General features: G+C 43.5%; 7 protein-coding genes, 1 non-coding gene and 2 pseudogenes across 11 annotated transcripts; 5 read left to right on the top strand and 5 right to left on the bottom strand.

Annotated features, from left to right (window-relative positions):
• Positions 1–3,882: 3,882 nt before the first annotated feature.
• Positions 3,883–79,165, bottom strand: ZNRF2 (zinc and ring finger 2). Of its 2 annotated transcripts, none has more exons than XM_038740307.1 (5): positions 78,576–79,165; positions 48,674–48,769; positions 18,642–18,747; positions 14,105–14,183; positions 3,883–9,450 (listed from the first exon to the last, which is right to left on the bottom strand). In XM_038740307.1, exons 1-4 carry the CDS (start codon positions 79,090–79,092, stop codon positions 14,126–14,128), a joined length of 777 nt encoding a protein of 258 aa, XP_038596235.1. In that variant the 5' UTR covers positions 79,093–79,165; the 3' UTR covers positions 3,883–9,450; positions 14,105–14,125. The 2 variants fall into 2 exon arrangements, with proteins under 2 accessions (XP_038596235.1, XP_038596228.1); XM_038740300.1 differs by having other exon boundaries at positions 3,883–9,426.
• A 20,574-nt stretch (positions 79,166–99,739) lies between these two features.
• Positions 99,740–99,870, top strand: LOC119924959 (annotated as a pseudogene).
• Positions 99,871–129,363: 29,493 nt separating this feature from the next.
• On the top strand, positions 129,364–129,501 carry LOC119924857. Its single transcript, XR_005449541.1, has one exon. It is a non-coding gene; the product is annotated as a small nucleolar RNA SNORA7 (small nucleolar RNA).
• A 32,639-nt stretch (positions 129,502–162,140) lies between these two features.
• MTURN (maturin, neural progenitor differentiation regulator homolog) lies at positions 162,141–185,298 on the bottom strand. Its single transcript, XM_038765650.1, has 3 exons — positions 184,738–185,298; positions 177,966–178,088; positions 162,141–167,321 (listed from the first exon to the last, which is right to left on the bottom strand). The coding sequence occupies exons 1-3, from the start codon at positions 184,897–184,899 to the stop codon at positions 167,211–167,213; spliced, it is 396 nt and encodes a 131-aa protein (XP_038621578.1). The 5' UTR covers positions 184,900–185,298; the 3' UTR covers positions 162,141–167,210.
• Positions 185,299–224,417: 39,119 nt separating this feature from the next.
• Positions 224,418–281,076, bottom strand: PLEKHA8 (pleckstrin homology domain containing A8). 2 transcript variants are annotated; one of them, XM_038740235.1, is made up of 14 exons: positions 280,810–281,076; positions 257,274–257,390; positions 255,402–255,557; positions 254,238–254,362; positions 250,686–250,844; positions 248,894–248,934; positions 247,002–247,144; positions 246,096–246,261; positions 244,206–244,291; positions 243,397–243,455; positions 235,280–235,410; positions 234,049–234,119; positions 229,814–229,875; positions 224,418–225,266 (listed from the first exon to the last, which is right to left on the bottom strand). In XM_038740235.1, exons 1-14 carry the CDS (start codon positions 280,847–280,849, stop codon positions 225,069–225,071), a joined length of 1,554 nt encoding a protein of 517 aa, XP_038596163.1. In that variant the 5' UTR covers positions 280,850–281,076; the 3' UTR covers positions 224,418–225,068. The 2 variants fall into 2 exon arrangements, with proteins under 2 accessions (XP_038596163.1, XP_038596173.1); XM_038740245.1 differs by having other exon boundaries at positions 225,205–225,262.
• LOC119946172 lies at positions 264,178–279,945 on the top strand (annotated as a pseudogene).
• Positions 281,077–290,815: 9,739 nt separating the features above from the next.
• FKBP14 (FKBP prolyl isomerase 14) lies at positions 290,816–306,233 on the top strand. The gene is made up of 4 exons (XM_038771650.1): positions 290,816–291,100; positions 292,871–293,022; positions 299,655–299,782; positions 304,734–306,233. Exons 1-4 carry the CDS (start codon positions 290,904–290,906, stop codon positions 304,890–304,892), a joined length of 636 nt encoding a protein of 211 aa, XP_038627578.1. The 5' UTR covers positions 290,816–290,903; the 3' UTR covers positions 304,893–306,233.
• A 9,110-nt stretch (positions 306,234–315,343) lies between these two features.
• On the top strand, positions 315,344–373,376 carry SCRN1 (secernin 1). 2 transcript variants are annotated; one of them, XM_038766811.1, is made up of 9 exons: positions 315,344–315,826; positions 337,367–337,526; positions 352,275–352,456; positions 355,240–355,442; positions 358,189–358,383; positions 360,847–361,012; positions 367,178–367,358; positions 369,708–369,867; positions 370,105–373,376. In XM_038766811.1, the coding sequence occupies exons 2-8, from the start codon at positions 337,368–337,370 to the stop codon at positions 369,864–369,866; spliced, it is 1,245 nt and encodes a 414-aa protein (XP_038622739.1). In that variant the 5' UTR covers positions 315,344–315,826; position 337,367; the 3' UTR covers position 369,867; positions 370,105–373,376. The 2 variants fall into 2 exon arrangements, with proteins under 2 accessions (XP_038622739.1, XP_038622730.1); XM_038766802.1 differs by having other exon boundaries at positions 369,708–373,376.
• A 2,463-nt stretch (positions 373,377–375,839) lies between these two features.
• On the bottom strand, positions 375,840–509,010 carry WIPF3 (WAS/WASL interacting protein family member 3). The gene is made up of 11 exons (XM_038761385.1): positions 508,721–509,010; positions 458,689–458,691; positions 457,749–457,852; positions 456,688–457,055; positions 402,522–402,654; positions 395,867–395,995; positions 392,206–393,009; positions 389,726–389,875; positions 387,974–388,075; positions 382,717–382,793; positions 375,840–379,932 (listed from the first exon to the last, which is right to left on the bottom strand). Exons 1-11 carry the CDS (start codon positions 509,008–509,010, stop codon positions 379,873–379,875), a joined length of 2,220 nt encoding a protein of 739 aa, XP_038617313.1. The 3' UTR covers positions 375,840–379,872.
• A 27,685-nt stretch (positions 509,011–536,695) lies between these two features.
• On the bottom strand, positions 536,696–540,926 carry PRR15 (proline rich 15). Its single transcript, XM_038759402.1, has 2 exons — positions 540,729–540,926; positions 536,696–538,102 (listed from the first exon to the last, which is right to left on the bottom strand). The coding sequence occupies exon 2, from the start codon at positions 538,027–538,029 to the stop codon at positions 537,646–537,648; it is 384 nt and encodes a 127-aa protein (XP_038615330.1). The 5' UTR covers positions 538,030–538,102; positions 540,729–540,926; the 3' UTR covers positions 536,696–537,645.
• Between the last annotated feature and the right edge of the window lie 9,853 nt (positions 540,927–550,779).

Here is a 550,779-nt window from a genome sequence, read left to right as displayed (position 1 = left end):
GATACTATGAAAAAAGAACCAAAGTAAATTACTCTCCCCTGAATTCTTTTTATCAGGCCTCAAGACTAGGTTGATCAGGAAGACAGAAGAAATGCCTAAGGTTTATCATCATCAAATCATCAATGGAGTTTATTGACCTCTTACTGTGTGCAAAGTATACAGTACTAAACACTTGGGAGAGTGCAAAACAGAGTTGGTAGACACAATGAGCTTACAGTCTAGAGAGTTTATTCACCCAGATCTCTTTCCATGACACCTGTGTACAGTCTAAATAATAATAATGATCATATGTTAGGGATAGATAGAAGATCATCAGGTCCCACATGGGGCTCACACTGTATGTAGGAGGGAGAACAGGCTCTGAATCCGTGTTTTATAGATGAGGTCACAGGCACAGAGAAGTTGAGTGACTTATCCAAGGTCCCACAGCAGGCAAGTGGCAGAATCAGTATGAAAACCCAGGTCCTCTGACTTCAGGATCTGAGCTCTTTCCAGTAAGCCATGATGTGGCTTCACAAATGTAGAACAGGGCCATATCAGGTGAGCTTTTTTGTTCAGATCTGGAGATTTCAAGGTATAATGACCAACTCCTGAGGACGTGGGTGGTTGGGTAATTTTTATTCTTCCCAATTGTAGACCATTGTCCATAATTTATTGGTAGGAAGAAAAGGATATACAATTTTTAAGGAGTTGTATTCTTCCATAACCCTGCCCTTTCTCTTTCATTTTTCTTGACTTTGAGTCTGCCAGGAGTCTTGAGTCCCCAACTGAGGTTTCCCTGACTGAAAATTCACTACCCTGGTCTGTTCTCCCCACCATCTTCCTCTTCAAGTGCTCCCATCTCCTCTTGCCATGAAGTAAACACATCAGGTCACTGGAAACCATAGTTCCAACTTCCACCAGCAGGTTCTATTTAAAATTGCCAGTGACCTACCCCTAAAGGACCAAGGAAATCAGGGTTTCATGTTCACATTTGAGCCAATCCAAATTCTGGTGTTTAACTGGAAAAAATAAAGATGAGAAAGCACACTTTAGTCTCAGCATGCCAGAAAACCCCGAAGGTAGTACTTATGCTCCCACGGAAATTTTCCTTGACTTACACTGTATGATGGGGGCACAGTACCTACAGAAACTCATGTAGTAGTCTATAAAAGACACAGGTAACCACAGCTTATTTGCAGATAGGAAAGTTCCTGAAAATAGAAAAATGGACACTGACTCAGATGAGAATACTGAATGTAATCATTCTTACCTGAGCTCTGAATCGCTTAGAGTTGGTATAAAGTGGAAATGTATAAAGTGGAAATGTATAAAGTGTTTTAGAGACTTTTGTTTCTTCAAGATTGTAAGCTCTATATTGTAAGCTGCTAGAGGATAGAGATCATCTATACTAATTCAATTAATTCAAATTCTATACTAATTCTATACTAGTTCAAATAGTAGTCTGTGCACAGTAGATGTTCAATAAATGCTACAAACTGACTTGAAGTCATTAGATGTTTCCTAAATCAGATACAACATGGTAAAAATCACTTTCAGGATAAATAGAAAAATTCCTTTGGCATACCATACAGGCATACCATATTAGCTGAAAATGGTTATGAGATAACCAAAACCCAAGTGTTATTTTCTGAATTGATGACTTCTTTTCAAGATTTTTACATTGTTGGAAAGACCCTCCTGGATCATCTACCAAAGAATATCATAACTGAGAACTGCCAGAAGAATCATGATGATGGCAGGAGAAAATAGGGCTGTGGTAGGTAGGGCCAGTCCTGTTCAAATTGTTCTATCAAAGACCTTTCTTGGCAACACATTACTGAGTCGTCTCAGACTTCTGCTAAGAGGGATACTGTACAATAATATATCTATACCAAAGGAAGTACAAAATGGAATCACGAAAGCTAGTATTTCTTGTTAGACAGTGGGACGACAGTGGGATAGCAAACTCCAGCCAAACTGAACTCCTCAAAACAGTAGTATTATTCAACCTTTTACCTGGCATAAGACCTGAACCCATCACAGAAGCCACATCTGACTTCTTGAGCACTTCCACCGGTATCACTCATGTGTCAGACTCACCATAAAGTGGCAAGTCAGGACCACAAGCAACAAAGTCTAGAATGAAATCAGTCTAACAGTGTTGAAACCACACTTGCCCTAAACATATCTTCAGTGGGTGGGATGTATGAGTAGGATGAATGACAACTGAACACCCAAAAATTGTTGTATGGAAAGCAGAAAGGGGGTGACAAACATGAGGAATTATGGAAACACTAAGAACACAATGAAGCACAGCCTCAGACACAGGAGTGTGACAACTGCATGTTGCAAAACCTGTAAGGCAGAAGGAGGTTCCCTGCAATCAAGAAGTGACTTTTTTTAGAGAAGCACCAGAGGCTCTAATTATTATTATTATACTTAAGTGCTTACTATGCATCAATGCAATGTTCTAAGCACTGAGGAAAGCATAAGCCAATAAGGTTGGACACAGTCCCAATCCCACATGGGGCTCACAGTACAAGTATGAGGCTCACAGGAGGCAAACCAAAAACTGCCAGGTGTGGAAAACACCAAGCATATTTACACAAAAAGGAGTGGGGGGTGTGTGTGTGTATGCACACGCACTATTATAGGGACTGTCAGTTGCAATTTTTCCACAACATCTGCAACCCAGGTAAGCTTTACCGTCAGTAGTTTCACTTTTGAAAATGAAGGGTAACTTACAAAAGGCACACAGAAACAGGAAGAACAGTTCGCTTTTTCAGATGAGAAGTGGTATAGTGTAATATCTCCCCCGACCCCCAAAAGGAAATGAGGGAAAAGATTGAAGCCCATTCCCACCCTGAGAGCTCTTGAGGGCATGAGATCTGGAAAGCCACTTGGTTGAGGCAGGCTTCTATCCGTTTCTAGTACAGCATCTCTGCCTAGGTGGCAGAGGGTGCCCTCCAGTGTGCCTCTTTCAGGACTGCTTAGGATTGGTCAGAAATGGATTTCCTTGTGACACAATTCCTAAGAATGCCCGTGAACTTGCACCACGCTACACCCCAAACGGTATTCATCGTCATCTCTAGATTGCTGCCTCCGGGGGATGGGGCGGGGGGGGGGGGGGGGGGGGGGGAAGTCCACAAAGGAAACTTTATGAGAACTTATATAGTCCATTCTATCCCCAGGCAAGAGGCAGAATTGGGTTCATTCATTCTTCAAAAACCTGAGTCAGACTAAAGATATTCTTAATTTGAACTCCACTAGTTTGAAGTTCATCACTCTGACTCACCATCGTTTCAGAAAAATCATCTGAAGTTAAAAGAAGGCACTGGAGGCTGGGAGATGAGCCAGAGACAGAAGTAAACCCAAACAACATACTATTTTAATTCTTTATCAACTTAAAATTCATCTTTCATCTCCTTTCTGGGCAAGAAACACATCTACCAACTCTATCATACTGTTCTCTCCCAAGCACTTAGTAGCATGCTCTGCACATCCTAGGTACAGAATAAATACCATTGATCGACTGATCTTTCTTAATGACGGCAAATGCATTTCTCAGATCAGAATGAAAAGTGAATTCATAGGCATAGCTCTGATGTTCTTCTGGAAAAAAGTACATTTGCCATTAAATTCCAAACAGTCTAATTTAAAGGATCCTGAAGTGCATCAAAGAGAGAAAGGTGTCAGCGTGTTTCCTTCTGAATATAGATAGACCCTCATTCACCACGCCCTTATCTTTCTTGATAAGTTACTTGGCACATCTAACACAAATACTATTTCTTTGAAAACAGAAATACTATGAAAAAATCTTAAAAATGTCCAATAATAAGATTGATTTTTTCCCATTATGGTCGATCTGAAAAAGATCCAAATCTCAACACACTATACAAGTTGTACTTCAAAAGATTTATTACATATTTTACATAATGGAATGTTATTAAACATACCCTAAATCAATGAAAAAATATTCATATGATTGTGTACTGCCAGACCACCAAAAAACCACAGACTTTACGGTTTCATCTTCCAATCATCCTCAAATACAAAGTTTACAGGCAGTTTTTGTATTAAACATTTCAAATGACCTTCTTGCTTATGCTGGGAATAATGATGACATCTTGTCTATTATTGTTACAAAAACCACACATTTCCTAAGCTGATATGGAGTTTCATTTACCGCTTCTGGCCCCATTTTATTTTTTTAGAAAGAGGTACGCAAAACTAGCTGTATCCTTTATGCTCTACTCCAAGTAATGATAAGGTGTCAGAAAATATATTTCCTCAGTTGCATGACATTGCTGGGCTGTCATCTTTTAAATACACTAAAATTGGGCAGTCCAAAATACAGTTCCTGAAGAGAAGCAGTATGGCCTAGTGAAGAGAGCACAGGCCTAGGACCTGAGTTCTAATCCCAGTTCCATTTGTCCACTGTGCAACTTTTCTGTGCTTCAGTTACCTCATCTGTAAAATGGGGATAAAGGTCTTGAGCCCCATGTGGGACTTGGGCTGTGCCCAACATGATTAACTTGTATCTACCCCAGAGCTTAGTACAGTGCCTGGCACATAGTAAATGCTTTAACATATGCCATTTTAAAAAAAGAGCTTGCCTCTCACCTCTCCATTTAAAAATATTGAGATGCTTTGCCTAAGTTATCTAGGAGATTTATTTCCTAAGACACAACAGGGATAGAGTAATTTCACTTCAGTTCAAACTGGTAAGCTTATAGACATCTGATGGATAGTGCCTGTGCACTATTCATATTATGTCTGAATGCTTGTGCCAATTTATATACCACAGAATATTTGATGATGCAAGTTCCTGATACAGGAGAGCTGAAAGGAAACAATGACCAAATGCATCAAGAGGTTAGTTACCAGTTATGATTACAAGTGGTTTCTTTTATTTGTGAACATTGAACCTCCTAAGTTAGAAGTCATGTGGAAGAAGTAAAATGTAATACATCGTTGCACAACACCTTCTGCCGAAACAGATCTGATTAAGGCAAATATAACCCATCAGTGCGAAGTCTGTCTAATTTTAATACTCTGGGAGCAGGGAGAATGTGGAGGGACTACTGCTACAAAAAATGGTCAGGAGGAGAAGCCGCTTTACAGAGACATAGGCAGAAGGCATGGAAGAGGATACATCTTAATTAGTTCCAGTTTAAGCCTTTCCTTTTAAAAAGACCCCACAGCTGTTTACTTTGGGAAAAACAGCTTTTGGATTGAATATACCGATTCTCTGGACCTTAGCTATAACAGTACTGTCCTGCCCCATCTTCAGAAACCAATGATTCATTCTCACATTTAGTCTTGGGAAGGATCTTGACTCTTATTTTTGGCAAACAGCCAGCAGGTGACTGTGGGGGTAAGCCATTCATTTCCTATTGTAAATCAAAACCTCTGTTTGAAATAGAACATATTGCTTTTGTTTTTAAAAGCTGAGACCTCATTTCAGGGTCCCACACCCCAGGCAATTTGCTTGGACAGAGTTGAGCAACTGGAAAAACTGCCCCTGCTGTTGTCAGACAGGAATATCATTGTTTCCAGTGGCAATTAACGAAAACCCTTCCTCTCGTCTCAAAGGAAAATATCAAGTGGCCACTTAGAACGACTATATCTGGCTTAGGAAGAAAGCTAAAAACCCAAGAGATAGAAAGAATACATAGTCACAAAACCAAAGAATGAATCAGAAGCCACACACTGCAGAAGAAAAGGCAAGCAAAAAAAAAAATAGCTCCTTATGAGCTAGGCACTTCTCTACTAGGAAAAACACTTGCACAAGAATAATAAAATGACTTTACAGTCAATCTCACAATAGCTGCCTAACAAGATTTCCCTAAGGCAACTTTAACTGCAAGAAAAATGGCTGCCCCTTCTAAGCCACCTAGTTGTGACAGACCAATTGCATTAATACCAATTATCATCACTTCACTAATTTCCTCTCACTGAAAAATGGCTTAAATTGACTTGTACATATTCTTTAAGCTAAAAATGATGTGGAAATCAGTTGATGAATAATGTAGAAGCCAGTAAGAAGTTGAATTCAATCCCCTTCTCACATATGGCATGGCTTGAGAGAATCTTGAATAGTGGAGCTTATTAGGAAATTCTCATCCTCCAATTTCATTAGTATGCAAATACCAGAATTTTTTTTTTACATAATCTACATTGTCTTTCAAATAAATGTATATCCCATGCTCATACAGAATTCACAGCTTCAAAACATTGGTCTAAACCTACCCAACCCCTAGTTTGAGAAATACTGCAGTAAACTAAATCTTGAAAATGAATTTAACATTACTCAAATTAGTTCACTTAAACAAATCATTTTTTGAAATAAATATTGCAGGTATCGCAGAAAAGCTTTACATGCTTTTTTTTCTTTTACACTTTGATCAAGTCAAATATCAAGAGAGAAAATTTAAATACCTCATTGCATTTAAAGAGAAAGAGAACTGTTGCACTATAAGAAATAGAGAACAAACAACAGTGTGACTTTCTTGATGTTGTTTCATCTAGTCCACAAAATCAAACACTCAAACATGCATTACTTACGTTGCTGCTCTTGAAACACAGACTATGACCAGGCTCATGATCAGGTTTTGAAAATGATTTTAAAATATACTGACTACTAACAAATTGCTCATTGTAGTAAAACCTGAGTTTCTTTTACATACTATGGCAAGAAATGAGCCAGCTGAAGGAACCTTGGGGAGTCAAAATTGGCATTAACGTGTTTATAGACCAAGCATGGCACTCAAAAACCTTAAAACATATTGCTTCCCCTATATACATTTCCCTACCTAAAGGCAGCAAATTTTCTTCTTTAAAAAAAGTATTTACAAAAGTGACATGGACCTAATTCGATCACTAATCAGGACTTTCAGCCTTCATTTCAAAATCTGGACATTTAGCCTTCAGTAGTTAGGACTCAGATCTTAAATATCTCCCTGATAAAGATGTCGTGAACAAATATTATTATCAAGTATTTAAAAAGAAGTTTGCACTGCAACTTGGAGCAGTGTATTGCCTGCATTTTCTAGAATATGTTAACTTTTGGTTCGGAACTCAAACTCTAGAGCACTTGCATTTCAAATTCAATTTTCTAATACTTATGAGATTAATATTTTGAGAAAGTAACTGGAAGAAACTTCTGAAGAATTTATTACAGGAAGGGCTAGCCAACGACTAATTTAAGTTGAAACTTGGCTCTATATAGGTTTTAATAATCTAGCACAACAGGACATTAATCAACACCGATTTTCTTCTCTGAAAAACAAATTATTTTGACAGTATTACCACCTTGATCTGTGGGACAGATTGGAGAGTTACCAGTGTGCACAAAAAGTGAATTTTAAACCAACAATACTCACACTTATTTTCAGAAAATGAAATGAAGGAAACAAATCAAATCATAAAAGTAAACTCCAGGAAAATATCGGCAGTAAACTATCAGAGCTTCAATAACTGACTTTTCCTTCAAGAATGTAAGGCAACAAAATTAATTCTTACCACAATTAAGGAAAATGAATGTATTATTTGATTATAATTTGAAGGGGTGAGGGGAGTAAAAATTTACAAAACAAAAAATAAATGACATAAGGATTCCACTCAGATTTAATAAGACCAATAAAGGAGGAGGAACTTTTTCCTTAATGGTTTAAAAAGCACAGTTGAAACTGTGCTTTCAGTGGACATAAGGAATTTTGGATTTCTTTATCACTTGCAGCATAACAAAAGACATTTCACATCATAACTCTAAGGAAAAATGTTATCTATTCTACAATCCCCAGCAAGCAATTAAAAAGTCAGTTTACAACCAACAAGTTATTCTGGGTAGCAGCAGTTGCTTCTATACTTGTCCTTCTTAAAAGAAAACAGAAACAACAGAATAGGAAAAAATCTAAAGAAATTAAAAACATGAGTGCAATAGCATTAAATGGACAATCTAATACCTAAACACTTTTGAGGAAAAGCTTGCAGTAAGAACTCCTTACTAGGCAACTTCCATTTATGTCGTACAATTAAAGTGCACTGCTAATATTCATTGATCACATTTTTCCTTTATGTTGAAACTGTAGAAATTACATATTTGTAAATTCTTGATTTTTAAAAGATGTTCTTCTCTAGCCCTATCTCTTCCAGTATTTTTTGAACTATTCAGATATATTTTGCTGTTGATAATATTTATTCACAAAATTTTGCTCACAACATTTTCTTCCTGCTGACGACTTGGTTAAGAAGTCTCTTCAGGTCCTATGTTCCACAGTTCAATAATAATACATGAATAAATTATAAATTAAGAAAATGTTGGTACTTGTGAAAAAGCATTACTTAGCAAATGCCAGCCTCTAGATTATGTGACAAATGATTAAAGATGTTCTAATTTTGATTAAAAAAATAAATCTACATCAAATGTTCCCCAAAATTAAAGTGAGTTCTATCCCCAGAGTTCAATACTAGTAACTTGGAAACTCTTCTTTTGCTCATTTCTGTAACTAACCTAAATTACAGACTCCTCCTTGCCTCCCAAACCTAGAGTGACAGCCTGTAAATGAAAAATAAAATACAGTAAAATAACTTCCTGAAAAAAATTAAATGAAAAAATACCCGTTAAAATGAAATTACTGTTGCTGGCAGCATTTAAGATTGGTAATTCTTATTCTCCTAAAAAAGTTGCATAGCTGCAAGTTTATGTTTTACTGTAGTCTTATCGGCAAGCAGTTAAAAAAGAAATGAGAATGTTTAAACTGTAACAGTGTAGCAATCTTAGTTGAGCAGTTCAAATGTAATAACCTAACATGATTTTACTCTTTGGATTGCATTCTGACAATTAAATACCCATTTAAAAAATTAAATATATAATATATTTTTCCTATGCAGAAATTTACATTTTGCACTCGTGGGGGGAAAAAAGTGTGTTGGGGTGGGGATTTGAGATCACGGACACTGAGACCATGATTGATATTCCAGGAATAAACTTTCACTGCTGGATTATATCTCTGTTTGACATTGGAGACTTTAATTCATGAGAAGAAAATATGTGATCTTCCTCATTCAGGAGTTCAGAAATGAAGAAATGCTGGAAAAAAGTGAGACGAACCAAAAGAAAACACCATAACCTGCTTGCAGTGCTAAAGAACTTAAAAAAGAAATGAACTAAGAAATCAGTTAACTTTGGCGTTTGAATACAAAATATTTATCAAGAACTGGGAGATGACTATTCAGTGTGCAGCATTTTCAAAATCCCTGTGTGTCCTTTATATGCAAGTTTGGTACACTGAGCTCTACAGCAAGCAACTGTCCTTTCAGTAGGATTCTTCCATTTGATTGTCCATCTTCGTCAAGTAGTTCCACAGAACTCAGATTTCTGGTTGGATATTCCCGCATCTTTGTTTTCAGATTCTCTTATCTTTTCGGTTTTCCAAGCATCTTGAAAAGAAGACATAAGAAAACCTGTTTAAAAATAGACACATTTCAATTCAAGGATAAAAGAAATCACTTTCGAAAACAAGAGACTCTTGGTTAACACTCCTCTGACCACGCTATTTTGAATACTCAGAATTTAAAACATGAACTACTCTTATCCAAATTGGTGGCTCTTCAAAATTGAATGGTCAGATCATGTGATTTCTTGGTGTCCACCGATGCCTTACACACCATGCATGTGAAAAGCTCAGAGGCTGCCCTGTTGGTTTTATGAAACGTAACCAATTGGGGCAGGTTTCAGCTTTTGCTTGGAATACTAGTAAAAAGCCTCTTATCTCCTCCGAGTTCTAACAGAACCAAGCCTGTGCTGAGACTAAACTGATATTTTGTAGCTTAAAAAAACAAACAAACAGCAAACGCCCCACTTTCAGAAAACAAGGTATAGCAAGTGGCAGAGGTACCAACTTTTAATTTTGAGTCTGGGGACAGAAAAGGGGTAATCAATCGCATTTATTGAGTTCTACTGTGCGCAGGGCACTGTACTACTAAGCACGTGGGAGAGTACAACACAACAATATAACACATTCCCTGCCCACAATAAGCTTATAGTCTAGTGGCAGAGATTATTATGGGAAATGAGGTCCGGGAGGGAACAGACTTCAAAAACTAATAGGCCAGGAAGTCGCCATCATTTTGGGCTTTTTCAGCTGGGCCTGAAAACATCCGGGTCTTATCAGAGACCTGAGGGTGAGCAAATCTGGGTGCCCAGCTCCAACATCTGTAGGGATCATTATCCTCCCATGCCCCCATGGACTTGGCACTTACAGTAAGGAGCTCGCATTTCTACAGAAGTGAAAGAAAAGGTCATCTCAAATGATGGCAGGGTAAACTCTCCAGGTTTCGCCCCGAAGAAGGTGGGAATGGGGTTACTGAAAAAGTGGCTGAGAGATGGCTAATATATCACAGGTGGCTAACACAAGCAAAAGGAGAGGTGCATGTGTCCTCTGAGGGGAAAAGATAAATTATAACAGGCATGACCTACAATCTTCCCTGCAATACAGTCAACTATTCTTTGATTCTGCAGCCTTTTTTTTTTTTTAAGGCAATACAGGAAATCCCAGGCCACAGCTCTTAGGACCTCTCATCCAACCATTTTCTCTCTGGACAAACTGGTTTTCCGGAGGCAGCTTCTTTAGCAAAATGGGGATTAAGAAAAAAAAATCCCCTCGAGCTATAATGAACTACTCAAAGTCTCTCAAACCAGAGTAGCCTGGAATTCCCCCATGGCTTCATGTTGATGTAGAAGATCAGAGGAATAACCTACCTAACCCAAGAGAGAGCAAAACGAGTAGAACTTGGGTCGATGGGAACTAGGGGCTCTCCTCTGTTCACCAAGCCCACAGTGAATAGGAGTAAATAAGGCCGAACATGAGAGACAGTAAATCTGAAGGGGGAGGGAGGAGAGAGAGGAAAGAAATGTCATGATCCCGGGGCAGTAAGGGCAAGAGAGGACAGTGTTATGCTCATTCTTCTGTAACCAAATTAAGCTTTCTTACCTGTAGCCCAGAGGTGAACGAAGGAAACAACTGAAGTAACAGAAGAAAATACTTAAGTACTGTCTTCTTGAATATCAAGAGGAAACTGGAGGGATAAGTAGCTTTACGGCTAGTATTCCAAGAGAGGGATGAAGCCTCCCCTTACTAATCAGGGCAACTGTTGAGCTTTTTACAGGGCTGAATCTCTGGGCATCTGCTGGCAAATCCCCAATGATGACATGGGTGGGACTTTTCCCCACCACTTCCATTAATTTATATTTCAATGCGAACTTCTAATATTTACTTCACTCAAAACTCTTAATTTTTAGTTTGTTTCTACTCTATTGGACTAAATACAACTTTGGAAATACAGGAAATCCTCCCTAATCTCTAATTTTTCCAATTTAAAAATCACATGTGAATTAATTTTGTCTCCCCAGACCTCTACTGTAGCACCTGGTTTTTCACATCATAGAGCCTTCATGGCACAACTTAAATCCGACCTATGTCAATTCATTCAATCATATTTACTGAGCGCTTACTGTGTGCAGAGCACTGTACTAAGTGCTTGGGAAGTACAAGTTGGCAACGTATGGAGATGGTCCCTACCCAACAGTGGGCTCACAGTCTAGAAGCGGGAGAAAGACAACGAAACAAAACATATTAACAAAATAAAATAGAATAGTAAATATGTACAAGTAAAATAGAGTAATAAATCTGTACAAACATATATACACGTGCTGGAGGGGAAGGAGGTAGGGTGCGGGGGATGGGGAGGGGGAGATGAAGGAGGGGACTCAGTCTGGGAAGGCCTCCTGGAGGAGATGAGCTCTCAGTAGGGCTTTGAAGGGAGGAAGAGAGCTAGCTTGGCAGATGTGCGGAGGAGGGCATTCCAGGCCAGGGGGAGGATGTGGGCCGGGGGTCGATGGCAGGACAGGCGAGAATGAGACACAGTGAGGAGGTTAGTGGCAGAAGACCGGAGGGTGCGGGCTGGGCTGTAGAAGGTAAGAACGGAGGTGAGGTAGGAGGGGGCGAGGTGATGGAGAGCCTTGAAGCCAAGAGTGAGGAGTTTTTGCCTGATGCATAGGTTGATTAGTAGCCACTGGAGATTTTTGAGGAGGGGGGGTAACATGCCCTGAGCGTTTCTGCACAAAGATGATCCGGGCAGCGGCGTGAAGTATAGATTGAAGTGGGGACAGACAGGAGGATGGGAGATCAGAGAGGAGGCTGACGCAGTAATCCAGTCAGTACAGGATGAGAGACTGAACCAGCAAGGTAGCGGTTTGGATGGAGAGGGAAGGGCGGATATTGGCGATGTTGCAGAGGTGAGACTGGCAGGTTTTGGTGACGGATTGGTTGTGAGGAGTGAACGAGAGAGCGGAGTCGAGGATGACACCAAGGTTGTGGACTTGTGAGACGGGAAGGATGGTAGTGCCGTCAACAGTGATGGAAAAGTCAGGGAGAGCGCAGGGTTTGGGAGGGAAGATAAGGAGTTCGTTCTTTGACATACTGAGTTTTAGATGGAGGGCAGACATCCAGATGGAGATGTCTTGAAGGCAGGAGGAGACACGAGCCTGAAGGGAGGGAGAGAGAGCAGGGGCAGAGATGTAGATTTGGGTGTCATCAGCGTAGAGATGATAGTTGATGCCGTGGGAGCGAATGAGTTCACCAAGGGAGTGAGTGCAGATACAGAACAGAAGGGGACCAAGGACTGACCCTTGAGGACCCCCTACAGTAAGGGGATGGGAGGGGGAGGAGGAGCCCGCAAAAGAGATTGAGAATGAATGGCCGGAGAGATAGGAGGAGAACCAGGAGAGGACAGACTCTGTGAAGCCAAGGTTGGATAGCGTGTTGAGGAGAAGGGGGTGGTTCACAGTGTCGAAGGCAGCTGAGAGGTCGAGGAGGATTAGGATAGAGTAGGAGCCACTGGATTTGGCAAGCAGGAGGTCACTGGTGACCTTTGAAAGGGCAGTTTCAGTGGAATGTAGGGGATGGCAGCCAGATTGGAGGGGGTCGAGGAGAGAGCTGGTGTTGAGGAAGTCGAGGCAGCACATGCAGACGACTCGTTCAAGGAGTTTGGAAAGGAATGGTAGGGAGATAGGGTGATAACAAGAAGGGGAGGAGGGGTCAAGAGAGGGTTTTCTTTAGGATGGGGGAGATGTGGGCATGTTTGAAGGCAGAGGGGAAGGAACCAGTGGAGAGTGAGTGGTTGAAGATGGAAGTTAAGGAGGGGAGGAGGGATGGGGCGAGATTCCTTACCGTGCCTACCGTGGCCTACAGCCAACAGTGACTCTACTGTGAAATCTATACCAATTAACAATTCTGGTAATCTTCCCACAGTGCTCTATCCTTTTCCTTAACTACTTTTCCCACCTTCTCCACATCTTGCTTTTTAAGTCCTCTTTCTCAATGTCTTATCTTCCTGTTTTGCTCTCTTTCTCTCTCAACCTCAAAGGAGAACATTTTGGGAAATGAGAGCACCCTATGTCTATAACAACTAAACTGATTATTTTTTGTAGCTTTAGCAAGTTTTGGCCACAATTAGGTATATGGTTAATGTTTCTCAGTTTTAACAACGTTTCCAGTTCAGTGTCTTCCCCTTCTAGCCACTCTAACTCCAGTTTTTAATCACCCTGGCGGTCACTGCTGCAGCTGTAAATTCACATCTCATGTGGTCAGAGTGTTGTTCAGAGATGTAGCAAGGTGATTCTTTCATTATTCTGGACCCATTAGGATCACCACCCATTTGCTACCTTAAAGCATGGTCTTTTTTTTTGTTCAGATACTGAAAGGAGGAAGAATAATTTCTTTCAATTTGCTGATTGTATATATAAAGGGATTTCTTTGGGTTGGTTTAACCTCACTAAGTTGCCAAATTTAAGGCCAAGAAACATTTACTTGGTCTTAAACAGTGAGGATTGGAGAGGGAGATGCAAACAGAAAAGAACAAATCAATCCATATTCACTCAATACTGCTAATTCTTGCATAACAAGGTACAGTAAATACATTATTTGGCTAATTTGACTGGATTAAAATAGATTAAGAATAACTACTGAATCAAATTACAAAAGTGTCAGTGTAATATGCTTCAATCCTTAAAAGTAGCTCTCATTTTTTAAATGAACTTAAAATAGCAGTATATTACCTATACACAGGAATCTGGTCCTTAATCTGCGGGGTGTTCAGGGCAAGACCTATTTACCTCAAACCATTCGTCTATGCAGCTGAAACCAGAGAGAAAAATAAAAGAATAGAATAATGAGATGATCATGTAAGCATGAAAATCATTCACAAATCATTTAAGAATGGTCTCGATCATTAATCATTATCATTGTTCTATTTATATAGAAAATGTTCATTGCATACTGACTCTTCAAGTAGCATCAGTGAAATTTTGACTATAACACGATGAAGAGAGCCAACCAATTAATTAGTGGATTTATTGTGTATAGAACATTGTATTAACCACTTGGGAGAGGACTGTGCAACCAAGTAGGTGGACACAATCCCTGCCCACAAGAGGCTTCCAGAATAGAGTACTTTAAATATGACAAAGATCTGAGGAAAAGATAATGTTTGTAAAAAAAAAATAAACTAACAGTTCAGTAACACAGTGAGCTCCGGTAATATGTTTAAAAATGGACTCCAGACTAGCAAGTTGATTCTTTCATTATTCCGGACCCATTAGGATCACCACTCATTTGCTACCTTAAAGCATGGCCTTTTTTTTTGTTCCTCTGGTAAATCCACCACTCAATTACCCTATCTACTTGAAGTACATGTAGTAAAACTTTTCTTTAAAAAGAAACATAATTCAGTCTAGAACCCACCTTAGAAAAAACCCACACTCATATGGGCACACCTGAAAACATACTACGACATACACATGATTGTGAAGGAGAATATTAACTGGGACATAGAGACACATGTACAGACATTCACAGGAATGCCGACTTATACCAAAGGCTCCAAAACCTCCCTGCTCCTCTTTCTCCTTCCCTTCATTTTACATAGATACACAAAGTTCATTGTGTATAGAATGAAGATCTCTAAAACTGATTGCTTCCCCTTCAAATTTTTATATGTCAATTTCCCAGCTACTAATACTATATGCCATTTTTGAGTTTGTGAGGTACTCCATTTTTTTCTCAAATTTTAAATGTGCAAAATGTTTTTCTTACTAAAGTCCCTAATATTTTAAATAATTATAACTGTTATGGCAGAAATGTTCAGACTAAAAATTCCTTTGCCACAGATACCCTTACACCAAACCCCTCCCTCCATCTTAGTTCTCACATTTTCTAAACACAATAACAGAGGGTCTAAACACAATAACAGAGTAGGATGAGGCTTACAAAGAGTGTGTCATAGATACCTCTACAATAATGTAATAAATTTAAACAAACCCGAGCCAGGAATTGCAAAAATTAACTTTCTCATGTTAAGCTTACAGCAATTTCTTCTAATGATCAAATAACTTAGAAAGGGATAGGGAGGGTAGAAAGCTAACCAATCTGAGAATATATCTATATCTACATATATACAAACTATTTTTTAGGATAGAAGAAAATGTGCAGTGACCCAAGAAAGCTCTGTGCTTTAGAAGGCCCCACGTTTCCCCATATAATTCATTCATTCATTCATATTTATTGAGCACTTACTGTGTGCAAAGCACTGTACTAAGTGCTTGGAAAGTATAAACTGGCAACATATAGAGATGGTCCCTACTCAACAACAGGCTCACAGTCTAGAAGGGGGAGACAGACAACAAAATAAAACAAGTAGACCGGTGTCAATACCATCAGAATAATATAAGTGATGGAACTCCTACCTCCTCTCGCTACTTCCCTACTACAACCCAGCCTGCACACTTTGCTCCCCTACTGCTAACCTTCTCATGTGTTAACCTTCTCACTGTGCCTCAATCTCGCCTATCTCACTGATGATCCCTCACCCACGTCCTGCCTCCGATCTGGAATGCTCTCCTTCCTCTGACAGAGAATTACTTTCCCCTCCTTCAAGGCTTTATTGAAGGCACATCCTTCCTTGACTAAGCCCCCTTTTCCTCTTCTCTAACTCCCTTCTGTGTCCCCCTGACCCGCATACTTCGTTCTCTCCACCTCCCAGCCCTACGGCACTTATGTTCACATCTGTAAGTTATTTATATTAATGTCTGTCTCCCCACCAACCCCCTACCCCTGGCTGACTGTAAGCTCGTTTTGGACAAGGAACATGTCTGTTTATTGTTTTATTGTACTCTCCCAAGCACTTAGTACATACTGCTCTGCACACAGTAAGCACTCAATAAATACGACCAAAAGAATGAATGGGAAAAGAGAGAAAGAAGGGACGCACAAGGGATAGTTTAAGGCTAGAACTACAGCCTCTCTTTCTGGAATGTACTTCATTCATTCAACTGTATTTACTGAGCGCTTACAGTGTGCAGAGCACTGTACTAAGCACTTCTGCTTCTTAATCATTAACTGCCTATATGTGTGTGCATACATAAACGCAAATACAATCATTATTAATAAAACCTAAGAAAGAATGGCTGCTACCTAATTAGTAACACTTACGGTGGGGTTATAATAAAACTCCAAACTTAGGAATAAACACCTTAACGGTCCCTTCTCAGCTTCCCTCACCCTAATCATACGGGGAGCACATTGTCGCTGACCCTACATGGTAGAAGGCCCCTATGTCAAAGGGGCAGAAGTGTGTAGGAGTGGGCTAGTGGCAGAGCCAGATCTAGGAGGGCTTTGGTTTGGGAGAAGCAGCATGGCTCAGGGGAAAGAGCCCGGGCTTGGGAGTCAGAGGTCATGAGTTCAAATTCCGACTCTGCCAATTGTCAGCTGTGTGACTTTGGGCAAGTCACTTCACTTCTCTGGGCCTCAGTTCCCTCGTCTGTCAAATGGGGATGAAGACTGTGAGCCCACCGTGGGACAACCTGATCTCCTTGTAACCTCCCCAGCGCTTAGAACAGTGTTTTGCACACAGTAAGCGCTTAATAAATGCCATCTTTATTATTATTATTTGGCCCATGGCTTGAGGGTCTCACCAGGCCCCCATCTGACCTGCGATGCAGATAGCATCCTATGTACTGTGGCAAGGTGCAAGGTGTTGCAAGGTGCATGACTGTTACCGCAATGCAACGCTCCTCTTCACCTAGACTATACTTCCTTCTCTCTTCAAATTCCACAGACCACGAGCTTTTGCCAGCTTCAAAACAAACATGTACACATGGCTCCGGGTATTTGAGGGGCACGAGTAGCTTGAGGCTGGGGTGGGGAAATCAGACGGGCTATTTAGACACTCAGAACCACAGTGATCTGGGAGAATCTGGCAGGCGGCGGATCCAGCCCAAGCCTACAACTACAGCAGCAGTGATACGGGGCAGGAAGGAGATGATGGAAGCATATGCACGTACTGGCATTCTTTCATTCATTCATTTAATCACATTTATTGAGCACGTACTGTGTGCAGAGCACTGTACTAAGCGCTTGGGAAGTACAAGTTGGCACCACTGGCAGCACCGGACAGAACTGTTTTAATGGGATGTGCTTAAAGCAGTCACAGCTGAGGGTGGGGCCTTTAAATCCCCATGGGACCTCATGAGCCCAGGGCTGGAGCTTGAGTCCCGTGAGCCTCTGCAATGATCTAGCCCTGGCTAATGGACATCTTTTTTAAAAAAATCTGCATTATTAATTAAAATAAATGATTAAATATCGTACAGTAGTTGCACAAAGTAATCACTTGTTTTCCCCCCTTTAATTTTTCCCACTCAGAATGAAGAAAGTTATTTCTGCTCTGATCACACACTTAAAACTACCCATAAAAGTAATCACAGACATTTGAGAAAAATAATGATGTTCACCCAACTAATCTAGTCTGGGCAGGCTTGATGCACAAGGTGGGATTTGAGAAGAGTTTTGAATTAAGGAAGGGAGGTGCCAAGTTCTTCTAGTCATACAGAGCAACATGGAAAAGGGGAGGAACGTAAAAGCCAAAATTTCATACTTTGAATTTAAAACCAACTGAACATCATTTGTGAAGGAGTACTCCACGTACTACTTCCTTTAAACGGAGTGTAATAATAGTAACAATAATAGTAATTAGTGGAATTTATTAAGCACTTACTATGTGCCAAGCACTGTGTTAAGCTCCAGGACAGACACAAGATAATCAAGTCGGACATAGTCCCTGTCTCTTAAAGTATTTTTTTTCATATTTATTAAACAAGCAAAAAAAATATCAGTGGGCTCAAAAGGAGTTTGGAGAACTAGAGGGAACGGGCTCTGGAATGGAAAAAGGACAAGACATTAGAAAATCCACGCCTGCCCCTTAGGGTAAGTGTCAGGGAGGGCAACACTGTTCCTCAACAACAATGTTTGGAAGATATTGTTGCCATTTTTCTGAACAGAATACTGGAAGGGCCAGTGTTTTGACCTCGAAAAGGAATTTCTATGGTCTTAGGTTTTTCTCAAATCTGGTTTGATCTATGGTTCCTTATACTCAAGCTCAACAAAAAAATTCCCTTTTGAGTTAGGTTAAACCTACCTCCATGGACCCAATAAAGTTTTTTTCTCAGAGAAAATATTTTCTTTGGAAAATTATAAGTAAAAATGAGCTATGGAGAGAAGCCTGTTTAAGCAGCAATGGCTATTTTACTAAAGAACACATACCCTTTATGATATATGCATAGACAAGGCAGTCTTGCAATCGTATCTCCCTGCTGCAACTCTTCCAGGCATATTGCACATTCCCCAGCATCTTTAATCAGCACATCCTCTGCAGGAAGAGAACAGGAATAAACTTAATAATAAACAAATAATCTTCACAACATTTGCTTTACAAATGGTCTTCATTATAGAGATCATCTAATCTTACTTGGCATTTTTTGACAGCTCCAAATTAAACTGCTACTTATCTACATCCCGTATACCAGCACCCAAATATTGAAACATTTTGACAAAATCACATTTTAAATACTAAAGAATCCTCTTGGGTTAGATTTAAGGTCCCAATGGTCAAACATACAGGAGAAGACAAACTGCCCAGGCCCTGGTCACTTCCTGAATCTCCTTTTGGTGAATTCCCAACCTACAGACGCTCCCTACCTAAAATAATTGCCTGGGCCTGCCACTTGAACCATGCCCAAGGGGCTGCTTTTGCCTACACAATCAAAAACAAGTTCTGACAGGGGTTGTCAAAGTTTTCCACCAACAGATTCCATCTTATTCAAAGGCTCTAGTAGCGGTGGAGGTGTAAAACCAAACCTAGCCAAGCCACACACTGGATCCTCCCTCTCTCAAGTCTTGCCGAAGTTCTCTATTAGGCATGAAACACTTTTCTGGCTTCTGTTCAAATTAGATCTTCTTCTTCCTTAGGATGTCAGTTCAAGTCTATCTTCTCTTGGAAGTAACATCAGATAACTCACCCACCAATCTGCTTGCTTAATGTCCCACTGCTACATTTCTCATTCTCATTAATCATTCTCATAATTAGAAAATTCATGTGGGTGTGTATGTGCATGCACATGCATAAACAGTTTGTGGGTGGTGCTTTCATCTTTTTCCTCCATATAGTAAATGCCTGTTGAGGGCAGGGACCATATCTATTCTTTAACATAAACATGAGCACTTCGCACATGCTCAGTAGATATTTGTTATCTGATGACAGGTCAAATGGAATATATGAACACTAAACTATAAACCTGTTCCTTGTACAATTCTGGAAGACTGCAGGCTCCTTGTAGGCAAGGATCCCGCCTACCAACTCTATAGTCTTATACTTTCCCAAATGCCTAGTAAAGTGCTCTGCACATAGTAAGCACTCAAATACCACTGATTACTAAATTTTGTAGTTTCAGTTTTGTGGTTTGTAGTGTTTGGATTAACATCATAGTGGTTTGGATGTAGATGAAAGGGTGGACTTTAGCAATGTTTTTACGGTTGAACCAACAGGGTTTCTGGATAGATTGAATATGTGGGTTGAATGAGAGAGAGGAGTCAAGGATAATGCCAAGGTTATGGGCTTGTGAAATCGGAAGGACGGTGGTGTTCTCTACAGTAATGGGAAAGTCAGGGGGAGGATTGGGTTTGGGTAGGAAGACAGAGAGTCCTATTTTTGACACGTTAAGTTTGATGTGATGGCAGGACATCCAAGTAGCAATGTCTTGAAGGCAGGAGGAAATGTAAAATGCACAGAGGGAGAGAGATCAGGGCTAGAGAGGCAGATTTGGGAATCACCCACGTATTTTATTTTATTTTATGGACCTGCTCCATTTTCCTTTTTCCCGCTTCACCTACTAGCTCTACCCCTAAATTGCTCTCTAATGCTGAGGTCTATTTCAGCCCACCTGATCCAGCTCTTCCCGGCTCAGGCCCAGCCACACTTGATAAAACCTCAAACCAGAGTGGCAGAAGGGGTGGAACTGAGAAAGACTAGAGAATTCTGTGGTAACAGAGAATAGACAGCACTCTTTTGGAGAATGTCAATAATAGCCCAGATCATCTTCCTCAAACATTGTTCTTTTCCTTTTTCTAACCTCCTTAAAATGCTCCATTTCCCTCCGTATAAAGCAAAATCTCGCAGCCACTGGTTTCAAGGCACTTCATAAGCTCTCTCTCCTTCTTTGTCTTTCTGACCTGTTCACCTGCTCCTCCCCAGATCACACTTTAACACCCCTACAAAGTGAAGTAGTAAGCACTTAACAAAGACCATAAAAAAAACCAAGCACTCGAATACTATGGATTGATTAATCAGGTTATATGGCTGCAGCGGCGTGGTCACTTCTCTACTTTATCTACAAATTTGAGAAAGGAAATGTATCTCAAAGAATTATTATAAAAATTCACCATTTAATGACATGTAAAGACACTTGAATGAATAAAATCATATCTTGGATATTCATTCATTCAGTCATATTTAGTGAGTGCTTACTGTGTGCAGAGCACTGTACTAAGCACTTGGGAAGTACAAGTTGGCAACATATAGAGACGGTCCCTACCCAACAGACTTACAGTCTAGAAGGGGGAGACAGACAACAAAACATATTAACAAAATAAAATAAATAGAATAAATACATACAAATAAAATAGAGTAATAAATACATACAAACATATATATATACACACACACACACACACACACACACACACACACACACACACACAGGTGCTGTGGGGAGGGGAAGGAGGTAAGGCAGGGGGATGAGGAGGGGGAGGAGGGGGAGAGGAAGGAGAGGGCTCAGTCTGGGAAGGCCTCCTGGAAGAGGTGAGCTCTCAGTAGGGCTTTGAAGGGAGGAAGAGAGCTAGCTTGGCGGATGTGCGGAGGGAGGGCATTCCAGGCCAGGGGGATGACGTGGGCCAGGGGTCGACGGCAGGACAGGCGAGAACGAGGCACAGTGAGGAGATTAGCGGCAGGGGAGCGGAGGGTGCGGGCCGGACTGTAGAAGGAGAGAAGGGAGGTGAGGTAGGAGGGGGCAAGGTGATGGACAGCCTTGAAGCCAAGAGTGAGGAGTTTTTGCCTGATGCGTAGGTTGATTGGTAGCCACTGGAGATTTTTGAGGAGAGGAGTAACATACCCAGAGCGTTTCTGCACAAAGACGATCCAGGCAGCAGTGTGAAGTATGGATTGAAGTGGGGAGAGACAGGAGGATGGGAGATCAGAGAGGAGGTTGATGCAGTAATCCAGTTGGGATAGGATGAGAGACTGAACCAGCAGGGTAGCAGTTTGGATGGAGAGGAAAGGGCAGATCTTGGCAATGTTGTGGAGGTGGAACAGGCAGGTTTTGGTGATGGATTTGATGTGAGGGGTGAACAAGAGAGCGGAGTCGAGGATGACACCAAGGTTGCGGGCTTGTGAGATGGGAAGGATGGAAGTGCCGTCAACAGTGATGGGAAAGTCAGAGAGAGGGCAGGGTTTGGGAGGGAAGATAAGGAGTTCAGTCTTGGACATGTTGAGTTTTAGATGGCGGGCAGACATCTAGATGGAGATACAAAGTAGCTAAAATATTTATTAAGGACTTGCTATGGGCCAAGCACTGTGCTTACCCCTGGGGTGGGTAATACATAATCAATCAGATCCAGAGTCTTTTCCTCTTGGGCAATCACAATCTAAGAACTGGGTGAGGAACCAGAGTGTGGCTCTAGTTAGCTGACTGGAGGCCACTCTTTGATGTCAAAAACACAGCCCCAGGCACAGGGGAAATATGCCTCTCTTCCACTGCAATCTTTTCCTCTCCACTCCCCGCCTCAAACATCCAACCAACACTTACCAGACTTTCTTCAGTGGTTCAGTGATTCTTCAGTGTAACTGAATTCTTTTTGAGCCCCCCTGTTATGGGTCTCAGTTCTGGTTCTCTTCTATTGCACCCTCCCAGGTGCTGCATAAATCAGACACTAGAGGTTCCCTTTCTATCTCTTCTTCCTCTCCCAGGGCTCTAATAAGAAATCCCCATTCCCAGAGGACACCTGCCTCCCTCCAATCCTTGCATTCTTACCTGTTTTCCTAACTCCAGGCCTCTATGGCTGCTTACAATTTTGTGGTACAAAGAAATAATCTATATCCTCTTCCAAAATCAGGGTGAGAAAAGTATGCGGTGGAGGCAATAATGAGGGTAAATAGGTTATGCTTAAAGTAGGAGGGATTTATGCTGGACAACTTATATTAGAAACTGGAAAGGACAAGGCACATTACACACTGAGGAGGTTTTTCAGATAAAGTCAAACGGTTATCATTCTACATTTATTTGAATTTCATCTGCCAAAAACATGACCTCAGAAGATCCTTTTCAACTTCTTGAGTCTATGAAAATAAATGTAAAAAGAGTAGTGCAAATTTAAAAAAATACAGGATTGAAGTGCTAATTTCTAAAACATGACACTCTTCAATATAGGACAGGCAAAACACTTCGACATCTGATAGTTATATACTTCCACATAATCAGTGGAGACAATTTTCATTATTCAGACAAAAGGGTCGGGAATAAAATACATCTTCGGCAATATAATTCAGGAGTTTATAACGCCAAAAAAAGTATTTCAGTTTTGCCCATGAGAGGGAGCTACAGTAAACAGTTTCTGTTGATCTTTGAATGGGGATAGCTTCCTATCTCTGTGACTGTGGCCTTTAAAGAAATGTATTTGCAATTCTGCTTTTATGCACAAACCCTCATTTCTGGCTCCCTTCGTTCCCTTCTTTTACTCATACACTCACAGATCCAGCCTGACACACACCTCCTTTAATGTATTACATGGCTTCTCTAAAACAATTTTCCAAAATGGGCTTCTTGTACAATACACAATTGTACATACCTATAATCAAGTAGAGCCAAGACAGGAGGGGGGCAAGACTTGATTGGGAAAGACTTTGGAGGATACGTGAGACTGGATGTATAACAACATACAAGTAGATGAATGTACCTAGGCATTCAAAAGAAGAATGAGCTCACTCCAAACAATCCAACCAAACAATCCATGGCATTTACAGAGAAGAGTACTAAGCAATTGGGACAGTACAATGTAACAGTTGGTAGACACATTCCCTACCCACAAGGAACACACAGTCTAGGGGAGGAGACAAGACACTGAAGTAAAATTATGGATAGGTACATAAGTGTTGTGGGGCTGAAGGTGGGGTAAACAACGGGTAAAAATCCAGGTGCAAGAGAGAAACAGAAAGGAGACGGAGTAGGGGAAATGAGGGCTCAGTCAGGGAAGGCCTTTTGGAGGAAAAGAGATTTTAAGGCGGCTTTGAAGGTGGGAAAAGAGTTCAGTCATCTATCGAATATGAAAAGGGAGGGAGTTACAAGCCAGACACTTGAGTAGGGAGGTGTTAGACGAGTGATGTGATTGGTGCTGGGATGTAAGGAGAAATCAGAAAGGTATGGTAGGAGGGGGCAATGCAATTGAGTGCTTTAACGCAAATGGTAAGGAATTTCTGTTTGATGCAGACGTGGCTGGGCAACCACTGGAGATTCTTGAGGAGTAGGGAAACATGAACTGAATATTTTTTTAGAAAAATGATCTGGGCAGCAGAGTAAAGTATGGTCTGGAGTGGGGAAAAGACAGGAGGTGGGGAGGAAGGTGAGGAGGGTGATAGAGTACTCAAGGCGGGATAGGATAAATGCTTGGATCAACATGATAGCGATTTGAATGAAGAGAAAAACAGATTTTAGCAATGTTGTGAAGGTAGAACTGACAGGATTTTGTGGTAGATTGAATATGTGGATTGAATGAGAGAGATAAGTAGATGGTAACGCTGTGGTTTCAAGCTTGTGAGACAGGGAGAATGGTGGTGCTATCTACAATAATGGGAAAGTCAGGGGGAGGGCAGGGTTTGAGTGGGAAAATGAGTTATTTTTTTGCCATGTTAAGTTTGAGGTGTCGATGGGATATCCAAGTAGAGATGCCCTGAAGGCAGGAGGAAATACAAGGGCTGCAGAGAAGGAGAAAGATCAGGATTGGAGATGTAGAATTGGGAAGCATTTGCTTAAAGATGGCAGCCACAGGAGCAAATTAGTTCTCCAAGGGAGTGGGTGTAGATGGAAAATGGAAGGGGACATAGAACTGAGCAATGAGGCACCCACAGTTAGAGGGTGGGAGGTAGAGGAGGAGCCTGCAGGAGAGACTGAGAAGGAGTGGCCAGAAAGACAGGAGTTGAACCAGGAGAGGTGACTGTCAGTGAAGCCACTGATAGTTAGTGCTTGGGGGTGTGTGTGGGGGGGGTGTGGGGTGTGGGGGGGGTGTGTGGGTGTGGGCGCATGCACACAGGTGTGCACCCAACACCCACTGTAACCAATAGACAGACATGTCTACACTCACCTGGTCCTACTTCTGTTGTTCTGTGTGCCTTTCTCTCCTTGCTACTGACACTCACCCCAACTTCCATGTTGTCTCTCTGACCCTGCTCAACTCAGTGTTTCAGTCACACAACAATACGAACACACCCTCGATGTCATTATCTCCAGACACTGCTCCATCTCTAATCTCACCAACTCCGACTTAGCATTAGCCAACCACACCTTTCTACCCTGCCACCTCACATCTCAGACCTGCACCTGTCCTTGGCTCTACACCCAGGCTTTGGGACTCTAATCATCAATCAATCGTATGTATTGAGCGCTTACTGTGTGCGGAGCACTGTACTAAGCGCTTGGGAAGTACAAGTTGGCAACATATAGAGATGGTTCCTACCCAACAGTGGGCTCACAGTCTAGACCTGCTCAACCCATCCCAGGCTCTCATGCCCTCCCTGGACACTCCACCAACCTTCCACCTGATGATGCTTTAAGTCTTCTTTTTTATATGGTAGTTGTGAAGCACTGTCGTAAGTGCTGAGGTAGATACAAGGAAATCAGGTTGGACACAGGCACTTCCCACACAGGGCTCACAGTCTAAGTTGAGGGGAGGAGGATTTAATCCCCATTTTACAGATGAGGTAACAGGCACAGATAATTTAAATAGCCTATGACTAATTAGCAGATAAGTGGGGGGCCAGGATCAGAACCCAGGGACTCTGACTTTCAGGCCCATGCTCTTTCCAGTAGGCCATGCTCCTTCTCAACACCACACTCAGCTCCCTTGCCCACTGTCCCTAACTGCCTGCACCACTCCCCCTGCCCGGGCTGATGCCCCACGTCCACTTTCTCCATTCCTGCAGGTGTACAGCTGATTGCTCCCAGAGGGAAGCCAGACCCTGGGCCTACTTCTACCACTTCAAATTCACTTTGCCTGCTATAAATTAGCTCTCCCACTCGGCATCTCTTCTATCTCTCCCTCATTAGCAGTCTAAGCAGGAGGGAGGAGGTTTTAATCCCCATTTTACATATTAGGTGACAGGCACAGAGAAATTAAGTGACTTGCCTAAGATCTCATCTGTGCCTGTGGGAGTGTGTGAGACTACTACTACCACCACTACCACCACTTCTATTCTTACTGAATGAGAGCACACACTCTCCAGGGAATAAGCTTTTCAGTGAGCATTAGCCACTGGGCCTCAAAGTGCCAGTTGGTGCCCAGAAGCACTAACTTCTTTTGGGAGCCATTGCCTGGGTTTGTATAGGAAGTGAGAAGCAGCGTGGTCCAATGGATAAACCACAGGCCTGGGAGCTAGAGGACCTGGGTTCTTACCCCGGCTCTGCATCTTGCCTGCTGTGTGACCTTAGGCGAGTCACTTGACTGCCCTGGGCCTCAGTTTCCCTAACTGCAAAATGGGGATTCAATACCCATTCTATTCTACCCACTAGTTAGACTGTGAGCCCCATGTGGGACAGGGACTGTTGCTGACCTTGTATCTATCCCAGTGTTTAGAACAGTGCTTGACAATAGTAAATGCTTAACAAATACCATTAAAAAAGTAGAGCACTATCCAGGTAACTTGCTCTTTGTAGGCAGACCTACTGAAAATCTAATTTTGGGGGCTTACATGATTTGTCTGGGCTTATATATATGGAGCAAATCAAATGGGTTAAATCTCTCAATCTTCATGTTCACTTGGGATGTGCAGTCCCAGCCAAATATGAGAGCCACCTCTCACTGCCAGCTGTCTATGGCATCCTAGGATAAATATAGAACAGAGTTCTACACTGGTTGCACAAGTTTCCAGAAGGCAAAAATAGTTTTTTAAAAAAATTTGACTGTGACTGGCTGAAAGACAGACAGTTTATACTAGAAACCTCAAGAATATTTAGGCATGCCCGGAATTTACCCAATTCGTCCTCGCCACAGTCCTTCTGACCTCTCCCCATTTGTTTTCCCTGCCCCTTGCCACCTCCCAAATCAGAAATTGCTCATATTCAAATTGATATATGAAGTCTCTAGTCTTCACTGTGTATGCCAGTAAGCATCTTGAGAAGACTTGCGTATCACTTTCAACTGTAACAACACGTATTACATATCTGAACATCAGTCAGGAAGATGCCATCTTTGTATAAATATTTTCTTATAAATGTTATGGTTTCCATTACAGCAGTGGGATCCATGTCATTTCAGCATCTCTCCCAGAGGTTCTCAAAGATTCCTGAGATCCTGAAGGCCAGTACCAATGGGCTGGCTACCCGACAGCATTGGTTAGACCTCTAAGCAACACTGGCCCAAACCACACAACATCAAAATCACACTGAGCGTCTGGGGGAATGATAGGGCAGTCCTGGGGGCTTATTTTGACCCAGTGCTACCCCAGGGGAATGGAACAGAATGGGGCAGAGAAGCAGCAAGGTATAGTGGATAGAGCATGGGTCTGGGAGTCAGAAGGTCATGGGTTCTAATCTCAACTCTGCCACTTGTCTGCTGTATGACCTTGGGCAAGTTACTTTACTTCTCAATGCCTCAGTTACCTCCTCTGTAAAATGGGGATTGAGTCTGTGAGCCACACATGGGACAGTGACTGTGCCCAACCCAATTTGCTTGTATAATAGTAATAATAATCATAATCACAATAATAGTAATTATGGTATTTGTTAAATGCTTACTATTTGCCCGGCACTGTTCTAAGCACTGGGGTAGATACAAGACTATCGGGTTGGACACCATCTTAATACCCATTTTACCGATGAGGGAACTGAGGCACAGAGAAGTTGGGTGATTTACCCAAGGTCACACAGCAGACAAGTGGCAGAACCAAGACTAAAACTCAGATCCTTCTGACCTGTATCTACTACAGCAGTTAGCACAGTGCCTGGCACACAGTAAGCGCTTAACAAATACCATAATTATTATTATTATTCCAGTCCAGGACACCCCCTTTTCCCTTCACTCAAACCTCAGGGTTTTGACTTCAGGGAGACTGCAGTGAGGCGGCTGCAATATGGGTGTAAGTGCTTAACAAATACCATAATTATTATTATTATTCCAGTCCAGGACACCCCCTTTTCCCTTCACTCAAACCTCAGGGTTTTCATTTCAGGGAGACTGCAGTGAGGCGGCTGCAATACAGGTGTAATTTCTACAAATATGTAGCGGTCCACTGGGTGGCTGACATCAACTTAAAGCCCCAGCTTCCCCTGGGGGCAATCTACACATTCAGGGTGGAGCTGGAGCTCTTAGAAATGAGCCTAAATTAACTTCTAATCCAGTTAGCTGTTCATTAGAGGCTGGAGCCAGTGCTGGGCCAGGCCAGGTGAGACAGCTGGGAACCGGACCCCCAATTTCCAGCCCATGCATGCAGGACTTTACCAAGTTGTAGGGGGGTACCTTTCTGACATTCCTTTTTCAGCATTTTTCTGGGTAAAGAACTATGAAAATATTAAGCAGATACACAGTCTAAACAACAAAACATGTACTTGAATAATGTGATTAATAGCTGATTTTCCTTTTTTGGAACTAAGTTTCATGATCTGTTCCTGTTCATATCATTTTATAATTCTTTGGCTTCTTTTTTTTACGGTACTTGTTAAGTGCTTACTATGTGCCAGGCACTGTACTAAGTGGTGGGGTAGCCACAAGCTAATCAGGTTGGACACAGTCCAAATCCCACATGGGGCTCACAGTCATTCCTCATTTTACAGATGAGGTAACTGGGGCACAAAGAAGTTAAGTCAATCAATCACAGTGGCTTGCCCAAGGTCACACAACAGACAAGTGGCGGAGCCATGACTAGAACCCTGGTCCTTTTGATTGCCAAGTCTGTGCTCTATCCACTAGGCTAGGCTTCTTGTTATTCCATTTTACCACCACCTTCCTCCCCATTCCCCCAACTCCTCTTGTCCACAAGTCTAGGACTACTGCTTTAACTTTTTAGAACACCTGAACCACATGAAAATCTTACACTGGCCCAGTACATTCAGTTTCCAGGTTATCATTGCTCTCAGTCATATTTTCCACTTTCTCATACTGACCCCCCTGAAGCACTGCAGGATGCCAGTGATTAGTCAAAGTGAACCATCAAACCTTATTTCCACTCACCACACTTTGAGGACTAATTAAGGAAACAAAGTACCCTGAGTAATTCCTATCTTGCTCTACTCCTATTGCATAAGTTTATATAACACTTCAATATATCACCATCACAATAGAAAAAATATGTTTATGGGCCAAACAAGGACTTCTGAGTGTTTCGAAATATGTCCTTTTAACCTGAACAAGGTTAAAACTGAAAAAAATCCTCAATATTTTTCATTTTTTGCCTCTAATAAAAAGGATTTATAGATGCATTTACATGAACGCATGCACACACACACACACACACACACACACACACACACACTCTTTACACATTTGTAGAAAAAAGTGATTCCAAGTCTTCATAAGACCTTTTTGAAGATAGAGATGATGTGCAGAATGATTAGCAAAAACCATTTTGCAAATGCTTAACAAGCTTCATAGATACTATGTAACAATGAAATGAGACAAGCACAAGGGCCAGGCCTTGGATGCCTTATGAGCTCTTGGTTCAAAAATGAGAACTAATGTCTGCCATCTGGAATTCAAAACCAAACCCACTATCTGGTTCCAAAAATACAGGCTACTAGTATAAAGGAGTAAACACTGCGGTACTTCATAGTTGAAGATAACTCATTTAGGATTCACAAAAAGGTGGGTGTTACCACCAGTTGGTGGAAGGGCCAGGGAGAGGAGGCATGTGAGAAAGAGTGCCCCTCTGTGATTCTGAATACCTTCTGAGATCTGGAAGCCATTCCACAAGTCCACAAAACAGGTGACAGGACAATGCTTGACAGGCCCATAAACCCCAAGTAAGGAGCCTTCTGTGCTGGACTCTGGGCAAAACCAGCTGCTCGCTAGTCAGAAAGCAACCCCGTTCCTAAAAAACTGCAAGGCTTTAGAGGGAGGCAAGAATGAAAACCTAGGCTCCAGACTCATCCCTCTGATTGATTGACTGATTCATTCATTCAATCGTATTTATTGAGCGCCTACTGTCTGCAGAGCACTGTACTAAGTGCTTGGGAAGTACAAGTTGGTAGCATATAGAGACGGTCCCTACCCAATAGCGGGCTCACAGTCTAGAAGGGGGAGACAGACAACAAAACACCACATATTAACAAAATAAAATAGAATAGTAAATATGTACAAGTAAAATAGAGTAATAAATCTGTACAAACATATATATAGGTGCTGTGGGGAGGGGAAGGAGGTAGGGCGGGGGGAGGGGGAGGAGGGGGAGAGGAAGGAAGGGGCTCAGTCTGGGAAGGCCTCCTGGAGGAGGTGAGCTCTCAGTAGGGCTTTGAAGGGAGGAAGAGAGCTAGCTTGGCGGATGTGCGGAGGGAGGGCATTCCAGGCCACGGGGAGGACGTGGGCCGGGGGTCGACGGCGGGACAGGCAAGAACAAGACAAAGTGAGGAGGCTAGTGGCAGAGGAGCGGAGGGTGCGGGCTGGTCTGTAGAAGGAAAGAAGGGATGTGAGGTAGGAGGGGGCGAGGTGATGGAGAGCCTTGAAGCCAAGAGTGACGAGTTTTTGCCTGATGCGTAAGTTGATTGGTAGCCACTGGAGACTTTTGAGGAGAGCCCAGAGCATTTCTGCACAAAGATGATCGGGGCAGCAGCATTAAGTATAGATTGAAATGGGGAGAGACAGGAGAATGGGAGATCAAAGAGGAGGCTGATGCAGTAATCCAGTCGGGATAGGATGAGAGATTGAACCAGCAGGGTAGCTGTTTGGATGGAGAGGAAAGGGCGGATCTTGGTGATGTTGCGGAGGTGAGACCGGCAGGTTTTGGTGACGGATTTGATGTGAGGGGTGAACGAGAGAGCGGAGTCGAGGACGACACCAAGGCTGCGGGCTTGTGAGACGGGAATAATGGTAGTGCCGTCAGCAGTGATGGGAAAGTCAGGGAGAGGGCAGGGTTTGGGAGGGAAGATAAGGAGTTCAGTCTTGGACATGTTGAGTTTTAGATGGCAGGCAGACATCCAGATGGAGATGTCCTGAAGGCAGGAGGAGACACGAGCCAGAAGGGAGGGAGAAAGAGCAGGGGCAGAGATGTAGATTTGGGTGTCATCACCATAGAGATGATAGTTGAAGCCATGGGAGCAAATGAGTTCACCAAGGGAGTGAGTGTAGATAGAGAACAGAAGGGGACCAAGAACTGACCTTTGAGGACCCCCTACAGTAAGGGGATGGGAGGGGAAGGAGGAGCCCGCAAAAGAGACTGAGAATGAATGGCCGGAGAGATAGGAGGAGAACCAAAAGAGGACAGAGCCTGTGCAGCCAAGGTTGGATAGCGTGTTGAGGAAAAGGGGGTGGTCCACAGTGTCGAAGGCAGCTGAGAGGTCGAGGAGGATTAGGATAGAGTAGGAGCCGTTGGATTTGGCAAGCAGGAGGTCATTGGTGACCTTTGAGAGGGCAGTTTTGGTGGAATGTGGGGGATGGAAGCCAGATTGGAGGGCGTTGGTGTTGAAGAAGTCGAGGCAGCGGGTGTAGACGACTCGTTCAAGGAGTTTGGAAAGGAATGGTAGGAGGGAGATAGGGAGATAACTAGAAGGTGAGGTGGGGTCAAGAGAGGGTTTTTTTAGGATGGGGGAGACTTGGGCATGTTTGAAGGCAGAGGGGAAGGAACCAGAGGAGAGTGAGCGGTTGAAGATGGAAGTTAAGGAGGGGAGGAGGGAAGGGGCGAGAGATTTCATAAGATGAGAGGGAATGGGGTCGGAAGCACAGGTGGCTGGAGTAGCACTTGAGAGGAGGGAGGAGATCTCATCTGAAGATACTGCTGGGAAGGTTGGGAGAGTAGCAGAGAGGATTGAGAGCAGGGGGATTGGAGAAGGGGGAGGAGTGACTTTGGGGAGCTCAGACCTGATGGAGTTTATTTTACTAATGAAGTAGGTGGCCAGATCACTGGGGGTGAAGGATGGAGGAGGGGGAGGAACAGGGGGTCTCAGAAGGGAGTTAAATGTACGAAAGAGCTGACGGGGATGGGCATGGGTGTCAATAAGGGAGGAGAATTAGTTTTGTCTGGCAGAGGAGAGGGCAGAGTTAAGGCAGGAAAGGATAAACTTGAAGTGAACGAGGCTGGCTTGGTGTTTAGACTTTCGCCAGCAGCGTTCAGCAGCTCGAGCATAAGAGCAAAGGAGGAGGACAGTGGCAGTGATCCAGGGCTGTGGGTTAGTGGTACTGGAGCGGTGAAGGGAAAGGGGAGCGAGGGAGTCGAGCTGAGTAGAGAGGGTAGAGTTGAGAGCAGTACTCTGATCATCAAGATTGGGTAGAGAGGAAAGGGAGGCGAGGTGGGGTGTTAGGCGCTCAGAAAGAAGGATAGGGTTAAGAGAGTGGAGGTCTCTGTGAAGCAATATAAACTTACAGGGGAGAGGAGTGTGAGTGAGGAGGCAGGTGAGAAGGTTATGATTTGTACTTCCCAAGCGCTTAGTACAGTGCTCTGCACATAGTAAGCGCTCAATAAATACGATTGATTGATTGATTGATTGATTGATTATGATCAGAGAGAGGGATTTCAGAGTTGGTGAGGGTGGAGATAGTGCAGCGGTAGGAGATGATGAGGTCGAGGGTGTGACCAAGTTGGTGAGTAGGCGAGGTGGGGTGGAGCAGGAGGTTGGTAGCGTCAAGGAGAGATAGAAGGCGGGCAGCAGAAGGGTCACCAGGGATATCCATGTGGATGTTGAAGTCTCCAAGGATCAGAGTGGGCATGGAAAAGGAGAGAAGGAAGGTGAGGAAGGGGTTAAAATCGTTAAAGAAGTTGGAGGTGGGGCTGGGGGAGGCGTTAGATGACAGCTAGAAGAATCTGGAGGGGGTGGTAGAGGTGAATAATGTGGGCTTCTAAGGAAGGGAAGGAAAGGGAAGGGGGAGGAGGGATAGTGATCTCATTGGTTGAAACAGACTTCGTAATGGCAGGGGGATAGAGAGAGGGGTTTGTGGCATATGCCTCCTGTGCCTGACTTTAGTCTTTGGTGATACAGCTTGCATCCCAGACAGGCAGGTGGGCTAGTGAACCTCATACCGCCAATTGCCAGGGAAGATTTTGAGATCTAAAGGGCCACAGCATTGCACTCCCTTCGGAGCAGACCGTTATTCCCTCTTCTTCATTTCCCCTGGGATTTTGTAAAGAAAGGACTAACAAACCTTGACTCTGAATACCTCTCTCACTTCGTCATTGCCAGAGGCCAGCTGCAGTATGACCAATGACCCACAAATATCAACTTGGATTTTTGAAGGTCTTGGGCCTGATCCAAGCACATTAACTAATGAAGTATTTAGTCTTACTTTCATAAATAATGTTTTCCCAAAAGAGATATTGATTTTTTGAAAGGAAAGAAAAAAAGCCTCCAAAGAACCTGAACAAGAAACACTATAAGAATAAACCCTGTTTCCTACTATTTCTACTTGTGGTATCATTTCTCCAACCCCCCGGCTCTCAACACTCTCTGCTACTCTCCCATCCTTCCCAGTGGTATCCTCAGAGGAACTCTCCTCCCTCCTCTCAAGTGCTACTCCGGCCACCTGTGCTTCTGACCCCATTCCCTCTCATCTTATGAAATATCTCGCTCCATCCCTTCTCCCCTCCTTAACTTCCATCTTCAACCGCTCACTCTCCTCTGGTTCCTTCCCCTCTGCCTTCAAACATGCCCATGTCTCTCCCATCCTAAAAAAACCCTCTCTTGACCCCACCTCACCTTCTAGTTATCGTCCCATATCCCTCCTACCATTCCTTTCCAAACTCCTTGAACGAGTTGTCTACACGCGCTGCCTAGAATTCCTCAACAACAACTCTCTCCTCGACCCCCTCCAGTCTGGCTTCCGTCCCCTTCATTCCACGGAAACTGCGCTCTCAAAGGTCACCAATGACCTCCTGCTTGCCAAATCCAACGGCTCATACTCTGTCCTAATCCTCCTCGACCTCTCAGCTGCCTTTGACACTGTGGACCACCCCCTTCTCCTCAACACATTATCTGACCTTGGCTTCACAGACTCCGTCCTCTCCTGGTTCTCCTCTTATCTCTCCGGTCGTTCTTTCTCAGTCTCTTTTGCAGGCTCCTCCTCCCCCTCCCATCCTCTTACTGTGGGGGTTCCCCAAGGTTCAGTGCTTGGTCCCCTTCTGTTCTCAATATACACTCACTCCCTTGGTGACCTCATTCGCTCCCACGGCTTCAACTATCATCTCTACGCTGATGACACCCAGATCTACATCTCTGCCCCTGCTCTCTCCCCCTCCCTCCAGGCTCGCATCTCCTCCTGCCTTCAGGACATCTCCATCTGGATGTCCGCCCGCCACCTAAAGCTCAACATGTCGAAGACTGAGCTCCTTGTCTTCCCTCCCAAACCTTGTCCTCTCCCTGACTTTCCCATCTCTGTTGACGGCACTACCATCCTTCCCGTCTCACAAGCCCGCAACCTTGGTGTCATCCTCGACTCCGCTCTCTCATTCACCCCTCACATCCAAGCCGTCACCAAAACCTGCCGGTCTCAGCTCCGCAACATTGCCAAGATCCGCCCTTTCCTCTCCATCCAAACTGCTACCCTGCTCATTCAAGCTCTCATCCTATCCCGTCTGGACTACTGCACTAGCCTTCTCTCTGATCTCCCATCCTCGTGTCTCTCTCCACTTCAATCCATACTTCATGCTGCTGCCCGGATTATCTTTGTCCAGAAACGCTCTGGACATATTACTCCCCTCCTCAAAAAACTTCAATGGCTACCGATCAATCTGCGCATCAAGCAGAAACTCCTCACCCTGGGCTTCAAGGCTGTCCATCACCTCGCCCCCTCCTACCTCACCTCCCTTCTCTCCTTCTACTGCCCAGCCCGCACCCTCCGCTCCTCCACCACTAATCTCCTCACTGTACCTCGCTCTCGCCTGTCCCGCCATCGACCCCCGGCCCACGTCATCCCCCGGGCCTGGAATGCCCTCCCTCTGCCCATCCGCCAAGCTAGCTCTCTCCCTCCCTTCAAGGCCCTGCTGAGAGCTCACCTCCTCCAGGAGGCCTTCCCAGACTGAGCCCCTTCTTTCCTCTCCCCCTCGTCCCCATCTCCATCCCCCCGTCTTACCTCCTTCCCTTCCCCACAGCACCTGTATATATGTATATATGGTTGTACATATTTATTACTCTATTTATTTATTTATTTATTTTACTTGTACATTTCTATCCTACTTATTTTATTTTGTTGGTATATTTGGTTCTGTTCTCTGTCTCCCCCTTTTAGACTGTGAGCCCACTGTTGGGTAGGGACTGTCTCTATGTGATGCCAATTTGTACTTCCCAAGCGCTTAGTACAGTGCTCTGCACATAGTAAGCGCTCAATAAATACGATTGATTGATTGATTGATTGATTAATGAGTTCAAAAGTATCCCCTCATCTCAATTTAACATCAAGATAGTTTACAGTGTCTAAAATGGTGACTAAAGTACTAAACACTAGAATGTAAAAGGCTGTAAGTCAAAATGTATCACTATAAATATAAATGTCTTTTTTTAGGTATTTGTACAGTTGTCTTCACAGACTATTTAACTTGTATTAAGTCCATCCAAACATTTCTGAAAACCAAAGCAGCCAGAAATGCAAAATCATTTTTTTTTTGGCATTTGCAAGCACATTCCTATAGAATACTTGCAGGTCATGGTAACATGGTAGAAGCAGATAACAAATACTTAATTTTCAAAATAAATTATTGAATTTATAAGACAGCCAAGAAAACTACATGCTTAGCTTTATAACCATAATAGCAGCATTCAGACCACGCATCCAAACAGGTAAATGACCTCTCCAGCAGTATTTAAAAAATGAAACAAAAACCAAGCACTATTACTTGATGGATTAAGATCAGGCATTTTACCTGAAGATCTATTTTTGGTTCTTGAACCCTCAATGATAGCAGCAGAAAACAAAAGCAGCTGAAATGTGAAACATTCCCTAGAAAAATCAAGAGTTATAATGAGTTCACATCATTAAGAAGCAGAAGTTATACAGAGAATGCCAACTGGGACTCATAGCAGCTCTAGAACAATATCTTCATTTTTCAGATGTTATTTATCACTCAAATGAGCTAGAAGATGGACTTCAGCATTAATTTCTCAGTTTTAAGTTTCCCCACGTAAACAGCTTTAACCTTTTCCATTCTGCACATAATAGAAATACTGACTACTCACAAATAGTTAGATCTTCTAAAACACAGAGATTTTAATCCCAATGCATTACAGTAGTCACTCCTTGACCGATGCCACACACGTGCCAAATGATGTTTCTTCAAGACACCACATCATGCTATATTCAGATATGCATTCTGAGGAAAAGATTCTCTACATCATCAGCATTTTATCCAAAATGCACAAAGTACAAGTTACAGAAGAACAGACTGTATGATGTGTTATTTAAAGAATTTAGAACCAATCAATGACAAGCTACAACATGCCCACATGATGGTGAGAAAAATCCATAAGCAGATCAGATACCCAATCCTCAATTCTGTATGCTCCAAACTGCTGTGTGTTCATATCACAATAAGCATGAGTAAATACAAGTGAACTACTGCAAGAAACTGAGCTCGACAAATGTTGGCTTATTTCACCATCAGTTGCTCTAAGCTTCCTGTCTATTTGGCTGATGCTGTCTCTTAGCTTGGTGTTTGCTGGTTAGACATAACATTAAGGGAATGGTGTTTCATTATCAGTGATAAAGAAGAATGTATTTGTTGCCCCGGTATTAAGTTTATTTCAATACACAAACATGTTCTCAAATTTAAAATAAAAATCACAAGAGGAAAAAGCACAAATGAAAATATTTTGGTTATTTCACTTTACACACAGGGTGACTCTCTTACTTCAAATCTTGAACTGATTTTGCAAAAGTGCATAAAGATGTTCCTTTGAAATAATGGAACTTCAATTCCCAGGATACTGTATTTAGCTAGAAATAAGACAACTGGATATGTCCAAGGGATTGCAATGCCACAGATGTGTAGAAACACAATGGACCTCAAACCACTTTTTTCCCCAAGTCTATAGTACACAAAGCAGCATAAAAGTCAAAAGAAGATTAAAGAACTAGAGATCATAAATAAAAGTCTCACATCCCCTTCATGGACATTAAAATGAAGGCAGGAAGTGAGACATTACTGGCTTGACCAGTCCTGTGGAGCAGAAAGACAGCCCAAATCCAAAACAGCCAGCACGGAGCACGGGCCTAGGAGTCAGAAGGACATAGGTTCTAATCCCAGCTCCACCTCTTGTTTGCTGTGTGACCCTGGGGAAGTCACTTCACTTCTCTGGGTCTCAATCACCTCATCTGTAAAGTGGGGATTGAGACTGTGGAGCCCCACAAGGGACAAGGAACTTTGTCCAACCTGAAGATTTGCTGGTATCCATCCCAGGGCTTAGTATAGTGCCTGGCGCACAGTTAAGCACTTAACAAATACCACTATTATTATCATCTCTCTGGCACTTGTGAAAGCTCTCATTTTGGGCTTGAGAGAAAGAGGTTCAAAAGGGAGCTCCAGAAAACTGGAACAGACTGGGCCTCCTTCCTGTGGGGAGCATGATGGGTGGGGCCCTGTCTGCCATTCCCTGGGCTGCTGGAATAAATCTCTCAACAACCCACTGGAGCAACAGCATCCACTCAGCTGTTGTCCTAGTCCCAGTTTGCGTTAGAATGATTACTCTTAGAGGAAGTGGACTGCAGGCAATAGTGCACGTGGCTGGCATTCGAAAGCCCAACCAGGACAGAAGTGCAAAAGCCCCAAATATAATCTGTCACTTAGGCACTTGCCCATCAATCAGGGCTCCTGAGGTTGGTAAAATTAGGAGCACAAGGCCTACCTAAAGTGTAACGGAAGAGCTGACCAGGAAACTCCCCTAAAAACCAAAACCCTTGAACCACTGCAGCACAGTCTTTGTCATAGCAATCAATCAATCAATGGTATTCATTGCATGCTTATATGCAGAGCACTGTACTATGCATTTCTACTGAGTTGGTAGAAATGTTCCTTGCCCACAAGGAGCTCACAGTCTAGAGGGGTTTTCTTTGGTAAAGGGTAGTTGACTCCCTTAAGTGACAAGGAGATAGACAAGATCTTAAAAAAGAATGAAGAGGGAAACTGACCAATTTTACAAGCTCTATTTTGCTGGGAAAGGAGTACAAAATTAGAAATTTTCTAATGTGGGACAGGGATTGTGTCTGAGCTGATGATCTATCTGCCCCAGCACTCGGCACAGTGCTCGACACTTAGTAAGCACTTAGTGAATACTATAAGGATATTTGAGGTGTTTTAATAGTTCTTTTTAAGAATCTACCATAGGAACACAGTAAGGATATTAGCTGATTATCAGAAAACCCTGCGTGTGAAGCTTCAGGAGCTCCTAGCCAATCAACATCAAATAGTAGAAGAATCAGGAAGGATGAGGGCTAATAGGAGAAGCAGGAGGATTAGGGAGAAATTAGACTATGAATCTTTTCCCGGTCGCTCACCTTAGTTCTCACAAGTTCCACTCTACCTGCTCTTTATAACTGTCCCTTCTTTTCTATGGCTGCCACTGTCCTCATAATAGTCAATCATATTTATTGAGTGCTTACTGTGTGCAGAGCACTATACTAAGTGGTTGGGAGAGTACAATATAACAATAAACAGACACATTCCCTGCCCACTGTGAGCTTACAGTCTAGAGGGCAGGGACAGGCATTAATAGAAATAAATTACAGATATGAACGTAAGTGCTGTGTGGTGGGATGAATAAAGAGAGCATGTCAGGGCAACAGAGAAGGAAGTGGGAGAAGAGGAAAGGAGGGCTTAGTCAGGGAAGGCCTCTTAGAGGAGATGTGCTTTCAATAAGGCTTTGAAGGTGGAGAGAGTAATAAGCACTCTTCTCCACCCCAGTTTTAACCACATTAATTTGAATGCATGAATTTGAAAGTGGTAAACTTCACGCTTCATACAGAGGGTGGTAAAAGCACTCAGCACAGAGAGCTGCATATAATAGGTGCTCAATAAATGCAATCGAATGAAAATATGATTAAAATTTCATTTATCAAGTCTGCCTAATGTTGAGTGTACAAGATTTCAAACAAAACTTAAAAATAAGCTTCCTTTCTTTGAAGTCCCCTCCCCCAGCCCTCATAAATTTTGGAGAACTACATTAAAAACAGCAATATCCTGAATAGCCAACCGTTTTAACTAGCCAGATAACTGGCATTTCCTGATTATGTGATGCCAAAAATAGTCAGGGAACTTTCCACAGGAGACTGAGAAAAACCACCTACCCATTCCAAATGGCAAGTATTCATATCCAGCTACATTCCAATGAACTATGAAAAGCCCCTGAGATATCAGATGCACTGTATAGTCATTGTTTATTGGAAAGAGCATAAACCTAGGAGTCAGGAAACCTCAGTTCTAGTGCCAGTTGTGCCACTAGTCTGCTGTGTGAACTTAAGTCACAACCTCTCTGTTCCTCAACTTTCTCATCTGTAAAGTGGGGGGATAATACCTACCTCTCCCTACCTTAAAGGGATGTTTTTGAAGGTAAAAATGAGATGTCTGATGTGAAACCTCTTTGGAAACATAAAAGTGCTACATAAAAAAGGTACTATTATTAGAATTACGATTATGGTTATAGCCAAACAATACCATTTTAACCATCATAGCTAAACATCAATTTAGGTCATTTTCTGAATAAGCTAGAGTTATTTAAGATAGAAAAGGAAGGTAGGTTCCAAATGAGAGGGGAATCACCTATTTCACAACTGAGTTCACCTTTTATTCATTCATTAAATCATATTTATTGAGTGCTTACTGTGTGCAGAGAACAGTACTGGGCACTTGGGAATTACAAGTCAGCAACAGAGACAGTCCCTACCCACAAACGGGCTAGCTTTTCTAATTCCTAAAGTTTGCAATGAGAATTTTATGACAAAATGCATGGGGTTGCAAGTAGAAAACTAATATGGAGGGTTCTCTTTAGAAAAATTCTACATTCACCGTAAAAATCTATTCATTTTTCATATTATTACAAAAATAAAGTGTTAACACTCCAAGAAATGTTTACTACTGTTCCTAATGGGTGACACGATTACAGTAAATGCCTTCGTAAACGTGCCTTTATCCTTTCCCTGAAAGAAATAGTTGGAAAAAATTTACTAACATTAGGAAGCTCTGAAGAATAATTCAAGAATAGTCTAAAACAAAACATAGGTGCTCAAAGTTTTGAGCATACAGGTCTAGGAATATTTTCCAAAGTATGGTCCAAAGACCCTAGAGAAGCAGCATGGCTAAGTGCATAGAGCACAGGCCTCTGAGTCAGAAGGACCTGAGTTCTCATCCTGGCCCCATCACTTGTCTGCTGCGTGATCTCAGGCAAGTCACTTCACTTCTCTTTGCCTCAGTTACCGTAAAATGGGGATTAAGACTGTGAGCCCCATGTGCGACATGGACTGTGGCCAACCTGATTAGCTCGTGTCTACCCCAGCACTTAGCACAGTGCCTGGTACATAAGTAAGCAGCATGGCCTAGTGGAAAGGGCATGGGTCTGGAAGTCAGAGGACCTGGGTTCTAATTCAGCCTCTGCCATGGACCTGCTGTGTGATCTTGGCCTAGTCACTTAACTTCTCAGTGCCTCAGTTCCCTCCTCTGCAAAATGGGGCTTCAATACCTGTTTATCCTCCTACTCAGACTGTGAGCCCCATTTGGGACCTGATTATCTTGTGTCTACCCCAGCCCTTAGTGCGGTGCTTGGCACATAGTAATCTCTTAATTACATATACACTTAACAAAAACCATATGTTAACATATACACTTAACATATCATAACAAGATGCCATATTTTATTTTAAAAAAGGGTTCTTGTGGAAAGGAAATGTGGCCTATTTACTTACAAGTATAAGTGTTATAAAACAGTTTCTATAAATCAATTCTTATGTCACCTATTAAGCCCTATGTGACAAGCACTATACTAAGTGTTTGGTAAATCCCAAATGATCAAATTATTTAACGTTTGAGCATGGGGCAATACGCCATAAGTTCAAAACCACTCTAAAGAATAAGAAATGTTTCCTTTTATTCGGGAATCATCTGATTATTTGCCTTTCAAGTTACAGCAATCAAAAACTTGGCATAAATCTTTATCCACACATGACCAACATATAAAGAAATCTTTCCCAATCATTGGGAATATTTTAGCATGTCTGATGATGATGATGATGATAATAATCATACAGTTGAAGAATCAGTGAGAAAAGACCTTTATCCAGTCATTTTAAAAACTTGGATACCAGGCAAACTACAATGATTTTTCTTTTATGGTATTTGTTAAGTGCTTATTTTGTGCCAGGTACGGTACTAGACACTGGGGTAGATACAACCTAATCAGGCTGGACACAGTCCCTGTCCCACATATGGCTCACAGACTCAATCCTCACTTTACAGATGAGGTAACTGAGGCACAGAGAAGTGACTTGCCCAAGGTCACAGAGCAGGTAAGTGGAAGAGCCGGGATGAGAATTTAGGTCCTCTGACTCCCAGGCCTGGATTCTATCCACTAGGCCACACTGCTTCTATGGTTTCCTTTTAGAGGTTGACTTTACGCTAGCACTGGAAATATAATTTTTCTCAATTGAGCCAAACTTGCAGATGGGGAAGAGATGAACATGTGCTGATGATACAGTAGCGGTTGATGCTGAAAGCATTGCTCCCACCCTGTCTCCAGTTCCTATCTCTCTGTCTACCCTATTGAATAGGGATGAAAACCCAGACAAAAGGAAGGTCAGCAGCGAAGGTTTCAGAAGGAACTAAAAGAAGTAGCTTTACATACTACCTTGCGTGGACTGTTCAGGAGACAGATGAACCATTATTTTCAGTCCTAGGCTAGTTTGGAAAAAGGCAAAAGAAATGACATATTGGAGACATACCCCATCCAATACACTATTTTGTCTCCAGTGTTGGTGCCAAAGGAGGTTTGGCAGGAAAGTTGAGTCAGCAACATAAAAGGACATGGCTTCAAATGAAAGAAGAGAGACAGGTTGGGCATAAGATAGTCCATAATTATCAGTGTAAATACTGGAATGGGCTAATGAAGAAAAACTGTAAAGAGTTCATCCTTGGGAATAATTAAGGGATGAATAGATAACCATTTGTTCTGGAAATTTTATCTATTCATGTGCCTACAACAGGGGGCTAAATCAGATAAGCTCTCCAAGTCCCCGCCAGTGGCATGATTCAATGATGTTCCAATGTTGTCCCAATCTCCCCTAAAGGGACAGGTTGTCCTGGGGAAGCCTTGGACACTGTTGATATGTCTAACATATTCTGTGCAGTCACAGTATAGGAAAGGACTATCTTATCTGAACCTTCCAAGAAAACTACCTGGATTATAAGGGTAATTTCCAGAAGTAAACAGCACACTATGCTGTTCAGTGTACTAATTGTCACATGTTTAATGCTTCAAAACAAAAAATACCTTTGGAACTACATATAAAATCTCAGTCTGACAACCTCCCTCTGCAACACTCTCTTGTTCAGATGATCCCCCAGCAATATTTCCATTTATGCTCATCAAAAAATTAATTATCCTTTAGCAATGCTCACTCCCTGGTGGGCCAAAGATCCTAGAGGAATTTTCAAACATGACTACATTCTAAACTGCAAAGTGGTAAGCTTCATAGAAGGAGACTAGTGAATCTGTAGTTGATACCTGGTCTTTCCAATATCCACTCCACCATGTAGTTCTCCTAGAATCATTTTCTCAACTGTAAAATGGGGATTCAATCCCTTCTTGAACTGTGAACCCCATGTGGGACAGGGACTGCCTAACCTGATTAATCTGTTCCTATCCCAGCACTTAGAACAGTGTTTGACACATAGTAAGCACTTAAATACCGTATTAACTAAACTTACTTTCTCTTATTGTTTTAGTGGCATATTAAACTTAGTTCTGCCAAAATGCATGGTTTCCCTTTGCACTTTGACTAGAATGTGGCACCAAAATTTGGAAACGTTTTTCTGACAGCATGAGTCTGATAAGATACGACAGCAGAATGCTATGTTGTAAGAAACAGCTGTGCATATGCACATGTGCATGGCCTCAGACAGAGCGAGTTTTCCTTAATGCAGGATTCTATAAAAATGTATTATCCCCCATATTATGGAATAACTAAGCAAATTACCTTTTTTGTTCTGAGTTACACACTTATGGGACATCTTTTTCTATTCATGAGAAAAGCAATATAGCTTTAGAAAAATATTAAAACAAAACCCCTGTGGATCCTCATTATAAGATTGGCTCCCCAGTAATTGTGAAAAGGTTTTATCACATGTGAAAACTGCTAAAAAGAAAATATCTGGGATATTAAATAGCACATCTTTAACCATCACGATGGATGCCAAGAAAGCAGCTTTTTTTTTTTTTAATGGTACATGTTAAGCTCTTATTATGTGCCAGGCACTGTATTAAGGGCTGGGGCAGAAACAAGCTAATCAGGTTGGACACAGTCCATGTCCCACATGGGGCTCACAGTCTTAATCCCCATGTTCCAGACGAGCTGAGGCAGAGAGAAGTTAAGTGGCTTGCCCAAGGCCATACAGGAGACACATGGTGGAGCTGAAATTAGAACTCTGGTCCTTCTGACTCCCAGGCCCGTGCTCTACCCACTAGGCCAAGCTGCTTCTGCCATATGGTCCAGCTGTTAAGATTTCTGGTCTTCACCTAGGTTGCCCAAGTTCGTCTCCTGGTATGGGAACAAGCTAATTCTTCTAAGAGGTAGTGTGGCTTTAAGGATAGAGCACGGGCCTGGGAGTTAGGAGGACATGGGTTCTAATCCCGGCTCTACCACATGTCTGTTATGAGTCCTTGGGCAAGTCACTTAACGTCTCTGGGTCTCAGTGACCTCATCTATAAAATGGGGATTAAGAATGTGAGCCCCACATGGGACAGAGACTGTGTTCAACCTAACTTGTATCTACCCCAGCGCTTAGAATAGCAGCACATCGTAAGCGCTTAACAAGTACTATTATTACTATTCTCCATCACACGAGGTTCCACTCATCATCCCAAGTCTGTTGCAGCTGTTGGAAACAGAGCACTGGGTTGAGAAGGCCACTGTCCTGACCACAAAATGGCATTTCCTACATTCATTAATGTGGAAAAGATAGGTAAAAATGATCACGGGCTGGCAGGATGGTTGGACCCAACCTGCCAAGATGGCTTCAAAAGGCCCTTAGAAAGTTATATTTAGATGGAGAGAATAGTTTTAGTGATAAATGTAGACTTTAAATGTAAAATGTGTTACTTCAATGGTGAATAATTCTAAAATTTTTAAATGTACTCTCACAAGACTGTAGACGAATCAGAAGGGATGAAGTTCTCTAAAATGAAAAAAAGACAATAATGTCAAAAGGTAAGAACAAAGCCTGTCTTGTTTTATTTATCACATAAATCATTCTTATTAGATGATTAAAAGCTTTTCTTGCTGTTCACAAAAGAAATGGCATAGATGCAACTACTACTTTAAAATGAATTTCTTGAAGCAAAAGAAGTGACTGTGAACAAGAAACAGAATTCAAGACCAAAATCTCATAGGAATGAATTCAGCAGTGTTGTACTAGGTTAGCAAAGAAATCTTGTCCTTGAAGAAAAGTTGGGTTAAACTGCACCGTCCTGAGGCAAATACTGGAAAGCAAATTAAAGCTTTATCAAATAGATTGACCTCAATGAAAATAAATATGTAGGGCTAAAAAATATATCATATTCCATGCAGAAAAGACTAAGTGTAGAGAGTAGTCTTCATAAGAACTGGCTTATTACTAGACTATTGCCTCTGCTGAACTGAACAGTCCAATTGTTTCCATAGAATTGATTGGAAAAATGGTTCCATTCTCCTTGCTGCAGAGAAGTAATATTGGGCAATTTGGTGTTACCTTCTGTTCTTCACCTCTAATTTAATTAAGCCATTTTTATATGTGACACTTTAAAAAATAAGAAAATCCAAATTTAGTTCCCTTCCTTCACAATACCTCTTAAAGACACCTTTTACTCCTCAGTTCCTCAGCCACTTACAATGTACCAAGCTTTGTACTAAGCACTGGGATAGATGAAAGGCAATCAGATTGGACACAATCCCTATCCCACAAAGGGCTCATAGTCTGAGGAAGAACAGGTATGAAATCCCCATTTTACAAATTAGGAAAATAAGGCACAGACAAGCTAAGTGATTTGCTCACGGTCACACAGCTCCTTCCACTAGCCCACACTGCTTCTCTTTGACCTGGACACGATCATCTTACATCCCCAACCTTTCTCCCCTCCAAAATGCTGCTGTAAACTTATCTTCCTTGTGAGATTCTTTATTTTTGTCAGTCCCTTCTCAAATCCCTGCGACTGATTCTCTAATACCCTCAATTTCAGATTCAGCCTCTTCTTACCTGACAATTTCGCTGGGTTTATCCTCTTCTTTGCCGACCATTACTTTCATGCTAATCATGCTAGTCCTATTGTTTCCCACTGTCCTATACCTGCAAGCCTCAAGTCATCTCTGTTCCCTCATTCGAGGCTTTTTTCCAAGTCTCGCTTGAAACAGGCAGTCTTCAGCTACTTGAGGAGGCCACCTCCCTCAAATCTCTATCAAGCCACTGCCCTTCTGCATGATAATCTTATTATGTGTTATACCAATCTAGGGAAAATAGGAAGCAAACAAAAAACTCAAATCACAAAACATAATGTGTAGATTTTTGTATATTTGCTGTCTTAGAATAGAAATTCCTGGAGACAGGAAATGTTTGTTTTTAGGCTTTTTACTCCCTGTATTATAAAAAAAATCAATGTGCCTAGGAAAGTGCACAGGCCTGGGAGTAAGAAGACCAGGGTTTGAAATCCCAGCTCCACCACTTGCTCATCAGTAAGAAGGGAATTAAATACCTGTCCCTTCTTCCCTATAGACTGTGAGCCTCATTTCGGAGAGGGGCTCTGCCTGACCCGCCTGAATTGCATCTACACCCGCGCTTAGGGAATATGCTTATTGTTACACTGTACCTTCCCAAGGTCTTAGTGCAGTGCTCTGCACACAGTAAGTGCTCAATAAATACGACTGACTGAATGAATGAACCACTTAAGTGCTTAACAAATACAGTTATTTTTATTTCAATTCCCCCCTTTATCCTCTAAATTTCCCTTTATTTTCCTGATAATCCAGTCCACTTCTATGAAATGACATTCCCACCTAAATAAGTTGGATAGTGAACTTTACTCTGGTAAATAAAGTAGCAAAGACTTCATTAGTTCCTCGGGTGTAACTGAGTCCCACACTCCATAGGAGGGCACAGCAGTATCTAAGGTGGCAGTGGGTAAGGGGCCCCAAACTGCACCCTTCATAGCCAGCCTGCTTTTCCTCAATGCTTGCCCCTTGGGGACCTGGTTCACTGTAGCCCATCACCGCTACTGCAAAAACAAATCACCGACGGCAGAACATCCATTCCTAAATAAAAGTCTCATGCAAGTCTCATGGGTTACAAACAAAAATTTTGTGCCAGCTGCAGGGCTTGAAACTTGCAGGGATAAAACAGAAAACTAACAAATACACAGGAAATATTTACTGTGTTGTGAAACAAAATACTATGGACTAGGTCCACAACGGTTAATGGTACAAATATGTCACTTGCAGCATTTCTTACACCCAACATTAGAACACATTAATTTTATTCCTATCCTGCTAGAGCTAAAATGCAATGAGGAGTCAAAGGTTGTGAGTTTCTGGGAGAGGGAGGGTGGTGGTATCATCAAATCTACTGGGAAAATTAAGAGCAGAAATGGGCAGAGAAGTTCCATTTTAGGTGCCAGAAGGACAGCCCTATGGGGACATCCTTAGAGCAAGAGAAAATGAGGGATTGCAGAGCAGGGGAGGGGCTGGGGCAAGTGGAGAATACTTGAGACTCCTCCGCCCAGACATCTCATCAGATCTGCACCCTACTGCCTCTTTGGGAAAGATAAACTATTGGTATATGCCTCAATCAACCAACCAATGGTATTTAGTGGACACTTACTGTGTGCACAATGCTTTACTAAGCACTTGGGAAACTACAGCACAGTAGAATTGGTAGATGTAATAAATAAAAAAATTCCAAGGGACCCAGTCAGTAATCTCCTTCTCCATACTAAAAGAACAGGGAAAATATCATGTAAGGCAAGGAAAGCAAACGCTTGCAAAAACAGCCAAAATAGAAAGAATAAACTGTAGCAACAATCAATGGGTTCTTTCTTCCAGACAGCTACTCCATTAGATTATAACTACTCAAGGGCAGTGATTTTTTTCCACCTCTACCCTTGTACTGTTTTGGACTACATAGGTGCCCAATTATCTTAATGAGGATGGTGATAGATCTAATTAATCAATGGCATTTACTGAGAACTTACTGTGTGCCATCCCCAATAATTTAGATTAACATACTCAATTTATTATACAGCACCCAGTCAGAAGACATCATATTAGCTCAAACATGATTTTAAAGTGCCTTTGTTAATCTATGTTTTGCTTTGCTCTACTGAATATGAACATGGTATTCACAGTCAAACATACACTATTTTGTCCAATTATACACTCTCAATCTGTTTTTATTTCCCTATCCTCACTCAGAGTTGTTTTTATGTTGAGCTGTTCTGCACAAAGTCTGACATCAAGGTTACATGCAGTTTCCTGTTAATTGCATCATAAAAGAAAGCCAATATAGCCTTTAATCTAATAGCATGGGTTTTTACCAGGTACCAATTTCAAACACCAAAACTCAACGGGTAACTGGTGGAAACATTATAGAGAGTACGGAAAAATCCACAATGGCAGTTCTGAATGCTCTGAAAAAGCACTTCAAGATGTTATAAAAATATATAGGCATAGTCAGTCCTCTTTACCCTTCAGGAACTATGTCATAGTCATATATTTTTGGCCAACTCAAGACACTAAGTACCCATTAACAGCACCTGTTAAGGTCACATCTTAATCAGAAGAATCTCTGTGAAGCAACAGAAGAGTTTTTTCCCCCGTAAGATAGCGTCATTTGAGCTCTTAGCCCCTGTGATTGAAAGAAGGCTTCCGATCTTAGAATGTGTAACTCATCTTTTTCAACTTCTGCTTTTCCACTTGAAGGAAACAGCATGATATAAAAAAAGTTGTAGAGAAAAGGATATGGGCTGGAGAAGGATCAGTAGACTAGAGAGAGACTTTTTTTTAAAAGCTCTTAAAAATATCACCAGAATAATAAGAAGAAAATAGACTACCTAAAAGTTTATGCGAATCTGAGGTGGAGTTTGAAATGCCTTAGGGGTTCCACCAGATATTATGTGCAGCTATTGTGAAAGAGCTATTGTGTGGATCTAAAGCTATTAATGATGTGGTGAAGGGAAGCACATTGTATGATGCACTGGAACCACCCTACAGAAACTTTGCAGAAAAGTAGTCTTTTTGCCATGAAAAACCTTCTAAGGGGAAAAAATATCAATGGAATGCACCACGAACTGTGAGTTGCTAATCCCAAAGAGGATAACCCATAAAAGTCCAGTTGGATAGGAAAAGCCTGCAAAAGCCTACAAGCCAACTGCCTGAGGTCTTATCTCCTCCTATGCAAGCAACAATAAACGAGTGCATCAGCTATGCTCACATTGCATATTTGCCATATAGAAGCTCCTAAAAAAGTGGCAGAGACTATGTAAACACCTGCAAAACCTCTTTTGCTTTAGAGAAAACTTCTCTCAACTGAATTCTCTTTAAAACATAAAATCCACTGCTTGATAAAAAGTGATTTTTACCCCAAATAATAAAAACAAGTGTTATTTTTAAAGTGTGTCACTGACCATTATAGGTTATCCTTGGCTTTGTTAAACACATCACAAGATGCAAATCCATTTCATCTGAAGGTACAAACTTCGAGCACACTGGACACTTGAAGCCTGAAAAAGAAAAAGAAATTCACATTTACGAAATAAACTTCTGGATATGCTTAGAGGGGGCCCATCTTTTACTCTGAAACTCCCTGAGCACTTTGAAACCTCACCTCTATTTTTACTTAGTAAAACTAATACTATTTTACCAATCCTATCTGAGACAACATTGAGAAATATGATACCACCAACTCTGAAATTATGTCACCTGACATAATGGGCATTTAGCTTTTTGATTATTATAACCCTGTTTAATGTAGCCAGCCACTAATCACATCTGTACATTTTAGTTTTCCCTAATAGGCACTCGTCCTTATAAATCAAATTTTGGGTGCTTCTGTCCGGATGCATAACTGGTCCTGCTATGTTTAATTTCCACCTTAGGAATTCTTTCCCAGTGTTTAATACAGTGCTCTGCAGATAGTAAGCACTTAATACTATACTATTAATTATATCCTCCAAGGAGATATCTACCTGACCAGAATCATTTATTTGTACTCTTATTATGTTTTCTTTTCCATTAAAACTATTGATGAAAATGTTAAGTGGCAAATGGCTGATTCAGGCTGGGATGTGTGGAGGGGTTGGGCGGGGAGGAAAGTCTGAATTCAGCCTGGACTCAAATCAGTACCCTAAAACTCCATTAATGAATCATTCACACTCTCTGCCAATTAAATGCTTTGTATTAACAGAAAAAGAGGGTTTATAACATAGAAGTAAAAATGTATTCTCTTCCCCTCCCAGAATGGGATCTCTTTTGTTTGTTTTAATTGCCACTCAAATTGAGCATTTTAAATCTAGTTTTACCTTCCTGGTCTCCAGTGTATGTGGACACACTTAAAACCTCATTAGTGCAAAGGAGGTGGATTTATCCAGTGCAAGGTCAATCAAATAATTTTTACTAAATCTCCCCTGGTCCTACTTTTTGAGAACCCTTAAGAAATAGTTTTTATATAACTTCTCCCCCTTCAAAAAATGTTTGTGTTCTATTCCATGATTAATAGACCTAACTGCAATTTATAACTAAGTTTTCTGAACCCTAGACAAATACCATAGGCTGAAACAAAGACTGGAGTAACAAAAACACTTTATGTATTCCCCCAGTTCAGATTTAGGTACACACCAGCAAAGTATAGCTAAATTTAGGACACATACATACATACTCAATCTCCATATGTGCACTCACAATTAGGGTAAAGCAGAAAACAATACCACACAAATATAGTAACTAATACTTTCTATTTTAATAAAATCAGTAGCATTTTTCAATCAATGATATTTATTGAGTACTTACTATGTGCAGAGCACTGCACTAAGCATTTGGGAGAACAGAGTTGGTAGATGTGTTCCCTGCCCACAACAAGCTTACAGTCTAGTAATAATACAGAGGTATTATCCTTAAAAACTCATAATTTAAATTAGGAAAGACCTGAGTCTTCAGAGATCTAATCCTCCATTTCCTACTGCTTAAGTGATTCACCTGACATTGTTTTTTTTACAAATACTTCAGTGAAATGTTGAATGAGGTTCTAATATGGATGCATATTGTTTTCTCCCCCTGTTGCTAGTGCCAACTCGAGCTCTACTCTGCCTCTAAGCAGCTCAGACAGGTGAGCCAAGCCATGAGTGAATCTGCATGCAAAGTGTTCTTTACCTTAAAGGACAATGAAAGAAATGAGCGTCAACTATTTTTACTTGTTACTAAAGCAATTCTGAAACTAGAGTTAAGCATCAAGCAGAGGATCTGTTAAGTATCTGGGAACTAAGTGTTTCCGGTTGTCCCGGTAACATTGACCATCCTTACATAATTATGTGCACATAAAGAATTTTCCACAGCTATATGCCAGTCCATTCTGGGTTCTAGCGCTCTCCTGCCCATCTATGGTTATGCCACATCATTTGATATTTTGCTTTAACAAGCCCTTAAAGTATTTCTTTCTTGCTTATAATTCCATTACAGTTCACTAAGAAGCTGCTATTGAGTACCCTGCTAACATGTATCCTCCTCCCACATCCTGTCCACCAGTGGTATGTGAAAGCATTGTTTTGCAGCTGGAGGACTATCCTGTCCTAGCATTTATTTTTTAGATTGGCAAAGGGCTCTGAGGAAACTTTTTGAAATTCAATGCTGTATCTGTGGTGGGCTGAGAACTCCTGATCACATAGGAAGTTGGACCTTCAGATTGCTCTATCATTAGACTGTGTCACTTTTCCAAAACTCTATCTTTCTTGATTTGGTTTTCTAACCTATTTGTAGTCAACCTGGTAGCACAAGGACACACAGTGACAACGTTCAGCTGCATATTGACAAGGGAAATCCCTGGCTTTATGTAGTTTGTCGCCTCGCACAAAGCTCCATCTTAGAGAAGCATTCATTCAATCATATTTGAGTGTTTACTGTATGCAGAGCACTGTACTAGGTGCTTGGAAAGTACCATTTGGCAACTAATAGAGACAATCCCTATTCAACAACAGGCTCACAGTCTAGAATGGGGAAGACAGACAAAACAAGTAGAGAAGCATCAATATTAATAGAATTATAGATATATGAAATTCTATTAATTTATAGTGATGCCTGAAGCAGGGTGGCATAGTGGTCTTGGGAGTCAAAGGACCTGGGTTCTAATCCCAGCTCTGCCACATGACTGTTGTGTAACCTTGGGCAAGTCACTTCACTTCTCTGGGCCTAAATGATCTCGTCCAGAAAATGGGGATTAAAAGTGTGAGCCCATGTGGAAAAGGGATTCTTGTGTCCACCATGATTAACTTGTATCTACCAGAGTGCTTAGAACAGTGCCTAGCACATACTAAGTGCTTAACAAGTACCATGATTATCATCATCTTCTTCAGGATCTTAGTCCATGATGCTTTGGTATTTCTGATAAGCAGTATATTATTACCTATGTGCATGTGTGTGTCTAGAACACATCCATTAGCATATAAGAGCTCCCCCATGATTTATTCAGATATTTTGATTCTTAGCTGCCTTCCAAAAATCTGGATTCAGATCGATTCCCCGCCCGCCTTTCTGATCTTCACTATTTTACTTTTGCTTGTGTTTTGGCTCAAGTTCCTTGCTTTCCCCCTCTGCCACCAACAAGTATCAATCTATTTACTTAATAATACAACTCAGTATTGGGCTTCATTGACCCCACTGGCCTTACCTGCCTCACTGACTGTTCCCCAACAGTACCAGCCTGAGGCCACAAAAATCCCAATACTGCGTTCCTGTACATTTTGTTGGTCCCTCCCTACCTGGTACCGACTACCACTGCCAAGTGCCTGACCCCATGTCCCCTGGGTTAACAATCCTGAAGTAAAGGCCAGTAGCTGTATTGGCAAGATTAGAAGAGGCTACAGAGGCTAGTGGTTTAAGTCTACACCTTGTCCACTCTCCAGTAGTTATTTGATTCTAAGAGTTGGGATGGGTTCATTCATTCATTTGTATTTATTAAAACACTTACTGTGTGCAGGGCACTGTACTAAGCATTTGGGAAAGTACAATGAAAAAATAAACAGGGACAATCCCTGCCCCAAACAAGCTCGCAGTCTTGTGACATGTAATAAGAGTTTTCCAAGGTGCCAAGAAGGAAAGCTCAAAGAATAGTAATTCGTATTAAGCACCTAAGGTGTGGAAAAGCACTGGGTAAAAATTACAAGTTTGGGAATTAGACAGGGTCCGTGGCCCCCAAGGGCTCACAATCTAAGAATATGGAGTGGGAAGGAAGGAGGGGAGACTCCCGACGGATATACAAGATAAAACAGCACCAAAACAACGTAAGACAGGGACAATGATAAATACTCCCCCCAATAAAACAAAAAACCCATTAAGGGAAATAAGGTATTGTGGCTGGAAGAGCAGAGTTTCAGTCCCCTGGAGGCTCACAGTCCAACAGCCACAGTTCCACCATCCTAATGGTCAAGAAGTCCTCTTGCTGTTGCTTCTCTCCACCATGACAGATCAGCACCAGTGGTTTAGGGGCACAGTTCAGCTTGTCTACGGGGCGGCAGACCTCCATCTGCAGGAGCAGGGATGGGCAGAAGTTCCAGAAGTTGCTGCTATTCTTCCCTGGCTGTGGCTGGTGAAAAAGAACCAGGTTTCCACCTGCAGGGACACACTCTATCCCTCCCAGAGCCCCAGACCAAAAGGCCACACGGGCCCCAGAAACAATGGTCCCCCAAGCTTGGCACAAGGGTAAAAGATGAGGGAACAGAGGGGATGGTGCAGCCAGATGGTCCCTCACCACTGAACCTCCAAAGCTACATGTAGCACAGGGTGATTAACAGGGCCAGCCCTCAGGGGAGAAAGAGGAAGAGGAAGAAAAGGAGGGAGGAGAACTGGGACAGGGTACCCCATCCCTCGGCACTTCATGCCCTGGGCTGCAGGCCCCTGTTCCTGGCCAACCTGCCTCACAACCTGCCACCCTGTCCCCTCCCTCCAAGAATGGCTCTGTGAGCAATAATGCCAAAGCCTTGCACTCACAGTGAAGGGCTAGTTGGTTAAGCGTACTACAGTGCTCTGCACCCAGTAAGCACTCAAATACGATTGATTGATGGATTAGATAAGTTTTACAAATATTATATCCTGAAAAACAATCTTTGATATATTTACTTTCTTGGAGAAAGTTAATATAGGGATTTTAAAGGGAAATTTAATTCCATTTAAACTACATTTCCAAAGACTAATTTACTAACGCATTAGGTATCTCTTCTGTTCAGATCCTTCATTCCCTTTCCCGTCAGCAAACAACTCACTTGTTCTCCCTCCACCAGAGAAGAGCCTCATTTTACTACTCATTCACAGAATCATTTTAGGAGCCATTCAGCTTAAATAGGATTAAAGAATTTATATTTACTGAATACTAAAAAATGGAGGGAGAGAGACAATTCCTCTCAGAAAGCAATCATTCATGGAGACACATAAAAGGACTAGACTATGAGCCCGCTGTTGGGTAGGGACCATCTCTATATGTTGCCAACTTGTACTTCCCAAGTGCTTAGTACAGTGCTCTGCACACAGTAAGCGCTCAATAAATATGATTGAATGAATGAATGACTACTATAATGGATGAGCATAAAAGTTCTTGTGGACAAATCAAGTGATTATTCTGTAACATGATACATGTATATGCACACACACACCCACACATCCAGGGAAGTTCTCCCCCTCTCATTAAAAGCTAGGAGAACAGGGAGAAGCTGAGATCAAGAGCCCCCATCACACCTCAGTTTCCCTCTAGCCCCATCCTTACTGAGAGGATTAAGACAAAGCCTAGAAAGCTGAGGCAAAACTAATGATTTTGTTCCAACATCCCAAATTCCTGTAAGTAATGGTTCACTTTGGAGAAGGTGGCCCTGTATGGGAGTGTGGATATTTTAATCCAGCCTGAAGAATCTGGTGCAAATTAAGTCCATATGGGAATGTGTAGTTACCTTTTATAACACTGACTTTTAACCAAACTAACATTTTGTCCACTTTCAGAATACTCCTGAAAAGAGAACAGGGTCTGAACAATTCCCCATTGAATAGTGTGTCTTCGAAAACTATCCACTACAAAAAGGAACTGGAAATTTTGATTAGTGGCCTGTCCAAAGCAGAGTCTATAAAAAGCAGGGAAAAGCAAAATTAAAAGAAAAAACCACATGTAATGATCTGAATACTTTAGGAGTGTCAGTCTTGACCCTAAGCCTCAAAAAAAAAATGTTTTCACAACTGTTAGTTTGCTCTTAATTATTTTTAACTTTCAATCTCAAGCCTAGTGTTAGAAATCACTGGGACTGAGTCTGAGGTAGAAACCTGCATCCTATCCATATCAGTGCTCACAATGACCATATACAAGCCATCACCACAGAGGTGAATGGTTTATTTCAACCTAGTCCAACTGATCTAGTCTGACAGCCCATGATCCACAGCTGAAGGTGAACAAATGAGGTAACTGAGGCACAGAAAAGTGAAGTGACTTGCCATGTCATTATGACACGGATGAACTTAGGTCAGAGTCCCAAGTCAGAAATCAAACTATTTCCCCTAAGCACTGGCACTAAAGTTTATTGTAAGATGCCAAGTTAGGAAGAAGTTTTTTAAATGTTTGTCAAGTTTTAATATTAAGAATATTTTAAATAGCACTAAATAGTTTAAAATGAAGTTATTTACAAATCAGTGTTAATCCTCACTTCCCCAAATTCAATATTTGATGCAGAGATCACTAATTCTCTAAGAGATCATAAAATCTACCATAAACAACTGGAGTATCTTAAAGGCGTTAAATGAGCAAAACAATAATGAAACTGACAAAATGACAGCAGAATGGAATTAAGCGGGCAATCCATTAGGAAGAACATTTGAGCTCAATATTGTCTACTTGATTGATCAATTGTATTTACTGAGCACTTACTCCATACAGAGCACTGTATTAAGTGCTTGGGAGAGTACAACAGATTTAGCAGACATAATCCCTATAGGTTCTTAATGAAAAGAGCCTCAGAGAACAGAGACATGCCTTTAATGTTATAGACAGACAAAATCTGGGGAAAACAGGCTGGCCAAAGTTTATTTGGAGATATAAACTAAGGACTGAATGGGTTAGGAGCTGGGGGTGGGGGAGAAGGGGGAAGGGGAAAGACGGTGAAAGGGAGAGAAAGATTGGAGATAAAGACATTTCCCACTTGATAAAAACAGTAGCAGGATGAAAGGAAGAAAAAAGTAAACTCCATGAAAAAGGCATCATTGTGAACATTACAAACAATAGATGCCATATGGCAACAAGCAGAAGGCAGAACTTCGGAATGGTGCACAATCAATCCATCATACCAAAACAATGCAATGACGAAAACCCGAGAAACCACTGAGGTAAGACTACTATCTGTAATCTACAAAGTTTTCAGCTAGTTACATGAGGGTAGATAATCCTCAGTACACCAAAAACTTCGTAAATCTGTTCTGTTCAACATACTTACCATTAAATTATTGCTTCCGTTAGGAATAGAGGTAGCAGTAGTAGAGAAAAGAGGAAAACCCAATCAATTCTAAGTCAGGCAAAAATATTAACACAAGCATCTAGGAGGAAAGAAACCAAAGAAATGCAGAGTTTGAATGATACAAAAGGCAACTCCGCAGTATTCAAGGGTAAATTATTTCACTGCATGGATTTATACCCACATTTTTCTGTTACAATTCCTTACTGATGCACAATGGAAGCTTTCACATATGTACTGGAAATCTGCTATGTCCCCAAGGCCCACAATCCCATTTTTAATTTCACTGTTCTAACTTGAGTCACTTCTCTTCTTTGAGGAGCACCTCAAAGGTAACAGTAGCCTGAACTAGTGTGTCTCCTAACCTAAAAAGCTTGGGAAGTAGACTTGCCCTTCGACCACTATGCAGCTCATTAGTATCTCCAAAGAGAAGAGAGGAAAAAGAACCAAAATAGAAATCCACTTTCAAGACGTGTTTCTTGACTTTCACGTCACTTACTCTACCCACAATTGCACTGTTCGAGCACTTTTCTTGACTACCAAGAGAGGCTAAAATCCATTATGTCTATTTAAGACTTTTGTACAGCAATGTATTTACCATGCCATATGGCATCAGTAGTCAGAGTGAAACTTTTAATGCAAATTGGCATATTTGACTCTTTTGCTAGTTATGAGTAGTGTATGCCAAATTTCATTAATATCTTGAATAACTGAGAATTGGCTATTTTATTCACCACTGCAATCAACATATAAACCCAACGCCCATTAAATACCACTGACGATGATTTAAACTACATTGGCTGAATCATACTGTTTTGCCAAAGGAAAAAACAGCCATGCAATATTTCACCGACTTTTCATAGAGTGCTTTAAGCAAGTGGTAAGGCAGCAGTATTTACTTAAATGGAAAAATATTTGAATAAACACAATGGGATATTGAGAAGCTTCTCTCCTTGCCCTTTTACACAAACCTAAATCAAGCCTTCTTGAGCCCAGGTCTGCTGAAGATGAGACATGAAAGGTGTGAAGATTTCTAATTCAGCCTCACCTTCAAGACAACTTGACCATAATTCAAATATTAAGTATCAGTTAAACAATGGTACAAAGCACTTGGGAAAGTACAGGACAATAGATCTGACCCCTGCCCAAGTGGCGACGCAGTGTGGCCTAGTGGAAACAGCCCAGGCCTGGGAGTCAGAGTGCCTGGGTTCGGATCCTGGCTCCACCACTTGTCTGCCGCATGACCTTGGGCAAGTCATTTCACTTTGCTATGCCTCAGTTCCTTCATCTGTAAAATGGTGATTTAACACCTGTTCTGCCTCCTACATAGACTGTGAGCCCCACCTCAGATCTGATTATCTTTTATTTACTCCAGTTCTTAGTACAGTGATTGGCACCTAGTAAGCGCTTAAATACGACAATTACTATTATTATTATTACTATGGAGCTTACAGTCTAGAAGAGGAGACATTTTAAAAAATTACAAATGGGGAAATGAGGGAGTATAGAGGATACGTACATAAGAGCTGTGAGGCTTAGGCTGAGGTGAATATGACGCAGAGTACAGATTCAGTTGCAGAGGCAATGCAAAAGGAAAGGTGAGTAGGGGGAATAAGGGCTTAGTCAGGGAAGACTTCTTGGAGATGTGAATTTGAGAGTCCCGAAGGTGGGGAAAACGGTGGTCTGTTAGATATGAAGTTCCAGGCCAGAGAAAGGATGTGGGCAAAGGGTTGGCAGCGAGACGGATGGGATGGAGGTAAAGTGAGTAGGTGGGTGTTAGGGGAGCAAAGGGTCGGCTGGGTTGTAGTAGGAAATCAGTAAGGTGAGGTAGGAGGGGGAAAGCTGATTGAGCGCCTTAAACTGATGGTAAGGAGTTGGCTGCAGAAGTGGATAGGCAACCACTGGAGGTTTTTGGAGTGAGGAAACATGGACCGAAAAATGTAGAAAAACGAACTAGGCAGTAGAGTGAAGCAAGGCCTGAAGTGCAGAGAGACAAGAAGCATATGGGTCAGTGAAGAGGCTGATCCAGTAGTCAAGACAGGAAATAAGTACTTGGGTCAGCATGGTAGCTGTTTGGATGGAGAGGACAGTGTGGATTCTACAGACACTGTGAAGATGAAACAGGATTTGGTGACCGCTTGAATATGTGGGTTGAATGAGACGTGTTCAGGCTAACGACAAGGTTACAGGCTTGTGTGACAGAGAGGATGGGGGTGTCTGCAATGATGGGAAAGTCCGAGGGAGGACAGGGTTTGGGTGGGAAGATGAGTTCTGTTTTGGACATATTCATTCAGGTACATTACGATGCAAAAGAGCTTATATTGCTTTATGGACAGAAGATTTTGTTCAGTGACTTTCAAAAAGAAAAGCATCCCTCTACCTGGAAGAGCAAGCCAACAGAAAATTGAAAAGCCTTTTTTTCCCCCAGAATGTACACCTTTACCTGCCTTAATACCTCCCACGTTGGTCAGGTACCATTAGGAGAATTTTATATTAATGCTTTCCCTTCAGCATTCATTCAATTGTAGTTATTGAGCACTTACTGTGCACAAAGCATTGCACTAAGCACTTGGGAGAGTACAGTGAGAGACATGAGAGACACAGTCCCTTCCCACAACGAGTTCACAGTCTAGAGGGGGAGACAGACATTAATATAGATTACAGATATATACATGTGTGCTAGGAGGATGGGAGGGAGGATGAATGAAGAAGCAAGTAAGAGCGGTGCAAAAGGGAGTGGGAGAAGAGGAGAGGAGGGCTTAGTCAGGGAAGGCTTCTTGGTGGAGATGTGCCTTCAATGGAGGAGAGCAATTATCTGTTATGAAAAGAGATGGCATCCCATGCCAGACGTAGGATGTGAGCGAGAGATCATCTACAGGACTCACACGCACTGGCTAAATTAGGGCAAAAAGGGTAGTTTTAATATGAGACTAGATCTTGTCTGATTCTAATTGGCTTAGGAGTTCACCAATTGGCAAATGATACCCAGAGGTGCTGGCAGCTCTGTAATGGCCCTACCACCTCACTCCCAATCTTCCTGGACAATGACAGCAGATTGCCCTGGGCCTGTCAGCTAGAAACGGGAAACATGTCTACCAGCTCTGTTGTACTGTACTCTCCGAAGTGAGACCATTGTTGGGTAGGGACCGTCTCTATATATTGCCAACTTGTACTTCCCAAGTGCTTAGTACAGTGCTCTGCACACACTAAGTGGTCAATAAATATGATTGAATGAATGAAAGTGCAGTGTTCTGCATACAGTAAGCACTAGTACCATTAACTGATTGATCCCAACAAGGCAGATGGTGGGATGATGCTTATTTTACATTTGTGCCAGAACTTACTTGAATGTGTTCTTAAGTAGTATCTTTAGTAAACTTATTTCAATGTTTTTAAGAAGAACTCCACTTTAAGGGTTCAGGTTTTCCTGTGATCACTGCCCGAGTCACATCATGCTGGAAATAGCAGCAACTGCCAAATAATAATTTCAGAACTGCTCTAAATTATATCACCATATTCATCCCCATACAGCCCCTCTCCCCACCCTCCACTGACTTGTCTTCAGGATATCAAGCCTAACCAATTTATTTTTAAATAAATCTTTCATCCTACAATTCATTAAAAAAAAAAAAAAGAAGAGAGATGATGCCACTAGGTTCATGACCTTACTATTTCTTTTATTGGGCTACAAAATAACATGACTATTTCCTCTGATTTAGTTACACCTCCATGCCTGGTATTTTAATGGATGATTTAATTCCAATTATAATAACTATTGTCCATTAGCCTAAGTGTTTGACAGCTCTGCAGCTCACATGAAAAATGGGTACTTTCACTTTTCTTCATTTGTTTACTCTGTCCCTCCAGCTGATTATTTCTTTAAAAAAGGCATTTTAGGGATGGAACTCCATGTCCCTTTGTTTATCTCCCTACTTCTTTGAATGCTGTGCTATCATCTTCACTCTTCCCAACCTTAATCTACTCGAGAAGCAGTGTGCCCTAGTGGAAAGAGCATGATCCTGGGAGTCAGGGGACCTGGGTTCTAATCCCCCCCTCCACTGGGATTAACCTTTGTAACCTTGAGCTAGTCACTCGAATCTCTGTGCCTCAGTTATCTCAACTGTAAAATGGGGATTACAACTGTGAGCCCCATGTGGGAAGGGGACTGCATTAACCTGATCTCTTGTATGTACCCTAGTACTCACTACAGTGCTTGGCACAGAGAAAGTGTTTAATGCCATTTTTTTTTTTTAAAGGGCACAACTCCGGGCATCACCATCTTGGATATCAGCAGCATACAGAAATGGGAACGTCACTAATTTCAGGGCCACCAATTTATATAGGAGAGAAGGGTGGAGGGATGAGGAAGGGACAATAGAGAGGGGAAAGCCATGCATTAAGCCAATGTCCAAAACTACAGACCTCAGCCTCTTGGCACACAACACAATAATCAGTTTCCTCATCTGTAAAGTGGGACTAAGACAGAGCCCCATGTGGGACATGGATTGTGTCCAACCTGATTAGCTTGTATCTACTCCAATGCTTATGTGCCTGGCACATAGTAAGTGTTTAAATACCCTTAAAAATAAATCACTTCACATGAACATTAATTTTTAAAAAAACTACAACATTAAAATGGAAGAGAAGGAGAAAGGCTGGTGATCAACTCCCCACTAAAGGTCACGATAGGAGCAGCTTCCCCTCATTCAAGAAGCTATGTCTAGTGGGTGAGAGTTGATTCCACTGGAGAGATGGCAATAGTAGGGGGTTGTCCCGAGATCCATCTCTCTTACCTGGGAACAAACTAAGCCTCTCAGAGGAGGGTAATCCATTTGGATACTGAAGAGCCCACCTTTCCATTCCTGAAATCTAGATCAGAGCTAGCAATTATTTTGGCCCAGGGGGTCACTTAAAAAACAAAAACAAAAAAAACCCCCAAAAACATCCCTGATCCAGTGAAGAGTTGGGGACAATGGGGTTTTGGACTCTGGAGTTTCAATAACTTGTGCTCCTGATGGCTCTGAGTCAGGCTGAATGCACTCACTAGCCCCCAGCCCACCATTCATTCATTTATTGAATGAATACATAATATTCATTAATAATAATATTGAGCACTTAGCACAGTGCTCTGCACACAGTAAGTGCATGGAAAGTACAATACAGCAATAAAGAGAAACAATCCCTGCCCACAATGGGCTTACTGTCTAGAGTGGTGGGGAGAGACATCAAAGCAAGTAAACAGGTATTAATATAAATAAAACTTGGAATATAACCTGACCAAGCACAAGTCACTACTCTAACCCCAACCTACTTACTGTGCTTGGATCTCATATCTCTCATTATCAAACCCTTGCTCACACCCTCCCCTCTACCTGTAACTCCCTCTCCCTTTCATTCATTCAATCGTATTTATTGATCACATTGTATGCAGAGAACTATACTAAGTGCTTGGGAAGTACAAATCGGCAACATATAGAGACGATCTCTACCCAACAACAGGCTCAAAGTCTAGAAGGGGGAGACAGACAACAAAACAAGTAGACAGGTGTCAATACCATCAAAATAAGTTGAATTATAGATATATACACATCATTAATAGAGTGATAAATATGTACAAATATAAACAAGTGCTGTACGGAGAGGAGGAGGAAGAGAGGAAAAGGGGGGCTCAGTCTGGGAAGGCCTCCTGAAGGAGGTGAACTCTCGGGAGGGCTTTGAAGGGAGAAAGAGTGCTAGTTTGGCGAATGTGTGGAGGGAGGGCATTCCAGGCCAGAGGTAGGACATGGGCCAGGGGTCGACGACAGGACAGGTGAGAACGAGACACAAGTGAGGAGGTTAGGGGCAGAGGAGAGGAGTATGCGTGCTGGGCTGTAGAAGGAGAAAAGGGAGGTGTGGTAGGAGAGGGCGAGGTGATGGAGAGCTTTGAAGCCAAGAGTAAGGAGTTTTTGCCTGATTCGAAGGTTAGCAGGCAACCACTAGAGATTTTTGAGGAGGGGAGTGACATACCTAGAGTGTTTCTGTAGAAAAATAATCCAGGCAGCAGAGTGAAGTATAGTCTGAAGTGGGGACAGACAGGAGGATGGGAGATCAGAAAGGAGGCTGATGCAGTAATCTACTTGGGATAGGATGAGAGACTGAACCAACGAGGTAGCCGTTTGGATTGAGAAGAAAGGTTGGATCTTGGCGATGTGGAGGTGAGACCGGCAGGTTTTGGTGATGGATTGGATGTTTGGGGTGAATAAGAAAGCAGAGTCGAGGATGACACCAAGGTTGTGGGCTTTGTGAGACGGGAAGGATGGTAGTGTTGTCCATGATGATGGGAAAGTCAGGGAGAGGATGGGGTTTGGGAGGGAAGATAAGGAGGTCAAACTTGGACATGTTGAGTTTTAAATGGTGGGCAGGCATCCAGATGGAGATGTCCTGAAGGCAGAAGGAGATATGAGCCTGGAGGGAGGGAGAGAGAACAGGGGTGGAGATGTAGATTTGGGTGTCATCAGCGTAGAGATGATAGGTGAAGCCGTGGGAGCAGAGTTCATCAAGGGAGTGAATATAGACGTAGAACAGAAGGGGGCCAAGAACTGACCCTTGAGGAACCCCTACAGTAAAGGGTTGGGAGGGGGAGGAGGAGCCCAAGAAGGAGATTGAGAATGAATGGCCAGAGAGATAAGAGGAGAACCAAGAAAGGACGGAGTCTGTGAAGCCAAGGTGGGATAGCGTGTTGAGGAGAAGGGGATGGTCCACAGCGTCGAAGGCAGCTGAGAGGTCGAGGAGGATTCTGTCAAACCCCCACTGTCCCCATTAAAATCAGATCTTTTCCAGGAAATCTTCCCTAACTACCCTCTCATCTCTCCACCTTAGTCTCCTCCCCTCTGAAGTACCTATACATTTTTGCCTTATCTCAAGCACCTAGGTACTGTCCCCAGCCCCACCACATTTATATACATACACATACTGTGCTGCTTCCCCACCTGTAATTCATTTACCATCTGTAATGTATTTTAATATCTGTCTCCACTAGATTGCAAACTTTCTGGGAGCAGAGACTATGTACCAACAAAACTGAATTCCCTCAAGCTCCTAGGACAGTACTCTGCACCCAGTAAACACTCAATAAATACTACTGTTTGATTACTAAACTGGAGTCAGCAAATAGCTTGGTATGGATTCAATGCAACACAGTTTCACTATGCAAATTTTGGTGTAACTCTGTTACAGTTTTAGAATTTTGACTTTACAATTTGGAATATTATCAAGGTGAAGAAAAATGTTAAAAATGAATTTAAATCTTAATGTACAGAAATAACTCCTTATTGATACTTAAGTATTCTTTGTTCCTGACAGCATTATAACCAAGTTTCCCTCCATTAAAGATTGAGCATAACATTGTAAGGACTATGATTAGCCAAGTCAAACAAATCCAATTACAGACTACAATTTGTCAAACAAGCCAAGTAAATCCCTTATTAGGACTGAAAAGTAACCACGTATCAATAACATTACCTGTTCTCCCTCCTACTTAGACCGAGCCCCATTTGGGTCGGGGACTGTGCCCGACCTGATTTAATTTAGATCTACCCCAGCGCTTAGTGCCTGACACATAGTAAGCACTTCAATACCATAAAAAAATTATGAATGTGTGCAGGGCACTGAACTGAGCTGAGAAAGTGCAATAAAGTAGAACACATGAGTCTTGTCCTCAGAGTTTAAAATCTAACTGGGTAGACCAGCAGACATGAATTATTTGTGGTTAGAAGGAAAAATAAGGAAAAAAGTGGACATGAGAATGGAGGAGAAAGCAAATGAGAGCATAGTCAGCAGAGGGTGTACCCAATATGACCCAATACTTGGGTCAATATGTACCCAAGTGCTTTGGGTGGCTGTGAATATGAATAGGTTGAGAGAGTGGTCAGAAGAATATGAGTTCAGGAAAAGAAAATTCATGAAGGAATGCTTATTGGAGGAGGGGGAATTTCAGAAGGGCAGATGAAAAGCAGTCACAATCTGTTCAACTACCGTTCAACAGAATGTCTCTTGGAAAGTCATGCCATTATCTGCAGTATTGAGTGAGACAATTGGTCACCTTCAGGTTACTGCTAAGAGTGTGTAAAGGGGGGGTCTACAGCTGTAATGGAGAGGCCAGTTAAAACTCCTCCCTCCCCTGAAGGAGCTGTGGTGGCTCTCCTCCAACCGCCACCCCCTCCCCCCAAAAAAGTCTAGGGGGAGGATTTGTGGCTATGAGAAACCTGGGATAAACCTCGATGCAGAATTTAGGGGTCCCACAGAACTGGTGGACTAGGGATGCCCCTCGCTTTGTCCAGCCTCCTCCCCTCCACTGACTGGAGAAGAGAGGAGGAAAAAAGCTCAGCTGAGACACCTAAATGTCATAGTGGAGACAGGATGAAGACAGCTGCTCTCCCTCCCTCTCCTCCTAAGTTGATGGTGGCCCCGTATACACTGAAGAAAAGGTCTAATGCTTCTCTTTGGAGTAGATAAGCGCCTAGGAAGCAGACACTCACTGGCTGCAAAGCTAACCACCAAACAGGAAGGGTTTTTATCCTTCCGCTCCTAAACCACCACTTCTAGAGCACTGTTCTTTATAGAAAATAAACTGGAAACCAGAACAACTTTGACTGGGCATGTTATGCCACATTACCAATTTTACTGAAGGACTACAATTCATGACCCCTACATTTTATCTTCCTTAGAATGTAACTAATATGACTAGCTAGACCCAAATTGTGTCTTTCTTCTGGGAAGTTTCAGCTACCCAATCAAAACTTTTAAAATGTCTACTAAGAATACGAGTTCCCAGATCAAGTTTGCTTTCCTTGATTTTTTTTTCACAATTTTGACTGCTTTGGGAGTTATTTTTGAAAACCTGCTAGAAGAACCAAGAGGCCAGCCCATTACACACCCATTTTATATTGAAAACTAAATCCTGAATAGTGCCAATAATAGTGGTATTTGTTAAATACTATGTGCCAAGCACTGTACTAAGCGCTGGGGTGGCTACATTCATTCAATCGTATTTATTGAGCACTTACTGTGTGCAGAGCATTACAACATTATTAGGTCAGACACAGTCCCTTTCCCACATGGGGTTCATAATCTAGGTAAGAGGGAGAACTTAATCCCGATTTAACAGATGAGAAGACTGAGGCAGAGAGAAATTAAGTGACTTGCCCAAGGTCACAGCAGGCAAGTGGCAGATCTGGGATTAGAACCCAAGTCCTCTGCCTCCCAGGCCTATGCTCTTTCCACTAGGCCAAGCTGCTTCCCTGTTGAAAAGCCAAAATATCTCTAAATATGTGCCAGAGTCTCAACAGCATATGGTATTAGCAGCAAACTTAAGACAGGCATAATCAAGCCAAGCCTCCAGGATTGGTCTGAATCTGCTCTGAATGTTAGGCCAAAATGTAGCTCACAGACTAGTTGTGGAGATTGCCGAGAATAGCTATTTTGGGGTCTAATAACTCAGCAAAGATTAAAATAGGAATGGGAATGACTGATATGCATCCAGTTTGTAAATCAACCTCTAGCTTTCAAGAAATTCAAAAGGCTTACTGCTTTCTCCTCTCGACAAATCAAGATTAATAATTCACCCGACTATAAAATGTTGCAAAATCAAGATTAATAAATCACCAGACTATAAAATGTTTCTTTAAAAAAAAAATCCACAGCACAGATTCAACTGTGCGTCCTGGATTATTTCAAGGATGTGTGCAGGTCATAGAATCACAAACAATCAATCTAGAGGGGGTCTTGTGAGATGGATCGTCTGGACTACACCTGCTCCCTGGCGAGTGAATAACTATTCCTAACAGACAGCTATCCATTCTCTTCTTAAAGTTCTACAGGAATGGAGAGAGACTCCACTACCTCTCCTGGGAATCTAGTCTCCACTTAGAAACAGAGAATAAGTGATTCACATCCTTCATATACTCGGAAAGTGGTTAGTTACCCCAGCCTTCTCTTCTCCAGACCAAACAAACAATTCCTTTAACCTTCCCTTACCAACCTATTTTCCATCTTTCTGACTTTTGGGACTATTCTCCGGACTCTCTCCAGGTTTCTCAAATCCTTTTTGAGGAGTGGCCAAAACTTGATGCAAAACTAACAGGGATCTGACAGTACAGAGTTTCAAGCCCTTATGTTCCTGTTACCACCTCTCAGTATGATGTTTGGGGTTTTTAAGATAATTCTACAGTGCTGTCTGGGAACTGTCACCTTTGGGTTTTGGGGGGCGGAGGTTGGTGGGGGGGGAGGGAGTGTGATGCTGCTGCATGTTTAGCAAAGCTTTATGTACACTGTATTCTTGCTGCTTGTTTTCTATTGTTAGAATATTACCTTACATTGTTCTCATTAGTTCCATCCAGTTTTGTAAAGCCATTTCAAATGTGTTTGTTTTTCTTTATAGTATTTGTTAAGCAATTACTATGTGCCAGGCACTAAGTGCTGGGTTCATACAGCTAGTCAGGTTGGACACAGTCCATGTCCCACATGAGGCTCATAATCTTAACACCCATTTTACAGAGGAGGTAACTGAGGCATAGAGAAGTTACTTGCCGATCACACAGCAGACAAGTGGCAGAGCTGGGAGTAGAACCCAGTTCCTTCTGACTCCCAGGCCCGTGATCTATCCACTAAGCCATGCTGCTTGGCCTCTCAATTTTAATCTCGTCTTCTAAATTGTTGGCAGCCTCAATCTACATCTGAAGAAGAAAGTCAAAATCAAAGCAGTCAGCACATTCTTTGGGAGACTGACCCAGAATCGGACAACAATATAACATTAAGTGTCAGACCAAACTGAAAATTTTCAGGGCTGGATGTAGTAGTAGCCATCCTTCCAAAGCTGCTACATAGGAGCTCTCACCAACCAGTTGCAGGTCACCTAAAGATATAAATCCCTCGAGGGGCAGGGTTCCCATCTAGTTCCTACCTGCACACTTTCCCAGCACTTAGTACAGTGCCCTGCAAGCAAAAGCACTTCATGAATAAGACTACTACTACACGCCACCACCGCCCCCCCGCCCCCACACCACCTTAACATTAAATGGCAAGACAATTACTGTTAACAGGGCCTAGAATCCAGTTAGTGTACCAAAAGCAAAGAAAACGTCACTGAAACAACCCGGCAAGGGACACAGGAGAAGGTCACATTATAGCTTAATACCCAAACAGAAGCAATTACTACAGTATTTATTAAAGACTTGAGTACTAAGCACTGAGGTAGGTACCAAACAAAAAATCTGAGTAGACAAAGTGTCAGCCCCACATGGGGCTCACAACCTAAGAAGCAGAGCAAGTATTTTCTCTCCTTTTTACAGAAGAGAAAACAGACACAGAGAAGTGAAATTACTAGCCCATGGTCACAGCAGACCAGTGGCAGAGCAGGCATTAAAACCCATGTTTCCTGACTCCCAGTAGGCCACATGATTCCCTCTGTGATGAACCGGAAAAGAACCAGAACACAAACAGGAAGGGGAGAATAAATATTTTGCCTATATAGTGAAGCACCATCTCTATCAATGCAGCAGAGCAGTTAAGCTGGGGGACAACAGCGGCACCCAGGAAAGATGAGACAAGCCTTTGGGAAGTTCACAATTCTAAGAGGAGGAATTGAAAATGGTCCTGAAGCTGAAAATAACAAATGAAATGGCACAGCAAAGGACAGCCTTTAGCTGTGCATAAAGCATGGAGGACTGTGAGCTGAGGGTCATTTTTGTCAGCAACATCTAAATGAGGATAAAGTTAACTACCAGTAATGCTTTCAGATAATAAGGGACAACTATTATATAATTACACATCAGGGACCAATGAATACACAGCACACACCAAAAATAAGAAGTCTCTACTTCCTCTTTGCATCCCCCAGGTGCGTGCCAACATGCTAAGCTCCTGAGCCAGTATGAATATACTTCTAAGGGTGAGGCAAGTACCTACGCAAAGAGGACTCTCCTCAGGGGGCCCTGAGCTATCAGTGTTACCACCATTAAACCCCATGGTGTTAACTAAGTCCTATGGTGGGGGTAGGAGACAAACTCTGACTCAGGCACAATTGCCCAGGTCAGAGCCCAGGGGTAGATGAGGGGCAGAGTAGAGTTAGGCCCTTAATAACGGGCAAATAGCAAGAGGCTACAGACTAGAGACCTCCCGGTCACCACCGCTACCAAGTTCTCCACTGTGGGATGGAGCATGAGGGCAAGGAGAGAGAGATTCTCTGAGCAGGCACCGGGTAGAAGGATGGCGTCTAATAACCAATAATCTGCCTCTGCTCCAATCCTGAGGCAGACAGAAAAAATAAATTCCGCACAACAGGAAAGGACCTAGGGAAAGAATCAGACACCTGAGGTAAGCAGCTGACACTGGGGGTAGGAGCACTTTTTAAATCCCTGCCCACACTTGCACCCTGACCTTATCCTGCTCTACACAGAAACATACATGGAAAAAGGAAATGACAACACCTGAACACAGACAGGAACAAAAGACACAGAAAAATTCAATTTGGGGCAATCACATGCCAAAGATAAGTGAGCCCATTCATGGGCACAGACTTAAAACACATGCATGCACAAAGATAGACCTAAGGTTATAGACAGGCAAACAGGGTCAGAGCCAATGAAATGGACAGTAACAGAGCCAGTGAGACACAAGAGACAGCAACAGGTGAACAGAGAGATTAAAGCGACAAGGAGTAATATTTTTGGTACAAGAGAAGGGGAGGGTAAGAGAAGGGAAAACAAACAGAATACAGAAAGAAAAAGGGATGGCAGGAATTAACTGAGACAAGGACAACATTTCTCACCTAAATTGTTTTGGGATGAACAAAGGAGAGGGAGGGTGGGATTAAAGCACTTAAATCCCGGTCAACTTCCTCCTCTTAGTTCCTGTTTTACTCAACTATGGTCCCACATAGAGAAAATGTTTACCCAAAAGAGAAGGGACAGGAGGATAGAGAAAATAAGAAACGATTAATAAAAGTGAGAGGGCAAAGAAACGTCATAAAAAACTGACTTTTACTTAAATTATGCAATAAAACTTGGCAAAGAATCAATCAATCAATCAATCAATCGTATTTATTGAGCGCTTACTATGTGCAGAGCACTGTACTAAGCGCTTGGGAAGTACAAATCGGCATCACATAGAGACAGTCCCTACCCGATAGTGGGCTCACAGTCTAAAAGGGGGAGACAGAGAACAGAACCAAACATACCAACAAAATAAAATAAGTAGGATAGAAATGTACAAGTAAAATAAATAAATAAATAAATAAATAAACAGAGTAATAAATATGTACAACCATATATACATATATACAGGTGCTGTGGGGAGGGGAAGGCGGTAAGGCGGGGGGATGGAGAGGGGGACGAGGGGGAGAGGAAAGAAGGGGCTCAATCTGGGAAGGCCTCCTGGAGGAGGTGAGCTCTCAGCAGGGCCTTGAAGGGAGGAAGAGAGCTAGCTTGGCGGATGGGCAGAGGGAGGGCATTCCAGGCCCGGGGGATGACGTGGGCCGGGGGTCGATGGCGGGACAGGCGAGAGCGAGGTACAGTGAGGAGATTAGTGGTGGAGGAGCGGAGGGTGCGGGCTGGGCAGTAGAAGGAGAGCAGGGAGGTGAGGTAGGAGGGGGCGAGGTGATGGAGAGCCTTGAAGCCCAGGGTGAGGAGTTTCTGCCTGATGCGCAGATTGATCGGTAGCCATTGGAGGTTTTTGAGGAGGGGAGTGATATGTCCAGAGCGTTTCTGGACAAAGATAATCCGGGCAGCAGCATGAAGTATGGATTGAAGTGGAGAGAGACACGAGGATGGGAGATCAGAGAGAAGGCTAGTGCAGTAGTCCAGACGGGATAGGATGAGAGCTTGAATTAGCAGGGTAGCGGTTTGGATGGAGAGGAAAGGGCGGATCTTGGCAATGTTGCGGAGCTGAGACCGGCAGGTTTTGGTGACGGCTTGGATGTGAGGGGTGAATGAGAGAGCGGAGTCGAGGATGACACCAAGGTTGCGGGCTTGTGAGACGGGAAGGATGGTAGTGCCGTCAACAGAGATGGGAAAGTCAGGGAGAGGACAAGGTTTGGGAGGGAAGACAAGGAGCTCAGTCTTCGACATGTTGAGCTTTAGGTGGCGGGCGGACATCCAGATGGAGATGTCCTGAAGGCAGGAGGAGATGCGAGCCTGGAGGGAGGGGGAGAGAGCAGGGGCAGAGATGTAGATCTGGGTGTCATCAGCGTAGAGGTGATAGTTGAAGCCGTGGGAGCGAATGAGGTCACCAAGGGAGTGAGTGTAGATTGAGAACAGAAGGGGACCAAGCACTGAACCTTGGGGAACTCCCACAGTAAGAGGATGGGAGGGGGAGGAGGAGCCTGCAAAAGAGACTGAGAAAGAACGACCGGAGAGATAAGAGGAGAACCAGGAGAGGACGGAGTCTGTGAAGCCAAGGTCAGATAACGTGTTGAGGAGAAGGGGGTGGTCCACAGTGTCAAAGGCAGCTGAGAGGTCGAGGAGGATTAGGACAGAGTATGAGCCGTTGGATTTGGCAAGCAGGAGGTCATTGGTGACCTTTGAGAGCGCAGTTTCCGTGGAATGAAGGGGACGGAAGCCAGACTGGAGGGGGTCGAGGAGAGAGTTGTTGTTGAGGAATTCTAGGCAGCGCGTGTAGACAACTCGTTCAAGGAGTTTGGAAAGGAATGGTAGGAGGGATATGGGACGATAACTAGAAGGTGAGGTGGGGTCAAGAGAGGGTTTTTTTAGGATGGGAGAGACATGGGCATGTTTGAAGGCAGAGGGGAAGGAGCCAGTGGAGAGTGAGCGGTTGAAGATGGAAGTTAAGGAGGGGAGAAGGGATGGAGCGAGAGATTTCATAAGATGAGAGGGAATGGGGTCAGAAGCACAGGTGGCCGGAGTAGCACTTGAGAGGAGGGAGGAGAGTTCCTCTGAGGATACCACTGGGAAGGATGGGAGAGTAGCAGAGAATGTTGAGAGCCGGGGGGTTGGAGAAAGGGGGGAAGAGACTTTGGGGAGGTCGGACCTGATGGATTTAATTTTGTTAATGAAGTAGGAGGCCAGATCGTTGGGGGTGAGGGAAGGAGGAGGGGGAGGAACCGGGGGCCTGAGAAGGGAGTTGAATGTACGGAAGAGCTGGCGGGGGTGATGGGCATGGGTGTCAATAAGGGGTGTCAAAGAAAAGAATACTAAGCAGAAAAATGAATCTTTGCTCTGGAAAACCATCTTAGTAGTGAAGGATGAGCAGCAACAATGGAACCCAAGTACTTAGTACAATGCTCTGCACCCAGCAGGCACTCAAGTACCATTGACTGATGAACTGCTAAAGAAAAGCTGTAAACCTGTGTACACCCTATTAGCTGGATAAAGAAATTCAGCCTCAGATTGTCACCTTGGCCTATTTCACAAATATTGACTTTCAATTGTTACCGTTTCAGCAGTTTAGTTAGTCCTCTGGACTATAAACTGGGTGTGGGCACTGTGTCTACCAACTCTGCTATACTGTACTCTCCCCTGTGCTTAGTACACTGCATGTAGTAAGAGCTCAATAAATACGGTTGATTTGGAAAGTGCTCCAAAACACTTGAAATTCAGAGTATCGGTGCAACTGCTTTCAAGTTTCTGTAGTCTGCATTAAAAAAAAAAAAAAACTCGTGGAAAGAGCATGGGCCTGGAGTCAAAGGACCTGGTTTCTAATCTGCCACATGCCTGCTGGGTGCCTTGGGCAGGTCACCTAACTCTTCTGTGCCTCAGTTCCCTCATCTGTAAAATGTGCTCAACAAATACAATGGATAGATTGGTGTGCTATTCATGAGCTAAAACTGGATCAGCAGGGTAGTACTGTTAGAATAATGACAAAATGTATTCACAGGAGTATGAAATGTGAAGCCAGAATAATCTTGCCTGATTCCTGTTTTCATCAGACCCTTATTTATATCTAGTTTTGATCTGGGCATTTTCTTTTAACTGAGATAACCAGGTGATTCCTTGAAATCCCTCACAGTTCCATTATTTCCACAATTTCATTCCAACTGTCAATTTCTCAAAAGATACAACTATCCATCTTTCAGGTAAGGAAGGGTACATGAGTTGGGTGCACTGGCTAAATTTTCAACTGTGTAAATCTTGCCCCTAATTCCCTTTTCTAGTTCAATTTTGAGAAACTATTTCCATCCATATCAGGCTTTGCAGGTTTCTCAATCAAAATGACTCATTTCTTTTCTACAGAGAGGTGTATCTCTGTTGGAGGCAAGAAAGGTCTAAACCTTCTTGGACATTGTTTTCAGTCAACGAGTTCTAATTTTAACTCTCTCATTGTAATTTTAAACTTTCACACTTTTTGGTCCTCATGTTTGCTAAAAACCCAGTATCCCTCTCATCTCCAGGCTCAATAACTTCAATTCATTGTCATCATCATTTATTAATCAGCTATTGTGGGCAGGATCCTGGAGAACACAAAATAGACGTAAAAGAAGCAGTCCATGCCCTTGATGAGTTTGCAATCTTGTGGGACAGGCAAGCAGCCACAAATTGTCAAATATACAGAAAATTGATATAAAATGATAAACATAAATAAGGCAACAAGCAAATATACATAGTGCAAGGTGGATGATCAAGTGATATGGTCAAAGAGAGGTAAAGAATCAGGGATATGATGTTTAATAGAGCTTTGAAGAGGAGAAACTCTATTGAAAAATTTCCATTCCTTTAAATCAATTCTGTCATTCTTCTAGACCCCTCCCAATTTCTTTACATATTTTATGTAGGGACTTAAACTGAGCATCATACAGTAATAAATACCTGACAAATACAGAATGTGGTGAAAGGATTACTTTGAGTCTCGCTTGTCATTCAACCGCATTTTAAGGTTAAACTTATAAAGCTTCGTTTTTGACATGCCCAGGGCAGGATTAAAAGTATCCAAAGAAGTGATCCTTGGGACTCTGGCAGTTTCAGCTAGTAAGCGAGTGAGGCAACTGTTGCACTGTCAGGCCAGCAGCTGCAGTTAAAGATTTTTTAAGTGTCCACTGGAGCTGGAAGGGATGCACCCCTCAAGGGACAGGTACTGGGACTAAATTCCCACCTGTAAACACTCTCCCAGAGCTTAGTACAGTACTCTGCACATAGCAAGATTCTAATCCCAGCTCTACCACTTGTCTGCTGTGTGACCTACGGCAAGTCACTTCACTTTTCTGTGCCTCAGTTACCTCATCTGTAAAATGGGGATTAAGACTGTAAGCCCTAATTTGGTACATGGGCTGTGTCCAACCTGACCAGTTTGTATATAACCCAGTGCTTAGTACAGTGCCTAGGACATAGTAAGCATTTATTACTATAACTACTATATGTACCCACTATACCAACTACAATTAATTTTGCTTTCCCTTTCTGGTTCTCTGTTTAAGTCCCTGCTACTGTTCTATTTCATGAATACCAGTTCTAGCAGGCTTTCCCAGCTGTTCTGCCTGCCAGGAATAATTAAGAGTTAACTGAGGCTTTTGTTAACCATAGTGTAGAGCAGACCTACCCACTTAAGATCAAAACCTGCTTTCCTTTGGAGTGGTAGACAGAAGCAATGCTTTATTAGTGGAAATTCCCATGTACCTTAAGGAGTTGGGGTTATTATGCTGTGTAAGTTTACTAGCATGGCAGAAATGTGCATAAAGCCATCACAGCCTGGACTGTCAGTCATCCACAACTCATTGTTGACACTATGCTCTGAACTGACCTCTAAATTTCTCAGGTATGGTATCCTTTGTGGCACAAAGAGGGTGATGCAATTCAAAATGGACCTCAGGTTAATATTTAAGAAGTGACAACATTTACACCATATGCAAGGACAAAATACTTATAGGACCACTACCCAATACTTGAACAGGTACTAAACGTTTTAGCACCTTTCATCTAGGATATTTTCTTAAAAATGCAAACAAAAAATGCTGTCCTTTTTCTTACAGTTCTTTGCTTGACATCTAAGAGGATGTGATTTACAAGTGCTAAATATTAATAACTCCACAGGTAAGTGGACAAACTATTTCCTCCTTTATCAATAAACCATTTAACTCTCCCTTGTTTACATGTTGACAATTTCTTTATAGAAATTTCCGTCAACTGCATGTCAGATTCACACACCTGGAAACTGTATAACACTTCTGAATGTCATAGTTACAAGAATAATTCAATAATAGCTTAATCTACTGTGTTCCAACTGCCTCAAACTGACACTGAAACAAATCAATTTATGTGAAAACAGGTTGTTTTATCAACTCAGTCTTTCAAGAATCACATCTAGAACTGTAAACAGGTGGAATGCTTTGTAAACCAAGGAGGCACCTGAGCAACATCAGACCACATGAACCACACACCATTAGGCCCAAGCAAGCTCAAGCTAGTCAGATCCAAGGCAAAAGCCACAACAAGTTAGTGTTTTACACTCCTTATTCTTGCATTTATGATATACAGCAGCAGGAACCCTCGTTAAAGTTATTTGCAAAAATATGCTGCAACTCTCCATTGAATCAAATTAAATGAATATTTTAATCAGCTCATTTCTTCTCTATGCATTAGGAAGGCAGAAAAAACCTGATTACCTTCAGAGAAGCAGCGTGGCTCAGTGGAAAAGAGCCCAGGCTTTGGAGTCAGAGGTCATGGGTTCAAATCCCAGCTCTGCCAATTGTCAGCTGTGTGACTTTGGGCAAGTCACTTCACTGGGCCTCAGGTCCCTCATCTGTAAAATGGGGATGAAGACTGTGAGCCCCCCGTGGGACAACCTGATCACCTTGTAACCTCCCCAGTGCTTAGAACAGTGCTTTGCACATAGTAAGCGCTTAATAAATGCCATTATTATTAAGTAGATACAGAAGGCTGAAAGCTCTACCTCTAAATGCTTTAAGACACTAGACTGCAGCTCTATGTAATTTTGAACACACAAGAAACAAGAATATGATATTAAACCAAGGACTTTGAAGAATGAGAACCAGTAAGTTAATCGGGGACCAATTTTAATCAAAACCTCCTGGGGCTGAAAGGAATTTGACAAGCCCAAGCACTGGCTGGCAAAGCCTAGTGTGGCCCTCTTGTACCGAGTGGACCACCAAACTATGCTGGCCTCTGGATAAAACTTGGGCACCAACTCTGTCCTATCCTACCTCTACCCCCTCCAAGTTTTCTTAGCAGCCCCAAGCTCTCCTGTGGGCTCCTACAGCCCAACTTGGGCCTCATAGAAGGAACGGAGGTGGCAGGGCTGGATATGGAAACAACAGCAGCAGGTCATACCTGAAAGCCACAGTCACACAGTCATATTTGAGTGCTTACTGTGTGCAGAGCATTATACTACGTGCTTGGAAGAGTACAACCTTATAACAGACATTTCATGACCATGACCCAGCTCTCACCCCACCTCAGTAGCTTAGCTATGCGTACATGTGAGCACAAACACAAACAGGGGGGAAAAAACGCTGTCAGGGTCTGATCACCTTGATAACCCACTCTGATCAAGTAGAGCTGATGTTCAACTGTCACACTTGTCACACTTCGGAGCATCCCTCTGCTGCTACTAAGAAGAGGGTGCATTCTTGAGGTGAGAAGTCACATGTCTGCCACCATTAGTGCTCCTCCCTCCCAGCAGCTTCACAGAGAAACTCAAGGAAAGGAAAAAGACTAACTCATGAAAGGAAAGTGCTTAAGAACTTGCAGCAGGGAAAGAAAGAAAAAAAGGATGGAAGGAGATGAGGGAAGGCAGCCAAGGCACAGGTACTTAAAAACCCAAGGGAGGCCTTGCAGGCCGATGCCAGGAAACATCCCAACTAAAAATCTCTGTGTTCAGCTGACCTCAAAAGACACGGTTGAGTGACACTGATGTCAAAATAAATTTTGAATGACAAGACGAAACTTGCCCTCTGAGAAATTTGCATTAAACCTATCATAGTTTATCTTGAAACTCGCTAAATTAACATTTTTTCTATTAGCTTGTGGTTTGACTGGCTTGCAGTTTAAACTAAAACTAATCCTTTAAACTGACCAAGTTATATTACTGTACTCAAATTTCCTACAGCCATAGGATATTCAGTAACTTGCTTTCTCGGGCAATTTGCCTGATCATTAGCTCAATGAAAATTCAGTACTCTTTACAATAACGCCAATAAGGCACTCCTTCCCAAGAGCAATCAGAAGCTAGAGAAAACAAAAACTATTAACCTGATGACTAAACCTATGTTGCTCCTTCTTCATTTCAGTGCTTCCTTATACCTCTGAGCTCTTGATGTGTGCACATAGTTTTTAACATTGTTTTGCTATTAAAATTAAGTGTTTGTCACTCAGTTTTGTCATTTAACTATTTTCAAATGGCCTGTGCCACTTATTTCATGAGTTTTAACAGTGAGTCCAATAGTCAGTGGTTTACTTTTTAAGCAACAAAATCCCAAAAAATTGCTTTTACTGAGAAAATGATTCATCTGCTATTGATTTACCTGCTAAAATATCAGAAAGTGCTGCATTCAAATTACTTCATATTTGAAAAATACAGGGCTAAACTGACTTGGAAAACATCTCAACTAGTAAAGTTATCACCTATCCCCCCCCCCCCTTCTAAAAATTCTATCAGGCTTCCATAAACATCCTTATCAAAGAAAAAAAGTAATCCATTTTTCTGAAAGACACATGCAGAATCTCAAATCCTTAAGTTGTCAGTTTTGACAATACAGTAAGTTTTACAGCTCTACTGCGACCTTAAAAGAGTAGCCACTGCAAGAGTAGCAAGAGGAGCTACATTTAGGGCTACAAGACTTCTTCTTCCACATGCCTAAGACTGAGCTCCAAAACTGTTCCTCTAGTAAAGTAACAGGCCTAGGTCAAAGTCACTTAATAGATTTTATTTTCATTAATGAATAACTTCCCATTTTCAAATAGCTGGAGATCTATGTCGAAATGAGTAGCACCTGCGTTTAACTACTACCCTAAGAGGTATTTTACCCTTTCAAAATAGACTTTATGAATACATTATCCAATTAAAACCTAATTGCACTTTTACGGGGTATTTACATAGGTACCGATTCCAGGCATTTCCCACCCCTCCCCTCCATACCTGCACTCCTAGAGCCTACATTGCTGTTCTTATTAGTGTGTTCTTTAAAACGCCCAAATGCCACCAGAAACATGTTTAAGGAAGAGACCTCTCTAGACACCGGGGCATTTCAGATCGACCTTTACTAAACCCGGGATGGCGAAAAAAAAAAAATAAAAAGTCAAATGGTCAATTCAATATACAGTCTTCGAGCCACTGTTGCTACACAAGGGGAGCAAAAAATTGACTGTGGTGTGAGAACTCAGTGCAGCATGAAGTTAGCCATTACTTGGTACAGTTAACTAACCCCGCCGTGGGGCCAGTCCATCAACTCGAATGGATTTCTGTGACTGAAAGGCTACTTCTCAAGGCTCACTCCAGAAGGGAAAGGGAGAAGAGAGGAGGGGAAGGGGGAAAAGGGAAAAGAGAGGAGGGGAAGGGGGAAAAGGGAAAAGAGAGGAGGGGAAGGGGGAAAAGGGAAAAGAGAGGAGGGGAAGGGGGAAAAGGGAAAAGAGAGGAGGGGAAGGGGGAAAAGGGAAAAGAGAGGAGGGGAAGGGGGAAAAGGGAAAAGAGAGGAGGGGAAGGGGGAAAAGGGAAAAGAGAGGAGGGGAAGGGGGAAAAGGGAAAAGAGAGGAGGGGAAGGGGGAAAAGGGAAAAGAGAGGAGGGGAAGGGGGAAAAGGGAAAAGAGAGGAGGGGAAGGGGGAAAAGGGAAAAGAGAGGAGGGGAAGGGGGAAAAGGGAAAAGAGAGGAGGGGAAGGGGGAAAGGGAAAAGAGAGGAGGGGAAGGGGGAAAGGGAAAAGAGAGGAGGGGAAGGGGGAAAGGGAAAAGAGAGGAGGGGAAGGGGGCAAAGGGAAAAGAGAGGAGGGGAAGGGGGCAAAGGGAAAAGAGAGGAGGGGAAGGGGGCAAAGGGAAAAGAGAGGAGGGGAAGGGGGCAAAGGGAAAAGAGAGGAGGGGAAGGGGGCAAAGGGAAAAGAGAGGAGGGGAAGGGGGCAAAGGGAAAAGAGAGGAGGGGAAGGGGGCAAAGGGAAAAGAGAGGAGGGGAAGGGGGCAAAGGGAAAAGAGAGGAGGGGAAGGGGGAAAGGGAAAAGAGAGGAGGGGAAGGGGGAAAGGGAAAAGAGAGGAGGGGAAGGGGGAAAGGGAAAAGAGAGGAGGGGAAGGGGGAAAGGGAAAAGAGAGGAGGGGAAGGGGGAAAGGGAAAAGAGAGGAGGGGAAGGGGGAAAGGGAAAAGAGAGGAGGGGAAGGGGGAAAGGGAAAAGAGAGGAGGGGAAGGGGGAAAGGGAAAAGAGAGGAGGGGAAGGGGGCAAAGGGAAAAGAGAGGAGGGAAAGGGGGCAAAGGGAAAAGAGAGGAGGAAAGGGGGCAAAGGGAAAAGAGAGGAGGAAAGGGGGCAAAGGGAAAAGAGAGGAGGAAAGGGGGCAAAGAGAAAAGAGAGGAGGAAAGGGGGCAAGGGAAAAGAGAGGAGGAGAGGGGGAAAGGGAAAAGAGAGGAGGAGAGGAGAAAAAGGAAAAAGGAGGGAAGGAGGAAAGGGGGAAAGGGGGGAAGGAAAACAGAGGAGGGAAGGGAAAAAGGGAGAAAAGGAAAAGAAAGGGAAGGGAAAAGAGAGAAGAGGAAAAAAGAGAAGGGAAGGGAAAAAGGGAGAGAAGGAAAAAAGAGAAGGGAAGGGTAAGGGAAAAAGGAAAAGAAAGGTAGGGAAAGGGAAAAGGAGGTCCGCGCCCAAAGGCAGCAGGAGGCCGGGCCAAGGGTGAGCGGAGTAGGGGTCGGCGTCCCGGACTCCTATACCGTACCTCCAAACATGTGCGGGGACAGGTGGGCGGGGAGAGAGCCGATCACCAGCCGGGGGCCGCCGCCGCCACCGCCGCCAGAACGGTCCCTGGCCCTGCCGCCGCTTCCGCCGTCCTCCGGGCTGCTGTTCACAGAGTCCTGCGAGCCGTACGGGCCCCCGACAACGCCCACGACGCCGCTCGGGATGGTCACGGAAGACTGGGCGGCTCGGCCTCCCGGCCCACCCAACGCCGCCGCCGCCGCCGCCGCCGCCGCCGCCATCGGGGTGGCGATGGGGCGGCTCCGGGGCGCCACCGGGACCGCAGCCCCCGCGCTCCCGGACGCAGCCGGGGCGGCGCCGGGGCCCGGGGCCGGGGGGCGCCCCGCCGCCGCTCCCGCCGCCCCCGCCGCCTCCGCCGGCCGGACCCCGACCCCGTTAGCGCCCGCGCCGCTCGAAGGCAGGTCCGAGCCCGAGTAAGCCCGCGGGCGCCCGTTGGCGGCGGAGGCGGCGGCGGCCGGGCCGCTCTGCCTGGCGCCCATGGCCGCCCTCCTTCCGGCCGCGGGGCGCGCTCCGCCCGGCTCCGGCTCCCGCTCCCGCTCCCGGCCGGGGGATGAAAGCAGACGCTCCTCAGGTGGCGGCGCGGCGGCCGCTGCTGCTGTTGCTGCTTTCGATTCCGGTGCGGCACGACGAACCGCCGCTGACAACGACGTCTGGTGCCACCCCGGGCCTCGGCGCCGCCTCCTCCTCGACTACCGCTGCCATCCTCCTCCTCCTCCTCCTCCTCCTCCCCCTCTTCCTCCTTCGGCCGCTGCTACTGGGCTAATGGGGCGCCACCGCCTCCCGCCGCCGGGCAGCTTAACGGAGAAGGCCCAGACCGGGAGGGGGGGGGCGGGGGGTATGGCGCGCCTCCGCCGCCGTCCACCGGCGGCGGAAGGACAAAACGACCACCCCACAACCGTTCCAGCCGCTTCACTAACTAAGAGCGGAGGAGATGACTGTGACCACCACGGCACCGTCGCCCCCCGCCTGCGGACTGACTTTTAAAGCCGCGGCTCGCCCAGGTACCCTCCGCTGGGGGCGTGGCCCCGGACGAGGTGATTGACAGGCCCTAGGGCCCCGCCCCTCGGCTCTCTGGTGCCCCGGCCGGCCGACGCTGATTGGCGGGCGCGGCGCCGTCCGCCGCCAATCAGGCGGCAGCCCCACCTCCTGCACGTGGCCTCGCAGGTCAACAGTGTCGCCCTGGCCCTTGTCCGGAAGGGGGCGTGTCGAGCGCGCGAGAGGGGGCGTGTCCTGCGCGCTGCAGGTGCTGCAAAGGCCTGAAGGGGGCGGAGCATCGCTGACTCTAATCCCGTAGTCGCCCTAACCCCCTCCAAGATCAATCAATCAATCAATCAATCATATTTATTGAGCGTTTACTATGTGCAGAGCACTGTACTAAGCGCTTGGGAAGTACAAATTGGCAACATATGGAGACAGTCCCTACCCAACAGTGGGCTCACAGTCTAAAAGGAGGAGACAGAGAACAAAACCAAACATACTAACAAAATAAAATAAAAAGAATAGATATGTACAAGTAAAATAAATAAATAAATAAATAGAGTAATAAATATGTACAAACATATGTTGTACAAACATTCCAAGATCCTTAGGTTCATTTATTCATTCATTCGATGTGTGGTCTTGTGGAAAGATCTCAGGCCAGAAAGTCAGATGACCTGAGTTCTAATCTCAGGGCTGCCATGTGCCTGCCGTGTGACCTTGGTCAAGTCACTCCATTCACTGTTCAATTACTGAGAAGTGGATACAGATAAATTCTATCTGTGATTCATAGATCTAATTTATTTACAAATGTCTGTAAATGTAAATTAATGTTTGTCCTTCATTCATTCAATCTTATTTATTGAGCGCCTGCTGTGTGTAGAGCACTGGACTAAGCGCTTGGGAAGTACAAGTTGGCAACACATAGAGACGGTCCCTACCCAACAGCAGGCTCGTAGTCTAGAAAGGGGAGACAGACAACACAACAAAACATACAAACCAAATAAAATAAATAGAATAAATATGTACAAGTAAAATCCATCAATCAATCAATCGTATTTATTGAGCGCTTACTGTGTGCAGAGCACTGTACTAAGCGCTTGGGAAACACAAGTTGGCAACATATAGAGACAGTCCCTATCCAGCAGTGGGCTCACAGTCTAAAAGGGGGAGACAGAGAACAAAACCAAACGTACTAACAAAATAAAATAAATAGAATAGATATGTACAAGTAAAATAAATAAATAGAGTAATCATCATCATCATCAATCATATTTATTGAGCGCTTACTATGTGCAGAACACTGTACTAAGTGCTTGGGAAGTACAAATTGGCAACATATAGAGATAGTCCCTACCCTGAAAGGGGGAGACAGAGAACAAAACCAAACATACTAACAAAATAAAATAAATATGTACAAACATATATACATATATACAGGTGCTGTGGGGAGGGGAAGGAGGTAAGGCAGGGGGGATGGGGAGGGGGAGTAGGGGGAGAGGAATAATAATAATAATAATGATTCATTCATTCAATCGTATTTATTGAGCGCTTACTGTGTGCAGAGCACTGTACTAAGCGCTTGATGTCATTTGTTAAGCGCTTACTATGTCCAAAGCACTGTTCTAAGTGCTGGGGAGGATACAAAATGATCAGGTTGTCCCATGTGGGGCTCACAGTCTTAATCCCCATTTTACAGATGATGTAACTGAGGCACAGAGAAGTTAAGTGACTTGCCCAAAGTCACACAGCTATAATAATGGCATTTGTTCATTCATTCATTCATTCAATCGTATTTATTGAGTGCTTACTCTGTGCAGAGCACTGTACTTCTTTTCCCATGGAGAGCAGTAATAATAATAATGTTGGTATTTGTTAACTGCTTACTATGTGCCAAGCACAGTCTAAGCACTGAGGGAGATAGCTCCCCATCCCCCCCGCCCTACCTCCTTCCCCTCCCCACAGCTCTTGCATATATATTTGTACAGATTTATTACTCTATTTTACTTGTGCATATTTACTCTTCTATTTATTTTAATGATGTGCATGTAGCGTTAATTCTATTTGTTCTGACGATTTTGACACCTGGTTCCATGTTTTGTTTTGTTGTCTGTCTCCCCCTTCTAGACTGTGAGCCCGTTGTTGGGTAGGGACCGTTTCTATCTGTTGCCGACTTGTACTTCTCAAGTGTTTAGTACAGTGCTGTAAACACAGTAAGCGCTCAATAAATATGATTGAATGAATGTATTAAACGCTTGGGAAGTACAAGTCGGCAATAGATAGAGACGGTCCCTACCTAACAACGGGCTCACAGTCTAGAAGGGGGAGACAGACAACAAAACAAAACATGGAGACAGGTGTCAAAAGCGTCAGAACAAATAGAATTAAAGCTATATGCACATCATTAACAAAATAAATAGAATAGTAAATATGTACAAGTAAAATAGAGTAATAAATCTGTACAAATATATATACAAGTGCTGTGGGGAGGGGAAAGAGGAAGGGCAGGGGGGATGGGGAGGAGGAGAGGAAAAAGGGGGCTCAGTCTGGGAAGGCCTCCTGGAGGAGGTGAGCTCTCAGAAGGGCTTTGAAGGGAGGAAGAGAGCTAGTTTGGCAGATGTGTGGAAGGAGGGCATTCCAGGCCAGGGGAAGGAATCCCACGTGGGGCTCACAGTCTTCATCCCCATTTTACAGATGAGGTCACTGAGTCCCAGAGAAGTCAAGTGGTTTGCCCAAGGTCACACAGCAAACAAGTGGTGGAGGTGGGATTAGAACCTATGTCCTCTAACTCCCAAGCCCAGGCTCTTTCCATTAAGCCACGTTGCTTCTCGTAGCAGGGGCTGGTGGTGGTGGTGGTTGGTGGTATTATATTCCAGGAGTTCCCTCCAGATGCTGGATGGACACCGTAAGTGCTTTTGCAAATAGCGCTTAATAAATGCCATTAGTAGTAGTAGTATGTACTAAATGAACACTCTTCGCATCTCTAGACGCAGAGGTAAACTGGCGAACTGGAGAACCCAGGAGCTAATTTGCTCACCCCAAGAGAGACCATCAACAGATTGAGGGGGAAGAATCAAAGATGGAAATTCACCTTCTCTTGCAGCGGAGAGTAAAAACATAAGCATGCAGTATTTGAGTAGAGATTATGTGTGTGTGTGTATATTAAATGTATATATATATGTATGTATATGTATGTGTGTGTGTATATATATATATATAGGTGTGCGTGACTATATAGTCATGCTTAGTACAACCCTAAGGGATTATTTCCCATAATAGTCTAGCTATGTATGTGTACCTTGGCAGTCATACTCTGAATTATACGTGCATAAATCTGACCGTGTGCTGTGCAAACAAAGGCTACTGTGCCCTAACCACTGGAAACCCTCTTTAAAAATAGCTGAAAATACCTCAGAGAAGAATCTGAATGATAATGCTAGTCAAGTAATGGTGAGTGCGCTTAAAAAAATCCAAGCTATACAAATGCATGAAGTTCACCTGTTTAGTTAACAAACAACAATTTAGGAATGGTTGTCAGAAAGCCCAAGTTCTTTAAATCAAAATCTACTGTGAGCGTGATGTATATGAGCCTTAGCTGTGCACCAGTTGTTAAACAACCAGTTTCAAAACCGGTTGTCATGGTCATGTTAGAACCTTGTTCCAAAAGTAAGTACTGTAGACTTCAAAGCAAGATAAGGCAGACATTATATAGTAAAGAATACTTACTCACTTAAAAATAGTTTTCAGAGATTCAGTTTGACCTGGTTTACAGTAGCTTTAGAAAAGTAGGTGCTAGGATCTGTTTAAAAATGGTATTTCAAAACCTGGGTATGAAAGGGCAGCCCTTGTCTCCACCAAACCAAAGTGAGGAGAGTTGGTGTTCATTTAAAAAAAATTCCAACGATGGAGTTCAGAGTTTCATTTCTTCATAAAGTTTGAGCAAAAATACAGTGGCACCTAAATCACAGTGGGAAGACCTCTTTCAGACTATGTTCAATGACTTTGATATTGTTTATTTGGAACATCTGTGGTAAATCTTAATATAATCTAACCAAAATCTTTATTCATTCGTTCATTCATTCAATCATTTATTAGGCACTTACTCTGTGCACAGCATAGTACAGAGTGCTTGGGAAAGTACAGTACAACAATGAAGAGTGACAGTTCTGCCCTAAACGAGTTCACAGAGTTCTTGTGACTAAATCATCACGGAGAGGCAAATTAGGTTTGCCTGTTCTTTTTGAAAATCACTGTATTGGTAAAAAAAAGATTCAGCCACTTTGTACAGCACTTTCATGTAGTACTTTAATAATATGATATTCACAATTGTAAATATGCATTCCCACACATAGACAACTGGGCCAGTTTCAAAATGCAAAAAAAATTTCAAGATATGATTTTTTCATATCTTAAGACAAAATGAAATGATTTAAGAGGTGTGCATAGAGTATTTTGGTAGAATCAATCAATCCTTCAATCAACTGAATTTGTTTATGTATGTTATTGGCTGGCATATAATTCTGACAAATAAATAAATGTTTTCTCAGACATCATTCCAAAGCTTTTTTTATCACTTCAGTGACCCTTCTGAACTCGTATGTTTTGAATAAGCATCAAACAGGCTGTGTCCTTACTAAGTCATCAGTTGTATCATTTGCAACTGAATTTACACAGTGCCAATTGAATTTACGATTGCTCCCTCTCTTTTACTCTTCCTCTCTCCCCCTCCTTCTGCTGCCCTGTTCACACAACTTCCCATTTTGCACTCTTCTCTCTCTCCTCTTTTCTTCTTCTCTTTCCCAGCCTGGCCTTTGGAAGTGACAGAGGGGAAAAAAAAAAAGAATGGTACTCGGTAAGCGCTTACTATGTGCCAGGCACTCTACTAAGCGCTGGGGTCGAAACAAGCAAATCAAGAGGGACACAGTCCCTGCCACATGTGGGGCTCACAGTCTCATTCCCCATTTTACAGATGAGGTAACTGAGGCACAGAGAAGTGAAGTGACTTGCCTAAGGTCACATAGCAGGCAGTGGTGGAGCTGGAATTAGTAATGATAATAATAATTCTAGTGTTTGTTAAGTGCTTACTATGTGTCAGGCACTGTTCTAAGCGCTAGAGTGGATACAAGGTACTCAGGCTGTCTCACGTGGGACTCATAGTCTCAATCCCCATTTTACAGATGAGGCAACTGAGGCACAGAGAAGTGAAGTGACTTGCCCAAAGTCACACAGCTGACAAGTGGCAGAGGCGGGATTAGAAGCCATGACCTCCTGACTCCCGGACCCATGCTCTATCCATTATGCAGCATATGTGTGCTCTTAGAAACCCAGATTCCTGTACTCTAGGGCCAGTAGTGGCTGCTGCCACTCTTTACTTTCAATCCATCGGTCAATCAATCAATGGTATTTATTGAGTGTTTATTGAGTATCGAGTTTTGCAGCTCCTCATTACAGTATTTGTTAAGTGCATACTATGTTCCAAGCACTGTTCTATGTACTGGGGTAGATACAAGCAAATCTGGTTGAACACAGTCCCTGTCCCACAATAGGGCTCACAGTCTTAATCCCCATTTTACAAATGTGGGAGCCAAGGCACAGAGAAGTTAAGTGATTTACCCATGGTCACACAGCAGACAAGTGGCAGAGCCAGAGTTAGAACCCAGGTCCTTCTGACTCCCAAGCCCGTGCTCTATCCACTGAGCCTTGCTGCTACTCCACAATTATGATTACCACAAGGCATTGCCCCTGAGGAAGAGCAGAATCTGGCCCCTGTGTCTCAAAATATCCCTGTTTTTTTTTATTACTATCATTTTTGGATGACATTCATTATTTAAAAAAATTAAAAGCTTTCTGACATTGCCTTGAGAATTTTGAGAAAATGCATTACAGAACTCTAACAAATCAATACATACAATATATTAGTATAAGTAATGATATACCATACATTTTATGTAGTATATATATAATGGTTATTACGGTAACTATTAAGTACTTATTCTTTGTCAAGCACTATTCTAAATTCTGGGGTAGATACAAGTTAATCAGGTTGAACACAGTGACTCACAGTCTAAGTAGGAGAGAGAGCAGGCATTGAATCCCTATTTAACCAGATGAGCCCAATGCAACTGGCAGAACAAGGACTTTTTTTTAATGTATTTGTTAAGCACTTACTGTGTACCAGGCAGTGTCCTAAGTGCTGGGGTAGATATGAGGTTGTCAGGTTGGACACTGTCTTGAACCCAGGTCCTCTGACTCCCAAGCCTATGTTCTTTCCACTAGGCTATCCTGCTTCTCTGAATATTAGTCTGGGTGCTCCAGAGGAAAACAGGTTTCAACTTTATTTTTGATCTGGAGAAACAGCAAAAAACTGCAGCAATATTTTGGGGCAAGTTGAGAGCTGATTTTTGATGTGATCATTCATGAATTTTTGTCTTTTCATAAATACAGAATATACATATTTGGCTTTTTCAGATGACACTATTAATGGTGAAATCCCATCCATCTAATACGAGTATGGCTGAAAGACCAGTGCATGACCGAAACTTTCTTCCACATGGTTGTCACATAAAGAAGTTTCTTGTTCACTCCCATGGCTTCAACTACCTTTCTACACAGATGATTCCCATATCTGGGGGAAGCAGTATGGCATAATGGATAGAGCATGGGTCTAGGAGTCAGAAGGTCATGGGTTCTGCTGCCTGCTCCACCCCTTGTCTGCTGTATGACCTTAGGTAAGTCACTTCACTTCTCTGTGCCTCAGTTACCTCATCTGTAAAATGGGGATTGAGACTGTGAGCCCCACATGGGACATGTCCAACCCGATTTACTTGTACCCACCCCAGCACTTAATAGAATGTCTGGCACATAGTAAGTGCTTAAAAAATACCGCAATTATATCTACCTTTCCAGTCCTGACCCCTCTCATTTTCTGCAGTCTCGCACTTCCTCCTGCCTGCAGGACATCTATATCTGGATATCCCACCAACACCTCAAACTAAACATATCCGAAACAGAACTCCTCATCTTTCCACCCAAACCTTTTCTTACCACCTATAACCTGGTCATTAACCTCGACTCATCTCTCTCATTCAATCCACATATTCAATCTGTCATGAAATACTATTGTTTCTACCTTCACAGCACCGCTAAAATCCACTCTCCTCTTCATCCAAACTTATACTACACAGATCCAAGCACGTATTATATTCCACCCTGATTACATTAGGGATTAGCATTAGCCTTCTCGTTGACATCCCTGCCACCTGTCGCTCCCTACTCCAGTCCATACTTCACTCTGCTGCCCAGGTCGTTTTTCCAAACAACAGTTTAGTCACCTCCCAGTGGTTATCCATACTCCTTTGCATCAAACCGAAACTTCTTGCCATTGGCTTTAAAGAGCTCAATCAGCTCGTCCCCTCCTACCTTACCTCACTGATTCTATACTACAACCCAATCTGCGTATTTCACTCGTCAAATGCCAAATTATTCACTGTACTTCAATCTTTCTATCTCACTGCTGACCCCTTCCCCACATGTTCCCTCTAGCGTGGAACTCCTTCCCCCTCCATATACAGCAGACCACCACTCTCCCTACCTTCAAAGCCTTATTAAAACCCCATCCCTTCTAGACTGTAAGATCATTAGGGGTAGGGAACATGTCTACCAACTCTGTTATAGTGTATCTCCCAAGCATGTAGTGCAATGTTCCGCACACAGTAAGAGCCCAATAAATATTACTGATTGATTGATATCCAAGAGGGCTTACCTGAGTAAGCCATCTTTTCCCCTACTCCCTTTCCCTTCTGTGTCGCCTATGCACTTGGATTTGTACGCTTTAGGCGCTTGATAGTCTCCCCACCCTCAGCCCCACAGCACAGGAGCAGCACTGGAGTGGATAGAACACTGGCCCAGGGGTCAGAAGGCCATGGGTTCTAATCCCAGCTCTGCCACTTCTCTTCTGTGTGGCCTTGGGCAAGTTACTTCGCTTCTCTGTGCCTCAGTTCCCTCATCTGTAAAATGGGGATTGAGACTGTGAGTCCCATGTGGGACAGAGACTGTGTCCAACCCAATTTGCTTGTATCCATCCCAGTGCTTAATGCAGCACATGGCATATAGTAAGCACTTAATACCATAATTATTATCATCATTATTATTATGGACAATATCCCTAATTTATTCATTTATATTTGTGTCGGTCTCTCCCTGTAGATTGCAAGCTCCATGTGGGAAGGGAATTTGCCTACCAATTCTCTTGTACTGTACTCTCCCAAGAGGTTAGTCCAGTGCTCTGCACACAGTAAAACGCTCAGTAAATACCACTGATTGATTCCTTATTGTGCTAAAGCATTGGTTCCACATAGGGCCTGCCTCTGTTTTTGAGCCAACTCTTTCATATCCCAGTCTTAGCAAATACTTTTCTGAGAGAGAGTCACCCCTCACTGCTACACACAAGACCTGTCTGTCTGTTGCCGTGGCCTCCCACCAGAGTCCACTGCTAATTCACAGAGTTTGAGACGGTGCTTTACTGTGTTTTAATCTGTTTATTCTGCCTTGCTGTTTGCAGGTGCCTCCTTTCAGTTGGCAGTTGCTGCCCTGGTGACCTGGAATTCTCAGGGCTATTTCTCTTGTGTTCTTGCCAGCCTGCGTGCTGCATCCATTCTAGACTGTGAGCCCGTTGTTGGGTAGGGACCGTCTCTATATGTTACCAACTTGTACTTCCCAAGAGCTTAGTACAGTGCTCTGCACACAGTAAGCGCTCAATAAATACAATTGAATGAATGAATGAATGAATCTGGAGACTGCTATAAGGTTTTCACTGAAAAAGTCACAAATGCTCTCTGTCAGTCAAGTAGTCATTGTAACCATTGTAATCCGTGCTTAGTACAGTGCCTGACACATAGTAAGTGCTTAACAAAAAGCATATAAAGAAAAAAATACCCCAGAGTTCTTAGGATGGATTCTGAGGTCCTACCTGGGAACTCTGGGATATTTTTATTTTTTCTGACTAATAACGTATGGTCCAGAGGCATTAGTCTTGTCAGACAATAAGAAATAAATCCTTCATAGTGTTCACTTAAACAGTCTTAATTCAGGTCATGTCTGAGAAACTTTAAAAATAAGATTCTTACTTATCACGCTATATTTTCTCCCCTTTCTTGGTATATATTCAGTGAGGACAATATTCAATTTTCAACAAAAAAAATCAAAATCATTTTATTGAAAGAGGATGAAACATTTTATCCCAAATTTCAGTGATGTTTTAAAAAAAGACTGGTTCTTAAATCCCAAAAAATCAGATTTGGCCAGTATGCAAAGAAAAATCAGGTTATTTTAGCTTCACTGTTATATTGTATTCCTTTAAGCTCTTAGTATAGTGCTTTGCACACAGTAAGCACTCAATAAATATGATTGACTGACTGTTGTTTATTCCATCTTTACTCCATCCAGCTTTGTTTAGTAGCCAGTGGTCAAATTCTGTCTTCACTCATTCACATTTCACTTCCATCAATTCCATTAGCAATTATGCCTGTTCACCCAAAGGCTAAATTTGACTAATGTGTTTTGGTGTAATTGTACTTGCTAAAATCAAAAGAACTTATTTACAGTGAGTAATAATATATTGTTAATATGTACTTTTAAAAACTTGAATATTTAAAGACTGAAATCTTTGAGACTTCTTAACTCATGTAATTATTTTTACTATTTCTGCAGTGTCCAGGACATTACTAGCCCTTACAATGACTTCAATCAAAAGATCAATGATATTTGATTTCTACATTTTAGTGTAGAGGAGGAGAGCGTTTTCTCCAGCTGGCATCCTGGAAGACTAGCAATAACCAATATTCTCATCTACTACCTACACAACTGGAGAATTACCAAATATTGTTCCTGGGTGTGGCAAAATTAAATTTTTCCTTCACTGTTAAAATTCCTTGAATTAACCCCGTTTGGGCCATAACCAAAATGGCAACCCTGATATTTTTTCCAAGTCTACCCCACACAAATAGCAATTTGGATCAGAGTATACTTCCCACTCAGGTGAATTTATCCTTTTAAAAAATGTTTTCTCCCTAAATATTTGGACCAAATATTATTTTTTAAAAATGACTACTCTTTAATATTTTAAGGGCCTCCTGCTTGCAAGCTGCCACTGACAAACTTCGTAACCCTAGCCACTAAATTCCTGTGTTACACCAAGATTTTCATCAAGCAATCACATTTACTGAGCACTTACTGTGTACAGAGCACTGCACTAAGCGCTTGGGAGAGTACACTATAACAGAGTTGGTAGACATGTTCCTTGCCTGCAACAAGCTTTAAGTCTAGAGGCTTAACGTTTTGGCCTGCACAGTCATTTATGTGCTATCATAGTTTCCTAAAGCCGGAGTCTGTAAATTTCTGAGTTGACATGCAGCTTTATAACGTGCACTTAATAATTAAAACTGAATTATGGATGATTAGGCACTTAGTACAGTGCTTTGCACACAGTAAGCGCTCAATAAATTTGATTGAATGAATGAATAAATCTATGTCATTTTCAGTACATAAATGTTACTTGAAAGACCCTTGGGGATACGGGCTTCAGTGCAGAGTTTGCAACAAACTACAGTTTATAGTTTCTCTACTTTATTATTAGTAGTAATAACAATAATAGTAATAATAATAATAGTATTTGTTAAGCATTTATTATGTTTCAAGCGCTGGGTAGATAGAAAATAATCAGGTCCCACGTGGGGCTCACAGTCTAAGAAAAGGGAGAACAGGTATTGAATCCCCATTTTGCAGATGAGGGAACTGAGGCCCAGTGAAGTTAAGTGACTCACCCAAGGTCACCTAGGAGGTGTGTGGTCAAGGGGGAATTACAACCCAGGTTTTCAGACTCCCAGGCCCATGGTCTTTCCATTAGTCCACGCTGCTTTCATTAACAACCATTAAACTATACTATGAAAATACACAGAATATATGCTGAAAGAATGTGCTCCTGAATTAGCCAGGGTTAGGAAACAGGGTTCTAGATTAGTCTTCTGTCTAGATTAGTCTTCTGTCTGATCCACAATTTCAAATCTTCTCTTCATGAAGCGTTCACAGTTGAGAAAGTCCACACTGACATCTAGTGATAATAACTTGCACTGCTTAAACTTAAAAATCTAAGATGAATCACCATCTTCTGCACTGATTTTTAAAACCCAAAAATATTCACATTCTGTGCCAGGCATATTCTGATAGAACGCAGGAAGGAAAACAAGCTTCCTTGTTAGGTGAGTGGGGATATACTGGAAATTTATGTTGCGTTACCTTGCGTTGAGGTCAAGCTTGCTCCCCCCTTCTAGACTGTGAGCCCGTTGTTGGGTAGGGACCGTTTTAATGTGTTGCCGATTTGTACTTCCCAAGGGCTTGGTACAGTGCTCTGCACACAGTAAGTGCTCAATAAATACGATTGAATGAATGAATGAATAAAACCTTTGAGTTTTCCCGCTAAATCGTTAATAAATTTTAAAACTGAAAATTCCACCGCTAAAAGACAAATGCCCACCTAACCCTTTTTCTCGCTAATGACAGTCATCTCCACTATTTAAAACAGTGTTTACCTAGATTTTTTTAAGCTTATATTCTTAAAGACTTCAAAGCTATGCCTATGTCAACTACTTACTGAAGGGAAAGTCTGCTATGAAGAATAGATATGACTAGAAAGGCAGTGTGACCTAATGGATAGAACATGGGCCTGGGAGTCAGAAGGACCTAGGTACTTGTCAGTCAATAGTATTTATTAAGTGCTGTATGCAGAGCACTATACTAAGTTCTTGGGAGAGTACAACAATAAACAGACACATTCCCTGCCCACTATGAGCTTACAGCATAGAGAAGGAGATAGACATTAATTTAAATAAATAAATAAAATATATGTACACAAGTGCTGTGAGACTGGGAGCAGGGATGCTAGGAACCTGGGCAAATCTCTTCACTTCTCTGTGCCTCAGTTACCTCATCTGTAAAACAGGGATGAAAACTGTGAGCCCCATCTGAGATATGGACTGAGTCCAACTTAACTATCTTGTACTAACTATTTTAGTACAGTGCCTGGCACATAGTAAGCACTTAGCAAATGCCATAAAAAATTAAATAAACTTAGTAAATAATCTTAATTAAACTTAAATAAATAAATATGCAGCTGTACAATTAATTATTAATTAGAACAACTCTAATTGTAAATATCCTTGTGTCTCTCTCCCCCAGTAGACTGTAAGCTCCTTGAGGCCATGGTATGTGTCACTATTTTATGCTGTTCTTTTCAAGTGCACAGCAACAAGTGCACTTGAAGCAGCATTATTACAATAGTGCACAGACAAAGCAAGGTATAATGTATAGAACACAGGCCTGGGAGTCAGAAGGTTATGAGTTCTAATTCTGGCTTCACCACTTGTCTGCTGTGTGACCTTGGGCAAGTCATTTCACTTTTCTGGGCCTCAGTTACCTAATCTGTAAAATCGGAATTGAGACTGTGAGCTCTACATGGGACAGGGACTCCATTTGCTTGTATCCACCCCAGTGCTTAGTACAGTGCCTGGCACATAGTCAGCGCTTAACAAATAATCATCATCATTATTATTATTATTATTATCAAGTGGGTGCTCACTTGAAGAACAAACCATTTTCCTTCGATTTTATCCATTCTTATTTCAGTTCTGAACATTTTTAATTCTAAAAATGTTCTAATTTTAATTCTGAACATTTCCATCTAAAAACAACACAGTCTGCATTTTACAGTTTCCATCCTTCCCAAAAGCAAAGATGAGTGTCAGCCGGGCAAGTATGGACAGAATAAATATAAATTTTAAATCATCAAGGTAATAAAAGAAAAACAAACACAAAGACTTATTTGATGAAATAAAAAAACCAAAGTATCTTAAAAAAAATTAATCAGATTACAATAAAAAATCCATTTATTAGGCATGTGTGCACATTTTATTTTACTACTGAGTAAATAATTCGGTAATTATTGGATAAAATGGATGAGAACATAAAATGTGCTAAATTGGACTAACCAGATAGAATAATAAACAGTCATGACATTTATCAAGCACTCTTACATGTGCCAAGGAATGTGCAAAGCACTGGGGTATGCATCTGAATTAATCAGCTCAAATAGTCCCTCTCCAAAAATGCGCTCACCATCTAAGAGGTAGAGAGCCCACAGCTGACAGGACAAAAAAAATTGAAATATCTCTGATTCAGTTTTGACTGCCACACTATTAGAGAAGGAGTACATAATTAGAAAATCTAGAAACAAACTATCGATTGCTGAGGTGATTCAAGCAACAGGTGAAACATTTCATTTTCAGAATGAGAATGCATGTGGCAAATTCAAACCACAGATTAAGAGACTTTGGAATAATGATGTGTTCATCAGGTACGAAAAATAGAATATAATGACAATAATAATTCACTGATCTTTGAGACATGAATTACAGGAAAATTAAAGAGCTTAAGGGAAATTTAACAGCTCAGTTAAACTTGTAGGTGTACATTAATCTATTGCCTCCTGCATATCTTTTAACAGATGGCATCCTAATAATACATCCTACTCTATCTCTCCTTCCACCCTACCCTCACTATCTGTAAAATGAAGCATAAGATTCTGTCAAGTAAAAGTTAACAACAAATATGACAGCGGCAGTGATGGCTTCACTATAAACAGTGAATTTATTGTAGTGGCTTAAATGTTAACGCATGTTTGCTTGATATCAATTCTTAGATTTTAGAAAAGTAGCAGTTTGAAAATGGTATATATTAAATCTAACAGAAATTAAGATGGAGGTCCTTCTACAGCCCAGCCTGCACCCTCCACTCCTCTGCCGCTAACCATGTAGAGATGGTAAACTATCACCATGCTAAAACTATGCAAAAATACAGTTCAAATCTAAGAAAAGTCAGGCAGCTTTTCCAAAATCAACTAGTCCGTTTCTTCTGTTAATTTGAAAAACCAACTCAAAAGTAAAAGAGGCAAGAGGCATGCTACTAATAATATTTTTCAGAGATAGAATGTATTACTGAAAAGATGGACAAGTAGATCTTACTTGGTGCCCGTATTTACTCCAGTTATTTACATGGATTCATTCATTCATTCAATCACATTTATTGAGCGCTTACTGTGTGCAGAGCACTGTACTAAGCACTTGGGAAGTACAAGTTGGCAACATATAGAGACGGTCCCTACCCAACAACAGACTCACAGTCTAGAAGGGGGAGACAGACAACAAAACAAAATTATTAACAAAATAAAATGAATAGAATAGTAAATATGTACAAGTAAAATAGAGTAATAAATCTGTACAAACGTATATACAGGTGCTGTGGGGAGGGGAAGGAGGTAGGGCGAGGGGGATGGGGAGGGGGAGAGGAAGAAGGGGGATCAGTCTGGGAAGGCCTCCTGGAGGAGGTGAGCTCTCAGTAGGGCTTTGAAGGGAGGAAGAGAGCTAACTTGGTGGAGGTGTGGAGGGAGGGCATTCCGGGCCAGGGGGAGGATGTGGGCCAGGGGTCGCCGGTGGGACAGGAGAGAATGAGGCACAGTGAGGAGGTTAGCAGCAGAGGAGTGGAGGTGCGGGCTGGGCTGTAGAAGGAAAGAAGGGAGGTGAGGTAGGAGGGGGCGAGGTGATGGAGAGCCTTGAAGCCGAGAGTGAGGAGTTTTTGCCTGATGCGTACGTTGACTGGTAGCCACATGGATGCTTAAGTGATAATTCACTAGATATAAATATCCTTAGTCAGGCACAAATAAAGAACTAGATCGTTTCTGATCCCACCTTGGCTTCACAGACACTGATCTCTCCTGGTTCTCCTCGTATCTCCCTGGCCGCACCTTCTCAGTCTCCATCACAGGCTTCTCCGCCTCCCTCCTTCTAACAGTGAGGGGCCCTCAAGGCTCAGTTCTGGGTCCCCTTCTATTCTCCACCTACACCTACTCCCTCGGAGAACTCATTCACTCCCATGGCTTCAATTACCATCTCTACACGGATGATTCCCAAATAACTCTCTCCAGCCCACCTCCCTCTCTGCAGTCTAGCATTTCCTCCTTCCTGTGGGCCATCTCTATTTGGATGTTCCACTGACATTTCAAACTTAACATGTCCAAAACAGAACTCCTTATCTTTCTACCCAAATCCTGTCCTCCACATGTCTTTCTCATCACCCTAGACAACACCACTATCCTCCTTTTCTAACTCTGCTGATCCAAGAACTTACTATATCTCACCCCAACTACTGCCTAGCCCTCTCGCTTACCTCCCTCCCTCTTGTCTTTCTCTAGTCTACACTTCACTCTGCTGTCTCCATCATTTTTCTAGATAACAGACAGGCCACAACTCCCCACTCCTCAAAAGCCTCCAGTGGTTGTCTCTCTACCTCCACATCAAATAGAAAGTCCTTACCATTGGCTTTAAAGTACTCAATCTGCTCACCCACTCCTACCTTAACTCACTGATTTCCTACTTACAACCCAGTCCACATACTTAATTCCTCTAACACTAGCATAACTCACTGAACTTCAATCTCATCTAGCTCACTGCTGACTCCCTACCCCACATCCTCCATCCTCCCTCTGTCCTGGAACTCCCTTCCCTCCCCTGTAACTGAGGCAGAGAAGTGAAGTGATGACCTAGTTAATTGAGCATGGGCTTGGGAATCAGAAGGTCATGGGTTCTTATCCCAGCTGTGCCACTTCTCTGCAGTGTGATCTTGGGCAAATCTCTTCACTTCTCCATGCCTCAGTTCCTCATCTGTAAAATGGGGATTAAGACTGTAAGCCCCATAAGGGACAACCTGATGACCTTGTATCTATCCTAGAGAAGCAGCGTGGCTCAGTGGAAAAGAGCCCGGGTTTTGGAGTCAGAGGTCACGGGTTCAAATCCCAAATCCACCAACTGTCAGCTGTGTGACTGTGGGCGTCACTTAACTTCTGTGTGCCTCAGTTCCCTCATCTGTAAAATGGGGATGAAGACTGTGAGCCCCCCCATGGGACAACATGATCACCTTGTAACCTCCCCAGTGCTTAGAACAGTGCTTTGCACATAGTAAGTGTTTAATAAATGCCATCATTATTATTATTACCCCAGTGCTTAGAACAGTGCTTGTCACATAGTAAGTGCTTAACAAATACCATATTATTATTATCATTATTAAGGTCACACAGCGGACAAGTGGCAGAACCAGGATTAGAACTCAGGTCCTTTTGACTCTCAGGCCTGCATTCTATTCACTAGACAGCACTGCTTCTCGATTGTATTGTATTCTCTCATGTGCTCAGTACAGTGCTCTGCACAAAGTTGGCACTCAATAAATACTATTGATGATTATGATGATCAATAGCGTCTCTCCTGTACTTCACTTGCGTAGAAAATACACTATAAACTCCGTCCAGAGGGATTCACATCTGCTAGCAAGAAAATCTCAAATAACCAATTAATCAATGGTATTTATTGAGTGCTTACTTCTGTTGGCTCTGGATTTCCCCCTGCCCCAAAGAAGCTATGCTTTCATCCACCCCCCAACGTCCTCTACCCGCAGACCACCATCCTGATCAGAGTTCATTCATTCATTCAATAGTATTTATTGAGCGCTTACTGGGTGCAAACCACTGTACTAAGTGCTTGGGAGAGTACAATACAACAACAAACAGACACAATCCCTGCCCACGAGTTCACAATCTAGAGGGGGAGACATAAATTAATATAAATAAATGAATTATGAATGAATAAACAGTTCTGTGTTTGACTTGAGCACAGGAGAGGATGATTAGAGAGGGGGGTAGTGGTGTCACCAATCATGATGTTTTCATCCCTCAAACCAACAGTCCCAAAAGTCAGACAAGAGACGTTTTCACCCTGTCTCAAGTTTTGCCAACTCCCCCTAGAATTGCACAGCCTGAAGCTATGCTTTGGAGGTCATGGTAGTTGAGGCAAGCCCAGACATTACCAGCCTCTTCAAATACTTATAACACAATGGTGGCATTGCTTCAACAATTGTGTTCATCATTCTACATTCCAGAATTATATGATGTCCAACTTTACCTTCAGATATTATCCCCCAACACAAAATAATCACTTTTAAGCTTATTATTGTAATAATATTGAATCATTGCTTGTTTCTTAGGAATGCTTAAGTGCAAAGTGCTTCACAAACCCTGAAAAGCATTCTGACTTCCAGGCCCGTGCTCTATCCACTATGCCATGCTGCTTTTTACTTTACACTCATTCAAAATTTACCAAGCACCTCTTGAATCCTGAGTAATACTAACTGTGGCATTTGTTAAGCACTTCTTAACAATAATAATAATAATAATAGTGTTATTTATTAAGCACTTACTGTGTACCAGGTACTATACTACGTGTGGGGTAGATACAAGGTAATCTTATTGGACACTGTCCCTGTCCCACATGGGGCTCACAGTCTTAATCCCCATTTTCCAGATGAGGTCATTGAGGCAGAAAGAAGTGAAGTGACTTGCCCAAGGTCAAGCAGCAGGCCTGACAGAGCCAGAATTAGAACCCAGGTTCTTCTGATTCCCAGGCTCTTGTTCTATCCACTAAGCCATGCTGTTTCTCTAGCCATGCGCTATACTAAGCACTGGGGGTAGATACACGATAATTAGGTCGGACATAGTCCCTGTCCCACATGGGATTAATGGTCTAAGAGCAGTGGACAAAGTATTCAGTATAGCACTCAGATTGACTGATCAATCAATCAATCAATTAATCAATCTCCTCCTGCCTTCAGGACATCTCCATCTGGATGTCCGCCCGCCACCTAAAGCTCAACATGTCGAAGACTGAGCTCCTTGTCTTCCCTCCCAAACCTTGTCCTCTCCCTGACTTTCCCATCTCTGTTGACGGCACTACCATCCTTCCCGTCTCACAAGCCCGCAACCTGGGTGTCATCCTCGACTCCGCTCTCTCATTCACCCCTCACATCCAAGCCGTCACCAAAACCTGCCGGTCTCAGCTCCGCAACATTGCCAAGATCCGCCCTTTCCTCTCCATCCAAACTGCTACCCTGCTCATTCAAGCTCTCATCCTATCCCGTCTGGACTACTGCACTAGCCTTCTCTCTGATCTCCCATCCTCGTGTCTCTCTCCACTTCAATCCATACTTCATGCTGCTGCCCGGATTATCTTTGTCCAGAAACACTCTGGACATATTACTCCCCTCTTCAAAAACCTCCAATGGCTACCGATCAATCTGCGCATCAGGCAGAAACTCCTCACCCTGGGCTTCAAGGCTGTCCATCACCTCGCCCCCTCCTACCTCACCTCCCTTCTCTCCTTCTACTGCCCAGCCCGCACCCTCCGCTCCTCCACCACTAATCTCCTCACTGTACCTCGCTCTCGCCTGTCCCGCCATCGACCCCCGGCCCACGTCATCCCCCGGGCCTGGAATGCCCTCCCTCTGCCCATCCGCCAAGCTAGCTCTCTTCCTCCCTTCAAGGCCCTGCTGAGAGCTCACCTCCTCCAGGAGGCCTTCCCAGACTGAGCCCCTTCTTTCCTCTCCCCCTCGTCCCCCTCTCCATCCCCCCGTCTTACCTCCTTCCCTTCCCCACAGCACCTGTATATATGTATATATGGTTGTACATATTTATTACTCTATTTATTTATTTATTTATTTATTTATTTTACTTGTACATTTCTATCCTACTTATTTTATTTTGTTGGTATGTTTGGTTCTGTTCTCTGTCTCCCCCTTTTAGACTGTGAGCCCACTGTTGGGTAGGGACTGTCTCTATGTGATGCCAATTTGTACTTCCCAAGCGCTTAGTACAGTGCTCTGCACATAGTAAGCGCTCAATAAATACGATTGATTGATTGATTGATTGATTAATGGTATTTGTTGAATGCTTACTGTGTGCAGCGCACCATACCAAGCACTAGGGAGCATACAACAGAGTTGATAGGCATGTTCCTGCCCACAAGGAGTTTACAATCTAGCATCTAGATTGAGTGATTGATTGGTGAAAGATAGAAGATGGTTTAAACCAACCAATTACTAATACTGCCAAAACAATTTAGGTGCCTGAGGTGTTCCTAGTGAAAAAAATTCAAACAAAAGTCCTCTGCAAGGCTTAGGATATTTGGTTGCTAGGTTGCAGAAGCAGCAGCAGCACCATTTGGTAACACACCAGATGTCTGAGCAACAGTGATGATTTCTCTGGGTCTCCTAGTAATACCAAACCAAGAAACTGCTAAAATTCCACATCTACAATTTTCTCTTCAAATAGGCATCATTTACATTACATAAGCAGCGTGTATTACATTACAAGAAGCAGCGTGGCTCAGTGGAAAGAGCCCGGGCTTTGGAGTCAGAGGTCATGGATTCTAATCCCAGCTCTGCCACTTGTCTGCTCAGCTGTGTGACTTTGGGCAAGTCACTTAACTTCTCTGTGCCTCAGTTCCCTCATCTGTAAAATGGGGATGAAGACTGTGATCCCCACGTGGGACAACCTGATTACCTTGTATCCCCCCTCCCCCCAGCACTTAGAACACTACTTGGCACATAGTAAGCACTTAACAAATACCATCATTATTACATAAACATTCCCAAGTTTGGAATTTGCCCACAAGAAGCACTAGGAAGAGGACTACTTGGCAACTTGGGACTGAATTCAGTGAATTCACAAAACAGTATGGCTTAGTGGATAGAGCCCAGGCCTGGGAATCAGAAGGCCTTGGGTTCTAATCCTGACTCTACCACTTGGCTGCTGTGTGACCTTGAGCAAGTCACTTGACTTCTCTGGAACTCAGTTGCCTCATCTGTAAAATGGGGATTAAGACTATGAGCCCCATGTGAGACAGGGACTGTGTCCAACCTGATTTACTTGAATCTACCCCAGGACTTAGAACAGTGCTTGACACATAGTAAGCACTTAACACATACCATCATTATGATTATTATTTTTGTCTGCTGTGTGGTCTTAGGCAAATCACTTAACTTCTCTGCATCTCAGTTACCTCATGTGTAAAATGGGGATTGAGACTGTGAGCCTTATGTAGGACAGGGACTGCATCCTGTATCTGATTACACTGTATATACCCCAGTACTCAAATACAGTGCCTGGCACATAGTAAGCGCTTAACAAAAAACATAAAAAAACTCAGCTAGATGTGCCTGCCCCTCTCAGGGTTGCACCTGGAGAGTACTCTACCAGTCTCCGCTACAAGAGGGAGAGTCAAGCAGAGGCCTACCCATTCCATTCCTAGCTTGGGCAGGGGCTAGCGAGTGGAAGGCAATCTGCTACAAGTCAAAACTCACCCATGCTGGGCAGCAGCGGTGTGGAAGGTGGCAATGGTAAACCACTTCCATATTTTTGCCAAGAAACCTCTATGGATACATTGCCAGAACGATTGCAGATGGAGAGTGGGGCATTCTGGGAGAGATGTGTCGGTGGTGTTGCTATGGGTCGGAAGTGGCTCGACAGCATAAGACAAGACAAGATGTGACTGAATCAATCAATAGTACTTATTGAGTGCTTACTATGTTGTGTGTGAGCACTGTACTGAGATCTTGAGAGAGTACCATCTAATAGAGTTGATAGACCTGATGCCTGCCCACAAGGAACTAAGAGTCTAATAGGGAAGAATCACAACTGAATACACATCAGCTGGCACTGGTCCCATGTTTAGTAGTTTGTGACCATGCAAGGGCATCATTCAAGCCTGAAACTAGGGCCCAGGAGAGACTTTGTTACAGTCAGGTCTGAACTCACTTGCTCCCATGGCTTCAACTATCATCTCTACGCTGATGACACCCAAATCTACATCTCTGCCCCTGCTCTCTCTCCCTCCCTTCAGGCTCGTGTCTCCTCCTGCCTTCAAGACATCTCCATCTGGATGTCTGCCTACCATCTAAAACTCAATATGTCCAACACTGAACTCCTTATCTTCCCTCCCAAACCCTGCCCTCTCCCTGACTTTCCCATCACTGTTGACAGCACTACCATCCTTCCTGTCTCACAAGCCCACAACCTTGGTGTCATTCTCGATTCTGCTCTCTCGTTCACCCCTCACTTCCAATCTGTCACCAAAACCTGCTGGTCTCACCTCTGCAACATCTCCAGGATCCGCCCTTTCCTCTCCATCCAAACTGCTACCCTGCTGGTTCAATCTCTCATCCTATCCCGACTGGATTACTGCATCAGCTTCCTCTCTGATCTCCCATCCTCCTGTCTCTCCCCACTTCAATCTATACTTCCCGTTGCTGCCCATATCATCTTTGTGCAGAAGTGTTCTGAGCATGTTACTTCCCTCCTCAAAAATCTCCAGTGGCTACCAATCAATCTACGCATCAGGCAAAAACTCCTCACTCTCAGCTTCAAGGCTCTCCATCACCTCGCCCCCTCCTACCTCACCTCTCTTCTTTCCTTCTACAGCCCAGCCCGCACCCTCCGCTCCTCTGCCACTAACCTCCTCACTGTGCCTCATTCTCGCCTGTCCTGCCATCAACCCCCGGCCCACGTCCTCCCCCTGGCTTGGAATGCCCTCCCTCCGCACATCCGCCAAGCTAGCTCTCTTCCTCCCTTCAAAGCCCTACTGAGAGCTCACCTCCTCCAGGAGGCCTTCCCAGACTGAGCCCCCTCCTTCCTCTCCCCCTCCTCCCCCTTCCCATCCCCCACCACCTTACCTCCTTCACCTCCCCACAGCACCTGTATATATGTTTGTACATATTTATTACTCTATTTGTTTTACTTGTACATATTTACTATTCTATTTATTTTATTTTGTTAATATGTTTTGTTTTGTTGTCTGTCTCCCCCTTCTAGACTGTGAGTCTGTTGTTGGGTAGGGACCATCTCTATATGTTGCCAACTTGTACTTCCCAAGCACTCAGTACAGTGCTCTGCACACAGTAAGCACTCAATAAATACGATTGAATGAATTGAATGAATGAATGAGTCAGCTGGGAAGTGGTAAGAGCAGTTCGCCAAGCTAGGCTGTCCTTGGTATGTCAGGGGGAGGAAAAGATGAGTCAAGCCAGAAGTGCTGGACAGGTCCAAATGGGCAACTGAGTCTGCAGAGGTAGATGGTAGGGCAGGTGGGCAAGCTTGGTGTGGCCTGGACACGTTGGCGGGGGAGTGGGAATGGGAGGTTATTCCTTCCCCCTCCCTGAACCTTCCACTTCTCTGTTCTGCCCAATCTTTGTCTCCCCACATGCACCCAAGAGGGTAGGCATGCCCAGTAGCACATTGCTAGCATCAGCCGTCACTCACACAAACGGATAAAAGTCTCCCCATCAGTTGTGTCACCTTCCAACCTGAAGGACAGCTCTCTAATTCACTACCATCTCATCTGCATGGCGTCTAAAGTCACCGACATTATCAGTGTCACCAATCTTTCCCTGCCCACTGTGCACACTGGAAGGATTTAACTATTTCAATTGGTTCCAGCTGACTGGGGACCAAAAAACTTTGCATATGAATTTAGAGAGAAAATGGTACTCTCAAACTCCCAGTTTCAAAAATGGGCATCAAGTGACTAGGTGCTAAACGTAGCACAGAGAAATACCCAAGGTCATCCGGAGAATGACTCCAGTTGGGTCTGGAGTGAAAATAGCGATGAAAGTAGAAGTTGAGCTAGATCGCCAGTTTCAATCAATCAATCAATCATATTTGAGCCCTTACTGTGCAGAGCACTGTACTAAGCACTTGGTAGAGTTCAGTACATCAGTAAACAGATATATTCCCTGCCTACAATGAGCTCACAGTCTAGAGATGGGGGAGATAGACATTAACGTAAATAAATAAATTACAGATCTGTACATAATTGCTGTGGGGTTGGGAAGGGGGAAGAACAGAGGGAGCAAGTCAGGGTGACACAGAAGGGAGTGGGAGAAGAGGAAAGGGGGCTTAATCAAGGAAGGCCTTTTGGAGGAGATGTGCCTTCAGTAAGGCTTTGAAGAGGGGGAGAGAAATTGCCTGTCAGATTTGAGGAGGGAGGGCGTTCCAGGCCAGAGGCAGAACGTAGGCAAGGGGGCGGCAGCGAGATAGACAACGTGGAGACATAGTGAGAAAGTTAGCCTTAGAGGAGTGAAGTTCCATCTGCATGATGTTTCACCACTCAGGAGACTTTCAGGTCATTTGTAAATCTGGACATTTCACTGTGCACTTCCTCTTCCAAACCACTTACAAAAACTTTGAACAAAATCAGTCCTAGCAGAGATCCTTGGGGGAACCCACTATCTACACTCCTCCATCCCAGAAATGTGGCTCTTCTACCCTTAGACCTTATCTTTTAGTCAATTTCTTACCTATGGCAGAGCATTCCCTCCAATCCCATCATTACAATTTTCTTTTTCTAAAGGTGAAAACTAGTCAAATGCCCTTTGCAAGCCAAAGTGTTTTTTTAGGTTCACTGGCTCCACTCTGTCTAATGCCAACAACCTACTCCAAAAATACTCCAGCAGATTAGGGAGGTAGGATTTGCCCTACAGAAACTATGTGACTTTTCCCAACAAGTTGTGTTTTTCCAAGAAAAACCACTAGAAGAAACTCCAAGTACTGGTTTCAAAACTTCAGTTACAGCTGACGTTTTTTTTCTGAGAAACTCAGTTTAGAGAGTATCCTGTGTCTTCCAGGGCTCCTTTCAAAACTTCCCTTCACTTCCCTTCAATGACACTTGTTCTCTCCTGGTTCTCCTCTTATCTCTTTGGCCACTCATTCTCAGTCTCCTTCGCAGACTCCTCCTCTGCCTCCACCTTCTAATTGTGGGGGTCCCTCAAAGTTCAGTTATGGGCCCCCTTCTATTTTCCATTTACACCCACTCCATGGAGAACTCATTCACTCCCATGGCTTCAACTACCACCTCTATACAGATGACACCCAAATCTATATCTCCAGCCCTGATTTCTTTCCCTCTCTGCAGTCTCGCATTTCTTCCTGCCTTCAGGACATCTCTACTTGGATATCCTCCTGTCACCTCATGTTTAACAGGTCCAAACCAGAACTCCTTTATCTTGTCTTCCAAACCCTGTCCTCCCCATAACTTTCCCAAAACTATAGATGGCACCACCATTCTTCACAAGCCTGTAACCTTGGCATTATCCTTGACTCCTCTCATCCCCCTTCTAGACTGTGAGCCCGTTGTTGAGTAGGGACCATCTCTATATGTTGCCGATTTATACTTCCCAAGCGCTTAGAACAGTGCTCTGCTCACAGTAAGTGCTCAATAAATATAATTGAATGAATGAATGAACCCATATAGTCAATCCATCACTAAATCCTGTCAATTCGACTTCACAACATCACTGAAATTCATCCTTTCCTCTCCACCCTAACTGCTACCACGTTAATACAATCACTCATCCTCTCCCGCCTTGATTACTGTATCAGCCTCCTTGCCGACCTCACAGCCTTCTGTCTCTCCCCACTCTAGTCCATACTTCACTCTGTGGCCCAGATCATTTTTCTGTAAAAACATTCATGTTTTCCCTCTCCTCAAGAAACTCCAGTGGTTGTCCATCCACTTCTGCATCAAACAAAAACTCCTCACCATTAACTTTAAAGCACTCAATCACCTTGCCCTCTCCTACCTCACCTCACTACTCTCCTACTACAACCCAGCACACACACTTCACTCCTCTAATGCTAAACTTCTTACTCTACCTCAATCTCGTCTGTCTTGCCACCAACCCCTGCCCACATCTTCTCTCTGGCCTGGAGCACACTCCCTCCTCAAATCTGACAGACAATTACTTGCCAATATCCCAACCCCTCAAAGCCTTATTAAAAGCACATCTCTGCCAAGAGGCCTTCCCTGATTAAGCCCCCTTTCCTCTTTTCCCACTGCATTGCCACAACATGCTCCCTTTATTCACCCCCCATCCTAGCCCCGCAGCACTTTGTGAACATATCTGTAATTTATTTATTTATATTAATGTCTGTTTCTCCCTCTCGATTGTAGCTCACTGTGGTCAGGGAATATGTCCATTTATTGTTATATTGAACACTCCCAAGTGTTTAGTGCAGTGCTCTGCACACAGTAAGTGCTCAATAAATATGATTAAATGAATGAATGAAGCACACTGATATCTCCAGATGCCAACAAAAACACTGGTGAATGAAAACAGTCTCTCATTTCTTTGTTTTCTCAATTATGGGGAAGGTTTCATCAGCTTATCATTACCCTTGATGTTCAATCATTCACTATAAAGCCAGATTACAAGGAAGCTGTAAAACCATCATAGTTGCCTGCTAGTGTAGAGGACATTTCTGGATGAGATGTCCAGCTACACCTTCATTTCTTAGGTCACCACTTCTACCCAAAATGCAAAATTTCAGTCTGAAAGCTTACTACACAACTTGGCTATGGCAAGTGTATGCCTGGGGTATAGCATCAAATAGTTCAGGTTATAGCCCCAGGGTGGTCATACCATGGAATGGTTATAACTTGTGGTTAAGTATAAAATAATATCATTTTTATCTCTAGGTTGGTTGTATTGTGGGGTGGTTGTAACCTGGGTGTGCGCACAGATTTTGTTAGATATCAAGTGGACTCACCCACCCATTTTTAGTAAACCCAGACATCCATTATTGTTCCCAGAGACTGTTGGCTTGTTCTATATTTGGCTTGTGATTTGCTAATGTTAACTACCAGTAATAAATGTTAATGTATGAAGATAGGCTACATAGAATGTCTCTATCATCAACAAAGGAATTTTTGTTTTATGCTGTCGAGTCATCTCCAACCCATAGCAATGCCATGGCTACATCTCTCTCAGAACACCCCAGCTCCAATTGCAATCATTCTGGTAGTATGCCCATAGAGTTTTCTTGGTAAAAATATGGAAGTGGTTTACCATTGCCTCCTTCCGTGCAGTAAATTTGAGTCTCTGCCCTCAACTGTCTCCCATGCTGCTGCTGCCCAGCACAGGTGAGTTTTCACGTGTAGAAGATTGCCTTCCACTTACTAGCCACTGCCTAAGCTAGGAATGGAATATACATGCCTCTGCTTGACTCTCTCCCATTGTCGAGACTGGTAGAGTACTGGAAACTCTCTAGGTGCGACCCTGAGAGGGTATACAGGAATTAGCTGAAGATTAATTCTTAATAGCTTTCTTTCCAAAGAAAGGTTTATGTTTTGTGTGTTTCAGAATATTAACTGTAAAGAAGAGCTGTTCCAGGAGAGAAAAGGGCAAAAATATATTCTAGCTCTAGTGGAAATCACTTGGAAAATATTAAACCTAAGTTTTAAAAATCAAAATAAAAGGAGTCATATTTAGATGGCAAGTCTTCAGGCAAAAACATTAGGTTTGGAATGTATCTGCTGTATTAGAAGTCAGAGGATTATAAGCAGAGTGAGAATATAATAAAAGGCATTCACTAGGAATACATTTACATACAGTATGCTTTTGTGTGGTACTCTCCAATCATCTTAGCACTGTTTCCATAGTAACAAGAAAAATCGTGCTTTTCAGTAAAGCAATCTTCTTGTATTCAAAAAGGTTTATATGACCCATGAATTGAGGGTGGTGAAGAGACATTTTGAAATTTATATAAAAGCTACTCTTTCTATGATTTTCCAGAAATGGGTTTAAAATGACCCTAAATGGGTCAAATCTCCTTTGACTCTCACTTAATTTTTCTTCTTTTTTTGGAGCTGAGATAGCCCATTAAAAAATGAATATTTGGGGAGGCCAAGGTAAAATACTGACTGCCATACAGTAAGAATGTGGTTTTATCTTCATCTGGTGTGAGCCAAATCCATGAATACTGCTGAGTTTGAATGTTTGAAGCAAAATGAGAAGCAACATCACCTAGAGGATAGAGCATGGGCCTGGGAATCAGAGGGACCTGGGTGCTAATCCCAGCTCTCCCATTTGTCTGCTGTATGACCTTAGGTTCTCTGTGCCTCAGTTACCTCATCTGTAAAATGAGGATTAAGACTGCGAGACCTACATGAGATAGAGACTGTGTCCAACCTGACGAGCTTGTATCTACTCCAGCATTTAGTACAGTGCCTAGCAAAGAGAAAGCAATTAACAAATACCAAAAAATGTTTTTAACATCTACAGTGTACCCTTCCTGGAAATATTAATTCTCACTCTGCTGTCCAGGAGTATATTTCTACCAAAGGCAGGGCGGGCTTTACAAGCTATGTAAGGGAAACATGCTGCCTCAGGAGGCACCATCAAAGAAATGGTGGGAAGGAAGTGGTTGAAAATTTGGAAAATTCACAACTCTGGAGATTTTGTTTTTCCTATGAGGAGGTGGCAATTTTTTCCCCACCTCAGTGTGCCAAATGTTGGAAGCCAACACTGAATAAAGGTACCTCATCCAAAATCCTGAGAGTCTCCTCTCTAGCAGACTTAAATACAGTTTGCTTTTTCCTGTTCCATCGTTCCAGTTGACTACAGTTACAGGTAGTTGGGACCAAAGAATATCAGCAGAATGTGTAACATGCTGCAGGCTAAATTTTACCTTCAATAATAGTGCTCAAGATGGGCATCATCCAAGGAGGAGGAGGTGGAGGCAGTGTGGCTAGTGGAAAAGCCTGGGCCTGGGAGTCAGAGGACCTGAGTTTTAATCCTAGCTCTGTCACTTGTCTCCTGTGTGACCTTGGGGAAGTCACTTAAACTTCTCTGGGCCTCAGTTACCTCATCTGTAAAATGGGGATTAGGACTGTGATCCCCATGTGGAACAGGGACTGTGTCCATACTATCTTGTATCTACCCCAGTGTTTAGTAAAGTGACTGGCACATAGTAAGTGCTTAACAAATACCACAATTACTATTATTATTATTACTACTACTATTCATTCATTCAAATGAACTTATTAAGCACTTACTATTTGCAAAGCACTGTATTAAGCACTTGGAAAAAAATACAATAAACAGTGACAATCCCTGCCCACAACAAGCTCACAGTCTAGGTCTACTATTACTACTACTACTACTACTACTACTACTACTACTACTACTACTACTACTAGTTCTTCCCATAGAAAGGACCAAAAGCCTTCATAAATCTTCCTCTTTAACCTCACTCTTGGAGGTTACATTTTATGTTTCCACCCAGAAGATGGGTACAATGCCTGGCACATACTAAGTGCTTAATAAGTACTATTTTTAAAAACCCTCAATACAATATCTCAGTGCCATACACTGACAAATTAATAATAATAATAATAATGATAATGGTATTTGTTATGGGTTTACTGTGTGCCAAGCATTGTTCTAAGTCCTGAGGTAAACAGGTTGTCCCACTTACAGTCTTAATCCCCATTTTACAGATGAGATAACTGAGGGGCAGAGAAGTTAAATGGCATGTCCAAGGTCACACGGCAGACAAATGGCAGAGCCGGGATTAGAACCCCACATCCTCTGACTCCCAAGCCCGTGCTCTTTCCACTAAGCCACACTGCTTACCCATCCATCTCTCATGGGATTCAGAATTTAACTCAGAAAAAGGATCTATCTTTAGGTATATGCTCCAGGGAAGAGGAATATTCCCTTAATTGCATGTCTTCAAGCATTTTAGTAAACAAACAACAAGTTATTAATCCAATAACTTACATGTCCAAGACTGAACTCCTTGTCTTCCCTCCCAAACCCTGCCCTCTCCCTGACTTTCCCATCACTGTTGACGGCACTACCATCCTTCCTGTCTCACAAGCCCACAACCTTGGTGTCATCCTCGAATCCGCTCTCTCATTCACCCCTCACATCCAAGCCGTCACCAAAACCTGCCAGTCTCAGCTCCACAAGATTGCCAAGATCCACCCTTTCCTCTCCATACAAACCGCTACCCTGCTTGTTCAAGCTCTCATCCTATCCCGTCTGGACTACTGCATCAGCCTTCTCTCTGATCTCCCATCCTCGTGCCTCTCCCCACTTCAATCCATACTTCATGCTGCTGCCCGGATTGTCTTTGTCCAGAAACGCTCTGGGCATGTTACTCCCCTCCTCAAAAATCTCCAGTGGCTACCAATCAATCTGCACATCAGGCAGAAACTCCTCACCCTCGGCTTCAAGGCTCTCCATCACCTCGCCCCCTCCTACCTCACCTCCCTGCTCTCCTTCTATAGCCCAGCCGGCACCCTCCGCTCCTCTGCTGCTAATCTCCTCACTGTGCCTCGTTCTCGCCTGTCCCGCTGTCGACCCCGGCCCATGTCATCCACCTGGCCTGGAATGCCCTCCCTCTGCCCATCCGCCAAGCTAGCTCTCTTCCTCCCTTCAAGGCCCTACTGAGAGCTCACCTCCTCCAGGAGGCCTTCCCAGACTGAGCCCCCTCCTTCCTCTCCCTCTCGCCCCCCTCTCCATCCCCACATCTTACCTCCTTCCCTTCCCCACAACACCTGTATATATGCATATATGTTTGTACATATTCATTACTCTATGTATTTATTTATTTTACTTGTACTTATCTATTGTATTTATTTTATTTTGTTAACATGTTTGGTTTTGTTCTCTGTCTCCCCCTTCTAGACTGTGAGCCCACTGTTGGGTAGGGACTGTCTCTGTATGTTGCCAACTTGTACTTCCCAAGCGCTTAGTACAGTGCTCTGCACACAGTAAGCGCTCAATAAATACGATTGATTGATTATTAATCCTTTTAGAAATAGGCAGCACAAAGCACTGAGGAGAGTACATTCAGTCTTTTGCACCTTCCTATAGGCTGATTCCTATAGACTATAGGAGATTAGTAGGAAGAGGGATAGACTCCATCACCTTCCTTGTTTCTTCATTGATAAAAGATCGCATAGCAGGGACCCAGCTGGTGTTCAGGGCAAAATGAGTCTCCTCCCCCTTTTCTGTACAAGGAAACTGGGAAACACTAAATAAAAGAACAAAGTCTGATTCACCTCTTGGATGAGCATAAAAAACCTTCTCCTGTCCCTCCTCCCTAGAGACAAGAGAATCTAATTAAACTCATTTGGTGATTTGGGTTTTGAATTAACAATAGAGTTTAGAAGTAAACCTCATTTGAATTTGCATCATCATCAAGATGTTCACATGCAAGCTAGTCAAAAACAGCTCCCTGACAAGTGCTTTCAGTGCATCCTATACCCTCCCCGCCTTTTTAATTGCCTTTCAAAATGGATTAAAACAGCCACAGTTTACCCTCAAAGGCCTCGAAGAGATGGTAATTACACAAATCACTCTTACTAAGGACTCATGTCAAAACTGTGGGGGCAAAGTGATAAATAATGTGACTTTTCCAGTGAAGTGCACTGTAGAATATTTGCACAAACACCCTGCACATTTGATAAGATAATAAGGCAAGGTATTTTTTTCTTCCTTTTTACAATTGACATGCTGTAAGATGAATCATCAACTGAAAGAAACAGTCCTTTCCATTATTAGAACAAACTATTTTCCAGTTCTTAAATCAGCATTAATGCATTTTTGTGTTCTGCCTCTTTTATGTAACCACCTTTGTACTGTATTTACTTGGGCATAATAGATGAGCTATTTTAAAGAGTACATTATTATGTGCATTTATGATTAATAAATGTATCCGATAAGCATTTGTTAGAGTTATATCTTTAAAGTAAAGCAAAATCTGTTTTTGCAAAAGTAGATGCTTAAAAATAACTTTCTGGTGTAGTTAATACATCCAACAATGAGAAAAACACAGTTGATTATAGAGGGAAAGGTGTTTAATTGTCCAGTGAATTTGGAACTGTTCCAATAGTCTGACTAGATAATTCAGGCAAAGGTACAGGTCTTGGGAAGAAATTTAACTTGGATTGACTTGGATTCATTTTGCATTTGGGACCATCCTACCTCCTACCTCATTTTGACTGAATAGCCATAGCCTTGAGCTGCTGGGATCCAGTTTTTTCCCTTTGACAATGAGAAATACCCTACCAATTACAACTTCAGAGGTGAAGGTGGAAAAACACTGTAAGAAAAAGATTGGACACAGCTTTAAAAGCTGAGAAAACAACACGGTCAAATTCCTGCTTTCAAGGGGAAACGGTGTGGCCTAATGAATACAGTAAGGGCATGGGAATCAGAAGGACCTGGGTTCTAATTCTGCTTCACCACTTGTCTGCTATATAACCTTGGGCAAGTCACTTAACTTCTCTGTGTCTCAGTTACCTCATCTGTAAAATGGGGATTAAGACTGTGAGCCCCGTGTGGGATATTCTCTGTGACTAACTTGGTTAGCTGTATCTACCAGTTTCTCCTGTATCTTACAGTGTCTGGCACAAAGTAAGTGCTTCGTAAATGAAAAAAGAGCATCCTAAAATGAAGGGGGACGTCTACTTGGCATGTCAGAGACACCATCAAGGCATAAAACTAAAGACTCCATATGAAAAGGATCCCTCCTACACCACATCAAACCTACTATGAAGAGGAAAAAACCCCACAAAGCCTCACTTAAATAGCAACTCATTTTAGTTGCTGAAACACCCATTTACAAGGAGTCCCAACCACTTAATCCCTCTACATTCTTTCAGCTAGAGTGGAGACTCTGACAATGCCTAGAACAATCTTATTTTAAAGGAAGGAGAGTAGTACACAGAGGCTGGTGCCAACATCAATCAAACCTCTTTCTTTAACTACCAGGAATCCTTTTGCATAAAGCCCATCAGGTCATTTGTGGGTCCTTACAATTCACATAACCAGTTTATTAGAAATAAAGTTGCACTCATTCTCTAAAGGTGGGAAGGGGGGCATAGGTCTTCTGGAAAGGACTATAAGGAGGTCATCGTTGTCTTTAGAGAGCACAGACTCAGTGGAGTGAAAGAGGTCAGAAAGATGGTGAAGAGGAAATGAAGGCGGAGGGTTTTTATGGGCTGTTATGGTGCTTGGATAAGAATGGGTGCAGGGAGAGGGCCATGGGTTTGAGAGGGGGCTTTTTATTCAACTGTATTTATGGAGTGCTTACTATGTGCAGAACACTGTACTGAAGGTGCTTAGAACAGTGCTTTGCACATAGTAAGTGCTTAATAAATGCCATTATTATCATTATTATAAGGGACTGCAATCCAACCCAATTTGCTTGTATCCACCCCAGCGCTTAGTACAGTGCCTGGCATATAGTAAGCACTTAAGAAATACCATAATTACTATTATTCATTCATTCATTCATTCAATCGTATTTATTGAGTGCTTACTGTGTGCAGAGCACTGTACCAAAACTTGGGAAGTACAAGTCGGCAACATATAGAGTCGGTCCCTACCCAACAACGGACTCACAGTCTAGAAGGGGGAGACAGACAACAAAGCAAAACATGTAGACAGGTGTCAAAATCGTCAGAACAAATAGAATTAAAGCTATATGCACATCATTAACAAAATAGATAGAATAGTAAATATGTACAAGTAAAATAGAGTAATAAATCTGTACAAGTATATATACAAGTTCTGTGGGGAAGGGAAGGAGGTAGGGTGGGGGATGGGGAGGAGGAAAGAGAAAAAGGGGGCTCAGTCTGGGAAGGCCTCTTGGAGGAGGTGAGCTCTCAGTAGGGCTTTGAAGGGAGGAAGAGAGCTAGCTTGGCGGATGTGCGGAGGAAGGGCATTCCAGGCCAGGGGGAGGACGTGGGCCAGGGGTCAACGTTGGGACAGGCGAGAACGAGGTACAGTGAGGAGGTTGGCAGCAGAGGAGCAGAGGGTGCAGGCTGGGCTGTAGAAAGAGAGAAGGGAGGTGAGGTAGGAGGGGGCGAGGTGATGGAGAGCCTTGAAGCCGAGAGTGAGGAGTTTTTGCTTGATTTGTAGGTTGACAGGCAGCCACTGGAGATTTTTGAGGAGGGGGGCACCATGCCCAGGGTGTTTCTGCACAAAGATGATCTGGGCAGCAGAGTGAAGTATAGACTGAAGTGGGAAGATTATTATTATTATTGCTTCAGTGTCTTAATAGCCTCCATTGTAAAATGGAGATTCAATACCTAGTCTCCCTCCTACTGAGACTGTGAATCTCAAATGGGACAGGGACTGTGTGTGATCTGATCATCTTTACCACAGCCCTTAGTACAGTGCTTGGCACATAGTAAATGATTAACAAAAAAAATTGTACTCTCACAAGCACTAAGTACAGTGCCCTGCCCACAGTAAGCACTCAGTAAATACCACTGATTAATTACCACAATTATTATTTTTACAATGATTTTGTTAAATGCTGTGATTCAGTTTTCCTCCCTGGAAAAAGTTCTGCATGGATGGACATCTTCCTTCACAATTATAAGGCAACTGACATCTATAAGCTCATTGTGGGCAGAGAATGTGTCTGTTATATTGTACTCTCCCAAGCACTTAGTACAGTGCTCTGCACAAAGTAAGCATTCAATAAATACTATCGACTGACTGTGATGTCAATGTCTGGCTGCTTTGTCCGCTCTAAGAACACCACCCAACTGCGATGGTCTACATCCCATACCCACCACCTGTGGGAAGAAACTGATTTCAAATGCTGTATGGGAGTAAACAAAGATTTATATATGGTTTGGATGGATTTCCTGAGAAAGTGTCACATTTAGTCAGAAAATGAATTCATTTTCTTTTTTTTTTTCTTTTACGGGAGGTCTGCTGATCAGAAGCCACCCTGCCAGACAGGCTTTTTGACACAGAGAGGGTCAAGGTGTGATTGCTTTTCAGAATTCTTCTCATAGAAAAAGGCTCCTAATTGGGCAGCTGCTGCTTTCATGATTTTTTAAACATTCAACCACATTCAAAAATGCTTCATTGTCTAATTACAATAGAAGTGTGATTGCAACTGCATTTTCCACTGGTCTCTCAGCAATGCAAATTGTGAATAACAAAGGAACTGGATCTCTAGATTTAGATGGCACAGGAGCCCCATGTGGTCTCTTAATACATTGTTTGCCCAGAGATATCAGCGGCCTGAAGAAATTCTAAAGGCAAATATCAGGCTGACAACACTGTCTGCTTTCCTGTTGTTACATCTGAAAATAACATTTATAACACTTGCCTGGGAATAAAACATTTCAGATTCTGTTTGGTTCCTTTTAGCAGAGATACAGGGCAAGACGTAGCTGTTTAACTGCAGAGCTTGGTGGTGGTTCAATGTGAGTACCAGACATTAAAGAAAAGCAACTCCAGGATACTCTAGGTTACAAAAATCCATCAATCAGCAAAACAAATCCTCCCTTCTTCCACATTACCAGGTGGGTGAAATAAATGCACAGCTGTTCTTCAGCTGGAATATGAGCACTGGGAAGAGATGAATGAAGATGGTCAAAGACTGCCAGAAATTCAGAGGTTTCTGTAGCACTGCACCTGCCACTGGTTCAACTATTTCAGTAATAATAATTATTTTATTTTTATGTGCCAAGCACTGTGCTAAGCACTGGTAAACCCAAGATGATCACATTGGACATGGTCCCTGTCCCACACAGGGCTCACAGTCTAAGAGGAAGGGAGAACTGAGGCACAGAAAGGTTAGGTGACTTCCCCAAAATCATTCAGCAAGCAAGTGGCAGAGCCAGGTTTCAAACACAAGTCTCCTGACTACCAGTCCTGTGGTCTTTCCACTGGGCCACTGTGCTTCTCAGTAAACATTTGTTTTGCGCAAAAGTAGGATGAGTGAGGGAAAAGGGACTCTGGCCAGATAAATCAACTTTCAGAGAGGAGACCTCCAGGTTTGGGGAGGGTTGACATTTTATTGTCTTTTTTCTCCACTAGAAAAAAGCTTTTCTCATAAGCTTTTTGAGATCGACTCTACTGTTCTCTTCCAAATGTTTCATGCAGTGTTCTTCCTACAGTAAGTGCTCAACAAATACCACTGATTGATTTACAGGGTGAATCATTAGCCCCCAACAGCAGCAAAGGCAGTGAACCCTATGAGAGAGAAATGGGAGGAAATTGGAACAACCCTCCCCTTACCACCGTTTTCAAATAGCTTTTCTAAGGAATGGAAAAGGAACCCTGAAGAAAAGTATACACTCAGGAAAGGAGCAAGGGGTGCAGACCATAAGGGAGCATTCTTATAGAAAAGTGACCCAGAGGCCAATTTGGGGAAAAGGGTACTTCAAGTCACAGCACAAGAAGCATTCCTGGATCTGGTTCTTAAGATAAGATATGGCTTTAAACTAAAGCTTGGGTTCTTTGGCAAGTAAATAGGTATCTCCAAATCTGAACTGCTCACTGGAATATACCAGTTGTCAGCTAAGTCACTGGAATTGCGGGGTGGGGGAGGTAAGGGCCAGGTTGGGGTAAATTGAGGTAAAATCACACCATTCCACTGCACATTCCATTCCAAAGTAACAGACTGGTTTCTTAGAAACCAGATATTGACTTTCCTGCTCTCTCTTACCTCCAGGAAAACTTTCAGCCATGGCCGGTCTCTCTGAAACCACAACAGGCTTTGTGGTCATGCTGAAGTCAGAGCTGGAGTTGTGTGGCTTTATATATGGCTTCCGATTCCGGAATGCGAATGTGCCTCAAATGTGTAGATGGGTGGCGCCCTTTTGTCATACGTGAGGTACTCTGGCTTTTTTTTAGTCCTCTTTGGGAAATGGGCTTGTTGTCTGGTGCTTGTGCTCATGAGCTGTTTGAGTTTCAGGCAGACAGTTCATTGCTATTGAGGCAGGGAGAGTCACCAGTCATGACTGCCTCTAAGGTGTGTAAAATCTCAAGAAAGGCCTACAGCAGAGTAAACAACTACAACAACATCAGTGCCATTTTTAAAAGAGTATTAAGGATTTCTATTCTTCTCCCTGGACTTAGGTAGATGCAAGCCACCCTCCCTCCAGGGCTCAGGGAGGAAAGAACTACTGTGACCAGTCATTTCCCAGAATTGCTCCAGACTGTAAGCTCCTTGTGAGCAGAGAATATGTCTACCAACTCTGTTGGATGGTACTCTCCCAAGTGCTAGGTACAGTGCTCTGCACACAGTAAATGTTCAATAAATGCCAATGATTGATCACTTTTTTATGGTATTTGTGAAGCACTTGCTAACCGCTGGAGTAAATACAAGTTAATCAGGTTGGACACAGTCCCTGTCCCACACAGTGATCACAGTCTTAATCCCCATTTTTCAGATGAGGTAACTAAGGCCCATAAAAGTTAAGTGAATTGCTCAAGGTCACACAGCAGACAAGTAGCAGAGGCAGGATTAGAATCCAGGTTCTTCTGACTCCCAAGCCCATGCTTTATCCACTATAATAATAATGATGGCATTTGTTAAATGCTTACTATATGCAAAGTACTGTTCTAAGCGCTGAGCACTGTTCACTATGTCACGCTGCTTCTCACTTGTTTGCCATGCTACTCACAGCCTTTCCTTTGTGCATGAAACCAGCTTGGAAATTCAGGCTTGGGGCTAAGCCCTCCTTTCCTCTTCTCCCACTCCCTTCTGCAACGCCCTGACTTGCTCCCTTTATTCATCCCCTCTCCCAACCTCCCAGCACTTATGTACAGATCTGTATTAGAGCTGAACATATCTGTAATTTATTTCTATTAATGTCTGTCTCCCTGTCTGGACCGTAAGCTCCTTGTGGGCAGTGAATATGTCTGTTTACTGTTATATCATACTCTCCCAAGTGCTTAGTACAGCACTCTGCATACAGTAAGTATTCAATAAATACAACTGATTGACTGGCTGACTGACCACAGGGGATCTGTGGAAAGCTGCAGGAACAGTGGTTGGGGTGGGGAGAGGAAAGAGCAGCATCTTATCTACATTCCCCCCAGCCCTGCGGCTCCCCATCACAAGCTCTGCTCCCCAAACCAAGTCAGGCACCCTGCAAAATGCAGTGGTGGAGTAGCTACAATGGGGGAAGGTATTGTCCCACACCTCTGAAAAGCCCATCCACCCCAGAATGGGTATTTAGCTGGTCTCTACTTGGGAACATCAGCCAATTAAGAATACTAATGATGATGATGATGATGATAATAATAATAATATTTGTTAAGTGCCAAGCCCCCTACTAAATGCTATGTTAGATCCAATATAAGATACCTTGTACCACATGGGCTTCATAGTCTAAGGGGGAGGGGAAAAAGGTATCTATCAATCAATCAATCAATAGCACTTATTGAGTGCTTATTGCATGCAGAGCATTAGATTAAGTACTTGGGAGAGTATACTACAAAAGAGTTGGTAGACACATTCCCTGCCCACAGTGCATTCACATCCCCATTTTTACAAATGAGGAAACTGAGGCATAGAGAAGTTGAGTGACTTGCCCAGGGTCACCCAGCAGGCAAGTGCTAAAGCCAAGATTAGAACCCAGGTCTCCAGACTCCCAGGCCCATCCATGAGGAACAGAATATGTTGGGCCGAGAGTTGCCACCAGCTAATTGTTTGCCTTTTGCCAGACATTTACCCATTCTATGTTTTGTCCCTAAATTATTGTCCCAAAATTCACAATTCCTGGTTGTTGAGGGGATCATTGACTCTTGCACCATAGTCAATTCATTTTTTTAGCACCACAGAGCCTTCCACCTTCTCAATTCACCTTACAATTCTTCCTAATTAATGAGAGAGCACACAGAAGACAATATCGTATTGAGGATTAAGGGACCGGTTGGTTTTCTAGAGGAAGTGAGTCACTTGCTCCAACCACTTTGCTGCACATTCTAATGTGTCACAGAAATCTATTCTGGGGCAGTGTTGGCTAGCATATGCTCTGTCAACCAGGTGGGTTATTAGTCATTCTAACATTGACTTTCCCTTCCATTAGTATGGCAGATAATGCTGTGCAATTCTATTGATTTTATGGACTATTGCAAATGCCAGTAAAACTCCTTTTTGATGGAGCTATTACTTAAGTTCCTCCTTCTTCACTGCAATTAGGTAACCAATTTATTGACTTACCTGAAGTTCTCCAAAATGTTTAAGAAAATGCACCCTGCACTCCTAAGATTTCAACTGGCATAGCCTTTCTCTTTCCCTCAATCTTATATCTCAGTCAATCAATTAATGGTACTTATTGAATGCTTCCTCTGTGCAGAGCACTATACTAAGTGCTTGGGAAAGAACAGTACAACAGAGTTGGTAGATGTAACCCCTGTCCATAAGGAGCTTACAGTCTACTGTACTCAGAAATGCCTATTCTCATATAGGTCTCATTCAGCATATACATACTATTATACATTAAACCCTTAAATACACATAGAAATATTGGACTTAAGATGCCTTTCTAATAGAGTTGACGAGGGACTGTGAGAAATTTGGATTAGAAGAAATGCAACTGACACCTCACATACCCACCTGATACTTTGGCATTCTAGGGTCAGACAATCTCGTCAAGACAGGGGGAAACAGTAAAACAATAATTAACAGCATGGCCTAGTGGATAGAGCATGGTCCTGGGAGTCAGAAAGACCTGGGTTCTAATCCTGGCTCCGCCACTTGTCTGCTGTGTGCCTTGGGCAAATCACTTTACTTCTCTGGGCCTCAGTTCCCTCATCTGTAAAATGGGGCTTAAGACTGTGAGCCCTATGTGGGACAAGGACTGTGGTTCAACCTGATTTTCTAGTATCTACCCCAGCACTTAGTAATAATAATAATAACTGTGGTATTTGTTAAGCACTTACTTTGTGCCAAGCACTGTACTAAGCACTGGGGTGGATACAAGTAAGTTGTGTTGGACACAGTCCCTGTCCCACATGGGGCTCCCAGTCTCAATCCCCATTTTACAGGTAAGGTATCTGAGGCACAGAGAAGTGAAGTAACTTTCCCAAGGTCACACAGCAGACAAATGGCAGAGCCAGGATTAAAGACCATTTATTTGTATTGATGTCTGTCTCCCCAACTTAGACTGTGAGCTAGCTATGGGCAGAGATTGTCTCTATTACTGTATTGTACTTTCCCAAGTTCTTAGTACAGTGCCCTGCATACAGTAAGCACTCAATAAATACAACTGAATGAATGAATGAATGAACCCATGACCTACTGACTCCCAAGCCTGAGTTCTACCCACCATGCCATGCTGCTTCCCTAGTACAGTGCCTGGCACATAGTAAGCACTTAATAGACCATTAAAAAAACTTCTTAGGGATCAATCTAGGTCTGAGTTCTGCCTCCCAAGGTTCAGCTCTAATAAGAATCACAATAGATTAAGTTGTACCTTACCTAATACAGGAATGAAAATTCATGAAGTCGGTAAAAGAAAAGTTTCATTTTAAAGAGCTCCCAAAAGGGGCCCTCTGCCAGAGACAAAGCAGGAAGATTAGCACCTTCAGAGTTCAGTAGCTCAGAAACCAGAGAGAACAGCATAATTAGTTAATCTGTACATCCACCCCCATCTGGGTAGGGCACTTACCAACAGAACATTCTCTAGTGCATTTCATAGTTCAGAATCAACCACCTCAAGGAATAGGTCTTCCCCAGGGATACAGTGCCACGGTTTTGCAGATTGTGCAATTAAAAGGCACAATTTTTGAGGGTGCTGCATTGCAGTTAGCGATAATGCATATTAGCAGTAAAGTGGAAATGCAAAGGCACAGGCCCCTCTAGTCAAACCTTAACAGGCAGAGGCAAAAAAGATGAAATGGAAATAGATCTCCGGCACTAAGGTTTGAAACAACTCAAAAATTAGCATCTCTTTTCATCATTACCAGACTAAACACTGGCTCTCGGGACCCATCAAGTTCTCTCTCTTTTTTAATGGTATTTATTAAGTGCCTACTATGTGCCAGGCACTAAATTATGCACTAGGGTGGGTAAGGGCTAATGAGGTTGGACACAGTCCATGTCCCACATGGAACTCACAGCCTTAATCCCCATTTTATAGATTAAATGACTGAGGCCCAGAGAAGTTAAGTGACTCACCCAAGGTCACACAACAGACATGTGGCGGAGCTGGGATTAGAACCCGGGTCCTCTGACTCCCAGGCTCTAGCTCTTTCCAATAGGTCACATTGCTTCAGAAAGGAAGGTTAAAACCTAAGACCAGGCAAAGCTTTGTTTAGAATGAGATGGACCTAGGTGTTTCTGAGCCCTGTCCATGTTCTGTTTCTTGTGCAAACTAGGGCAGCAGGAGCCTAATGAAGGTTGGAGGTCAAGAGAAGGAGAACTTACTTCTAGGAATAGGAATAGGTAAATGGAAAGAGGATTTCTTTTATAGCAGTCATGTCCCACTTGACACAGCAAACAGCTTTTCAAAGGCTGCTTGGCTCCAATCTCAAAAACCAACATTATTGATGACTCCCGCCTCTTCTCCCAACCCACAACTGCACAGCCAGGCTTCATTTTTGTCAAGAGCTTCCCAAATCAAGAATGAGGAGAACTAAGGCTCCAACTTGATTATTTCATTTCCTCTACCTGTTTTAAAATAGCATTTATCACCTAGAGATTTGAAACCATTTTGATTATAAAAATAATTCATTCTGAGGTGGAATGCTCTCTTGTGCTTCATTTCCATTCAGAAGGGGGTAAGAGTGTATGGGTGGGAGAGGATGTGTGAGTGTGTGGGTGTGTAAATTTAAGAGCGATATATCTCTAGGCATGCCTGGCACACACAACTTCACACAGGTTTATGTGGTGTAAGAATTTCTTAATCAAACTATGCCCCAGAATGAAATCTCTGAACAGATGACAGACTGCTTTTTATGTATGGAATAAATTTTCCAAATAGTTGTGAAAATGAAATTGTACAATGACTAAATGAAAACATTCAGTCAAAAAGACAGTAACTGAAGCAAAGGAAAGTGGAGTGGCATGGGAAAAAGTAAAGAGAGGAAATAGTTTTGAAAACTGATTAAATAAGAAACAGATATAGGTGCAACAGACAATGGAGCTGTCACAGAGGGAGGTGCTGTGGTTTGGACTGTGGGACTCTGGAGGCTACATTAAGCACTTACTATGTGTCATGCACTGTTCTAAGCACTGTGGTAGATAGAAGTTTATCAGGTTGGACACAGTTCCTGTCTCACATTCATTCATTCATTCATTAAATCGTATTAAGCACTTCTGTGTGCAGAGCACTGTACTAAGGGGTTGGGAAAGTACAATATGACAATAAACAGTGACATTCCCTGCCCACAACAAGCTCACAGTCTGGCTTATAAAACCAAAAAAGTCAATAAACAGGAAAGGGGAGCGTCCATGCCAGCAGGCCTCAGAGCAGTCAAGCAGGTTTTGGTTATTTTAATGGTAGTTGACAGACATCAATACAAATAAATAAAATTACAAATATATACATAAGTACTGTGGTAGGGCTCACAGCTAAAGCAGGAGGCAGTACAGTTTAATTCCTATTTTACATTTGAGGAAACTGAAGTACAGAGAAGTTAAGTGACTTGCCCAAGGCCAAACAGCAAGCAATAGGCAGAGCCAGGATTAGAACCCAGGTCCTCTGACTCCCAGGCCCATGCTCTTTCTACTAGGCCACACTGCTTCCCACCTTGACCAGGAAATTAGCTTGCGCTGAGACAGCTCTAAAGAGAGATGTTAAAAACAGTGCCACTTTTAGACCAAAGCAATCTGGGAGTGAACTAGTGGTACAGGAGCAAGAAGTTGACTTTAGGATAGCAACATCAAGCACAAACCCAAGCAAGCCAAGGTTCTCACAGAGACTGACCTATAGCAAACTAGACACGGAAGAGGAAATATCACTGGAAAATCAAGTTTTCAAACCAACCTCCTTTCATCCACCCATAGAGAGAATGAATGAAAGACTTGGCAAGAGCACTCCTGGACTATAAGGAGCATAGACAATGGAAAGTGGCCAGGCCTAGGAGTCAGAGGACCTGGGTTCTAATCCTATCTCTATCACATGCCTGCTGTGACACTTTGGGCAAGTCCCTTCACTTCTCTGTGCCTCAGTTCCCTCATTTGCAAAATGGTGATTCAATACCTGTTCCCCCTCCTTCTTAGACTGTGAACCCCAGGTGGGACCTGATGATCGTGTATTGACCCCAGCACTTAGTACATGCTTGGCTCGTAGTAAGCGCTTAACTATTATTATTATTATTATTATCATATGCCACAGTTGCTTCAACTCCAACCTCCTACTTATCCACCATCCTGGGAAGATGCAGCTAGCCGTCTGGACTGTGGGAATTCAAAAGGCAATCTGCTCGCCTCTGCTTGCAAACATTCCAGCAATGTGCCAGTCAGGACCGAGCTTAGAGTAGGTGAAATGAGATGCCCAGATCCAGCGCTGTGAAATAAAGGCCTAATTCTCCTCTCAGAAATTCCTTACCATCGGCTTTAAAGCACTCAATCACCTTGCCCCCTCCTCCCTCATCTGTCTATTCTCCTAGTACGACCCAGCCTGTACACTTTGCTCCTCTTCGCTGTACCTTGATTCATTCATTCATTCAATCGTATTTATTGAGCATTTACTGTGTGCAGAGCACTGTACTAAGCGCTTGGGAAGTACAAGTTGGGAACATATAGAGACAGTCCCTACCCAACAGTGGGCTCACAGTCTAGAAGGGGGAGACAGAGGACAAAACAAAACATATTAACAAAATAAAATAAATAGAATAAATATGTACAAATAAAATAAATAAATAAATAAATAAAATAAAATGAGGAGCCGAGGGTGGAGTAAGACTCTTAACCCTCTAGACTGTCAGCTTTTTGTGGGCAGAGAATGCATCTGTTATATTGCAATATTGCACCCTCCCAAGGGCTTAGAACAGTGCTCTGCACACAGTACGTGCTCAATAAATGCAACTGATTGATTGATCGATTGACTGTGTCCAACCCGATTAGCCTGTCTCTACCCCAGAGCTTAAATACACTGACTGGCACATAGTCAATGCTTACCAAGCGCTTAGAACAGGGCCCAGCACTTAGAATAGTGCTTGGCACATAGTAAGCACTTAACAAATAACAACATTATTATTATTAGTAGTAGTAGTAGTAGTATGGTGCTCTGCACACGGTAAGCTCTCAATAAATACGCCTGAATTAATGAAATACCATTAAAAAAAAGAATGAATAGGTGCCGTGTCTCAAATTACGACAGAAAGAGGGGTATTTCAGTCGGCAATGCATTACTGATTGTTTAAAAATGAAAAGTGGTACGGAATTGCAATGGAATTTTGAAATGAATAATCATTTCATTCATTCAATCGCATTTACTGGGGGGAAGCAGCGTGGCTCAGTGGAAGGAGCCCGGGCTTTGGAGTCAGAGTTCATGGGTTCGAATCCCAGCTCCACCAACTGTCAGCTGTGTGACTTTGGGCAAGTCACTTAACTTCTCTGGGCCTCAGTTACCTCATCTGTAAAATGGGTATTAAGACTGTGAGCCCCCCGTGGGACAACCTGATCACTTTGTAACCTCCCCAGCGCTTAGAACAGTGCTTTGCACATAGTAAGCACTTAATAAATGTCATTATTATTATTATTATTATTATTTATTGAGCAATTACTGTGTGCAGAGCACTGTACTAAGTGCTTGGGAAGTACAATTCAGCAACATATAATATATATAACGTATAATATGTTATAACATATAACATATAATCATGATGGTATTTGTTACGTGCTTACTACAAGCCAGGCACAGTACTAAGTGCCAGATTATCAGGTCATCCAGCATGGGGCTCACAGTCTTCATCCCCATCTTTCAGATGAGGTCACTGAGGCCCAGAGAAGTGAAGTGACTTGCCCAAAGTCTCACCTCTGATCTCTTGCCCACTTGCTGCCTCTGGCCTGGAATATCCTCCCTCTTCATATTCAACAGACAATTACTCTCTCCATCTTCAAAGCCTTATTGAAGGCACATCTTCTTTGACTAAGCCCTCATTTCTTTTTCTCCCACTCCCTTCTGCATAGCCCTGATTGGCTCCCTTTATTTACCCCTCCACAGCACTAATGTACATATTTGTAATTTATTTATTCATATTAATGTCTGTCTCCTCTAGACTGTAAGCTCAGTTTGGTCAGGGACTGTGTCTACCAACTCTGTTATTTTGTACTCTCCCAAGTGCTTACTACAGTGCTCTGCACACAGTAAGTGCTCAATAAATATGATTGATTGATTCTCTCCACAGGGTGGTCAGTTGTGCAGTTTTACAATGGTTTCCAGCTGGTCTGACCCTGCCCGATTCAGAACCAGAACCAGATGTCTTTAGGTCTGGGATTTTCATTTTCATCACTGGGCCTCTCTCGCTGGTCAGCCAGTCGTATTTACTGAGCGCTCAAATGCAGTGTCCAAGTTCGTACAGGCCAGTGAGGGAACTCAGTGGCCTCGAAGTTCTTGGCTCAGACCGAATGATGCTGAATCAGGCAGACAGTCGTAAAAATGGTGTTGGCATGAGAAACCTGTGTATCATTCTAGGTACAATGTGGCTTCCAGTTTTTTGGAGTGTGGTAATGTCCATTCTAGCACCCTATTTATTGGGTTTGTCTTCTTGAACCCTATCTTTTGAATTGTTTGTTATCTAGATGTTGTTCCTGATAGAAAGGTGAGGTAGCTGGGAAGGGTTACTATATAGAAAGCACTGTACTAAACACTTGTGAGAGTACAATACAACCAAATTAGCAGACATATTCCCTGTCTAGAGGGGAGACAGATTTTAATATGAATACATAATATGATACACAATTTATAGATGTGTACATAATTTACATTATGACAGAGGGGAGGTATAGCATTTGGAGATTTCAGTAACATATGTTGCCTTATTTCTCCAGATTGTTACTAAGTGCTCCTTCCCAGTGTTTAATAGAGTGCTTTATACACAGTAAGCATTTAATAAATATTACAACTACTAGTAAGCACTTAATGAATACTATTACTACCTTTATAACTAGATAAAGCAAAGCTTGTCAGACATAAAGTAAAATCCCATATACCCTAATTTTTTTTTCAAATACCAATTTTCAATTACCCTTTAATCCAGATTAGATTGGGACCAAATCTATTTACTCTAAATCATCAAATTTCCTACAGAAAATGGAACTTTATTTAAACCTCCAGGAGAGATAGCTAGGAAAAACTTTTTTCTGAGCTGGAAGGAATTCTCCAGTCTTTCTTAAATCCATCTTCCTGCCCCAAGAGCCTTTCAAGAGACTGTGAATGGTGATATGTCAGCTCCAGGCATGGGCACACGGCATTAATAGGAGCAAAGAGTGAGGAGAAACAGGGCAGAGACTTTCAAGGCTTCTTTCCACAAAGGGATTTCCAGAGTGAAAAAAATGCCAGAAAAAAAAGCTGTTTTGGAACTGGTATCAAAGAGGTTTTAAAAAATAGAGATCTGTCCAAGCCTGATAAACCAGAATAAAAGAGAACCTGAACAGCCTTGGGAATAATAATAATAATAATAATAATAATAGCATTTATTAAGTGCTTACTATGTGCCAAGCACTGTTCTAAGTGCTGGGGAGATACAAGGTAATCAAGCTGTCCCACAGGGGGGCTCATAGTCTTAATCCCCATTTTACAGATGAGGTAACTGAGACCCAGAGAAGTAGGATCTGAGTTCCAATCCCGGCTCTGCCACCTGTCTGCTGGGTGACGTTGGGCAAGAAAATGGGCAGACAGCCTGCCTCCGAACAAGATGGTGGTCCCACTCACTGCCCCTCCCTGGAGCAACCACCATCATCACCACTACCTTCACCAGAGCGCTCAGACCGACGGACAGGGGAGCGCATGCGCAGACCGGAGCGTATGTATATGTTTGCACAAATTTATTACTCTATTTATTCATTTATTTTATTTGCACATATTTATTCTAGTGATTTTATTTTGTTAATATGTTTTGTTTTGTTCTCTGTCTCCCGTTTCTAGACTGTGAGCCCACTGTTGGGTAGGGACCGTCTCTATATGTTGCCAACTTGTACTTCCCAAGCGCTTAGTACAGTGCTCTGCACAGCGCTCAATAAATATGATTGAATGAATGAATGAATCATCATCACCACAATGGCCATCACCAGGGTTTAGCTCAGTATATTAGTCAAACAAAATTACCCTTCCTCTGATGTTTTCATTTGTTGGTTTCTCTCTGTCCCGCTGCTATTGTTAATTATACGTAGGATTAAAGGGGCAGAGATCTTTTTTCTCACACTACATTGAATTTGTTGACTGGTGATGATGCATGACCTCAAGAGCTTGCATTCAAGAGTCTGCTGGGACTACGGGTTGTGCTGGAGGCAGTCATGACTCATGCCATCTGAAAGCTTCCAATCCCACTAGATTATAAAACTCCTTCACTAGATTACAAACTCCTAGATGGCAGGGATCATGTTTGCCAACTCTATTGTAGTTTACCAAGCACTTAGTACCACATTCTGCATGATGGACATGCTCAATAAATACCAAAAAGTACACAGACCACACTAACGTGGACTGGTAGAACACAGCACTAGACTCTTGGGACAGTACAATAAAGTTAGTAGACATGATCCCTGCCCTTAAAGAGCTTACAGTCTATCTTACTCTATTGGTTGACTGACAGTTGATATTTTGTCAGGATAACTGGCACTCATGTTGCTGTATCTCTTTCAGGTGCTGGTGCTATTTGGTCTTATTCCTTTGTGGGTATGGGAGAGTGAATGAGGGAGAGAAGGCATCTCTTTCAGGTACTGGTGGCACTTGGTCCTATTCCTTTGTTGGTATGTAATGACTGTGTACGGACAAATATTCCCACATTGACAAATTAATGTAAGATTGAGTTTCTCTTCTGGGGAAAGATAATCTGGGGGGCTGGGTGAGAATGGTAGAAGATACAAAGTATGGAAAGGAATCTACCACACAGCAGGTGCTCAGTGAATGCTGTTGATGATGATAATTATGATAAATTTCTCCTCTCCTAGTTTCTTTCTTTTCTCCTCACATGCATATCCACATCTCTACCTAGTCTCAGCCACTCTCCTCGCTTCCTTTTTCACTCCTCCATACCCACAAAGGAATAGGATCAAGCGGCATCAATGTCCAGCCCGATTTACTTGTATCCACCCCAGTGCTAAGTACAGTGCCTGGCACATAGTAAGCACTTAACAAATACCATTATTATTATTATTTTATTACTTGAAAGATGTGCCCTTTCCCCCTCATTAAAACAAAACTAATCCCACCTTCAGATGAAAATGCATTTGCGAGTGTCCTTGCATTGGCTCTTGTTGATATAAAATATATTAAAAATCTGTTAGCCACCACCCCCAGCTCCTGAACTGCAAATTCTCAACTGAATACAAAAGTGTTAATTCTTTTCATTTGCACGTTTAATGTAATGCAAATGCCAAATAACTAGGGAATGGATAAGAAAAAACATCACCAGAAGTAAACACTGTAGTTAGAAAAATTTTCACAATATGTCATTATAAAGGGCCTGGTAGATAACAGATGAGCAAACATAAGGACTAATATTATAGTTCTTGAAATATCCAAGGATAGACCAGCACTGTTACAGTAGATGCAGTAGCAGCAGGGTACATGGACCAGACTAAAAACACATTTTTGCTTAAAATTCATTAGAGATTTGTGTTCATAGAATAGCAGCAGAACTATGGAACCATGAGAAGCAGCACGGCCTAGTGGATAGAATATGGGTCTGGGAGTCAGAAGGACCTGGGTTCTAATCCCGACTTCATCACTTGTCTGCTGTGTGGCCTTGGGCAAGTCATTTAACTTCTCTGTGCCTCAATTTCTTCTGTAAATTGAGGATTCCATATCTACATTACTTTCTACTTAGACTGCAAGCCCCATGAGAGACCATGCCTAACCTGATTAGCTTGTGTCTATCACAGCACTTAAGAGTGCTTGGGGCATAGTAAGCCCTTAATAAGTACCATTATTATTATGAGGGTGGAGCAACCACAGGCATGGAACCAGAAATGTGATTCAGTTTAGTGTCTGTGACCAGGTTGCACCCAGGACAGGATCCAGGAATAATAATAATAATTATAGTATTTGTTAAGTGCTTACTATATTCCAGGCACCGTACTAAGCACTGGGGTGGATACAAGCCAATCAGGTTGTACAAAGTCCCTGTCCAACCCTGAGGTAACTGAGGCACAGAGAAGTGAAGTGACTTGCCCAAGGACACACATCAGACAGGTGGCAGAGCCAGGATTAGAATCCATGACCTTTTGACATCCAGGCCCATCTATATCCACTAGGCCATGCTGCTCCCAGAAGATTTGGACTTTCTGTCTCACTGTTTTTATGGCCCAATTAACTGCTCCTACATTTAAATTATTCACCTGTAATTTATTTTAGAGTCTGCCTCCCTGGCTAGATTACCAATTTGCTAAGGGCAGGGATCTTGTCTTTTAACTCTATTGCACTCTCCGGAGTGCGTAGTATAGTGCTCTGTATGCGGAGAGTGCTCAGTAGATACTGTTGATTGATTGATGTGCAGTTTCGATGACAGTTGCCAACTAAACAGAATTCCATCCAAGTTCAATAAAAACTTGGCTCATGATCAGTCAATAGAAATATATGATAAAAGATTGTCATAGCCAATCATTTTTAGACGCCTTTCGAGACAACAAAGGCCAGGCGCTGATAGTTTTAAAAAGTGATTAAGAGCTTCGGAAAGATAATGTCTAACACCGTTTGAGGACTCTTGCTTAGTTAGCTTACACTAACAAGCTTTTTTAAAAATGGTATTTGTTAAGTACTTACTATGTGCCAGGCACTGTTCTGAGTGCCGGGGTAGATCCAACTGATTAGTTTGGACACACTCCATGTCCCACCTGGGACTCACGGTCTTAATCCCCATTTTACAGATGGGGTAACTGAGGCATAGAGAACTGAAGTGACTGGCCAAAGGTCACAAAGCAGACAAGTGGAAGAGCTGGGATTAGAACTCAGGTCCTTCTGACTTCCAGTTCTGTGCTCTATCGACTAGGCCATATACACACACACATATATATATATGTATATAATATATATATATATATATTATATACATATATATATATAATATTAATATACAAGTTAATATATAGATTGCTGTATTAATGTTCTCCTGGCCAGCATTTTCTGGGTTTTTCTTATATTCATTAAACACTTACTATGTGGCAGGGACTGTGTCCAATCTGATTATCTTGCATCTATCTCAGTGCTTAGTACAGTGCCTGGCACCTAGTAAATGCTTAACAAGTATCATTTTAAAAAGTAAGCTTTCTCCCAGTTGTTAAGGAGTAAGGAAGTTAGAGACAGTAAGTTTTTAGAGCTTCTGAGATGTACATTGACCTACCCATACACCTTCAGATGCGGTTTTGTAGCAGGTGCACTTGGTCACAGAAAACAGTATTATTATTATTAATTGTATTTATTGAGCGCTTACTGTATGCAAAGCATTATACTAATGCTTGGGAGATTACAATATAACATCAGACACATTCCCTGCCCATACCAAGCTCATAGTCTAGTGGGGGAAACCTTTGGACAACAGCCTCTTTCAGCAGCGGACACCATTGCAGTGCCTGATCCAATCCACAAGCCGTAAGTAAAGCCAAGAGGCACTTATGCCGGTTGTACTTAGCAACAGCAGTCTTTTGAACATGTTGGTGAAAAAATTGATGGTACTTAGCAACTAAAGAAAAGAGAAAATAAAAAAACATGCACCCTTTTTTTAAATAAAAGCAACATTTTAAAATTTGTAAAAGCAAATTTTTATAAAAGCAAATCCTTCTATGTCTCATCCCCAACTCTCCTCGGCGAAGCCACCTCTTCCCTTCGCCTCTGGGAACAGAAACCAACAATTCCACCAAAACCTGGGGAAATCCTAGTGGGCTGGGGCCTGTGTGGGCTAATTTAGGCACCATGGACAATATGTCAGGAGTCAGAGTTGTAGCAACTGTAGAGTTGCATCTGCTCCCTCTCTTGCCCAACCTTAAAAGAGGAGAACTTAAATGATTTTCTGATGTTTTTCAGAGCCAACTTAGCTCTGCATCTTTCCTTTCGGGTACACATCAGCTCCCCCTCCCAGGATTGCACTTGGAGAGTTTCCAGTACTCTACCAGTCTCGGCTATGGGAGGGAGAGTCAAGCAGAGACCTATCCAGTCCATTCCTAGCTTGGCCAGTGGCTAGTGAGTGGAAGGCAATCTGCTGTAAGTCAAAACTCACCCGTGCTGGGCAGCAGTGGCATGGGAGAGAGTTGAGGGCGGAGAGCGGAAGGTGGCAATGGTAAACCATTTCTGCTGCCCAACCAGGAAGCGGGAAAACTCCAATCCGTCAGGGTCAGGCTGCACTCCTTCTGGTCAGAGAGGGTCCCCATTGAATTGACATTTTGAATATGTTGATGATTAGCTTTTGGGCATTTTAATTTTGATGATAAAATGCTACCAATACAGAAAGCCACAGGCTACACTGTGGCTTCATGGGACCATAGTCTGCTCTTCGTCACTCTGGTCCAGTTCAAACATGGTAGGTGGAGGCAACCAAGGAGGGTTTATTTTAACCGAAGAAGCACTTCTAAGATTTGGCTTTTGTCTGATTTTGAAAGTTCTTTCACTCCCTGTGGACTAGTGAGGTCCCTGGTGCAACAATTCCCTGGAGCTCCATGCCAGAAGATCGACAGGCAGAGTTATCCTTAGAGATGATCCATGCTTTGGATCTCAGGGCCACAAAAGAGACCTGACCCCGAGGAGTCAGTGCAAGAGACCCTCTGGGTTTCTTTCACCAAATATGGGCTGGCTCTGTGGGAGAAGGAACGTTTCAGGGAATTCCCTAGACTAACATTAATTTGTTAAATTTAGCCTTCTTTTTTTATTGACATTTGGGAAAGAAAAAAGCAAAACAAAACACTCCCATAGATTTAAGGAGGTGCTGGAATAGTCTGGGATTTTTAGGCAAAAGAGGACAGGTCTCCTCTGCTTTTCCCCTGCCTGCATTTTCGGTGGTTACATAAAGACACAAAAACTTAAGACACATCATTACTGGGTGAGACTAACCAGAAACTCCTCTCTGACCAGAAACAACAACAATAATAATAATAATAATAAATGATGATATTTGCTAAGGGCTATGTGCCAGACACTGTACTAAGTGCTGGAGTAGATACAAGCAAATCAGGTTGGACACAGTACCTGTCCCACGTGGGGTTCTGATCCCCATTTTACAGATAAGGTAACTGAGACCCAGAGAAGTGAAGTGGCTTGCCCAAGGTCACACAGCAGACAAGGGGCAGAGCCAGTCATAGAACCCATGAACTACTGACACCCAGACCCATGCTTTATCCACTACACCATGCTGCTTCTCCAAAATAGGCTGTTCAAGGCCCAGTGTGATGAGTGCCTTCTTTACCATTGATTCTCACAAGTAAGGATGTGCCACCATCATCTCCAACTTCCTCTCTAGTGGTGGTCAGGCCCCGAGCACATCCTTGGAAGTGCTGGGAGCCCCAGGGTCCCTCTCCCTTCTGTATCGCCCTTGCAGTTGGATCTGTACTCTTTAAGAACTTGATATTCACCCCATCCTCAGCCCCAAAGCACTTATGTACATATCCAAGATTTATTTTCATGTTTGCCTTCCCCTTTAGACTGCAAGCTCCTTGTGGGCAGGGAACATGTCTGCCAACTCAGTTTCATTGTACTCTTCCAAATGCTTAGTACAGTACTCTGAGCACAGTAAAAGCATAATAAATATCATTGATTGATCATTCAACTTCTCAGCAAGAGCATGGAAGGTGTAAAGTTGGGGAAGTGGGAGTGGGAAGGAAGAGGAAAGAACCGACAGGAAAAGTAAGCTGATTTTCATCTACATTAATGAGAGGATTATTATTAAGTTCTCTGAAAATAACTGATCCAAACTCTTAAATCATCATCAAATGTCAAGTTGTTTCTGATCCATAGCGACTCTATGGACCTATTTTCTCCAGAATATCCTATCTTTGCTCTTCTATAGTTGTTCTTGGTAAAAAATGCAGAAGTGGTTTACCATTGCCTTCTTCCATGCAGTAAAAACTTAAGTCTCTGAAGTTGTCTTTGATCAATATTTTGATCACTTAATCATCTGCCTTTGACTCTTTCCTATGCAGCTGCTGCCCAGCATAGGTGAATCAACTTAGTCTGATTCTTCGGCTTAGACCTTTCCACTATGAGAGAGAGAGAGAGAGAGAGAGAGAGAGAGAGGGAGAGAGAGTCCAGAATTTGCAGCACCCTACGCAGCCTTTTTCTGCTTTAGGTTGATCCAGGCCAAACAAAATAATCTGCTCCAAAAAAACCCCAAAGGCCATCATCTCTCACTGGAGCATGAGTCAGACCGTCTGGGAACTGAGGCTGTTCTACAGCAGCGCACCTTCAAAGGAGGCACACAAAAAGCAGCCTGACCTCAGGCTGCCTCATAGGGAAACCAGCTGGACCCCTGTGAAACGATGCCAATGATTCATTTGGGGAGAAAGGCTGGGCCGTCATTACTGCTCGCAAAACTCCACATCATGCTTAGATGGAAGTGTCAATATGTGGGCCAAGTTTATAATTAAACATGAAGATGGCAGAGGGTACTCACTGGGCCTATTGATTCCTGAAAAATCCAGTCTGGGAGATTTAAGAAATTGGTTGTCCTTTCTCTGTCCATTGGAATCAGTCTTTAGGACTAGAACATAGAGGCATGTGAGTGCTAGAATGGTGAAATGATCTGATGGATAGCAGCTCAGTGTTCTCTGCAGTATCAAAAAATAACTTAAACTGGCATACTGATGGTTCCACATCAGCCCAACGAAAATCACTTCCTCTCAAATAATTGCCACTCAGGATTTACCAGGGAAATATCCCTGTCCCTGACCTCCTGGCTCCTCCTCCCCTAGCTCTGACCTGATGCTTTCCTGTTTCCTCTCTTTTCACCTCAAATTTGCCCCTCTGTCTCCCTGGTTCTTCTGTGCTTCCTCCATTAACCTCCCCAAACCCATTTTTACTCTATTATTATAATTTTAATTTTTTTTTTTTACTGGTGCTTCTACTGCTGGGTTCCATCAGGAATTGTGGTGCCACCCCCATCATCCCTACCAGTGGTTCCTTCCGTGACTTGCACTTCCTGTCTTCCAGAGCTCCAAAGATTGAGGCCAACCAGGGTGGGATGAGGGAGGGAGGGAGCACCACTCCTATAAGCCCTTCAGCATCACCTATACTTATTTCTAGATATGCAATTGAACATTAAATGTTATTTTTTAAAATTCTACTGCTTGTGAACATTTCTAAGTCTGTCTCCTCCATTAGAATGTAAGCTCCTTTTGGTAAGAGAACGTCTTAATGATAATAACAAAAATAATAATAAATATGGTATTTGTTAAGGGCTTACTATGTGTCAAGCACTGTTCTAAGCACTGGGGTAGAGCCAGATTAGAACCCAGGTCCTCCTGACTCCCAGAGCCATGTTCTATCCACTAGGCTATGCTACTCACCAACTTGGTCATACCCTCGACCTCATCATCTCCTACCGCTCCACTGTGTCCACCCTCACCAACTCTGAAATCCCTCTCTCTGATCATAATCTTCTCACCTGCCTCCTCACTCACACTCCTTTCCCCTGTAAATCCATATTACTCCCTCACAGAGATCTCCGCTCTCTTGACCCCATCCATCTATCTGAGTGCCTCACACCCCACCTCGCCTCCCTCTCCTCTCTACCCAATCTTGATCAGATTACTGCTCTCAACTCTACCCTTTCTACTCAACTAGACTCACTCGCTCCCCTTTCCCTTCGCCACTCTTGTACCACTAACCCACAGCCCTGGATCACTGCCACTGTCCGCCTCCTTCGCTCTTATGCTGGAGCTGCCGAACGCTGCTGGCGAAAGTCTAAACACCATGTCAACCTCGTTCACTTCAAGGTTAACCTTTCCTGCCTTAACTCAGCCCTCTCCTCTGCCAGATAAAACTATTTCTCCTCCCTTATTGACACCCATGCCCATCATCCCCGTCAGCTCTTCCGTAAATTCAACTCCCTTCTCAGGCCCCCGGTTCCTCCCCCTCCTCCTTCCCTCACCCCCAGTGATCTGGCCTCCTACTTCATTAATAAAATTAAATCCATCAGGTCAGACCTCCCCAAAGTCACTTCCCCCCCTTCTCCAGCCCGCCGGCTCTCAACACTCTCCTCTACTCTCCCATCCTTCCCAGCAGTATCCTCAGAGGAGCTCTCCTCCCTCCTTTCAAGTGCTACTCCGGCCACCTGTGCTTCTGACCCCATTCTCTCTCATCTCATGAAATCTCTCACTCCGTTCCGTCTCCCCTCCTTAACTTCCATCTTCAACTGCTCACTCTCCACTGGTTCCTTCCCCTCTGCCTTAAAACATGCCCATGTCTCTCCCATCCTAAAAAAAACCCTCTCTTGACCCCACCTCACCTTCTAGTTATCGCCCCATCTCCCTCCTACCATTCCTTTCCAAACTCCTTGAACGAGTCATCTACACATGCTGCCTCAAATTCCTCAATGCCAACTCTCTCCTCGACTCCCTCCAGTCTGGCTTCTGTCTCCTATATTCCATGGAAACTGCCCTCTCAAAGGTCACCAATGACCACCTGCTTGCCAAATCCAAAGGCTCATAGTCTATCCTAATCCTCCTCGACCTCTCAGTTACCTTTGACACTGTGGACCAGCCCCTTCTCCTCAACACGCTATCCAATCTTGGCTTCACTGACTCCGTCCTCTCCTGGTTCTCCTCTTATCTCTCCGGTCATTCATTCTTAGTCTCTTTTGCAGGCTCCCCCTCTCCCTCCCATCCCCTTACTGTGGGGGTTCCTCAAGGTTCAGTTCTTGGTCCACTTCTGTTCTCGATCTACACTCACTCCCTTGGTGACCTCATTCGCTCCCACGGCTTCAACTATCATCTCTACGCTGATTACATTCAAATCTACATCTCTGCTCCTGCTCCTCTTCCCCCTCCCTCCAGACTCGCATCTCCTCCTGCCTTCAGGACATCTCCATCTGGATGTCTGCCCACCACCTAAAACTCAACATGTCCAAGACTGAGCTCCTTGCCTTCCCTCCCAAACCCTGCCCTCTCCCTGACTTTCCCATCACTGTTGATGGCACTACCATCCTTCCCGTCTCACAAGCCCGCAACCTTGGGGTCATCCTCGACTCTGCTCTCTCGTTCACCCTCACATCCAAGCTGTCACCAAAACCTGCCGGTCTCAGCTCCGCAACATTGCCAAGATCCGCCCTTTCCTCTCCATCCAAACCGCTACCCTGCTCGTTCAAGCTCTCATCCTATCCCGTCTGGACTACTGTATCAGCCTCCTCTCTGATCTCCCATCCTCGTGTCTCTCCCCACTTCAATCCATACTTCATGCTGCTGCCCAGATTGTCTTTGTCCAGAAACGCTCTGGGCATGTTACTCCCCTCCTCAAAAATCTCCAGTGGCTACCAATCAATCTGCGCATCAGACAGAAACTTCTCACCCTCGGCTTCAAGGCTGTCCATCACCTCGCCCCCTCCTACCTCACCTCCCTTATCTCCTTCTACAGCCCACCCTGCACCCTCCGCTCCTCTGCCGCTAATCTCCTCACCGTACCTCTTTCTCGCCTGTCCCACCATCGACCCCCAGCCCACATCATCCCCCGGGCCTGGAATGCCCTCCCTCTGCCCATCCGCCAAGCTAGCTCTCTTCCTCCCTTCAAGGCCCTACTGAGAGCTCACCTCCTCCAGGAGGCCTTCCCAGACTGAGCCCTCTCCTTCCTCTCCTCCTCCTCCCCCCTCCATCCCCCCATCTTACCTCCTTCCCTTCCCCATAGCACCTGTATATATGTTTGTACATATTTATTACTCTATTTATTTATTTATTTTACCTGTACATATCTATTCTATTTATTTTATTTTCTTAATATGTTTGGTTTTGTTCTCTGTCTCCCCCTTCTGTGAGCCCACTGTTGGGTAGGGACTGACTCTATATGTTGCCAATTTGTACTTCCCAAGCGCTTAGTACAGTGCTCTGCACACAGTAAGCACTCAATAAATATGATTGATTGATTGAATGATTGATTGTGTTCTTCCCAAGAGCTAAAGACATTACCTTATATCCAGTTGGTGTTCAATTCACTAGATACCATTCCCAATACTGAGGGGGTGGGGAGAAAGAGAAATGGGGCAGAAGGGCCAAGGCTGTGACCCCCTTCCTTCTTTCCATTGCCTTCTCAGAATTTCTCCCCTTCCCCCACCCCATCCTCCTCCTCTGTGCCACCATTCCCCCTTCCCCAGATCAACCTGGGTCTGGCCTCAGCTGTCCAAGCTACACAGCTCTGAAAGGCTGGTACCAAAAGGCAGTGCAAGTTGTTGTTAAATAGACTACAAAGATGAATAAAGATGGGGGCTTAGGAAGATGAGGGAGAAATGGGGATGAATTTGCTGTGTGGAAAGGGGAGGCAAGGAAAGCCACAGGCAGGAACCAGGAAGGAGCTGAGGCTGGGTTTAGCCACCTCAACAGGAAAGAGGTTATGATTGTCAGTCTTTGCCTGACAGTGAAGTGAATTTCACTTTGTTAAAAGGCAACTACAGAATAACCCAATCAAGTTAAACAGTTTCAGTAATCTAATAGCTCACAAAAAAAAGAAGCAACTTGGCTTAGAGGATAAAGCATGGGCCTGGGACTCAGAAGGACCTAGGTTCTAATCTCCACCACTGGTGTGTTGGATGACCTTGGGCAATCCATTTCTCTGTGCCGTCTGTTACCCTCATCTGCAAAAATGGGGATCCAGGCGGATCAGGGACTGTGTCCACTCTAATTAGCTTGCATCTACCCCAACACTTGGAACAGGGGCCTGGAACAGTAATAAACATTTAACAAATACCATAAAAAAAGTTCCAACAGTTCAACCACCACTAGAGCTATTTTCCTGCCTAGAACACCCATTTGCTGTATATCCAACCAACATATTCTCTCAATGACCATTGCGGTGCTTCCTCAAATTCTTCTCCATATAAACATTGGCAAATAATCTTCCAGAGCAAACACAGACCCTTTCCTTCTCCCCCAGAATCACACAGTAATTCAACTACTAAGGAACAGCTTGGCCACAAAAAGACTAACCCACCTGGGATAAATTATTGGTAGATCAACTAAGATCATTAGTTAGAGGGTGTTAATTGATGAGGGAAATTGAAGGCTCTGGCCTCAGGTTCTGTAGAGGCCAAATCCCAAATGAGAAGTCATCTTTGGCACCTATTCAATGATATCAAAAGTGGATTTTAGATAAACATTGGGGGTTACTTTGATAAAAATGAGTGGAAGAGACGATTCAGGAGTCAGGAACTTCACATGGAAGGGTGCCCTAATTCTGCCACCATAAGATGGGTCTGTACTGAACCAAGAATTCACTACTGATTCTCTAAAGTTGCTTGTTTGGCTTCACTTCTTTATAGAGATTGATCAACATTTGTGTGAAACACCCACAGGAATTGCAACAGGAGACTTTAAATCAATTCAAATTTGGGAGGTGAGTGGTACATTCTTCTTGGATTAATATCTGGGTTGTTTTTTCCTAATAAAGATTCATCTCTACAGATAATCCATTCCTACTCTTGGAATTTTCCATTTATCATTTTAGGCTGTTTATTGACATTAATGGGGATGAATCAGGGCTAGTTTGAAAGCAAAGAAAATGTCCCATATTCCCTAAATGGGAAGGGGGTCGAGGTGTGGCGTGGAAAGAATATGGGTTTAGGAGTCTCCAATTTTATTTTAATAGAATTTGCTAAGCACTTACTATGTGCCAGGCACTGTGCTAAGCACTGGGGTAGGCATAAGCTAATAAAGCTGGACACAGTCCATGTCCCGTGTGGAGGCTCATAGCCTTAATCCTCATTTTTACAGATGAAGTAAATGAGCCACAGAGAAGTTAAGTGACTTTCACAAGGTCCAGTGACCGAGCCAGGACTAGAACCCAGGTCCTCTGACCCCCAGGCCCTTGCTCTTTCCACTAGACCACATTGATTCTCCAATTTGAGTCCCAGCTCTGCCTCTGGCCTATTGTTTGACCTTGGACAAGTCATTTGACCCCTGTGGGCCTCAGTTTCCTCATCTGTAAAATAAGGATAAAATAGATTGAGAGTCCTGTGTGGAACAGGGACTGTGTCCAATCTCATAACCATTTATTCTATTGTATTTATTGAGCACTTACTGTGCTTAATCTCATAATCTCATATCTACCACAGCAAATACCATCATCATCATCATTTAGCAAATTTGTAATAGGTACTATTATTGTTAGACAGAAACCAGAACTGTGCAAGAGCCCTCCAATTTCTCCACCTTAGTGAGATGTTTTCAGACCTTATATAATCTATTCTAAATATCATTCCCAACAGGCAGTCCAAAACAAATAATCACACTCAGCAGTCTTCTTTCTCGTCAGTCAGGTTTTTGAGCAGGAAGTGTCCAGGTAGCACCCAGAAGGGTTGTGTTAGGCTGCTTAAGACTGTTCCAAGGGTTTTGCAAATGAGGGTTTTACAAAAGGCAGCTGAGGTGCTGCTACCCAAAGTTATTAGCACTCGGGCACCCCCTCTTCCTGAGTACAGAGGATGCTGCCTCCCCAAAGGCAGACACATTCTGAAAGAAACGCTGGGGGAGGGAGCTGGGGAAACACACGTTGAGGAGTTTGAGCTGCCATTTTCGCTATCCACCCCCAACCCTGCTGAGCAAGTCCAGAGTTGGCATTGAGCAGGCCTGGGTGAAAGCATGATTATGCCAAGACCTGGGGCCAGGGACTCTCCTCTTTTCTTCCGTAAGCCTCTGAGGGGAGTCCAGGGGCAACAGGTACCAGTTTGCAGATGCCTGATGGATACATTTCTACCTACAGTGAAACTCTGTAATAATAATAATAATGGCATTTATTAAGCACTTACTATGTGCAAAGCACTGTTCTAAGCGCTGGGGAGGTTACAAAGTGATCAGGTTGTCCCAAGGGGCTCATAGTCTTAATCCCCATTTTACAGATGAGGTAACTGAGGCCCAGAGAAGTTAAGTGACTTGCCCAAAGTCACACAGCTGACAAGTGGCAGAGCCGGGATTTGAACCCCTGACCTTCGACTCCAAAGCACGTGCTCTTTCATTGAGCCACGCTGCTTGTCCAGAGAGTGACAACAGATGAAGAGCTGGGTCCCTGGCTGGGTGCAGTCGGAGGATAAAAGCCGAATTGCATCTGCTGCTTTCCAGGAGGATCGGATTCTGTGGTGATCTACTCCCATTTGGAACTGTGTCTGTAACAGAAGAGCACGTCAGTTCCTCAGTTTTCGAGCCTTATTCCTGAATAATTCTTAACAGGAAGCAGACATCTGTAGAACAAAAGACTTTCTTGTTTTTCTGCTCAGTACTACCCTCTCCAGGGACAAACTAACGTCAGATTTGGCACTTCCAGGGAGCAGAGCTTCAAGGAATTTTTGGCGCTTGATCATCTGATCCTTTTTTGAAGAGTTTGCATCAGTGCCTTATGGGACTTTCAGTGGCTGAAATATTCTTTTCCATGTGACGATTCGCCAAAAATGAAACCCCCTTCTAGTCAAACTGATGGAAGAGAAAGTGCTAGACAAGAATGCGCTGAAACCCTTCTCAGGGAAAATTGTAACATGTAAAATCAAATTGAAAATGAAACCAAGAGAGAAGTAGTGTGGCCTAGTGGAAAGAACACAGACCTGGGAGTCAGAGGATCTGGGTTCAAATCCCAGGTCTGTCACTTGTCTGCTGTGTGCTCTTGAGCAAGTCACTTACCTTCTCTGGGCCCCAGTTACCTCATCTGTAAAATGGGGATTAAGACTCTGAGCCCCATTTGAGACATGGACTGTGTCTAACCATGATTATCTTTTATCTAGGGAAGCAGTGTTGCTTAGTGGAAAGAACACAGCCTGAAGAATCAGAAGATGTGGGTCTAATACCGTCCCCCCGGCCCCACCTCCAACTTCTTTAAACGATTTTGACCGCCTTCCTCACCTTCCTTCTCTCCTTTTCCATGCCCACTCTGATCTTCAGAGACTTCAACATCCACATGGATATCCCTGATGACTCCTCTGCCACCCGCCTTCTATCTCTCCTTGACGCTGCCAACCTCCTGTTCCACCCCACCTCGCTCATTCACCAACTTGGTCACACCCTCAACCTCATCATCTCCTACTGCCGCACTATCTACACCATCACCAACTCTGAAATCCCTCTCTCTGATCATAACCTTCTCACCTGCCTCCTCACTCACACTCCTCTCCCCTGTAAATCTATATTACTACCTCACAGAGACCTCCGCTCTCTCTACCCTATCCATCTTTCTGACGTCTCTCACACCCCACCTCGCCTCCCTTTCCTCTCTACCCAATCTTGATGATCAGAGTACTGCTCTCAACTTTACCCTCTCTACTCAGCTCAACTCACTCGCTCCCCTTTCACTTCACCACTCTTGTACCACTAACCCACAGCCCTGGATCACTAACACTGTCTGCATCCTTCACTCTTATGCTCGAGCTGCTGAATGCTGCTGGCGAAAGTCTAAACACCAAGCCAACCTTGTTCACTTCAAGTTTATCCTTTCCTGCCTTAATTCTGCCCTCTCCTCTGCCAGGCAAAACTAATTCTCCTCCCTTATTGACACCCTTGCCCATTCCTGTCAGCTCTTTTGTACATTTAACTCCCTTCTCAGACCCCCTGTTCCTCCCCCTCCTCCATCCTTCACCCCCAGTGATCTGGCCTCCTACTTCATTAGTAAAATTAACTCCATCAGGTCTGAGCTCCCCAAAGTCACTCCTCCCCTTTCTCCAATCCCCCTGCTCTCAATCCTCTCTGCTACTCTCCCAACCTTCCCAGCAGTATCTTCAGATGAGATCTCCTCCCTCCTCTCAAGTGCTACTCCGGCCACCTGTGCTTCCGACTCCATTCCCTCTCATTTTATGAAATCTCTCGCCCCTTCCCTCCTCCCCTCCTTAACTTACTTCTTCAACCACTCACTCTCCACTGGTTCCCTCCCCTTTGCCTTCAAACATGCCCATGTCTCCCCCATCCTAAAAAACCCTCTCTTGACCCCACCTCACCTTCTAGTTATCACCCTATCTCTCTCCTACCATTCCTTTCCAAACTCCTTGAATGAGTCATCTACACCTGCTGCCTCAAATTCCTCAACGCCAACTCTCTCCTCGACCCCCTCCAGTCTGGCTTCCGTCCCTTACACTCCACCAAAACTGCCCTCTCACAGATCACCAATGACTTCCTTCTTGCCAGATTCAATGGCTACTACTCTATCCTAATCCTCCTCGACCTCTCAGCTGCCTTCGACACTGTGGACCACCCCCTTCTCCTCAACACGCTATCCAACCTTGGCTTCACAGACTCCATCTACTCCTGGTTCTCCTCTTATCTCTCCAGCCATTCATTCTCAGTCTCTTTTGTGGGCTACCCCCCCCCCCCCCAATCCCCTTACTGTAGGGGTTCCTCAAGGATCAGTTCTTGGTCCTCTTCTGTTCTCTATCAACACTCACTCCCTTGGTGAACTCATTCACTTCCACAGATTCAACTCTCATCTCTACGCTGATGACACCCAAATCTACATCTCTACCCCTGCTCTCTCTCCTTCCCTCCAGGCTCGAGTCTCCTCCTGCCTTCAGGACATCTCCATCTGGATGTCTGCCCGCCATCTAAAGCTCACTATGTCTGAGACTGAACTCTTTATCTTCCCTCCCAAACCCTGCACTCTCCCTGACTTTCCCATCACTGTAGATGGCACTACCATCCTTCCCGTCTCACAAGCCCACAACCTTGGTGTCATCCTCGACTCCGCTCTCTCGTTCACCCCTCACATCCAATCTGTCACCAAAACCTGCCGGTCTCACCTCTGCAACATTGCCAATATCTGCCCTTCCCTCAATCCAAACCGCTACCTTGCTGTTTCAGTCTCTCATCCTATCCCGACTGGATTACTGCATCAGCCTCCTCTCTGATCTCCCATCCCCCTGTCTCTCCCCACATCAATCTATACTTCACGCTGCTGCCCAGATCATCTTTGTGCAGAAGTGTTCTGGGCATGTTACTCCCCTCCTCAAAAATCTCCAGTGGCTACCAGTCAACCTACACATCAAGCAAAAACTCTTCATTCTCAGCTTCAAGGCTCTCCATCACCTCGCCCCCTGCTATCTCACCTTCCTTCTCTCCTTCTACAGCCCAGCCCACACCCTCTGCTCCTTTGTCGCTAACCTCCTCACTGTACCTGGCTCTCATCTGTCCCGCCGTCGACTCCTGGCCCAAGTCCTCCCCCTGGCCTGGAATGCCCTCCCTCTGCACATCCGCCAAGCTAGCTCTCTTCCTCCCTTCAAAGCCCTACTGAGAGCTCACCTCCTCCAGGAGCCTTTCCCAGACTGAGTCCCCTTTTTCCTCTCCCCCTCCCCATTCCCCCCCACCCTACCTCCTTCCCCTCCCCACAGCACCTGTATATATGTTTGTACAGATTTATTACTCTATTTATTTTACTTGTACATATTTACTATTCTATTTATGTTGTTAATGATGTGCATCTAGCTTTACTTCTGTTTATTCTGATGACTTGACACCTGTCCACATGTTTTGTTTTGTTGTCTGTCTCCCCCTTCTAGACTGTGAGCCCGTTGTTGGATAGGGACTGTCTCTATATGTTGCCAGCTTGTACTTCCCAACCGCTTAGTACAGTGCTCTGCACACAGTAAGTGCTCAATAAATACGATTGAATGAATGAATGAATGAATGAATGCGGCCTTGGGAAATAACATTAAGGCCCGAGAACAACCTCAATAGTCTGGAACATATTTTTCCTAATATTTGACTTTATGTCTAGTACTAAAGCTCTCTCACAGATTTGGAAACACAGTCTTAGTATTACTGAACAAACATCAGTTATGCTTAGGTACTGAGGGGTGTCAATCTGATTTGAAAATATGCCAGCTTGAGACTCATCACTAACGGATTCTGGAAATAAACTGCCAATAATGAAGTTCGCATTTCTTTAGAAATGAGTTATAAGGAGTCTTTCAATTTCCTCTATATACTCTGCCCAGATAAATTCAACATAAAAAACACTCCTGGTGCCCCATTTCATGGCTTCCCAACTGCTGATTAGTTTGCTGGTCACTAACTGAGCCCTTCTCAACCAAACTTGAATTATAACCTTCATCTCTTCTCCTTTTCTTTATACGTTCTTTAGACTCCTGGCATTTTCCCCAGACCAATGTAGAGTAAAAATCCCCAAATTTTCCCATAAACTGTACAATTGGCACCTCCCAGGGAAGCTGAAGTGGTTCACTGATTTTCCTCCAGGTGCAAAAGTGTAAACAATAATGAAACCCCTCCAGAAGTCTGGCTCACTTCCCTGCCTGGCATCAAATCTCATCAGGTTTGCCTTGGGCTCCGGCTCACCTGCTCCCTGAGGCCACAGGCCATCCTGGGCCTCCAGGGCCTGCTCTGGGGCCTATGCCACAGCTGAGGTGAGGAGTGAACCCAAAGGGACCTGACCCAACCTCAGCTATCCTGAGGTAACAACTCTGAACCCAGACAGCTTCCAACAAGGAAGATTCTGGGATCAGTGGGTTGGTTCCTGGACTTTCCCGGAGAATCCAGTTTCCTCAGTGAGATTCTGGTTGGGTAGAGGACAGGGAGACAGAAGTTTGGGCCTAGTGGGGTGTTCACAGCATGATATTATCTAGCTACCAGAGGCAGGGAGAGACCTGCTGATTTACCAATCTGTAGAGGTAGCTGTCCCCTCCCAAGCAAGAGAGCAAGAGCCTTGGGATCATGGCTTGAGGAAGCTACAGTCTTCCATTGGAAATGAAGGATCATCAGGAGTCTGTAGAGTTCTCTTGAGTGATAAAACATGATACCTATGATCAGATCTGAATGGGATAGACCCCATCAGGTTTTTGGTTTGGGTTTTTGTGTGTGTGTGTATGTGTGCGCGCGTGCACACACACACACACACTTTAGATGGGGGGTGGAGGGTGTACATATCTAATTCAATTTCCTGTGTTCTATTTGACAGCAACTCTTGGTGCAGCTTGTGTCTCTCACTGCCAAATGCGAGGGAGGGATTTTGGCTGCCGACACCTATTCAGAACAAATAGGCCGTATGTTTGCACTGAAAGCTGGAAAGTTCAAATTTAATTTTTCTTCAAAAGTTAACAAATCTGCACTGAGAAATTTGTATCTTAGCGACAAGCTAGAAGTTGTCCTTGGCTCATTATGCAGTTCTCTCCCTCCCTTTGAAAATGTGTTTCTTACTGGAATCAATTTATTCTTTCTTATCATTTCTAGCCTTCTTAATTTTAGGTGTGCAAATTTTCCTTGAAATCCAGCTAATTATCCTGATATCACACAAGAGATTTTCTCGTGGGTGATAAATTGGTTTCTAATTTCCAATGTCTAGAAAATGACAAAAAAGCTAGGTTCAGTTTTCTCTCCCAACAAGTTATCATATAAATCCAAGTTTAGGTCTTGGATGCTAGGACAAATGAAAAGTTCCATAGGTCTCTTTGGTTCCAATGACTTTCCACAACCCATCCTTGCTCTAATAATTGTGGTATTTGTGAAGTGATTTCTATGTGCCAAGCACTGTACTAAGCACTTGGATAGATACAAAATAATCCGATCAGGCACAGTGTCTGCCCCATATAGGGGTCACAGTCTAAGGGGGGAGGGAGAACAGATATCTTATCCCCATTTTAAAGATGAGGGAATGGAGACACAGAGAAGTGAAGTGACTTGCCTAAGGGTCACATAGCAGGCAAGTGCCAGAGTTGGGATTAGAACCTAGATCCTCTGACTTGGAGGCCCATGCTCTTTCCACTAGGATGCACTGCTTCCCCCTGAGATGGAGAAAAGGGCATACTCAATTGACCCCTTCTCCCCAGAACAAGAACTGAGGTTCCAGTAACCCAAGTACCAAATTCCAAGTCTGGACACTAGATCAGTAAGCCATCCCACCTAACATATTAGGTATGTTGAGTAATTAGTAATAAATTGAGAATACAAGTAGAGTCCTATTTTTAAATTTGAAACTATTAGTCATGTCTGCAAGCTTGTCAAAAAGCAAATTCCTGTTCATAATCTAGGCCCAGACAAGCAGGTGAAGCTTTCTGTAAAGATGAAATGTGACTGACCTCACATGGAAATTCACTAGATTAGCAACACAAAGCCAAGCACACCCAGTAATCAATCATTGGAAGCCTTATTGTTGGAGAACTGGGGGTAGTTGGAAGAGCCTCTGAGACACTATGAAATTGATGAGCGAATTACTGAGACATCGCTAGAAGTCATATTCAGTGAGGGTATGCTGGGGCAGGAAAGAGGACAGATGAATAAGTATCGTCTAGTTGGTTGACACTGGGATCATACCACTGAAACACATTTTTGTTCTAGTGCTTGTTTATCCAGGGGTTTTTCCCATATTCCAGGCTTGGACTTTGAGAAACACAAAGCCAAAAGCAAATGAGCCCTAAGAGGTTCCTGGAGACCGGAAGAGGAAAGTACGAAGGAAGAGCATCTCTGACTTGCCTGGGTCCCTTCCCCACCTCAGCAAATGTCATCCCTCTGCCCTAGATTTCCCAACTTCCTGAGGAATAGAACTGGAGGCTTCAGCCAATCTTCCCAGTGGAGGCTGAGGAGATGATCAGAGTAGGATGCCAACATGGCATCGAGCTCAAATGCCATGAACCAAAGGCAAGAGACTCCCCTTGCCTAGGCTGAGACATGGGTCCACAGGACCACATTTGATTCCTGCAGCTGCCTGGTTCCTTTCTCAACTTTGCCTCTTATCATGATCCTCTCAAAGGCCCTGTCCTTAGAGAAGCAGTGTGATTTAGTGGAAAGAGCATGGACCTGGGAGTCAGAGGATCTAGACTCTAATCCCGACTCTGCCAATTGCTTGCTGTATGACCTTAGGCATATCACTTAATTTATCTGTGCCTTAGTTTCCTCAACTGTAAGATGGAGATTAAATATCTGTTCTCCCTCCAATGTAGACTGTGAGTTCCACATGGGACAGGGACTGTGTCCAATCTAATTAACCTGTACCTAGGGCAATACTTAGAACAGTGTTTGACACATTATAAGTGCTTAACAAATACCATAAAAAGTCACCTCAGTTCTAGCTGCTGCATTTGTCTCCTAGCTGCTCAAAGATAAGTTATATCAGCTGAGGTTTTATTTTTCCTCTATCTTTAAAACATTTCTCCTGATTTCCTTCTTCACAGTTCCACTCCCACTCCAGGCTCAAGATACAGCAGCTGTTGGAATATCCCACAGCTTTCTCATCTCCTCATGGGTCCCACCAGTGAGATCCTGACTTACTCCGACTGATGTTCAATATGTCAGAGGTGGGGTGTGAGGCAAACCAGGGCTCACAAGCTATTGGACATTTCAATTCCTTTTCGTAGATTTTCAGTTTGGGTGGAAACTCAGTGTCTCCTTGATGTCTCAATGTCCTTCCTCAAGCCCATCTAACTTCTCCAAAATCGGTTTCCTAACTATTGGTTTATCCTTGCACTATTGTAAAATATTCCATCATGTTAGAAGAATTTGGTGACAATGTTCGATTCTGGGTCACTTACTGGAGAATCAATTGCTGGTGCCAGCTGATACGTGACCTCAAGCTCCCTCAGAGTAATTATTAATCCAGGGTGCTTTGGCTAATTGCTGAAAAGCTGTTCATTAGTAACTGATCTGCCTGTGAATCAGTATGTCCAATGGTGTTCCTTAACCTGTTGAGGTATCAGTTTCTCAAGCAGCCTGGAATCATTTCTCACACAAGCTCCGTGATTCCTCACCATGTCCTCAAACACAACTATGAGAAGAGATTAAGTAAGACTGGACTCCCTACAACTTTATTTTATTCCATGGGAGATGAGAAAAGGAGCAGACAATATTGGTGAGGCTGTCGAAGTGAGTAGAGCCCTTGGATCCAATACTTGAGCATTTTTTCACAGAAGTAGGAAGAGTACCAAGAGCCCACACTTCAGACTCCAGCTAAAGGCTAAACACAAAGAGAAAGGAGTTCTGCCTAAATTCCCCCACCTTCCACTGCCCCATTCTGGCCAAAGGAATACTCAACTGTCAGTAAGAAGGCTCCAATCTTAAAGCAGTCATTCCTGGAATGGAAAGCAATAGCTAGTCATAATAGGACTTTCAAACATGATCGATATGAAGGTCAAAGGGGAATAGGAAGAGTCTTCTAGTACCCAGTCCCTTCCCAGCAATCGAAGCATGAGTTTGAAAGATCAAAGTAACCCATTCTTTTCTTGAACCCTTACAGTTCAGGTGGCTATTTTACTTACATCCAGATCTACTAGAATACATGTTGTCATTACATAGTTTGGACAGAACACAATGGAAGAATTAGAGAACGCTCTTCCCACAACCCAAACTTGTCCCACTATAGTCCAACCCACAAGATGGTGCAAGTAGATTCTGTAACCGAAAGGAACAAGTGTGCACGTGAGCACAGTGTCAGTCAAGGTGTGATGCTACTAAGAATCTCAGCCTTTCTATATTGTATCAAATGGTACGTTTGTGTTCTTTGTGATTTTTCATCTTTACAGTATTGATACAGTAAAACAATAATGAGGTCTTAGTACAGTACAAGTGCTAGGTATAGTGCTCTGCACACAGAAAGCACTCTATAATTACCAATGGATTGATTGGCAAGGATATAAAACACTCCACTGGTGGTGGACATAACAAGAATATAGGAATTTGTATGAAAAAATGTCAAGCTGGTGGTGTCTTTGAACCATCTACCCCTGACCCATTAATTCTTATCAAATCAATGGTTACTAAAACATGATTTTCCCATAGCATAAGGTTTGTCAACTATAATTCCTACAGCTGTGTTATATAGAAAAATCCCTATTCAGATTAAGTCTAAGACTGTGTCCCTTCTCCTGTGCTCCTCCTCCCCTCCCCTTTGCCCCTACTCGCTCCTCTGCTCTACCCCAACCCCACAGCACTTGGTGTATATATGTACATATTTATTATTCTATTTATTTGATTAATGATGTGCACATATCTATAATTCTATTTACTTATATTGACGCTATTGATGCCTGTTTACTTGTTTTGAAGTCTGTCTCCCCTGTGAATCCATTGTTGGGCAGGGATTGTCTCTGTTGCTGAATTGTACTTTCCAAGTGCTTAGTATAGTGCTCTGCACACAATAAGCATTCAATAAATATGATTGAATGAATGACTGAATGAATATTCAGGTATTCTTCATGGCTCAGACAAAGATCAGGACTCTTCATGAAACAAGTTTGACTTTCTTGATGTCAATCAATCAATGGTATTTATTGAGTGTTTACTATGTGCAGAGCACTGAACTAAGCACTTGGGAAAGTATGATACCACAGAACTAGCAGATGTGTCCTCTGCCCATAATGAGCTTACAAGCTATCACAAGTCATTTGGATCCCTTCATGCCTCAGTTTCCTCTTTGGGTCAAATGGTGACACCCACTCAGCCACCTCTCCCTAAGATTTTTGAGCTCCTAAGAAATGCATCATATACACATGCGGATGTGGATGTATATGACATATATACAGTCATTCATTCTATCAGATTTATTGAGACACTTAAGGTGTGCAAGGCACTCTACTAAGTGGCTTAAGCCCTGTATTATGTGTATACACACACACATACACATCAGCACCAGTAATAACCCAACCGATAAGTGCAAAATAGAATCCAGAATTATAGATCTGAAAGGGAACCGTCAAGATCCCATATGAATAGCCTTGCCCCATTGCCACATTCTGTTGTTAACCCAGGGGACATATCAAACTGGATCAAGAGGAGCTGGGAAATAAGAAAAGAAAGGAGTTTGTGGTAGCCAAACGTATTTTTTTTTTTATCGAGGTGGATGAAGGGAGAGGGGAGAAAGAGAAGACAGCACTAATAGAAGCTAATTCAGCAGCAGCAGCAGCAGGTCGAGGAACAGATAACCTCATTAAGGGACACCCAGATCTGTCATTGTGCCAATCCAGGACTTATAGCATCACGAAGCTGCCACTTGCCAGAAACCACACTGGTGGTGGGGAGAACGGATGGGGGGAAAAGGGCGGGTACCCACTGCTTCACAGCTGTCACTAGCAGAAGGACCGATCCCCTTCTCTTTTGTTTTCCAAGCTCACACAGGCAGTGGGCCACTCCCATTCATAAGGGAAGCAGTGTTGTCAGCCGCTAGGCTGTGCCCATTATTAAAATGGAAAACTGTGTTGGCCCAGGTTTGGCTTAATGCTTCACTCGCCTAATTAAAAATGCATTAGTAGTTTCTCTGGCTCTCGTTCTGTACCTCCTTCCTTTCCCAGAGTGTTGGCTGGAAATAGCCAGCCAATTCCTGGGAGAGAGGGGAAGGCGAGAAGGGATTATGTATGAATGGTCTATGGGAAAAGACCTCCTGAAAAAAGATTGTCAAACATTCATCAGATTTGACCCCACTGCCCACTGGTTGACCTCTGACTGCTGCAATATTTTCTTCTCAAAAGTCAAGGGCCACTGGCTCCGTATTATTTTTTCTCGAGGGAAAAGCAGTGCTGATTTATAACTTCCACCTCCCCTCAGCTGAACCACAACAACTTACATGCCCTCCAGAAGATATGACATTTTTGCAGGTGGGGAGCAGAAGAGGACACCAATATTGTTTTTCACCTTTGACCATGAATCCAAGGGTGGTCTCCATGCTGTTGCTTCCAAGGCAATGAAGGGCTACTGAGGCTGGATGCTTTTCAGGTGGCTTACTTTGCAGAACTGACTTTAGCTCAAAATGTGCTTCTTTGGAAGACATGTTGAAAACATTGCTCAGTTCTAGTCCTTTTTATATTTTTCAACTGTATGTTTTGACTACAGCTCATTTAGCACTTATGCATATACATATATTTGCATTAGGATTTTCATTTGTATATTCAATTACTCTGCTAGGTTCATTCCTAATAGACTTGAGCTACTTTCCTGTTTAGTGTCCACACATGCTATTTGTGAAGAAGTTTTGTCTGGAAGTCTCCCCCTTAGATATTAGCTCCTTGAGGGCAGGAAACATGTGTCTTCTATTGTAGTCTCCAAAGCCCTTAGTACAGTGCTTAGTACAGGAGATGCCCAGTGAATGCCACTGATTGACAGAAACCTGGGGAATGCCCTTCTTACATTTCAAGACTGTTTAGCGATTGCCTGCCACATTGATTGAAGCAGCTTGTGTGTGGCACATGTGTGATGAGCACAGGCACCATCAGGAGAATGAAGCCACAGTGCGAGTTTTCCTTAACGGGAGATTTTGCAAGAACACTGTCCTCACGTTATAGGAGAACTGGATGAAAGTCAACCAGCAAATATTTCCTACTGTTCTGTCCATGCTATAAAGCAATAATGTATCTTGCCTACAAGTACTTGCTGACATATTTCTTCATGGGCTACCTGATCCCTTTAAGGCTTGGCCTGTTTTCCTTCAGCACCCCCCAACCCCGTCCCAAGAACTAGTTTTTTCGGGACCACCTGTGGGAGTGGCCGGGGCAGCAGGATGTCACGTTTTTGGCCCCCTGAAAATCCCAGGAATCACCTTGTGAGGACCAGCTCAGTTGTAATGGCCGTGGTAACCACATAGGAATTTGTCAGTGCTGGAAAAGGAAAAAAGACGGGGAAAAGGTTGGGCAGCTGCCTCTCTGCTTTCTTCTTATTCGCTGTTACTGGGCTGCCTGTAACCACTACTGCTCTGGCTTATAAAGGATCCTTCTGCCATTTTTAGCCAAAAGCAGGAACCTAGGGAAGTCCCCTTCTAGGCTTTCAGGTGACAGATGAAACACTAAAAGTGCGACCTAACTCACTAAGGGACATCTGCTCACCTTGTCTCTTTCTAAAAGGTTGGCTTCATACCCAATCCCTCTATACAAAAACCGCCAAAGCCTTCCTCTGTATGTGTGTCTCCTTGAGTGGCTAACATGGCAGTCGTTGCAATGTATCTAGGAACATGTAGTCCCATGTGCCATTTTAATTCCCCTCATACTCCTCAAAGGTCTGGACCAAATATAAATTCAGTATGGGTGAAGGGTGCAGAGATTTAAGAGAGCATTCTGCATCCGGGCTGAACCAGGTTGTCACTTTATGGACCCAGCCAACAGCTGGACCAGATCAAGCAAATAACAATAATAATAATAAGGGTATTTGTTAAGCACTTATTTTATGCCAAGCTCTATACTAAGTGCTCAGTTAGGATACAAGATAATCAGGGTCAGGACACAGTCTCCATCCCACATGGGGCTTACAATCTAAGTAGGAGAGAGAACAGGTATTGAATCCTCCATTTTACAGATGAGAGAAATTGAGGCACAGAAAAGTTAGGTGACTTATTCAAAGTCACACAACAGGCAGAGCTAAGATTAGAGCCCATGGTCCTCTGGACTCCCAGGCCCATGCTCTTTCCACTGGGCCATAGGTTGGCCCCAAGCCAGGTTGTGCTTTTTCTCCCTGCCTGGGCAAGGTCTATAAAATAATGATGATAATAATAATTGTGGTATTTAAGTGCTTACTATGTGCCAGCACTGTACTAAGCACTGGGGAGTGGATACAAGTAAATCAGATTGGACACAGTCCCTGTCCCACATGGGGAGTCTACTGTACTCTTCACTTCCCATCCTGGTAAAAACTTCCTCACTAGCACAAAAGTCTTCCAGATTGGCCGCTACTACCCAGGGCACCTGGTGGCTGGGAGTTTCCTCTCTAGCCCTGTTGGCCATATGACCTGGGATCTGGAGAGCTGAGGTATCTTCACGGGGGATCGGAGGGCTCAGGAACAGGCCTGAGAGAGGATGGGAAGTGTCCAACGGGTGTAAGGCAGCCAAAGAGACAGGTCTGATGACAGAGTTCCTTCAGCGGGCAGCATGGCACAACTAGTGATTTGTGGCTCTAAGAGTGTCCAACCATCCGCACAGTACGGTTTCCGCTAACAATAACTGCATGTTCCATTCATGTGGTTTAGCTTGTGCTGCTTTGTAGATTCAGGCAAAAAGTTGAATTTCCTTCTGAAAAGTACCTTTTCAAAAACAAACCACAGTCTGCAAAGGTCATGTCTTCATATGCCTAATCCATGGAGTTCCTTGCTTTCTTGGATAGTGGTCTTTATTTCACAGAAGTAAGGAAGGCTAAATTGAACAGATACCTAGGTCTGGAAGCCATTTTCCCCACTCTAGTAGAAGTTGATGAAAAAAGAGTCTTGCCTTTTGGAGAAATTCATTCCAGAAAAGGAGGTCTGAGGGGGGGGGGGGGTTCTCTTGTCATTCAATATAAAACACTTGCTGACTGCCCAACTGCTAACTTCAACTTTAAGGGGAAAAAAAAGCAGTCCGCAGCTGCACCCAAGTTATTCTGACATCATACCAGTGCTGTAAAAGTATTGTTTATGTCAGAACAATGTGATACTTCTTTGGTTCCCTACACAACTACCTCTCAGTGGCCACAAGAACCAATCCAAGTAGCATGTCCACAGCCATCTTTAGGGGGTGAGTGAAAGGGATGGTCACCAATCAGGGCTGCCAATCTGCTGTGTTCCAGGGTTCCCTCCATTCCCCCACAAGCTGGACAGTACCTTTAGAGGAAGAGTCCCTGAGGAGAACATTCCATCGATTCCCGGCTCCGCCACTTGTCAGCTGTGTTACCTTGGGGCAAGTCACTTAACTTCTCTGTGCCTCAGTTTCCCTCGTCTGTAAAATGGGGATTAAGACTGTGAGCCCTACGAGGGACAACCTGATCACCTTGTATCCCCCCAGTGCTTAGAACAGTGCTTCGCACATAGTAAAACGCTTAACAAATACCATCATCATTATTATTATCTCACTCCTCCCCACTTCCCCTGCATTGGTTGGGGTGCACGTAGTGCCCCCACAGCACTTAGGTAAATATCCATAATTTATTTATATTAATGTCTCCCTCTCTAGACTGTAAGATCACTCTAAGAGAATGTATCTGTTATATTGTACTCTTCCAACTGCTTAGTACAGTGCTCTGCACACAGTAAGTGCTCAATAAATACAATTGATTGATTGATTTACAGTTCATTCTACAGTGTCAAATGCATGCTATTTATGTAGGTAAAATGACGGGGTTACATGTGCACTCAACTCTCTCTACTAGTTGTGCATGTCATGCTTGAGCTATCTTGGAAAGCTTCACTGATGTCTACATGGCGTGGGAGCAAAATTAAACATCTGCCTGTCTGGCTCTACTAACTCAACTGAGAATCTCTGTGCTGCCCTCAAAATGAAAGTAAATGCCAGCAGCTCCTATTAAGGGTACTATCTGTAGGGCTTGGATTAGGCAGTGAATCATAAATAGTATTTATTAGCCACTGGCCAAGTAGACTTGGAGCAAAATGAACAACTGTTTAAACATAATCCTGGAGTACCTGGTTTCTTACCACAGAAATGTTTGCAGCCACATTTTCAACACCCCCAAAAGAGGAATTTTCTAGGGCATATTTTAAGCCTTTTAAATGGATGAGGTGAAGCTGTTTAATGGGGGGATTCGGGCAAGTTTTCTTTCGGTGGGGAGAATGTGTCTTTGGGCATGGATCCCACTTGACCCAAGAGTCTCTTATTGCCAATTCTGCTTATATCATCTGCTATGATTGGTAATTTGGGCAATGGAGCTGAGAATAGAAGCAATTCTTGCACTAATTCCTTTTGCTCTTTAGGGCCGTTCACTCCCTGCTGTGTGCCACTTCTGCTTTGGCTCTTTACAGTCATTTGCCTTCTGTTATATGAAGTCAGAAGAAGGCAGCCACCCAACCAGCCCTTTTTCCCCCTCCTAGCTTCCTATAGCAAAGGTGGCAGAAGGATTAAGAGGATAAGACTGGTGATGGATGAGGGGGAGGGAGTGAAACACCCGTCAATCAGACAGGTGGGTTGAAACCAAGCTTTCTTGGGCAAACTCTGAGTTAGGCCTACTAGTATGTGCCTCCTCCAACCTGCCCTTTGTCAGCATGAATTTAAACCAGCTAAAAATGGGAAGCTATCCAGAATCTACTGATAGAACAACAGGGACTCAGTTGCAGAATCCTCCAACATTGTACCCTTTCCTGCTCTGACACTGTATCCTTCCCTTACTGTTAGCCACAAGCTAGTTGAAACCAAGCACCACAAGGGAATAGAAGCAATGTGGTCTAGTGGGTAGAGTACAGGCCTGGGAGTCTAAAGGACCTGGGTTCTAATCCTGGCTCTGCCACTTGTCTGCTGCATGACCTTGGTCAAGTCACTTAACTTCTCTGGGCCTCAGTTACCTCATCTGTAAAATGGGAGTTGAGACTGCCCTATGTGGGACAGGGACTGTGTCCAGCTCAATTACCTTGTATCTATCTACTCCAGCACTTGGTACAGTGCCTGGCATATAGTAAGCACTTAACAAATACCATTATTATTATTATTATTATTATTATTATTATTATTATTGTTATTACTAAGGGCCAGGGAGGAAGGGAAGAGGAAGCACTTGGGCATGTGTACTCTAAGGAGAAAGCAAGCTTGGGCTAGGACCTCCCAAGCTGCACTGGCCTGGGCCCACCAGTGCCTTCTGTTGCCCAGTGCACACGACAATATATAAAGACATTCATTTAGAATCAGAATTACCCTCTCTATCAATCAATAGTATTTATCAAACACAATCTGTGTGCAAAGCACTATACTAACCACTTGGGCAAATACAAAGGAGTTAGAAATTTCCCTGCCCTGAAAGAGCTTACAATCTAGACGAGGGAGTTGTGCACAAAACAAATGTCACATAAAAGAAGAAAGAGGAAAAATGGATATGAAGATGAGTAGGTACCTAAATAGTACGGAAGGATCAAACTGGGTGATTTAAATCAAGAGCTGAGCTACCCTCCCTAAAATAGCCCTTGCTTCTCTTCAAACTTAGTCACTGTAATAAAAACACTGTACTGGGAGTGTGGACAGATGTAAAATAAGACAAGATACAGTGTCTCTGCCTTCAAGGAACAGTCAATTTGTAAGCTCTGATCTTGATCTACCAACTCTATTATACTCTCCCAAACACTTAGTACATGCCCTTGTATAAAGTAAGCACTCAATAAATACCAGATTAATTGATCTGAAGGTGTCCAAGGCAAATGTTATGGGCTTGCAAGTAATGTACCTCCAAACCAAAAACATCTCAAATCTAATTACAATAATTATTAGCATAAATATTACAAGTTCATATTTGTCAACAAGTGGCAATGGGAGGTCACTGAGTGGGCAGATTCTACTAATTCCTAAAATCCCTATGGGCCATCTCTTAGACTTAGGTACTTCTCTACAACTAAGCCTCAACACTTATGTATGAATATGTAGTCAACTGTACAGTTAAATATTTATTTTTATGATATATTCTTTTAATCAGTTTCTTCATTCCTAGGGGGCAAGAAGCATGTCACTTCGTTTTGTACTTCCCAAGCACCAAGTACAGTGTACTGCACCCAGTGGGCATTCAGTAAATCTGTGGCTACTACTACTACTTCTAAAGAATCAATTAGCCACCAAACAGGTCTGCACAATCATGACTACATACTCAGGTGCCAGCCCTAGGTGAGCTGCATTTGAATACACTCCCAGAGTTGGCATTTCTGCCATTGCATTGATGCCAATCAGAATAAATACAATTGAATGAATGAATGACTACCTGATCACCTTGTCCCCTGTCCTCCTTCCCATCCCCCCGCCTTACCTCCTTCCCCTCCCCACAGCACCTGTATATATATGTATATATATTTGTACGTATTTATTACTCTATTTTACTTGTACACATTTATTCTATTTATTTTATTTTGTTAATATGTTTTATTTTGTTGTCTGTCTCCCCCTTCTAGACTGTGAGCCCGTTGTTGGGTAGGGACCGTCTCTATATGTTGCCAACTTGTACTTCCCAAGCGCTTAGTACAGTGCTCTGCACACAGTAAGTGCTCAAAAAATACAATTGAATGAATGAATGAATGAACATGATTCCCTGCGATTCTGTTCTATTTCCACCTCTGGTCGAGTGTAAGCTCCTTGTGGGCAGGGAACAGTCTCATGCTCCGGTTGTATTTTCCCAAGTGTTTAGTACAATGCATGCTCAATGGTGTTCAATAAATACCATTACTACTACTATGCAGAAATTTGTACAGACTGGGTTAAAATTAGCTTTTATTTCATTTGTCATAGTTTTTTAAAATTTCTGCATCCCAAACTTTTTGCCCAAATCACTGTGGCTATGTAGAGGGGTTGGGGTTGAGGGAAGCTAGTACAAACAAGACAAATATATAGAAAACATAAATCATGGAGACAGAACAACATAGAGGTACCCAAGACTAGAAGTCCTTCAGATCGAAGATGGCACTGACAATGATAAGACTGTATCCGTGAGCAAAAACTATAGAGACACGTAAAAATTAGCCATTTCGTATTTTATTCTACATTTATGGCCAACCTCCTAATCACAGATGTCAGAAAATATTAGGAAATATTCCTAAACATTAGAATGAAACACTCCTGCTTGTACATAATGGGGGTTTCTCCTTCTGCGGGGTGGGGGGTGGGTGTGGGGAGTGGGGAGGGGGCACTGAGGAATGGTCTGAAAAATGTGACAGTTAGAAGAAATGTTTAGGTAGCTTTAAAATAAACTAACAAAATGAACAAATATCCTAGTTATTTTTTTCCATGTTTGGTTGAAATGAGAATGCAAAGTCTGTTCTCATGCTTGTCAATTATGGTGGGCAGGGATCGTGTCTACCAACTCTTCTGTATTTTACTCTCCCGTTTAGTATGGTGCTCTGCACACAGTAAGCACCCAATAAAAACCATCAATTGATTGATTTCATACCTTACATTCTAGTGAATTTGCCTAATAATAATGATAGCATTTATTAAGCGCTTACTATGTGCAAAACACTGTTCCTAATGAGTGCACCCTCGGAATTCTCCAAATAAGCTAACAGAACAGTAAGATGCAGCGTGGCTCAGTGGAAAGAGCCTGGGCTTTGGAGTCAAAGGTCATGGGTTCAAATCCCGGCTCTGCCACTTGTCAGCTGTGTGACTTTGGTCAAGTCACTTAACTTCTCTGTGCCTCAGTTACCTCATCTGGAAAATGGGGATTAAATGTGAGCCCCCAGTGGGACAATCTGATCACCTTGTAACCTCCCCAGCACTTAGAACAGTGCTTTGCACATGGTAAGTGCATAATAAATGCCATCATTATTATTATTATTATTAATATGCAGTGCCCCAAACTCAAAGTGTCCTGTTGTTTCTGTGGGATAAATGCAATCCTCATTTTCAAACCCCAACAGATCATATAGGGGTAGCCTGAAGGCCTTTTTTTTCCAACAATGTATGCCACCTCAACGTATAGTTTTGTAGGGGTTTCTTGGTTCCCCCATCTCCTTTAATTTCTCTCTGAAAATTTGGGTTCGGAATTTTTTTTGTGACATGCTAAGGCAAAGACAAAACAGGATTCATCCCTACTGAGTTCGATGATTTCACTGTCTGTGTGAGACTTTTTTATTTAATTAAATTAGAAACCAGAAAACAAAACAGGTCTTTTTCAAGAGACTAAGATGAAATTTTCAGAAAATCTCTTAAAGCTCTGCACGTACATATCTTTTTATTTAATTCTGAACATGAGAGGCAGGGACTTGAGATCCTTAGGAGGAAAACAGCAAACAGGCATAAAGCCTACCAATTGGCAACTTTTTGGCCCTGATTGTAAATTCTTTGTTTTTGAGCAAATCTAGAAGCCCAGCTCATACAGCTGCTAGGGTATCATCCCATTGTCCCAACAGAGTGGGTATTTATGACCATATAATCAATCAATCATTTATTCAGTGATATTTTGAGCACTATGTACAGACCATTGTACTAATCACTTGGGAGAGTTAAATAAAATGTGTAGAAACCATCCCTGCCCACAAAGAGCTTCCAGTCTCCAGGGGTTTCCAGTCTTCACTCATGACATTATCTCTTTAGCTGCACTACTCATGAAAAATATAATTTCATAAGAGGAAGGAAAAATAAAAGATGTGTGGTTTGCTTAGGAAAAAGTATTAATAAATGTCCTTTGCAAGTCATTAAAGAAGCCCTGGTCTATATGCATGGTTTAAATTATTTTACATTAGGCCAGGGTCTTTCACGAGCTTCCCCAGTCATGAAATCTGGGTCACTTTAAGTCTCTGGAGCCTGCGAGGAGCCTAACCTTCCAGGTAGTCTGACCTTTTGTTCTCAAGGGAAAATTCTCCACAGAGAGAGTAATAGGGGAAGGCAAGCATTTCCTTATCTATAACTGAGATTGCAAGAGCCAATGGGGATAGGTAGATGGGGCATAAAAATGATACTGTAGACTAATCTTGGCAATCTTCCCAACTCTGTGCTCTCCTAGTGAAAGAAAGACCTAAAAGGCAGCAATGCAGTGAGGCTGGAAGGAAGGTTTCTAGGATCTTGGAACCTCCCCCAGCCCCCTAGATTTTAAATCAACCAAATACTAAATGAACCATCCATTGAAAAATTTTCCCTGGGGGCAAAGTTATTAGGCAGCAACAGGGAAGACTTGCTGACCTAGTAGGTAGAGAGAAGCAAGCTAAGCACTGATTCTTTTAAAATTAATTAAGCCAAAAAAAAAGGCAGGAGTGAAGCCGGTTTGTGAGTTTATAAGGCTCTTATTGTTTTACCCACACAAAACTATTTCAGCAAACTTGCTCTCCCAGTTCCTCTAACAGGTTTGAAACTCTTGCATGTCGGGATTGAAAGTGTCATCAGCTACATTGATCAACGCAGCTGGGCCAAATTGACCCCAGTTATGGGGGAGAGATAATGGAAACCTTCTCTCTGCTGCATTCGCTATCCTCAGATATGAAAGCAACGCATGGATGAGTGCTTATAATAGCAGCTTTCATTGTCTGAAGCTCTATCTGGGGATGAATCCTGGCATACCACCCTGGAGTACTAATCAAAAGAACTCATTTTACAAAACACACACACACACACACACACACGCACACACACACACACTCCCCCCCCCCCCCCCTTCTACTCAATTGTTCTTAAGCAATCATAGGCTGTTGCTGTGTTTACCCAGCCTTGACAAAGTGACTCTTCAGATGTTAAGAGAGCTGTGAATCTGGCTTTCCTTTTTACAGTGACAATGGTATAGAGGGCAGTTGGCCTTAGACCTTGTCCATCTCTCCTCGAGCCTAACAGCCTCCATGTCCAGAGGTTACTCAGTGCCTCGGTGGAGATGGAGGAGCAACTCTATGCAGGCAACTCGGTCAGGTCTGCTATACTGGGCTTTGCAGCTTTTATTCATTTCATTCATTCAATCGTACTTATTGAGTGCTTACTGTGTGCAGAGCACTGTACTAAGCACTTGGGAAGTACAAATTGGCAACATATAGAGATGGTCCCTATCCAACAACAAGATCACAGATTAGAAGGGGAAGACAGACAACAAAACAAGTAGACAGATGTCAATACCATCAGAATAAATAGAATTATAGCTATATACACATCATTAATAATATAGAGTAATAAATATGTACAAATATATACAAGTGCCGTGGGAAGGGGAAGGAGGTAGGGCGGGGGGGCGATGGGGAGGGGAGGAGGAGGAGAGGAAAAATGGGGTGGGGGGGGACTCAGTCTGGGTAGGTCTCCTGGAGGAGGTGAGCTCTCAGTAGGGCTTTGAAGAGAAACTTGAAGAGAGCTAGTTTGGCGGATATGTGGAGGGAGGGCATTCCAGGCCAGAGGTAGGACGTGGGCCAGGGGTCGACAGCGGGACAGACGAGAACGGGGCACAGTGAGGAGGGTAGAGGCAGGGGTGCGGGGTGTACGGCCTGGGCTTTCCGGAGAAGACTGGGATGCCAAACTGGGAACACTGGGTTTAGGCCGGATGCCACGTGTCTGGTCGCCAGCCTGCTAGGCAGTCCCTCCGTGGGGGCGGGAGACCCCAGCCTGAAGAGGCCCCCGGATGTGGGGAGACCCTGAGAATGCAGCGGAAGCATCTCCGCGTGCTGGTTCGGAAGACGAGGTTGGATTCCCAGGGACGTGAGGGCCGGTGGCTCGGTTGCCTCGGTCACTCAGCTTCCTCACCTTCTGCAGCAACTCTATGGGCTTCCACCACTGGTTAATCGAGAGCAAACTTTGAAGCTGGGTAGGATCCATGCTCTCCCATGGCTCTGGATTTTGGGACCTGCTGAGGCTCTGCGGTTGCACTGGAGGGTCCTTGAGAGACGGACTGCTCCAGACCGTTGTCAAGCATTGTCACCCACATCATGGCACCAAATTACTCTTTCTTGTCCATCGGGATTGTGAAGATGGGCAATGTGACCAGCCTTGGAGGGTGTTGCAACTTGTGTTCTCATCCATGCTACAAACCTCCCTCCCTCTGTGCCCTCAGAATTTTCCAAATCAGCTAACAGATGGCATTTTCCAACTTTATTTAGGTGGCACACTCCATTGAAGTCAGAGAGAATTCAATCAATGGTATTTATTGAGCACTGTGTGCAGTGCACTGTACTAAGCACTTGGGAGAGTGTCATACAGAGTTGGTAGACACATCCCCTGCTCCCAAGGAGCTCAGACAAAAATAAAATTGAAAATGAAGAGATTGGTGGAGGACCTTATGTCCTTTCCAGTTCCAGAATTCTACAGTTTCCCCCTTTTCTGTCTAATAATAATAATAATAATAATAATAATGATTATAGTAGTTAAGTGCTTGCTATATGCCAAGCATTGTAATAAGCCCTGGCGTAAATGCCACACAATCAAGTCAGATAGTTCTTAACAAATCTGGGGCTAAAAGGGAGGGAAAACAGGTATTAAACCCCCATTTTACAAATGAGGAAACTGAACCCAGAGAAGTTAACTGATTTGCCCAAGGTCACACAGCAAGCAGTCCAGTGGTGGAGCTGGGATTAGAACCCAGATCTCCTGACTCCCAGACCATGCTCTTTTCACTAGGTACCACCCATAATTGGTTTGCGCCCTAGAAAACATTGCTTCCCTACTCTTCCCTGATGTTTCCCTTGATGATTCCTCCTACATCATCCTCACAAGAAGTTTAAATGCAACATTTGGAGGCAGGTGTAGAAAATTCATCAAGACAACCCCAACCAAGACCTTAATTGTAAAGGTTCCTTTAACCTTCTTGCAGTTGGAACTTGGGGTTTTTTTGCTTTGTTTTTTTGGGGGGAGGCAAAGAGTATGAAATATAAACAAAAGGACACATTTGAGACTTTGTGAGAGTCTCACTGTCACCCTTGATACCATCATACTAACAGATGGGATGGCATACCTAATAACACTGAGAAGCTGCTGTGGCTCAGTGGAAAGAGCCTGGGCTTTGGAGTCAGAGGTCATGGGTTCAAATCCCAGCTCTGCCAACTGTCAGCTGTGTGACTTTGGGCAAGTCACTTAACTTCTCTGGGCCTCAGTTACCTCACCTGGAAAATGGGGATTAAAATTGTGAGCCCCCTGTGGGACAACCTGATCACCTTGTAACCTCCCCAGTGCTTAGAACAGTGCTTTGCACATAGTAAGCGCTTAACAAATACCAACATTATTATTATTATTATTATTAACACAATTGTTGCATTCTAGCTGAACTCCCAGTAGTTCAGATAGTTATTCTTTAGGTTATGCTGACCTCTAGAGGACTCCAATTAAACTACTCCCAAAGGATACAATTACTGTTTCTCCTTCACTCTAATAATTCCTGCATTACAATGTCGCCAAGAAAAGACAATTTTGGTTTAAAGTTGAATGCTGCTGCATCACTATGGAAAAACTGAATGATATTATAAAGACAAATAGTAAAAAAAAATTTAAAATGCAGACGGTATATATGGAAATTTCTGAAAAGGGACAAAAATATAATTTAAATTACTTTAAAGACTACCTAAATTGAGATGATTCAACTAATTTCTTGGTCACTTGCCATCTGAAAAAAAAACACCCAAATACCCGACTATTCCAATCCATATTCCTTTGACATCTTATTATGTCAAGTGTCTACATGTAGTGCAACCAGATTTGCAAAATGAAACAAGTGACAAATCCAGAAAGATTTTCTGGGAGAACAGGCAAAATTCCTGAAAAGCAGAACATTCCCACAGAAGGGTTTCAGACAAAGGATGCAATTTAAAAACCATAATCAAAAACCATGACCACAAATCTGAGGCAGAAAATATTAATAATAACGATGGCATTTGTTAAGCACTTACTTTGTGCCAAGCATTGTACTAAGGGCTGGAGTGGATACAAGCTAATAGGGTTGGACACAGTACCCCTGCCCCCACATGGGGCTCCTGGTCTTAATCCCCATTTTACAGATGAGGTATCCATGGGGCCAGAAAATTTAAATGACTTGCCCAAGGTCACACAGCAGCCAACTGGGCAGAGCCGGGATTATATACCCAGGTCCTTCTCTCAGGCCTGTGCGCTATCCACTGGCAAATGCTGCTTCTCTATATCCTACCATCAACTGGTAAAGTCGTCGTCTTGCATGTCTGAAAACAAAAATTTTTCCCAGAACCCTGGCGCCAGTTCAAATCAGATCTGTCCATCACAACCTAGTCAGCTGCAACATCAAATTTTTTCATATTCAGGAAAGACAATTCTTTAAAATCACATCCAATTTATGTGATGTAGAACCCAAAATTCAACTGAAGGCTTTTCCCTTTCCTTCCTGCACCTTATTTTTACATTATATTTGAAATCCTCAAAAGATAACCATTGATAGTCACTAGGAAGAGGGGAAAAAAATCAGTAAGTCATCAACGTTTGGTACATTCTTTAATGCAGGTTTATGGGACAACTACATTGTTGAATTTAATGTCCAGGTTTCTAAAAGGGAATAGAAAAGCAATGATGGAGAAGGTTCCATAGAGAGTTCACACTTTCTAACAAAGGCAAACATTTTTGGCAACCCATTTCACAGTTTTGTAATGCTCAAGAGAAATTTCCGAGGAAAAAAAAGAAACCTTAAACGAAAAGTTCCTAATTGGCAAATGGTTCAGTTATTTTAACTTTATTTCTGACTAGTTGAATTAATCTCTGCATCCATAAATTAAGGCTTGACAAAGATTATTTAAAATTTATCCAGTCCTGAAAATTTATTTCACTCTCCAAAGAGGAAAGCTGGTATCTTCTATGTAGAATATTACCACCTAGCTCTCTGCTCTCCTAAACAGAATGTAACTGCAGAAAAAGAGGGTTTTTTTTAAAAGTTCAACAAAATGCATTTCTTTCCAGGATAATTTTTCAGATCTCTCTCAGGATCAACCAACTGTCACAAATCCTCACTAAGCAAATGAATGCCCTTCCTGGGACCATTTTGGATTGCATCTGAGCTTGGACTGCCAATGCCACCATTTCAAGCAGGAACACCTTTCAACGTCTTTCTCTTTGAAGCCATAATAAAAATAAAGATACTGCAAACCCAATACACCAGTCAATGATTGGTCACAATGTGTTGGTCACAGACAGCATAGCCTGGCATTTAAGGAAATGTTTTCCTCAGATGCTCTACATCTGCCAATCAGGCAATTTGGAAAGTGTCAGAAAAAAATCTAAAAAATCACTGATTCTCACCTTAGGCTTGGCACCTCCCATCTTTAATGAGAGGCCTTTGGCTGGCATTTGAGATGGCTTACTCTCCAACCTAATTATTCCTTGTATCAAGTGATTTGAAATCTTTGATATCACCTCTGCCAACACTAACTCAGGAACTAGATTCCTTAGCAGTAAGCCCTTCCCAATAAATAGGACTGGAGGTGCTCCCATTTCAGGCTCATCTACAAACTACAGTACTCCTCCAGATACTGAAACAATCTAAATTAATAATGACGACATTTGTTTAAATGCTTATTACATGACAAACACTGTACTATGTGATGAAGTAGATACAATATAAACCTATCGGCCACAGCTGTATTCCACAAGGGGGCTCAGTCTAAGCGGGATGGTGAATGGGTATCTTGCCCCATTTTGGCAGGTGAGGAAACTGAGGCCCAGAGAAGTTAAGTGACTTTCACATCACACAGCAGGCAGGTGGCAGAGCTGGGATTAGAACCAGATTTCCTGACTCTGGGTCTGTGGTCTTTTGCACTGAGCCACGGAATTTTTTACCTGAATCACCAGGTACTCCTCGGAGACCATCTATGTTTCTGTTTGGGTCTGACTGTACTGATGCTTGGGGCAATCCTAATGGGACAGCATCTTCCTTGTTTTGTCATGGCAAGGGTCTCTGCCATGATGGATGATGTCTCCTAAAGCCAAGAGTAACTATGAACCCAGACTGGCTCTTCCTTTCTTCATGACATGGAAAGTATGCTGGGGCTCTAATCAGTCTCCCTAGCTCTCCTTTAGTACCAGCCATCACCCTACTTATTGGTTCCTTACCCCACCTGTGCCAAAATGGTTAAAGAAAAACAGAGTCACCTACAAAGGTTGTGGAGAACCCTCTCCAAGGTTGAATCTCACATGTTTGATTTCCACCACTTCCCAAAAACCACCAGCAGCAGCCATGATGCCCAAGCCTTGCCAAAAGTAGCAAAGTGAAGGTCAGATTTTTGTCCTTTCAGCCCCCAGGTTCCCTTGCTCCAAATGTCTTACATTATAGCTGTGCTCCGGAAAATCTCATCAAAGCTCTGTGACTTTGTGCCTCTACAGGCAGCTCCCCAGCCCACTTTCCCAGGGGTTGACAACATGCACACAATAGACAGAAATTTAGTTGGTGCTTGGTGGAAGGGAAGGGCTGCCAGGTTAATGAGGCAACATGACAGTAACTGCCATGAGGAGTAATATGGTGTGTGCGTTTCCCACCTCACAAACTCCCAACACAAAACAGCAAGCGGGACAACCCAGTGAGAAGCACCAAGGAAGTAGGTGTGATTATGGCCACAAGAAGAATAAGGACCCTTAAAGCCCCTACAAGGAGCCACACCCCACCAAAAGCATTGTTATTAGGATAACACAGAAATTAGTTTACAGAATTAACTCTAGATAAGCCACTGTTCCAAAAAACACAAAATCCCTCTTCACTATCCTCTCTCTGACCTCTTCCCGTTTTCACCATTCTGCCGGTCACTCTGGGCAACCAACTTCTCACCTTCTCAGGGATAGGGCTCAAAGTGCATCACCCAGGCAAAGGTAGGGAATTAGAGTTCCACCCTCCCCACTAGGTTTTCCAATCACTGCTTTCCTGCACATGATCCCCAGGGAGGAGGCTATTTTACATGTTTAAATGCTTGGAGATATATCAGCAAATTTTTCCTTCATAAATCCCCATTTCTGATGCCAAGGCAGCAGGTGGGCTGCCCACAGATTCAGTGGAGTGGAGTGTGGAAAGCTGGGTGGATCAAAAAAAGCGTTTGTCTCTTCAAAGCCCCTCTCCCCTACTCCCTCAGCTTCGGTGGATGCTCTGTTCATAGAAAAGATTAGAGGGAAGGAGTCTGAATTTACCACAGCCTTTTTGGGCCTTCCCCAATCTGCTTTGCTTTGAGAAAGAGTAAATAACCGTTTGAGCCCAGTCTGCTGACATGGGTTAGAGGGTTAGAGTCCTTGTTGGTCCACTAGATTATTAGTTTTAGTTCACTGCCCAGATAATGTTAATGAGATAATATAGAAATGTATTTGGTCAAGTCCAACCCACCTTTTTGAGAAAATACATACTATATTAATGCCCATTTGCTTTTAATATGTATGTAAATTTATATTTTCATCATCTACATATAAAATCCAGTTCACTCTAATGAGCTTAGTGTATATATCCTTTGGACACACTTCTTACACACTTGCAGAAGTCATTCATCTGGCCTCTGGTGCTTAGATGAGGAGCTGATGAATACAGGAAATATCTACCCAGTGTACAGCTTTAAATTGGCTTTACACCACACGAATACTTAATTGCTCATTTAAAAAGTCCCTCAAAACACAAGCAGAAGTAGCCAAATTCACACCACATCAGAGTCCACTGAATGGAATGCTAAAGTTTTAAAAACAGGCTGCTGGAAAGGGAGTTGTGTTTGAAATTAAAATGTAATATATTGCTTGATGACTCTAGACAATTTATTGTCTGAAAACTCCTAGTGGGTAGGGAACGTATCTACCAACTCTGTTGTACTCTCCCAAGTGCTTAGCACAGTGCTCTGCACACAGTAAGCATTCAATAAATACCATAGATTGACTGATTGATGAAGTGGAAAGAAAAACACGTACAACAAAGCAGGAATGGAAACAACTAGAATTTCACCAGAATTTGGAAAGGAAACTGCATTATTAGAGAGTACACACCCACAACTCTCAAATGAATAATCCCTAAAAGTGTATCACAACTATCATTGTTAAGCCTGCATGCCAAAAGAATTACAAAATCTCAATAAGCTTGGTAGCTTTTCTATTTTTTTAATTCAAGACTTTTACATTGTAGCAGTCACATTTCTGTGCACATTCAAAAATATTTCCATCCCAGATAATGAAAGTTTTACCTTGTGTTGAAAAAGAGGTATTCTTCATCCCAAGAATTAGAACCAAAAATCACAAGGAGGTTCTACTCAGAAAATGAACACTTCACTAACAGCACATTAGCTTTTGAAATCTTTTTTTAAAGACCTTTGAAGGGAGCTACTGATAACAGCAGGGTTTCAATATGTTTCATATCAGTTGTTCCTGTGAACTAAGCATATTTTGTTCAATGAAATTTATCATCTTAAGAAATCGGATCCTGAATTAAAAGGCCTTGTGAACTTCATTTAATGTTAAAAATTGGCTAAAATGAGGCATTTAGAAGCATAATCTAAAATAGTATAGTAAATTATATAATGGAATCCTTTTATTCTCAAACCATTCCTTAGGATCCAATCTAATACAGAGATCTTTTTTCCCCAAAATTTTAGATGCAGTTTTGGTAGTTAACAGCACTCAGTATTAAACTGCTGCTTTTCAAGGCAATACTTCCTACTCTCTGATAGTTAATAGGTAAAAACTGAACTCAAAAGTGACGATTGTTTTCCAAGGACTGATATCAATTTATTTCCCTATTAAATTAAGCTATGGCTTTAGAGTTTAAATGGCACTTAAATTTCAGATGCCTCTAGCATCTCTAACAAGTGGTCATTTCTTTAAAAGCAGATGAACATTACAGAAAAGGCAAGAATGGGTGACGTCCTAGATGGCTTTATCAAGTTTCACTTGATATCACTCAGTTATTTCCCCATTCCCATTTTTTTTTCCAACTATCAACAAGTGCCTTTGGAACTGACACTTTTGCCTGGAAGAGCAACCATGTAATGCTTTTGCTAAAATAAGGATCCTGCTGCTACAAATCTCAGTTTAACACACATTTATATTGATTTCCCCATTCCATAGGACCCAGTCCAGTAATTGCTTTCCCCTTCCCCTCCCCAAGATTTTTTGTGCACTTTTGCAGTTAACCACTAAATAGTAAACTGGTGTTGCTTTCCCTTGGTCAGGTCACTTGAGCACTTTATCTCCATCCTTGGTACATTCAGAGTACTCTACATTCACGTCAATGAAAATTAATTCTCAAATACAAAACTAAAAGAGATGTCACCAACTGAAACGGATTCTAAATTTTAAATGGCAAAAAGCTGAGACGCCTCCAGAGAAACCCCATTGAAGCAGGAGTGAAATTCAGGCCACTTCTTAGCAAAGCTCATCACAGATATTTTGTGGTTGTTAAAACTGGAATTCATTTTAACTCTGATGCTGGGAGTCAGAATTGCCGTTGCAATGCACTAATGCAAAACGCTATAACACAGGAGCATACGACCCCACCTGGCCCCAAGGGGTTGACATCTTTAATCTGTAATTACTCCTCAGAAGTTTACTGCTGACTGACACCCATTTGTTGGTGGTCGGCTTCCGGTTCCTCTTCTTCCACATCTGCATTATATTCTTCAAATGTGTCATCATCTACATCTGGAAGCCCCAGTAACTAGTTAAGAAGAAGAGAAAAAAGAGTTGACCTGTAAGTGCAATAATGAAGTGACATTCACCAAAACAATTAAAGGCCATCTGATCTTAATGAAATAGCAAGCCAAAGGAGTACAGTTAAATTAGATTCAACAAAGCAGGGTAGGACTTTTCATTGGAATGTACAGTGCCTTAAGTTATATTTTCAAATGTATTTGCACACAACCACCTCCTTATGGAGAATAGGCCAAAGGGTGAAGTTTTGATGTGAACATATGGAGGGGCTTTAATTTTTTTTAACAGATACACGTAAACCATAGGCGAGTGTCCTTATCAGTGAACGAATCATGAACCCATTACCTACAATTTTTCCCCAAACTGAATCCACGTGTAACTTGTCCTTTAACTAGCCTTACTTGCAGATCTTATTGAAGCTTTGCCTCTATTCTGCACAGTCTTCTACACTGTAAGCTCTCTGTGGGTAGGGGATGTGTCAATCAACTCTCGTATGGTACTCTCCCAAATCCTTAGTACAGTGCACTGCCCAGAGTAAGCACTCAGTAAATACCACAGATTGACTGCTCTGCACACAGTAAATGCTCAATAAATACCACTGACTAATTGATTATGCCTCCTGGGCAGCACAAAGTTGTAACTTCAGTGCTCCTTTTACCTCCATCTGAGCAGAAGGTGACAACAATCACCCAGGGTAGAACCAAATATGGGAGAGGCCTGTGACAAAATAATTGTACCTGTCGAGAGCTCTGTCTGAAGAGTTGCAAATTAATGGTAGCCCTGAGGTCACAGCTGGTGAGTTGCCATGTGGCTAGTTGCCAGAGTTGTCTCTGTTTAACCACTGTGCCAATGTTCGAAACAATCCAAACACTAATTGTACTTCATGAGATTTTTATAAAGCAAAGCTATGTTCCCTTCCTTTCTGCATCTCACTTGCTAATGAAGAATAAACAGAACCCCAGTCAAAACAATGCAAGAGTTCAAACGGAAATTCATACAGGTCTTGCAAAAGATCTATTAATAGCTCCAAAACAAAAATCACATGCTAAGCATTATTGGTGATACTATGCATTTAGCCTGCCAAGTCTGAAACAACTGCAGACATGTGCAGTTTGGGGCTTAGAGTGATGCAGCTGTTGTCACCACAGAGAAAATGTCAGCTTCCATGTGAAATGAGAGAAATGAGGAATTTGGCTTGATAACAGCACAACAAATCTTTGAGAAAAGAACATCTTCATCGATTTGCAGTACTTCCTCCAACTGCCACAACTTCAAGGTTTCAGAGGATGGAATGAAAAATTGGTACACCTTTACAGAGAAAAAGTGAACAGTTGCTTGCTCGGATCATGAAGGGTGGATGGTGTGATTCTCTTATCAGCCCCCTTTGAGAGGTAGTGCAGGTCTGCGTCAAGAGCAAGTCCAAAATTTCACAAGTAAAAATAAAGTAGCTTGTTTGGGAATCCATCAAATCACCATCCAAAAAAAACAATCCTCCTTCCACCGCCCCCCCCTCAAAGAAACCCAAAATGCATTTATTCAGCCACACAAGAATTCCTGAGGCTGATTCTCCCCTTCTCGGGAGGAAGTCTGAGAGGGGGGAAAAATGAGGTTGGTGGAGAAGTTGGGGGTTGAGAATAAAATCTTGGTTTGGGGAACACTGGCTGGACTGGGTGTTTTTGAGGAGTCATTCTGGTCCAGGTCTTTGCTAGTCCTGATCTGGCCTTCCATAGGCTGCTGCAGTTCGGTCCTTAGAAAGGAAATTCTGCTCAGCAGCTGAGTAATAAGACAGCACTTATCCAGTCCCGCCTTGATTACTGTATCAACCTGCTAAATGACCTGATCCCTGTCACTCTGCTGCTTGGATCATCTTTCTACAAAAAAAAGTTCAGGCCACATCTCCCCACTCAAGAACCCCAAGTGATTGCCCATCCATCTCTGCATCAAACAGAAATTCCTTACCATCTGCTTCAATCACCTTGTCTCCACCTACCTCACCTTGCTTATTTTCCTACTATTCATTCATTCATTCGATCGTATTTATTGAGTGCTTACTATGTGCAGAGCACTGTACTAAGCGCTTGGGAAGTACAAGTCGGCAACCTATAGTGACGGTTCCTACCCAACAATGGGCTCACAGTCTAGAAGGGGGAGACAGACAGCAACCCAGCCCACACACTTCGTTCCTCTAATGTGACCTTCTCACTGTACTTCAATCTCGTCTGTCTCACCGCTGACCTCTCGCTCACATCCAGCCTCTGGCCTAGAACACCCTCCTTTCATATCCAACAGACAATTACTCTCCCCTTCCTCAAAGCCTTTCTGAGGGCACATCTCCTCCAAGAGGCCTTCCCTGACTAAGCCCTCTTTTCCTACTCCCTTCTGCATCACCCTGACTTGCTCCCTTTCTTCATCCCCTCTTACCAGTACCACAGCATTTATGTACTTATCTGGAATATTATTTCTATTAATGTCTGTCTCCTCATCTAGACTGTAAGCTTGTTGTGGGCAGGTTATTTTGTCTCTTCAGCCGAGGGAGAGAATTTAGCTGAATGTCTTACCCCAGTGTAACCCCATCAAAGGTGCTCGGGTCTCAGATGGACCAATGTTGACTTGAATGGTCCATGAACTTCTCTAAAACTTTGTCAGCGGGTAAACTAGAGCTGATCACACACATGATCCCCAATGAGAGTCCAAGAAATGAGACAGGCAAAGCACGGGACAGCTCTGCCTGCCTGCCCCCTCCCTTCCCTCCTCTTAGCTGCAGTGAGCAAAGGCAGCTTTAAATTCAAATCAGCATCACATCTGACCTTTGGGTCTTGATAGACTGAAGTATGCTGTCTTACAGGATCTTAACTGCTCACCCTTAAAATACATAATGGGCGGAACATAAGAGAGAGTTGAAAATAAAGAGCTGGGGGTAGTGCAAAGCCCCCAGCTCAATAAATATGAATCAATGGTGATGCCAACCCCAATTCAGAAGTGGTGATACGGGCCGAAGGCGAAGATAGAAAGGGGATTCCCCACCTTCTGACCCCATCCACTCCTGGTCACAGCATAAACCCTCCCAGTTTGCCTGTGGTCCCATTTGGGGTATCACTTGACGGAGACAGAGATAGGAGATACGGTAAATCCCTGAGCCAAGATGCCCCCACCGATAGGGCACAGGCAGGGGGTAGTGACTCAGATTGCGGGGAGGAGGACTCTGCCACGTCACCTGGGATAGAGCGCCACCCATGTCCATCTCCACACACCACAGAAATCAAAGTCTTCGAAGTGCAACATACAAAAACAAACTTTCAAAGAGTCAAATGTGTTTACATTCTGGAAGGAAATTAGGACCTCTCAAGTCTAGTCAGGTGAATTTGGAAGTTGACCAGAACCTTAAGTGCATAAAAGATGACGGGAATGAATTTCTGGCTACTCCATCAGCTGAATTCGACACCAGGAGGCCCAACACAAATTCACTAAGGCCACTCCCAGACCTCACATAGCCTACAAACGAAAGGCAACCTCCAGCCCCTAGCTTCATGTGGCTAATACCCTTTCTCTCCTTTCTTCAGGAGAGCCTCAGGAAGCACTGCATAATTCTGTCAGCAATACCACTGCCAATGGTAATTCCTATGGCCCACCCTGGGTCCAAACTTGCACTTAGGCAATTACATTTCCCCTGGTTGAGTAGCACACCCACCCACCTGCCCTCATGGTAACTGACTAGGCCTCAACTGGAAGCACTAAAGAAGTGGCAGTCTTTGAACACACAGGATGTAGCTGCCACACAATCCAGTGCCAAGCTTGTTGTTTGGAAATCTCTTGGCATTAGGGGCCAGGATGCTCCCTGTGGACAGAGAATGGGTCATTTCATTATTCTATATTTCCCAATGCCTAATGTAGTACATCTCACCAAGTGGCTTTAATAAATGCTGCTTCTACTAACACTACTCTTGATTCACTCTAAAAAAGACATTGGAAATCATTCTACAGTGACTAAAGCAGCAAGTGGACATTCATCCAGCCAGATTCACTCAATGCCTGAGATATGGTCATAATAATTTGTATTTAAGTGCTCACTAGGTGCCATGAACTGTCTGAGTGCTGAGGAAGATAATCAGATCAGACACAGGGCTCACTATCTTAGGTAGAAGGGAGTACAAGTATTGAATCCCCATTTTGCATCTGCAAATTAATCTCTCCCAGCCCCATAGCACTTATGCACATATCTGTATTTTATTTATTTATATTAATGTCTGTCTCTCTCTCTAGACTTTAAGCTTGCTGTAGGCTCATTATATTGTATTCTCCCAAGCACCTAGTACAGTGCTCTGCACACAATAAGCACTCAATAAATATGACTGAATGAATGAATATAAGTGCTTAACAAATACAATTAAAAATAATTCAGTATCTGTCCCCTACTCTGGACTGCAGGTGCCTCACAGGGATCATCTCTACCAACTCTATTGTATTGTACTCCCCAAATGCTTAGTACAATGCTCTGCACACAATAAAAGCTCAAAAAATATCGATTGGTTGACTGAGTTGGGGGTGCCACAATTTATTGCTTTAGTGTAGCAAAGTGCTTACGAGTGAACCGCCTGCCCACTGGCTGGGAAAGATGTAGCAACAAGTTTGTGACCTAGTAGAAGGTGAATCAAGTAGGGAATAGAAAGAGGATTTTCTTCTTTGCCTTCCCAGCCTCCCAACGCAGTTCTGAGGGAGCCCAAGAGAGCAATAGAAGGCAGACTAAGGCGGGTCTGATCTGATTTGAATAGCTCTTGCTTTTTTCTGCTGGGCTCTGTCTGTATCCCTTGGCCTCGGGCCACCGCTGTTAGGTTCCATGGGCTCCCCGTACTCTTCCCTGGAGGGTGGGGTGCTTTCAAGCCACCACGGTAGAGGAGGAGTGTGCTGCCCATCCCAGAGGCAAGAAGACCAATGCCCAGTTGGAGCAACCAGAGCAGGGAAATGGACAGGCGGGACCAAATAAGAAGCAGAATGGCTTAGTGGATAGAACACAGGCCTGGGAGTCAAAAGGATGTGGGTTCTAATTCTGGCTATGCTACATGTCTACTGTGTGACCTTGGGCAAGACACTTCACTTCTCTGTGCCTTAAGTTCCTCATCTGTAAAATGCGGATTAAGACTGTGAGCCCCATATGGGGCAGGAAACGTGTAGAACCTGATTTAACTTGTATTTACTTTAGTGCTTAGAACAGTGCTTGGCACATAATAATAATAATGGCATTTGTTAAGTGCTTACTATGTACAAAGCACTGTTCTAAGTGCTGGAAGCACTTAACAAGTACCATAATTATTATGACTATTAAGTCCCACCTTCTTCACCGTGCCTTCTTCCACTATAAGGGGAAGCAGGAAGACCCCAGAAGCTAGCTATGGGTTTCAGGTAAGTAAGACCACAGAAGGCAGTGTCTAAATCTCCTCTTCCCCCCACTGACAGATATAAAAGGCATAGAGCAACACACTCACACACAATGTCTAAGACGGGGATAAACTCACATATAAAGACACACCTGTACCCAGACTCATAGAAACATGCCTATATATGAAGACCATGGTCCAACACAGACAGGGGACATCCACAGTTTAACATCTCCAAAAAAACACAAAGACGGACTCAGGAACAAACCTTAATATGAAGACATCCATGGTCAGAGGTATACAGGTGCAGGAGATAAACAGAGATGAGCAATATGACAGAGTAGGAAGAGGAGAGTGGCAGGAAGAACATAGGAGAAGAACAGGGAGGGGAAAGGAAACCAGAAAGAGAAAAGGGAATCAATCAATTGTATGGAGTGCTTACTGTGTGCAAAGCACTGTACTAAGTGCTTGGGAGAATTCAATAAAACTGAGTTGCTAGACATGTTCCCTGCACCACAAGCTAGAGGGACTAAACTCATCATTACTCCTTGGCTAACAGCAATATTTCTGTAAGTACAAAATGTTACACTTCACGAGAAGCAGCGTGGTTCAGTGGAAAGAGCACGGTCTTGGGAGTCAGAGGTCATGGGTTCAAATCCCGGCTCCACCACTTGTCAGCTGTGTGATTATGGCCAAGTCACTTCACTTCTCTGGGCCTCAGTTACCTCATCTGTAAAATGGGAATTAAGATTGTGAGCCCCAAGTGGGACAACCTGATCACCTTGTATCCTCCCCAGGGCTTAGAACAGTGGTTTGCACATAGTAAGTGCTTAACAAATGCCATTATTATTATTATTATTATCCCTTTTACTTTGAATGTAATCACACAGTACTTTTTTAAGCATGTATAGCTCTTTCTCAATTATTTCATTTTAACCTCATAACATCCCTGAGAGGTACAGAAGGTCAGATAATATCATCCCCATTTCACAGATGAGGAAACTGAACCAAGAGCCAGGAAACATAACGAGAGGTTAAGTCACTTATCCAAGGGTATACAGAAGACCAAGTGGCAGAGGTGGGACTACAGCCCAGGCCTCTCAACCCCCCACCTTGCCGCCCTCCTAAGCCCCATTCAGTTTCCATCAAGCCTCACTCACTGCCTCAGGGTAAATTAATTACCTGTTCTCCCTCCTTCTTAAATTAAGAGGCCCGTGTGGGACAGGAACTATGTCTGACATGATTATCTTGTACTTGCCCCATAGCTTTGTAAAGTGCTTGGCCCATAGTAAGCACTTAAATACCACAGTTATTATTATTATGATAAAGTCCACTGAATTACATTATGGTTGGAGTGTTCAGGCTCCAGAATTCCATCTCTAACCCCTGGGCACATTCTCTCTCCTCTACTAAGCGCTGGGGTGGATACAAGCAAATCAGGTCATAGTCCCTGTCCCACATGGGGCTCACACTCTCAATCCCCATTTTACAGATAACTGAGGCACAGGTAAGTGAAGTGACTTGCCCAAGGTCACCCAGCAGACAAGTGACGGAGCCGCGATTAGAACGCATGACCTTCTGACTCCCAGGCCCGTGCTCTTCCATTAGACAATATTGCTTCCTAGCTGCTACTTGACCCCCTGAGGCTGTTTTCAGCCCAGCAAAGCTTAATTGGCTTGAGTTCAACATATAGAGAGGAAGTACTACAAAAGCTTCAAGAAATTAAATAATCACACGTTCTCACTTTTTATCAGGTCAAATCACTTATCAAGATCACACCCCACCTTCTCCTAACCACCCCATTAGGTAATACTGCTGCTTCCCATACTGTTAGAAAATGAGGACATATAAGCCCCTTGTGAGCAGGAAATGTACCTCAGGTAACTGTTTTTCTGTTTGTTTCTTATGGTATTTGTTAAGCACTTACTATATGCCAGCCACTGTACTAAGCTCTGGGGTAGATACAAGCTAATCAGTTTGGACATAGTCCCTGTCCAACATAGGGCTCACAATCTTAATGCTGTTCTTTACCAAGTGCTTAGTACAGTGCATTGAACCCAGTGGGTGCTCAATAAATATTAGTACTACTATTAATCTTTTAATGACTCTTACACTGAGAACTTCCCCACAAAAATTCCCAAAAGACCTTAGGCAAAGGGAGCATGTTTATTTTAATTACTTTTATTAGAGTACAGCACAGTGTCATGAAGACTTGAGCATTTAAGGACTCTGGATCATGATGATGAGAAAAGGAGGCAAAGCTCATTATCAATCCATCAGTGGTATTTATTGAGCCCTTACTGGGTGCACAGTCCTATAGTAAGCACTTGGGAGAGTATAATACAGCAGAGTTGTTAAGACACGTTCCCTGCCCACAACAAGCAAATTTCTGACAGACCTATTGCTAGATTTCTTTTAGGAAATAGACACGTGCTAATTTACATGATAATGACGTAGTGATGGTCTCTGTGCTATAAATACAGATGTGACACTGTTCAGAGGAGTGAAAGGCAGGAGAGGAGGACAAAGAAAAAAAATGATTGCCCAAATATTATATTTGGCTAATGACACTTATTTCAGCTGGAAGGAGCTGGGGAAAACTGAAGAATGTCCATACCTGTTTTAAGCAACTAGTAGTGAGAGTATATGAGCTTTGGCTCTAACTTAACTGAACCCCAAAGAAACAGCAGGCACCTTCTTCCTTCCAGGGCAGGACAAACGGACACTAGCTTTGCAAGAGTAAAATATGCAAAGCTCAATATTGCTTTGCATTAGGAAGAAGAATATTCAAGCTCAAAACTGAACATTTTTCTTATGTTTACACCACAAGTAAAAAGCAGCTGCATGAGTTGTTCAAATTTCCAAGGTTGACTAAGAAAAGGAAAAGTGCCTACATTGTACCCACTTGATAGGATTGTTGATATCATCATCATCATCATCATAAATCGTATTTATTGAGCGCTTACTGTGTGCAGAGCACTGTACTAAGCACTTGGGAAGTACAATTTGGCAACATATAGAGAAAGTCCCTACCCAATAGTGGGCTCACAGTCTAAAAGGGGGAGACAGAGAACAAAACCAAACATACCAACAAAATAAAATAAATAGAATAGATATGTACAAGTAAAATAAATAGAGTAATAAATATGTACAAACATATATACAGGTGCTGTGGGAAAGGGAACGAGGTAAGATGGGGGGGATGAAGAGGGGGACGAGGGGGAGAGGAAGGAAGGGGCTCAGTCTGGGAAGGCCTCCTGGAGGAGGTGAGCTCTCAGTAGGGCCTTGAAGGGAGGAAGAGAGCTAGCTTGGCGGATGGGCAGAGGGAGGGCATTCCAGGCCTGGGGAATGAGGTGGGCCGGTGGTCGATGGCGGGACAGGCGAGAACGAGGTACGGTGAGGAGATTAGCGGCAGAGGAGCGGAGGGTGCGGGGTTGATACGTGAGGGATTACGTGTTTGTGTTTCTAAACAATGCAACAGCACCTTTAAGAATCATCACTTTGTTATACCATGGACTCAATTTAAGCTCGAAGAAAGGAAAAATAAAAAATTAACAGCCTACTGGAAAGAACACAGGCTTGGGAATCAGATGACCTGGCTTCCCAAGGTCAAGGTCACATGGCAGACAAGTGGCAGAGCCAGAATTAGAACCCAAGTCCTTCTGATGCCCGTGCTCTATCCACTACGCCAAACTGCTTCTCAGTGTTCTAAGTACTTGGGAGAATACATACAGAGTTAGTAGACATGGTCCCTGTCCTCAAGGAATCTATAATCTAGTGTGAGAGACAGAAAAAACAATACATTTCAGGAGGGGGAAGCAACAAAGTGTAAACAATGAATGTAAATGGTATGGGGGAGTGGGGGAGTGAAATGGTGGAGTGGTAGTGGGGTGGGGGGAATCAGGGAAGGCCTCATGGAAGAGATGAGATTTTAATAGGGCTTTGAAGATGGGGAGAGCAGTGGCCTGTCGGATGTGAAGGAGGAGGGAGTTCCAAGCAGGTTGGAGGGCAAGAGCAAAGGGTCAACAGCAAGAGGGAGGAGGATGAACAGACAGTAAGCTCCCACAAAAGCTGTCCTGGCTTGAAGTAGCAGGGCATAGTGGATAGAGCATGGGCCTGGGAGTCAGAAGGTCAAGGGTTCTAATTCTGGCTCTGCCACATGTCTGCTGTGTGACCTTGGGTGAGTCACTTCAGTTCTCTGCGCTTCAGTTACTTATCTGAAAAATGGGGATTAAATCCTCCTCCCTCCGACTTATACTGTGAGCCCCAAGTAGGACAAGGACCGTGTCCAACCTGATTGTCTGGTCTCTACCCCCGTGCTTAGAACAGTGCTTGACACATAGTAAGCACATAACAAACACCATTTAAAAAATGCTCGTTGATTAAAAAATTTGGTCAAGTACCCCTAGCTCTAAATGCTTAAATGAGAGGAAAGCTAAGTGTCATTTGGTTAAAGCTTCAATACAGGAAATTAAAAACAAGGTAGTAAAGGGAAATACGATGAGTGGAGAGAGGAGGAAACTACTATACTCTATCCTTTTCACCATCACAAATATAATTCAACTTGAATCCAATATAATATAAATATAATAATAATAATATAAATAATTCAATCCCTAAATATGGGGTGAATGGCACTATATATCACCAACTCCAGAAAGCTCACTCTTCAAGTCTTGACCTGGAAATCAGAATAGCCCAGAGGAAAAAGCAAGAGTTGTGAGTCAGAGGACCTGGGCTCTAATCCCGGCTCTGACAGCATACCTGTCACTTCACCTCTCTGTGCCTCAGTTCCCTCATCTGCAAAATGGAGATTGAATATCTCTTCTCCCTCCTACTTAGCCTGTGAGCCCCATGTGGGACCTGCTTTTCTTTTGTCTACCCCAGTGCTTATCACAGTGCTTGGCACACAGCCAGCGCTAAACAAATACCACAATTATTATTAACCCCCTGGACCAGAACAATAGGACTGCATTCATCATTGATTGAAGAGGGCATCATCTCACCTCCAATGGCACTGGGCTTCCCCAACTTAAACAGGGCTCTAGACAGAATCATTATCATTCCAAAAAGCAGCTGTTTTGAAAGGATAAACCTTAACCTCCCTCTCCCTCCTCAACCCTTCCATCCTCCCCCCAGATTCGGCAACCATGCCAAACACTAGCTGCTCTCTCAAAATCGCAAAACCGACAATAGAACAACATTAGTCATCCGAGGCTTTGGCCACTTTCTCCAGAGCCCCTTATAAACTATCCCTTACAATCCAAAATGAAACCTACAGGTCTGAAAGACTTGAAGACTTTTTCCAAGACTTCATGGAGGGTCTTCTTGCCACAGGAGGAGATGTAATCTTGTGCCAGCTGCAAGAAAGGTAGGCAGTCTTCACTCTCACTCCACACGTGCTAGGTACCCACACCAAGAAGAAAGGGGGAAAAAATACAACAGTTGTTATTTAAAAAAAAATCAACTCCATTTTAAACTTCTTGTTGGGAATGAAAATGCATACTGCACAAGATTCCACTAGATTGCCAATTTCTCCCCTAGCCCGTAAGCTCCTTGAGGGCAGGGATCATGTGTACCAACTCTATTGTACTGTAGAGTCTGGGCCTGGGAGTCAGGAGAACCTGGGTTCTAATCCCAGCTCTGCCACTTGTCTGCTGTATGACCTTGGGCAAGTCACTTCGCTGTGACTCAGTTACCTCATCTGGAAAATGAAGATGAAGACTGAGCCCCAGGTGGGACAAGGGCTATGTCCAACCTGACTAGTTTATATCTACCCCAGCCCTTAGAACAGTGATTGATACGTAGTAAATGCTTAACAAATACTACCATAATTATTATAATTACTACTTTCCCAAGCACTTAGTACAGTGCTCTCTGCATATAATAATTCCTCAGTAAATACCACTGACTGAATGATGCACAGTTTAGAACAGAGCTGCATCCCAGGAGAGATGGAAATTTGCCATCCTCAGACAACCCCCAAACTTCATTTTAAGAAAGGTTTTCCTCTCCTTCCCTGAGACAAACTGCCGCTGAAGCTACTAACACCACTATGGTTTAGCAGGGTTTTAGTTTCCCTCCTTTCTTTCCCCTTTCTGCCCCCCTGAAGTGCTTTCTCATGAGGGGTGAGATGTCTAGAAGTCAAACTTTCAGAAAGAGAAAGAGAAGAGCAAAAGAGCTGGACAATCATAAAGTTGTTTATCCACTATATGGTTGTCCAGATCTTTTGCTTCTCTCCTGTTTCTGAAAGGAAGGTTAAAAGTAGCCCCTGAAATGGGGCTCCCATTGTGTTCCCTGACTGCCTTGTGAATGAGATGGTTGCTTGTTTCCTGAATGGAAAGGGAACTTGTAAGAACTTAAGAGGTCAAAAGGTGGGCCTGTCCCCCTCACAGATGATCCTCTAGGCAGTTCTTTCATAGTTTGGGGAGTTCACTGGTTAATTCTTGCAAAGAAGGAAAGTGTAATTTTTCCTCTGAAAAATAGTTGGCATGGGATAAATCGTCTCAAAATCCCATATTTCCATGCTGTGAGGTCATAAAACACTGTGCCAGGAATATCTGTAAGTTTCTAAAAATCGGAACAGTTCTATGGTTCATATGCCCAGAGCATAGTCTAGAGACAGCCCCAAAAGTCTTCATATCAGAACAAGCCCGGTCTAGGGGCAAACATATCAGCACATTCATGCCAGAGTAGGCATTGCTGTTGAAAAAAGCCAAATGCTGATGACACGGCCCAAAAGAGAAGTGGGGAAACTTGGCTGACACAGGAAGGGAGGGCATAGGGAGAAGTGATGTACTCAGAAACTAAGTACTTTACGTACATCTTTGTATTTTTTTAATGATGACTGCCACTATAGATAGGTTTCATCTTCTTCCTTCCTGGAGCACGATTGCTCCAAACATTCTTAGCCTTTATGATATTTACCTAGAGTAAATTATCTCAGAATAATTTTGGCACTGGGAATAACTGTGTTCACAAAATCCGATCTCATATTCAATGAGAAATCAGTAAGAATAAGAAAGTTCTGCCTATGATGCCTTTTCTCCAGATGCTGGCTGTCATACTAAATCAAGTTATGATTAATTATTATTATTACTATGGAATGTGTTAAGCACTTACTATGTGTCAAGCTCTGTTCTATCCTGCATTTTCCTCGCTGCCGGGTGCATTTTACTGTCATAAAATTCCACAGCTTGTATTAATCAGCATTTGTTCAAAATAAACCTAATGCATGAAAACCCTCAAGTTACCAAGAAAACTTCCAGGCCTAACATTGGGGGGTTTTTTTGTTTTGTCTTTTGAATTACCAAAAGCAATATCCAATTAACAATCTGAGGAATTCTGTTTGTGAAAATCCTGCACTTGGGCTTCATAGGGTGTGAACTTGAATCTTAATGATCTGATTTGAATATGTCTAGAGGAACCTGGGTAGAATTGGGGTTGCTTCAATAACAAAACCCCCTGCTCAGGCTTGGAGGACTTAGGAGTCAGGGCAATAAGCAAAACTGTGAGCCTGTTGTTGGGTAGGGATTGTTTCTGTTGCCAAATTGTACTTTCCAAGTGCTTAGTACAATGATCAGCACACAGTAAGCGCTCAATAAATAAGATCGAATGAATGAATGACTGAATGAACTACACACCTGAAAAGAGGCTTTGCAAATAACTCACTAGAACTCCTGTCTCTCCGTAATAGGAAAAGCAGTTGGTTAGCTTGGCACGCTAGGGCAGAAGAGAATTGAACAGTAGCCGAGACTAAGGAAAACACATTTGATCAAGTAGGTAAACACAGGCAGATATTTCTCTTTCGATCTGATCTAGTTTTACTCAAGACTACTTTGAAGAGACAGAAAAAGTGAAGTTTCTTTCCTACAATTGTCCCGGGGTATTATTCAAGATGGAATAATTTTTAAAACCCTCAAAAGACGACACTTGGGAACACCGCCTTTTTCTACAGCTATTTCAGATAATAAGACCTCCTTTTCTAGAGTTAGATAATCTAGCAACGTTGATCTTTCCTAGCTTTAACTTCCTGTCACTTAACTCAGTGAGTCAGAGCTGTAGTGTGCCTTCATTGAGAAAATTAGACAAGCGTTCAGATTGGCTGATTCTAAAACTCATAGCCAGGAATGTTTAGAAAAGCCTATACATAAATAAGTCTTTAATATGGAGGCTGCAAATTATCAAGGAATAATTGAAAAACAGGTCATACAAGAGATAATACACATATACCAGGCAGTATTTGTTTGGTCACAGCGCTAATAATCTAGTAACGTATTTCTGGCATATCCTGAGGTTCAGGGTATTTGTCCATGCCACAATTAATGCCACCTTAAAGTGAAATGATTGATGCATTTATTAATATTTCCAGGAAAAAAAAACACATCCAAACCTAACTGAACCTTACTGAGGCCAGGCTGTGCTCTTGAAATCCTCTCACTTCCTGTGGACGGATTGATCACTCTGTAATTTGGAGAATTTGTTTATTAAACATGCACACTTATAATAATATTATATTATAATATAATATATTATAATTATATAATCTTATAATTATAATCTTATAATTCAGCTATTTTCTAGTGTCACACCCTTTAAGAAATACTAGATAAATCTATGTTTTATTTATTTATATTTTAAAACACTGTTATTAATTTTTTCATATAGAGTATTCAGCAAAAATAGTTATCCTAAAGTAAACTACTGCAAATGATGAAAATGTATATACAGTACATTAATATCATTACACTCTTCCTTACATTAAATAATTATTTCCAGCTCACTAATTTGCAATTCAATTCGGAGCAGGGCTTAGACAAACTCTCAAGATCTCAAATGCAATACATCTTTTTAAAGGTGATGGTCGAAAGGGTTGGAAGGGGTAGGAACAGATGTTTCTTTTTAAACCAGTAAAGCTCTAGTCCTGATCACTGGTTGGGGAGACTGCTGATGGCCAGAGGTGAGAAGAAATTATGAGGGGAGGGGAAGAGGGAGGAGGAAAAGAGGCAGGGAGAGAAACACTCAAGAGGCACCAATCCACTTGGCCTAAAATAAGGAGACAAGGGTGTTTTGTTAGTCTACACTTGTGCACACGAATACACACATACACACACCACACACTCTCAGCCTCCATACACCTGCCTGTCCATCTGGTTTATCTAATGATGCCAACCCATGCATACACCTAGAGCAAAACAGAGCCCTCAGCTGGCAAGAAATGAAAGCTGTTGGCTTTCTTTCAAGGCTTCATAAGACTTACCCAGTGGAATGGCACTCTCAACCACCTGTTTGTTCACACTCTGGGAGAAATCCCAGAGAAAGCCAGGTAGCAGAGTATCCCAGCTGAGGAAAGTCAGGCAGCCCTGTTTGTAAAAGTGAAGCCTTTGTTCATGAGAGCATGGGCAGGAGCATGTTCTTTTCACATGTGGAGGTCAAAAGGAGGCAAGGAAGCAGCTTGCGATTGGGCAAGAGGACTGAAGAAAGGATGGATTTGGGGGTTCGAGAGTGGAGGGCAAGACTGGAGTGTGGAGACTATTACTCAAAAACTGAAGAGCCACATTGGAGAATAGGAATTACTAGTTCTATTTTCTTTCTAGCAAATGATACATTTCCTGCTGCTTTAAAATAGGAACTTATTCATGAGCAGGCAGGGAACATGTCTACTAACTCTATTATTGTACTCTCCCAAGTGTTTAGTGCTCCACACACAGTAAGTGCTCATTAAATACCACTGGTTGATGAGCATTTTGTCCTGCTACCCCTTTGATGTTCATCACATTCCGCTTAATTTTACTTCGTCAGTAGTTATACATTTTTGCTGGTCCACTCACCAGATATTTTGGAGCAGTTTCAATAAGTGAAAAGTCTTCCCATAGTCTTCTATTGCTCAACTTTTTAATTAAGTGGGAAGCACCGTGGCCTAGTGGAAAGAGCAAAGGTCTGGGAGCCAGAGGACCTGGGTTATAATCCTGCTTCCATCATTTGTCCGCTGTATGACCTTGGGCAAATCTCTTAACCTCCCCATCTGTAAAATGTAAACCTGTAAAATGGGGATCGAAACTGTGAGCCTCATGTAATACATGGATTGTGTCCAACCTGATTAGCTTGTATCTACCCCAGCACTTACTACAGCACCTGGCACGAAGTATGTGCTTAACAAATATCATTTAAAAAATGGTCAATAGCATTTCCTGGACACTTATCTAATGGGGCAGGGTGAACCTCTGGAACAAATTCTATCCAACGTGGCTTTAAATGGCCTTTATAAAATGTTTTTAAAGGTCGTACTGACTGTACATTCCATAACTATATGCATAAACGCTTAGATACACAAATAGGCAAGAATGTATTGAGCTCACAAGACTCATGTTTTCTGTTCTGTTAAATTCCCTGAGGGGAATTTTTTGCTGTGCATCCACTGCTGCACAAACTTGCTGATCCCCCAATTTAGACCTTGCCCTAGTTCCTCCTGCATTAGCCACAGAGTGCAGCTCTTGCCCTCTGAGGTTTGAGAAGCCCAGGGCCCGGGAGACTGCCTGCACCCTAAAAGCGGGGACTCGCTGGGCATCTGTGCCAACCTATGGCCCCAGGCTGTGCTACAACCCCCAAGGCCCTCTCAAGAGTTCCTCAAAACACTCCCTATGTCTAGCCCAAGCACGGCCCATCTCCCTGTACCTCCCGAGTCCGATCTTATTTGTTTGGGCCAGCATCCCCAAATCTCAACCTACTCAGACAGTGTGTTTGTGTGTGTGAGTGTGGGGGTTCTCCTTGCCTCCCCGCTCCCCAACCCCTCCCCCATAAACTTCAGTGGGCGACAAAAGAAGGGAAAGATCGGGCTTCTTCGTGGAGGGATGGAGCTGGAAGAAAAGCTTTCCATCAAGACGGACTTTGCTTCCCCCGGTTTGGCTCGCCCCAGCCCCAGCCCACCCCCGGCCCTTTTCCCGGGGAAGGTAGCGGTGTCCTGCATCCTGCGGCTCGGGCTGCCAATGACCATAAAGCAACAGGAACAGACTCCATTTTGCATCTTGGGGCTATTATTTTTTACCCATGGAGACAGCGAGGTCGAAGTCAACTAGGCCTTCCCAGGAGCAAGGGAGAATCGCCTCCCCTTTCTTCTGTCCCTCCATCTCTCCCCCCATTTCTACTGGCCTCTTTGGGCGCCGGAGTTGGAGGCCTTGTGGGGGGGGGGGGTCGGTAGAAAGGATTTTTTCCCCCCATTTTCGCTCCGACAGCTGCAGGCCCCGTGTCCATTCCAATTCGCGGGAAGCCGGCCCCCACCTCGGATGGAAGAAGGGGGTGGGGGGCGTCAGGGACTTGCCGAGGACTCCGCGGGCCGCCAATAGCGGGGCAAACTGCAGACCTCCGCCCGGGCTGGCACCCGGAGAGCCCCGCAAAGGCGTGACTGATGGCACGGTGGACGGACACACAACACACGGTGGGGACACACTCCGCGGGCCACCGTCGCCTAAAAAGAGCCTTGCAGATCCAAGAAGAGACTGGATGTGCGTGTATCTTAACTGGGAGGGGAGTGTGTGTGTGTCTGTGTGTGTGTTTTGGGGCTGGGGTCCGTGTGATTTGCAAATCGGGGTCAACTCACGCTGCAGGGGAAGGGGTAAGGGGCAGCAGACTTGTCCGTCTCCCTTGAAGGGGAGGGGGGCCGCTGGGAGACCCCCACCCAGCCCCAAACTACCCGAGGCCCCCGGCATCCCCTACGCCCAGCCCAGGGCGGGGAAATCAATCAATCAATCGTATTTATTGAGCGCTTACTGTGTGCAGAGCACTGTACTAAGCGCTTGGGAAGTACAAGTTGGCAACATATAGAGACAGTCCCTACCCAACAGTGGGCTCACAGTCTAGAAGGGGGAGACAGAGAACAAAACCAAACATATTAACAAAATAAAATAAATAGAATAGATACGTACAAGTAAAATAAATATGGCGTGGACGGGCCAAGGAAAGGGCGCCTCGTTGCTTTCCGCGCCCCAATATTCCCGGGGCGCGCAGGCAACCGAGGGACGGGAGAACCCGCCCCCACCCCCGCGCCCCACTTACAAAATTGTCGCCGCAGCCGTTGTCGGGACAGAGCACGTAGAAGGAGACGCCGGGGTCCGCGTAGAAATCCATCCTCCTCTCCGTGTCCTCGGTGGCGATGAGGTCGAAGGGGGTGTTAGAGCACCATTTATCGGCGACGTCGGCCAGCTGCTGAAAATCCATCCTCTCGCCGGCTCCCTTCGGCCTCCCTCGCTGTCTGCCCTCCTAGTTGGCTGGGCTGGCAGGCTCCCTCCTTCCTCCTCCTCCTCCTCCCCTCCTCCGCTCCTCCTCCCCGGCCGATTGCCCTGAACCTCTCGCTTCCAGCGGCCGGCTGGGCAGGGCCGGGCAGGGCCGGACTGTCGCTGGGCACCCCCCTTGCAGCCCCCCGCCCGCCCTTAGACTCCCGCTGGGAATCTCCGGGGAACTAAGTGTCGGGGCTCGGGGCGGGGGTCTGCGGCGGCTCTGCCCCTCTCTTCCTCCGTCCCTCCCGGGCGATGGCGAGAGCGGGGCCGAGCGGCAGGACCGGCTCCAGGGAGGGCAGAGAATTGGTCCCCGGCCTGCCCTGGAATGGAACAAAAAAACGTCCCCGCGCCGCCGAACCTCCTCGGCCCGTGACGTCACCGCCCCGCCAGCCAATGGCCCAACTTGGCGTCCCCTCGGAACGTTCGGAAAAACGTTTCTCGGCGTTCGAACCCGTCCTGCGCCCTCCGACGCCTCGCTGGGGGCAGGGGGCAGGGGGCAGGGGGCAACGGGCGGGCCCGGGAGATTGGCAAGGCCCGCCACTTTTCACCGAGTTGTGGAGGCATCTTCCTGCCCTGATCCCATTTTTCAGTTTGAGCCCCACACCGAGCAGTCATTTCCTCCACATCGATCGATCTCTTCCTCCCTTCAAGGCCCTGCTGAGAGCTCACCTCCTCCAGGAGGCCTTCCCAGACTGAGCCCCTTCCTTCCTCTCCCCCTCATCCCCCTCTCCATCCCCCCCATCTTACCTCCTTCCCTTCCCCACAGCACCTGTATATATGTATATATGGTTGTACATATTTATTACTCTATTTATTCATTTATTTTACTTGTACATATCTATCCTATTTATTTTATTTTGTTAGTATGTTTGGTTTTGTTCTCTGTCTCCCCCTTTTAGACTGTGAGCCCACTGTTGGGTAGGGACTGTCTCTATATGTTGCCGATTTGTACTTCCCAAGCGCTTAGTACAGTGCTCTGCACATAGTAAGCGCTCAATAAATACGATTGATGATGATGATGATGATCAGTGAACGAAGCGGCGTGACTTGGGTGGAAAGAGCCCGGGCTTGGGAGTCGCAGGTCGTGGGTTCGAATTCCGCCTCCGCCACTTGTCGGATGTGTGGCTTTAATCATCATCATCATCATCAATCGTATTTATTGAGTGCTTACTATGTGCAGAGCACTGTACTAAGCGCTTGGGAAGTACAAATTGGCAACATATAGAGACAGTCCCTGCCCAACAGTGGGCTCACAGTCTAAAAGGGGGAGACAGACAACAAAACCAAACATACTAACAAAATAAAATAAATAGAATAGATAATAATAACGATGGCATTTATTAAGCGCTTACTATGTGCAAAGCACTGTTCTAAGCGCTGGGGAGGTTACAAGGTGATCAGATTGTCCCACGGGGGGCTCACAGTCTTAATTCCCATTTTACAGATGAGGTAACTGAGGCACAGAGAAGTGAAGTGACTTGCCCAAAGTCACACAGCTGACAATTGGCGGAGGCAGGATTTGAACCCATGACCCATGACAGTCTTTTAGACTGTGAGCCCACTGTTGGGTAGGGACTGTCTCTATATGTTGCCAATTTGTACTTCCCAAGCGCTTAGTACAGTGCTCTGCACACAGTAAGTGCTCAATAAATACGATTGATGATGGCCTCTGACTCCAAAGCCCGGGCTCTTTTCCATTGAGCCACAATGCTTCTCACTTCACTTCTCCGGTCCTCAGTTACCTCATCTGTAAAATGGGGATGAAGACTGTGAGCCCCACGTGGGACAACCTCATTACCTTGTATCCCCCCAGCGCTTAGAACAGTGCTTGGCACATAGCGCTTAACAAATGCCATCATTATTATTATTATTATTCTCTGTGCCTCAGTTCCTTCATCTGGAAAATGGGGATGAAGACTGTGAGCCCCCGTGGGACGACCTCATTACCTTGTATCCCCCCAGCGCTTAGAACAGTGCTTGGCACATAGCGCTTAACAAATGCCATTATTATTATTATTATTCTCTGTGCCTCAGTTCCTTCATCTGGAAAATGGGGATGAAGACTGTGAGCCCCACGTGGGACAACCTCATTACCTTGTATCCCCCCAGCGCTTAGAACAGTGCTTGGCACATAGCACTTAACAAATGCCATTATTATTATTATTATTCTCTGTGCCTCAGTTCCCTCATCTGGAAAATGGGGATGAAGACTGTGAGCCCCACATTGGACAACCTGATTATCTTATCCCAGCACTTAGAACAGTGCCTTTAACATAGTAAGCGCATAACAAATACCATCGTCGTCATCATCATTATTATTATTGGTATTCAGTGAGCGCTTTCTATTTTGCAGGGGTAATAATAATAATGGCATTTATTAAGCCCTTACTATGTGCAAAGCACTGTTCTAAGCGCTGGGGAGGTTACAAGGTGATCAGGTTGTTCCACGGGGGGCTCACAGTCTTAATCCCCATTTTACAGATGAGGTAACTGAGGCCCAGAGAAGTTAAATGAGTTGCCCAAAGTCACAAAGCTGAGAATTGGAGGAGTCGCGAATTGAACCCATGACCTCTGACTCCAAAGCCCGAGCTCTTTCCACTGAGCCACGCTGCTTCTCTATGGTATTTGTTAAGCACTTACCATGTGCCAAGTACTGTTCTAAGCACCGGAGTAGATATTAAGGTAATCGGGTTGGACACGGTCCGTGTCCCACATGAGGTTTACGGTCGTAATCCCCATTTGACAGATAGGTAATGAGGCATAGGGAAGAGAAGGGGCGTGGCTTAGAGGAAAGACCACGGGCTTGGGAGTCAGAGGTCGTGGGTTCTAATTCCGACTCAGCCACAAGTTACTTAAGTTGCCATTACATGAGTGCTTATGGCTCCTCCCCTTGTCAGCTGTGTGACTTTGGGCAAGTCACTAAACTTCTGTGTGCCTCAGTTACCTCATCTGTAAAAGGGGGATTAAGACTGTGAGCCCCACTTGGAACAACCTGATTACCTTGTATCTACCTCAGCACTTAGAACAGTGTTTGGCACATAGTAAGCATTAACAAATATCATCTTTATGATTATTATGATTATGAAGTGATTTGCCCAACATCACACAGCAGGCAACGGGCAGAACTGTAAACGCTTGGGAGAGTGCAATACAACGGAGTTGGTAGACAAGATGTTCCCTGTCCACAATGAGCTTGCAATCTAGAGACTCGTGATTTTTGATCCAATTCTCTAGGTTGCTGCTCTGTTTCTTTGGTTGGCGTGTGCGTGTGTGGAGGGTGGGGGTGGGAGTGGTCTAGATTGAAAAAACAAAGAGTATTAAAACCTAACCCATAAGCCCAGCCCGTAACTATTAATAGCACTCTCAGGACTTTTTCTCAGAAGTTACCTTCTCCCTGCTCCTCCCAATGCTTGTGCTTGGGTTTTTGTACCCGAGCCTGCCAGGGTTCAGCACAGCCCTACCATCACTAGAATTGGCAACTCAAAGCCTGGCAGTCCACCGCCTTATCACCCATGTGCTTCATCATACGTACCCCTGCATGTCATCAGCTACTGTCAATATCAATCAACCAAGGATATATATTGAGTGTATACTATGTGCTCTGTACTGTTTGGGAGAGTACAATACCAAAGAGTTGGTTGACATGATCCCTGTCCACAAGAAGCTTATTGTCTAGAGGGGACGACAAACATTAAACTAAATTACAGATTCATTCATTCATTCAATCATATTTATTGAGTGCTTATTGTGTGCAGAGCACTGTACTAAGTGCTTGGGAGAGTACAATGCAACAATACACAGACACTTTCCCTGCCCACAGTGAGCTTACAGTCTGGGTAGGGGGGAGACAGACATTAATATATAAAAAAATTACAGATATGGACATACGTACTGTGGGGCTGGATGAACAAAGGGAACAAGTCAGAGCAATGCAGAAGGGAGTGGGAGAAGAGGAAAGGGGGGCTTAGTCAGGGAAGGCCTCTTGGAGGAGACGTGCCTTCAATAAGGGTGAGAATAATTGTTTGTTGTATTTGAGGAGGGAGGGCAGTCCAGGCCAGAGGCAGGGCTTGGGTGAGGGTTTGGCAGCGAGACAGATGAGATCGAGGCACAGTGAGAAGGTTAGCAATAGAAGAGCAAAGTAAGCCGGCTGGGTTATAGTAGTAGAGTAGCGTAGTGAGGTAAGAGAGGGCAAGGTGATGGAGTGCTTTAAAGCCAATGGCGAGGAATTTTTGTTTGTCACAGAGATGGAAGGGCAACTACTTGAGTTTTCTGAGGAGTGGGGCAACATGTCCTGAATGTTTTTGTAGAAAAATGATCTGGGCAGCGGAGTGAAGTATTAGACTGTCTATTAGACTGGAATGGGGAGAGACAGGAGGCTGGGAGGCCAACAAGGAGGCTGATGTAATAATCCAGACAAGATAGGATGAGTGAAATGGGAGAGTATAAGGATATATACATAAGTTCCACTATTGGAGTAAATATGAAGCACTTTAGGGGTACATAGGCTGCACAGAAAGGAGAGCGAGTAGGCGAAATGAGGGCCTAGTCAGGGAAAGCCTCTTGGATAAATTATACCAAATCTAAAAATAATGTATTTTAAATTATTCATATATATAAAAATGATATATTATAAATTATTGATTTACATTAATGTCTGTCTCCCCTTTTAGACTGTAAGCTCATCACGGTCAGGAATTGTATTTCGTTGTGCTTTCCCAAGCTAGCTCACTGTGATCAGGGAATGTGTCTGTTTATTGTTGTATTGTACTCTCTCAAGCACTTAGTACAGTGCTCTGCACCCAGTAAGCATTCAGTAAATATGAATAAATGAATGAATTATGGGCATGTTACTCCCCTCCTCAAAAATCTCCAGTGGCTACCAATCAACCTACACATCAGGCAAAAACTCCTCACCCTCGGCTTCAAGGCTCTCCAACACCTCGCCCCCTCCTGCCTCACCTCCCTTCTCTCCTTCTACAGCCCAGCCCGCACCCTCTGCTCCTCTGCTGCTAATCTCCTCAACGGGCCTCATTCCCACCTGTCCCACCGTCGACCCCTGGCCCACGTCATCCCCCTGGCCTGGAATGCCCTCCCTCCGCACATCTGCCAAGCTAGCTCTCTTCCTCCCTTCAAAGCCCTACTGAGAGCTCACCTCCTCCAGGAGGCCTTCCCAGACTGAGCCCCCTCCTTCCTCTCACCCTCCTCTCCCTCCCCATCCCCCCTGCCTTACCTCCTTCCCCTCCCCACAGCACCTGTATATATGTATATATATTTGTACGTATTTATTACTCTATTTTATTTGTACATATTTATTCTATTTATTTTATTTTGTTAATATGTTTTGTTTGTTCTCTGTCTCCCCCTTCTAGACTGTGAGCCCACTGTTGGGTAGGGACCGTCTCTATATGTTGCCAACTTGTACTTCCCAAGCACTTAGTACAGTGCTCTGCACACAGTAAGCACTCAATAAATACGATTGAATGAATGAATTGAAAGAATGAAAGCTCTCAACACAGTAAGTACTCAGTAAGTACCATTGAAGATGATGTGATGTAAACAGGGTTCGAGAGCAGGGATTACATCTACCAACTATTTTGTATTGTACTTTCCCAAGTGCTTATTACAGCACTCTGCACACAGTAAGCACTCAATAAATACCATTGATTGATTCAGAAAATAACTTCTTCCTAGTCTATTCAGAATGAGTCAAACAGGTAGAGATCTTCTTAAGCTTTCCATCTGGCTGTAACATGAATTCTTTACCCTAAAACATTAAGCTTGTTCCCTTCCAAATGGTCTTTCTTTGGGACTAATAGTGAAATATATTCATTTCACTCAGGAAATGTCATTGATTGATTATAAATTTAGTTAATCCTTTTTGTTCCCCCTAAACTCTTTGCCCCAATAACTTTGGGGAACAGCGAGTTCCACGGCTTAGTTTCCATCATGAAAGATACTACCTTTTTCAGCTTTTAATCCAAGACTCCTTTTCTTCTCATATTATATTCAAGAAGCAGGCATTTCCACTTGGTTTTAGTTAAATCCTTCAGCATTTTGTTTTCCTCAGGCGGGTGCTCTCTCATCTTGGTTTCAAGGCTGTCTATAGTTTCTCACTGTATACATTCTGGCCATTTTCTTCTTCCTTTATAGCCCAGCATTTAATGTGATATCATGTTGTTTTAGGCATGTTTGTATTATGTTTTCTTCCCTTACCTGTAATAATTCCAGTTTTGCTTTCTTGGTTGCTCGTGTTCAGTGGGAAGACAGAACCAATGTCCTGGCCCCTGTGATGCCAAGGTCATTGTCGAGAAAGTTTTCTCAAGGGATTTGGGATAGTAACTACAAGGGATATTAACCCAGGTATACCAATAGGTATTCTGCACAATCAAATCAGAAAGGTGGCTTTCAGGTCCAGGATGAAGATTTTATTTCTCTAACCAATATTTAAGCAGTAGACTTGATTAAGACAGGCTAGACACTAGAATAACACTGGCCTCAACTTTGGAAACAGCTTGGACTGGGTAGCCATCAATTCATGAAAAGGAGGTCGCTGGGTTTTTCTGGCCTGTTGCTGCCAAGAGGACTGAGGCCCAGTGGACCTCAAATACTGTGACTGGTTCTACAGAGAGGAAATGATATGCAGAAAATGAGAATTCTCTACTGAGGCCACATTAAAATGAAACTTGAGACCAGCTGATGCTCAAAGAGCCAATCATACAATTTCATTCACTCAATCATATTTATTGAGCTCTTACTGTGTGCAGAGCAAAGTACTGAGTGCATGGGAAAGTACAATGTGACATACACATTTCATTGTTAATCTGTTTTCTATGCCTCACTCTAATCATTCCTTCCTAAAATGTGGAGGCCAGAAGTGCATGCGGTATTCCAGATGTGAGCATGCCATGGTTTCCTAGAGAAGCAAAATTACGCCTTTTTTTCTCCTCTCCCCTTCCTGAGGATGCTCTGCACTAAGTTGGCCTTTTTGCTTGCTGCCACTCATTGGTTTGATGAGTGGTTAGATCTGAGTTCTAATCACAATCTGCCACTGGCCTTCTGTGTGACCTTAAGCAAGCCATCTAAATTCTCTGTGTCTCTGTTTCCTCATATCTAAAATCAGGATAAAATACCTGCTCTCTTAATCTTTAGATTATAAGTCCAGTCTCAGGGGAACTGTATCTCAGCTGACTATATTTTATCTGCCCTAGAACTTAGCACAGTGCTTGGCATGGAGTAAGCACTTAATAACCATTACACTTTTAACTATTTTAAGTGCCTCATCCTCCATCCCACACAATGCCTGCAACGGAGAGCTCAGGGCTTTACAGTTTTATGGGGGCCCGTGACATGTGACATCAGTACAACATGCTACACATGACATAGTATGACCAGTCCACTGCCCAACATGGCTGCTTCATAGCACCAGGTGATGTATCTAGTGGGGGAAAGGAAAGCGAGGGGAAGGGAAGGGAAAGGCTGAACAGAAAGGAGAGGGGAAGGGAGAGGTGATGCAGTGGCACTGGCAGAGGTTAGTCTTTTCCCCCTTCTGTGCCCACCTCTCCCCACTTCACCTCAGGCATAGGTGAGGGTAGTGCCCATGTGGTGACTAAGCCTGGTCAACAGGAGCACGGACCCTCCATCGCCAGTTGGACCCCCAGCAAGGGTCAGGAGCCCCTCCCCCTGCCGCAGGGTCTCAGAGGCAAGTGGTCCTTCCCCCTCCAGCTCAGAACAGGGCAACATCCCTCCCCACCCCATAGTCAGCAACAGGTTTTACAATGCTGCTCAGGCTCAGGGGGAAGGTGACTCAGGGCTGCACAACAGGTGTCTAATATCTGCTCCTGCTCTGGTTCCACTCTGGTCCCAGCTCCTGAGAGGATCCTGTGGTTGGGGATTCCCTTCCGCAAAGGGGCAGGGACTCCCTCCCAGGGCAGATGGGGCCAAAAACAGCAAATGGTCCCCAGCCCCCCACAGGGACCCAGAGGTAGGAGACTGGATTTGTAGTCTTCTGGGGTTTGGTGCCCATTTTGGGGAGGACCCCTGGCGAGCTGCCTGTTGCTGACTCCTTGTGTTTTTCTTTCCTGGTCCAACCATGGTAGGGACAGATCCCAACAGCCCCAGAGCCATCTGCCACAGCTTATGGAAGGTTGTGGTGGCGGTGCCATGCACAGTTATGGCACCATGGTTGGGGGGTGTTTGGGGGTCCCCCACTCCTGAGACACAGTGATTTTAAATGCCTTGCCCCATCCCTCACCCCTGACTTGAGAGCCATATTCTGTTCTAAGAGTCGTCAGAATTGGCTCCAGAGCCAAAGGCCGCATGGCGCTACCCTCCCAGATTTGACCAATAGACAAGCTCCAACTGGAGTCATCCAGGTCTCAAATTGCTGGTAACAGAGAAGAGCAGATTTGAGGGATTGAATGATCAAGGTGACTGTCTCAGACTTCCACTTCAAGGTGCCAAACTAGAATCCAGACCTACAGTCCCTCACATCCCACTACCCCTCCAGGAACCTCTCTAGCCTGAGCCATTTGGCTTCTCCCAGGCTCCGCCCAGGCCTCTTGCTCACATTCTTGTTGGGAAGAATTCTTGTTCTTCCCCTCTATACTGTGAGTTTGTTGAGGGCAGGATGTGTCTGTTTATTGTTATACTGTACTCTCCCAAATGCTTAGTACAGTGCTTTGCTCACAGTCAGCGCTCAGTAAATATGATTGAATGAATGAATGAAGCCTCTAAGTGAAGGCCTCCCTGTGCATGTTGTAACTGATAAGAACACTCCCTTTCCAAATAGTCAGTCAGCTATTGATCCAAAGGAGAGCACTTCTTAGGCAGGAAAGCCTGTGTAGACAACTGTAATTAAGAGATATTTTCTACCTCAAGTTCCAAATGGTTTCATTTCAGTGCCTGAATCAGAAGCCAGGCCTCCCTCGAGAACAATAGGGCCTAAGTCTCCCATTTTGATCTTGGAGACAGACCTGGGGTCGGGTAGGAGGTGTGGGCTAAGAAGGCATGTGATTTCCAGGGTTCAGAAAACCCCCAGCCCTACCTGTTGGGTGTGAGAAGAACCCTCAGCTGGACTCCACAGCCTCTGATTCACTTTGTGCTTCTGCCTAAGCCCTCATTTCCCCTACCCACCCTCCCCTCAATTTGAAACCTGGATGACTCCAGTTGGAACTTGTCACCTATGCAATCATTCAATTGTATTTCTCTAGACTGTAAGCTGGTTGTGGACAGGGAATGTGTTTACTAACTCTGTTGTACTTTCCCAAGTGCTCTGCACATAGTAAGTATTCAATAAATACAGTTGATTGATTGGCCGGGCCACAGGCAAGATTTAAGGTGACCAGAATTTTGGAGAGGAGAAAAAGGAAAGAAGTTATAGAGCACCAAGAAAGATTCTAAACAGAAAAAGAAATTATTTCTCCTAATTACACACTTCCGGCCCTTCACTTGCCACTCTTACCACTGACAGCCAAATCACTAAACATCTCCATCAGCTCCATTAATCGCTTAGCGTCTCCTCTGGCCTGGAGGTCTGTCACACTTCCTGAGCCATGGAGACAGGCCGGAAAAATAATTATGGTAAATGCTCTCTTTGCCACTCTCCCTCTGTCTTGGTCTGAATTTGGCTCTAATAAACGAGTCCCAGAGCTCCTCTGGGCCCAGGTCCCCACCTCAGGGCCCATCTTCAACAAGCTCCAGTGGTTGCCCATGCACCTCACATCAAACAAAAACTCCTCACCATTGGCTTTAAAGTACTCATTCTCCGTACTCATTCACCTTTCTGCCTCCTATCTCTCCTTGCTACTCTCCTATTAAAACACAGCCCACTTACTTCACTCCTCTGATTACCTTCTTGTGCCTTGATCTCGTCTATCTCACTGCTGACCCCTTGCCTACTTCCTGCCTCTGAACTGGAACACCTTCTCTCCTCAAATCCGACAATTACTTTCTCCCACTTCAAAGTCTTATTGAAGGCACATCTCCTCCAAGAGGCCTTCCCTAAGCCCCCTCTTTCCTCTTCTCCCACTCCGTTCTGCATTACCCTGACTTGCTTCCGTTGTTCTTCCCTGCTGCCAGCCCCACAGCACTGATGTACATATCTGTAATCTTTTTTTAATATTAATGTTTGTCTCCCCCCAGCCCTAGACTGTAAGCTCATTGTGGGCAGGGAATGTGTCAGTTTATTGTTGTATTGTACTCTCTCAAGTGCTTAGTAAAATGATCTACACACAGTAAGCACTTACTAAATATGATTGAATGAATGAATCACTCATCCCTAAGAGAAAACCAGGGATTGGCTCATCAGACGTCTCATGCAGCTCCACCTATCACTTAGTAAGTGCTCACTATGTGCCAGTCAATTATATTTATTGAGTGCTTACTGTGTGCAGTGTACTCTACTAAGTGCTTGGGAGAGTACAATATAACAGATATATTCCCTGCTCACAACAATTTTACAGACTATGGAAAATCCCGGGGTAGGTACAAGCTAATTAGTCCTTGTCCCAGAATAGGGCTCACATTCTGAGGGGTAGGAATTTAATCCCCATTTGACAGATAAGGAAATTGAAGCACAGAGAAGTGACTTGCCCAAGGTCACACAGCAGGCAAATGGTGGAACAAGGTCTAGAACCCAGTTCTCTTGACTTCCAGTCCTGTGCTCTTTCCACCAGGTCAACTTGGTGAAATCATTTCTTTCATGGTCCCTTTATCTTTCTGTCTTCTCTTTTTCCTCCACTTCAAGGTTCCTTTCCCTCCTCAATACTGCCATCAACATCATTCCCATCATCACACACATTCACTATCACACACTAGCTAAAATCAGAAAGAAATTGTTACCTTAAGTAATCTCCCTAATTATTTCCTCAATCAGGAAAATCAGTCAGAGTGATTGCTGGAGAATCTTGCTTCTTTAGAGACTGCTTTCTCTGACAATCAATCAATCAATCAATGGATCCTTTAAGCATCCCAAAATGAACTGAATGTCACATTTCAAATTTAGGAAGGCTCTCAGGCTCTTTCTTTTCAATACTACTTCTCATTGTAATGTCCTTATTAAAACAGCACTGACTGGATTACCAATAAAAATCAGGCAGGATGCAGGAAGTGACTCGCACATTTTTTTTTTGTGACACGCCTGTGACCCTTGATTTCATGTTTGTCTTCCCTGCTAGAATGTACGGTCCTTGTGGTCAAAGAATGTGTCACTTTGTTATTCTGTACTTCCCACAAGTGTCTAGTACAGAGTACCAGAAAAAGTGAAATGCTGCCGCTACTACTACGACGATTACTACTAATAATAATCATAATTAAAGTACAGGGCCTGTCTTGGGCTCTACAATGTAAAAGAGGTGTGTAGAAACTGAAGCAAGTCTGGAGGAAAGCAAAGAAAATGATAAAAAAAAGATAGCAGCTAAAATCTAACCCCAAAAGAGTTAGAGATACTTAATTGGGAGAAGAATAAGAATAAATAATATTTGTGGCATTTGTTAAACATTATGTGCAATTGTAGACTATAAGCTCACTGTGGGCAGGAAATGTGTCGGTTTATTGTTGTATTGTACTCTCCTAAGTGCTTAGTACAGTGTTTTGCACACAGTAAGCACTCAAAATAAATGAGTGAATGTATAAATACAATTGAATGAATGGTTACAACATAAACAGGTCAGTTACAGTCCCTGTTTCTCATGTGGCTTATTTTATAGTTGAGGAAACTGAGGCACAAACAAGTTTAGTGGCTTGCCCAAGGTCACACAGCAGGCAAATGGTACAGCCAGGATTAGAACCTAGGTCCTATGACTCCCAGGCCTGTGTTCTTTCCACTAGGCTATGCTGCTTTCCAAGAGAATGTAAGGGATACGTTGGTAACTTTTAATACCAAAAAACCAACCAAACAAAACTCAATAGAGGAAGGTAACCAGTTAGACAAGAAGAATTGGTTTAATATTGGGCTACAAAGACTCAGTTTGGAGATCAGAATAAATGATCTGTGTAAAGGTGGTTAATCTTTAGAACAGTTAATGAAAGATAGGCTAAGAAATCCCCAGTATTGGAACATTTAACAATAACAGACACCTATACATCTGGAAATGTTTAGTTAAAGTTCTGGCAGAAATTCGAGTGGATGAGATCACTTCTAGAGAAGTCTCTCCTGGCTTTATTATTTTGCTAGGTATCACAGCAGTGTTCTTTTACCCACACACACACACCTCCCCTGGCCCCAACACTAACTCTCTCTGTCACACAGAAGCTCCAGCTGAGGGGCCTGGGCACCACAGAGAAAGTAAGTGATCTGACCTAGTTGGTGTCCCTGCTTCTGCCAGGAAGGACATCTGCCGGGAACCACGGCCAGCTTTTGCGTGAACAAATCTCCATTCCTACCATCCCTTTTGTCAAAGTTCTGAAGATTGTCTGTGAAGATCTAAGAAAGCCCTTGGACACTTTTATTCTCAGGAGGACTTGCTGAGAACCACCTCTTGTGTGTTATGTGCAGAAAACCGTTCTACGCACTTGGGAGAGTACAATACAATGACATAGGTAGACACGATTCCTGCCCTCAAGGAGCTTACAGTCTAGTCGGGAAGACAAAGTAAAACAAATATAGGATATGTTCACATAAGCATTGTGGGGTTGGGGTATCAAAGTGCTTAAGGGTAATATGGGGCTAGGGTGGGGAGAGAATCAAAGTACTTAAGGGGTACAGACCCAAGTGCGAAGGGGACACAGAAGGGAAGGAGAATAATTGGGGAAAATGAGGAGTTAGTCAGGAAAGGCCTCGTGTGATTTTAGTAAGGCTGTGAGTGGAGTTTGTCAGATATGAAGGGAAAGAGAGTTCCAGGCCAGAGGGAGGACATGAACAGGTGGTCATCAGTAAGGCAGACAAGATTGAGGTGTGGTGAGTGAGTTGGTGTTGGAAGAGTGAGGTGGGCAGGCTGCATTGTACTGAGAGAACAGCAAGGGTAGGTAGTTAGGGGAGAGCTGAGTGAGTACCTTAAAGACGATGGTATGGAGTTCTTATTTGATGTGGAGATGGATGGACAACCCTCTAGATCATAAACTCCCTGTGGGCAGGGAACATACCTACCAATGCTGTTCCACTGAACTCTCCCAAGTGTTTAGTAGGATGTTCTGCACACACAGTGCTCAATGAATACCGCTGAATGATTGGAGGGCTTTGAGGAGTGAGCTGAACCTTTTTTTGGATAAAGGATCCGGGCAACAGAGAAACAACATGGGCCTGGGAGTCAGAAGGATGGGATTCTAATCCCAGCTCTGTCACTTATCTACTGTGTGACCTTGGGGAAGTCACTTTACTGGGCTTCAGTTACCTCATCTATAAAATGGGGATTACAATTATGAGTCTCATGTGGGACATGGACTGTGCCCAGCTTGATTAGCTTGTTCCTAACCCAGCGTTTAGTTCAATGCCTGGCACATAGCAAGCACTTAAATACCATAAAAAAAGGAAAAACCAACCCCCCCATGAAAAAAGAGGAGTGTGGGGAGGTCAGTGAGAAGGCTGATGCAGTAGTCTAAAAGAATCCTGACTGATTAGCTGCCTTAGGGACGTCTGACATCAGAACCATCACACTCCTCAGAGCTGACCATATGCCATGACATCTGCTAGAGCCTGGAAGTACTACCATTCTCTGGAAGAGCATAGCACAGAAAGCACCCAAACAGCAACTCATTACAGTCCAAGTGGTTTTACCCTCATTTCTGTTCTTCCTCATTTAGGACTTTTTTTTAAATACACAAAATTGACCGCTGCTTGGTTGGAATCTCCAAAGAGTGATGCATGGCATTCCTCTCATTCACAAAAGTTCAAGGAGCTGGGGACTTAGCAAGAAGAAAGCCCCATAACACGGCCAGCACCTATTCCTGGAAAGGAAAACCGGCTAGTTTGCAAAACTAAGTTTACTGGCTTATTGATTAGAATTTTCCAACAGTCCTCACTTCACAATATGTCTCTGGGCACAGGATCAAAGGCTAAGAGGTACATATGAAAGCAACTGATGGATTACTGGTGTGATGTGAAGGAGGATCAACAGGGATTCCTGCAAGGCGTGGACGACTGGACTGAATCCCTCTACAGAGACCGCACTATCCTCATTGGCCTGCTGCTCTTTTTCCAGTTGGCCCTTGGTGACCACACGTCAACAGGGACCTGAGAAAATTAAGAGCTGGTGGTGGAGAGAAAAAGATATTTGCTGGGAGCTCTCTGTCCAAATGCCTCCTGGCCCCTAGGCCTGAATGCTTTTGCTGTGCCCTGGTGTCTTTGTTTCATTTTTTTTTCCAGTTGCCACAAATTGTCCTCAAGTTGTATTATTGGCAACTGGAAAATAGAGAGTTGGCAGCAGTAGGGTAAAGGCCGGCAGCCAGAAATCACACATCAGGGGAGGCCAAACCAAATGAAAATATTTTGCTCTGTGCCCTGAAAGCAAACAAATAAATGCTTCCAGAACAGGGAATTCCCCACAGGGGGTCACTTCCTCAATAGCCACAGACTCACCCCAAGAGGTTGACTGATCACACTGATTGATGTGGGGCTTGAAAGCTAACCCCAAAGTTGTTCAGTAAGGAAGTGATGAGCCCCATGACCTCCTGACAAGGGGTCATGGGTGGTTGGGGGTGGGGGAAGAAGGCATACTTTGGAGATTTCCCTAGTTTGCTCTAATTTCTGACAGCCTGTCAACCACTCCTTTAGGCAGGTGGGCCTATAGAAGATCAAATATTCCCTGTTTGGTCCTGATGTCTCTACTAAGTAAATTTAGTGTTTCATTAGTGAAACGTTTCAGGTTGTTGCAGGGGTTTTAAATTCATTGCCAAATTGTAAGAACTAACATGGGTGAAAGTTTTCCCAGGTTTGTCCTTCCCATTGATTTTACAACTGGCGGCCATGTCAATGATTCCAGGGGCACCAGAAGGACGTCTCATTGACTCAGGGGAACTGAAAAGCTCCAGCTGAAGTGTTGGCGTCCACAGTGCCCGTGCCAGAGCGCGGCACGCCCAGTCCTCCTGGACGACACACCCACCTAGGCCCATGGCTCAGAACCATGTCTTGGTGCCACACTTCTGGAGCCACTTCTCTGGCATCTCTCAGCTCCCCTTGTTTCAACTTGGAATGACAAGGTGAGGAGCCTGGAATGGTGGGACTACAGGCTCTCCAACCTCTCCAGACTAGCTCTCACTGGATCCAGCCTCACCCACCCCCACCTCTTTTTATGACACCCCTTCTTGGATTAGCATGATGACCAAAACCACTGTACCAAGCACTCAGGAGAGTACAAGAGAATTAGTAGACCCGATCCCTGTACTGCAGCTCGGGAGATGGACCCTGAAATAAATTACAGGGGGAAGCAACAGAGTGAAAAGATTCATTCAATTGCATTTATTGAGCGTTTACTGTGTGAAAAAGTGCTATAGGACAGGCCGGAAGTACCAAGTGCTTAGGTGGCAGAGTAGTGTTGAAGTCGCAATGGGTGATGCGGGGTAATAAGGTGGGGAGATGTTAGATTAATCAGGGGAGGCCTCCTGGAGGAGATGTGATTTCCAAAGGGTCTTGAACATGGGAGAGCTCTGGTCTGCCAGATGTGAAGTGTCAGGGAGTTCAGACAGAAGCATGGGAGCAAGAGCTCAGTATCGAGAGAGAAAAACAAGGCACCATGAGTAGTGGATGTCTGTTCTAGCAAAGTAATTCTAAAGACATTACAAAGAATGAGAATAACTCCCTAATCAGGAATCCTGAAGTATCAAATGGGAGGCATTAGCAAACATGGTATAATTCAAGTTATCATTATTATGGTATTAATAAAGTGCTTACTGTGTGTCAAGCACTGGGCTGCTAAATGCCACATAAGATATACGATAATCAAATCCAAAGCAGATTCTGCCCCACCGGAGGCTCACAATTTAAGAGGAGAAGCATTGTGGCCTAATGGATACAGCAGGGGCCTGGGAGTCAGAAGGACCTGGATTCTAATCCCAGCTCTGCCACATGACTGCTGGATGACCTTAAGCAAGTCATTTAACTTCCCTGGGCCTCAGTTACCTCATCTGTAAAGTGGGGATTAAGAATGTGAGCCTCATGTGGGACAGGGACTGTGTACAACCTGGTTGATTTGTATCTACCCTAGTGCTTAGAACAGAGCTTGGCACATAGTACATCCTAACAAGTACCATAATAATAGTTATTATTATAGGCACCTCAGTGGAGGGACCCAATAGCCAATGGGAAGGAGAGCAGGGGCCTGAGGAAGAAGTCTCAGGGAAGTGAGGGGGGGAAAGGCAGAGTAGATAGTGTATGGACAGGAGTTGCATTCCGACTCCATCAATCAACCAATCAACCGTATTTATTCAGTGCTTACTGTGGGCAGAGCACTGTACTAAGCAGTTGGGAGAGTACAACAGAGTTGGTAGACATGTTCTCTTCCCACAAGGAGCTTATAGTCCACCAGCACTGGAGCCTCCTGATTCTCCGTCCTCTTTCCTTTTCCACCTCAGTCCTTCCCAATCTTTACGTCCTCTTCCTTCCACAAACCCACCCTCCATCCTAAACCAAAAATTTCAGCTAATCTAGATTGCAAATTCAAGAGATTGATTTTAGTATAGAAGTCCGCTTTGGTTTGGGCCCTAATTTTAAGGTACAGATGTTTCCTGAGTCTGTCTGCCTCTCCCTCGGAACTTGGATTCCTTGAGAAAAATGAGGTCAGCCCAGGTGCCTGTTTCAATAGTTCTGTGATTAATTCTTTAAAACCCACTTAAAACTGGAGAACTTTACATAACACACTTATAAATGAGAGTCTGGGAAAGAAAGCTTTTTGCATTTTTTAGCCCTTTTTAATCGGTTGTCAAATACAAGTGGGCTATTTGGGCTCTTTTCCTATCGCCCAATCATACTCGCATACATACATATGCACACACACACACACACACACACACACACACACACATTTACATGCCTTAATCTTATCCTCAGTACTCACACACATTTGTCTATTTTTATTTGTATATTTATCTGGACCTTCAATTATTTGTCCAGCTGTTTATTCCTGGTGTGTTAGAGCTGCTTCCTGCTTTACACTGGTTCTTCCTTTGGCTTTCACTTTCTGCTAAGAATTTTGTCCTGACTTCTCCAATAGATCATAAACTCACTGAGGGCATGGAATATGTGTCTTGCTACTACAATATTTCCCAAGCACTTCAGGCAGTGTCTAGCACTAAGCAGGGTTTTAATAAATGCTATTAATTCATGTATTCAATAGCACAAAGACAGAGAGATAGGTTCACTTTAAAAGTACTACTTTTATTGCCTAATTTACTTTATGGAAGGCTCTAGGGAAACATGTTTTGAGTGTGAGACACACCTCTTTGTTGAATGAATGTTGTTACTTTATGATTTTCTGAATTGTGCTTTGAAAATAAATCAGATAATTGTATTTATTGAGCACCTTCTGCATGCAAAGTACTGTAGTAAGTGCTTAGGAGAGTACAATGTAAGAGTTGGTAGACGAGCTCCCTGCCTACAAGAAGCTTACAGTCTAGAGAGGTGATTTAGATTAATATATTCTGAGGCAAATGGAGACCTTTTTCACAAGTTTAATTCGTTATAACAATGATGGGGTTTGAATTCTATATCTTGTTTAGGTCCAATAAATATGCCTACATGTGTATGAGAAATAGCGTGGCTATGAAAAGCAGCGTGGCTCAGTGGAAAGAGCACGGGCTTGGGTTCAAATCCCAGCTCCGCCAATTGCCAGCTGTGTGACTTTGGGCAAGTCACTTGACTTCTCTGGGCTTCAGTTCCCTCATCTGGAAAATGGGGTTTAAGACTGTGAGCCCCCCCGTGGAACAACTTGATCAACTTGTAACCTCCCCAGCGCTTGGCACATAGTAAGCGCTTAATAAATGCCATCATTATTATTATTACACACCAAGTTCTCCTGTAACTCAAGAGTTGAGAAACCTCCTATTAAGGAAAACTCATACTCTGGTACTGACCCATTCCAATGCCATGCACCTGTGCACAAGCAGTTGCCATGATAATGATGATGGAATTTCATAAGCACTTACTACGCAGATACGGGACAATAAGATTAGACACAGTCTCTGTTCATTCATTCATTCATTCATTCAATTGCATTTATTAAGTGCTTACTGTGTGCAGAGCACTGTACTAAGCACTTGGGAAGTACAAGTTGGCAACATATAGAGACAGTCCCTACCCAACAAGGGGCTCACAGTCTAGAAGGGGGAGACAGACAAAAAAACAAAACATATTAACAAAATAAAATAAATAGAACAGTAAATGTGTACAAGTAAAATAAATAGAGTAATAAATCTGTACAAACATATATACAGGTGCTGTGGGGAGGGGAAGGAGGTAGGACGGGGGTGATGGGGAGGAGGAGAGGAAGGAGGGGGCTCAGTCTGGAAAGGCCTCCTGGAAGAGATGAGCTCTCAGTAGGGCTTTGAAGGGAGGAAAAGAGCTAGCTTGGCAGATGTGCGGAGGGAGGGCATTCCAGGCCAGGGGGAGGACGTGGGCCAGGGGTTGACGGTGGGGCAGGCGAGAGCTAAGGACAGTGAGGAAGTTAGCGGCAGAGGAGCGGAGGGTGCAGGCTGGGCTGTAGAAGGAAAGAAGGGAGGTGAGGTAGGAGGGGGTGAGGTGATGTAGAGCCTTGAAGCCGAGAGTGAGGAGTTTTTGGTTGACTGGTAGCCACTGGAGATTTTTGAGGAGGGGAGTAACATGCCTAGAGCGTTTCTGTACAAAGATGATTCAGGCAGCAGCGTGAAGTATAGACTGAAATGGGAAGAGACAGGAGGATGGGAGATCAGAGAGGAGGTTGATGCAGTAATCCAGTCGGGATAGGATGAGAGATTGAACCAGCAGGGTAGTGGTTTGGATGGAGAGGAAAGGGTGGATCTTGGTGATGTTGCGGAGGTGAGACCGGCAGGTTTTGGTGACAGATTGGATGTGAGGGGTGAACGAGAGAGCAGAGTCAAGGATGACACCAAGGTTGTGGGCTTGTGAGATGGGAAGGATGGTAGTGCCGTCTATAGTGATGGGAAAGTCAGGGACAGGGCAGGGTTTGGGAGGGAAGATAAGGAGTTCAGTCTTGGACATACTGAGTTTTAGATGGTGGGCAGACATCCAGATGGAGATGTCCTGAAGGCAGGAGGAGACATGAGCCTGAAGGGAGGGAGAGAGAGCACGGGCAGAGATGTAGATTTGGGTGTCATCAGCGTAGAGATGATAGTTGAAGCCAAGGAAGCAAATTAGTTCACCAAGGGAGTGAGTGTAGATAGAGAACAGAAGGGGACCAAGAACTGACCCTTGAGGAACCCCTACAGTAAGAGGATGGGAGGGGGAGGAGGAGCCCGTAAAGGAGACTGAGAATGAACGGCCGGAGAGAAAAGAGGAGAACCCGGAGAGGGCGGAGTCTTACCTTACCTTCCTGATATCCTACAGAACTCAGCCCACACTCTTTGCTCTTCTAATGTCAACCTTCTCACTCTACCTTGTTCTTGTCTATCTCGATGCCGAACTCTCACCCATGTCCTGCCTCTGGCCTGGCTCTTTATATTCAACAGACTATTGCTCGCCCCAAGTGGCCTTCCTTGACTAGACCCTCATTTCCTCTTCTCCTATTGCCTTCTGTGTTGCCCTTGTACTTGGATTTGCACCCTTTATTCACTCCCTCCCTCAGCACCACAGCACTTATACACCTATCCTGCAGTTATTTTTTTTGTATTAATGTCTCCCCCTCTAGACTCAAGGGCAGGGAACGTGTCTATCAATTCTGCTATATTGTACTCTTCCAAGGGCTTAGTACAGTGCTCTGCACACAGAGGATCCTCAATAAATATGATTGATTGATTACGCTTCAAGCCCAAAACAGGCTCAGTTACCAGAAAGTTCCTGAATTTCCTACATGTATTCTAGCCAAAACACATTAGCAATGAAATTGAAATAACTGATACATAAGTATTGTACTCTCCCAAGTGCTTAGTACAGTGCTCTGCACATAGTAAGTGCTCAATAAATGTGATTGAGTTGATATAGCCTTTATAATGAGAGAGGTTTCAGCTATTGAATCATTCCTTCTGCACACAGGCATTCCTGGAGGGAGAGAGACTAGCACATGGAACAGATGGCTAGCTGTCTCAAATACCTATCTGTTTGAATATGCTACCATAGCAACAGGCTCAAGAAGTCCTTGGATTCGCTGACAGTTTTGGAGAGGTACCCAGCAGACGGGTATTTTGCACAGAACTAGGGGTGGGGGCAAGACAGTTCTCGAGGAGGGGGTGTTCAGTTCTACTTAAGAATGGCTGTGTCAGGCTCAAAAGAAAAGAGATAGCCTGGCCCAGTGGAAAGAGCATAGGATTTGGAATCAGAAGACAAACCACTTACCTGTTGCATGACCTTCATTAAGTCACAACCTCAGTTTCCTCATCTATAAAATGGAGGTGATACCTAATGTCTTTCGTGCAGACTGTGAGCCTCACGTAGGACAGGGACGGTGTCTGATTTGATTTTCTTATTTCCCCAGCACTTATCACGGGCCTTTACACCCAGTAAGTGCTCAAAATACTATCAATCAATGGTATTTGAGCACTTAATGGGTGCAGAGCACTGTTCTAAGCACTTGGGAAAGTACAATAAAAAACAGAATTGGTAGAAACATTCCCTACCCACATGGAACTCACAGACTAGAGGAGGAGATAGACATTAATTATAAATACATTAGGGATTTGTACATAAGTGCTCTGGGGCTGAGGATGGGATGAATATCAAGTGCCTGAAGGGTACAGACCCAAATGAATAGTCAATGCAGAAGGGAGAGGGAGTACCAGAAAAGAAGGCTTTAATCGGGGAAGGCCTATTGGAAGAAATGTGATTTTTAATAAGGCTCTGAAAGTGGGATGATTGGTGGTTTGTCATATGTGTGTGTTGGGGGGGAGAGCAGGGAGTTCCAGGTCAAAGGGTCTAACTGTCCACCCAAACCCTAATAAGCCTCAGTTTTAACTTTTTCCTCAGTCTTTCAATCTGACTTTTGTTTTTTCCCCAGTAAAGCACAACACGAACGTCTCACATTGCACCAGCGCAATCTGGCTTCATTGCCCAACTCTGGGGCCTTAACGAAAGAAATCACTCAGGGCTCTTGGAAGGGGAGGGCACCTCTGCTCCATTAAGAGCAAAATCAGACAGAAAACCCCATCCCAGATCTGTGGGTGACCCTGCAGAAATGTCTATTTTTTTGTAAGAGGAGTTGATTAGTTCCCTGGAATCATTTTGACCTGCAGCCAGAGACCCTCCCTTAAATTCATAGGAAAGACCCATACAGAAGATGTCAACAAACTCTCTTGCCAAATTCCCACTCACCACCTTCAGCACAGACATAAACATCTCAGTAGGCAGGCAGCCCAGCTTCCTTTCTGGAGGGGAATGGAAGTCCTGGGGTCTGCTGGAGGTAAGTTGTTCTTTGGCCTGGCAGAAGGGCTGGGAAGTAGGGGAAAAGCAGTCCTCTTAGGAGGCAGGAGTGGCAGGGAGATTTTCTGTGGCATCAGCAGGGACTCCTCTTAAAGAGAATAGAGTGGAATTGATCCAATCTGGAGGCTTATTCAACCAAGGGAAGGCCAAAGCATGATTCATTCATTCATTCATTCAATCGTATGTATTGAGCACTTACTGTGTGCAGAGCACTGTACTAAGCACTTGGGAAGTACGATGAAAGCTAACTCCTTTTTCTGCTTATGCTGGGGAAAAAGGCACATGTTTGATGCCTTTTTAAAGTTAATCTGAAGGAGAATGGGGAAGACTTCCTTGAGACAGAGGGATGGAAAAGATGAATTTTTAAGCCCTTGACCCATTTATGCTATACAGGAGGGGTGGTGGGGTGGTGGAGTTGTGGTGGTGGGGGGCACGGGGAGCAAGAGAGAGAGAAACTAAGGATGAAGTAGATGGGAGAGGGATTTGAATTTTACTTGGGCATCCCCTCACACTCCTGGTGATGTGGGTTAGACTGCAGGACTGAGTAAGAACCAGTGCCCAAGGAGCAGGAGCCTCGGTCTGTGGCCTTGTGGGAAAGAACGGAAAGCCAGCAATAGTATTTATCGAGCACTTACTGTGTGCAGAATACTGTTCTAAGACCTTGGGAGAGGACAATGAAATAGAATTGGTGGATACATTCCCTACCCTCAAAGAGCTTACCATTTAAGCGGTTTTTTCTCAGTTTCCCCATGGGCTGATCCAGCCCTCTCTCCCCCTTGTCCCACATTTCTCAACGAAGACTAGGACCCACAGCCCTGGATCACTGCCACTGTCCGCCTCCTTCGCCCTTATGCTCGAGCTGCCGAACGCTGCTGGCGAAAGTCTAAACACCATGCCAACCTCGTTCACTTCAAGTTTATCCTTTCCTGCCTTAACTCAGCGCTCTCTTCTGCCAGACAAAACTATTTCTCCTCCCATATTGACACCCATGCCGATCACCCCCGCCAGCTCTTCCGTACATTCAACTCCCTTCTCAGGCCCCCGGTTCCTCCCCCTCCTCCTTCCCTCACCCGCAACGATCTGGCCTCCTACTTCATTAACAAAATTAAATCCATCAGGTCCGACCTCCCCAAAGTCTCTTCCCCCCTTTCTTCATCCCCCCGGCTCTCAACACTCTCTGCTACTCTCCCATCCTTCCCAGCGGTATCCTCAGAGGAACTCTCCTCCCTCCTCTCAAGTGCTACTCCGGCCACCTGTGCTTCTGACCCCATTCCCTCTCATCTTATGAAATCTCTCGCTCCATCCCTTCTCCCCTCCTTAACTTCCATCTTCAACCGCTCACTCTCCACTGGTTCCTTCCCCTCTGCCTTCAAACATGCCCATGTCTCTCCCATCCTAAAAAAACCCTCTCTTGACCCCACCTCACCTTCTAGTTATCGTCCCATATCCCTCCTACCATTCCTTTCCAAACTCCTTGAACGAGTTGTCTACACGCGCTGCCTAGAATTCCTCAACAACAACTCTCTCCTCGACCCCCTCCAGTCTGGCTTCCGTCCCCTTCATTCCACGGAAACTGCCCTCCCAAAGGTCACCAATGACCTCCTGCTTGCCAAATCCAACGGCTCATATTCTGTCCTAATCCTCCTCGACCTCTCAGCTGCCTTTGACACTGTGGACCACCCCCTTCTCCTCAACACGCTATCTGACCTTGGCTTCACAGACTCCGTCCTCTCCTGGTTCTCCTCTTATCTCTCCGGTCGTTCTTTCTCAGTCTCTTTTGCAGGCTCCTCCTCCCCCTCCCATCCCCTTACTGTGGGGGTTCCCCAAGGTTCAGTGCTTGGTCCCCTTCTGTTCTCCATCTACACTCACTCCCTTGGTGACCTCATTCGCTCCCACGGCTTCAACTATCATCTCTACACTGATGACACCCAAATCTACATCTCTGCCCCTGCTCTCTCCCCCTCCCTCCAGGCTCGCATCTCCTCCTGCCTTCAGGACATCTCCATCTGGATGTCCGCCCGCCACCTAAAGCTCAACATGTCAAAGACTGAGCTCCTTGTCTTCCCTCCCAAACCTTGTCCTCTCCCTGACTTTCCCATCTCTGTTGACGGCACTACCATCCTTCCCGTCTCACAAGCCCGCAACCTTGGTGTCATCCTCGACTCCGCTCTCTCATTCACCCCTCACATCCAAGCTGTCACCAAAACCTGCCGGTCTCAGCTCCGCAACATTGCCAAGATCCGCCCTTTCCTCTCCATCCAAACTGCTACCCTGCTCATTCAAGCTCTCATCCTATCCCGTCTGGACTACTGCGCCAGCCTTCTCTCTGATCTCCCATCCTCGTGTCTCTCTCCACTTCAATCCATACTTCATGCTGCTGCCCGGATTATCTTTGTCCAGAAACGCTCTGGGCATATTACTCCCCTCCTCAAAAATCTCCAGTGGCTACCAATCAATCTGCGCATCAGGCAGAAACTCCTCACCCTGGGCTTCAAGGCTCTCCATCACCTCGCCCCCTCCTACCTCACTTCCCTTCTCTCCTTCTACTGCCCAGCCCGCAACCTCCGCTCCTCTACCGCTAATCTCCTCACTGTACCTCGTTCTCGCCTGTCCCGCCGTCGACCCCTGGCCCACGTCATCCCCTGGGCCTGGAATGCCCTCCCTCTGCCCCTCCGCCAAGCTAGCTCTCTTCCTCCCTTCAAGGCCCTGCTGAGAGCTCACCTCCTCCAGGAGGCCTTCCCAGACTGAGCCCCTTCCTTCCTCTCCCCCTCGTCCCTCTCCATCCCCCCATCTTACCTCCTTCCCTTCCCCACAGCACCTGTATATATGTATATATGGTTGTACATATTTATTACTCTATTTATTTATTTATTTATTTTACTTGTACATTTCTATCCTATTTATTTTATTTTGTTGGTATGTTTGGTTCTGTTCTCTGTCTCCCCCTTTTAGACTGTGAGCCCACTGTTGGGTAGGGACTGTCTCTATGTGTTGCCAATTTGTACTTCCCAAGCGCTTAGTACAGTGCTCTGCACATAGTAAGCGCTCAATAAATATGATTGATTGATTGATTGATACAGCCTGGATCTGACACAGAGGGCCCCCCCTTCCTTTTTATCTTGTTCCCTATGGAGCCCAGCACCTGGAGGATTCTGGGGAGCGTGCTGGATTCTCAGGCTGGGAACCCTGCCCCTTCCCCTCACTGTTTCCTGTTTCAATTGTTTCCTTTTCCCCGCTTTTCTTTCCCTTGCCCTCCCCCTCCCAACACCATCCCCAGACTAAATCACCCTCTTGTGGTTTGAGTTTTCAACTTTGATCTATTTCCCAAGTATACTGGGACAGGGTAAAAAAATCTCCTGGAGGCCACGGCTGAACCAGAACTTAGCCCATGGTCTGATTTGGTGTCTTCTTGCTTTGGTGAACCTGCGATGTTACCGCGGAAAAATCACTGCCATCCGGTGGACATTCTGTTGCTCTTGTCAGCAGAATCCCACAGGCTTTGGGTTACTTGCCCTTCTCCACCACTGCTACTTAGTTGGCTCCGTTTTGATCATCACTGCTACGCTCTAAATCTGCTCGTCTCTTGGGTTTCACCCTGGGCCTCTCAAATTCCAGGTTTTAAGCTTGATTGGCTATAGAGTCAATAGAGTCTATAGAGTCAAGACAGGGAAATGGGATGAGAAACCAGTTTTCCAAGATAAAAAACATTCATAGTATTTGAGCCCGCTGGAATTAGCTAGAGGGATGATGAAGGAAGAACATGGAATGGGTTTGTGGGGGGAAGTTTGGGGGAGAAGAGCCACCATTCTATTTTGGCTGAAGTTGGGGGTCGGAGGCAATAGACCTTTGGGAGAGGGCTTGCAGGTCTTACTACAAAAACAGGATCTGAGCTCAAAAGCAACATAAAATTTTCAGATTATTTTGAATATAATTTGTATACTGCTCCTTTAATACTAAAATGCAGAGACATTGCCACAATTCTTACTCCTTTCCACCCAGAGGTACAACTAGAAATATTTGCCTGTAGGTTGAATTTTAGTATGAATTTTGCTCCCACACGGTATGGTCCTCAGCAGGGGTGAGGAGGGGGCTAACAAAGCTGATTTTTGAGAGCATGCCTGAATATACCCCCCAGCTCCCCACAGGGGCTGTGGCTTGGCTAAAAATATTCTAGAAGGGCCAGCAGAGCAGTGATGCTCAATCAACTGTGCAAATAAAAACAGTAAATTGGGTAGAAGTCTAGTCTCCTCCAGGACTGGGCCTTGCCTTGCTTACTTCTTGTTCTGCTGGGCGGTAGCCTTTGTTTTTTCTTCCTCAGGACCCTCTGACCAACCACTGCTCCTTCCCCCCACTAGACATCCCCCAAGCAGGGCTGGTGGGCTGGGTTAGTCTGACCAACTCAAGTGCATCGATTCTCCCAAGTGCTTAAGTGCAGGGCTCTGCACACAGTAAGTGGGAAGCAGTTTGGCCTAGTGGAAAAAGTACAGGCCTGGGAGTCAGGACTGGGTACTAATCCCGGCTCCTCCACTTGTATGACCTTGAAAAGCCACATAACTTCTCTGTGCCTCAGTTAGCTCATCTGTAAAATGGAAGTTCATTCATTCACTCATTCAATCATATTTAATGAGCACTTACTGTGTGGAAAGCACTGTACTAAGAGCTTGGGAGAGTACAACAAACATATTCCTGCCCACAATGAGCTCACAGTCTTGGGGCGGGGGGGACAGACATTAATATAAATAATAACAATAATAATATAAATAAATAAATTACAGATATATACATACATGGTATGGGGATGGGAGGGAGGATGAATGAAGGAGTAAGAGTGGCACAGAAGGGAGTGGAGAGTAAGATTAAGACTGTGAGCCCCACATGGAGAAAGGACTGCACCCAACCTAATTAGCTTGTATCTACCTCAGTGCTTAGTAGAGTGCCTGGCACCTAATATGCTTAATACCATAAACAAGTGCTCAATAAATATCACCGTGATTGATTGGTAGAACTCCAACTAGGGCTTCACCCCAGACAATGGCTCTATATCCACATCCTTCTTTGAGATTTCCATAGCCTCCAAGTCCCACACTACTCAATCACACAAAAAAGCTGCAGTCAGTCTCACAGACAGACTGTAAGACTGTCTCACAATCACCATGCCTCTGGACTGCGCCTCAGCCTTTCAGCAAATATTAAAGCCTAGGAGGAAGAAGGCTTAGCCCTGGACCAGGAGATGAAGGCGATTAGCTTGCTCCATTCCCACAGCTACAGTGTGTAAACCCAGTTGCCAGGAGCTCCGGAGCCCCTCCCACCCTGCAGCTAGAGGAGCACTGATTTCAGAGCCAGCTGTGACTGCTGAACTGCGTCCGGGACTCCAGTCCTGGGGCTGAGCTGGGCTTTGTTGCCTGCATGAACAGCTTCAGCCACAGCAAGGCACATGTTAGTAAACGTGCAATCCAGGATTCGCTTACCAGGGGATGGAACCCAAAGGAGAGCTCCCATATTTATGAGACTAAACCAAATATTGAGAGTATGCTCTGTCCACTAGAGTCTAAGCATTTCCACTAGATTGGAAGCTCCTTGAGGGATTGTGTCTACTAAATCCATTGTAGCATACTCTCCTGGGCACTCAGTACGGTGTTCAGCACACGGTAAGCCACTGATTGACTGAGTTCCCCTGAGCCCCGGACTCAAAAAATCTATCGTATTTACTGAGCACTTACTGTGTGCAGAACACCGTACTGTTTGGGAGGGTACAGTATAACAGAGTTGGAAGACACTCCCTGCCCACAATGACCTTACAGTCTACAGGGAGGCTAAGCAACAAGTTCCTGTTTCAAGCCACCAGAGGATGGCTCCAGTCGGCAAACAATGGTTCCTTGGACTGGGGGTGGGTGGGAGGTGCCTGAGGGGACCAGAGGAAGCTAGAGTCGGTGACAGAAAATGGAGGAGAGGGGCTTGCTCCCCAGCCCTGTCTCCTCACCTCATCGGCTCGCTGAGGATTCCACTAAGGGAGGGAAGTAGGCCTGCGAAGTGCCGCTCAGCTGCTCTGTCTGGGAAATGGGGGCAACATTTCTCTCCATTTATTCAGGAGTGGGGCATTCTAGTTCACTTAATGGCTGCTGCCCTGGTTAAAATTAGCTTGCACTGGTGTAAACTCAATAAAAAGAGAACCAGTTTAGGTCTGTGCTTTTCATTCAATTCACTGCAGCGTCACCACACCTGTGAGATTTGCCTGTTTCGAGCAAAGTGACTTCTCTCACTGGGAATCAGTTTTTTGCAAATGCCCCACTTCACCGAACTACTATTCTTACCAGTCAATGGTATTTTGGGAGCACTTACCGTGTTCAACACTTCCCTCTGTTCTGTGCTAAGTTTAAGAACAAGAGAGATATCTACAGCCCAAGTAGCATAACTACTAGGCCTCCATATTAAATACTTTAGTTTGAAAAATTGCGGAGTTAGTCCCCCTCTAAAAACAACAATAAAAAAGTTGTTTTATCCTGAGGTCTAATTCTGGATCCTCCACTTAACTCCTGTGTGACGTGGGTTGAGACACTTAACTTTTGTGCCTCAGTTTACCCATCTATTAAATGGGAATAAAATACCTATTCTCCCTTCCCTTTGAACAAGCTTTCTGTAGAGCAGGTACTGTGTCCGATCTATTTTGAATCTACCCCAGCACCTAGCACAATGCTTGGCAATAGTAAGAGCTAAAATACCCTAATGATTATTCTTATTTTGGGAGCAGGTATCGTTTCTTCTTACTCTGTTGTACTCTCCGAGATATTATGTTCAATGCTCTTCCCAGAATGCTTATTAAATGATTAATAAAATATATCAAAAATTACAACTGATTCAAGAAATGTAGGTTTCTGGAATTCACCATTTATCTCCCCTTGGAAATGTGTCTGCTGGTTGATTTCCATCTAGATCGTAAGCTCCTTAAGAGCAAGGAACATGTCTAGCAAACCCGAAACTCTACTCTCTCAAGCACTTAGTACAGTGCTCTGCACACAGTAAAGTACTCAATAAATATCTCTGATTGATTGGTACCCAAAACAGCATGAGGAGCAGCAGAGCCTAGTAGAAAGAGCAGGGGCCTGAAAGTTGAAGGTCCTGGATTCTAGTCCTACCTCCACCACTTGCTTAATTTTTGACTCTGGGCAAGTCACGTAACTCCCCTCTAGACTGAAAGCTCCTAGACAGGGATGGTGTCTATCAACTCCACTGCACTGTACTTCCCAAAACAAAGTATGGAGCTGTGCACACAGAAGGTACTCAAATTCCATTGACTGATTCTCTGTACCTCAGTTTCCTCATATGTAAAGTGGGGATCTCCCTTCTACTTAGAAAATCCCAGATGGGCTAGGGACTGTGTTTAATCTGATTATCTTCTATCAACTCCCAGAGCTTGGTACAGTGCTTGGCACACAGTAAGTGCTCAACAAGTACCACAATTATAACAGCATCCTGTGATGGACAGCAGTTCGTAAAGGGCTCTGATTCTGATGGAGGATTTGGACTGTCCACTCTTAATCCGTCCCCCTCTAGATTAACAGACATAAAGCAGCTTGTCGGTTTTTACCATTCCCTTCCTCTCCCTTCTCTTGTATGATACTAGTAGGATGTCCAGGGACCCCACTCCCACAGACCCCCTGTCCCCCAATCCCAGCAATCAGACACCACCCAGCCTGGCCAGGAGGAGGCCACTCACCTTCAGTGAGAGAGCAGCCTTTGCTCCGCCAATCCACATCCAGGGTCCACCATCTGGGATTGGTTCATTGTTCAGCCATGGCCAAGAGTGCAGAGCTGAAGAAGAGTCAAGCCCATTTCCTCTCAGCTCTTTGGAGAAGCCCACAACCCCACTTAGCCAATGTCTTCAGCGCTTTCTCTCACCTCTACCACTTGCTCAAAGTCCTCTCTCTGGGCCTATACCTTACTTGCTGGCTCCACCACACTCTTTAACAAGAGGGCCAGGGGAAAGCCCCCTGCTGACCCCAAGCCTTCCTGGGAGTTGTCTAGTTCTACAGCAGTGTGAGGACTCCAAGTGACAGGGACAATGTCTAATTCTTACTTTTGTATTCTCTCCCAGCCCTTAGTAATTCAATTCCATTGTATTTATTAAGCACTTACTGTGTGCAAAGCATTGTACTAAGCACTTCAGTACAATACAACAATAAACAGTGACATTCCCTGCTCACAATGAGCTCACAGCCTAGGGAGTGTTCTGTGCTCAGAAAGCACTTAATAAATACTACTACCAGGAGTACAACACTTAAGTACATACCCTTTATACTCTATTTCCCTTAAAATCTGTTTACCCTAGTACAATGCAAGCTCCTTGTGAGCAGGTTTGTATCTAACTATTGTATTGTATTTTCCCAAGTGCTTGATTAGCTTGTATCTGCCCCAGCGCTTAGAACAGCACTTGACACATAATAAGAGCTTAACAAATACCATCTTATTATTATTATCACTACAGTAAGCACTTAATGTGCTAAGTAAAGCCCCCTAGGCTGTAAGCTCATTGTGGACAGGGAATGTGTTTGCCAACTCTGTTGTATTATACTTTCCCAAGCGCTTAGTACAGTGCTGTGCACAAAGTAAGCACTCAATAAATACCACTGATTGATTGAGGGCATTATTCACATGGTAAATGTTTTAAAATCATAAATTCATCCACCACACACTGCTTTGGTTGGTCTGCAGGTGCTCAGTTCTCTTTACCCTCTCACTCCCAGCAGGATCCCTGAATTGCATTTTTGAGCAGCTGGCTTGTTTTGAACCATTGGTGCTCCTGCATTTAGCTAGGAAGAAAATGCTGTAGTAGCAGCTGCCACTGTGCAGTGAACAATTCCCAAATCCCAGCCAAAACAAGATGTACATCTCCCACCTGGCTCCTGTGAGCTGTTTTGATGACCCTTTTTAATAGAACAATCACATTATCTTTGAGTAGTAAAAGCCACCAAGAAAAAATGCTTTCCAAGATGACTGGTGGACAAATTCCATAAGGATTCTCTGGGATTTCTGGCAATTAGTAGTCTGAATTTGGGGGTTGGGAACGGAAAGAATAAAGGAAGGAAATCAGGAAAAAGAACTTTCTTCAGGAGGCAGTACGGCTTTGTGGATAAAGGCAAGGAAGGGGAGTCAGGAGGTCTGGATTTGATTTCCACCTCTGCCATTAACCTGCTGTGTGACCTTTAATAATGGTAGCATTTATTAAGCGCTTACTATGTGCAAAGTACTGTTCTAAGCGCTGGGGAGGTTACAAGGTGATCAGGTTGTCCTACAGGGGGCTCACAGTCTTAATCCCCATTTTACAGATGAGGTAACTGAGGCACAGAGAAGTGAAGTGGCTTGTCACATAGCAGACAATTGGCGGAGCCAGAATTTGAACCCATGACCTCTGACTCCAAAGCCTAGGCTCTTTCCACTGAGCCACACTGCTTCTTTGAATGAGTTATAAACTCTCAGCCTCATTCACTCAATCATATTTATTGAGCGCTTACTGTGTACAGAGCACTGTCCTAAGCGCTTAAAATAATCACGACTCGGGCTGGCTCCAAGACCCCGACACGGTCGGACTCCAGCGGAAGTCGAACCCGCTTCAAAGCAGCCCAGTTCACTCACCAACACACAAACAACTTCAAGCGCCAGAGACTTAAGTCTACAAAAAAGTGTCCTCATCTATAAAATGGGGATAAGAAACCTCTCCACCTCTTCTAGAGCAAACACCATGTGAGGCAGCTTCTGTGTCTGATCTGATTATGTGAACCTACCCCAGTGCTTAATAAATACCGTGATTAGCACATAGTACCTGCCGTCCTATTTTTCCCTGTCTCTAAAGTGGGGGACTCCTCCTAGGGTTTTAATCTTCACCTTCTAAATTGGCATTTCATTCATTCATTCATATTTACTGAGCACTTATTGTGTGCAGAGCTCTGTACTAAGCACTTGGGAGAGTACACTGTAACAGTAAGCGGACACATTCCCTGTCCAGTGCAAGCTTACATGTGATATCATGCACTGAAAGCAGGAATCCTGTTCAATACCTTGCATGTAGAGGGTGTGCAATAAACACAGCTGATTGACTGAAAATATATACAGCAAGGTTAATTTCTTTGGCACATTTCAATTCTATCCCTTGTCTTGGGTCTCTTCCCCAGTGAAATAGGACAGGTTCAATGATGCCTCTTACCCATGTTCAGTAAATCCCCAACTCACTACTGATACACATGCATATATTCTGTACACGGTATTCCTACAATTACCACCCCTGCCTTTAGGATGTCTGCCTTTTAGGAACCCCACATTTTTTTTTAATGGTACTTGTTAAGCACTTACTATGTGTCAGATACTGTTTGGAGAAGCAGTGTGGCCTAGTGGATAGAGCACAGACTTGGGAGTAAGAAAGATCTGGTTCTAATTCTGCTTTGCCATGTGTCTGCTGGGTGACTTTGAGCAAGTCACTTCTCTGGGCCTCAGTTACCTCACCTGTAAAACGGGGATTAAAATGGTGAGCTCCATGTGGGACAGAGACTGTGTCCCACCTGATTAGTTTGCAGCCTTAGAACAGTGCCTGGCACATTGTAAGTGCTTAAATACAACAATTATTATCATTATTATTGTTACTACGCATTGGGGCACATATAAAATGAACAGGCTGGACACAATCTATGTCCCACAGGGGGATCACAGCTTTAATCTCCATTTTTCAGATGAGGTAACTGAGGCCCAGAGATGTTGAGTCAATTGCCCAATGTCACACAGCAGACAAGTGGCAGAGCTAGGATTAGAATGCAGGTCCTCTGACTCCCATGTCCATGCTCTTTCCACTAGGCCATGCTGCTTCTCATGTTCACATGCATGACATGTTTTAAAGGAAATATACTGACAGTTATTGAGATGTGCCTCCATAGTGGAAAAAGTTAAATTCTCAACTCCATTTAAATAAGAAAAAGAGAGAGGAAAAAAAAAAGAATGTAGCACTGACAAATCCTGAAATGAATAGACAAGAACTTGGCCTTGGCTTTGTTCTCAGCCCCAGTGCTTACTTCCCAGAGGGACAGTAACAGGCTATAAACGGCCCTTCCACTTCACAGCCATTTATGTCAGCAACCACCTAATCCGGAAGCAGACCAGTCTTTAGGTCAGTCCATAATCTCTCCAGGTCATGAGCCCCAGGCTCTGAAAGGTGGGAGTTTTTGGAAAGCTGTCCGGGTATCCAGGGCAATCTGCAGTCTCAGACTCAATGTTCTAAGAGTTAAGGCCCTTTGGAATCAATCGTCTTTGTTCTTGCAACAGAAACGGAGTATGTTTCAAATGAAAAATTTTTTCCAGAAGGACTCATACATGCAGTTTTAAGTGGAAACATACAAAAACCTTTGAATAAACTGCAAAAGACTTTTTAAACAAATGTTTTAAAAATAAGTTTATTATAACTAAACAATATAAAAATCTGGCAGATGTTTTCAAACATTCCTGGAAAAAAAAAGAGAAAAAGGAAAAGAAAAGGGCTTACTGCCCTTCTTCCTCAATTGCGAGATTTACAGTACAAAAACTTGTTCAGAAACATAATGTAAACTGAAAAGAAAGGTTACTTTCATTTGAATGAACCCATAAGGTCTCCAAAACATCATACTCTAGGAAAAAGGTCAATTAATAGGGAAAGAAATTAACCAATTACTCTACACCAACTTAACAATTTAATGGGTATGTCGTGGACTTTAGGCTCTCAATTCAATACTTTGAAAGAACATAGGAAGAAGAAGCTAGGGCCAATTGTCCCAAAAAAGCAAAGTAACCCTTCAGGTTTAGGCCCAAAATAAGGGGTTTTCAATCAATAATCTTAGAATTTGAGGCAAAAATGTTTAATGACCTGGCACATACTTGGCCAGAGAATGGCCCGAAAAAGTGCATCTATGAAATCACATAAGTTTGACACAAGATGATGGGCTGTACAATTTAATACTGATTTCAAAAATCAATTCAGGAAAATAAATCTAAATACGGATACTTTAGCCTTTGTCATACTTTCCAACAGATTCCTTTCTCTGGTCAGCAATTGGCTCAGCCTATTAACACAGGGTTAAGCTTATTTTCACAGCATGCTTCTCTAAACACACAGACTATCCACGGCCAATTGCAAATGAGGTAGACGGGCCGTTTGATGATGTACCTAACCACATCCTCTCTGTCACAAGAGTATCATTTCAAGTTAGTTTTCTAGGGAGTGATACGTCTCGACCATTTCACTGCTCTCTTACTTCTGCACATACAACAAACGGTGAAGGAGAAGAGAGTGATGACTTGGGGTGGATTTAGAGGCTGCTTAGAAAACACACTCAGATGATTCTCTAATGCTTTTTCAAGAGAGGTATTGGCTTGACTACCTGTAATATATGGATTGTTCCAGGAGAGTACATTTCTTTCTGTAAGAGAAATGGAGTCAACAAAACATAAACCTGAAGACACAAAGAACACTTAAGACAGAAAGGTGGGGAAAAAAGTATGACCACTTTCCTAACACTCACTCACTCATTTTATCCTCTAAATTATTAGCTTGTCCTGTAGAATGTAAGCTCGTTGTGGTTAAGGAACATGTCTACAAACTCTGTTGCAGTGTACTTTCCCAAAAATAATTATAATAATAATTATTATTATGGTACTTGTTAAGTGCTTACTATGTGCCAGGCACTGTACTAAGCGCTGGGGTAGATACAAGCAAATCGGGTTGGACACTGTTCCTGTCCCACATGGGACTCACAGCCTCAATCCCCATTTTACAGATGAGGTAACTGAGGCCCAGAGAAGTGAAGTGACTTGCCCAAGGTCCCATAGCAGAAAAGTGGTAGAGCTGGGATTAGAACCCATGACTTTCTGACTTCAGGCTTGTGCTATTTCCACTATGCTATGCTGCTTCTCTGCTTAGTACAAGTGCTTAGTACAGTGTTCTGCAAACAGTGAGCATTCAATAAATACCACTGATTGATTTATTGTAAGCTTTTCTCTTCTGTCATCTCTAAAAACAACCAAAATATATTTAAAGTTAACTTTCAACTGAAAAGATGTTTTTCCTCATAATTAAAAGCCACATAAGAATATGGAAAAAAATTAATGCATGCTTCAAATATAGCAAAGAGGTCTATTAAGTGATCACTTAAAACGTGCCCTGGAGTGCCTTAATGCATGAGAAAATGCTACCATTAAATGTGCTAATGGCCATTATATGTAGGCCACAGAATAACTGAGAACTGTGGGAATTCAAAATGTAAGGCAAGGTCTGTGAATTGACAGATTTTGATGGAGTTGATGGGATGACCTCTAATAACAATCTTAGAAGTGAAGCAGCCTAACTGCACCATCATATGCCTAGACTAATATGATTTTATTCAACAGCTATATAAAAACCCAGAGTATGCAACTGGCAGAGTACAAAAAAACATAAGATAGCTGCAAGGATGTCTAAATATAGCATGCTACCTACACTTCATGGTGTTGCAAGTTGACTTCGATAAGATCACAGTACATTTATGTCAATACTTGTAACAAACATAACTCCTTCAGCTGACATTCATTAACCAAAACAGTTTGTACCTTAGGCATGCTAAATTTCTCTGAAAAAAATATTTGAATTAAAAAAAGAAGCAGGTTAGGTCAGTAGGGCATCTTGAAATAAAAGGTGAAGTATGACAAATTGCCCAGAATGTTTAAAATTAAAGATTAAAATCAGAAGCAGCATGCTTCAGTGGAAAGAGCATGGGCTTTGGAGTCGGAAGTCATGGGTTCAAATCCCAGCTCCACCAATTGTCAGCTGTGTGATTTTGAGCAAGTCACTTAACTTCTCTGGGCCTCAGTTACCTCATCTGGAAAATGGAGATTAAGACTGTGAGCCCCATGCGGGACAACCTGATCACCTTGTAACCTCCTCAGTGCTTAGAACAGTGCTTTGCACATAGTAAGCACTTAATAAATGCCATTATTATTATTATTTTTAAATATGCCACAAAAAAGTTAAATATTTCTCAGAAAAGCAATTTTACTCTTGTTATAAAACATAGAGATCTGCCTAGGGTCAACCTAGCAGGCTTCTTTGGCCCAGGGCTACCCCACCCTCATCTCTCGCCTCCCCTGCCTCTGGAGTGAATGCCCCTGATGCTACACCCTCTGCCCCTATGACTCTGCTATGATGGAGGAAAGAGCAAGGATTGTTGCCCACAGAGGACCTGCTTAGGGACATGGGCAAAAGCCCCCTTTTCCTCTTCTCCCACTCCCTTCTGCATCACCCTGACTTGCTCCCTTTGTTCTTCCTCCCTCCCAGCCCCACAGCACTTTGGTACATATCTGTAATTTATTTATATTAATGTCTGTCTCCCCAACTCTAGATTGTACGCTTGTTGTGGGCAGGGAATGTATCAATGGTACTCTCCCAAGTGCTTAGTACAGTGCTCTGCACACAGTAAGAGCTCAAAAAACACAAGCAAATGAATGGTTGCTCTTTTTGCCCAGGGACTAAACCTGCCCTACTCCACCCCACGCTTCACTGTCAACTTTCCTTCACAGGGTCAGAGGGGAGAAAAATAATCATCGATGCAACCTAGTGTCTTCTTGTCTTTCAGTGCCAAATTAAGACAGAAAGTTCTACTGACATAACAAATCTCCTTATTACTAGGTGGCTACATGGCAGATTGCATTTGGGCCATTAAGAACCATGGATTCTGCAAAAAATTTTTCACAGTGACATTAGATTTTCCACATGCAAACTCAGTCAATGTAGGAGGGTATATTTAGATATCTTTCTATTTTTGACCCCACAAATGGCCTTGGAATCCAAAACAATCAAAAACCTATGAGAGAGAGAGAAAGAGAGAGAGAGAGAGAGAGAGAGAGAGAGAGAGAGAGAGAGAGAGAGAGAGAGAGAGATGGTTCCAATTGTTAAAAAATAACAGAAAATGCTCTCTAGAGAAATTTGGCACTAAAATGAGCATATAAGGAGCCCTTGGTAAAGGACGGTGGTGTTTTACCAAGTTTAAGAGTTTCCCAGTCCTTGAAACTATCAGAGTAGATGTAGTTAACAGCATGAACTTGTGTCGGTGTGCAGCTAATATTTAAAGAGGAGGAAATGCAAATCTTTCTAGAGATATCTACAAAACACAGGTCCAAATTTATCAATTTCCACACTTCTTGAGCTGCTTATGCTGTATGAAATTCTCAGAGTCGACAGAGCCAGCCTACGAACAAACCTATTAAATATCCTCTTCTGAAGTGGCTTATGTAAGCTTTAGCAGGGCTGGAAGAGAGTGCTGAACACAAGGATAAGATGGGGGGGGGGGGGGAATGTGTGTGTGTGTGTGTGTGTGTGTGTGTGTGTGTGTTTTGAAGAGGTGGGCTGCAGGGGGCATTTTGTAGGGGAAGAAATTGGGATGGGATCTTTTTCACCCAGAGTGGGGAAGAGAGGAGCAGAGTAAAAGCCAGAGGCCTGAAGACATAAGCAGACCTCAAAGGAATGAGAAACTAACCACAAAGTCGCGAAGGAGCTTCTTTTTGGCAACAACCCTCTCCCTCTCCTAAGAATAAATCTTAGGGAATAGTATTTCACATACTTGAAGAGGCAAAACAGAGGAAAATACAAAAGAAACAAGAGAGCTATACATGAGGAAACATTCCTTATATTACATATTTAGGTTGTTTTGTTTGGGAATGTTATCTGAAGTGAAAAGAACAATCCACAAGTGCTTTGCAAGCTCAAATCAACCCTCAAGGCCTGTGATGAAGTAAATGGGTTTTGAAAAGTACTACTCCCACTCTGGAGAAGGAAACTGAGGCTTGGAGAAGCCATCCGACTGTCGCAAAGTAAAACTCTAATGGCTCTGGGCTCCAATCACCTGCTCAAAACATTAAATCCTATCATCCCCATAGACAACAAAAGAGGACATACCTATGCAATACGAAAATGATCATGTTTAGCATTTTTCCCTTTTGTGTTTCCTGACTTTGGCTCAAAAATTGCAGATCGTGTAGATGCACGCCCTGGAATTTTCATATTAAACAGGTGCATTAGTTTGAGGCAGCAGTTAATGGCTGCTGGAAGGCCTCATAATTCCAAGTGTCCATAACTTCCTTTCCCTGATCTCCTCCCCACCACACAAACCTAACACTTCACCTCACTCCAAAATTGAAATTCCCTCTGAGACAAGAGCAAGGACAAGAAATCAAACTGAGCCCTTCCTTTTTTGTTTCCCTCGCATGGGTATAGACCTTCTGAAAGAACAAAAAAACCACAAAAAGAAATAAAAAGAAAGAAAATAACTGCATCTCAGTTGCGGGTTTGATGTCTAAAACTGAAAACAAATAGCATAATTTTTAAACAACCCCCTCCACTCTTTATCCTGAGCTTGAGGGCTCTAAAGCGCTCTTCCTAGTTTGGAGAAAATGTGCATCGTCAATTCCTTTAACTGAATGCAATCCTTTTTAACACAGCACAACTTCCTTCCCAGTGGAGCTTGGGAGAAAGGGAGAGTACTGCAGAGGAAGAGATTTCCCCTCCAAGGAAACCACAAAGACGGCTCCAAACTAAATGTCCCCCTTGCAGGTGCCTCAGTATTGAAACTCACCTATGTCATTGAAGGACAACCTGTCTCAACAATGGTGGGCATGATACAGGGAGGAAGTGAGGCCCTGCAAAAGGTCTCACTCCTCCTTTTGCCCTCCTGAAACAACAGGAGATGAGGACCATATTCACTGAAGTAAATGGATTGATGCGGGCCAAACTGATTTACCGAGAATTTGGGCACCCGGTATTGAAATGCTGACCCTCTCAAAGCTCTCTAGATGCAGAAGCACCTAGTTTCCCACATACTGAAGAACAGTGATAAAAGTCTAAGTTTCAGGAGAGAATTGCAGACAGCATAATGGGGGCCAAGAAGATGGGGAGCCCTTGGGGCTGGATAGTCTAATTTGAACATGCAACAGTGTCAATGCTATGTTTGTGTGTTATGGTATTTGACGATGTTAATAATAATAATGATGGTATTTGTTAAGTGCTTACTATATGTCAAGCACTGTTATAAGCGCTGGGGCAGATACAAGATAATCAGGTTGGATGCAGTCCCTGTCCCAAAAGAGGCTCACAGTTTTAATCCCATTTAACAGATGAGGGAACTGAGGCAGAGAGAAGCGAAGTGACTTGCGCATGGTCACACAGCAGACAAGTGACAGAACTGGCTGCTTACTATGTATCAAGCACTGGTCCAGTCCTATATGGAGTTCAAAATCAAAGTAGGAGGGAAAACAGGTATCAAATCCCCATTTTACAGTGGAGAAAACTGAGGCCCAGAGAAGTTAAGTGACTTGCCCAAGGTTCGCAGCATGCAAGTGGCAGAGTTGAGACTAGAACCCAGGTTCTGTAACTCCCAAACCCGTGCTTCTTCCACTAGGCCACACTGCTTCCTCCCAAAACTCCATTTTTTAACAAGGCAGCAAGGTGCCGTGATACAAGCATCCATCGGCCCAAATGTCTGGAGAGTGGCGTTCTAGTCCCAGATCTGCCTCTAGGTTCCAGTGTACAGCCTCAGTTATCACATGGCCTCTGTGCTTTAGTTTTTCCAGCTGTACACAGGGTTGAGCCTACCTACTTCCCAGGGATATTGTGCAGATGAATGTGATCATGTGAGTATGTTCTGCCTCTGTCCTGGAACGCCCTCCCTTTTCAAAGCCTTTCTGAAGGCATATCTTCTCGAAGAGGTCTTCCCTAAGTCCTCATTTCGTCTTCTTCCACTCCCTTCTGAGTCACCTTTGCACTTGGATTTGCTCCGTTTGTTCACTCTCCCTCAGCACTTAGGTACATATCTATAATTTATTTATATTAATGTCTGTCTCCCCCTCTAGACTTGTAAGCTTGCTGTGGGCAGGGAACGTTTCTACCAACTCTGTTTTATTGTACTTCCCCAAGAGCTTAGTATGGGGCTCTGCACAGAGTAAGCAAGCATTCAATAAATACCAATGACTGATTGACTGATTGGTCAGTGTTTACAGGCCAGTGAAAGAAAGGTCTCAGCAAGGTCATAAGGAACTGTACTCCGCTGTACTCCAGGGTGAACCAATCCACCTGGCAACATCAGCGAAAGGGTTTAAAAGCAACAACAACAAAAAAGACCAACTGTAGACTTCATTTTCAACCAACTCTAGGTTTTATGGATTAAACAATTCTAAAACAGCCGCTATAAACTCTAACCCTTTCGGATTTATTTTCTCGCAGGGAACATCTTTCAAAAGAGAAACCACTGAGATCCAAAGCACAGTGCTCATCTTTGTGCAGTTTGCCAAATCTGCTTTTACAACTGGTTGCTTGCATACACCACTGTCAAGACCCTCCAAAACTCAGTCATATTAGTTTGGTTTCAAATAGGCCCTTTGAACAGAAATATAGCACCTTGGTTTTTAAATACAGATATGTACGCATTTTTAAAAATCAAATATAAAAGCACTGGGCTTCGCCTGACTACCTTTTACTCCCCAAGATGGGTGGGAGGGGAAATAGGTTGAATGGAAATTATAGTTCAGAAAAGAAGGTTTAGCAAACATTGTCCCTGAAGTTGTGAGGCCTCACTCGCCAAGGGTCATACCACTTCGTCTGACTCCAAACCATGGACTTCATATAGGGTGTCCAGTATCTCCAGCTGCTTTTCCATGGCTGGAAGGTAAACATTCAAGTCCCGCTCCATCCCAATACTGAAAGCTTCTTTCTGATCATCACCTTCTCGTATGGTTAATGCCGCCACAAAGTCTTCATATGAGGGAGCCGCCCTTAAAGCTAGCTGGAAGAACAATGGGTGTTAGAAACGTGTGAACCACCAAACCTTCACATAGATGCATCCCTTCCCCACCACCCCCAACTCATCCTCCTCCTTCTCCTCACTGTCCAAATGAGACTGATTAGAGGCCGATTTAATCGTCCCAGTTTCTAGGTGTTCTGAAAGTTAAGTTGGAGCAATTCAACACAGAATCAAAGGGTGGAAGGATCCCAGGAGGCCTTCAATTCCATGTTCATTTAAATGTACCCTGTCTGATAGCTTCCAGAGCCAAATAGGGGCAGCGGGAGGGGCAGCAGGTGTAAAAATGCCCCCACTGCCACGCCAGAAACTCACAGTCTGATCCAGTATGCTTAACCATGACACCACGAAGATGGCCCTGCCAATTTGGCTTCATCTCCGTGTCCAGGCATCATTTTTGATTGCTTGGACAGCAACTGGTCTACCCCAAATCCCTTTGCTGCAATGTAAGCTTATTGCCTCTTGTTCTGTTCTCCTACAGACAAAACGGTAGTCTGACTCAGAAGCATCAAGAAGTCAACTGGTAAAGACACTGCCAAAATTTCATTACTTCACAGTTGCCAGGGGAAGGCCATGAGCAGAGGAAGCAAGGCTACTGCCTCTGCTACTCAAAAGTGGTTATATCTCCCCTAGCTCTGGAGTCCACGGTTTGTGTCACTCTCCTGCCTCTGGGACTGCTGCTGAGGTGTCTGGCCACCCTAAAGGAGAAACGGGTGGATTTTGGGAGGGCACAAGACAGCAGCAGTGGAGGGTGGGGGAAATGGGGGAAGACAGAGATTCAGGACTGTCATGGAGACTCAGAGGATTCTGGCTCCAGTGGTGCTAGACTCCCCAGACCTGGACAATAAAAGAACGGGGGTCCTGATCTCTGTGGACCAACAAAGGCAGCAGAATATTTTATTTTTAGAGCTCTTGTCAGGAACTTCCACAAACTCTCACTAGGTGAGAAAATTCCTTCTTAGATCATCTTCTCTTACTGCGGCTTCAGCCCATCTTCTCTTGTCCTTCTCTCAGGGGAGACGGTAAGCCTCACCCATATTACCATCCCTAAGGACCACTATAACCTTTCTTGCCTTCATTCCTTGTGCTTACTCTTCCTTGGTTACATCTGGCCCAGGGCCCTATTTCTGAGGCTTTCCCACTGGATTTCAACTCCTAATATACTACTTTATTTAGCCGATGAGCTTTCCATTTTATGTTTGTTATAAATTTCCCTAAAGGAAGCCCAAGCTGTCCTGACTCCCCTATCCCACACCATGTTTTCTGCTAGTGAGAGCTTGCCAATTAGTTTCTTGAGCCTGGAGAACAATCTACTTTTTAAAAATGTATCATGTTTGCTTTGGGATTTTTACCTCCTCCTTGGAATCCCAAACTGTCAGGTTTGAGTCTCCTTCCTTAAATTTGCTGTCATCTATTTTTTTTTATGGTATTTATTAAGCAATAACTATGTGCCAGGCACTGTACTAAGCACTGGGGTAGATACAAGCTAATCAGGTTTAGCCCCCATTTTACAGATGAGGGAACTGAGGCACACAAGTTAAGTGATTTGCCCAAGGTCACATAGCTGACAAGTGGCAGCACAGGGATTATAACCCAGGTCCTTCAGACTCCCAGGTCTGTCCTCTATCCACTAGACCATGTTCAGATATTCAACTAACTCCTTTCTCTCTGCCACAAGTAGCAACCAGCAGCCTACATGTCAGAGAACATGACATTTCATTTTTCAGTGGAATAATAAAAGACAGCAACAATGGAGCAACTGTAGAGATTGAATCCCTACAATGTAACAGAAGTACATAAAATTCTACTTCCCAGGATTATTGTTACAAGGGGTGTATGTATTGTTAGAATCCAGCAGTTTCCTCTGTGAATTTTTTTCAAATGGTTTGGAGCTCTTACATTCTACGAAAGAGAAATGTGTGAATGGAAAGAAACAATAAATGTGGAAGAGCCAGAGAAAGGCTTTGGAAGTGAAGTCAAGCTGAAAATTCTAGGGGAAATTTAGTCTCAAAATCATGTACTCAAAGTGATTTGGGAAAAGAAACCAATCAACAGAAAACAAAATGGAGGTTCTTAAAAGAAAGCAGAGACCTGGGAGGGAAAGTGGGAGGGAGGGAAGGAAGAAGGGGGAAAAGGGAGCATGGAACAAAAATGGGGAAAAGACAGAAGGGATGACAGGACTGACATAGCTGAAGAGTGCTCTCAGGGTCAGGAGGCAGTTTGTCAGGAGGCAGTTTGGTGTAGAAAACAGCTAGTGTAAGAAAGAATTGCAGCTGTTAGCAGGGGAGAGTTCACCATATGAATTCATCATCTGGTGGTCAAATGAACAAGATTCTCTAGATGTAGGATGTGTTTACTTGAAAATTCAGACAATTCACATTGTATTCAGCTCTGCAAGTCTGCACACAAGTTACATAATTCTGCAGAGCACAAGTAATTTGTGGATTATCTGGAGAGTAAATGAAAGGGCCTATCTAGCCAGAAACCACAGAGAGCCTTTAAATTCCCAATTCTAATAAAGAATTGTCCCCTCTCACCCCTTATTTCCTCTCTCCATAAATTCAACTATTTTTGTCCTTTTGGACCAAGTGTCTGTCCCAACCTATTCGTTCATTCATTCATTCAATTGTATTTATTGAGCACTTACTGTGTGCAGAGCACTGCACTAAGCGCATGAAAAGTACAATACAGCAAACAGAGAGAGACAATCCCTGCCCACAACGGGCAGTCTATTCGATAACAATGTTAGGTCTCATTATGACTCCAAAATGTATTGCCATTCAATACCATGCTATAGGAAATGTTAGGCACATTTCTCAAAGCAGAGAATTTTATGTGCTACTTGTTTTTAAAAGGGACCAAAGTACTGCCCAACAGGGTGTATATCATGATTGACCTTAAGAAGTTCCTTCTCCCCGTCAGAAAGACGACAAATATATTTTGGGTGACCCAAAGCACTTGGGTAATTTCATTTTAGCAGAGCATTTTCTGGGGAGCTTGTGTCAATCTGAAAACTTTGAAAAAACAACCATAAAACACCCTCATCATAACCTGACAGTAACTGGCAATATTTCTGTAATGTTCAATACTTTAGGATTACCTTTCCCATAAGGGTACTGCTGCTCTATAATGGCAGTACTGGATTCACAAAGGGAGAAATGGGAATCACACGCTCAGCTTGCATTGGCTGCTTCTGGAACACTTCAGGCCACGAAGCAATCAATCATACCCTTATGCAAGAGTGGTAATTACGAGGCACTTGCCCATTCCTAAAAATGACCTTGAGGACACAACCACCCCACACTTCAGTTCACAAAGAAACTTTCCACTCACTGGGTGGCCAGCTGAATGGCCCAGTGGATAGAGCACAGGCCTAAAAGTCAGGAGACCTAGGTTTTAATTCCAGCTCCACCACTTGCCTACCATACAACCTTGGATGATTGCTTTACTTCTCTGTGCCTCAGCTCTTCATCTGTAAAGTAGGGATTTCATAATTGTTTTCCCTTCTCCTTAAAACTGTGAGTTCCATGTGGGACAGGCACTCAGTTGCATCTGATTATCTTCTATCCCTGTGTACAATGTTTGGTACACAGTAAGCACTTATTAGTTACCATCATGGTAACAGCTTTGGGCCCTGAGAAACCTAAGCGGCATTCCACAGACCACTGCATTTGCATTATTAATTCTTTCAACTCTACTTTTTTTCAAAGTATATTTAATTTGGATGCTTTCAGGTTCTCATGCCATAAAGCGCACGTAAGGCCTACCCTATTTTCCCAATAAATTGCATCCTAAAGTACACTTTCTGCTAGTGATTCTCAGAAGATTTTAAAAACGTATTAGACCTGCCTACCCACCACTCTCAGAAGAAACACTCACTCCCACACAACAATGAACCCGTCTTCTAGACTGTGAGCCCGTTGTTGGGTAGGGACCATCTCTACAAGTTGCCGATTCCCAAGCGCTTTGTACAGTGCCCTGCACACAGTAAGCACTCAATAAATACAATTGAGTGAATGAATTTCGTCAACATTACACAGCCTAAGCTGGCTAACACCCTCTAAGTTTTAGAACTGGTCAACAGGGGGAGCTGCAGGCTTCATCATAGCATCCCTGGCTTCCTTTACATTCTGTGCAGTTCAGTAATGGCAGAAAATCTGTCAATCATATTTATTGAACGATTGCTGGCTGCAGAGCACTGTCTTAAGAACTTGAGAGAGGACAATACAGCATTCTTTCCCCCATCCCTATTCCTACTTGAACTTTTCACTAACTCCCTACAAAGAAAATCACCTTTGGGATTTCTAGACCAGACTGGAGAGTCAGCTGTTAATGATTCAAGGAGAAGGAATACGCTCTGATCCACAGTTCGGCACTCTTGCTAAAAATCCAATCTGCATCTTCACTTAACTCTTTTCAGTCAAGATTATATGACACAAGGCAAGTCAGCATTTACCCAATGAAATCAAATGATGTGTGGCTTGTATTCAGATTCTAGTGACCAAACAGTAGGAAGTCCAGGTGTTACTTACCGCAAAAACCCCTCGCACCACCCAGCCGTGATGTTGCCGTAATGTCTTACCATATGCATTGTCTTTAAAAAAATAAAAGAAAAAACCCATAAGAAACAGACATAAAAATCTGCTCAGACACTGGGAACGTATAGTTCCTCTTTGAGGAAGAGCACATTCTTTTAAAAACCCCAAAGTCAAATGAATTTGGTACAATCGTATGAATAACTTCAGGGCAAATCTATATTGAAATACTTTTACCACTATATCAGAGAGAAAAAAAAAATAAAGGAACGACTAAAAATGGAAATACCAATCCTTTCTATTTTTATTAAATTTTTACAGAAGCAATTCCACATTCTGAGTAGGAGGAAAAACTTCAAGTTAAAGAATAAAGCAAAAATAATAATAAAGGAATACTTAAACAGATACACAAACATGGTTAGACCACAAAATTTTAAAACCATGCCACCCTCCTTAATATTGGATGAGAAATCTCTCAAGTGCAACTGGCCAATATTATTAGCCCTGGCCAGGACAATTCTCCCTTCCCAATGAGATGAGCGTTTGGTTCAATTATGCATTTAGTAAAATGAAATTTAAAGAATCTTAATTTCACAGAGAGCTATACCCTGAAAGGGAGCTGGGGTGGGTTGTAAGACACCAAGCTAAATTCTAGATGAAAATGTATGATGATGATGATGATGATTATTATTATTATTATTAAGCACTTTTATACTCATCCATTCTCTCAGACCTTATGTATTTTGACACTCTGCTCCTTCCCCTATCTCTAATTTATTTTAACCTTTCCCCAACTAGTTGGTTAAACTCCTTGAGGGCTGGGATCATGTCTATCAACTCTACTGCATCATACTGTGAGCCCACTGTTGGGTAGGGACTGTCTCTATATGTTGCCAATTTGTACTTCCCAAGCGCTTAGTACAGTGCTCTGCACATAGTAAGCGCTCAATAAATACGATTGATGATGATGATGATGATACTCTCCCAAGCTTTTAGTAAAATGCCCTGCAGCACATAAGTACTCAATAAATACCATTGGTTGATTAATTTTCTTCTGGCAGAGGAAACTTTTAGATTTGGCTTAACTGTTGACACAGAGGAATTTAAGGATTTCAGAGATACTCTTTCCTCAACAGAAGGAAACTTGGGAATTTAAAATTTAAGAAACAAATTTCAAAAACTTAAGATCATAGAAATCCAGAATAAGTAGACTATGAATGAGTCACCAATGTTTTATAGAGGTGGAACCAAAATGAACAGTAAGAAAGGAATTCAAAGTGAATTTAATTAAGATCATTAATGACGGACTACTTCCCCCCTCTTATTGGGCTCTGCCATGACATAAAGTTGCCCTAAATTGTTTTTCAATAACAAGACATAAAGGGATGTACTAGTATATTATCTGAATTAACTGAGACTTCAAGGTCCTTCAGATAATTGTAATATCAGATACCTGACCCTGCAGTTATCATCTGAGAGTTTCAGCCTGTGTGTGCTAATCTTTGTGTGTGTTGTACTAATTTCCTGTTTAGTTTTTCTTCTGCTGCTGCTGCCAAATTCCTTTGTGTCAGCAAGGGAAATGTAGGAGAGAGACAGAATGATACTACCCAGCTCTCTTCCTTGACTGGCCTGCTGCTGTCCCCCTTGCCCTTGAGTGAGTGCTGAATTCCTTCTGCTAATTTTCTGCTGGGTTTCTCCTCTTCTGCTGGCATACTGTGTTGGCACTGTATTCAATGCCCAACTTCCAAGGGAAGCCTTGGGAGTAGAAGAGGGTTCCTGGGCCAACAGAAGAGGGGGCAAAGTGTATAGTCAGGCCTACATATGCCTTCCTTCAGCTGACCAGTTCATCCAAGTAGTGCTGGGCCACGTGAAATTCTTCTCTAATTACTGAGGGCTGCCCACCTGGAACCAGTTTTTCCCCCCACCTTGTGAGCATCATCTGAGGAAGGTTAGTGCCAACCCATTCCCATGTCCTCCTTTTGGCCTGGAATGCTCTCCTCCTTACATATGACAGATCGCCTCTCTCCCCATCTTCAAAGTTCTCCTAAACCACATCTCCTCCAAGAGGCTTTCCCTGAGTAGCCTTTCATTTCCCCACCCTATCAGCCTGCCCTTCTGCATCACCTATGCACTTGGGTCTGAACCTATAAACATTTGATTTTCACCTCACCTCCCAGCCCCACAGCTCTTATGTAAATACTCTTATACGCTGCCACATCTCCTAGCTCTATTTTATTTTAATGTCTCTTTTCCCCCTCTGGACTGTAAGCACCCTTTGGGCAGGGATAGTGTAGACCAACTGAGTGTACTCTCCCAAGCATTAACTACAGTGCTCTGCACCCAGTAAGCCCTCAGTATCAAAGGCCTCATTTCCTGGCCTTGAAAAATGTAAACTGAAAGTCTCATAGGATTGCTAGCTATCAAAGGCCTTGAGGTGAATGACAGGAGATGAAGGTCAGGAGTGCTTAGGTTTTTCAAACCATTTTCAGGAATCACAAGAAAGCAACAGGGTTTTAAGGTGAAGAGAAGGTATCCCTAGGTGAGTTAATGAGGACCAGGAGAGTCCCCTGAGCTCTTCCCCGCTCCTTCCTTTCTGCTCTAAGCCAGGGAGCACGTGATGACCAAGAAGCCCCTCAGAAGCTGTTCCACAGAGGAAACACTGGTATCCCCAGTAATGCAATTAATGCGACCATACATGTCAGTGCATTTGGCAGCTGCATGCACCTTCAAATCAGCACTGATGCATGCCCACCTTATTACAGGACAGCCAGGCAACCTAAAGGGTGGAAGGGGGAGTCAAGAATTGTGGACTCAATTACTGAATGTTCAGGGAGACCCTCCACTGCAATTTACAAACAAAATTAAAACACAAACAAAAAAATACCATCTGCAGCCCTGTCCAGAGGCACATTCACCAAGCCATGTGAGAGCATAGTAAGATGAAGTCTTAGCCTGACCTATTTTGGTTTCATACAGATTAGATGAGGAAATACATCATTAATCCCTACAGTAATACCCATTCATCAGAAGACATCCTGTAAGTATTTCTGGATTCAGAGTCACTTCGATGATCGATTTTTCCAGGTGGCAGTATTTCATCCCCAAGTATTAGAAATTGGAAGTTTTCTAAGCTGTTAAAATACTTGTCACCTCTCTTCACTGATAAATGGGTGATAAAAAGGATAAAAACCAATTTGACAAAGATTTTGACAGTGCTTCTAGGTGAAGCTTTGCATTTGACAAACATGTATATTGCAAAAACAGTTCCCCACAAGTGTTGGCAAACTAAACAATTATCACACAGTAGAGTTGGTAGACATGATCCCTCCCCTCAAGGACTTTACAGTCTAGTGTCCAATAAGGTGTCCAGCAATCCACTGTGCCCAGGCCTGGTTGAATGAATCCACTAGATTACAAGTTCCTTGAGGGCAGTAATTATTTCTACTAGCTCTATGGTTCTCTCCCAAGCAATAGTACTCTGCACAGAGTAAGAACTTAAGTATTATTGATTGCTTAAACCACTGGAGTGAGAATCAGGAGATCTAGGTTCTATTCCCAGCTTCACTGCTGGAGTGGAGAATAGGCATGGGATTGTTGGATGCATTTAGAGCAAACTGAGAGTCACTTCGCTGCTGACTGTACATTTTGAGATCTCCTCACCCTCGAGCACATCTAGCATTTAAGGGGAAAATTAAACCAAAAGACTGGGGTAGGAAAAATACCTCCAAAGCCAATCATTTTAAGGTCAGTGCTTAGTGCAGTGCTTGGCACAAAGTAAGTGCTTAGCAAGTACCATTAAAAAAAAAAAGAAGGTTAGCTCAGGGTGACTTCTCGCCAAGAAAAGAATCTTACTGACCCATTTTTCAAGACAATATATGTGATACGCAATACTGAGATCCCAAACTAGAAAACTGCACCCTCCTCGGAGAAGCAGCATGGCTCAGTGGAAAGAGCACGGGCTTTGGAGTCAGAGGTCATGGGTTAAAATCCCAGCTCTGCCACTTGTCAGCTGTGTGACTTTGGGCTAGTCACTTAACTTCTCTAGGCCTCAATTCCCTCATCTGTAAAATGGGATTAAGACTGTGAGCCCCACATGGGGCAACCTGATCACTTTGTAACCTCCCCAGCGCTTAGAAAAGTGCTATGCACATAATAAGTGCTTAACAAATACTATCATTATTATTATTAACAACCCCAAGATCTAATAATAATAATACATAAAATGCACTTACTCAGGGCAGTTTGGATATCCTTTTCTCCATTCTTCACTTCAGTCAAAAATCCCTTCAAAAATTTCAATCCTCTGTTGAGAAGGAAAAAAGGGGACAATCCATTTTTTGTTAATAAAAAAAACTTAGAAACTCCTATTGCAAGAACAACTTGAGCACGGCACTACAGAGGACAAAGTACGTGAGCTCTCCAACAGAAGTTAAGCTTTTTAGTTTCTTTACCGCTCCTTTCCCGAAGTTGCGCTAAACACTCTCACAGGCCCATTTGATTTACCTCCAGTGATATCATCAGCCACTCTACACTACATTTTTTTTTTAATGGTATTTATTCATTCATTCATTCAATCGTATTTATCGAGCGCTTACTGTGTGCAGAGCACTGTACTAAGCACTTCAGAAGTACAAGTTGCCAACATATAGAGACGGTCCCTACACAACGGGCTCACAGTCTGAGCGCTTACTGTGCACTGTGGGAGAGGACAATACAATAGAGTTGGTAGACATGTTCCCTGCTCACAATGAGCTTATAGTTTAGAGGGGGAGACAGTACATTAACAGAAATAAATAATTTATAATATAATTTATAGATACGTATATAAAGTGATGTAGGCTGACAGTGGGGAGAATATCAAATGCCCAAAGGTCACAGATTTTGGCTTTCAATACAGACACATTTTTGGCTTTCAATATGTATTTTGTAATGGCAAGAACTTTTAATTTTCCCTCCCCCCATCCACATCCCCCCTGCTGATTTTATTCTCCTTTTCTTCCTCATCCTCTCCAAAATAGGCTAAGCTGACTTGGAGTCATACTGCAAACAACCCCCATTGATTCAGAAGATAACCAGCAAGAAAAGTCATGACCAATGAGACTGGGGGTTCAGAAATAGGGGCTAAGAATTTCAATATGATCAGGAACATATGGGGAAGCCATTTCTCATAGGAGGAGGTCAACAGTCAAAACCCAGAGACAGAACTCCTAAACGAGGAAAAGTGAGGGAGAAGATTTCTTTATAACCAGTCCTGCCTCCACCACCTCTATATAGCTGTTTGGAGACACCCAGCTCCAGTTGCTGGAAGCAAAACTAGGGAGTTTCTATACTTCCTCCTCTCCATCCATCCCCCTCTCATATTCAGAACTTAACAGGGTTCTTGTTAGAGTAGCAAAATGGCACTGTGAATTTAGATTACAACCTAGCACTGACTGCAAGATTACTCAGCAAAGTATTCCATACCTCTTTAGCCACAAGAGGGCTTCTGTGGCAGAGTTTCTAATTTGAGCCACATTTGCATTTACTTCATGGAGCACAATCTTCTGTAGTGTGGTGAACTCTTCCTTGTTCGTTATATATTTCTGATTTACTTTCTAGTGGAAGAGGAAAAACATCCATCATAAGTGTTTGATGCATTCTTAAGAGTAAGCATATGTCCACATGGTCAGGGTCTTAAAAAACAAATCAAGATGCAGATCTAAAAAGATGCTGAATAAACCCTGTCCCTGTTGCTCCTTCCTGTTTTTTTCTGAAAACCAGAAAAAATGGGTTTACTTGAGTACATGTTGTGGGCAGATGTTTATAATGTCCTAAGCCTTGACCGTGGAGATTGGCAAAGAGGGAAGACCTGACTAGAAGCCTAAAGCATGGGAAAAGGTGGGCAGAAGCAGTGAGGATTTGGAGGTGGGGGGGGATTTTCACACCATCCCTCGGAATTTTTCTTTCTGGGCAGGGGCATTCATTCATTCAATCGTATTTATTGAGCACTTACTGTGTGCAGAGCACTGTACTAAGCACTTGGAAAGTACAATTTGGCAACAGATAGAGACAATCCCTACCCAACAACGGGCTCAAAGTCTAGAAGGGGGGGAAACAGACAACAAAACAAAACAAGTAGACAGGCATCAATAGCATCAAAATAGATAAATAAAATTATAGCTATATATACACACATCATTAATAAAATAGACTAATAAATATGTACAAATATACTCAAGTGTTGTGGGTGGGGAGGGGATAGAGCAGAGGGAGGGAGTAAGGGCGATGGGGAGGGGAGGAGGAGCAGAGGGAAAGGGGGGCTCAGTTTGGGAAGACCTCTTGGAGAAGGTGAGTTTTCAGTAGGGCTTTGAAGTGGTGAAGAGAGCTAGTTTGGCGGATGTGAGAAGAGAAGGCATTCCAGGCCAGAGGTAGGATGTGGGCCAGGGGCCGACGGTGGGACAGGTGAGAATGAGGCACAGTGAGGAGGTTAGCAGCAGAGGAGCAGAGTGAGCGGGCTGGGCAGGGGGAACCCAGTTCCTAGTCTGCAATATTATGTTCCATTCTGTGCATGAGATCAGGTTAGGGGAGTAAACCAGTGGAGTTGGACACTTCTGAAAGAGCACTGGCTTTTATGGATAATCAGGAAATCCCTATTTCAATTCATCACCCCAAGGATCCAAAAGGCGCCCTAGTAGTGTGACAGGGTTCCTACATCCCCAAGTGCCCAACAAACTTAGAAGAAGCTTACTGAAGAATCTCTACGGCTTTTTCAAAAGGACAGAGGTTAATAAATCAATCAATCACTCAGTGGTATTTTTGTACACTTACTGAGTGCAGAGAGCACCATACTAAGTGCATGGGAAAGTACAATACTAGTAGATATAGTAATAGTATTAAGCACTTGCTGAGTGCAGAGCGCTGCTCTAAATGATGGAAATCACTGTGGGAAGGGAATGTGTCTACCAACTATGATACACTGTACTCTTCCAAGCACTTAGTACCTTCTAGACTGTGAGCCCGTCTTCTAGAATGTGAGCCTGTTGTTGGGGAGGGATTTTCTCTATTTGTTGTCAAATTGTACTTTCCAAGAACTTAGTACAGTGCTCTGCACACAGTAAGCATTCAATATATACAACTGAATATATGATTGATTGGAAAAGAGCATACACATGGAAATTAAGACATAAACTCTGTTCCTTGAGGGGCTCACAATCTACAAATGTAAGTGGGGCAGGGGGCCTGAAGACAGGGACATTGGGAGCAATGAAATACTAAAAATGTTTCCTCAACTGCAAAATGCGGATTCAATACCTTTACTCCCTCCTATTTAGACTGTGAACCCCATGCAGGACAGGGATTCTGTATGACTTGATTAAGTTGTATCTATCCAGGCACTTAGAACAACGTCTGACAAATAGAAAGCGCTTAACATATACCATAGAGATAGAAGAAATGGTGCGGTGTTAAGATATGTACGTAAGTGCTGTGGGATTGGAGTGGGGAGAATATCAAGTGCTTCAAGGACATAGACCTGTATGCATAAAATGTCTTAATCACAGGAGGACTAGAAAGGGCCACCCCTCTGTCAAGACTCTACCTGAATCAATCTCGTATAAAACCTCACATGACTCATTTTCAGATGAAACAACCCCAATATGTCAAGATCTGATCATTAACAATAATACCAATAATAATGGCTGCTGTTATTGTACTGGTTAATCATTATCGTATTTGTGCCAAGCACTCTGCTAAGAGCTGGGGTAGAGACAAGAAAGTCAGGTCGGATAGTCCCTGTCCCACATGGGAGTCAGGGTCTAAGGAGGAGGGAGAAGAGGTGCTGAATCCCCATTTTCCAAATGAGGAAAGCGAAGAAAAGAGAAGTTAAGCGACTTGCCTGTAGTCACCTAGCAGACAAGTGGTAGAGCCAGATTTAGAACTTGGGTACTCTGACTCCCAGGACCAAACTCTTTCCACTAGGTCGCACTGCTTCCAGGAAACCTGTATTTACCCTTCTAAGGCAGTTTTTGGAGGCAAATTCAAACTAAACTCCAAATAAAGTTAATTTGTGAACAAGTGTCAGCCCCCTTAGCAATAAGTGCTTCAGGATTCCAATGTGAGAGAGAACTCAGTCTGTTCTTTGGCTATAAAGAGAAGCATTTAAGATGTTCTTTAACCCCTTAAGGCATTTTGGCTGGAGCCTGCTTGATTTGCTGCAGGGAAGGGAGACAGGGAGAGCTCAGAGGTCTGTGTGATGGGAGAAGCCAAAGAGCCCAGGCCGCCAGCTCCTGGAGAAACCTTTCCTCTCCCAATTCATGACGTAGGCGTTGTTCTAAAATGTGTTTCCATTTCCTTTATTAAAAACCTGAGGCTGAGACCCTAAGCCCCAACTTCCTAATGCATCAATGAGTCAGATGGTGATCATGTAAGCTTGTGACATTTTCTGAGAATAAAAGTTCAGTGCTGTGGTGATTTTGCTCTCTAACCTAGTCTTAAATAGTGAAGGAGATTTAAACAGAAGTTTTTCAGAGCCCCCTCAACCCCTTCCTTCCCCCCACACCAATCTCTTGCCTCTACTAATACGAGCACAAACTATATTGATAAAACATACCAATAGGTGTGGTCTCCCTAAGATCTCCCCTGCTCCCCTACAGTCCCTTCCTCCTCCTGTCCCCACTCTGACTCTCTCATCCTCCCCAGACCTACCTCAAGAGATTGCCTGTCTCCTCTCAAATTCTACACCCTCCCTCTATGCTTCACACTCCTCCCTTCTCACCTTATCAAATCAATGGTCCCTTCTCTTTTTTCCCCCCCTTTCTGATGTCAATCTTCAACTGCTCTTTCCAATGGTTCCTTCATCACTGGTTTCAAGCATGCCCCACATATCCCCTATCCTAAAAAAACACCCTCCCATGACCTCACAGCACCCGCCAGTTATCACCCCATCTCCCTCCTACCATTCTCTCCCAATTTCTTGAGCAAGTCACTACTTCACTCTAATCCTTCTCAACCTTTCCGCTGCCTTTGACACTGTGGACCACCCCCTCATTTGGAAACATTATCCAATCTTGGCTTCCCTGAAATTGTCCTCTCCTGATTTTCCTACTATCTTTCTGACTGCCCTTTCTCCATTTTTTGCAGGCTCCTCTGCTTGCCACCCTCTAACTGTAGGGGTACCTCATGGCTCAGTTCTGGATCCCTGTCTATTCTAAATCAACACCCACTCTCTCAGAGAACCCATTCACTCCCAAGGCTTCAACTACCACCTCTATGTGGATGATTTCTAAACCTACTTCTCCAGCCCTGTCCCCTCTCCTTCTCTTCGGACCTCGCATTTCCTTCTATCTTCCAGACACCTTTACTTAGATGACCCACCTACACCTCAAAATTAACATGTCCAAAACAGAACAACTCATCCTGTCCCCTAAAACCTGTCCTCCCCTTGTCCTTCCAATCACTGTACCCAGCCCCATCCTCCATGCCTCACAAACCCATAACCTTGGCATTGATTCATGTTTCTCATTCAACCCACACATTCAATTTGTCACAGAATCTGCCAGTTCTACCTTCCCAACATCTCTAGAATCTGCCATTTCCTCTTTATCCAAACTGCTACCACACTGATCCAAGCACTCATTTCCTGTCATGACTACTACTTCTGACTCCTCACGGACCTCCCTCCCTCTGGTCTCGTCCCGGTCCATACATCACACTGCTGTCCTGATCATTTTTCTGAAAAAAACATTCAGTCCATATCTCCCCATTCAATCAATCCTATTTATTGAGTTCTTACTGTGTGCAGAGTACTGTATTAAGCACGTGGGAGAGTACAATAAAACAGTTGGTAAACATATCAACAACCTCTAATGGTTTCCTATCCACTTCCACAACAAGCAGAACCTTCTTACCATTGAATTTTAGGCAATCGGCTCTCTCTCTCTCTCAAACCTCTAACCTCAATGAGTTCCTACTATAACCCAACTTGCACACTCCATTCCTCTAATACCAACCTACTCCCTGTACCTTGAGCTCATCGATCCTGTCACCAATCCTTTGCCCCCATAATCCCCAGGGCCTGTAACTAGCTTTCCCCCTTTGTATCTGACAGTCCACCACTCTCCCCACCTAAAATAACATCTCTTCTAAGAGACCTTCCCAGACTAATCCCTTTATTTCCCCTATCTGCCCTCCCCTCTGCATGGACTATGAACTTGGCTATACATGTCCCCTTAAGTACTTTCCCTACAATAATAATGTAAATATTCTTACAGTCTATTTCCCCAATCCCTAAACTATTTTAACGCCCATCTATTTTAATGACTTTAAGCTCCTTGTGGGCAGGGATCACACCACGAGAGGAGCAGTGTGGTTTAGTGGAAAGAAAAGCAGCGTGGCTCAGTGGAAAGAGCGTGGGCTTGGGAGTCAGAGGTCATGGGTTTGAATCCCAGCTCTGCCACTTGTCAGCTGTGTGACCTTGGGCAAGTCACTTAACTTCTCTGTGCCTCAGTTACCTCATCTGTAAAATGGGGAGGAAGACTGTGAGCCTCACGTGGGACAACCTGATCACCTTGTATCCCCCCCATGCTTAGAACAGTGCTCCGCATTCATTCATTCAATCGTATTTATTCAGCGCTTACTGTGTGCAGAGCACTGTACTAAGCACTTGGGAAGTACAAGTTGGCAACATATAGAGACGGTCCCTACCCAACAGTGGGCTCACAGTCTAGAAGGGGGAGACAGAGAACAAAACAAAACTTATTAACAAAATAAAATAAATAGAATAGACATGTACAAGTAAAATAAATAGAGTAATAAATACGTACAAACATATATACAGGTGCTGTGGGGAAGGGAAGGAGGTAAGGGGGGGTGGAGAGGGGGAGAGGAAGGAGGGGGCTCAGTGTGGGAAGGCCTCCTGGAGGAGGTGAGCTCTCAGTAGGGCCCTGAAGGGAGGAAGAGAGCTAGCTTGGTGGATGGGCAGAGGGAGGGCATTCCAGGCCCGGGGGATGACGTGGGCTGGGGGTCGACGGCGGGACAGGCGAGAACGAGGCACGGTGAGGAGATTAGCGGCAGAGGAGAGGAGGGTGTGGGCTGGGCTCTAGAAGGAGAGAAGGGAGGTGAGGTAGGAGGGGGCGAGGTGATGGAGAGCCTTGAAGCCGAGGGTGAGGAGTTTCTGCCTGATGCGTAGGTTGATTGGTAGCCACTGGTGATTTTTGAGGAGGGGAGTAATATGTCCAGAGCGTTTCTGGACAAAGACAATCCGGGCAGCGGCATGAAGTATGGATTGAACTGGGGAGAGACAAGAGGCTGGGAGATCGGAGAGGAGGCTGATACAGTAGTCCAGACAGGATAGGATGAGAGCTTGAACGAGCAGGGTAGCGGTTTGGATGGAGAGGAATGGGCAGATCTTGGCAATGTTGCGAAGCTGAGACCGGCAGGTTTTGGTGACGGCTTGGATGTGAGGGGTGAACGAAAGAGCGGAGTTGAGGATGACACCAAGGTTGTGGGCTTGTGAGACGGGAAGGATGGTAGTGCCGTCAACTGTGATGGGAAAGTCAGGGAGAGGGCAGGGTTTGGGAGGGAAGACAAGGAGTTCAGTCTTGGACATACTGAGTTTTAGGTGGTGGGCAAACATCCAGATGGAGATGTCCTGAAGGCAGGAGGAGATGCGACTATTAGACTGTGAGCCCCAACAGGACAGGGACTGTATTTGACCTGGTTAACTTTTACCTACCCCAGTGCATAACACTGTGCTTGATACAAAGTGCTTAAATACCACAATAATCATAATCGGCATCTACCAACTCTTGCATTGTATCTCCCCAAGCACTTAGCACAGTGCTCAGCACACACAGTAAGTGCTCAATACATACCACTGAGTCTTCATCATGAAGTGTTCTCCATACTGAGAGGACTATAAATTTGCCAGGACCCATACAAACTCACTCAATAGTATTTACTGAGCACTTTCTCTGCAGAGAACACTACAAGCACTTGGGAGAATGCAATATAATATTTAGACAAGATCCCTGCCCTCAAGCTGGGGACAATCTGACAGGGGAGATAGACACTACAATAAATAATAGGCAAGGAGAATCTACAGAGTTTGATGACACACATGTAGATAAATGTTCTGGGGAGAGGGATGAGAGGGACGAAGTGAAGTGTGGATCCAAACTTTTTTTGGATATGGCGAGGTTTTCCAAGAGTGGCATGGGTGCCTGGGTTTTAATTTCCAAGAAAAACTTCTAAGAAAAAAATCTTTGATTTTTAACAAATGGGCATGGAGAGACTCAAATGAAAAAAAAAATGGGATGCACTTAGGTATTCAGATGATTTTTACAATACCCACAAGAGCAGAGTCGGGGACAGTCATTTGGCTCAGAACTCCCATGGCACCTAGGACCCTGGGGGCCGCAGGAGAAGCCCCCTAATGCCTGGCACTTTCTTTCCCCTCCCTCCCTCCAGATCTGTCTTCAACATGAAAAAGACCCAACTCAAGAAAAGTGGGGAATATGCAAAGGCAACCTTTGTAGCATTCATCTCTTGAGGAATTTAAACCAAACATTATGATGACGCTTCTTTTTTGAGACTTTACAGACTGATTTTTAACAATTCCCTCAACACAACTCTCAAGGTTCCTTTATTTCCGAGAAAATGAATTCAATATCTTTAACTCTGGAGATGAAAGGAAATGAAACTCAGGGTAGATGTTTGCGTCTGTGTGAGAGGAGGCACAAATGTTTCTTCCAAACCCTGCTTTAGTCTAAACAAAGCAGGGCCTGAACAGCTGCTCAGACTCACATTCCAGCATCTTAAATTCCTTCCACAGAGAAACAACCAGTGAAACAACCAGCGGAATCAGAAGACACTGTTCATTGACCAATGTCTAATCCACTCCATTGTCTCAATCCTGGGAGCACTCAAACTGCATTTAAAAGGAAGGCAGAATACACAAGAGTAGCTGAAGGAGAAAGGCACAGTATGCCATCTTGAGCAATAATACACCTTTTCACTGTTCACAGCTGAATAATACAGCATCAGTGTCGCTTACTTTGGACTCATTCATTCACATCAATGGCTAGGAAACTCCACTGCAAATTATTCTAGTGCACAGAGAGCAACATGGCCTAATGGATTGAGCATAAGCCTGGAAGTCACAAGAATCTGGGTTCTAATCTCAGCTCTGCCCCTCGTCTGCTGTGTGACCTTGGGTAAGTCACTTCACTTCTCTGTGTCTCAGTTACCTCATCTGTAAAATGGGGATTAAGACTGTGAACATCACGTGGAACAGGGACCATGTCCAACCTGATTTGCTGGTATCCACCCCAGCGCTTAATACAGTGCCTGGCACATAGTAAGTGCTTAACAAATACCAAAATTAATAATAATACAATGAAACGATCACATTACAAAATTTAGTGCCCTGGTTCACCACCGAAAATCCTTTGAAGTCTAGAGGAAGCAGCCTTAGGCTTTTTTCCCCAGTAGATGCCCAAATCTCAATCTTCAGCTCATGCTCTAACTCATTTGCTCTTATACCAAATATCACAAGCAATAATTTGCTTATCTAAAATCAGTACAGAAAAGGTCAGGACACCCACCTTAATATTTCCAACAAGATCCATTTTAACAGGTGCAAAAACCGTTGGTCCAAGTTTGTCTAGAAGGAGAGAGTAAAAAATGATGTTGGAAAATGTTTTTAAAGTCCAAGGTATCATTTGGTTATAAAGTACTTTCCTGACCAGATTCACTTCTTTTCTTGAATTTGACTCTGGCTTAAGGAAAGACTAACCAAAAAGGCACAATAAGGGATTCAAATATTCTCCCACCATTTTAGGTGTATAGAGAACACTCTTAAAGTTATGAATGGAATGAGTCTCCACACTATGTTTTTCCAAAAGATGAAGGAAAAATGATAAACTAATGATAAAATGGATTTACCAGGGAAAAGGAGAATTCTCACAGCATTCCACAGTAATAGAGCCCATTTAAAAATTATCTCCCTTTTTGAAGTCTACATTCCTTGTGCTAATACTACCATTTGCCTCCCCATTTTTGCTGCAGTTTGCAATGAAGGGCACAATCTACATTTACAAAGCAACACCTTTTCTCCTCCTCCTTATTAACCCCATGGGGTTTTTTATTTGGCATCCTTCTGAAAACAGCACATCCACTCAGTTCTGTGATCCCACTAAATGGCTTATTTTAGAGGCACAGGCATCTGGGTTGTTTCCATTTCTCTCTGGAAATAGCTACACACTCAGAGAATGAAACAGTCTTCTAGCCTTTGGGGATGAAGGGTAATTGTCACTTCGCTGGAACAGAGTCTTACCACACAGGAGAAATTCTCTTGCACTGACCTCAAGGAAAATCTAGCCCAATGAATAAAAGCTAGTGTTGACAATCTCACCTAAAACTGGAACTACTGCATAACAGGACTCCAGGAATGCTTCTGTGGGTATACCACTGTCTTCCAGAAGTTCGATATCACTAAAGCTAAACAGTTTTGTGGTAAAAAGAGGGGAAAACCAATCAAACCAAACCAATCAAAATACTCTCTAGAACACAACAAAGAGCAGTTGAAGCAATCTTTTCTTTGGTAGGTCAGAAAAATCTTCATTTTCAAATCACATGACACACCTACTTAATGCAAAAGTATGCACACAATTTTTACATGGGGTTGTTTGAAGGTTCTTAATCAGAATGAAAGGAAAACATGAATTTTCAAAATGAAGGTAAACATCAAGGCCCAAAATAGCATGGAAAGATTTTGCCATAATATCCAGCTTATGAAGACCCCCGTTACCAAGCCACACCGCTACTATCAAGTAGTAACCTCAGGATAAACCCATCTCAACATACTACATGAATTCACCACAGCAGGACTCTGTCAGCTCGAATTTCCCCAATCTGTTCTGGTTCTAGCCTAAGGAGAATCCTACTACTGTAGAATCTGGGACCAGCCCAGGTTTGTTTAAGGCGAGAAGAGAATATAAGATGTCCTTCCCCTGAGATGCTTGTTGCTGGGAATATGTAACACACTCTCGCATTTGTGGTAATCCCTCCTCATGGGTTGTCATCCCAGCAACCCATAGGAAGAAGGAAGGGGGCCAGTTGGGCATACAAAAAAACCAACATAAGCACAGAAGTTTCCTAGCCACTGTACGATAGTTCCCCCCAGCCACAAAATGAGGGAAGCAGGACAGGCAAGAGAAATGTCTACGGACAACTGGGAGATTATCTGAACCTGGTGAATTCTGGGGAGGCCCCAGCCAAGTCACCCAATACCAAGTTTCTTCTTTCAAAACGGAAACTATGAAGACAGTCCCTAATAAGCACTTTTAAATGGCACCAGAAAGATAATAATAAAAATAACAATAATTATTGTGATATTTGTTAAGCACTTACTATGTGGTGAGCAACGTATGAAGTGCTGGGATAGATAAGACATAACCAGATCAGACCATCTCTGTCCCATGTGGGGCTCACAATCTAAGCAGGAGAGATAACAGATACTGAACCTCCATTCTATAGATGAGGAAATTGAGGCACAGAGAAGTTACAAGGCTTAACCATGGTCACAGAGGCAGGGAAGTCCAAGACCTGGGATTGGAATCCTTGTCCTCTCACTCCCAGGCCTGTGGTCTTTCCACTGGGCTATGATGCTTCTTATCGCATGCTTATACTTATTACACATTTTTTACTCGCTGCTTAATACAGAGTGTTAAGTAAAAATGCAGTACAATAGTTTCCCATAAATATTGTGATATGAATCCGTGTTCCCAAAATCCAAAAACTTGAACAAAACAATATCACTATATTTGAAAACAGTGATTAAAATTAAAGCTGCATGATTAATAGCAATGTAGATATAAACTATGAGAAGATTTTGAATTAGATTTTATATACATATGTAAATGTTTAATTGTCTTTTTCTTTCAAATCCCACTTTCAAAGACATTGTCTGCTAACAGACTAAAGATATACCATTGAGCTAATGCCAGGGAACATATCATTGCTGAAATGAGCTCTTAATCTCTAATCAAAACAACTAAAGTACTTCTTGAGGTTAACGGTTGAAGAGGTGGAGAAGGAGGCAAAGGTGAAAGAGGTTTTTGAGCCAATGTAAATTATGTACAGGTTGCAAAACCAGAGTGATGCCAAGAAATGAGAGCGCGCTCTGAGGAATACTGGAATTAAAATTCAATGGCACGGTCACAGTGGACTGCTATATGAAGAGCGCAATACTGGGAAATCCCTGCATATGATACTTGCTACTGATTCTTGGGATCCGGAATACCTAGTGTTCATGGCACTGAAGAAAGTCCGAACCTCTTCTTTTTCTTCTTCCTTCTGTGATTTAGTAGATTCACTTAAGAAATCCCCCCCAGCTGGCATCAAGTCATTATCACATCTTCCAGAGGCATGTGATATTCCCCTTTCTCCAGATTTCTTTGTTTCCTGACCTGGGATTTAAAGGAAAATACAAAGAGACTTTACCAAACCCTACATGATGAGTGAAAGAAAGGAACTACTGAGATTTTCACCTTTTTTTGAAGCAAGAGATCTGGGATGGATGACAATAGATCTAAGAAGTTTGGGAAAACATACTGGATTGGATTTTTCTTTGTTTGGGAGGCTTGATAGTTTCCTGACTTTCTGGCTAAAAACCTGGAGACCTTGTGTCTTTTAGATTAGGAAAGTCACATCGGGGGAAGAAGTGGAGTAAGAAAATAAAAATGGAGCATTTGACTTCTTTGAGTATCAAAGACTTCTCCAACAGTGACCATGGGAACAGGGTAAGAAAAGATTTTTCTTCTTGCTGATGCAGGGCTCCTGTATGCACACTGTCTGAAAAGCCAAAAAGGGTGTGTGTAAAAAGCAAACAAGAGGATTTGGGGATCTTGGCTCACAACTGCTTCCTCTGACCAATTAGTGACTGCAGTCACAAAATGATAACTGCTTTTCTGCTTTCCAAATATGTCTTCTCAGAAAGAAACCTGACTCTCAGGAACAGTCTGAATACTTAACTCCCGACTAGACTGCAAGCCCCTTGAGGGTAAGAATCATGTCAACTACTAATGGCATTGTACTCTACTAAGTGCATAGAACAGAGCTCTACAGAGTCAGCACTCTCTGTAGAGTGCCATTGTTTGATGCTGTATACTATTTCATGAATTTCGAGTTTTACATGCTATACTATCACCTGGGCTTTCTTCAGCTGGTATGGTACCATCATTCTCTGCCAGTTTCACGTCTGAGGGGGTTTCGTTTGTAACTGGAGTTGGCTCAGAATCAGTCATGTCCACATTTAAAGATCCATTTTCACAGCTGTTCAGTTCCATCTGCCTGGGGGGAATAAGCCACATCACCAAGTCAGGAACAGGATGGGTCTTGTCTTGGAGATAAAATGATCTGCCACCACGGAAAAAGGAAAAATAATATGCCACTCCCAATTCTCCACAGCAAACAGAATCCATAGCAAATGATTACCTTTGCCCTTTCCCTATAGACTCCCAACAAGCAGGTTTCTGGATTTTTCATTATTGGTAGTTCTGATTTCCACTTTACCACACATTAGGCTAAGAGATAAAAGCTCCTGTTTCCTTCACACACTCAATTTATAGATGTAAACACCTTGTGGGTAGGGACTGTGTCAATATCTTATTCTATACTTCCCAAGCACCTAGTTTAATGCACCGCATCAAGCAGGTGTTCAAAAAACCTCCCAAAAAAACACTACTATTACATATTCCCCTGAAGACCAGCAAAAATGGAAAAGAAACGAGAACTGTACATCACATTCTATTTCATTTTATGGTCCAGCGTTTCCTGATCTCAATGCTTTCCCTGGATGTGGAAGCGAATTAATTGGGGGGAGGGGGAAGAGAGAGAGAGAAGGGTATGTGTGAGTGTGTCTGCTTGTTTGTTTTTACTACAGGTTTGATCTCTGCCAGTCACTACTGGGCCCTCTGAACTGTTCAGAGACAGCTCTCAGATGACCACAGGAGGGACAGAGGAGAGACAGGAGCACGGAGGAAGGAGTAAGGGCAAAAGAGGAGGAGAAGAAACAATAGGAAGGAAAAGAAGGAGCCCAGGAGAGACTGGAGTCAGCAGAACAGCTGGAATAGAGAAAAGTGGCAGAGCCAGCTTTAGGGAGAATGTGTACTTGTGGTGAGGAGCAAGAGTAGGAGAGTGAGAGTAGGGTCACTAAGGCACAGAATGGGCATTTCAACTACCCAGACTTTAGGATGGCACTTGATCATAAGATGCAGGCAGGATTTTATTTCTTTCAAAGTCCGAATGTGTGTTGGGGCTTTTTTTTTTTTTGGCAGCTCACCATAGAGCCTTGTCTCCCTGGTCAAACTCTGCATGGACCTAGTAGCAGATTTCTCCCACAGCCACCCTATCCCTGCAAAATATCTCCACTTGGAGGCACAGCAAGACCAGGGACACTTTCCTTCTGAAAAACCTGAGTGCTTTAGGGCAATAAACATGTGATTTTCATGGCTGAAAAAGCACTTCAGGGTCCAGAGTAAGAGAAGGGTAGAAGAGGAAAAAAAAACACAAAGCAAAGTAAAACGAAATCTTCCATATTTGTTAAGTGCTTACTATGTGTCAAACACTGAACTAAGTGCTAGGGTATGTATAAGATAGTCAGGTTGGACCCGATCCCTTGCCCTACAAGGGGCTCACAGTCTAAGTAGTATGAAGAACAGGTATTTAATCCTTATTTTACAGATGAGGAAACTGAGGTACAGAGAAGTTAAGTGAGTTGCCCAAGGTCGCACAGCAGGGAAGCAGCAGAACCAGGACTGGAACCCAGGTCCTCTGCCTTCCTGGCCTGTGCTCTTTCCATTAGGCCATGCTGTTTCTTATTCCAGATACCATGACCAGCTTGGATATGCATTGCATGACAGAGTACATGCATGTGTGAGAAATCATCAATCGTATTTATTGAGCACTTACTATGTGCAGAGCACTGTACTAAGCGCTTAATGAGTTTAGATCAGAAATAAAGATCAAACAACAACTCAAATCTTGTCTGGAATCAAACAAAAAAAAACCCCAAAAACAAACATACAAAAACAGTCTTACCTTTCTACTGGGTTGTGAATTGGTATGATAGGATGTTTCATCTTCAAAACAAGGAAAGAAATGAGTTTAAATGTCACACTTCAATTTAGTTATTTGTGCTAATATACTACTTCCCAACTGCTTTTATAAAATGTTATTTGGCATTTATCTCTCCACTCCTCAAAAACCTCTTATGGCTGTCTATCGCTCTCCATGTGAAGCAGAAGTTTCTGACTATTGACTTCAAATTCTTTTACCAGCTTATCTTCTTCTTATGTATTTGCTCTCTCCCAAGCTAACCAACTTACTGTGGGGTTGTCCTCAACTCTCCCATCAATTCAGTGTGGTTAGTGTTCTTCTAGTCTACTTCTGCCATCTTGCTTCCCCCATCCCTGTCTAGAACTCTCCTCTCGAGCCTGCCTCACTAGAGCCTTCGCCCATCTTCAAGAACCTCCAGGAATGCCACCTCTTCCAGGAAGCATTCCCAGATTCATTTCCACCACTCCAGATCACTGTCACCCCAAGGGCCATACCTAGCACATATATTTACAGCCAACCTTAGTACTTATGCATATATATCAATTTGCATTTCTCCTGTCCATTTTCCATCCATAATCTTCCTATTTATCAGTTGTATCTATGTTTTCCCTCCTGCTCATATTAATTATACATAATTTAGATTTACCTTTTCCCTCAGAGCATAAACTATTCAAGGGCAGTTATGGAACAATGTCTTTCACTTCTATCAATAATAATCGTAATAATAACGGCTTGTATTAAGTACTCGCTAGCTGCTAAGTCCTAAGCATAAGGTTAATAGATCACACCCAGACTCTTTCCCACTTGGAACTCATAATTTATCTCATCCCCATTTCACAAATGAGGAAACCAAGGCCCAGAGTGACTTACCCAAGGTTACCCAGCAGGCTAGCAGCAGAGGTGAGACTAGAACCTAAGTCTCGTGACTTCCAAATCTCCCAATCTTGAGACATTGCCTCCCAAATTCCTAGTACAGTGCACCCAGTAGGCACTCAATAGACACTACTGCTTGACTACTGGAAGATCTCAGACAATCATACAATGACATCCCAAGACAAAAGAGCCAGTGAGCTCATTCAGTATTTGCATCACTTGAGTCAAATGAGAGTCTTAACATTCACTGCAAATACGACCAGTAGATCAAAGGGTTATGACCATCTGGGTGCTGCCATGTCAATGGGAGGTGGTCAAAAGAGCACTGGATCACACAAACGCAACAAAACAAAGCAACTTGTGTATTTCTATATTTCATTTGGCTGGCTTGCAAAGAGAAAAACTCAAAGAAAAGTCAACTGAAATCTGTGCATGGATGCCAGGTGGCTTATGGTTATGCTGGACCATAACTAAGCATCTAAACGAGAAGTAGCATGGCCTAGAGGAAGGAGCGTGGGCCCGGGAGTCCAGAAACCTGGATTCTAATCCCAGCTCTTCCACTTGCCTGCTGTGTGACCTCAAGCAAAACACTTAAGTTCTCTATGCCTCAGTTTCCTCATCTGTAAAGTGGAGGTTCAATACCTGTTCTCCCTCCTATTTAGATTGTGAGGGACAGGGACCATGTCTAATATCCACCTAAATATTCACTCCCAGCGTTTAGTACAGTGTTCTACCCACAGTAAGTGCTTAATATATACTATTACTACTATTACCCCAGCACTCGGTACAGTGTTTGGCAAATAGTAAGCGCTTAATACCCTAATTATTATTACTATTCACAAACACCCCTCATCTTCATTTGCTGAGCTTTCACTACTTGATCTTGAGCGACTTCCATTACCTTGCTGGGCTTGAGGACTGCCAGTCGGGGAGATCCCGGAGGAGTGGGGTACAACAGCTCAGAGGTGAAGGTCGTGTTGGCGATCTGCATGCACTCTTCCAATGTTTTCAAGAAAGTGTTGCATGTGGACCTCAGCAGAGCTCCCACATCAATTCCCTCCTAGGAAGCAACAAGAATGAAAGACTACTTTAAGCTGCCAAATAAGAAAAAGCCCCATTTGGAAAGGTTTTTGACCTTTGAATCACAGGAAAGGGTTATGTAACCCACTATTATTGGAAACATCCCCCAAAATAGTATCTCTTAGAAGACACTGAGCCAAATTCTGTTGTCTGAACCCAGTCTCCAACACTTATCTAAACTCCTGTTGGAGTCAGAGAAATTAGTCTGACTGTCCACGTAAAAGTAGCATTTGACCCACCACCCAAATTAAATCCATGGTGTCAGTCAGTGGAACCATCTTGTGTCGCATCAAACTGCTTTAAGTTCTTTTCTCAATCCAAACATGGTTGTGTCAATACAACTATTTTATCTCTTTCTCTTAATCCAAACATGGACCACAAAATATGACCCTGAAGCTTGGGTCATGCACACCCAGGAACTCCAGAGAAGTTGATTTGATTAGGTGGAGCATTTCTCACAAGTCTGAAAGATATTCTGCACCTGACAACAATAAAGATAGTGGGTTTGCATGGAACACATGCGACTTGATTCCTGCCTTCAGAATTCAAACCAGGCCCACGGTGCAATAATCAAATTATGGGTGCATGAAATCTGGTTATCCACGCTTCAAGTGAATCAGGAATTTTCAGCACAAATCCAGACTCAGATAATGTGAGAACAGCTCTAGAAATTCTTCAGTTAAACAAGTAAGGTTTCCACATCCATTAAATTAAATGGAGGAAAAGACTGCAAAAACTCAATAACAAAGTTAAAAATACAACTAAAACCCCATCTGACAGTTTAAAAGAAATGAGCAAGAATCTGCATATTAGTTTCTGCCCCATGCAGGATAGAACTGCAGAAAACCAACGTTTTAATTGCATAGTATCAGATTAGGGGCTTATAGTCAATTATACTCATTCAATCATTCATTCAATCAATCATATTGAGCGCTTACCGTATACACAGCATTGTACTAACCACTTGGGACAGTACAACATAACAGACACATTCCCTGCCCACAACAAGCTTATGGTCTAGAGGGATGCAGCTCTGTAGTCTGCAACATGCAGCTTTGTGCTGGTTTTATTCATATATATATGAATAAATATATATATTTATATAGCTGCATGTTGCACATATATATAGTGTAGATAGTCCAAATCTATAGATGTTCTCTAGGCTCCTCTCCAGCCTACATTTGAACAATTCCAACCAAATGAAACAAAATGGATGCCCTTCAACTCACCAGAGAAGGGACAGTCTTCTCTGAGCTCTAGAGATCTGGGTCAGGCAGATAAATGACAAGATCCTCAGGATAGACAGTTGTGTACTTTTTCAAAATCTCCAGGGTTGCAAAATCCCCAATATCGCCAAGAACTCATCTCTCATAACCACGAAGCTTTCTTATGTATAAACTAGCTTTCTTGCTTAAGACAATTTCCTCCTAGTCAGTCCTCAGTGGACCTGGAGAACAGCAGGCAAGCTTTTCTTCTCCTAAAAGCATTCCTTAGTTTCAATCCTTGGCTATCTCTTCTCCAGACTAAATGATTTCAATTTTTAAAAAGACTATTTTCTGTTTAATCCTATTTGTTGTTCGTTAAACCCCCTCAAGTTTCTCCCATCACACTCAGTTCTGCCACACTGCCTGAGCATTCTGAGAAGAGGAGAATGAGAAGCAGCATGGCCTAATGGACAGAGCACAGGCCTGGGAGTCAGAAGGATCTGGGTTCTAATCCCAGCTCTGTCACTGGTCTGCTGTGTGACCCGCAAGTCACTTAACTTCTCTGTGCCTCAGTTACCTCATCCGTAAAATGGGGATTAAAACGGTGAGCTCCGTGTGGGTCAGGGACTGTGTCCAACCTGATGAGTTCGTATCTACCCTAGCGCTTAGTACAGTGTCTGGCACATAATAAGCACTTAACAAATACCATTAATAACAAAATGCTTGCTTTCATAACGTGTTTTGGACATACAATGGAAGAATTAGGGAGCACTTTTCTGACAACGAGCTCTTTTCTGAATGCAGTGCAATGTTGATGGAAGAAACGGTTGTGAGTGGTGTCAGACACAGAAGAATACTACAATGTGTGTTTTCTTTAATGCAGGATTTTGCAAGAATGCAATCTCGGCATTACATTACTCACATTACCCCTGGGAAGCAGGAGCTCATAGTCAAAAGAGAATAGGCTGGGAACCAAACGACCAGGGTTCTAATCCCAAATCCTCCACTTGCCTGCTGTGAGACTTTGGACAAGTCATTTAACTTCTCTGTGCCTCAGTTCCCTCATCCGCCAAATGAGAATTCAAAACCTATTCTCCCTCCTACTTAGACTGTGAGCCCCATATGAGACCTAATTATCCTGTATCTACCCCAGAGATTAGTAAAGGGCTTGGCACATAGTAAGCACTTAACAAATACCACTGTTATTATTATGAGAACTGGGTGCATTTTGAAAATTCAGCAACTACAATGTCCCACATTGGCCTCACAGTCTTAACCCCCATTTTGCAGATGAGGTAACTGAGGCCCAGAGAAGTGAAGTGACTTGCCCAAGATCACACAGTAGACAAGTGGTGGAGCTGGGTTTAGAACCCAGGACTCTCTGACTCCCAGGTCTGTGCTCTAACCACTAGACCACACTGCTTCCCTTAGCAACATTAGGACAGTTGGATACAATTTCCTGAACCCGGTGTTCTATCAGGCACCGGGTTCAGGAAACATACCCATGCTCGAATTAATCAAGCAATAGTGAATGTTTACAGAACTGCTAGGAACAGAACCTGGGGAAAATAGAAATCAGTTAGGGAAGACTTCCTGGAGGATATGTGATATCAGGGGGCTCTGAAGATAGGGAGAGCAGTGATATAGTCATGCACCACTGAACAAAGTGCTATTCAAGGAAGCCAAATTCAGAGACAACATTCAGCTCTATGCTGTCAAGGAGTTCTTTAGCTTTATGGAGGGTTTGCCAGGTTCAAGCTAGCCCATAACCTCAGCTTCTTCAGACTGTCAATCCATACTGCTTTGCGAATTCGGAGAAGCAGTTTATCTGCACATCTTCTTGGGTCCTTGCATCCGGAGAACAGTCACAAGCAAACTAGAGCATTTGTGCAAGTAATTAAAAACCTTCTTCAATGATGCTTCCGGCTGAGAACAAACAGTTTCCAAGATGATTCCAATCCTATTTTGACACCAGATTCATTCAAGTACCTTCAAGCGTGGCAGCATAAAATAGATTACACAAGACTGACCCTAGTGCGGTATATTATACAAGCCCTGTATAATAAAGTAAAACAAACATTATATACATGTCTGAAATTACTTGCACTTGCAGTCGAAAGCAAAGGTTATGTCAGCGTGGAGAAACCGAGCCCTGAAGAGAATCTTACCTCAGAACCCGATACACCAGTTGCAGTGGCTTCTCTCGTCTTATCCACTTGCTGAACAAGAAGGTCACAGTAAAGCCTCAGTTCAGACATCTTGGTTTTCAAAGTCTCTGTGTTTTCAGTAAATTCTTTCAAGAAAACGTCATCAAAAGAAGGAAGAATTGGTTAGTCAAAAGTTGCGTAGGAATTTTCTGAATATCTCTTTGACCAGTGAATAACTGCATATACCTTAATGATTCGGTCACATCACATCACTAAAGAATAGTTCAAGATTGAGAAGTTCGAGAGAAAAATTGCTCATTTACTTAAGGAACACAAAGATATGGGAGGGTGGAGCAGGCAGGAACAGCTTCCCATGCAAAGAGCATCCATAAAACATGTACATTATTCTCATTTAAATTCACTCATAATTTAGGCTAACATGGTGTATAACGACCCTAATGCAAACTTAGAATCAAGAGGTCTGAGCTAAATCTAGCTTACAAATATTTAAACACCATTTCTGTTTATCACTAATGTATCTAATAAGCCATTTTCCCCTCTTACAGGACTGAAGAACTGTGAATTAGATGTCGTTCTTCAATGATCCTTATCCACTAATTCATTTCCATGAGACATATTACCAGTGCACCAATTGAGTTTTAATATATAGTGAGGTATCCATATCCGGGGCTTTCCTTCTCTTCTAGATCAGGGGCTAGCAAGGGTGTTTTCTTGTGTCAGTTCCCATTTTCCCCAGATTATAATGGGAAAAATAAGGCTGGGTGAGGCCTGGCCATCTCCTCTTCTGCCACTGCTGTGGCCCCATCCTCTATCAATAGCGCTACCACCTTATGCAGAGAGTAAAGTTGACTGCAACTGATTGCAGTGAGGGACAGAGGAATTTCCCAACATATATTGTACAATACTCTCAGCAGCAGTATCCGGCTCACAAGCACTGCCCCTCTCCCTCAGGCAGCACAACCGGTGTAGCTGCCATGATCCTAGGATGTGCAAGACCACTATCCTCCATTTCAACCAAAAGTTAAAAGGAACAGGACATTTTTTAAAAAAGAGCTTCATTTATAGACCATGTCTTGGGAAGAGAAGCAACATGGCATAGTGGCACAGGCTCAGGAATCAGAAGGTCGTGGGTTCTAATCCCCGCTCCTCCCAGGCCAAACTTACCTTTCTCTTTTTGGGCCCTACTGTCAGTTAGACATGCCTTGGCAGATCCCAGGGCAACGAGCCATCTCTGCCTCTCGGCTACGTTTCTGGCTTTCAAATAGAAGTACTGCTCTCCGGGGATAATCAGATCCATCCGAGTGTTATCTGCAGGGTGCACTGGGAATAATAATAATAATAATGGCATTTATTAAGCGCTTACTATGCGCAAAGCACTGGGGAGGTTACAAGGTGATCAGGTTGTCCCATGGGGGGCTCACAGTCAATCCATTTTACAGATGAGAGGACTGAGACCCAGAGAAGTTAAGTGACTTGCTCAAAGTCACACAGCTGACAAGTGGCAGAGCCGGGATTTGAACCCATGACCTCTGACTCCAAAGCCCGTGTTCTTTCCACCGAGCCACGCTGCTTCAGCGTTAAAGAGGCAGTTTTCTTTAAATCAGCTCCCACCTCAGCCACCACCAGCAAAATCTTGCCTTGCAGTTTGTTGCCTTAAAGCCATTTTATCAACATCTGCCCCTGCTCATTAGATGAGACTTCCACTGTAATGATAATAACTGTGGTATTTTTTAAGCACTTATGTGCCAGGCACTGTACTAAGTGCCGGGATAGACAGGAGCAAATCAGGTTAGACATAGTCCCTGACCCACAAGGGGCTCCAGTATGAATCCCCATTTTACAGATAAGGTAACTGAGGCACAGAGAAGTTAAGTAACTTGCCCAAGGTCACACAGCAGACAAGTGGCAGGGCTGGAATTAGAACCCAGGACCTTCTGACCCTGAGGCCCATGCTCCATCCACTAGGCCACGCTGCTTCAGTAGATTACTATTCTGTGCCCTGTTTTATGATTGTCTCTCTTCCTGGGTGAATTTGCCAGGACCAAGATGAAAAATCAATCACTGATAGTTACTAAGTGCTTGTGTGCACAGCACTGTAAATAGCACCTGAAAAAGTACACTACAACAGAGTTGGTAGACACCTTTCCTATCCACAGTGAGCTTGCAGACTAAGAGAACTGCCTTTCTGGTGCCGTCAGACTGTGAGCATTTGCCTAGGCTCCAAGACAGCTCTGATGAGGCACCTCTGCCTCAGGAAGATATAGCTTCCTCTGATAAAGCTGGAAGCTAAGTCTTTTCTATGTCCACACAAAGAGGTGAGTGGTAAAAGGCCAGTTAACCACCAAGCAGAAACTGCTGAACAGATTGAGAACCTTTTAATTCTCTGTATCTCAAAACACAAAATGCTAAACAAACACACCCTCAGAGCAAATGTATTTTCCATTTCTACTTAAGATTCTTACTGTACTCTCCCAAGCACTTAGTACTGTGCTTTGCACATAGTAAGTGTTCAATAAATACCACTGATTGATATGACAAATCAAATATAAGAAAATTTGAATCCCTGGCAAACGGGATGAATTAAAAATTACCCAACTCTTTTGTATGCCCTTCAACAACCTAAACATTTTTTGCATGTCCCAGATTTTGGGGGCTAAATGATCTAAGGAAAGGATTTTGGAGGGAAAGTTTAAAACATGTATAATTCATATACTCTTAGTTTAAAAATAAAGCCTCTCTTTAAAAAGCAGTACATCAGCCTTAAAAATAGCTGCATTCTCCAAGTAAGAAAATTGTATGCTCAAAAGACGACTGATGACTTTGTTTTCTTACTTGTGGTTCCTAAAGAGAGAGTTTACTAGTAAAAATTTGTTGTGGGAAAGTAACTTTCAAAAATGTATCTGCAAATTTAAAAACACACTTCCACTCACACCATGGAAATTGAAGATAATGACAAGGAAAAGAAATGCATACTTATTTTTTTTTATCAACCAGATAGTTGGGCAAGTTTATTCAGGAAAATCCCAAATTCCTCACCTTGAATTTCACACACAGCCATCTGGATGCTTCCTTTGCAGCCTTTCCAGGCATCTTCAGGAGAGTCATAATAGGACAATATGCCCCCACAGAGAAGAAACCATCGAGGCTGCCAACCTGAAAAGAGAACCAGGAAGCTATTTCCTCTATCTGGCAATGACCATGACTTTCAACATCACGGGGCTCATTTGATTTATTCCGAGGCCTTACAAATAAACCTCCAGCAAAAGACCTCAGGCTACTGTATTGTCCTTGTATTCTCCTTTCCCAAGTGCCTCTTTCAGTGCTGGTACAGAGTAAGTGCTCAGTAAATACCACTGATTGATTGATTCATTGAAAGTGGCACAGACAAAAATCCTTAGCTTAAAAGGATGGATTCTGAAATCCTTTCTTCACGGCAACAGAACAAGATCAAGGATCCTTTCCCAAATTCTAATAAAAATTTAATTTTAGGAAGTTGAACTATAGGTTCAAAAGGTCTGCTGTCTTAGGAAACAAATGAGCCAAGGAAACAATGGAGATTTATTGCAGACCAATAAACAGTAGACTTTGGACTATGAGTTCTATGTGAAACAGGGACTGGGTCCATCCTGATTATCTTGTATCTAACCCAGTGCTTAGTACAATGCCTCCAACAGAGTAAGCACTTAACAAGTACCATTAAACAAGAGAAGGGGAAAAAAAAAGATGAGGCAGAGGATAGAGAATAAACTGTCTTTCTAGACTGTGAGCCCACCTTCTACACCGTGAGCCCACTGGTGGGTAGGGGCCGTCTCTATGTGTTGTCAACTTGTACTTCCCCAGCGTTTAGTACAGTGCTCTGCACACAGTAAGTGCTCAATAAATATGACTGACAATGAATGAATGAATGAATCTGATGGCACCAGAAATTGAACTGAAAGTACTGCATTCCCAAGACCAATTTACTCCAGGAGAGAGACAGAACTAAGGACAGGGTTAGGGTAGCTGGCTTTTTGTGTCCAGAGCTTGATGTTTAGTATAATAATAACTATGGTGCTTTTTACGCACTATACTAAGCACTGGGGTAGACACGAGAAAACAAGGCCCTGCCTGGGGCTCACAGTCTAAGTAGGATGCCAATGTCAATTTTCATATGCTGGCCTTTAGACATCAATTCACCATTTGGAAGTTCAGAACTATTTAGTTCTGAGAATTTTAGCTTGGGTAGAATTCCAAGCTCTCATTTGTTTCACATCAGTGCCTTAAACTGGAGATATCACATTTCGATCTAATCTGTCATGCCAGCCATGTGGGAGGGAAATAGTAAATCTGTTCTAACAGAAGCACTTCTTGCTACCACAATTAAAACGAGTAGCCTAAAATATACTGAGCCTGCAATGACCAGTGGCACTTCTAAGCCAATCAGCGATTCCTCTTAACTAACCATTCTGGCATTTGTTGGACTTCTTTCACTTGCTCACTAACCTGGTGGGTAAAGAGGGCACTGAAAAATTCTAGGGGGAAATGCAGTGGTGGATTCTGGAGTGTTCGCAAATGTTTCATGAGGCTGATTTGAAAATCAGATTGACAGCCACATAGCCAAGGGTGCTAGTAGTTGGGGGGAACTTTATTTGGGCTGAAGAAGAAACAAGTGACTAAGCAATGCCATTTACTGAATGCTTACTGTGTGCATAGCCCCGTACTAGGCACTTGGGAGAATCCAATACAAAAGAGTTGGAAGACACAATCCCAGCCCACAAAAAGCAGTAGCCTTGGCCTAGTAAATAGAATACGGGTCTGGGAGTCAGAAGGACCTGGGTTTTAATCCCGACTCTGCCACCTGTCTGCTGTGTGACCCTGGGAAAGTCACTTCACTTCTCTGTAAAATGTGGATTACTATTAATAGTAGTAATAATAACTGTTAAGTACTATGTGCCAGGCACTGGTCTAAGCGCTGAGGTAGATACAAGCTAGTCAGTTTGGACACTGTCCTTGTCCCACATGGGGCTCACAGTCAATCCTCATTTTAAAGATGAGGTAACTGAGGCACAGAGAAGTTAAATGTTTTGCCCGAGGTTACACAGCAGACAAGTGGCAGAGCTGGGACTGGAACTCAGGAGTTTCTGACTCCCACACCTGTGCTCCATCCACCCCTAGGCCTTGCTGTGAGCCCCATTTGGGACATGGACTGTGTCGAACCTCATTATCTCGTACTTACCCCAGTGCTTAATACAGTGTTCGGCACACAGTAAGTACTAAACAAAAGCCATTTAAAAAAGAAGCTTGCTAGAGGAAAGTGTCCTGAAAAAAATCACAATGATGAAATGCTTCCGAAAAACCCCATCTGCAATTAAAAAAAAATAAAGTAAAGCTCCAGCTGTCCTATGCTATTTACCAGATTGTTTTCACTGCCACACAATGACAGAGATTGCACTTCCTTCATCTGATCCTGGCAATGCCACTCTGGGGACTAAAATTCTCCAATGGGTCACCTGCAAAAATGCTGGAAGCAAAGCTCAACTGATAATAATAACAATAATAATAATTGTGGTATTTAAGCACTTACCATGTGCCACGCATTGTACTAAGTACTGGGGCGATACAAGTAAATTGAGTTGAACACAATCATTTCCCACATCGGGCTCACAGCCTTAATCCCTTTTTACAGATGAGGTGACTGAATCCCAGAAAAGTGAAATGACTTGCCCAAGGTCACACAGCATACAAGTGGTGGAGCGAGGATTAGAACCCATGTCCTTCTGACTCCAGGCCTGTGCTCTACTCATTACACCATGCTGCCTATTGAATCATCTTCCATTCCCTCCAGAAGGGCGTGCTCTCCAAATACCAATGCCAAGAAATTGCACACCCAGGATCAACAAACATCTCTTGAGATGGAACACAGAAGCATGGGAGGGGGAGGAAGAAAGATGTTTGGGTGTGCACAGAATAGTGAGTAAAATGACCAAGTAAAATGGGCCACTGAGACTCAAATAGAATTATTTTAAATCTACTTCTGAATTTCTTTCTTTGAACTGCTGTTGAGATTGTGACATAGAAAAACCAATGATGGGTTATAGATTGAAGCAATTACTCGGGAGGGATGAGGGATTAGCAACTGTAATCAGAGAGAGAGGAAATGTACAGTGGGTTAGGCAATCACTCTGGAACATGGAACTCTTGGGAGGGGAAATTTTTTTTCTGGATACAATTTCAGTTTGTGAAAAACAAGATTTCAAGGTAGCAGATGCGCAAAGCTGGGCTGAAATGAAGGGACTCCAGGTAAAGCTAAAGAAGTACTGGCCTCCATCGGTTACAATAATACTACTTAATAACTAGCTTGCCTAGACTCAAGTAAGGCTAGAATATGCCTAGGGCCTTCCTCTATTTTATGACATTTGTTAGGCACTTACTATGTGTCAAAAACTGTTTAAACTTTGGGATGGGCACAAGTTAATTAGGTCAGAAACAGTCTCTGTCCCACATGAGTGTCACAGTTTAAGTAAGAGGGAGAACAGGTATTTCCATTTTTCATTGAGAAACTGAGGCACAGAGAAGTTAAGTGACTTTCCCAAGGTCACAATGCAACCTAGTGGCAGGGCAGGATTAGAATTCAGGTCCTTCAGACTCCCAAGACCATGCTCTCTCCACTAGGCCACACTGCTTCTCAGTGTGTAACTCAACTTGGTGAGTTACAGCACAAAGTGCTAAGGAGAGCACGTAACATCCTCATTCTGTATATGAGAAAACAGCCTCAAGTGATGAAATGGCTTGTCCATTCACAAAGCAGGCCAAGGAACGAGGTGGGATTAGAACTCAGGTCTCCTGTCTCCCAGCCTTCCCCCTTAAAGCAACAAACTGACCCTGACTTCAGGGACTCTTAAGCCTAGACATTACATCCTCCTTAGCTTTTTACCACACAACTGAATGCTAGAGTCTAGACAGAAACTGCTAGCCTCTCTCTCCCACCTAAGTTAATTCCAAGTCATGGAAGGGAGAAGACTGGCAGTTTGTCCTGATGAATGAGATGGGTAGTATCCACTAAAATGAGCTGCGTGACTGACCGTGGGCCACTGCCCACTACTTGTCTGCATGGTGTGTGCATGCCATCCTGTCAGACCCTTTGGAAATTTAGGGCTTTGGAAACGGTATGTTTCCTGAACCCGGTGCCTGACAGTGCCACATCACTGTATCCACCTGTCCTAATGTTGCTAAGGGAAGCAGTGAGGTCTAATGGTTAGAGCACAGGACTGGAAGTCAGAGAGTCCCGGGTTCTAAACCCAGCTCCACCACTTGTCTGCTGTGTGATCTTGGGCAAGTCACTTCACTTCTCCGGGCCTCAGTTACCTAATCTGCAAAATGGGGGTTAAGACTGTGAGGCCAATGTGAGACAAGGGACTTTGTCCAATCCAATGACCTTGTATCTACTCCAGCAATTAGTACAGTGCCTGGCACACAGCAAGCGCTTAACAAATACCACAGTCACTATCCTGGCTCTGCCAGTTGTCTGCTGTGTGAACTTGGGCAAGTCGCTTCACTTCTCTGTGCCTCAGTTACCTCATATGTAAAATGGGGATCAAGACTGTGATCCCCTCATTGGACAGGGACTATGTCCAACCCAATTTGTTTGTATTTACCCCAGCGCTTAGTACAGTGCCTGGCACATAGTAAGCGCTTAACAAGTACCATAATTATTATTATTGTTACTACTGCTGAGGTGCAAATTAGCTTCCTGCCTAGATTGCCAAACACAGGCCAAGACCAATCGTGACCTATATTGAGTACATTAAAGTAGGAACTTACCATTTCCATCCACACCCAGGGGGGCACCCCACCTCACTCCCTACACGATGAGCAGGTGGGCTGATTTTAGCCACTCATCAGTAGGTACTACATATCATTCTGGCCAAATGAGAGAGCACTGTGTTGAAATAAAATAATAATTACAGCCACAACCACCTCCCTACCTCCCACAAAGGACACAAGATAAAGTTCCAAAGGAGGAACAAAATGCAGTGAAGATTACAATTGTACTCCACTGTTGATGGAAGCCTTGAAAATTTAGGGTTAGTTCCTCCTTTCACATTTTTGTGTCAAAAATCCTTATTAATCAATCAAATCATATTTTCTGAGAGCTATGTGCAGAGCACTGTACAAAAAGCTTAGGAGAGTACAATATAACAGAGTTGGTAGATACGTTCCCTGTCTATAATGAGCTTACAGCCTAGAAGAGGAGACAGACATTAATATAAATTATGGATATGTACATAAGAGCTGTGGGAGGGGTGAATAAAGGGAGCAAATCAGGGTGCCGGAGAAGAGGAAATGAAGGCTTAGTCAGGAAAGGCCTCCTGGAGGAGATGTGCCTTCAGTAAGGCTTTGAAGTTGAGAGTAATTGTCTGTCGGACATGAAGAGGGAGGGTGCTGCAGACCAGGGGCAAGGATATGAGCCCACTGTTGGGTAGGGACTGTCTCTATATGTTGCCAATTTGTACTTCCCAAGCGCTTAGTACAGTGCTCTGCACATAGTAAGCGCTCAATAAATACGATTGATGATGATAATGATATGGGCAACAGGTCATCGGTGAGATAGGCAAGATCACGGTACAGTGAGTAGGTTGGCATTAGAGAAGTGAAGTGCGTAGGCAGGGGCATAATAGGCGAGTAGCAAGGTAAGGAAGGAGTGGGGAAGGTGACATTGCTTTAAAGTCAATGGTAAGAAGTTTCTGTTTGATGTGGACACTGATGGGCAATCACTAGAGGTTAGTGAGGTGTGGGGAAACATGGACTGAATGTTTTTGTAGAAAAATGTTCCAGGCAGCAGAGTGTAGTATGGACTGGAGTGGGGAGAGACAAAAGGCCAGCAAGGAGATTAATATAGTAATCAAGGCAGGATATGATGATAATAATAATAGTCATTATGGTATTTGTCCAGAGCTTAATATGGTGCCAGGCACTGTTCTAAGCTCTGGGGTAGATACAAGATAGTACGATTGGACACAGTCCCTGTCCCACATAGGGCTCACAGTCTTAATCTCCATTTTACAGATGAGGGAACTGAGTCCCAGAGAAGTGAAGTGACTTGCCCAAAGTAAAAGAGCAGACAAATGGTGGAACTGGGATTAGAATCCATGACCTTCTGATTCCCAGGCCTGGATGCTATCCATTAAGTCATGCTGCTTCAACCACAGGCCTGGGAATGAGGACCTGGGTTCTAATCCCAGCTCTGCCACTTGTCTCCTATGTGACCCTGGGCAAGTCACTTCTGTGTCTGTTCCCTCATCTGTAAAATGGGAATTAAGACCGTGAGCCCTATGTGGGACAGGGACTGTGTCCAACCTGATTATCATCATCAATCGTATTTATTGAGCACTTACTGTGTGCAGAGCACTGTACTAAGCGCTTGGGAAGTACAAGTTGGCAACATATAGAGACAGTCCCTACCCAACAGTGGGCTCACAGTCTAAAAGAGTGGGCTCACAGTCTATCTCTACCCCAGCACTTAGTGCAGTGCCTGGCACATCGAGAAGCAGTGTGGCTCAGTGGAAAGAGCACGGGCTGGGGAGTCAGAGGTCACGGGTTTGAATCCTGGCTCCACCACATCTTCAGTGTGACCTTGGGCAAGTCACTTAACTTCTCTGAGCCTCAGTTCCCTCATCTGTAAAATGGGGATGAAGACTGTGAGACCCACAAGGGACAATCTGATCACCTTGTATCCCCCCCCAGCGCTTAGAACAATGCTTTGCACATAGTAAAGGCTTAACAAATGCCATCATTATTATTATTATTATAGCAAGGGCTTAACGCTTCACGCCGACCTGATTGCCATAACAGCCACCCCACGCCCTGCACACCACAGCCTTAATGAGTGACAGCTGTGCAGTTGGCCCCAGGGGAGCCCCAGGGGGAGGTCCGCTCAGTATGTTGGCCCCTTCCTTGCATCATGTCTGTGTGTCACAGCTTGGTGGGCTACCACTGCCCCCACGGAGGATTCATGCAAGATAAAGAGCAACCAAGAAATCTAAACCCAGAACTCTGCAAGCATATTTATCATTTGTGTTGTGTCGCTGGGCCTGGAAGAGGAATTAGCCTGAAGGATGGCAATGAAATCTACATTGCACCATCAGAAGTGCAGAAAGAATGAATTCAGCCTGAAAATATGTGGGTGAAATAAATGAGCAGGATCTCAGTGGCCTTCCACCATACAAGACTCTTAGGAAGAGCCAATCAACTCATTCATTCATTCTTTCAATAGTATTTATTGAGCGCTTACTGTGTGCAGAGCACTGTACTAAGCGCTTGGGAAGTACAAGCTGGCAACATATAGAGACAGTCCCTACCCAACAGTGGGCTCACAGTCTAGAATGGGGAGACAGAGAACAAAACAAAACATATTAACAGAATAAAATGAATAGAATAAACATGTACAAGTAAAATAGAGTAATAAATACGTACAAACATATATACATATATACAGTTGCTGCGGGGAAGGGAAGGGGGTAAGGCGGGGGAGATGGGGGGAGGGGGAGAGGAAGGAGGGAGCTCAGTCTGGGAAGGCCTCCTGGAGGAGGTGAGCTCTCAGTAGGGCTTTGAAGGGAGGAAGAGAGCTAGCTTGGTGGATGTGCAGATGGAGGGCATTCCAGGCCAGGGGGAGGACGTGGGCTGGGGGTCGACGGTGGGACAGGCGAGAATGAGGCACGGTGAGGAGATTAGCAGCAGAGGAGCGGAGGGTGCGGGCTGGGCTGTAGAAGGAGAGAAAGGAGGTGAGGTAGGAGGGGGCGAGGCGATGGAGAGCCTTGAAGCCAAGGGTGAGGAGTTTCTGTCTGACTCCTCTCTGTATGAACGTTTATACCACTAGAGGAGCCAGAGCAGCGATCCATAGTCATTCTACCCTTCTCTTTCCGGGACATGAGTTTAAAATTGTGCACCAAGAGATGATAAAAGGAATCAGAAAATGTACTTCAGGAGGGTGTTACAGGTATGATGATTCACCAGTGGTCCCCAATGTTGAGAACATGCTTGAAGAGAAGGATCTTAAAGAAAAAATGGCTCTTGCAATGAATCAATACAGTACCCTGATTCCTGTACTGTATGTATTAGTATGGCGTCATGAAGTATATGTATATGGAAAGACCTGGGAAAGGGCCAAAACCATATGTGAGTGTTATGTCTACTTGTTCAATACTGGGGTATGGATGAAGAAGGTAGGAATGGACTTTTCACAGCATCTGGCTGGCAAAAATGGAATTGTATTACTGAGTCCAGAATTAAACTTCTACTCTGCTTGTGTTGTATTCTCCCAAGAGCTTAGCACAGCGTTCCACATACAGTAAGCACTCAATAAATACCTTTGATAATGATTAACAAATACCACCAAAAAAACCTTAGATTAATGTGGTGGCAGTTTGGATGGAGAGGAAAGGGCGGATTTTAGTGATGTGGAGGTTGAACTGATAGGATTTTGAATGAGCGAGATGAGTCAAGGATAACACCAAGGTTACAGGCTTGTGCAACAGGAAGGATGGTGGTGCCATCTTCAGTGAGGGGAAAGATCGGGGGAAAATCCCTACAACTTTATATCTTCATTCTTCCCTAAACCCCATTCCCCATGAAAAATGCTTCTAACCAGCTCTCAAAAATCACCTAACAATAATCTGTGTTCTCACACAGCAGGATGAAAAAAAAAAACTGTACAGAAATTAATTCACATTTTGAGTTTCCAAGTTATGGCTATAACAAGAATAACCTGTACCCCCTCACCCACAAGTTAAAAACTTGCCTTAAAAGCACTGAGCTCTCTTCTCGGATACCCAAAGCAATGTGGTTATCTAAAAATAAAAATACACTTCTGTGAAAACACGCCACACATGGTCGCACTCAATTTATGGTCAAAGAAGTTTTTGGGTTTTTTTTTTTAATGAACAAGAGAAACCAAACCACACAGCAGGCATATCTTTTCAGAGATTTCTTGCAATAAAAGAAATCTTGACCATGTTTCGGGAAAACTAAGTGCTTCAAATCCTGAACAGTATGGAAACAAATCATCATCTAGTCTAGAACTGCCTGATCACTGGTGATGACTAGAATTCCCTCTATGCTAAATGCTTTAAAATGTAGAGAGTTGGATTGTCCCAATGCATCAAATGTCAGGCCACCCTGTACTTTGGTGATGTCTGATAATGAACAGGTACTGGTAAGTACATCCATATCTCCTACACGGTGGGAGTTGCATTCTTTTAGAATGCACGTTATGGAAAATTTGCTCCAAGGCACTTATGTAGATATCCACAATTTATTTTAATGTCCGTCTCCCCCTCTGGACTGTAAGTTCCTGATGGGCAGGGAATGTGTCACCAACTCATTCATTCATTCTATCATATTTATTGAGCGCTTACTGTGTGCAGAGCACTGTACTAAGTGCTTGAGAAGGACAATTCAACAACAAGAGAGACCATCCCTGCCCACAGCAGGCTCAGTCTAGAAGGGGGTAGACAGACAGCAAAACAGCATTAGAGAAGCAGTGTGGCTCAGTGGAAAGAGCCCGGGTTGGGGAGTCAGAGGTCACGGGTTCAAATCCTGGCTCTGCCAATTGTCAGCTGTGTGACCTTGGGCAAGTCATTTCACCTCTCTGTGCCTCAGTGACCTCATCTGTAACATAGGGATGAAGGCTGTGAGCCCCATGTGGGACAATCCGATCACCCTGTATCCTCCCCAGTGCACAGAACAGTGCTTTGCACACAGCAAGCACTTAACAAATGCCATCATTATTATCATCATTCATTCATTCTATCGTATTTATTGAGCACTTACTGTGTGCAGAGCAGTGTACTAAGTCCTTGGGAAGGACAATTCAGCAACAAAGAGAGATGCTCCCTGCCCACAACGGGCTCACTGTCTCTGTTGTGTTGTACTCTCGCAAGCACTTAGTTCAGTATTCTGCACACAGTGAGTACTCAATAAATACCATTGATTGAGTGATTGACTGCAGTAATGGTATTTTGAGTGTCCACCAAGAGAAGGACACCGTACTATACTAAGTGCCTGTGAATGCTAACCCTGGGCTCAATGCCACAGGTATGTTGTACAACAGTTTCTTTCAATAGCATGTCGCACCGTACCCAGACTGACATGCACTGTCAGAAGATCATTCTTTCACAGCACCCAATGAAAACCCGTGTTCCAGGAGAACTGAGTCGACACTGGGAGCAATGACCCAGGCCAGCACATGAACACTGATGGTTAAAAAATAGGCCAATCTGCATTCAGACTCAGTCCCAGCTTCCTTAGATATCAGAAAGCTTACTGATGACCAACTGGAGAATGTCAAGTGAGAACAAGTAATAGACCCTGCTAATCTTTCTGTTGGAGGGAATGACTGCAGTAGAGGTCCAAACTAGCAAAATTGGGCCTTTAACACTGGCTAAACAACTAAGGACTTTAAATCAGATAAAGGAAACCACTTTTACATGTCTTCAACAAATCTGTACTGCACACAGTAAATGCTTAATAAATACCACTGACCCATCTGGGGAAATTATCTTCACATTGTGTCCAGAGTCCAGCTTGCCTGTACTACTCTCAGCCTACTTCAGAGTATAGAAAGCAATCCAATCTTTACCCAGCACTAACCAACCCTAAACAAAAAGGCAGTATAGTTGGAAGGGTGAAACTAGTGAAAAAAATCACCCCTTAGACTGCCTAGGGAAATGGATGAGATCCCAACTTGTACTTCCCAAGCGCTTAGTACAGTGCTCTGCACACAGTAAGCGCTCAATACGATTGATTGATTGATCTCAAGTCATCTCCTCTACCCCCCAATAATTTTTCTATTACTACTATTATCATCCTCCACCTGTCTCCAGACAGGAGTCAAAACCACCCCATAAAAAGAAAACTATGGATACACTGGGCCACTTTGAGATTTACTGTTCTTGAAGTCTTCATGTTCTTTCTGAAACACTTTACTCAACCTGAGAATGGTGAGGGAGTGGGGGGTATCACAAAAGAGGTTTATGACTATGGCAGTACAGTGAAGTCTGATTTTTGATATCACCTAAAATTTTACAGAAGACTACAAAACTAAAAGGTTCCAAAGTCTCACATATGTCACTCCCGAATTGTCTCCAGTGATTCTTCTTATTATTAATAGTAGTAGCAATAATATTTGTTAAGCACTTACTATGGACCAAGCACTGTACTAAGCGCTGGGGTCCATACAAAATATTCAGATTGGACACTGTTCCTATCCTACATGGGGCTCACAGTTTAAGTAGCAGGAGTAGGATTTAATCCCCATTTTACATATGAGGAAACCGAGGCACAGAAAAGTGAAGTGATTTGCCCAAAGTCAAAACAGTGGACAAGTGGCAGAACCTGGGTTAGAACCCAGGTCCTCGGACTCCAAGGCCTGTGCTCTTTCCAAAGGCCACAATGCTTCTTAATCTCAAAAGCCCACACTTTAAAAAGATTTCCTTCATTTTATTTAGGTAGTTGCCCATACCCTTAGATACTTGGTAACAACTGACAAAGTAGAGCACTCTACTAGATGCCCCCTGATTTTCCTATCACCAGAGACAACACCACCATCTTCACCATCACACAAGTCTGTAGCTTTGGCATTTTCCTCGATTCATCTCTCTCATTCAGTGTCACAAAATCCCGCCAGTTCTACCTTCATGGTATCTCTAGAATCCGCCCTTTCCACTCCATCCAAACTGCTACCATGCTGATCCAAGTATTCCTTACTTCCTGCCTTGACCTCCGCATCAGCCTCCTTGCTGATCTCCCTGCCTCCTGCCTCTCTCCTCACCAGTCCATACTTCACTCTTCTGCCCATGCCATTTTACTAAAAAACTGTTTAAACCTCCCCACTCCTCAGAAACCAAAGGTTGTTCATCCACCTCCATATCAAATAGAAACTCTTTACCACTGGCTTTAAGGCACTCAACCAACTCTCCTTCCTATCCCTCCTCACTGATCTCTCCTCACAACCCAATCCACGTATTCCACGCCTCTCCCTAACACCAATTTACACTCTGTACCTCAATCTCATCTACCCAACTGTGGACCCCTTGTCGTCACCCCCAGCTTAGGTCTGGAACTCCTTCCCCCATTATATCCGACCGTTCCCCACTCTCCCCACCTTCAAAAATCACATCTCCTAAAAATCACATCTTCTCCAAGAGGCTCTCCCCAATTAAGCCCTCACTTCCTGTATCGGCCCTCCCCTCTGCGTCACCCACCCCCTAAGCACTTTAATACTTCAATCCCACAACCCTTATTTGAATACCCTATAGCCTACTATTTCCCCTATGCTTAATTTCAATTAGCATCTACCCCCCACCCAAAGACTTGTAAGGTCCTTGTGGACAGGGAATGCATCTACCAACTCTATTGGGTAATACTCTCCCAAGCACTTAGCACAGAGTTCTGCACAAAGTAAGCTCTCAATAAATAGAGAAGCAGCATGGCTCGGTGGAAAGAGCCCGGGCTTTGGAGTCGGAGGTCACGGGTTCTAATTCCGGCTCTGACACATGTCTGCTGTGTGACTTTGGGCAAGTCACTTTGCTTATCTGTGCCTCAGTTCCCTCATCTGTAGAATGGGGATGAAGACTGTGAGCCCCCCAGGGGACAACCTGATCACCTTGTAACCTCCCCAGCACTTAGAACAGTGCTTTGAACATAGTAAGCTCTTAATAAATGCCATTAAATAAATAAATAAATACCACTGATTGACTGAAAGAGGACGCTTCTCCCTGTTGTTTTTTCAGTTCCCAGAGGGGTAACCTGGCCTGGGCCACCCCTCGCTAGCCTATGTGTGCCAAGGAAGCAGTATGGCCTAATGGATAGAGCCCGGGCCTGGGAGTCAGCCCCTCTCTCTTTCCATTATGATTTTTACTTTCGCCCCTGAATACTGAGGTCTCCCCTTATAGTGAACCCCAATTTTCTTTAAAAATGCAAACTTGAGCTTTTGTTCAAAAGCTGTGGGTCACATGATCTACAAATCATTTTCTGATATTACTTTTTAAATGCTTTTTAAAGTCTAAGAGCATATTTCTCTTTGTCTTTTAAAGACAATACTGTCCTGTCCCTTCCTAATAATGAAAGAGAGCACTGTTGGACTTAGTTCCACGGTCCTGCTCCAAAAGGGGCACTACACAGAGGAGCACTAGATTGAAACGGGAAAGTATCAGTATCTGATACTCTAGGCTTGCTGATACTATAGCAACTCATTAACCAGAACCATCTATTTCTTATGACTTTCACTTTGACTACTTCCTTTAGAACTTTAGCCCCCTTTGGCCCCATGAAAAATCTTAAATTCTGAAGGAACGACTGTAAATGGATATGTTCAGTTTATAATATTATAGAGCAAAAGGGACTTTTAGTCAACCAGCAGTCAATGAGGCAGGTCAGTCTTTGGTTACAGAAATATGCCTGTTTCTCTATACAGTTTCTCACGGGCATTTTCTGAATACTCAGACTTTTTGGGGAAGAGAACTGTCCCTATTTTCCTTGTAAATTGTCTATTTTAGCAGGGATTCTGATAGTTTTTTTTTTCTTTTGTAGCTTCTGCAGCACTGGCTTTGAGGCAATCATCTCATCCCATCCTACCTCACTTGACTGATATCCTACCTACAGCCCAGACCACACACATATCTAGCACCAGCTTACTCGTTGTCCCCCAATCTCATCTATCTCGCTGCCAACCCCTTTCCCATGTGCTTTCCCCTAGCCTGGAACTTCTTCCCCTTCTATACACCCCAACCACTACTCTCTACCCCTTCAAAACCTTATTAAGGTCACCTCTCCTCCAGAAGGCCTTCCCAATTAAGCCCTCTTTTCCCTGGCTTGCTTTTCCTTCTGTGTCATCTATGCACTTGCATATGTGACCTTTGGACACTTGATATTCACCCCAACCCCAACCCCGCAGCACTTACATACATATCTTTAAATTATATATTATAAATTACTTATTTATTCATATTAATGTCCATCTCCCCCTCTAGATGGTAAGCTCGTTATGGGCAGGGAACATGCCAGCTAATTCTGCTGTATTGTGCTCACCCAAGCCTTTAGTACAGTGCTCTGCACACAGTAAGTGCTCAATAAATACCACTGATTGATGATTTATCTTACAGATACTTTTAACTTCCTCCCACATTTAGGGACAAGGAAGTATTTCTAGCCTCAGTTTCTGAGCCATTCTAAGTTCCTCACCACAGACTCCCTCCTTCACTCCCTCCGCCTCCAATCAAAGTGTCTGGAACTTGTCAGGCAACTCTGAATCAACTTTTTGGGATTTCTAGCATTCTTTTCCATGCTGAAATACCAAAAGAATCACCACAAGACAGAAACAAACACACACATACACATCCCTCCACCTCCACCCACCTCTTCACCTTAATACCTATTTACACTAGATAATTCAGGATTTCTCAGAAAGGGTTCCTGATAAATGATTCAGCAAACTTTCACTTACATATCAATTATCCACTTAGGGTTATCTGTGGGAGATTTTCAAACACACACACACACACATACACACACACACACCCCCGTAGTTTGCCTTCCCTGGGACCTTATCTAAGGCTTTGGCATTCACTATCTTTGACAGTCATGGCTCCACTGATCTAGAAGGAGCCCCCAACACCCACATAAGTCTGGGCAGGATTACGACTGTGAGCCCAATGTGGGACATGGACTGTGTCTAACCTGATTATCTTGGATATATCCCATTAACTCATTCAATTGTGTTTACTGAGCACTTACTGTGTGCAGCGCACTGTACTAAGCGCTTGGGAAGTACAAGTCGGCAACATATAGAGACGGTCCCTATCCAACAATGGGCTCACAGTTTAGTACTCAGTGCAGTGCTGGCACATAGTAAGCAATTAAATACCATAAAAAAAGAATGAGCAAAATGAAACACAATACAACAAATCAAGTCCAGAGGTTTTTTTAAGTGTCACCATAAGAACTTGGCATAAAAAGGTTCCTTTTGTCATAAGGGAGGGAAAAAAAAGACTGAACAAAGTTTGGAAGGGGCTTTATCCAACTGGAGGTCAACAATGTCGATAACCTGTAACTGAAGCAAAGCAGTTCATAAACACAACAAAATTCAAGCTAGCAGAGTTATAGTCAGAAAAATCCATACCCTGCCTAAAAGAAAGCTTTCCGTCAGTCAGTAGTATTTACTGAACACCTACTTTGTGCAGAGTACAACAGGAGTAAAAGATACAGTCCCGTCTTAAAAACCTAATGGGGAAGACAGGCAGAAACACAATATTTATGAATAGTGGGAGCAAGAGAGAGAAGATATATACTACTTGTACTATAAAGGGTACGGAAAAATGAAGAAAATTGACCATGTAAACTAATGTATGCATATGTACATTTATAAATATACATTTGTGTGTGTGTGTGCATACGTTAAAGGTGCTTGCACAATTTCCTGTGATAATAAAGTCTTCAAAGATGGGTTTGTTTTGAACCTACCATTTTCATGTTTCACTGAGTACCCTCTTATCCTGTTGTGGGCTTTGATGTACAGTAATTCCTTGTCTGAAACCTGTTATGAAGGAGGGGGTCGGGGCAATTAGGAATACTATTCAGCATTCGACTTTCCTGGCTGGAGAGATAGAAGCATTTCAGTCTATCCTCATTCAGAAGCTCCTCCTTCTCCCAAAACTTATCATCATCAATCGTATTTATTGAGCGCTTACTATGTGCAGAGCACTGTACTAAGCGCTTGGAAGTGGTAGCAAAACAGTTGGGTAGGCTAATACCCAATATTGGCTGTAATTGGCCCAAACAGACCAAAAAAACTCAGGGTCAAAGGAAAACGGCAGCCACTGGGGCACTTGTCGACACTGAAGAGGTCCAGACAACCGGCCCTTCAAATCCTAGCTGGGTAGCCTTCTATCCAACAGGCAGCCACTTACTAAATCTCCAATGATCAATTTTGTACTGAAATACTTGACTATGTAAACAAACAAGTGTCTGCATGCATGTGTGCACCCCACCTATACACACACGTACCACCAACCCATAGCCCACCAAACTTCTGATTTCTATAAACTGAAACCTCCTCTACTTTATTTTAAGATACAAGCTAGGAAATGCCTCAACCTAACTGTCAAACACATTCTGATCCAGGCTAGGACTGAAGCACCCTTGGAGCCTTAATATACAACTTCTGGGACATTCAAAAGGATCAATTAGCCACGACTGTGGACAGTGATGATGATGGCATTTCTTAAGCGCTTACTATGTGCAAAGCACTGTTCTAAGTGTTGGGGAGGTTACAAGGTGATCAGGTTGTCCCATGGGGGGCTCACAATCTTAATCCCCATTTTACAGATGAGGGAACTGAGGCACAGAGGAGTTAAGTGACTTGCCCAAAGTCACACAGCTGACAATTGGTAGAGCCGGAATTTGAACCCATGACCTCTGACTCCAAAACCCGGGCTCTTTTCACTGAGCCACGCTGCTTCTCATCAGTGGAGCAAAAGGTGTGATTGAGCCTAGTATCTGATCACAGTGCCCTGATCTAGCCTGACTTTCGGAGCCCAATCCAACTTGGACTCTCAAGCCTGGGCTCAACAGGCATTGAAAATTTGGGGATCCAGCCCACCCAATCCCCAATTCTTTTGTGGTCCCTATGTACTGAGGTTACATACTCATAGGAGCATGGTCTCAGCTTAGATGCTCATAATGGCAGAAGGTAGTATTTACTGAGCAATCACTCGAGGCGGTACACTGTACTAGGCCCTTGGAAAGTATAGAATGATAAAGTGATGCATTCCATGGCAGATGGAGCTTACACTTTAACAGGAGAGACAAAGGTAAAGATAAATTCGCATTTCTCTGTTTTGGTTTCATTTCCCCAAATTCGGCGCAACACAGGTGGAGAAAAGAAGCCAAAACTAAAAAAAAAGATTTAACCATATATTTAGTCCTCTTCCTTCTGCTTCCCCTCCCTTAGTCCAGCCAAAGGTTGGGGGAGACTTTTAGTCTGCCCATCCCTCACTAGGTTTGGCTTTGGGTTGTCCTGACCCATCCCACAGAGAGCTGGGCCCAGCCCTTGCAAAGTTTCAGCTGACCTGCCTGGAGAATAATTTTAATTTGCCTGTGTATAATTTCTTGACAACAGGGGTTGTTCAACTGGAATGGGTTCCTGAGGTGAAATCTCTGCCTCCCCACTTAAAGACTCTCATCTGGGTCAAGTAAGTTGAAGCAGAGTGGTCTAGTGGCTAGAGAATAGGCCTGCGAGTCAGAAGGACCTGGATTCTAATCCCGGCTCCGCCACTTGCCTGCTGTGTGACCTTGGGCAAATCACTTCACTTTTCTGTGCCTCAACTATCTCACCTGTAAAATGGGGATTAAGATTGTGAGGCCCATATGGGACATGGACTGTATCAAAACTGATTGGCTTGTATCTACCCCAGGGCTTAATACAGTGTTTGGCACAAAGTAAGCACTTAACAAATATCATTAAAAAGTAGGTTAACAATGTTCCTACCTGAAGACAGGGGTTGGGACAAAAGGAGTACTACTACATTACTAGTCTTACGTTATTTATAAGATTTCTTCCCACTAGACCATGAGTCCCATGTATGCAGGCATTACTATGTGGGACAGGGACTTTCTCCGAGCTGAGTATCTGGAATCTACCCCTTAACAAATATCACAATTATTAATAGGTCACAGGGACAGTGGGGAAAGACAACCATCTCCCCCCTCTCAAAACAACTGTGAATTAGCCCAGGCCGTTGAATGATGGTAATACTTCCTGTTGTTTAGGGGTGATTCCCCAACTGATCAAGAAGTTCCTGTCCGACTGGCCCCAGTCAGCAAAGAGGAAGAAAATGGCCCAGGCCAAAGGTGAGAAAGAGTTCATACCCAGGACATATATCTTGGTCTCTTGGCTACCCACTTTGAGAGAAATAGTCAGACACCACAGCATTCTTTGACCCGGCACAACACTAATATTATTTATTGTGTTCTGGGCAGGGAATGTATCTGTTTATTGTTATACTGTATTCTCCCAAGTGCTTAGTACAGTGCTCTGCATGCAGTAAGCTGTCAATACATATGACAATGAATGAAATGAATGAATGCTCTGTGCTAACTGCTTCAACAGAAGCACATTCCTTGCCCACAGTGAGCTGATCCTCTAACAGAAGGAAGGCAGCACAGTGCAGTGGAAGGGCATCGTTCTGGAAGGTGGCAGGCTCGGGTTCAATTTCCACCTCTGCCACTAGCCTGTAGCTTGTAGCCACTAGCCTTGGATAAGTCACTTACCCTCTCTGTACCTCAGTTTCATCATTTGCAAAATAGGGATAGTACTACCTGCCTCACAGGTAATGGGAACAGTAAGAAGAACAAGGATCAGTTATAGGAAGTAGACAATGCAAGACTGAAATATCAGGATAAATAAATGACTAGGCAAATGCACATAAACCCTGAGGCCTTGTCTGAATGAATACCTAAGCCCTGGCTGTGGGTGACTCAACTCTGGGTGCTGTAAATGATAATGAGCCTTTGTAGTTCCTTGGCATCTAAGAAAAAAAAAAAAAAAAAAGAGTTATTCTTGATTGTCATGTTGCCCACCTACAATCTATTTCTGAATGAAGATTAAGTAGGAAAGGGAAACGGGCAGGGCAGGGGAGAAAGTGCCCAAGGAGTAATTGAAAAAGTGTTGTTACTCGGGGAAGAAGGAATTTGAGAGTTTTACTTGGCTTCTCATGATCATAGGCTCACAGATAACCTTAGAAGACTAAGCCAGCTTCATCCACTGTCTACAAAACTACTCATCACAGCACAAATATATGTCCTTTACTGGCTTAACTTTTCAATAGGACCACACAAACTGTACCTGGAGCATATAATGTAATAATTCTCCTGCAGAGATTAAAAAATTTAAACTAGCATTCAGAAAGCTTTTAGAATAAAAGCCATATACAGCACCTTTATAAAACATGCCATGAATCTTCCCCAAAACCACAATAAGTATTACCCTCATTACCCACAGATTTCCACCCCTAAATTGGCTGCCTTCCTGCTGACTGAATGAATTGGGTCACAATCAATCAATCATACTTATTAAGTGCTTACTAGCAGGGCCCTGTACTAAGCGCTTGGGAGAATACAATACAACAGTATAACAGATGCGTTCCTGGACCACAATGAGCTTACAGTCTGAATTAAAGATTGTACACTTATTTTTTTTTAAAGATTAAGATTTAAAAAGGATAAAGGGATGGAATGTAGATCAAACTACACCTGTGTAGACTGTCCCCTTAATTCCCTCCTAGTTTAATCTGGTGAAACCTAAACAAGGTTTCCTATCCTCCCTCCAGCTTAGACTGAGCCCCATGTAGGACAGGGACTATGTCAAATCTGATTATTTTGTATCTACCCCAGTGCTTGGCACATAGTAAGCACTTAAACACCAAGATTGACATTATTAATAATAAAAAGAGTTCCTAACAGAATCACAATATCCCTTAAGATCTAGCTGACCTAAAAAATCACATTGTTTGAGAGGTGATCAAACACTCATTTTGTTCTGATCTTTTAAGAGTTGTGAGTTTTATATGTTGGATCCCAGCATATTTCTTGACTTTCTGGATACGGCATATAGTCTTTCCCTCTCCCTCTGAACTCTGCTTAGTTAAATGACATTTTCTAAGCATTGACAACACTTTTGTGCATACAGTAATACATTTGTGCTTCCTTTTGAGGGTATACTCACTACATCCCAGCAGCCAGTTTTCTCCATCAGGGCTTTTAGCTAAAAATACTCTGCTAGCAAGAGACCAGACTCCTGATGTACATCTTCCCTCTCAGTGATCCACAACATTCGGGGATTCAAAATAGGCTCAGGCCTGAATATTTTGGATACTAGACTGTTTAATATAGAATCTGAGTTTTAAAAAAATCTGAAAGCCCAAGTGATATGAACTTTTCATAAAATCAGCCACTTTTTAATAAAAATCAGATGCTTTAAAAACTTGGTTCAAAAGGAAATTCAAGAGCCTTGTGTAACTACTACAATCACACTGCTGGCAAGATGACAACAGAAACCAAGAGAAAGATGTATCTTTTTAAGATGAGTAAGGAAAAGAGAAGTATAGCATGAACTTTATTGAAATCACCCCAATACGCAGAATAAATCAGTTCTGCTGTATTGTTAGCCCATCACCTTTTCCAAAGTTAATTTAACATTCTCCTTGAAAGGGAAACCTATTGAATTGCAACTCCATACAACTGGGGAAACAAGCAAACCGTGGGCACTGCAGTGTGATTGACTTCAATGATAATCATGCACACAGAATTTGAAGAAGCTGGCTGTTTAAGAGAAAGTGATGAAATAGGTTGGAAAAAGATGCCTTGTTACTGCTTCTCCTGCAGCACCTGCTCTGGGAATTGTGGTCTCTCAAGATGTCATTCTGGCATTTTTCATTTGCATTAAACTCACTCAATGAAAAATAAAACAAACAACAGTGATAGAACCAACTCCAAAAAGAATCACACAAGAATGATGCCATAGATCCCTCCTAGAGACATTTTCAAGCACGCATAAAGACAAAAATCTACCATTACATTACCTTGAAAAACGAAAGGGGCTTTAACATTTCAAAATTACATATGAAAGATCACTCTGTCTTTGGATTGTAAGACAAAGAAGTTTGTATTTTACCCGTTACGTAATCTTGACAAATATTTTAGCAAGTGGTTTCACTGCTAAGCTCTGTCTCATTGGATGCTTTTTTACACAAGAAACTCAACAGGCAAAGCTGCATGTTCTAAGTCAATGAAGAGGGCCTAAAGGAATACTTTCATTTGGTAATTAAATATCAAAAAACTAAGAATGCTATAGAATCTCAGGCATTTAATCTTCCTGTGCCTCTATTTCTCATTTGCGGAACAGACACTATAACATACAGGGAGTTCTTTCTACAACATAAGGTCTGAATAGGACACTGGTGAGGAATTACGGAATATTCTTTCCCACACTGCATATCTGTCTGAATGATGCAGTGTCAGAAGTACCGTTTTTGGACAAATGATTAGCACTGGTCAAGCAGGTATAGCAAAACACTAGTTTTGTGAACTCAAGGTTCTTCAGGAACACAACTCCCCGCACCACAGAAGAATTGACGATAAATTAAGAATACTAGGGTACTTAAAATAACAGACTTGTAGCAAACAGAAACCTCTACACTTCAAAAATTGTCGCAGGTCACCAGGACCCAATCCCATTAAAAAAGTAAAATTCTTAAGTGATGGAGCATTTTGGGGTCTATTTTTGGTCTAGACTTCACAGAACCTGCAAAGGAAGCATCAATGACCTGTGACCAAAGGAAGTAAATAACTCATATTTACCAGTTGTAATCCCAGGAAGGATAGAGCAAAAATTTCCTCCATACATAAAATTTAACATAATTACTGAGTAAATTACGTCGGGGCCACTGTATTCGAAGAAAAAACTGGACCATCTGCTCAGAGATAACTTCACTCAAGGGCTGGGGGATCTTGGACATTTTACCTTTCAGTACCTCCTTTTCTCCTCCATTCCACCAGGCTCATCTAAAAATGGCCCTGGCAGTGGCTGGAGAAGGAAGGAAACCCAAAAATCAATGATCCTTCTGCTCTGGGGTGGACGGAAAAGGGATTTGGATGCCTCCTTGGCCGTCACTGCCTAGCCTAGCAGAGGCCTAGCAGAATTTAAACTGGTCCTGACTCTAGCCAAAGATCAAGTGCCATTTGTTTCAGTCAGGTTGAGAGAAAAATCCACCACCGCTGCTATGTCAACTCCACCTACTGTTTCATCTAAAGATGACTCAAAGAAGACAGACAAGTCTTTGTTTTTTATTTGATTATATTTGTAGGCATGGAATCTTATATGTTTACTTTTGTAAGTTTCTCGAGGCAGGGATTGTGCCTTATGCTTCTGTTGTATGCCAGTCATATATATCGAGTGCTTACTACGTGCTCAGCACTGTACTAAGCATTTGGGAGAGTATAATACAACAATAAACAGACACGAGTTTACAGTCTGTAGGAATAGACAGACGTTAATATATGTCTCAGGAGCCCAATTCAGCTCCTTTCTATGTGCTACAGGCACTCAAATGATGCTGCTGTTGATGAAAAATCAGGGAATAAAGGTTAAACTTTCTCCAGGCCTAGTTTTGAAAATTCATTTCTGCTTTGCCTGACTGCCTGCCAATTTGAGCCACATACATGGTGGAACCAAAATCTATTCATTTGGGGTGAAGAGATGCGCTCGGGAGAAGAGCTCTTTATGCCTTTTCTCAAAATCCCTCCCTCACTATGGTAAAGAACGAGCTTTGGGCCTTGATATGCCATTAGCAATATCAGATGTCTGTGAATCTTCCCCTATATTACGGAGGGCTGAGCCAATTAAGACTTTGCAAAACGAAAGTACTACTGGAACGTGACCAATAATGATAAGCGAAATAACAATTGGATGGAGATGAAGGTAATTTCAAGGCGCACCAAAGGCTTGCAATATGGGCAAGACCTGAATTTGGAAGAGAAACAAACACTGACTCCCGCCGGGAAGCATCTTGCGATTTATTTAGACGTCTATGGTTCCAGGAGGAGTCCACAAACGGGATATCAATCCGGGGCAGCCGATGTTGAGAAGCTCCAGGAGACTGCGATTTCAACCAACTAGGTGAAACCAATCAATCAATGGTATTTAATGAGCGCTTACTGTATGCAGAGCACTGAAGTAAGCGCTTGGGAGAGTACAATATAACAGAGTACCTTGTTGCAGGTAAGAAACGTGTTTACTAACTCTCTTTATACTGTATTCTCCCAAGTGCTTAGTACAGTGTTCTGCACACTGTAAGCGTTCCATAAATACCATTGACTGCTGACTGACAGAGATGGTCCCCGCCCTCAACGATCTTGAGAAGCAGCGTGGCTTAGTGGATGTTGCACTGTACTCTCCCAAACGCTTAGTACAGTGCTCTGCACACAGTAAACGCTCAATACTGTTGAATGAATGAGCTTCGCTTCTCAGGGTCTCAGTTACCTAATCTGGAAAATGGGGATGAAGACTGTGAGTCCTATGTGGGCCAGGGACTGTGTCCAACCTGATTAGCTTGGATCTACCCCAACGCTTAATAGTGTCCGGCCCATACAGAGCACTTAACAAATAACACAAAAAGAGGAGTAAAAGCCCAAGGCACCCAACAACACCCCTTTCCCTCATTTCACTCGGTAGACGCAACGTGGCTTAGTGGACAGAGCACGGGCCCGGGAGTCGGAAATACCTGGGTTCCAACCCCGCCTCTGCCACATGTCTGCTGTGTGATCTTGGGCAAGTCACTTCGCTGTGCCTCAGTTACCTCACCTGTAAAATGGGGATAAGGGTTTGAGCCCCATGTGGGACAGAGCCTGTGTCCAACCTTGTATCTTACCCCAGCGCTTAGAATAGTGCTTGGCCCATAGTAAACGTTTAACAAGTACCATCACTATTATGTTGAAGTAGGGGCCGGCCCTGCCCCGTTGCCCTCTCACGCAGGACACTCACCGCTCAGGTAGTTGGTCCACTTGTACAGCACCCCCTCCATGGTGCCCGGCGGCCCATTCACCTTCACAGCGTTGTAGAAACTTCACTCTCCCTCCAGTCCCCTCCGCTTCCCCAGGTCAAAAGGCCCGAAGGGGCTGGCAGGGCAGCCATGCCCCCCCCGACCCCCCCGCGGCCGGCAATGGTCGCTCCCACGCCCTCGGCGGCTCCTCGCCGCAGCACCACCCAAGTGAGGAGGGGCACCCGGCCCGACCGGCCGGGAAGGCCTCGGAGCTGGGCCGCCCGCGTACACCGCTCGACCCGGCTCGGCGGCCGGACCAATGGGAGCTCCGCCCCGTTCCCCGGCCGGCCAATGAGGAGAGCCGGGCGCCCGGGCGCGTACCAAGGTCCCTGGAGGGGGGGGGGGGGTGGAAGGGGCGAGAGAGCCAACAGATCCCCCGTTGCTCCGCTGCCAGAGCCAGCTCCCGTCCCTCTCCGGCTGACTGAGCACGCTCGCACATGCCCATTTGCAACCGCTCTCGCTCCGGACGGCTTCTCGGGACCCAAGAAATCCACTCCGGGTTTTCGCAGCAGTGGAGGGGGCGGGGAAGGGGTGCAATTGGTAGGTGGTGACGATCATCCAAGGGAGTGACGGGCGGCAGGCCGCTCTTTTGGACATTTTTTTAAGAACCTTTTGCTCTCTAATTTTTGCTCTTTTGTGGGGAGGTGGGAAGGGCGAGACCCTTTTGCTTCCTTATTTTTGCACCTTTTTGACGGGACGGGGAGGGCAAGATCCTATTGCTCCCTTATTTTTGCTACTTTTTTGGGAGGTGGGGAGGGCGAGACCTTTTTGCGCCCTTATTTTTGCACCTTTTTGAGGGGGCGGAAAAGCAAGACCCTTTTGCTCCCTTATTTTTGCTACTTTTTTGGGAGGTGGGGAGGGTAAGGCCCTTTTGCACCTTTTTGAGGGGGCGGGGAAGACAAGACCCTTTTGTTTCCTTATTTTTGCTACTTTTTTGGGAGGTGGGAAGGTAAGACCCTTTTGCGCCCTTACTTTTGCACCTTTTTGAGGGGGCGGAGAAGGCAAGACCCTTTTCCCTTATTTTTGCTACTTTTTGGGGAGGTGGGGGGGTAAGACCCTTATGCGCCCTTACTTTTGCACCTTTTTGAGGGTGCAGAAAAGGCAAGACCCTTTTGGTCCCTTGTTTTGGCATCTTTTTCAGGGTGTGGAAAGTCAAGATCATTTTGCTCCCTTACTTTTGCAAATTTTTGAAGGGGCGAAGAAGACAAGACCCTTTTGTTTCCTTATTTTGGCTACTTTTTTGGGAGGTGGGGAAGGTAAGACCCTTTTGCGGCCTTACTTTTGCACCTTTTTGAGGGGGCGGAGAAGGCAAGACCCTTTTCCCTTATTTTTGCTACTTTTTTGGGAGGTGGGGGGGTAAGACCCTTATGCGCCCTTACTTTTGCACCTTTTTGAGGGTGCAGAGAAGGCAAGACCCTTTTGCTCCCTTATTTTGGCATCTTTTTCAGGGTGTGGAAAGTCAAGATCTTTTTGCTCCCTTACTTTTGCACCTTTTTGAGGGGGTGGAGAAGACAAGACCCTTTTGTTTCCTTCTTTTTGCTACTTTTTTGGGAGGTGGGGAAGGTAAGACCCTTTTGCGCCCTTATTTTTGTACCTTTTTAAGGGGGCGGAGAAGGCAAGACCCTTTTGTTCCCTTATTTTTGCTACTTTTTGGGAGGTGGGGGGGTAAGACCCTTATGCGCCCTTACTTTTGCACCTTTTTGAGGGTGCAGAGAAGGCAAGACCCTTTTGCTCCCTTATTTTGGCATCTTTTTCAGGGTGTGGAAAGTCAAGATCTTTTTGCTCCCTTACTTTTGCACCTTCTTGAGGGGGCGGAGAAAGCAAGACCTTTTTGCTCCCTTATTTTTGCACCTTTTTGAGGTTTCGTTCTGAGCTGCCGTGGCAGAGGAGGCCCACGGACAGGAAAAGAGAGGGCACATTTAGATTTTTTTTCCCAGCTCATTTTGGAGAGGGTTGAGGTAGGTACGGGCCGGGGGCGAGAGCTCCGGTCTCCCGGGGACAGGTCGCAGGGGCGTCACGCGGTTCCAGGATAATGATGATGGTATTTGTTAATAGCTCACCATGTGCTAAGCACTGGGATAGATACAAGGTCATCAGGTTGTCCCACGTGGGGCGCACAGATATAATCCCCATTTTACAGATGAGGGAACTGAGGCACAGGGAAGCAGCGCGGCTTAATGGAAAGAGACCGGACTTGGGAGTCAGAAGTCGTGGCTTCTAATCCCTGCTCCGCCACTTGTCTGCGGTGTGACCTTGGGGAAGCCCCTTAATTTTCTCTGTGCCTCAATTACCTCATCTGTAAAACGGGGATTAAGTCTGTGAGCCCCATGTGGGACAACCTGGTTACCTTGTATCTTCCACAGCGCTTAGAACGGTGCTTGGCACAGAGTAAGAGCTTAACAAATACCATCATTATTATTATTAAGTGACTCGCCCAAAAACACACAGACCCAGGATGGTGGGAAAAGGAAAGAATACGTAGCCTGGAAAAGGGAAAAAGGCTGAATTTCTCATTCAAAATTATCCTGGAAAGGAAAGTGGAGAATTGGCTTTGGAGCAAACTGGACAAGATGACCTAAAAAGCATTTTGGTATTAAAGAACAACAAATTCAGCAGCTTGCCCATGAGCAGTCCAGTCTGTCATTGATATCTACTCATCAAAAAATAAAAAGGAACTTTTTTAAACATCTATTTCATTTATTTATTTATTTATTTTATTTGTGCATATTTATTCTAATTATTTTATTTTGTTAATATGTTTTGTTTTGTTCTCTGTCTCCCCCTTCTAGACTGTGAGCCCACTGTTGGGTAGGGACCATCTCTATATGTTGCCAACTTGTACTTCCCAAGCGCTTAGTACAGTGCTCTGCACACAGTAAGCGCTCAAAAAATACGATTGAATGAATGAGCGAATATTTGTAAGATCCCTCTGTTCTGTTTGCCCTTCACTAAGTTCCTGGCTATTGGAACCCACAAAACATCGAATTATAATAATAATGATGGTGTTTAAATGCCTACTATGTGCTTGGTACTGTTCTAAGCGCTGGGGTAGATACAAGGTAATCAGATTGTCCCATGTGGGACTCACAGCCTTATTCCCCGTTTTACAGATGATGTAGCTGAGGCACAGAGAAGTTAAGTGACTTGCCCAAGGTCACACAGCAGACAAATGGCGGAGGCGGAATTGGAACCCATGTCTTCCAACTCCCAAATCTGGGCTATTTCCACTAAGCCACGCTGCTGCTCTAGCAGCCCTCATCTCCCACTCCCTTCTGCATCACCCTGACTGGCTCCCTTTGCTCTTCCCCCCCTCCCAGCCCCACAGCACTTATGTATATATTTGTCTTTTTATTTATTTGTATTGATGTCTGTCTTGCCCGTCTCCCACTCCCTTCTGCATCACCCTGACTTGCTCCCTTTGCTCTTCCCCCCTCTCCCAGCCCCACCAAACTTATGTATATAGCTGTCTTTTTTATTTATTTGTATTGATGTCTGTCTTGCCCCCCCCCCCAACACTGTGAGCTCCTTGTGGGTAGGGAATGTCACTGTTTATTGTTATATTGTACTTTCCCAAGTGCTTAGTACAGTGCTCTGCTCAGAGTAAGCACTTAATAAATACAATTGAATAAATGAATGAATTGGGAAATTGAGGAGGAGGAAGAGGAGGGAAGATTAGTAGTTCAAGCCACCCTATTGCATTTAAAATGCCAGGGGAGTCACAATAGTGTGAGCTTTCTGGCTATCCTTTAAGATCTCAGGTCTTCAGTCAATTCTTCACTAGCCTTTACTGAGCACCTACTGTGTGAAATGAAACTATTATACATGATCTCTATCCTCAAGGAGTTTATAGTCTAGCGGGGGAGGCACACAAATAAATTACAGATAGAAGAAATAAAGTACATTAAATACTATGAGTATATAAGTGCCTAGGTGGCAGAAGTGGCAGTTGGTGGATACAAAGTGGAGAGATTTAGAGTTGAATTGGGGGCGGCCTCCTGGAGGAAATGTGATTTCAGAAGGGCTTTGAAGGTGAGGGAGAAAAGTGGTCTTTTGGATAGGCAGGGGAAGGGTGTGAGCAAAAAGTCAGCAGAGGAAGAGACAAGAACAAGGCCCAGGGAGTGGAATAGTTTGAGGGGAATGAAGAGTGTGAGCTGGAGAGTAATGGGAATAGTGGATAAGTAGGGAGAGAGGTGATTAAAACTTTAAATCTGCATTGAAGCAAATAGGAGCTTCTGCTTGAAACATCCTTAACCTCTCTGTGCTTCCGTTTCTCATCTAAAGGAAAGGGATCACCACTATCTATCATCAGTGCTAAATTTCTTAGATCCTTAAGAGAAAAAGAAAATATGAAACTTTCAAAAATTATCTTTTTTAGAAATCAGGCTACTCTCAATTGCATGAACAGCAACATTCATTGTCGTATTTATTGAGCGCTTACTGTGTGCAGAGCACTGTACTAAGCACTTGGGAAGTACAAGTTGGCAACATATAGAGACTCCCTACCCAACAGTGGGCTCACAGTCTAGAAGGGGGAGACAGAAAACAAAACAAAACATAGTAACAAAATAAAATAAATAGAATAAATATGTACAAGTAAAATAAATAGAGTAATAAATACGTACAAACATATATACAGGTGCTGTGGGGAGGGGGAGGAGGGGGAGCAACAGTTATTGAGGACTTGCTCTGGTTAGAGCACAAGTTAAATGCAAAATACAGTGAAAGACAAAGATCCCTGCCCTCAAGTAGTTTTTATGTAATATAAGAAAGAAGTACTGTCCCTATCTGGTGGGTATCTTTCCTGTATACATTTCTTACCATATGACTTTTCCAAAATTGAAAGGTGTGCCAATTGAACCGAGTCAAAACTGCTTAACCTGTTTTTGTGAGTCACAGTCCCTAAAACAGGGTATGACAAAAGTTCCCTCTAATATTTGTTATAAAATTTACCATAATTACTGGGTTTTGGAACCAAGGCCAAACATCTATTTCAAAATGAGCTGAGAGCTCTAGCAAAGCACCAATTTCCATTTTGAAAGGGCTTTAAGACTTTTCAGGTTGAAACAAAGTCACCAATACATCTTGAGATTTACTAGATCCAGTCTTTTGTCCATTCAAAGGAAGATGACAGTTCCCTAAGATTATTTAAACAAGGTTAAATCTATTTAACTTTCAGTTTTGCCTGCAGTCGGGCCTGGACATACAACAGGGCCAAGAAATCCCCTCAGATCAGAATTCCTTTTATAGTATTTTGAAATGTCTCCTTCACTCTGGTAATGAAAGGTCTCTGTGTCTTGAAATTTCCATAGCAATATCAGATTTCTTCTGAATCAAGGAACCATTTTGTGGAAGTGGTCGGGGAGCTTTGGGACAAGAAAACAGTTGGTCCAGAGGAAAAAGCACTAACTGGGAATCAGGAAACCTGGTTCTAATTTCTGGTTCTGCCTGCTGGGGCTACACCATGTTTTTATAGTGTTACACAAGGGAGACAGGATCAGCAGGAAACCTGAAAAATAGCTGATTAATGTGGGGAGCAAAGACAGCAGCACTTACCAGGGCACTGGTTTGCCAGGTCATGAGGCTATGGCACAGTATCATTCATTCATTCAATCATATTTATTGAGCGTTCTGTGTCTGCAGAGCATTGTACTAAGCACTTGGGAAGTACAAATTGGCAACACATAGAGACAGTCCCTACCCAACAACGGGCTCAGTCTAGAAGGAGGAGACAGACAAAATAAAACACAGGTGTCAGTGCCATCAGAGTATTGGCCCTGAGCTGCAATTATGTCAGTCATAAATGGATCCTTTCTTTTTAATGGGATTTGTAAAGCTCTTACTGGTGCTAGGTACTGTAGTAAACACTGAGGTAGATACAAAGCCCTTCCCTTCAAAGCCCTACTGAGAGCTCACCTCCTCCAGGAGGCCTTCCCAGACTGAGCCTCCTCCTTCCTCTCCCACTCCTCATCCCCCCGCCTTACCTCCTTCCCCTCCCCACAGCACATGTATATGTTTGTACATATTTATTACTCTATTTTACTTGTACATATTTGCTATTCTATTTATTTTATTTTGTTAATATGTTTTGTTATCTGTCTTCCCGTTCTAGACTGTGAGCCTGCTGTTGGGTAGGGACCGTCTCTATATGTTGCCAACTTGTACTTCCCAAGTGCTTAGTACAGTGCTCTGCACACAGTAAGCGCTCAATAAATACGATTGAATGAATGAATGAATACAAGCTAATCAGGTTGGACACAGTCTCAATCCTCATTTTTCAGATGAAGTGATTGAGGCACAAAGAAGTGATGTGATTTGCCCAAGGTCACACAATAGAGAAGGGGTGGAGCAGGGATTAGAACCCAGGTCCTCTTGACTCTTAGGTCTATGTTTTATCCACTAAGACATGCTGCCTCTCCTGCACGTACAAGACCCTTGCACCCCTGCCTGCCAAGAGACAGAAATCATGTTTAATTCCCACCTGGTTTATCTCTCTCAGCATTTAGTGATTTGCACCCAGTAAGCACTTAATACAATTGCAATACATTTGCTACTTCTTGCTACTAGAGAACCAGTGAAGTTTAGTGGATAGAACACGGGCTTGGGAGTCAGAATGACCTGGGTTTGAATCCTGTCTCCATCACTTGTCTTGCATGTGGCCTTGGGCAAAGTCACTTCACTTCTCTGTGCATATGTAAAATGGGGATTAAGACTGTGAGCCTTATGTGGTACAGGGACTGTGTCCATCCCAATTATCCTGGACCTACCCCAATGCTTAGAGTAGTGCCTGGCACATAGTAAGTGCTAGTTATTAATATTATTATTACTACTACTTTCCACTAGGCCATGCTGCTGGTCCAGCTGAGTCTATAGATTGATTAATGACATTAGAAACAACTGAACTAGATTTTAGCTCAAAGAAAAGTCTAGAAAAAGGGAAAGATTTGTGCTTTATGGCTGGATTTCATTTAACTTTTTACCCCTTTGACCTTGCACTTGCTATTTATGATTTTACTTACTACTTGAATGTGACTTGGGCATTAATAAGGTCGTTTTTAATCTCATATCTTTCTTCCCCATTAAAGCATAGGGTCCTTGTGGACAGGGATCATATGCTGTACTTCTTTTGTAGTTTTCTAAGCACTTACCACACCTGGGGAGTGGTCAATAAATACTGTTAGCATCATTTAAAATAGAAAGCTTGTGTAAATTATGTTCTGGGTATCATCTTCCACAATGGGGCCACACTCTTGAGGGAGAGGACAAGAAAAACTCCCTAGAGTACAGCACTTGAGCATCCAAGTCCAGGGCTAGACCGCAGGCTCTGGCTGAGCCCATTCCCAGCTCAGAGAAACAAAGTTATGAAGAATGCTTTACCTAAATAAGTAATCCTGAGCTATGACAGTTTGGAAACATTCCCCAAAGGAATGTGAAAAGATTGAAAGCCCCTAGGATGTTTTGAGGTGAGTTAGGTCCTGATTAGTGCAGGTGAATGACAAGCCTGGCACAATGTGCATGAGCTCTCTGTAGCCTTTCAACCAAAAAAATCCCAAGGGTATGGACTGAAGTTTGATCAGGCCATCATTGGTTTGATTAGCAAATTTCCTGTGAAATTTTTAAAGTGCAGTTCAATCCTTACAGTACACATATTCTAGATGTATTCTTATTCAGAAAACCATATTAACCGTAAGAGATATGGCCAGCCTGCAGCAGCTTCCAACACCTACTTCGAGGTTTAAATGCGCCATCTAGTGGATAGAGCACGGGCCTGGGAGTCAGAAGGTCATGGGTTCTAATCCTGATAATAATAATGATGGCGTTTGTTAAGCGCTCACTATGTGTGAAGCACTGTTCTAAATGCTGGGGGGGGGATACAAGGTGATCAGGGTGTCCCACGTGGGGCTTTGCACACAATAAATAAATATGATCGGATGAGTGAATTAATGAAAAAGAGACTCCTGGAAAAAGGCAATCAGTGGGTCTCTTAATTGGGCCGCAAGGATTAAAAGATTTGCTGGAGAAGCCATTTCCTGTAGGGCTGATTCATTCATTCATTCATTCATTCACTCAATCATATTTATTGAGGGCTTACTGTGTGCAGAGCACTGTACTAAGCGCTTGGGAAGTACAAGTTGGCAACATATAGAGACGGTCCCTACCCAACAATGGGCTCACAGTCTAGAAGGGGGAGACAGACAACAAAACAAAACATATTAACAAAATAAAATAAATAGAATAGTAAATATGTACAAGTAAAATAGAGTAATAAAACTGTACAAACATATACAGGTGCTGTGGGGAGGGGAAGGAGGTAGGGTGCGGGGATGGGGAGGGGGAGAGAAAGGAGGGGGCTCAGTCTGGGAAGGCCTCCTGGAGGAGGTGAGCTCTCAGTAGGGCTTTGAAGGGAGGAAGAAAGCTAGCTTGGTGGATGTGCGGAGGGAGGGCATTCCAGGCCAGGGGGAGGACGTGGGCCGGGGGTCGACGGCAGGACAGGCGAGAGGAGGACGTGGGCCGGGGGTCGACGGCAGGACAGGCGAGAACGAGGCACAGTGAGCAGAGCAGCGGAGGGTGCGGGCTGGGCTGTAGAAGGAAAGAAGGGAGGTGAGGTAGGAGGGGGCGAGGTGATGGACAGCCCTGAAGCCGAGAGTGAGGAGTTTTTGCCTGATGCGTAGGTTGATTGGTAGCCACTGGAGATTTTTGAGGAGAGGAGTAACATGCCCAGAGAGTTTCTGCACAAAGATGATCCGGGCAGCAGCGTGAAGTATAGACTGAAGTGAGGAGAGACAGGACAATGGGAGATCAGAGAGGAGGCTGAGGCTGATGACCTGCCTGCTACCACCAACACTAATAATCTTCAAAACTCTTCCTAGAGAGTGTCTTTTCTGTCACTTTTAGGATGGGAGTCCTCAGTGATGGCTGGACCAGGTCCAGAACACTTTATCACAGCAATGACATATTTTTGACGATCCGAGAGGGGATGAAAATAAGGAAATTAAAGCAAGACTTGCATTTCCAGGCAAAGTTAAATTTGATGTCCCTGGGCAATTTCCATCTTCCCCATTACACATAAATGGGGATTAAGACAGTTAGCCCCACATGGGACAAGGACTCTGTCCAACCTGATCAGTTTGAATCTATCCCAGCACTTAGTACAGTGCCTGGCCCATAGTAAGTGCTTAACGAATACCATTAAAAAAAAACTCACGCTGCTTTTCCAGGTAGTCCCATCTCTACATGAAGGAACCCTTCTCTGCATCAATCTCAGTGTTATAATAATAATGGTGTTTGTTAAATGCTTACTGTGGGCCAGGCACTGTACTAAGCACTGGGGTGAATATAAGCAAATGGAGTTGGACACAGTCCCTGTCCCACATGGCACTTAAAGTCTCAATCCTCATTTTACAGATGAGGTAACTGAGGCACAGAGAAGTGAAGTGACTCCCCCGAGGTCACACAGCAGACAAGTGACAGATCTGGGATTAGAACCTACGACCTTCTGATTCCCAGGCCTGTGCTCTATCCACTACAGGCCCCCAGGGACTCCTTTTTTTGTTGTCCCTAATAAAATCTGAAAAGCTGGAGGCTTGCAACATTTGCAGAGACCCAGTGGGCCATATTCAGCAAAGCCAGACACTGTTTAGTTTTCCGTGGTTAATCGGATGCATTTTCTCTGAAAGCCCTGAGGATTCCCAATCACGTTGGAGCCGAGGTCATTGGTTTAGAAATCCGAGGAGAGCGAAGAAAGAGGAGAAGGATGGAAACGAGGACCAATGGGGGGCTGCCTTCCTATTCCCAGACCCATTTTGCGGACCAATCTACAGCAATCTAGGTTTAACCCTTAAACACATCCCAGCTGTTATTTTTTTCTGGGCTTTTTTTTTTTTTAAAAAAAAAGTTGCCTAGAGTGAGGGTGCCACGTCTGCTAGTTGGGAGAGTTATGAGCTCTCCTAAAACAGGGTCTCGGCCTAGAGCTTAATTTCCACTAGTTTCTCTTTGAATTCAGTCTGGTTTGTAGAAAGCTCTTCCCTGCTCGAGCAATATGAAACTGCTCCTGTGGAACTCCTTACTCTCTGTGTTAGTGGCCTCTGTGAGTGGAGCTCTTATTCCTGAACCAGAAGTGAAAATCGAAGTGCTTCAGAAACCTTTCATCTGCCAGAGGAAGACCAAAGGGGGAGATATGATGTTGGTTCATTATGAAGGATATTTAGAGAAGGATGGGTCGTTATTTCATTCCACGTAAGTAATGAGGTATAGTAGGTAAGATAATTAAAAGCTTCTCTTTCTAAGCTAGTCAGTTACTGAGGGTGTGTTTACAGGAGGATTCAAAAGGAAGGGAAGGACAGACAACGTAGTAATTGTTTATTGCCAAGTTATCTTTGCTGAAAATTCCTCTTTCCTGTTGTAGTTTACTTTCCCAAGTGCTTAGTACAGTGCTCTGCACACAGTAAGTTCTCAATAGGTATGATTGATTGATTGTTCCCAAAGAGGTATGCTATTTCAAGTTAATCCTGAATGATGGAACTTTGCCTTTCAATTAGAAGTGGGTCTGGGTAAAACTGTGGTTTTTGTTGTTTTTTATCCAAAAAAAAGGAAGAAGGGGGAATTTTACTTTGACTTACATTTAAGCTACTACCCACAGAAAACACCAGTGTGTTTTTCTATTTTGTTCAATCCACCAAGGTCCCAGAACTGTTGACTTTCAAGTCCAAGTGTAGCAATTCGGATATAATTAGGATTGTTTAAGGAAGGTTTGGAGAGTTTGCAGCTGGGGTTCCAGTGTTTCTGTTTGATTGTTGCAGGAATGTGACAACTCTTTTTATCCTCTATTTATCTTTTTTAAGCTTAAATGTTTGCTCTCCTGGTGATTATTGACACTTTGTGAACACCTACTATGTACTTTTCACTCCCCTCATTAACAGATGCATGCTACAAAAAAAGTCTTAAAACCTGATTCCAAACCCCATAAACTGAAGGAAAAAATTGCAGTAACAGTTGTAGTTTTATTTTCTCTAAAACTAATACAGAATCAATGCCCCAGTATACTACTGGAGATCTTATTTTGGGTGAGATTGATTTAGGAACCAGTGGACTTCTAATGTGAACAAGAGTGCTTTTCAACCTGTGGTCTGGTACCTTGAAATGGCTGTTGAGCACCAGGATATGAAATGGCTGGTTCTTAGCTATTTCTAGCAGTAAAGACTTCAATGAAAGCAGATATCTCACTAATTGTGTCTTCCTATACATTTTTGTTGAGATTTAGGGAGAGCAGGGAGTTCTCACTTTCACTAACTCTACACATCACAGAAAGGATGGGAAGCTCAGTGTCTTTTTGATGCATCTAGATGCACCTTCTCTTAAGCACATACACACTCATCTACCTCGCAAAGATGGTGTGGAGCCTCTGATTCATTTGTCACTCCTAGAGATGCTACAAGTTTCTTGAGGTCACTTGCAGAGGGCAATTCCATTGATATCTCAATGGGAAGCAGCGTGGCCTAGTAGATAGAGCATGGGCCTGAGTCAGAAAGACCTGGGTTCTAATCCCAGCCCTGCCACTTGTCTGCTGTGTGACCTTGGGCAAATCACTTCACTTCTCTGTGACTCAGTTACCTCATCTGTAAAATGGGGATTAAGACTGTGAGCCCCATGTGGAACAGGGACTGTGTCCAACCCGATTTACTTGTATCCACCCCAGCACTTAGTACAGTGTCTGGCACAAAGTAAGTACTTAACAAATACCACAATTATTATTATTAGATCTCTTCAAGTCACTCAAAAGAGCTACTCTTTATTCCTCCATCTTTCATTTTCTGAAGAGATTTCACTTCCCTTAGGTTCCTTTTCCCAACCTTTCTTTAAATGCCCCAACTCTATGCCTAGAAGGGAGAAGGGCTGATAGCTTTCCCTCTATCCAAACATGCAGAATACAGGTTTAATGAAGCAAAAATGTTTATCTAAAATATTAAACCAAAGTTTAACATTTTTCACCTGTCTCTCTCTGGTTAGCCACAAGCACAATAATGGCCAGCCCATTTGGTTTACACTTGGCATACTGGAAGCTCTGAAAGGTTGGGACAGAGGCCTGAAGGGAATGTGCGTGGGAGAGAAGAGGAAGCTCACAATTCCACCAGCTCTTGGTTATGGAAAAGAAGGGAAAGGTAAAACTAATGAACAAATCTGAAGCCAACACATCCTGCTGCATGTTTAATACTAGAATCTTTTGTCTCTAGACTGAGAGTCAGGCTGGTATATCCTTTGAGTGTCTACTTAGGTCAGATAATAATGCACCTTGGCTGTCTTGTATCAGAAAGAATATATTTGGATATCTTTGACCTTTTCAGTTTTTTCTTTTTCATAAGTTGGGCACTTTTTAAATACAGGGGAGGGGTCTTGCATCTAGTGAGGTAACAAGGTGGGAGGAAAAGACATTTTAGACCTTTTAGGCAATGTTGACCCCAGAGGGGTTGGGAGGAGTGAAGTAAGAGGCCAAACTATTGGTATTCCCTTTGGCCAAACTATTGGTATTCCTCTTGGGAAATGGCCACTTCTTGACTGCTCTGACATCTTCTGCATCACTGCTTCTTGTTAGTTCCCCAAAAGTTCCAGTCATTGGGTGAAGTGAATGGATAGGGTGACCTGTAGGACAAATGTTCTGTAAGCATTGGGGACATCAAGTTTCCCTTTCTCTCCTCTCCGTCTGTCCAGCTCTCATACTACCATGCTGGGTGGTGTGTCTGTGAGGCAGGAGGGTGCCATTTTCTATGGCTTGGCACTGTTCTTACCTTGTGACTGCAGTGAAATGTCTACTCCCCCTTGGAAATCTATAGAAATGGTGAAATCTTTTCTATTTGCAGACCCATCCATTTTTTTTAATGGTATCTGTTAAGTGCTTAATTTTGTGTGAAGCTCTTTTCTACGTGCTTCTAGACTGTGAGCCCATTGTTGGGTAGGGACCATCTCTATATGTTGCCAACTTGTACTTCCCAAGCGCTTAGTACAGTGCTCTGCACACAGTAAGTGCTCAATAATTACAATTAAATGAATGAAGTGCTGGGGCAGGTGCAAATTAGTCAGGTCAGACACATGGGCCTCACAGTCTAAGTAGGAGAGAGAACAAGTTTTGAATGTGGAAAGAGCACGGGCTTTGGAGTCAGAGGTCATGGGTTCAACTCCCAGCTCCACCAAGTGTCAGCTCTGTGACTTTGGGAAAGTCACTTAACTTCTCTGTGCCTCAGTTACCTCATCTGCAAAATGGGGATTAAGACTGTGAGCCCCCAGTGAGACAACCTGATCACCTTGTAACTTCCCCAGTGCTTAGAACAGTGCTTTGCACATAGTAAGTGCTTAATAAATGCCATCATTATTATTATTATTTTACATTTGGGGAAACTGAGGCCCAGAGAAGTGAAGTGACTTGCCCAACATCACACAGCAGGCAGCTTGTAGAGCTGGGATTAGAACCCAGGTCCTCTGTCTCCCAGGGCCATGCTGTTTCCACTAGGCCAGGTTGCTTTCTACCCGCAATCCCTAGATAAATAGTTAAATGATCTGAGACCAATTTTGTTACCCTTAAGAGTAATAATGCATTTTGAACTTGTGATCAATGAGTTCCCATTTAAAACATCCGTGAAGGCAATGTTTCCCAATTCATTACAGTATTTTTTTAAAGAAATAAAACTTTTAATAAAAAATCCAACTCCAGAAACCCCTGAGATTCAGGCTCAACAGTGAAGCACATGACTCAGTCAGTGGTATTTATTGAGCACTCACTGTGTATAGAGCACTGTATGTACTATTTGAGAGAGAGCACCAAATTGGTAGACATGCTCCCTGCCCACAACGAGCTTACAGTTTAGAGAGGGACTCCAGGGGATTAACTATCAGGAAGAGTTTTCCACAGTGTGATTCCCCTGCTATCGCAAACACTGCGAAGGATTGCTCTCCGTGGTGCCTTGCGTGACCTCAATGGAGTTGGTCACTGCAAATGACTTGAAGAAACCTGCAGCGTCTATAATTGTGTGTGTGTGGAGAGACAACTTTTAAAAAACACTAGGTTTTGTTTCCATTTTGTGGAGGCAGAGGGGTGGGGAAGATTGATAGGAGCATTGTCATGTTTACAGTCCCTGCAACTTATAACTGTGAATTTGCCTTAACCAAAATAAGCAACATATAAAACAGTGAGACATTTAGGAGAATATTTAGCTGATAGAATATCCAATTAAAATCAGCCACATGTTGCATTAAATGGGGTCAGATTTAGAAGTGGCACACTCATTTATATACATATCCATAATTATAACGTCTGCAGCAATGCTTATGTGCTTTAATATGGCATCTAGTAGTTAATTATGTTTAATGGAGTGCAATTTCCAGTATGTTTGAGCAACACAAGTTTGATTGGTAGGTTCTCAGTCTTTTCTCTTGCACCTCTAACATCAATAATAATAATAATAATGGCATTTTATTAAGCGCTTACTATGTGCAAAGCACTGTACTAAGCGCTGGGGAGATTACAAGGAGATCAGGTTGTCCCATGGGGGTCTCACAGTCTTAATCCTCATTTTACAGATGAGGGAACTGAGGCCCAGAGAAGTGAAGTGACTTGCCCAAAGTCACACAGCTGACAATTGGCAGAGCCGGGATTCGAACCCATGACTCCTGACTCCAAAGCCCGGGCTCTTTCCACTGAGCCACGCTGCTTCTCAATCCAGATATCAATCCAGATATATTTTTGGAAGTGCGTTTTTTCTGGGCTTTTGTTTTCATTTCTGCTTCAGAAAATAACAGAAACATCTTGGACATAACACCTCTCTTCTGAAGAGTTCAAAGCATCCTTAGATAACAATTTAGAAGACAGGCATAAGAAAATCTATGAACAGATTTTCTGTGAACAGAACAGAAAGCTATTCTTGGTGAGCCATGGGCCAAGATTAATATTTCCTACTTGAAATATAGAAAGACACAAGCTTTCAGCAACCAATGATTAACTTCCTTATATAAAGACTCTTATGGTTCCAAGACTGGTTGCCTCAGTTTCTAGCTATCTTGCTAACTGGATAATTATATTATTAGAGAAGTAACGTGACCAAGTGGATAGAACACAGGCCTTAGAGTCAGTAGGATCTTGGTTCTAATCCTGGCTTTGCCACTTTTCTGCTGTGTGACCTTGGGCAAGTCACTTCACATCCTCTGTGCCTCAGTTACCTCATCTGTTTAGTGGGGATTAAGACTATGAGCCCCACATGGGGCATGGACATCAGGTTGTGTCCAACCTGATTATTTTGTATCTTCCTCAGTGCTTAGAATAGTGCCTGACACATACAGCTTAATAAATGCCATAAAAAATAATTATTATGTCCTGGTGATGGGAGAGTGTTATAATTCTATTTATTTATAATTAATGCCTGTTTACTTCATTTGATGTCTGTCTCCCCCCTTCTAGACTGTGATCCCGTTGTGGGAGGGATTGTCTCTCTTTGTTGCTGAATTGTACTTTCCAAGCGTTTGGTACAGTGCTCTGCACACAGTGAGTGCTCAATATGTACGATTGAATGAATGAATGAGCTTTTTAATCCCATTGTTGCTTAATCACATTGTTGCTTTATTGCAACACCTCTCTAACCTAGCTCAAAAACTTGAGTGAAGGTCTTTGTCATATGTTGTCCTGATATTGTTAAAAACATACAAATCTGTTTAGGCCCCTGGCTTGATTTTTTGATGCCTTCTGAGTCCAAACCCAAAAATCTCTAGTAATTCCAATTTGTTCAGTATATATAAGCAACAATATATGGAAAAGAGAAGATCCTACTTATTCTGGTTTGTCACAGGCACACAAATTGAATATTTCTTTCAATTTTCTTTCAATTCTGTAGGCATTAGGGAACATATTGGAGTAGGAGAAAAAAGTGAATGGGATAATTTTTTTTATATCCAAAAGACATCTAACCTGACTGTGAAGCATCAGATTACTTGTTTTTTGGATTAAAAGAAAAATTGCTAAGGATAATGCATAGTCCTGAGAACTGAGAAGCAGTATGGTCTAGTGGAAAGAGCATCGGAGTCAGAGGACCTGAGTCCTAATCCTGGCTATGTCACTTGCCTGCTGTGTGACCTTGGGCAAGTCACTTAACTTGTACAAGTCTAAATTTCCTCATCTGTGGAATGATTCACTACCCTTTCTCCCTCCTACTTAGATTTTGCCCAGCCTGATTATTTTATATCTATTCCAGTGCTTAGTACGGTGCTCGGCACATAGTGATATTTATTAGGCACATTATTATTATTATTATTATCATCTGGGAGTAAAGGCATGCAAAATGCTAATCTTGAGTCCAACAGCAGCACTTTGTCTATGGACAAATCACTGAGCTTCAGTTTCCTCATGCTGCCTGACTAAACTCAGTTCAACAATAACGCATGCTTTTACTATGCATTTTCTGTATGGTAGGAAATTAGGAACATTCTTCTGAAAAGAGCCTGTTTAGATACTGCATGCCACACTGTGGGAAGAAACGATGTGTGTGTATGCACATGACTTTTTTGGGTAGCATTTGTTAAGTGCTTACTGTGTGCCAGTCAATCATTTATTGAGCGCTCACTGTGTATTCTAAGTGCTTTGGAGAGTACAACCCAACAATATAACAGACACATTCCCTGCCCACAACAAGCTTACATTCTAGAGGGGGAGATAGCCATTAATATAAATAAATTATGGATAGGTGCATAAGTGCAGTGGGGGTGGGTGGGAAAGTCAGGGTACTGCAGAGGAGAGTGGGGAAAAAAGGAAATGAGGGTTTAATCAGGGAAGGCCTCTTGGAGGAGATGTGCCTTCAAAAAGGCTTTGAAGGTGGGGAGAGTAATTGTCTGTCGGATATGAAACGGGAGGGTGTTCCAGGCCAGAGGTAGGGTGTGGGTGAGAAGTCAGGGATGAGCTAGGTGAGATTGAGGTTCAATCAGTAGGTTTGTATTAGAGGAGCAAAGTGTGCCGGCTGGGTTGTAGTAGGAGAGTAGCAAGTGAGGCAGGAGGGGGCAAGGTGATTGAGTGCAGGCACTGTACTAAGCACTGGGGTAGATACAAGCTAATCAACACAGTTCATGTCCTATATGGGGCTCACAGTATTCAAGTCCATTTTACAGATGAGGTAACTGGGGCACAGGAAGTTAAGTCACTTGCCCAGGGTCAGGCAGAAGACAAGTGGTGGAGCTGGGATTAGAACCCAGATCCTTCTGACCTTTATGTGGGACTTCGCAAGAATGCCACCTCTTGATATAGGAAAACTGGATGGATTTCACAAGAATGGAGATAAATGGGGAACCAAATGAAGCATTCCACTCCTCAGATGAAAAGTGCAATATCAATCTAAGGAATTATTGTTCCATAGTATTATGGCAGTTGACACTTACCCAACAAAATTGATTTTCTGCTTGCAGTTAAATCATATTCAGAAAAAGCAATTACTTCAAAATGGTTTGCCAGACAATTTAAATATTTCCCACTTCAGTGTGCTTCTTAAATCTATATTTTGTAGTGTACGCCATTGGTTCCAGCTTTTGACCATATCTAACAAGACTTCCAGTATTTAACAAATAATGACCTATGCATGAAAGACTTCCTTATATCCAAGTGCAATGAAACTAAATCTTCTAATATATCTTACACTAATTCTGTAGCCTTTTGGTACCCTGTTTGCATGCATCCATTGGAAAGACACCAACCTTTTGGAGGAATTAATGCATGCTACTTCCTTTGTCTATACTCATCATTTCCAGGACTGGTAAGCTTGAACACATATTCTAATTGCTATAGAGGTATTATTTGTGGAGACATATCAGATAAAATAATTTTAAAATATGTTGACATAAACCTTTTGTTGACTCAAAGCAATGGTTTAAACTTAACTACCAAGGATTATTTGAAACTAATTGTTCTCCCTGAAGCCTCGAGCCTTAGCAAATTACCCTTCTCCTTCCTTCAATATTTTCCATCCACAACTTAATCAATCAATGGTATTTATTGAGCGCTTACTATACACAGAGCACTATACTAAGTGCTTGGGAGATTACAACAGAGTTGGGAGACACAATTCTTGCCTGCAATGAGTTTACAGTCTAGACGGACTCATCTCCCTTCTTCTAATAATTTATTTTCTTGTCACACCTGCCTTTCCAAGCCCCATCTCCAATAAGAGCAGAGGATGGCATTACCACTTAGTAAAGAAGGGGAAGAGCCGGATAGACCAGAGAAGAAAGAAAGCACAGGAAGGCTCTGCTTGCTCTGATTCTAGGGTTCTCATTCACACACTGTACTAAGCACTGTACTAAGTGCTGGGGCAGATAAAAGATAATCAGGTCATACACGGGACTCACAGTCAGCATAGGAGGGAGAACAGGTATTGAATCCCCGTTTTGCACATGAAGGAACTGAAGCACAGAGAAGTTAAATAACTTACCCAAGGTCACACACCAGGCAAGTGGCAGACCCAGGATTAGAACCCAGGTCCTCTGACTCCCAGGCCTGTGCACATTTCACTGGGCCATGCTGCTTCCGACAACAGAGTTGGAAGATGTGATCCCTGACCACAAAGAAGCAGAAGTCTTCTCCTTTGCTTCCTCTTTGGCTGTGTCCAGTAAGCATGAACGTGGTCTCAGGACCAGAGAGCACTTGCCCAAAACCATAACCAGACAAAATTCTGTTGGGCTGATGGAGAGGTATTTTTCTAAGAATATGAGCTTCTTCTTGCTTCAGGCAAATCTTTTAAATACCGGGTATTTTTTATTTTCCCTATGACAGGTAAAATTCCCCCTGAAAGCACACTGATATTCAACATTGATCTTCTGGAGATTCGTAATGGACCAAGGTCCCATGAGTCATTCCAAGAGATGGATCTGAATGATGACTGGAAACTTTCTAAAGATGAGGTGAACATTTCCTTATTCTTTTTAAGAATAGTAATTTTTACTATAATACAGTAGTGTTGTTCTTGAAGAACTTCCTGGACAGGAAAAATGGCACAACAACAACAATGGGAGTGAATTAATTCAGTCAATCATATTATTGAGTGCTTACTGTGTATAAAGCACTGTATTCTTTTCAACAAAGTTGATATGTATCACCATGGCTGTTATCTTTTGATATAAATTTCTATAATATGTCTTCTGTTGGTAGAATGTTTTACACCTTTAATCAATCCTATTTTTTGAGTGCTTAGTCATTCATTCATTCTTATTTATTGAGCGCTTACTGTGTGCAGAGCACTGTACTAAGTGCTTGGAAAGTACAATTCAGCAACAGATAGAGAAAATCCCTACCCAACAATGGGCTCACAGTCTAGAATGGGGAGGCAGACAACAAAACAAAACAAGTAGACAGGCATCAATAGCAACAAAATGGATAAACAGAATTATAGATATTACACATCATTAATAAAATAGAGTAATAAATATGTACAAATATACACAGGTGCTGTGGGGCAGGGAAGGGAGTAGAGCAGAGGGAAGGAGTAGGGGCCATGGGGAGGATGAGCAGAGGAAAAGGGGGACTTAGTCTGGGAAGGCCTCCTGGAGGAAGTGAGCTCTCATTAGGGCTATGAAGAGGGGAAGGGAGCTAGTTTGGTGAATTTGTGGAGAGAGGGCATTCCAGGCCAGAGGTAGGACGTGGGCCAGGGGTTGACAGCGGGACAGGAAAGAACGAGGCACAGTGAGGAGGATAGCGGCAGGGGAGCAGAGTGTGCAGGCTGGGCTGTAGAAGGGGAGAAGAGAGGTGAGGTAGGAGGAGGCAAGGTGATGGAGAGCTTATTGTGTGCAGAGCACTGTACCATTGTTCTTTTACTGTATTAAATACTATAAAATTACAGAATCACAAGTAGCTGTGTAGTCTAGTGGAGAGAGCCGAAGCCTGGAAATCAGAGGACCAAGGTTCTAATCCTGTCACTGCTATTTACCTGCTTTGGGACTTTGGACAATTCACTTCTTGGGGCCTCATTTTCTAACTTGTAAAATGCAGATTCAGTACCTGTTCTCCCTCCTATTTAAGCTTTGAGCCCTGTGTGGGACAAGGTCCTTAACCAACCTGATTATCCTGTATCTTGTCCAATTCATTCGTTCAGTCGTATTTGAGTGCTTACTGTGTGCAGAGCGCTTACTGTATGCAGAGCACTAAACTAAGCACTTATAATGATAATTGTGGTATTTAAGCACTTATGAGCCAGGCACTGTACTAAGTGCTGGGGTGGGTACAAGCAAATCAGGTTGGACACAGTCCCTGTCCCACGTGGGGCTCATATTAATCCCCACTTTACAGATGAGGGAACTGAAGCACAGAGAAGTAAAGTGATTTGCCCAAGGTCACAAAGCAGACAAGGGGTGGAGCCGGAATTAGAACCCATGACCTTCTTACTCCCAGGCCGGTGCTCAATGCACTATGCCATGCCTTATTTAGTACAGTGCTGGCACATAGTTGGCACCTAGCAAATAATATAATAATTAGAGAGACTTCATATTTACACTGGGTTGCAAGTGAATTGTTCTTTGTTGACTTCAGTTGAGAGCCAGCACCACAAACTTAACATATCCAAAAAAGAACACCTCAGCTTCCCACCCAAACCCTGCCCATTCCCTCACCTTCCTGTCACTGAAGACAGCACCACTACCTTCCTGTCTCACAAGCCTGTAATCAATCGATCAATCGTATTTATTGAGCGCTTACTGTGTGTAGAGCACTGTACTAAGCGCTTGGGAAGTACAAATTGGCAACATATAATGCCGTAATGTTGGCATTATCCTCGACTCATCTCTCTCATACAGCCCACACATTCAACTGTCACGAAATCCTGTCAGTTCTACCTTCACACCGTCTATAGAGTCCACCCTTTCTTCTCCATCCAAACTGCTACCATGCTGATCCAAGCACTCATTATTTCTCACCTTGACTACTGTATCAGCCTTCTCACTGACCTCCTGTATCCTATCTCTCCACTCTCCAGTCCATACTTCACTCCCCTGCCCAGATAATTGCTCTGAAAAACTGATCAATCCGCATCTCCCCGCTCTTCAAAAATCCCCAATGGTTGCCCATCCACTCGGTATTAAGCAGAAACTCTTCACCATTGGTTTTAAGGCACTCAGTTCTTTCCCTCCATCTAACCTCACTGATTTCGTACTGCAGCCCAACCCACACATCGGCTCCTCTAACACTGACCTCTGTCTCATCAATCCCACTGCTGACCCCTTGCCCTTGATCTACCTCTGGCCTGGAACTTCCTTTCCCTTCATATAATCCATCACTGTTCCCCATCTTCAAAACCCTCTTAAAAATCACATCTCCTCCAAGAGGCCTTCCCAGACTGTCCTTAATTTCCCCTATTGACTATGACTATGTATCGACTTTGAACTTGGCTGAGTTCATAGTACCTTTAAATATCTTGATACGCACCCTAGTCCCACCACACTTATATAAATGTTCTTTTACTCTATTTCCCTTATCCCTAATCTATTTTAATGTCTGTCTCCCCCTGTAGATTGTAAGATCCTTGTGGGCAAGGATTTTGTCTACCAACTCCATTATACTGTACTTTCCCAAGCCTTTAATACAGTGCTGTTCATACAATGAGTTCTCCATAAATACCACTGAGTGAATGACTGACTGATTCTTACTGCACACTCTTTCCAATGACACTGTTGCCTTGCAAAAATTGTTCTCCAGAGTCAAAACTGCAGACAAGTAGATCACTGGTTCTCTCTAGGATCTAAATTTCCCTGTTGCCTCCACAGAAGTGGAGAAATGTGTCCTTCACCAGAGTTTAGGAGGCCTCAGCTGAGATCAGGGAGTCCCTAGTTCATGCTGCAAAAGTGACCAGCGTGGCCTAATAGAGCGCAGGCCTGGAATTCAGAAGTATCTGGGTTCTAATCCCAGCTCTGCCACTTGTCTGCTGTGTGACCTTGGGCAAGTCACTTAACTTCTCTGTGCCTCAGTTACCTCATCTGTAAGATGGGGATTGAGACTGAGCCCACATGGGACAGGGACTGTGTCCAACCCAATTTGCTTGTATCTGCCCCAGCACTTAGTACAGTGCCTGGCACATAGTAAGCACTTAACACACACCACAGTCATTATTATTATTATTGTGAGACCCATGTGGGATCTGGACCGTGTTCAATCAAATTAGCTTGCATCTAGCCCATTGCTTAGTTCATTGCTTGGCACATAGTAAGCACTTAGTAAATATTATAAAAAAGAAGAAATCTGAATGCAAGGTGGGTCTTTACATTGGATTCCATTTCAGCAGCCATATGAGAAAATGAAATTACATTCATGTTAAAAACATGCTAGATTACAAAATGCCATGGTAAAGTTTCTCATGATTTCTCTTTGGAAGTCTTTTACATTTTAAACACCTGGCATTTTTTGTTGAATGAAAATTCCCACAATTAAGAGAAGTATGAATTTTTATTTAAATCAAAAATTGTATTTTCTCTTTATTACCTTTATCAATAATTCACTAGAAAAATGCTGAAAGCTTTTTGGAAACTTTTGAGACTTGTTTCAAAATAGAGGGTTTTTTAAAGTTTTGATAAACTCCCATAAAAAGTCATTCATTTATTCAGTAGTATTTATTGAGCAGTTACTGTTGCAGAGCACTGTACTAAGCGCATGGGAAAATACAATACAACCTTAGAGAGAAACAGTCCCTGTCCACAACGAGTTTACAGTCTAGAGGGAGGAGACATATCAATACAAAAAAAAAATACAGATATGTTCATAAGTACTGTGGGGCTGGTAGGGGGGAAGAATAAAGGGAACAAGTCAGGGCAATGCAGAAGGGAATGGGAGAAGAGGGGGCCTAGGCTGGGAAGGCCGCTTGGAGGAGATGTGCCTCTAGTAATGCTTTGAAAGCAGGGGCGAGTAATTGTCTGTCAGATTTGAGGAGGGACGGCATTCCAAGCCAGAGGAAGGACATGGGCCTAGGGCTTGGCGGCAAGACCGAGGCACAGTGAGAAGGTTAGCACTAGAAGAGTGAAGTGTGCGGGCTGGGTTGTAGAAGGAGGGTAGCGAGGTGAGATAGGAGGGGGCAAGATGGTGGAGTGCTTTAAAGCCAATGGTTAGGAGTTTTTGTTTGGTGCAAAGGTGGGTGGGTAACCATTGGAGTTTTTTGAAGAGTGGGGTGACATGTCCTGAATGTTTTGGTAGAAAAATGATCCAGGCAGCTGAGTGAAATATGGACTGGAGTGGGGAGAGACAGGAGGCTGGGAAGTCATGATAAAACTTGTTTGTGCAAGTAGAGAATAGCCTCTCATCTTTTATGAATTTCATTCTACTGACTCCCCCATTTAAGCTGAAAAATATCAATCAATAGCATTTATTGAGTGATTACTATGTGCAGAGCACTGTACTAAACTCTTGGGAGAGTACACTACAACAGAGATGCTAGACACGTTCCATGACCACAATGACCTAACAGTCTAGAGCAGCTAGATAAGGCATTAAAACACTGACTACAGGGAAAAATGGGGTTAAAATTTAAATATGGAGTGTCCTATTTTTTTACTGAATCAAATAGTGGGTCACAGTTGTTTTTTGTTCAACATATGCAATAAATCAAACAGCATATCTCTAAGGTATATATTTCTGAGAGAAATCAGGATTTATCCTTATTCGTCTGTCTTTTTAAAAAAATTTCAATATATTTTAGCCTTGCTAAAGTTCACCCAGAAGAATCAATTTGTGGCATTGGATAAAAGCATCCACAAGAGTTTACGGTTATTGAAATAATTATTTCTAATATAGCTGTGAATAAATTTGGGGAGGTAGTTTATGGCTTTAAAAAATAAAACACTCCCCTCAAGGTGGATTATCAATGTTATTACATTGTAGGTGAAAGTGTACTTGAAGCTGGAGTTTGAGAAGCATGGAGCTGTGGTAAATGAGAGTCATCATGAAGTTTTGGTAGAAGACATCTTTGATAAAGAAGATGAGGATAAGGATGGATTTATATCAGCAAGAGAGTTTACATATAAACACGATGAGCTGTAGAAAAATCTCTTCATTTGACATAATCCTGAAATGGGAACTGTTTTTATGAAAGTTTTGTAACACTGTTGATTTTGAATTTAGAGCTGGTATTTTCTGATAGTAAAGAAATTATCTTTAGTTGCGGTGTTTTTTTAAAACGTTTCTAAAACTCCTTTATTGGATTTCCAAAATATATTTTTTTCTTTTGAGGTACTGCAATAGACTTCATTCTTTGAGCAGAAATCAAACTCTCAGGCTTTAAAAATTATTGACACACACTATCCTTTTCACATAGAAAGTTGTACATTTTACAAACTTACCCTTCAAAAATGATGTAGTTATGACTATGATACAGTAATGGACCTAGTTAAATTACAGATACAGTCCAGTATTTCTGCACTCTGGTTCTTATGTTTTCTGGTATATTTTAAAATGTTTTTTATGCCATTTTCATGTTATAATGAAATCATGTAGTTTTTGTTTCCTTTGTGAATCTGAGGACCCCAGGAAAATGATTGTCAATGCTTGGTTTATTTAAGGAAAACATGCAGGGCTAGCATGGCCTAATTATGTGTGTTAAATGATAAAAGTTTGTGTATATGAAAGATTTTGCCTATGGTATAAATTGTTGAATACTATGTGCTTTCAAAAGGTGCTTTGGCAGTCCTATAGCAATAAATAGGGTTGTTACTTCTTTCCCAAGAAGGTTATTAATTGGGACAAAACCCAATTGCAATTAGATCATTTTTATTCTACAATTATTTCAGAATAGCAAATTAGCTTTCATGTCTCACTGAATATTTTTTAGGTTGATAAATACAATCACAGCTGGACCCTTAAAGAGAAATAATTTAATCTGTATTCATACTCTATCTTTAAGCAGGCAAAGTGAAATCACAGCAGTAGTAATAGTATTTATTGAGCACCTACTGGATGCAATTGCACTGAGCTAAGAATCTGAACTGGGCACTTTAGGTAAATGCCCAGATATGTTAGACAAAAAATAAACTGCTTTTGAAGAAATTGAGAGGTTTGGACCTCATTTAATAAGCTTGTTTATCTATATTGATCCAGTATACCGGATAATTGCACAAATCTGCACTTCACATTGTCTAATTAGGCAGTCTTAGAGTGCAATGTTTTACAGCTAAGGAAATTATTCTGTTTCTGCTTAATTGACAAAGGAGGTGAATCTAAAGCTGTAAACTCTGAGGCTAGAGTTCCATGTTTCAAATTAGAGAGAAGCTCAGGCTGAAATGTGTCCTAAGAGAAAGAGGTGATTGAACTAATGACTATGAATCAATCAATAAATCATATTTATTGAGTGCTTACTGTGTTCACAACACTGCCTGGGAGACTACAATACAGAGTTGGCAGACATATTCCCTGCCCACAGTGAGTTTACAGTCTAGGGCATAGTGGATAGAGCACAGGCTTGTGAGTCAGAATATCACGTGTTTTAATCCCAGCCCCGCCACTTGTCTGCTGTGTGACCTTGGGCAAGTCACTTCACTTCTTGGCGCCTCAGTTACCTCATCTGTAAAATTGGGATTGAGACTGTGAGCCCAACATGGGACAGGGACTGTGCCCACCCCAATTTGCTTGTATTCACCCCAGTGCTTAGAACAGTGCCTGGTACATAGTAAGTGCTTAACAAATACCATTATTATTATTATTGCTATTATTATTACATGTATCTTCTTGTCCAGAATTTCTGTGTCAAAGCACTTAGTACATGCTCTGTACACAGTAAGTGCTCAATAAATACAATTGATTCAAGTCATTAATTGATTATAAATGTTTTTTGTCTGGGATGTTTATTTAAATCTGTTCTAGATACAGTGAACAGTATTCCCTCAGCTGATTTACAAGATTGAAGTTTGACTGTGGATATATGGTACACTTCACCGAAACCCCCAACTTTGTTAGAAGTTGCTTCATTAGACGCAGTGTGTCCTAGTGGAGCTCTATCAGGTCTAGGAGTCGGGAAAACCTGGGTTCTAATCCCAGTTCCGCCACTTGTCTGTTATGTGACCTGGGTCAAGTCACTTCACTTCTCTACACCTCAGTTACCTCATCTGTAAAATAGGGATGAAGACTGTGAACCCCATGTGGGACAGGGACTATGTCCAACCTGATTAGCTTGCATCTACCCCAGCTCTAAGTATAGTGTCTGGCACATAGTAAGTGCTTAACAAATACCATTTTAAAAAGACCCCAAAACAAACCTTTGTTCCTGTTGACCCCAATTTTTCCCCCACTTGCACATATTGCATGCAAGCCAGCAGGGGGAGCTGTCCTCAATAGCAGCAAACCTCTGATGGTCATTCAGGACCTATTAAGTGCTTATTTGGGACAGAGCACTGAACTAAGCACTAGGGAGAGGACAGAAGAGTTAGCAGACACAATCTCTGCTCTCAGGAGTTTATAGTCTTCAAGGCTCCCTTTTCTGTTTATATAATCATCAATGGTATTTATTGGACGTTTACTGTGTGCAGAGCACTATACTAAGGGCTTGGGAGAGTGCATTGCAACAGAGTTGGTAGACATGTTCCCTGCCCACAACGATTTTATAGGGGGAAACAGACACTAATATAAATAAATAATTTATGTGGTACAGTGGTAGATAATTGTTAGGATTCTCTCTCCTGAATCAAGGAGAAGAATCCTGGAAGGTGTGGGATAGGGGATACACAGTCTTGCATGACAACTCCTGTCTCCACGTATTCAGCATTGTGTGTTTGTTTTAAATAAAATTGACTTTGAAAAATTGGCAGCACTTGAGGTCTAAAATTTACAGGGTTTTCTTTCTCTGCCAAAGTTTTCAGCTTCTCATCTAAATTTCCATAGTGTCTGTTCCGGAATTAAATGAGAGCACGAAAGAACAGTAAATGCTTGGAGACAAGTAAGGTTGTAGCACTGTCTATAAACTATGTGTAATCACTTTGGGTCTCTCCCAACTCTTTTTCTCAAACATAAAGGTCCGGGAAGCATTTCTGTTCTCTAAGCACCATTGGTGGGTTTGATGTAATTAATGATTTTAATTTGAGCAGTCAATCCTATGCATTGTGAAAACGAAAGATGACTCTCCTGTGAGACTTTGTCAAGGTATGACTACTGTCCTACAACTGATGCCAGGTTGCTACTTCATGGTGCATTTTTTGGGTTTATTTTTGAAGTTGGTTTATTTTTGGTGCAACTTTTCATTACAGTATGATCCAGTGGGTAAACTGTGTACAAAATGTCTTTAAATTCTTAGAGGGAAAAGTAAAATAATAAAAAAAATCAGCTAAGATTAACTGTTGATGGGAGTTTTTATGTGGAAATAAAATTAAAGAATGTGTATTGTTGGGGAAAGTACTGGTTCAGATTTCCTTCATAATTTTGGTTAGAATGCAATAACTAATGCTACAGAGCTTGGGAAAGATCAATGGGCTTTTCTAGGATTATTCCGATAAGTGGGAAGCCACCTGTAGGTAGGAGTTGTTTATTTCCATTTAGAGGAGTATGGGATTGATTTTGTTCAGAGGAGCAGTAAGGGTGGTAATAGCACACCTGTTAGATAAGTGGACAGGAGAGAAAATTCTTACTTTGCTTTAGGTAACAAATTAGCATTATATAGATTTCTGTCTTAAATCTGTAATTTCTGGAGGAAGCCATTAAAGATTACTTTTTCAGCTAGCTATTTTGTTGGAAAAAAAATGTTTCCCCATCCAATTCTCTTGCTTGAGATGAAACTTACAATTCAAGTGAGGTGTTAAGTGCTCCTCTCACTAATATTTTTTGGCAGTCTTAAAAATAATAAAAGATTGGCACTTGCTGATTGACATGTATATTCTTGCCCTCTTACAAAAGAACAGTAGCAATAATAGTATTGTGTGAATTGTGCAGAGAAGTGTGCTAAGTGCTGGGAAAGTATACATAGATGGAATTAGACAGTCCCTGGCCATTAAGGGACTCACAAAACTTAATCTGTATTCTTCTCTATATATTTAGAGATTATATTTGTTGGGGACTTCTAGACTGTGAGCCCACTGTTGGGTAGGGACTGTCTCTATATGTTGCCAACTTGTACTTCCCAAGCGCTTAGTACAGTGCTCTGCACACAGTAAGTGTGCAATAAATACAATTGATTGATTGATTTTTACTTAGGTGTTTGCATTATCTTATGGAAAATGGTAAAATCTAGAAGTAAAATTTCAATTATCAAATATTTATATTTGTAGCTAAAACTTTCCCACTTTGAAACACGCCTCTTGGTCTCATGTGCAATGGTAAGCTTTCCTTTTCCCTTTTGAACTTATTTTAATAATGACAAAATCAAGCTATATTTTTCCAGTTCTGTAATAGAAAAGAAATTAAATCAGGGTCACCAAAGTCTTATAGTAGTTTCAGTATGGAGCTGGAAACTGTTTCTAGCTTTGAGGATTACTAATAAGGTTTGAAATGGCTCACAATAAGGAGTTAGATACTTTCATAATAAGAATGATTGAAAGATACTGGTTGCTTCAGCAAATGGGGTGTATTATCCATGGACCTTTTTGATGCTCATCACTTCTTGGTATTCCTGTAATGTCAATAATTCATCTGGTACAAGAGAGCATATTGGTGAATACAAATAAGCCCAGTTATCCTACAAAACAACTTAAATACGTATTGCTAGATCAACAAATCATGTTAAATGACAATCAAAAAAAGAAATAGATAATAATAATAATGGCATTTATTAAGCGCTTACTATGTGCAAAGCACTGTTCTAAGAGCTGGGGAGGTTACAAGGTATTCAGGGTGTCCCATGGGGGGCTCACAGTCTTAATCCCCATTTTACAGATGAGGTAACTGAGGCACAGAGAAGTTAAGTGACTTGCCCAAAGTCACACAGCTGACAATTGCCGGAGCCGGAATTTGAACCCATGACCTCTGACTCCAAAGCCCGGGTTCTTTCCACTGAGCCACGCTGTATGCTGAAAGTATTTTATTCTAAAATACAGTGTGTACTGGGTCTGCCCCTCTGGAATTTAGTTTTTTGCGGATTATGTTCCTCCTAGGGATATTTGTGATTTACAGATTACTTAGCCCAAATTCTTAAATGGGCTGTTCTCTGCACAGATTTCTACTTTAGTAAAAGATGCAGCAAAACAGTTCCAATCATTTCATCAAATTGTTCAGGTAGCAAAAGCATTAAGAATTAGAACAAGAACCTTAATTATAAGAAGTGAGCCAAGTGGAATCCTTTGTTCTTTTTCCTCTATTTGACTTTAACACCATGGTTCTTATTTAAATTTCTGCTTTGTCAGAGTACTTTTAAGGGGAATGTAACTCACTACTTCACAACCTTCAGTTGGGTTGTCAAGAGACTAGGCTACTATAGCAACAGCCAGCATCATGTTCAAATTTATCTCCCAAGACTGATCAATATCAGCTAGATGATGATTATTGTATTTATTAAGCGCTTACTATGTGCAAAGCACTGTTCTAAGCAATGATTTGAATGTTTAGAATTGGATAGCTTTCCAGCTGTTCAGATGTACTTAAAATAGCAACTTTAACTCTACTGCCACATCAAGCACCAAAGCTGTGGTTATTGCTTTGAGATTAAAATAGTTAAAAGAAAGAAAATTAAAACCCCATGTAAATCTGCAGAACAAAAGAGGAAATTTATATTAATATTGAGATCCACAAGAAATAACTTGTTGATCAAAATAGAGAAATTCTAGTTGGGAATGTCAACTGTTAATCTTCCCCAAAATATGTCTCTCTCCTCTGTGTTTTCTTGAGTGAGTCATTTCCGGTTGCTAGTCACTTTGAGGGCAATGTAAAAGCACTTCAGAGGGTGAGGTAATCTTTCAGGTCGGTGCCACATAGGTACTCTGTTAAATACAACATTCCGAGTTTTCTATTTTGTGGTATGATTTGTTTAAGAAGATTAAGTAGAAAAGTAAGGTTAATTGATTTTACTCTGGCATTAAGACTAAGCTTTAAATCAATTCAGTCAGTTGGACGTTTTCTACCACCACAGCAACTAATAGTTCCTTAGCTATTAACTATCCTTTTTTCTTCATATGCTGGTCTTTTCCTTCCCTAGGCAAAAAGAAGGTGACTTCCTAAGTATTTTTTTTTAACTTTTCTGCACCCAGCAAATTTTTCTTTATATTCAATAAAATAGGCAACATGGTCATCTGGTCGGGGCAACATACAGTTTAATAGCTAAATGTTTATTTTTTCGACTTTCCAGATAACCAATCAACAAGTATTTATAAATCATACCAAGTTCTTAGTACAGTGCTCTGTTGGCTATAAATACTGTAAGCACTCAAATTGCTTGATCTACAGTATCTTGTACTAATTAAGGAGTCTGTTTTTTGTTTGTTTTTTGGGGGGGTTAGGGGTTTTTATGGAATTTGTTAAGCACTTACTATGCTTGTAAAGTGCTGTTCTAAGCACTGGGTAGATAAAATATAATCAGGTTAAACACAGTCCCTGTCTCATGTAGGACTCACAGTCTAGATAGGAAGGAGGCAAGCTATCCATCACCTTGCCACCTCCTACCTCACCTCCCTTCTCTCCTTCTACAGCCCAGCCCTCACACTCCGCTTCTCTGCTGCTAACCTCCTTACTGTGCCTCATTCTCGCCTGTCCCACTGTCGACCCCTGGCCTGGAACACCCTCCCTCCACACATCCGCCTAACTAGCTCTCTTCCTCCCTTCCAAACCCTACTGAGAGTTCATCTCCTCCAGGAGGCCTTCCCAGATTGAGCCCCCCCTTATCCTCTGCTCGTCCTCCCCCATCACCCCCACTCCCTCCCTCTGCCCTACCCCCTTCCCTTCCCCACAGCACTTGTGTATATTTGTACCTATTTATTACTCTATTTTATTAATGATGTATATTTATCTGTAATTCTATTTATCCATTTTGATGCTATTGATGCCTGTCTACTTGTTTTGTTTTGTTGTCTGCCTCCCCCTTCTAGACTGTGAGCCCATTGTTGGGTAGGGACTCTATCTGTTGCCGAATTGTACTTTCTAAGCGCTTAGTACAGTGCTCTGCACACAGTAAGTGCTCAATAAATACAATTGAATGAATGAATGAAATGGAGAACAGGTATTTAGTCCCCATTTTACAGATGAAGTAACTGAGGGACAGAGAAGTTAAGTGACTTGCCCAAGGTCACCCAGCAGACAAACGGCAGAGCCAGTATTAAAACCTAGGTCCTCCGACTCCTAGGCCCATGCTCTTTCCACTTGGCCATGCTGCTTCTTTACCTTTTAAAAAAATACATGTCCCTGATTACCACAAGTGTTCATCCAAGAGTTGCCTAGCCACCTATAAGAGAAAGTATCAGTGATAAGATTAGAACCTGGATAGAAGCTATATATATATATGTATATACATACATAAGGGCTGTGGGGCTGGGGCGGGGGGAAGAGCAAAGGGTGATGAGGAAAGGAGTGGGAGATGAGGAAAAGTGGGGCTTACTCTGGGAAGGCCTCTTGGAGGAGATGGGCCTTCAATAAGGCTTTGAAGGGGGGCGGGGGAGGAGTGTTATTGGAAGATTTGAGGTGGGAGGGCATTTTAGGCCAGAGGTAGGACATGAGCCAGGGCTCCGCAGTGAGACAGGCAAGATCGAGGTACAGTGAGAAGGTTAGCACCAGAAGGGCAAGGTACGTGGGCTGGGTGAACCCATGACCATGAACCCATTTATTTTACTTATACATACCTATTCTATTTATTTTATTTTGTTAGTATGTTTGGTTTTGTTCTCTGTCTCCCCCTTTTAGACTGTGAGCCCACTGTTGGGTAGGGACTGTCTCTATATGTTGCCAACTTGTACTTCCCAAGCGCTTAGTACAGTGCTCTGCACACAGTAAGCACTCAATAAATACGATTGATGATGATGATGATGACCTTCTGACTCCCAGGCCCATGCTTTATCCACTACGCCATGCTGCTTCTGCGTCGCCCTGACTTGCTCCCTTTGCTCTTTCCCCCTCCCCACCCCTCAGCACTTATGTACATATCTGTAATTTTATTTATTTGTATTGATGTCTGTCTCCCGCCCCCCCAAGACTGTAAACTCATTGTGGTCAGAGAATGTGACATTTTATTGTTGTTTTGTACTTTCCCAATTGCTTAGTACAGTGCTCTGCACACAGTAAGCGGTCAGTAAATACGATTGATTGAATGAATGAATGAATAATTAGCCAATCCATATAAATGGGATCATTCACTTTCTCCTGGCAATATTTCACCCTGCAAATTGGAGTAAATGCCAAGGAATTTAGAGAAGCAAGAATGCTGTTGAAGGCAGTAGGTCTCGCTTGGCATCGCACCACGGTGTCAGGAAGCTCAATCAAGATGCTGGACTGGTTGACCTGGGGCCCAGCTAGGCAGATCTCAGGCTAGTCCAGTGTTTTGGCTTTGGAAAGGAGGATTGTGGCAATTTCCTGGGATGAGGGCCAGGCCTGGTGGCAATCATTCATTCATTCAATCATATTTATTGAATACTTAATGTGTGCAGGGCACGGTCCTAAGAACTTGGAAGTACAATTCAGCAATAAAGAGAGACAGTCACCGGGCTTAGTCTAGAAGGGTTTATAGTCTATAATGATGGCATTTGTTAAGCGCTAACTGTGTGCCAAGCACTGGTCTAAATGCTGGGGTAGATACAAGGTAGTCAGGCTGTCCCACCTGGTGCTCACAGTCGTAATCCCCATTTTACAGATGAGGTAACTGAGGCACAAAGAAGTGAAGCGTTTTACCCAAGATCATCCAGCAGCCACGTGACAGACCCGGAATTAGAACCCATGTCCTCTGACTCCCAAGCCCGTGCTCTTGCCACTAGGCCACACTGCTTCTCATGCCTGGAGGAACCTGAACGGGCCAGGCCCGGCTTCAACTGGCCAAAGTGGGTCTCGAGGGAGGAAGGGCCTCTTTGTGGGTGATGCACAGTGTGTGTATGTGTAGAGATGACTAGGTGGGGCTTTTTCTAGTGGAAAGAGCATGGGCTTGGGAGTCAGAGGTTGAGGGTACTAATCCCGGCTCTGCCACTTATCAGCTGTGTGGCTTTGGGCAAATCACTTAACTTCTCTGTGCCTCAGTTACCTCATCTTTAAAATGGGGATTAAAACTGTGAGCCCCACTTGGGACAACCTGATTACCTTGTATCTACCCCAGTGCTTAGAACAGTGCTTGGCACACAGTAAGCGCTGAACAAATACCATCATCATCATTATTATTCTCCAGTGGAGATCAACATGGTCTAGTGGCTAGAGCACAGACTTGGGAGTCAGGTGGTCATGAGTTCTAATCCCTGCTCTGCCACTTGTCTGCTGTGTGACCATGAGCAGGTCACTTCACTTCTCTGTGCCTAAGTGACCGTGTGTAAAATGAGGATAAAGACTGTGAGCCTGACATGGGACTGGGTCTGTGTCTAACCTGATTTGCTTGTATCCACCCCAGTGCCTGGTACAGTGCCTGGCAAGTAGTAAGTACTTAAGAAATACTATTATTATTATTATTATCCGGGTCCCATACGGAGCTTCGGTGGTGGGGCTGGGCTGGTCCCGAGCATGAGAATAGCTGTGTATATAGCTATAATTCTATTTATTCTGATGGTATTGACACCTGTCTACCTGTTTTGTTTTGTTGTCTGTCTCCCCCTTCTAGACCGTGAGCCCGTTGTTACGTAGGGTCCGTCTCTATTTGTTGCCGATTTGTACTTCACAAGTGCTTAGAACAGTGCTCTGCACACAGTAAGCGCTCAATAGAGAAGCAGCGTAGCTCAGTGCAAAGAGCCTGGGCTTGGGGGTCAAAGGTCATGGGTTCTAATCCCGACTCCGCCACTTGTCAGCTGTGTGACCTTGGGCAACTCACTCAACTTCTCTGTGCCTCAGTTACCTCATCTGTAAAATGGGGATGAAGGCTGTGAGCCCCATGTGGGACAACCTGATTACCTTGTAACTCCCCCAGCGCTCAGAGCAGTGCTTGGCACAGTAAGCGCTTAACAAATCCCATTATTATTATTATTATTAATAAATACGATTGATTGAATGAATGAATGAATGAGAAGGCCGGAGCCCGAGCCACCCGGCGGGCAGGAGGGAGGAAGGGGGCGGGGCAGGCAAGGGGGCACGTGGTCCGGAGCCTCTTGTTACCTGGGTGGGCGGAGGGCGTGACGCCCAACGATGCCTCTACTGCTGCAACTGCAGCCCGCGACGTTGCAGGGATAAGTGCAGGAGCAGCAGCGACGGCAGGGAGAGAGCGCGAGCTGCAAAGCAGACAGAGAGCTGCAGAGCGGAGCTCGGGAGAGGGAGAGAGCTGCAGAGCGGAGCTCGGGAGAGAGCTAGAAAGAGAGAGAGAAGCTCGGGAGGGAGAGAGCGAGCAAGAGCTGCCGAGTGCAGTCCAGGGGAGGGAGAGAGAGCTGCAGAGCGGAGCTCAGGAGGGAGAGCAAGGGTTGCCGAGGAGAGAGAGAGCGAACTGCAGAACGGAGCTCGGGAGGGAGAGAGCAAGAGCTGCTGAGCGCAGCCCGGGGGAGGAGAGAAAGAGCTGCAGACCTGCAGAGCGGAGCTAAGGAAGAAGAGAGCAAAGGTTGCCGAGCGCAGTCCGGGAAAAAGAGAGCGCGCTGCAGAGGGGAGCTCGGGAGGGAGAAAGCAAGGCCCAGGAAAGAGAGAGAGCGCTGCAAAGCGGAGCTCGGGAGGGAGAGGGCAAGAGTTGCTGAGCGCAGTCCGGGGAGAGGGAGCAAGAGTTGCGGAGTGAAGTCAGGGAGAGAGCGAGCGAGCGAGCAATAGCTGCGGAGCGGGCCCGGGAAACAGGCAGAGCAGAGGCCAGGAAAGCTAGCGCGAGTTGTGCAGAGGGCGCTCAACCTGCAAAGCGGAGCCCGGGAGAGGACGATAGAGAGCGAGCGGCGGAGCGGAGCCTGAGACAGACAGAGATAGAGAAGAGAGCGCCCTGGCAGGTGAGCCTGTGAAGCCCTCCGGCCCAGCCCGGGGAAGGATTTTCCCTGCCCCTGCCCGGGATTCCTTCTCTCCCCCCGGGCGCGGTGAGCGCTGCCCCGGCCAGGTCTCCGCGGGCGGCGGGGGCCGCGGGGCCGGTCAGCCCCGGCGCCGACCCCGAGGGCACGGGCAGGGGCACGGCACGGCACGGGCAGCAGCGGACCCGGGTCCGCCCGGAGCCAGCCGGACCGGACCAGGCCTGCACCCCGCCCCGCGGGCTTCCCGGCCGCTGCCCCGCGGGAGGCGGAGACAGACAGAGAGGGAGTCCGTCTGTCCGGGGCTCTGCCGTCACCCCTGCCGCCCACCCCAGGACTGCGCCTGCAGCCCCGCATTGCCCGACAGAGTTCCTCCTTGGCCTCTCCTTTGCCTTGTTGGTACTGAAAAAATTGCAGGAACCAGACCGTTATCTTCCGGGGGGCGGGAGGGGTGTGTGGGTGTGTAGAGGGGGAGAGAGACGGGGGGAAAGGAAGAGAGAATGGGGGAGGGAGGGGGGGAGATATAGGAAGGGGGGGTGGGGGAGAGAGGAGGGAGGAGATGGAGGAAGGAGGGGGGAAAGGAAGAGAGGATGGGGAGGGAGGAGGGGGGAGATGGGGAGGGAGGAGGGGGGAGATGGGGAGAGAAGGGGGGAGATGGAGGAAGGGGGGGGTGGGGGAGAGAGGAGGGAGGGATGGAGGAAGGAGGGGGAAAGGAAGAGCGGATGGGGGAGGGAGGAGGGGGGAGATGGAGGAAGGGGGGGGGATGGGGGAGATGGAGGAAGGAGGGGGGAGATGGAGGAAGGGGGGATGGGGGAGAGAGGAGGTAGGAGATGGAGGAAGGAGGGGGAAAGGAAGAGAAGATGGGGGAGGGAGGAGGGGGAAGATGGGGGAAGGAGGGGGGATGGGGAGATGGAGGAAGGAGGGATGGGGGAGAGAGGAGGGAGGAGATGGAGGAGGGAGAGGAGGAGGGAAAGGGTAAGGAAGGAGGATGGGGAGAGAGGAGGGAGGAAGGGGAGATAGAGGAGGGGGGAGATGGTGGAGGGGGGAGAGAGGAGGGAGAGATGGAGGGGGATGGAGGAAGGAGGGGAGGGGAAAGGGTAGGGAAGGAGAGGGAAGGAAGATCGGGAGGGAGGAGGAGAAAGGAAGGGGAGGGAGGAAATGTGGGTGGGAGGAGGGGGAGGGAGGAAGGGAAAGGGCAAGAGAGGGGAAGGAGAAAAGGAGGCAGGGAGGAGGGAGAGAGAACAAGAAATCAGGGAGTTGCTGGGGCTTCTGTAACATGGCTGAACAAATGAACTCGGCAGACCAGCTCCGGTCCTTCCTGTGTTACTCAGACAGGGGCCGCCATACACTGGTCGTTCAGAGGTTTGGAATTGGATTGCCTGGACCCCCACTAGCTGCTGTCCGGCTGGGGGTGGCGGGGAACTGGCGCACACACATACACCCACCCTGCACATCATGGTAGAGGCTTTCCCCTGCGGTGTGCAGAGAGGGTGAGCTTCTCTCAAAGGCAGCCCTCAGTCCTGCCCTTTGTATTCGTCCCAGTTCTAAATATAGTTGAGGGGTGTGTCAGTCCGATGTATTAGTTTGCCATTGAATGTGGAATGTGGGTAGCTTTTTGTAGGGCAACTTATTTTGGCCAATTCAAAATCTTGGTGGTGTTGATCTAGACAGAGAAATGTAAGGGAAGGTCTGGTCTCCACTTTTAAGATTTGGATTCATTGAGAGCTCACCTCCTCCAGGAGGCCTTCCCAAAGCCCCACCCTTTTCCTCTCCTCCTCCCCTCCCCATCGCCCCCTCCCTCTGCCCTACCCCCTTCCTCTCCCCACAGCATTTGTGTATATTTGTACATATTTATTACTCTGTATTATCATTGATGTGTATATTGGTATAATTCTGTTTAGCTATTTTGATGCTATTGATGCCTGTCTACATGTTTTGTTGTCTGTCTCCCCCTCCTAGACTGTGAGCCTGTTGTTGGGTAGGGACCGTCTACATGTTGCTGATTTGTACTTGCCAAGCACTGAGTACAGTGCTCTGCACACAGTAAATGCTCAATAAATACGATTGAATGAATGAATGAAACATCTCTGCCCTAGGGCTAAAAAATTACCACAATCATGTTTGAGTTTATGACCCTAGATATTGAAAGGCTAGTTGACTCATTTAACTGATTTGTTGTATGCTCAAGTTAGCAGATTTAATAGGTTTTGTGACAGTCTTAAAAGGTTATTTGAAAGGGTTGTTTTACGATTGTCTTAGTTACAAACTCTAAGGTATTCAGTCTTTATACGGCTGCTGAATTCTTAGCCCAGTTAATGCAGCAGATGTAGAAAGGAGCCCAATTTAGCAATTCAGAATGGCAGCAGGATTAATAAGTAGTGATTGGAATAAGTCCAGGTCACCACCATCATGTTGATGATCACATTAAGCTTTTAATGGAGAGATCAATAACCCTGTTACAAGTGACTCTTCTCTGCACCGTAGTCACAGGATAAGCGAAGCATTCCTATTATGGTACTCCTAGGTTCAGATTTTAGAGGATGTTATATGGGATGATGGGGTGTTCAGTAGAAAGTCTTGGAGAAGTAGATGAATTATTGGGCCCTAGGAATTGACACTCTGTGAGGTACATGGCCTGATGACTTTTCATTGAGCAGACTATTTGGCAGATTTCAGGCATACCTAAGTAATTGATTAAATTGAACCCCGGTTTCCATTTCACAAATATATGTGGATTTTTGTGTGGGTCTCTTTAAAGGAAAGAGAGTTGTATGCTGTAGATGAGAGGAATAAATAATTTCAGAAGAAGGAGCTATTTTGACATTTGTGAGATTTAGTTCAGAATACTAAATGTTTGAATGTAAGTTGTCAGTAAACTTTTTTGGCAGAACAGAGTTACATTTTCCTTTTATGGGGGGTACGTTTGGGTGATACACTGAAAAGCCTCCAGAGATAATAAATGCAGGAATGGTATTGTTTTATAGGCTATTTTAAAAGATGTCCTTTTAAAAAGAGATTTTATTTTATCTGCTAAATATATCACCTTGAGAAGAATTAGTAACAAGTGCTAGAGAATAACATCTAGAAAAAATATTTCCAAACATAATTAGGAAAAAAGTGAGGCCTTTATTAGGCAGAGACCTGCAAATAATATATTAGCAAGCTAGAATTGTTACTGATCAGTAGAAATGAGACATATTTTATGCATTTATAATAGCCTATATGTTAATAGGTTAATCCAATTACAATTTTAAAATTATTGTAACTCCTAGCCCATTCAATATTGACTTCAGAAAACCTGTTTTCGTTGACTGCAAGTAGAAGAAAATCATATTTGTTACTGTCTTCAGTATTTAACAAGTGGCTACTGAGTTCAGAGTATAACTCTCCTAGGGTTTTGAAATTGGAAAATGAAATCAATCAGTGGTATTTATTGAGCACTATGTGCAGAGCACTATACTAAGCACTTGGGAGATTACAGTGCAACAGAGTTCCCTGCTCACAAGGTGCTTACAGTTTAGAGGGGGAGACAGACATTACTATAAAGAAATAAATTACAGGTAAGTACATAAGGGCCGTGGGGCTGAGGGTGGGGTGACCATCAAGTGCTTAAGTCCAAGTGCATTGGCAATGCAGATGGGAAAGGGAGTAGAGAAAATGAGGGGTTAATCAGGGGCATCTCTTGGAGGAGATGTGCTTTCAGTAAAGGCTTTGAAGGTGAGGAAAGTGGCGTGTTTGGAGGGGGAGGGAGTTTCAGGTTGGAGGGAGGATATGAACAAGGGATCTCTGGTGAGATAGATGATATCGAAGTATAATGAGTAAGTTGGCATTAGGGGAATTCATTCATTCATTCAATAGTATTTATTGAGCGCTTACTGTGTGCAGAGCACTGTACTAAGCATTTGGGAAGTACAAGTTGGCAACATATAGAGACGGTCCCTACCCAACAGCGGGCTCACAGTCTAGAATGAAGTGTGTGGACAGAGTTGTAGTAGGAAATCAGTGAGGTAAGGTACGAGGGGGCAAGCTGATTTGAGTGCTTTAAAGCCAGTGTGTTTGATGTGGAGATGGATGGGGCAGACACTAGGATGTTCTTGAAAAGTCAGGAGATGTTGACTGAACTTTTTTTTTTAGAAAAATGATCCAGGCAATGGAGTGAAGATTGGGCTGGGGTGGAGAGAGATGGGAGGCAAAGGAGGTCAGTGAGGAGGCTCATGCAGAAGTCAGGGTGGGATGTAAGTGCTTGGCTCAGCATAGCAGCAATTTGGGTAGATGAAAATAAGAGATATAGTGTCCGCCCTGGAAGAATTTACAATCTAGTGAGGAAGGGGCAGGGGGCGCAAGCGAATAAAAATAGCCAAATATACAGTTGGTACAATTGTGAAGCAGCATGGCGTAGTAACAACAACAATAACAACAATGTTGGTATTTGTTAAGCGCTTACTATGTGCAAAGCACTGTTCTAAGCGCTGGGGTAGATACAAGGTAATCAGGTTGTCCCACGTGGGGCTCACAGTCTTCATTCCCATTTTACAGATGAGGGAACTGAGGCCCAGGGAAGTTAAGTGACTTGCCCAAAGTCACACAGCTGACAAGTGGCGGAGCCTGGATTTGAACCCACGATTAGAACCCAGATCCTTTTGACTCCAAGGCCCTTGTTCTATCTACTAAGAGGCCACTGTCCATTCTAATCCCATTCTGGGTTTTCAACTTGTTAAAGAGTATGGAGCACCGGAACCACTGGAAAGCCCCCGGAAAACCCTGTCTTTGGGAGTTCATTCATTCATTCAATCATATTTATTGAGCGCTTACTGTGTGCCAAGCACTGTTCTAAGCACTGGGGTAGATACAAGGTAATCAGGTTGCCCCACGTGGGACTCACGGTCTTAATCCCCATTTTACAGATGAGGCAACTGAGGCACAGAAAAGTGAAGTGATACCTAATGTGTGCTGTGTAATAGAAGAGAGTCCCCCCCAAAGCACTAAGTCAAATTATGACCCAATTTACCTTTCTGTCTCTAGATTTCTGAACGGTTTTTCCTGCATTTGGGACAACCACAAAACTCCCAGAAGCTCCCTTTCCTTTCACCTGACGGACAGAAATTGGTTGGTTGTGAAGACAAATACCTGCATTTTAAAACAGCTATAAAAAGTCTTGTTGACAGCTTCAGAGTACACTGTGCTGTCGCTTAAGACCTTGAGTAGAAAGAACCCCAGCTGAATGAATTATGGCGTGGCATAAATTAAAATACCCTCATTTTAAAACAGCTATAAAAAGTCTTGTTTACAGCTTCATGGTACATTGTGCTGCTGCTTAAGACCTTGAGTAGAAAGAACCCCGGCTGAATGAATTATGGCGCGGCATTAATTACTGCTAATGGTAATTCCTTTGGAATAATACTCCGGCACCATTAGGAGGTACTGAAAGGTTCTGAACTAGGGTGCAATTCAAGAGCACCTCTGAGATGGAGTGGTTGTCCATCCACCTCCACATCAATTCATCAATCTACTGTATTTATTGAGTGCTTACTGTGTGCAGAGCACCATACTAAGTGCTTGGGAGGGTACAATATAATAATACAACAGATAGAGCATGGGCGTCAGAAGGTCATAAATTCATTCATATTCATTCATTTAGTCGTATTTGTTGAGCGCTTACTGTGTGCAGAGCACTGTCACATTCCCTTTCCACAGTGAGTTTACAGTCTAGAGGGGGGAGACAGGCATCAATACAAATAAGTAAAATATACAGATATGTACATAAGTGCTGTGGGTTGTGATGGGGAGGAGCAAAAGGAGCAAGTCAGGGCGATGCAGAAAGGAGTGGGAGATGAAAAATGGGGCTTAGTCTGGGAAGGTCTCTTGGAGGAGATGTGGCTTCAGTAAGGCTTTGAAGGGGGGAAAATTAACTGTTTTTTCGGATTTGAGGAGGGAGGGCATTCCAGGCAAGAGGCAGGATGTGGGCTAGGGGTTAATGGCGAGATCGAGGCACAGTGAGCAGGTTAGCACTAGAGAAGCCAAGTGTGCAGGCTGGGTTGTAGAAGGAGAGAAGCGAGGTGAGCTAGGAGGGAACAAGGTGGTGTAGTGCTTTAAAGCCAGTGGTAAGGAGCTTTTTTTATGCAGAGGGTGATAAGCAACCACTGGAGTTTTCTGAGTGGAGAGACGTATTCTGAACATTTTTGTAGAAAAATGATCCAGCCAGCAGACTGAAGTATGGACTGGAGTGGCGAGAGACAGGAGGCTGATGCAGTAATCCAGGCAGGATAGGATGAGTGATTTATTAATGTGGTAGCAGTTTGGATGGAGAGGAAAGGGTGGATTTTAGTGATGTTGTGAAGGTGGGACCGACAGGATTTGGTGGTGGATTGAATATTTGCTTTGAATGACAGAAGAGTCAAGGATAACACCAAGGTTACAGGCTTATGAGACAGAAAGGTTGGTGGTGCCGTCTACAGTGATGGAAGAGTCAAGGAGAGGACAAGGTTTGGGTGGGAAGATAAGGAGCTCTGTTTTGGACATGCTAAGTTTGGGGTGACTGTAGGACATCCAAACAGAGAAGTCTTGAAGGCAGGAGGAGATGTGAGACAGGAGAGAGGGAGAGAGATCAGCGCTAGAGATGTAGATTTGGGTATCATCCGCATGGAGGTGATAGTTGAAGCCATGGGAGTGAATGAGTTCTCCAAGGGAGTGGGTGTAGATGGAGTTTAGAAGGGGACCCAGAGCTGAACCTTGAAGGACCCCCACAGTTGGGTGAGAGGCAGAGGAGGATGATTTTTAGGGAGCTCACTTCCGACAGTGTCAATTTTCTTAATACAGTAGGTAGTCAGCTCACTGACAGCAAGGGAAGGGGAGGTGGGGGGACAGGTAGCCTGAGGAGGGAGTTAAATGTCTGGAACAACTGTTGGGGGTGATGGTCATGGGTGTCAATAAGGGGAGAGAGATAGCTCTGCAGGGCAGAGGAGAGGGCAAAGTAAAACATGGAAGGATAAACTTGAAGTGGACAAAGCCTGATATTTAGATTTCCACCAGCAGCACTCTGCAGCCTGAGCACAGGAGCGAAGGAGGGGGACTGTGCAGGTGACCTAGGGCTTTGGGTTAGTGATATGAAATCAAAGGGATAGAGGAGTGAGTGAGCTGAGTTTAGTAGAGAGGGTGGTGTTGAGAATGTCTATTTGGTCATCAAGGGAGGGTAGTTTGGGTATGGAGGCCAAGTGGGGCATGATGAGTTGAGAAAATTGGGTGGGGTCCGGAGATAGGAGGTCCCGACTCTACCACCTTTCTGCTCTATGACCTTGGGCAAATCATGTCACTTCTCTGTGCCTCACCTCACCATTTTACAAATGAGGATTGAGACTGTAAGCCCCACATGGGGCAAGGACTGTGTCCAGCTCGATTTGCTTGTATCATCCCAGTGCTTACAGTTTCTGGCACATAAGAAGCATGTACATGGCTCAGTGGAAAGAGCCCAGGCTTTGGAGTCAGAGGTCTTTGGGCAAGTCACTTAACTTCTCTGTGCCTCAATTCCCTCATCTGTAAAATGGGGATTGAGACTATGAGCCCCCTGTGGGACAATATGATCACTTTGTAACCTCCCCAGTGCTTAGAACAGTGCATTGCACATAGTAAGCACTTAATAAATGCCATTATTATTATATAATAAGTACCATTTAGCATACAAGCTTCAATGAAAGTAGGCAATTAAATAACACCCACTTGACTACTAAGATGGCTTGATGGAATGGCTGGACCAGGAAATTGGAGGATTAGTCAGTGACTGCCTCCTGGAAGAGATGGCTTTTTTTAGGATTCTTTGATAGAGGATGTAGGGATATAGTTTGGAGCTATGTCGGGGGGAATTTCATGCAGAAGGAAAAAAACATGAGCAGTGGGTGGGAGTGGGAGAGATGTAAGCAAGGTGCAGGTAGGTCATCTTGAGGGGGCAAAAAATGTGGGTAGAGTACAATGTTGCATCATCTCTGTTGCCTTTAAAATATCATCCCCAAATAATCCCCAAATACTGAATACATTCAATCATACTTATTGAGCACTTACTATGTGCAGAACACTGTACTAAGTACTTGAAAAGTAAAATTCAGCAATATACAGAGACAATCCTTGCCCAAAAACGGGCTCACAGTCTAGAATTCTTTAGTGAGTCTGCTTTGGGAGACTTGGATCAGAGAAGTGAAAACCTGAGTGTCTTTGAAAGCTGGCCTTGAGATTGAATGTGCAAAGTAAATAGGAAAAAAGCAAGAAGTATTTCTCATGAATCAGTATAGAGATTAAAAAACCCATTTTGAAGCAGTGATGAGAGATGATGAGTTTTGGTAAAATCTGAATTTTTCTGCCTTTTTTTGATGAAGTTGTACACAAGTCTCATCAGCTCCTTCCTTATCTGTCCCCTTTACCTGTAATTTCCCCAGCCTGCTCCCTATGCCCCCTTCTTCTCCTCCAACCCCTGAGATAACCTTCTCACTATCCCTCACTTACCTGTATTCCACTGGCAACTTGATTTTGCTTTTCTCCCTACCTGGAATTCTTGCCCCCTTCAAATGCACCAGCCCACAGAGCTCTCTCTGTCTTAAAAGCCTTACTGAAATTCCTTCTCTGCCAGGAGCATTCACGTATTTTTTTTCTCCCATCATACCCTCCCAACTACCACCTTAGTACTTTTGTATGCAGAGCCACCTGCTTTGGTTGTGGTGGACATATCGATCTACATACTCCACTATTTAAACACTCATTTACTTGACCACCTTTTCATTTTCACTGTTTTCCTAACTGTAAATAATTTTTTGTCTGTTTCCCCCATTAGATTGTGAGATCATTTAAGGACAGGGATTTTGCTTTAATCTTTGATTCTCTCCTGATTGCTTAGTACAGTGTTCTAAACATTCTAGATCATTGATCAATAGATGAACAGAAGTAGGAATGACTAATTGTAAATCTTGACGGCTCTAGGAAGGGGAAGATAAGGATCACAAAAAGCACTCGTTTAGTCTTTATAGAAGAAACATTTTTATCTTTTAAACGTGAGATTTGCTAGGCACTTTTCCAATCCAGATTTGGAGATAGTGGCTTAAATTTGAGGTGTACACTCCCTGAGAACAAGCTTGGGTTCCCCTTTTTATATTTTAAGCACTTAAGATCCATAATGAATTAAGTAAACAGTCTTCATTTTACTAAAAGAAAAAATAGGTATTGAGATACACAGAAAGGAATCTATCTACTTTCTTTGGAAGATAATTTTACATACACTCAATTCTGCCAGAGTGCATGGTTTCCTTAGGAGACTGGAAGATTAGTGTCTCTGCCTGAATTCAGCAGGATGTGATGTTGGAAGAAACAGTTGTGTGCATGAGTCTGACAGACTTGGGTGAATGCTACAAAGTGATTTTTCTTTAATGGGAGATTTTTCAAGAATGCAACCCTCTGTTAGAAGAAATGAACATGGTCGTTTCTGTTCTATTCACATTTAAAACATGTTCATCTAAGATTTTTGTTTTGTGGAAATGCCCATTGCAAAAAGGAATAGGTTCTATTATTGAAAGCTTACAAATAGGAAATACATACTTTATCCATCTCTCACCTGCCCAGCAAGTGTCTTTCTTTCTTTAAAAAGTAGTACCCCCAACTGGTTTTCCCTTATCTTCTACTAGTTCATTGAGATGACAGTATGCCATCTCCAAGGTTAAAGTCATGAAGTTGTGCCCTCACAAACTAACACTGATCAGTCTGTACATGAATGGGGCAGGGAATGTGCCTAACAGTTCTGTTGTATGGTGCTCTCCAAAGTGCTTAGTACAGCGCTCTGTGCACGGTAAGCATGCAATAAATACTATTGATTGGCTCTGGGGGAGGAGGCAGAGTAGAGGGGAGCAGATTAAGAAAGAAGCCTTGTTTCAGATCATACTAATTTCTGAAGGCTCTGAATTTAAACTTAAATATTAAAAATCTTCATGAAGAGCATGAAGGTAAAAGCTAGAATTCAATAATCTGGTATAATGAGAGTCTTAAAAGATGGAAGCTGTTTTCTTTCTTCCCTTTCAACCAAACTGTCTTTTCCAACCCCTCCCATAATAACCTGATGTATAGTAGAACAGATCTAACTGATCTAGTAGTTTGGGAATAAGAAGGATTCATTAAATCACTTGGTTAGTATACTCACTGGAATGGTAAAACATGATTGCCCTCCTACTCTTTTTTGTGTTAAATTATTTGGGAATTTTTTCCCAAATGATGGAGAACAATTTATGATTGTACACATTACTAATAATTGTGGTACTTAATAAGCACTGGGATAGATACAAGATAATCAGGCCCCAAATGAGACTCACAGTCTAAGTAGGAGGGAGAACAGGTATTGAGTCCCCATTTTGCAGATGAGGAAACTGAGACACAGAGAAGTTGTGACTTGCCCAAGGTCACACAGCAGATATGTGGTGGAGTTGGGGTTAGAACCCAGGACCTCTGACTCCCAGAATCTAAGACACGGATGTATTCTAGGCATGATACCACTCAAAGTTTCAAAATGTAAATGTGTGTGATGGTGTTGGGTATTTCATGCTTTTGATATTCATATAGCACTGACTGTACCCCTTCTTCTGTCTTGTCTTTTTACCATGCTGCTTTCCCATGACAGCTGGTGGGAATTGCGTGGCTTAGTGGAAAGAGCACGGGCTTGGGAGTCAGAGGACGTGGGTTCTTAATGCTGCCTCTGCCACTTGTCTGCTGTGTGACCTTGGGCAAGCCACTTAACTTCTCTGTGCCTGTTACCTCATCTGGAAAATGGGATTATGACTGTGAGTCCCACGTGGGACAACCTGATTACCTTGTATCTACCCTAGTGCTTAGAACAGTGCTTGGCACATAGCCTTAACGAATACCATTGTTATTATTAATTATTGTTATTAGTTGGGACAGTGAAAAATGCTTCCTCTTGGTTATCTAGATTGGGAGAGATCAGGAGGGACAAACCATCAAGTTGCCCTAATTTATTCCGTTTTTTTCCCCCTGGCTGTGAAAAAGCAAGATTAGAACAGGTGCTGCTTTGTTTAATAAAATAAGGCTTCTCTGGAGTTTTTCCCTTTTTCTCAAGTAGGACTGGTATGGACACTGACAATTTAAGATCTAAATTGCAGAGCAAATGCAGCAGCTGTCCATCAGGCAGAATCTTGAACCATTGTCAATGACACAGTCTCACAAGGGGAAAATCAAAAGCCTTTTGGAAGGCCCTTCATCAGATTCCAATGTCATGTGCAACTCAATAGTGAAATCACTTTGGGGCAGGAGAGGTTCGAATTTGTCAGAGCCTGCCTGAGAAGCTCGATGGTGAGAGCCATCTTCTGCTATGTTGATAGGTAAGCTCATTATGGGCAAGGAATGGGTCTACTAATTCTGTTGTAATGTACTCTCCCAAGCGCTTAGTACCTCATGCGCTCTGCACATCATAAGCATTCAGTAAACACCATTGACTGATTGATTTGTGTTTCTGGGGTGCCAGGGAGCATTTGCTAATGACACAAATGTTACTGCTTCCTATCCACATGCATTGCTTAATATTGGCTGTCAAAGTCTAGCATCAATCCAAATAATAGCAGCATCCAAATCTTGTTTGGAGTTAAAAGCTATATATTCAAATGAGAATAAATAATCATAATATTTATTGAGTATTTATATGCCATTGGACTGGGGTAGATGATCAATTTGGCTGTGTACCCCTTAAACTCTTTGATACCTCAGCCCTATAATATTTATGTAAATAGTCTTATACTCTACTATTTCCCCTATCCCTAATCTATTTTAATATTTATCTTTCCTGTGCCACCATAGACTGTGAGGTCTTTGTGGACAGGGAATGTGTCCACCAACTCAGTTGTGTTGTACTTTACCAGGCACTTAGTGCAGTTCCCTGCACACAGTAAGTGCTCAATAATTTTTCAGTTGATTGACATTCACCGAAGAGATAAACAAGAACTGAACATGAATGCTAGGTACCCAGGGGAACTCCACAGTATTTGCCGAGTGAGTGAGGATTAGGAAATCCTCCAGGAAAAGGATAATTGACACATTTTAAAAAATGAACAACCTTATAAAAAGGCATCCAAAATATCTGTTGATGCATTTACCAGCAGTGGAGAGATTGACAGTTCATCACACAAGTGCATGAACTTTCTTTCAATTGGCCATGGCAGAATTAGGATGGGTCAGTCAACTGACTTGAATCTGATTTAGCATTGCAGATATTAAACGCGCGTGTACAAACACGCATACCCATACCCACATCCACACCCATCCCCCAGCCCCATCTTTAGTATTTTACAAAATTAAAGTTTAGTTTAAGCCTAGCTTTGAAAGAATGTTTTGGGGAATATAAATCAGGCAATACCCTAATTATGATATATCCCCTATCTGATAGTGAATACATATTCCCTAGAAAACCTTGTTATATTGTCACAAGACAATGTATTTTGGCATCTGGATTATAACTCTAAGTGCACAAGGTAAATTAATACTCATCCTCTCTTTCTAGTGGCTTCTAATTGATTGGGCACTTGCCTCTTCCAGATTCTGAAAAGTTCTTTAAATCTGGTGATGTTGCATTACAGTGATTTTGGAGGGATTAAGGACAGGATTTAGTTATGAATATTGGAATCTCTATCTAATCTATAAATTCCTTTTAGTGGTGGTGGTTCATCCATTTTATAGCTAAGGAAAATTGTGACCCAAAGAGGCTAAACAACTTAGTCAACAAGACAGTCATAAATCAGAACTGGCGTTCCAGTCATTTTCATTCCAGCACAACATCCTGACGGAATGGAGGAGTGTCAGCATTTCAGCATTTCTTTCTTGTTAGTGCTGCAGAGGCTTGTCATCAGTTCAGTTTTTTGGAAAGCAAGAGCAGCAAACTGTCAGGAACACAGATGTCCCTCTGCTAATCCACTTTTCAGAAGTGCTTAGTGCAGTGCTGTGCAGACAGTAAGCATTTAATAAATACGATTGAATGAATGAACCAAAACTGGATAGGAGACAGCCCAGCCGAAAAACCAACTGAAAAGCTGCTTTATTTCTTGTAACCCTTTATAGTTCATTAGCCAGGATTTACTGAAACCTGTTCTAAGTCTGCCTTGGAGTCTGACATCTACCTCTTTGGCAAAAATTAACCTGGCACTTGACATTGAATGTATTTGGCACCCTCTTTTTAAGGGTCCTTTTGTAAGCACATTTGACCCCAAGTTATGTGTTTATCTCATTGGCACCTAACCTAACTAAAAGCCCTGGGACAAACTCACTTCTGTGCTGTTGTGATCAAACAAGGGATCCCACTGCAGTGCACCCTGCAGATTAACTGTGTTGCACACCGGGTGTTGGGTGCAAGTTGCAGCTGGTATTACATGTACCTTGAAATGTCAATACATGTATTTGAGTGTGGGGATTTTTGTTATTGTTGTTCCCCTGTTTGGCACTCGAAGTCACAGAGGTAGTGTTTAAAGTGTTGGAGTTCTGCCCTTAAAATTCTTTTTATCTACCCAGCCTGGTGCCCTAAGCTCTGGGAGACTCAAACCATCTCGACAGTGGGAGTCTGGAGACCTTACCTTCTTGGGGGGACATTTGGGGGTAAGGTGAACAGTTGTATTGGGGCAGGTGGAACAAAGGTTTGTTCTTTATGGTATTCTTTAAGCGTATACTATGTGCCAGGAGTTGTACTAAGTGCTGGGGGAGACACAAATTTAATCAGGTTGGACACCATCCATGTCCCACTGGTTTGTTAATTCCCTGACATTGTTCTACACAGAGTGTGTCATAAAAACATATGTAAGAACTGGGTAGAACGGCCAGTAGACGGTGTGGCCTAATAGAGTAATCCTTCTACTAGACGGTGTGGCCTAATAGAGTAATCCGTCTACAGCCCAGCCCACACCCTCTGCTCCTCTGCCGCTAACCTCCTCACTGTACCTTGTTCTCGCCTTTCCTGCTGTCGAACCCTGGCCCACATCCTGTCCTCCCCCCGGCCTGGAATGCCCTCCCTCTGCACATCCGCCAAGCTAGCTCTCTTCCTCCCTTCAAAGCCCTGCTGAGAGCTCACTTCCTCCAGGAGGCCTTCCCAGATTGAGCCCCCTTTTTCGTCTCCTCCTCCCCATCCCCCCTCCCTGCCTCCTTCCCCTCCTCACAGCATCTGTATATATGTTTGTACAGATTTATTACTCTATTTACTTTACTTGTACATATTTACTATTCTATTTATTTTATTAATGATGTGCATCTAGCTTTACTTCTGTTTATTTGATGACTTGACACCTGTCCACATGTTTTGTTTTGTTCTCTGTCTCCCCCTTCTAGACAGTGAGCCTGTTGTTGGGTAGGGACCGTCCCTGTATGTTGCCAACTTGTACTTCCCAAGTGCTTAGTGCAGTGCTCTGCACACAGTAAGTGCTCAATAAATACGATTGAATGACTGAATGAATGAATAAGAGTAGAGGAGTAGGAGATTCTGGTTCTGGCTCTGCCACTTTCATTCATTCATTCATTCAGTCATATTTATTGAGCACTTACTGTGTGCAGAGCACTGTACTAAGTGCTTGGGAAGTACAAGTTGGCAACATATAGAGACGGTCCCTACCAATAACAGGCTCACACAGTCTAGAAGGGGGAGACAGACAACAAAACAGAACTTGTCACTTGTCACTTAACCTCTGTGCCTCAGTTTCCTAATCTGTAAAATAGGGAACAAATACCTCTCTCTTAGACTGTGAATCCTGTGAGGAACAGGGATGGTGTCTGTTGTGATTAGCTTATATCTAGCACAGTGCTTGGCACATAGTAACACATCAGTACCATCATTAATAATATTAATGTCAAAATATGAGCCTTTTTCTGAGTAAAATATCTTGTGAATTAACATCCCTCCAGGAAAACTCAAAGAAATATGTTGAGCTTATTTTTGGGTACCCACCTCACCTCCCTTTCACATTATTGGAAGTTCTAGTGAATTTTAATGTAACTACGTTAATCTTCAGGACAAAATAACTCCCTTTTAATCCTGTAAAATGTGATGTACTCAAGAACAGATTACTAAATGATAGGTTGTCTTCCATTCTCAGAATCCAGTGTATGTCTGTAGGAGAAAGTATATTACTTTAAAATCTAGATGCATGCTATTGGGGGGAAGTGTTGTGTCCGTAACCCCCCCCCCCCCCCCAAAAAAAAATTGTATAAGATGGGACATTCTGCTTGTCATACTCTCTGCCAGGAGAGTGGAGGCTATTCAGGATCATCATATCAGCTAATGCTTCCCCATTACAATATCCTTCCCTCCCCTTTTCACCAAATTGTACTCTCATTCAAGCCATCTAGAGTGAAGGCTTCATGAAACCTTTCATCAACTCTAAAGGCCCTCCAGTCACTCTCTGGAATTTGTGTATGTCTCTGCACAACCTCTTTTTATTTTGTCCATTTATAATTTTGTGCATCTTTTTAACTTATTCCATGTTTCTGGCAGGAATAATTGTGGTATTTGTGATTTTTAAGTGCTTGCTATGTGCCAAACACTGTACTAAATGGTGGGGTAGATATATCACTATTATTATTATATTGCATTTGTTAAGCACTTAGTATGTGTCAAACACTGTTCTGAGCACTGTGGTAGATAGTAGTTATTCAGGACAGTCCGACACGGTCCCTGTCCTGCATGGGGCTCACAGACCGAGTATGAGAGAATAGAATTTAGCCTCCTCTTTACAGTTGAGGAAACTCAGGCACAGAGAAGTTAAGTGATTTGCCCAAGATCACACAGGAAGTAATTGGCAGATCTGGGGTTAGAACACAGGTTTTCTGCTCCAAGGCCCATTTTCTTTCCACTAGGCAATGCTCTTCTATTTTATGTATCTTCATTTGATTTTGGCCCATCTCCCCCTCTTTATTGTGAGTGCCTTCTAGGCCGGGCCACCTTGAATCCAGTACAGTGCAATATTTTCTTAATATTTCCCTCAGGACTGTACCTAGTACATTGCTCTCCTGCTCTGCAGATGTACACCAACCTGAAGGTCCTCATGACTTAGCATTAAAAGAAGTGGAGTGAATTCTTCTCGGCAGAGAAATTACCATTTTCATTGTGGGGCTTTCCGTTTCCCTTGTTTACGTCATAATTTCTTCAGTATTTTTACTAACCATATGTCTTGTACTTTAGTAAATCAAATATATAGTAGTGCATTTTGGTCCCTTCCTTTCACCAGTGTGCTTAGGGGAAGATGAAGGCTGATTCACAGTGTAGGCCCCAGTAGAAGAAAAGGGAAAGAGAACACCCATCTGAAATTGCTAGACCACATACAAGGTTGGAGGTGCATTTTCAGGACACAAGCAAATAGTCATTTGCCAGTACATTAACTTGTTTGATTTAGAGAGAATAGAAATGGGACTGAGTTCAACAACATCCCAAACCGGACGTGGCACTTGTTCAGTTTTTGCTATTACAGATGGAAAATTATTGTTACCCTCCAGACAGGGAAAACAAACACCTTTTCTGACAGGGAAAACAAACACCTTCTCTCTGCCTATCTGTGCCCACAAACACCTTCTCTTTGCATATCTATGCCCACATATTCAATTTTAATCCCTTCTTCGATAATTGGTACCTTGTAATTCATTATGAAAGCATTCAGCCCACTCAGTGTGTAACATGATACATAGTCAAGCCACTGCTAAAAGGCTGAAAGAGGACAAAAGTGAGTTTCAAAATAAATCAATCCATAGTATTTATTGAACATTTACAGTGAGCAGAGCACTGTGTTCAGCACTTAGGAGAGTATAGTGCTATGTATATCCAGTTTGAATTATTATTTTTAAAGACTCAGTCCAGTAGCCCTTGCTTATGTTCATGGCTGCTGAAAATATGCTTCAAGCCCTCCCTTCTTCTGGTACAGAATTATTATTTTTCAATCAAATATTTACTTTCCTTCTTAGAATTCCAACAGGGAAAATACAGTAGAAAATCTCTATTTGTTATTGGGAATAACTTGTCACTTGACATGACTAATGAAAATTATCAATCTCTTTTTATAGTGCATCCATAAGTACATTTTTGGGCCAAGAACAAATCTCAGGATTTGCATTTTTTTTCTTTTCTCTTGAAGAAATATTTTCCAATGCAAGCGTATCAAAAGCTAGCTTTATAACTCTCCAATCTGATTGACAGACATTTTCAATCACCTAAGCAACTTATGTGACAGCTAATGAGAAATATCTCTTTAGCTTCTTTGAAGTGAAGCTGCAGGGCATTTTGTCAGGCAGGCAATTAAAAACACTGCACAGGCTGAATGTTCCTCCAGTTCAATAAACACTAGTTAAACTTAAAGACAAAGACCTTCTTCTGATGCAAATTTATTCTCTTTCCCCTTCCCTCTACTCTCCCACACCACCCCTTGCCTTCGCATTCTGGAAGCTGTTTCTTAGTTACTGGAATAAAGCATTTCAATCCCAAAACAGTTAAAATTTCAGCATCCTTTCACTAGCTCGGAAGGCCGATGATAGAAGAAAATGTTCATAAATTCACTAGTCAGGAAGTAGCTAGTTAAATTTCATATTCCAATAAATAATCATGAATCTTAATAGGATTCTTACATGAAGAACAAAAATAGGAATTCAGTGGCAAGATGTTTGAGGATAATATAGCAGAGTTGGTGGTGTGGCATTTTATAGAGAAATGAGTGATTCATCCCCCAAACTGACTGCAGAGTTCAGAGTTTACAGAGGGGTGAGAAAAGCCAGCTCCTCTTCCCAACTGTAACTGAGGCCTGTGATATAGCCCTGCCTTTGCTTCCACTCTTCATACCCTCCTGTGAGATCAGCAATTCTGGGTCCTCCTCACCATGATTGATTGTCTTCTTTGAAAATAATTGTTGTCTGAGGGTGGTTCTAGGCCATCAGTCATAATTATTGAGTGCTTATTGTGTGCTGGGCACAGTACTAAGCACTTGGGAGAGTACAGTATAATAGAGTTATACTGAGGAGCTTCCCGTCTGCCTCGCTCCATCCCCCAGGTCTTCCCGCATCCTCCCGCGGCTGGAGAGGGCGGTGGAGTCCCTCCCATCAGGAGGCCTTCCCAGACTGAGCCCCCTCCTTCCTCTCCCCCTCGCCCCACCAAACCCCCCCCCCCCCCCCGTCTTACCTCCTTCCCTTCCCCACAGCACCTGTATATATGTATATATGTTTGTACATATTTATTACTCTATTTTACTTGTACATATCTATTCTATTTATTTTATTTTGTTAATATGTTTGGTTTTGTTCTCTGTCTCCCCCTTATAGACTGTGAGCCCACTGTTGGGTAGGGACTGTCTCTATATGTTGCCAACTTGTACTTCCCAAGCGCTTAGTACAGTGCTCTGCACACAGTAAGTGCTCAATAAATAGATTGATTGATTGATAGAGTTGGTAGACATGTTCCTGCCCAAAACGAGCTACCTTTGAACATGCTAAAGTCCTGTAAATGTAAAAAAACAACTTTCACACAACTTTTTAGGAAACAACCTGTCAAGTCAATGATGAGGCCATGCTCGATCCTGACCAGTGGTTGCCCATCCACCTCCATGTTAAAGTACTGTATCAGCTTGCCCCCCTCCACCCCACCGCCTGAATTTAACCTTGCTGATTTCCTGCTACAACCCAGCACATTCACTTTACTCCTCTAATGCCAACCTATTCACTCTACCTCAGTCTCATCTATCTCTCCACCGACATCATCTATCTCACCCATGTCCTGCCTTTAGCCCGAAACTCCCTCCCCCTTCGTATGCAACAGACCACTGTTCTCCCCACCTCCAAAGCCTAATTCAGATCACATCTCCTCCAAGAGACCTTCTTCGCCTAAGCCTTCATTTCCCCTACTCCCACTTCCTTCTGTGTCCTCCTTGCACTTGGATTTGTACCTTTTTTTCGCTCCACCCTCAGCCCCACAGCATTTACGTACATTTCTATAATTTCTTTTAATGTTTGTCTCCCCCTCTAGACTATAAGCTCCTCATGGGCAGGGAACATCTCCCACTCTGTTGAACTGTACTCTCCCAAGTGCTTAGTACCCTGTTCTGCACACAGTAAGTGCTCAATAAATATAATTGATGGATTGCCCAGAAATCCAGGTGATATTTGTAGGAAGGAAGTACTTATTGCCCATTGGGTCAGTTTGGCAGCAGCCATGGAGTATTATTCCTGGCCAACCAGTTCTATACCTTTGGCTCCACGGGTTTTTAAGCCACCTGAATCATCCTGTGGTAACTTTTTGGGATTTTCTGGTGTGCGTCATCCCTGGAATGTATTAGATCAGTGCTCAACTACCATTGGTGTACCATTCATTCATTCAGTCGTATTTATTGAGCACCTACTGTCTGCAAAGCACTCTACTAAGCACTTAGCACTTTACTGAGAAGCAGCATGGCATAGTGGGTAGAGCACAGGCCTGGGAGTCAGAAGGTCATGGGTTCTAATCCCAGCTCTGCCACTTGTCTGCTGTGTGACCTTGGGCAAGTCACTTCTTTGGGCCTCGGTTCGCTTATTTGTAAAGTGGTGATTGAAACTGTGAGCCCCACGTGGGACAGGGACAGTGTCCAGTTTGATTTGCACGTATCCACGCCAGCGCTTAGTACAGTGCCTGGCACATAGTAAGTGCTTAAATACCATTGTTATTATTATTTTTATTATTATTATTATTACTACTGAACCAGTTAGAGGGTAACCATAATGCCAGTGTACCAGCCCTGGGCTTCCTATTACCACCCAAGCTGCCAGTCTGGAGTTTCTACTACCATCTACTATTGAGCAGTGTGGCCTAATGGAATGAGTGTGGACCTGGGAGTCACAGGACCTGGGTATTAATCCCTGTTCCACCAAATGCCTGATGTGGGACCTTGGGCAAGTCACTCCACTTCTATATGCCTCAGTAACCTCATCTGTACATTGGGTTTTCCTCCTGTGTTTTCTCATCTTCTTAAATTGTAAGTCCTCTGTAGGACAGGGACTGTGTTTGACCTGATTATCTTGTATCTTTCCCAGTACTTAACAAATACTATTGTTATGGCATTATGATTATCATCATGATCATCGTTATCATTTACCCCCTAGTCAGCCCATCCAAGCAGTAGCACTATGAAATGTTCTGTCTGTTTGTGTCTGTCTGTGTCTGTCAGCTGTCTGCTTGCTGCTCCGATTGGTTTGATTCTCTCTGCTTAATATCAGTCGTAAAATAGATCAGTGACATAAGGGTTGCTTTTGGGGATGCCAGATTCCACCCTTTTCCCCCAAACAAAAGTTTTAAGGTAGAAGTGCACGTGCTTTCCAAGCCTAAACCAGATCACATGATAGGAAGCTTCTTTGGGCATTGTTCTGTTTGGAAATCTAGTTCAGTCATGGCTTCCACCTCTTTTGTGGAACAAGCAAATGGATTCTGGCCAGCTTCCCTATGACTCTTTTACTCTGGGCTGTACTGAGTATAGTAGAGTCCGTATTATTCTTAATTTTAATCCTTGTTCTGGGGAAAGCAGCAAGGTGGCCCTCCTAGTCTCGTGAAGCACATCTGAGTCTAATATAGCTGACTTTTAAAAAATTTAGCTTACCCTTCTGTTATTCTTTAGTCTGAATTTATTCCAAAAATTATATAGTCCCTTTAACCTAAAGTTAGTATGGCTGTGTTCTTCAGACCCTTGGGCTTGTGAAATTCAGTTAACTTTGACTAGACAGTAGCAACAGCAAATTTAAAGTGTCCCTGAGAAAAAATCCTGTCACACTTTGACCAATCAGAAGAAGGGCTTGAAATGATCTGAAAACGGTAGTCGGGCCAAACCCCTTCCATGGTCTGATCTAGATGGAAAGATCAGCGCTTAGAACAGTGCTTTGCATATAGTAAGCGCTTAATAAATGCCATTATTATTATTATTATTATTATTATTATTATTACCATCGTTGTGGGCAGGCACTGTGTCTGTTAACTGTATTGTACTGAACTCTCCAAAATGCCGAGTACAGTGCTGTGCGTATAGTAAGTGCTCAATAAATGCCAGTGATTGTAAGATCTTTGTAGCATTGTAATGGCAATTCCGCCCCCATTTTCAATGAGCGCTTCCCTGAGTTTCATTATTTGTTTATATTCAGCATGGGAAAAGCTGGGGGCATAGACTCAGGAGAGGTATCCAGTACACCATTGGGAAGAATTTTTCTTTTCCTTTCTCTGGAACATGCAACTCTTAGTAATGACACTCGTTTCTCTGGTCTTGCACTCTGTGGCTGCCTTTTGAAGCTTATTGAAATTATTGGAATGTGTAGGTCCAACAGGGCCTAATTATTATCACATTCAGTCTCAACTGCAGTGCAGTTTCGCTGTAAGCATTTCATTTTCATTTGCCACTTGGGATGGCATAATGAGCTGGCTGCCCATGTTTCGATACTGAAATGATTTTTAGGTGATGCAGTAGGTTGGGGAAACTTGGAGGAGTTCTGTTTAGTTCCAGTTGCATTCATTATGTGTACTGTATTCTCTTTCAGGATGGCTGCTGCTCCTCCGAGTTACTGTTTCGTTGCCTTTCCACCATGTGCTAAGGATGGTCTGGTAGTGTTTGGCAAAAATTCAGCCCGGCCCAGAAATGAAGTTCAGGAAGTTGTGTATATTCCTGCCACTATTCATGAATCTGAGAGCAAAGTTGAAGTATGTATATGCATGGCTGGTGGGTGTCTGTGAATTCTGTATCCAAATTTTCTTTTTTGGTTCCTCCCCTGGATTTCACCCTTGTTTTGTTGTTGTTGTTTTTTGTCTTTGCTAAGAATACAAACATTTGCATGAGGCAAATACATTTAGTCTCCCCTCTCCCTGCCCTTCCCAAATGCAAACTAATGAAGTCCAAACTGAAATGTGATAGGGTAGTGATAATGGTACTAAATTTCTTTTAGACTTGATCTGATTTCCCAGAAAATCTTAGCCTATCTACCTGACTGTTTGGGGATAGTGGGCAGAGGAGGAAAATTGTTTAAAAGAGACTATTAATGGCAACAAAGAGGAATTTCTCAGAAGCTCTTGGGGCTAGGGCCTGAGCAGACACTGATCATGGATGGCTTAGCAGCATCTTCAGGCTTCTATGTACTGACGTCCAGATCTTCATCATGAAAGTCAACCTGTTTCTGGAAAATAGTGCTAATTGGTTTTTCACGATAACAGCATCTCAGCTTGTCCTCAGAAGTCCAAGATTAGGATAATGGAGTAGCAAAGGTTTGGTCATTGACTTAAGAAAGGGATACATGTGAGACGCCTTCACTAACCTTGGTTGGCCTGCCAGCAAGGCTGGGCAGAGCCAAAACACCAAAATCAGACTGAATTTGGACTGCAGTCCAAACACTCCCCACAAGAAGCAGCCTGGCCTAGTGGATAGAGCATTAGTCTAGAAGTCAGAAGTACCTGGGTTCTTGTCTGCTGTATGACCTTGGGCAAGTCATTTAACTTCTCTGTTGCCCCAGTTTTATATCATTTGTAAAATGGGGATTAAGACTGTGAGCTCCATGTGGCACATGGACTGAGTCCAACTTGATTAGCTTGTATCTACCTCAGTTTTTAGTATGGTCTGCCACATACAGAGTGCCTAACACATACCACAAAAAATATAATTGGGGTTTATCTTGAGCTAGAAGGGGTAAGGTATTCATTCAGTTGTATTTATGGAGCTCTCACTGTGTGCAAAGCACCTTAATAAACCCTTGGGAGAATACAATATATCAATAAACATTCACATTCCCAGCCCATAAGGAGGTTACAGTCAGTGTAACCCTCACAATGGCAGTGGGTGGCACAAAACTTATTGGGATTTGCATTCACTCACCCCTACCAGCTAACTTAAAGCCAATTTAGAGGACTCACTTGAATGGGTTCATTTTTTTTTTGACAGGCCATAAAATAATATATGTAGATGTCCCACATTGGCAGGGATGGTCACAATTTTTCAGGTCCTGTAAGGATGTTTCATTTATTTATTTATTTATTTATGTTGGTCTAACTTCCTCCTGAGGTGATAGTAGGTGAGACCCTACTTCCCAGATTTGATTAACACTTTCTTGACCTCTCCTAGTCCAGAGAAATGAGCCATTTCTAACCTATTGGCCCTTCCTTCTTCAAATGAGTCATTTCTGACCCATAGCGACTCCATGGACACACTCTCTTCAGAACATCCTATCTTCTGTCATAGAGTCGTTCTGGTACGTGCACCTCCAGAGTTTTCTTGTATAGTTATAGAAGTGGTTTACCATTGTCTTCTTTCATGCGATAAAAGCTTGAGTCTCTGCCCTTGTTTTTGATCAGCGTTTTGATCACTTGATCCATCCGTCTTTGACTCTTTCCCATGCCACTGCTGCCCTGCACAGGTGAATCTACTCTGTGTGACACTTCAGCTTAGACCCTTCCATTATGGGTAATCCTATATGACATAGCTCTGAGCTTCATCAGTTTACGCAAACTCTCCTACCGTAAGGCATTGATTCATATGAGAGATTGGCCTGATAGATGTAAGAAAATGGGTCCGTTGGTGTAGTTCTTATTTTCCCTATGCAAGTTCTCACTTAACTAGGTTACATTTCTCATGCATATGAGGTTGTGTATGCCTTCCTAAGGAAAGGGCTTAGAGCTTGGAAAGGGCTTAGAGCTTCTGATGATGATGATGCTATTTGTTAAGTGCTTACTATGTTCTAAGCACTGGGGTAGATACAGGGTAATCAGGTTGTCCCATGTGGGGCTCGCGGTCTTAATCCCCATTTTACAGGTGAGGTAACTGAGGCACAGAGAAGTTAAGTGACTTGCCCAGAGTCACACAGCTGGCAAGTGGCAGAGCCGGGATTAGAACCCATGACCTCTGACTCACAAGCCCGTGCTCTTTCCACTAAGCCACGCTGCCTCCTTTGGTTTGCCAATTGGTCCCTCATCCATTTACATGTCAGACCTGGCAATGGGGAAAGCACCCTGTGACAAAACAAATTCCAAAGGCCCAGTAGTGGAGTCTTGGGGATCTGTCCTTTCTCTGAAGAGGGGCCTCTAACTTCCAACAATAAATTTAGTCTCTCAGTATACCTATCATGATTCATTAAATCAGTGGGCATTTTTATATTGGAAAGTTGCTTTTTTTCCCCTAATTTCTCAAAACATGATGTATGGGTTGGGAATTCCCTCTATCCCAGTCTGACAGTTGGTGCTTCTCTTTTGGGCATCAGGGTTTGTGGATTTTTTCTTTAGGGATGTTATATATTCAGCCACTTATATGCTACTCCAGTTAGGTTTGCATAGGTGAATGCTTGCCCTTTTGCAATCCTAGATGCTATGGCCAGTTAATTTGGAGAGGTAAAATGTGTTGGTTGAACACCAAAGAAAGATGCAGATGGCTGCTCTGACACCAGCTTCAGTTCTCCCCAACAAGAGTTACTTCTCTGCTCTCTTCTAGCATCAACTTGCTTACTGTGCCTCAATCTTGTCTTTCTTGCTTCTGAATCCTTTTTCACATCCTCCTTCTGGCCTGAAACTCCCTCCCCCTCCATATGCACTAGACCACCACTCTCCCCACCTTCAAAGCCTTAATAAGGTCATATCTCCACCAAGAGGCCTTCCCTGATTAAGCCCCCTTTCCCCACTCTCCCTTCCTTCTGTGTCGTCTTTGCACTTCACCCTGTACCCTCTAAGCATTTGGTGTTCACACCACCCTCCTCCGCACAGCACTTATGTACATAGCCATAACTTATTTACATTAATAAGAGAAGACAATAATTAGAGAAGCAGAGTGCTCAGTGGAAAGAACCCAGGCTTTGGGGTCAGAGGTCATGGGTTCGAATCCTGTCTCCCCCAATTGTCAGCTGTGTGACTTTGGGCAAGTCACTTAACTTCTCTGTGCCTCAGTTCCCTCATCTGTAAAATGGGGATGAAGACTGTGAGCCCCCCATGGGACAATCTGATGACCTTGTCACCTCCCCAGTGCTTGGAACAGTGCATTGCACATAGTAAGCGCTTAATAAATGCTATTATTATTATTATTATTATTATTATTTTATTAATGTCTGTGTCCCGATTTAGATTGTAAGCTCATTGTGGGACGGAAACATGTATACCAACTTTGTTATAGTGTACTCTCCCAAGTGCTTAGTATAGTGTGCTGCACAAAATATGCGCTCAATAAATACCATTGATTAACTGATTCTCCATCTCTCTGCTCAAAGACTCATCTTAGTGGTGAGACCTCAAAGAAGGTAACATTTTTTTTTCTGTGTTCTAAGTGCTGGGATAGATACAAGATAATCAGGTTGGACATAGTCCCTGCCCCACATGGGGCTCACAGTGTAACTAGGAGGGATTTAGTAGATGAGGTAACTGAGCACAGAGAAGTTAAGTGCTTTGCCCAAGGTCATGCAGCAGACAAGTAGCAGAGCCAGGATTAGAACCCAGTCCTCTGACTCCCAGGCCCATGCTCTTTCCCCCAGGCCATGCTGCTTCCCTTGTTAGGGGGGCTTACGTAATAACCAAAAACACCTGGCGATTTTCTGCCATTTCAGGATTTCTTTTTGTGTGTGAGATTGCATCAGGCATCTGTACCACCTCACAGAGGAGCCCACTCGATCCGGGTGATGACTCTTTCTGAACTGGATTCACAGCCTTGCTTATCATAGGTCTCTGGTAAGCCTCGAGAGTTTTCAATCAGGACTGAAAAGACCCAAGCTGGTGGGCTTCTGGCCTACTACTATTACCTCTTTGAAGCTTTGCTCCCTGCCAGTGCTCACACCCCGCCTGCTCCCCACCAAAATCCCTGTCCCTATGCTCAATTTGGCACTTATACTCCCAAGAATGAAATTCCTTCCCAGAACACTGAGATTTGGGGTGAAATGAAGATGGGGAAGGGTTCCTGTTCAGATTCTCCCTCCATTTATTTCCAAAAGGCTCAGAAATGACGATTCTGAAAACTGGCACTCTCTTTGGCCAGAGATAACCCAGAACTTCTATTCTACAGACAGACTGGTTAAAGAGTTCTTGGGACAAAGAAGAAATGGGAGCAGAATTATCATGAGGCAACTGAAGGCAAAAGTGCTGTCAGAACTGAGAATGTGATCGTGGAAATTCTGACTCCCTGCTGGGGGTCTGGGGTTTGGTTTGTTTGGATGGGATCCCTCTGGCCTTGCTTGGCTAGTGCTAGGGGGACCTGTGGAATCCTGGGTTCCTGCCTTCTGCCTCCTGTCCTACTTGCGGTTTACCCCATTCAGGCTTCTGCTTTCTCTTAACTGTCTCAAGGGAAGGCTTGCATCGGTCTCCCAAGGTACAGAAGGAGGGGGCAAGTATGTTTCTTCTTAGTGCAGTTGGTCCAGCCTAAGAGGCACAATTAAAACAGTATAATGCTAATACAGGTTTTGACATCTACAAAGCAAAGTCAATGAATCAATTGTATTTATTGAGCGCTTACTGTGTACTAAGTGCTTGGGAGAGGACGGTGTAACACATACACATGTTCCATGCCCACAATGAGCATACAGCCTAGAGGAGGAAACCGACATTAATGTAAATTACAGATATATACATAAATTACAGAAATGTTTTTACCAGGAGTGGATGTTGAGAGCTCAGCATGTGTGTTTTCCACACAGGCATTCTAAATTCTTTAGATGTGATGCTCTAGTTTTCTGGGCAGCTGCTGTGCAAGCAACTGTCCAAGCTCAAGGGCAGCATTTGATATTTGGGAAGGAAGGTCCGTGTGCCTGCCTGCCTGCCATTCATCCCTGGCATGTCCCTGCTCCTCTTGATGGATTCAATGTCTCATTCTTACTCTTGAGGGGAACAGAGGTCCCTGGGTGTCCCTTTCCTTTATCCTGTAGATCCTTGGCCCTTTTGTGTATTTGTCAGTCAGTCAATCATACTTTTATATTTGGCAGGGAGATGTAGGAGGAGGGAAAGAAAGCATGATGGGTGGCAATCCATGTGACTTTAACAGCACAGCCGCTTATTTTCTCTGCTCTACCTACAGTCATTGAGAAGTGGGGAGGGGAAAAGGAGTAGAGAGAGGGAAGAAAAGTGTCTTTAGGTAGGCTTTAGGGTGTTGTGTACATATATGTGAAGTATTCAGTCCTACATAAGGGTTGACTTTCCAAAGCTACCCTTTATTTCATCTGCAATGAAAATTATCCTGACCTTGTATGTGGGGAACACCCAGATTAATCAATCAATAGTATATATTGAGCACTTACTATGTGCAGAGCACTGTTCTAAGTGCTTGGGAGAGTACAATACAATGGAATTAGCAAACAACCATTCCCTGCCCATTCATTCTAGATTTAAAAACAGAATTGATTTTGTATTTGGAAAACCCTTGTCATATTAGGAAAGCTGCATGTATTTAACACCCAGGGGGCTAATTAAAACATAATTTAAAGAGGCAAGAGACATTCTTAATTGTTGACTGTTTTAGCATTCAGTAGCTTAATTGGGGAATTTTCTTTTATTCATTGGCTGAAGCTTTGTCATTACTTAGGTTTGTTGTTTCTTGACTGGGAAAAAAATCACTGTTTTAATTCATTAACTAGCTGGCAGACATGAAATGTCTTGCAAATTGAGACATCTTGATGTACTTAATAGTATTCATCATTTGTGTAAAAACTTCAGACACACAACTTCTCTAACATGTGTTAAACTATTTTCCTTAAAAATGGGGTTAAAATCATAGCAGCAGCACTTCGTGGGAAGTTTAGTAAAGATGATAAAAGAAGAGGCTTCTGCTAGCCGATGACTAAATTTCAGTTAAGACTGGTGCGGAGGGTGGCTTTTGGAAGTGATTCTTGCCCTGAGTTTCATTTTCACCAAAGGAAGTTAAAGCACTCTTAGAGAGTGTAAGTGTATAATTCCTTTGGGGTGATGGCCTCCAGGGCTTTTTAGCTGAAATTCCAACCTCACTCATTTTTGGTCTGAGACAAGAACTGAGTACTTCCATTTGGGGGCTGAAAATACTCAAAAGTGACTAAGCCCCCCTTTTCCTCTGCTTCCCCTCCCTTCCCCATCGCCTCCACTCGCTCCTTCTGCTCTACCCACCTCCCTGCACTGTAGCACTTGTGTGTATATACATGCATATTTATAATTCTATTAATTTTATTAATGATGTGTATATATCTATAATTCTGTTTGTTTATATTGATGCTGTTGATGCCTGTTTACTTGTTTTGATGTCTGTCTCCCCCCTTCTAGACTGTGAGTCTGTTGTGGGCAGGGATTGTCTCTGTTGCTGAATTGTACTTTCCAAGCGCTTAGTACTGTGCTCTGCACACAATAAGTGCTCAATAAATACGATTGGATGAGTGAATGAATGAATGAAGCCTATGCCCTTCATTCTTTGTCATATTTATTGAGACCTTACTGTGTGCAGAGCACTGTACTAAGTGCTTGGGAGAGTATAATATAGCAATAAACAGACACATTCCATGCCCACAGAGAGTTTACAGTCTTCTGGTCACTGTCTCCCTCCCCTGCCTTTCACCCCACAAACCAACCCCCACAAAATCCCTACCTCTTTTTTGCTCCTGAACTCTCAGTGAAACGTTTGCACCTATGCTAGAGCGCAGTGGTTTCTGGGAAAAAGTCTGAGCTCTGTACAATCTCCTCTTATCCTCTAGTCCTCTCATATCATTCTCCCTAGAGCACCTGGCATTTTCTGCTAGTGTATGTAGTCCAGTGCCCTCAATGGCACCTTAATGGCCCGTTTGTGCAACAGAGTAATTCACGGTCTACTTTGGCTAGGAGTAAGAGCCCAGTGGTGATTAGAAATGTTGTTTTTGTTCCCTTGAGTTGCTATCCTTTTTCTAAAATGTTACATTTAGCCCAGCCGTTATTTCTCCTACCAAGAGGTCTTACTGACTCAATTGGTATTTCATAATGGACTCACTGGCAGTGCCAGGATTCAGGCAGTACAGTATGATTGACACAATGGTTGTCTTTCATTAATTAAAAAGTGTATTGTGCTGATGTCTTCATTCCCCATCTCACTGGATGGTGCCCAGTGATCCCATGTGTTGGAATGTGCAAGGGTAGCATGAGCACAAGGGCTGTGTTGCTTTTAGTATTTGACTAAACCATAAAGACAAAGATAACCTGTCCTACCATAATTTTTATCTTAGGGCATCTTCATATTCTGTTCTTTGACATTTAAATTCATGTTGCTCACTTTCAGTGTTGCAGAGGTTTGTTTGAAATTTTGGAACTACTTTAAACACCAGGCTGCAGTTTTGATTTTGGAAAATTAAAATTTATTCTCTTTGAGATGGAATTTCATTGCTCTTCGATTTTTTTTTTTTTTTTTTTTGTGGTCACCAACCCCACTTCCTTCCCCACTTTCTCTTGTGCTTCACTGGTGTCATGACTAGTGTCATAGTACCTGTGAATCTCTAAATTTAGTTTTAAAATGATGCCCCCTAAATTATGATTTGGTATGTTAGATGCTCTAGAAGTCTGATGATACAAGTTTAAATACTTAACTACTATTTGCATTATGTCTGTCACTGGTTGTCCCAAGATCAGCTTAGCCACTAGGGTTGTACATCAATTTATCAACTATAAACTATCAGCTCTAAGGAGCCAAGTACCATTTCTCTTCATTGAGATTTAGGTATTAAAACATAAGATTGGAATGAGGATTTTAATGATGGATTCCACTGACTGAATTTCCATGTATACAGAAAAATGTCTACTGGGAACATTAATTAGGGAAACTATTTAAAAGGTTTGACTAAAAATTTCCTCTAGACTGAAAGCTCCTCCTTTTGATAGGCTGGGAATGTATCTGCCAACTTTGTTATATTGTGCTCTCTGAAGTGCTTAGTAAAGTAATAGCTCAATAAATACCATTGATTGTCTGATTTGGGTTAATAGATCTCCTGCCCAGTTCTTAATCATAGTTAATTTTGGTACTTTATCTTAGTCTGTTGCAAAAGTATATAGAAGTATATGGGAAGCAGTATGACTCCCAGCATGGCTTGGGAGTTAGAAGGACCTGGTTTCAAATTCCAGCTCCACCACATGTTTGCTGTGTGAACTTGGGCAAGTTGCTTAACTTCTCTTTGCTTGTGACCTCATATATAAAATGGGGATTAAGAGTGTGAGTCCCATGTGGTACAAGGACTGTATCCAACCTACTTTACTTGTATCTATCCCAGTGCTTAGAATAGTGCTTGGCATATAGTAAGTGCTTAAGAAGTATCATAATTATTAATTATTGATTATATAAAATGTCATTTTCTTCCACTTTCACCTTTCTTCTTTCTATGGATGTTTCATTAGTCATGTATTTGGATAAAGTTTAAGTCTTTTAGAATGCATTAGTGAATGTCTCAGCTATTTCACATTGTGTGCCTTAAAGCTGGAGGAATTTTATAATTTCTTAGCTACAAGAGATAAAATAGATGATCGAGGTCAAGCTAGAGACTGAGAACTGAATTATCTCAGGAGTAAATAGCACCATAGCAGTGAATGTTTTAGCGAATTCAATACATTTTTCAAAAACTGAATGTTGTAAAGATTTCTGAGAGATTAGTAGGCATTTCACCATTGGGAACAGGGATTGGGTCTAAAATGATTGCATTGTAATATAATGTTTGACCTACAGTTAGCAGGAACCTTTTTAGGATGCGTAAAGATAGGATGAAGAAAGACGTAGAAAATCAAGGAAATTATTTCTTATCTTTTTTCCCTCCCTTCCCACCATTAGTTTGAACTTAGAGTAGAACTTAGTGATATTCTTTTCTAAATTCCAAGTTTATATAGTCATATAATGTACTGAGATTAAATTCTAGTAATTATAACCTTTGAAAAACATTGCCTTCCTGTAGCTAAGGGTGTCGGTAAAGCGAGACCTTTTAGAAGAATTTAGATGTATCAAATGGAAATAATATAGAAGGAAGAAAAGGTCCTTAGGGTTTTTGCCCATTGATCAATCAATGATATTTCTTGCACTTACTGTGTGCAGAGCACTGTACTAAGTGTGCAGATATTTCAAGCAGGAAATTGGAATGTTGAGAGAAGGATGGCTGTGCAAAGCCCTCCTGCCTGGAAGACTCCCCCCTTAGGGAACCCATTACCCAACATGGGGCTCCAGTCTCCAAATTCTTCCATAGCAGAGGGAGGATGAAGCAGCCACTTTGAGAACACTGGGGTGGTTGTGTCTGTCATGACTGTTGGACTCTGACTAGCTCTGCCTTGGCCATGAGGGGCATGAAACTACAGCTTCTTTGGTATTTATTCTTGTCCTTATGTTTTTGTGGTTTTTTCTCATTTGTATTGTTTCTTTTTTACTTATGTCTGTCACCAATCCTCTCCCCCTAGTAGTAAGAGTATTTATTAAGTACCTAATGCGAGCAAAGCACTGTACTAAGTGCTGGGAAAGAAGTATACAGATGAGCCACAGACCTGGTTACAGGGCTTTCAGTGGGCTCACAGTATCAGAATGAGGTGGGGAGCGGCTTGGTGACAAATACTTATGGAAAAATGAAGTGTCATCAGTGGAATTTATTGAGTGCTTACCGTGTGCAGAGCACTGTACTTAGCGTTTGGGAGAATACAATACAACCAAGCTGGTAGACATGTACCCTGCCTACAACAAGCTTATGTCCTAGAGCGGGACAAGAATGTAAAAGACAAGGATGGAGATAAACACGAGAGCCATAGGATTTCAGAGTCCTCACGGCTCAGATCTACAGTCACAGATGTTACAGCTGCAGTTGGTGGCCTTCTTAGTGGTCTAAAAGTGGTCCCAAGGGCTACCCATGTTTGAATCCTCCTCTGCTGGAGCGGGGACTGACGGGAGTCCTAGTGGTCTGAGGGTGGTGCAGTCTCTCTCAACAGTGATGGATTTCGAGACTCCTCATTATTAGGTTGTGAGCCCTTTGAAGCCTTGTGTCTAATTCTCATGCAAGAACTTTTTGCCAGCATTTTTAGTACAGTGCTTTGCACACAGTAGGCACATACTATTACCGCCACATTTAGAGTGAATTTTAAAAGGAAGCTATTTAATCTTCCTAAGGATTTTCAAGACTGTTAGATATTAGTTTGGGATGGTTTAAAATTTAGCTCGAGAATCCTATAAGAAGTCAAATGAAACGTGGATTCCTGGAAATGAATTGCCTGGGAGAGTCAAAAGAATAAAATCATTTTGCAAGTACTAAATGCTATAGCTTACCTTATTGAAATACGTGGTGTTAAATGAGTTTAGGTAGAAGGAGAAAAAATAGCAAGAAGCAGTGGAAAGAGCACAGGATTGGGAGTCAGGTGACCTGAGATCTAATCTTGACTCTGCCATTTTGCTGCTGTATGAACTTGGGCACATCACTTGACTTCCCCGAGCCTCTATTTCTTTCTCTATTAAAAAAGGGTATTAAATACCTGTGCTCCCTTCCCCTTAGACTTTGAGCCCCATGTAAGTCAGGGTCCATGTGTGATGTGATTTTCCTGACTCTTCCTCAGAGTTTAGCACAGTGTGTGGCACAAAGAAATCACTTAAAATAAAAAAAACCCCTGAACAATCCTGGGTAGGATGATGTTGATATGGGCTTACCCAAGGTCTGAAAAATACGAACAAAATCACACCAGTTCTGTGTCCAAGGCACAGGATATGAATGAATATGAGTGTAGCAGGTTTTACAATAGAACATTTTGTGCAGCTTGGCTCAGTGGGAAGAACACGGGCTTTGGAGTCAGAGGTCATGGATTCAAATCCCGGCTCCGCCAATTATCAGCTGTGTGACTTTGGGCAAGTCACTTAACTTCTCTGTGCCTCAGTTCCCTCATCTGTAAAATGGGGATGAAGACTGCGAGCCTCCCGTGGGACAACCTGATCACCTTGTAACCCCCCAGCGCTTAGAACAGTGCTTTGCACATAGAAAGCACTTAATAAATGCCATTATTAGTAGTAGTAGTAGTAGTAGTAGTAGTAGTAGTAGTAGTAGTAGTAGAAACAGATCATTATCCATGCCAGATGAGTAGTTATTTTGAAGAGAAAATCCCTTGAAGCTCCAGACCCCTATGCCTGTAGGCTTGTGAAGCGCAATGGCTTAGTGGAAAGAGCACAGGCTTGGGAGTCAGAGGTCGTGGGTTCTAATCCCGGCTCCACCACTTATCAGCTGTGTGACTTTGGGCAAGTCACTTAACTACTGTGTGCCTCAGTTACCCCATCTATAAAATGGGGATGAAGACTGTGAGCCCCAGGTGGGACAACCTGATTACCTTGTATCTCCCCCTGCTCTTAGAACAGTGCTTGACGCATAGTAAGTGCTTAACAAATATTATTATTATTATTGTGGAACAGGTGGGTATGCACCAAGGTGAGTTTTGCTGCCACCTAGAGACTAACTTTAGTCTTCAGTGGGATTATGCGTTGGACCAGGATCTCAAACCTGCCCACTCATTTACATGCCAGTTTTGGGGTTATCAGTTGTATTTGCTGAGTTCATTCATTCATTCGTATTTATTGAGTGCTTACTGTGTGCAGAGCACTGTACTAAGCGCTTGGGAATTACAAGTTGGCAACATATAGAGACGGTCCCTACCCAACAACGGGCTCACAGTCTAGAAGGAGTGCTTTCTGTATGCAGATGACTGTACTAAACTCTTGGTAGAGTACAATTGAACAGAGTTGGTAGACACGTTCCCTCACCTCAATCAATCTATGGCTTTTGTTAATAATAATAATAATAATAATAATAATAATAATGTTGGCATTTGTTAAGCGCTTACTATGTGCAAAGCACTGTTCTAAGCGCTGAGGGGATACATGGTGAACAGGTTGTCCCACATGGGGCTTATTGAGTACTTACTAGGTGTAGAGCACTGTACTAAGCACTTACAAGGGTACAGTACAACAGAATTAGAAGGCTTGTTCTCAGCCCACAATGAGCTTACAGTACAGAGGGGGAGACTTTAGGGACTATGAAGGTGAGGACCTATCCAAAGAGGTGACTCCAGGAAAAATGGGGGCTCAGAGTGCTTTATGGTAGGAAAGGAAGGGATCCCAAGTGTGCTAGGACTAGCCTTACCCAGACCCCAGAATTGCCTGGAGAAGCAGTCCTGCTTCACTGACCACTCAACCCAGAAGCACCAAAGAGTAATTAAGGTTGTGTTTTAGGTTTAAGGTTGCTTAGTACAGTCCATGCCACACAGCAAGAGCTTAACAAAGCACTTAATAAATATAACTGAATGAATGAACAAATGGCACAATTATTACATTATGCCCAAATATTTTCATTTATATGAAAAATACACAAAGTGGTTTATTCATTCAATTATATTTATTGAGCACGTACTGTGTGCTCACTGTACAAAGTGCTTGAAAACTAAAGGTAGATTTGAATGAGGTAAAAAAAATTGAGCAAAAAGACTGTAGTAAGAACAAACCATAAAATTGTACACTACATTGGTATTAGACTTGTAAATTGTTTTTTCTCACAGTTGGGCTAAAGTCCATGAAGGTGAACTTACCATCCAATATTAAAAGTGCAAAAGATGACTCATTGTGGAAGTAATAGTAAAATCATGATAATTCTTTAAAAGTTCTATTTAGAAAAGGCTGACAGTGTGCTAGGGGTAGATCTTAATGTCTCAAGAATTTCAAGATAATGTATTTTCTACATTTTGGAACCCCTCTTTTCCACAATTTTTAAAAAATGGTATTTGTTAAGCACTTATTGTGTGCCAGACAGTGTTCTAAGCACTGGAGCTAATCATGTTGGACACAGTGCATGTCATTCATTCAGTCATATTTATTGAATGCTTATTGTGTGCAGAGCACTGTACTAAGCGCTTGGGAGAGTGCAATTCACAATACGACAACAGACACATTCCCTGCCTACGATAAGCTTACAGATTCCCACATGGGGCTCACAGTCTTAATCCGCATTTTAGAGATGAGGTAGCTGAGGCACGGAGAAGTGAAGAGACTTTCCCAGTGTCACATATTAGACAAGTGGTGAAACTGAGATTAGAACTTAGGTCCTTCTGATTCCCAGGCCCCTGCTCTATCCACTAGGCCACACTGCTTCTCAAGAAGCAAATGCCATAGTAGGCTAGTAGTGACTTCAGTTTGAAATGGATAAATAATCCCTTTGAATGTTGTAGCATCTTTTCTGGACAGGTGAAAGCAATAACTGGTACTTAGTTATTAACAACTAAAAGATATGTAGTCCTGGCCTCTAGGCTTCTGGGTGTTTTAAATTTGAAGCACATTTTGGAGTTTTGAGTATACTCATTGTTGTATTAATTTAGTGCTTACTGTGTGCAAAGCATTGTACTAAACCCTTGGGATTGCACAGAGAAGTTAAGTACCTTGCCCAAGGTCACACAGCAGACAAGTATCAGAGCCAGGATTAGAAACCAGGTCCTTCTGACTCCCAGGCCCATGCTCTATCCACAAGGCCATGCTGCTTCTCATTAATCAGCATTCCTGCCCAGGAACTTTGATAATGCCCAAACTATCTAGTTAGCAGGGAGCACATCAAGCTTTTCTCTACATCATAATTGCGTGACCCATCTCTAAATTCACATTTAAACTGCTCCAATATGACTATCTTGAAGAAGAGAGTGATTTTTCTTCTCTGTAGGTCTCAGGATTTTTTTGCTAATGTTGGAATTTGTGGTGATGAATGTGTAAAGTAGAGCAAACACAGGATAGCTGAAGTTTTCTGACAGCAAGAGGTCCTGATTAAATGCTCTAGAAATGGTCTTTTCTAAAATAAATGTCCATAACTCTGTTTTAGCTTCACATTGGCACATGTTCTTATTGGCTCATGATGTGAGAAATATAATGGTATTTTTATTGTTACGAGATGAAGAATATGGAGAAATCTTCATCCTTGAGAGTAAGGACTTAAGCGCTTAGTACAGTGCTCTGCAAACAGTAAGCGCTCAATAAATACAGTTGACTGACAAAGACAGTTTCTGTTCTTCAGACCCATCCTAGAATAACTAGAATGCTGTCCTGAATAGAAGAGATATTCAATAAATAGGTATTGATGATGCAGGTTGAAATTAGGTAGGAATACCACGGGGAAATCATACAGTAATAATGATGGTATTTAATAATGATGGTATTTATAAAGTGCTTACTTAGTGTCAAACCCCATGCTAAGTTCTGGGAGAGATACAAAATAATCAGTTTGGACACATTCCCTGTCCCACCACCTGAGTCTCACAGTCTAACAAGGAGCACAGATGTAAAATTACACGATGCAGTATCCAAAAAGTCAAAAGTTGATTAAACCTTTGTTACTTTTGTTATTATCCAAGCAATATTAAAATTAGAGTGGTTCAAATCCACTATGTGACCATGTTGGTGTGCAGTTATAGCAACTTTGATTTTTCAGAACAAAGACTTACAAACGTAGATGGTTCAGTAAACATTGTGTTTCCTCCTTCCCTCGCTAGTGCACATACACTGCAATTGACCAAGTTCAGAAGACGTACGCCATTGTGTTAAGCAAACCTGCCTGGCTTTGGGGTGCAGAAATGGGAGCTAATGAACATGGGGTCTGCATTGCTAATGAGGCCATCGTTACCAGAGAGCCAGCTGCTGAGAGGGAGGCCTTGCTGGGGATGGATCTTGTCAGGTACGTGAGGAGTTGTAGACTATGCAGCCGTGGTTGAATTGGCCTGTGAAAGACATTCAAGTCTAATAGAAAATGGATCTTATCTGTGAATAAGATAACTCCCCTCTCCCCCGCCATCTATAATAGCGTATGTATGTGTGTGGGAATACATTTGTGTAAGTAATGTGTTTGTGTGTGTTTTTGTGAGAACCTTTTTTATCTAAGAAACTCAACACTTGTTAAATCTTTCTGGTAGCCTATCTGCCATCCTCATTTTACAAATCCCTGAAGGACATGATTGTGGTTTCAAAGAAGATCAAGAAAATATCTCTAGTTCCTTGAATCCAGGCCCATTCTAAAGTTGGCTTCTACCACAGAAGTTCTCATATCTCAGGAACCTACAGATTCCTCCTTTAGTTAGCATTTGTTCATAGTTTCATAAGCCACGTGATATGGAATCCTTAGTCCAGATTGACCTGGGATCAATCAGTAGTATTGGTTGAGTGTTTACTATTTGCAGAGCACTGTACTAAGCACTCGGGAGAGTTCAGTGACACAGTTGGTAAACACATTCCCTGCCCACAGCAAGTATGACTGCAGAATGAAAATTCTGGCCGTGGACAGCTAAGTCTAGCCTGTCTGCTCTTGGTCCTGATAGACTCATGCAAGTGCCCCTGTCCACCCCTAGTTTTGGTAAGTGCTGCACCAGCAAGAATCTCTGCCCTTCTTTTGATTCTTGGAAAACAAATAACCTTTGTTAGAAGCAACCTCTTGGCTATCCATTCTGAAGTGGTGTGCTAAGAGCGCTAAAAGCTATTTTAAAAGCAAGAGCAAAAAGGTAGGAGATGTTTAACTGCTAGTTTCAGCCAATGTGATTTTCTTAGGTATCACAGTGTTTACTGAGAAATGTTGGGAGCTGATCCAGGCAGTTCCTGGAAGACTTTGCTTTTGTTTAAATAGAATAGTTTAAATTTACTTCCAAAAGTGCCACACTGGGAATTGGCTTGTTGAAAGTAAGTTTGGCTTGATGAAAGGGCAGTTTGGCTAACCAGTTACTAGCAAGGGCTGTGCCATTGGCATTGTAGGATAGATCCCACTTCTAAAAGGATGGTTCTTCACATCCTGCAATGTATGCTAACGTGTGAGAGCTAAACAATAGCATTCTGTTTCTCCCGTCCCTTCCTCCTGCCTTCCCTTTCAACTGGACACTTCTCTAAGAACATTGATCATCTTCATGCCATATGGAGGGAATGTGCTTGCAACAGATAGAACCATTCTTCTTGCCATGAAAATAGTTGAATAGCCATTATTTAGTTTTTTTGGGCAACATCCTCCAGTCAGAGAAAAGAAAACTGATATAAGCACATGCTAGGAGCAGCTCTGTGCCTATCCCTTCATTCACTCTCCAGTAGTGATTCTCTGTGAAAAATCTCTTGAGGAAATTGCAAAATTAGAATTGTGCTGGTCTTCTTCCACCCTTTAATTTAGCTGCTGATGTGAGACTTTCTAGTAAGTTTTACAGGTTTGGAAAATTCCAGTTTTTGAATAATTTGGGAGAACATCATATTTCTAATCTCCATGGGATCCAAAACATAATTTTAAATATTTCTGAATACTTAGGGTTGGGATGATTGGCAAGGCTTTAGAAGGGCAATGGATCCCAGGGATATTGTAAGGATAAAAGAGATCATCGATGCAAATGAACTTTAAATTGAAGTCCTGTAAATTCAGTCTGTCCACCATATTTATAGCAGCACTGTACTAAACAGTTTAATGGAATTAGTATGATTCCTGCCCTCAAGAAGCTTACAATCTAGTGGGATTCGGGATATCATGATCAGTGTTGAGCCCCATCCACTCTAACACTTGGAGGTCCTGGAGGGGCAGCACACCCTCTTGGGAGTTGTGGAAGAGAGAGCAGCCTCCCACCAACCCCTTACTCTCTTTGTGGAGGAGGCATATAGAGAGGAAGCTGCAGTGGGCACCCCTGCCTGTTCTGCTCTCTTCCAGTAACATTCTTTAAGCTCCACTGAGGAGGAGGAGTCAGGGCAATACCACCCTGCCCATCGATGATACTTTTGAGACCAGTTTTCCTGTTCATGAAAAGATGTGCACCCTTGGAGACTCCATTGGAGCGCACCATTCTTTCCTTGTTTCCCCCTGAATAATAATAATAATTATGGTATTTGTTAAGCGCTAACTGCTTCGGTGCTTTTAAACACTTACTGCTTACTGCTTAAGTGCTTAGAGAAGCATATTGGCCTAGTGGCAAGAGCACAGGCTTGAGAGTCAGAGGACATGGGTTCTAATTCCAGTTCTGCCACTTGCTGCTGTCTGACCTTGGGCAAGTCCCTTAACTTCTCTGTGCCTCAGTAACCTCATCTGTAAAATGGTGATTACCCTGCCCAGCCCTTAGTACAGTGGTCTGTATCCAGTAAGCTCTCAATAAATTCCATTGAATGCTTGATACATAGAGTGCATGGCAAGAATCCCACAAAAGTTTTGAAAAGCGATAATTAGATTGAAAATTTTTATATCCCTTTGCAGCAAGCTGCTATTTGCTCGTTATGGCCAGGAAACATGATTGCTAATTCTGTTGTCCTCTCCCAAATGCTTAGTACAATGCTCTGCACATAGTAAGTGCCCAATAAATGTGATTGATTGATTTGCTTGTATGCTGCCATGCGTGTTCAGGGGCTTCTATGTGTGGATTTGTTTAATGGCTTTGCTAAGTTGGTTTGGGCATTTCAGCAGTAATAATGAGGCTCGATCAAACATTTGTGTTTCTTGTTTCCTTGCCGTAGGCTTGGTCTAGAAAGAGGGGCAACCGCTAAGGAGGCCTTAGATGTCATAGTCTCCTTGTTGGAAGAGCACGGACAAGGTGGAAATTATTACGAAGATGGGAACTTCTGCCATACTTTCCAAAGTGCCTATCTGATTGTGGACCGAGAAGAAGCCTGGGTGTTAGAGACGATAGGGAAATACTGGGCGGCAGAAAAAATGACAGGTTAGTTGAGTTGGTGAACAAGGATGTTAGTGGCAAGAACATAGGCATGGGAGTCAGAGGACTATGTTCAACCCAGTTTGCCTGTATCCACCCCAGCACTTAATATAGTGCCTGGCACATTGTAAGCCCTTAACAAATACCACAATTATTATTATTAAGACATAATCCAGTAGCCAGGCTGAATGGCTTAACCAATTGATTTCAACAGGAATACTGCTCCAAGATTATCCATCAGTAGTATTTACTGAGTTCCTTCCGTGCGTGGAGCACCATCCTTAGGCGCTTGAGAGAGTACAATAGAATAAGTAGACCTAATTCCTGCCCTCAAGGGGCTTACAATTTAGACCTTTATTGGCTTGTTCATTTTTGGTCAAGTAAGAACGAAGATAATTTTTTGAACGCCTTCTGGACTGTGTCTACCAAACCTTGCCTAAAAGACAATACTCAGACTTCTAAGACTGTAGAATATGCTTCCTTAAACTTCCGTGTAAGAATAAAATACTAAAGTCTGGTCTCAGATGGTTTCTGGACAGTTGTACCATTCCACCATTGGTGCTTCAGTATTCAGTCCGAGTTACATTTATGAACACCTACTTTGTCTATAGTTGCATGTAAAAAGCTGAGTTTTCCCCTAAGATAAAATTAAAAATCCACTGACCAAATAAGGAATATTTTTATTTTATCAAGACGTTTTAAAAATTCACAGCAACTGTTACTAAAGGTAAATTTTAAACCATCTGATTGCAACAGCCTTTAAGTATCTTTGTCACTAGGCTGCTTAAAATGTGAAAGAAACTTATATGAATCCACTCTTATTTATAATATTTGAAAAGTGACTAATTTTGACTTAATAGCTTACTTAGCATGAATAGGACTAAAATCACTTGCCCAGATCAAATGTTTTTTTAAGGCGATTTTATTCTGTCCTCTAGAATCATGAAAGACATCAGGTCACATGCCCTTTGGCAGGATCCATATTTGGGCAAGTGAAACAGTGAAGCAGAACATAGTGGAGGAATTCAGCCCAGGGCTGACCCATGAATCTAGTAATTGTTTCTCTGGCAATTTAGCTATATGGCACCATGTAGCTTTTGTTCTGCCTCGCTCCATTTTATTCTCCATAAATTTGAAAGGTCAGCCTGTTTGGAGTGGTATGACTCAGGTACGACTGTCATTGTTGAAGTCATTATCTAAATATTTATCAGAAAATCAGGTTTTTTTTTGTGTGTTTTGATATCAGAAGCTATCTTGTAGAAACAAAAGCCCTCACTCCAATTCCTTCTGTATTTAGTCCTATATCGAAAAGGGTGTCAAACTGAATGTACTGAATTAATCAATGGTATTTATTGAGCATTTACTGTGTGTGGAGAACTGTACTAAGTGCCTGGGAGAATACAACAGAGTTGGTAGATATATTCCCTGTCCATAAGGAGTTTACAGTGCAGAGAGGGAGACAGACATTAAAATGAATTATGTCTGTGTTTATAAGTGCTGTGGGTGGAGTGAATATCAAGTGCTTAAAGGGTACAGATCCAAGAGCTTAGGCGACGAAGAAGGGAGAGAAAGTAGGGAAAATGAGAGCTTAGTCGCAGCAGGCCTTTTGAAGGAGATGTGATTGTTATAAGGCTTTGAAGGCAGGGAGTGTGATTACCTGTCAGATATAAGGGTGGCCAGAGGGAGGAAACTGGTGAGAGATGAGATAGAGGTACAGTGAGAAGATTGGTGTTAGAATAATGCTTTGCACATAGTAAGTACTTAACAAATATCAGTATCATTATTATTATTACTAAGTGCTTGTGAGAGTATAGTATAACAAAATTGGTAGACGTATTCCCTGCCCACCACTAGCTTGCCATCTAGAGGGAAGCATCATGGCCTAGTGGATAGAGCACGGGCCTGAGAATCAGAAGGACCTGGGTTTTAATCCTGACTCCACCACTTGCCTGCTGTGTGACCTTGGGCAAGTCATTTCACCTCTCTGGGCTTCAGTTACCTCATCTGTAAAATGGAGATTAAGACTGTGTGTCCGAAGTGGGACAGGGACTCTATCTAACCTGATTAGCTTGTATCTACCCCAGCGCTTAGAAGAGTGCTTGACATATAGTAGGCACTTTACAAATACCATGATTATTATAATTATTGGGGAGACATGCTTGGATCAGCGTAGTATCTGTTTGGATGGAGAGAAAAGGGTGGATTTTAGTGCCATTGTGAAGGTAGAGCTGACAGAATTTGGTAGAAAATGGAATATGTGAGTTTAATGATAGAGATGAGTTGAGGTTAATTTCAAGATTTCAGGCTCGTGAGACAGGGAGGTTAGTGGTGTTATACAGTGATGGGAAAGACAGGGAGGGCAAGGTGTGGGTGGGAAGTTGAGCAGCCAGAGAGATAGGAGGAAAACCAGGAGAGGACAGTGTCAGTGAAGACAAGGTGTCATAATGTTTCCAGGAGAAGGGAGTGTCAAAGGCAGCTTAGAAGTCGAGGATCACGATTAGAGGTCTTTGGGTATAGCAAGAAGGAGGTCATTGGTGATTTTCCCTGAGTGAAGGGGGCAAAGCCAGATAGCAGGGGGTTGAGGAGAGAGAGTGGTGGCAGCAAGGGTAGACAGCTTGCTCAAGGGTTTGGAGAGGAATGGTGGGTACGTATGCCAGGGCTTAGTACAGTGCTTGGCTCCAATTAAGTGCTTAACAAATGCCACTATTATTATTAATGTGAATAAGCTAACAAAGATTTGTTCTTCCTATAGAGGGAATTAAATGTGTTTGCAATCAGCTTTCTATAACCACAAAAATTGATGCAGAGCATCCTGAGCTTAGAAGTTTTGCAGAAAGTCAAGGCTGGTGGACCGGGGACAAAGAATTCAATTTTTCTGAAGTGTTTTCCCAAGAAGATGACCATCTAGATTGCTGTTCGGGTAAAGACAGCTTAGAAAAACAGGAAGGTAAGTGAAACATTTCCCTTTGACTTTTCCTTGCTATTTTATCGTTGCTTAAAGCCATAGGTACCAACCAGGGGTTCAGGAAGCAGCGTGGTTGAGTAGAAAGAACCCAGGTCTGGGATTTGGAGGATCTGGGGTCTGTTTCTGGCCCCGCCACTGATCTGCTGTGTGACCTTGGGCAAATCATTTTACTTTTCTGTGCCTCTGTTTTCTCTGTAAAATGGGACGATAATACCTGACTTACCCTACCTCAGAGGGATGTTATGAGCACAGAAATGAGATGATGTGAAAGCACTTTGGGAATGAAAGTGCAATGTCAAATTGATCTATTATTTTTATTTTGAGCCCAGAAATGAACGGGTAGTAGGATCCAGGTTAGGAAGGGGTGGGTTTGGGTAGAGATTTGTTTGAAAAGTCAGGAAGGAGAGACTCAGTTAGGGCTAGAGATGCCAGCAGAGCCCAAGACCACTGCTAGAATGCTTCAGCTCTGCCAAAAATGCACCCAGACATCCTGAGATCATAGCCAGAGACTAACACTGGGAGAAGAAAGGGAGATGAAGAGAAAGATAAACTCAGACAGGCAGAGGGGTACAGGAAAAGGGACAGAGTTGGAGCAATGCTTGGATCCCTTGTCAGCTGGACAGAGGGCAAGTCTATGGGGGTGAAGAGAGAAGCTGAGCTGGGCATGCCCTGGCCCTGGGGATGTTGGGGCCCACTGGGACCTGAGCTGCCATTTTGAAGTGCTTCAGTTTTCAGCCTACCTTCTAAGCAGCAGCAGGGGTAAGGTGGCCTAACTGTTCCTGCATCCGTAGCTCAAAATGCTGTAGAGACAAAGTGAATGGCATTGCCCACACAGTCCAGGAATGATGGGGAGGCGAGTACCCACAAACAAAATTAGCACCCCACCTAAACCCCTGAGGAGGAAGGAAAAACACATGCAGAGAATATTCAGCTTCTCTTTCCAGGTGGCTTTTGGGATTGAGGCTGGAAAGATCAATCAAGGCCAAATCTGACTAGGGAAAAGGCTTAGTTTTTTGAAGAAATTATTTTTAGAGGAAGTAGGCATTTTTGTTCCCAAATCACGTGGAGGAAAATAAAACTCTGGGCCCCACAATGTGTGGGGAATTGTCTGTGTTGCAAAGGGAGAAGCAGTGTGGTCTAGTGGAAAGAGCCCATGCCTGGGAGTCAGAGGACCTGGTTCTAATTCCGGTTTGGCCTATTGCTTAAAGTATGACCTTGGGCAAGTCTCTTAACTTCTCTGTGCCTCAATTCTCCTGTTCTCCCTCCTGCTTAGACTGAGTCCCTTGTGGGATAGGAACAGCCTAATCAAAGTGTATCTACCAACGGTGTTTGACACATAGTAAGTGTTTAACAAATACCATTAAAAGAGAATGTTTTAGGAGACTGGTGATCCTATTCCCACTTTGCTGAGGAAACCCTGAATCCACGCACCTACCTAAATGACAATCTGCTTGATGAAGTCTCCTCCCACCCTGACTCCTTGCCTTATCCCATTGTCTCTCTGGAAATTGTTGAGAAAATGAGTAGTGAGTGGGTGTCTGGTCTCTGTTGACTGTTTAAATCTAGTGAGCCCAGCCATGTAAATATTTTTGCCAAACTAATTCACCTTTCCCAAAATGTGCCCATTGCCTATCTAAGATGGACACAATTTCTGGGCTTCCATAGAGGATAAAAGTGGGAACAAATTGAGCAACCCCACAAACACATTCACAGTAATGGTTCTTTTTGGAGACAGACACATGTACATTTAAAATTTTACAGTGGCTTACTTTTGGTTGAAGAGAAAAATAAAACCTGGTTCTGAGTGTGGGGCTGAAAATTTTCAAGTATTAAAATGTGTTTTTAGGAGTTGGCAGAAGCAAAATGCTCAGAGACTTTAGCTTCCCTTTTCACCATGGATCCCTATTTTAGGCATCTGTGATGCGGTAAAAGTTTGTAATAATAATAATGATGGTATTTGTTAAGCGCTTACTATGTGCCAGGCACTGTTCTAAGCACTGGGCAGTGTTGTAAGTGCTAGATGATAGTACTCATGGTCTCAACCCAAAGTACAACTTTGAAAAGGTCTTTTAGCTTATAATAGTGCCTTAGAATAATCTGATTTGGTCCAAGCACTAGATAGATGGTTTTTTAGTCCCTCTAGATTGTAAAAGCTCATTAGGGCAGGGAGCATTTCTACCAACTCTGTTGTATTGTACTCTCCCAAGTGCTTAATACAGTGCTCTGCGCATAATAAGTATTCAATAAGTACCGCTGATGACAAAAGAAGTAATTTGCCGGTCTTTTGTGGCAGCTGACTGTATGCACATGAGATCACCCAAACAGATGTGAGTGAGTGTATTCCTATTCTCATACAGTATTTTTGTTTTTTGGGTCAACTCAGTCTTTGTGTTTTTTGCCCTTGGAGGCATTACCATAACTGCATGTTGTGCTTTGTTTTTGCAGGGACCATCACTGTGCAAACAATGATCAATGTCTTAAGGGACAAAGCCAGTGGGGTCTGCGTAGATTCTGAGTCTTTCCTCACTACAGCCAGTATTGTGTCAGTGTTGCCCCAGAATGGTACCTCTCCATGTATTCACTACTTCACTGGGACACCAGATCCCTCCAGGTAATAATAATAATAATAATAATGACAATCACCAAGTACTATGTGCTAAATGCTGGGCTAGATGTAAGATTATGAGGTCAGACACAGTCTGTCTCACAGTCTGTCTTATCCCCACTTTGCCGAGGAGTAAATTGAGGCCTGGAAAGATTAAGTGACTTACCCAAGGTCACACATCAAGTTGGTGGCAGAGCTGAGACACCAGTCTTGTGCTCTTTCTGCTAGGTTTGTACTCACCACGTCCAAGGAGCCTCTGACAAACCGTGGAGTGCCTGCTGAAGGGTGCCCTCTGTGGTTGAAACAAGTTGAACTGTACAAATAATGATAGTAACAATTGTGGTATTTAAGTGCCCACTATGTGCCAGGCACTGTTCTAAGCACTGGGGTAGATACAAGATAATTGAGTTGGACCTAGTCCCTATCTATCATGGGTCTCAACTCAGTCTTAATCCCCATTTTTCAGGTGAAGGAACTGAGGCCCAGAGAAGTGAATTGACTTGCCCAAGGTCACACAGCAGACAAGTGGCAGAGACAGGATTAAAACCCAGATCCTTATGACTCCCAGGCCTGGGCTTTATCCACTAGGCCATGCTGATTCTCTAGGAAGGCTCATGTGGGATTTTTCTGAGAGTAACATATTGTACTATCTCCTTGGTGTTGGCAGAATTGGAAAATTAATCTGCTTCTCTGGACGAAATGAAATGCCTGTGGTAATTTGCATTCATCACCTTCCCCCTAGCCCCACCGCCAGCTCCTCTACCCTCTCTCCCAAGCATTTTGTAAAAGAAAAAAAAAATGAGTGATAGATTCACTGCAGTCACCAATTTTTTAAGTGTGGGAGATTCCCTATTTCAAAAGTCCACCAAATATAATAAAGGCAAAATGTCAATGTAGGCACTCCCTAAGGGTACTTAGGAGAAAGAAACCAGATAGAAAATGTTTCAGCCACCTAAATGTACTGGGACGGAAGAGGAAGCCCTAGTAAAATTATAAAAATGAGATGGAAATGCCTTTGCTTAATTTATTATGGTAAAAAGAGCTCTGTATTTTCCAAAATCATTTTAAATTTATGAATGCTCTTAAAGGCTTGGTAAAATACGAGCCTCACTGAGAATATTGATCTGAACTATATGTCACACTTCATCTTAAAGGTGAAGCACTGTAGTCTTTTGTTCAGTAGTTTATGCAAAAATGTTTATGTATTTTGGGTCACTGTCAATCAGTCATATTTATTGAGTGCTTACTGTGTGCAGAGTACTGTATTAAGCTCTTGAGAGAGTACAGTAAAACAGATTTAATAGCACTGTTCCTTGCTCCTAGTCTCAAGGGGAAGAGAGATGTTAAACTAAGTTATGAATATGTATGTAAGTGCTGTGGGAAACTATTTGTATCTGGTCTTACATTTTAAGCTCCTAGAACAGTTAAAGCTTATGATGGCATCATAATAACACATTTGAGCTCTGATAGCATGCTAGGCAATATTGAGGATTCAACTCAAGAAAAGATTTCAATTACAAAACGATGCTGCTGCTTGTACATAGATTATTAGAAATAAGCTGCAGGTGACCATTATAGCTTTTCTGTCCTTACCAACTGAATGAGCTACATTACTTTGGTCTCTGGAGAAGCTCTGGCAGTGTTCTAAGTCTAGTAATCTAGAGAATTTTTCTATTGAACATGTCTCCATTTATAGCCTAACTTTGTAAAGCACTTTATTAATGTTATTGAATAGAGCAATAGTTTGACTAATAGCCTGTGTTACCAGTGCACACTCAATCATCTTTCAAGGCATTTTTCATCAGTTTAGTGCTCTGATTTTGAACACTGGAAATGAATTGATGGTTGGAGGCAAGGACTTTGGGCCATTTTCATAATTAAAAAGGATTATACTGGGAAAACCTTAGCCACAAAATACTTCCCCAGTTAGCCTCCCAATTTTCCAACCTATTTTCCCAACAGTGTCACGTCAACACTTCCGTATCACTCCCCAGCACTTACATGTGTATCTTTATGCTCTATTGTTTCTACCTACTTATAATTTAGTGTAGTGTCAGCTTCCCCTATTAGATATTAAGGTCACTGAGGATGCAAATAATGTTTACTAACTCTGTGGTACTCTCCCAAGTGCTTAGTACAGTGCTTTGCATAGAGCAGGTACCCAGTGAATACTATTAATTGATGTTGCACCATTGTAACAGTTGGATCTTCTGCTTTGGTTTCAGTGCTGGGAATTACAAGGACGTTACAAGTTTCCAAAAGGGGTAGCCCGAGAGTGGGTTGGTTGCATTATTTTTCTTGGATAGGGACCAAATTTAATTAGATATTGGGCCTTCAAGATGATTTCAGTCATAGAATGAAAGGTTTAGCCAAATCAGTTCTGGAATACAGATTAAAAACCTTGGTGGAAAACAGGCAAGCAAGAGAGGTGTTTGAGTTTCAGACTAGACAGACACAAACTAGAACTGGGTGTACCAAGATACTGAAAAATAGCATAGCGGTCTTCAGTACTGCAAAACCCCTCAATGACTCTGACATGAAATCATAGAGAGCCCTTATCAGTTACTGTGAGTGCTTCTGAAGTATTTTGATTTCTCTTGTTGCATCCCTTCAGAGGTAGTTAGCCTGCCAGTATGTTGCCAGTTTCCTGAAAGCATCCTGTATTCCTTGAACATTTTTTCACGTCAGCTCTGGAGTGCTCAACTCTTGCCTCTTACTCCCTTGAAAGCAGGAATAACTTTCCCTGTGCTTATTGGAGGGGAAAACGAAAGCTTTATTCATCTCCGGTGATTCAGTACGCAGTCCTGTAGACTGTCAGCTTGTCCTCAAGACTATAAGCTTGTTTTGGGATGGAGCTTTCATTCATTCATTCATTCAGTTGTATTTATTGAGGCACTTACTGTGTGCAGAGCAATGTACTAAGCTCTTGGGAAGTACAAATTGGAAACATATAGAGACGGTCCCTACCCAACAACGGGCTCACAGTCTAGAGTGGGGAGACAGACAACAAAACAAAACAAGTAGACAGGTGTCAATACCATCAGAATAGATAAATAGAATTATAGCTATATACACATCATTAATAAACTAGAGTAAGAAATATGTACAAATATACACAAGTACTGTGGGGAAGGGAAGGGGATAGGGCAAAGGGAGGAAGTGGGGTGATGTGGGAGGAGGAGGAGCAGAGGAAAAGGGGGTGGTCAATCTGGGAAGATCTCCTGGAGGAGGTGAGCTCTCGGGGCTTTGAAGGGAGGAAGAGAGCTAGTTTGGCAGATGTGTGGAGGGAGGGCATTCAAGGCCAGGGATAGGATGTGGGCCAGGGGTTGATGGCAGGACAGGTGAGAAGGAGGCAGTGAGGAGGTTAGTGGCAGAGGAGCGGAGTGTGCAAGCTGGGCTGTAGAAGGAGTGAAGGGGGTGAGGTGATGAAGATGAATGTGCCTACCAGCTTTGATGTGCTCTCTGAAGTGCTTAGTGCAGTGCTTTGCTTACAGTAAATGCTCAAATGCCATTGATTGATTCACCCCAGAATCCTTCAGTAAGTCAGTATTGGAGGGAGAAGCAATAACCTCGATTTCCCCCAGTTCCCATTCCAGGGTTTAGGAAATCTGAAACAGTTCCTGGAGGTATTCATTTCACTCTCCTTCCCAGCGTGGGGCTCATTTTCTCATTTTTCTTTATTGCTTTCTGTCATTCTCCCACTCAGCCCAGTCTCACTCTTCTCTCCCTTCTGTCACTCTTCTCTCCCTTCTCCTACTCGAAGTACATTTGCTTAGCTAAATGGTTAAGACTAAAGACATTCCTGCATCCATCAGTGTGTCCACTCAGAATGCAGGTCTCCAACCTGAGGCTTGTAGGTAATGACCACAGCTTGCCTGCTCATGGAGGTCACTGCTATTCCTTTCCTCCCCCTCTGCTGCTCCCGCTGCCCGCCCTGCTAAGCTGTGGTAGCTCATCACTGCCATCTTCTGCCACCCATTTTTCCTCAAACCTCCATACTGTTTATGGTAAACCTCCTTATGCATTCAGAACCAGAAAACTCCCAAGGTTTAAATGTCCTCTGGACTCTATAAAATGACTTTCAGCCAGGGAAGAGCGACTTAACTGAGTAGGTGGTTTGCCTTTCTTTAGGGGAAGCATTATAGAACCCCAATCTCAGACTTGCACCCTTTGCATGTGAGATTTTTTTAAAAGCATCATTAGTGTGATTGTGATTTGAACTCCTCAGGGATTTTATTTCATCAAGACAAACTACTTTTCCTCAAAAACATTCTGATAAACATGCACTCTACTGCAATTCTAGCAGTTAGGAATGTCGACTTCACTATCGAGTATTTTAGAAAATGTCAGTGGAACAATGGATTCTTTGCAGTTTTCAGAATTGAATCAGGCCATTACATTGTCCTGAAAGTTCTTTTTGTAATGTTTAAAAGCAGGAGGTGGGACGGATAAGATTGATTATAGTACATTTTGTCCCAGGCTGAAAAAAAAAATCAAAATTCTGTTTTAGTCATTTTACCCAGGTCTTGATTGGTGTGTGGATGTTAGCTCCACGAGAAATGTTTTTAATGGTTTCCTGTTACTTGTTTCATTTCATCCCCTGATGCAGAATAAGTCCCATATTTTTGTCCATAATGAATTTATGACCCCATAATTGCACCTTAGCCTTCATTATAGTTGAAACGGCTAAGGAGTGCACCCTCAAAGAGGACCTTGTATTAAAAGCACATCTCTAAGAGGCCTTCCTTAAGCCCTTATTTTTTCTTTTCCCACTCCCTTCTGTGTCGTCCTAGCACTTGGATTTGTACCCTTTATTCACCCCTCCTTAGTCCCACAGTACAAAACCATTATTGATTTATTTATATTAACGTCCTGTCTCCCTCTTTAGACTGTAAGCTCGTTGTGGGCAGAGAATATATCTGTGTATTGTTATATTGTACTCTCCCAAGTGCTTAGTATAGTGCTTTGCACACAGTAAGCATTCAATAAATATGAATGAATGAATGGTATCTCTATGAGGTGGAATTGTGTTTCAGGGCAGCTACTCTGTTGAGCATTGTTGATTCAGCGGTACTTATCCAGGCCTGGACTATATTTCTGCCTGCCTCTTATTCTCTCTCCCTCTCTCGCCTATGAATCCTAGACCACTGCAGTCCTTGTTTTGGGACAGTGGCAATCTGACTTTAAATTTGAGGTGCTTAGAACAGTGCTTGGCATATAGCAATAATTATTAATTATTAGTAGAAAAGGGAATTGCTTAGCTCCAGGTCTCAAAATGGATGCTTGGGGAACAGCTGAGAAGAGGGACTTGGTTCAGCATCCTTGGTTTTTTTTTTTTTTTCTCTTCTAGTATTTGGTAAGCACGCACTACGTGCCAGACATTGTATTAAGTAGTGGGGTAGATACAAGATCATCAGGTTGGGCCCAGTCCAGCTACAATCCCCAGTTTACAGATGAGGTAATTAAGGCACCAAGAAGCTAAGTGACTTGCCCAAGGTCACACAGCAAGCATGTGGCGGAGTCAGGATTAGAACTCAGGTCTGCTGGCTCCCAGGCCCTTGTCCCAAATATAGCCCCAAACCTCCTGAGACAGGCGGCACCCCTCCCCCCCAACCTCTTATTCACCAGGATCTGGGCATGAAGCCTGTGTGGGTTACCATGCTTTGCAGACCCCACTTCAAGAAGTGTTTTAGTCGCCTTCTAAGCAGATACCCATGTATTAGCATTTTGAACAATGGACTCCTCATATTTCAGATGAATTTGGAGCTACTTGGGCAGAAAAAAATCAATCGATGGTATTTATTGAACACTTACCATGTGTGGAGCTTGGGAGAGCACAATAAAACAGGGTTGGTAGATGTGTTAGGGACACAATGTTAGCAATGAGCAAATGGCGGGGTGGGGGGGGGGAGGGGCGAGGGATATATTTTTGTGTGTGTGTTTGTGTCTTTCTGTCTGTCTGTCTGTCCCTCCCTCCGTCCGTCTGTCTGTCTGTGGAGTGGGGGAAGAAATAGGCCCGAAGGGTGGGAATGGACTTTTTTTGCCACTATTGTGATGTCACCTGGGCTCTTTTGTGAGATGCCTTCTAGGACTTTGTCTTCCACAGGTGGGCCCTACCAGACCCTAGCCAGGAAGCAGCCAAGGGGATTCACATAATCTGTCTCTTTCCAGGTCTATATTCAAGCCTTTCATTTTCGTTGACGACGTGAAACTTGTTCCCAAAACCCAGTCACCGTCCTTTGGGGAGGATGACCCCGTGAGAAAGGAGCCTCGCTTCCTGGAGAGACCCGACCGCAGGCACGAGCTGTATAAGGCTCATGAGTGGGCTCGAGCCGTCATCGAGAGTGATGAGGTAAGGCAGCTGGGTCCGGGGGTCCCAACCAACTTCAGGTGGCCGGGACTCAGTGGGAAGCAGTAGGGAAGAGACACGCCTCTCTTCCATTCGAGGAAGCTTGTTTTCCCTAAGACGCTTTCTAGCAGGCCGTCTCATCTGTAGCTAGCATCCAGCGTTCTTTGTGATGGTTCAAAAAAGCAAACAAAAAACTCTGTTCTGACATCTGAAATGGAATAAAAGCAGTGTCTCTGGGTGGTTGGTGTTAGCCTTCCAGTGGCTATGGATTCATTAATTCAATCTATTTATTGAGCACTTACTGTGTACAAAGCACTGTACTCAGCACTTGGTATCTTCTTCTTTCTAAGAGAATTGTTTGCAGTTCCAGCAGGCTATTAAAAATACACTGCCAGGGCCGTCCCTAGGAGGGGGTGCTGAGAGGCAAACAACCAGTTACTAGGCAGACATTCTGCCTGGGGACTGTTTCCCCCACCCATCATTTTACTTGTTTATTTAAGTGCTTACTATGTGCTAGACACTGTACTAAGCACAAACTCGGTCTTAGTCCTCATTTTACAGATTAGGTAAATGAGGCACAGAGAAGCTAAGTGACTTGTCCAAGGTCACATAGCAGGCAAGTGGCGGAGTGGGATTAGAATCTACTGACTTCCAGACCCACTATGACAGTGGGAATCACAGGGGACCCTCCTCAACTGCTGCTGCTGCTTTCCCACCCTTCTTTGTGCACATTACACAGCTGCAGCCCAAGTTCCCAGGCTCTCCTCTTTGCCCTGACCCTGGCTATCCAGCATGGCTGCAGCTTGCTGGGTGGGGTGGCTCCCCTTAGGTTGCAGATCCAGGCCTGTCCGACTGACACCAGTAGAGGCAGAGTGGTGGGACCTCAGGTGCCCTATTTCTTCTGGAATGTGGGGTCCTGGAGAGCAGCCTCCATGAGGTGGGGCAAGGAAAGGGGGCACTTGGGCCCAGACTCAACTGCTTCCCATTCTTTCCCTGCCACTTGATGTGGAAGCGGGTGTGAGTTCTGTTTTCTGGAGGGTGGAGTGGGAGGTGTCCCCTAGGCATTGGCCCCAAGTCAGTTGTCCCAGTAGCCTTACCAAAAGGACATCTCGAGCACAACTTTCACCCCACAGAAATGTTCTTAAAGTAGCCAGGCAAAAACCTGCTCCTGTTAATTGATATTGCAATTACAAGTTCTTGCTTAGAGAAGCAGCATGGCGCAGTGGAAAGAGCCCAGGCTTGAGAGTCAGAGGTCATGGGTTCTAATCCTGGCTCTGCCACTTGTCAGCTGTGTGACTTTGGGCAAGTCACTTCATTTCTCTGTGCTCAGTTACCTCATCTGTAAAAGGGTGATTAAGACTGTGAGCCCCATGTGGGACAACCTGATTACCTTGTAGCCCCCCAGCGCTTAGAACAGTGCTTTGCACATAGTAACTGCTTAACAAATGCCATCATTTATTTTTATTTATTTATTTTATTAACACAAAAACCAAAAGCATTCAGATCTTACTTTATATTAAAAGTAAGAATCCTTTCTAGGTTGTATTTCTGTTCTACTACATATTGTCTATTTCAACTAAAATGTAAAATGTTTAGTTGCCCAAAGAGAAATTGAAATAATGATAATTGGCATATTTGTTATGTGCTGAGGTAGATACAAGACAATCAGGTCCCACACGGGGCTCGGTATCTAAGTAGAAGGGAGAACTGAACCCCATTTTGCTGTTGTGGGAACTGAGGCACAGAGAAGTTAAGTGGTTCGGATGCTTGTCCAAAAAAGTCCCTCTGATTGGATTCAGAAAGCATCACTGGGAGGAGTAAGTTGTGGAGAAGGATTCTGAATTTCTGTGTGTTGGACAATAATGACATAACTATGGTATTTGCACTGTGTTAAGCACTGGATTAGATACAGGGTAGTCAGGGTATAAACAATCCCTGGTCCTCACATGGGAGTCATAGTCTAAGTAGGAGGGACTAAATGGGCATTTAGTCCCCATTTTACAGATGAGGAAACTGAGACAGTCAAGTTAAGCAATTTACAGCAGGAAAGGGGCAGAACCCAGGTCCTCTGATGCTCAGGCTCATGCTGTTTTCACTAGGCCCCAGGAGGGTGTGGAGTTAGAAAGACTCAGACCAAGGGAGACCTTAGAAGCCAAAGGAGATCAGGTCTTGTGCCTTCCCCAATCCTAGTTTTGATTTGAGAGATTAAACTGCTTTCCCTACTTGGTGAATGACCTTTTCCTGTGGAAAATGGAGGAAATGATTCCAGAGTGACATAACACCTTATTGAGATTCTTGGATTTACTGGGGTCCACTTTTTCAAAATGAGACAATGTGGCTTTGATTTCATAGGACCAGGGACACAAGCTAATGGCCACCATGCTGGACCTTGAGAAGCAGGGGCTGGAAGCCATGGAAGATATCCTGACCAGCTCCGAACCCTTGGACCCGGCTGAAGTAGTGGACCTTTTCTATGACTGTGTTGACACAGAGATTAAATTCTTTAAGTGAAGTAAGCATATTCTTTTTTCCTCTTAATCCGAAACTACCAACCTGACCAAATGACGAGCAAACTACTTTTACTACTGTGTGAGTAAATGAAAAAAATTACGATGCCCTTAAAGTTAGCTTTCATCCCTTTCCTGGAAGGACTCTGCCAGGTAATACTTAACCAAATTAGTTTTTGCATTTGCCTGTTCTTTGGCTGTAAGTCTGATTTCAATTTTAAGATGTTATTATCTTCTTTCAGTGATGATGGACAGCGTGTTAGCCTTTCACCAGAGGACTAGAATCCTTCTCCATGCTGAATTTTCAGGAAAAAAGCAGACCTTAAGTCTTCTCTTTCCTTCAGTAGCTGTTTCAAGTTAACAAAATGGCTTTTCTTTGCCCAGTCATGTGCTGTTATGTGCATAATTCAAGGAGAGATTCACCTACTGGTCAGTTCCTCCTCATCTGCATGCCTGCTGTAGTGTGGAATGTTTCAGTCTGTTCTTGGCAACAAAAATGATAAAGAATAAAGGGGAAAACCTCTGATCCAGTCTAATGACAAGATTCTGAACTTAGGGAATCACCTGAAAGTTTTCCTTCAAGATGCCCAACTGGAGGTAAGGCTCCTGAAAGGTTCTAAAAGTTCCAAGAGGCCTTAGCTACAGTCGAGATAATATAGAGAGTTCAGACTAAGGGCAGTTTTGACTGTTCACATAGAGAGGGCCGGGGCAGGTGCAGGACAATGGATAGTGGCTCTTGGACATTCACCTGCAGTTTGGTATAAACAACAGCTGCTTCTCTGAGATGAAAGATACCCCAGGCATGGAATGATTCAGGGTCTGGTTCACAGTGCTCAGACCACTCCAGAATGGACTAAATGTCCTGACAGTATCATCCTAAATATGCAGAAAGAATGACTCAGGCAGTTCACAGGACCAGAAAGGAAAGAGGAGAAGCTACTGCCCTGTTTAGGTGGTGGTTGGTTTTTTGGGTTTTGGGTTTTTTTTTCCCCCACCAGCTGTGTGTGAAGGTCACAGGTTATTAAACTCAAAAGGATCTTTGCAACTCATACCTCCCTTCTTGGAGGAAGGCAGGCAAACTCATATTGTAATTGAACTCAATTTTTTCTGGCAAAGTAATCCACTGTTTTGGAGAAATGCAGCTTGCTTGTGTTTTATGGAAAATAGAGAGATTCTCAGGGGGAGGTCAATAGGATTTGATTTGGGAAGGGCCAGTCTATATACTGCACTCTAAAATGTCTTCCCCACTTCATATTCCACCCTCCTACAGGTGGATCTGTTGCATTTTCTCCCCGTCACATAACTACTATCACAGATGCTATTTTCCAAGTTGTTTTTATTAGGGTTAGACCAGAGGGGCTAGCTCTGTTTGCTTCAGTACTTATTAGGAAACAAGCGGAGGTGGGGAGGCCAGGTAATTTTGGGAGGTTGAAGAGATGATGAATGCAAACCTTTAGAGAGAGCCTCACCTAGGACTATGCAGATCTGATCACCTTTTAGCTTTGTGAGACTCTCCAAAGGGGACTACAACCTTTGGGTGACAATAGTATTCAGATGTCTTAAAGTATTCAGCTGTCTTTTAATAATGCATCAGGCATGATCACTTTTCTTCCGTGGCATGTTTCTTTTTGAGATAACTGGCCGTAGAGGCTGCTGTAGCATAAATATGCCATCTGCTCCTTCACTTGTGGTGTTGATCAGTTTGGTAAGATGCTGTATTCAAATATGTTCCTTCAAAATTAGTATAGCTTTAGAGCCCTTTAAATCTCAAAGACAATAGAATGAGGCCAAAGGTGTTATAAAAATTCTCCTTTGCCTCTTGAGGACATGAGACCTCTAGCAGTTCTTCTTGCTTCAGTTCTAAAAGCAGGCGGAGTCCCTCCCCCACCACCCCAGCTCTTGACAACAGCAGGTTCCAGCAACCTGCAGAGGGCTCTTTATCGTTCAGAATAGCCTGAGGAAAAAATAATCATCCAGAAGTTCCTCAGTTTTAACAAACCTCCTTGGATGGCTAAATAGCAGAGGAAAAAAGGCAAAGCAATTTGGTCTTACTATCAATTTAGTAATGACAAAAAGTAGAAGAAACCATGCTCTGTCAACTCTTCACTGTGTGGTGTGTGAAGGAGAGAGCAAACTTAACATGGCTAGTTATTTTACAATTTTCTTCCTATGTTCTGGCATACCAAGTGACTGGTAAATCAGAATGTGACATATTCCTATTCAGCTCTAATGTCCTTGTTTACTAATACAAAAGCATAAAAAGGAGCTTTGAGACTGAACAGTGAACACCATGCAGACCACAACCCTCAATTTGGCTCCACCAGCATGGAATGGCTCAGCCAGGGTGGGGAGAATCAGGGAAAGAAGGCACCTGGTGGATGCTTCTGAATTCAAGCTCTATCTCACTTCTTACCTTGTTGTCTGCGGTGGATAGCGATGGTTGAGTGGTGGGGATCAAATAGTATTTCACCCTGTTGCAAAATATGTCAGGTTTCTTAAAACATTTCTCATTGATTATATTTGCAAATCCAAAGCTAAAAGCAGAGAAGTAAGGGCCACGTAATTGCCTTAATGATTGTTAATTCCAGTTAGATTTCAGGACTTCCAGAGTAGTCTGTGTTTGGAAGAAGAGGTCTTTAAGGGGTAATGCAGTGAAAGAAAAGACACAAACTATCCCCAACAATTACTGTGATAGAAGGCTATGTTCCCAGACAGGATCTGCTTTCTTTTAAGAGGAATTTGCTCTTGTCTAGATGAGTTGGAATTCAAATGAAGTTATTTTTCATTCATGCAGGTTATCTAGATCTGGTCCAGCCTTATTAAAACTAATCCAAAAGCTGTGGATTCTTTAACTCATAGGTAAGATGCAGTGCCATTATGAGGTACTTAATAATGAGCTTCTAGTAGATTACCATTACTGATTCTATATCCTATGAATTAATATCCTTTACTAGAAACTATATGTTAAAAAAAACCACAACACTGACTTACTAAGTAGGGTGTTTTTTGTTTTGTTTTGTTTTCTAATTGATATGTCAATTCTGCAAAGGCCCAGAGGTGTGGTAATGTACATCTGGCTTCACAGCCAGGGAAGCAAAGGGAGACCACAGTTGTCAGTTTTACAAGCTGTTCCCTGCAGCCGCTGTTGCCCTAAATGCCAGGCAATTTTTACCAGCCCTGTTTCCTAGCCCAGGGAGGTTTTGAGGGACATACCTTTTTCTAACCAACCCATACCTCAGGAGAATCTGGTTTAGAAGTTTATTGGGGGAGCTACTAGGTATTTGCTTGTAATCTTCTTGTTAAAGAATTCAAATGTAATTTTGTTGATGGGGGAAATGCTGTTTGCCAAGAAAAAAAAGGGAAACATTCCATTTTGGGGAGTAGATCGTGGTGTTCTAACAATCTTTTGTACAACTTCCCATTACAATGAAAATACTTCCCTTCACATGCTCTTGCCCATGGAATTGTCTCGAGATCCATCATGTAAACAATAAACAGATGCTGGATAACCGATCATATGTTCTGTAGTTTGTTTGCTTATAAACCGAAGTGGGACCCAGATGTTTGGACAGAAGCATTTCCCACGACTAAGGTGAGCATCAAGCCGGCAGGATCTACTTACTGCAGTCCAGCGTGGCAGCAGGAGAATTGCCGGTGAGGCTGAAGCCCTCCCTGCTCCTGCTGCCAGGTTAATAATAATTAATAATTGTGGTATTTGTTAAGCGCATACTATGTGCCAAGCACTGTATTAAGCACTGGGGTAGAAACATGGTAATCAAGTTGGATACAGTCCCTGTCCCTTATGGGGGTCACAGCCTTAATCCCCATTTTACAGATGAGGTAACAGGCAAAGAGAATTTAAGTGATTTGTCATGGTCACACAACAGACAAGTGGCAGAGTAGGGATTAGAACCCAGGTCCTTCTGACGCCCAGGCTTTATCCACTAAGCAATGCTGCTTCTTCCCTGGGGCTCCTTATTTGGGCCCCTGAGGTCACTTTTGCTACCCTCTCGAGGTGCTAGGGATTGGGGAAGGGAGGAAGGCAGGGCAGCTTTCTCTGCTCTCCGTCTTTCCGGCTGGTCTGTTAATCATTTCACTACTCATTAACATTTCACTGCTCCAGGAAGGCAGTGAAGAGAAAAGGAATGAAATTCAAATCAGTCCATTTTCCTTCTCTTAGTGTGTCTGCACAAGCACAGAGCTCAGAAGAGAGGTGTCAATTTCCTAAGTAATTTGATCAGTGAATATTCATTTGCAAATGGATGATTCTGATTCCAAAAGTCCTACTTTGGCCTGGATCATCTTAGCTTCCATTTATAAGGACAATGTTAATTGACCCAAGTCAAATTTTAATCAGCATTTTTAGCAAAAGGCTTTGAGGGCAGCACAAAGTATTGGCAAAAAGGAGTCAAATGGTGTTGATTTAAATTGTTGTGCTCATTGTCTACAATTCCAAATAACTGAGCATTGGGCACATTTTGAAAAAATATGTAGGATAGCAAATCATCCCTTTTAAAAATGCAAATAGACCATTAGGGAATCTGACAACCCAGGGCTCAAAGCTGTCTTCTGCACCGAGGATTCTATTCAAAAACAAAGCTATGAAGCAAGTCTCTTTGGTTACTGAAGCTGAACTGTGAAGACAGACTGATCCTAATCATCTGTTCTGGGTAAAAATAACAGTAATATGAATGATCCTAGGTGCCCAGTCCCCCAGTAAGGCAGCCTTGCTCTTGTAGCAGGCCTGAATGCCCCATGCCAAGCCAGTAAATACCAGTAAATACCACTGTTTGATAGCAGGAACTACCCAATCATTCAATGGTATTTATTGAGCGCTTCCTATGTGCAGACCATTCATTCATTCAATCTTATTTACTGAGTGCTTACTGTGTGCAGAGCGTTTTACTAAGTGTTTGGAAAGTACAATACAGCAATAGAGACAATCCCTGCCTACAATGGGCTCACAGTCTAGAGGACTGTACTAAGCACTTGGGAGAGCACAATATGACAGAATTAGTGGACACATTCTCTGCCCATAACACACAGTCTACAGGGGGAGACAGACATTAATATAGTTTATAATAATTTAAAGACATGTGTGCATGTTGTGGGGGGTGGAGAGGAGTGAATGTCAAATATCTGAAGGTCACAGATCCAAGTGCACAAATGACACAGAAGGGAGAGCAAACTGGGGGGGGGGGGGGGGGGGGGGCGGGAAGGGCTTAGTCCTTTTTTCTCCTTCACCACCTATACACTGAGAGAATGAGAGGGTGTCAACACTCTCCCCACCCAGCTGACTGTTCAGCTCCATCCCTCCTTCCATGATACCTTTGTGCAGGATCTTGGTAGCTGCTTGTCTTGGCTCTATATCCAGCTAGGGAAGCTGCAGCATCTTGGCCTCTGGGTCATGTCTGGGACAACTTCAAGCAGCAGTGGGTGGGGCAAGCAACTCTCCTCTTGCCAACATTCCATGTCAGAAAAATCCTAATTCTGTTGGTTCTTGTGTGTATTACAGGACACCGTCCTCAAATATATTACTGGCACACCCTGATGAAGAAATTGGTTACCTTATTAACCCCACCCCACTGACTTAATGCAAATAATTGTCAAAGCTTGAGTCTGAATTATGTATATTCCGAATAAGCTGGGTTCAAATTACTGGGATTTTAACAAATATGCAAAACTTATTATTTATGTGCTTTGTGGGCAGGGAATGTGTCCACCAACGCTGTTGTACTGTACCAAGTGATGATTTATGAATTGTTAAATGAATTGTTAAATCATCATAAATGATGATTTATGAATTGTTACAGAAAACTATTTCTGGGTTAGGCAATTACAGCAGGCCTTTTTTTCTCCCAAAGTGCTTTTTTTGCTGCTTTGCTCTGACTATTCCAAAGGACAAACAGGTCATTTACTCCTTTAAAAGCCTTGGGCTAGCTCAAAGGTGAAATCCACTTATCTTTTAACAAAGAAACCGGGAGGGGCATTTCCATTTATTGCTTACAGTTTAAATACAAAGGAAATTGATCTGCACAGATAAACACCAATAAATACAAAATCCATATTAAATACAGCTGTACAAGGCTCAAGCTATTTGACTTCATAGGGAAAATCTTCATCAATGCTGCTACTGAGACTCCTCATTAACTTTTAATGGCAAAAGCTAAGTAAATGCTTTGCACTTATAACTAGCTCAAATAACTCACATTTCAGTCCATTTGAAGAGACAATTTCCAAAAATTTCTACTCCATTAGGTTTCATTCATTTTTACCTTCAACAGACCCTTTCAGCTTTTAAAAATCACCATCAATTGTATGTTAAGAAGCACGCTGTGACTAACCTGTACTAATGGAATTAGTCTGCTGTGAAAGTGTGGTTTCCTTTGTCAAATGCCCTTTTATCACAATGGGGAAAGCTTTATGGTGATTACCCTGTCAGGACAGGAAAAATAGGCTATAACAAAGTCTGCCATTTTGGGATTCCTGTGAACATACTTAAAATAAGTCACAGTGAAGTGTAGAGCTGTTGGGCCATCTCCATCAATTGAGGGGCTATAGCTACACAGCCTTGTCACCACAGGGGTGTTGACCTCACTAGCTCTGATAAGATCTGGCCAGAGATGAGGGTCAAAACGTGAAAAATGAGTCACCTTACTCCTCTAAATGGACTGCATAGGCACATACATCTCTTCATAGACACATGTAACACCAATAAAAATATTCAGCAAAATCTCACTGATTCAGGCCCAATTAATTCAGAATTTAGCATAACTCACACGATATACACTAACAAGGGAATTGGGTTTTTTTGGTTAATTACATAATATGGGGATAATTAGGTTTTTTCATTTGTTTAAAATTGGGTTTACATTTTGGGATTTATTTAGCTTTCACTTTTATGACAAACATTCACCAACACCATAGCAACTATTATCTTCTATCATATCACTCTTCTGTGGCATTTACAAATGTTTAAGAGTCCCTGGATACCACTGCTACCTAACAACACATTGCAATGTTAAGGCAACCTTGCTTCATTAGGTAATTGAACTCAAGTTGCAATTCAAAACTTGGCAATGTCCAAATTTTCGTTTTAAGGGCTCAAAGTTGGAAGGAGAAGCACTCCAAAGGAAGAAAGACAAAACTGACTGCAGATATCAGCTTCCTGAGGAAATTCCAGAGATTAAAGTAAAAAAGGAAAACTAAGAAAAAAAAGTACTGAATTTAAAAGTGACCACATTTCACCCATCACATTGCAAAGTATACAGATTCTGGTCATTCTGCCATGGTGATAGTGATAATTTGTCATGAATATGCTCTAAATTGAGTTACATCAACCATGGCAGAAATAGGATTCATAAATTATCGTAAATCCACTGTGCTAGTGAAAGTGTTAAGAACAAACCCTCAAAATGAAAGTTTATAAAAAATTATAAAGTGATTCAGTGGCAAAAATAGGGATTCTACAGAAAGCCTAAAAACTTTTCCTAGAGAAAACCCTAAAATTCCACACCCCAAGTACAGTCTGGTTATAGCTTTACTCAAAGACCCAGGTGTGAGTGGTACTATAGCCCACCCTTGAGCAAACTGAGGGATTAAAGGCAATTAAAGGTTCTAATTCTCAAACAAAGAAAAGTTCTGGGCTAGCTAGCAAGCATAAACTTCATTTGGTGGACCATCCTCTACTGCTTCCTTTCCTAGTGGGGCTGGGACCTCCATCTCGGCACAGAATGGAAATCAGGGCCCAAGCTAATCCACATGCACCATTGGTCTTTGTCACCTGAGTGGTGAAATAAACTGGAAGAGAGGCCCAGCTACAGCAAGAGTGAATCTGGGCCTCATTCCCAAGGGGTACTACTGCTCCCGTTATCATTCTGGCACAGACCTACCACACATGCCCTGTAGAGCAATCTTTTAAAATATGTGGGTGAATATATGTGTGTTTGTGTGTTGGTACCTCTGTGTGTCTTGTCTCAGTTTATATGTCTCTGAAGTGAGAGAATGGCCCAATACCATAAAATATAGTATTTCTTACTGACAGGTGAGTAAATACTAGTCAGTCCCTTTCCCCGCAGTTAGGATTTTTCACTAATTTGGACAGGATTTCCCCCCGCAACTTTTCTCTGTCTATTCTGACTGAATGAGGTTTTACTGTTTATTATTTGGCAGTGGTTATAGCATTAAAACAAATGTTCTTCTTCCCCTCTATATAAAAAGGTTTCAGAATGGCTGTGAGCTGGAAGAGGGGAGGAAGTGAGATGCCAGAGGCAGGTGGGGGGTATGATAATATTATTTGGCCCAGAGTCGACATGTTGGGGGGGGGTGGGGGGTGAGGAGGGTCATCCCTGAATAGCTATTTGGTGATAGAAAGGGCAACACAGCTTTTTTAAAACAAACCCCAAAAAAAGTCCTCTTTTCCATAGCCTAGTTGCTAGCCCTCCTGCTCGTGACGTTTCCTGAGCAGATTCTGGGGCCTTTCAAGCTTTCCATCTCCCCCTTGTCAAAGGTCTAGGCACACCATCCATGGCATTTCAACAGAAAAAGGGCTGCCAGATTCTGCAAGTGGTCAGGAGAAACTAGCCCCAAAAGATTGATACCGATTCAGGGAAACGTACCATCTCTAATTCCCACCTGTATATTGTCTCCCAGCACTTAGTACAGTGCTCTGCACATAGCAAGCACTTAATAAATACTATTTTTACTAACACGCTGGTTCTATCTTTCAGCCCCAGGTTCTGAGAGGAGCCCTCCAACACTCTTCCCTTTTCATTTCTGGCATAACAGTCTCTCCCTCTTCTAAAGCACCTCCATGGGGAAGCTAAGCTGTTCAGGACAGTTTTAAAAGCTCTAAGGAGAGTGTTCTGCACACAGTAAGCATTCATATACCAATGATTGGCTGTGCAATGAGAAGGTATCCACACTGTGCTAAAAGGTGGCTCAGATTCATTCATTCAGTAGTTATTGAGTGCTTACTATATACAGAGCTCTGAACTAAGTGCTCGAGAGCACACAATACAACAATAAACAGACACATTTCCTGCCCCAGATGAAATGGATAAACTAAATGTGGGACAGCTGCTAAATTTCTGTTCACCTCCACTATATTAGTTTGTGTGCTTGGGTGTCTAACAGAACCTCGAGGCCAAACCCCTGCTATAAGTTTCACATGCCAAATAGTGAGCACTCTTCCATCCCAAATGTAGTAAGTGCAAGGGTTCATGGACAAAACAAGAGCTTTCAGTGCACATGGCTTTCCTTTGCTCTTAGACTGCTTCTTTTCCCTCTGATTTGCACTTGCGCAATCAGTGTCTTCTGGTGTACAACCTAATTCCTCTGTGTCCCACAAGCCCCAAAGGGGCCTGACAAACACCCCCTGGCCTAGATGCTGCCTTGAAGTTGGATTTTTCACTGATTTGCTTGGGCTGGCTTTTAGCAAACTGTATCCCCAGCATTCAGCTGGGCTGCCCAGCAAAGAGGAGGAGTCAGGGGTGAGCGGAACCCAGAAGAATGGCACCCCAGGTATCCTTGCTCAAAAAGAAAAAAAGTCAACGGCCCTAAGACTGGCTAAGTGCAGAACTACCCGATATGAAAGTAGCATCCCAGCACTTATAGAGGAAAAAACAATCCCAACCACATCCTCCTTACAGGTTATATTTACAACAGGCTACTAAAATCCACATACTGTGAAATGGGACGTGTTCCCTTATTCATTCAGTGCTGCTCCTTAGCCCTGCTGGTCACTGTAGGACCTCCTGCTTTAGCCTGGATGCTTTCATTTGGTAAGGCATTATTTGGTTTGAGTGCTCATCGTGTCTGACGAGACTAAAAATCATGCCACTGACAAGCTACAATGAATATGACTATGGCTGGGTGGACCACAAACTCCTGTGAAAGTCACCTTAAAAATGCTTCATATTCTAAGAAGGTTTAAGACTACGGTTGTGTTTACAGTACCAGAGCAAAAAGGCTTAGCAGTAATTTAGGTGTATCTTCTGTCGGCCCCGGCTTTATCCATGCAAGGCCTCAAAACTCATCTCTGCACTGACATGACGAATGGTCATGACCCCCTAATTTCAGGAAACATTAAAAAGAGAGAGTCAGGGATCATTAAAAAAACTTGCCAAAATAAAAGGTAACTGCAATACTGATCAGAAGCGTGGAAACCACCTATCTACAATAAATAAGAGCTTGGTTCAGAGCCAGTCTGTCCAAGGTGTGTTCTGGGCAGGGTCTCCCACTGGCACTGAGGAGGCATGGTGCTGGGCAGACCCTTCAGCCTATCTGCCTTCTCAGCGGAGGGTTTTCATGGGTAACTGCAAAAGGACAACAAGTTCATTTGATTAATGGCATCATCACAATGCTATTGACAAGAGACTATCTTAGTGAGATAGCAGCAACAGCAGAGAAGCAGCTGTGGCTCAGTGGAAAGAGCACAGGCTTTGGAGTCAGAGGTCATGGGTTCAGATCCTGGCTCCACCAATTGTCAGCTGTGTGACTTTGGGCAAGTCACTTAACTTCTCTGGTCCTCAGTTACCTCATCTGTAAAATGAGGATTAAGACTGTGAGCCCCACAAGGGACAACCTGATCACCTTGTGCTTAGAACCCCAGTGCTTAGAACCATGCTTTGCACATAGTAAGCGCTTAATAAGTGCCATTATTATTATTATCTTAGTGGGGGTTGGAGGGTTTTTACAATTGCCACAGCAAAAGTGTAAAAGTGGATCCTGAACAGGTAGGGAAAAGGATTTCCATTTAAGAGATTTGGGGTCAACTGGTGCCAAATAATAAAATAATATTATTATAAAATAATAAAAATATTTAGGGTATTTAGCGCTTACTATGTGTCAAACACTACTGTAAATGCTGGGGTAGATACAAGTTAATCAGATTGGATAGCGTCCTTATCCCATATGAGGCTGACAGTCTAAAAGGGACAGGTAGTGAGCCCCTGTTTAACATGAGGACACTGAGGCACAGATAAATTAAGTGACTTGCCCAAAGTCACACAGCTGACAACTAACACAGCTAATACTAGAACCCGAGTCCCAAAGCTTTTCTTTCTACTAGGCCATGCTTCTTCCTTCAGTGATAAGGGCAGTTCCCTTGTAGTCTGAACACCACATGCCAGGAAGAGACTCCAATTCACTGGGATGTAGAGGCACAGAGAAGGCAAGTAATTTCAAGGAAGTCATGCATTAAGAACACTGTAATTAGCAGCCTGGGTGGGGAGGGGACTCCATCCTTTATACCACTGGCCCCTTCATTCCTCCATTCTCAGAGGAGCCCAGTGCTTAGAGGGAGTGGGAGCCAGGGTTTTCCTCTCTCTGGCTGCTGCAGATCGAGACGAGTGGTAGTCTATCTGCCCTGGGCCCTCAACTAGTTTACCACAGGTGACAAAGAGAATGAGAAGAAATACAACTTTAGTTGTATTACTATTGAGTGGCTTGGCCATCATGTCAGAAGCCATGACAGGGCTAAAATGATCCAAAAGCCATGCTGAGCTCACACAGCATGCCATGAAGTTAGACGGCATATGACAGTTTATCACCACGTTTTTAGATTTCTGGTTAGGGTGCATGTCATGACTCAGATGCCCTGACTGCAAGCGGTAGGACTGGACAAGAAAGAGGATGTGGGGAAAGGCTTCTGTCTCCCAATTCCCCATCCAGTGCTCTGGCTGCTGAACCCCCTTCCCCAGGGATGTGTAGGAGCTCAAGAATCACCAGATGGCTGCAGCCTCAGCTGTCTATTCCCGCACTGTAGACAAAGCACCTTGTGGTCAGCAGTCGCATCTCCTAACTTTCTTATACTGTACTTTCCCCAAATACAGTAAGCATTCCATAAACCATTGATCAACTGATTAGAGACCAGGTTACTGCCTCAACTTTGGGATCTCTCGGGGGCCAATTATAATGAGATTAAGTTAAATGAAAGGAAGAGCCTCCTGATGATTTACATGAATTTACCCTGGAACCTCTTAAGGGACATTTCAGAATCTCCAACCCAAAGATCTTGAAGAAGAAGACAGGCCACTTTCTTTCTTCCTTGGGTGGTTTAGTTGTAGGCTACAGGCTGGGCTATATGACTTCTTGAGAGCTCGTCCAGGTCTGGATTCTGCCATTAGCTGTGGTTCCTGGACTGGCCTAAATGTGCCCCCTAAGGAACTGGGCATGGCTCTCTGACCTCACCAGTGCCCCCAACATCATCTCTCCTTGACCAATCCAAGTTGAACTGGAGGTGCCATGGCAGCTCTTCCCCTACAGTGCTGAGGAACTGGCAACAACTCATCACCCAGGTCCACCATACCAAAATTCAACTGGGAAAAGTAGAACGTTGGCGCCAAGATGTAGATTTCAAAAGATCAATCAAAATACGAAAACAACATCTTTAGTGAGGTAACAGAACCAGTTTAGTCGAGAGATGATTTGTTTTACATTTTCTCAGTTGACAGTAAACAAATCTCTCAATTATATCACTTTCCACCCAGACATCCATTTAATTTCTCTGAAAGACTTGCTAATTTTCTCTGAGAAGTGTATTTTCGTGACTTTTAAGTGAACACCCACAAAAAAGAGCAATCCAAGCCATATTCATATGATATTCATATTTCCTTGATCCAGAATGTTGCAATCTTTAAAAAGACGCCACACTGCAGGTTGCCTAATAACCTACTCTTTTAGGAAGTTTTGGGAGCACCATTTCATACTCTCAGAACCTTTAAAATTCTGGAAGGATTTCTGCTGAAGAGGACAAGTCTGGATTTTCCCCCACAGGTGAACACATTTTCCCCAAACACAGTTTTGCCTTTTTACTTACAGTAGGACAACTTGACTTTGTGGGAATTCATTACCTGAGAGTTTCTGCTCTTGAGGTCATCGGCACTGCGCCCGGAAATCTCTACCTGAATCCAGGAACCTGAGGGAGAGCCTGAAAGAAACACAACAATGTCAAAATGAGCAGCATTCAGATTTATTCCAAACAACTTTCCATTCTCCCTTGGTCATGCGCATGGAGGTGACAAAGTATTTTATTTAACCCACTGTGACAATCATTCTACTCTTCCTGTCCTAAGGCCAGCTATTTTTTTTTTTCTGGCATTTGTTAAGCACTTACTCCATGCCAAGCACTGTACTGAGCCCTGGAGTAGATATAAGATAATTAGGTTGACCACAGTCCATGTTCCCCATGGGGCTCACAGCCTAAATCCCCATTTTACGGATGAGGAACTAAGGCTCAGGGAAGTGAAGTGATTTGCCCAAGGTCACACAAGCAGACAAGTGGTGAAGCCTGGATTAGAACCCAGGTCCTTTTCGACTCCCAGACCTGTGTTCTATCTGCTGTTCAACAATGCTAATTTCATTACTTCACAATTGATCAATCGGATTTATTGATCACCTGCATAAAATCACTGTACTAAGTGGCTTGAGAGAGTACAACAGAATTAGTAGTCAAGATTTACATGCTTACCTCTGCCACTCTACTACTGAAAAATGAATAGCCTAGAAAGCCACTAAAGTATAGTTCCTCTGTGATTTACCACCTCTTTCTATAGGTTTGTTGATCTCCTCCTCTGTTTGGCAATCCTGGCTTCCTAGACTTCTCGATAGTCTAACTCCAGTCAGCCTTATCCCATCCTACTCCATTTTGCCCCAGAATGTCATTCAACCTTCAAATTCAATCCACTTTACTGCAGATGGAAAAGTAATCTGAAATCAGGAGGCATGTGGACTTGGAGAGTAACATTATGCTGAGTCGTCAGAGTAAGAAATGAATAATTTATTTCTTTTTGCGCCTAATTTAACCTCTGAGAAGGAGGAAGGTCCAGGATAAAAACTTTTTTTTATGGAATTTGTTAAGTGCATACTATGTGTCAGGCACTGTACTAAGCGCTGGAGTAGAAACAAGCTAGTCAAGTTGGACCCAATCCATGTCCCATGCCGGGGGTCATAGTCTTAATCCCCATTTTACAAATGAAGTAACTAAGGCACAGAGAAATAAAGTGACTTGCCCAAGGTCACACAGCACACTGGCAAGCCGAGATTACAACCCAGGCCCATGCTCTACCCACTAGGCCGTGCTGGTACTTGTATGAACAGGCCTTTTTTTTTTAAAAACATGTTAAACCCATTTTGACAAAGAGCATGGAAAATACCAACCAGTTGCAGAGGGTCAGGAGCCTGGGGGTCTGAAAATCAAACTGAAAAACCTACTTCCAAACCACTTCAGTCACAGGTGAAAACAAAGCAACACTGTTCCCTAGACCATGACAATCTTAGAAAGGGTCAGGACAACTGTTGGCCTGCGGCAAGAGGGGCAATGGTGAAAAAACATGGAAACGGACCAGAATAACCAACTGGACTAATTATTAATCCAAATAATAAGGTTGTAACAGTAAGGTTCTCCAGGACAGGTACAGATATATTCATTTAATTTTGTAGTGCTGGATGGTAGTTGTGAAAGCAGTTCATCTTCCCACTGTCAACTGACTCACAGGGGTGACCTTATTTTTGAGACAGTAAATTCTGTTTCTAGATAATAATAATAATAATAATAATAATAATAATAATAATAATGACATTTACTAAGCGCTTACTATGTGCAAAGCATTGTTCTAAGTGCTGGGGAGGTTACAAGGTCATCAGATTGTCCCATGGGGGGGGGGGGGGGGGGCTCACAGTCAGTCCCCATTTTACAGATGAGGTAACTGAGGCACAGAGAAGTGAAGTGACTTGCCCAAAGTCACACAGCTGACAAGTAGATGAAAAGGTATGTCGGTTCACTTCCTTCATTTCTATGTCCTCCCAGCAGTTTTCTGTAAGTAGAGAGATGTTTTTGGTGCAGGCGCTGATTGATTTGCCATTTGTATGTTAGAATAAAGCATCATGAAGCAGCGTGGCCTAGTGGAAAGGGTCAGCGAACCTGGGTTCTAATCCCAGCTCTGCCACTTGTTTCCTGTGTAACCTTGGACAAGTCACTTCAGTTCTCGGTGCCTCAGTCCCTCCAATGTAAAATGTGGATTCAATGCTCATTCTCCTTCCTACTTAAACTGTGAGCCCATGTGGCATAGCGTAACTTTTCTAAGTGCTTGATACATAGTAAGCTTTTAACAAAACCTGTAACAAAAAAGAAAGAAGCATGAATCTAGGACAACTGGGTAACATGAGCTATCATGTTAGAGAAGCAGCATGGCCTAGTGGATAGAGCACGGGCCTGGAAATCAGAAGGTCATGGGTTCTAATCCCAGCTCTGCCTCTTGTCTGCTGTGTGACCTTGGGCAAGTCACTTCACTTCTCTGTGCCTGTTACCTCATCTGTAAAATGAGGAGAGGGACTGTGTCCGACTTGATTTGCTTGTACTTACCCTAGCGCTTAGTACAGTGCCTGGCACATAGTAAGCACTTAATACATACCATCATTATTATTATTATGAGCTCAGGAGCAACAGGGTCACCCAGTGACAGTGACAACATTCAGGGGCGGTTGGGATGCTTCTCCCGAAGATGGTGGAGGGGAGAGGGGATTGTGAAGTTTATTTAGGGTTTTCTGGTTCATTGGGGTTGCCTGGAACAGGGTTGGGCTGGGAGTGTGAGAGGTGAAGGCAGCAGCTAGAGAAGACTGTGGGAAAAGCACTCACCTTACCTAATTATAAGAAATTGTTGAATTTGTTAAGTGCTTATTATGTGCCAAAAACTCTGCTAAGTGTTGTGGGTGATAGAAGATTAGACACAATCTGGTTAGACACAGTCCTTTTTCCACCCAGGGCTCACACCCCAAAAGAGAGGGAGCAAAGACATTGATTCCCCTTCTACAGATGAGGACACTGAGGCACAGAGATGTTAAGTGACTTGCCCACGGTCACACACTAGGCAAGTGGCAGACTCCTGACTCCCACCAGCCCCGTGCTCCTTCCACCAGGCCACACTGTTTCCCTTATCTTCCTGGAATGGAACAAATCGGGAATCTGGTGCCTATCTTGAACCCTCCTGCTACCCATGCCACACGGGCACTGGCCTCATAGGAGCATGGGCACTGCAGCCTTAATGCAGCAGAGTCTGTTTTAACTGTGCCTCTTCTCACTTGGAGACAGGAAGGGGTAAACTTGGGGTGGAGGGGTTGGGCAGCGGTGCTCCATTTTCCCAGGAAATAACAATAGGCAGCGGCCCCTTAGGCCCAAAATTCTTGATGTAGCATTTGCTGCTCCCTGCTCTGTAATTAGGGGAGGTGGAGAGGTCTGTGGGACTTCTAAAACAAGAGCAGATGATTGTTTCCTGGGCTGGGCTGTTGCAGGCTTGTCTGGAAGCTGTGGGAGATGGCCTCTTCCTGCCCTACTATTTCACATTTTTAGGGAGGTTGGGTATTTACACTGCCTGAAGCTGCAAGGCAGGTGACAGACAGTCAACATGAGAGGACAGAAACCTGCCCGACCTACTTCTACTTTATTTCAGTGGCAGCATGAGAAGACGCCTTTCCTACAGCCTCGCTCAGAATCTCAGGGATGATACCATCCTCAGGCCCTTCCTTTTAGAGCCATTGGGAACTGGAGCTCATAGCCTGTGACTAAGTGACAGAACAGTGTGAGCTAGAGTCCTGTACGGCCTGGACATCAGGGCCTGGTCCAACCACCCTCCTCCCAACCCCCCGCCCTCCGGAGCTTGGACTGTTCCAAACCCCACAAGGCGTTTAAGCTCTTAGTACAGTGCTCTGCACTTAGTAAGTGCTCAGTAAATACCACTGATTGATTGTTGGGAGCACATGGGAAATTCAGGTCCCGTTTGCCCAGACCTTAAGCTTTGTAAAGAGCTTCAGAGGCCCCAAACCTGAGGTACCTCAGGCTTTGGCCTAGTGGATAGAGTATGGGCCTGGGAGTAAGAAGGATCTGGGTTCTAATGCAGCTCTGCCATTTGTCTGCTATGTGACCTAGGGCAAGTCACTTCACTTCTCTGTGCCTCGGTTACCTTATTTAAAAATGGGGATGAAGACTGTGAGCCCCATGTAGGACAGAGATTGTGTACAACCCAATTTCCTTGGATAATAATAATGGCATTTGTTAACTGCTTACTATGTACTAAGTACTGTTCTAAGCACTGAATCCACCCCAGCGCTTAGTACAGTGCCTGGCACATAGAAAACATTTAACAAATACCATTATTATTAATATTACTACTACTCTAGGTGACCTCCCACCACTTAAAGTACTCATGTCCGGGAGGGAGAGGAGATTAAAAGCCGGGCTGTATCCCCAGTATAACCACCCTGCAACGCATCTATGAAACAAAGAATCCAATCTATTCCGCTGGGCAAGCGAGGCTTCTTCACAGTGTGGGTACTGCTCTGCAACATGTCTGGGGGCAAAAGTTCCCTGCTCCATTCACCATTGGAATGATATTTATCAAAAAGCACAGTCACCCCAGGTTTAATTTCCTTTGTATTCTTAGAGGAGCCAGCCAGGGGTGGCCCAAAATTCATCTAGTCTTTTGTTGGGGAGCAGGATAAGGGGCATGTTGGGGGTGCACCATATCCCAGCCCAAATCTAGTTTTTTTGTTGTTGTTTTTTAGCCTGCTCAACCCATGCTGAGCAGGATAAGGAACAAGTTGGGGGTGCACCTTAACCCAGCCCAAATTTAATTTTTTGTTGTGTTTTTTTAGTCTGCTTAACCCACGCTGAGGTCTGGTATTTTTAGCCTGTGACCTAGCCAACCTCCAGGTGGCTTCAGTTTCCTCTGGCTTTGTCCTCTGGTTTTCTTTCTTTTTTTAAATTGGAAAAGCCTCTTCAATAGGCCTTATTTCCCTGGGAGCTCTGTGGGCTGGCAGTCCGGGCCCTGTGCCCCAAAGGGTATGGCCAGAAGCAGGTTTACATGGAAAGAAGCCAAAATTTGAGAAGAGACCTGCTCCAGGCTCCCCTGAGAATCCAGTTTTCCTAATGGCCAAGCATGAATGCTCTGTCCTCTTCCCATACTGGCTGGTGGCATCTCCACATGCCTGTGGGACTAGGGGCCCTTCGCCCCAACATTATTCCCACACAACTGATGGCCAATCGTCCCGATCTTTGTACAAAGCAGTGTTTGAAGGCAAATCCCAGCAGTTTTTATCAAGCTGTGCCATACTTACTCCTGGGGGCTTTACTGGGGTATGTTTTCTGAGATGGCTTGTACTCATCAGGAGGGGGAAAATCTTCCACTGAATGGAAAGTAAACTTGGACTCAAAGTCATCTGAAAAAGAGGAGGGAAAAACGATAGGGTTAATCATGATCCTTGTGAACCCAGTGAGTGTAAATTCTAAGCCAAATGAGGCATTGAATTTGGCAATGTCAGCTAGGTTTTTCTGCCTATCACGTTTCTCTTATGCAGCTAACCCTCGATGACCCACGTAACGGGACTGACAAAAGCGTAGAAACTGAAATGCCCAAAGCATTGGAAAACTCCACTTAGGCCAATTACTTCACCCTCCTCTTCACCACAGTTGATGAGCTGGTACTTCATCTTTACTGTTTCCTCTGTCCCTACCTTGGGAGGATGTGCCTTTGTGTTCTCTAAGGATCAGCACACTCTGTATTGGCAATTCGTGGACTGGAGAATGAAGAAATGGAGAAGTGGATGGGGACTCCTGTTTCCCAAGGACTGTACAGCTAAGTAGGAAGCGGGTGGTGGCCCCTGTGTGAAAAGGTTCAGCCTTGCCTTCCCAGCCTGCACACACTACCTTGTGGCTCACCAAGAAGGGAAAGGAGAGGGGACGACAGAATACAATACGCAGATCCTGTTGGGCAGTGAAATGGCCAAAAGGAATTCAGTCAGAGTGGGATTAGAAGTGAGGAAGGGTTCAGGAGAGAAGAAAAAACAGAAAGGCACAGAAACAGTGTAGCCTATTGGATAGCCTGGGAGTCAGAAGGACCTGGGTTCTAATCCCGGCTTCACCACTTGTCTCCTGTGTAACCGTGGGCAAGTCACTTAGTTTCTCTGTGCCTCATTTACCTCATCTGTAAAATGGGGTTTAAGACTGTGAGCCCCATGAGGGACATGAACTATGTCCAACCTGATTAGTTTGTATCTACCCTAGCACCTGGCACATAGTTTGCGCTTAACAAATACCATTACAAAAAAAAAAGAAAAATGAGAGAAAGAAAAAAAAGCAGCAGCAGAAAGAAAGAAAAGGTGAGGAAGAGGAGAAAAAGGGATAGATAGAAGAATAAGGTGGCAGGGGAGGTGCCTTGGGGATTAACTTGTATCTACCTTACTGCCTGGCACATAGTACACGTTTAACAAATACCATTTTAAAAAAAGGATAAGCAGAAGAATAAGGTGGCATGGGCGGGGCCTTGGGTGGACGACAGGCAGGGAGACCAGGGCTGCTGGGGCTGGACAGAGGTACCTCTCAGCCACCTCCTCATTCTAGAACTGGAGCTGGGTGTCAGGAAGGCAGCACTCAAGTTTCTGGGGACCAACACCATTGTAGCTGTGATGGCCCATGGCCTCAGTCCATCTCTTCAGGCAAATTCCTTCATGGTTTAAACCATTTTCTCCCATCCTTTCTCCAGTTTTATGCTCTTCAAATGAAAACAATGCTCTTTCTGCAGTTTAAATGCAACTGGTTCTGCTCTCCAGGCCGAGTATATGGTCAACCAATGGTGAAGACTCAAGAGAGGGCACTGAATATTTTCAGTGACAACTCCTTGACAATTCGTATTCATAATCACCTCTTTCTGAGAGAGATTGGGTCACCTTCCCTACATGGATCTCTTCCCTCTCGGGGAACAAGTGCACCAAAACCATCTTGGGGGATGTTGTGTGCTCTGAGGCCTTCGGTGGCCAGCGGGGTACTGCTAAGCTATTTTGGCCGAGGGGAGGGAGACAAGGGGTGCTTACCATTGATGGCGAGGTTTCCATTTCTTAGCTGGGGAGTCGGCAGCTGGGGGGTCACCCAGGCTGAGGCTTGCTGACTCTTGCTTGAGAGTTCAGTTGTGGGTGATCTTGCTGGGGGAACCGGGGGTGGATTTAGCTTCCCTCCACTGGTGCCTTAAAAAGAAGAGAAGGGCATCAGAGGCAAAAATGGGGACTAAGTGCTTGCTTCTGAGGGTGGGACACGCTCATGAGCAGTGTTAGAGCATCACTATGTTATGTTATGTTAGGTTATGTTATGTTATGTTAGAGCAATAGCAGGGAATTCCAAGAGGGGAAATGCTGGTCATGAGAGCAGAAAAAGAATTTGAGATTGTTAAATTTTGTTCTTTTTCAGAATGGATAACTGTTTCTTTCCATTAGCCAGGGGGAGTGCACTTCATTGTGGCTCTGGCCCTTAGGAGAGAGAGAGTAAAGCATCCTTTTGGGAGTACAGTGACCACTAATATGAGGAGAACAAGATCCTAAAGGGTCCATTTTGCTTCATGGAAGAAACAATTTGGGCAAAGGTCCACTGGTCCTTTGTAATGAGTGAAATAGAATTTCATCCCATATATACAGATATAGACAGACATATATGCTAGACTCAAAATCCAAATATGGTCAGTACTTAATAACCTATGTAAGTGGCCAAAATGTGAAATAAACTAATGCTAAACTTCAGGTTTTAGCCAATCAAATGGCTCCTACTGTCTGGCTATCTGGGTAATGGCCACACTTCATGTAATTTATTTTAGTGTCTGCCTCCCCTGCTGAACTGTAAACTCCTTGAAGGCAGGGATTATGTCTACTAACTCTACTGCAATGCCACCTCCCAAGTGCTTAATGAAGTACACTGCATGCAGTAGGGCACAATAAATGTTACTGACTGATTGATTTTGGCAAGAACTCTTTTCTGTAAACAATTTACATATCTAGTATCTCATTTACCTTTAGTTGCACCTGAGAGTAGGCGGAGACAGGTGATCTCATCTCCAGGGCCCAAATGGAAAAATTGCTATGCAACAGGCTAAGCATTTTGCCCCAGTCAATCAGTCAGTTGTATTTATTGAGCACTTACTGTGTGCAGAGCACTGTACTGAGTGCTTGGGAGAGTACAACAAAATAACAGACCCATTCCCTGCCCACAGTGAGTTTACAATCTAGAGACCGCTCCAGGTGGGGTTCTTGCACAGATTAATGGGGAGCTGGGCTTAAGTAACACCTTCATTTTGGGCAGCTTCTAGCTAAGAGGCTCCCAACCTGTGCAGGTTGGGCACTTCCACACATGCATGAGAGCACTGAGTCTTTGTGGATTATCCTAAGTGCTCCCTGGAACTCCGGGTCCCAGAGGTCCCCAGGGACAGCTTCACCCAAATGGGAAATGAGGCCGATCTTCACTGTGCCTAACAAGGGCTTCGGACCGGTGAGGACCCAGAAATTTCAACCAGGCAGAGTGCTGGCCTGGAATCACCTAATATTCAGTCGTGGGGCTAGGAGAGAAAGCCAGGTCTTCTGGTTCATAGTTAAGGGATATTCTTCCAAGCATTTAGTACAGTGCTTTGCACATAGTAGGCACTCAATAAATACGATTGAATGAATGAATGAGGATGGCTTAAGAGCTAAAACGGGGTCCTCTAGATGGTAAGCTCCTTATAGTCAGGGAACATGTCTACGAACTCTGTTGTACTGTAGTCTCCCAACCGCTTAGTACAGTGCTCTGCAAACAGTAAGTGCTCAATTAATACCACTGACTGTGTGTGCAGAGGTCTGGAGAGAAGATGAAGGTCTAGTAATGTGAGCATAGGCCTGGGGAGTGGGGGAGGGTCCACGGACTGATATCCCAGCTCAGATAGCCATTCCTTCTTTGCCAATCAATGCACTCCACAACAAAGTAGGAATATTTTGATTTCTGCCTCAATCAATCATATTTATTGTGCACTGACTGGAGGCAAAGCACTATACTAAGTGCTTGAGAGAGTACAATATAACAGAGTTGGTAGACACATTCTCTGCCCACAGCGATTAATGTATTAATACAGCACCTTCCAGCCAATGAATTCAAAATGGCATAAAAGTGGTCAAATTTCACCCTTGTCATTGCTACTTAACACTGGGAAAATGGATATCCATAAATACGAAATCATACTAAAAGCCAGTCCCCAAGGATAAAGCCACAATCCACCACAATAATCCACAAATCTAATTCTATGCTGGAAATTCTTCCTAAAATGGTGTTTTCCTTCCCACATGATTTGTAGGTAAAGACCTAACAAGGGATCACCATCATCATCACAAAAAGTCTACTTTTGCAAAGTGTTTTGGCAGGTACTTCAGAGAAACACAGAAGGAAGATAAAATGTAATCCCGGCCTTCAGGGAGTTTCCAAGCGAATAGAAAAATTAGAGAATTCTCCTTAGGTACTGACACTTTCAGGCAGAATATAAAAGGTAAAAAATTCTTCTCACCTGGCCCTCTGCCATGCCTCTTCTTTTGCACTATGATAGTTGACTGAGAGACGGTAGGAGTGTGAGGAAGAGGTATGGACTGAATGCTGGGCTTCTGAGGCTGGGGTGGGAAGCTAGGGGATTTGGGGGGAAGTGGAGGTGGGGGATCATTACCACTGTATGAGGCTGTAGCTGGTGTGGATGGCAAGGAGGATTTGGGAACAGGAGAGGCATAAAGCGAGGGTTGAGGAGGAGGAGGAGGAGGTGGTTGGGGAGGAGGAGGTGGAGGAGGGCCAGGAGGAGGAGGATCCCTACATCCTGCCTGTTGGGGGACAGGACCAGGAATTCCACCAGGTAATGTGACGGGGAGAGGCGGGGGAGGGGGTGGCAGATGCAATGGGGCCATCTGAGGCTTAACCGGTTCATCACTATGTGCAGGTGGGGGTGGGGGCGGTGGTGGCACAGCAGGAAGAGATGGAATGGCCACCTGGGGTATCATCCGGGAAGGCCTTTCCATGGAAGGCAGAGGAGGAGGAGGAGGAGGAGGAGGAGGAGGAGGTGGTGGTGGTGGTGGTGGTGGAGAGACGAGTGGTGGCTTGATAGAGGCGGGAGGGGGCAGAGGTGGCGGAAGGGGAGGGGGAGGGGGAGGTGGCGGGGCAGGCACGCTCGGGCGGGGAGGGGCTGCTCTGGAAGCACTGAGTGATTCTGATGCATTTCCGGGCCTCGGAGACACAGGTGCGTTGAGCGGGCCGCTGATGGCTCTGGTCGGAAGCCTGGGAGACACTGCACGTGGAGCTCCGGGGGGCGGTGGCCCCGCCCTCCCATCTGGAAGCCAAAGCAGCTCAGGTTAGATGGCTCAAGGGGCAGACAAGAGCCCCTGGCCCACGTGACATCTGGTCCAGCCTTCCCTGAGTGGTCACATACTTCTGCTCTTACTAGCAAAGAAAAGTTGTGGGGGGTTTTTTTCAATGGTATTTGTTAAGAGCTTACTGTGTGCCAGGCATTGTACTAAGCACTGGGGTAGGTACAAGCTAATCAGGTTGGACACAGTCCTTGTCCCACATGGGCTCCCAGTCAATCCACATTTTACAGTTGAGGTAACTGAGGCACAGAAGTTAAGTAACTTTCCCAAGGTCACACAGCAGACAAGTGGCAGAGCCTGGATTAAAACCCAAGTCTTTCTGACACCCTGACCCTTGCTTTATCCAAAGTTTTGCCCTTCAAGCGTGGATCCAGCTGCTTCTCCAACCCCCTCGGACAGATAAATTGAGGTCCCACACTGCCCAAATCTAGTCAGTCCCTCCCCATACTCCCAGATCTATATTCCTATTCCCTCCTATCTCCATCCGCTCCCAGTTTCAACAAATGCTGGTATTGATTCAGCAAGGTGTCATTCCTTGAGGCTGAGAGAACCAGGGCCTTTCAGAACCAATCACGCTCTATGATTTTAACCTCCCACGGAAGGGTTCCTGCCCTTTATCACTGCTGCTGAACACCAGGACTCTTCACTGTGCTCCTGGTCATCTTTACTGTCAAAATCGAAACTGGAAGGTTTCAGAAGAAATCATCATGATTCAGTGGTTGGATCTGCACTGCCGGATAGGGAACAGGCCATTTTAAAAGATTTGTTAAATAATAACAATTATGGCATTTGCTAAGTGCTTACTATATGTTAAGCACCGTTCTAAACATTGGGGTAGATACAAGATAATCACGCTAGACATAGTCCTTGTCCCACATGCAGCAATCAGTCTAAGTAGGAGGGAGGCTAGCCACTATAACCCCATTTTACAGTTGAGGAAATCAAGGCAGAGAAGTGAAGTGCCCGCCTGTGATAAAGGTTTCCACAGAGCTTGCAGAAAGCAACTGGGACATATGTCTGTCTCTGTCTTTTTCTCTGTCTCTCTCTCTTACACACAGACAACTTTCAATTTAAACTCCAAGTTCCCAATTGTGATGAGGAGCTCAAGTTCCTCAGCAAAACACTCCAAAGTGCATCCATCTCATCTAAAATTCCCAGTAGTGATTTTTTTTTGTACCCGGTGCAAGGTCGGCACCCATCTTTGATCAAGACGGGAGATACTGGGTATGTTGGTGGGATTATGGTGTTGGCCTCACAAAAGGATGATGCAACGTCTAAGTATTTTACATGCTGTCCGAGTGGACTAGGCCACTCTGGGTTGGCTGTCCTTCAGTGTTCCTCCTGCCTCATCCTCCTGGCACACATTCAACCCTGGACATCAGGTTCCCCAGAGAGGTCATTGGCCTCTCAGGTGAAAACCCAGGATGGAAACATTATTAGTCACTCTGTAGTTAACTGTCTCGGTCCTGGGAATTCATGTCTTTTAGCTCTAACCTCCCCCTGCCCCAACACTCACCCCCTGTCCAATCTGCACTTTCACGTGTAACTGAGAAAACTGCCTCATCACAGTCGGTGGAAAACTATAGTCTGAGCCTGAGTTTGATGAAGCACACAAATTATGCAGAAGTGGAGTTTAAAGTCCTCGGCTTCTTTTGGCACAGCTGATCCCACAGTTCTCCTTTCTGCCAAATGGTCTAGCAGAAGAAAGAGAAGAGATAGAATCTGCATAGAGGACAAAGTCGGAGCTCTCAGAAAGCTCACAGCCCATCTCTTTCCTGGGCAGACAACATCAAACAATCCTCTGTGATGCTAAAGAGCCAAGCCAGTCGACTGGCTTTTTTTGGAAGAAAAGAACTTGTTCAGGTTAGCTCTGAATTTAAACAAGTAATTTAGTCACATTTGACTCTAAGCAGGTTGGCTTCTATCTTTTTTTTAGGCTGAGTTTTCTTAGGTCATTGGTTAAAGGAGGAAGACTTCAGTCATAGGTTACCCAAATTGCATTATTTTTGCATCAATTTTTCATGTGCGACTGGGAGCCAGGAGACCCCACTTTTAGTTCCAGCTTGCCACTAGCTGGCTGCATGGCTTTGGACAAATCAATTAACTTCTCTAGGGTTCCATGGAGAAGCAGCATGGCATAGTGGATAGAACACAAGCCTGGGAGTCTGAAGGTCATGGGTTCTAATCCCAGCTCTGCCACCTGTCTGCTGTGTGACCTTGGGCAAGTCACTTTACTTCTCTGTGCCTCAGTTAACTCACCTGTAAAATGGGGATCAAGACTGTGAGTGCCACTTGGGACAGGGACTGTGTCCATCCCGATTTGCTTGTATCCAACCCCAGCACTTAGTACAGTGCCTGCACACAACAAATGCCATAATTATTACTATAATTATTATTCCACTTACTCATATGTAAAATGGGGGGAAGAAGCCTGCTCTCCCTAATTCTTAGTGTGTGAAACCTGTGCGGGACAGGAACTATGTCCAATCTCATTACCTTGGCTGTACCTAGTGTTTAGTTCAGTAATTGGAACATAGTAAGTGCTTAATAAATACCACCATTATTATTTATTTTATTATTTTATCCCCACAACATTCCTGTGAGGGATGCAGGGTCACATATCCCATTTTACAGGTGAGGAGCTTGGGGCTCAGAGTCACATTGTAGGCCAGGGGCAAAACTGGGACTAGAACCCAGACCTCTTTACCTCCAGCCCAGGACACTCTCCACTGACCAGAACACCTTTCCTTCCCCTCCAGCCCCCACCCCCACCAAATGATTCCAATTTTCTTGAGCCTTCAGAACACCCAGCCTTCTCACCTGATACATCCCTTTGGCCTGCTGGTCTCAGCAGAGGGAAACCCCCAGCAAACAGTCCCCCGAGACCTTGTGGGGAATTGACTTTGGTATTTCCAGTGTCACCTCCTTCCCTGCTGGCTCCTTTAGACTCTGTGGGAAAAAGAATGGGAGAGGTGGGATGAAAGGGATGGGGTGGGGGGATTGGATATATTGCTTTTCCTTAGACAACTAACACTTAAATAGCCATGGTCCGGGGATTGCATAGATAAATAAAATCCACAATGATCTTCAAATTTCACTTAAGACAACAGTTTCAACCACTTCTTGCCCCACTCAAGGGACAAGAGTGATCTGAATGGAGTGTCATTTCGGGACATCCCCAGCCAATAGCCTGGTGAAAATGCTAATCAGCAATAAAAGAATCCAAAGATTGGCAGATAGAAAGCAACATGGAGTGCCTAGAAAACCCATATAACCCTGAACAATTGGGATACAGCTGTAATCCAGAACTTGGAACCTACATAAAATGTGAAACATTTAGTTTAAACGTAAACACTTTGGCTGTGCACCATAAGTTACTAATTCAGTATTCACCAAACATTAGGGCACAGTGCCTACTGGTGGACGAAAATAGTAATCATTAAAAAGAATGCATTTCAATTCCTGGTTCATGCAGTCCTTGACATTTCAATCAATCACATTTATTGAGCATTTACTGTGTGCACAGCACTGTACTAAACACTTGGGAGGTACAATATAACGGAGCAGGTTAGGCACATTCCCTGCCCACAATGAGCTTCGAGTTATGACAAATGGTCCTTATGGCTTTCCAGGTTTACACCCTTTATATAAGCTTCATAACCCATCAGTTTTAGTTTAAGATTGGCCTTCTCTATGGCTCTTGCTCTATTTACTGTAGATGATACAATACTTCACTGGAAATAAGATGGACACCTCGACACTGCCTTAAGCGCTTAGTACAGTGCTCTGCACATAGTAAGCGCTCAATAAATACGATTGATTGATTGATTGATTGCTGGCCAAATTAATTAACAGTATTTATTGAGCGCTTACTGAGTGAAGAACACTACACTGAGTGGTTGGAAGGATACACTTTAATCTGCCTAACAATAACATAACGTTGTTCCCTTCCTGCTCTCGCCTCTCCCGCTCCATCACCCTCCAGGGAGGAGTCACCGGGGCAGGACAACACATTCATACTTGCAATGAAGCAAAACCAATTAATCAATCAACAAATGGCACTTATTATGTGCAGAGCACTGTACTAAGCGATTGGGAGAGTACAATGTAACAGAATTAGTAGACACATTCCCTGCCCATAATGGGATTACAATCTAGAGGACTGTAAAAGTCGGCCACCCCATTATGACACCTCTCTGAACTAATATCAATACACTGATGTAACTCTATTACTCACCTATAATTGTCTGGGAACACAATTCAATCAATCAATGGTATTTATTAAGTGTTTACTATGTGCACAGCACCGTACCAAGTGCTTGGGAGAGTACAACACAACAAAATTAGTGGCCATGTTCCCTGCCTATAATGAGCTTAAAGTCTAGAGGGGGAGACAGACATTCATACAAAGGAATAATTTAGAAAATATAATTTAAAAATATGTGCATAAATGTTGTGGGATTGGAGGTGGCGAAATATCAAATGTTTAAAGGTCACAGAACCAAGTGCATAGATGACACAGAAAGGAGAGCGAGTCAGGGAAAAGAGGGCTTAACCAGGGAAAGCCTCTTGGAGGAGATGTGACCTTAACAATGCTTTGAAGGTGGAGAGAGTGGTGATCTAGGCTATATGGAGTGGGAGGGAGTTCCAGGTTAGTGGGAGGATGTGGGAAAGTGGTCTGCGGTGAGACTGACGAGATTGGGGCACAGTGAGTAAGCTGGCACTAGAAGAGTGCAGTGTGCCGGCTGGGCTGTAGTAGGAGAGTAGTGAGGAGAAGGATGATGGGGCAAGCTGATTGATGCTTTAAAGCCGATGGTAAGGAGTTTCTGTTCGATGCGCGGGGGGGGGGGGGGGGGGGGGGATTTTGATTTTTAAAAAGGGCATCCAACCTCAGTTCAAGAAATGTCTCCACACACAATATTGTCCCTTTTGAGAATTGGTTGGGACTTAAAACACAGCTTCCAGGAATCAGGTCTGTTGTAAGTCCAAGGACAGCTTTACAGAGACGAGGCACCTGAGCTTCAAAAAAACCCAATCCAGTTTTGAGTACTGAAGCTTTTGATAATGAGCAGGGAATGTTTCTACCAACTCTGCTGTAATTCTCCTAAGGGCTTAGAACAATGCTCTGTAAACAGTAAGTGCACAATAAATACCACTGATGATGATGAACACAGAACAATGACAAAAAGCCTCCAGCCTCCTTTTGAAGTAGTAGTACCCTGATTCATATCTCACTCCCTCACTTGGAAAGTTACTTGGAGTGAAGCAGCATGGCCTAGTGGATAGAGTAGGGGCTTGGGAGTCAGATGAATCCCGGCTCTGCCACTTGTTTGCTGTATGACACCGGGCTAGTCACTTAACTTCTCTGTGCCTCAGTTACCTCATCTGCAAAATAGACATTAAGACTGTGAGCCTCTCATGGAACAGAGACCATGTCCAACCTGACTAGCTTGTATCTACCCCAGAATTTAGAACAGTGCCTGAAAAATAGAAAGCACTTAACAAATACCATCATCATCATTACTTAAAGTCCTGGGTTCTTCAAAGTGCCATAGGAAATCAATCAAAGATATTAAGTAAGCATTTAGTCTATACTAAGTGCTTGGGAGAATACAATAGAGTTTTAGGGTTTTTTCCCCCTTTTTTAATGGTATTTGTTAAGTATTTACTATGTGTCAAGTACTCTTCTAAGCACTGAGGTAGAGACATATCAATCAGGTTGGACACAGTCCCTGTCCCACATGGGGCTCACTGTCTAAGTAGGAAGGAGAACAAGCATTGAAGTCCCATTTTACAGTTAAGGAAACAGGCACAGAGTAGTAATTTTCCCACAGTCATGCAGCAGACAGATGGTGGAGCTGGGATTAGAACCTAGGCCACACTTCTCCCCAGTAGACACGAACCCTACCCTCAAGGAGCTTACAGTCTAGAGGAGGAGGTACCAATATCATGACAAACAGGAGAACAGATGACAGGAATTTGTAATTTATTTTAGGGTCTATTTCCCCTACTAGACTGTAAGCTCCCTAAGAGCAGGGATCATGTCCAATAATAATAATAATAACTGTGGTATTTGTTAAGTGCTTACTATGTGGTAGGCACTGTACTTTGCACTGGGGTGGATACATGCAAATCGAGTCAGACATAATCCCTGTCCCATGTGGGGCTAACAGTCTCAATCCCCACTTTACAGATGAGGTAACTGAGGCCCAGAGAAGTTAGGTGACTTGCCCAGTATCACACAGCAGGTAAGTGGTAGAGCTGGGAATAGAACCCATGTCCTTCTGACTCCCAGGCCCATTACACCATGTCTACCAACTCTCTTTGCACTGTACTCTCCCAAGCTTTGCCCACTGTTAGGTAGGGACCGTCTCTATATGTTGCCAACTTGTACTTCCCAAGCGCTTAGTACAGTGCTCTGCACACAGTAAGTGCTCAATAAATACGATTGAATGAATGAATGAATAAGTGCTCGATAAATACTACTGACTGCCAGATGAGGAGAGGTATGTGCTAAGATACATTTCATATGAAACTTTGACAGTGGGCAGCTGCTAAAACAAGTTAAAAATCCCTAACTGATCTGAGTGAGGACCCACATGAGTTTCAACAGCCACTCTTCCATTACACTGGCCACAGTGCAGGGCACATTTCACTCCTCTAATGCCAACCAATTCAGTATGCCTCAGTCTTGACTATCTTGCTGCTGACCTCTCACTCACATCCTGCCTCCTGCCTGGAATGCCCTCCCTCTTTATATCTGACTGACAATCACTCTTCCTACCTTCAAAGCCTTATTAAATCCACCTCTCCTCCAAGAGGCCTTCTCCTGTAGGCCCTCATTTTACCTTCTCCCACTCCCTTCTGCCTTGCCCTTGCACTTGGACTTGCACCTGTTATTCACTCCTCCCTCAGCCACATGGCATGTATCCATAATTTTATTAATGTCTGTCTCCCCTTCTAGACTGTAAGCTCACTGTGGGCAGTGAACGTGTCCATCAACTCGGTTAAGAATAATAATGGTATTTATTAAGCGCTTACTATTTGCAAAGCACTGTTCTAAGCACTGGGGAGGTTACAAGGAGATAAGGTCGTCCCACAGGAGGCTCACAATCTTCATCCCCATTGTACAGATGAGGGAACTGGGGCACGGAGAAGTGAAGTGACTTGCCCAAAGTCACATAGCTGACAATTGGCAGAGCCGGGATGCGAAACCATGATCTCTGACTCCAAAGTCCGTGCTCTTTCCACTGAGCCATACTGCTTCTCGTAAATACCCACTAATAACCTTTATTCAGTGAAGCGAGGGAGAAAAGGGGATCAAGCGATGACTTCGAGTGTTGCCGGGAGGCCAGGTAAAGCGAGGGAGAAAAGGGGATCAAGCGATGACTTCGAGTGTTGCCGGGAGGCCAGGTAAAGCGGAATCTACCCCATGCCAAATAAAACTAGCACCCCAATAAGAGAATGGCTTCTTACACTTAAGTAGCAGGTTATGAATAGAAACTTGAAGGACAGCTTCACCTTTACCATACCAGCTTATCACCCAAATCCAACTCCCTTGCATTGTGCATATGAACTCTTAAAATAACCTCTTTATCCTCCCTAGATCGACACTTGTGCAACAGTTAAACAACCACAAACATGCCTCAAACCTTTCCGTTCCCGTTCCAAAAGTCAGGCGTCATTCAAGCAGAAAGCCTACGGCCTCGCCCTGTTCTGATAAATGCAGACCCTTGGGCAAAAAGAACAAACTCTCCACACCTCAAGAACTTGGGGGGACTTGGGAAGGGGAGGGAAGGGGTTGGATTCTAGAAATCACAGAGCGGGGGCCGGGGGGCCGGGGGACAAACGAGCCACAAAGAGCAGGACAGGCAGAGGGGCAGTCCCTGGGCAGGGAGTGGGCAGCGGAGAGCGGAGGTCGGCGGCGGCGGGATGGACAGTTCCACGTGTGCGGGAAGGCCCCCCGTGCCCATCCTCCTGGCCCCTGCCCTGCCCAACCTCGGTCACCAGGAGGAGGGCAAGCAGAGGGGCTGCGTTTTAACGGGATGTCTGCCTCCCCCTCCTCTAGACCGTGAGCCCGATGTGGGCAAGGGATTGCCTCTCTTTATTGCCATATTGGACTTTCCAAGGGCCTCGTACAGGGCAGAACAGATACGACTGAATTGAATGAAGGAGGAGGAGTCAGGGGGACTGCCCCCAAACACCAGCCACCTGGGCATTCGTTCAATCGTATTTATGGAGCGCTGTGGGAAGTACAATACAGTAATAAAGAGGGACCATCCCCTGACCACAACGGTGTAGGGGAGGGGGAAATAATAATAATAATGATAATAATGGCATTTATTAAGTGCTTACTATATGCAAAGCACTGTTCAAAGCATTGGTGAGGTTACAAGGTGATCAGGTTGCCTTCAGGCCCCTTCTGTGGGGTGGGGGAGGGAGGGACGCCCCCCACATACAGACACACACAGGTCCACAAACACACATATATATACATACACATAAACACACACACACACATATATATACATACACATAAACACACACACATATATACATACACATAAACACACACACACATATACATACACATAAACACACACACACACATATATATATATATATATATATATATATACACGCTGATGAAAATCACTGCTCCAATATTGAAGGAGACGGGCCATGTGAGCCCACTGTTGGGTAGGGATTGTCTCTGTTGCCGAATTGTACTTTCCAAGCACTTAGTACAGTGCTCTGCACACAGTAAGTGCTCAATAAAAACAGTTGCATTGTACTCTCCCAAGCGCTTAGTACGTTACAGTGTACCCAGTAAGTGCTCAATAAATACGATTGATTTCTCTCCCATCTGCATAGTACAGTGCTCTGCACAGAGTAAGTGCTCAATAAATATCCTCCTCCTCCTCCCCTCCCACCCTCTGCCCTACCCCCTTCCTCTCCCCACAGCACTTGTGTATATTTGTACATATTTATTACTCTATTTATTTTATTAATGACACGTACATAGCTATAATTCTATTTATTCTGATGGTATTAACAACTCTCTACTTGTTTTGTTTTGTTGTCTGTCTCCTCCTTCTAGACTGTGAGCCCACTGTTGGGTAGGGACCGTCTCTATATGTTGCCGATTTGTACTTCCCAAGCACTTAGTACAGTGCTCTGCACACAGTAAGCACTCAATAAATACGATTGAATGAATGAATGATGAGAAGGAGAGGTATGTGCAAGCACATTTCTGGCTAACTTTGACAGTGGACAGCTGCTAAAAGAGGTTGGAAATCCCTGACTGGTCAGTGAGGACCCATGTGAGTTTTAACAGCTGCTCTTCTGTTACACCAACCACACTGCTGGGTCACCTACTGGCTGCCCTGGCCGGGGCTCTGAGAAAGCCCCAGGCCAGCCAGCTCCACTGCTCCCTCGCAGACCACCGACCCACCGACTGTAACGGCGCACTTACTTTCGATCTGCGGGGCGCTCCGGTCATTGATCTGAGTTACTTTCCTCAGGCGGGTTCCTTGTTGGATATGGGCCAACAATGCACTTCGACCCTTCTGATCTTCCTGCCTCAGTCTGGGAGGCTCTGCATTTGGCTGTTGGAGAGAATAACCAGAAGAATGGCACTGTAGTTTGTGTATGGGCAACCCTATGTCTGACCCTCAAGCATCATCTTCATCAGTGCTATTTATTGACACACACTGTGTACTGAGCACTGTTCTAAATGCTTGTATCTCCTCCTACCTTCAGGAAATCTCTACTTGGATGTCCTCCCATCAGCTCAAACTTAACATGCCCAAAACAGAGCTCCTTATCTTCCCACCCTGTCCTCTCCCTCACTTTCCTATCACTGTGGACGGCACCACCATCTCTCCCATCACACAGGCCCATAACCTTGGTGTTATCCTTGACTCCTCTCTCTAATTCAACCCATGTATTCAATCCATCACCAAATCCTGTCGGTCCCACCTTCACAACATCGCTAAAATCCACCCTTTCCTTTCCATCCAAACTGCTACCACGTTAATACAATCACTCTTCCTATCCCATCTAGATTACTGCATCAGCCTCCTTGCTGACCTCCCAACCTCCTGTCTCTCCCCACTCCAGTCCATACTTCACTCTGCTGCCCGGATCACCTTTCTACAAAAATGTTCAGGACATGTCAACCCCCTCCTCAAAAATCTCCAGTGGTTTTACATCCACCTCCGTATCAAACAAAAACTCCTCAACACTGGCTTTAAAGCACTTCTTCACCTTGCACTGGGATTAGAACTCAGGTCCTTCTGACTTCCAGACATGTGCTCTATCTACTAGGCCACACTGCTTATGGGATTATCTTGTTTTACCCCAGTAACTGGCACATAGTAAGCGCTTTACAAATACCATCATTATTTATTTAGCATTAGGCCAGGCCCCACATTTGTGTTCCGGACCTCTTTGGGCTCGGGGAGGGAAAAGAAGTCTGGAGACTGGTGCATGGGCTCAGGAGCAGCATGGGCCTAGTGGATAGGGCACAGTTCTGAGAGCCAGAAGGACCTGAGTTCTAATTTTGGTGCCATCACTTGTCTGCTGTGTGACCTCGGGTAAATCACTTCACTTTTCTGCCTCAGTTACCTCATCTGTAACATGGGGATTAATACTGTGAGCCTCATAAGAGACATGAACTGTGTCCAAACTGATTAACTTGAATCAAACCCTAATGCTTATTACAGCGCCTGGAACATAGTAAGTGGTTAAAAAGTACTACTAAAAACAATAAAGCCTGTTATTATTACTATCCCATTTTTAGCTATTAATGCTTGATCAACATTTCCCACTAGATGGCTCCCTTACATGGTATGAATACAGTACTGCAAACTCTTCATACATGAAATAAAAACTTCATAATAGCCTAGTGACAGGTAATGTGGATCAAATTTTCTATCCTCAAAAGGCCACCTAAGGATCTACACTCACATTAACATTCTCTCTCTCATATTATGAAATGATAATGGCCAGCACATATTCTTCTCCATAATTTACAGAGAACACAACCCGTTTTCTTTTCCTAACTCCCTACAAGTGACTGAGTTAAAGGCCAATATACTAAATTCCAATTCCAATTTCAAGGTGCCTAGCCTATATTAAACAAAAATGCTCAATATTTTTGGATTCCTAAATTCCAGATTCATTCTGGATGTTTGATAACTTTACAGAAACAGCCCCTTATAAGCCAAACTACATTTGCAACTGTTTTCCTTCAGTGAATCTAGTAAATGAGAAAGCATAAAATAGTCATTTCTTGAGAATTTATGACTGTTCCCCTTTATCATTATAAAACCATTATTTTCTCAGCACCAACTGTGAACTAGGATCAATACAAAACATATTTAAACTCAGCCTTTCTCCTGCAGGCCAACATTCTACTGCCTGGAATCATTAAAAGTGTAATGTAGCTAAGCAAATTAATACCAGCCTAAAGGCTCAGAAACCAAAGATATTAAAGACAGTTTACAGGAAATAAAAATGGAACTTCGGACACACACATTAGTCTGTATTCAGGATGCAAAAAAAGTACTCCATTCAACTTCTTCTCTGGTTCAACCCACATATACATCACCAAATCCTGCCAGTTCTACCTTCACAACATCTCTAGAATCTGCCCCTTCCTCTCAATCCAAACTGCTGCCACGTTTATCCAAGCTATCATATCCTTAGTACAGTGCTCTGCACACAGTAAGCGCTCAATAAATGCAATTGAACGAATATCCTGTCTTGACTAGTGCATCAGCTTCCTCACTGACTTACCTACCTCCTGTCTCTCCCCATTCCAGTCCACACTTCACTCTACTGCATGGATCACTTTCCTAAAAACAGTTCAGTCCACATCTTCCCCACTCCTCAAGAACCTTTAGTGGTTGCCCATCCGAATCAAACAGAAACTCACTACCATCAGCTTTAAAGCACTCAATCAGCTGGCTCCTCTCACTTTATTGCCTGATCCCCGACTACAACCCAGCCTGCACACTTTGCTCCTTTCACCAACCTACTCACCGTAACTCAGTCTCATCTATCTCACCACAGCTGTTGACCCCTTGCCCATATCCTCCCTCTGGCCTGGAACCCCTCTTCATATACAACAGATCACCACTCTCTGCTCCTTCAAAGCCCTAGTAAAATCTCACCTCCTCAAAGAGGCCTTCCCTGACAAGACCCTCATTTTTCCTATTCGCCCTTCCTTCTATATTGCCTATCCACCTAGATCTACACTTCTTAAGCACTTGTTTACCACTCCACTCCAACTCCTTGTGTGCACATCATTATGTTCTTCCATTCCACTCATTAGTACTGCATTTGAATGTCTTTCTCCCCCTCTAGGCTGGGAGCTCCATGCGGGCAGGGGATGTGTCTATCAATACTGTTGTACCGTACCCTCCCCAGCACGCAGTATGGTGCTCTTCACACAGTAAGTGCTCAACATACACCAATTGATTCATTCCAAGACACTGAAAAGTGAAGGGGGCATTAATTTATAGTTGGGTGGGCAGGTAAAAGTTTGTGTAAGCTGAACCTGGTATTTTTACACAACTGTTGCTTTGCAGATGCTTCAGAGAGAACTTGTTCAAGGTGGCCGACAGGCCAAAAATTAAACTCTCAAGGTGCACCTGTCCAAAATACATTTCCCCGTTTTCTAAATATTGGTGCAGATTCTTATTATTCAAATGATTTATCCTGTAAACCCCTCTCCTTTTCAAGAAGCAAAAAGTCAGAGTACAGTTCCACTGGAACACATAACATCTGCAGCCACCAAGAAAAAAAATAAGCTCAACTACTTGGATTTTTTTTATTCTGCTACAATCTTTATTCCATGGAATTCAGGGGGTTACAGGTCCGAAAAGTGGGTACCAAACATGTTCAGAGAAAGCTAACTCTAGTCTCCATCTGACTTATTGTTTTCTTTGTTCTAAAAGGGTATTCACCAAGTTGCTCAAGAATGGTTCATTTTGGGGTAGAGAGAGTAGATGTCTTTGTACCTCATTTGTGAAACAGAAAAGTTACAATCAAGTTAAGGACAATTTTATTAAAAGTGAGAAACTAGAGCCCGATTCCCCCATACCATTTCCACTTTGAAGACTTATGTCTCTCCCAACACAGGGCAGCAGAGAACTGGGACTATTTTTTACTAGAACCTCAGTTACCTGGTCTCCCTCATTTAGTAGGAGGTATAATTCATTCATTCAATCATATTTATTGAGCACTTACTGTGTGCAGAGCACTGTACTAAGCACTTGGGAAGTACAAGTCGGCAACATATAGAGATGGTCCCAACCCAACAGGCTCACATCTTCCCTGCTATAGCTGCATTACAGATTTGGAAACCACAACTCGTTATTAAATCAACCAATAGTATTTGAGTGCTTATTCTGGGCAGCGCGTTGCACTACTCACTTGGGAGAGCCCAATAAAATGAGTAAACCAAATCCTGTCCTTAAGGAGCTAACAATCTAGCAGGAGGAACAATCACAAAATAAATTACTTATTCTTTAAGGTTTGAAGAATACTTGGGTTGCTGAAGAACTTCAATACACTCAACTCTCCTAGAACAAGGGTGCTGTGTACCCAAAAAGCCCACATTGAAGGAAAACTCAGGTTAGAGTATGTGCACCTTCGACGCCACAGCATGGGGACAACCTTTTCTTCAGACACTTGTCCACATTCTCAGATGGGTGCTGTCAGAAGGATGGCCCCTTACTTCCTGATGGGGTTCTTTCATGGGCCTGGTGTCCTGCAGTGGAGGCAGTGTTTGGGCTTCTCTCTCCCAAACCGCACTTTCCGAACCAACCTAGATCTATTTCTCTTTGTGTCAGGGGATTTTGTGACAAAGAAAGCTGGGGTCCTGGCATTGGGCCTTCCCCTGGGATGCTATGTTCACTTCTTCTGGCCTTTAATTGGCTTCAGGGGTGAGAATCAACTACACTGTAGGCTTGTTGTGGGCAGGGAACATGTCTGCCTACCAATTCTGTTGTAATGTACTCTCCCAAGCACTTAGTAAAGTGCTCTGCACATAGTAATCACAAGAAATACCATTGAACATGATGATAATGAAGGTTATGGATTCCCAGGGGTCTGGGAAACCTATGTGCAACCTTCTAAAATGGCTGGCAAGCTGGCAAACTGGAGACTGAGCTCTTGATGAATGCCTCAGAATAAGACAACAGGAGGAAAACAAGAAGTAGAATGCACTCAGACCATGCTGACACATAAGGTACAAACACGGTTCAATTCATAAATGACTATAGGTTGGAGCCCAAAGATAAATGCCACGACAATTTTTATCCCTACAGTGTAAAAAATGCAACTTGTCTGGAGCACAAAGCCAAATGCATTTGGTTTGGAAATAACAGGAGGGGCCTAGCTGAAGCACAAAAAATGTCATTCTTACAAAACACTTCCTTTCACCAAAGTGGCACTTATATTTATAAATAAAATGGAGATGACCTCAAGTTGCTACCGGGAACAGACAGTAACAGAAGATCATTTGTTTCGTTGAAAGCCTCCATTTCTGGAAGAGTGAAGAAGAAATGTAAATGTCACAACTGATTTACTAAATCAAAATAAAATGTTTGCTTTCATTGTCCGTAATAAAAAAGATGTACAATATTGTTGATTGTTAATCTGATGTAACATTCTTAGTGAAATGGAGCATTGCTTGTCTGATGGTCTGAATTTACCACGGAAACAAAGGATTATGCCTCCACCTTTCTGTGCTTTACTATATTTTTGTCTTGAACCTCCTAAAATCAGACTGATTAACGCTGCACTTCATTAGAGTGGATTAGCTTGATGTAATCATTTTTCCGCACAGCCGACGGGGGACAGTGGCTCAGCCTCAGTGGAGAGAGCATCTCAGCCTCAGATGGGAAAGAGGCGGTGAGCGGGCAGAAGGAGGAAGGAGGGCAGAAGGAAAGAAGGAGATTTCCTCTGTGTGTGAGTGGGATGAAAAGAGACAAACCTTTTGCACGGAACCCACTTTTCTAGCCTCTTGCCCTGTTGGGGTGAGCAATACCTTACCAAATAGGATTACTCAGAAACCAGGGTACAGGGCTCTGCATACAAAAACGCTCAATAATTACCTTTGATTGATTGCTAACAGGTTTGCTGTTGAGGCAGCTACAGCTTGAGAAGCAAATAGAGCTGAGTAATAACAGAAGACTTTGGTATGGGGAATGCAGAAGATGAGAGGGAAATAGAAGGAGAGAGGGGCCTTACAGCAGGCCACAGATGTTTTTTTAGCTAAGGAGATATGCTGCCCTGAGCTATCTATCTCTCACCACATTTGAGCAACTACCACACAGTAAGGATTCAAGGGAAGAAGAGTGAGGCTTTCCAAAGTGCTTAGCCACCCTCTCTGAACTGCTAAGAATGGTCCAGAGAAGTACTTCATGCCTGACTGAACGGATTTTTTTTTGTGGAAGCACTGGAATAATGATTCAAAATTTCTTACCATCATCAGTAATTAATGAGTCCTACAGAGTACAGAGTAATTGGGCGGGTACCAAAGAAAAAGCATGGTCCTTGCCTACAGGGGCTTACAATCCGATGGGAGCAGACAGGGAGAGACAATTTTATTTTTCAGGAACAGGAGAATGAACAAGGATAGAACAAGTGGTAGCACCAGAATGTCAGGATGAACAGCTGAATAAATAACTGAATAATAATTGAATATCTGTTGACTACACAGATGCACAAACATGCTAAAGATGTGTGGAAATTCACCCAAGTGCTAAGGGTGACTATTGGGTTGACCCCAGTCGGGGTATGGGGAATCCTTTGGAATGTCTTCTTGGAGGAGGTGTTATCTCCCTAGGGGCAGAGAGTGCACCTATCAACTCTACTGTACTGTTCTCTTCCAAGTGCTTAGTACAGTGCTTTGTACAAAGTACACATTCAATAAATACTATAGACTGACTGATTGACTGGAGGGATCCTAAGAGGACTTTGAAGATGGTGAGTAATGTGGTCTGGTGGATTTGAAGGGGATAGGAGTTCCAGACAAGCATGAGCAAGCAGGTCAGTGGTCGCAATAATAGACAATGTGAACTCACTTGCTTCTATGCCATGATAAGTATGGCACTCAATCATAGCTATAAAAAACATTCAGCCCTTTGGTTCTTGCTAAACTCACAAAAGTAAGTATTAAAACAAGCCGGACAGGTGGGTCCTGCAACAAAAATTGACTTGAACTTTACATGTCTTTAAATGATCATTATTTGGAGTGCGTGTGGGACGGGAGGAAAGATGAAAAAGGGTTTCTGAGCATGCATTTTTACAGGATGTGTTTTAATTGTTCTTGGCACAAAGCAGCATGGCCTAGGGGATAAAGCACAGGCATGGGAGTCAGAAGGACCTGGGTTCTAATTCTGGCTTGTTCACTTGTCTGCTGTGTGACATTGGGTAAGTCAGTTCATTTCTCTGTGCTTCATTTACTTCATCCGTAAAATGGGTTTTAAAACTGTGAGCCCTATGTGGGACATGGACTGTGTCCAACCTAATTAGCTTGTATTTACCCCAGTGCTTAATACAGTGTCTGGCACATAGTAAGTGCTTAACAGAGACCATAAAAGAAAAAAAAAGCTACCCTTCTTAAAACCTACTTTGGATAGACAACTCCAAACCAAGTCTTCCTATCCTGTTTCCCAATAACCAGACTCTTCTGGGAATATCTTGTCTCATACCTTCCACTCACCCCCAGACACTCTACCGTGGCAGAACGTGAATTTTTTTTTTTTTTCCAAATAGTATTTCTTAAGAGCTTCCTATGTGCCAGCCTCTGTACTAAGCACTGGGGTAGATAAAAGCGCATGAGGTTGGACACAGTCCTTGTTCCACATAGTGCTTACAGTTTTAATCCCCATTTTACAGATGAGATTGACAGTAATGCCCTGGATGACTCTCCTCCCACCTGGGGAAGACAATGGTCAACTTGAAAGGTGATCATCTTAGTATCTTTAAAGTTAATTACTCCCAGGGGATGGCTGAGGATACCGAAAAGCTTCAAGAGGATTTCTAGCCACCAGCAAATTGCAAATAATTTGAAGGACCCTGTGTTCTACATTTATTGTACATTCCCAAATGTCTAGTACAGTGCTCTGTATGTTGTAGGACTCACTAAACACTGAAGATGGTGAAAACTTTCTAATCTGCATTCAGAAACTTCCACCGAAGGAAAAAAAAAATCCTTTCAATAAAGCCTGAGGTACTTCTATGGTTGAATAGCAGTTCAATGAGGGTAGCTAAACACTTTGGAGAGCCCCACATTACTTCTCTTGAATCTTAAAATTCAGTTGCTGTGGGAAGAAGGGATAAGGTGACAAAGGGGACCTAAGACAGAGAAGCAGCATACCCTGCTGGAAAGAGCCTGGTTCTGGGAGTCTGTCTGACTCTGCCGATTGCCAGCAATCTTACCTTGGGAAAGTCACTTGCTTCTCTAGGCCTCAGTTTCCTTATCTGGATAATGGGGATTCACTTGTTCTCCCTCCCACTTGGACTGTGAGCCTCATGCAGAACAGGGGTTCAAACCAACTTATTTTGTATCTACCTCAGCCCTTAATATAGTGCTTAGCATATAGTAAGTGCTTAAATACCACATTGTTATTATTAGCCTGAGGCTCCTCTGCCCAACCATCTGCCACAATTATTATTACTATTCATTATTAACCTGGGTTCTAATCCTGGCTCCACCATTTGCCTTCTGTGTGACCTACAGCAGGTCACTTAACTACTCTGTGACTCAGTTTCTTCATCTGAAAAATGGGAATTAAATACCTGTTCTACCTTCCCCTTAGATTCTGAGCCCCACTGGGGCACAGATTGTGTCTGATCTGATCACCTTGTATCTAGCCCAGAACTGAGCATAGTGCTTGGCACAGGGAGCAAGCACTTATATACCATACTTATAATTCCTTCATCTCCTTCTCTAATGGTCACCTTGCTTATTGACTTTCATGGAAGAGGGAGTTTGGCAAAGTCCTACATCATCTTCTTTGCCCCCTCCCCCACGCTCCCACTCAGGCAAGGTTAATTAGGCATCTGGAATCTCTGGGTCTCTGAGCTAAAACTATCTCTTGGTTTCATAGAAAAGCAGCCTCTGATACAGGTGACCTCCGATTCAGGCCACATCCTTCCTTCGCACATTTCTAGAAAATGAAAATATATGGGTGCCAGGAAATCTTTAGTTCCTCAAAATCCATAGTTCCATCAGAAACTTGGCTGCCTTCCTCTGACCAAACCAAAAGTTTTTAATGTCCAACCTGCCTTATGGCTGTGAGACCTGGGCCAGAAATATCACATCTGACTTCTAGAGAAGTTCTAGAAATGCCACCTGAGACAATATTTTAATATCAGGGGGCAAGCCGGAATAATGAACAATGAAGTCTTAGAATGAAGGCAGACCCATTCATTCCATTGTATTTATTGAGTGCTTACTGTGTGCAAAGCAATGCACTAAGCACTTGGGAGAGTATAATATAACAATAAACAGACACATTCCCTGCTCCCAGTAGTGAGGTTGCACCCAACCTGGACAATGAGCCAAGCTCCTCACACAGCACATCAGCAAAGTGGGTGGAGCATGTGAAGAGATATGGGGGACTAAGCAGGACGGTTAGAAGAAATATTTTAAAGAGCTAATGAAGCCAAACAATGAAGTCAATGAAAAGCATTGCGGCTTGGTGGAAACAGCAAGGAACTGGTATCAAAGAACCTGAGTTCTAATCCCAGCTAAACCACTTATCTGCTGTATGACCATGGGCAAGTCACTTAACTTCTCTGAACCTCAGTTCCCTTATCTATAAAATGGAGATTCAATACCTTCTTCCTCTCCTGCTGAGACTATGAGCTCCATCTGGGATACAAGATAATAATTCATTCATTCATTCAATCGTGAGCGCTTACTGTGTGCAGAGCACTGTACTAAGCTCTTGAGAAGTACAAGTGGGCAACATATAGAGACGGTCCCTACCCAACAACGGGCTCAAAGTCTAGAAGGGAGAGACAGACAACAAAACAAAACATGTAGACAGGTGTCAAAACTGTCAGAATAAATAGAATTATAACTATAAGGACATCATTAACAAAATAGAGTAGTAAATATGTACAAGAAAAATAAATTGAGTAATAAATCTGTACAAATACATACAAGTGCTGTGGGGAGGGGAAAGAGGTAGGTCAGAGTGGGGGATGGGGAGGACTGGAGGAAAAAGGGGGGTCAGGTTGGACATGGTTCCTGGCACTCAGTTTAGCTCACAGACTAAGGAGGGAGAACAAGCATTTAATCCCCATTTTACAGATGAGGAAACTGTGAAGTATTGATAAGCTAAGTGACTTGCATTGATAAGCTAAGTGACTTGCCATGGTCCCACAGGCAAGTGCCAGAGGCAGGATTAGAATCCAGGTCCTCTGACTCTCAGGCCCATGCTCTTTCCATGTGGTCACACTGCTTCCCACCTCACCATTTGAAGCCTCATCTTCTAATCCAAAGGACAGTCCTGATGGGCCTCATATCTAACAGACCCAGACTGATGGAAGGGTCAAATGAGCTACCCTGAACCTGTACCATCATGTGATGATGTTAGATACACTATTTTGTGGAAGTCTGCCTGTGGCCACCAGAGCCTACATCATTTCATTGGTACCTTATCTGCACTGGAGAAGAGGACAGACCCACTGAAGCCAGAAATGGCCACCCTAACACTACCTTTCACACACTCAGAGAAGCAGCGTGGCTCAGTGGAAAGAGCACAGGCTTTGGAGTCAGAGGTCATGGGTTCAAATACCGCCTCCACCAACTGTCAGCTGTGTGACTTTGGGCAAGTCACTTTAACTTCTCTGCGCCTCAGTTACCTCATCTGTAAAAATGGGGATTAAGACTGTGAGCCCCCAGTGGGACAACCTGATCACCTTGTAACCTCTCCAGCGCTTAGAACAGTGTTTTCCACGTAGTAAGCACTTAATAAATGCCATCATCATCGTCATCACCTTGTATCCTCCCCAGCGCTTAGAACAGTGCTTCACACGTAGTAAGCGCTTAACAAATGTCATCATCATTATTATTATTATATTATGGAAAGTACTCATTGTTCTCCCCTCCCAACCCCCTTAAAACACACCAAATTTAAAAACAGAGGAACTTTTACTGGACAGTGGAGGAGCACTGTGGCTTAGTGGGGAGAGCATAGGCCTGGGAGTCAGAGGATGAGTTCTAATCCCAGCTCCACCACATGCCTGCTGTGTGATCTTGGACAAGTCACTTCACATCTCTGTGCCTCAGTTACCTCACCTTTAAAATGGGGATTCAATATTCAATACCTGTTCTCCCTCCTACTTAGACTGAGAGCCCTGTGTGGGATAGGGACTGTATCTGATCTATTTTGTATCTTCCCCTGCACTTAGAACAGTGCTTGACATACAGTAAGTGCTTAACAAACACTACAATCATTATTATTATTATCCACTATGTGAGGTATACAAAGAAGCACATCAGATCTGAGGAGGGATCCTGGGCAGATTTCTTTTTGACCTATTATAAGCAATCTGTTTTACAGTGGGTTAAATATAGCTAACTAGAGGACAAATCTATAAACTCCCGAGGGTCTTTGCCAGCAATAGAAAGCATGCATCTTGTTGTATCGATTCAAAAAGGCATTACTCCAGCAGCTCACTCAGCATCAACGATCCCTTCCTCCATGAGCAAAACTCTGATCAAGAAATGCATCTCCTTGTACTCCTGGCAACGGAGATCCCAGCTCATCATGGATCCAATTTTCATAAGCAAAAAACAAACAAACAAAACCCCCCCAAAATATCTCTTGGAGGGAAAGGTCAAGGAGTTGCATTAGGGCAAAATCCTGCAGAGCAGTGGAGAAGAAATAATTTACAAGGCCTCTGATGAGGTAGCAGAACTATTTTTGGTTGCAAAAAACTTTCCCACCCAGAAACACCTTCCCACTCAGACCTTCCTTCTCTATGGTCATAGGAATATGGATGTCCATATTCCTATTAAGAGGTGCCTCTACCTGCAGTCAGGGACACTCTCAGAGCCAGGGGTGACTTGGTGGGTGGCAGCAAAGGTCCACCACATCCATAGTACAAGGCCAAGTTACCTAGATGTGACTCACCTTCTTATGAAATCTTGCCCTGTGGCCACTATTTTGCCCATATCTGCCACATGCATGCATCTATGCAAGAATTCTTAGTGGGTATCTACTGAAGAGATACACATATACCATTTCATTCATTCATTCAATTGTATTTATTGAGCGCTTACTGTGTGCAGAGCACTGTACTAAGAGCTTGGGAAGTACAAGTTGGCAACATATAGAGATGGTCCCTACCCAACAGCGGGCTCACAGTCTAGAAGGGGGAGACAGACAACAAAACAAAACATATTAACAAAATAAAATAGAATAAATATGTACAAATAAAATAAATAAATAGAGAAATAAATACATACAAACATATATGCATATATACAGGTACTTTGGAGAGGAGAAGGAGGTAAGGCGGGGGGAGGGGGAGGAAGGAGGGGGCTCAGTCTGGGAAGGTCTCCTGGAGGAGGTGAGCTCTCAGTAGGGCTTTGAAGGGAGGAAGAGAGCTAGCTGGGCGGATGTGCGGAGGGAGGGCATTCCAGGCTAGGGGCCATTATATGCATGCTTATATTAAATATCATTTAACATATATATACACATATAATATATATAGACACATATATATATATTTGTCTCTATACATAAAGTGGTATTTGTCTGGACTGTGAGCTCATTATGGGCAGGGACTGTGTCTGTTTGTTGCTATACTCTTCCAAGCTCATCCATTACTCCAGATCCATAATCTGGGTTATACTGTTATACACTTCCAAGTGCTTAGTACAGTGCTTTGCACATAGTAAGCACTCAATAAATATGATTGAATGAATAAATGAATTTGTTAAGCACTGTATTATGTGCCAGGAACTGTAATAAGCACTGGAGTAGATACAAGTTAATCAGGTTGGACACAGTCTTATTCCCCATTTTACAGATGAGGTACCTGACAAACAGGGAAGTTAAGTGACTTGCCCCAGGTCACACAGTAGACAAGCCAAAGAGTTGGAATTAGAACCCAGAACCTTCTGACTCCCAGACCTGTGCTCTATCTACTAGGCCACATTGCTTCTCATCTTAAGAGATGAGCAGAATTAAGCAATCACCTGCTTCATTTGGTAGGTGTAGACAATCCAAATGGATAATTCACTTCCCAAAATGGATTTTTAAATGTCAATGTTAATTTAAGTCTCTTAACAAAGCACGTAAGGTCTCTTCATTTGAGCATTGGGCTTTAAGGCAGCATTCCTGAATACATTTCCACCAGCTGTGGAAACTGGGAAGAACTCTCAACTCCTCTGTTCTTCAGTTCTTCTACCTGAAAATGGGATTTCTAAATTTGCCCCTGACTTACATCATACATTTTTTAATGGTGTTTGTTGAGCTCTGATTATGGATCAGGCACTGTACTAAGCATTAGAGTACATATTAGTAGATACTAGACACTTTGGGAAGCAGCATGGTGCACTGGATAAAGCACAAGCCTGGGAGTCAGAAGGTCATGGGTTCTAATTCCGGCTCTGCCACTTGTCTGCTATGTGACCTTGGACAAGTCACTTTATGCTTCTGGGCCTCAGCTGCTTCATCTGTAAAATGGGGCTTGAGACTATGACCCTTCTCTCTGATCTCCCATCCTCGTATCTCTCTCCACTTCAATCCATACTTCATGCTGCTGCCCGGATTATCTTTGTCCAGAAACGCTCTGGGCATATCACTCCCCTCCTTAAAGATCTCCAGTGGCTACCAATCAATCTGCGCATCAGGCAGAAACTCCTCACCCTGGGCTTCAAGGCTCTCCATCACCTCGCCCCCTCCTACCTCACCTCCCTTCTCTCCTTCTACAGCCCAGTCCGCACCCTCCGCTCCTCCACCGCTGATCTCCTCATCGTACCTCGCTCTCGCCTGTCCCGCCATCGACCCCTGGCCCACGTCATCCCCCGGGCCTGGAATGCCCTCCCTCTGCCCATCTGCCAAGATAGCTCTCTTCCTCCCTTCAAGGCCCTACTGAGAGCTCACCTCCTCCAGGAGGCCTTCCCAGACTGAGCCCCTTCCTTCCTCTCCCCCTCGTCCCCCTCTCCATCCCCCCCATTTTACCTCCTTCCCTTCCCCACAGCACCTGTATATATGTATATATGTTTGTACATATTTTTTCACTCTATTTATTTATTTTATTTGTACATATCTATTCTATTTATTTTGTTAGTATGTTTGGTTTTGTTCTCTGTCTCCCCCTTTTAGACTGTGAGCCCACTGTTGGGTAGAGACTGTCTCTATATGTTGCCAATTTGTACTTCCCAAGCGCTTAGTACAGTGCTCTGCACATAGTAAGCGCTCAATAAATACGATTGATGATGATGATGATGATGACCCGTGTGGGACAGAGACTGTGTCCAACCCGACTTTTTTGTACCCATTCCAGCGCTTAGCACACAGTAAGCGCTTAACAAATATCACAATTATTGCTATTATTATTATTAGATACAAGCCAATCAGGTTGAACACAGTCATGTCCCACATGGGGCTCACAGTCTTAATCCCCATTTTACAGATGAAGTAACTGAGGCACAAAGAAGTTAAGTGACTTGCCCAAGGTCACACAGCAGACAAGTGGCAGAACTGGGAACAGAACCCAGTTAAACAGAGTGCACCCACCTCAGAGAGAATACTACTAGAGGAGCGCCACCTGTTGCCTTGGTGTTTCGGCTACTCATCTTAAGGACCTGGGGATTCTTCTATACACTCTGGGCTCAATGCAGAGCTAGTTCTGACAATGAAAAATGATTAAAGCCAACAATCATTCTAAACTTCACAAATCCTCTAGTTTAAGGACTCAAGTAAATTAAGAGTATCATAACTCTAAAGGCTTCAACAACATAAATATATGGAAAAATCAGGAAAAACAAAAAATAAAAAACAAGAGTTTTCTTAACTTCATAAAGTATGTTAGGACCAACAAGAGAGTGGGGGTCATCCCCATCATACCTCCCCCACCCCACCATGGACTCAATATTCCCACCACCAGGTTGCTGAGTTGTGGGTTTTCACAATACCAACTGCATACAGAGTTTTGGGAGCCTCAGGGCATGAATAATCTGGATGAGAGTTTCAGAGGCAATGACTCAGTCACCCAAATTGGCATACGTCCACATGCCCACAACACAAGATAAGCAGGGGAACCTAAAAGATTCAGGCAGAGGCCAACAACAGAGAAGCAGCTTGGCCTACTGGAAGGAGCACAGGCCTGGGAGTCAGAAGATCTGGGTTCTAACACCAGCTCTGCCAACTGCTTGCTCTGTGACCTTGGACACGCAACTTAACTTCTCTATGCTTCAGTTTTCTCAACTGTAAAATGGTGATTAAATCCTATTCCCTCCTAGACTGTGAGCCCCAAGTGGGACAGGGGCTCTGTCCACTCTAATAAACTTCTATCTATTCTAGTGCTTAGAACAGTGTTTGACACATTGTAAGTTCTTAACAAATGCCAATTAAAATAAATTCACAAATCAAAAAAACAACAAACAAGCAGCAGCATGGCCTAGTGGATAGAGCACGGGTCTGGAAGTCAGAAGGACTTGGTTCTAATCCCAACTCTGCTACTTGTCAACTGTGTAACCTTAGGCAAGTCACTTAACTTCTCTGCGCCTTAGTTACCTCACCTGTAAAATGGGGATTAAGACCATGAGCCCCAAGTTGGACACGACTGTGTCCAACGTGACAACGATGCATCTACCCCAGCACTTAGTACAGTGCCTGGAACATAGTAAACACTTAACAAATACCTGCTCCCCTTCCTCCCTGCAAAAAAATAACAAAAACAAAAACCACACAGCAGTGTGCTCAAGCTCAGGATTGTAATCAAGCTATTAACTCCATCACAGCAAAATTTTAAAGTCCTGACAGTTCCATGGGTATCTGCATCTACTTCTCCTATTGTCAGGCCTCCCTGCCCACCAGGCCAGCCCAGAACAGGGAACTGGAGATGGTAACTATCCTAGCTTCCCTGTTGAGGCTGAGTTGCTGTTCCTCCTGCCAACTCAGCTTCCCAGATTCTTGTGGCTATCACCACTGAGGTTACCATGGGGAACCCAACCCCAGGATGGGAGTGCCAAATCCCCCCTGGTTAGCAGTGGAAAGAGCAGGGGACTTTTCTCCACCAGAACACTCCCAAGGGCTTGGTACAGTGTTCTGTACACAGAAAGTACTCAAACACCACTGACATTGATTGAACAGCAGCAGAATTTATCAGATCCCACACCAAGACTCATTCCTAGAGGAGGATCGTTTTCCTCCCATGCCCCACTACACACCAAAGTTCAGAAGGAAGAAGCATACCAAGTTTATGGCTCTGCAGGCCACACAATCGTTTTATTATTTTACTGGGCTTCTCTTAACAGAACCCAGTTGAACTTAGCCCGGTCTAAGGATTCCCTTCCCAGTAATTACAATAGCCTTGACCCAAAAATATTCCTCTCAAATGGACACTAGACAAATATTAATTTTCACCTGTTTTGAATGTATCTAGGAAATGAAAATGGTAAGGGTAGAAGCTGACATTTTTCCCAATGTTGTTGTCCTGTATGACAGTATGTCCAGTTCTCTGTGCCTCAGTTACCTCATCTGTAAAATGGGGATTGATACTGTGAGCCCCTTGTGGGACGGTTTGTGTCTAACCCAATTTGCTTATATCTACCCCAGAACTTAGTACAGTGCCTGGCACATAGTAAGTGCTTAATAAATACCACAATTATTATAATTATTATTAAGCAGGGCCGCGTCAGCACATGAGGAAAATGGCCATCTGAACCACCATCTCAGGAGGTGCTGCTGGAGGCAGCTGTGGTTAAAAGTGAAAAGCACCTAGCTTGAGTCATTCGGAAGAGCTGCCTAGTGTTATTTACTTAAATTAATGTCTGTCCCCTCTCTAGACTGTAAGCTCGTTTTGGGCAGGGAATGTGTCTGTTTATTGTTAAATTGTATTCATTCATTCATTCAATTGTATTTATTGAGCGCTTACTGTGTGCAGAGCACTGTATTAAGTGCTTGGGAAGTACAAGTTGGCAACATATAGAGACGGTCCCTACCCAACAGTGGGCTCACAGTCTAGAAGGGGGAGACAGACAACAAAACGAAACATATTAACAAAATAAAATAGAGTAATAAATATGTACAAACATATACACATATATATAGGTGCTGTGTGATTAGTACAGTGTCTTGCACACAGTAAGCGCTCAATAAATATGAGTGAATGAATGAATGAAGTAACAGGGACCTGGGAGGGGAATGTGGTAACTGTGAAGCAATGTGGGGGGGTATTCGGGGGCCTCGGGGAAAACTGACGGGCATCTGTGCAATGTCACCCAGTTACATACAGTAGCATGCAATATAATATCATGTCACCTACAGGTGTCATCCACGTTCAGCATAAATGGCCACTGCTGGAGCCACCTCTGCCTCTAGGCCGGATCCCTCTGGATTCTGGTACCCTAAAGCTGCAGAGAGGTTCGGCCCTTCCTCCACTAATGGCCCTCTCTAAGTTCAGTCCACCAGAGTACATTTTGTACAGTGGCTTTCTATTTTATTCCTCAATTTCTTCTGACTCCCCCCTCCCTCCCATTGTACTGCTGGTGTCTCCTTAATTGTGTAACTGCGTAATTTCAGAACCAGGTAATTCTTTCCCTCTTAGAAAGATTTCCTCTTCACATCATTTTGTTTTTCCTTCAGAAAAGGATGGAACATCACAAAAAAAAATCCAGCCCACCAGCCAGGCAATTATGCTAATTAACCAGCAATTTAAAATGAAGACCCCACTTCCCTAGAGATTTAGGGCTAAGCCTCACCCCACCACCAGCCAGAGAATCAGAACCAATGGCATGACTCTAGGGACAGCAAGGTTGGGAAGGAAAGCCAAATATCTCTATGTGAAATCCAATCCTCCATTCAACCTTCTTTCGCTGGAGACACAGACAGCAAAACCAGAAGACTAACTGAAAGATTCCCCTGAATCACGTGAGATCAACACTAACCGTTATGTCCAGTTTAATGATCTTAGAAAGGCCCATCACCAAAACCTATCTGTCCAGACACACCCCATGTGAACGAAGATCACTTCCACCACTCCCAGCTCCAGCAGACAATGAGAGGAGGGAGAGATTGCCCATGAACAACCTTTTCCACCCAACGGTAGTGGAGGAACTGTGGGAAACACAAAAAACACTTGTGTGTGTGATCTTGGGCAAGTCACTTAATTTCTCTGTGCCTCAGCTCATCTGTAAAATGAGGATTAAGAATGTGAGACAGGGACTGTGTCGATCCCATTATCTCATATCTCCCCAGGCACTTAGTACAGTGCCTGGCCCATAATAAGCACTTAATACCACTATAATGAAACAAAACAGCATAACTGTCTGCAACCCGCAGCTGAATACTTGGACTCTTCTCTGGATGCTCTGGAATATATATTTGTTTAATGGTTTTTACTAAGCCCTTAACTATGACACATTATATTAATATCTGTCTCCCTACCTCTAGACTGTAAGCTCATTGTGGGCAGGGAAGTGTCTGTTTATTGGTGTTCTGTACTCTTCCAAGTACTTAGTACAGTACTCTGCACACAGTAAACACTCAATAAATATGATTGAATGAATAAACATAGACCCTGTCCCACATGAGTCTTAATCCCTGTTTTAGAGATGAAGTAACTGAGGGACACTGAAGTGAAGTGACTTGCCCAAGGTCCCACAGTAGACAAGAAGGGGAGCTAGGATGAAAATGCAGGTCCATCTGACTCCCAGGTCCATTCTCTATCCACTAGGCCACATAATAATAATAATAATAATAATAATAATGATGATTGCATTTGTTAAGCACTTACTATGTGCAAAGCACTGTTCTAAGTGCTGGGAGGATACAATGTGAACAAGTTGTCCCACGTGGGGCTCACAGTCTTAATCCCCATTTTTACAGATGAGGTAACTGAGGCTCAGAGAAGCGAAGTGGCTTGCCCAAGATCACACAGCAGACTTGTGGTGGAGCCGGGATTCGAACCCATGAACTCTAACTCCAAAGCCCGGGCTCTGTCCACTGAGCCACGCCACACTGCTTCACATATTGCTTCTGTACTAGGCCACGCTGCTTCCTTTCCCTTTGAAGAAGCATTTAGAGGGATGAGAGAAGAACGGGATGAAAATTCTCCCCTAGCTGAGTGACTCTGGCTGGGGGAGGAGACATCAGTCAAGAGTGGTCAAGAATTCCCACCCCGCCTTTGTCCAATAACACAGCTGGCCATCATGGGGGCACTACCACCATGCCCACGAGCTTTATCTTGCCACATTCTTTGGTCTCCTGGAAGCATTAAACAAAAACCGGCACATGAAAATGATTACTTTCTGCTGCTGCCACTGTTTAGTGAGGCTGCAATACACGCTTCCATCATGGGGAGTCGGCAGCTTCTGCTAAAGAAAAATGATTCCCGATACGCGTTGCTAGAGAAGGTACTAGAGAAGCAGTATTGCATAGTAGTGGAAAGAGCCCAGGTTTGGGCATAGGAGGTCATGGGTTCTAATCCCCGCTCTGCCACTTGTCAGGTGTGTGACCTTGGGCAAGGCACTTCATTTCTCTGTGCCTCAGTTGCCTTATCTGTAAAAATGGGGACTAAGACTACGAGCCCCATATGGGACAGAGACTGTGTCCAAATGATAAGCTTGTATCTACCCCAGCGTTCAGAACAGTGCTTGACGCATAGTAAGTGCTTAACAAATATCATCATTATTATTACTTGAGCTGTACAACTGCAGCACTGTTACATCACTAATCCCCAGAGAACAGAGCAAGCAATGTGGCCTAGTGGACAAAGCCAGGATCTGGGAGTCGGAAGGAACTGCGTTCTAATTATGGCTAACTGCCACTTTGCTGCTGGCTGTCATGAGGCTTTCCAGGGTAGCAGTGGGTCAAGATTCAGGGCTCCTCAGTACTCTGGACTCGAAAAACCCAAAGTTCTGTCAGTCGATCCAAGGCAGCTGCTGACCTCGGGGCACCCTGAGCGGTCTCAGAGGTGGGATTACTGGTACAGACTCCTCAAACATCTCCCTGCCTGCATACAGCAATCCTGCAAGAGCAGATTGGGGGTTTAAAATCCTTTCAAAAATGACACTTACCCTGGCACACTTCATTCAGGATGAACTCTAATTTTAAACTCAATGGTGCACAGCATGCAGTGATCACTTTAGTCTAAGGACCTATGTGGATGTAATGATTGTTACAATACTTTATTAAGACCTTGCTATGGGCCAAGCACTGGGGACAATACAAGAGAATCTGAATAGACAGTCACAGAACATTCCTCTAGACTGTAAGCTCCTTTTGGGCAGGGAATGTGTCTACCAACTGGGTTATACTGTACTCTCTCAAGCGCTTAGTACAGTGCTCTGCATGGAGGAAGTGCTTGACAAATCCCATTAATGGGCCACAGACTGATTTAATTTCTTTGCCAATTTCACTTTAAGTGGGAACTTGCCAGGGCAGTCTTCTATGAAGGTTGGTTCAGGGTGTCAAATGCCAAACTTGGCATTTGAACTTTAATCTCTTGCTTGGTATTGCACAGTGTTGTCACAAGGTCAGCTTAACACCCCCTTCTTTTCCTACTTGATTTACAATCTGGGAGCCTGCTTTACCCTTGAAAGTACTGGAGGAGCTCAGTTCTCCCAACCAGCCAGCTGCTCTGCTGTTTCTTTTGCAGCTTTCAGAGTGATAAGATTAAAGAACAGCTAAGAAAACAAGCAACCTCCTTAAATGGTTTACATACTTCCAGTGACTGATCTGGATTTAGCACCAGAAAGATGGGGGACGGGGGCAGAGAATGCTTGCGGGGAGGCGCCCATCACTAGAACAGTGCTTTGCACACAGTAAGCGCTTAATCAATCAATCATCATCAATCATCAATCATATTTATTGAGCACTTACTGTGTGCAGAGCACTGTACTAAGCGCTTGGGAAGTACAAGTTGGCAACATATAGAGACAGTCCCTACCCAACAGTGGGCTCACAGTCTGGGGGAGACAGAGAATAAAACAAAACATATTAACAAAATAAATAGAACAGATATGTACAAGTAAAATAAATAGAGTAATAAATGCCATCACTAGTATTAAATGTCTCTGAAAACTCAGCACTAGATGATGAAAAAAATGGCATTGTCAATGCAAGCTCTTTGAGGACTTCATAAAAATCATTTAAGTGCTTCTGAAAGTAAATGATGCCTGAAAACCTGAACATTAAAACAGAGATTCCTAACCTTCATTAGAGTGGCAGTGTTGCCTAGTGCATGGGCATGGCATGTGACACTGAGATGTCCAAGCTCTCTGTAACCCCATTTCCTCATCTAGACTGTGAGCCCACTGTTAGGTAGGGACCGTCTCTATATGTTGCCAACTTGTACTTCCCAAGCACTTAGTACAGTGCTCTGCACACAGTAAGCGCTCAATAAATACGACAATGAATGAATGAATTGGTAAAGTGGGGATTCAATAACCATTCTCCCTCCTCATAACACTGGGAGCCCCATGTGGAACAGATGTATGCCCTGATTATCTGGTATTTACCCTAGTGCTTAGTTGAGTGCTTGGCACCGAGGAAGTGCTTAACAAGTACTACAATTATTGTTATTACTTTGCACATTCCATCGTATTTCAGGCGGCACACTGCTAGGTGCTTTTCCTCTTCCATCCCTCCAGTTCAACCGTTATTTCAACAGAAAAAATCCTGCTCTAAGAGCCCTAAATGCACCTTTGTAATTTCATAATCACTTTTAGCAAGTAACTGCCACACTGTCTTGACAAGCCTCCAGCCCATAATCTAGGGTAATCACATTGCAAACTACTTGGAATATATTCCCCATTGTCCTGGCTTCCCCTCCCACCTCAGCATGTAATTAATGCAGCATATTAAAATACTGTTTTGAAGGTCCCTTTCTAAGTATGACTGACAGTTCTGGCCACACCTCTTTCCATTACAAGGGGAAGAAAGTGGCATGGGTGATTTTGGGTTTTTTTTTTCCTGACGGTTCTCAAAAATCATTCTTATTGCACTTTGATCTGTAAACCGGGTAAGAAAGGAGGGAAAGGGATGGAAGGTGGAAAGAATGAAAACAATTTTATTTTTATTTACCAAGCACCAATGATACACAGCTGGTGGCCTGAGACACCACTGCGGGCTTAATTCCAAACAAAACAAGATGGCTTGACCCAGAAACTTCCATCTGAGTTCTGGTGGTGCCCACTCCACATGAACTCCATCTCGCAAACCACTCATTAGCAACACTAATCAGAGCACTTAGAGTGTCAGAAGGACTTAGGTAAGTGACAGTGTTTTTTATTTTAAAGCTTCTAGACATTGCCAATGCACAAGCAGACATGCAAATGAGCTTTTCCAAGACATAAGGTGAACCCATACAATTCCATCGAGCTATTTCACATGTGTCTTTTCCCTTCTAAAACTTCAGAGATGCCATGTCAGAAGACCTAAACAAAGCACCCACATGACTTCAGATAACACTCCATTTTCCAGATTTCCTTTCATAAATTGTCAAGTTTTTCTCTATCACATGTAGCCTTGCATGTGAGAGATTGTGGGAAGAGTACCAGTTAAAAACTTCTACTGATGTTTCTCTGCAATGCAAAAATGTCCTCTCCATGAATTATTCATTTATCACAATGTCTCCGAGTTTTTGAATTCAACAAAGATTTCAGGATACAGTAATGTTAAACAAAACGGTACACCCCTCACTGCAATGTCTCCTCAGTGTTGGTTCATTTAATATCACTTCAAGAATGCTTAGAGCATCTTCTGTGAACTTTGAGTGGTTTATATTTCACTGTAACACAATGCCTCTTGGCAAGAGCTCCTTCTTTCCTTTGGCTTCCATGGCCTAGTGGAAGAGACCACAGGTCAGGAAATCAAGAGACCCTGTTCTAGTCCCAAATTATATTTTGTTTTGTTGTCTGTCTCCCCCTTCTAGACTGTGAGCCCGCTGTTGGGTCGGGACCGTCTCTATATGTTGCCAACTTGTACTTCCCAAGTGCTTAGTACAGTGCTCTGCACACAGGAAGTGCGCAATAAATACGATTGAATGAATGAATGAATGAATGAATGAATGAAAATCTACCCAGCATCTGCTGTGTGATTGGGGGCAAGTCGCCTAACCTCTCAGGGCTTCAGTTTCCTCAACTGTAAAACAGAAAGAAGGTTCCCGCTCTTCCTCTTAAACTGTGAGTCTTGTCTCTGAATTGATTAACATGTATCTATCCCTGAGCCTAACACACAATAAACGCTTAAAAAATGCCATAATTAGCATTTAATAGTGTGATGAATCCCTTGGCACTATAGCTGCTGCTACTTTGATGTTCATTCCATCCTAGAATCTGCAGGATGTGCCACTACCTTAAAGTATCACCAGGCAAATCAAGGTTTCCACCCAAGTACAGAGGCTGGCAAATCTATCTGTCGAATAAATATCTGCTGTGACAGACTGTCATCAGGCCTCGAGTGTGCTGGACAACTGCTAGGCAATGATCTGTATCAGAGCTGATGCAAATGACAAACTATCTGGAATCCATGTCTGCAATCACAAGCTGTTGCTTTGAAAGCCAAAACTCTGCTTAAAAAGGCCCCTCCTCTCCAGAAAAAGAAAAAAACAATACTATTGCATATGTCCATGTGTGCTGCACTCTTCAAAATAATCTCCTCCCTCTTTTGCCCCAAAGGGACACATCTTGCACAGGCTGAGAATCTAGCTCTCAGCCTTGCCAATTTTACCCTCTGGAGGCCAGGCTTGTGCCTAAGCCCTGTTCAAGCCTGGGCCCAGCCCAACCTTTGAGACAGTGGGTCAACTCAACCAGACCCCACTGAACTTCACTCCTGGAGGACACTGCCATCCACGTGCCGGGTGACAAAAATGAATAACCAGTTGTCCCTGTTCCCTGAGACCCTTTCAAATTAGATCCAGGCAGTCCTGAAAAGGCTCGCAGCTAGCACCCTTTCATTATTATTATTATGGTATTTGTTAAGTGCTTACTATGTGCCAAGCACTGTTCTAAACCCTGGTGTAGATACAAGTTAATCAATTTGGCCCATGTGGAGCTCACAGTCTTAATCCCCATTTCACAGATGAGGTAATTAAGTGCTTTGCCCAAGGTATAACACAGCAGACAAGTGGCGGAGCCAGGATTAGAACCCATGTCCTCTATCTCCCAAGCCCGTGGTCTTTTCACTAAGCCATGCTGCTTCTCATCACTCCTCCTCTTCTCCCTTCCTCCCACTCCATGCCTCTTCCCCAAGTAACAACTGTAGGCACAGGGTCTTGAAGAGGCCGACAGCTTTTAGCCTTCCTTTCAGCCCACTTCCTGAAGGAATTGGCCATTTTACCTGTGCATCCTGCTCCTGTGAACTACAGAAAAATTTCCTTCCTCTAGAGAGCAGAAAGCTAGTCCCTGGGCTTCACCCATACTGCAGGTAACTGCTGATGGGCCTGAGGAGGATCAGTGGAGAAATATGTGTCTTTCCCAATAGGTTGTCCTTCCACCGAGTGACTTTCCAGCCCCCAGCCTAAGAATGCCATGAGCAATAGCAGACCTGCCATTTTGGTCCTTCCCTCTCCTTCCCACATTTACCACATGCTTCCCAGGTAGGGATCTAAAATGAGGCATACAAGAACCAGTGAGATACTTAGATTTGGACTCTGCTGCAAAACAACTTTGCCACCCAGTCTGTTGCTGTGCTCTCTCTCTCGGGCTGGACAACACCACGAAAAACATTTTTAAGACCACCCAGAGTTGGCAGATCCCTGACGGTCAGCATACAGACAACTCCCACCGGATCTTACTCTATCACTCCATTTATTTATTTATTTATTATTACTCTATTTATCTTACTTGTACATATCTATTCTATTTATTTTATTTTGTTAGTATGTTTGGTTTTGTTCTCTGTCTCCCCCTTCTAGACTGTGAGCCCGCTGTTGGGTAGGGACTGTCTCTATGTGTTGCCGACTTGTACTTCCCAAGCGCTTAGTACAGTGCTCTGCACACAGTAAGTGCTCAATAAATACGATTGATTGATTGACCTGTAGTTAACACCTATTAGCCTCTGCCACTGCCTCTCACCACAATGACATAATGGAAGACAGCAATCAGGCAAGGCAAAAGTATAAGATATCAAATAAATGCAAGAGAATAGCCAAGGGAAATGTAAAGGGGAGGACAGTCATCTAGTTTTAAACCGGATACCCAGTTGATAACGACACAGTACCAGAAAACCTTTTGTCTGATATCATTATTTTTATTTTAAAAGCCCAGCTTCCTTCCACCTTGACTCCTGCTGCCAAGTTCCACGATTCGGAAGTGGCGTTGTTCCCACGGGCCTGGGAGGAGAATTCAGAGACTTTGAAGCAAGTGAGGGGAGGAGGCCACGGGTCTCCCTAGAGAAATGCTCAAGATTCGGGGGAATTCACCCTAATTCCACAAAATGGTGCTTATGACACCATTACATTAGCAAATGTGCCTGGCATGACACACTTGATGTCACTGATATTATCAGTGGCCATCCTAGGTTTTGAACCGTAGACAACCTTTTAACTCTTCCTTCACCCAGTTACCTAAAGGAAACAAGCATTCACCTTGCATCTCTATCCCAAAACAGATCACGCACACACTACTGGATGGCATTAGAAGCTCTCTGTAGATCTCTGCTACACCTAGGGACCTGGAAGCTGGAAGAGTCCCCACCCAAGACAAAGGCTGTTTCCTTCTCTTTCCTGGGGCACTGCTAGCTCCTAATCCCAAATATGCGCTCCTCTTTAGCCCAGTGGTAGCTGCGGGGGAAGACGGGAGAACAGAACAGATCCCAGAGGGAAGGTTGCAATGGCCTCCCAAATGGGTGTTTGAGCTGCCATCTTCCTCCCAATGGTTAAACATCCCTATGGCAGGTGGTGGTTCTGGGCACATATCAATCAATAAATGGTATTTATTGAATGCTTACTTTGTGCAGAACACTGTATTAAGAGTTTAGGAGAGTACAATATAGCAAAATCAGCAGACATGTTCCCTGCCTATAATGAGTTTACAGTTTACAGACTGTGAGAAGCAGCATGGCTCAGTGGAAAGAACCCAGGCTTTGGAGTCAGAGGTCATGGGTTTGAATCCCGGCTCCGCCACGCCTGCTGTGTGACCTTGGGCAAGTCACTTAACTTCTCTGAGCCTCAGTTACCGCATCTGTAAAATGGGGATTAAGATTGTGAGCCCCACGTGGGGCAATTTGATCACCTTGTACCCCCACCCAGCACTTAGAACAGTGCTCTGCACATAGTAAGAGCTTAACAAATGCCATTATTATTATTATTATTATTATTATTATTATTATTATTATTATTATTATTATTATTATTAGATGGGCTTGGCCACATGTCAGAGCAGCCTCGGGGCCCTACAGCATCCTGGGAAGGATCCAGACTGGCATGTGCTGGTTCTCTGATTGGGAAAACCCTGCTCTCAGGCAGGCCCAGAGAGTCCAAGCTGCCCCAGGGCTCAGGAATCCCAGATCCTAGGTTCCTTTTCCAATTCACTTCTGAAAGCCATATCTCAAAAAGGGTGTCAAACCTATTCTGGCAGTATTTTTGACTCTTCTGGAAACCTCTTTATTCTAAAAGAGTACTGCTCACTGAGGGGGCAAATGACAGGGGCCCCAAGCAAGAGCAGTTAGTTCTTAGAGGCCTCGAAAATGCCTGGGGATGGAGATGGGGACAAAAGGGGCCCAGAGGAGTAATTGTCTTCCCAATCGATTAGTGCCTATTCTGGGCGGAGCATGGTAACAAACACTTGGAAGAGTACAATAGGTGAGCAGATATAATCCCTGCCCTCCTATCTTCAGAATTTTGCACCCTCTTCTCCCATTCACACAGGACTCAGTATTGTTATTCTCAAACAAAAACCCACAACTGACAGATACCAACTTGGCGTGATTTTTTTTATGGTTTTTGTTAAGCACTTACTATGTACCAGGCACTGTACTTAGCACTGAGGTACTTACAAACTAATCAAGTTAGACACAGTCCCCACCCCACATGGGGGTCACAGTCTTAATACTCATTTTACAGATGAGGTAGCTGAAACCCAGAGAAGTGAAATGATTTGTCCAAAGTCACACAGCAAAGTGGTGGAGCCAGGATTGGAACCCGGGTTCTTCTGACTCCCAGGCCCAGGCTTTATTTGCTAGGCCACACTGCTTCTCACAGAATGATTCTGAATCTGAATATGATTCTGAATCTGATGTATCTTGGGGCTTTTGTGTAACTAAGTAGAGTAAATCAGTTCTCTTATTGTAGCTCGACAGTATGAGACAAAGGCCCAAACTTGGAACAACCTTCCGTTTGAGGAATCAATGCCATCCTCAAGGAAAACAAACTTTACTTTGTACAGCAGCTTTTATGCTCTCTAATTAGAATGGAGATTTAAGTCTATACCCCTGAAATTTCTTATCTCTTTCCTCCTTGTTTCCTTGCTAGTCACTCCTGTCATTACCTCCTTACTCCTAGCTCAATCCTCACTTTTCCTTCTTAGCCTTCCCCAAAAACATAAGCCAAGTTCCTCAAAAACCCACATATTTTAAAACAAATGCCATGTATTTGTTCAGGTCATATATTTGTGTCATTTGGGTTCTCTAGAATTAGAACATAAAACTGCTAAAGAAGCAGGATGGCCTAAAGGAAAGGGCATAGGCTAGAGCTCAAGAGACCTGGGTTCTAATCCCAGATTTGCTTCTTGCCTGCTGTGGGACCATGGCCAGTCACTTGGCTTCTTTGGGCCTCAGTTTCCTCATCTGTAAAATCGGGACTCAATAACTGTTCCCCCGTCTACTTACTCTGTGAGCCCCATATGTGATAGAAAATGTGTTATATCTGGTAGTCTTGTATGTACTCCAACAATTAATACAGTGCTTGGTACAGAGTAAGCACTTTCCAAATTCCAAAATTATCACTATTATTACTATTACCAGAACAGTGAATCATGCTCAGAAGTCACTCAGATATTGCTGATGAAGTTGGTAATCTATAGAGGAATTGTGCAGGCCCAAAATAGCAGTGATTTTAAGAGAGATTTTGATAAACTCAAGGACACATGCTCTACATTAGATTCAGAGAAAATGTTAAGGATATTAGTTGGAACACCCTAGCCATTTGCCTCAATGACAAGGAGGCCAACTGCCAAATAGTTTCTCGTATGTCTTGGCTAGAAGTGATTGGTTTGATCCGGTAATACCTTATTTTAGGTCTTACAAGACGGAGGCCCAACTAGGCTTCCCTTCAGAAAATGTTTTTTTGGCCAGCAGGAGCTGGAGGAGGCAATATCTGCTATAAGCAGGACAGAGGAGATGATGTTGCTGATTCAAATGTGCTCAAACAAGATCATGTAGTGATAGAAGCCAAAACAAGGCCAGCTGCCTAACAGTTGGGGCTTTCTTTCAAGTTGGGAGAAATGTAGACCTAAACATACAAACTGCCCCAGAGGATTGTTCTCGATCATGAAGAGTGGCAAGGCATGGTCTGCGTGGTCTTACCAGAGGAGCGCTGAGAGGAGGAGGAGGGGGAGGCGGAGCTCCAGAGGGTGGTGGTGGTGGTGGCGGCAGCGGAGGAGGAGGAGGGGGGGGGCGGCGGCACTGGCATATGTCACGATTCTAATTTCACTTGGTTTTGAATGCTATAGGGGAAGAGTTTCCCTCTGAAAGAAATGAGAAAAACCTGTTAAATTTAAATATCTCAAGGAAAGAGTCCACTATAATTGACGGCAAAGGTAGCACAACACAATGCTGCCTTTTGGTAAGATTGCAGTGGGAAATGAAGAACAGAGGATTGGGTTGGGGAAGGGTAGTTGGAGGATACTGTATTAATAATATGATATGAATAATGGCATCTAATGATAATAGCAATAATAACTGTACTTGCTAAGCACTTACTATAATGATAATAATTGTGATATTGTTAAGCACTTACTGTGTGCCAAGCACTGTGGCACACGTCAGGATAGATACAAGATAATCAGGTTCCACATGGGACTCACAGTCTAAGTAGGTGAGAGAATCCCCATTTTGCAGGTGAGGGGACTGAGGTACACAGAAGAGACTTGCCCAAGGTCACAATGGGCAAGAGGCAGAGCCAGATTAGAACCCTGGACCTCTGACTCCCAGGCTTGTGTTCTTTCTACTAGGCTATGCTGCTTCTCTAATTACCTTAATGGCTTACTACATGGCAAGCACTGTACTAAATGCTGGGGTAGTGTCAAATAATCATGCTGGACACAGTCCCCGCTCAGTTTAAGGGTGAGGGAGAACAGCTATTTATTTAGTTCCCATTTTTCAGAAGAAGAAAGTGAAGCACAAAGAAATTAACCTACGTGCCCATGCTTACACAAAAGGGATTAGAACCCAGGTCACCTGTCTCCCAAGCCCGTTCTCTATCCACTAGACCATGCTGTGACTATATGGTAAGTGGTGGGGTAGAAACAAGGTTATGGCATCAGCCAAAATTTCTGTTGTATGTGGGGCTAGCAATCTGTCTTATCCCCATTTCATTGGTGAAGAAACTGAGGCTCAGAGAGGTTAAGTGATCTGCCCCAAAACCGCAGGAAAGTGAAGCAGCATGGTCTAGTGGAAAGAGCATAGGCCTGGGAATCAGAGGAACTAGGTTCTAATCCTGGGGCTTTACAGTACAGCTCCCTTGCCTGCTGTGTGACCACGGACAAATCACAACTTCTCTGTGTCAGTTCCTCATCTGTAAAGTGGGAATTAAATAACTTTTCTTGAATTTAAGATTAGCAGTCCCATGAGGGACAGGACCTGTGTCCGATCTAATTAACGTGTATCTACTCCAGTGCTTGTCACATAGTAAGTGCTTAACAAGTATGATTACTATTATTATCATTATTACTATTATGGTGGAGTTGGAACTCGAACCCAGGTCTCCTGACTCCAAGTTCCATGTCCCTTCACCTAGGCCACGTTATGTGATTGGAACAAAGGATTTAAACCTCTCAGCTTCCATTCTCCCAGCTAGACCATCGTATATGTGAAAAGTCTTAAAGCAATCAGAACAAGAGCATTAAACAACAAGGACTGTCGATGCAGGATCTGTCCACTGCACAGCCTCCAAGGACAGCCAAATATAATTCCCCAGAAGGCTTTTACACAGGAAGATAAGCAATACTCTTCAGGGTCAGACTCATGGATCACACATCTCAGTGTTTTTTCCCCCCAAAGAGGCAACAAAGGATGCTGGGAGGGACTTTGGAAAACTGCTGCATCAGTGCAAATCTTCACAATAGTCCTATGAGGTGGGTAACTACTGTATCAGGGTTCCTTTCTCAGAGCTGAAAGAAACAAGACCCAGAAAGTTTGAATGTCTTGTTGGAGGTCCCAGAGTGAGCCTACAGAAAACAAGGGGAGAGCCACCCCCTTACCAGTGCCTTGCCTAGCTGGAGCCAAATGCACAGTATCCTTATAGTTCTTGGCTCTGCTCTGGTCATTAAGCCTGGCTACACCAATCCAGGACAGAAATCCAGTACTGATCAAGATAGCACTCTCAGCTCTCTCAGCATTCCAGCCTATATGTAAGAAGATTCAAAGCAGTATCTTAGAGGACACTGCAAATATTTATCTTTCCATTTATCTGCCCTTCCATTTTCATAGAGATGTTTAATAGAAAGGACTGAGCACATCCCTGAGGTCAGCCTCAGCTCTCTGGGACAAAATCATTTCAGCAAAACCCTTTTATAATGCTTCACAAGGGCTCTAATCTCTCCTGCCTCTAACCTCTTGCTCCCCTCCTTCCTTCTGCCTGGAATTCCCTTGTCCTTCAAATCTGCCAGACCATGGGTCTCCCCACTATCAAGGACCTTATAAAATCCCACTTACTTCAAGTTCCCCAACTAACTTTTCTTCTCCCCCAAATCATACCCACCCACAAATACACTTCAGCACCAACTAATCGATCAATGGTATTTATTCATTCATTCACTCAATCATATTGAGCATTTACTGTGTGTGCGGAGCACTGTACCAAGTGCTTGGGAAAGTATGACATAACAGAGTTGGCAGACAAGTTCCCTGCCCTCAGCCAATCAAAGGTATTTATTGAGTGCTCACTGTATGCAGGGTACTGTACTAAGCACTTGGGAGAGTACAATATAGCAGGGCTGGTAGATGAGCTTATGGTCTAGATGGGGAGACAGCCATTAATATAAATAATTTACAGATATGTACATATGTGCTGTGGGTCTGAGTGTGGGGTGAATATCAAATGTCCAAAGAGTACAGATTTAAGTGCATAGACAATTCAAAAGGGAGAGCGAGTGGGGAAAAGAGAGCTGAATGGAGAAGGCCTTTTGAGGAAGATATGACCCAAGCAGAGTTGTCCTGAAGACAGGAGGTAATGTGAGACTGCAGAGAAGGAGAGAGGTCAAGGCTGGAAAGGTAGATTTGGGAATCATCCACATAGAGATGATAATTGAAGCCACAAGAGTGAATAAGTTCTCCAGTGGAGTGGGTGTAGATGAAGAATCTACAGAACTGAGGCTTGGGGAACTCTCACTGTTAGAACATAGGAAGCAGAAGAAAACCTGTGGAAGAGACTAAGAATGAGTGGCCAGAGGCATAGGAGGTGAACCAGGGGAGGTGAGTGTCAGTGGAGACCAACTTGGATAGTGTTTCAGCAAGAAGGGGCTGTTCCACCATGTCAAAAGTTGAGGAGGATTAGGATGAAGCAGAGGCCACTGGATTTGGAAAGAAGATCAGTGGTGAACTTAGAGAAGGTAGTTTCACTGAGTAAAGGGGTTGCAACCAGATTGGAATGGTTTGAGGAAAGAACTGGAGGAGTGGAAGTGGAGGCAACAGGTATAGACAACTCTCTCAGGGAATCTGGAGAAGAATGGTAGAAGGGAGATGGGGTGATAACTGGAGAGAGCCATGGGTCAAGGGGTGCTTTTTTTAGAATGGGAGATACATGACCATGTCTGAAAGCAGTGAAAGAAACGTCTGAAGCCATTGAAAAGTGAATGGTTGAAGATGCCAGTCAGAGAGGGAAGAAGGAAGTGGGAAAGTATTTTAATAAGGTGCCAAGGGATGGGTTTGGGGCACAGGTGGACAGGGTAGATTTTGAGAGGAGGAGGGATATATTCTTGAGATACTGCTGGGAAGAATGGGAGGGTCAAAGTGAGGACATAAGGGAGGGAGAAATTGGAGGAGGAGCAGGGGAGATTTTAAGATCACACCTGATGGTTTCAATTTTATCAATAAGGTAATGTGGTCAGGTCATTAGGGGGAAGGAGATGGGGAGGTGGGGAGATAGGACGTTTGTGGAAGAAGTTAAGCAACTGAAACAACTGGTGTGGGCAATGGATATGGGAGTCAGTACGATTGGAGAAATATTGTTGTTGAGTGGAGGAGAGAGCTGAATTAAAGCAGATGAAGGTAAATTTGAAATCAAAGATGTCAGCCAGGTGCCTAGATTCCCACCAGCAGCGCTCTGCAGCTCTAGTCCAGGGGTGGAGGAAGTGTAGTGCAGAGGTATAATAGAGGTAGGACACCTGATCCTTGTCCTCAAAGGAAAAGAGAATGGAAAGATGAATGTGTGCAGAGTAAGTGCTTAAACAGTAGAGTATTTAAATTGACGCATGGCTAAGTGCTGAAGTTATCCTTACTGTCGGATTCAAAGCCCCTCAATCAATTTGCCCTCTCCTACCTTACCTCACTGATCTCCTACGACTGCCCTGCCCACACATTTTGCTTCTCTAGTACCAGCTTGTTGACTGCAACCTGATTATCCCTTTGTTCGTCCCCCACTCCCAGCCCCAAAGCACTTATGTACTTATCTGTAATTTTATTTATCTGTATTGATTTCTGTTTCTCCCACTCTACACCACGAGCTCCTGGTAGGCAGAGAATGTCACTGTTTACTGCTATATTGTCCTTTCCCAAGTGCTTAGTACAGTGCTCTGCACACAGTAAGCGCTCAATACAGATGACTGAATGAATCTTGTCTATTTCGCTGCTAACCCCTTTCCCATGTCCTCCCTCTGCCTGGAACACCCTACCCCCTTCATATATCACAGAACACCATTCTCCCCACCTTCAAAGCCTTACTAAAATTTCCTCTCCTGCAAGAGGCCTTCCCCGATTAAGCCCCTTTTCCCTCTCTCTTCTGCATTACCTATGCACTTCAATCTATACTTTTTAAGCATTGTTATTCACAGTTCTTAAGTCCATATATGTAATTCATTTATTGTAAGATATGTCTCTCCCTTTATACTGTAAGCTCTAAGCAGCGTGGCTCAGTGGAAAGAGCACGGGCTTTGGAGTCAAAGGTCATGGGTTCAAATTCCGGCCCCGCTGCTTCTCTGCTGTGTGACTTTGGGCAAGTCACTTAACTTCTCTGGGCCTCCGTTACCTCATCTGTAAAATGTGGCTGAAGACGGTGAGCCCCCCGTGGGACAACCTGATAAATTTGTAACCTCCCCAGTGCTTAGAACAGTGCTTTGCACATAGTAAGTGCTTAATAAGTACCATCATTATTATTATTATGTCTATCAGTTCTGTTGTCTGGTACTCTCCCAAGAGCTTAGCATAATGCTCCGCACACAGTAAGCACTAAATAAATATCATTTATTGACTAATCTCAAGCACTTTGTACAGTGCTCTGCACATAATAGGTGCTCAATAAATGCAATTAACTGCAGAATTCTTCAGGGAGAATTAAATGGAGTTGAAAAATAACTATAGTGGATATTAAAGGGAGAAAATGACAACTACTGAACAAGAATTTTACCTTACACTGAGATTTAGAAAGGTTTTTTGCAAAACTATCAGAACAGATCATAATCTTCTAAAGGAAATTTGCTTAAATTGTAACAGGAACTCCAAGGCTGACAATGTGTGTGTGTATGTGTGTGTGTGTGTATATACATATATACACATACACACATAAGAAGGAAAAGGAGGAAGAGGAGGAGAAGGAAGCAGAGGAGGAGGCAGCTGGCTTTTCTAGCAATGGAGTTTGGCATTTTTTGAGTTCAAGGTTCATTGCCTGTTGTCCTACTAATCTGGTGAGACTTTGGACAAGTTATGTGACACTGCTACACAGTTTTACAAAGAAGCAACCTAACTCATACTCTACAACACGTGTTTTCCCTACATGTTTTGGACGGAATGCCATTATGGTAGTAGGTAATTTTCTTCCAACAATACATGCCTATTTGGTCAGAACACAGTGTGATGCTGGAAGAAAAGGCTGTGCACATGCTAAAAGCATGTGCAATAACACCCAAGTTATTCTGAACGTGGGATTTGTCAAGAACATAACTCCTTCATCACAGGTTGGGGCCATTCACCCAGTATCATACCAGACAGGTGGTTTTTCAGCCAATCTGGCCCCGGTTGATAAAACACTGGATGCTTCTATGCCTGGTGTTTGATTTTCAGCTCCTGGACTTCAGCTCCACTGCTAGGTTCTGTGGCTCTGAAGATGTGCCCGTTCTCACGGCAAGCTGAGAGGAGGACACAAGGACACTGGAACAAGTTGAGAAACAGGTGTTCCCCCTCCGACTCCCCCGGAGAAACACTCTAGGTCTGGATGAACTCAGACATCTGTGTTAGATAAGAGGGATCTTGCTTAAAAAAACGAATGAGATACATTATTAATATGAATAATTAAACATAATAATAGCCTTTCTCTAGATGAGGCATTCAAATGGATACATGAGATAAGAAATTTGGCCAAGATCCAGAAGAGGACCCTGCCTGAGTATTTTGAAGAACAATAAGACCCTAATTAAGCATGTCAACCAATAAATGATATTTTAATCTGAGATACACTTGAAAGGAAACAAGTAAATTCAAATAAAGATTTTGAACCACAAACTAAGATTTACACCACAAGAACTCCTAAAAGGATCATCAACACCCTCTCCCCTGGCCTATCTTCCCAACCACTTAATTAATGGGACATGGCTTACCTATGTGCCGCCAGCTCTGAAGAGGATCCCCTCTCAGCCAGAGTCAGGAGAAAAATAAAAGGAGAGCAGAAATCCTCCCACCTTTATGGAGGCGGCTCAGGGGTGTGGCTTGGCCAGGACCTCCCCATGAATGTCATCACGAGTCAAGCCTCTTTGCCTCCTGGGAAGTGTAGTTTTTCCTTTTCTTTCCCTACAGTTCCCTTGCCAATCTTCAACAAGATCTTTTGGATACCCAAAGACTGACCATAATGCAGCAACACCAACCTTCTGAAAAGCGGTACAAGCATCATCATTATGTTAAGCTGCATGCCAATATAATGCAGGTGATGTCATTCATTCATTCAATTGTATTTACTACTGAGTGCAGGGCACTGGTCTGAATTGGCAGGGGCCATTCTGGCTACCCTAGTTACAGAAGAACTGACTGAACATGACTTAAGTGGGCATTATACGGATTAATGTGACAAAACTCTGCCACCTATGAAGTGTCATTGCTCTCCCCTTCCTCCTTCCTTCCCTTCTTGATATTGCTTCAGGAATTTTGCCTAGCTGAAATCATGTAGAACTATTTTTCATACTTCAGGAATAAAAAATCTTTTTATATGTCTGATGGATGTGAATACTGATTTTTTGACAAGTAGTGATTAGGCAATTATCTGGAGAAGCATTTGTTCACATTTGTCAGAGAAGAATGCAGCATTCCAGATAGACACAGGCTGTACCCAGTAGCTCTGCAATGCTTCTCCCCCACAGTTCTAAAACGTGATTGCGCTCAGAAGTATATCAAGAAGACTGTCATGGTACAAAGATAGAGAAGATTTTCAAAACCCCTTCAAATTGTCTGTCTCCCTCCACTGTGAAAATTTCCTCTAAATTAAATAAGATAGAAAAATAGCCGTACCTACCACAAATAATCAAGCATCTTGAGAGAAAAATAGTCCCACTAATAAAGTTAATAACCATATTTTCCTTTCACTTTCGTAACTCCTTTGCTCCCATTTGTTATTTCCAACTGTGCAACATTACAGATATTCCCTTCCATGGTAGAGTCTAACATACAGGCCCAATATTTAGAGTGGGTCCTACTATTTTCCCATCTCATTTAAACTTGGCTCTGCACCCTTTATTCAACCCTCCTTCAGTACTTGGGTGTAGATCTGTAATTTATTTATTTACATTAATGTCTGTCTCCCTCTCTAGACTCTAAGCTTCTTGTGGGCAGAGATCGGATCAACCAACTCTTGTTGTATTGTACTCTCCCAAGTGCTTAGTACAATGCTGCACATAAAGTAAGTGCTCAATAAATATGATTGATTGGTTGACAAATGGGCAGTGGGCTCAGATTTCCAGGACTCAATGAATGAGGGAAGGCTCAATGAATGACCAGAATTAGTTCCCAAAGGCTAAACGTCAGATAATGGTGGCAGAGAGGACTGAAATGCAGCCCACCCACTTGGCTCCTCTAATCATCATCATCATCAATCGTATTTATTGAGCGCTTACTATGTGCAGAGCACTGTACTAAGCGCTTGGGAAGTACAAATTGGCAACATATAGGGACAGTCCCTACCCAACAGTGGGCTCACAGTCTAAAAGGGGGAGACAGAGAACAAAACCAAACATACTAACAAAATAAAATAAATAGAATAGATATGTACAAATAAAATAGAGTAATAAATATGTACAAACATATATACATATATACAGGTGCTGTGGGGAAGGGAAGGAGGTAAGATGGGGGGATGGAGAGGGGGATGAGGGGGAGAGGAAGGAAGGGGCTCAGTCTGGGAAGGCCTCCTGGAGGAGGTGAGCTCTCAGCAGGGCCTTGAAGGGAGGAAGAGAGCTAGCTTGGCGGATGGGCAGAAGGAGGGCATTCCAGGCCCGGGGGATGATGTGGGCCGGGGATCGATGGCGGGACAGGTGAGAGCGAGGTACGGTGAGGAGATTAGCGGTGGAGGAGCAGAGGGTGCAGGCTGGGCTGTAGAAGGAGAGACGGGAGGTGAGGTAGGAGGGGGCGAGGTGATGGAGAGCCTTGAAGCCCAGGGTGAGGAGTTTCTGCCTAATGCCAAGATACTCGCTGTGCTTTGTTCTCACCTCCCTCTTTTTCATCATCCCCTTGCTCAACTGGTTCCTCCAGCCCGGAGCCCCCTTCCCCATTGTATCAGGCTCACCCCATCTTTAAAATACTTTCAAAATCACATCTCCTCCAGGAGGCCTTCCCTGACTAATTTCTCAACTCCCCACCCTATATTCCCCCAACTGCTACTTCAGTATCATCTATGCACTTGAGTCCTGACCCCATAAGCACTTTGGTACTCACCCTACTCTCTCCCCATCGGAGCACTTATGTATACATCTTTAATCAACAACATTTACTGAGTGCTTACTGTGTCAGAATACATACTAGGTGCTTGGGTGGATGCAATACATTAGAGGTGGTAGATATTCAGTCAATCATTCATTCAATCATATTTATTGAGTGCTGTATGCAGAGCACTGTACTAATGGCTTGGGAAGTACAAGTTGGCAACATATAGAGATGGTCCCTACCCAACAGTGGGCAGATATGATCCCTGTCCTCAAGAAGCTTACAATCTAGTGAAGGAATTTACAATCTTGAAACTCTGTTGCTTCTCCCTACCTGTAATATTTCATAATGTCTGCTTTCCCTGCTAGATTACAAACTCCCTGAAGGCATGGATTTGGTCTGCTAAATATTGGACTCTCTCAAGCATGTAGCATAATGCCCTGGACAGAGTACAGATAAGCAGAATGGCCTAGTGGATAGAGCGTGGGCCTGGGATTCAACTCTGCCACTTGTCAGCTGTGTGGCCTTGGGCAAGTCACTTAACTTCTCTGTGCCTCAGTTAACTCATGTGTAAAATGGGGCTTAAGATTGTGAGCCCCATATGGGACAGGAACTGTGTTCATCCCAATTTACTTGTATCCACACCAGCACTTAGTACAGTGTCTGGCACATATTTGGCACCTAAATACCATTATTATTATTAGTAGTAGTAGTAGTAGTAGTAGTAGTAGTACAATAAATGCTGATTGATTGGCAGTGGTCATAAGGAGCAGATCTCAGTCAGGACACCAGAGAAGCTGCTCTCTCCTTGTCCTCTGGCAATTTCTCCAACAGCTAGGTCTCCAACAACCCCTGACAGGAAATAGATGACTAATTCTGGGTGATGGCGGGGAAGGGTGAGGGAGGGTGATGGCATTCTGGACAATAACCCTTACAGCTCTGAAGAGCCCCTCCCCATCTTCTCCAAGGCTGATGCTAATTTACAACACTACATATTGCCTTTCTTCAGCCAATGATCAATCGAAGAAAACTAGCCACCACTAGGTTCTCTAAACTGGGTGGAGGTATTTGCCACCCATTAAGTAGGCCGAAAACTTGTTGTGGGCAGGGAACATGTCTACCAACTCTGTTACAGTGCAAGTCTCCCAAGCACTTAGTGCAGTGCTCTGCACATAATAAGCTCTCAAATACAAATGACTGATTAACTGTGGCAAAAGAACCTTCATCCTGGGTGCTGACCACTTCCCAAGCACCTCTCTCTTCCCACCGTCGGCACACCGCCTGGCTCTGCACATGCTCTCTTCACAGGGACCCATTACATCATCATCATCATCATCAATCGTATTTATTGAGCGCTTACTGTGTGCAGAGCACTGTACTAAGCGCTTGGGAAGTACAAGTTGGCAACATATAGAGACAGTCCCTACCCAATAGTGGGCTCAGCACCAGCTGGTGCCCAGATGGGCAGTGGCATAATCCCTGCTGATGGGGAGAGCAGACCTTTGTACTACAGCTGTTTCTGGAACAATCTCTTCCCCACCTCAAGCTTACGACTGGCTATCCCTGCTCCATTCAGTGAAGGAGAAGGGCCCTTCTCTCTGGCCCTTGCCATGCTTTTTGGTGAAGCTCTGAAAAGCACAATAATAAACACGATCAGTTATGCAGTAAAGGGATATTTTATTTTACCTGAATTTCACCTTAAAAATATTTAGGTAGACAAATCCCACTAGCAACTTTGTGGTGCTAATTGCTCTGGCCTGAAAGTACAGGCATTCATCAGATTAGAGGGGTTTAAAAAAGCCACACACACAAAAAAAACTTAATGTTCTTTGCCAATTTAACTGAATGGGGTTATTATGGTATCATTAAGTGAACTCCTTTCTGTCAGTCTCCTGAAAGCAGATTTTAAAGTGAATCAGGAAATAAAGCTCCCCATGTGTTCATACTCCTTTCATACTGTGATGGTATCACACTGTGTCCCTCAAATCTTTGGCTACCAAATATGGAAAAAAATAGAAATCAAACCCAAAGAGTTCTCAACTCTGAACAAAAAACCAACGACCCATATGTCTAATCAAAAACTGGGGAGTATTCTTGTTGTTCACAAGACTTTATTATGAAGAGGTTTCCTGCCTTCAGTAAATCATAGCACCTAAACTGCAGCAAGCCCCATGCATGCAGGGAGGAAAGAAAAGGATTACAAAAATAAATGCAATAAATTTCCAAATATCAGGGCTAGAACCAAAAAGCTATGGGTTAACAGAAAAGCAATCAAGAATCCTGATTGGTAGTCATGGTGGAGGGCAAGCTGGGCTTAGACATTTCTGTTCCTGCAGAACAACTCTCCCCCTTTTCCCTTTAGTCCCCATGCTCAAAGGTGAAAGGTACTTGCACCCAAGAGTCACCAGTTGAACATCAGCTGCTGAAGCCAGAGGGGCGATTCCCCGCCTATATGCCATACCTATATATGTATGGACTCTGTTGGTCACCTTTTCCTACTCCCCAAGGTGAAAGTATCTAGACCTTTGCTCCATCCACCAGTGTCTACTCAATAAAATACAGTTTATCGTTTGATTAGAGCAGAGGGGTAATTAGTTGAGGGGTTTTATTTCTCATTTATTAACTATATATATATAACTCTCCTCCCCAAGGTACTTGTAAACCTTAATCTACCAGCAAATGCTTTTTCACTAAAGGCTTTGTTTCCTTAAGAACATATGGACTGGTTTTAGTTATCAGGAAGAAACCCCATTCTTATCCTGTTGTGGTTCCTTCGCTATTTTGCCCTCTTAAGTACAACTTTCTGATAAAAGTCCCGGAAATTCCTGAGCACCTGTAGCTATGGATGTCAATAACTGTAAATGCTGTTAAATAAACATCAAAACTGAATCTTCCCTCATTAAAGTATAAGCTTCTTGTGGGTAGGGAATGTGTCCCCTCTCCTTGGTACTTCACAAACACATAATGCAGTGCATTGTACCCAGTGGGAGCTCAAAAAATAGTACTTATTAGTGGTAAAAGTATGTATTAAGTGCTTATTGGGTTCAGATCACTATATGGAGTGCTGGGAGAAAATTCATAAGAGGGGAAACATTTATGGTCCCTCATGGAGCTTACAATACTACTACAGATATGGAGTGTCACCTTCTGTTATATCCATTCTCATTATCTGGTTAGGGATCTGCTCAGCAGGAAATGACCATTCATTCATTAATTCATTCAATTGTATTTATTGAGCACTGTGTGCAGAGCACTGTACTAAGTGCATGGGAAGTACCAGTCGGCAACATATAGAGACCACAGAATAAAGGTCAAATCGAGGGGGAAAAAGGGCCTGCATAATTACCTGGAAAATCCCCCAGAAATCATAAAATGCTGACTGTAAAAAATCATTTCTCTAGATTGTAAACTCTTTGTGGATGTAACTACTCTGTTATATGCAGCATGGCTCAGTGGAAAGAGCAAGGGCTTGGGAGTCAGAGATCATGGGTTCTAATCCCGGCTCCACCACTTGTCAGCTGTGTGACTTTGGGCAAGTCATTTCACTTCTCTGGGCCTCAGTTCCCTCATCTGTAAAATGGGGATTCAGACTGTGATTCCCACGTGGGACAATTTGATCACCTTGTATCCCCCCCCAGCGCTTAGAACAGTGCTTTGCACATAGTAAGCACTTAAATACCATCATTATTATTTCCTCTCTCCCAAGCATCTGGCTCTGGGCTCAGCACACAGTAAGTGTTCAATAAATACCATTGATTGATTTGATAATATGAATGCTTTAAAACAGAAACCCTCCAAAAAGCTAAGTAACAACCTATTCTATAATTTCAGACTTTAACTTCTAATAGATAGGGTTCAGCAAGGTTTGCTACTCACAAGGATCCTGTGTTTCCAGGAAATGCAGGCCTCAGAGACAGTGAGCCCCCTCACTGACAACATGACAAAATGTGGGGCTCTCACACCCCAGTCTGCCCCTTACCAGGTTCAGTGATCCAGCTGGGGTTCTTGTCAAAGACAGCCTCCCATAACCCCACAGACACCTCAGAATTCCACTCCTATTTCCTCCAACCAGGGAGATGGTCCAGGACCTTTCTTTCCTGAATCAGTCAATGGCATTTATAGAGGGTTTACTGTGTGCAGAGCACTGAACTAAGCGCTTGGGTGAGTACAATACAACATAATAGATAGATGCAGTCCAGTCTTAGATGACTGCTGCATCTGAAGTCTGCCGCATCCAAGTGGGAGGAACCCTAGGGTTTTATAACACCTTCAAGAAAATAGCTGGGCATTGATTTCCTGATAGCCCCAAGGGCTGGATCGTGCTTCTTACAGTTCCAGGCACTCTTCCCAAGTCTCTTGGGCTTCCCATCTCAATTTCCTCAGGTGTAACCAGAGGCTGGGGGGAGTTCCAGGTTCTTTAGCTCACAGCCTTGTCTTTATTGTCCTCTGAAGTCCAGAATCTGCTTTACCCAAATCAATAATATTTGTTGAGGGCTTACTATATGCAGAGCACTGTACTAAGCACTTGGGAGGGTAATAATAATTATGGCATTTGTTAGGCGCTTAACTATGTGCCAGGCACTGTACTAAGCACTGGGGTGGACACAAGCAGATCGGATTGGACACAGTCCCTGTTCCACATTGGGCTCACAGTCTCAATCCCCATTTTACAGTTGAGGTAACTGAGGCCCAGAGAAGTGAAGTGACTTGCCCAAGGTCACACAGCACACAAGTGGCGGATCCAGGATTAGAACCCATGGCCTTCTGACTCCCAGGCCCGTGCTCTATCCACTACGCCATGCTGCTTCTCTTTCTACAGTACAATAGAGTTCGTAGACATGTTCCCTGCCTACAAAGAGCTTAGTTACAGTCTAGTGGAAGTGCACGCACTCACTCACTCTCTCTCCCTCCTTCTCTGGTCTATGCAGTTTACACCTTGTTTTAACATACTAAAGATCTATCACTAGTCTAATAGTGCACAGATACTATTTGAATGGATTTTTAATCTCTATTTAAGTCAGTTAAAAGTTCTTCAAAGATTGAGAGGTGGGGAGGTGATAAGAATTTCATTCATTCATTTACTCAATCGTATTTATTGAGAGGAAGGAGGTATCTGAGACAAGGTAAACTTTTCCTATACTGCAAAACCAGAGTGCTATCCAAAGTGAGAGCACATTTAATAATTTTAATGCCAGTATCACAAAAGGGCACTAAATGAAGAGTGTTATAGCAGTGGTCTTTGTATTTCTTATTTATTCTTCAACCTTGGGCAAATCATAACTTCTCTGTGCTTCAGTTTCCTCAACTGTGAAATGGGGATTAAATACCTGTTCTCTCTCCTACTTAAGACTGTGAGCTGCATGTGGGACAGGGATTGTGTCTGACAACTAACTATACCTACCCCATAGCTTAGAACACTGTTTGATACATAGTGAGTGGTTAACAAATACCATAAAACAAAACAAAATGTAAAATGGAGATCATCTTGGGGCTGAAACTTTAGACATCAGAGACAGCGTGGCTTAGTGCAAAGAGCATGGGCTTGGGAGTCAGAGGTTGTGGGTTCTATTCCCGACTCTGAGAGCCACTTGTCAGCTGTATGACTTTGGGCCAATCACTTAACTTCTCTGTGCCTCAGTTCCCTCATCTATAAAATGGGGATTAAGACTGTGAGCCCCATGTGAGACAACCTGAAAACCTTGTATCTATCCCAGTGCTTGGCACATAGTGAGTGCTTAATACTATTATTATTATTATTATTAATGTCACAGGGATAAAACCCTTATTCAGGAGGAATCAAGCTATTTTTTCTTCTTTGGGATGTTGCTCTGACACTTCATGGTGCTGAGGTGATAATTCTAACACTAGGGATTCCAATTTAATTCCATTTCTCAACCACATAACTTGACTTTCATACTAACAAATGAGGTGAATTTTGGCATCTTCATTTCATAGGGTTAACTTTCTATTTATTGTTACCTTTACTGGAGTCTTTAATTTAAAAAACCCAGTATTTAGACTGACTAGCTAAAATGACAATGGCTCACTCTGCTCACTCTATTCTAAAATATAAAAGAAAACAGAAAGAACCTGGCAGACCCTTGATTTTAGGAATTCAGCCTAACTAGTACCTATTAAAGCCATAATTTATAGGGTTATGAGTAAGTCCTACAATCTAAACAATAGGATTCACTGTGCTCACCGCCTATCCCTTCAGAACAACTGACATGGCAGTTACAAGCACATGCTGAGAGCTCACCTCCTCCAGGAGGCCTTCCCAGACTGAGCCCCTTCTTTCCTCTCCCCCTCGTCCCCCTCTCCATCCCCCCGTCTTACCTCCTTCCCTTCCCCACAGCACCTGTATATATGTATATATGGTTGTACATATTTATTACTCTATTTATTTATTTATTTATTTTACTTGTACATTTCTATCCTACTTATTTTATTTTGTTGGTATGTTTGGTTCTGTTCTCTGTCTCCCCCTTTTAGACTGTGAGCCCACTGTTGGGTAGGGACTGTCTCTATGTGATGCCAATTTGTACTTCCCAAGCGCTTAGTACAGTGCTCTGCACATAGTAAGCGCTCAATAAATACGATTGATTGATTGATTGATTGATCAATTTAAGCAATCGTTTTCATTGAGCGGTTACTATGTGCAGGGCACTGTACTAGGTGCTTGGAAGATTAAAATAAAACAAAATTGTTAGACACATTCCCTGCCCACACCTAGCTTACATTACACATGTTAAAGGCAACTGATGAGTATAAAAAAAGAGAAGACAACAATAAAAAATTAAACTATTACTCGGATAACTAATTCTTCTACCACAACATATGTAACGTATTCTTATAGCCATTACTAATCCAAGCCGGTTTGTAAGAAACACAGGTGCATTTGAAGAGCCCTTTTCTTCCATAATTGTGGAATTTACGAACTTACTATGTGCCCAGTACTGTACAAAGCGCTGAGGGAGAACAAGATAATTAGATTGGACACAATCCCTGTCCAGATCGAAGATGTACAAGTGTATTTATTGATCTGAAATTAAAATTGGTGGCCTGATTTTTCGTTAACTACACTCCACCCCTGCATCTTTTGTGGGGAATATCTTGGACTAAGTTTCAGGAAATTATTTGTAAGAAAGAAAAAACAATAATAATGCTTCCCAACTGTGCTTCTATACACTGTATAGTACACTAATGGTATGTTGTGAAAACCATTTACTTGAGACAAATTTTCCTGGTATCAAATATAAGTAGACAGGACTTTCTTTGAAAAGAATTCCCAAGCTGGTAACCCTAGGAATGTCAGCACAGCTGTGTGGTACCCCTAGGAATGTCTGCTGTGTGACCTTGGGCCAGTCACTTCACTTTGCCGTGTCTCAGTTAACTCAACTGTAAAATGGGTATTAAGACACTAAGCCCTATAACGGACAGGGGCTGTGCCTAACCTGATTAGCTTGTATCTACCCCAGTGCTTAGTACAGTGTTTGGCACCTAGTAAGCACTTAACAAATGCCATTTAAAAAAACACACCAAAAAACCTGTGTCTGAATAGGGCATGAAGTGCAGCAGCACTGATATTATAACATGGAGTTTTAAGAATGTAATCCCTAAATTACTGGAGAACTATTTCATAAGTGTAGAGATTTGGGGTTCTCTTTCACATGAATTCCCGAGTCTGTAACACAAAGCATGCCGGTGCAGGTTCACTTTAGAATTTAGGGATAACATTTATTTTGAGTCTTATAAAATAAAGTGACTAGTGAGACGTCACTAGTCTTAATACGTGAATGCCCACAATGTACCAAGGACTGGGTTACATAGGTACTTTAATCAATATCCTGGAATAGCTACTCTGCAAAAGAATCAGGAAGAAGATTCTCTCTGCTTCTGAAGGGCACTTTGGCTGAGCATTATAAACTGTATACAACAAAGCCATTTAAAATACATTCAAAGCTCCATTATTTCCTATTGCATGATACCTTTGTTCTCCACAACCCTATATCCCTGCACCCAATCAAATATGGGAAATTGATCTTGGTATAACAGAAAGCTATATAAGTTTTGTTTTTTGAATTTTTTTCTCCACATCACTTACAATGAAAATTTGTGGAAAACATTTCAAGCAGAACATCTATTAATCAATCAATGGTATTTGAGTGCTTACTATGTGCAGAGCACTGTACTTAGTGCTTGGGAGTGTACAATACAACAGAATTAACATCCAAGATCATTGGGTTGGACACAGTTCCTGTTCCATGTAGGGCTCACAATCTTAATAAATGAAACTAGTTCACCCTTTCTGCAGGAGTTAGTAAATCTGGAACAGAACAAATAAAATATAAAATCTGATGAGTTCTAAATGTTACTTTATGCAGCATTTAGAGGAGATGACAACTATTTAGAACAGGAACCCAGTAAATTAACTCAGTGTTTTGGAGTTTATAACTCGAGTAAATGGCAACCTGCAAAAAGGAATGTTAATTTATCTCACTTCCAGTAACACACCTATGAAAAGGGTAGGCTAGTTAAAAAACCTGTAGGAAATAGTAAGTTTTTAGTCAGTGCCTACTTACAAACAATGAGAGTTAATCTTTCATCACCAATCCCACAGTTCAGGTAAAGTTGACAGATACAGCAGTTTCTGCCTCCTCCTACTTCACCCTTAATCTTATGGACTAGGGAAGGAATCATTCTTAAAGTTTGACACACACCCAATGATTTCAAATTAAGACTGGACTGAAGCCTTTAGGCAAAATAAGGCTCAGGTGAGTTTAGGTTGAGCTACTGCTAAATGGTTAGGGAAGGGAGCTAATTGTTTAAATATGAAGATAAATGTTAAATTAAAAGCAAACAGTAACAATAGCCTCTCTTGTCCAAACCCTCAAGCAACATCAGAAGCTATAACAAGAAGAATGAGTTGGGTTTTTTAAATTGTTGAAATAGTAAGACAAGGAATCAGTCACTGTGTGTGGGGGGGCAATTTTTGCACTATTTATTGGCACTATTACTGAGTACTAATTTATGGTACTCAGGGTAGGACACCCTTCTTTAAGAGACTGATCAGTCAGAATTATGTTTTTGGTAATTTATTTATTTTATCAAGGCAATTTATGTTGTTCCTATCACGGTCAGTTGTCTAAAAGGCAAAGCTTCCTACATGTCTGGCCCTATTTTCTTAATAATTTTAGTATTAGGTGCTTACCAAATACTAAGCACTGAGGTAGACACAAGGTTATGATACTGGATACAGTACCTGTTCCACCTAGGGTTCACAATCTATTTTATTCCCATTTTAAAACTATGGCCCAGAGAGGTTAAGTGTCTTGCCTAAGGTCACACAGCAGACCAGTGGCAGAGCTGGGATCAGAACCCAGGTATTTGCCTCCCAGACCTGTGCTCTTTCCACCAAGCCAGGCTGTCTCCCAAAATAATCCCTCTCCTCCAATTTTTTTGTTTCTTGAAACACTTGATTCTTTCAACTTTATTCTTTTTACTACTAATCCTCATTTCTTACATGTCTGCTTTCTTTTGCCCCATCTCCATTTCTTTTGTAACTTTGTTCATTACCCAATCAATAGTACAATGGTATTTAGTGAGAGCTTACTATGCACTTGGGAGAGTTACAATAGAGTAGGTAGACACTACAAGGTAACTTACTTTCCGTCAAGGGGCATACATCCTTGTCGGGGGAGGAGAGCAGAAGAGGAAATACAAAGACATTAAAATAAATGGTAGGCAGAGGAAACAAGAGAGTAAAATGATAAAAAATGCATTATGTAAATACTGTTCAGTGAGTACCTTAGTGCTTAGAGGGGCATGGATTCAAATGCATACAGGTGACAGCAGGGAGGGAAAATAGGGTGGGAAGATAAGAAGCAAGGCTCCTTGGAGCTTTGAAGAAGGAGAGAGTGGTGGTCTGCCAGATAGGGGTTCCAGGTGGGAGTGAGCAAGACAGTTGAGAGCAAGACAGGGAAACACCGAATCTTCAGTTTAAGTTTGAGAGATTTGGATATAAAGGAATAATGTAGGGGAGGAATGGACACAAAGGCAAATGCAAACGTAGCCGTCCTTCAGGTTTGAAGAGGCTATGTCTACAAGTGAAATGTTTAATCAGTGTAGGAAAGTGTGGCTGAGAAGACCAATATGTGCCAAAATATTTGTATGATTGATGCAGAGACATCTTGATGTTCAAAAATTTATCCTATATCAAATGTGCAGCAAAGATCACATCCACAGTGCCCACTGATTTGTAGGTACCTTACAAATATGGGAGTGCAAGGTTAATGATATTCTTTGCATTTGGTCCAGAAAGACTTTGGCTGGGATCTTGCCAGTGCAGAAGAGCAATGAGGTCACACAACTGTTTCTGCAGTTAGCAATTGCTCCTTTCTTCTAGAACCTGGTGGTAAATGTTGGCATCTTTGAAACCCTGTGGGATTTTCTCAATAATGCATCTATTGATGGAGTTTGGGAAACTGCTGAAGTAGAACAACCTCACCACTTGTCGAACGCCACTGTTATACTCTCAGATCTGGGAGCTTCACTGTTCTCCAGGGCTCTGTCTTCCTGAGGAATTGAAGCAAAAGCCAGGTGTTCACATGTTGGCAGGTTCACTATGTTTTGAAGAACATCATCAGGATGTGTGAATAATAATAATTATGATAATAATATTGACTTTCCCAAGGTCCACAAAAAGCAAGTGGTGATGGGTTTAGAATTCTCTCTAAAATAACAATTCCCTCTAGACTATAAACTCACTGTGGACAGGATATGTTTCTGGCAACTCTGTTGTACTGTATTCTCCCAAGTGCTCAATAAATACAACTGACTGATAGAATTCGGGTCTTCTGAATCCTAGTCTTGGGCTTTTTCCACTAGGCCATGTTGCTTTATGTAAGTATTGTCATTTCCGGAAGAATCCCTCTATCTGAGGAGGTTTGAGCCATCGCTCTCCTTCAGTGATGCTGCTGCCATGTGTTTGGATCAATGTATACTCTCCACAGATTCATACAAGTGTTCGGTTTCTGTCTGCAAAAGCTGGTATCTCTTCAGCTCTGGCATCCCAACAACTTGTCAAACATGCTTTTTATTCTGTTCTATATTCCATACGCTTCAACATGCATCTCTCTTGTCAGAGTCATAAGGATGCATTTTTTGTTTTAAGATCTTATTTCCAAGAGGCCTTCCCCGTTTAAGCCCCTCTTTTCCCCGGCTCCCTCTCCCTTCTACGTCCTCTATGCACTTGGACCTGTGACCTTTGGGAATTTGATATTTACCCCACCATCCCTTATTCATTCAATTCATTCAATCGTATTTATTGAGCACTTACTGTGTGCAGAGCACTGTGCTAAGTGCTTAGGAAGTACAAGTCAGCAACATATACAAGTCGGAAACTTATGTACAAATCTATAAATTATATATTACAAATTATTTATTTACATTAATGCATTTCTATTAATGACGTTCACTCCCATCTTTGAAAGAAATAGGTAGCATAGTAGATCAACCCCTTGAAGAAGGACAGAGATAAAGACAAGCCAGCGTTCAGCAGGGAGAGCACAAAATGTCCTCAAGAAGCAGAATGGCCTAAGGGGGAGAAGAAGCAGGGGCCTGGGAGTCAGGGAACCTGGGTTCTAATCCCAGCTCCACCACTTGTCTATAGTGTGACCCTGGACAAGTCACGGCACTTCACTGTACCTCAGTGACCTCAATGGTAAAATGGGGATTAAGACTGTGAACCCCTCGTGAGACATGGACTGTGTCCAACCTAATTATCATGTATGTACCCCAGCACTTAGGTACAGTGCCTGGTACATGGTAAGTGGCTTAACAAATACCATTTCAAAGAAAAAAGGGAGAGGATAAGCTGGGAATGTTGGAAGAGTTGACAGTGGAGATGAGGATGTGAAACTTTGTTTGGTAAATGAAGTATTAAGACAACCAACCTGTCAGCTTCTAGCCAGAAAATGTTTCCCTTTTTTGCTCAAAACCTGCCAGCAAATTGGTGCTCTGCACAGGGTAAGCACTCAATAAATACAACTGATCTCCTCTAAGAGGCCTTCCCCAATTTAGCCCTCTTTTCCCTGCCCCCTCTTCTCTTCTGTGTTGCTACACTTGAAATAAACAAGACTGGATTCTCTTGAAGCCCAGAAGGGATTGGATCAGTTTTTACAGCAGTAGATCTGAGGCAGAGAAAGCAGAGGGCAGCCTAAGGAGCAGTGTGAGCTTAGGGAAGACATGCAGAATGGACCTGAAGCTAATGGACCCCCAAGTGGCTGGCAGTAACAGAGCCATGCTGCCCTCTTCTCTCTGCTCTCCCCAAGCAACCCCAAACTAGAATGTCTGAATGTTGGTTGCTCAACCAAGTGATTCTAAGCGGAAAATCAGAGGTAGGATTTTCAAGATATCAAGGCAGACGGACTCCTCTCACCCTTGATCCTCCATGGTCTCATTTGCACCCTTTTTGCAATAATGGGATTGGTGATATGGCTGGCTGGGAAACAGGAGAAGGAAAAGTAGGGACAACATCCTTTTTTACTTAGGACCAGCTCTAGGTTTTAAAACCTTACTAGAAACACAAAGTCAATATGTTGACTGAGTCAATAAGTAAAGGCATGCAATTCTCACACAATATTCAGTTCAGGAAATTCAACTTGAATTGGGTAATGGAACTGTCCAAATAAAAAAACCACAAACTTAAATATGTTTCCTCTCCCTGCCTGTATTTCACTTTTAATATTTAAGATTCATTTGGATATTCTCTCGGCAAAGTCAGCCCAACATTGTAATTCCTTTCTAAATATTCCAATAGCCAGATGGCACACTGTGAAGGAAAAACTTGCCTGAAGATAAAACATGACCATCATGATATGTCACTAAATTAAACTGAAAAGATTTACATAAAAATTATTAGTTTAACAACCATATCCATATTGATCAAAATTTGTTAATAAAATAAGTAACCAAAACAAACTTGGGAAAAATCACAATTCATACTAAAGCAGACTATAAAAAAGAGCTATATTAAAATAATTTATTAACTTGGATTTTCATTTTAGTTTCACTGAGTCAAAGTTATATGAAGGTCACTTTGCTGGGACCATTCTTTTCTTTCTAAAGCGATACTGTTTCTGAACCTTAAATTCAGAATTATCCATACCTAAATTTAGCCTGTGTTTATGCTATCTGACCTTAATACTTTTTGAAGCATTGTGCATCATTTTTTTTAGATTTAATTAGCTTTTACACAGCTAGCATACTGAAATTCTAAAAAGCAAGAAAAATTGCTTTTGAGATTACTACTTCATAGAAAAAGATGAATTCAGTAGAAACTTTTGCAGGTATCCACGTTCTCACTCTCCTTCAGAGCTAATCACACTTCTAACTTCTTCCAAGAAAATTATTTTCACTTTTTATACCACTTTTTTTTTTAACTTTGAAAAACTGTAGCCAGAATTATTTGGTCTGCAATAACAAACCAAACAAGGGGTTGCCAGGCTGGACCAGATGGCTTTTTCCTGTTCCTAGAACTTTTATGTTTTTAACACTAACTATTCAAACACACACTTCCTCCAAACCTTCTGCTGTTGGCTGACTTCAATCTGTGACATCATCTCACACTCACATTATGTGAAAAGCCAGAGTGTGCGTGGAGGAAAATAGATTTTTTTTCTGGGGGGGGTTGGGGGAGAACATGAGGAGGGAAATTGGGGAGGAACAGTCTCATCTCTCCTCCGTTCAGCCAGACCCCAATTAGTTTGTTAGTGGTACTTCCTGACGACAAAACAGTGCCAGTCCTTTGGAACTAACAATATGAATGCAGGGTTTCTGAAGATGACCTCTCCCTCACCCCGAAAAACCCTGCAGTATTTATCCGCTAAAGCAGAACCGCTTGCATTTCTCTTCTTCTTTTCAAAATTTCTAGTTTGCAATACTGTGGACTGCCTTTGCGATTGTTTAATGTAACACCTCAAAGCTCTTGGGATAAAAGCTGGGCAAAAGCCAGAATCAAATACAAGTATCCTGGGCATTTTTAACACTTATGAAACAATCAGGTCCCAACTTAGGAATAGGAACCCTGCAGACAATAAAGGCACACTGCATGTCCCCTTCCCTTTAAATCATAAAACCGGCTCAGGGAAGGCGGTGGATGAAAAAAACATTACAAACCTTCTCAATCCTCCCACTTGACCTCTTGTGGAGAGCTTTCCAGTTCCTCCCTTCCAAAATGTAGCAGAAGACATTACTGGTTGATGGATGATTTCACCCATTCAAACAAAGACTGCTAGCTTGTGACTCTGGGGAATACAGCTGTACCTGGCTAAAGAGAACACTTCTTCCTTTTTGGTTTTATTTCTACGTTTTTAAAGACTCTGGGGTCCTGGAGTGGCAACCCAACAGGTGGTCTGGGGCTTGTGATGAGCGGTATTTACAAAGGATAAGGAGCAGCCCGAAGCATATCCAGGGAATAGCTGAGCCCCCGCTGCTACCAATCTTGTCCCAACCCTGCCCGCCTCTCCCCTACAATACCCATATGTTCCACGACTTCATGAATCAATGCTATTTATTAAGCGCTTACTGGGTGCAGGCACTGTACTAAGTGCTTAGGATGAGTACAGTATAACAGAGTTGGTAGAACAGTTCCCTGCTCGCAAAAAGCTGACAGTCTAGAGGACTTCATCATTTTCATCAATGGTATTTACTGAGCACTTATTGGGGGCAGGCACTGTACTAAGTGCTTGGGCGAGCACAATATAATGGAGTTGGTAGACTCACTCCCTGTGCACAACTAGCTGACAATCTACAGGATCTCATTATTTTCATTACTGGTATTTATTGAGTGCCTACTAGGTGCAGAGCACTGTACTAAGCACTTGGGAGAGTATATTACATCAGTTGGTAGACATATTCCCTGCCCATCTCGGAAGGGGTTGTTGGTCGGGTCCTCTGCCCTTTAATAACAATAATGATGGTATTAAGTGCTTTCCTTGTGCCAGGCACTATACTAAGCGCTGGGGTGGATACAAGCAAATCGAGGTGGACACAGTCCCTGTCCCATTTGGGGCTCACAGTCTCAAACCCCATTTTACAGATGAGGTAACTGAGGCACAGACAAGTGAAGGTGACAAAGGGCGGAGAATTAGAATCCACGACTTTCTGACTTCCAGGCCCGTGCTCTAACCACTAGGCCAAGCAGCTTTTCTGCCAAGGGATTTTTGGGAGAACCAAGGAGCCCCTCGAGTGCCCAGGGGGGTGAAGTCCGTCAGAGGTCCGGTTTTCCAGCGCTTGGAACATTGCTTGGCACACGTAAGCGCTTAAATGCCATTATTATAATTATTATTTCCCCCCTGCCACGGTCTCCTTCTGCGGAGTATGTGCACCTTTCCCACCCCCCACACCTGCAGCCCCCTACCGCCAGGTAAGGAGCACTAAGCAGGGGGTGGGTGGGGAGGGTACAGGTCTTCCAGATCTTTTGTATGGTCCTCTCCCAAGCGCTTAGTACCACACTCGGCATTCAACAGGCGCTCAATTCACGGGTGGATTGGGGCTGGGGAAAGGACGAAGACACCTGTTTAGGAACGAGTGTCCGAGGAACCCCCCGAGTTGCCTCTCTCCTGAGGGGTTATACTCACCCCCGGGGGGCCCGGGCAGGTAGGTGCCACGCAGCTAGATCCCGGGCAGATAATAATAACAATAATAATAATAATGGCATTTATTAAGCCCTTACTATGTGCAAAGCACTGTTCTAAGCGCTGGGGAGGTTACAAGGTGATCAGGTTGTCCCACGGGGGGCTCACAATTAATCCCCATTTTACAGATGAGGTAACTGAGGCACAGAGAAGTTAAGTGACTTCCCCAAAGTCACACAGCTGACAATTGGCGGAGGTGGGATTTGAACTCATGACCACTGACTCCAAAGCCCGTGCTCTTTCTACTGAGCCACGATAATGGTATTTGGAAGTGCTCAACAAATACCATCATAACTATTATTATTATTATCCCAAGTGCTGGGGTAGATGAAAGGTAATGAGGTTGCCCCACGTGGGGCTCACAGTCTTCATCCCCATTTTACAGATGAGGTAACTGAGGCCCAGAGAAGTAAAGTGACTTGCCCAAGGTTACCCAGCAGACAAGTGTCGGAACTGGGATGAGAACTGTCTACTTGTTTTGTTGTCTGTTTCCCCCTTCTAGACTGGGAGCCCGTTGTTGGGTAGGGATTGTCTCTGTTGCCGAATTGTACTTTCCAAGCGTTTAGTACAGTGTTCTGCACACAGTAAGCGCTCAATACGATTGAAGGAATGAATGAATGAACGAACCTAAGACCTCTGACTCCCAGGCCCGGGCTCTTGCCGCTAAGCCGGCCAGGTAAGTCCCGGGCAGCTAATAGTAATATTTGTTAAGTGCTTACTATGTGCCAGGCATTGCGCTTAGAACAGTGTTTGGAACATAGTAAGCGCTTAATAATAATGATGATGGCATTTGTTAAGCACTTACTATGTGCCAAGCACTGTTCTAAGCGCTGAACAAGTACCATCATCATTATTATTCTTATTATCCTAAGCGCTGGGGTAGATACAAAGTGATCGAGTTGTCCCACGTGGGGCTCACGGTCTTGATCTCCATTTTCCAGATGAGGGAACTGAGGCCCAGAGGAGTGAAGTGACTTGCCCAAGGTCACCCAACAGACAAGTGTCGGAGGAGGGATCAGAACCCAAGACCTCTGACTCCCAGGCCCGGGGTCTGGCCACTAAGCCACGCTGAAGGTGCCGGGCAGGGAGCCCGTTGTTGGGTAGGGACCGTCTCTATATGTTGCCGACTTGTAGTTCTCAAGCGCTTAGTATAGTGCTCTGCACACAGTAAGGGCTTAATAAATCAATCAATCGTATTTATTGAGCGCTTACTGTGTGCAGAGCACTGTACTAAGCGCTTGGGAAGTACAAGTTAGCAACATATAGAGACAGTCCCTACCGAACAGTGGGCTCACAGTCTAAATACGATTGAATGAATGAATGAGTGAGATGCCAGGCAGGTAGGTCCGCCCACCTTCTGCACGAAGTCAGTAGGGAGGGCCCGGGGCGATATACCCACCTCGTGCCCGCCTGCCCGCCCCCTCCGCAGATGCCCCCCGCACCGCCCACATACGTTACAGCGCTCCGGGGCGACGCCTGCACGGGCAGGGCCGGGGCCGCCGCTCTGGGGTCGGTGGGCGGGTGGCTGGCCCGGCTGGGCGGCTCGCTGTCTCCCTGCCCGTCCCCGGGCACCAAGCGGGCGCCGCACGCTCTGTCCGTCAGTCGGTGGGCCGGCGGGTCCGGCGGCGGGCACACACAAGGAGCACAGGCGGGGCGCCCCGGCCGCCGGGCTGCTGTCCGGGCTCCGCCCGCCGCCACCGCCGCCTCCGGTGCTGCCGGGACTGGGGGCGGGGCCAAAGCCGCGATGCCCCACCTGCTCCAGCGCCGATTCCTCCACCCGACAAGCCCACCTGCCACCCCGCTCCGACCCCCACTCCTGCCCTCCGTGACCCCGACCCTCTCAACCCCTCCCCCCAAGACCCCGGTTCGCCACCCTCCCCTGCACCCCACCTCTTGTCCCCCACGGCCCCGGTCTGGCACCAGCACACCCCCATCTGCACCCACCCCCAAGGCCCCAGGCGGCCCCCTTCACCCCTCCCGCCCCCCAAGGCCCCAGGCGGCCCCCTTCACCCCCCTCCTCCTGCCCCCCAAGGCCTCAGGCTGCCCTCTTCACCCCCACCCCGCCCCCCAACGCCCCATACTGCCCCCTTCATCCCCCTCCTCCCGCCCCCCAAGGCCCCAGGCTGTGCCCCTCACCCCCCTCCTCCCGCCCCCCAAGGCCCCAGACTACCCCCTTCACCCCCCTCCTCCTGCCTCCCAAGGCCCCAGTCTGCCCCCTTCTCCCCCCTCCTCCTGCCCCCCAAGGCCCCAGTCTGCCCCCTTCACACCCCTCCTGCTCCCCAAGGCCCCAGGCTGTCCCCTTCACCCCCCTCCTCCTGCCCCCCAAGGCCCTAGTATGCCTCCTTCACCCCCCTCCTCCTGCCCCCTAAGGCCCCAGTCTTCCCCCTTCACCTCCCCCCGCCCCCCAAGGCCCCAGGCTGCCCCCTTCACCCCCCTCCTCTTGCCCCCCACGGCCTTGATCTTCCCCTTTCACCCCCCTCCTCCTGCCCCACGGCCTCGGTCTGCCCCCTGCACCCTCCTCCTCCTGTCCTCCACGGCCCCGGTTCGCCGCCGCTCCCGCTGTCAGGGAAGAAGCGCGGGACTCGGTTGGCACCAGGTTGATGCCCCCACGACCAATGCTGGCGTGCCCACCGATCGGTAGAGAAACAGAGACCCTTCCCCGGGGTTGAGCTCCCCGCCCCTTAACGCGCCGAGGGGTGGGGGTATGTATGCATTCATGCCAACTTGTACTTCCCAAGCACTTAGTACAGTGCTCTGCACACAGTAAGCACTCAATAAATACGATTGATTCGATCGTATTTATTGAGCGCTTCCTGTGTGCAGACCACTGTACTAGGTGCTTGGAAAGTACAATTCAGCAGCAAATAGAGACGATCCCTACCCAACAACGGGCTCACAGTCTAGAGAGGGGGAGACAGACATCAAAACAAGTAAAAAGGCATCAATATAAAGAGAATTATAGATATATCCACATCATTAATAAAATACATAGAATAATAAATATGAACATATATACACAAGTGCTGTGGGGTGGGGAGGGGGGTAGAGCAGAGAAAGAGAGTTGGGGTATTGGGGAGGGGAGGAGGAACAGAGGAAAAGGGGGGCTTAGTTTGGGAAGGCCTCCTGGAGGAGGTGAGCTTTCAGCAGGACTTTGAAGGAGGGAAATGTGCTACTTTGGCTGATGTGAGGAGGAAGGGCATTCCAGGCCAGAGGTATGTATGTATGTGTGTGTGTTGGGGGGCAGGGGTAGCAGTGTGGAAAAGCGCTAGTGGCCTCGGACTTGGCCCACCTGCCCACTAGCTTCGCCACCGAGGAGGAGGAGCAGCAACACCGTCATTTAGTGGAACGGTATCCAGCTACCAGTGGTATATATTGAGCACCTACTGTGAGCGGAGCACTCTACTAAGCACTTGGGAGAGTACACAGACACCTTACCTGCCCACAAAGATCTTACAGCCTACAGGGGACCACAGACAGTATTATAAATAAGCTACAGGTGTGTATATGTGGAACGGGACTGAGGAAGGGGTGAATGAAGGCTGGGGAGTCAGAAGACTTGGGTTCTAGGCCTGGCTCCTCCACATGACTGCTGGGTGTCCTTGGGCATGTCGATTAATTTATGGGGCTCATTTTCCTCACCCCTAAATGGGGATTAATACCTCTTCTCCCTTCCCTTTAGATTGTGAGCACCATGAGGGACAGGGACTGTCTGATCAGATTATCTTCTATCTACCCTAGTGCTTGGGACATATGGTTTAACAAATACCATTGTTATCACTACTAAGGCAGTCCTTTATTCAAGTTTTTTCACTATTACTGAGTGGAGTAAAGCGTTTGAGGTTATTCATTCATTCATTCATTCAATCGTATTTAGTAAGCGCTTACAGTGTGCAGAACACTGGACTAAGTGCTTGGGAAATACAAGTCGGCAACATATAGAGACGGTCCCTACCCAACCACCGGCTCACAGGTTAGAAGATGATGAGTGGTCTCATGAGCTAAGAACAGACTATGAGCTCCTTATAGGCAGGAATTGTCTCTCTACTGTTGTTTTGTTCTTTCCCAAGTGCTTAATACAGTGCTCTGCACATAGTAAGTTTAATAAATATGATTGAATGAATGATGAGACTAAGACTAGGTGTAAAAGGGAGATTGTGTGTGTTGGGGATGACAGTGTGTAAAATCATCTATTGTTTAGTATGGTTCCTGACTCAATGCAGGAGTGAGAGTAAAATGAATTTCCCAGTTAACACCAGATTTTGCTAGTCCCTAAGTGTGAGACAGTTTCCCTCAAGGTCCACATTATCCAGGCGCAGTGAGATGAAATAAAAACCTTTTGGGGATGGGATTCAGATCTCTACTCTCAAAGAAAACTTTACACCACTGATCAGGCTACCCTCACTAAATAACCCAGAAACTCAGGTTTCCAAAACAACCATCAAGTGCAGCTCAGGATGTTCCCACCCAGAGCATTTATTTGTCTTCCTTTTTACCCCAAAAGGTACTTTCATCTTTCACAGAATATTGTCTTGCCTTATGCTATCAGGTTGTCTCTGACCCATAGTGACGACATGGACATATCTCTCCCAGAATGCCCCACCTCCACCTGCAATCATTCTGGTAGTGTATCTGTAGAGTTTTCTTGGTAAAAATATGGAAGTGGTTTACCATTGCCTCCTTCTGCTCAGTCAACTTGAGTTTCCGCCCTCAACTCTCTCCCATGCCGCTGCTGCCCAGCACAGGTGAGTTTTGACTTGTAGCAGATTGCCTTCCAATCACTAGCCACTGTCCAAGCTAGGAATGGAATGGATATGCCTATGGATATGCCTCTGCTTGACTCTCCCTCCTGTCATTGAGACTGGTAGAGTACTGGAAATAATAATAATAATTATGGTATTTGTTAAGTGCTTACTATGTGTCAAGCACTGTTCTAAGCGCTGGGGTAGATATAAGGTAATCAGGTTGTCCCACGTGGGGCTCACAGTTTTAATCCCCATTTTACAGATGAGGTAACTGAGGCACAGATAAGTTAAGTGACTTGCTCAAGGTCACACAGCAGACAAGTGGCGGAGGCGGAATTAGAACCCATGTCCTCTGACTCCCAAACCCGTGCTCTTGCCACTAAGCCACGATAGAAACTCTCCAGGTGGCACCCGGAGAGGGGATTCACAGAATATAGTCGACTGAAGTGCAATAAGGAAGCAGCATGGCCTAATGGAAAGAGCACAGTCCTGGGAGTCAGGAGACCTGGGCTGTAATTCTGGCTCTGACACTTGCCTGCTGTGTGATCTTGTGTAAGTCATTTAACTTCTTTGAGCCTCAGTTTCTTCATCTGGAAAATGGGGATTAAATATCTGTTCTCCCTCCCATGTAGACTGTGGGCCTCAAGTGGGACCTGATTATCCTGAAGCTACCCCTGTGTTGAGTATAGTGCCTGGCACATAGTAAGGGCTTAACAAATGCCATCATTATTTGCATTTTGGCAGTGATTCTGTGCACAAAAAGTTGTGAACTGTGCAAGTTGAAGAAGGACACTATGTTCTGGTAACTCAAAAAACAGAATGTCTTCTGTAACAGTGTGTAATGAAGTATTGCCCGTCAGTTCAGCACAACCTCAACACTAAACACAACTACTTGAGAGCATAATGTTGCTTAAAGCAAAATACATTTTAATCAATCTTTTCTTGGCTATTCAACCAAAATGTTCACTAGTCAGGAGTAGAAAGATTGGAATTGAGAAAGGCTGGTACAGATAAACAGATAAAATGCAGCATTATTTTCTGTTTATTACAAAGAAGGCATAAGCTATAGTAGCTCCTTGCATAATCCCCCTGCATATCTAAACAACAATATATTACAAAAACTGTGCTTCAGTATTAAAGACCTGAGCATGCATCAAGGTGGGGGGGAAGTGGGTGGGGGTGGGGGCACAGGGGCGCAGGGAAGTACTCACCTGCATTCTTCTAGAAGAATGTTGATGATTAGCAATTACTTAGTATCTTCAGCAGAAATGAAAAATAAGGCAAGGTCCTTTCTCAGTATTGAAGAAGGAAACCTCAGGGGAGGTAGTAGCAAATGAAGTATGCTACGGTAGACCCTTGGGTGTTTAGGGAGTCCATTTTAAGGTTACCCTGAACCTGGTTCTGTGACCCTGGGCAAGCCATTATACCTAAATATGCTTCTGTTTTAGCACTGAGATAAAATTGATAAATTTTATCCAGGAATTCCCCTGGAGTGCTGAGAGAACGATGTGAAGGGAGTGTTCTAGTTAACTACACTGTGGATGGTAGGGAATGAAGGCAAGTCCAACCCTGACATCACAGTATAAAAATTAACTTTTACATTAACTTTTTCAGGCAATTAGGGAATACCCTTCTTATCACTAGGCCCAAAGCTTGTCAAGTACACACTGCTTTTGGGAATAAAGTTCTATGTCATTACAAAACATTATTACCTCACTGGAAGAAACAAATCTTAAGCTTCTTGATTGCCTTCCTTACAGTCACTTTTCAGAAAAAAACATTGAAGAAGTGAATCTTAAATTCTGCACTCTCCTTATTCAGTCAGTACCAGTTAAGAGAGTTAACAGGAACCCCCTGGGAATGCACTGACACAAAGGAAAGTAAAATAGCATATATGTTTTCCACTTATCATTGCAATTATTGTTCAAGAAAGATTTAACTTGAAACTCAATTATTTCCTCACCCAGGCTTGTTCACAGAGCTCTTTTCACTGGGAATACAGAGGAATGGCACCTGGAACTTCTGTTAATAGGGAAAGAGGAGACTACACAATGGCCAGGTCTGAACTAGACAAAACAAATGTCCTTATGCTAAGACAAAACCAAAACCACAAACCCAGAGCCCCTTGTTTCTCTGTGGTGCACATCATTAATTGACCTATTTTTTGAGTATTGCCTTGGGGATCTGCATCAGTGGTTTTTGTCACAATTCATTTGGATTAGCAGAGTCTGTCATATTGAGATTGAGAAGACAGGGCTTCTTTAACTGGGAGTTTGATTCCTTGAGTGTGCCTCCTCATAATAATAATAATAATAATGGCATTTGTTAAGCGCTTACTATGTGCAAAGCACTGTTCAAAGTGCTGGGGGGATACAAGGTGATCAAGTTGTCCCACGTGGGGCTCACAGTTTTAATCCCCATTTTACAGATGAGGGAACTGAGGCTCAGAGAAGTTAAGTGACTTGCCCAAGGTCACACAGCAGACATGTGGCAGAGTCGGGATTCGAACCCATGACCTCTGACTCCAAAGCCCGTGCTCTTCCCACTGAGCCACGCTGCTTCTCTGTTGGACCAGGCATCTTCCCAGGTGCTAACTAGGAGTGCTGGAAGTCTTTTCTGGAGTCTGGGATCTGTAAAAAGCTTTGAGGGTGACAAGAGAGAACAGTGTGCTGCCAATCAGGTGGCCATGCTGACATCATCAATCAATCAGTCATATTTATTGAGTGCTTACTGTGCGCAGAGCGCTTGGGAAAGTACAATATAACAGAGCTGAAAGACACACTCCCTGCCCACAGCAAGCTTACAGTCGAGAGGGGGAAGCAGACATGAATATAAACAAATAAATTACAGATATGTACATAAGTGCCATGGGGCTCAGCTGGGCAGGTGGGAGAAGGGCAAATAAAGGGAGCAAATCAGGACAATGCAAACAAGAGTGGGAGACTTAGGGAAGGCCTCTTGGAGATGTGCCTTCAGTAAGGCTTTGAAGGTGGAGAGTAATTGTCTGTTGGGTAGGAAGAGGGAGGGTGTTCCAAGCCAGAGGACATGGGCATGAGGTCAGCAGAAAGACAGACATCACGGTGTCCAGCAGGCCCAAAAATGTATTAATAATAATAATGACATTTATTAAGCACTTACTATGTGCAAAGCACTGTTCTAAGTGCTGGGATTCTTACAGGTACTGGTCCTATAGGTGGTAAAGAGCACTTGGGCAGGGAAGATTGGTTTCATCCCATGCAGATTTGAGTAGGAAATGTATATTTCCAGAGAAAACATCTAACATGACTGGGCCATTGGGTGCTTAATAAATCTCAAATAGTCAAATGCAGATGGAATGAGGGAAGCTGGAGGAGGGTTTTAAAATAACTCTGCTCCAGCTACAACCAGAGTCCCCAAGCTCTAGCCCCAGGGCCTAACAGTATCCTGAAATCACTCCTCCTTCCGCAGTCAATAGTATTTCTTGACTACTTATTCTGCTCAGCATTCTGTACTAAATTCTGGGGAGAGCACCTCAGAGTAAGTAGACATAATAATAATAACGATGGCATTTATTAAGCGCTTACTATGTGCAAAGCACTGTTCTAAGCACTGGGGAGGTTACAAGGTGATCAGGTTGTCCTACGGGGGGCTCACAGTCTTAATCCCCACTTTACAGATGAGGTAACTGAGGCACAGAGAAGTTAAGTGACTTGCCCAAAGTCACACAGCTGACAATTGGCAGAGCCGGGGGTTTGAACCCATGACCTCTGACTCCTCTCTTCAAGGAGTTTACATTTTAGTTGTCCCTGTTAAACTGCACTTCCTAACATTCTCACCACTAGATCAAGAAGTCCCCAGTTCAAGGGACTGAAGAGGCCAGATGCCCTTTCTGAATTGGTACCTGCCCTATTCTTATTTGTGGCTTGTCAGATGTTCTTCCCAGTAGAAAGATGTTTGCAGCACGTTAATTTTATAAGGAATCTTATCTCATCATCAAAAGTTAAACTGTGTTTCTTATAATGCAGGGATTTAAAACTAGTTCACAATCTTGATGAAACATTACAGTAGTTCTTTTGTTCTAAATGCTTGGGACTCTGGCTGCCATAGCATGCAAAGCTATGCCTTCTATTATGTGTTTAGAGCTACCTGTCTGTCTCAAATGCTATGTCATTTCTTTTAGGTGCAATTGTTGGGACAAAAAGACTGGTTGTTGGGCAAAGTTTGACTTCTAGAATCAATTAGAGAGTCTGGTGATTAAAATCACAAATGCTGATTTGATATCTCATCACCAAAGAAGTGATTATTTAAATACCCTAAACCTTTAGTTGTAGTTAAAAAAAAATCCTTTGAAGTTAATTAAACCTTTTTTCTCTCGTCATGTATTTGCTTGTTAACATGTAGTTCATCAACAGAGGCATTAATCAATTGCTCTTCCTTCATGCCACAAAACTTTCATCTTGCCTCTTAGGTAAACCAGATAATTCCAAGGAAGATAGGCATTCAGAATACACATAGAAGCATTCATGCTTTTTTTCCACCCGTGAGGGCCAGGTGCACATTGGAATGAAGAGCTGCCTCTTTGTTCTTGTAATAGCTGCTCCTGCAGCTCTTTCCCCTTTGCTTTTCGGTGGCAGAAGAAGCCACATAGGGTCAAATAATAGAAGGTAGGTTGGAAGAACCAGTATTCAGGCTCTCCTTTAGAAGTTGTTACTGCCCCTACATTTCCAACTTCCAGGCTGGTGAATCATCAAAAGTGCTGAGCAGACAACCTGAACTTGAGTCTCTTAAAGAAAGATGAAGGCAGGGGGTACCTATGTTTGGCGTGCCTAACCTGTATTCCGATGCCAATCAATCGATGGTATTTATTGAGCATGTACTATGTGCAAGGCACTGCTCTAAATGCTTGGGAGAGTATAATACGAGAGAATAAGCAGATGCATTCTCTGTCTATAAAGAGCTTATAATCCACATCATGTCTCTCTCATATATCCTCCAGATAATATACCACACCTGATTTGTCTGTGAAGCTCTGCAGGTAAGAGGGTTGGCTTTTAGACTGTAAGCTCATCGTGGGCAGGGAACTTGTCTACCAACTCTGTTACATGGTACTCTCCCAGGCAGTTAGTGCTGTGCTCTGCTGACAGTATGTGCTCAATAAATACCAATGATTGATTGATTGATATTGAGATCATAACATTATTTCCACTGCCCCTTCTCCATTTTTTTAACTGCTTCAGGGCACTTTACACAGACTCTTTGAAGCAAGTTTGTTCAGTTCAGTACATAGGCATCCCTCTACTTGCAATTTTAGTGTCTGATTCCCCTGATAGATGGTAAGCTCTTTGAAGACAGGTAGAGTGCCTGTTAACCCTACTGTACTCTCTACACAGTGCTCTACACAGAGTAAGTACTCAATAAACATTATTGATTGACTGATTAGGCACCTTTCACAGAGAAAGGCAACATGGAAAGTTACATTGCTCTGGTGGCTAAATGGAGCCGTATGTATCATCCTTTCAGTCAGACTTGAAGTGTTAGGCAGTGTTATACTGGGTACACAGCATAAGTTTATGATGTCACAGGCACCATGATGTGGAAGTCCTCCTGACACTTCCCTAACATATGGCATTTCTCTGAGGGGGGCTTGCCCCCCACCCCCACTTCCTTCAGGGTCTTAGTATTCCTTTCCCAGATCCATAAGAATACAGTCACCACTCCCATGTCACTGAATTGCAGAGGTGAGTTGAGGGAGGCTGGATACCTAAACTAGAAATGCCTGACACCAGAGCATCCAATGCTGTATCTGAACTGGACCTGCAACAGTAATAATTGTGGTATTCGTTAGGTGCTTACTCTGTGCCATGCACTGCATTAGGTGGTGGGGTAGATACAAGATAATTAGTTTGGACACAGTCCCTGTCCCACATGGGGTCCACATTCTATGTATGAAGGAGATCAGGTATTGAATCCCCATTTTACAAAAGAGGAAACTGAAGCACATAGAAGTTAAGTGAGTTTTCTAAGGTCACACAGTGGGCAAGAGGGAGTGTTAGGATTAGAATGCAGGTCCTCTGACACCCAAGCCTGTGCTCTTCCCAGACAACTGGCCACTCTAGCTAGGGGTTCCTTCTGGAAGTCCAATATGCATCAGTCCAGCTTCCTCTAGGGACCCCTGTAATTCAGCACAGCAACCATTTTAGGGTTCTGCTCCCTGACCTAAAAAAATATAGACTTTGGTAGGGGAGAATCATTAATATTATCTTAGGCACCAAAGAGAGTCTACTAAATTACTCAAGCAAATTAAAATTTAGGGGTTTAAAACATAACTGAGTCATAAATTTGATCCCATTTTATGTAGAGCATTCTGAGTTTTAAAATTTAATACTTTGAAAATATGTCTGTGGGTTCTGCTGAACTCATATGTGAAAAGGCTTCAAATGAATTCAGAACCAAACTGGATTCACCAACTCATCAAAGTCCACTTGCATGGCCACGGTGAAACTCCCTGGGAGAATTGCAGTGGGCATTATGTAAAAAAGGTAAGAAACTTAGCCCAAGTCTGAGCATGAATGCCAAGAAGAAATGCTTTGAAGAAACACACTGCTGCCAATCAGTCAGTTTTTCTGGAATATTGTGTGGTGTTTCTAAAGAAACTCACAAATTCACATTATAATATTCACGCTTTGACCGAAGCCGAATGAATGTACAAAGCTGTTTTTATTTCTGACCCCATAACCCAGTGTAGCCAGACTGTGTTGCCTAGTGAACTGTTTTTGCTTGGGCTCTGATACCAAACGTTTTATCACAGTAAAAAATTCCTGTGTCTTTGCATGCATCCATAAGGTTGACTGTATAAATTGGGCCTTACAAGCTACTGACTCTTTTTCATGGAAGGGGAAAATTAAAAAACAAGAGAAAAAATAGCAAGAAATTATTTTTTCTCTCTATTCATCAGTCTTCCCAGCCAATTCCAACTCTGCTGTTCATTTTATTTTGTTAAAAAGTCTGCTCAGCTTCCATCAAAGGACAGAATCGGTATTTTGAGAAAAGGCAGGATTCACCACTAACCACCACACAAGTTTCCAGAAGCTTTTCAGATTCACTGAAGGCTCAATAGCAATACAAGGCAGTGGCTTACAGCATCCCCTTAGCCATAACTTTATTGCCACATAAAACTAGAACAGACTCATCAGTTTTACTAGAGCTGCTCAGGATATCTGCTTTTCCAATTTTCTGCAGAGGAGACATAATTGAAACAGATTGAAAGAGAATTAAAGAATCAAAATTGGCTTAAAGTTTAAAATATTTTTCCTTCAAACAGCCAAAAGAAAAAACTTAAAAAACCTTAGTTAATCCACAAAAAGTCCTCTTTGTTCTTTGTGGAAGAACTGAATAAGGTTGGCTGGAAACTAATTTCCAGTGGAAAACAATATTTCATAGAGGACAAGTCCTTATTTCCCATCCCCAGGTCCCCGCAGAGAGGTTAGATCTAGGTATGGCTTTAACACATATCCCTTGATGCTCTTCCCAAAGGACCACATTCAGAAAGTTGAATTAGTAGGAGGATCAAGGGGTCATTTGCATATCATTTGAATATGATAAAAACTAGACCAGCAAACTTGGAGCATTTTTTTTAAATACTCCAAATTTTGTAGGTTGTCACTTTGTCTTGAATGATCCGGACTGATGTACCCGACCAATCAATCAGTCAATTGATGGTATTTATTGAGTGCTTACTGTGTGCAGAGCACTGTACTAAGCTCTTGAGAGAGTATACTGCAAAAGAGTTGGTAGACACATTCCCTATTCACAATGAGCTTACTGTCTAGAGGGAAATCATGAGCAAAGGTTCAACAGTGGGATAGAAGAGATTGAGGTCCAGAGAGTAGGTTGGCATTAGAGGAGCAAGTGCTTGGATTAGGTTGTAGTAGGAGATTAGCTTCGGCTGCTCTGTGGTGGCTATTAAGCCTACTCCTCAAAGGGAGAGTGGATTTTTAATTGCTGAAAAAGCTTGAGGTGTAGAGAGAGAGTTAAGTAACATACTTCAAAGATTTGTACATTGCTCTCACAATGATATAGTATTTTGGAGCAGTTTGTTTATCTAAAGATAAACAAACTCTCCCATCCTACTCTCCCATCCTTCCCAGCAGTATCCTCAGAGGAGCTCTCCTCCCTCCTCTCAAGTACTACCCCGGCCACCTGTGCTTCTGACCCCATTCCCTCTCATCTCATGAAATCTCTCGCTCCATCCCTTCTCCCCTCCTTAACTTCCATTTTCAACCGCTCACTCTCCACTGGTTCCTTCCCCTCTGCCTTCAAACATGCCCATGTCTCTCCCACCCTAAAAAAACCCTCTCTTGACCCCACCTCATCTTCTAGTTATTGCCCCATCTCCCTCCTACCATTCCTTTCCAAACTCCTTGAACGAGTCATCTACACGCGCTGCCTCGAATTCCTCAACGCCAACTCTAGCCTCGACTCCCTCCAATCTGGCTTCCATCCCCTACATTCCATGGAAACAGCCCTCTCAAAGGTCACCAATGACCTCCTGCTTGCCAAATCCAACGGCTCAAACTCTATCCTAATCCTCCTCGACCTCTTAACTGCCTTCGACACTGTGCACCACCCCCTTCTCCTCAACACGCTATCCGACCTTGGCTTCACAGACTCAGTCCTCTCCTGGTTCTCCTCTTATCTCTCCGGCCATTCATTCTCAGTCTCTTTTGCAGGCTACTCCTCCCCCTCCCATCCCCTTACTGTAGGGGTTCCTCAAGGTTCAGTTCTTAGTCCCCTTCTGTTCTCGATCTACACTCACTCCCTTGGTGACCTCATTCGCTCCCACAGCTTCAACTATCATCTCTACGCTGATGACACCCAAATCTACATCTCTGCCCCTGCTCTCTCTCCCTCCCTCCAGGCTCACATCTCCTCCTGCCTTCAGGACATCTCCATCTGGATGTCTGCCCGCCACCTAAAACTCAACATGTCCAAGACTGAACTCCTTGTCTTCCCTCCCAAACCCTGCCCTCTCCCTGACTTTCCCATCACTGTTGACGGCACTACCATCCTTCCCGTCTCACAAGCCCGCAACCTTGGTGTCATCCTCGACTCCGCTCTCTCGTTCACCCCTCACATCCAAGCCGTCACCAAAACCTGCCGGTCTCAGCTCCACATCATTGCCAAGATCTGCCCTTTCCTCTCCATCCAAACCGCTACCCTACTTGTTCAAGCTCTCATCCTATCCCGTCTGGATTACTGTATCAGCCTTCTCTCCGATCTCCCATCCTCCTGTCTCTCCCCACTTCAATCCATACTTCACGCCGCTGGCTGGATTGTTTTTGTCCAGAAACGCTCTGGGCATGTTACTCCCCTCCTCAAAAATCTCCAGTGGCTACCAATCAACCTACGCATCAGGCAGAAACTCCTCACCCTCGGCTTCAAAGCTCCCCATCACCTCGCCCCCTCCTACCTCACCTCCCTTCTCTCCTTCTACAGCCCAGGCCGCACCCTCCGCTCCTCCGCCGCTAATCTCCTCACCATGCCTCGTTCTCGCCTGTCCTGCCGTCAACCCCCGGCCCACGTCATCCCCCTAGCCTGGAATGCCCTCCCTCCCCACATCCACCAAGCTAGCTCTCTTCCTCCCTTCAAGGTCCTACTGAGAGCTCACCTCCTCCAGGAGGCCTTCCCAGACTGAGCCCCCTCCTTCCTCTCCCCCTCCCCCCCTCCATCCCTCCCGCCTTACCTCCTTCCCTTCCCCACAGCACCTGTATATATGTATATGTTTGTACGTATTTATTACTCTATTTATTCTACTTGTACATATTTATTCTATTTATTTTATTCTGTTAATATGTTTTTTGTTCTCTGTCTCCCCATTCTAGACTGTGAGCCCACTGTTGGGTAGGGACCGTCTCTATATGTTGCCAACTTGTACTTCCCAAGCGCTTAGTACAGTGCTCTGCACACAGTAAGTGCTCAATAAATATGATTGAATGAATGAATGAATGAAAGATGAGTTTAGGGTGGTAAAATGATTAAGTTTTGAAGGCCTCAGAAGGAGCTTGAACTGTATTGTGTGTATAGTTTCTAGGAAGACTGAGGGAAGCTGTGTAACAGCAATAGGCTTGAACAATGATTGGGGATAATTTACTTAATATAATGATAACAGTAAGCATACATGGTTAATAAAAACCAATTATTTTGAAAGGTTACATTTGATCTCATTTCATTCAGTCATATTTAATGAGCACTTACCGTGTGCAAAGTACTGGACTAAGTGCTTGTAAGTGCTTAGGACAACCATAATTATTTTAAAAAACTTTACCATGCTATTTAAGAAGATGATTTTTGACCTATAAATTGTTTGTAGAGCACAACTCAGAGCACAGAACTCTGTTTATCAATTTTCCCCATTTTCCAAATTACAGTAGTTATTGTTGGAAACAGCAAACAGATTTTGGGGAAAAGCCCCCATCTCATTTTGGACCGATAATGGGCATGAATAATAGTTATTTGTGAAACCATGGCAGATCAAAGAATTAAAATTAAAAAAGAATCATGATTCTAATGCTTATTTTTTCCAGTCCCCAGTATTTTACTTGCTATAGGGACCGAGAGCTTCTTTCTCAAGCGGAAATTCAAGGAAAGAATATAAGCCAATTAATTCATCTTGACAAAATTTAATAATTGTCACTGGTAAACCCCAGAACTCAGATAGCACCAGTCCCATCTTATTTTCTCTTTTAATGATATTTGTTAAGTGCTTACTATGATCCAGGTACTGTATGAAGTGCTCAGGTAGATACAAGCTAATCAGGTTGGACACAGTCCATGTTCCACATGGGGCTCACAGTCCTAATCGCTGTTTTACAGATGAGGTAACTGAGACAAAGAGAAATTCAGTGATTTGCTCAAGGTCACACAGCAGGCAAGTGGTGGAGGTGGGATTATAACTCAGGTCCTCTGATTCTAAGGCCCATCCTCTTTCCACCAGGCCATGCTGCTTCTCATCCATCTTCCCTCAGTCACATTCTAATCTTTTGCTCAGGAGGGTGGAATTCAGGTAGAGGCCAGAACTGAAATGGAAATGAAATTAACCATTGAAAACACTTCTGCTCTCCTACCAAAAGTCAACTCAGATCTGGAATTACATCTCCCCTTCTGTGGCCTTTTATGAAGTAACACCCAGAGTGGTGATAATTAGAAGCCTTCTGGTTTTGCTGCCTGCTCTGGAGAAGCTATTATAGTGCCCAGAATGCATTATAAACCACAAGTGCATTTTAATTGAGTGCTTGCTGTTTCACCCATACTTCCTACTCTGGCTTTGCTACTTGTCTCTCAGATGAGTGTCAGTTTCCAGATTGAAAAACATTGCCCCAGGCTGAATAGATGCCCGCAGGCTTGGCACTGAGGGGACAGCACTGTTAGTTTCACCTCCCCATTCTTACAGTGAAAAATTAATGCCCCTGTTAGACAGTGAGGTGTCGCACACCTCTGCTGCTGTCTAGGTCTTAGAGATATTCTGTTCCATGATTGTGATAATAATTGTGGTATTTGTTAAATGGTTACTAAGAGGCAAGCAAAGTAGTAAGCACTGGGGTAGATAGATTCAAGATAATCAAGTCAGATACAGTCCCTGTCCTATCTGGGGCTCACAGTCTAAAGGGGAAGGGAGAAGTTAAATGATTTGCCCAGGGTCATAGCAGGTAAGTGGTAGAAACAGGATTAGAACCCAGATCCTCTGATTCCCAAGCCTGAGCTCTGGGCACTAGGCCACCCTGCTTCTCACAAATTGTACCTTCTTTCCCTTTCAGCTACTAAACATTCTCCTCCCCACCCTAACTAAAGGTCAATAAAATATAGATGTCTCCAGTCAGATCTGAGTGTTACCTTAAGCCAGCACCTTTTGCACCTGAACCTTAAATGGCAAGAAAGAGTGGTGCTCCCAAATAATTTTCAGGGATGTAAGTGTACAAGTAAGCGAGATATTCTCTCTCAATGGCAGACAGTGATGATTACCTTCTCCCCATAAGCAGTGTTGTCTTTGAAACAATGGGCAGCATTTTCAGGGAGTGAAACCCTTCTTTTATCTGTTCCCACAATATACCCAAGCAGCTGTTTTTTAGAAAATTTACTCCGCGTTCAAACATTTGCAGATACTCTCATCCCACACATCACCTCTTGGGCACTGAATCCGCCAGGAGCCAGTGTTATTTCATGTCCTTTTCTAAATGCAAATATAGATATCTGCTTTGGCAGCACATGTAGCCGAGAAAGGAAACTGACAGCTGTGGGACACAGATTGCCCAGTCTGACACAGAACAAGTACTTGGATAACTGTGTCATTTCTTGGTTTGAATTAATATGACAAATCTTCATTATGGGTAGCAATTGAAAATTCAGACATTGTGTCACTGTTCTGTAAATATTCCATGGTAACAATAATTTGCATTAATTTTTCTAGTGATTATAGGGACTCCCTTTTAAAGAACATAACCAAGGTTCTTTGAAAGGAAAACTTAACAGAACAGTATGTGCTGGGCTTTCCTATAGAATTATTCCCACATTTTTCCATTTGCAAGGATCCTAGAGTGTTAGCTGCCTTCTCACTGGTGAAAAATTGCCTGCAGACATTATTATTGTAATTCAAAACTCTCCAGGCAGCAAGAGACTATTAGCAGTGTGCCTAATTATGAGAGCTATAGTTAGTCTTGTGTGGCAGATATGCTTCAGGTTATCAAGACACAGAAGTATGGAGGAAGCAAGAGAGGAGTGAATTGCAGGACCCACTTTTGGGATGGGAGGGTGAGAAATGGAAGTGCAGAAGTTTTATTTTCTATCAAGAGTGCCTAAGTATTTACCAATTTCCCATCTTCTGCCTGAGCTCTCAGCCTATAGCTTGTCCTTGGCAGATGGGTCCTTGATGGAAAGATTGTTTACTTTGCTCCCCAGATGAGAAAAATCAGTGTGGCTCAAATAATGAGATAGTTTGTCACTTCCCTGCTACATGTGCGGAAGCAGTTTCCACTGCTCCTGAGAGCAACAGTTGGCTTTTGATGTTAGCCTAAATTTTTCAGAGTAAGTTTGTTTGGTCTCTGAATAGCTCCAAATCCTGAAGGACATAGGCTTAAAATTGGTATCCACACTGGGCCCTTGGCCATTATATTAGCGGACGACATAGGCTTAAAATTGGTATCCACACTGGGCCCTTGGCCATTATATTAGCGGACTCTGCTGTAGATGGCTAAACTTTAGTAAGTAATAAGAACATCTACAAATAAAAGCTACTCAAAGAAATCAATCTCAGCATTTACCTCTGAGTGAGTGTGTGGAGAGAAATTTGAGGGGAGACACTAACTAATGTTTGCTGGGCTGGAGCCATGCAGACAAGACAGTTCTATGGAATTCCATTCCATCTTTCCTGCCTCTAAGCTCATCCTGGGAATTTTGATGTCACTTCCTCTGCCTGAGGGACCAATAGCATCTCATTTTTTTCTTTATGGTATTTATTAAGTGCTTACTGTCTGCCAGGCACTGTACAAAGCACTGGGGTAGAGACAAGTTAATCAGTTGGGACACAGTCCTTGTCCCACATGGGGCTCACAGTCTTAATCCTCATTTTATAGATGAGGTGATTGAGGCTCAGAGAAGTGAAGTGACTTGCCCAAGGTCACACAGCAAACATGTGGTTCCTCTGAGGAGCAAATTGCACAATCTTTCCACCAGGTCCCATTTGCTACTTCCTCCTGCTACGCTCCCTGCCCTAACTGCTACTGGTCCGAGATAACCTGGGTCAGACCTGAGAGTTCAGATAGGCCAATGGTGGAGTAGGGGGAAAGGTAGCATTTGGAAAATGTGCACAATCCTGGCCCTACCAAGAGATACCCAAGAATCTGCTTTCTGGTCTTCATGGGCCCAATTCAATCCTACCTACTGAAAAGAGCTTGGTAACTAGTATTTTTAGTTCTAATTCAGTTGGGTAGCAGTAGGTAGAAACTGAAACTGCCCTTAAGAAACAATCTTATCTTTTTCACTTGCTGTCAGATTCACCTGGTGCTCCTCTGGATTCTTGCCTAATACCTACTACAGTGGTTTGCACACATTAAGAAAGCCCTTAATAAATACTACTAGTATTACTACAGATCTATCTAATGCCCCCCAGAAAAGGGGTCTTTTTGTCAGGTGATTTTCAAATGAGAAGGAGCATGGCCTAGTGGAAAGAGCCTAGGGGTCAGAGGAGCTGGGTTTTAATCGTGGTTTTGCCACTTGTCTGCTGTTTGACCCTGGGCAAGTCATTTAACTTCTCTGTGCTTCAGTTACCTCATTTGTTAAATGGGAATTAAGACTGAATATCACACAAGACATGGGACAGTTTCCAACCGTATTAGCTTGTATCTAACCCAGCACTTAGAACAGTGCCTGGCACACAGTAAATGCTTAACAAATACCGCTAAAAGAGAAAAAAACAAAAAAATACAGGTGGTCTCCTGGATGTTTTATCACCACTGTAGTTGTAATACTGACCAGCACAATTCAATGCAGGAAACAAACTGGGATTTGACAGTTATAGATGAAAATCAGAGGTTTAGATAGTATGCTCAAGAAGAACAGCTTGTTTTTTCAAGTCAATGATAATTATACTTGTTTTCACCACAAGGGGCACAGAGTTTAATAATCACACCCACTGGAGGCTGTCCAGGGCAATGTTAAAGTCTTCAGGTATGTAAAAATCTGAATTTTAGAAACCAGATATGAGACTACTGAATAGTTGTTCTAGATACCAATCATGTGCTGCAAAGGGAGAATAAATTATAGGCTCCTCTGGCTGGATGTATCTTCCACCGCTCATCAACCTATCTCCCTAAACCCCAAACAAGAGAAGCAACATGGCCTAGTGGAAAGAGCATGGGCTTTGAAGTCAGAGGTCCTAGGTTCTAATCCCTGCTCTGACAATTATTTGTTGTGTGACCTTGGGCAAGTCACTTAACCTCTCTTTGCTCAGTTTCCTCAACAGTAAAATGGGGATAACTGTTGTCCCTCCTGCTTAGTCTGTGAGCCCCATGCAGAATAATAATGATGGTATTTGTTAAGTGATTACTGTGTGCCAAGCACCGTTCTAAGAGCTGGGGCAGATACAAGATTCTTAGGTTGGATGCAGTCCCTGTCCCATATGGCGCTCACAGTCTTAATCCCCATTTTACAGATAAGGGAACTGAGGCACAGAGAAGTGAGAAGACTTACCCAAGGTCACGCAGCAGACAACTGATAGAGCCAGAATTAGAACCCAGGTCCTTCTGGCTTCCAAGCCCAAGCTTTATCCACTATGCCATGCCACAGAGACAGTGTCCGACCTGATTAACTTGTCTCCCCCTTTTAGACTGTGAGCCCACTGTTGGGTAGGGACTGTCTCTATATGTTGCCAATTTGTACTTCCCAAGCGCTTAGTACAGTGCTCTGCACATAGTAAGCGCTCAATAAATACGATTGATGATGATGATGATGATGATGATTAACTTGTATCTACCCGATTAAGTTGTCTCTACCCCAGTGCTTAGAAACATGTCTAACACATAATAAAGGCTTGACAAAAATCCCTCCTGCTAAAAAAGTCTGTACTTAACACCATCCCAGCAGCTAAAATGCCTTAATTTCCCCTTTCTTCAGTTTAAATGTACTGCCTTGTAATTGCATTAAATATTCCCATATTAATTTTAATGTAAAATAATTTTACACACACTACCGTGAAGTTCCTTAACTATACAGTGTATGAGGTGCTTGTTAATAGCTTGAAAAGCCTTTGCTTGAGAATCAAATAATAGTTATCTTTTATCACTAGTACATTTAAACCTTTTAACTTCAGACTTAACTATTCATTCTGTATGCATTCTTTTATCAGTAATGACTGGAAGAGAGATATACCATCAGTCAGTTCTTGGATTGTCAGAACACTTCTTTTCTGCTCTAAAAATAAATGTTTCCATACTCAGAAATGGCAGAACAGATTTCATACAAATGTTCTACCAAAATTGCAGTTGGGCTGAAGACAGGAGTGGAAAACTTCCACATCCAAAATCATCTCTTCGAAAGTTTTAAAGAAGCATCATGGCCTATGGATGAAGCATGGGCCTGGAAGTCAGAAGGACCTGGGTTCTAAATTCTGCTCTGCCACTTGGGCAAGTGACCTCGGGCAAGTCACTTTCTTCTCTGTGCCTCAGTTACCTTACCTGTTAAATGGGAATTAAAATTGTGAGCCCCATGTGAGACTGGGACTGTGTTCAGCCTGATTAGCTTGAATCTACCCCAGCACATAATACAGTGCCTGGCACATACTAAGTGCTTAACAATTAGTATAAGAAAAGTTTTGGGTATCCAAAGGAAAATAGGGGCTGGAATAGAAACTACTGCACATCTCCTGAGCGAAGAGATGGTGTGTCTGTGGGAGGCTAGTTGAAAAGGCCCCCTCTCAGGGTCAGTCCCAGCAAGATCCACTCTACTGGTGCAACGATCCTTCTAGTGTACCAGAAAAATGATCCCTTTTTCTAGCTATCTATCTATCTGTCTATCTATCTATCTATCTATCTATCTCCTATAAAAAGAGGAGAAAGATGGGTCTGCAGAGGGCAAAGCTAACAAATGTGGAAATAAAAAAGCAAACTCAAATACACATGTTTAGTGAGATGCTGCCTCATTCCTAAATGACCAAGATTTGCAACCGGTTTCGGGTGATAGTGGTTGTCCAAGACAGGGTTTTTCTTCCCTGTGAGATTCCCTCCTTCAGCATGACTTCTGATTGGCCCAGAAGCCTACCTAATTGAAAGCTGCTGCCTGGTGGGGGCTGTCTTCCTTCCCTACTTGGGAAAAGGGCACATACTCATTTTGTTCCTTCTATATTTGGGATATTTTATTTCATTGAGGCTCTATTATACCAAAGAATACTAAAAACAGGGCAGTTAAAAGTGCTAAGGTATTAAGCCTCAAATATAACCCAGTAAGGGGGTAACGGGCTCTTTTGAATGAGGAAATGTGGCCAAGTTTTTATTTTCTTTGGGAATTGCTTCCCATTTTATTGTTGCTAGGATTTTTCTCCCATAAAAAATAATTTCTTCTCCCTGAGGTACTTTTATACCCCCTTCTTGCCCACTCTGCCTGATTAGCATTATTCATTCATTAATTAATTCATCATCAATCGTATTTATTGAGTGCTTGCTGTGTGCAGAGCACTATACTAAGTGCTTGGGAGAGTACAATGCAACAATAAACAGACACAACCCCTACCCACATTACTGCTTGAGGTGATGATTTGGATTAATTTAATTAATCAATCAATCAATAGAATTTATTGAATGCTTACTTTGTGCAGAGCACTGCATTAAGCTCTTAGGAGAGTGCAGTATAACAGAGTTGGTAATCATGTTCCAATTTACTGTATTTACTAAAAATTCGTATGGCGTTCTTGGAGGTGAAGGGAGGGAGTGGCATGTTCGGTTAAATAGCTTTCTCGCTTTCTCTCTATAACTCTGCTTTCTTGCATTAAGTGGGGGCAAGGGGGTGATGTAGAGAAATGGCAGATATTACATTACGTTACCCTGGCTACTGTTTTACCTAATCTCTCCCAGTTTATGTAGTAAGGAGTAAGGTTCCTTCCTCCTCTCACTGTGCTGCCCTCTTCCTGGACCCTAAGGAAGCATTAGGGGAAAGATACAAGGCTGGGGAATGAGTGGGGGTGGGGAAGGAAGCTGGAGAAGTTGGTAGCAGCTCTGTCGCTTTGGAGTCTGAGGGGGAAGCAGGGAGAAATTTGAAACGGAGGGGGATTCAGGGGCTGAGGGTGTTAGAGGAGCAGGTGCAGGGAGAGGAGAACTGTAAGCTCTCTGTGGGAATGTGCCTGTTACATTGTTATATTGTACTCTCCCAAGCGGTTAGTACAGTGCTCTGCACATAGTAAGTGCTCAATAAATACAATTGCCTGACTGACTGATAGGGGTTGAGCGGGTCAGAGGAGCAGGATCTATGCCCTTTGGGCATTTGGTATTTGCCCCACTTTGTCCCAATTTGTACCTATAAATTATTGATATTAATAATAATAATAAATAACAATGGCATTTATTAAGTGCTTACTATGCGCAAAGCACTGTTCTAAGCACTGGGGAGGTTACAAGGTGATTAGGTTGCCCCACGGGGGGCTCACAGTCTTCATCCCCATTTTACAGATGAGGTATCTGAGGCACAGAGAAGTTAAGTGACTTGCCCAAAGTCACACAGCTGACAATTGGCAGAGTCAGGATTTGAACCCATAACCTCCGACCCCACAGTCTGTGCTCTTTCCACTAAGCCATGCTGCTTCTCTATTAATGTCTATCTCCCTCTCTAGAGCAGGGCAGGGAACTTGTCTAGCAACTCTGTTGTATTGTACTCTCCCAAGCATTTAGTACCCTGCTCTGCACACATTAAGCACTTAATAAATAACACTGAGAGGGGGATGCAGGAGCTGAGGGAATCAGAGGAGCAGGTTTTGTGGGTAGGGGGCCTTGAAAGACTACAAACCATAGAACAATGGGTAGGTTGGGGACAGGAGGGGTAGGAAGTGAGGCATGTTTGGGATTTGGGCATAGTTTTATATACACCAAAATAAAAGGGTCACAGGCTTAACTTCTGAGATTCTCCTAGAGAAAATTCTCTCCTCTGATGGGAAACTCCACAAGCCCCTTTTGCTTCTCAACAGTGCACAGATGATGATGGAATGTGTTAAGCAATGTTCTAAGCACTGGGATAGAGACAAGCTAATCAGGTTGGACTCAGTCCCTATCCCACAGAGGGCTCACAGTCTTAATCCCCATTTTACAGATAAGGTACCAGACACAGAAAATTTCTGTGACTTGCCCCAAGGTAACAGCAGACAAGTGGCAGAGCAGGTATTTGAACCCAGGTCCTTCTGACTCCCAGGTCCATATTCTTATCCACTAGACCACACTGTGGCACATCAAACAAGAGTTGGGAAGTACCAAAGGCCTTTGCAAAATGCAGAATTGGTTGGAGCCACAGCGTTTCTGATTAGATTCCCCCGGTAAGTTCATTGTGGGCAGGGAAGGTGTCACCTAACTCTATTATATTGTACTCTTTTAAGTGTTTGGTACGGTCAGTGCTCTGCACACAGTAAGTGCTCAATAATTACCAATGATTGATTGATTAGAGCAAAGACAGGTGCAGGGCTCTCATTCCCCAGGCCCTGATGTATTTTTTTAAAATGATATTTGTTAAGCACCTACTCTGTGTCAGGCACTGTATTAAGCACTGGAGTAGATACAAGCTAATTAGGTTGGACACAGTCCATGTCTCACATGGCGCTAACAGTCAACCCGTATTTTACAGATGAGGTAACTGGGGAACAGAGAAGTTGTGACATTCCCAAGGTCACATAGCAGACAAGCAGCAGAGCTGGGATTAGACCCCAAGCCCTTCTGACTCCCAGGCCCGTGTTCTATACAGTAGGCCACACTGCTTCTCCAAGTTGAAAAGCGCTTTGGGGTGAATTCCAGGTGGCTCCATTGAGTCAAAGTAGTTCTTACATGGAAACAGCGATAAACCCACACAATTTCACTTACTGACAGAACAAAAAGAACACAGTAATTTGGGAGGTGGTGTTATGAAGCTGTTTGCAAATTACATGTTTATGTGTTGCTGCTGCCCCCTTTTCCTTTTGGGAAATGAAGAAAGGAAGTGATCGATGGAAAGAACCTGAAGCATATGACACTGAGCTTGTTCTGCTATCTAAAGGCAAGGGTGCCCTCTGCTGAATTGCATGTGTGATTTTTTTTAACCAAGGTGTTAAAGAAAAAAAAAATCCCTAGAAAGATTTTGGACAGTCCTCTGCCAGTAAGAAAACACAGAAGAAAGGGAGGTAGCACTGTTGAACTTTATAAGGAGACAGTTTTACTAAAAAGATCATACAGGGCAGGACTTGGATTGTCACTGGATTGGAAAAGACTCCTTCTTTGGCATCAGCTTCTAGTTTTTCTGACTAAATTTTCCCTATAATAAATTTCACCTGAATAAATCCCCTCCATTAGTCCCAATGACTGACCAGATTACATGCACCATACCTACATAGAGTTTTTAGAGGGGATAATTTTTACTATGCTCCCATGCATTTAGAACAGGGTTCTGCACAAAGTAAGCACTCAGTAAATACCATTGATATTGACTGATTCTATATAGAGTGGAAACACATAGAAACTTGCCAGCACTTTTTTATACAGAAGAGAGGATGTCCAGGGCTGGCACATGAGGAGCAGCAGGGAAAGTGCAGGGTTCAGTGAGCCCGTTGTTGGGTAGGGACCGTCTCTATATGTTGACGATTTGTACTTCCCAAGCACTTAGTACAGTACTCTGCACATAGTAAGTGCTCAATAAATATGATTGAATGAATGATCTGGGCCCTAATTCCAGCTCTGCCACTGGCCTGCTGGGTGACCATGGGCCAGTCACTTAATTTCTCTGTGCCTCAGTTTCCTCACCTATAAAATGAGGCTTCAATACCTCTTCTCTCTCCTACTTTGAGTGTGAGTCCCATGTGGGGCAGGAGTGAGTCAGATATGATTGTCTTTTATCTACACCACTGTTTAGTACAGTGCTTGGCACATAAGTGTTTAACAAATACCATGTGGGTAAATGCAGCTGAAAAGAGTGAGGTGGGATCATTTACATGTAAGCTGTTACTGCTCTGCAAGGTTAAAGTTCACCAGGGTGCTGCAAGGTAGGCTGGCAACAGGCCAAAGGAAGCATTGTAGAGCCCTCAGAGCTCCTGAAAAGGGGCTGCCAATTGGGCAGGCTCCTGGGCCACTGGTGAGCCAGTTTCGAGGTTGGTGAGGTAGGCAATGTCTACATCATCTTTTCTAGTACTGATAGTAGTAGTAGTATTTAGTAAATACTTACTGTGTGCAGAGCACTGTACTGAGCACTAAGAAGGAATACACAAGTGGGAATTAGACGTGGTCCCTGATTTTCAGGGAGAAGCAACATGGCCTAATGGATATAGTATGGCCCTGGGAGTAGACTGTGATTCTCCCCTCTAGTCTGTGACTTCCCCCTACTAGACTTTGGGGTCACTGCGGGTAGGGATTGTCTCTCTTTATTGCTGTATGGTACTTTCCCAAGCGCTTAGTACAGTGCTCTGCTCATAGTAAGTGCTCAATAAGTATGAATGAATGAAGAAGCATTCTAATCCCAGCTCCATCACTTTTCTGTTGTGTGACTGTGGGCAAGTCACTTCACTTCTCTGTGCCTCAGTTACCTCATCTGTAAAATGGGGATTAAGAATGTGAGCCCCATGTGGGACATGGACTGTGTCCAACCTTGTATCTTCCCCAGTGCTTAGTACAGTGGCTGGCACATAATAAGCACTTCACAAATACAATTAAAAAAGGAGGGTGCTCACAATCTAAAACAACTTCCCCATTCAGGGTGATCAGTGCCTCCCTAAATGAGTTGTTCAGAAGCTACTCCCTCCTCCAAGACTGACTGACCCATATTCTGAGCCACCTCCCTGCATAGAACCTTGGTTTGAAGGGAGGGGAAAGGAGTAAGCGCTCAATAAATACGATTGAATGAAAAATGAAATGAATGAATGAGTATCCCCCACCAACAGGTCGTGTGCTAGATTTGTTTTAGCAGTAGTGGTGATGGTTTTCACAGAGCTATCCACACTCTCTTCTCTGGTCTCTCAGTCAATCATGCTTACTGAGCATTAACTGTGTTCAGAGCACTGTACTAAGTGCTTGGGAGAATGCAGTAGAGTTGGAAGATATGATTCCTGCTGTTAAGGAGCTTACCATCTAATGGGAGAGATAGACATTAAAATAAATTACAAGGAAGCAGCAGAGTAAAATTCTTTGGGGGTCAGGGTGGAGAGAATATCAAAGTGCTTAGAAGGTGTGGACTTAAGAGCATAGGTGATGCAGAGGAAGAGAGAATAGGGTTGGGAGATAAGAAATTAGTCAGGGAAGGCTTCCTGGAGGAGGTAGGATTTTTTTTTTTAAAGTAGGGCTTTGACCGCAGCAAGCATTGCAAGGTGACTTATAGGGGTGACAACTTTGGCCACAGGACAGACTATCTCCATGCACCCACATGAGAAGGGACTTAAAAATCTGTGAGGCCCAATAATGTCAGAGGCAAAAAGAAAGAGAGGGACACCTGGAAAGTGGGAAATTTGGGGGCTGTTAGTGCTCCATTCAGATAAATAAATTTTACTCTGCCTCCAGGGCCTCCAGAGAAGATTTACTTCTGGAGGGGAAAAGGAGGAAAATCAGGGAGATATGAAATACAGGACAAATGACCTGCTCCTCTTCTCCCTCCCACCCCCCAAAACACACACAACCCTGCCCCCATGCCCTGAAACAGGAACTCAGCCAGGGCATCAATCAGTCAATAATGTTCATTGAGCACTTTCTCTGTGAAGAAAGGCTCTGGGTTCTGCACAGAGTAAACGCTTGGGAGAGGACAATGGAGTCCATGGACCCAATCCCTGCCCCTCTGTGCCTGGGCTTGCCTCCTTGCTACTTTCCTCTGCATGGAGAGTAACTATACTGTAAAATTTCATCTCTCATGGCCTCATCCCCTCTCCCCAATTCTGACCAGATCTAATTCCCAACTGTGTATTCTTTCCCAGCACTTAGTATAGTGCTCTGCATACAGAAAGAGCTTAATAAATGCTACTACTACTACTGAGGAGTCTATTGAGCTGCCATCTCCCATCCAAATCATGCGCTTACTGAACACTTACTGTGTGCAGAAGCACTATGCTAAGTTCTTGGGAGAGCACAGTATAACAGAGTTGGTCAATCCATTCCCTGTCCACAAGGAGATTACAGTCTTTCTTCTCCCTTTCTGCATCACCTCCCTGCAGATGAAGGGCAAAGCCACAAACCATGCTTAAAGGACAGAAAAACAACTGGGACTGCCTTGAGCAAAGTGAAAATTTGGAAAGGATTTCTTGGCAGAAAAATTTCTGTACCCATAATTTGAATGGAACAAAGTTATTCCAGTTTGTGGGGAGACTGCCTAGGCAGACAATTGCTATTTTGTCAGGAATCATTTACTTTTTGCAAAGCACAGTGGTAGATACAAGATAATCAACAGAATCAATCAATTGTACTTATTGAGAGCACTTTACTGAGCGCTTGGGAGAATACAGTACAGTAGAATTAGCAGACACAGTCCCTGCCCATAACGAGCTTACAGTCTAGATACTGTCTTGGGGCCCTAGGAGCTCAGAATCTAAGTTTGGGAGGACAGGCGCATGGAACAATGAAAATAACCAACCAACAACAACGGCAAGAGAAGCTTAAAAAATTCATGAGTCCAAAAAAGCAATGTTAAAATAAAGAACTGGAGAGTTCTTGGAGTCAGTGGCCCTCAGGCTTCTCTCCGTTCCTGGCTACAAGCCCTTGGTTCCAAACTGCTTCTATCACCCCTGCACCCACAGGCCTCACTCCTGTGGTGGAAGGTGGGAGACAAAGGAAATCAATCAATCGTATTTATTGAGCGCTTACTGTGTGCAGAGCACTGTACTAAGCGCTTGGGAAGTACAAGTTGGCAACATATAGAGACAGTCCCTACCCAACAGTGGGCTCATGTCACTGAAGCCAAATGGCACCAGTTCTGCCCTAGCATTCTGCTTCTAGATTGCAAGCTTCTTATGGGCCATGATAATGTCTCCTAATTTTATCGCACATTCTCAACCACTTAGCACAGCACTCTGCAAACAGGAGGTGTTCAATAAATAATAATAATGGTACTTGTTAAGTGCTTACTATGTGCCAAGTACTGTTCTAAGCACTAAGGTAAGTACAAGTTAATCAGATTGGACACAGTCCCTGATCCTCATGGGGCTCACACTCTTTCTCCATTTTACAGATGAGGTAACTGAGACACAGAGAAGTTAAGCGACTTACTCAAGGTCACACAGCAGATAATTGGTGGAGCTAGGATTATAACCCAGGTCCTTCTGACTCCCAGGCCTGTGCTCTATCCACTAGGCCATTCGATTGATTGATCAGAACCCACCTCTGGTCCTCCAACAGTAGTGTGCCTGCCTGATTGCCGGAGAGCATTTTGGGCTTTTCCAGTTTCAAGTCCTGCCACTAACTCGGCTACCAACCAGGAGCTTCATGGCAGGCTCAGATATAGGTAGGCTGGCAACATGTTGAGGGAAACAACACAGGCTCTCCTCCCAGAGCTCCTGAAAAGCAGCTGTCAATTGGGCAGGCTTCTGGGCCAATCAGGAGGCCCTATAAATTCTGTGGTGCACACAAAATTTTATGCCAAAATGGATGGCTTGCCAGTCCTTTTTTGATTTGAGTGCAAATGGAACCAGAGACATTTGTACATTTAGAAATACCTGGGTTTGGGTTTTTTTGGTAATGAGTATAGGTTTTGCTAATTCGGATTCAATCTACCTGTGGTTTTTCTTGTGTTGATTTCAGCAGCATAGCAGAAGGGAGGGTCAACAAGAAAGGGAAGGGAAAAGAAGTCTCCCTTTTTTACAGTACTAATATGAATTCTCTTTTAAATCCTCTTCCTTATGATTCTTCTCAGTACAGCTGCGCAGTCCACAAATCTCTCAGCTGCTACTGTCTTGTCTAAGAGCAAATTTAATGCCCCAAATTTGTTAGAATTTATATTATGCTGAGAAAACCAACCAACTCTGGCAGCAAGAGAGAAATAGCAAGCTTGCTGGCAAGACCTCCTGCCACAATTGATTGCCTCAGTTTCCTTGCCTGAAAAAGGAGAGACACAGAAACCCGATGAATAACTAAGACCTCAGATACTGTTCCGGTGATTTGACTCACTCTCGAGGAAGGACCAAAGTTTCTCACAAACAAATCTCCAGAGCATGAAATGGTTAGCTGTATAGCTAATAACCATCAAAGTCCAGTAAGCATGAAGAGACTTTGCAAATTACACGTTTTATTTTTCCCCATTTTGCCTTGTGACTCAGTCATGGGACCTGAGGTTTCCATATTTGCATGCCCTCACTCCACCGCTCTCTCCTTTGACTGTGTTTCCCATTAATAGTAAATTGTCACACAATTGCATTTCTTGGGAATTAGAGGTGTTGCTATGGAAACTGCCTTGATTCAGTGATGTAAACATCAAGCCGTTGATGCTAATCTGTGAAATGCTAGTAAAAGCCACAAAAAAATGAATATATTTTAGAAAGGATTGCCTTTCGATTTTAGAGAAATTGAACTGCATTTTGAAGATTTAATTGATAATGTTCTTCTTTAAGGGACATTGTTAAGTGTTCCCTAGGGCATTTTCAGTTTCTGTGAGAAATCGATGATCCGGTATAAATGTTTCTGCAAACAGTGCCAAATGCAGACTTAGACTTTGAGTCCCATGTGAGACAGGGACTGTGTTTGACCAAATTAACTTGTATCGACTCTAGCACTTAAAACAATACTTGACGCATAGTAAGTCCTTAGCAAATACAATAATAATAACAATACTAAAAGAGGCACTCATTCCCTGCCTTTTTAAATGTTATTTGTTAAAAGCTTACTAAGTGCTAGGTACTGTACAAAGTACTGGGGTAGATACAAGGGGTAGAATCAATCAGGTTGGACACAATCCATGTCCCACATAGGGCTCACAGTCTTAATCCCCATTTTACAGATGAGGTATCTGCAGCCCAGAGAAGTGAAGTGTCTTTCCCAAAGTCACACAGCAGACACATGGCTGAGCTGGGATTAGAACCTAGGTCCTTGTGACTCCCAAGCCCATCCACTCTCCACTATAATACACTCCTCCTCCCCTTCCTCCAAAGATTTTTACTTCTTGAGTTCTGCAGATTTTAGCCCAGTTAGAGTTTGAGTGTGCATCTCTTCCTTGACTTTTTTCCTTTAAATTGAATATTCTTTATTTGCCTTTTTCTTTCTTTCTTTCTGTATTCCCCTCCCCCGGCCCCCTAAGTGCTTAGTACAGTGCCTGGCACAAAGTAAGTGCTTAACAAATACCACTACACTCCCAAAATCTTAAGTACAGTGCTCTGCCCACAGTTATTGAACATTTGTTCAATAAATGCCACTGATTGATTTGCATCTTATAAATCCTAGTCTGCCACTGTTACATTATTTGAGGGCCTTTTTTCTTGTAGTTTCCTCTTCTTATGTCCCATGATCCCCCTCTCTCCTGAACAGTCACTTCCAGAGCTGTGTAGAATAGGAAAGAGGAAAGGAATTGGGTTGAAGAGGTAGAGGGAAGACACAAGTAGGCAAAAAGAAGAGCTGTAGAAGGGGTTCTATGATAGCTGGGAATCACTTTCTTGTTGTGTCAGGTGGATAGTGGGCATAATTCAATGTGACACTGCCATCTATAGCTCCAGGAAACTTATTTGTTCTTCTTTACCCACATGGCTTCTGCCATCCCAACTTGAGCACCCCCCACAAGCTTCTTTAATCCTTTAAGGCTTTCTTCCCCAAGCCCCACAGCCTCCACCCCACCCTGGATGGCTCTCTTTTTTTTAAGCTTTGGCCAGAGAGGGCCCCTGATACACAGATCCCTTACCAGGCTTAAGCACAGGAGAGCAGGGGAGGGGCATGAGAACGGGAGGTCCTCTCTCTCTCTGAGGCCCATCCTTGATGCCCCGTGGCCTTCAGGCTCCTGCAGCAGGAAATAGGGAGGGACGCTTTTTATGATGTTTGTTCAGTGCTTACTATGTATCAAACACTGTTCTAAGCACTGGGGTAAATACAAGTTAATTAGGTCAGACGCCGTCCCTGTCCCACATGGGGCTCACAGTCTAAGTAGAGGGAGAACAGGCTTTTAATCCCCATTTAACAATTGAGGAAACTGAGGGCACAGAGAAGTTAAGTTCATTCATTCATTCAATCATATTTATTGAGCACTTACTGTGTGCAGAGCACTGTACTAAGTACTTGGGAAGTACAAGTTGGCAACATATAGAGACGGTCTCTACCCAACAACAGGCTCACAGTCTAGAAGGGGGGACAGACAACAAAACAAAACATGTGGAAGGTCACACTGCAAGTAATTCACAGAGCTGGGATTAGAACCCAGGTCTTTTTGACTCCTGGGCCCATGCTCTCTCCACCAGGCCATGCTGCTTCTCCCAGGCTTCATGCAGAGCGTGCAGGGGTTGTGGGGAGAGTCACAGGAAGGGGGAAAGAATGGTGAAGAAAATGAAACTGGGGGGGCAGGGGGAGGAAAAGGGAGGGAAATAGATGAGAGGAGGGCAGCTAAGTGGAAAAAAAGTAATAAAAGGCTCACCTATGTTAGGTGACCCGGGGCAACTTCAGAAGACCAGCTTCAGGAAGGACAAACTGTTCCCTGACTTTCATCTAGTTGGACCATGAGGAGAGAATGGATGTTTGAAAGAGAAAAATATGCTCCTGGCACCTAGTAAGCATTTAACAAATACCACATTTATTATTAGTATAAGATAATATAAATGATAACAATAATAATGACATATGTTAAGCACTTACTATGTGCCAAGCACTGTACTTGCTTGCAGAATGACTGAAATCCATTTAATTGAGAAGTGCAGGGGGCTTTATTTTTTGCAATTGCATCCTTAGAAATGACTGCTTGATTGACAGACCCTGCCCAGAATGCTGATGTCCTGTGCTTTTATCTCCTCGTGATCAATAAAGATTTGCACTTTAGATCCCTTCCCTAGTGACTCTGCAGCCTGTGACCATATGGAGTCAATTTCTCTTTCCAGTGATTCAGGTCCCACAGCATAAATCAACAATAGTGAGGCCTTAGCCTTGTTTTTTCTCTACAGGTAGCATTATCAAATCCACTGGGTCTTTCTTTTCTCCTGTATATAAGAAGGTTCACCTTGTGTGTTTTACCAATTTTAACAAGGTTTCACCTATACTTGACACTGTAGCTAAACATGTCATTAACATACTGTGGGAAGCAGGTTAGCTTAGTAGAAAGACCCCGGACCTGAATTCTAATTCCAGTTTTGCCACTTACCTGCTGTATGACCTTGGGCAAGTCACTTAACATGTCTCTGCCTCAGTTTCCTCACCTGTAAAATGGGGATTAAATACTTGTTCTCCCTCACACTTCGACTATGAGCTCTTAGTTCAGTGTCTGGCACATAGTAAGTGCTGAAGTGTGGAATATACACTTCTGTTACAAAAGACATCTCAATCACTACATTGTAAATAGCCTGTCCACTCTTCCATGCCTACACTCCCATACAAGTAATTCTAACTCTGAAAAGAGACAAACAATTAAAAACAGTTAAAAGTACAACAGGTATTTCACAAGTGAAATAGTTTTAATTAGCATTAAAATATTTTACCTTCATTATTCCCAAATGTGTATTATTACCCAATATTTTACATTCATTACTCACCAATTTCCAGCCCCAGAGTACTTAGGTACATGTTATTTATTTACTTATATTAATGTCTGTCTCCACTGGTAGACTGCAGTGTCACTGCTGGCAGGGAAAGCATCTGTTTATTGTTATATTGTACTCTCCCAAGTGCTTAGTACAGTGCTTTGCACACAGTAAATGCTCGATAAATACTATTGAATGAATGAGTGTCCTGAATTCAGGCAAATTTCCAGTTAAAGTTTTGAAAACAATAAAGACAATATGTAAAGAGAAAGAGAGAGGGAGAGAGAGAAACAGAGGTAGGTAGAACAACTTCCAGAATGCCATTCAGATTAAAAGTTTCTAAATTGGCATCAAAGAAGGATTCTTCTTTCAATTGTGTTTTCTGAAACTCCTTTTGATTTGATATATCTTCCTGATTAGACAGCTGCTGGTGAGCGGTCATGCAATTTTCCAAAAAAAGAAAAACATTGATTGGAAAACCTGAAACGAATGGAGAGGAGACTCACAGGAATGTGTCTGTTGGCCAAATGCTCTGCTGATAGGCAGGCAGGAAGACTATCCCTCAGGAGCACAATAAACATCAGTGCCAGAAACCACAAAGAAGGAGGCTCCTTAAGCCAAGCAAAGGAGCAAAGGAAAATGATGCAATCTTGACTCTGGTCTGTTTTCACTGGCCTCACTCATTTCTCGGTATTATTTTAATCCAAATCTTGGTGTTTGCTCGTGCTCAAAAATTCTCAAACAAAACAAAAACCTACTTTGGGTATATTTATTTAACCAAGAAAAAATGTATGTTTTTAGATCATTTGGTAAGAAAACCCACGAAATACTGACTCCAAAGTACGTTTTGAAAGCTAACTGAAATTAGCACAGTGAAGATCCCTTAATTGTATAACAACACAAAAGTAAGACACTACTCAGACCCATTTTCCCCCAAAATCCTTGTTCTTGGGACTCTAAAGTCAGTTAATTTTTTATTTATTTTGCATGTCAAACTAAATTTACAAAATATATATCTGCTAAAACTGTACACTTCTGATACATGGAACCATCAAAACTTTAAGCCAAACATAACTTCTTCCAAATCTCAAAGAAAACAATTGTTTCAGAAAACACTGGACACAACTTTCAGTGTCTACAATGAGTTCACACCTAGGCATTAGTACAGTTCAGCTCCTAGACTGTAAGCTCATTGTGGGTTGGGAACATATCTATCAACTCTGTTGTGTTGTCCTCTGCACACCTAAGAGCTCAATAAATACCATTGGTTGATTGACTGATAGACTATAAATGAGGTTGCACTGCGCTCCCTGGCTCTTCTGCCATACCTTGCAGTCAGCACCATGGCAACTGAGCAAGTTTTAAAAATCAATCAGCCAGTGTTATTTACTGAGCATTTAATTGTGTGCAGATCACTCACTGTATGTCAATCTTGTCTATTAGCCTATATCCTGCCTCTGGCCAGAAACTCCCTTCCTCTTCATAGCCAACAAACAATCAATCACTCTTCAACTTTCAAAGCCATATCACTGCACTTGGATTTGAACCGTTTACTCACCTCTTCTTCAGCTCCACAGCACTTATATACCTATCCATAATCTATATTAATGTCTGCCTCCCCCTCTAGACTTTAAGCACATTGTGTCCAGGGAACAGGTCTACCAACTCTGTTATATTGTACTCTCCCAAGCGCTTAGTACAGTGCTCTGCACACAGTGAGTGCTCAATAAATATAATTGATTGATTACAGTAAAACAGAGTTGGTAGCTATGTTCTCTGCTCACAAAGAGTTTATAGTCTAAGGGACAATTTTTAAAAAGTTTTGGAATGAGTGATTGGTGTAATTAAAGTTATTTGCAATGAAGGACTGAGTATTTAGGGGCAAATTCTTGTTTGTTTTGCGGAAGGACAAGCCTTACTCAGAGCACTTAGGGCCCACTGGAAAAAAAAGTGGAGGAATAAGTGTTGAAAATGTTCTCAGACAATAGCAACAATATTACTGACAATACTAGCAGCTTAATGGCAAAATCAGTTAGTGATGTCAATTAAAATGGACACAACTTAAGGCTTCGGCAAAACTGATGTCTATTCAGTGACACTGAGATGTTCCAGACCTGTGAGAGAATGACTTGCATCTATTCAAAGTTTAAAGTCAAAATAAATTCTAGGCTGTTTGCCAGTGTTCTCCTATCAAACAATATTGCTGTGACGTCTGTGAAGGGTGTTCCACTACGACAACGTTAGAAGCAAAGACAGTAGGCAGCATGGCTTTCCTTTTCCCTCAAACGTACTTGATTATGAGGGAACTGAAAATTTAGGTAATGTAGTAAGCTGAACCCAGGAAGCCAGACCCAGGACCAAAAATCTGTATTGTTATCACCAAGCTGAACAGAGTCACAGAATTATGTTACCTAAGCAGAACAATGACCTCTGATGCAGCGATAATAATGATAATAATAATGACAGTAACAGTAACTGTGGTATTTGCTAAACACTTACAGGCAGTGTATGAATATGAAGCCCTGGGTTAGATACAAGCAAATCAGTCCCTGTCCCACATGGAGCTCAGTCTTAATCCCCACTTCACAGATGAGAGAACTGCGGCACTGAGAAGTGAAGTGACTTGCCCAAGGACACAGAGCACACAAGTAGCAGAGTCAGAATCAGAACCCAGGTCCTTCTGACTCCCAGGCCCATTCTCTACTCACTAGGCCCCGCTGCTTCTCAGTGATAGACAAGGAAGTAGGCAATTGAACCAAGAAGGCTAGCACATCCTTTAGGACATTGTGTGGTGGCAATGTGGTATTGGGGTCCAGATTAAACTATAACGCTGTCCAACCACTTCAGCTGTGAGACCCCCAACTCCCTACAGATGCCACCTTCAACTCCTTCAGGGATTTCATTGGTATCCCCTACAGGGCATTAAATGCAGAATAGGATCTCCTTATCCTGTATCTGCGAGAAGCAGATACAGTGGAATGAGCACAAGCCTGGGAGTCAGAGGATCTGGGTTCTAATTTAATCTCTGCTTCTTATCACTCTGCCACTTAATCTTGGGCAAGTCATTTAACTTCTCTGGGCCTCAGTTTCCTCATCTATAAAATGAGTGTTCAATACCCGTTCTCCTTCCCCCTTAGATTGTGAGCACCATATGGGACATTGGCTGCGTTCAACCTGATAACCTTCTATTTCAGAGTATAGTACAGTGCTTGGAACAAAGCAAGTGCTTAATAAATACCAGCATTTTTATTATTATTATGGTTACCCCTCTAGACTGAAAGCTCGCTATGGACAAGGAATGTGTCTGTTATATTTTACTCTCTCAAGTGCTTAGGACAGTGCTCTGCACATTGTAAGCCCTCAATAAATATGATTGACTGACTGACCACAGCCTAGTACAATGTTTGACACTTAGTGCTTAACAAATATCACTATTATCACCATCATCATCATTATTATTGTCATCGACCACAAAGAACAAGACAAAGTCAGTCTCTTAGCCCTGAGGCTAGGCTCACCTCAACCCAGCTGTGTGGTGTGGGATATGTAAGGAGAATGTAGGATGACTGCTGCTGGGTAGTGAAATGAAATTGGGAAACCAAAGGCTAGGAGGACAAAGACAACACAAAGTCTTAGACAATGCTGCATCTCACCTAAAATCTGGGAACCAGTTGTCACACACACATACAAGCATTGCTCTCTGCAATTAAGAAAGGAGTTGCATTTTTTGAGCAAAAGCTCTGAGAACATTATGAGGCAAGGAGGCAAAAGTGAAAACAGCACCAGGAACTGCAATCACATCAGCACAGTGAGGAATGGCTTTGTGTGTGCCCACTGCGATTGGAACTGGAGGGTTTTGCATAGGCCTTTTCAGTCACACATGCAACTATAGGTGGACTTCCGCTGTTAGTAGAGTCTTTTTTTAACAATTAAGGGTAACAACTGCTTTCTCCTTTTTTTCTTAAATGGTATTTGTTAAGTGTTCACTATGTGCCAGGCACTGTGCTAAGTACTGGGGTGGATACAAGCTACATCAGATTGGACACAGTCCATGTCCCACATAGGGCTCACAGTCTTAATCCCAAATTTTACAGATGAGGTAACTGAGTTAAGTAATTTGCCCAATATCACACAGCAGACAAGTGGTGGAGCTGGGTTTAGAACTCAAGTTCTTCAGACTCCCAGGCCCTTGCTTTATCCACTAGGCCATGCTGCTTCTCATTTGTTAATCATTTACTTTGTCCAAGCACTGTGCTAAATGTTTTGGAAATACAAGGTAAGCAGATCAGTTAGTCCCTGACTCTCTCACAAGGTTCAGAGTCTAAAAGGGAGGGAGAACAGGTATCTTATCCCCATTTTACAGATGAGAAGACCAAGGCACAGAACTGCTAATAACTTACTCAAGTTACACAACAGACAAGTGGCACAGCCAGAACTATAACTAGGTTTCTAGTCCCATACCCATGGTCAACTAAACCATGCTAAAATGGAGAAAATTGGGCAGTTAACCCCTTTATCCGAGGAAAAATATTTTATAGAGTAATAAACACTCTTTCATCTTAGCTTTCTCTCCTAGTACATTTTAGCTCAACACAAGCAACTGGACATTTGAAATAAAGTTGTCAAAAGCTGCCATGCTACAGGATGTAGATGAAAGTGTCTTGTTCATATTCTGGCAGAATCAAGTAGGCTTTGTTTAAATCATCTTTTTGCTTCTGGTGTAATTTTACAAGTTTAGCTGTCAGAGTTGCATGCTATATCCTTTTCAGTGGTTTTCAGTAAAATATTTTTTTCTAGCCTGGCAGGAGCAATTACATTTCTATTTTACATGTCTCTGTCATAGCATAGGTATTCCAAAGACTAGCTGTTCATTTAGAGGGTAAGTTTGTAAACAAAACAGTCAACATGGCTCTTCTAGAAGAAATAAAATATATTATGCTCTGGTGAAAAAGAGTTTTTCATTCTGATTTTTTTTTGAAGTTGATTTTCTTTCAATCAATCCATCATATTTATTGAGGCTTTCTGTGTGCAGAGCACTCTATTAAGCTCTTGGGAGATTACAAGAGAGTAAGAAGGCATGATTCCTACCCTCATGGAGCTTCTTTTGAGAGAACTCAGTAAACTAAGAGGTTTTATATCGGGTTTTCCATACATCTAAGCAAATCACAATAAAATACTGGAAATACCCCATAATACAACCACATCTTCAAAAAGCATAAAATGGTTGTACCATGGGGTATGCTTTTCCACAGACTTGCATATTATAATTTAGGATAATAAATAATAGTTATTATTATAATAATCAGTGGTTTTTGCTAAGCACTTATTATGAACCAAGCCCTGTATTAAGTGTTGGGGTAGACAGAAGAATATGAAGTTGGACAAAGCCTGAAGGGGAGGGAGAATTGGTATTTAATCTCTATTTCACAGAGAAGAAAACAGTTACAGAGAAGTTAAGTGACTTTCCCAAGATCACACAGGAGGCAAGTGGCAAAAGTGACATTAGAACCCAGGTCCCTTGACTAATAGGCCAGTGCTCTTTCCACTAGGCCATGCTGCTTCTCAGGATCCAGTGTATATTGGGGTGGTTGTAAACCAGAATGAACCATCAAACAATATCCTTGAGTAGTTGCATCGTACATAGGCTGGTATAACCCGGGGTACGCCTGAACTATATCTCACCTATTATAAACAGTTACTGAGAGAAATGAGTTAGCTTCCATATAGTATAGCTATTCACGGGTCATTAGCACAGCTTGAAAACAAATCTGATGCCCAGTTATGCACTCTTAATTGACAATTATCTCCCTAAAGGAGGGAATAAACTGTTTAGTTGTGTGGAGACCAGGGAAAAATAATTATCAATAAAAATAGTACTTTGTATTTCTACATCTCCTTTCATCAGAGGGACTTAAAGAGGAAAAACCAGGGTAATTATCTAATCACTATGGCAGGGCAGTGCTAAGTTGGGCTGGGAAAAGCCTCTGATCAGAATCCCCACAGAGTGTCAGGGGAGGGGAGATGATGATACAACAATTCACCAGTTGAAACACAACACGGACTGGGGTCAAGCTATATATATGGAGTTTATGTACTAAGCACTCGCTTTATTTTAGATGTTCAGTAAGGTTTTGAGGCCATATTTTTAAAGGCTGCTTTGTGTGCTGATAACTGTCAGGCAATGATAGAAACTTCTGTCGAAAATGATGGACACACTTCAATCCAGTCACGAAAACGCGGGGACCAAGACCTGAATGAAAGTACAGAGCCTTTGCACCCAGTAAGCGCTCAGTAATACCATGAATTGATTGATAGAGCTGGTGGTTTGCATGGTGCCCCTTACATTCTCTTGACTTTGCTGGCACCATTCCCACTGTGCCAGGCTGCACTAGGTGACGAAGGGGTAAAGCAGCGTGGCCTTGAGAACTGGCATGGGAGTCCCAGCTCTGATACCTGCCTGCTGTATGACCTTGGGCAAGTCATTTAACTTCTCTGTGAATCAGTTCCTTCATCTTTTAGACTGCGAGCCCCATGAGGGACAGGAAGTGTGTCTGACCTGATTATCCTGTATCTACTTCAGTGCTTAGTAGAGAGCTTGTCACATAGTAAGCACTTAACAAACACCATTATTAAAATGGCATCAGTAATAATGCAGTTATCTTTCCTGGAGCCAAAATGGGTTGTAACAACAATGCCCATTTCATAGATACATAGGATCACCACTTCTTCCCTAATCCCTCCCCCTGATCTTCAAATTTGCATACGTGTGCCTAAACTAACTGTAGCAGCCTCTTGATGGGAGAGGAGGAGTGGGAAAAGGAGGAGGAGAAGAGGGGAGTACAAGAAGAAAGATGAAATGACTAACTTCTACAAGTCTCACGGAGTAATCCACCAGAACCTAAAGATGACTATCGCTATGTGCAGCCTAATCAACTACTGACACTAGCAAAACATACTATCAAAGTCTTCATGCCAATACAGGTTGACAGACTTTCAGATGGCATTACAGTAGAGAAGCAGTGTGGCCTAGTGGAAAGTGTACCTGGGCCTGGGAGTCAGAGGACCTGGGTTCTTACCACAGCTCTGCCAATTGCCTGTTGTGAGACTTTGCGCAAGTCACTTAACTTCTCTGTATCTCTGTTACTTCATCTGTAAAATGGGGCTTAAATCCTCCTCCCTCCCTGTGAGCCCTATGAAAGACAGGGACTGATAAACTGGTCTCTACCCCTGTGCTTAGAACAGTACTTGACAAGTTAGTAAGACCTTAACAAATGCCATTAAAAAAAAATGAGTTAGCCCCATATCATCAAGGACACTTCTAGTATGGTTGTCTGCACTGCCAAGAGCACAAAGTTCAGTGTTCTTTAGACTGCAAACTTGTTGTAGGCAGGGAATGTGTCTGTTTATTGTTATATTGTAATCTCCCAAGTGTTTGGTACAGTGCTCTGTGCACAGAAAGCGTTTAATAAATACGATTGAATGAACTATTGTAGAGCACTGCCTCAACCTGCCGTGTCTGTATCTCCTCTCCCCTCTCTCTCTCTGCTGATCCCTCCCCCCACCATCTAATTCTTTGCAGCTGAAACAGAACCGATAGGTGAGGGTGTCAGGGAACAGTGCTCCACACACAGTAAGTGCTCAATAAATATGACTGATTGAATGATTAATTTGGACTAGCCTGCAACACCTCCCTTCACTCTGCTTCATATTCTCTGCTCTCCTTTCCAGTTTGACAGTCCAATTTATGGGGGTCCAATGACTTCCTCCTACAACATATTGTGCAGAAGCTGCTGTGAATGCACTGTCATTTTTGCTGACAGCATACACTCAGCAGCCAGTGGTATAAACCACAGTTTTGGAGCAGGAAATGTAGCTGAATGAAATCATCCTTGGTTAAAAGAAAGACACAGGGCACAGTCCTTGCCCTTTTGCTTGGGCAGCATTTATGACCCACTCCATGTCCTTCCACCTTCCTGCCATGTTCTAATAGCTTTCAGTTCCTTCATGGAGATGTTCCTGCCAATAGAGAAGCAGCATGGTCTAGTGCTGGTACGAGTACAGGTCTGAGAGTCAGAGGAACTGGGTTCTAATCCCAGCTCCAACACTTGTCTGCTCTGTGTCCTTGGGCAAATCATTTCACTTCTCTGTGCCTCAGTGCCCTCATCTGCAAAAATAAAATGGGGATTAAATACCTGTTCTCCCTCCTACTCAGATTGTGAGCCCCATGAGGGATCTGATTATCTTGTATCTATCTTAGTACAGTGCTTGGCACATATGTGATTAATACTATTAGTATTTTTATTATGATCACAACTTAAGGCAGGAAAGACCTACATCTTGACTCTGAGGTGAGTTTGTTCATTGCTCTCCCAAGACAGGAGCACGCCCCCATTAAGAGGAAGATCAGCAACTTTGAGACAGTATATTTTATTACCTCCCCAAAAAAACCACCTGCAGCATAATTTTGTTGTTAATAATATTCATAACAACAATAAGAAGAAAAATGGTGTATTTGTTAAGTCCTTATGATGTACACTGTACTAAATACTGGGGGAAGATACAAGATAATCAGGTCATACACAGTCCCTGTCCCACAGGAGGTTCATAGTTCATTCATTCATTCATTCATTCATTCAATCATATTTATTGAGCACTTACTGTGTGAAAAGCACTGTACTCAGCACTTGGGAAAATACAATACAATAATGAACAGACACATTCCCTGCCCATAATGAGCTTACAGTCTAGAGGCTGGGAGAGACATCAACATAAATAAATAAATTACAGATATGTACATAAGTGCTGTCCGGCTGGGAAGGGGAGAAGAACAAAAGGGGCAAGTCAGGGCAAAGCAGAAGGGAGTGGGAGAAGAGAAAGGTGGGGGGCTAAGTCTGGTAAGTCAGTGCTTGGTCCCCTTCTGTTCTCGATCTACACGCACTCCTTTGGTGACCTCATTCGCTCCCACGGCTTCAACTATCATCTCTACGCTGATGACACCCAGATCTACATCTCTGCCCCTGCTCTCTCCCCCTCTCTCCAGGCTCACATCTCCTCCTGCCTTCAGGACATCTCCATCTGGATGTCTGCCCGCCACCTCAAACTCAACATGTCCAAGACTGAACTCCGTCTTCCCTCCCAAACCCTGCCCTCTCCCTGACTTTCCCATCTCTGTTGACGGCACTACCATCCTTCCCGTCTCACAAGCCTGCAACCTTGGTGTCATCCTCGACTCCGCTCTCTCATTCACCTCTCACATCCAAGCCGTCACCAAAACCTGCCGGTCTCAGCTCCGCAACATTGCCAAGATCCCCCCTTTCCTCTCCATCCATACCGCTACCTTGCTCGTTCAAGCTCTCATCCTACCCCGTCTGGACTACTGTGTCAGCCTTCTCTCTGATCTCCCATCCTCTTGTCTCTCCTCACTTCAATCCATACTTCATGCTGCTGCCCCCCTTTTAGACTGTGAGCCCACTGTTGGGTAGGGACTGTCTCTATATATTGCCAATTTGTACTTCCCAAGCGCTTAGTACAGTGCTCTGCACATAGTAAGCACTCAATAAATACGATTGATGATGATGATGATGCCCGGATTGTCTTTGTCCAGAAACGCTCTGGGCATGTTACTCCCCTCCTCAAAAATCTCCAGTGGCTACCAATGAATCTGCGCATCAGGCAGAAACTCCTCACCCTCGGCTTCAAGGCTCTCCATCACCTCACCCCCCCCCACCACCTCACCTCCCTTCTCTCCTTCTACAGCCCACCCCGCACTCTCCGCTCCTCTGCCGCTAATCTCCTCACCGTGCCTCATTCTTGCCTGTCCCACCATCGACCTCCTGCCCACATCCTCCCCCGGGCCTGGAATGCCCTCCCTCTGCCCATCCGCCAAGCTAGCTCTCTTCCTCCCTTCAAGGCCCTACTGAGAGCTCACCTCCTCCAGGAGGTCTTCCCAGACTGAGCCCCTTCCTTCCTCTCCCCCTTGTCCCCCTCTCCATCCCCCCCATCTTACCTCCTTCCCTTCCCCACAGCACCTGTATATATGTATATATGTTTGTACATATTTATTACTCTTTTTATTTTACTTGTACATATCTATTCTATTTATTTTATTTTGTTAGTATGTTTGGTTTTGTTCTCTGTCTCCCCCTTTTAGACTGTGAGCCCACTGTTGGGTAGGGACTGTCTCTATATGTTGCCAACTTGTACTTCCCAAGCGCTTAGTACAGTGCTCTGCACACAGTAAGTGCTCAATAAATATGATTGATTGATTGATTGATTGATTGATTGGTAAGGCCTCTTGGAGGAGATGTGCCTTCAATAAGACTTTGAAGGGGGGTGGGAGGGCGGAGAGTAATTTTCTGTGAATTTGAGGTGGGTGTTCCAGGCAAGAGGCAGGACACAACAAGGCACAGTGAGAAGGATAGCACTAGAGGAGTGAAGTGTGTGGGCTTGGTTATAGAAGGAGAGTAGCGAGGTGAGGGAGGAGGGGGCAAGGTGGTGGAGTGCTTTAAAGCCAATGGTGAGGAGTTTTTGTTTGATGCGGAGGGGGATGGGCAACCACTGGAGTTTTTTGAGGAGCAAGGTGACATGCCCTGAACGTTTTTGTAGAAAAATGATACAGGTAGCAAAGTGAAGTATGGACTGGAGTGGGGAGAGAATACAGGAGGCTTGGGAGGTCAGCCAAGAAGCTGATGCAGTACTCCAAAGCGGGGTAGGTTGCGTGATTGTATTAACATGGTAACAGTTTGGATGGAGAGGAAAGGGCGATTTTAAAAAGAAGTTGGAACAAATATTTAATCCCCATTTTACAGATGGGGAAACCGAGACACAGAGACATTAACCGATCTTCCCGAGGTCACACAGCAGGCAAGTGGAAGAGCTGGGATCCCAGTCCTGTGGTCTTTCCACAAGTTGCTTCATTTTCACTGACTGTTCTCCCATGCCAGGAAGGGACTCTTTGCTAATCTCACCAGGCCAGCAAGGGCACTGCTCTCTTGCTCTCTTTTGTGGACTAAAGGCTAAATAGTAAATACTGAACTGTACAGTCCCTCCAGAGGTTGGTTTCTCCTCAGACTTGAGTGTGAAACCTTTGCTGGGTGATTTTTTTCTGTCCAAGAGCACCCATTTAGGTCTAGAACTTGGTTCCTTACATCTTAGATGCATCCTCTTGGATTGACGGATGTGTTATCCCAATGACTAACAAAAACCCTCAGCGTTAGTGTGGTTCTCTACGGGTCCAGCCTTTTGTGGGAGTCACCCTGGTGACTCAGCAATAAAGTTGAGCTTTGACACCTGTCTACATGTTTTGTTTTGTTGTCTGTCTTCCCCTTCTAGACTGTGAGCCCGTTGTTGGGTAGGGATCGTCTCTATATGTTGCCAACTTGTACTTCCCAAGCGCTTAGTACAGTGCTCTGCACACAGTAAGCGCTCAATAAATATGATTGAATGAGTTACTGCATCTCTCTCTCTATCCATTTCCCATCATTTATTTGTTTCTCCTTTCATCTTCTTTCTCTCTCTCTCTCGCCTGTAAGCTCATTGTGGGCAGGTAATGTGTCCATTTATTATTGTATTGTACTCTTTCAAGGACTTAATACAGTGCTCTGCACACAGTAAGCACTCAGTAAATAAGATTGAATAACAATCTCTCTCTTTTTCAAGTTTAGCATGAAGGATATCTTGAGGAATATATTAACTTGTCTGCTGTGTGACCTTGGGCAAATCAACTTCTCTGTGCCTCAGTTTCCTCTTTGGTAAAATAGGTATTAATATCATGAGTCCCATGTGGGACATGGACTATGTCCAATCTGATTAGTTTATATCTCTCTCAGTGCTTAGTAGAGTGCCTGGCATATAGTAAGTTTTTAACAAATACCATTAAAAAAATCTTTAGTTATTCTGGGGCCTTATTCACCTTCCTGCCAGTTGTATGTCATTAATATAACGGTGGCAGGGAAGAAATGTGTTATTTGGATAAGGTTCAGCCCAGCAGAACCACTAGATGGCATTGCCCTGGGCGAGCTTAGTCTTGGAATCTCCAGAAATACAATACTGTACTGCTTGGGGAACACATGACCTCAACACACAATCTCTCTCCTCCGCCCCAATTCTTCAAGTTGAGGGCTTCAGTTAATTGCTTTTGTTGCCATAGCCCTGCCCCGAACTACAAAGCTCGGCAGGAGAAGGGAAAGAAAGGAAGAGGAAGTGGAAGAGGATGAAAAGGAGGGGATGGAGAAAATAATAATTATAGTATTTATTAAGCACTTACTATGTGCCAGGCATTGTACTAAGCACTGGGGTGGATACAAGCAAATTGGGCTGGACACAGTCCCTGCCCCTCATGGTGCTCACAGATGCAATCCCCATGTTACAGATGAGGTAACTGAGGCACAGAGAAGTAAAATGACTTACCCAAGGTAACAGCAGACAAGCAGTGGAACCAGGATTAGAACCCATGACCTTCTGAATCCCAGGCCTGTGCTCTATCTGTTACACCATGCTGCTTCAGGGAAGAGGAAGAAAATGAGGGCGAGGAGGAGAGGAGAAAAAAGAGAGGAGGCAGATTCTTACTAAGAAGGGACCCCATTTTTGCTTCTCTACTCTCTCCCTTTTTCATCACCCCATTCCCTCCATCCTGCCTTGTCCTCTGGCCCCTGATGGCTGTGACCCTCTCTACCCAATGCTAGTAGCCACCGAACCACAGCACACACAGACTAGTGCGTGCACACAAACACACACAAAACACACATGTCCCCCCACCCTTCCCGGTGCAACTCAGGCTGGGGACACCCTACTCAATCAATCATATTTATTGAGCACTTACCATGTGCAGGGCACTGTACTAGGCGCTTAGGGGAGTACAACACAACAATGTAACAGACATATTCCTTCTTGACACCTCTTCCTCCTGCTTCTAACCTGTCACATTGTTTCTCTTTCAGGGAGTTTGGGAAAGAGGTGTACATATTAAAATGAACAGTTTTCAGTAATTAGAGTCGCTCACAGACCAGCTCTGCAGATATCCTGGGATATTTGTAAAGTACTAGCTCTTGGATAACAGTGCTTGACACATAGTAAGTGCTTAACAAATACCATTATTATTATAATCAACTTTATCAGGCATAGTGAATCCTCTGAACATGGTTCTCAAAACCAGCCTAGTTGGAATAATCAATCAATGAAGAGTATTTACTGAGTGCCTAGTGTACACAGAGCCTTTTACTAAGCACTTAAAAGAGGATAATAAAATTGGAAGATAGATCCTCACCCTTAAGATCATACAATCTAGAAGGGAAGACTGACTAAAATAAATTGCAAGAGGAAGTCATAGCATATAAAGATACAATGAAGAGTATTTACTGAGTGCCTAGTGTATACAGAGACTTTTACTAAGCACTTAGAAAAGGATAATAAAATTGGTAGATAGATCCTCACCCTTAAGATCGTACAGTCTAGAAGGGAAGACTGACTAAAATAAACTGCAAGTAAGAGGAAGCCATAGCATATAAAGATAAGTAGATAAAGGCTACCTGGTGTCTGTGTGAGTACCCATGGGCTTAGTGATGTGAAAATGCTGAAGTGGCATTACAGGGAGAAATAGGGTTGAGGAAGGCTGCCTGGAGGAGATGGGATTTCAGGCTTCAAAGAAGGGGAGATCAGTAGTCTGCCAGATAATCATAATTATTATGGTATTTATTAAGTATTTACTATGTGCCAAGCACTGTTCTAAGCACTGGGATAGAGTCAAGATAATTGGGTTGTCCCATGTGGAGCTCAGTCTTAATCCCTATTTTACAGATGAGGTAACTGAGGCACAGAGAAAGTCACACAGCTGACAATTGGCGGAGCCAGGATTAGAACCCATGTCCTCTGACTCCCAAGGCCAGACTCCAGCATGGCTCAGTGGAAAGAGCATGGGCTTTGGAGTCAGAGGTCATGGGTTAAAATCTCGGCTCCACCAATTGTCACCTGTGTGACTTTGGGCAAATCACTAACTTCTTTGCCTCAGTTACATCATCTTTAAAATGGGGATTAAGATTGTGAGCCCCACGTGGGTCAACCTGATCACCTTGTATCCCCCCAGTGCTTAGAACAGTGCTTTGCACATAGTAAGTGATGGCGGCGGTTGTTCCAGATGGCCACCAAGGCAGTCACATCTACTGGATCTCCCCGTATGGGCCAGCAAAATGATGGCGGTGGTTGTTATAATAATAATAATAATAATAATGGCATTTATTAAGTGCTTACTATGTGCAAAGCACTATTCTAAGCACTGGGGAGGTTACAAAGTGATTAGGTTGTCCCACAGGGGGCTCACAGTCTTAATCCCCATTTTACAGTTGAGGTAACTGAGGCCCAGAGAAGTTAAGTGACTTGCCAAAGTCACACAGCTGACAATTGGCAGAGCCGGCATTTGAACCCATGACCTCTGACTCCAAAGCCCGGGCTCTTTCCACTGATCCATGCTGCTTCCCTGTTCCGGATAGCCACCAAGTCATCGGGTGACTAAAGAATTAGTCAGACAGCATGTTACTGTCCAAAGTTATAATGAAGTTTTTATTGGTAAGGCCGAAGACCGAATAGGGGGTAACGTACCCGACGGGCTCATTGCCTTAAGGGAAAAGGCCCCAAGCGCCCGATACAATGGGCTTATATACTGCTGTTGCTGATCACAGTCATTGTTAGATTTGAAAACAGTGGGGACTGGATTGGTGCAGATTTGGTACAGAGCTGGGTGGAGTCTATCTCCTTATGTGGTTTGGCTCCTGGACCCAGCCAGTGTGCTGCAGGGTCTAAGGCCCATACCAAATATGGCAACAGGACCACGTACATTCAAACAATATCTGCAACCTTTCCATGGTGCATGGGTGGGGGGGCCCATCAACAGGACCGCGTACATTCAAACAATATCTGCAACCTTTCCATGGTGCATGGGGGGCCCCCATTAGTAAGTGCTTAACAAATACCGTCATTATTATTATTACTAAGCCACGCTGCTTCTCTATGTGAAGGGGAAGAGAGCTGCCCACGTGGGACAGGTACTGTGTCCAGCCTGATTATTTTGTATTTACCCCAGTGCTTAGTATATCTCCTGGCACATAGTAAGCACTTAACAAATGCCATAAAAACAAAACAAACAAAAAACCCCAGGCAAATGCAGGAAGGCAGGAAGATCAAAAAAGTTGAAGTGCACTTTTGGCCCATATCCAACAATGAACTTGCTTAAAGTAAGAAACTCAGATCAATGAGCGGCACACCCTACAGATAAAAATTAAGTGTGCCGTTTCGGCTGGCTTTTTGTCCATCAGGACAGGGTTGCTGGCTGGCCTGGGGGTTTCTCAGAACCCTGACCGGTGCAGTCCCTAGATCAGACAGTCCTGACCAACCTAAAAGAGTTGAACAGGTGCTCCGCCGAGAAGTCAAATCCAATTTGGTTCAGGCAACTGAATTTCTCATTACTTGAACTACCAGCTGATGAGGTTCCCCCACCCCCACAGCCTGAAGATGCCCCTTGCCTCAGGGGTTTTGATGCCATCAGGCAGAGCCTAGAGTCCCACTTGGCTCTGCTTCTGGCTCCATCTCCACATCCAGCTGACTCTACTTCCCTCTGACATGTTGGTGGCTGCTAGCTGTCCTCTCTAGGCCACCCACGATTGGCCATCAACCAATAGTATTTATTGAATGCTTCACTGTGTGCAGAGCACTGCACTAAGTATTTGGGAGAGTACAGTAATAATAATGATGGTATTTGTTAAGCGCTTACTATGTGCCAAGCACTGTTCTAAGTGTTAGGGGAGATACAAGGTTACCAGGTGGTCCCAGGTGGGGCTCACAATCTTAATCCCCATTTTATAGAAGAGGAAACTGAGGCACAGAGAAGTGAAGTGACTTGCCCAAAGTCACACAGCTGACAAGTGGTGGAGCTGGGATTAGGAAGCCCATGCTCTTTCCACTAAACCACGTGGCTTCTTACAGTACAGTACAACAGGGTTGGTAGATATGCAACGAGTTTACAGTCTCGAGATGGGAAGGGCAGAACTAAGAGGACCGAATCCAGTTGTGGCTCCACTACCCACACTCTGGGGCTTCAGGCCTGGTTCCCATTCTTACATCTGACTCCTCCCCCAGCCCCTACCCTATTCTTCTCCTTGACCAAGTCCCCAGGGCCCAACTTCCCTTCCTGGCAGTGCACACCCCCAATCTACTCACCTTGTGATTGGGAGCATAGGCTTGGATCCATTTCCCAGAGAGCCCTTTCAGTCTCCCTGACCTCCTCATGGCTTCCGGAGTCTGTGAAACAATCTACAGGAAGTTCCCACCATGCTGCCCCCTCCAGGCTCCACGAGAGTTAGGGAGGGCCCTGCCCTCAACCCCAAAGTGTTCAGATAACCAGATTTCTCCATACTAGGGGCTATTCTCCTTGGTGTCCAAATGCTTCACTTTACTCCTCTAAAACCAACCAATCCACTGGGCCTCACTTGTCTCTCTTGCCATTAGCTCTTTGCTCACAGCCATCCTTCTCCCTAGAACTTCCTCTTCCTACACATCTGGCACATTGCTGCTCTTTCCATCTTCAAAGCCCTGCTAAAATCATATCTCCTCCAGGAAGCCTTCTCTTCCCTTCCTCTCCTCCCATATCTGCATCACCTATACATTAAAGTCTGTACCCCCAAGTACTTTAATACCCTCCCTACCCACACTGCACTTATGTACCTATCTTGAAACTCTTTTGTTTCCTCCTTTCTGTAATTTATTTTAGTTTCTGCTTCCCCAGTTAATCAGCTCCTTGAGGGCATGGATCATATCTACCAATTCTATTTTACTTTCCCAAGCATTTAGTATAGTGCTCTGCACACAGTAAGCACTCAAAAAATACAATTGATTGATTGGTAGTCAGTTTGGTACTTAGGGAAGCACACTGGCTCTTTCAAATTGCAATGGGACTGTGAATTTCAGGACAGCAGGAATGTCCATCCTTGAGTTCTTGCTTCCCAGTACCAGGATCAGAACAATCAGAGAAACAGAACTGCTCCAGTCTTGCCAACATCTCAGTTCACTTTTAATTCTGTAAAACATCATCCATGATGGCTGCAAATAACCTGCTAGGCCTGTTTAGAAAATGCTAGGTTCTGCCGATTTTATTTTGCAAATAACATGGTTGATTCTGCCAATGTAGAAACAGCTTTGGAATGCTAAATGTACACCTACCAACTTTTCTGTCTGTGTCTCCTGGAATGCAACAAACATGGGATCAACTGTTTAGGTGGTTTGAATTTGGTACGTGATTCTTAGATCCCTTCACAATTCTGCCTATTTCCTTCAAAAAGTGCTCAGTTTCAAAAAAAACCCCAAACAAACCAAAAACCCCCCAAAGCAAAACCAAAAAAAAAACAGCTTGTGGGGAGGGAGGAAGAGAGGAAGAGAATTGGGTGGTGAGGGCCGGGGGGAATGAAGAGAAAATGGACCTGAGGATGAACATACATGCAGAAGTTATAATTAGCTTTAAAGCCTAGAATACCTCAACATTCAACCAGAGGGGAGATGAACAGTTCTGGAAAAACCCAACAGTTGCCTGCAGCTATCTTAAAGTTGCTTCATAATGTTTAGGGAATTTGGTCTGGTCTGATGCAAAATGAACCAAAGAACCTCGCACCACATGTCGTCTCCTTCTGTCAGACTCTAGTGCAGGGAAATAGCCCTGAAGATTAGAATTGAATTATTGTGCTGTAATATACGGCCAATCAATCAATAGTATTTATTGAGCACTTACTCTGTGCACAGCACTGTACGAGGCCCTTTGGAAGAGCCCAATAGAATTAGGTTGCCCTTCTGTTTGTGAAGTTATTTTCTGAGTACAAAGGCTTCACTGGATGAAGATCCTATTTTTGATCAGATTTTGCTTTTGTTTAAATCACTGTTCTCAAGCTTAAGATGCTAGGCAAGGAAGAAGAAAACTGATTTGAAGCAACTCATGCATGAAATTACTTGAACATTGAAATATTTTTCAGTCCTCTGCCTGGAATGATTGAAAGATAAGGCTGGAATACACCCACTAGTGGTTACTCAAAGTGAACAATTGAGTGATTATCCCAAATGAAGTGATCTCTTTTACTGTGTGGATGATTCCACAAGTTGTGAACCCACATATCGAGGATCATGTAAAGTTCACCGTCGTGCATTTCAGAAAGGAGAATTACTATATTCTCTCTCTAGACTTAAATCACTACAAGCAGACCTTTAATAGGTTAGTATTACTAATAATAGGATTTGTTATCAGATTGACTACTGAAACCTCTGATCTGATCTTTTCAGTTTCCATTAAGGGGATGAGCTGCCTTTATAGCTGTAGACCACCACAGACGTCCACCCTCTAAAATGTCCCCGCAAGGGTATTGGCTCAGCTTAATTCCATTGGTGACTGTCAGCTGTGGGTTCCTGCCCCATCTTAGAGAAGAAGCGTGACTCAGTGGAAAGAGCATGGGCTTTGGAGTCAGAGGTCATGGGTTCAAATCCCAGCTCTGCCAATTGTCAGCTGTGTGACTTTGGGCAAGTCACTTAACTTCTCTGTGCTTCAGTTACCTCATCTGTAAAATGGGGATTAAGACTGTGAGCCCCCTGGGGGACAACCTGATCATCTTGTAACCTCCCCAGCGCTTAGAACAGTGCTTTGCACATAGTAAGCGCTTAATAAATGTCATTATTATTATTATCTCCCTATTCAACGGTGGATTTCCCAATATCTTCCAGCCTTGAGTGGCAAATTTTCATTCATTCAATTGTATTTATTGAGCATTTACAGTGTGCACAGCACTGTACTAAGCACTTGGGAGAGTACAATATAATAATAAACAGTCACATTCCAAGCATTCTGTTGAGCGGCAATTAGATTTCTTTTTTTAAGGGGCAGAGTGAGAAGAAGCCAGGGTTCCCTGTATCAGAGTTTTAGGGTCTGCACACACAACTGCTCCCCGCCCACCCCTATGCCTGGGTTCTCCAGGAGTGAGGCAGGCAGAGGCTGGAGCCCCATGGTTTGGGACTCCTTCATTCATTCAATCATATTTATTGAGCACTTACTGTGTGCAAAGAAATGTACTAAGCACTGCCTCACCACTGGAGTGCCAAGATAATAATAATAATAATAACAATTATGATATTTTTGAAGCGCTTACTATGTGCCAAGCACTGTTCTAAGCACTGGGGTAGATATAAGGTAATCAGATTGTCACCTAGGGTTCACAGTTTTAATCCCCATTTTACAGATGAGGTAGCTGAGGCACAGATAGGTTAAGTGACTTGTCCAAGGTCACACAGCAGACAGGTAGTGGAGCCGAGATTAGAACCTATGACCTCTGACTCCCAAGCCCGTGGTCTTCCCACTAAGCCACAAACTGCTTCTCTAAACAGTGTTAAACAGTGCTAGAACAGTGCTTTGCACATAGTAAGCGCTTAACAAATGTCATTATTATTATTATTATTATTATTATTATTAATCTGTGGGATCTGCAGAGTGGTCCCTTCCACTGCCATTCATTCATTCATTCAATTGTATTTTTTGAGCCCTTACAGTGTAGTGTACTGTGTTCTGGACTTGATAACACTGGATTTGGGGCAGCTAAGCACTGTTGCAGGACTGCAGGTACTGGGAGGCAAGAGCCTGATTGGTCCGTCCCCTCACATAATAATAATAATGATGATGATGGCATTTATTAAGCAATTACTATGTGCAAAGCACTGTTCTAAGCGCTGGGGAGGTTACAAGGTGATCAAGTTGTCCCACGGGGGGCTCACTGTCTTAATCCCCATTTTACAGATGAGGTAACTGAGGCACAGAGAAGTTAAGTGACTTGCCCAAAGTCACACAGCTGACAATTGGTGGAGCAGGGATTTGAACCCCTGACCTCTGACTCCCAAACCCGGGCTCTTTCCACTGAGCCATGCTGCTTCTCAATGACCTGATGACATCACATGGAGCATCTGTGTGACATTGTCACATTGATCCGCCTATGTGACAGAGCCAGGAGCACTTTCTGGTGCCATTCGCTCCAGACCTGGGCAGTCTCTGGGTACCCACTAGTACTCAGAGTCCAGGTTAAGGTTCTTGGAGTAGCAGGAAGTGGCAGCCTCGTACCAGCTCTATTGAATTACATGGCTCTGCCTGGCTACTAGTGACCACCCAGGTGGAGAGGTCTGAAGAAGCATGGCTTTGTGGATAGAGCACAGGCCTGGAAATCAGAAGGACCTAGGTTCTAATCCCGGCTCTGCTATATGTCAGCTGAGTGCCCTTGGACAAGCCACTTCCCTTCTTTGGGCCTCAGTTACCTCATCTGTAAAGTTGGACTATGTCCAACCCCTGTGCTTAAATCAGTGCTTGGCACATAGCGTTTAACAAGTACCATAACCAGGGATCTCTCAGCAGGTATAAAAGCTGAAGAGATGGGGTTTTCTTTAACCACAGTGGGATGGATGCTAAGGGAGGGACGTGCCCAAGACCCTGCTGTTGGGTGGGATCCGGGAGTAGTAGGGGGATCTGGGAGGACTCCTCTCCCTGCTGCCCTCGGGCCTCAACCATCCCCACCTCTCTGGTTGCCTGGGCTCTCAGGGTGCTGGGTCCTTGGTTGTTGGCACCTGAACTTACTGAGCTAAAGGTGGTGATAAACTTAGTGCCGATGGATGGTGAACTCATAAATCCTCCAATAATAATAATAACAATAATAGTACTTAATAATACTGCCTATGTACTAAGTGCTGGGGTAGATCCAGTATAAACAAATCAGACACAGTCCCTATCCCACATGGGGCTCATAGTCTAGGGAAGAGGGAGAACAGGTATCTTATCTCCAGCTTTACAGATGAAGAAATTGAGTCACAGGGAAGTTAACTGATTTGACCAACATTACACAACAGGCAAGTGGCAGAGCTGGGATTAGGACCCTGGTCTCCTGTCTCCCAGGCTGACTAGGCCACATCCCTACTCTTAGATCAACTTTCCAGGCATAGCAGTAGCATTAAAATGCATTGCACATTTAGACGTGTGGTTAATTTAAAAAGTTCTGGGTAGAAGAACATCACATTTAAAAAAATTAGACAATGGTTACTCATTCCAATCCCAACACCCACCCACACATACCCCTGCATGTACACACATTCACTCACTTAAATTTGTAAATGTCTTCGTTTGTTTTTCTTTTTGAAGAATACCAACAATAAGATGAAGCAAGTTAATTATCAATTTGAACTTCACCAGTTCTTCTATAATAATAACTATAAATCCTTGGTCCTAGTCTTATAACTTTCAAATGTTTTTTATCCCATGCCTCCCTCCCTCTTCCATTCATCCCCTCTACTACCCTCTCTCCATTCCCCCTTCGACCATCCACCCGAAAACAAATCAACAGAAAAGGGAAGAGCAGTCACGGTACCTTTCTTTTGTTTTTTCCACTTCAGAAATGATCAGCTTTTCTCTTGCACCACCAGTGGTTGGGACCAACCAATCAAATCAATCAATCAGTTGATTGACGGCAGTAATTGAATTCCTACTGTGCGCGGAGCACTGTACTAAGCACTTAGGAGAGCACACCACAACAAAGTTGTAGAAATGTTTATAGAGTTGTGGATCTGAAGAAGGAAGGACAGATGATGATGAGATGTTGCGAAGGTTAGACAAAAATAGAGGATAAGGAGTCCTCATCCTCTCCCCAAGTCCCCCTCCTCTCCCCAGGTCATATCTCCAGGAGGTAACTGAGACTTCCCCCCACACTCAGCTTGAAGAAACATTGATCTATTCCTATGTTGGAGTCCATTAAGTAAAATGGACTTCACAGAAGGCCAGGATTCTTCTGTTTGAGAAACTGACAGGTTATTTAGGCCCATGGATGAAGTCCTCGTTGTCTTATTCTGTCAAGTCGTGTCTGATCCATAGCGATGCCATGGTCACATCTCTCCCAGAATGCCCCACTTTCATCTGCAATCGTTCTGTAGTGTATTAATAGTATTTTCTTGGTAAGAATATTTGGTAAAAAATGGGAAAAATTTACCATTGCCTCCTTCCACACAGTAAACTCGAATCTCTGCCCTCGACTCTCTCCCATGCCGCTGCTGCCCAACACAGGTGAGTTTCGACTTGTAGCAGATTGCCTTCCACTCGCTAGCCACTGCCCAAGCTAGGAATGGAATGAATACGCCTCTGCTTTACTGTCCCTCCCATAGTCGAGACTGGTGGAGTACTGGAAACTCCAGGGTGACCCTGAGAGGGGGATGAAGAGTTTAAAGCTTAATAAATTATATCTTTCCCTGGGGATTGGCCAGAGGTGATAATTTGTCGTAGCTGAGTTCCCTTTACTTTTAAAATGAAGTTCATTTTAATGATAAATAATAATTGTGGTATTTGTTAAGCACTTGTCATGTGCCAAGTACCACACTAAGTGTTGGTAATCAGATGATTAGGTCAGATACAGACCCAGTCCCACATGGGGCTCACTGTCTTTACAGACAAAGAAACTGAGGTACACAGAAGTTAAATGACTCAGAGCTGCTAAAATTGCCAATGAGATATGTATCGTTGGTTCCACAAATCAGTTCCCTACAATCCCATTCTAAGCACTAATCAATCAGTCAGTGGTATTTATTGAAGGCTGACTGAGAGCTGAGCATTACTCTAAGCACTAAGGAAAGTACAGTATAACACAGGTGGTAGTCAGGTTCTCTCCCACTATGAATTTACAGACTATTAATGTAAACTAAAAAATTATGAGTATGTACGTAAGTGATGTGGGGCTGAGGGTGGAGTGAATGCCAAATTCAGAAAGGGTATAGATCCAAGTGCACTAATCAAATGCTTAGTGCATCCATGCAAGCTAGAACTAGTCAGCTGGCCCAAGGAACAAATAGAATGGGATTGGTACTGTGGGGAGAACAGGAATATTTTGAAAGACTTACGGGATGACCTATAAATACTACAACCCCTGGAGATATTAGTGATCACCAAATCCTCTGCATCATATCAATGAGCCTGGTCGTCATTTGGTGTTCTGCTGATGAAAACCAATCGTGAGCTAAGAGTGTCTAAGCTACGACCCTAACCTTTGCCCAGACGTTTGTAGACGAATGACTCATCATAATCCAAAACAACCGGAGTGTCCTCTTGTAGTTTACCAAATGGCACTCATAACCCCCAGAGCAAATACCAGAATCTATATTGTAACCCAACAGCACACATATCCCCCCAAAGCAAATATCGAAGTCTATATTTTTCCTGATTCTAGCCCATTTATCACACCACTGCACATGGTAATTGTGTGAGATGAACTTGTCCTGAACATCTTTACCTCATAATTGTCAAAGCTTTTCAGATGCAGTCCTGTGTGAAATGAACCTTGGCTCCAGCGCTGGAGATTGAGGATTAAATTCCTTCAGCATAATGTTTGCTGTCTCTGGGATCATATTTGAGTTTCAGCTAAACACAATACCTACCCAGCCAATGTGTAGTCAACTGAAATACCTTATTGTGAGGAGATTTGCTACCCATTAGTGGGGGACTTGTAGAAAAACAGGAGGCCCACAGGGAAGAAGGCACAATTATGCCCTCTGGAGGTGGGCGTGGAAGGGGGAGGGGAGAGGGTGATGATTCTCTACTCCTTGTGGGTACTCTCCTGCCCTATGTCATAAAAAACTAAAAGATTTTCAGTGTGATGCCACACAGAGCACCAGGTCATCTGCCTCAGGGCACCCCGCTAGACTGTAAGCTTGCTGTGGGCCTGGAATATGTCTGTTTATTGTTATATTTTACTTTCCCAAATGCTTAGTACAGTGTTCTGCACACAATAAATGCTCAGTAAATATGATTGGGAAAACTGGGGCACTGGGATCCTGCATTCCTGCAGTATGTCTCCCTCCACTCAGATCACAAGGAGAGGGAATATGCTAAGGGAGCTTGAAACACCAGGCTCTTCCTTTCCATCTTATTCATTGCATTTTTATTGAAGACACTGGGAAGCAGCATGGACTGGTGTATAAAGCATGGGCCTGGAGCCAGAGGATCTGGGTTCTAATCCCGGCTCCACTGCTTGCCTGCTGTGTGACCTTGGGCAACTCTACTTCTCTGTGCCTCAGTTTCCTCAACTGCAAAATGGGAATTCAATATCTGTTCTCCCTCCTAATTGACAGTTGGACATGGACTGTATCTGGCCTGATGAACTTGTATTTACCTCATGCTTAGAAGAGTCCTTGACATATAGTGAATGCTTAACAATACCATAAAACAATAAAGTGGGGCAAGGGAGGGAAGCTCTGCAGGCACTATTAGTTCAGGGATATGGCCTTTGCCCTGTCTCCTTGGCTTCCCCCAAGAGTAGCTGGGAAGTCCAGTGGGGAAATCATCCCAAGAATTGGGGAACCCACCCCTCTGTCTTCCCACTTCACTCTCCACCATGTTCTTTGGTAGCAGACTTCCTTCCACCTCGAGCTCTGGCCCATGTGATACCTACTTAATAATTATGGTATTTGTTAAGCCTTCACTATGTGCCAGGCACTGTACTAAGTGCTGGGGTGGATACAAGCAAATCAGGTTGGACACAGTCCCTGTCCCAAGCAAGGCTCATGGTCTCAATCCCCACTTTACAGATGAGGTAACCGAGGCAAAGAGAAGTGAAATGACTTGCCCAATGCCACACAGCAGCCATGTGGCAGAGTCAGAATTAGAACCCATGACCCTCTGACTCCCAGGCCCGTGCTCTATCCACTGTGCCACCTACAAAGCCTACCCCTCCCCAGTTGTGTCAGCAATCTTCAAACATTTTATCATCAGCCTAAGAATAACAGCTTTCTCTCTTTACGCCACGGCATGCTTCTATAAACTGGGCATAAAAACATAGCCCACTTCACTGGAATATAGCAAAACAATACTGCTAAAGCACCAATAAACAACACTAAATGCAATCTGTTAGCCTTCTTTAGAATACTTTTCTATTGGTTTTTGAAGTTTAAAAGGTCTTTAGTTGCCTGAAAGTCTAATTGTTTTTTAATGGATTAGAGCGTCTTAGCACAGCAATAACATGATTGTAGCAATATGATACTATGGCTTAATTGCTCTAAGAATGGCTAAATAGTCCATACTGCTTAATGATGACTCTACTGCAGTCATGATACTACAATAAAAATTTTATAGAAATGTCCTATGCCGACCACTTACCCATATCCTCCCCCTGGCATGGAACTCTCTCCTGATTCATATATGACAAACCACCACTCTCCCCACATCTTAACTTACACCTCTCCCAAAGGGCCTTCCCGACTAAAACCCTCATTTCTCCTACTCCCTCTTCCTTCTGCTTCATCCTTGCACTTGGACTTGTATCCTTTAGGCTCTTGATATTCACCTCACACTCATCCCCACAGCACTTAGATACATATCTGTAATTTATTTTAATCTATTTATTTCCCTCAAGACTGTATGCCCCTTGAAAATAGGAAATGTCTACAAACTCTGTTATATTGTGCTCTCCCAAGCATCTAGTACAATGTTCTGCACATGATAGGTGCACAATAAATAGCATCCTTTGATTGTATTATTGCTATTTGCTAAGAGCTTATTAAGGGCCAAGCACCACACTAACATTGAGGTAGATACGAGATAAGCAGAACAGGATTAAAACTGAAATAACCTCAAGTTAGATTACCCTAGCTTCTTTTACCATATAAATATTTGTTTGTTTATTGGTGCTTTAGCAGTATTAAGTTTTGCCATACTCCAGTAAAGTGGGCTATGGTTTTATGCCCACTTTATAGGTGCATGTCCTATATAAATATATTTGTTAAAAAGAGAGAGAGAGAGAAGGACCTGGGTTCTAATCATGGCTCTGCCACTTGTCTGCTGTGTGACCTTGGGCAAGTCACTTCATTTCTCTGAGCCTCAATTACCTCAACTGTAAAATGGGAAATGAGCCTGTGAGCCCTTTGTGGGAGAGGGACTGTGCTCAACTCAATTACTTTGTATCCATCCCAGCGCTTAGAACAGTGCCTGGCACATAGTAAGTGCTTAACAAATACCATAAAAGAAAAGAGAAAGAGAAAGAGAGAGAGAAAGAGAGAGAGAGAGAGAGAGAGAGACCTCACCAAATGGAAATCTTCTGGCAGAGTCCCATGCAGTAGGTTGCTGAGAATTCATTAGCAGAGGCCAAAGCGGCACACAGAAAAATGACTTTTTCTCTGGTTCAGTATCTTATGAAATGCAAAACTCCTCTCCAGCCCCACCCAGAAGGTAATATACTTCTCCATTTAAAACAGAGAAGGCAAATACCTCCTAAACTGCCCAAATGGCTTCTGGGAAGTGTAGGTAAACCAGCCCTGCTGGCTCACCTCCTCCAAGAGGCCTTCCCAAACTAAGCCCCTCTTTTCCTCAGCTCCCTTTCCCCTCCTCATCGCCCCAACTCGCTCCCTTTACTCTACCCCCCGCCCCACAGCACTTGTGTATATATATCTATCTATAATACTATTTATTTATATTAATGCCTTATATAAATATATAAATATAAATTATATTAAATACAATTGAATGAATGAACATCTATTTACTTGTTTTGATGTGTATATAGCTATAATTCTATTTATTTATATTGATGCCTGTTTACTTGTTTTGATGTCTGCCTCCCCCTTCTAGACTGCAAACCCATTGTGGGCAGGGATTGTCTCTATTGCTGAATTGTACTTTACAAGCACTTAGTACAGTGCTCTGCACACAGTAAGTGCTCAATAAATACGATTGAATGAATGAATGAATACTGTAGGTCACATCATTTTTTATGTCCTTTCTTTCCCTACAATTCCTTTGCCAGGTTCCAACCAGACCCGTTTGGAAGGTTTCTAAAATACACCACTTTTGGCTATGACCTAACCATCTGATAAGAGGTTGAAACAGTCTGACACAAAAAGGGAGAGAGAAAAATGTTACCAGGTGATGTAGGTAGTAAATGCAGCCATAGAGGAAAGGGCAATCTTTAAATTGGAGTGATGTAGATGGGATTCCACATCCCATATTAGTCTTGTCAACCGTGCTTATAAACACTGATAAAATGGAAGTCTCACAGTGGTGTCTTCACATACCTGAAGAAAGGCAATATATATATATATATATATATTTTATATATATATATAAATATATATATATATATATATTTATAAGGCGATATATAGTTCTGACTTGGAAAATTTACTGGCAGACTGACAATGTGAAGGCTTAGAAAAATAGTGTATAAACATTTTAATTAGTATAAGCATCAGGCAAGGGAGGACTTCTCCGAGATGATACAAGAGAGCGCAAATGAGTAAATGGTATTAGCTTAAACAAGTAAAATGGTTTCCCTGATGCTGGGCTCCAAGTTTTTTTTAGTTAAACCAGATTGTGAATCAGTGTTCCAAAAAAAGCTATTGCTTGGATCAATATTATTCCTGGGTTAATTTTTGGCATGAAAAGACATAAATGAGGTCTAAAACAAGTGATAAGATTTTGCAAAAACAACTGAACACTTTGAGTTATTTCCTTCATGAAAGCCAGTTTTCCCTATCCACACCTCAGTGCTTTCAGGCACTGAAGCATAAATGATGCCCAATTCCTATATTTTTACTTCGTTTTGCAGAAGGGAAAGACCATTCCATAAAAAGATCTTAACATTTTATACTGCCTTCAAAAACTTGCTACAATATTAGACAAGATAAGGGCCACTACAAAGTGGATCATAAGCTAACAATTTATCACACCTCAAGAGGGTTACATTGTGGTTGAGGTGAAATGATTTAACACCAAAAACAAATGGAAAATATGCAAAATAGTCTTTGGCCTTTACTTGCTGAGTTAAAAGGCTGGTGCCATAATTCTCAGTAATTTCTTTCTTTTGAGATTATTATTTTCTCCTTTATGACTAGTCAGGTAAGCTTTTGCAAGGAGCCAGCTTCTCTTGGATATAGTGTAGCTTCTAATCAGGGCTCAGTTTTGGGAAAAGGTTACCAGTGTTCTAAGTGTTTTTCTTCCATTTGAAGGGTAGGACTTTCATCTCCCCTTGGTGGCCAAGAGGGTGGGAGTAAAGGACACTTGTAAAATCTCCTAAAAATTCCACCCAAGAAATGGCCATGACAACACAACTAAGGGCTATGTCAACCAAATGAGAGGCAGCCATTTTGTCAGTGGAGGAGTGGAGGCACTGTTAAGGAGTGGTAAATCCATCACCATGAGAAGAGAGTCCAGGAAACCAACCATCACATTTTTCCTTCAAGCAACCTCAGAAGCAGCATGGCCTAATGGAAAGAGTTTGGGTCTGGGAGTCAGAGGACCTGGGTTCTAACCCTGCTCTGGTAATTGCTTGCTGTGTGACTTTGTGCAAGTCACTTAACTTCTCAGTGCCTCAGTTTCCTCAACTGTAAAATGGGGATTAAATACCTGTTCTCCCTCCTACTTAGACTGTGAGCCCCATATGGAACAGAGACTTTGTTCAACCTGATTAATTTGCATCTATCCCAGTGTTTGAAACAGTGCTTGACACATACTAAACACTTAGCAAATACATAAGGAAGAAGGAACCTCATACCCTCCCTTGTTGGAGACAGAATACTGGGCTGGCTGGATGGATCATTGGGCTGATCCAACAATATCACTGCTTACATTCTGATTCAGAGGGAACAAATATTCGAAGGGTTTTTGTTTGAAAGTGCATTTCTCCACTTCTTCAGGGGCCTCACCTACTCTCAGATTCCTCTACACGAAGGTAACGGAGTATCAAAAAAGTAAAGTTTTTTTTTCCCCACTAAGCATCTGTGCCAAGTACCTATTTAAGTTTCTGTGGTGACTCCCATGTGAGTCCTGGATTATTACATCCTGGATAATTACCTGGTGTGGTGGCGTGTTGGGTAGCAGCTGCAGGGTTTTATTTTGGTTTTGTGAGGCTGGTAGCCAGGGCTACTGAAGGGCAGTGGCATAAGAGACTGGTGTGACCTGCTTTCACTACTACGGGACCAAGGTGCACAATGAACTAATGATCTTCAAAGTCTTTTACACTTCCATTTCCTTCCCTCCATTCCATATTTGGCCCTCCTCTCCTTGCTGAGCTCTTCCCCTTGCTCCTCTTTTTCTTTTAACACCACTCTTCTCTGTTCTCCTTTAACTCTCTCGCCTGCCTTTGGCTCCTCCTTCTCCTCCTCCTTCTCCCCTCTCTCTCCCCAGACACACAGGCCAAGTCTTTTTGATTCTCTAAGCAAGTTTACTTTTGGCTGACTCCCACCCAACCCCATCTTCCCTGTTTAAAACTACTTTGCAATAGTAGTAGCACTGAACAGGAGTAAACCCAGCCTACCCCTGGGATAAAAAAAAATGTATTTATTAAGCCCTTACTATTATGTGCCTTGCACTGTTCTAAGCACTGGGGTAAGTACAAGGTAATCAGGTTGGAGACAGTCTCTGTCCTACATGGGGCTCACAGTCTTAATCAGTTACAGAGGTAACTGAGGCACAGGGAAGTGAAGTGACTTGCCCAACATACCATAGCAGATAAGTGGCAGGGATGGGATTAGACCCCAGGTCCTTCTGACTCTATCCATTAGCAACACTGCTTCTCATTTCACAGGCTGGAAGATTTGCCAGCAGGGGACACTCTGCTTTCTGGTATTCCTTCAGCGAATCATACTTATTGAACTTTTACTGTGTGCCGAGCACTGTACTAAGCACTTGAGAGAGTACAATATGACAATATAACAGACATTCCCTGCCCACAGCACACAGTCTAGAGGAGGAGATGGACATTAAGATAAATAAATTACAGATATGTACTTAAGTATTGTGGAGCTGGGAGGGGGGATGAATAAAGGGAGCAAGTCAGGGTGACACAAAAGGGAGTTGAAAAAAAGGAAAAGAGGGCTTAGTCAGAGAAGGTCTCTTGGAGGAGATGTGCCTTCAATAAGGCTTGAAGGCGGGGAGAGTCGCTGTCTGTTGGATATGAGGAGAGAGGGCATTCCAGGCCAGAGGCAGGACATGGGCAAGAGGTTGGTGGTAAGATAGATGAGATCGAGATACAGTGAGAAGGTTGGCATTAGAAGAGCAAAATGTGTGGGCTGGGTTGTAGTAGGAGAGCAGCAAAATGAGGCAGGAGTGGGAAAGGTGATTGATACTTAAAAGCTAAGGGTGAGTCCCCCTAAAACAACTTGTTATTCAAAGCACAAACTGGAAAATGTGTGTGGTCAAGCTGACTCCACTGCCTGGCCTCCTACATGAATGAAAAAATACCACCCAGAATAGTATAGTGGCTATTCTCCAGTGGCTACCAATCAATCTGCGCATCAGGCAGAAACTCCTCACCCTCGGCTTCAAGGCTCTCCATCACCTCGCCCCCTCCTACCTCACCCCCCTTCTCTCCTTCTACAGCCCACTCTGTACCCTCCGCTCCTCTGCCGCTAATCTCCTCACCATGCCTCATTCTCGCCTGTCCCGCCGTCGACCCCCGGCCCACGTCCTCCCCTGGGCCTGGAATGCCCTCCCTCTGCCCATCCACCAAGCAAGCTCTCTTCCTCCCTTCAAGGCCCTACTGAGAGCTCACCTCCTCCAGGAGGCCTTCCCAGACTGAACCCCTTCCTTTCTCTTCCCCTTGTCCCCCTCTCCATCCCCCCATCTTACCTCCTTCCCTTCCCCACAGCACCTGTATACATGTATATATGTTTGTACATATTTATTACTCTATTTATTTATTTATTTTACTTGTACATATCTATTCTATTTATTTTATTTTGTTAGTATGTTTGGTTTTGTTCTCTGTCTCCCCCTTTCAGACTGTGAGCCCACTGTTGGGTAGGGACTGTCTCTATACGTTGCCAACTTGTACTTCCCAAGCGCTCAGTACAGTGCTCTGCACACAGTAAGCACTCAATAAATACTATTGATTGATTGATTATAGTGGGAAAAAGTATCCCCCCATCATGGGAGGAGGGAGGCAGTTATGCTTGCTCCCTTCCTTTTGGGGTCAAATGAAGTCCTAGCGCTCATGTGAGTGGTGGAGCGATTGGCCAGGGTACTTCCTGCTAGGATTGTGCTCCATTTCCTGGCCACGGCTGTCCAACGCTCCTCGCTCCCTTATTCTTCAGAAAGGTAGCCCAAAATACCATCACCCTCCAGCTCAGCCATTCATTCATTCAATCATGTTTACTGAATGCTTATGTGTGCAGAGCATTCATTCATTCATACACTGTACTAAGTGCTTGGAAAAGTACAGTAAAGCAATATAGACAGACAATCCCTAAACAAGCTTACAGCCATAGGCACCACCGGTGCAGGAGCTGGGGCTCTGGGATGAAAATGCTTTCAACTGGGGGTTATTCAGGTTCCTGTTCTAGTTCTTATCACTAGTTCACAGCTCCTCAGGCATCTTGCTTTCATCAGGGTCATTGCTTTGGATACGCATGTATTTGCTACTATTGGAACAAGGGAGTTAAGTGTCTTCCCAGAGGTCAGAAAAACATTTACAACACTAATATGTTTTGTTTTGTTCTCTGTCTCCTCCTTCTAGACTGTGAGCCCATTGTTGGGTAGGGACCATCTCTATATGTTGCCAACATGTACTTCCCAAGCGCTTAGTACAGTGCTCTGCACACAGTAAGTGCTCAATAAAAATGAATGAATGAATGAATTCCCTGGCTCCCTGGGACCTCCAGTCTAACTCAATTCCCTGATCTTGCTTTTTCTTCTCTGGCCCCACACTTGAGTTCTCCCACCCTAAAAGGTTAGTCAGAGGACCTGGGTTCTAATCCCAGCTACACCACTTGCCTAATGTGTGACCTTGAGCAAGTCACTCCCTTCTCTGTGCCTCAGTTACCTCATCTATAAAATGGGGATTAAGACTGTGTCCAACCTGATTAGCTTGTATTTATCCCAAATCTTCATACATTGCTTGGCACATAGTAAGGGCTTAATTACCATTTTTTAAAAACAGGAGTAGTTCATAAGTCAGGCAGGCTTTTACATTAGTTATCTCATTACTTATATCTTTTCTTTCAACATCCCTGGGAGGAAGGGAGAGATAGGGCCATTTTCCAGAGGAATCTGAGGCCCAGAGGGATTAGGTGATTTATGGGTGGTCACGGACCAGGCCTCTGGCAGAACCCGGACTAGAACCTAGTCCTCTGATTCCCAAAATTATGCTCTTTCCAGGCAGCGCAGCCTAGTGGAAAGAGAACAGGACTGGGAATCAGGAGACATGGGTTCTAATCTCAGCTTCACCACTTACCTACTTTGTGACCTTGGGCAAGTCACTTAACTTCTCTGGGCTTCAGTTTTCCTATCTCTAAAATGGGGATTAATTACCCATTCTCCCTCCCCTTTAGACTTTGTTCCTGGGTTGGACAGAGACTGTGTTTGATCTGATTATCTCGTATCTATGCCGGTGCTTAGTACATTGCTTGGAACATCATAAGTGCTTAACAAAAACTATAATTATCATTCTAGATGAGATGCTTGTCCTCGACACACCCTTCACCACCTCTTTCAACTCTGTATGAATTGGTGCATAATAATCATAACAATAATAATAAAAATATTGCCAAACAATAAAGCACATATTCAGTACCACTCTGGAGCAGGAGAGAAAATTACCTTTTCCATCCTCAGGATAGACCAGTCTGACAAGTCCAGGACCCACACCCTCCCAAGGAAATACAACTCACACCCTGAAAACCCCTTCCTGTGGTGAGGAGCACTGTGGCTGTAGAATTCCCCCTTTCCTCTTGTTTCTGTGTGTTCTAAATTGGCAGGGCAGATTCTCCCAGAACCTTGTCCAGACTAAACATTCCAGGCAATATTTCAGAGCCACTGACTCCCTTGTACCTGAGGTATGTGGTGAGTCAGGAGTGCCTGCAGGTGATTCCTTCCAGGAAGCATTAGCAGCTATAGTTGATGAGGGAGAAATGAACCTGGAGGCACAGAACGATATTTACATAGCAAGATAAATCCCAAAGAAAATCTCCAAATCTTCCATTCCCTAGCAAAGGTGCTAAGAAATACTGAGTGCAGGATAGTGCAGGGAGGGCTAGGGAGGCTAGGAACATAAAAGGCTAGGCTGGCACTAGAAAAAAAACCCTAGTGGAAAAGATTAAACTTACTCTGAAGTCACGTCCGGCATTCTTTGGAAGCCTCTGACCAGGTGATTCCTCTTTCATGGCTCTGCTCTCATTCCTGCCCCTGCCTCACCAGCACATCAGAGGGAATGTGAAAACAGCTTGCTGCTCATATCCTACATGGCACAGAATGGCCAATTGGTTGGCCACTGACAGAGATCAGTAGTAAAAATAATAAAGATACTTTTCACTGAGGGAGACCCTTCTGGCAGGGTGCTATGAAAGTGATTCCTCTACAAATACCAACCCTCAAAATACAGGGCAACACCAAAAAACTAGAATAGAGACAACCAATTCCGGCCTCAAGGAAGAGCAAGCTACCTCATATCGACTGACTTGGCACCCACTGCCCTGTATACAGTTGGGCCTCTGATGTATGAACCAAGACAGGTACACTTTTTTTTAAATAGTATTTGTTAGGCACTACTATCTGTCAAGCACTGTTCTAGCACTGGGGTAGGTACAAATTAATTAGGTTGGACATAGTCCCCATCCTGTGTGTGGCTCACAGTCTAAGTAAATTTACCCAATACTTTACCAAGCAAATTGAGTTTCTCCATGGATCCTAGCAGTGTGGATCAGTCCAAGAAGCAAAGGTCTGAAATAATAATAATAATAATAATAATGATGGTATTTGTTAAGCGCTTACTATGTACTAAGCACTATTTTAAATGCTGGATAGTTCTACAAAATCAGCCTATCCCTTTCTATTGACCCTCGCAGCAGAGACTGTCTGGTTCTGAAATTAAGAGGAAATCTGGTAAGAATTTGAAGTGGGAATGTAACGGGGGTTTCAGCAAGACATAGTGGGACAAGTCCAGGAGTGGATATCAGGGGACCCAGTTTCTAATCCAGGCTCTGCTACTTGTCTACTTTGTGAGTTAACATCTCTGAGCCTGGGGACAAAACACCTGTCCTCTCTATTAGAAATGGGGACAAAACACCTGTCCTCTCTATTAGATGGTCAGCCCTGTGTGGGTCAGTGTCCAATCACATCATCTGGTATCTATCCTAGTGCTTGGCACATATTAAGCACTTCAAAAACACCATCAGTAGTATTACTTCAACTGCTGTGATGCTCTCCTGTCTCTAAATGGCTCCTTGCTTGTGGTGCAATGAGTGGAAGACAAAGGGCTTCTGTGTGCCCCTTGGAGCCAGAGGCCAGTCAGTCAGGCACTGCTCCCTGGGGTTTTCCCAGAAGACCAGCCTGGCCTGGCCTCCCAAGGGTCTGCATTGACTCTGTGGCTGCTTTGGAGTGAAGTCCTTGTGGCCCTGACCCTGCAGGGCTCAAAGCAGACTCAAACCAATTGGAAAGTCTAAAGTAAATCTAGGCTCCTGGGGTTCTTCAGGATGGCCCTTTCTGGACCTGCTCTGGACACAGGCAGCCACCAACCTGGACCAACACAGCATAAGAACAGCAGGGAGCCTATAAGCAGCACTAGAATTGAGAAGCAGCATGGCTTAATGGACAGAGCACAGGTCTGGGAGTCAGAAGGATCTGAGTTCCAAACCCGGCACTGCCACTGGCCTGCCAGGTGACCTGGGACCAGTCATTTCACTTCTCTCTGTCTCAGTTACCTCATCTGTAAAATAGGGATTAAGGGACATGGATTGTGTCCAACCGGATTCCCTTATAAGTACCCCAATACTTAGAACAGTGCCTGGCACATAGTAAGTGCTTAACAAATACCATTTAAAAAAACAACAAAAAAATGCTCCTCCCTTGCCTACATCACCTCTAGGGAATTTGGTGTAAGCACTAAATAAATATGATTGAATGAATGAATGCTGTTGGGCACTGGGGTGAGGGGCAGTATTTTCACAGAGCCACAATCCCTCCATCACGTCATGTCACATTTCTCATCTCTCATACACTATATCCCATACCATGCCCATTCTGCCACTTGGTCATTTTTTATGGTATTTATTAAGTGTTTACTATGTGCCAGGCATGGTACTAAGCACTGGGGTAATACGGGTAATACAAGGCTGTCGGGTTGACATAGTCCCTGCCTTCAAGGGGCTCACAGTCTTAATCCCCATTTTACAGATAAGGTAACTGAGGAACAGAGAAGTACAGTGTCTTGTTCAAGGTCACACAGCAGAAAAGTGGCAGAACTGGGATTACAACACAGGTCCTTCTGATTCCCAGGCCCATTACAGACCTATCAATTGGTGGTATTTATTGAGTTCTTACTGTTTGCTGAGCACTGTACTAGGCACTTGGGAGAGTCCAATATAACAGAGTTAGTAGACATGATCCCTGGGCTAAAGAAGCTTACAATCTAGTGGAGGAATACCAACATTAAAATGTGTTATATATAAAACTCTATGGACACACTACCAGAAGGATTGCAGATGGAGGTGGGTTGTTCTGGGAGAGATGTATCTATGGCGTCACTATGGGTTGGACACGACTCAACAGCATAGACAACAAGGAAAATGGCAGAGAATAAGGATATGAACAAAAGGGCTGTGGAGATGGGGTGAATATCAAGTGTTTGAAGGGTAAAGATCCAAGTGCAGAGGCGACGCAGATGGGCGGGCAAATAGGAGAAATGAGGGTTTATTCAGGGAAGGCTTCTTGGAGTAGGATGGTCGTCCTACCATTTCCTGTGCGGTTAGGAGAAAATGACCCACGAGAAATTAGAGTTGGAAGGAGGTCAAGAGGTGAGTACATGAGTCACTTGCCTTCAACTCGAACACACCCTCCTGCAAATTCAACACTGGAAGGACGTGTGCTCGCCGAAGACTTCCTTATACTAGCAGTTTGCCAAGGCCCTTGCAATCTTGAAAGGCTTGGTTTTTATCCAGCAAACTTGGTGTGAATTTCCACTGCCAAGACAAGTACTTTTAAGGTTTTTCTTAACCTAAAAATCTCAACTCATGTTAATATTTAAATTCAGTCTTGCTTAAACCATAGACTAAAGAGAACCATTTAAATGAACTCTGCTCCCTTGTTTGCCTCTAGTGCAGTATGATCAAAGGTGTAGGGGAAGATGATCATTATTCACATTTTGTGGATGAACTCGTTGCTTTTAACTACATCTGAACAACAGTCAAAACTTCTACAACAGTCTGAGGATATACTCTTGTTAAAGTAACCTTGAAAATAGGTAACAATAAACTTGCCAGGGGAGAGTACCAATGCCAAGTGAAGAAGAAAACAATGTATGAGCTCTAGCTTTTCTTGGGAAGAGAGGACATCAAAGGACTGGTAGATTTTTGTTCTCATTAGCAAGGCTGGTTAAAGGCAAAAATTAAGGTTACAGACTAAAAGGTGTTGATCAGGATGGCCAGGCAATATCAGTGTCTCAGGGACTAGAGGTGCCTCTTTAATGTCAGGGAGAGAAGGCACAGCAGCCACTTTCCCTCCCATGCAGGAAGCAGCTCCTCCTGTCCCCCAGGGCCTGCCCTCTCCCTTACCCCTCAATTCTGGTGCTGGTGGAAGATGGAAGGCAATTGAGGGGTGAAGGAGGACTGTAGAGTGACAGCCTCTGGCCAAGGAGAAGACACTGGAGACTGTTGAGGTTCCTGTTAGCTTCCCTCCCTTTTTTCTTACTGTTTTCGTAACTTTGAGAATAGGGGAGAGGGTATGCATGAGCAGCATTGGTTCCAGGCACTCTGTCATCATCATCAATTGTATTTATTGAGTAAGTACTATGTGCAAGAACACTATAGTAAGTGCAGAGCGCTTACTCTGTCCCAGGGATATAGGGACTTTAGAGGTCCCTATGCAGTGGGGACCTTTAAAGAAGCAATGTGGCCTAATGGAAAGAGCAAAGCCTTGGGAGTCAGAGGACCTGGGTTCAAATCCCCTTTCTGCCACTTGCCTGCTGTGTGACCTAGGGTAAGTCACTTAACTTCTCTGGGTCCCAGTTTCCTCATCTGTAAAATGAGAATGAAATACCTTTTCTATTTCTTAGTCTGTAAACCCCATGTAGCACAGGGACTGAGTCCAACCTGATTATTTTGAACCTATTCTAGTGCTTAGTACAGTGCTTGGCATATAACAAACACTTAAAATATCACTATTATTATAATTATCAATAATAAACACTGCAATTAGGCTAGAGGTATCAGGAAGATGGGAGGTGAGTGAGATCCAATGAGTCACCTCTTTAGCAGTGCATTGCCAATAACTGCTTTTTCTCTGCAGGGGGGAAAAAAAGGAACAAAACAAAAGAGCACCCTGACTACACACATTGTGGGAAGCCATGACTCATAAGTTAGCTCAGCTCTGTCTTCCCTCTGGTCTTGAAGAAGGCCCAAAAGCAGACACCAAACAATTGGATATACTTCATTGAGAACATTGAGCTGCCTGGCCAAAATCCCTTTCAGGGCAGCTCACCTCCAAAAAGGCAGAGGGATTTGAACATTTTCCCACTTCAGATCTTTTTCCCAAGCTGCAGGCTGGCACAATTTATTTTGAGATCCTCACTCCTCCCACCCTTCCACCATCCTTCCCGTTGGCTGTGTGATTCCCTGTTCTCCGCTGAAGACTTCTGGTGCAGGGAAACCAGGTCGGTGTCTATGAGTGGGTGAAAAGCAAGCAGCATGGCCTAGTGAAAAGAGAATGGATCTGGGAATCAGAGGTTCTGGGTTCTAATTCCGCACTTACCTACTGCATGGCCTTGGGCAAGTCACCTAACTTCTCTAGACTGTAAGCTCATTGAGGACAGGGACTATGTCTGTTATATTGTGGTCTCCCAAGTGCTTAGTAAAGTGCTCTGTGCAAAGTAAGGACTCAAAAAATACGATTGACTGACTTCTCTGTGCCTCAGTTCCCTCATCTGTAAAACGGGGATTAAGACTGTGCACCCATTTGGGACATGGACTGTGTCCAACCTGATTAGCCCTAGTGCTATGGTGCCTGACACATATTAAGTGTTTAATAATACCATGTTAAGATTAAGATGAAAGATTAATAGATAAAAAAATGTCATTGGAACTGTCTAAGAATAGACTGTAGTGGCTATGAAGACATGTGAAAATTATATCCCAAAACCTCTATTTCCAACATCGGGTGTCAAAAATCTCACTAGATTTCCGGAACTCTCTTGCAGATGGTAGGTGGCTAATCAGGCAAAGACGGCAACCAGGGAACCACCAGGCATCAGCTGGTAGACTTCAGGGTATTGCTTGGACTTCCAAGCAAGGGCAGCAAAGCCTAGTGGAAAGTGCATGAGTCTGGTAATCAGAGGACCTGGGTTCTAATTCTGACTCTGCCACATAACTGCTGGGACCTTGGGTAAGTCACTGAACTTCTCTGAACTTCATTTACCTCATCTGTAAAGTGGGGATTAAGACTTTGAGGGACAGGGACTGTGTCCAACCCAATTAGCTTGAATCTACCTAGTGCTTAGTGCAGTGCCTGGAACATAGTGAGCACTTTTATGAATACCATTTTTTTTTAAAAGAAGAGCACGTGGGGATTTGTGGGCAGTGAATGTGTCCATTTACTCTTATATTGCACTCTCCCAAGTGTTTAGTACGATGTCTTGCAAGCAGTAAAGTGCTCAATAAATTTGATTGAATGAATAAATGAATAGGCCTGACTGGGAAAGTCCTAATTCTGGAAGGTTATATATTTTTTTTCAGGATTATTTGGGATCTTTCTCTAGGATACTTGTGGGAGCAGGGGGTGGGCATGGCTTGCTGTCCATACCTCGGAGTCCCTATGCCACTGGGAATCTTGGGTCTGCAGAATCTTCCTGGGTACCGGACAGTCTCCAAATATCTGCCAGAATTGTAAGACAGTAATTTTCCCAACCTTTAGAATATTAGGGAGGCTGCAGCAGCTTTAAACTACTGCCTGGAGCCTTCAGCTGCCCCCTCCAGGAACTGTCTTACCTCTCATTTTTGCCACTGCTACTCTGTCTTGTTCAGTTACATCTGAAATTCAGTGATTCTAGCAATTTACTCTTACTGTTCTTTCTACTTGTCTTCACCTACTTAGTGAGCCCCCACAGAGGAGTGGGGCCATGTCTGTTAAAGTTAACTTAGTATTAATTTGAGAAGCAGTGTGGTCTAGTGGACAGAGCCTGGACCTGTGAGTCAAAGGACCTGGGTTCTGATCCTGGCTCCACCACTTGTCTGCCATGGGACCTTGGGCAAATCACTTAACTTCTGTGTGCCTCAGTTACCTTCAGCTGTAAAATGAGGATAAAGACTGAGCCCCATGTGGATCATGGAATGTGTCCAACATAAGTATCTTGTAACTACCCCCAGAGCTTAGTACAGTGCCTGGCACACAGTAAGCACTTAAATATCATTAAAAATAAATTTACTCCACACAATTCAATCAGTCATTCATATTTCTGAGCACTTATTGTGCAGGGGGCAAAATAAAATGCTACTACAGCTGCCAACGGAAGTACTGGAGTTGTGGCACCTGGGCACCCAACTGCCCAGAAATCCCCAGACAGACTACAAATGAATTAAAATAGGTTGTGTCCATAAATCCCATTAAAAAATTTCAATATCTGTAAATACCGCTGGCAGGCACAGCTGCTTGAATTGACACACCCTTGGCAACCATGATTAGTTTACAAAAATCCAAGTCCGACTTGAGAAGATCAGAATGCATGGCCAGTCTAAATGAAAAGTGCTGCTGTAAAAATGCTAAGATAGACAACTCGCTGTTCTTTCATGGTATTTAAGCACTTACTATGTGCCAGGCACTGTACTAAGTGCTGAGGTAGATACAAGCTAATCAGGTTGGACATAGTTCCTGTCCCACACAGGGCTCACAGTCTTAGTCCCTGTTTTACAGATGAGGTTACTGGGTTCCAGAGAAGTAAAATGACTTTCCCAAGGTCACACAGCAGAGAAGTGGTGGAGCTGGGATCAGAGCTGGGATCACTGTGAACAGAAAAACTTTCCTGATGTTCTTTAATCTTGAGAAGACTATGATACTCTAAAATAATCACCTGAGACATATATTGAGATGTTTTCCATTTTCTGTTTTTCCCTTCTATTTTTCTATTACATAGAGCATTACTCCATGGCTCCAGCATATGAAATGTGACGGGAACAACACTAAATATTTCTCCTGTGAATTTTACTCATCGATGAAATCAGGAGTAACAACCACCAGAGGATGTTTTTCTACGGGTATTGGTTTAAATATGAGGCTCACATTAATGTACTTTTGTAGTGGAAGAGAAACATTTGCCAACCAGGAAGTTTTGTGTTCCTGCAGCAATGTGTATTCAGACATTGTGTTAAATGTGCACCAGGACAGTTGTAAATACCTTAAGATACATATTTGACTTGCAAAGCAAAAATACATGCTCATTATTTTATAATGACCTCAATTCACCCCCTCTCCGCGACTTGCAGCCCCAAGGAGTGCAACAATAAGGAACTTTGGAGGGAAGAAGACCATTCCCTACCCACAGCTTCTTTCAGATAAAAAAAATCAGTCTGGAAGCTGCTAATATTCTGAACCACTGGCAACCTGCTTCACAAAGAAACTATTTCAAAGGGAGCAGACTGATGGCTGGCCACTTCCCACAGAATCTATGAAGACTTGTATTGGCCATTCAGCTCCCACTCTCCCTCCATGAGTCACTCTTCCAATAAGCCACTGAATGGTATTTACTGAGCACTTAACTGTGTGCACAGCACTGCACTGCATTAAGCACTTGGAAGAGTATGACACAAGAGTTGGCAGATATGATCCCTGCCCACAGTGAGCTTCTCCCCCAGGACAAAGTCAGGCAATTTATGCTAGGATTGTCCTGATGGGCAAACCTACATCCCTGAAGTTTGGGCCAGGTGCATTTCCTCGAGTACCATACAAATCCCTGGGACAGTGGCCGTCTACTCGCACCTTTGTACAAAAACAAGAACAAACAATCTCTGATCAGGGCTTCATTTTGTTTGGCCCCAATTTTTTGGTACCCACAGGCTGGCACAGGATGATTTGGGAACCCGCTCAAACACACAATCCAGGAGAAAAATGAATTCACTTACCAGGAGGTGGCAAACCCACCTGCTGCATCGGGATTACAATTGTTTTTCCCTGATTTCTGGTTCAGCCACCAGGCTGCATCATTCTTTGCCACACACTCTTCTTAAGCCGACCTACCGTATAGACATCAGCATAGCCTAATGGATAAAGTACAGGCCTGTGAGTCAGGAGGACCTGCTAATCCTGCTGCACCATTTGTCTGCTGTGTGACCTTGAGCGGCCTCATTTACCTTATCTGTAAAATGGGGATTAAGACTGTGAGCCCCAAGTGGAACGGGGACTGTGTCCAACCTGATTAGCTTGTATTCTCCCCATGGCTTAGTACTGTGGCTGGTATATAGTAAACCCTTAAATACTATAAAAAATTGATATCCTAATTATCAGCTACATCCTAAATATCAACTTGGAGAAGCAGCGTGGTCTAGTGGATAGAGCATGGGCCTGGGAGTCAGAAGGACCTAGGTTCTAATCCCTGCTCTGCCACATGTGTGCTATGTGACCTTGGGAAAGTCACTTTACTTCTCTGTGCTTCAGGTACCTTATCTGTAAAATGGGGATTGAGATTGTGAGCTCTTTGTGGGACAGGGACTGTGTCCAACCTGATTAGCTTGTTTCTACCCCCAGTGTTTAATGCAGTGTCTGGTACAAAGTAAGCGCTTAACCAATACCATAAAAAATGCAGGGACAAGCCTGACTTGGTACAATTTACACTTTTGTTCCCCCCAAATTTCTGAGGTCTAGGAATCAGTTATAACCTTATGGTGAACCCGAATAACTTACACTGGTTTCTTCATTTGGAGCACCCCATCTCTCCTGTTCTCTATTTGTTTTTAATCAGGAAGTTGTGTATTTGAAACTGCACAAATCAACCATTTAATTCCACCTATTGGGTACTATGCTTATTGATGGGAAATTTAGTTGACCTGCCCCATTAATACTACTCGTTTTAATCAAATCTTTTAAACTTTCCTGTCCTGATTCTCTTTTCAGTTAGGAAATCTAACTGCAAAGGTTGATTGCCAGAGTGATTCCATTGTTATTTCTAATTGTATAATTTCTAGTACTCACATAGTACTTTTTTTCTGATGGGCTCCAAGTGTTTCTATGCGATAACTGTCTCAGGATATTGGGCCCTAACATATTGTTAGGAAGGAGCAAATTGACTAAAATTCCTAAATAAGAAGAGCCCTTCACCAATGCAGGTATTCAAAAGGAATATAAAAGGAATTTAAAAGGGAGCTCTTCCCAACTCTTTTGAAAACTTATTAAATTTTTATTACAGATGCCTACTGACAAGTAACATTTTAATCAGAGGTAAAACTGAAAAAAATGCAAGAAATTAAATTCAAATATTAACTTAAAGTCACAAAGTTTTTATACTAGAAAACTTCAAAACAGATTATCAATGCTCATTTTCCCAGCCTACTTTCCTATCAGCTTAATCAGGCCTGCTTCAAATATTTAAGCACTTAATATGTCCCAGGCACTGTACTACACACTGCTCTAGATACAAGATAATCAGGCTGGACACTATCCCTGGCCCACGTGGGGCTCGTTTTATTCCCCATTTTATAGATGAAGTAACTGAGGTACAAAGAAATTTAGTGGCTTACCCAAGGTCACACAGCTGACAAGTGGTGGATCTGGGATTAGGACCCTTGACCTTCTGATTCCCAGGCCTGTACTCTATCCACCAAGCCATGCTGCTCCATGAAGAGCCTGCTCACTCCACCAGGAGAAAAAATTGCAAAGCAACTCCCCCCACTCCCCCAGAACTCTGAGGCTACCCCTTACTGTGGTGCAAATAGATCAAGTCAGCCCCTTTGCATCCTGGAAAATTTTATTTCTCCTTTCCTTCTCTGTAATTCCCTTCTAACCTTCACAGGCCCTTCGGATGTTATGGATACACACAGCTCTCACCACAGACTAGGGGTGATACAACCATCTTAACAAGTATGACCTAGGCCCCGGGAAGACTTTGTCTATTCATTTCATTAATCCTTTCTGGAATCTATGAAGCAGGTATTATCCCTACTTGAAAGATCAGTAATGGAGGCATAAAGATCATAACTTTTCCAAGACCACCAACTGACCAAGGACAGAAACTTCTTGTCTTTCAGCCATGTACTCTCCTATGTTGACCATGTTTTCTCAGTACAGATTGCCACTTGTAGTCACCGATTCTACAATATTCACTTCCTCCAAATTATGTCCATTCAATGTCTCTGGTGCCTTTTAAGCAAGGCTCTCCCTTTCTTCCAGAGATGTTGGAAAGCTACAAGAGAAAACATGTGATGCATTTTAGGTTCTCAGAGGAAAGGTTCTGGGGAAATTTAAGGTATTTTTACACAATTCCCCTTTGAGAAAAGAATGTAGCTAGTGACATGCTCCCCTGGCAAAGACAGATGAGCTTCCCCCTGATTTTACACCAGATTGGAGAATAATTTCCCAGCATCCAATAGAAATTGCATCTAGTCTGCAGGATGGCTTGGAGTTGAACACCACTTCATGGCAGTGGCTCAGGTCGAATTTTAAATATATATATACCTGTGACCATTACAGCATATGAATATGATGTAAACCCTGCCCTCTCCCTGACTTTCCCATCACTGTTGTCGGCACTACCATCCTTCCTGTCTCACAAGCCCGCAACCTTGGTGTCATCCTCAACTCCGCTCTCTCGTTCACTCCTCACATCCAATCCATCACCAAAACCTGCCAGTCTCACCTCCGCAACATCGTCAAGATCCGCCCTTTCCTTTCCATCCAAACCGCTACCCTGTTGGTTCTAGACTGTGAGCCCGCTGTTGGGTAGGGACCGTCTCCATATGTTGCCAACTTGTACTTCCCAAGTGCTTAGTACAGTGCTCTTCACACAGTAAGCGCTCAATAAATACGATTGATTGAATGAATGAATGGTTCAATCTCTCATCCTGTCCCGACTGGATTACTGCATCAGCCTCCTCTCTGATCTCCCGTCCTCCTGTCTCTCCCCACTTCAATCTATACTTCACGCTGCTGCCAGGATCATCTTTGTGCAGAAATGCTCTGGGCAAGTTACTCCCCTCCTCAAAAATCTCCAGTGGCTACCAATCAACCTACGCATCAGGCAAAAACTCCTCACTCTCGGCTTCAAGGCTCTCCGTCACCTCGCCCCCTCCTACCTCACCTCCCTTCTTTCCTTCTACAGCCCAGCCCGCACCCTCCTCTCCTCTGCCGCTAACCTCCTCACTGTGCTTCGTTCTCACCTGTCCCGCCGTCGACCCCTGGCCCACGTCCTCCCCCGGGCCTGGAATGCCCTCCCTCCGCACATCCGCCAAGCTAGCTCTCTTCCTCCCTTCAAAGCCCTACTGAGAGCTCACCTCCTCCAGGAGACTTTCCCAGACTGAGCCCCCATTCCTCTCCCCCTCCCCATCCCCTCGCCTTACCTCCTTCCCCTCCCCACAGCACCTGTATATATGTTTGTACATAGTTATTACTCTATTTTACTGGTACATATTTACTAGTCTATTTATTTTGTTAATTTGTTTTGTTGTCTGTCTCCCCCTTCTAGACCGTGAGCCCACTGTTAGGGAGGGACCATCTCTATATGTTCCCAACTTGTACTTCCCAAGTGCTTAGTACAGTGCTCTGCACACAGTAAGCACTCAATAAATACGATTGATTGAATGAATGAATGAATATGAGGTTCACCACGGATTTTTCTGTTTCCTGAAGTACCTGTAGTAGGGAGTGAAAAAAAGCACACTAGCAACTAAGTCACCATCACCCATTCCTGCTGTCTCTCTTTGGCAATAGACGGTCCTGTTTTCAGTAGATCTGTCCCCGGCCCCATATGGATACAGAATCAGACAACTGTAGGCCTTTTATTTTAATTTCCATGCAGAGCCTCCATCCACAGAGTTCTGTTGTTCTGAAGCAGTGCGTGAGTTCACACTGATCTGGTGAGGGAATTCAATGACATTGGAGCAAATGGTGGGGTCAGGGTACCCCAGAGAAATACTCTAGATGGGGGAGAATTCACTCTGAATCAGGCACACATCTACAAGAATGGCATCTGAATAACATCATGTGGGTCTCAGGGCTCAGCACTGGCCACCCTATTTACAACACATTGCAAATACAGAAAGCTCTACCATTCCCAGACTAGACTCAAGTTAACACAGTTGCCTTTTTTCTGGGGATGGCGAGAGCCCAGTTCACTTTACAAGAGCTGGTCTTGACTTTACTTGTTCTTCCTCTGCTCATTTAGATTTTTACCTTGGCTTCAAACTACTAAAACCACTAGCTGCCCTAGTTGTTGTTTTTTTAACTATCCTCTTCCATTAGCTCACTGTTCCGGTAGCTCTTGCCATCAGGACATAATTTAAGGTGATTAGAGGTTAAGATGGCTGGATGAACAAAAGGATCACTACCTGTGACTCTACTGCACTGCAAGAACAATCTTCCTCTTTCCCCAGTTATGTCCCTCCCTTGTTTGTTTGTTTTTTTAAATTAGTTCTTTCATTCAGTTCTTTCATTTTTTCCAGTCATCACCTTTCTCTTTCAGGCTACCTTCTATTTTTAATGCTTTTGCCCATTTTCTTGCCTTTCCCTTCTCTAGCCACAAAAAGCCTCTTTGGTGGGTCTTTTGTTTTTTGTTGGCCATGAACTATTTTTGACAAAGCTTTCCCCAAATGCTTCTATTCCTGTATCCACTCCCATGGTACATTCCAGCACTGGGTCTTTACAAATACAGGCTCCTAAAACAGGCATGGGTTCCTTAAGTGTTGATGTGTAAGGTAACTTGACCACATTGCTACTTTTTCTAAACCTGAGCTGTCAATTGTCAAAGCACAATTACTATCCCAGAAGCTCTCATGAAAATAGCACTTCCTCTTCTAGACCAAGCAAGATCTGACATTATGATCTGAAGCAGAAACTACTTTATCTAGGTATTATTTATAAACAAAATGTTCTAAGTCCATGCAAATTGGAGGCTGCACTTTTTGAAATGCAAGTCAGAATGGATGAACAATGAAAGCATAAATGCATAAAGAAACATTCATGTGATCTGTAATGTGAGTAACTGATCTACCATCAGTGTAAAAGGAGTTACTGAGGCAAAAACTACCTTCTGCATACAATTATGGTTGGAGAATATACAGGAAAACTGGCTTCATTTCCTTTCAGCAACCTTTAGAATACAACTCAGCTTTGCTGAAATACAGTATTTATTTGCCACTGTTCGAAAAATTGCTTATGGCTCACAAGTCTAGTATTTTCTTCCATTTTTAAAATTTGCCCAATTACCTCAATCAATAAATGGCATTTAATGAGCACTTACTATGTGCAAAGCATTTGTACTTAGCACTTGGGAATGTACAAGGCAAGAGAATTAGAGGGCACGTTCCCTGCCTGAAACAAACTTACAGTCTAGATGCAGTAATTCACTGCTTCCCATTTCCAAACATTTTTAAGAGTTTTTTAAAAAACTTCAGTAAACGTAATGGTGAACCTGTTAAGCTTCTGATAAAAGTGTTAGTAAATCTCAGTAGCTTGCTTGATTAATCTGGTTTTATCATTTTCATGCTCCCTATACTTCTCAAATTTTGACTGGTTTCTGACTAAACAAATGGCTTTTTCCCCACTAGTAAATTTAGTGTCATTTTAAAATATAGTACTTATTGATTGCTATTGCACAGCTGCTATGACTTCTGTAAGGATGTTTGAAGTTGAGATCTGTAGGAGAAAGGTATCACGTAAATACAAACAACTCTAATATATCTGGAATGTTAGAAAAGTAGTGCAGTGTGGAAAGTTACTTTCAAAAAACCTGGGAAAACATACCAATGAATAAAAAATGATTGATAGCTGAAGCACTTACACGAGTAAAAAGGCTTTCCAATATTTCCATTTTTAAATTTATTCTCTAGGAATAATTTTGTATTTAGATATTCAATTTTTAAATCAATGTATTTCTAAGACAGGGTGTTCCTACAAACCTGCAGAGACACCACAGCAGATAATAAGCGTTCATTACAAGAAAAATGCCTGCAATCTCAATGATCTCTGTAGAAACGCTGGACTACAGTTCAACTTCTCCAGGCTGGGTTTTAAGACCTCAGCTATATCACTGTCCTTCTGTCCTGCCAATCACACCATTTTCTGGGCCTCTCTGTATCCCCTCTTACTCTTTTTGCCCCAGAAGAAGCTTTGTTCATATTTTTGGGGGTGGTGGTGTCCCCTCAAGGGCAGCTTTATCCTGAAAGCCCACCCTTGGGTAATAAGGTGAAATGCTGATTCCCACCACAAAAGGAAATGGACTTCATCCCTCTTTATTCCTGACTTGCATTCATTCATTCAATTGTATTTATTGAGTGCTTACTGTGTGCAGAGCACTGTACTAAGCGCTTGGGAAGTACAAGTTGGCAACATATAGAGACGGTCCCTACCCAACAACGGGCTCACAGTCTTCATTGGTAAACTAGAAAAAGGGTTATTTCTTTTTACTGGAGAAAATGATGTACACTTTCAGCTTAGTACTGAAATCACTTTCAGATTTCAAATTCCTAGACAGAATATAGGGGCCTAAAGGCTTCGCTACATCTTTGGATTTGGGGCACACAGATTAATAGCATGCACTTGTAACAGGAGGCTTTGCTTTTTCACCTGCAAACACTACTTCTGTTAACATTCACCAGTGGGAAGAATTCTCAAAAGCCAGAGTTCTCTCCTTCTCGATGTATTTCTTCAATTCCGTAACAGTAGTAGCTGACCATCTACGTGCTCAAAAACCTGTTTAATCCAACAATGTAGATTCCAATCTCAAGTACCTATTCACAGGAGAAATATTATATTTTTGCAAATCTAATGGGCTCCTCTGGGCTTCTGCCTCCTGACAGATGCAGAGGGCTGGGCAATAAAACAATTTCAGGGTTTCTCACAGTTTCAATTGCTCTCTTGTAATTCACTAAAAGCAGTAGTATTCATTTACTCTTTCTTGAAGTGCAGAATAAAAGAGAACAGGTCCATTTTTGTTAAGAATCTTCACTTCTCAATGGAATATTTGCATCAAAGATTAGATATACACAGAAAGTATCTCAGAGGTTCAGAAATACTCTTTTGAAGCAAAATGGTGGGAAAAAGATGCCTGTCTGCTCTGCCAACCCTTATAAAGCACCTATTGGAGTAACTTTTTTTTCAAGTTGTTAGCTTTAAAAAACCTGGATACTTTTAAATGACTGCATTAATAAACTCAAAGAGACTATGGTAAGGTAAAAGAAAACTTTTAGTGGCAGTAGTAGTATTTATGAAGCATTTACTGTGTGCAGAGCACTGCACTAAATCTCCGGGATATATAATACACAGGTGGGGATTAGACAAAACCCCAGTCCCTCTGGGGGCTAACAATCTAAAAAGGGAATGAATTAGGGTCTCCACTCTTAAAATCTGGTTTACAAATGGAGCAAACTGGTTGATTCTGCTAGTCTCTACAGAGTGTTCTCCTGCCTACTGCAGATTAGGGTGGCTTTTATGTTTTGTGGCCAATAATTAACTCTGGGACACTGAAGACCTTTCTAACCTGCCCTAAGTTTTCGTTCTTGCAAACTGAAAAAAAAAAAAAACAAAAAAAAAACCCAAGTCATCCCGGCTGATACTGCCACGCATTTAATTTTCCACAGAAGAAACAAGCATTACAGTTTTGCACTTAGTTATTAAAAGCAAACCTGTGTCTGACCAATAATGATTCCTTCCTCCCCCCCGACTTTTCCAAGTAAAAGCCACCCATGATAAGTTTTTCAGCTACTGAGATAACTCCCTAAAGTGCATTTCCAAGTATTTAAAACAGCACTGATTTTCTTTCCCACTAAAAGTTCCGAATCGGGGCCTCAATTCATCATTGACGCAGCAGTGTGTGGCGGAACAAAAGCCCTTTGGCCCCGGAGGGGGTAGAAAAGGAGAGCAGTCTTTAAAAAAAATAATAATTATTATATCCATCTCCAGCACAGCGGGTGTCTTCTCTTACAACAAATAAATACTTAATGCATCCTTGGATCATGAAATATTGAAAACTCAATTGACACTTCAATTTCCAGGGGGGTGAAATCTTGGGGGCTGAGTGGGTGGGGCAAGAAGGGGTTGGAGGGGGGTCTCGGCCGCAGGGTCCCTTGGGGTCCAGAGAGGGGGGGTGGCTGGAGGGTCGGGGACCCCCTGGTCCGGCTACGGCCTCTCTTCTCGGGGGGCGGCCGGGGGGTCCACCTCGTCGGGGCCGTCGGTCAGCAGCGTGGCTCGCACCTTCCTCTTCTCTTTGAAGCGTCCCGAGCGGGAGATCTTCAGGTTGCGGCGGCTGCCGGCCGGCTTGTCGTTGGTCACTTTGTCATTGGGCCGGTGGGGGTCCCCGCCCCCGAGGAAATTGGGGTGCTGGTTCTCCCGGGAGCAGGCCGGCCGGTCCTGGCTGGGCGAGGCCGGCTCTCCGGGGGGCGGCGGGGGACCCGCGCTGCCCTCCTTGGATTTCTTCCTGCTGTTCGTCAGAGACTTCCACCAGGAGGAGGAGGAGGAACCCCCGGCGAGGCTGGACCCTTCTCCTCCTCCTCCGTCAGCCATCGCCGCGTCCTCCCCGGGGCCAGGGGCGCTGACCCCTCCGCTGCCCGCTCCTTCTTCGTCCGGAGGCGCTGCCCTGTGGACGCAGAGACAACACGGGACGCGTTTGCCCCTCCGGGCGGGCGCGGACACCCACTCTGCGCTTAACGCTCCGACTCGGGATGCTGCGCGGGGATGAAGGCCCAACGTGCCCGGGCCGGGTGGGTGGGACCAGAGCAGAGACCCTCCCGCTTCCCCCTCCAGCGAGATGCCCACCGACCCCCGTCTGGGGGGGGGGGGGGAGGGGTTGGAGAGGCGAGGGGGATCCCGCAACCGAATGCCAGGCTCGAACAGTGTGCACGCAGTGTTGAGGCAGGGTCCTACTGGGAAACTCCACGCGTGATTCCCGTCATTTGGGTCGGCCGGGCCGTGGGGCTTCCAAGGAGGAGGAAAGGGCCTGTCTGTTCCCTGGCTATGGCAGAGGCGGTACGACTGCTTGGACCATAGGCGGTGACCCACAATTAAATGGTGACGAGGGAGGAGGAGGAGAAAGAGGAGGAGGAGGGATGAACGCCGGTCAGGTTCACCTTGGCCAAACACCCAGTTCCTCCAAACCGCTTTTGTCCGGAGGAAAGAAAAACTCCGGCAGGACCTTCGCACTTCTCTGTACTCCTGACTGCAAGCGTGACTGCTACTAAACCACCTCCCCCAGAAAAAAAGCGATAGACAGGCCGTCCGAAGGGCAGCGAACTTTTTCGCCCTTAGCAAACAGTTCTTTGAGACCCTGAAAAGAGTAAGGCGATACCCGTTTCCCAGGTGGCTCGCTCAGCCTGTCCCACCTCTCCTCCAGAAGCACAGCTTTTCATGGAAAATAATATATAAAGGGAAGTTGGGGCAGGAAAGGCTCAGTTCACTAAGGCTAAGCCGGGTAGGCTAATAAAGATGTGGCTCGTTTGTTTTTACTACGCAGGAGTTCAAATAATTCCTCAATTTAGAGACACTTGTAGGGACTAGCAACTAGGGCCGAATTACCTTACGCTTGTGCATAAATACAAAAGTAAAGCAGTCACCAAGGAGAGATCCGGGGAGCAGATTTTCATTTATTTCTTGCTCTCAAGTGGCATAAATGTATGCATCAGTTACCAAGATTGCTGGCTGGGTTATTTAGCTTCCCAGGATATACAATTACTCCCAATGCTCAGTTACTGTTGATGATGTTGATAATAATAATAAGCATTATTGAGAAAGTATAGCTAAGTGTAGCTCAGTGGAAGGAGCAAGGGCTTGGGAATTAGAGGTCGTGGGTTCTAATCCCTGCTCTGCCACTTATCAGCTGTGTGACTTTGGTCAAGTCACAACTTCTCTGTGCCTCAGTTACCTCACCTGGAAAATGGGGATTAAGATTATGAGCCCCATGTGGGACAACCTGAATAGTTTGTATCTACCCTGCTCTTAGAACATTGTTTGGCACACAGTAGGCGTTTAACAAATACCATTACTATTATTACTATTATAAGTGATTCCTATGGACCATCCACTATGCTAAACGCTGGAGTAAAGAGAAGATAATCAAATCGGTCACGGTCACTGGCCAGTGTTGCTTTAAGGCGGGATCATTCCAGGCCTCGGGAAAAATTCTTAACGCCGACATCAACTCTTTCTCCTAGCTTGGGGCCCTGAGAAATTCTCAGCAGCAGCAGCAGCAGGCCACCCACCCGCTCTGTGCTTTCTCCTTAAGGATTTGCCCTGCAAAGTTTAAAGGACGAAACCGGAGTGGTCTCTCCCTCCTCGCCCCACCACTGAATAATAATACTAATTGTGGTAGTTATTAAGCGCTTACTATGTGCCAGGCACCGCACTAAGCACAGGGGTGGATGCAAACAAATCGGGTTGGACACAGTCCCTGTCCCGCAGGGGGCTCACAGTCTTAATACCAATTTAACAGATGAGGTAATCGAGGTCCAGAGAAGTAATGTGACTTGCCCAAGGCCACACAGCAGACAAGTAGTGGAAGGGGGGTTTAGAACCCATGACCTCCTGAAGCCCAGACCCGTGCTCTATCCACTACGCCATGCTGCTTCCATAATGAATGAGTAGTGGACGGTGCAGCGCCTGCTAACGGCGGCCAGAAACTTCTCTAGTTTTCCGGCTTAAAGAAACAGCATGCACCTGTTACACTCCTAGTTAGTTTCCCTCCCCGCCTTTTCCCTGGCTCTTTTTTTCTCAGTTTTCTCAGTTTTCCCCAACTCTTTAAAATGCAGTAAACCTAGGCGTATACTATAGGTAGTCCCCTGTGTTCCCGAGTCATCCTCCCCTTGAAGATTATTTTTTTTTTGTCAAGTAAAAAGAACAATTTTGGGAACGTCCCAAACGTTCTCCCTTCCCTCTCCCCCACGCCCCCTTTTCCTCTTCGCCGCTCAAATTTAGAGGTCGGGCAGGATTGCGTTTACCGCTATGGCTTTTGCACCCAGCCATTTATTTCCGAAAGAGAAAAGTCAGGACTTCCAGGCAACAACGTGCAACTCGCATAAACGCACTTGCACGGGGAGAGTCACCCTCCTGCAAGCCGGAAAATGAAAGCGGGCTTCCCGGCTCTTCCCGGCCAACAAAAAGGGGAGAGGAGAAGGAAGGAGGGGAGAGGAAGAAAGAAAATGAAGCCCCTGGAGCGGGTGGTAGGGGAAAGGCGGCGGAGGCTCCTTTGCCGCCCGCGCTAGCTCGCTCACCTGAGCTGGCCGGGAAGGAGTTTTTTCCTTCTTGTCCCGGGGATTTGAGGGAAGGGAAGCGGCTTCCCGGAGCCGGGGCGGCGTCCGGGGCGAGGATGGGAGTCTCCAGGTGCAGGCCGAGGATTCCCCTGCGGCCGGCCGAGGTGGGGCGCGGAGATTGCCGCTGGCACCGCCCGTTGCGCCCGGGCGCCCAGGCCTTGGTGTGGCGGGCGGGAAGGGCAGAGCCAGGCGCGGGATTAGGGCGCCGCCCACGCAGCTGCAGAAAGGCTGGCACACGTTCCCTTCCAGGTGTGCGCAGAGGTTTCCTCTGCCAGCCGCATCGTTCCCAGGAAAAGTCCTCCCCCGACCCCCGGGCCCGGGAAAAAAATAATGAATAATAGCAAAAATAACGGCGTGTCTTAGTGGAAAGAGCCCGAACCTGGGAGTCAGGTGACGTGGGTTCTAATCCCGACTCCGCCACTTGTCTGTTGTGTGACCTTGGGCAAATCATTGTTTGCCCAATGAGAAGCAGCGTGGCTCAGTGGAAAGAGCCCGGGCTTTGGAGTCAGAGGTCATGGGTTCGAATCCCGGCTCCGCCAATTGTCAGCTGTGTGACTTTGGGCAAGTCACTTAACTTCTCTGGGCCTCAGTTCCCTCATCTGTAAAATGGGGATTAAGATTGTGAGCCCCCCGTGGGACAACCTGATCGCCTTGTAACCTCCCCAGCGCTTAGAACAGTGCTATGCACATAGGAAGCGCTTAATAAAAAAATGCCATCATCATTGTTGGGTAGAGATTGTCTCTATCTGTTGCCGAATTATACTTTCCAAGCGCGTAGTACAGTGCTCTGCACACTGTGCTCAATAAATACGGTTGAATGAATGAACTTCTCTGGACCTCAGTTACCTCATCTGTAAAATAGGGATTAAGACTGTGAGCCCCACGTGGGACAAGCTGATTGCTTTGTAATTACCCCAGCGCTTAGACCAGTGCTTGGCACATAGTAAGCGCTTAACAAATACCATAATTACTATAATTATTATTATTTTCTGTGCTACAGTTGCCTCATCTGTAAAATGGGGATTGACTGTGAGCCCCACGTGGGACAACCTGATTACCTTGTAGTAATAATAATAATGGCATTTGTTTTAAGTGCTTACTATTCATTCATTCACATTTATTGAGCACTTACTGTGTGCAGAGCACTGTACTAAGAGCTTGGAAAGTACAATTCAGCAACATATAGAGACAGTCTACACAACGGGCTCGCAGTCTAGAAAGGGGAGACAGACAGCAGAAGAAAACAAGTAGACAGGTGTCAATACCATCAAAATAAATAGAATTATAGATGTATACACATCGATAATAAAATAAATGGAGTAATAAATATGTGCAAATACACAAAAGTGCTGTGGGGAGGGGAAGGAGGTAGGGTAGAGGAAGGGATGGGGGCGATGGGGAGAGGAGGAGGAGGAGAGGAAAGGGAGGGGCTTAGTCTGGGAAGGCCTCCTGGAGGAGGTGAGCTCTCAGTAGGTCTTTCAAGGCGGAGAAGAGCGCTAGTTTGGTGGATGTGTGGAGGGAGGGCATTCCAGGCCAGAGGTAGCACGTGGGCCAGGGTTCGACGGTGGGACAGGTGAGAACGAGGCCCAATGCGGAGGTTAGCGGCAGAGGAGTGGAGTGTGCGGGCTGGGCTGGAGAAGGAGAGAAGGCAGCTGAGTAGGAGGGGGCAAGGTGATGGAGAGCTTTGAAACCAATAGTGAGGAGCACCCCAGCTCTTAGAACAGTGCTTGGCACATAGTAAACGCTTAACAAATACAATCATAATAATTAGTAGTAGTAGTACTTGCTACGCGCTTACTATGTGCCATGAGCTATTCTAAGCACTGGGGTGGATACAAGGTAGTCAGATTGGACACAATCCCTCTCCCATGTGGGGTTCATGTTCTTAATCCCCATTTTACAGATGAAGTAACCAAAGCACAGAGAAGTTAAGTGACTTCCCCAAGGTGACTTCTCCAAGGAGACAGGCGGCCGAGTCAGGATTAGAACCCATGACCTTCTGACTCCCAGGCCCGGACTCTATCCACTAAACCCCGCTGCTTCTCCAACTGAGGGGAGAGGTGGGGAATGCACCGCGTATTTTGGGGAGCTGGTGCCGAGCCCCTAAAGCGAGACTAATAATAGTAATAATTAACAATAATTGGTATTTGTTAAGCGCTTACTGTGTGCCAGGCACTGTACTAAGCGCTGGGGTGGATACAAGCAAATAGGGCTGGACACAGTCCCTGTCCCACATGGGGCTCACAGTTTTTCAGTTGGGAAAATAGCGTTGATGAGTGTGTCGCCCACCGCCTCCCGTGGTTTAGGGGAAAGAACATGGGACTGGGAGGCAGGAGACCTGGGTTCCAATCCCCAGCTCTGCCACTTACCTGTAGGGCGACCCTGGGAAAGTTACCTTTGTGTCTCAGTTTCCTCATTTGTAAAGTGAGGATTAGCTACCTGTTCTCACTCATTCATTCAATAGTATTTATTGAGCGCTGTGTGCAGAGCACTGTACTAAGTGCTTGGAAGGTACAATTCTCCCTCCCCCTTATTCTGTGATCCCTGTGTTGACCAGGGCTGTTGCCAATTTCTCTTGTATTTAGCCCAGCGCTTAGTATATAACTTGGCATGTAGTGAGCGCTTACCAAATGCCATTATTATTAAAGGGTTTTGACGGGCAAGCCCAGGGGAGGAGAAGAAGAGCAGGAGGAAGCGGAGGTGGAGGGAGAGGAAGAGGAAGAGGAAGAGGAGGTGGCGACTAGAGGTGAGAATCTTGAGCTCGTGCCCCCTGGGTGGCCAGATTAGACAAGGTGAGCAGACATGGCCTCGGATGTGGCCTTAGAGCGGAGGAAGGGTGGGGTGGTTGATTCCTGAAGTGATGCTGCTGTCGCCTGCCTTAATCATTGAATTGCATTTATTGAGCACTTATTGGTGTGCAAAGTACTGCACTAAGCGCTTGAGAGAGTACACTGTGACAGTGTGGGTGGACATGTTCCCTGCCCACAAGGAGTTTACAGCCTAGAGGGGGAGATTGACATTAAAAGAAATTACTGAAATGTATATAATGCATTAGGGAGAATAAAGTGTAACAGCAAATAACCTGTCACACTTGCATGGACAAGTGTAACGGGTTATTTCCTGACTGTACTCCTGACACTTCATATGCGCCTTTGAAAGCCTACAAACTCGGTTCCCCTTTCCTACCTTCTTCCCATGTGCCAGTATTTTAGGCTTCCTTGTATTGTAACCTAGTCTTGCTATGTAAGGTGTTTTCATTATGTGATTTGGATTTAACTTGATGCAAGAATTAGGATAGGGAATGTTTTCCTACAACACGAATCTATTGTAGCATAAAACACTCCACAAGAAGCAACATAGCATAGTGGATAGAGCCCAGGCCTGGGAGTCAGAAGGACATTGTTTCTAATCCTGGCTCTGCCACATGTCTTCTGTGTGATCTTGGGCAAGTCACTTAACTTTTCTGTGCCTCAGTTATTTCATCTGTAAAATGGAGATTGAGACTGTGAATCCCACCTGCTTAACACGTATCTTACCTTGTTGCTTAGTACAGTGCCTGGCACGTGGTAAGCACTTAACAGATACCATAAAATAAAAAGCTCATAGTCAGTAAGTGCTAATCATGTTAATACTTGTGAGAACAGGTGGGAGCTTTTCTTTATGAGTGTTGGGACTCTGAGGGGATTTGGCATCCAGTAAGCTGCAGCTTTGGCATGGCTACGGGGGGAAGGAGGCCCCCACCCAGGCCCCCAGAGGGAATGCCAAAAGCCCCTGGCTGACCTTGTTGCCCAGCGAGGGGGCCGTGTCCCCAGCTAGCATTAGGGCCTAGTGGGGGTACAACAGGTTATGGCAGTGGGGGAGGGAAATTCTCTCTTGCTCTTAGAGCCCCCAGAGACAAGAGCCAGACCAGGGACAAGAAGAGTCTTAGCCTTGGAGATGAGGAGTCTGTTGTCTGACACCAGAGCCTCCAGCCCGACCCCAGAGGTCAGTGGGGGTGAGGGCTGGCCCTGGTTTATCCCCTCAACCCTGGTTGGGCCCCAAGATACGGCTGAGAGGAGCAAATAGCCAAGCCCCGGAGCTGGGCAGAGGCAAGAGGAGCCCTCTGACTTGGCCCCGAAGCCAGCAAGGATGAGAGGATAGTGCTCTGAGCCCAGTAAAGGTGAGAGAAACAGTACGGACTGGTGGAAAGAGCATGGGCTTGGTAGTGAGAGGACCTGGGTTCTAATTTCAGCTCTGCCAATTGTTTGCTATGTGACCTTGGGCAAGTCACTTAATATCTCTGTGCCTTAGTTCTCCTGTTCTCCCTCCTACTTAGACTATGAGCCCCATGAGGGAACAGGGACTCTGACCAATCTAATTAACGTATATCTACCCCAGTGTTTAGAACTGTGTTTGGCACATAGTGAGTGCTTAACTAATACCATAAAAATAATAATAATGAAAAGTCCCCACTGGCTCCAGGGCATGGCCTACTGACAGGGTCCTGCATGCAGAAACAGAGCTGACACTTGCATCACCAGCTCTGCTCCCTTCTGGTCCCAAAACAGTGAGGAAATCAGTGAGGTAAGGTAGGAGGGAAAGAGCTGATGGAGTGCTTTAAAGCCAATGGTAAGGAGTTTCTGTTTGAGGTGGAGGGGATTAGACAACCATTGGAGGTTTTTGAGAAGTGGGGAGACGTGACCTGAATAGGTTTTTTTTTAGAAAAATGATCCGGGCAGCAGCGTAAAAGAAGGGCTGGAATGGGGAGAGACAGGAGACAGGGAGGTCAGCAAGGAGGCTGATGCAGGATACAAGTTCTTGGCTCAGCATAGTAGCGGTTTTGTTAGAGAGGAAAGGATGGATTTTAGCAGTGTTGGTGATAGATCAAATACATGGGTTGAATGAGAGAAAAGATATTGCCATATTGCAATCTTAATCCCCATTTTACAGATGAGGTAACTGAGGCACAGAAAAGTGAAGTGACTTCCCCAAGGTCACAAAACAGACACGTATAGTCTATGGTGATGGGAAAGATAGGTGTCTGTATAGGTGTGTAGTTTTTGTAATGTCTGTTTGCCTTCAGCAGCATTTAGGAAATCATCACACAGTGACCAGACCTATCTACAATGCTCATTGGAATGATGTGGAAAAAAAGCGCAAGTCAAATTTAGTCTTTCTGGAGCTATCCCTTAACACACATTTTGTAGGAAAGATAAGTCCCTAGTTGAACAGTTGATAGGACTTGATTTTCATTAATAAATTAAAATAATAATAATGATGGTATTTGTTAAGCACTTACTATGTGCAAAGCACTGTTCTAAGTGCTGGGGAGGTAACAAGGTGATCAGGTTGTCCCACAGGGGGCTCACAGTCTTAATCCCTATTTTCCAGATGAGGTAGCTGAGGCATAGAGAAGTTAAGTGACTTGCCCAAAGTCACACAGCTGACAATTGACAGAGCCAGGATTCGAACCCATAACCTCTGACTCCAAAGCCCGGGCTCTTTCCACTGAGACACGCTGCTTCTCTGAAAGGCTTTGATCCCATTTCAGCTGCCCTCCTCACCAGTGCTGATATAGGAAACATTTCTCAACTTTCTCTTCTGTGGCCTACAGAATGTACTTTCTGCCCTGCCAAAGTTAAGTGGTTATAGTTGAATTCCTCGGAGGATTTTAAAGTGTAGTTAATCTGGGCCGGTGGAAGAGATAGGCTGCTACATAAGGAATTTATGAGAGGATATTGGTTCTGAGTAGGAGTTTAAAGAATGATTCTTGTTCTAAGATGTCTAGGTATCTGTAATACCTAGACATTACAGATAATAAAAGCATACATTCTGCCTTCACCACTTGCCTTTGAAAACCTAATAGAAAGCAAATAAAGGAGTCAGAATTTTTAAAACCTCTTTTAAGCCCACTGCCTAATTTTTATTTTTTATTTTTGATATCTTGTTCTTATAAGCCTGACCTGATTTCTCTAAAGGTGTATGCATTTAGACCCATGGGAATTTATATGACTTGTATAGAAGAGCATAGATTATTGAGTGTATGGATTTTGTTGATGATATACTAAAATATTCACCCCTACAGTAACTGGATTTTCTGGGTTTGTTCTTTCAGCACTTCAGGTATATGTTAATTTTATTACTTTGCACATAAATGAATCAGTTACCAAAAATGCAGATACACTTCAGTTTTTTCAATGTGGTATTTATTGAGCCCTTACTTGTGTGCAAAGCACTGATCTAAGCACTTGAGAGAGTACAACACGAGTTAATAATAATAATAATAATAATGACATTTTGTGCCAAGCACTGTTCTAAGAGCTGGGGGAGATACAAGGTAATCAGGTTTTCCCACATGGGGCTCACAGTCTTAATCCTCATTTTACAGATGAGGTAAATGAGACACAGAGAAGTTAAGTGACTTGCCCAAAGTCACACAGCAGACCAAGTGGTGGAGCTGGGATTAGAACTCTCGACCTCTGACTCCCGAGCCCGGGTTCTTTCCACTGACATGTTCTCTTTTTAAGTAATACTTTTATTAGAATAACACTGTATAAATTCAAAAGATCCCTTGGGACAGGAAAAAGCTCTAGGAAAGAATTTAGGGCCAGGTCTGTGCTAATTGGAGTTCTAGAATACTTTTGAACTTTGCATGTGGCAGTGGAATGTCCCAAGTGCTGTGTCCAGGTGATCTGAATGGTCTCCGGGAAATCCAGGTCTTTTCTGTGGCTGCCTGAGAATTCTTATCTGTGGGATGAGGAGGGAAAGCCAGTTACCTCTAAGGTAGATTGGAATTTGCCTAGGTTTTTGAGGTGCCTTGAGCCCTAATGAACACCAGGCTATGAGAAGCAGCATGGCTTAGTGGGTAGAGCACAGGTCTGGGAGTCAAGAGTTCATAGGTTCTAATCCCAGCTCCACCACTTGTCTGCTGCGTGACCTTAGGCAAGTCACTTCACTTCTCTGGGCCTCAGTTACCTCATCTGTAAAATGGGGATTGAGACTGTGAGCCCCACGTGGGACAGGGACTGTGTTCATCCTGATTTGCTTTTATCCATCCCAGTGCTTAGAATGGTGCCTGGCATTAGTAAGCACTTAACAAATACCATAATTAATTAATTAAAATGGTCAGGTGACCTTTATACAAAGAATAGCCTTGAGGAGCATGAGAAATACTGTGCTGTGTTTGTGCTTCCCAGGAGACACCTTAATGATGCAATGACATTAACTGGCAGTTCCTCAGTACTCTTTGTAAGTAGTTAGGGACATGTTGTCATGTGGTCTGGGAAATAATGCACCCCCGAACAATGCATGAGACCCATTGTAACTTTGTCCCAAAGATAATTCAACTCTATTAAGTGTTAGGCAATCATCAGTGCAGAGCAAAGTCATGAGATATCATCTGATGCAGTGTTCACTGGCATGTACCCAAACTTAAGGCCAGTGTTCGAGGACAAACAGTTTCTTTAGAAGGTGGCCATTTTATCTGTGGCTGTTAACTTCCCTTTGCATAAGCTTGCATCAGTCTCCATTTGCCAGATTGAAGATTACTTTCTCTGAATTCTGCATGTTATTGTCACGGTAGGCACAAATGGGAAATAGGTGTCTAGGGAATGAGAAATAAAAATGGAAGGCATGATCCTTTGGTTTAGTCCCCTGTGACAGTTCATTTGGTAACATTATTCAAGAGGTAAAAGACTAAAATAATTTTCTTGACTGTGAGGGCAAGTAAATTTCTTGACTGTGTAGCTGCAGCCTTTTCTATGGACTGCAGCAGGGATCTGCCAACGTTTTGACCGGAAGACCCAAATGAAATGAAACCTCCGAGAAGCTGATGCTCAAAGGCCCAGTATACTTGATGCTTGTCAGTGTGGTTAGCCATTTCTGCAGTTCAGTTGTGAACTGCTTCTGTAGATAAAGGCATATCTTGATGAATGTGCTGTAAAATTGTGTCCGTGGAAAATTAATTTCTCAAATTCCTTCTTGGCTATGGGAAATACATAGCTCTTCACGGATTCACTGTTATTTTGTAAGAAATCGTTAAAGAGCCTGCAAAGGTCTTCCTTTACTTGACCATGCCAATAGTTTCCTTTGCCCTGCTTTATTTCTCCTTGCAGCTCCTCCAAGCCTTTTTCTCAGCTTCACATTCTGAGTATTTTTCTGTAGAGGCAGCATGTTTTGTCAGCAGATGTCCAAAATTTTATTTTATTTTTTTGTTTGAAGTCAGATGATCACTGAAAATGAGACAAAGTGGAAGTCCTGATGTATCCCCAGGGGTGTAAATAATAATAATGGTATTAAGACTTTGTGCCAAGTGCCGTACTAAGCACAAGGGTGGATTCAAGATAACCAGGTCAGACACAGTCCATTCTGGCTAAAGATAACGGTATTTCCCATATTCTTTTTTGTTTCACAACCACTTCCAAATCAAGAGCGAGTTCAGTTAAAACACCCCCCCAAAAAGGAGCACCTACACAGATGCCACATATCTCAAATTCAAAACTCAACAAACTTTAGATTCATGAATTAAACACCTGTAAAATCAGTGGCTAGTGGATTTAAAATATATAGGGCCATACTATGCCTACATTTCTGTGTGTACTTGTCTTTAATCTGAGGCATAGAATCCCCATTTTATTTAAAGAAAAGCCAGATATGGCTCGCAAGCCACAGGTTGAAGAGCCCTAAACTAAAGTTGAAGGAAATTAAGGAAACAGGGGTGATCAAACAATTGTACTTACTGAGCTTTTAATGGGCAGCGCACTGTACTTAAGTGCTTGGTAGTGTACAATACAATAGATTTGGTAGACATGTTCCCTACCTGCAAGGAGCTTAAAGTTTAGAGTTTAATCCGTTAATTATGAAGGTAATATTACAATGAAAAGACAATTAATTCAAAGTAAAAAACCTTGGACAGTATGGCCATCACTGGGCTGCATTAGGTATCATGTAGCCGTTAGAAGCCAATCATGCCACAGAGATCATAAATACTAACTTGTAATGTGGACTGTATGTTACTGAGTCAAAGTAGAGAGGGAAAATAAATTATTTTGATCATTCTTTTGGGCCAGCAGAGATTTATTCTTATTCACTATGTTGAACTCCTCACAATTGGTTTCAAGGCTCACCTCCATCCGGCCCCACCTTGCCTATCTGCTGTCTTCTACTGCTCTTCCCCAACTCTGTTCATTCCTCCTAAGCCAACCATCTAATTTTGTCTTGTTCTCAGCTCATGTTTACATTCTTTTTTTATTGTATTTGTTAAGCACTTGCTATGCGCATGGTACCTTACTAAGTACTGGGGAAGATACAAGCTTATCAGGTTGGATACAGTCCCTCTCCCACATGAGGCTCACAATCTTAATTCCCACTTTACAGATGAGGTAACTGAGGCACAGAGAAGCTAAATGACTTTGCCCAAGGTCACACAACAGAAAAATGGTGGATCAGGGATTAGAACCCAGGTCCTTCTGACTCCCGGGCCCATGCTGTATCCACTAGGCCATACTGTTTCACTCTTTCCCTTGGTCAGGAACTCTCACCCTCTAAAATATCTCATCTCTTCAAGTAAGCCTTCCCTGATTAATCTCCCGGCACAGTGACCTTTATCATCCCTTCAGCCAATTCTAGCATTCATTCATTCATTCATTCAGTCGCATTTATTGAGCGCTTACTGTGTGCAGAGCACTGTACTAAACGCTTGGGAAGTACAAGTTGGCAACATATAGAGACAGTCCCTACCCAACAGCGGGCTCACAGTTTAGAAGGGGGAGACAGACAACAAAACAAAACATATTAACGAAATAAAATAAATAGAATAGTAAATATGTACAAGTAAAATAGAGTAATAAATATGTACAAACATATATACAGGTGCTGTGGGGAGGGGAAGGAGGTAAGGCGGGGGGGATGGGGAGGGGGAGCAGGGGGAGAGGAAAGGGGGCTCAGTCTGGGAAGGCCTCCTGGAGGAGGTGAGCTCTCAGTAGGGCTTTGAAGGGAGGAAGAGAGCTAGCTTGGTGGATGTGTGGAGGGAGGG

This window comes from Tachyglossus aculeatus, chromosome 2 (assembly GCF_015852505.1).
Source record: "Tachyglossus aculeatus isolate mTacAcu1 chromosome 2, mTacAcu1.pri, whole genome shotgun sequence".
Classification (NCBI taxonomy): Eukaryota; Metazoa; Chordata; class Mammalia; order Monotremata; family Tachyglossidae; genus Tachyglossus; species Tachyglossus aculeatus.
The sequence above is the reverse complement of the archived record's forward strand: the minus strand, read 5'-3'. Positions and strand labels throughout refer to the sequence as shown.

What these genes read in the sequence shown, in the direction of transcription:
- ZNRF2 (XM_038740307.1), bottom strand. Translation starts at nt 79,092, where the DNA reads ATGGGCGCCAGGCAGAGCGGCCCGGCCGCCGCCGCCTCCGCCGCCAAC. An exon ending in GTCCCCGCACATGTTTGGAG is followed by an intron (nt 48,770 to 78,575) that starts GTACGGTATAGG and finishes TTTCTTTTTCAG; the next exon opens with GCTTCAAGTGTCCAGTGTGC. An exon ending in GCCAAGGATAACCTATAATG is followed by an intron (nt 18,748 to 48,673) that starts GTCAGTGACACA and finishes CTCTTCCTGCAG; the next exon opens with AGGATGTGCTGATTAAAGAT.
- MTURN (XM_038765650.1), bottom strand. Translation starts at nt 184,899, where the DNA reads ATGGATTTTCAGCAGCTGGCCGACGTCGCCGATAAATGGTGCTCTAAC. An exon ending in ACGGCTGCGGCGACAATTTT is followed by an intron (nt 178,089 to 184,737) that starts GTAAGTGGGGCG and finishes GTGGGTACCTAG; the next exon opens with CACGTGTGGAGTGAGAGTGA. An exon ending in TCTTCAAGTCTTTCAGACCT is followed by an intron (nt 167,322 to 177,965) that starts GTAGGTTTCATT and finishes CTTCTTAACTAG; the next exon opens with TTACTGGGGCTTCCAGATGT.
- PLEKHA8 (XM_038740235.1), bottom strand. Translation starts at nt 280,849, where the DNA reads ATGGAGGGGGTGCTGTACAAGTGGACCAACTACCTGAGCG. An exon ending in ACCAGCTGAAGAAAGCCCAG is followed by an intron (nt 246,262 to 247,001) that starts GTGATAGTATAG and finishes TTTAAATCCCAG; the next exon opens with GTCAGGAAACAAAGAAATCT. An exon ending in TTCAGTGCCATGAACACTAG is followed by an intron (nt 244,292 to 246,095) that starts GTATTCCGGATC and finishes AAAACTGTTTAG; the next exon opens with CTTTAGTGATATCGAACTTC.
- FKBP14 (XM_038771650.1), top strand. Translation starts at nt 290,904, where the DNA reads ATGAAACTGCTCCTGTGGAACTCCTTACTCTCTGTGTTAGTGGCCTCT. An exon ending in GGGTCGTTATTTCATTCCAC is followed by an intron (nt 291,101 to 292,870) that starts GTAAGTAATGAG and finishes CTCTCTGGTTAG; the next exon opens with CCACAAGCACAATAATGGCC. An exon ending in GGAAACTTTCTAAAGATGAG is followed by an intron (nt 299,783 to 304,733) that starts GTGAACATTTCC and finishes ATTACATTGTAG; the next exon opens with GTGAAAGTGTACTTGAAGCT.
- SCRN1 (XM_038766811.1), top strand. Translation starts at nt 337,368, where the DNA reads ATGGCTGCTGCTCCTCCGAGTTACTGTTTCGTTGCCTTTCCACCATGT. An exon ending in CTGGGGATGGATCTTGTCAG is followed by an intron (nt 352,457 to 355,239) that starts GTACGTGAGGAG and finishes TCCTTGCCGTAG; the next exon opens with GCTTGGTCTAGAAAGAGGGG. An exon ending in CAGCTTAGAAAAACAGGAAG is followed by an intron (nt 358,384 to 360,846) that starts GTAAGTGAAACA and finishes TTGTTTTTGCAG; the next exon opens with GGACCATCACTGTGCAAACA.
- WIPF3 (XM_038761385.1), bottom strand. Translation starts at nt 509,010, where the DNA reads ATGAGTTCACCATCCATCGGCACTAAGTTTATCACCACCTTTAGCTCA. An exon ending in GAGGCATGGCAGAGGGCCAG is followed by an intron (nt 389,876 to 392,205) that starts GTGAGAAGAATT and finishes CTTCTTTTTAAG; the next exon opens with GCACCAGTGGAGGGAAGCTA. An exon ending in TCAAGAGCAGAAACTCTCAG is followed by an intron (nt 379,933 to 382,716) that starts GTAATGAATTCC and finishes TCCTGAAATTAG; the next exon opens with GGGGTCATGACCATTCGTCA.
- PRR15 (XM_038759402.1), bottom strand. Translation starts at nt 538,029, where the DNA reads ATGGCTGACGGAGGAGGAGGAGAAGGGTCCAGCCTCGCCGGGGGTTCC.